At 47.6% G+C, this 576,716-nt stretch overlaps 3 protein-coding genes across 5 annotated transcripts; 1 reads left to right on the top strand and 2 right to left on the bottom strand.

Moving 5' to 3' along the window:
* Positions 1–8,864: 8,864 nt before the first annotated feature.
* On the bottom strand, positions 8,865–122,941 carry BEND7 (BEN domain containing 7). 3 transcript variants are annotated; one of them, XM_075552355.1, is made up of 9 exons: positions 122,545–122,941; positions 120,158–120,241; positions 77,044–77,346; positions 73,518–73,640; positions 68,957–69,231; positions 58,039–58,264; positions 25,593–25,712; positions 16,715–16,765; positions 8,865–11,077 (listed from the first exon to the last, which is right to left on the bottom strand). In XM_075552355.1, the coding sequence occupies exons 1-9, from the start codon at positions 122,603–122,605 to the stop codon at positions 11,001–11,003; spliced, it is 1,320 nt and encodes a 439-aa protein (XP_075408470.1). In that variant the 5' UTR covers positions 122,606–122,941; the 3' UTR covers positions 8,865–11,000. The 3 variants fall into 3 exon arrangements, with proteins under 3 accessions (XP_075408470.1, XP_075408469.1, XP_075408471.1); XM_075552354.1 differs by having other exon boundaries at positions 16,715–16,768; positions 122,545–122,939; XM_075552356.1 differs by lacking the exon at positions 122,545–122,941 and adding an exon at positions 114,868–114,937 and having other exon boundaries at positions 16,715–16,768; positions 120,158–120,246.
* Positions 122,942–187,265: 64,324 nt separating this feature from the next.
* On the top strand, positions 187,266–228,213 carry PRPF18 (pre-mRNA processing factor 18). Its single transcript, XM_075552353.1, has 10 exons — positions 187,266–187,427; positions 195,190–195,267; positions 200,244–200,348; positions 205,187–205,300; positions 208,239–208,385; positions 209,663–209,731; positions 211,965–212,105; positions 212,246–212,317; positions 217,114–217,269; positions 227,724–228,213. The coding sequence occupies exons 1-10, from the start codon at positions 187,362–187,364 to the stop codon at positions 227,802–227,804; spliced, it is 1,029 nt and encodes a 342-aa protein (XP_075408468.1). The 5' UTR covers positions 187,266–187,361; the 3' UTR covers positions 227,805–228,213.
* Positions 228,214–252,306: 24,093 nt separating this feature from the next.
* FRMD4A (FERM domain containing 4A) lies at positions 252,307–487,187 on the bottom strand. Its single transcript, XM_075552351.1, has 23 exons — positions 487,013–487,187; positions 455,955–456,020; positions 408,025–408,119; positions 389,286–389,378; positions 377,792–377,876; positions 354,812–354,868; positions 353,891–353,913; positions 340,334–340,417; positions 334,024–334,089; positions 333,694–333,751; positions 332,457–332,543; positions 310,505–310,581; positions 305,631–305,769; positions 299,477–299,618; positions 281,979–282,112; positions 277,599–277,721; positions 273,768–273,996; positions 271,902–271,958; positions 268,893–269,130; positions 267,915–268,082; positions 264,609–265,456; positions 261,479–261,575; positions 252,307–253,377 (listed from the first exon to the last, which is right to left on the bottom strand). Exons 2-23 carry the CDS (start codon positions 456,018–456,020, stop codon positions 253,275–253,277), a joined length of 3,069 nt encoding a protein of 1,022 aa, XP_075408466.1. The 5' UTR covers positions 487,013–487,187; the 3' UTR covers positions 252,307–253,274.
* Between the last annotated feature and the right edge of the window lie 89,529 nt (positions 487,188–576,716).

Here is a 576,716-nt window from a genome sequence, read left to right as displayed (position 1 = left end):
AAGTAGAGGTGGGGAAAAGTGAAGAGCCACATCCAGGGGTGGTGGGGGGTGGTTTACTGATAAGATGACTGCTCTGATGGGATGGGCCGTGGTAACCACATACAGAGTGTGTTCTTCTTTATATATTCTGCAAATCAAAGTGGAAAAATCATTAAATACATTTAAAATGAGAGACAGCAAAGGGTCACAGCCTTAAAAAACCTTTAATCCGAATATATATATATACCATAGTAAATGAAGGGGGAAGTGCAGTGTGGAGACCCGAGGCCCAAATGTCAACCACTGGAGATCCCCTCATAGAGGGGTTTAGGAGAGGAGATGGGTTAATTAGGGTGCGAGGTAGTACCGATGAAGAACACAGCTTTCCCCCAGATCCTGGATGCTTCCTCCCCCCAAATACCATGATCCGAATTCTACCTTGCAGGACTGGAGAGGGCAGAGGTTGTACACTGGTGCATATGGGAGCTGGAGGCACAGGGAATCCAGGGTGGACGATACCTTCAGGACCAGGGGTGTGAGGGGCAATGCTGGGAGAGTGGAGGGTGAGTGGGTTGGAAAGGGGGAACTGATTACAAGGATCCACATGTGACCTCCTCCCAGGGAGATGGAAGGCAGAGAAGGGGGGGAAGGGAGACTCCGGATAGGGCAAGATATGACAAAATAACAATCTGTGGATTATCAAGGTCTCATGAGGGAGGGAGGAGCAGAGAGGGAGGGGAAAAAAAAAAGAGGACCTGATGCAGAGGGCTTAAGTGGAGAGCAAATGCTTTGAGAGTGATTAGGGCAAAGAATGTACGGATGTGCTTTATACAATTGATGTATGTATATGTGTGGATTGTGATAAGAGTTGTATGAGCCCCTAATGAAATGTTTAAAACAAACAAACAAACAAAAACCCTTTAATCCTCAGCCATCAGGTCTAAATGGTGGGCTGAGTGGTTACAGGAGTAGGAAAAATAAAATGGAAACAGACTTCAGTTCTTTTGAGACACGTGCATTTCAAAGAAACCAACAAACCTCCTAGAACCCAGCAGCTAAGGAGAACGCCCCAGGAGGCATGGTTGGTGTTAGAATAGGGCACAGAAGGATGGCCCTTGGAGGCATGTCTGACCTCTGCTTTATAGCAATCAACCGTGGGCTGACGTGGAGTTGGAGAATCCAACTTTGTGTACATGGAAGAGGTCAGACATGTCCTCAGGTACATATCCATCCAGCTGGAGAACTCCTTTGTGGCTAGGGATAGCCACTGGATCTGCGTAGCCACTAAGATGTAAGCAAATGTCGTTTGCAAGTCTTGACCACGTTTCGTAAAATGTTGCTTCTCCTGGCTTCACTGATGTATGCTGATGTGCCAGTTTGCATCATGTGATCACGGGTACCTCGGAATGGAGAGCAGTAACCAACAGAATGATCATGAGGTTTCTGGATGACTTCGTGGAGCAGACCTGCTTACTCCCACCCTGGATCCAGACCCTCTGGACTGTTAGGGGTTAAGAACTAAACTTGAACCACTGTATCTTGGGATATGTTGTTGATGCTGTAGAAGTTGAACATGGTACACTAATAGTAATAAGGCCTTTAATCTCTGTTTAACCTCAAACTCACTGCCACTGAGTCGATGCTGACTCATTGTGACCCAACAGGACGGAGTAGAAATACTCATGTGGATTTCTGAAACAGTGACTCTTTAGGAGAGTAGAAAGCCTCATCTTTCTCTCAAGGAGCATCTGTTGATTGGCAGCCCCATGTGTAACCACACCACCACCAAGGCTCCTTCTGAATATACGTTATACATATATTTCCACAATGTAAACGCGATAGTCACTTGGATGAATGAAGTGCAGTTGGTCCGGTCGCCTCATGTGCAAATGAAAGGTGGATAATGAAAAAGAGGGCAGAAAAAGAATTAATGCATTCTAGTGGTGGTGTTGGTAAACAATGTTGAACATACCTTGGACTGACAGAAGCATGAACAAAGCAGTCTCAGACTGTTCACAGTATACCCATTAGCTCCTTTTCTCTTACGAAAGTCAGCTAGCTAGAGCCCAGAAACAGCCTGACATTTAAAACATGTCCCCTCTTCTATGTGGACTTTCTTGCTTCCCTGCTAGATGGCTGCTTATTTAACTTTAAGCCTTTAAGATCCCAGACGCTTTATCTTTTAATAGCCGGGCACCATCAGCTTTCTTTACCACATTTTCTTATGCACCCTTTTTGTCTTCAGGGATCGTGTTGGGAAGGTGAGTATCATACAGTGCCACATTATTTGAACAAACCATTTTGGCACTGAGTAAGATTTATGTAGAGCCCAAAGTCCATCTGCTTCCTTGTTGTATTTACATTTATAGAGTTATAGATATATAGACAAATACACCTATTTTAAAATATTTATATATTTACTTCATTAATCCTATAAAACGTATCTACGTGTAACCTCCTCTCTGGGGGATGGGCAATGGGAAGGTGGGTGAGGGGAGACGCCGGGCAGTGTAAGATAAGATAAAATAATAATTTATAAACTATTAAGAGTTCATGGGGGAGGGGGGAGCGGGGAGGGAGGGGGATGGGAAAAAAGGAAAATGAGCTGATTCCAGGAACCCAAGTGGAAGGCGAATTTTGAGAATGATGAGGGCAACGAATGTATAAGGGTGCTTTACTCAATTGATGTATGTATGGATTGTGATAAGAGTTGTATGAGCCCCAATAAAAGTATTTATTGAATAAAAACAAACAAAAACAAAAAAACTTATGTTCATTTTTATTATTAAGATCATTTGATGCATGAAATCCAAGATAGATAACCCTTCAGAAACAGTAATGGGTGTAATGATTCCCTGAGGATACAGGAAGAGAGGTGGGGGAGGGGAACTGATAGCAACAATGACTATATAATCCTACTCGAGGGAAAAGAGTAACAGGGTGGTAGGTTAACTGACACACTGCATAATATAAAATATGGCCAAAAAAGGAATAACAATAATAATATTTAATATAACAACAAGGGCTCCTGGGGGGTAGAGTGGTGGAGGACAGGGATAAAGGGGAGCTGATGTCAAAGAGTGCCAGAAGAAAGAAAATGTTTGGAAAATGATTGTGGCAGCAAATGTACAATCATGCTTGAGCTACTTGAACTATGTATTGTTATAATGTCTGTAAGAGTTCTCAATAAAATGGAAAAAATATCACTGAATAAGTGAATGAGTATATATACATATATATGTGTGTGTATACACACACACACACACACACACACACACACACACACACACATACTTCCCTCCACCATGACTGGCGGGCTAGTCCCACTGAGGCATGGTATAAGAGGAAAACATGCTGCTCTTGTTCCCCGGACAACCAACGTTTCTCTAGGGGAGGTGCTCAGACACACCTGGACGACAGTGCAGGACATAACCATGGCAACAGACACAGAAGCTGACTAAGAGTCTGTGATGCCCCTGCTCCTGACCCAAGTTACAGGGAGGCCCTGGGAAAGGCAGGACTGGTGGAAGGTGGTGCTGAAGTAGTTCTCAGCAAGATGAAAGGATGTGATAGCATTCAATTGGTTCCCATCTTTACAGTGGGATTAGGGTAGTGCTCGTAATTGAGTCACTTCTGTTTTTCCCTATTCAGTGATCATAAGCCCATCCCTTTTGGAGGGTACTTAATTCTGTAACCTACAGAGCACGTGGCCCCTATTACAATGCGTTCTCTCCCTCTGTTGCTAAAACAGAGCAGAAGGTAGCTTTTCTGACAGAATATGCAATTGGCCCAGCACTTCATCGAAACAATTTAGGATGCTCAATTTCCCTTGTAAAATTGATTTGCACTCCATATTCACATAGAGGATACTCGGCGCTTTGAATTTGTTGCGGCCTCGTGCTGGAGAGTATGAACAACTGGTTTCTGACCAGCGAGCTCTACCCCTCAATGCACTTGTGGCAGCTACATTTGGGGGACATATTTTAAGGGAATTACTGAAAGTACCTTAGTTTCCACTTTCAGACTTAAAAATGTCCCAATTTTCTCCGAACTAAACAGAGCAAATAAAAACAATAAAAAAGAAAAACAATTAAAAAGACCAATTTGGAAGTCAGTTTGTAATACCAAGATGTTGGGGTATTGGAAACCCAAGATGTTTGGAGCAAATTATTTTGGGTGTTGTCCTCCCTCCTGAACTCTCTTTCTAGATCATTTTTTGGCTCTTTCCCTTAGACTCCTTTAACATATCTTTAAAATTCCATTGGCAACAAAACAGAAATCTCAACGAGTCGGTACACATATCATTTTAAAAGGATCCACATATAATCTTAACCATGTTTTACATGATCAGCTTTGTAAATTTGAGGTGGCAAAATACACAAAGGAGTTGACCTGTGTAATCTCACAGCGATGCTCTGAGTCAGTTTAGTCTTCAGATTCAATTTTTAAAAAACAGTTTAAAAATTAAAACAAAACAAAACAAAAAAAACCCAGTTTTATCAGCACTTCATCCACGTCATACAATTCAATAATCCCATCTTATCGAGAAGAGCTGTACAGTTATCCTCACAGTAGGTTTAGAATATCATATTCTTCCGTGAACTCATTGTTATTCTCCTAATTTGTTTTTATTTCTAATTGTGGCCAAAACATAACACAAGAAAGCATCCTCCATTCCACAACTTCCTAAAGGCCAGTTCCGTGACAAGTGGCAGTTCCGTGCATCTCTGGGCTTGATCCACGGGCGCCTCCACTGCCACTGAGGGAGAGCAACGATAGGGGGCGAGGGGCAGCCCCGTGACCTGAGACTATGGTTAACAGAAGAAAGGCGAGTTCGTTCCTAACCCTCCTGATCTACCCCTCCAGGCAGTCACCCGCCATCTTGCTCGGCCCTGCCTGCCTTTTGGTATCAGCGCTGCCTCCACTGGCCTCACTTCTGTCCGTCTGCACTGATGGGAGGAGGTGGGGGCAGACATGGATTTGGGGAAGCTTGAGGGAGTAAAGCAGGAGAGGCTTAGGGACTGTATGGGAAGGAGGGCAGGGGTCCATTGTTTAGAAATCCCATCGGACCAGCTTCTTTGCTGATCCCTGGGCGATGCAGAAAATTGACAAGACGTGGAAAGTACACAGAAACCTAACATGAAGCTTTCACAGCCAGGATAGGGAAGCCAAACCACTCTGGGGAGCCAGGAGCTCACCGCCAGTTTAACTTACAAGAAGGGCTCTTCCATCTTGCCTCAAAGTCATTTAGGCATACTCTATCCAAAATTAGACCATCCAGGATCTACTCTCTGATCCCACTGCAAGCTGCCTATTAGATTGGGAGGAGAGCAGGAGGTGCTGGTGGGCCCCAGCAGCTTGTGACAGCGAAAGCCAGAATTTTTTAAAAAGCTGCATCCTGATTCTGCTGCTACCAGCAGAGTCACACAGGGTCGTGCTGAGCTACCACTTGCACAAATCACTTGGCTTTTCCGAATCCAAGTCTGCAGTGCGTGAACAGGCGAAGCCCAATTCAGAAGGGTTTGTGTGAGCTATAAGGTTAAGTCATCAGGCATACGCCACGGCCCGCTAGGGGCTCAGAAAAGCCATGGCAGCGGATGGACGTCCCAAACCGATTACCGTGATAGGAAGCGGTGCCACCTCATGACAGCATCAAACAAAAAGTCACGTGCACCATCAGGAGGCCGAGTTTGCAGTCTACTGAAAAGGGAGGAAGGCAAATAATACAACTAAGCATTTTTTAAACACGAGGTTCAAGATGGCTAAAATAACATTTTATCCTTAAATATGAAAATCCTCAGCAAATTAGAAAAACCGTGTTTCCTAGGCTCACCTTTCCTGGGACCTACAACCAAAGGAATTCTACGCACCCTCCTTGGTCTGCAGGCCGAACGATGCTTTGCTCCAACAGTGAGCCCCTCTGCCAAGGAGACCGCTCACCAAAAAGGGGGGAAGGAGCCCTCGTGGCACAATGGCGAAGCGCTTGGCTGCCAATCAAAGGGTGAGGATGCAGCTGGTCCGAATGCAGCCAGTGGCTCTTTTTGAGAAAGACCCGTCTCCATCAGGACTACAGCCTGGGCCAGTCTTCTGGCACGTGGGGTCTCTCTCAATGCATCAGAATGGACGAAGGCACCACCCCCACCCAAAAGGCCCACCGCTCCTTCCCCTTTACCTGGGAACAGCGAATTATTAAGGGAAGCACCTGCATTGCTGCCGCAGGCTGGGGAGCAGCCAGTGACCCATTCGTCAGTAACTATTTCCTGAGGGAGCCCTGGTGGCATAGTGGCTGTGCCATGGGCTGCAAGGCCAGCAGGTGGAAACCAGCAGCCGCTCCTCGGGAGAAAGACAGGGCTTTCTATTATGGTAAAGAGCTAGTGTCCATCTCGGAACACCCCAGGGGCAGGTCTACCCTGCCCTGTAGGGTGGCTATGAGTTGGCACACACTCAATGGTGGTAGGTTTGTTTCCTGAGAGCCTACTCTGTTAAACAGTAGAGAACCAGGCGTAAACAAAACACACTTGAGGCAGAAGGAAACCAGGAGTCGGCAGCACTGGGTCTGGTCCCAGCGTCTGCTTAATACAAACATTTAGCCTGAAAATGTTTTTTCCTCTCAAGTCTCCAGTCACACATACCTGCATGAAGGAACAAGAAGGTGGATTTGATAGCGTGGGAGACTACTGGGGAGCAGAGTCACGCACCCCTTTGGTGATGGAGTTCAGCTGAGTGAATGCGAAGTGGCGCTTCAAATCCCCATGGCCTGAGGTTGGTTCAGAAGGAAAGATTCAGGTCTACCCTCTCGAGCACGGCTGCTTGGGGACACAGCACGCCTCGTGAGCTGCCACTTCCCCCGCTCCCACCATCAGCCCCCTCGGCCTCACACAGGGAGTGTGCTCTGTGGGCAGGCCTGGTTCTGCTGTGTTACACGCTCCATCCTTAGAACAGGACCAGGCACATGGTGAGTGTTCAGTTTGGTGAGTGAGCGAGTGAATGGAAGGGACACAGACCTAAACTCAGCTGTCCTTCTCTTGCCCTGGGAGTCGACTCATGGGAGCGGAACTGTGCTCCATAGGGCCTTCCAGAAGTGGATTGCCAGGCCTTTCTTCCAAGGCACCAGGGTAGACTCGAACCTCCATCCTTTCAGTATCAGTGTGCATGCTCACCGCCTGTACCACCCAGGGGTGCCTCACTATCTAGGCGGCTATCAGTAACCCCCAGTGGTTCCTGAGGGCTCAGCTTTGACATCTTCTCCTTCCCCAGGTGAACTGCACTCCCCTCTTGCTTTCGATGAGTCACCAACAATTCCATTCACTGCCGTTGTGTCGATTCTCACTCATGGCGACCTTACGGGACAGAGTAGAACTGGCCTTGTGGGTTTCCCTCTACCTGAGTCAAGGTCCGTCTTGCTCCCATGGTAAACAGCCCAATGTGGAACTATGGCACCACCAGGTTATCCTCTTAGGCTTGGATATTTGGGGCTGTTGGTTCTTTATCTATCTATCTATCTATCTATCTATCTATCTATCTATCTATCTGTCTGTCTGTCTGTCTGTCTGTCTGTCTGTCTGTCTGTCTGTCTGTCCATGCATCCATCCATCCATCCCTCCCTAGCTATCAATGAGCTTTAGTCTGCCCCTCGACAGAGAACATTCCATTCTTCAGCTGGATGGTTCTTTATAAAACATACACCAGATCACGACCTCCTGATCCTGTTTCCCCATGCCTTCCTAACTTCTGGGGACGGTCACCAAGTCCCACGTGAATCGATGCCTGCCAGACTGTGCAGCCCAGCACTCTTCCCTGGCATCACACCAGCCCCCTGTAGTGCCGGCCTGTTGGTGGTTGAGTAACTGGATGAACTGAATTCCCACTGCAGCTGGAACGCGCCCCATGGCTCGGTAGGTAAGGCTGGCTCTATAGGAGGGGAGATGATGAGGCAGGCAGACCAGGTTCTGTTCCCTGAGACGGTGAAGAGCCCCTTCTTTTCCAGTAGAACCTCCTAGGGTGAAATGTGAAACCCCCCCCGCCCCCCACTACTGGGTTATAGAGTCGGTTAGGGCTATTCGGCCAGGCTTGACACAGAGCACTGCTCTGCCACGTGTACCCTTCAGGTTCATAGTACAGGGACCATAGGAAGCCTGGGCCCTGTGGCAGGAGGCGGAGGCTGGCGCAGGCTCCCAGCAGGTATGTGAATGACACTGGCTGTTCTGTTTTGGGGGGCAACTTGCTCTCTCACCATCTTCCTCCTAATCCAGAGGCTGTCTCCCGCAGCAGTGGCTTCCCACCTACCGTCTCTGAGCTGCTGCATGGCGCTGGACCCTCCAGACCAGCCAAACAGACCCTGACCCAAAGCTCCCAAAGAGCCAGGGTCCAGCCAGGGGGTGGCTGTCCATCCAATGGCAGAGGCCTGGGGATGCCTTTTGGAAGTGGGGGAGAGGAGACCGGCAGGAAGTAGCGCCCTCCTGTGTCCAAGGAGCAGAAGACAGCAATTATGTTTTAACAGCCACTTTGCCTTAGAGGAGATTGATTTGTCCTTCTGATGTGTTGTTTCCATAGAAGCAGAGCTTAACCTTTTAAGTGAAGATTATAGAGCTACCTAATTCATTTAAAATTAGGCTTCAAGCACATCAGTCCTCACTACTCAAGGGTTGCTGGGAGACTTGCTATAGCCATTGATCTCCCTGCTAGGCCTGGGCTGGCGGCTTTCTGGGGCTCAAAGACTCTCATTTGGCTAGCAATCGCGATGACTTACTTATATTTAAAGACGATCTCCCTAAGGAGCTCTGGATTAATGCCACCAGGGCATTCATAAATACCTGCTAATTAAGGAATCACACTGACTGCTCTTCAGGAGGACTAGCACACAAGCAAGACACGCGCTCAGTAAAAGTCATTTATTGTATTCTTCCGGCACGGGCATGAGAAGCACTTGGGGAGCGAGAGCACAACACACTGTTATACACCATTTCCACAACTAGCCTTCGGTTGGGATTTTCTTTTTTAAAAGAACACAGTCATTTTAAAAAATCTAAGTATTTACACATTAGTAAAACATATATACAGAAGATTGAGACCTCATCCATAGATATGGAATAACAGTTTTCTTTTTGCTAAGAAGCCTATAAAAAGGGTTTGTGAATAAAGTCTGAACAGTAGTCACAGTAAGTAAACACAAATACAATTTCAATTGACAAAATCTGATTTCCCTGTTGTGGTGCTACGACATGTAATTCCAATTGGTGGGTCCATTGCACGTATTTGAACAATCGCCCTGCTCCTCAAGTCCTGACCGGTCTGAGTGGTGCCAGGCTGGGAGAGCAGTGGCTGAGGGTTCACGGTCAGCTGGAGCGGAGCCCACAGTTCCAAGGTGAATGCTCCCACCTGCACCAGCAACCCAGTCAGCAGCTTGGAATAGGGTGAAAGGTCACGCGTGAATCTTTTCCAGTCTCTTGAGAAAGGGTCCCTCCGGGAGGCAGGCGACACATTTTACCCCAGATTCTGCTGAGGACGAAAGCCCTGGTTGGCAGTACGGAAAGAGACTACTTGATGGACCACAGGGACTCGTTGCTGGCCGGAAGCACACAAGGACTCACTAAAAGGTGTGCTGGCAACCCCTCTTCCAAAGCGGCCTGTCCCTTGAGAACAATGGACAGAGACGCGGAGATGAGATGCCCCTGGCTAGCAGTTAGAGTCACCCCAGGAGCCACATGCACGTGGCAGGGCGGCCTCTTACACCACAGTCGGTCGGCCCTCAGTGGATCACTAATTGATCCCAGACTCCCCACCCAACTCTGTTTGCATTTTCAGAGGCCATGGCTACCGAAAGGCTAACCGCTCTGGGCACCCACTTAGACTAGTTCCTCCACTGTGTCCTCTTCTGCGAGGTGAGGGGCTGAACTAAAGGGTGGCAACCAGAGTGCTCCACTCCCCCCGTCCACAAGATGACACAGGGAAGGTGGGAGCTGATATTCTAGCCACCTCCTGGGACTTGGTGGAACCTTCTAGTCCAAGCTGATTTCGTGGCCACTGGCAGCCTTTGCGTCAAGTGCCAGACATCCAAGGGAATCTCCTTTATCCAATCAGCAAGGTGTAAACGCAATTTTTCTAAATAAAATGGCCTTTTAAATTCACTTTCTAACTAGAGAGCCACGCGTGACGGCAAATCCTCCTGTCAGACCAAGGCCCACATGGCAATACAACTTTTAGCGTTCAGAATTTGAATGTACTGGTGTTCTATTAAGTGGAGAGCCCAGGTACTGTAAAGCAAGTGGAGTACAGAGTACCCACGAAGAGCTCGTGGGCTAGCCTGGGCCGAGGAAACACCCCGGCCAGCAGCTCCAGGAGACCATCTGCTGCCCTGTCGTTAGGCATCAGGCAGAGCGAGAACTGATTGCTTTGAGCTTCGCACATCTTAATTAGTTATTTTGTCACTGTGTCCACACAACCTGGGTTTAGAAATAAGTGAAAGCTTTCTCTTTCCTAAGAATTCCTCTATCCTGTGCACGTACTCGGCCACAAGTGATTACGTTTGGGGAACAGACGACACTTTTTCATCTATCAGATCAGAGCAAATCTGTCTCTCAAACCAAAATTTTTCATCTTTGAGATGGATGAAGGTCTAATTAATTTTGGCCTTCACAACGGCTCGCTCAGTATTGGGAAACACCACTCTCCTTAATACCGAACCTAAGCAATTTACAAGAAAATAAATATACTTCAAGAGTTTATATGTTCACATTGAGGTTATAAAGAAACACAGAGACATTATAATGGACAATGAGCTAATTGGATCATACACTGGACTTTTAAAAGGATAAGAAATCAACTCTAAAAATGATTTTAAAAATCTGATGCCACTTTGGAGGCTTGATGATCACATATTACTGAGAAAGTACAAGATATAAAACTCTTCAAACATGAGGAGTAAACTTCACAGAACACCCACACTTTGCAGTCACCTGAAATGCTTACGTGGATCTTTGAGGGAATTCAAACGGAAGAGTTACAGATGCTCATGACCAGTGTCACTCAGAGAAAAGTCTAGAAAGAGAATCTGCTTCTGTGTCTTCCATGTTTTCCATACTGGTGTCAAATATGTTACCTACAACAGAGACCAAACAATGAAGTGGGAGAAACGGTTTCTCTGGCATCTACTTTTCTAGAACGTGATTAGAGATAAGCATTCTAGATAAGAGTGAAAAACTTATCTAGTGAGTTATCTGTGCTTCCTATTTTTATTTTGATGTGCAGAGTAAAACACACTGCAGGGAAAGGAGAAACATAGCTACACCGTCCGATGCATCAAGCCAGTGACAGTCCTTCAGTGCACCCTGAGCTTTCTGAAGCCCCCTTACATGGTTCAGGGACAGGAACGTTCAATAGAATATGATTTACCTGTGAAAGAGATTATCGTGTAGCTATTAAAATAATGCTAAAGAGAATTTATAATTAAATGGGCTTCTAAGGTTAAAGCCACAATGAAAAAACAACCCCAGGCAACAATTTCAAACGTATTTTATCTGCATTATATAAATAAACCAAGTAATTATAGAATGAAGTAGAGGGGATGAAACATAAGGCAGTGGTTCTCAACCTTCCTAATACTGCGACCCTTTCATACAGTTCCTCATGTGGCGGTGACCCCCCAACCATAACATTATTTTCGTTGCTATTTCATCACCGTCATTTTGCTACTGTGATGAATTGGGTGACCCTTGTGAAAGGATCTTTTGACCCCCAAAGGGGTAATGACCCACAGGTTGAGAACAGCTGCAATATGGGTGGTCTCCGGGTAGGGAATTGACATTTCTTATCGCCCTTTTCTTTTGTAAAATAGAACAGGGAAACTTGGCAGTGAACATTTATATGACGCATTCGGTTCCCAAAGGACAGGCGGTCTTCGCTGTCAGTATCATTAGGCACTTTAATCCCTACGTGTCCACATTCTCTTTGAGTTGTTCCCTTTCCATTACTCTAGTTTCCCTGCCCACTATCTTTTCATCTTTGCTTTTGAGTAACTGGACTTTAGGTCTCCTGTCGCTGGTTTTTAGGAAGGGCAATGTCTGATGGGCGTTGTTAGGGGCGGTCGAGGCGGCTGACTCACAGTGACTTAGGATGAGCAGTTCCATCCAAACACTGCCCGGTCCTGCATCACCCTCACAATTGCTAGGTCTGAGCCCACTGTTGGAGCAGCTCCCCGAGGCCCTCTTGTTTTACACTGCTCCCTGCTTTACCAAGCATGATGTCCTTTTCCAGGGACTGGTCTCTCACTGTCCTGGCGCCTGCGGGCAGTCTGCTGTGCAGAGCCGTAGGCCTCAGGACTACCTGCACTGTGTGTGCCGCTGTGCAGGGACCTTTGTGCTCTCCTCCTCCGGTCCGTCTGGGGTGTGGGCTTAGGCTCCTTTGCTCTGTCTCGCAGACCCACACTGTTCCCAAGTTTCGCGTTGTTTTTCTACATTAGCAGGACACTGTCCCCCCGCGTCTCTCTCATTGCTTCTCCCGGCAGCACTAGTGCCAGGCCTTCGTCCACCACAACCTAGCCACAGAACTGACTCCTGCGAGTTGTTCAAGGAAGTCTTACCTACTCATGGGGGTGAGGAGAAATAAGTTTCTCAACTATGAAAACCTACATTGATCTTCTTAAAAAAATATCAGAAAAAGGGGAGAAAGGGGAAACCGATCACAACGATCGACACATGACATCTTCTCCCCCCACCCCCCGGGGGATGAACAACAGAAAACATGGGAGAAGAGAGATAGTGGTCAATATAAGATATGAAAATAATGACAATTAATCATTTATTAAGTGGTCACAAAGGTGGGGTAGGGGGGAAGAAGGGGAAAAAAGAGGAGCTGATACCAAGGGCTCAATAGAAAGTAAATATTTAGAAAATAATGATGGCAACATATGTACAAATATGCTTGATACAACTGATGTATGGATTGTTATAAGAGCTGTAAGAGCCCCCAATAAAGTGATCTTTTAATAATAAAATAAATAAATAAAAACATCGGAAAACTACAAACATCGGAACCATTAAATTGGCTCTGACATTATGCAGTGTTTCAGAGGCGTTGCCAATTGTTACAGGAGCAGGCAGCCTCATCTTTCTTCCTTGAAATGAAAAGAAACATCACTTGACTGACCATAACCTTGAACAGGTCAATGTTGGTTCATGGAAATAGTGAAGAATTCACTTCTGATGCATGGACCACACAAAAGACGTTCACATTTGTGTGTGTGTGTGTGTGTGTGTGTGTGTGTGTGTGTAGAGACAGACCATAAAAAGATAATAAAACTCAAAACCACTCAAAACCAAACTCAGGGCCATCAAGTCAATGCTGACTCCGTGACCCTATCGGACAGGGAACTGCCCCCTTGGGTTTCTGTGGCTCTAAACTTGTAGGGCAGTACAGCCTCGTCTTTCTCCCAGAGAGTAGCTGGTTGTTGGACGACTGACCTGTGGTTAACAATACAACATGTTTAACCCACTACACCGCTAGGGCTCCGAAGCACATCATGATAAACAGAGAAAATACTGAAGTCAAGGGTTTCGGCGTCCAGTCAATGCTCATGGGAGCAGCAGTGAAGAGATTAGGTGACACAGCGCACTGGGTAAACATGCTGCACAAGACCTGTCTAAAGTGGTGACGAGCAAGGATGCTACTTCGAGGACTCAGGTACAACTGACCTAAGCCAGGGCATTTTCAATTGCCTCATATACATGTGACCGCTGGACACTGAATAAGGAGGACTGAGAATAAGCTGGTGTATTTGGACTCTGGTGTTGGTGACGACTCCTGAAAGTACCATGGACTGCCAAAAGAACCAACAAATCCGTCTTGGAAGAAGTACACTCAGAATGTTCCTTAGAGGCGAGGATGGCAAGACTGCGTCTCGTGTACTTTGGACATGTCGTCAGGAGAGACCAGTCTCTGGAGAAGGACATCAAGCTTGGTAAAGCAGAGGGGCAGCGAAAGAGAGAAAGATCTTCGACAAGATGGACTGGCAAAGTCGCTACCGCGATGAGCTCAAACAGAAGAACCATTGTAAAAGTGGTGCAGGCCCGGGTGGCGTCTCACTCTTTTGTACACAGGGTGTACGCTGGAACCGACTCCACAGCACCAAACAACGACAACGACAAATCTTTAAAAGAGAAGTTAGGTTGACCAGGGCCCTTGACCACTCCCGTGGTTCTGACCAGTGAGCTTGTTTCAAGTTCAAAGATGAAGCTACATGTGCAAGAATGGGGGCTTGCACCCCTGGGGGCTCCACTAGGGCACTGCGAGGAGGGGAGGGTGTAAGCAGGCAGACCGTCTGAGGAGTGTAGAGAAGTAACCTAGAGAGATGCTGTGGATCAAGCGTCCTTAACCTAAGGCCCGTAGGCCACTGGTGGCCCACCAAGAACATTTATTCGGCCCGCCGGATATTTTTGCCCCAATTGTTTCTTTACTTCAAAATAAGATGATGTGCAGTGTGTATAGGAATTTGTTCATAGATTTTTAAAAACTATAGTCTGCCCTCCAACGGGTCTGAGGGACAGTGAACTGGCCCCCTGTTTAAAAAGTATGAGGACCCCTGCTGTAGATGATCGAGATCAAATAACGCCATTGTTGTAAAATTTGAGAATTTGGAACGTCTATCTCTTTTAACATGGAAGGAAAAAAGATCATGCTGCTTAGTACTTTGTATCAAATATCAATAAAGCTGTGTTCTACTCTTGTGTGTCCATTAATGACCTCAGAGCCTTGATCAAAAGTAAAGAAAGAACTCCGAGGAAATAAGTTTAAATTAGGCAGACTTATAACACACTTCCAACTGTGAGGCCTCTGATATGAATCCTCTCTTAGGGTCTTTCAGAAACATACAGATAAAAGCTGTCTTGATTTAGGTATCACCAAGCTATATAATTGTGTGTGTGTGTGTGCGTGTGAGTATTGCTCTACATTTTTCTCCCACTGTATCGAGGACTTTCTACTTGATCTCTGTCATAGACTGGTCGTCTGCAGTGGTGGCTGGGCACCATCTATTTCTTCTGATCTCAGGATCATGGAGACTGAGGTCTGTTTGGTCTTATTAATCCTTTGGACGAACGGCCTTTCATTTTCCTCACTCTTCTTTGCTTCAGAAAGGGAGAGATTAATAGCTGTACCTTACAAGTCTCTAAGACCCTTAGCACTACTCACAGCACTGTTGGGGACCATGTTACACCAACTAACCTTGGTGTTCCCCGTGTCGATGGTCTTATGTACCCAGGCCCAGTGGCTTATTTCCTCATAGTGTTTGTTTATGGCTAACAAGTTTTCCTAATTTCACCCATTTGCTCTACTGTATGCATGGATATATTTACAGCACACACACTAACTACTGTGTAGAAATATTGTTGCCAAACCTGTATCCGATGTAGGCACAATCTTGTTTGCCTACTTACACCTCTTGCAGATGTCTGTGTGCCTATGTGGTGCCGCCTATCAATCATGTTGGCTATCACTGATGATGCAGTTGTGAATGTAGCAGGATTTACATTTGTTGTCTGTAACTTCAGTGCTCCTCCCGTGCCCTCCCTTTCCTTAGTCATACTGGGTGCTCAGTCCCCTGTTGTCTGACTTTCCTTTCACCCTAATGAATACCTGTTTCCTATCTGGTTTGTGATTTCCCGTCATCCCTGATAACTATCTACTGATATTTCTCCTTGTGTGTTAACTTTTCCTCAACTTTTTGTAACAGTGGATTGATACAATATTTTTCCTTTTGTGACGGACTTATTTTACCCACTGGTCTGATGGGGACTGGCGGAACTCCTGAGACTCTGGCCTTAAGTGATCCTTCAAGCCTGGAACTGAGTTCACCTCTCCAGCTCAACTTTTAGACAGGCCTGTAAGGAGAACCGGGCTCTCAGCTGCCCAGCCTGCACCTGGGCACTCTGCTTTCCCTCCACCTCGGAGATGTACCCCTCCTGCCCACCGGACCTAACAGCGTCCCTTACGCATTCGTCTTTGCGGGAACGAGTTAAGAGCCCTATCTAGAGGAGAAAGCACTGAGTTAAATTTTCCACCCAGAAGCTGATTTGGGGGCGGGGCAGTGGTGCGTGTCCTGACAGCAGCCGGTTTGAGAGATGGCTCACCGTGCCCAGTGCCTGTTCCCCTGAATCTCGGGCTTGAGCAGATGCAGAGGCAGGCGGTCAGTAACCCCTGAATCAGTGCTCAGTGGATGCACTCCAGAGTACACAGTAAAGGCTCCAAGGGAATGCTGGGTTGGGGTCGGGAAGCGCCAACAATGCCAGGGGACCAGCCTTCGTCCATCTCTCAGTGAAAGCCATGAGTCTGGTGGGTTGGTTCGCCTGAGTGACCGTTACTCAAAAGGCTTTTGGGGTGGGAGGGAGGACAGGACGAGCATGAATTGGATCACACAAAATCTGTGGACCTGACTCTAACAAGTGCCGCCACTTTGTGTTAATACATGTTTTGAATGTGCGCAGGGCCTTGTAGGTCGTGATACTAAGTTCTTAAGACTTGCTCTTCTGGGGTTTTTTATGATGATGAAGCAGCATGAGGGCAATGTGGCTTTCCATGTTCCCTGTGAAAGGCATCTCTGCCCCTCGGACAAGGAGGGCCGGAGTCCACTGAGGAGGCCGTCTGCTCAAGCGTCTGCCCCTCCAGGGTTAACAACTTTTCCACTGCAAATATTTCTTTGCAGTGGTAATTTGCAGCCGGCGATGAAAATGTAAATGTGTTTTACCTGTTGGTGGTAGAGAAACGCCGTCCAGTCTCTCATCACAGTCAGCTACCTCTGCTGGTTACAAACATAAAACACAAATCTCTTTAGTTGCGGGAGGCACATTCATTTCACCGAGCACAGAAAGACCATTTTAAAGGCCCAGTACACACGAGAGTTCCCACTTTTCTTTTCCCTTTCCAACCTCCCTGGGCTCCCACTGCAGTCTAGTCTTGTTATTTAAACGGTCTTTGGATCAGTTCCTTGGGGTCTGCTGGTGTTCCCATAGCCAACCTCTTCTGTTAGCCCTGAGAGCGGCCAGACGAGCATCCACTCCGCCATTAAAGAAACCAACCGTCAGAATACACAGTTTTTCAAAGAGTCTTCCTTTCTGTTTTAGGATGCAAACTTTGGCCCATATGTTCCCATGTCCTTGAGAGTGTTCAACAAATCCTTTAGTCACAGAAAATCTGCTACGGGTTTTATTTTTTTTAAAAAAAAGGTTGTCCACCTGACTCCGGAGAACTGCTTGGCTCTCTGGGTGTCCAACTGAGTCGAACACCTCATTACAGCCCCCGGGATTGTTTTGGTCGTGCTCTGTCACAGGGCCAGTGGTCCCCATGGGACGTTTTCCTGCCCCACAGCCTTCTCTGCTGACTCAGCATGTGCAGAGGCCGCCTAGCTGGGGAGGCCAAGCCCTTTGCACCCGTGTGTAACGTTGAGTCGGTGGACCGCTTCTAAGAAAGGACTCTTCCGAGCTTGCTTTCCATTGCTGCGTCCAATAACCAGGGCTAGAAAAGCCGGAGAGTTCCGCCTGTAGTTCATCCGCTCCCATCTGGGGAGAGCTTGTTATCCCCCTGTCTGTTGACCTGCTAAATTCACTGTACCGAACACAAGGGGAAGAGGGAATATTCCAAGACCCACTGGGGCTGGGATAAACTACAGAGCCCTCTTCTGTGATGTTGTAGAAGACAAATATTTATGTCAAATGATATTATATGGTATGCTTATAATTTTTTTAAATTGTTCATCAAATAATCAGGAAGGACCTACGAAAATGTTTATAGTGTTTCTTGGTGGATGAAAGGTTTACCGGTATGTAAAATTGTATTCTTTGGGTTTAAAAAACACACACTATTTGATTTAAAGATGAGGAGCATATATCTGTTTTTATAAATGGAAAATTCTTCTTTCTTTTAACTGGTTTGAGACCATCTGAGGCGTCCTCCTGCAAAGAGTTTAGTCTTGGGACAACATAGTTCTACCCCGTGCTACAGGTGGGAGCAGGGCAGGGAGTGACTTTGAGGTGAGCTATTACAAGAACGTTCTCTTGCTGCCGGAGGTGGACCGAGTTCTTGACCACCCCTGACAGCTGGCACCACACGTGCTCCTGCTTATCGTCTGCGAAGTTCCCCATCAGCATGCTGTCCTTTAGCCCTCAGAAAGCCCCACAAAGTAGGCCTGTCGGCCCCATTTTCACAAACGAGTAAACAGAAGCAACGAAAGGACATCCAAGATTACAGCAGGAGGGGCGGTGCCAAGGATTTCAACCAAGCTGGCAATGCCTGAGCTCCCGCACTTCCTTTTGACCACCTAGCCAGGTTCCGTGCCACACAGGCATTAACTCACGCCGAGGAGCCCCCACCTCACCACCAGAGTGAACTCTGACTGCTGGCGACCCTACAGCGCAGAGAAAACTGCTCCACGTGGGTTCCTGAGACTGGAGTAGAAAGCCTCATCTTTTTCTCAGGAAGTGGCTGGTAGTTTTGAACCGTCCACCTTCAGGTTAGCAGTCAACCATGTAACCAACACACCACCAAGGCACTGACTCAGTTAACCTTTAAGAAAATCTTGATGGGAGAGTTCATGATCCCATTTCATAGGTGAGAATGGAGGCTCACGGGGATTATGGGACGTGATTAGAGGCAGTCCATTAATGAGCTGGGGTGGCAGAGCCAGATCTTCCGCACCCATGAAGCCTTGGTGTTGTCTTCAGTGACTACACCAGTAGGTCAGAGGCCCCACCCGGCCCGGGGTTGCTCTGATCTCAACAGTTCAAACGCTTGAATCATTCATTGAGTTCGTTTTGCAGTTTTGTAATGTTCTCTACTTGACATGCACACGCTTCCCCTCGTTTTGTTAAAAGCCAAATCACTTTTGAGTATAAGTTGATCTTTCCCTTTGTGATTCAGTTATATTCAGCTTTAAAAATCCAAACCAAACCAGGCTTGTGCGACTATGCACCAAAGCATGTACGACTGGAAATTTATATATATGTGTGAGTGTGTGTGTATGTAGATGAATGTATGCTAGTGGCATGAGCAGGGTCTGGGCCCCATGGAGGAAGATCACTGTGTTATTTAAATGTAATCGTAACATCTGTGTGGAACAATGAGCGCGCCATCCTTCTTCCCTGGTGACTGCCAAGTTGCGAACTTTGGAAAAGATTGAGCAAGCCCAATAAACATTTAATAGCAGCCACGGCTTGCTTTCCTCTTAGATTTAACACAAATCAAAAACCAGCTCTGTGGAAACAATCTAATGAAAATGATCGAAATCCAGCCTAGGAAAAGGACCCATCGCAGTTAAAGAGAGAGGGGATAATGATTGTGCGTGATGAGAGCCCTGAATGAATTTCTGTTTGGATTAGGAGAACCTTTCAGGGCTGGTGCGGGCTTCCTTCTACAGGCGGCGCAGTCGTCCCTGAGTGGTTAGCTCATTAGCTTGCCCAGTCAGAGTCTGTACAGAATCCCAGGAAGTGAGCCAAAGATGATAAATGAAGCCGGAGCCGTGGAATATCTACGGTGCGCTGTTTACATGATCATTTAGACAGAAAATAATCAAGACAAAATGCCAGCGAGAAAGCACTGTTATTGACCCAGGCCTCTCCATCCCGAGCAGCACTAAGAAGGAAAAGCAAGTGGCTCTCGTCTCGATGTGCTAGGGTCCCACATCTGTGCCACTTGAGGAGAATGGAGTGTGACAGTTTTTGACAACATTGGGAGACAAAAGCTACTTGGCCGGGCACTGCTGATGTGCTGTCATTTAGGCCTGGTGGGGTCTGTGTGACAGGGTTAGCTTTGTCTCACAGCCGCCTCCTGCTTCTGGGACGCAGACAGAGCCTGCTGTTGACACAGTGAACGGTGTCAGGGTGCCGATCACAACCATGTACGTAGATCATAGAAGCCCAGTGGTCATAAGGGAAAAGATTCCACATGAAATATTAGGATGATGGTGGAACGCGGCCAGACGGCCTTCTGAGCAGGGCAGAGGGTGTCACAGGGAGGGAAGGTGGGGGTGGGATGGGTGGGGGGTAGTGGAGGAGGGGAGAGCAGGCAGCCTGGGCCCATCCTGCACAAGCAGGCAGAGGAGCATGGACAGTGAGCGTCTGTTAGGCGAGGTGAGACCAATGGGAAGGTGGGTGAGAAATATGTCGCTGGCCAGTGTCACACTTGCGGGAAAGAAAAGCAGGGGCGTAGAGGGATGTCCCCTCTGAGGGAGAGAACAAGCTACGAAGTACGCAGTGTAGAGAAGCCACCAACACATACATGTGACTGCTTCAGTCACGTGACCATTTCTGAAACCAGCCTTCTCCACAGTCTCTAAACTTTGGAGGACTTCAAGAGCCTCCCCCACAACTCAAACTGTCAGGTCCTTTCAAACCCCAAACCAAACCAAACTCTGCCATCCAATCAGTTCTAACTCATGCTGACCTTGCAGGACAGAGGGGACGAGCCCCTGTGGGCTTCTGAGACTGTCCTCAGTACGGGAGTAGAAAGCCTCATCTTTCTCCACTCCCGAGTGGCTGGCGGTTTCAAACTGCTGACCTGGAGGTTAACAGCCCAACACGTAACTCATCACAGCACCAGGCTCTCCAGGTCCTTTAGACACTCTGAATAACTGCCCTCAGCTAAAGACGTGTGCTCCAGAACCATGCCGCCTCATTTTTTCTCTGCAGCACTTACAGGGGGATGAGCCGCGTCCCTATTCTGGATTTACGGAGCACTTTCCTCCTCAGCTCCCAAGGAGTCCCATGGTTGTTCACCATTCCCGGTTTATTCTCAGCATGGAGAAGGAAGAAACCAGGCACTCTTGTTATCCGTCTGCGGATTTTGAGTCGAGGGTCCAGGAACGCGGTGGAGCCAGGACTTTGGGACTGGTGGTTCGCTGGCCAGGTTGGTGGTTGGAATCACCCATCATTCCATGGTGGCAATCTGTTTCCAGAGAGATTCTAGTTGGGAAAACCCTCTGGAGCAGTTCCAGCCTGTGACATAGGGAGTCTCCGTGGGCTGGGGCCACCTCCGGTCACTCAGAAGCTGGAAAGAGTACATGGTTCTTATGGACTTCTTTGCTTTTCCTTTCAGCCGGGGGTTAGCTGCCGCAGAGTTGGTCCCCAGCTGACGGGGACTCCATGCGGCCATCAACAGAGCGTGGTTGCGTGGGACATTTGGATCCTGTGGCCTTTCATGAGCTGATTTTTGGGAAGTGGATCGACAGGCCTTTCCTGCTAGGCCTTGCTATTCTGGACACCCCAGGGATGCTTGCTCAACTTTATGGCAACATGCAAACCCCTGGTGAGAACTGCGTGGCGGCTGTGCTGAACGTGTATGGACAGGAAGCGGGCATCCTCTGCACGGCAGCAAGGAGCCTGCCACCGAGTCACCCCGCCCCTTCCTTTGGCATGACCGAGTATGGCAAGTGTAGATCTCCTCATTGTAACAAAGTTTAGGTCTCTCTCAATCCTGAATCATATATGGATTATCTTTGTGTTTTCCATTCAACAATGTCCCCTAAAAACCAACAGGTAAAGGGCAGTTTTTACAAACTCACGAGGAAAACCTTTGTTTCTGTTAGCATTTCTAACCAGGAGTCAAGTCGTTTAAGGTGGAACTTAGACCACAAGACTATCTTCCTATGACTGACTAGCTCAGCCAGTCCTCAGGCTTACTACGTGACATCTGCCTTGGGGCATAAAACTGAGGAGACACAGTGCCCCACGCGAGGCCAGCACTTAACCAGGGAATTCACTGTGTAAAGCTACTGGGCTCTTGTCTTTCATACCCTGCTATTCCACTGTGCACCATGTGTTTTCCTTTCACCCCAACCCCTTCCTGAAACCGGGGGGCTGCAGTGATAAAGGGGGGGCCTTTTGTAATGTAACTCAAGGATGAGGCATGAGACTCTTAGTTGTCGGAGACATGCCAGCAGGATCTTCATAGTCTCAAGATGTGGTGGTTTCCACACACTGCCCCCTCCCACTCCCGGGACACTGTCACTGGAGACGAGAAGAAACTAGACCGAGGACAGGGGCAGTGGGGAGGGGAGCATAGAAGGAAATGAGTGAAAGGATGTGAGCAGGAGGGTGATGGGGACATTCTGGGAAATGGAGTCAGCGGCCATAAGGTATAGCAAGGTCTCAAGGACCTTGCTTCTGAGGTCAGAGCTCACAGACAACGAACAGAAAAAACTCCAGATCAAATCCACCATCACCCAGGCAATTTCAACTGCTCCCTGGGGTTTCTGAGACCATGAATCTTTGTGGGAGCACAAGCTTCCTCTTGCTCCCTCAGAGTAACTAGTGGGTTCAAACTATTAGCCTTGTGGTTAGCAGCTGGACTAGAGCTTCAATGCTGAGCACCCCACCAGCAGAAGGCTATGGATGACAATGAAAACCCAACACCCATTTGCAGAGCCCCCATGGAGATAAAGCCACCACTGAATTCCTTCTGCTCATTAACCAAGAATCTACATAACCTTGTCCTCAGATAGGGTGCATGGGAAAGTGGATGATGTATCTCCATCCCTCTCCAGGCAGCCCAGGAAGGGGCAGTCTCTCTTAGGGGCTTGCCTGGACGTGTCCTTAACGGACAGTTGTAGGGGGTCTATAGTCATGAGTCATGCCCTATCCCTCATGCCCTGACTGCCTTGGTGAGAAGGCCCTGGACCAATCGGGTAAGCTCTTCTATCTGACATAATGTACGAGTCCCCATCATGGGCCTGTTCCTGCTTCTGTAGTCCCACCTGGAACTGTGATGAACTGATCTGCCCCCCCATCATGACTTTGAGATGGTTTCTTTTGCTGTGTGCCTTATTTAACTGTCATTCTGACTCTGAATCCTTTGACCCTAGGATGACCTCGTGCTAATGGCCTCCCTCATCGTGGTGATGTGTCTCTGCCATTGTGTTTTGTCTGTGTCCCTTTTAACTTAATACATGTTCTTCTTGAATTACATTTGTGATCGGGGTCTCTCTTGAACAGTCCAGTGTGTAACCAACTACATCACCAGGGTCCCTTTTGTTTAGTTACGTCATTCTCACATCTGTCACGGGGCTCTGGATGAAACAAGTACTTGCACCTCAATTAAGGAAGGGCTGGGAATGTTTTCTGGGGCTTTATGTGACGGCGATGAACTAAACGATACAAGATCCTTCTGTTTCGCGCCTTCCTTTCTTGAATTCTTGATTGATTTACTGACAAGTATCTCTTGAGTGTCTACTTGATGCCAGGGAGACGTCTGGGAGAGAAACAGGACGAAGTTGCAATCCTTGTTCCTGAGTTTCTCACAGTTCAGGCGAGGACACCACTGGGAAATTATTGTGGCAGAAGGCCCAGTGCAGGGCCCACCTTTGAAAGGTCCAGTGGAAAGTAGCTCTTGAGGAGCTTCCTGAAAGTGTCCCAAGGGTTTCCAGGCCAAGGGAGAAACACCAGCGTGTGAGAGAACAGCATTTTCAGGAACAGGGAGAGGTTGGTGCGAATGGAGGCAGAATGAGGAGACTGATAAGGAGGGTGGGACCAGACCAGGAAAGATGCTGCATGACTTGTGGGGGAAGAAGCAGTACATGAAAGAGCTTTGAATGTGGGGACAATAGGAAGCCAACAGAAGTATTTCATCTGTGAGATGGTATAAATCAGATTCAGAAGATGATCAGAGACACAGTGAATGGAGGTTAGAGCTCCAGCACAGACAAGCAGGTTGGGGCTACACACTGGTTGGCTTAGGATAAGAAGAGTGCTCAGAATGGGAATGAGGAAGACGCTGAGTCTGAGGGATGAACAAGGGAACGAGACGCTGAAGGAGATCAAAGGCATTACCAGGGAATCTGGAGGTTAAAAAAAATGAGAGCATATAGTCGCCAACACCAAGCGAAGAGAGATTTGGGGAGCCTGAGAGTCAGCAGTGTAGAACTCAAGGTAGAGGTCAAAGAGGATGCTTGAGAGAGCCGAGATCTGACATCAGGAGGCAGATGCCGCGAAGAGCTACATCGGAGAGCGACATCCGAGAGCAGGCAAAATGTGAGCTGCAGATGGGGAAGGCGGCGGCTCCGGGCACCCCACATGCTTTGGGAAGAAACCTGACCAACAATGTTAGGAGGCAGGAGATAGTAGTGATTTTAAGAAATAAGAGAATTTGGTCGGTTGTTTTTGGATCGCAAACAGAAGGGAGCTATGGTCATGAGGGTCTGTGGAGGAGTTTATGGACCAGAGCTGTCTTGGGGGCAATACTTATTAGGTGACACAATCACTCTCAAGACAACCCCACACGGTAGGGATTAGCCATCGAATAAAAATGTAGGAACTCACGCAACATGCATTTGGAGAGTGGATCATTGCAGGTGTAGTTTGTAAAAATGTATCATTGTAACCATTTGATCTCCCTTTTGATCCATTTTAAATTTGTTCTAGTTTTTAAAAAATATTTGTTGCTTTCTTTTCTATTGAGGTTTTATCTGTTTTATTTATGTTATTCCTGTTAGTTGTCTTTAAAAATTGGTTTTCTGCCCACGAAATCCAAGATAGGTCAATCTATATAGACACTTGGCCCTGGTGTAGGTGAAGGCACTGTCAGCATGTGGCAGGAGGGGCCCCTGAACACAGCTCCCAGGGGGCCTTAGTTTTACCCCTCCACAGGGTGGCCAGCAGAAGACGCGCTACACATGGAGAAAATTCATATACAAAGGATCTGCTTAGAGATACAGTCTGTGTCTTGCACCCCTGCTGCAATAAACCGTCACCATATCCGCAAATTGCTAACCTTTCAGCATCTAAAGGTACACCTCCCAAGGCTTATCACCCTCCAGCACAGACGGCGTTTGTCAGACTGTGTGCCTTGGGTTGGACACGAAGTTTTATTTAAAACAGTATCAAGGGGTCTGTGGCCTTCTGAAGAGGATTATTCCTACATGATGGGCGAAAACTGACGTCAAAAGGACTCTTTACTGTAAATTGCCCCCTCTCCCTCTGGGGGAACTGCAACTTGAGATCAGAAAATCAAACTGGTCACAATTCAACTGGTGATGGATTGCTTGATGTTCACTATTCCGGCAGAGGAATTCTAGAAAACCCCAAGCCCCAATTAAAAAAATATATATATATATTTGCAGTCCCTTTCCTTCTGTTTTCTTATGGCATTTCTAGTATGAGGATTGATGGGGGTTTTTTATGTAGTAACCTAGTTCTTTTACAAAGTCACGGGGATCCAAGCACAACACAAAGAAATAACAAAAACGAAATCATGTACAAGACCGATAAACCCCTATTTGAGACTAGCAATCATTTTTGTTTGTTTGTACAGTTCAACAGTAAATGGTCTGACATTTTGATTCTTTCTTAAGGAGAATTCCATCACTCATTTGAATAAGACTTAAAAAATATGAAACCATAGCATGTTACGCGGAGCTCTCCTTTTAAAAGACAACTCTCCCCCATCCCCCACAAGCCCCCCCCCCAAAACCAAAATACCCTGGACCACAGTATTGTAGGAGGGAGCTTCAAAAATGTGGTGGGAGAAGTCCACGAGCCCCCTATTCCATTTCCCTTTGAACTTTGTGAAGCCCCAGCCCCCTCCTTTCCAGAGTTGAAGTGCTCAGCATCTGCTCTGCACGGCCCTGCAGTTAATCATACCTGAGCCCCTTTTTAATCTTCTTCGGGCCAGTTTAATTTGATCCTGTAGAATCTGCACCCAGTCTCTTGGGCCAGGCAGTTTGTCCACGTGGTTAGCAGTACAGTACTTCTCTGTGAAGACTGAAAGAAAATGGGAAATGCTGTTAAGTGCTTGAGCAAACCCAATAGGCAGACCTCACATAGGCATGGCTCTCAAGATAGGGGGTGGGGCGGGGAAGAACATTTCTCCAAGACTTCACCTATGCAGAGTCTATCACATTCCTTTGGCAAAAATGGAGATCCGCAGGGCGTGGGCTACAATGTGACGTCCTTCAGAGTGAACCTGGCTCTACATAGAACCAACGGGCTAGAGTGGAAAAGTTCTGCTGCTCCACATGGTCATGTGTGGCTTGCTTACAGGCAGAGAGGAAAACATGCTCATGACCTCGGGGTTTCATGATCTCGTGAACTAACCAAGTGTCTGAAAATTTTCACCTTTTTGTTATTAATTCAACATTGCCCACAAGATGATGTTCCCGGAGCGATTCCTGCTCATTCAGTCAGCACTCATAGACGCCCCTCCTTTTCTTCTTCCCCAAAGAACTGTTGATGTCAGATTCCTGAAAGTTCCCATTCTACTTTGAGCCACCCCTGGCACCTTGACCGGTTCTGAGAAAAGAACTACAGCGCAGAGGCTAGACAACCATCTTAAAGCACTCAGTGTGTGACGGTGCAAACAGGAGCTGCTGTTGGCATGTTGCTGCGTGCTCCATCCCAGCACTTCTAACTGTGGTCTCTTCAACGGTCAAGAACAAGTAGACACTCCACCATCCTGCTGCCTTGGTATTTAAAATATCAATGATGTTCATGTTTTAAAAGGTTTCTTTCCCAAGGAAATACAAAGCAAAAGAGTGCCGAGAGCAACTGCAAGAAAACGAGAAGATTTCTAGTGGGTGGAAAGTAAACATCTTATTAAAATGAGAAAAGTCATTTGTACCAAGTTCAGCAGGAAGGGCTCAGTGCCGACCCCTCATAAAAAGCTCATTCAAAGCAAAGAGCGACTTTGAAAGCCTCCGTGGACAAATGGATAACACATATTTGGTTAAAAAAATTAATTGGGAAGCTACAAAACCTGCAAAATATTTTATACCCACTAAATTAGGAAAAAAATGTTGTAAAGCTAAGACTGAGATAGTATTGATAAAGCTGTGGGGACTTCTCACACTCAAACACAATTGGCAAAAACTGGCAAAATCCTTTTGGGAAAGAAGGTATTAAAAAAAAATTTAAAACCCAAACTCAATGCCGTCGGATAGATCCTGACTCAAAGCGACCCTCACAGCCCCTGTGCGTTTCCACGACTGTAAGTCTTGATGGGAGTAGCAAGCCTCATGCTTCTCCCTTAGAGTGGCTGGTGGTTTTGAACTGCTGACCTTGTAATGATTAGTAGCCCAATGTGTAACCACTACACCACCAGGGGTCCTTTAATAAGATAGAGTGAGAGCCGTAAAATTGCTATATTCTTAGACCTAGTGGTCTTTCTTTTAGAAATGTATCCTAAGGAAATTACTTGCAAGAAGAAAGCAATAAACATTATCTCTAAAACCGCACACACGTCAATAATCTCAATGTGCACGAGGGAATGGCAGCAGTGGAGGGAGAGATGGAGGTAAGGGGGTTTTTCTGGGAAGCCATCACAAGCTCCCGGGCACAGGGCTGGCAGTTTCATGGTGAGACATACCGAAGAAGGGGGCATTTCATGAGATGAAAGGTAGGCTGTATGAAGTGTGGTCAGGGCACTCGCTGACTTTGGCGTGGAGAGAGCTAACAGATGTTTCACTACGGGGGTCCGGAGACAAGGCAAGGGTCAGAGCTGATGGTGGTTTCATACAGGAGCTAAAACAATGAGGAAAAAGGCTGCCGAGGGAACACAGAGGGACAAAAGCAGGGACTCGTGGAACACTGGGGTTTACAAGGAGGCGACTGTGGTGGCGGCGTTCCTGGAGGATGCCGGGACTGACTGGAAGAGGGGCCTGGTCCTTGCAGAGTGCAGAGGGGGGCACCAGCCAGTGAGGGAAGATCTACCGATGACCCTCTCCAGGAGAGGGAAGACGGGAAGCGTTTCCCTTCCACCACGGGAGTGAGCAGCAGAGCTGGTCTGTGAAACACCAAATGGGGCAAAAACACACAGCAGGCTGGATAAATGTCCTGGGCGGGCCACATGTGGCCTGCGGGCCGGAGTTTGAGGACCCCTGGTTATGAGCATGGGGCGCAGCCAGAGCTCCGAGGTGATGGGCTCTGCCTGAAACAGGAGGCACACTCCAGCTTCTGAAGGCAGAGAGAAGGCAAGGGCAGGTGGATTTAGAAATGCAGTCGTCCCTGCTGAGACCTCCATGAACTTGGGAGATGAAGGCAAGTGATTGAAGTAAGGGGATTGGCGAAGGTGTACCCAGAAGCCTGGAATTCTGTCAGGGGAGAAGAAGGTAAGAAGCGGGCCAAAGACAAGCTCACATGTTTGTGAGGACACTATTTACATGGGTCCACTGGTCCTTCCCCAGTTCTTTGAAGCATCTATTTAGCTGAAGATGTTGGACAGCGGGAATTAGTCTGGGGTTCAGATTATTGTACCAGACATGTATGGTAGAAGGGCAGCAGTATCAATCACCCGAAGATACTGTGAAGATTAAACCAGGAAGGAAGTACCTCAATTTCCTGACTGGAAGCAACTCTGGGAATGGAACCAGAAGCAGGCTAAACATCTTGGGAGAAATCTGTAGCGACCGGAGAACGTAGATGTCGATGGGGCTGTAAGCAGGTGTGGTGGGAGTAAGGGCAAGAGAGCCAGAAGCACAATTCCACGCAGGTAATCAGGGTGATGGAGGATCAGCAGCCGAGCTGCTCTGTGAGAGAATGCTGAGCAGTGGTGAGTAACGTGTGGCTGAAATGGAGCGGAGGCGAGTCTCACTGCAGATGAGGCCCAGGAAGCATGTGGGTAGGGAGTCAGGCGACTCTTTCATGTGGACAATGTGGGCCTCCACGATATAACAGCCTCTGGGACTGGGAAGGTGGGGTGGCAGGGAGAACGTGGCAAAGTGATGACCAGAGCCTTGCTAGCCATGCCCCAGCCCATCCCCACCTGAGCAGAGAAGGAGTGATGAGTGGGAAGCAGAACTAAGGACCCGTAAGCGTCAGCCGAGCTCCGCGGGCCATGGGAACGCAAGCAGTGTCCACTTCAAAGAGATGCGGAGAAAACACTCCTCTGGGGAGAGGTGTGTTTGTCAGTCACCCGTACCAGCGTCTTCATGTACTTTATCTCCCCCAAGCACGCGCTACAGTGCCTGAAGAGCTCCATAAGCATCTGATGAATAAATATCTTCCAGTTGTGCTTCTAATGAACGCAAATATAATAGATCACAAATTGAGACTGATGGGGTAGGAGGTGGGAAGGCTTAGGTGAATTAGCAGGAAGCCCTAATTAATAGAGTATTTAAAGGAACCCGGTTTTATTACCGCTAACTGCCCACAACACTATTTACTAATCAGAGATTGGCAACAAAAAAAAAAAAAAAAGAAAGAAAGAAAGGTTCTTCAGGCCCTGTTTTAATGAACAGATAAAAATATTTGTACTTAGCACCTTTTTGGGACATGTGAAAATGTATACTCCAAAATGATTGAATCCACTTGTCTGATCAGGTAAACACCCCCTCCTGCAATATTGTTCACACAATTAATTTCCATAGCAACCACTCTTTTCTTAGATTGTCACTGTGTGCGTCCAAATTACCACACATGAGGAATTAGTGGCTCCAAATTAAAGAAGTAGATTTGGACAGAGGAGGCGTCAACACGATTCTCGGCAGCCCTCTGCGCGCTGGAAGGGGACGGCTGTGGGATGCTCCGCCCTTCTCTGAGGGCCGCAGAGCAGGTCTTTCTGATTGAATGGGACCTGGAGGCCCAACGCTTGGTCACTCACGAAAATGGTAACCAGTCCTGGTTATTGTGGTGGCAGTCCTTATTATTTTGCTCTTTTTGGAGACAATGTATTTTGGTTTCTGTAATAACAAGTCAGGAAAATCTGTTTCCCTGGTCGGTGTCCGAGACCTTTGAAGGCACAGCAGTGAGCTTCCTCAAGCATTCAGACACAAATGTTACCACCAGGCACATTACTGACATTCTGCTGCAGAGAGTTACAGGCAAACTCAAAAGAGACTTGTCAGTAGAATTTACCTACTAAAGATGAAATCCTATTCTCCCCATTGGACGCACAGAGAAGGCCTTACAGCAAGGCTGAAAGACTGTCATTATATTGATCTGCACACACTCAGTATGCGAGGTGAAGAGAGCTATCGAGTAAGCAGAATATATTTTTGCTATCTGAATCTATAGCTAAAGGTCAGGCTATTATCCTGGTAACAGTTCTATTAGGAGTAATGATGTGAAAAGAGGTATACTGCATTGATGCACTGGGTTCCCTCAATGGTAATAGTGGGTCATTAAGAATCACAGTACAACAATTTGCATGCATCCTTAGATGTCCAACCTAAAAATAAATTTCTCTCCTTCCCTATTTCAATGTATTAAGGAGACGTGAAGGCTCATTTTAAGTGAGTCTAAACAATCTGAACAGTGGAATAAGGCCAATGATTAAATGAAATAAAAATTAAAGCCTCTACTTTGCTTAATAGCACGTGAGATCCCAAGACACAAAGCAGGTGCCCTGAAGCACGAGGCTGCTAACGGAGAGGAGGCTGGTGGTTCTAACCCACTAGCGGCTCGGCGGGAGAAAGACGTGGCGGTCTGCGTCTGCCAAGATCACAGTCTGGGAAACCCTACAGGCAGTTAGGTCCCTCAGAGTCAGGAGCGACTTGATGGTGGTGGGCGAAGGCACGAAGAGTAGTTGACTCCCCAGGGCAATGGGCAATTTTCAATTTGATCTGTCCACAAGGGATGACTTTTCCCAGATGCTTGCGTGCGGAAATAACGAATACGCTCGTGGTGGCAGAGCTGACCCTTTGGAAGAAATGCAGCGTTGACTATTATCATGAAGGAACAGGTGGTGTGGAGAGTGCCGGCAGTTCGGAGCTGACGCAGAGAGAGCAGAGCAGACCGACTTGGGCCCCAAACAGCCACATGTTTACACAAACACGCCTGGAGGACTTTTCATTGGGGTTTACCTAGCTCCCTGTGCTGGCAAACGTTAAAGAGGAAGTGATAGTAGCACACAGGCACTTTGAGCAGCCAAAGAGAGCTTTCCCTGTATCTAGGTGAGAACTGTATCTAGGCGAGAACTCTGGCCAGCAGTAACACTAACTTTTGCTTGGATGGTTTCTGGTCCAACAGTGTAAGTGGGAATCAAGCTTCCTATCACACAGAACTGAAACCAGGTCCTCACTCTAGAGCTCGTGAAGGGCTTGGGACAAAGGTCATCGAGTGACTTCTGCAGGGGAGCTCGAGGTGATCAGCTGATGAACCCACATGGGCTCTGCAGAGAGAGAAGCCAGACTTGCTGGCTGCCTGCACCTTGTCATGTCCTACTTGGAAGAGGAGGAGACAAGCGTGTCCTGAAGACCGGCCTCTTTCTATTTCCTCTCATCTAATGGGGGTATAAAACAATCCGTCTTTCTTCCACTCCTCTGATTTTTTCCTTTATCCTCTTAAAGTTATTATGTGAAAATTTCCAGGTGCTAATAAGCAATGCGTCTACATCTCACTTGATCTTTGCAATAACCCAGTGAGGTACTGTGTATATACTCGTGTATAAGCCGAGCCTTTCAGCACATCTTAAATGCAGTTTGTGTGGTAAAATCAGGTGCCTCGGCTGATATTCGGGTTGGCTTATACTCGAGGATCTACGGTAAGTAGTGTAAGCCTCTACTAGGTGCTGTCAAGCCAATTCAGACTCACAGTGACCCTACGTATAACAGAACCCAACATTGCCTGGTCCTGAGCGATCCTCACAATAGTCCCTCCTGTCTGAAACCATCAAAGCAGCCACTGGGTCATCTTGTCCAGGATTCTCATCTTTTTCCTACCCTTCTACTTTACCAAGCATGATGTCCTTCTGGAGGCACTGATCTCTCTTGACAGTATGTCCAAATTACACGAGGCAAAGTCTCTTCATCCTGGCCTCTAAGGAGCATTCTGGCTGTATTTCTTCCAAGAGAGCTATACCTGTTCATTCAGCAGGCCATGGTCCTTTCAATATTCTGATGGCACCATGATTTGAATGCATCCATTCTTTGTCATTTTCCCTTATTCAATGTCCAACTTTACATGCAGATGGGGCATCTGAAAATATCATGGATTGGGCCAGGCACACCTCAGTCCTCAAAGTTCAATCCTTGCTTTCCAACATTTTAAAGATATCTTGTGCAGTAGATTTGTGAATTGCAATGTATCCTTTGATCGCTTGACTGCCGTTTCCTTGACAACTTCAGTCTTTTCTCCACTTATTATTTTACCTTTTGATTTCTTAACATGGAGTTGTAGTCCTTGAAGGCTGCAGTCCTTGATCTTCAACAGTAAGTCCTTCAAGTCCTCCTCACTTTCAGTAAACAAGGTTGTGTCATCTACATATCACAGGTGGTTAATAAGCCTTCCTCCAGGCCTGATGCCACATTCTTCTTCAAATAATCCAGCTTCTCTAATTACTTCCTCAGCACACAGATTGAATAAGTATGGTGAGAGGATACAACCCTGATACCTAAACACCTGTACCTGATTTTCAACTATGTAATATGCCTTGGTCCTGTTTCCACAGTTGCTTCTTGAGCCATGTGTAAGTTCTGCATGTTCTAAGATTCTTACTCTTCTCGAGGTTGTTTATAGTTTGTCATGATTCACAGTCAAATGCCTTGGCATAGTCAAGAAAACACAAGCAAACATCTTTCTGGTATTCTCTGCTGTTAGCCAAGATCCAACGGACATATCAGCAACGATATCTCTTGTTCCATGTCCTCTTCTGAGGACTGGTGTAACTGTGGTTGATCTTCAGAAAAACTGCATGTGATATGAATGTTATGGTTCTCTACTTTGAGCATTCTGTTGGGTCATCTTGCTTTAGAATGGGCACAAATATGGATCTCTTCCAGTCAGTTGGCCAAGTAGCTGTCTTCAAACTGTCCTGGTGCATAGACGAGTGAGTGCTTCCAGTGCTTCCTCAGCTTGTTGAGACATTTCAGTTGGTGTTCCATCCATTCCTGGAGCTTTGGTTTTGGTTAATGCTTTCAGCGCAGCTTGAGCGTCTTCCTTGACTATCTTGCTCATAGGCTACCTCTTGAACTGGGTGACTGTCAAATAGTTCTCTTTGGTGCAGTGACTGTGTATTCGTCCCATCTTCTTTGGATGCTTCCGCATCATTCAATATTTTGCCCACAGAATCTTTTAAATTCTTTTCTTGAAGCCTGAATTTGTCATCAGTTCTTTCAGTTTAAGACACGCTGAGCGTTTTCTTCCTTTTGGGTTTTCTCCCTCTAGGTTGTTGCACTTTGCATTATAATATTTTACTTTGTTTCTCTAGCTGTCCTTGGAAAGTTTCTGTTCAGCTCTTTGACTTCATTTCTCCTGTTTGCTTGGCTACTCCACGATTACGAGCATGTCTAAGAGTCCCTTCTGACATCCACTTTGATCTTTTCTTTCTGTCCTGTGATATTTTGGCTCCCATGGACTTGTTCTGATTTTCTTCAGCTTCAACTTGAACTTACATATGAGCAATTGATAGTCATTTCCATCCAATTCATTGTCTGTACTCATTTTAGTGGTTGCTATTGATCTTCTCCATCATCTCTACTGACAGATAAGAGTCAATTTAAATTTGTGTATTCCATCTGGAGAAGTGTCTTTTGTGTTGCTAAAAAAATGGTTTTTGTCATGAAGAAGTCATTGGTCTTGCAAAGTTCTGTCATGTGACCTCTGGCTTCATTTCTATCACATAGATCATATTTTCCAATTACTATTCCGTCTTTTGTTTCCAACTTTTGGATTCTAATCACCACTAATTTTTAATGCCTCCTCACCATGTTTGATCAATTTTAGACTGAAGATGTTGGTAGAATTCTTCAAGGTCTTCATCACTAGCTATAGTGGTTGGTGCATAAATTGGAGTAATAGTTGTATAGGTTGGATTTCCATGTATCCAACATGTATTACCCATCACAATGTACTTATAGATCTTGAAATGCTCTTTTCGATTAACACTATTCCGCTTGAATCTGTCATTCCTGGCATAGTAAACCATATGATTTTCTGATTAAAAATGGTCAATACCAGTCCATGTTCGCTCACTAACACCTACAGCAGTGGTTCTCAACCTTCCTAATGCCATGACCCTTTAATATAGTTCCTCATGTTGTGGTAATCCCTAACCATAAAATCATTTCCTTTGCTACTTCATAACTGTAATTTTGCTATTGTTATTAATTGTCCCCAAAAGGGGACCCAAAAAGGGGTCACGACCCACAAGTTGAGAAACACTGGCCTACAATGTCTATTTTTATGTGTTCCATTTCATTCTTTTACAACTTCCAATTTCCCAAGATTCATACTTTGTACATTGCAAGTTCCAACTATTAATTGATGCTTGTGGCTGTTTCTTGTCATTTTGAGTCTCCCACAGACTCTACTCCAGCCGCGTCATTCGGGTTGACCAACTCTGCTTTGACAAGGCGGCTCTTCCTCAGTCACAGTTTGACTGCCGCCCAGCCTCTGGGACTCATCTCTGACAATAGTATGCGTCCTTCCAAGAGCTTCTCAGTATGTGGCAATGCTTTGATTCTGCCCATAAGGTCTTCAATGGCTAATTCCTCAGTGGCGGACAGCCTTCTCTGTAGTCAATCCTTAAGTCTGGAAGCTCTGCTGAAACCTCTTCACTCTGGGTGACTGCTGGCATCTGAAATACCAGTGACTGAGTTTCCAGCATCACAGCAACACACGTGCCACTAGTGTGGCAAGAAGGACAGACAGGTGATGGTGAGCCTACACTAGAGGTGACAAAACTCACAAGCACAGCCAGGTGAAACAACTTGCCTAAGGTTACAGCTCAGAGGCATTGTTTGCAACCCGTGTTTGTAAAATTTCTGAGAGCTGCCAACGAACACACCGATTTTGTTCAAGAAAAATGATCCAAGGGCAAACAAAGCAAATCAATAGTTAAGCTTCCATGTTACGGTTGTGAATGCTGGTGTTACTGTCAACAACACAACACAGAGGCATGGAGAACAGCAGGGGAGAAAATGGAGAGGCCCCCAGATAAACGGAGACCAGGGATCTGCGAGACCACTTATCTTTCATCCACCTCAATACGTCCTGAGAACGCGAGGTTTAGTCACAGTGGGCATGACTTTGTACGTCAGAAGGCCGTGAGGCCCCTATGCAAAGTGGCATCGTGAGGGAGCAGAAAGGAAGACAAGGAGGGCAGCAGTAAGGAGAGGCAGTGACAGCGAAGCGCACGAGACAGGGAGTAGCCTCTGTTCCTGACCTATCCACACCATCCACACAGCCAATCTCTTTATTCCTCGGGGAATTGGAGAGTTTTTCCATCTGGAAACCCAGCGAGTCCCCTAGAAGAGCATTTTGAACGGCGGCTTGATTCTTAGTCCCCTAGAGATGACATCTGACTTCCATGCTGTAATGCCCCGTGGCTTCAGCTCACACCGAGGGGGAGCCTTTTCTCCTCCTGCCAACCCCGAGTACCCACCCGTCTTCGGAGCACACCGGAAGACACACAGCCAGATTATTGTTTTTAGAACGGTGATCCCTTCAGCACACAACGTATCTCACTTGCCTTTGTTGGAGCAATTACATGGCTCGTGTGTTTTCGGTTTGGTACACAAACCAGGGGTGCCCCCTACCTGAAACTTTCACCCAACATGCCTTCATCAAAAGGACAGCATCCATTAATTCAAGCTCTGTTTACTTAGCACCCATCATGGGCCAGGACTGTGTGAGATGCTAGGGCACAAATGGTCTCTCTTCCTCCCGAAGCTAGCCAGTAAGCAGACGTGGAAAGGCAAGTCCATAGACATGACACAAGAAGTACAAGAGGCCAAGGGCAGTGGCGCCTGGCATATTCTTGGTTTGGGGGCTAATAGTTAAAGAAAGGTTTTCGATAAAGAAATGGTTAAGCCAAACCTAGAGGCTGGATTAAAAAACAACAACAAAAACATAAAAAGGTAGAGATTATTGCAGACAAAGGGAACAAAATGTGCATACCAAAGACATACCCGGCTGAGGTGCTGAAGTGGGCTGAGTGTGTTGCAGTCTGGGCACCTTGGAAACTCTGGTGTTTCTAATGACAGGGGAGCAGGCAGCGAGACCTTGGGCCTCTGAGAGGGGAGCTGGAACTGAATCCTGTGCGTCTAGCCCAGTCTCTGGAAAGGTTGCACTCAGATGAATAGGGAGGCAACATGCATGCAGACATTCCAGTCTCCAGAGAGGAACCAGAACATTCCCACAGAAGTCTACATTCAGAGAACTCCTCAAGAAGAAGGACACAGTGAGAGGGCTTGCTTTACCTGACTTTAGCACATACTATACAGCCACAGTTGTCAAAACCGCATGGTATTGGTACAATGACAGATACTCAGACCAATGGAAAAGAACTGAAAACCCAGAAATAAAATCATCAGCATACAGACAACTGATCTTTGATAAGGGCCCCCAAAATATCCAATGGGAAGCAGATGCCCTCTTTAACAAGGGGTGCTGGGAAAAAATGGATATTTACCTGCAGAAAAATGAAACAAGGCCCTTATCTCACTCCACGCTCAAGAATAAACTCAAGGTAGATCACAGACCTTGAAGGTAAACCCCAAACTATTAGGGCCATCAATGAGGGAATTGGGACCAACTTGAAAACTTTGGCACAGGGAATACATAGGCTGTCAGAAATAGGGAAAGACACAAACACAGAGCAAGCACAAATTGATAAATGGGATATACTGAAGATAAAACACCTGTGTACTACAAAAGAATTCATCAAGAGACTAATCAGAGAATCCAGGGACTGGGAAAACATCTTTAGCAATGACACATCAGACAAATGTCTTGTTAATAAAATCTAAAATATGCTGCTAGCTTCCAGAAAGAAAAAAACTAGTTGCTCACTTGAGAGGTGGGCAAAGGACCTGAACTGAAGTTTCACAGGGGCAAAAATCTGAATGGCCAATAAACATATGAGAAAATGTTCCCGATCTTTAGCCATAAGAGAAATGCAAATTAAAACAACAATGAGATACCACCTAACACCCTCACAGGTAGCCCAATTAAAAAAATCAGAAAGCAACAAGTGTTGGAGGGGCTGTGGGGAGACAGGAACTCTCACCCACTGCTGCTGGACCTGTAAGTATGTAAAGCCACTATGAAAATCAATATGGCGATATCTAAAACAGATGGAAATCGAGTTACCATATGACCCAGCAATCCCCCAACTGGGCATATACCCAGAAGAACCAAGAAACAAACCAAGGCCAGACATCTGTGCTCCAATGTTCATTGCGGCACAGTTCACAATCGCAAGGAGTTGGAAGCAACCCAAATTTCCATCAATTGATGACTGGATTAAAAACTGTGGTCTATACATACAATGGAGTACTACTCATCGCTAAAAAGCAGTGATGAACGTATGAAGCACATCGCTGCATGGGAAGAACTAGAGGAAATCATGCTAAGCGAAGTAAGTCAGGCACAAAAGGACAAGTACAACATGAGTCCACTGAGGTAAGTATTAAAAAAATGCAAAAGGAGCATAGGGAAAAAATCTACTGTATACAAACATTCCTAGGGTGAAGACTGTGTAGTATGGCAGGGACCAGATCAAATACAGGGATACACATAGTAAACAACTAAAAAGGAGGTGTGGAAAGGGAAAAAAATAATAAAGAAATGGGTAGTGGAGGCACAGGGCACTAACCCACCCCCAAGGAGAGGGTATTGTTTATATCTCCACAGGGAAAGAGGGTCCACACTTCAACCCAGTGCTCCAAGATATGAATGCAACATGCCGACGTGGAGTAGGGAACCAGCGGAGAGGTCTGGGCGGCCAGCCCCAATCCCAACTACTAAGTGGACACTTGCCCCTCCTCCCAAAAGAATGTATTTCAAAAGACGGCATTGAATCTGCAGCTTCAGGACAAGGACATATCTGATTGGAGCCCAAGGGTGCTGATGAAGGGGGAGGAGAGAGTGGAGCACAACCTGGCCCACCAGGCCATGAGAACGATGACCCCAATTAGAGCAGCCAGTCCACAGAGAAGACCACATGGTCAACCCCACTATGAGACATGACACCCCTCACTGACTATAGCTCTACAGAGGACAACACCGGAGACACAGTGTGGGAATTGCACCCGATCTGATCCCGCCACACGGAAGCAAACATTAAGGAGGTAAACAGATCAGCAAGGGAATGGAGCGACAAGGTCCCCAGGGAATGCTGAAGGTGGATTTTGGGGCCAGGGCGTGGTGCCCCAACAGACTGGACTGGAAAACACTCCTAAAGGCCAACAAACAACCCTTGAACTAACTACAAGCTTTTCTTTTTTATGTTTTTTTTGGTCACTGGTTTGTTGTTGTTTTGTTATATATTGTTGCTTGGTTTTGTTCTGCCTTATTTTTGTGCATGTTATCTCCGCAGGTCTGTCTAAATAAGACAGGCTGGATGAACAACCTGGAAGAGAAAACAATGGGACCGACAGTTCTGGGGGGACATGGAATAGGGAGAGGTGGGGTTAAAGGAAGTGCTGTTAACAAACCCAGGGACAAGGGAACAACAAGTGATTCGAATTGGTGGTAAGGAGGGAGTGGGAGGCCTGGTAGGGCATGATCAAGGGTAATGTAACAAAGAGGAATTGCTGAAACCCTGGTGGGGACTGAGCCTGATAGTAGGACAGGAGGAAAGTCAAGGGAAATAGAGGAAAGAGCTGGGAGACAAATGGCATTTATAGAGGTCTAGATAAAGACATGTATATATGCAAATATATTTATATATGAGGATGGGGAAATAGATCTATGTGCATATATTTATATGTTTAGCATTAAGGTAGCAGAAGGACATTGGACCTCCACTCAAGTACTCCCTCAATGCAAGAATAATCCTTTCTTCAATTAAATTGGCATTCTATGATGTTCACCTTTCTAACACAACTGCTGAAGTCAAAGCGGGTGCATAAGCAAATGTAGTGAAGAAAGCTGATGGTGCCAGGCTATCAAAAGATATAGTGTCTGTGGTCTTAAGGCTTGAAGGTAAACAAATGGCCATCTAGCTCAGAAGCAACAAAACCCACATGGAAGAAGCACACCAGCCTGTTCGACCATGAGTTATTGAAGGGATCAGGTATCAGGCATCATCAGAACAAAGTATCTTACCATAGCGAATGAGGGGGGGAGTGTGGAGTGGAGACCGAACGCCCATTTGTAGGCCACTGGTGATCACCTTGCAGAGAGGTCTCAGGGAGGAGATGAGCCAGACAGGGTATGAGGCAGGAACAATGAAATACAACTTTCCTCTAGTTCCTAAATGCTTCCCCCCCCACTATCATGATCCCAATTCTACCTTACAAGTCTGGGTACAACAGAGGATGTACACTGGTACAGATAGGAACCAGAAACACAGGGAATCCAGGGCGGACGATCCCTTCAGGACCAGTGGTGTGAGTGGCAATACTGGGAGGGTAGGAGGGAGGGTTGGAAAGGGAGAACTGATTACAATTGACCTCCTCCCTGTGGGATGGAAAACAGAAAAGTGGGTAAAGGGAGACGTTGGATGTTATCAAGGGGGGAGCGGGGAGGGCGGGAAAAAATGAGGAGCAGAGACAGCTTTAATATTGGAGTCATGGCAGTGGAACCAGACTTGCAAGAGACAGCATAGTGGGAGACTGGGTTTCCGGCCCATGGAGCAAGGTGGCTTAAAGTGCCCATCACTTGCCGAGTAAGAGAGATGAGGGGCCTTCATGCAGAAGAGTTGCTGGTGGGATGGGATGCCTCTGGACACTTGTTGGTGGAGTTAAGAGCCATAATATTTTCCTGAGCAGGGGCTGGGGCCAGGCCGGAGAGGGTTTTAGGGAGAAACCGGTCCCTGGAGAAGGACATCCTAGTTGGTAGAGTGGAAGGGTAGTGAAAAGGAGGACGACCCTGAATGAGATGGACTGACACCGGCTGCAACAGCGGGTGCAAGCGTAACAACAACTGGGGCAGGATCGGACGGTGATTGGGTCTGTTCTGCAAAAAGGGTAGCTGTGATTCAGAACCAACTCAGTGGCACCATACCACCACCTACCGACAAGACTGCATGGCCGTGAGCGTGACATCAACAGAAAAAGGATTATAAACCAGCAAAATATGCCTCAAATGATGAAATGTATTAAGGATATAAATCTTTTCAGAGAATAAGGATAATTTCAAAAGGAACCAAATAGAAGTTATAAACATTAAAAATAGAGAAATTTATCCTAAAATTCAACAAACAGATCTTGAACTATTTATAGGTTTTTCTTTTTTGGGTCTTTGGCCTTTCTTTGTTGTTGTTTTCTTTTCTTTTGTTGCTTTTTTTTGCTCTGTTTTATTTTTTGTGCATATTATTATCTCTGCAGGGCTATCTAGATAAGATAGGCAGGATAAGCAATCTGGTGAGAAACAACAGGACCGATGGCTCTGGGGAGGGGGGCGGGGAACATGGGAGAAGGGGAGGTAGGGAAAAGGAAGTGGGTGTTAACAAACCCAGGGACAAGGGAACAATAAGTAATCTAAAATTGATGGCAAGAAGGGTGTAGGAGGCCTGATAAGACTTGATCAAGGGCAATGTATCTGAGAGGAATTACTGAAATCGAAAGAAGGATGAACATGACAGTGGGACAAGAGGAAAGTAAAAGGATACAGAAGAAGGAACTAGGAGGCAAAGGGCATTTATAGAGGTCTAAATACAGGTGTGTACATGTAAATATATTTATAGGTTTAGTATTAAGGTAGCAGATGAACATTGGGCCTCTACTCAAGTACTCCCTCAACGCAAGAACACTTTGTTCTATTAACCAGGCATTCCATGTTGCTCATCTTCCAGACACGATCACTGAAGACAAAATGGGTGCATAAACAAACGTGGTGAAGAAAGCTGATGATACCCAGCTATCAAACGATACAGCATCTGGTGTCTTAAAGGCTTGAAGATATACAAGCAGCCATCTAGCTCAGAAGCAACCAAGCCCATATGGAAGAAGCACATCAGCCTATGTGATAGGATCAATAGGTGTCGATAGGATCAGGTATCAGGCATCATCAGAACAAAAAATATTCTTGTGAATGAGGGGGAGTGTGGAGTAGAAACCCAAAGTCTCACCTGTAGGCAACTTGACACCCCTTACAGAAGGGTCTGGAGAAGGAGACAAGCCAGTCACAGTGCAGTATAGCACCTACGAAACATGCAACTTTCCTCTAGTTCTTCAATGCTTCCTTCCCCCCACCCCCACTATCATGACTCCAATTCTACCTTACAGATCTGGCTAGACCAGAACATGTCCATGGGTACATCTAAGAGCTGGGAACACGGAATCCAGGACAGATAAACCCCTCAGGACCAATATTGAGAGCAGCCACACCAGGAGAGTAAGGGAAGGTGAGGGAGAAGAGGAGAACCAATCACAATGATCTACATATAAGCCCCTCCCAGGTGACAGACAACAGAAAAGTGGGTGAATGGAGACATCGGTCAGTGTAAGACATGAAAAAATGATTACTTATGAATTATCAAAGGTTCATGAGGGAAGGAAGAGAAAATGAGGGGCTGATACCAAGGGCTCAAGTAGAAAGCAAATGTTTTGAAAATGATGATGGAAACAAATGTACAAATGTGCTTGACACAGAGGATTTATGTATGGATTGTGGTAAGAGTTGTATGAGCCCCCAATAAAATAATTCCTTAAAAAGTAATTTAAACTTTAAAGTCTGAGGGAAGGTTAATCAAGTAATATCAATGGATAGAATAGGAAGATAGATTCGAAGAATTACTTAGAATGTAGCACAGAGAGATGAAGATGTGATATATATAAAATATTAAGAGCTAGGAAGAATAAAATAAAAATGTTCAATAAGCATTATAGATGCTTCAGAGAGAGAATTCAGAGAATGAAAGGCAACATTTGAAGAGAGTGCAAGGAAAATGTCAGGAATTGCTGAAAGTCACGAACCTTCTGTTCCAAGCAGTGTGACGAAATAGACTAATGAAACCTATCTAGACCTATAGTACTGAGACTGGAGAACAGTACCGGCAAAGAGAGGGTCCTAAGAGCAGCTAGCGTGAAAAGACAGAGGGTTGATTTATAGAAGAAGAGCAGACTGACGGCCCTACAAGAACAACGTATGTAATAAGACAGCAGGACATTTACAAATTGTCTGAATAAATAATCCCTAGTCTAGAATCAATGATCCATTTAAACTTCACACCGTTGAATAGTGCGAGTGAAATAACAGTATCTTCAGAACAACAAACACTGAAAGAATATTCCACACAGGGCATTATTTAAAGAATTACAAAGGGGCGTAGTTAAGAAAGAAAGAAACAGAACGAAAGAATTTGAGCCGGAAAAGAAGGGAGGGCACAGAAGGATATGACCTGTATAGTGTTAAGAATTATCACATTAAAAATATGTGGTGCTGCATCAGTTAGGTAAAAGATTACATGTAAACATGTGTGAAGTGAGAATCGAGTGGAAGGCAGTTTTAAAAAAAGGTATTCAGGTGATTTTACAGAAAAACAATTAAATCCATCCCTTATATCTTAAGCAAATTTCAAATGGATTAAGTCTTGAATATAAAGAACTTTAAAACTTAAAAACAAATTTTTTTTTAACTTTCTTAGGGGGCGGAAGGGACAGAGTAGGAGAATACTGTTACACCAGAAGGATAGGAAAGATTTTAAAATGGTACCAAGAAGCCCAAGTAGAAAGGGATTGAAATATGGTTGTGGAGCATAGACTTTGATAGGGTAAAAAGGACAGTACACACAACTGTTAAATGTTGGTAAATAGATGCCCTTGCAACACATAATCCTAACAAATTAGTTCACTCAGTAGGAAAGTGGCAATGGGGAAAAATTAGGAAAAAAGGAAAAGGATAGAAATTCACATAGGAAAAAGCCCTGGAGGTCAATTAACATACAATGAGGTCCAACCTTATTGGTATTCAGAGAATCCATTGATATCATTTTGGGTCAGAGTGATAAAAATTGGTAGTCTACTAACACCAGATGGAAAAATGCGGTATGTGGAAGGGGAGATTTCCTATTCACTGCTGGTAGATGTACCAAAAAACAAGCCAAACGCATGATTATTAAGTCAATTCTGACTCACAGCAACTCTGCAGCCCCTGAGGGTTTCAGAGACTGTGACTCTTTCCGTGGATTGAAAATCCCATCTTTCTCCCAGCAGAGCCGCCGGTGATTCTGAACTGGGAACCATGCTGCCAGCAGTCCAGTAGGAAACCCGTTACCCCTACCAGATATACAAATTATATCCATTATCTTGAAGAGCCTCTGGCAAGGTTCAAAGGTGATGAGGACGCCAGGGCCAGGCTGTAACTCGTGGTGTGTGCCTACAAAGTACCCAGAGAGACATGCAAAGAAGACTGCTGTCCTGGGTGCTATGAGAGAGTGGAACTCTCCCTGAACTACCTGAAGGCCAGGGGAAGACTTTGCTTTATTCAAATATAGTAAGTCAATAAAGTAGATTTATAATGTGTTGATTTGGATACATTTCAAGGGGGAAAACAAGATTGTGAGAAAGAACCAAGTTAAAGAACAATATGATATTGCTTATGTATCAACATACAAAGCGGTAGTAAATAAGTCCAGCGGAAAACCGTGAATGAGGAGTACACACACCAGCTTCCAGTTATTTTGAGGTGGCGGGAGAAAGAAGGTAAGGGAAGTTTGATGCTTCTTTTCAAACTAAGGAATGATGGGTGGGAAGTAATCACAATAGCGTCTGCTCTAAATGTCAGTGGTAAGGTACAGATAAAACCAACATTGGGAAGATGTTGGTAACACGTTCAAGATGAAGAAGAACGCTATCACTATTTCCACTTCGCAGCTATAGAAGAATGCTCATCGAAACAAATATCTTTGTTCAGTGAATGACCAGCAAGTTTCTCCTAGGAATTATGCTATAAAAGTTCCAATACGGCATAATCCCCCAATACAATAGCACCTCGCCCTGCTGAACACTCATTGCATGATACCCACCTTCCCGACATGATCACTGAAGACAGACGTGTGTGTAAGCAAACGTGGTGAAGAAAGCTGATGGTGCCCAGCTATCAAAAAGATATAGCGTCTGGGGTCTTAAAGCCTTGAAGGCAAACAAGTGGCCATCTAGCTTGGAAGCAACAAAGCCCACAGAGAAGAAGCACATGGTCTAAGCGAATACAAGGTGTTGAATGGGCCATGTAGCAGACATCAAGGAACAAAAACAATCATGTGTGATCACCTTCCTCACATAATCGCTGAAGACGAAAGTGTGCATAAGCAAGTGTGGTGAAGAAGGCTGATGGTGCCCGGCTACTGAGAGATATAGCGTCTGGGGACTTAAAGGCTTGAAAGCAAACAAGCGGCCATCTAGCCCAGAAGCAACAAAGCCCACACGGAAGCAGAACACCAACATAGGTGATCGTGAAGGGCAGAGGAGACCAGGTCTCAAACAACAAAGGCGGGGTGGGGGTGGGGGTGGCAATCACATCACCGTGAATGAGGGAGAGTGCGTGATGGGGACCCAATGCCCATCTGTAGACAGCTGGACATCCCTTCCAGAGGGGTAGTGGGGAGGAGATAAGTCACTCAGGGTGCAGTGTAGCAACAATGAAACTCAAAACCTTCCTCTAGTTCCTGAATGCTTCCTCCCCTCCCAATTATCATGACCCCAATTCTACCTTGCGGACCTGTTTATACCAGAGGATGTACAGCAGTGCAGTAGGGATCTGGAAACACAGGGAATCTAGGACAGACGAACCCCTCAACACCCGCGGTAGGAGTGGCGACACCAGGATGGAAGGAGGTGTAGAAAGAGAGAACCGATCTTGGAGATCTATGTGTAACCTCCTCTCTGGGATATGGGCAATGGGGAGGTGGGTGAGGGGAGACGCCGGGGAGTGTAAGATAAGATATAATAATTATTTATAAACTATCAAGGGACCAGGGGAAAGGGGGGAGCAGGGAGGGAGGGGGAGAGGGAAAAAAAGGGAAACCGAGCTGATTCCAGGAACCCAAGTGGAAGGTGAATTATGAGAATGACGAGTGCAACGAATGTATAAGGGTGCTTTGCTCAATTGATGTATGTACGGATTGTGATAAGAGCTTTATGCGCCCCAATAAAAAGATTTATTAATTTAAAAAAGTTCCAATATGGATCAGATCTTACTTATGCTCCTGACATGACCAACTCTTGAAATAAGCACCAAGAGATAGTTTTTAGGGAGACACAAATAAAGGATCCATGAAAGGATAAATGTGAGAAACGTTTTTCTTTGGCCCATTACTCAACTTGAAAGAGCCATAGAAAGAATGAATCTTCACAGTAAAGAGGCATGGGTCTTAAAATACAGCAAACACTGAAATTCGCTTCAGACTTGATCCGGCAAGGTAACTTCAGCATAGCCTGTAAACTAATGTTTATAAAAATAAAGTTTTAAAAATCAAGTTAAGGATACAGAGCAATCTAAACAATAGTGATGAAGTTAGAATATGCCATGAAATGACTTCTCTGTGATTGCTTTGTAGCCCACTGGTGCACACCCAACAGCGGGAGGGGGGGGGGGCGGACCATCAGGACAATCTACTACTGCTGATCTCAGGGGCCCTGGGGCTCTGTGGGTTAGGTGTTGGACTAACTTCAAGGCCAGCAGTTCAAATGCACCAGATGCTCTATTGGAGAAAGAAGAGGCTGTCTGCTCCTGGACAGATTGACAGCCTCGAAAACCTCTACAGGATCCCTATGAATTGGAATCGACCCAATTGCAGTGGGTTTGGGTGTTAGTGCTGCTCTAAAGGTGCCTGGTGGCACCACAGGTAAACACTCAGAGGCGAACCGAAAGATCTACGGTTTGGATCCACCAGCCTGTGAGAGGAAGATGCGGCCGTCTGCTTCCGTCATGGTTACAACCTTGGAAAGCCCCACAGAGTCGTTCTATCCAAACCCCCACAGGGCAGTTCTACCCTGTCGGACAGGGCATCTGTGGTTGGCTGTTGTCCTGAAAAGGTCCCTTAGATACCCAGAAAACAGAATCCCAGCCATGTAGATTTAATCCTGAAGACTGACTTCTGAGAAAGTGGACTACCATTATTGAGCCGTGGGAGTTTTGACCTGGAAGGACTTTAAAAACCAGCCACACCACATGTCCTGAATCCAGAGAAAGAACGGACAGGCGTCAGGCAACCATCTCCGTCCCACAATGCTCCCTGCACTCTCCCTAGAGCAGTGGAGCAGTGAGCGCGGAACAACCCCGTGCTGCATCGTGCGACTTTCAGAGATGTGTGCCCACCGTACCCTGGGGAAAGGGACACATATTGCTTGTCTTCCTTTAGCCCATTCTGCCTTCCGTCAAAAAGAAAGTGTCCGTCCTCCCCACCCCCACAAAAGGCGCTTCCTGCGGTTTCTTAAATGAAGTTAATGTAAGACATCAATTAAGAAATCCCAGCTCAGACATCATTTCCAATACAGCTACTGGGAAATACGATGAACGTTTTCCTTCTCCTTGCTGCGCGACAGTAACTTTGCTGAACACATTTGGGATATTTCAAGGGAAAAATTTTTATTTGCTAATTAGGAAAATCATTAATGATTTCGGGGTTCACATTTTGAGGCAATAAAAAGTTCCGCAACTTTTATTTGAAATTAGCCTTTTTTTTCCAGGCACCACGTTGCTATGTGATGAGTACTGCAAAAATACATGGGAAGGGGTTAGGTATGCAGATGTATCAAGAATGTTTGAGATATGAAAAATAGCAAATGGTACATTTAGCCTGACAGGTTCTGTTATTGTATTTATTTAATAAAGACAAAGCCCTACAATAAAATGATTACACACTCGTGTCTGAAAGGGCGCTCTGGCGGTAAAGAGGTTCACCCCAGGGCAGCTCTGTGGGGGAGGATGGCAGTCTCGTTTCTGTGCACAATACAGTCTAGGAAGACCTCCAGGGCAGTTCTGCTCAGTCCCTCTCAAGTCAGACTTGACTCAATGGCAGCGTTAGCTTTTGAAGATGGTCGCTTCTTAATATGAATGAAAACACAGCAGGCTACACGCCGTGCTGCAAACAGACCATGGGGGCCCTTCATCACCCACACTTTCAGAAAGGCATGGGAAACAACTTTGGTATTCTATTGAAATCACCTTGAAGATGATATGGGGACGTCAGAAAGTTCATGGGAAAAGAGCATGAAAACATCATGGAATTGCCACAGACTTCTGAAGCCCACCTGTACGGATGGATAAGATTGATAGTAACCTTCATGGCTGCACACCATCTGATCTGCTTACTGCGGCTGTTGCTTCTAACCTTTAAACTTCTATTCTGCCTTCTTGAATCACAGCTGCCCTTTCCAACTTGCCGGAAAAGTTGCGTTGTTACCTGTTATTCATGCTCTACACCTATCCAATGTAGGAGAGCTGTGTTCTGATCTTAAAAACGGCTTCAGGGAACAGAAAATGACTCCTGGTGTTTTTCTTCCCGTACTTATTGATCATCACTTATAGGAGGGGCATTGTTCCACGCTCCAAGGAAAATACAGCGCAAATATAGAGCGTGCTCTCTCCTAAATCGGGTAGTTCTGTCCTGCCAACAAGACAACGCAAACATATAAACAGGATGACCATACATCCTTATTTGCTCGAGACAATTCAGGCTTAAAAGGCTTGTTTCCCTGGTGAAATTATTAACAGCATCACGTTCACTATCAGAAGTCCCTGTCTGGGCAATAAATTGTATGGTTATCCTCAACACAAATCATCATCAGCAATGCACAGGGTTCACATGCATTGCTAAAGGTAACCAACGCGCTAGGAACTCAGAGATGGATTTCTGGGAGAGGGTCTCAGGGCACTGTGAGGAATACCCTGGGTTTGTTCGAGAAGAAAGACGGGCACGGTGGCGCTGGGGGAAACGGCCTATCCCGGGTGCAAAGAGAGAGCGCCCATGATACAATCGGAACAGGGTCAGCGCAACTGCCTCACTTGTTAGGAAGCGCTGGAAAACATTGTTGCAAGGAGAGAGAAGCCACATTTTAAGGATTCTGGACATGATTGAATGGGCAAAGTAGAGCGGAGTAGGGAAATGATGGTCTATGAGATTTTGATTTAGGAAACGCTACCTGGCTGTTAGTATGAGTACACTGCATGGACTGGAAGGGGCAGTTAGGGGCGGAGGGGTTATTCAAAGAGTGCTTTTGCAAAATTTCAAGGTGGATTGGGATGGTTTTGGAGAAGCTGACAGGCAATGAACGATCGACAGAATAATCGACAAGGTTGGGTGCTTAAGTGGAATCAGTAGCAAAGGGGGGAAAGGCATTGGGCTTTCAAATGAGAAGAATGGGAGAATGAGATGTCTCTGTTAGACTCTTGTTTGGGACGGAGAGCCACTTCAAAGGTGAGCTGTTCCGTGGATAAGAAGGGCCACAGCTGACTCCGAAAAAAAGGCCAGGGGAGGCCTCAAACCCAGTAATGAAGTTGTCGTGCCCTATAGGCACGTCTCAGTCCCCCGTCTGCTGTTTCGTTTGCTCCTGGCTTCTGTCCGCATTTAAAACAGAACTTAGTACTTGGCTAAGCAGATCCAAAACGGTGTATGAGGTAATGAAGAGGGGTGGAGGGAAGCCCTTCAAAGACATCGCTACGGGGTTTGCTCTGTGCTCCAATGCGCAGGGGTGGTGAGGGGAGCGTAAGGTGGATGATACGAAGGCTTCTGAGAAAGACCAGGAGCTCAGCGTGAGGGAGGTATTCAGCTCGCTCCAAGAGCAGGATGCACGGAACAAGAACCTGACGACTTGGCCACAGGGAGCAGTCGGTGGGAAGACATGACTAGCTCCTCTCATGTGAGGATGAGTACTTGTCTTACGCAAAGATGGCTTAAGGGGAGCCAAAATCAATGCGGCTTTCAGTTCGATATTAAATTAAGGTCTATGGATTTTTGCAGGGTTTCCTTCATGAAAGCTGGCATACGTCCTTCGTTTTATCATCGGTAGGTTTGCTGTCAGTCCACATTGCTACAGTGACAACACAGAGTCCACGGCCATCTGCACATGTGTTGCAGGCAGAGGTTTTCCCGAGTCTCTCCGATTTTTGCTGAAGATAAGCTGCAATACCGGTTTACAGAATTGAACAGAAACATTTGCTAGATTAGCTGGCACCAATAAGGAATGGACTCAATTGTGCTTTCACACAAGGCTCAAGGAAACAGGAGGAATGGAGCTTTATCTACGATGCTGGTGCTTATCCTAGGTCAGCCAAAAAAGACTCAACAAGTTAAATAAAAAGGTGAACTATGCAGAACAAACACACCCTATTCTATTTTTACAAACACGACCAGCTCAGGTGGAGCTCTTGTGCAAATGGCCCCTTCCTCAAGTCACTCACAGCTGCCAGAAATCTGTCGGAACCAATCTATAAATCCACAAAGTCAATCATGGCAACAGGGACCCAGCACGCTGTACCATGCACAGTGAGCAATACCATGCAGCGCGGGTTTTCGCTAGAGACACTTCTCTCTCTCTTTTGACATGAGGCTCTTTTAGTCCTCTTGAGCACTGGTATTAAAATGCAGGTTCTGTAGGAATTCAGTAACTGGGCATTACTGTTGTTAAAGGATTACAAAAGATCAATGAAAACCTCATCGTTTTTCTGAACACATTTCCATTTGCTTCGTATGAAGCCAACAATAGATCTATCGCTGTGAGAACGACAAGATTCCCATTTGGAGCAGTATGGGCGACCAGGATAGTTAGAATCACGGTGGACTACAGCCTTAAAAATCGTTTGGAGCCATTTGGCTCTGCATACTTGGGCTTGCCTTGACTCAGAATCGACTCCATGGCAACTAACCTCATTATTCATGAAGGTAAACAATTTAAAGTAATGGGATTCAAGGCCCATTAATGAGAATAAGCTTTACATAGTTCTGAAGGCAAAGGACTTTCACTAGTATTTTATTTATTTTAAACCACATTAAACTTATCCGGGGTTAAACATGAGTATTCTCGTTGCCTTTAAGATACCTCTGAATCTTCAAGGTCTAGCTCAATGTCACCAGTTTCCTCTAGGGGAAACTTAGCACTGTGCTTTCTCCTCCAATTTGATAACTGGTGTTTGACAAGGATTTTATTCTATCTTCTGACACTGTTGCTTGAGTGTTGGACTGATAGTTGGACTGAAGGTTGGCATTTCAAACCCACTGTCTGCTCTGAAGGAAAAAGATGAGGCTGTATGCTCCTGTAAGGAGTTACAGCCTTGGAAACTAATGAACAAGGTCACTCTGAGTCAGAACTGACTTGATGGGAGGGGGCTAGAGTCAACACTGTGGTTTGTTGTGAATTTGTCTGTAGCCCTGGCAGACTGCACATTTCTTAGGGTGAGGGGCCGTGCCTCACCCATCTTTATATCACCAGTTCCTCGATCCAGGGAGCAGGCAATCCATGTGTTCTTACCAGCCATTTTGTGCCTTGGAATTACCATATTCAAATCGACAAAGATTTTCATGTTCTTGACTTTCCCAAAGATCATGTCCTCTGGGTCACATTGTTTGGCGAAGGCTACATTGATTTCAGGACAGTGATGTCAAGGCCATATGAAAAATATTGGCATTTGTTTAGTGAGCCTTATGTGTTGTGTTGAAGTCTGGAAATGCCTTTCTTCTGCCTTTGGCTCGGCCATTATTCATTCAAATTCTAGCAAGGCACTGGCACGACAGAGAAAAACAATTTTAAAACTCTGATTCTCAAAAGATTAAAAAAAATTTTCATAAAAAGAATGAAAGAGAACCAACCCACACAGAGGGGAAACATTGACATTGACATATCAGACAAGGGATTAATCTCTTAAAATGCACAAAAAGCTTCAACACCACAACAAGATAAATAAGCTGACTTAATGGGCAGAGACTATGAACGGACACTTCACTGAAGAAGACATTTAGGAAACCAACAAATATATGAAGAACCGTTCGTGGCTATTAGCCATTAGAGAGATGTAAATCAAAATAGCAATGAGGTATTTTTGAACAATAGCAAAGTTCAGAACAGAAAACAGGTGCTGGCGCGGATTCGGCAGACTCAAACGCTGGTGGCGGGTGCGATAAAACGGCACAGCAGCACTGTGGAAGGCAGAATCGTGCTTCCCCACCCAGTTGAGAAATAGATACCACGGGATGCTGCAATCCTCCGACTAAGCTTACATCCTAGAGAAATAAGGCCTGGGACACCAGTAGATATGTGCACCATCCATACTAGCCACAAAGATGGAAACAAACCTACATACCCAAAAATGGAAGAATGGATCAACAAACGATAATACATATAAACCATCGAAAACTATGCAAAACTTTAAAAGAATGATGCTGACTCCACGATGCTCACCTTCCCAACACGGTCACTGAAGACAAATGGGTGCATAAGCAAATGTGGTGAAAAAAGCTGATGGTGCCCGGCTATCAAAAGATAAAGCTTCTGGGATCTTAAAGGCTTGAAGGCAAACAAGCGGTCATCTAGCTCAGAAGCAACAAAGCCCACATGGTAGAAGCACACCAGCCTGTGTGATTATGAGGTGTCGAAGGGATCAGGTACCAGGCATCGAAGAATAAAAAATCATACCACTGTGAATGAGGGGGAGTGCAGATTGGGGACCCAAAGCCCATCTGTAGACAACTGGACAAACCTTTACAGAAGGGTCATGGGGAGGAGACAAGACTGTCAGGGTGCAATGTAGCAACGATGAAACATACAACTTTCCTCTAGCTCCTCAATGCTTCCTCCTCCTCCCCCCCCCCCCCCCCCGTCACTATCATGATCCTAATTCTACCTTACAAATCTGGCTAAACTAGAGGCAGAGGATGTACACTGGTGCAGATAGGAACAGGAAATACAGAGAATCCAGGACAGATGATCCCTTCAGGATCAGTGGTGAAAGTGGAGATACCGGGAGGATGGAGGGAAGGTGGGGTAGAAAGGGGGAGCCGATTACAATCATCTACATATAACCTCCCCCCTGGGGGATGGACAACAGAAAAGTGTGTGAAGGGAGACATCAGATAGTGTAAAACATGACAAAATATTAATTAATAAATTATCAAGGGTACATGAGGGAGATTAGAGTGGGGAAGAAGGGGAAAATGATGAGCTGATACAAAGGGCTCAAGGAGAAAGCAAGTGTTTTGAGGATGATGAGGGCAACAAATGTACAGATGTGCTTGACATACAATGGATGGATGGACTGTGGTGAGTTGTACGAGTCCCCAATAAAATGATTATTAAAAAATGATGCTGAATCTGTGAAATGCTTCATAACACACATGAACCTGAAGGACATGAATTGATTCCAACTGCCACACATTTAAGCTAGCATTTAATTTACACACAACTTTGAAAGATGACAGCGATGCAAGTTTTTCTTGTGGTTCTATGCCCTGCAAGATTCTCAGAAGTCTTTCCCTAGAGAAGGGACCCAATTTCTATTTCTTCTCCAAAGTGATGGGGCTGAATCTCACTAGCTTGAAAGGAAGATTGGCCCTGAAAACCAATAAATAAATTGAGATGTAGCTACTCTTTAACCAGAAATTAACTTTGAATATGTTTCCCTTAAATAATAGTTGCTGGTAATTTTAAGGGAGGCTCCGGTGGGGTAGTGGTTATGTGCTTGTCTGCGATCTGAAAGGTCAGCAGTTCGATACCATAGCCACTCCACAGGAGGAAGATGGGGCTTTTTACTCCCATAGTTTCAATCTTGGAAATTCACAGGGACAGTTCTACCCTGCCCTATCGTGTCCCTAGGAGTCAGGTGTCAACTCAATAGCACGGAGGTGGCTGGGGTCATTTTAGGAGCTGCTGGTGTAGTGGTTAAGTGTTGGGCTGTTAACTGCAAGGTCAGCAGTTCAAGTGCACCAGCTCCTCTGAGAGAGAAAGCGCTTTCTACTCCTATAAAGAGTTACAGTCTTGGAAACGCACAGGAGCAATTCTGCCCTGCCAGACAGGGTCACTATGAGTCAAAATTGACTTCACAGCCATGTGGCCCTGTCATCTTAGGTTGACTTGTAGTAGAACTTCAATGTAAAAGGCTCCGTTTTATGAAATACATTGAAATGTGGGACACCTTCTTTTCTTTTCAAATATACTTTGTTCATGAAAGGATTGTACTGGAAACGGTTGAGTAGTCAGAAAGCCAAATCAGTCACCGTCAAGGATAGTTCAACACATGGCAATCGCTATGTGTGGGGTAGAGCTGTGTTCCCAGGCGTTCTTAGTGGGCGATTTTCCTAAAGTAAATCCAAAGGCCTTTCTCCCCAGAGGCCTCTGGGGTAGACTCCAATTGCCAACCTTTAGGTTAGAAGCTGGGCTCGATAACCATTCGGACCACCAAGCCCCAGCGAGGCCTGTGGTTGTAACATGGCTCCACCCCCAACAGCTACTTAACTTGAAACAGTACAACTTACTTATGATCTCTCACTCTGAGAAAATACATAAGAAAGCCTTAGTTTCCTCACCTCTGTGTGGTTAGGGGGTGGGGGGAGGGGAGCATAACTATTGTAGGGGTATTCTAAGAATTGAATGAGGTAATACAGATGAAGTACCTGGTATATGAGAACATTTAATAAATATTAATTATTATTAAGAAAATTCAAATCCAAGCTAATGTTTCAGTCTTGTTCTTAGAGGGAATTCTGGGACCATAAAGATGTTACTGTCAAGATAAATCCACCATCAATTTCACCTCCAACCATATTAATCTAAGATGTACAATAAAAATGGAAAAATATCTATTATAAAATGATAAACACGGACCCGACTGGTCTAGTTTATCTGAACCAATCCGGTCATCACTTTACCCTGGAATCAAATGAGACAGCTGGATGCTTGACTATGAAAGAGTGATGTCAAACAGGCAGACTTTCTAATCTTGCAGGGTCCACAGCTAAGGGTTCAGAGCACCTTCATCCAACGGGCGCTCTTCTTCTCACCGGGAGAGCAGCAGTTTGTGCTGAGAGCCCAGGAGTAAATCATCAATTAGTCCTTTCTCTTCACCCACATGCGCTTTTCTTTGAATGCAGAATTCAAGCGTCCAATAGTCATAAAACATTTCCAGCTAGTCACCAGGAAGTTGAATTAAACATCATAAAGACTATTCAGAGATTCAAGAAACATATTATTATTTAGCTGGTCTACTGAGCATATCATAACAAGATCTAGATGCCAGTTACAGTCTACAGTACATACAACCCAAAGTACGGAGAACACACAAGGACTAACCCGGACCGCATGCTCTAGCTATGAAATCATCTCTGCATTAAGTCCAAGATACTAACTTTATCCTCAGCTCTCAACCCTAAGATTCCATTTAAGACAATCATAGCTTGCTTCTTCCCAGCGTAGAACGCCGAGTGCTCAGGTGAGTATTTCTAATTAAGGATTCTTTCATCATTAATACTGCAGGTCATATTATACCTGAATTTTTAATGAATTACCAAGTAAGTGTTATCCACCATAAAACAGATGAGACTATGTGAAAAATACAGTATCTATAAAAAAGTTTGTGTTTAATTTTCAAGATACTGTCAAGGGAAATATTAATCATCACCATCAAAAGCTTTGTCAATAATTACTAAACTTTTTTCATCACATTTCCTTCCTACTTATAAGTATTTCACATACTTTACCCATTGCTGTCTTAACCTAATCACGTTAAAACAAAATCTAGCCCTGTCCTTTGTATTTTTGAGATTCTATAAAATTGGCCAGTCTTATTTCCCTAGGTTGTAGGGTTTTCAAATGAATACGCTATTAGTGCACTATCCCTCCAAGGTCACAGTGCGAATGACTAGAGCAGTCCTTCAGAATCTGTGATGGCAGCCTGGGCACTACTGTGTAGAAATAATACTTCCAGAATACGCAGACTCAAAAGGCCTGGGTGACGTAAAATACATCTCTCTGCATTTCTCTGAGTCGCCAGAGTAAGTAGCTGCAGCTGGTCTACAGAGCCTGCAGTGCAGAGTTACTACCAAATAGCACCTTCAACTGTCATCCTTGGGTTAAGGCATGTGAGCCAGTAGAAGTATGGTCAAGGGGGAAATACATTAGGGAGCTGAAAGAGTTCCACTGAAATGGTATATCATTTAATTTCCGTGTTTTGCTTTCAGTGGCATGTTATTAACTGATAGATCTTTTCAATACTTCTTGAAGCTGATGGTTTCAAAATAGTCAAGAGAAGCCTTGAGACTGGGTATTTTGTCCGAGAAATCTGAAGTCAAAATAAACAATCATGCCTATTAAATCACATCATGAGACATGGCAAAGGAGCGAAGGACAGCACATGTGGGGTCCATGACATCTGGGAACTAAATTTCCCAGAACCCTTTATTACCACTAGTGGAAGTCCCCATGTGTCTAGAAGCGCCCAAGAATTTCATACGTGTATGAACTCTCAAGAACCCTGGGAATACATGCAGAAGATAAGAAATACCACGGCCGGCCATGGTGGCTGGGAAGGATTCCTTGTTTCTAGGAGTTTCTTTCTTTTGTAATGCCCTATCGCTTCCAAAAGTAAATTTTTGTCCTGATAAGACAAGAACTTGAATTCTGGTAAGACGTAACATATACTTAGTGAAACTCTACTGTGTATAAAGTTCTTGGTGAAGTACAATAAGTAATACTAAAAAAATATTGAAGGCAAAGCTTGTCCTCAAGAAATTATCTGAATAAACCAGATAAACATGTTAGTTGATAAGCATAACTAGAATATTCTTATAGTAAAATAACACTGATAGCATACTTTGAACACAGACTAAGAGGGTACACCAGAGTGCCAACAACGGCCATCTTTGAAGTGAAGGATGATCGAGAGGCCTTTTAGCTTTCCACACCTTTTAAAATTATTTGGATTTTTTTACAGCATATATATATATATTTTTTTTAATTAGGAAAATTGATCAATATAAAAGTCTATGCCCATGAATGAACATGAGAATGGAAAAAGTCACCCGTTGGCTCCTAGGGGCTTATGGGGGAGGTCGTCTCTTTTAAATTTACTTTGCTGTTGTTACAGAATTATAACAGATTTAATTCAACTATAAAAGAAAGTATGAAAATTCCAGTTTTCTGGTTGGAATGATCTGCTTTATTTTGTATTATGCATGGCATGCTTATTTCTAAGGAGTAGGGCAATGCAGGACATGAAGGCATGTTTTCTATTTTGTTTGTAATATATATTTTAAAACTCTTGTATGACTTACTACCTAGATTGGAAATGGTAGAATAAATTTCTATCTGTCTACATGTAGTGAATATATTTCACTATTAAGGTAACTTCTCCTGTCATGAAAATGGAATATAATCATTTATGGCTCTCTAGTCTCCAAATACTTCTAGAATGTTAATATACTGCCCTGCAAAAAAGAAAATTAAAACAACTCCTGGCTGCCTCTCCGTGTGTTTAAAAGCTCCAGCAATGAAGAAGCATCACCAGCCCTGACCTTTATGTTTGGAGAAGGCCTAGCCCGAGGAAAGACATGGAACCTGCCGTCCCTTCTGCGAGTACCAGTGACATCATCGGCCATGTGTCAAATCCTGGAACCCTGTTTTCAGTGTCACTCTAGATTGCATCATTCTTTTTGAAAATGGCAGACTGTGATATTTCTGCAGCTGTTCTTATTCAATACAACTCAACCATCACCTTAAGTGAAAACATGCTGATGGTGAATGAGAAATTTTCCGTAAATGAAATGTCCTGGCCAAAGGGGGCTTGGCATTTGCTAATCCCGCTTTTTCAATGTGGATTTTTTTCTAAAGTTAATTGTGGATTTCCAAGTATCTGAAAAAGATGATGAAATCCATTTACTTATTTTCCATTTAGTTTTCCTAGGGAGATGGTGGTTCAGCTTTCGGCCGCTAGTCCCACTCCACAAGCCAAGCTCTGTAGGAGCCAGAAAGGAACCTCCCCATCACTTGGTCTAGTGCTAAGGAAGGTCTGATTCCGCACGTCATTCTCAAGGTACTGTTCATATTCAACAATTCACTGGCATTCCTTAAAAAAATAACATTTAAATAAATCTACTTCCCCAAATCACATTCACCAGAGTCCTAAATCAAGACAACTTAAAGGATAGGATGCACAATTGCTTACCAATGAAGACATACAGATGGTGCACCAAGCGGCAGGGTTATCTCAGTGCAGTGGAATACAACCGCAAAGTCAAAGACATTAGGGACGAAGGGTCCATGGGTTTTTTTTTTGCATGGAACTGACATTATCTCAACATCACAAAACAAGAGGAAGCATACTAGACCAGGAATGTGTCAGAACAACAGGATTTGGCTTCCAAATGGGTTTACTTCTAGAGTCTTTTGAAGCTGTGACCTGGCAAAGCAACTTCTGAACTTTGGAGAGAATTGTTTGACTTTACAAAAAATGCACCAGACTCTTCCTCCTATTAAAAATTAAAAAAAAAATTAAAAATTCAAGAAAAAAATTTTTGTCCTAAAGTTCTTAGAGACTACCAAGAAGAAAACGATCATCGTTTAAGAGTCAGTTAAGGGGCAAAAAATAAAGCTTTTGGGTTCCACAGCAAATCCACCTGCCTCGAGGATGTACACTGGTGCAGATAGGAGCTGGAGGCACAGGGAATCCAGGGTGGATGATACCTTCAGGACCAGGGGTGTGAGGGGTGATACTGGGAGGGCAGAGTGTGAGTGGGTTGGAAAGAGGGAACCGATTACAAGGATCTACATGTGACCTCCTCCCTGGGGGACAGACAACAGAGAAGGGGGAGAAGGGAGACGCCAGATAGGGCATGATATGACAAAATAATAATTCATAAATTATCAAGGGCTCATGAGGGAGGGGGGAACAGGGAGGGAGGGGGAAAAAGAGGACTTGATGCAAAGGGCTTAAGTGGAGAGCAAATGCTTTGAAAATGATTAGGGCAAAGAATGTATAGATGTGCTTTATACAATTGATGTATGTATGGATTGTGATAAGAGTTGTATGAGTCCCTAATAAAATGTTTTTAGAAAATCCACCTGCCTCCTAAATTACTATTTGAACCACTCAATATTACCTTGAAATACCCAGCTTCTAGTGCCATTTGGCTCGTGAGGAATACAGCTCCCACCCACAGCCATACCAGACGTGCCAATGACAAATTAGCCTCCGGTTAGGCGACTAGGCGTTCAGCTGCATCTCTATGAAACGAAGACAAAGCTAACAATGCACCCATAAAATGAAAAGATTCAATCAGACCAACCTTTTATTGCACCCACAATATTTTGGTCTAGTCCTTTCCGGTTGTCATTGAGTCCTCTTTTTCTCTTCCCATTGGGTAAGGAGTTAGCCAAAGTGTTGTCATCAAAAAATGCACACACCAGCTTTCTAAACAGAAGACTTCCTGAGCGAGTGTAGTTTGACAATATAGAGTCCAGCTGAGATTTTGGCATAAACACATCAAAGCCTTCAGCAAGTTGCACTTCTGGCTAACAAAAGAACACAAACAGTTCATTAAAAGCAACATTTGAAGCATGTGACTTTGAGCATATGTGCCACACAAAACATCACTAGCTATGGAAACGCCCATCTCCTGCACATGAGAAGGGTCTCAGTTTTCTACATCAGTAGTAACAATTTATAAAATCAACTACTTATTATAATTACAGAACAAAAAAACACCCCAACAAGAAGCAGCTCTAATTCCCATAGTAAGTCTTATCAAAAACAATGGAAAAGAGTACAGTGAAAGACTCCAGGGCCAACAAGGTAGTCAGACATACAATGTTAGGGCTAACGGGCACTTGAGACTTCTGTGTGACACTCGCTTATTTTGTGATTGAAAGAACCAAAGCCCAAGGAGATTATAACACAAGTGGCTTTCAAATAATTACAATATACTTCCTGCATTAAGTTGCAGAGACCTTCTCTTATGTTAACTTAGTTTCACTCAGAGGTGCCACTCTCTTTCTACTATGCCAACGGCGTTCAGCTGTGGAACTCTTTTCTTTTCTTCAATGAAAACGTATGTCAATCTAGGGCATTGAATAGTTCTATCTCAGAGCATCACTGAAAAACCAATACACTAATCACACTGCTTCTTGTCAGGGATACCTGAAGGGCTAGCTACAAGACTGGGACATTGAATCAGGAGACTGGTAAGGGCCTTTCCACGTGGACGCTATCCTACGGTATAACGTCACCGGTACATTCTCCATCAGCTGGCCAGAGATGTTCACGATTCACCTTTTCATCATTCAATCCAGCTCCCGTCATTTCCTTTCCAAAGCCTTCCTATGGAGGCTGCTATTCATCTGACAATCAGACATAAGATTGCATTGATCATACCATATTATAGTTACTTATTAGACCGTGACCCTTCTTCGGGTTTGGGACTCTAAGTCTGGAAACCTATGGCCTGGCACATAGTAGGCACTCAATTAATTCTTCTAATTTTATTTAAAAGTTCATCAGTTATAATCTAAACTATTAAGTTAGTCACTGTTGAGTATAACATGATAGAGTTAAAATAACTTTCAGATGAAATAATATATTGTTTTAGGAAAAAAAATCAGAAGAAATTCTGACTTAAGTAAGATGTATTACAACAGCTTATTCTTAGATCTCATGTGTCTCACTTAACAAACCTGGGACTATTTTAGATGGCCTAAATCATATTAGAAATGTGAGCATTCAGGATAGGTTATCTCCTTTAAAATGTAATTATTTTGTTCTTCAGACTGCTTTTAAGAATGCCTAGAAACTATGGATAACGTAAAGATTTGGGAATGGCTTAAATTACTTAACTGTGTAGGAAGGAAGTGGGCCATGACCCTCGGAAACAGAATTTTTGACAGGCTAATCCAGAAAGTAATCTCATGTCTCTGCTTCACTCTGCCATACAATGTTGTGTCTATGAATGGCTGGTATATCTCTCATTAGGTAAACATTAGTGTCTGATTTTTTTCTTCTTCTGGTAGAAGGTCTACAGGGCTGAAGAGATAGAGGCTGTATACCTAACTCCTAAAACAGAACCTGACATATACTACACAGTCAACAAATATTCTGAATGAATCAATGTAGAAATAGCAAGACTGGGTGAATTTCACCATCATAGTCCAGGACCAAGTTTTTCATCCTAACCAGAATTCTGTTTGGCACAAATAGACTTGACGGCAATGAGTTTGATGGATGGCTTTACTCTAAATCATTGGTTCTCAAACTGTGGGTCACGACCCCCTTCACAGGGGTCACCCGATTCATAACAGTAACAAAATGACAGTTATGAAGTAGCAACAAAAATAATTTTGTGAAAAAAAATAATAATTTTGTGGTTCGGGGTGGTCACCACAACATGAAGAACTACGTGAAAGGGTCACGCCCTTAGGAAGGTGGAGAACCACTGCTCTAAATGAACTGGGCACAGATTTGCCTCGTGCTCTTCCATCCCTGCAGACCATTATAACAAAGCCCCGAATGGCGATGGCTATTTGAGGCATGGCTATTTGGCGATGGCTATTTGGGGCATGGCTATTTGAGGGACTAGGGTGACATGCTCCCCCAAAGCTGTTGTTGTATTGATTCTGACTCACAGTGACCCTAGAGAAATTCTTAAATTTGGAAGAGGAAAAAGAGGGGAGCATAGATAAGAATCTTTGGAGCACAGATAAGGATCAAGGGTTAAAGAACCAAACCCTCCCCCGTGTCCTTACCCCTCAGCCATCTGGCCTCTAAACAACCCGAGTCTCTTAGCTGACATGAGTGGGTGATAAAGCTGCGTTTGCAAGATGCCATAGAGCGACAGACCAGGTCCTTAGAAAGAAGGGGGAAAGGGGCTAAATTTATTGTCCGAGATATGAAGAAACAATATTGGGTTAACTAGCCTCAACGTTTTCATATGAAACCTTTCTATTTCCTCCATTTTATAAATATCATCACAGCAGATCAGGGCCAAGCAATGATACTCAACTATAAGTATAAATTTAAAAACAAGTTAAAGCTCTTTTTTATAATTTATTTTTCACTCTTCCCCCTTCAGTGTGTGGACTCCCATCTTTTGGTTCACGACTCTGATCTCAATGACATCTTTCTCCTTACCTATGATGAGACTAGCTACTATTGCAAATGAGCACCATTCAAAAAGCTGAATGCTGACAGCGCCACGATTTAATTCTCAGGCCAACACAGAGAGCTAACAGACTAATTTACAGATCCTATTGATCTTTAAATTATGACACTTGAAGTATGAAGTCAATTCTATTAAGAGTCATCATTTGAAAAATCTGAATTTCTACTATCAATTTGGATTTCATATATGTTTTGTCCATTTTTGGTTCCACAGGCACATAGCACAACGATATATCACATGTCTGATTTCCCTTATCCAGTGGAATCGCATTGTACCCTGATAACTTTCTGGAAGCATATAGTCATAAGGATGCTGAAAAATGTTCCTGGACCCAAGCCTGTGGACATTAGTTTTCTCTCTTTTTGCAGATTGGCTGCGACCTCCCTTTGCAATAGAAGTAGCTGGGATCAGATCTAGTTTGAGTGTGAGATCCCCTAACCAGGTACATGGAAGGATTTTTCTCCCTGAATCCCTAGGAGCTATCATGTATCCTTGTATAATCTCAAGGAAAAATGTGTAAGGCAATTTAAAAGAACTCATACAATTTAAAAGAGATAGCATGGTTGATTTGTTATTTTGTGCAAAGAACTAATAATACTCAATAACAGTATGATGTGTAAAATATGGTAAAAATTGAAAGAGTAAAACTGAAGGTTAAAAAAGTATACCCCCAAAATGAATATCCATATTGGACATAAGCCCCAGATTCTGATTTGCAAATTGAGAAAATGTCTGTAAGTCATGGAAGCTGTTTATTGTAAGAGAATCTGATTTACAGACACAGGGAGTAGGTTATTTGTATGTGATCATGACGTGATGGGGATCAGAGGGGTAGGGTTCTAGGCTGGCTGGCTAGTCAATCTCAAACTGATATCATTCTTGAAAGACACAGTGAGATTTACAGGAATATGTCAATCAGTGTGAACTTTTTATTTTTGTAATATTGCTGTATACAATGACTCTTGATTCTCATTTACCCTTTCTTTAGCAGCACATTAAATGCATTTTTAGGGAAATAAGTTGTAGAAATTTATTTTTTGCTACCAAAAGTTCTCATAACTGATTTTGCTCATAAATGTGATCTACTTTTACCCGAGAAAGGCAAGAGATTTTAAAATGAAAAGCAAACAGTAAATTGCCCCTGCAGGATCGCATCTGGAGAACAGCTTGCATTCTGCCAGCTTCGGAGACGGGAGGGAAAACAAGCCTTTCAGAGACCCATTCCAGTCCCCGTTTGCTCAGTAGCTGGTGATGGGATGACACTGTGACAGTGTTCAGGTCCTGGGGAGGGAGGCCTCCTTCCAGGACTCACTTGACCCAGGTCAAAAAGATATTAAAAAAAGAGAAAAGAGTAAATTGCACCCTTACAAAGCAAGTCTTCACCAGGTAGATTTAGCAAGAATTACTAAGTGCTATGCCCAGACATGGCCGACTAGACAGGCCAGAAAAATACATCAGATCGGAAAACAGACTTGCTCTTGTTGGTCCAACTCGTACGGCTGTTTCCATCAAGCAGCTCAAAGCAGGGAGGACCTGAAGCTGAGGATCCTGGGTGGCCCATGATGGGTAGAGGCCCCTTGGTGCAGGTGCCACATCAAGGCGCATACTGTAAGGCGGGTGGTGCTTGGAGAGTAAGACAAACTGGGCTGTGAATTTTTTTTCCCAACAGCCTAAGAGATCTATATTACAGCATACATTTAATGCTGACTGGAGGTGGGGAATGACAGCATAAAAGATAAATGTCCTTTATAGTTTTTTGATCGACAAAATTTTGGTAGAACTGAGAACTGAATTTTAGAAATGACAATACAATTTTGTCTGTTGAAAATTTCTTCATGTACTTGCATAATGAGGTATTACAAGTCTTTTAGCAATGTTTTTAGCTTCTCCTTTCTCGGGTAATAAATTAATGACCCTGAGATGAGAGTTTGATTTATGGCAAAGATATCCGAGCCAGAATGTTTAATACATAAAATTCTAACCACTATGCTCCAGCTTTTTCCAGTATAACTGCTGAAATTGCTTCTCTAAGAGATGTCCACCTCTGAGCAGCTGCCCTTGACCCTCTGCGCAGAGAACTCCACCGCTTCCCTGACCCTATGTTACATTCTGACCGCCTATATGAGAGCTTAATCTTATTACATGGTAATTATTATTAATGTGCTTTCCTTCCTTATGCTCCCTGAAGGGCAAGGACAATTTCATGTAATTCAACATGTCTATGGAAACAGTGATGATGGTCAACATTTCTGGGAGAGCATACCATTACCTGGATTCTCTAACTTAATTCTCACCCTATGATGGGGCTACTATTACCACCCCTAGATGAGAAAACTAGGGCTTAGAGGGATTAAGTAGCGTCTCTTGGATTATCCAGCAAAAAAGTGACAAAGGAAAGATTTGAACCCAACTAGTCTGCACCAGAGCTCATTCTCTCAAACATAGAGGGCTTCCATTTCAATATGGCAAAAAATAAATGTAAGAGCGTCTGCTTGCCTGTTTTATTTTGTTAGTATCCAATGTATCACTTTAGGGGTGCTGGTGGCCCTATCACATAAGCACTGGACTTGCTAACCTTGAGATCAGCAGTTCAAACCCACCAGGCACTCCTCAGAAGAAAGATGGGGCCGTGTGTTCTTGTACAGATTTATAGACAGACGCACACAGGTTCGCTACAAGTCAGAACTGACTAGGTAGCAGTGGGTTTGGGGTTAATGAAGGTGCTTTATCGGCCAAAGAAAGTGCTATAAGATATTAGAACTGAGGTCCTACTGCAGAAGCGATATCTGTTGAAAGCATCTATTCACTAGAGATAATTTATTTTAAAAAGATGGATACAAAATAAACACTGACATAATTATCTTTGGCTGATTTATTTTCTGGTAGCTTTAAAATTTGCGTAGTTTTGCATTGTTGGGGAATATACTATTGTTGGAAGAACTACAACAATGGGGAAAATATTTTCTACTTTAAACAATAAGATTTTTAAAAAACTGCCCGAATCTTTCATCAAAGCTAGATAACACACCAAACAAAAAACAGCCCTAGCGAAACAAACTTGGGCCATGTCTGCACACCCTGGAAGACATAACCCACCATCTCCCACTAAGGAGGAAAGGATGCTGCCAGGGAGAAATCACCCACGGTGTGGACTCAGGAAGAAAGAATTAAATGTTGTGTGTAAAGCCGAAGGGCGCGTTTGGCTCTCTGCTTTTGTTACTTGGGTTTGAGTATTTTATTTAATATGCGATCGTAAAATAAGTCCAGTATTCCTGACCACTCCCTTTAAAACAGAACAACCTCCCCCGAACCCCAAAACTACGTATATGTATTTGTTCATGCATATCTTACATATCTTCTATTAAAGAGAGAACCGACACTGGTCAAGTGCTGCAAATGGGCCAGGCACTGTTCTCTGCATATATGAATTCACTCAATTCTTACAACAGCCAGCACTGTTTTCAATCCTCATGTAACAGAGGCAGCTGAGTCAGGGGAAATGAAGTCCACACAGCTGAGATTCTGACCTCAGAATCTGCACGCATAACCATTCACTCACCCCAGGAAACTAGCAGGTAAACAGAATAAACAGCTATCGTCTAACCTTTCCATTGTCTTTTGCACAACAAACATCTCATGCACATTTACCAAGTGTTCACCCTGCACAAGCATTGTGCTAGTCTGGACACAACCATTTTTCAGTGAAGAAGCGCCTGTGACGGGCCTGGGTTTAAGACACAGCTTTCCCGTTTTGTGTGAACTGGGACAGGCTACCCGGGCCCTTTACGACCCATTTCCTCACCTATAAAACGAGGCTAAGACACGCCTCAAAGAGTTGTTGGGGTGGGTCAGTCATTCAGCAGAGGACTGCACGTAAGTGTCATTATACACTCGCTGCCCTGGAGAAATGGGCAGAAGTAGGGGAAATCATGTAAATCACGGCAAAACAATCGAGAGCGTTTTATAATGGGTGACTGCTGAAATGATATTAGATCCACGGGGGTGGTAGGAGTGGGGTGTGTGGAGAGAGGGGTAAGAAGCAAAAAGTAAATGGGAGTTTAAATAAAAAGCCAAGTTCTTGAACCAAAGTTTTGTTGGTTTTATTTTACCTATTGTGCTTAATGCCAATACAAATATTTTTAAATTAAAATAATATTTTTACCTAAATAGTTCACCTATGTAAATAAAATGTATTGAGCACTGTTTATAATAATAGGCACTAAAATGGGATTTTTCCTATATATCATATAATCCTTTAATTCTTACAATAGTGAGGTTGTGGTAACACTGCGGCTGATCTTGACTTTGTAGAGTTTAAGGTTCTGCACTTGAGCTGGGAAAATAATTATCACTGATCTGCTGCCCAGTGTGGGCCTTTATGTTAATAGTGTGTGCATGGATATACAAATCTGTATTTGTTTGACATTACAAGCCGCACCATAGGAAGAAAAACAATATAGTGAATTCTATAAAATTTAGAGTGAAATTTTTATACTTGAAAAAAAAATGAAGTGAAGTAAAAGTCTCAAAAAGGTGAAGTTTTTGGCATAGCTTCCTCTCGGGTCTATATACTTAGCAGGCAGCGTTTCCATGTGACTTCCCCGCAAAGATTCCTGTGCCCTTTGACTTACACTACACCGAAACGGCTATTTTGTCATCCTCAAGGGACTCAGATCACTTCTCTTTTAATTGTTGAGTCTGGAGAACAAAAAATACATGCGAAAGGGCAAGATCAGGGCTGACTGGTGAATGAGGCAAGGTTTCTCAACAGAATTCTCAGAGTACAGCCTTGGCAGGTATGTTGTTGTGCTGGGGAAAAAATTCCTTGGCTTTTTCCTCACCAATGCAGATTTCACTTTTCTTTAAAAGTTCCTCCTATGAGCCACTATAGAGGGTCCTGTGTCCTCTGAGAAGCTCTGCCAAGATAGCCCCACCGAGCTCTCTCTTTTTTCACTGCAAGCAATCGACTCCGATCCCAAATCTGTCAAGATTACCTCCTTGGTAATCCCAAACACAGTTGCCATAACCTTCTGAGCTGATCTCTCTGCTCTGAATCCCTCTCTCAGACCTTTCCCCCCTTCCTTCAATATCGGATCCACCTAAGAACTGTTGTTTTATGCAGGGCAGCATTCCCATGCACTTGCTACAAACCTGCAAGGTTTTGTCTACTTGAATTGTGTTAAAAATCTAAGTTTAGTCCTGACCTCAAAATCTGTTTTTTCTCATGGCACAAAAAGTATCCTCTTTTTTTTTAATACCCTAAGAAGACTAAGACAAAGATATTAACGAGGAAAGTTGTCTGCTGCCATGCACTGATTGCAAAAACATGTTTAAACATGTTCGCCTGGAATACGCCCGTAGGAGCATGAATTGGAATCCTACTAACAACACTTCTTGATGTATCCTCATGTTTTATGCTTCACGTTTCCATGTTTCTACTCTTTCTCCTGTCTTCCAAAAGCCAAGGAGCCCTTAAGGGTACTATACTTACTTTTATTTCCCATCCAGAACTGAAAGCCTACTTCTGCTCTTGCTTCCTCTATTTCGGTTAAAAAAAACAAACCCATTACCATCCAGTCACCCGCCTAGTTTTACTTTCTATACCAAATCCCCTGGGCAGGCGGGTGCCTCCTACGGGTCTCTCATTCCTCTTTCTCGGGCTTCCTGTCCTAGCACAGACCTGCCTGGTTGGCAGCAACTATATTCCTCCTGGGTTTGTCTCTAGCACCGCCTCTCTCTGTCCATCTATCATTGACACTGCTTCTCCAGCGACCAGTCTGAGACCCAGATATGATTATTCCTCTGCTTGAAACCGGCCATGGCTCCTGAGTGTCTACAAGACAGAGGCTCAGGGCTTCAGCATGATACATAGGAGGGCTTTCACGATCTGGCTCCATCCACTTTCATGTCATTATCTGCTACCAATCCCAATCAGACAGCTGCTTTAGCAACATAGGGTCAGGTTCTCAAGCTTACATCTTCAGACTTAACCTTTCCAGTGCTGGGTACGTTCCAGAACTCATCTCCAAAGACGCAATTTTTATTCACTTGTAGTTTCCCCCATTTGTTTTTAAACACTAACTTCTATAAGATTGCTAATTTTTTGCTTTCTTTGCTGGAGTTGCACTGAATTTTAAATGGTTGTTGGCTAAGAAATAAAAGAAGACTGAAAAAGCTACCAAATCTTGATGTTTTAATACTGGGGGTCCCCTCCCTTTAGGGAGTCAGTCTCCCACCCACCCTAAGAGCCTTTGAAGCCCAATCCCATGATGCCAGTGTGCAGAATCCATTGGGAATGTCTACCTCCAATGATGGCACTCAATGGATGCTTCCCCAGGGGGGAAGTTACAGTTTTTGTTGAGTAGATTAATTGGTTGGTATATCAGCTGGATAATATAAAGATGATACCAACATTTTTTTTCTTCTTTTCTTTAAAAACTTGTTACCCTTCGATGAAATACAATCAACTTTTGATTAAGTTTTCTTTGTTTTCAGGAACGTTTCTGAATGTGCTTTATCAAATGGATTAACTCTGACTAGGCAAAATAACCATGAATTAATAAAATGATCATACTCATACTGGTCAGGATAATAAAGTTCTATTTGGTTCCAAATATTTCACTAATACACAGAGGTCTTTTCAGATCTTCCTCTTCTATGTATATTTGCAGCTTAGACACAGTCATTACCATTAGATCTACCCATTTGCTAAATGATTTATGCAACTTGGATGCTTCTGATAAAGCAAAACCTATCAGGAAAAAAAAGTGCCTGGAGAATTCCAGGGAAATAAGATAGTATTATGCAAACTGCTGAGGACTGAATGGATGGCATTACAAAATAAGTTAACTCTCTTTCCAAGTATGCATCTACATGGGGTTTAAAACCAGGGCCTTAGCTGTAGTAATAATATAACCAAATGAGCTGACTGACACAATCATTAATGATTTTTGAAAAATCATTCTTTTTTTCAGTCTAGAAGACTTTAACGAGTCACATGTTCATAAATAAAAATAACCTGTTAGCACCAAGGATTGGTTAAAAGTTCACATGAATTTTCTTGTCTACCCAAATCACAAGAGGACTATTTTTGCTGCCTCCTTCTATTAAAGATCCAACGTGGATACATGCTAGCAAATTGTCTCTCTCAAGCCTAAAAAGGGAACACTTCTAAAAAACAATAGCAATTTATTTCTTTTTTAAAGTTAAAAAGGTAGGGCCAACCTCAATCCTATAGAGCTCTGTAGGAGTTCTCAGCAGGGTTCTTATCCTATGCAATCTGGTAATAATAGATCACTCTTCCCGGCTTATTTTAAGAGCTCCCCCAACAAGTTGGGGAGCTCAGCAGAAATGGATTTAGATGAAAAAATCTTGTAAATAGGATGTAATTGCCAACATAGCACACCATTAAAGAAATGAGTTTATGGGAACACGAAGATAAAATAACAAGTCAGAGGGCTATCGACACGTCCTCCGACATCGCTGACTGCAAAGGCACTCTAGCTATGATATTAAAATAGAAAATCCTTTGTGGAGCGTTAACCTATCATTACGCAGGGTGAGTGGCATGGCACTGCAACCTAATTAGCAGTGTAGCTTGCATCTATAAAATAGAATTAGCACGACTGCTCCTTTTTTATTATTAGTTTGTGTTTCTCGAAAGGTGTGACCTTATCTGTATGGTTCTGTTCACTCATGCCCATCTACAGAGAATTTAATTATGTTCTCTTAGCTCTCCACACTGAGGAAATTGAAAACTGCCACTTCAACATTTTAAATGTTACAGAAACCCACGAGAAGATGACTTACTGCTATTCTTCTTCCTTCGGCAATAAAGAACGAAAACACATTTAAACAAATAAGGCATAACAGTACAGGGAAAGAAAAGTTCCAGCAAGGGAATTAGTCACCTTCCTTGGCTCGCTCCCACATGTATTCTGCAAGTGTCTCCAGTGTTCTGGGTAGAACTGGTGACGGGCGAGATGGCTTAATACTCTGAAATTCCTCAAAGCTTCATCACACTAGCATCTGCAGCCATAAAATGTCAACTTACATCTGAGGAAGGTGATTCAAGAACAATGCCAAATCCTACAACGCGGCTCTCCTCAGGGGAGGGGCGCTCGGGCACCTGGAGGTCACACTGCTGCTCAGAGGCTGCGGGGGTCGTCGTCCTCCTTTCCACCTCCAACACACTGGGCTCCTGCTTCACCGGATGAGGCTCCACAGTCTTGGGGGGGACTTTTTTCTTTTTATTCCTCTTGCGGGAGGCAGCAGTTCGCTGGGAGCATATAAGGGAAATCGGAGGTTGTTGCCTGTTTTGAGTTCCAACTGTGAACAGGAAACATAAATATAGTACAAGCACTGTCTAACTTGGGAAACCGCACCACCCATTTACCTACAGGCTCCATACACAGAAACGAGGCTCACTCACAATACATCTCACTGGAGACCGAAAGGTTACCAAATGCTGGTTCAAGTCTTAAAAAGGCCACCCAAGAGAAAACTTAGCTTCAGACACTGGCAAATAATGCCAAGTCCAGGGATGGAAGGAGAGGGCAATGGAAGGAGAGGGCGATGGAAGGAGAGGGCGATGGAAGGAGAGGGCGATGGGAGGGGGATGGAAGGAGAGGGCGAGGGAAGGAGAGGGGGATGGAAGGAGAGGGCGATGGAAGGAGAGGGGGATGGAAGGAGAGGGGGATGGAAGGAGAGGGGGATGGAAGGAGAGGGCGATGGAAGGAGAGGGGGATGGAAGGAGAGGGCGATGGAAGGAGAGGGCGATGGAAGGAGAGGGGGATGGAAGGAGAGGGCGATGGAAGGAGAGGGCGATGGAAGGAGAGGGGGATGGAAGGAGAGGGGGATGGAAGGAGAGGGGGATGGAAGGAGAGAGCGATGGAAGGAGAGGGGGATGGAAGGAGAGGGCGATGGAAGGAGAGGGCGATGGAATGAAAGGGGGATGGAAGGAGAGGGCAATGGAAGGAGAGGGCGAGAGCTATGAGAAAACAGTTGGGCAAGATTTTAGAAATTCTATGGTAAGATCTTCAGGCTTCCATGATCGTTAGGCCAGATTCAGCAGTGTTTCAACTGTGTGTGATTTGGGTTGATCTACTCTTGAAACTGGCTTGCCAGAGCCTAGGTACAAGGGTCCAGGATTCCCTGTCACTGGTTCAGCCAACGACAGCGACCAGGTTGTTTTTGAGAAACTCTAAGTCTATTCTGCAACCATCAGACAGACAGAAACAGCTGAGTATGCCACCACCAAACTGCTTCAAAAATTCAGTGAAAATCAAGCAAGTTATATAGTCCACATCCTGTACCAAAAGTAGGTTTTGCATGATCACAGGAGGAAATTCTGCTTGCAGTGATACAGGGGTTGCTGGACCATCATTCCCAGAAGCATAATGCGCCATTGCCTATATAAGGGGGAGCTGCTTCATTCCTGCCTACCTATCTCAGTGGCCTTGCTTACCACCTGCCCGGGTTAGAATATCCTTGTTGATTAAGGAATTTTTAAAAGGAATTTTTACTGATAGGATGGGAATGGTTATAAGTTGGATTTCCAACCAACTAAATCTTAAATTATATTTATAGGGTTTTTTTTTTAATAAGAGCAGGATTTTTCACCCCCTTCATCATGCGAGGTAGCATGTGGACAAGTCTGTTATTCACTCCTCAGGCTCAGTAACGCCTTACCACCACCACCAAGTCTCCCACGCCTCAGCTGTATTGTGACAGCTCCATGCTTTACGCTCTCAGACCAGGCTACCTCGCTGTACCTCAGTCTGCATGGCTGAGATATAGGACACGGGTGGTTCCGGACTCATCAAGGCAAATTAGTGAAACTCAGAAACGGTTTTGAGTTCCAAAGATGAAAAGATGGGCCAGTACTGACAATATTCTTATAGAAGTCAAAGATGCTAATTATAGTTTTCACACATGCACTCTGAGAAGTAACATGTATTACCCATTTTCCACGTAATTGCATAGGCAATTTAACTGGAAGATACGGCATTTTAATTTACATATAAGGGGGCTTTAAAACATCCATGGGAAAATTCCATTATCTTCACTTTATGAAGCCATTCCATATTAATATGGATTAGGAAACATGACCATCATAAGATATACCTGCTGTCTCTAGAAGAACTACTATAAATGTTAGACAAATAAAAACTAAAGATCTTAAAATGTACATACATGAGACACTCTCTCTAACTTATATGTCCTAACAGTTAGAAAATAAGAGAATATTTACTTTGAAATTAAAATCTTCATCCCCAGACGAGAAAACAAATTTTAAATAAGTACTAGAAATATATTATTTGGACCACCAATGAGCACTGAATAGATTTTTCCCCGAGTCATATAGTAGTCTAGTCCGTGGTTCTCAAGCTCCGCTGTACAGTACTGTGGAACGTCAAGAGTTTCCCAAAGCCTCACCCCTACCCCAGACGGAGTGAAGAGGAATTCCGCAGGGTGGGGCCCAAGCGGAGAGCTGCTCTCCGTTCCAGCTGAATTTTTACCCCAGGTTAGGTCTACTTTCCATAGTCAAAAGGATACAGGAGCAATTACCAAGATGGCCCAGGAACCGAGTCCCTGTAGGCCTCACTGCTCTAAGGAAAGGCTTAAGGAACACAGGGCCTAGCTGAATTTTTGGTCTCCTTCAAGTCTAGACACAGTCCCTGTCTCTTGTATTCAGATCTTATCGCTTGAGCTTACGATTCCTGGTTTTCTCCCTAAAGTAAAGGTGAAACTTTTGTCAGATCATTTAAATCTAAATCTTATGGGCAATAGACCTTAAGTCAATCTGCCCACACAATACAAACTTTTTGGGGGGTAAGTTAAGAAAATTACAGACGAGTAATTTATGCAGTTTTATCCTTTATGCTCTTCTACAGCTTTGGAATCGTTTACTGCCCTAATCTGCTGAGGTTCAGAAAAGAAAACAGAGTGACAAAGTGGCATTTACTTAATAGATTCCAAAAAGGTTTCAGTCAAGGATTTAAATGGTTGCAATTTGTAGTTTGCCATTTCAGTAGTAAGGAGCTTAAACAACAAAATAAATCATTACAAGTTCATGTGCGTATTTTATTTTCTTAAGTGCTAACAAATTCTTCCTCTGAGAACAGAATCCGTGCATAATAAAGTAACCTTTTCCTTGGAGCTCCTTATTTAGGAAATGTTAACCTTTGTCAGGTTAATAAGAACACAGATTATTGTGGTGGAACAAGGTGAGTCATATGCTTACTGTCTTGAGCAAAATGCTTCTTTTATCTTGGGATAAAACCAAATTCAATCCTTAAAATGATGCTGCTTTTCAAGACCTTTCTGTTCACCTTACTTTAATATGACCTTGGGTGACTGACAGGTTTCAGCATTAAGCTTTTTATATCAAAGTCACACCCCTGAATATTAAAGATTTTAGTAGCATTCACTAAATGGCACCAAGAACCATTTCTGGATGATGACCCCCCTGAACACCATGGCGGCTGAACGGTGGGAATACCAACCATATGAGAGCTGTGCCCTGTTTTCGTGGGCTGGGCTCAGATCAAATAACATTTTTTCCTGACAAGGGGAACAGGTTGGTAAATTGATTTATTGGTTTTTCTCCTACTACCCCACCCCCAAAGCGGAAGAGACGATAAAATATAACCACTACGATCAAGGTCTAGACTTCTAGATCTCTCTGCGACGTTCTGTGGTCTTTACAACATCAGTAAAGAAACAGCTTTTGTTTACATCATGTTTTACAAAGTCTACATATATTTATCATCTCACTGTATTTTCAAAACAGCCCGGTGAGTCCAATATGAACATTTACAGATGGGAAAATCGAGGCTCAGATAAATCACGCAGCCCTAAGAGGGGGCGCCGAGAACTAAGCAGTCAGTTGATAAATTCATTGTTCTTCACCTTCTGTTTAACAGTAAAGCCAACAGTCATGGTAAATATAGAATACAAAAGGCGAGGTGTCTTTCAGCCATCAGCAATATAGCTTGTATATCCCGAATGTTAGCGAAACCACACACAGAATCTAAGGCAAAGTCAAACAGGTCTTGTCCACTTAGGTTCTTGAATATGTTCAATCGTGCTTCCTGAATGGCTCGCTCTCTCACATATATTAAAAACAGTAGTTTCCCTCTCATTGCTTCAAGCCCCCCAAATGACTCAGGCAGTAGTAGGGGCTGTATAAATGTTCACAGACCCCAACTTAAGCACGTCAGGATAGAAAAGGTGCTGTCTTCATCTTCTTCCCCGATGTGAAGCTAATAGTCGATTGGCAAACCTCAAGAACTTTACCTACTTTCTTCTATTATTTCTACCAAAATTTAATTAACTGACATTTGTAAAGTACTAAGAGATCGTGGGATGACACATATTGAGTGCACGTAGTATAATGAGGAATTAAAAAAAATTATTCCATTCCCTAAAGGAAAAGTGGGTTGTAAAGAAAGGTTGTAAGAAAAAGCTGAGAAGGTGGACACTTGAGAGTGCACAGCAAGACCGCAAGGTATGAAGAGCTAAGTAATAAAAGCCCAGTAAACATCCCAACTAAAAGAGAGCAGATGTGCTTTAAGAAATCAAAGACTCGTTCCAAGGCTTGATCTTTGTACCTGCTTGAATTTGCATGAATTTCCTCATGGTTTTGAGTTCTTGGAGAATGGCTTGCAAGGTTGACTGGCAGTTACAAGTGCAGCAGCTTGATCCACCTGACGAGCTCACCACTGGAAGTTCTCCTGTGCATGAAAGAAAGAATGACACACTCCAAAAAACAACAAGCTATCTTGACAGAATCTGGAAGCACATTATTATGAAACTGAGCAAAAGGAAAGTGTACCTAATAATGTTCAGATTCTAAATCTGGGGGTCTGCCTTCATCCAATTATCCAAGCTTCTACATTGTAAGCTGCATGCTGCTTCCCGGGGTGGGGGAGCCTGCAGGAGTGAATGGACACAATGCCCTCTCTCAGCAGGCCTGCCTATTGTCAGAGCAGTTCACCTCAAATAACAATACCATCAAAACTCACTATAAACATACGCATGTGACTTTGTATAAGGGGCAAAAAGGGGAGGGGATGCTGAAAACAACCTTATAAGAAACTGGTAGTTATGCCTAAGAGTTCATATTAAGAATTAAATGAGTCTAATGATTAAAAAAAAGTTTTATTATTAAGCATGTCATTTCAACAATTAAGAACTATAAACACAATGAAAACGTTTAGGATTTCTCTGGAGCGTAGCACGCTTGTGACGGGGGCGTGGGGGAAGTGAGAGCAGGGTCTGGCAGGGTAGTGTTTTTAACATGATAGGTGAGAGGGTGCTGGGGTGTTGGCATTTCTCCGACTTAATAAAGGCGATCCTACATCTTTTATTCACTCCTATTTCTTACCGTTTCCTCACCTTGAGTATCTTTTTCATTTTTTAAATTTTAATCTCTTTTCCTGAGTAAAATTCTCCTATTTTTCTCTTACATGCAAACAAATTCTTTCTATGGTTCTCGGAATAAAATAGAACATTTGGAAACCCCCAGTCCTTGAGCAGACTTCCCTGCAGTTCTAGTCCCTACTACCTTAAAATGTGTCTTTTTCAGAGACAGCTACCATTTCTAGCTCGTAGAGGAAAGAAACTCCTAGTGTTTTGCTCCAATTATATCTTGTAGTACACATTAAATATAATTTAAATCTCAAAAGATGCACTATTTGTTGACTGAAGAGATGTGCACAACAAGCAATGAAGTACTGAAAGTTAAATTAATGTCCGAGGTAGCACAATGATTTACATTTAAATTGCAGCACATTAAGAAGTTTTAACTTTACAACTGCAAGTGATGTCAAGGGACTACTGAAGTAATGCTGCTCACAGGTAATGTGCGTCTATGGAAATTCTGTAAACGTGTTGCTGGAGGCTCACTAGCATCATCCATCCACCAGGATCGCTTGCTGTTCCTAGCGTTCTCCCCAAGGCAATCGAGTTAAGAGGGCCTTATAGAACATCCTTAGTCATTGTTCTAAGCACTATTTTTATCACGTTGAGCGGCAAAGCCAAGCCTTTTCAACTTGTCATAAATCATTTTCTAATTTTAAAGAGAACTGACTTTTTTTTTATGAAGGAGACTTTAAAGAGCCATCTCCCTCTGACCTGGAAGCATGCCAGCGTGTGAACTTGATATTGGCTTATGTAATATTGAGGGAAAGACAAGACAGTCGGCCATCTCCTGGGGTCTCTTTCTTGCTGTCACATCAGCAGTGTTTCCGGATGGTTTCTCAGGCCTTCAAACTGGTTACTGCAAATTCTGTGTTCTGTTTTCTCCTGTCTTAAATAGGTCTTGTTTGTGTGGGTTTTTTTGTCTTAAAGAACACCCTCACATTTTAAGGAAACTGGAGTGTAAGCCTCCAGCTAGACAGTCTTATTTTGTCCGGTTCTCTCTGAGAAAACTATAGATCTGCACACACATACATAATTCATAGGGAAATAACATCCAGGGTCAGTAGGTGGGAAGTGAACACGGCTGGAAGAATTCTCAATTTCTTCCCTAAACGATGAAAAAAAAAAAAAGGTTGCCATTGGCATTTCCTTAACAATTAGGGATCTAAAAGAAGGAATTGTTTTCTTGAAAGGGGTAATTTTCTTTTCTTTTTTTAAACATTTTATTAGGGGCTCATACAACTCTAATCACAATCCATACATATACATACATCAATTGTATAAAGCACATCCATACATTCCCTGCCCCAATCATTCTCAAAGCATTTGCTCTCCACTTAAGCCCTTTGCATCAGGTCCTCTTTTTTCCCCCCTCCCTCCCCGCCCCCCCCTCCCTCATGAGCCCTTGATAATTTATACATTGTTATTTTGTCATATCTTGCCCTATCCGGAGTCTCCCTTCCCCCCCTTCTCCGCCGTCCATCTCCCAGGAAGGAGATCACTTGTGGATCCTTGTAATCAGTTCCCCCTTTCCAACCCACTCACCCTCTACCATCTCAGCATCGCCCCTCACACCCCTGGTCCTGAAGGTATCGTCCACCCTGGATTCCCTGTGCCTCCAGCACCCATATGTACCAGTGTACAACCTCTGCCCGATCCAGTCCTGCAAGGTAGAATTCGAATCATGGTAGTTTGGGGAGGACAAAGCGTACAGGATCTGGGGGAATGCTGTGTTCTTCATCGGTACTACATTACGCCGTGACTGACCCATCTCCTCTCCTAAACCCCTCTATGAGGGGATCTCCATTGGTCGACACTTGGGCCTCGGGTCTCCACTCTGCACTTCCCCCTTCATTCACTATGGTATATATATATATATATATATATATATATATATATATATATATATATATACATACATACACACACACATATATATATGCATACCGCAGTGAATATATATATATTCTTTTTTTTCTGCATGATGCCTTATACCTGGTCGAAAGGGGTAGTTTTCAACACTAATGAAGGAAGTTACAGAACATGTAACTTTTGATTCAGTAACTGAAGTTTGAGGGTAGAGCAAAGGGACCATGCAGGACCTGTTGGTCATCCCTTTCACCACTTTTTAAAATGAAGAAAAGCAAAGGATCAAGTGAGAAGGTCTATTAATGTCTCACACGACCAAAAAAGAAGTAATAATACATCGCCTGACCAAGACGCATCTGGTTAACAAAAGAGGGCTCTTTTTCTCCTGATGGCTCATCCTGTATGACAGTTTACCTGTGAACTGGTGAAAGACAACTTAACTTCGGAAAAGACTGAACTCTACTAAGAACTCTTCACCTCTGATACGATCCCAATTCTGAATCATTTTTCTTCTCTTACTCTTCACCTTTTTCCTTTGATGTTTTCTCTGTTCAAGGAGCTCGGCTAAGGTACCAGTAGGTGATTAGGGAAAGGTTAATACATTGTACTGACCTCAAAGATACTTAGAAAGAAAACACATTCAGGACAAACCCCCGTGAGTGCATTCTGCATGTCTGGGGACATCCCCCGTGAGTGCACAAACCCCCGTGAGTGCATTCTGCATGTCTGGGGACATCCCCCGTGAGTGCACAAACCCCCGTGAGTGCATTCTGCATGTCTGGGGACATGCCCCGTGAGTGCACAAACCCCCGTGAGTGCATTCTGCATGTCTGGGGACATCCCTACCGTTGGAGCTTCCTGAGGTGTGGGGCTGACTCTGGAAGGTTCTAGAGTGCGTTCCATGCTGTCCTGAGAACTGGCTGCTTTGGGATGGGAACTCATTCCAGGCACCACCTGAAGAAGGGCGGACACTGTGAGGGGTCTCAGCAGAGGAATTGAAACGTTGAGGCCAGATTAAATCCAATTCCTGGGGCTCTTCTTTTAATTTTTCTCCTTCTTTGCCAACACGCTGATATATCCTTCCAGTACTGTCGTTCAGTAATCTTCTCATTCCTGTAATCTGTTTTTTAATTTCCATGCTTTCATCCCCTAATAAAAACAAAGTCAAAGTTAGCATCACAAACTAGCAACAGAAAAAGCAAACAAGTACTACCCCCTGCATATAAAAATAAAATTTTAAAACGGGTTTAAGTACAAAAAAACATAAATAACTAAAGTGCTAAAAAAATAACCTTTGGAAATGGGAAAAATTTTGTCAACCACAGGACACTTACGGAAAAATCAGTTATCCTACATTAAAAAAGCCCTCCGAGGTCAAATTCACTGCTATTGAGTTGGTGCCGGCTCTTAACAACCCTATACAACAGCGTGGAACTTCCCTTGTGAGTTTCCAAGACTGTAACTTATGTGCCTAGAAAGCCTCCTCTGTCGCCCTAATGTTTGACCTTGGAGTCAGCAGCCCAACTTGTAACCCTCCCATACCAGGGAGAAAGTTGGCCCTGGAGGGAAGAAATTCAGCGTCCTGCTGCATCTGACTTTAACCCTTTGCTGGTTAAGTTATCTTATAATAAAAGAGTTTCTTGAACATGTTTTCAATTGGGACATTTTTCTTTTCTAGTTTACAACTCTTCTTCACTTATTCATTTATGTTGGAAAAGCAACAAGTACTTATCTAACTGGCAGAAAAATCAAGGAATTGAGATGAATCGATGAAAACTATGTTCTGTCATTCATAGGCCTTACGGTTGTGAGTAGGAAACATATTTGTAAGAAGTTAAAACATAAATTTACTGCAAGTTGTGAAAAGAGTTGTTCAGTAAGTAATAATTGCATAGCTGGGGATCGCAAGAATTTTTATAGAATTTTTTTAAGTGAGTTGAGTGAAGGTCTGTCTACAGAAAGATCATCAGTTTACATGGAGCAAATCATACACATTTTGTTTCAACTCATCCATTGCAGTATCCTCCATCATGTATCCTACTTCCTACTTGTGGTTGCTATTTCCATTTCGCCCTTTTACAATTTATTGTGAACTGAGTGGGAGGTTTACATTTCAGATCATCAATTCTGCATTCAACAGTTCAAACCACTCAACGTCCTCTCTCCCCATTTTCTACCCAATACAACCCCCGTCCCCAATCCCTTCTGGTTTCTCTTCTCCCTCTAGGGGTTCTCCATCCCCCCTCTCACCCAAGTCAATACCTGTCAGCCCTCTAGTCAATGGCTTCATCTTCCCTCCCTGGCCCTCCCCACCTTGGTCATCTCCAAAGACTATTATTATTTCTGGTATGCAAGTCTTTGTCTTGGTCTCACCCTTATAGGAGTGGCCCTATACGTTAACCTATGTTCTCCAGGTCCATCCATGGCCTGGGGCGCTTCGTGGTTTCATTGTTTTTTTTTAGCAATGCACAGTACTGCATCAAGGAGCCCTGGTGACACAGTAGCTACGTGTCAGCCTGCCACACCAAGGTCAGCAATGCAAAACCTTGCGTCGGGCTCTCTACTCCCATAAAGAGTGACAGTCCCAGAAATCCACAGGGGCAGTTCTACCCTGTACTGTGGGGTCACTACGAGTCGCCATGACTCGATGGCAGTGAGTAAGTATTCCATTGTATGTATGTACCCGTTCTTCACCTGGTGGGCATGTGGGCGCTTTCCAACTTTGTGCAGCTCTGAATAGGGGTGCGATGAACGTGGGTGTGTGGGGGTCTGTTAGGGTTGTATCTTGAGGGTGTATACTCAGCGGAGGCATTGCTAGATCGTAAGGAATTTCTATTTCCACTTGTGTGAGGTGGCACCGTATCACATTCCACGATGGTTTTATATCGCCTCCCTTTCAAACCCTCGGCACTTCGCCCTTGGGGAAACCCTTCCCTTTTGAAGCATTTGATTATGCTGATAGGAGGGTGAGCTCAGTTCCAGACCTGAAGAATGCTGAAGGGTCACAGTCCTGGGCGTCCCACCAGTTTCCATGCACCAATAAGCTTTTAGGGCTTTGGGTTTGGTTCCACATTTCTCTCCCTTTCTACCCAGCCTTTGCAGAACAGCTGACAGAGACAGCCAGAAACCACCCAGTTCTTTTGGTCTCCGGGTTATGGAAACAGATGTCTGCATGGTATCACTGGCCTCTGTGTGTTTCTGAGTCTGTACCTCTTTACGGGAATAGAAAGCCCCGTCTTTCTCCCATGGCGCAGCTAGTGCTTCTGAACAGCAGAACCTTGTGGTTAGCAGCCCAATGCGTAGCACTCTGCCGTTAAGAGCTCTTTTCAAAACCTCAGTTGCCACTTTAAGTAAGATGTAGAACATGATCTCTGTGAATTAAGGTATGCCAATTAACTTTGGTGTCAAAATTGGAACAGACTTTTTTAAAAATCATTTTACTGGGGGCTCTTACAGCTCTTATCACAATCCATCAATTGTATCAAGCACATTTGTACATACATTGCCATCATCCTTTTCAGAACATTTTCTTTGTACGTGAGCCCTTGGTATCAGCTCTTCATTTTTTCCTCCCACCCTCATGAACACTTGATAAATTATTTTCATATCTTATACCATCCACTGTCTCTCTTCACCTGTGTTTCTGTGGTTCGTCACCCTGCGTAGAGGGTTATACATAGATCATTGTGATCGGTTCCCCCTTTTCTCTCCCACCTAACCTCTACACTCACGGTATCACTGAGCCCATTACTGCTCCTGAGGGGTTGACCTGCCCTGGATTCCATGTATCCAGAGCTCTCATCTGTCCCAGTGTATAAGCTCTGGTCTGGCTGGATCTGTAAGGTAGAACTGGGGTCATGATGGTGAAGCATTAAAGAACTAGAGGAATGTCGTTCATCAGTGGTTCATCAATGGTTCATCAGTGCTCTACTGCACCCCGACTGGCTCATCTCCTCCTTGTGATCCTTCTGTGAGGCGATGTCCAATTGTCTGCAGACAGGCTTTGGGTCTCCACTCCACCCCCACTCGTTTGCATTGGTAGAATTGTCTTGGGTCTTCTAATGTCAGATAACTCATTCCATTGACACCCATGTGGGCTTTGTTGCTTCTCAGCTAGAAGGCTGCTTGTTTATCTTCAAGCCTTTAAGACTGCAGATGCTGTATCTTTTGATAGCTGGGCACCATCAGCTTTCTTCACCACTTTGGCTTATGCACCTATTTTGTCTTCAGCCAAGCTGGGAAGGTGAGTGTCACAGAATGCCAGGTTATTAGAACAAAGTGCTCTTGCGTTGAGGGAGTACTTGAGTAGAGGCCCAATGTCCATCTGCTACCTTCTTAATATATAAAGATAGGTACATAGGTCTATTTCCCTATTATATAGAAATATATTTACATATGTATATGCCTGTATTTATGCCTCTATAAATATCCTTTGTCACCTAGTTCTTTCTTCTCTTTGGAACAGACTTTTAGGTTCCCTCTGGAGAAGCGTTTTCTGAGTATGGGTTGCATAAGAACTTAACCTGAGACAGAAAGTGGGGGTGGTAGAGAGGTTGGGGGTGGTGGGTGCTAGGGCAGAAAGCCTCTGCTTTAGGTGGGAGGCTTGGATTGCACATGTGATGCCATGGAGGCAGGGTTTTACCTTTGAAGGACCTGATGCACAGAGAAGCTGACTGCTGTAACAGTACCCCAACTCAGTGGCAGCCAAGGGATCCCTGCCCCACGCCAGGTAAGGGCCTTAGTACACAAGTCCACCACCCTGGCCTGCCCAGACCAAAGTCCCCCAAACCCATCCACACCATCCACTTCATTATTAATAAGAGATTGTTTCTAAACTTTGCTGCATCCACATTCTTTAAACAAAGTTTTGCTTTGCCTTAGAAGATTGTTGTTTGCTTGCTTAGTTTAAAAAAAAAAACCTAAAATATCTTTGAGCTACCGTGGGAAACAGAACTGGGAAGAGCGTCTATGCCAGCGGTTCTCAGCCTGTGGGTCTTGACCCCCTTGGGGATTGAACGACCTCACCTTTTCATAGGGGTCGCCTAAGACCATTGGAAAACAGATAAATATCTCACAATACATAATTTCATATTGTTTTGTGATTAATCACTATGCTTTAATTATGTTTAGTCTTTAACAACAAAACTACATCCTACATATCATATATTTACATTATAATTCATAGCAGTAGCAAAATTACAGTCATGAAGTACCAACGAAAATAAATTTAGAGTTGGGGTCCCCACAACCTAAGGAATCATATTAAAGAGTCACAGCATTAGGAAGGTTGGGAACTATTGCTCTATTTGGACAAACTCTCAACATTTGGGAGTCTGGGAGGAAACCTTTCCATTCGTGGGTTGCAGATGTGTCCCACTCACATTCTCCTAAGCAAAAGTTACTCCCCACGATGTCCCCACCCCATAATAATGGCACATCTGAGGTGCTAGTTGCAAACACAGGGTCACTGACCAGACACTGGGAGGTCAACTGCTGGAAGGTGATCTGCCCGAAGGTTGTCAGCCATCTAAGGCAATCAGGCCCTGTTGTCTGTTTCACCCCAAGTAGGATGAGAACCCTTCTGATAAGGACAATGGCTTGTTCCCCAGAGGTAGCACCCAAAGACAACTAAGCTAAGGTCCAGCCAACTCAGACCACCAAGGTTAGGCTGCCACCTTGATTCTAGAGCCCACCCATCTTGTTACATGTGTGCCTTCCTGTCCCATGCATGCCTCTAGTGCCTCCCCTTCCTATTGCATATCTACCCCTAACTTCTCCCCGTACTGCGATGTGTATGGTAAATCCCCTTCCTGTTACGTGTTTACTGTGACTTTGTGTGCCCCAGATTATATAACTTGGTGAGATTACGTTACTTGCTCTCTTTGGGTGGACCTGGCTCCTGAAGTCATGACGGTGAAGGTGAGCGCTTGCATGCTTTATCTTGTTTGATGTCTCTTTAATTTACCCCTCAATTACACAACAGTCCCTTGTACCCATTCAGTTGTGGGGAGGCTGAGCCCCCACATGCTGCCCTGGGGATACTTGAGTATTACTTAGTAAGGTGACCAGATTTTAACATTGGTAAAGCAGGACACCATTGATAAAACTCACAGCCTGGTGAAATAGCCACACAGCAGCCAAAACCATATACCCTAGCTTGTCATGTATTCTTTCCAAAAATCGGGACTTTTTAAAAACGCTGCTGGACATGCGAAAAACTGTTAAGAATCGGGACTGTCCTGCCAAAAGTGGGATGTCTGGTCACCTTAAAAAGGCAACTATAAAATTATACAGATATAAACCATTTTCCATAAATAATATTAGAGGATGCTAACATCTATTAGTACATATTTTGAAACCTACTATCTCCTTCAGTTTTCAAGCAGTATCTTCACATAGATTAAAAGTACTGGGTTTTTTTTCCTCTAACCTTGATATTTTAAAAAAAAAGCCATACGCCAGGGTTTATGAAGATAAAAGAGTATTGGTACAAAACCTTTATTAAACAAAAATAAGCAAAACATGAAGTTACTATTATTAGGTAGCTAGCACAGGGTGTCCACTGCACATGCTCAGAGGTTCAAGCTTCCGGCCAGGAAGGGGTGGTACACCTAGGTGGTACACCTGGAATGGCCCATCTGGGCCAGGTTGATTCAATTCAGCCAATGGGGTGGATCAGGATTGCTGACCACACCTCCCAGTGGAGGACCTGAATAGTCAGAATCCAGAGCCCTGCTGCCCTTCTGCTTCTCAAACTGCACCTCCAGGCCTTGCAGGGATCTCTTCTGGCCTCAGGACTCCGCATGCGGATGTGAAGTGCCCTAAGTGCCCTGAGGTGCCTGTGAAAACCCAAAACTTATTCTATCCTTATAAAAGGCACTTGGATCCCAATCCAGGCTTCGGTGTGAATCCTTTCTCGCACCAGGCCAAGCACTGAGGGATTCAGAGAGATCTGATACTGCCACTTCTTGGCATATCCCCCGTCCAAGTCTACACAGCGGAGGGCAGCGCCTCCTCTCTAACCTCTCCCGGAAGAATCCTGCGCTCTTTTATTTTACATCCAAACGGCAGTTCACATACCTCCACGGACTCAAATCACATTCCTTGTGAATGTTCTCGGAGTTCAGGGAAACAACGAGAAGGTGGATGGGGTGGAGAGGGAACGTTTTCCCAATGAAAAGCTCATGGCTACCTTGAAGAATGAGTAGGGTGCACTCTGGTGATGGGGTAAAAATACCTTGGCACAACTTTCCTGGCCTTTTTCTCCCTAACGCAGATTCAATTTTTTTAAAAACATTTCTTCCAAATAAACCTCTGTGATCTTCAAGAAAATTTATCAAGATGACTCACTGAAATCCAAAAAAACCATTGCCATAACCTCCTGAGAAGGCTTCTCTGCCTTGAATTTAACTGGTTCAGCAAATCCTCTTGGAAGTTACTGTTGTGATTGGCCCTTGCTCGCTGGATTGTACTGATAAATCCAAAACTCAGCCCCAGTTATACTTTGTTCTGCAAAATCTCTTTGATTAGCTTCAGTCTTGCTTAAAGACCCACCGAAAAAATCATCTCTTTGAGTTAGTTGCCTTGATGCACACTCTGGCCCCATGCAGCTGAGAGCTGGCCGAGGCCCAGAGAGTCACATCAAATTGAGAACGCTAACCCTGTGAGAAGCACGGCACCCACAGGCATTCCACTGTCTCCTTCCACCCGTTTCTCCACTTCAGCCAGTGTTCTTCATGAACACTGATAATCTGCCCTCTCTTGGCTCAGCTTCCTGAAAACATGTGATTCATCTGAAAATGGTTGTTTCATGTGGGGCTGCATTCCTATAAACTTGTGTCAAACTTTCACTGATTTGGGAAGATTCTCATTTGGCTTTGTTAAAAAGTTGATATTAACCCTGATCTCCATATAGGTTTTTGGTTTTTTTTTCAAAACTCAAAAATTATCCCCCTTTTTTCCCACCTGTTTTACTGGCACATAATTTACACAGCATAGTACTAAATCATCCAGTTGTTCAATCACATAAAGGGGAATAGTACAATCAGCACTCTTACATCTATCTTAGAGCATACCCCCCTGCCCCCCCCCACATGGTTAAAGCACCTTTAAAATGATCTGTACAATCACAATCAGTTCTAGTGCCTCCCTCCCCGCTCCTGCCTTCAGTAGTTAATCCGGAAATCCCCTTTTCCCATCCCTGTATCCCTTTTCTTTTTTAAGGAAGGCTAAAACAAGTGTTACTGAGAGAATTTGTCTGCAGCCATCCATTGATCAGAGGTGTGTTTAAACACATTTCACGCACACACGCATGCCTGTATGAACTAGAGTCCCAGCAGCAATACTTTTTGACATACTTTCCTATATACACACTCACACAGAAATTCTAATGAATGCTCACAGTGTAAAAGAAAAAGCCAACAGAAAAAAATCAATAAGACAAACAGCTCCTGAAAAGAAATATAGCACATTTAATATAATAATATTTTAATGCACTTAACATCATTTAAGTTTAATTTCTCTGTGGATATGGTAATTGCACAATAAATGTAGGTATTGGGTGTAGTCAAGTTAGATACTTAACTCATTAACGTATTATTACATTTCTGAATACAGGGAAACTTTTATATACTATTTATTCTGCAATAAATATCTTCAATTTTTAAAATGGTAATAAAAATATTAATTCTGCCCCGAATATATAACATAGATAAACTCAAAATTATATAAACTTCCAATACTGCTGCTCCGCGTTGGCATAAGCTTGAGAGGGAAAACATGCTAATTTGTAATAAAACCGTTTTACTTCAAACACCTGTGAAAATGACAAACCATATGGGAAGAATACACCACATCCCAGCGTTTCTAAGAATGAATGAAAAAGCACGTCTTAAATAATGCGGAGTCAGCAAAATGCACCACTTCCTTGAGATGGCGATTGAGCGGGGTGTGCTGGGAAGAACGCCCAGAGGGAGGCTGCAAGAGAACTCTGCGGACAAGTGTGGCGTTGGTCTCAGCATCCCAGGGCCGGTGGGTGGTTGCGGTGTGCCAGGGAGAGATTCACCAAGTTCCCCACAGGGCTTCCTGAACTGTCATCTTCTTGGGGACAGACAGTCAGCTCTTTTCTCCCACAGGGAGGCTGCTGGTTCCAACTATTATCCTTTTGATTAGCGGGTGGGCACCGAACGATGGAGCTGCCAGGGCTTTCTACGGACACTTTGCAGGCTAATTAACAGCATGCTGTGGCTATAAAAAGCATCTTTCTGCCACGGTTTTTACCCTAAACCGTCTAGATGAGAGGCTAGGAGCACAGACATCAAAGGCTGCCCAGGCTGATGTCCGCCACGCCCTTCCTCCTGGCTCCCTGGAGCTGGACCAGGCAGAGGCAGGCATTCTCTCCCTGGCTCTGAGTCAGAGCCAGCTGACTCCTCCACACGAACCCTGACACATCTCAGGAAAGGGACACAGCTCTCTTCAAAGGATCCACCTCTGCCCTGTACAGAGTCTATCCCATCAAGTGGCTACCTTCAGGAAAGCAGGGAAGCGACAGAATTCTGGAACTTTCTAAGACCAAATCTGCTTCACCATGGCCTTAGTTTCATAGTCCTAGAATTTATACTTATGAAAATGACCAGACTGGAAATACAACTTCTGTTTTGCACGCTTTACATTTTCATGGTCATCGCCATGAAGCTACCGGTGACAAGCTAGGAGGCATAAGGGGAGTTTGTCCTTACAACGTTTAGAAAGACTTCTGCCAAAGGCAAGTCAGAGCAAAGCAAACAACAAGCAAAACAAACCACGAGCACAAAAAACTCTGACCCGTGAAGACCAAAGAGAGAGGGACAGGAGCTGCGAAGGACACAGCAGCAGGCCAGAGGCACACACACCTGGCTGACTTCACAAGTCTGCTCTGGCTGCACAGATATTTTAGGGGCAGAAAATAGATACCTGTGATCACTGCAGAAGTCTTTTCTAGAAGGAGAGTTGAGAGACTGTGGGGGCAGTTGAAGAAGGCTTCATGGGGGCAAGCTTCTGAAAAGGCGCAGCTTGGGTTTCCTGGAAGATAACTGAGCATTTATGAATCATCTCTAGGATTCAGTGAATCGCACTTCTTTTAACCAAAGAAGTCGGGAACGGCTATGGAGATCACACCTGGCAAGACTGCCTGAGTCACAGGTTCCTGGATCTCGGTTATATATGCAGAGAATGGCAGGCGTGGCAGACGGGGGACGGGCTTCCTTATCTACTTTGGAGCAGACGAGCAGAATTTCAGAGATGAGACCTGAAGGCTAAAAGCAGGCATGATGAGGATGTGGAGTCAGACTACCTGACTGGGATGAAGTGGGTGCCGACTGCAGACAAATAGGATGAGGCTCAGACAGCGGACTTCAGGAGTCTCACGGGAAGGACTGGGCCAGTACTTCCGCTTGCTTCTGAATGCACTACACTGCTACTTGATATACCTTTCTTTAACATCCTAACAAAAACAAGCAAGTGACCCAGATCTGTGCCCTGGGGGTACAGAAGTAACCTAGGAGAGCTATAGGGCTTTGACACTTACTAAGACCGTAACAGGGCATTTAGTCATGTGTCCTTTTCAAAAAAGGTAAGCTTATTCTACCACAGTGGAGCCCCCGTCCTTTGATTTCAAAATCGGTTAAAAAGTGTATAAGAGATTGAGAGTTGGTACCTTAGTTAGTAACTCTAATCTTTGGACAAAAATCTGAAGAAGACTATAAGCTGAATTCTACTGTTCACTCAAGTACAAGACTCGACTACATTATCTTTTTTTATTAAAAATACAAAATTCCATTGCCATCAATCAATTGGATGCCACCTCACAATGACCCTCATAGGACAGGGCAGCAGAGCCCTGTGAGTTCACAAGAGAGTATCTTTATGGGAGTTGAAAGCCCTTTCTCCAGTGAATCTGCTGGTGGTTCCGTACTGCTGATCTTGCAGATCACAGACCGACACATAACCACTACACCACCTGCACTCCTAGTGCACAATTTTAAAAGCATGAAGACAAAACAAGTCATCATCCATGGCCTCTCTTAATTTGGACTGGAGAGAAGAATACATTACATAGGATCTAATTATTCTATAGTTTGAAATGATAAGAGAAAAAACAACCGTAACATATAAGCACAGTGTTGCAGTGTAGTAGGTATTCCATAAGCCTCTCAAAGAATAAACTAAAATTAACTGCTCTCTAAACCTTCATCCAACTCACGCAAAATTTTCAAACAATAGAACAAAACTCCAGTAGAATTAAGCGTAATACTGAAGCTATAATAATAATAATAAATGAGTAAGATAGGTTAAGAAAAGCACCAGAAATTACTTGTCCAATAAATGTCTAGCCCACATTTTCTGGGCTCCACACAGATCCTAGAGTACAAACCGAAAGGTGTCCCTTCCCCAAAACTTTCATCCTTTTTTACCCAAACTCCTTGCGCTGATTTCCTCTTTGGGAAATGTTAGGACTCCCCCTAGTCTACAGGCGCCCCGGTGGTGCTATCAGGAGACCTTGCGGTTAGCAGTCCAAACGCACCAGCAGCTGCCCCACAGGAGAGCGCCAAGGCTGTCTATTCCCACTAACGATTTACAGCCGGAAACTCATAGGGTCACTTTGAGTTGGACTTGGTGGTGGGGTTTATTTTGGGTGGGGTGGGGTGAGGGGTGGGTTGGACTGACCCCTGTCTTTTAATTATGCACGCCCAAACTCCAATGGGCAAAACCCCTGACGATTTTCAGACGGGTTCTTTCTGATTCCTTGCCAGACCTGAACTTGACTCTTCCCCAAGGGCCTGCTTTCCTCGTCGCCTCCAGAATGCTGTTGTTCACTGTCCCATTCCCATGGGGATGGGGAAGGATGGGGCTCCCTAAGACAAGAAGACTCTGCCAGCCTCGGGGTAGAGTTCATTGCTGTCTGGGATGCACCATCTTTTGCCCGTCCTCCTGTAACAGGTTCCTTGTGCCAGGAGTTCTCTTAAGGAAAAATGGCAGGCAATGAAGTAGAAATGTACACTGAGACTGTTTGTTAAGTGCCTTATAAGCCAGGTGAAGGAATAATTTCACCCTAGAGACAGTGTACTATTACTCTCAGTAATTTAAAATTCATTACCTCACTTAATATGAGGATAGTAGATGAGCACATATATATTTTAGAAAACAATTCGGGCAAAACCATGGGGAAATTGCTATGGGGAAAGAAAACTAGTTAGAATGCCCTTGGCTAAAGGGTAGGAAAAAGACCGTGGCAGCCTTGACCGGGATTCTGGGGGTGGGACTGGAGAGAGAGAGGGATTGAAGGTGCCCAATTAAATGGCTTTGGCAATTAACTGAAGAAGGCTCAATGTAGAATATTCTATGATTTCTATCTTAAAGGACAGAATAGATCTGATACCATTCAGAGAATTCAATAAAGAAGGTTGCAGGGGGTGGGGATATGAGTCTCATTTTGATGAAGAACTTTGTTTTAAAAAGCAGGCAAGTGGAGGTTCAGCTGGAGTGTACATGTAGCTGAAGAAGTAGTCTAGTACTGTAGCTTAGGAGGCTAGCCCTTCTGGATTGAGTGAGCCCCTGGGGCTTATTGATGATTCAAATGGTAAAAGTATACCTTAGAGAGAGAGACACTAGATTTCCTACTAATCTAGCATTTTAAGAGCTTAAAATTTCCTGTAAGCATTAAGAGATATGATTTCATTTGTTTCACGCTGGTAGAGTGGGTCAAGACCTATTCTATCAACTAGGGCACCTGCCAGTCATCTCGGTCACAACCAGAGTCACGTACGACTCATGGCTCTCCCTCAGTCAACATCAACTCCATCACCTACGAGTGTCACCCGTGCTAACTGGGACTGAACTACTTAGAGAATGGAGGTACACTTCTTCCACTCCCTTTCAGTAAGGGTCAGACATCCACCATATCCACTTTGGCCTCGTATCTTCAAGAAGCTCCTGAGAAACTCAACAAAAAAGACTAAAGCAGCAAGTAGAGCGGAGATGTTGGGTTGTTGCACTAGGAAGTAAATGGCTAGTGAGTAACTTCATCACCTTTAATGGGAGACCTGGTGGCCTAGTGGATTACGTGATAGGCTAGCCACAAACTTAGCAGTTTGAAACCACCAGCTGCTCCTAAGGAGTCAGATGAGGCTTTCTACTCCCATTCAGAGTTCGTCTCAGAAACACAGAGGGACAATTCTACCCTGTCTTATAGGATCACCATGAGTTGGCATGAATTTAATAGTGGCGACTTTTGGTTATATTATGGGTTATTATGACTAGATCATTGTTCACATCAATCAAGAAAAACAGATGGGAAGTGCAGCTTCCAGGCTAGAGGTTAAGCAATATGTGGGCTATGTGTCAGCATTGACTCCATGGCAGTGAATCAGTGTGGGTTTGGGCTACAAGCACTGCCCTTTCCAGTTCAGAAGTACAAGAAACAGACAGAAGAGGCATACGGGATCAAGCGAGGACAATGGCGTCAAATAACAAGAAAAATGGAAATTACGGAGAGACACTAAAATGAGCAAGATTATGCTGTAGAAAAGACTGAATTCCGGCTGTACAAAGGACAGACATTGCAATGAGAGGACAGGGAAGCTTATGATGCCTTTTTCTTCATTGCAAATGAATGCGCTCACAAGAAAGGAATTCAAAAGAAACCCTGGTAGGAAGAAGACCTCCATTTAACATCCTCATTCTAAGCCTTGATGCTATCAAGAGCCCAACGAGCTGCCCTTAGGGACATAGGATATATTTATAGGGACTTGCTAGACTAGGTTCCTAACTGGGGGGGTGGGGGTGGGGAAGATCTGAAAAGCATTCATCTGTTGAACAGTCAAAGAGCAGTGGTTTTCCAACTGAACCTTTTGGTCAAAGGATATCTTAAGTGGAACTCCACGGAAGTAAAGGAGAGCAAGCTCTGCTGACCAGAGCTCCTCAGGGCACAGATTCCTGAAGAGTCCCAGAGTGCCGCAGGAGCTTCAGGCATTTAGTCTGAATGCCACCAAAAAGGAAAGCAGTCCAGAGTGGCCACAGAATCATTACGTTGTATGAATCAAACATTCCAATAAGGTCCATCTAGACTGCAAATGAAGCCCCCCCAAGGCTGAGGTCGCCATTACTAAACACAGTGAGGCACAGTTCTATCAGCCTAAAGTAAACAACCATTTGCATTTCAAGGAGAGCTAAATTCTTTCTGAACATATTTAGGAAGCATCAGATTCATTCGTCCATTCAACATATGTATTGTACTACCACTACATGGAGACACCGGGTAACTAAAAAAAGAAAAGAAAGAAATGTAAGACACAATCTCTTTCCTTCAGGAGTTTACAGCCTGGAATTGGAGACAAAAACGAATGCTCAGATAACTCCAAGAAGCTTAACCAGTAAGGGCCCAGTGCCACCAGGGTGGGAGGTCGCTGGATGTCTTTAACCACCATCAAAGGACGGGAAGCCAGGGCAGGTCTGAGAGAGAATGCCACAGGCCCAAGCTGAAAACAGGTCTTCAAAGCAAAAGGGGTAAAAGGCCTGGAAGAGGAACTATGAGTGATGGAAGTAAGGCATACTGGGAAATGAAACATGGAGGGCAGGGCCAAGATGGGCTACCACACTGCTTCACCCTCATTTCCCTCAAAGAACACATCAAGACAGAAGACGGCATGTATCTCTGAGGAAGTGAAGGGCAAAAGCCTTAACAGGGGAATAAGGAACAAACATGCTTTATCTTTAAAATTAATTCAAGTATGAAACTACACTCTTTGCTATACGTAACTTAAAAACAATACTGATGGTGCCCGGCTATCAAAAACTATAGCATCTGGGGTCTTAAAGGCTTGAAGGTAAACAAGTGGCCATCTAGCTCAGAAGCAACAAAGCCCACATGGAAGAAGCACACCAGCCTGTATGATCACAAGGTGTCAAGGGATTAGGTATCAGGCATCATCAGAACAAAAAATCTTACCATAGTGAATGAGCGGGGAGAGTGTGGAGTGGAGACCCAAAGTCTATTTGTCGGCCACTGGACATCCCCTTTCAGAAGGCTCTTGGGGAGGAGATGAGACGGTCAGGGTGCGATGTAGCAACGATGAAAAATACAACTTTCCTCTAGCTCCTAAATGCTTCCTCCCGCCTCTCCCACTGTCATGATCCGAATCCTACCTTGCAAGTCTGACTAGACCAGAGGATGCACACTGGTACAGATGGGAACTGACACAGGGAAGTCAGGGCGGATGATCCCCTCAGGACCAGGGGTGTGAGTGGTGATACTAGGAGGGTGGGTTGGAAAGGGGGAACCGATTTCAAGGATCTACATGTGACCTCCTCCCTGGAGGACATACAACAGAAAAGTGGGGGAAGGAAGACATGGGACAGAGTAAGATATGACAAAATAATAATTTATAAATTATCAAGGGTTCATGAGGAAGAGGGAGTGGGGAGGGAAGGAAAAAATGAGCTGATGTCAGGGGCTGGGGTGGAGAGCAAATGTTTTGAGAATGATGAGGGCAACGAATGTACAAACGTGCTTTACACAATTGATGTATGTATGGAGTGTAATAGGAGTTGTATGAGTCCCTAATAAAATGATTTTAAAAAACCAAAACAATACTGATCTACTAGTCTTGGGGTACAAGTGACACATCAGACGATGTGTAGCTTTCTGGGGTTCCTGGAACAAACCTGAGTACCGACCCATTGTAAATGTACCAGTGTAAGAATCACAGATGGGCTGGACCACGACAGATGAGAGTCATGCTTGTAAATCAAGACTTTTAAATGTCCCCAGCTACACCTTGCATGGGGATATTTGTCGTGATCATGACTGAACAGACAAAATATGATGTCTTAGAAGTTGTCTGACTTATAAGTGTTTGGAGAAGTGAAAAGAGGGAGAAGGCTTAAAACAGCCTCTGCAATGAATACGCTGTGAGCTGGGCCACGAACAGCAGCAAGGATTTTTCTGGCCTTTGCAGGAGAAAAGAAAACAAACAACACTGAGCAAAGCTTGAGGACCGGACAGAGCAAAGTGGGAAATGGCCAATAGGCTAATGTAATTGGTGCTAAAACACTGACGGGCGAAGACAGGCTCTCTCCTTCTGTCCAGAATGAAGAGTATGTCTTGGAAACCCACAGGGGCAGTTCTACCTAAAATGCTTCAGAGGTTTTGACTTTAAACGGAATGAAAGTTTTTCATAAGAAAGTAATGGGACTTAACTAGAACTCCCAACAGTTCAGAATGTTTCTCTATGTATCTCTTTCCAAAAGGGCTTAGAATAAATAATGTAGCTGCCCAACAGAATGTCCCTTTGAAATATTATTCTATCCACCATTAAGTGACTAGGCTTGAAAGGTCCACTTCCAGTCATAGCTCAAGAATAAACATGTCATAATATTGTGAAATGCCATTGCTACCCAGAGCAATCTACAAACATTATACAATTCCAATCAAGACCCCAACTTTGTTCTTTTTAAAAATGGAAAAAGTACTTACCAACTTCGCATGAAGAAAGAAGAAACCCAGGATAAGCAAAGAAATTTTCAGAAGGCAACTAAAGCTGGCCTATCACTTCCTGATCTCAAACCTACTAGAGAGCCTTCATGGTTAACAGCCTGGTACTGGTACAATAGACCACAGAGCAGTGGAAGAGAAGAGATATACACACAACAGATACACAGACCAACGGAGCAGAAAGAAACTCATCAGCCTACAGACAAATGATCTTCGGCAAAAGGCTAGAGAGCATTAAATGGGAAAGAAAAAGTCTCTTTTAAAAAATGATGTTGGCGGAACTGGATGTGCTCTGTAGAAAAATGAACCAGGACCCACACTTCACTCCATGTACAAAAGGAACTCAAGATAGATCCAACAACTAAATGTCAAAACGAGAGCTCTACAGATCATCAATGGAACCGAAGGGCTCTTCTACCAAGTGTAACAAAGGAAGCACACACAGTCCATGACTGGACCCACTAGAAGGGAGGCATTCATGTCCATTAAAGACTTCATCGAAAAAGGAAAGAGCCCACAGAGTGGGAAAGAATTTTTTAAAAGAACACAACAGACAAGGGAATACTCTCCAAAATCTCTCAAAAACGGAAACACCTCACCTCAATAAGAAAAAGACGAACAACCCAATTTTTAAAAGCGAGCAACGGACATGAACCAAGAGTTCATCAAACATGACAACCAATTGGCCAACAGATACATGAAAGAAATGTTCACGATCACTAGCCATCTGGGCGATGCAAAACCAGGATAAACTATCACCTTACACCAATATTGACAGCCAAGTTCAACGAAACAGAAAATAGCAATTGCTGGAGAGGGTGTGTGTGTGTGTGGGGGGGGGGGAATTAGAACCTTCAGACATTACTGGTAGGGCTGTGGAAAGCTCTTTCAGGCACCACCTCAAACAACCGCGAATAGAAATTCAACAAGACCTAGCAATCTCTCTGCTGGTCATAAATCCTAAAGAAGTAAGAGTCAAAACACATGCACACCCATGTACAGCACCAGTCACAATTTCAAGATCAAAACCACCTAAATGCCCGTATGTAGAAGAATGAATAAAGAAACCCTTGTACATACATATAATGGAAGACTATGCAGCCTTAAGAAACAACGATGACCCTATGAAGCATCTCATGACACGGATGGACCTGGAGACCATCATGCTGAGTGACATTACTCATTTACGAAAGGACAAATATCGTGCGACCACTATTATAAGGTGGTCATTAACTACCTTACATTGGTGGTATATTGGTTAATATAACAAGGGTATATTAACAACAACAAAAAACAAACAAACAAACAAGGGAAGACATCGAGACCAAAGCAAACAGATATGGGGAGATTGCTGAGGGGACCGAGGGTAGGTACAGGAGGGAACAGAAAGTAACGGACTAGACACTGGGGATGGGTGTCAGCTTTGGTGTGATGGATGACAGTAATCCACTAGAGGGGGGATATAATGAAGGAGTGGGTGAAGGTTAAAGTTTTAGGGAGCTGGTTAATAGTTTAAACTGATGAATACGAAGGTGATGACGGGAAATGTAACTGCTCACCTAATTTACAATTAAAAAGGGTGTGTGGGGGGCGGGGAAAGAATAATTAAGTCAAAGAGCGAAAATTCTGAAACCTTTGGGGAGGACAGTTTGTAAATCAATATAATAGAAATATCAACAAATTAGTAAGATACTGTTTAAAACGTGGGTAGAGGACCGAGGCGCAGTTATAATGACTTCATATGGCCCTTCTGAAAAGAGCCCTCGCTTTTGTGATGTATTGTCCTCGACACCTGCAGTCATAATCCAGTTTTGGAGACTTCTCTGACATGCTGTGACAGGATTAAGATGGGATATACTTTGAGTCTGCATCTTTACTAAAACGTGTGGCTCAAATCCCCACTTCCTCGGGGGGCACAGACTGCAGAAGGCAAAGTCCATCCTTCCATCAGAGCCATCTTTGTGAGCTCCCCTTCCCGACAGGGTACGTGCAGAAGAAGCAAGAGAGGCCTGCTTCTCGGGCAGACATTTCTCTTGCTTGTTCCAAATCCGAACCACCTGTTCTTGGGACTTGGTGAGAAACCCCTGACCTGACTGCCCCAGTTTCACAGCCTTGTGGCTGAGGGGACCCTTCCGAACCAGCATCCATCTGAACCAGCATCCCAAACCATGTCAGTCATTTCCTTAATGCTTTGGCGTTCTGTGAAACACTGCAGAACGTGGCACATGAGGACTAGTGTACGCGGAGCGGTGGCTGAGAGCAGGGAGGACGGAGCAGGACAGCACTTCAGGAAAGATGGACATCTGAGAAATCTCCCTCACTAGTCTGGTATTCAGTTTCTAAATTATTTTACAAGGACATGGACATGTAATTCATAAGAGAAATCTATGAATAATTAATATTTTAAACCAACCAATCCCACTAATTATGAATATGATACAATTTAAATCATAGTAATTTTAGTTTATTAATTTGGCAAAGACTACAGATTAAAAATGTCCATTTGGGGTGAAAGAATCATAGTGACGCTCAGATGCTGATGATGGGAGTGTCATTTTGGCAAGTGTTTGAAGGGAATTTGGTCTTTCCAGGTACAGAAATATTTAAACAAATGCTCATTGTCCCATTGTACACGTATACTGTTATTCACTGCAGCATAATTTCAGGAGCGAAAAATTGGAAACAACCAAAATATATATCAGTAGGGATTAGAGATGAAATATATATGTATATATCTCTATATATCAACATATCTGTTTAAACAAATCCTTCTGCAGTCATCTGTATGTGTAAGATAAACTATAAATTCCCTGAATGTAGATACTGTAATTATTTCATTCACTACTGCATAGCCAGAGAATGAATAAATGAAGATTCTGGTAAGTAAAAAAATAAGCCACAAACATAGCACGACTCTTTTCCTTTGTGTAATATATCTAATTACATATTTTGAAGAGAAAACCTGAGTGTGCAGTGGTTAGCGTCTTGCTGCTAATCCAAAGGCTGGCAGTTCGAACACACCAGCCACCACTCTTCAAGAGAAAGAGACAGCAGTCAGCTTCTGTGAAGAGTTGTCGCTCTAGAAACCCAAGGAGGCAGTTAGTACCCTATCCCACAGGGTCACTTTGTGTCAGGTCTGGAGTTAGAAACCAAACGTGAAGGATACAATCAACAATTGCACAGCCGGAAGCCATGAAGAAGAAATTCATGCCCTGAGCTGTCATACTGAGGGATTCTAAGGGCAACATATGGAAGGATGCAGGAAACACTAAAAGGGGGCAGTAGAGATACACAGTTGTCGTACCGGAAAGAATTGAATGATCTGCAACCAATTCAAGAGAGCGTATATGATCAAGAACTGAAGCTATGAAAGATGCCCAAGCTGCCCTAAAGGCGGAAAAACAGAAGCCATGGCTGTCTAGTGGACTTCAACCCACTGCAACTCATTAGATGGAACTAAACTGCTCCACGGGGCTTCTTAGGTTGTCACCCTTTACAGGAGCAGAAAGCCTCATTGTTCTCCTAAGGAGGGGCTGGTGGTTTGAACTGCCAATCTTGTATTAGCAACCCAAACCATAACACACCATACCACCAAGGACTCTCTGGAGAAAATCAAGGCTCTACAAAATGTTGAGATACCATATATGCTCAAGTATAAGCCGAGTTTTTTCAGTACATTTTTAATGCAGTTTTTGTAGTAAAATTAGGTGCCTCAGCTGATTTTCGGGTTGGCGTATACTCGAGTATATACAGTATCAAATTAGATGCTTCAAAAGACAGACAACACTGGAAGCATTCACTTCTTGCCAAGAAATTTGGAAGACAGCAACCTGGTCAAGCAAAAGGACCAACTCATTGCTAAAGAATGGATCAACTCATAACAACCCTCTATGTAGGACAGGGTAGAACTTCCCCCATATGGTTTCAAGACTATAATCTTACTGGAGCAGAAAGCCTAATTTTCTCACTATAGAAGCTGGTAGTCTCAAACTACTGACCTTGTGGTTAGGAGTCCACTACACGTATAACCCACTACACGTATAACCCACTATACCACCAGAGTTCTTCTAACAATAGCAAGAGATCCATAGTTGTGCACATTACAAAGAAAAGTGTCTCAACAGAATATGTAAATTATCAAACAATATCATAAATATCAAACACAAGTAAAATTCGTGCTGAAGATCCAGATGCACTAGTATAGTAACAATGGAAAGTCAGAAATACAAATTGGATTCAGAGGAGGGCATGGAGCAAGGTAGATCACTGCTGATATCAGATAGATCTTGGTTGAACATTGAGAATGCCAGCGTTCATGCATGCACAACTTATGTGTGTATACACATACATGTATTTACCGTCTCGGGAGAATCCTCCAAGTGTCTAGGGCTGTGAGTGCAGACAGAAGGAGGGGCAGATAGGGGGCTCTGCACCGTGCATGGGAGGTTGCTGGAGCAGGGACCTAACCATCATCCCCAGCTCCCCAGGGCTCCCAGGTACATGGAAGGATTCCAGGCCCACACATTCACCTTTGAATTACAGTGTTGGCAAAAACATTGAACACACCAGACACAAAACGAACAGATCTGTGTGGGAAGAAGTACAGCCAGAATGCTGGTTAGCAGCAAGGATGGCGAGACTTTGTCCTATGCCCTTTGCACATATTATGAGGAGAGACCAGTCCATGAAGAAGGACATCATACTTGGTGGCAGGTTAGTGAAAAAGAGGAGCCCCTGAATGAGATATATTGACACAGTGGCTGCAACAATGGGCCCAAGCACAGCAACAAATGTAAGGCTAGTGCAGGACCAGGCGATGTTTTGTTATGTTGAACATGGTTAAAACTGTGACTTGAAACTGACTTGATACTACCTAACACCGCCATTTTTCATATTTTATATTAATATATAATACACGTGTGTGTATATATATACACCTATATCTGGAACAGCCTCCAGGTCAGCAGTTCAACTCCACTAGGGGCTCTGCAGAAGAAAGATGAGGCTGTCTGCTCCTATAAATATTTAGTCAGGAAAGCCAAAAAAGGCAGCTCTTCTCGGCCCTGTATAACCTCTATGAATTGGAATCAACTCAATGGCAATGGGTTTTTTATACATGTGTATAAAATATATATACACACACACAGATGCATGTGTACATCTGCTATCACTAGTAATTATCTAGCTTTCTTTTTTTCCCCTTTATTTTCCAATTTTATTTTAAGCAATAAAATCTTTTGGGTTTATGAATTTATCTAGTGATTACATTTTTGGCTGCAAAGCATAAATCTGATGGATAGTTTTCTTTTTTAATTGCTTTTTTCCTTTCCTCCCCCACCCCCAAATTTCTTTTTTTTAAATCATTTTATAGGGGGCTCGTACAACTCTTATCACACATCCATCCATTGAGCCAAGCACGTTTGTACATTTACTGCCATCATCAGTCTCAAAACATTTGCTTTCTACTTGAGCCCTTTGTAACAACTCCTCAATTTTTTCCTCCTCCATTTTCTCCCTTTCCTCCCCCACCTTCCTCTTATGCTCCTGGTATCTGTACTCTCATTATTGGTCCTGAAAGTTTTATCTGTCCTGGATTACCTGAGTTTCCAGCTCTGATCTGTACCAGTGTGCATCCTTTGGTCTAGCTGGATTTATAAGGTAGGATCAGGGTCATGATATTGGGGGTGGGGGGGGTAAGGAGCATTAAATAACTAGAGGAAAGTTGTATGTTGCATCATTGCTATACTGTACCATGACTGGCTCGTCTCCTCCCCAAGACCCTTCTGTTCAGCTGCCTACAGATAGGTTTTGGGTCTCCACTCTGCACTCCCCCTCATTCACAATGATGGGATTTTTTGTTTTTTTATGGCTGATACCTGATCCTATCCACACCTCATGATCACACAGGCTGGTGTGCTCCTTCCATGTGGACTTTGTTGCTTCTCAGCTAGATGGCCACTTGTTTATCTTCAAGCCTTTAAGACCCGAGATGCTATGTCTTTTGATAGCCGGGCACCATCAGCTTTCTTCACCTCATTTGTTTGTGCACCCTCTTTGTCTTCAGTGATCATGTTGGGTAGGTAAGCATCATGGAATGCCAGTTTAACAGAACAAAGTGTTCTTGCATTGAGGGAGTACTTGAGTAGAGGCCCAATGTCCATCTGCTACCTTAATACTAAACCTATAAATATATGCACATAGATCTGTTTCCCCATGGTCATATAAAAATCTATTTACATATATACATGCCTGTATTTAGACCTCTATAAATGCCCTTTGCCTCCTAGTTTCTTCCTCTATTTCCTTTGACTTTCCTCTTGTCCCACTATCATGTTCAGCCTTCATTTGGGTTTTAGTAATTCCTCTCAGTTACATTGCCCTTGATCAAACCTTACCAGGCCTCGAATACCTCCCTTGACATCTACTGTCCCTGGGTTTGTTAACACCCATTTCCTTTCCCCTACATTCCCCTCTCCCATAGGCCCCCCCACCCCCCCCCAACCATTGGTCCATTGTTTTCTCCCCCAGATTGTTTATCCCATCTATCTTATCTAGATAGACCTGCAGAGATAATACTATGCACAAAAACAAGACAGAGCAAAACAAAGCAACAAGAAAACAAAATAAACAAAAGAAAAGCCTGTGAACAGTTTAAGGTGTGTTTGTTTACCTTTCGGGAGTGTTTTCCAAGTGGAGTCTGATGGAAGCCATGCCCTGGCCCCAAAGTCTATTTTTGGTACTCCCTGGGGACTTTGTTGCTCTGTTCTGCTTGCTGTTCTGTTGCACACACTTAAGTGCTTCACCTTGGTGTAATGGGGTCAGATTGGGTGCAATTCCCACACTGTGTCTCCAGTGTTATTCTGCGTAGCGTTATGGGTAAGTGAGGGATGTCCTGTCTGGTAGTGGGGCCGGCCCTATGGTCCTCTCTGTGCTTTGGCTGCTCTGAGCAGAAATAGCGTCCTCAGGGCTTGGTGGGCCAGCATGTGTTCCACTCTCTGTTCCTCTTCCTTCATTTGCTTCTGTGTGCTCTGATCAGACATGTCCCTCTCCCTCTCCCTGAGCTGCAGCTTCAGTGCTGCCCTCTGAAGTGAATTCTTATGCAGGGAGAGGGGACTATTCCACATAATTGGGATTGGGGGCCGGCCCCTAAGACCTCCCATGTACAATACTTTCATTTTTTTAAATGTCATCTTTTATTGTTGTTCTTCCTGTTGCTGGTATTCATGAGAATCTATTAAACTGATTTCATGAAAACACTAGCTTCACTTTATGACACTGACCCGGGCAATCTTCATTCCACGCTCTTTAGATCCACCAATCACCTCACTTTGTGCCAATAACTATCGACATTCCATTCTGAGAACCCAGACCTTGACTTGGGGGGTGGGGGGTGTCCCAGATGCACATAGCCAATTGCTTATTGGACATTACCACTTGGACCTTTCACAGCCTAAAAGTATGTCCATTTATGTACTGTACCCCAACTATAACCAAGTCATCATCAATGTACAACTCAGCTGACCAAACTAGAAACCTAGAAGTTATCCCTCTTCCTCTTCTTCTCAACGTCCAATTAACAGAGTCCTTTGGACTTTAACTTCTAAGTCCCTCTACTTTCCATTTCCTCTTCTTTACACTCTTATTACCACTTGATGGGGCTACTGCCAGAGACCTTCAGTATTGCTGCACCCCATCTGTATTCCACCCTGAAGCCAGAGTCGTCTTCCTAAATGCAAGTCTGATGGCATCGACTACTTCGTGGGATGCTGCCAGTGTCTTAGCTAGAGCCCTATCCCTCACCATGGCTTACTGGGGCCTCTTCCCTGATGTCCCTTGCTCTGCCTCCTGCCTCTGCTCTTGCTACATCCACCCCACACCACCCCTTATTCTGTATTCGTAGCTCTTGGCCTAGTTGCACAACAGAATCACCTGGACAACTTTTTTAACATTACCAGCGTCTAAGTCTCACTTCTACAAGGACTGTCCAAAGAACAAACAAATCTGTTAGGAAGATGTACAGCTAGAATGCTCTTCAAGAAGTAAGGATAGAGAAACCCTGGACACGTGACCAAGAGACCAGTCCTTGGAAAAGGCCACCATCCTTGGTAAAGTAGAAGGACAGCGAAAAAGCCAAAGACCTTCAACTAAATAGATTGACTAGATCTATGTGCACATATTTATAGGTTGGGTATTAAAGTAGCAGAAGGACATTGGGCCTCCACTCAAGCACTCCCTCAATGCATGAATACTTTCTTCGATTAAATTGGCATTCTATGATGCTCACCTTCCCGATACAACCGCTGAAGACAAAGCGGGTAAGTAAGCAAATGTGGTGAAGAAAGCTGATGGTACCCAGCTATCAAAAGATATAGCATATGGGGTCTTAAAGGCTTGAAGGTAAACAAGTGGCCATCTAGCTGAGATGCAACAAAGTCCACATGGAAGAAGCACACCAGCCAGTGTGATCACGATGTGCCGAAGGGATCACTTTTCAGGCATCAAAAAAACAAAAAATCATATCATTGTGTGCTTACCTCCATGATACGTGGGCTGAAGACAAATGGGTGCATAAGCAAATGTGGCGAAGAAAGCTGATGGTACCTGGCTATCAAAAGATATAGCGTCTGGGATCTTAAAGGCTTGAAGATAACTAGCGGCCATCTAGCTCAGAAGCAACAAAGCCCACATGGAAGAAGCACACCAGCCTGTGCGATCAGGAAGTGTTGAAGGGATCGGATATCAGGCATCATCAGAACAAAAAATCTTACCATAGTGAGTGAGGGGGGGAGGAGTGCAGAGTGGAGCCCTAAAGCCCATTTATAGGCTACTGGAGGTCCCCTTGCAGAGGGGTCTCCAGGAGGAGACGATCCAGACAGGGTGCGATGCAGCATCGATCAAAAATACAACTTTCCTCTAGTTCCTAAATGTTTCCTACACCCACCCCTACTCCCCACTGTCATGATCCCAATTCTACATTGCAAGTCTGGCTAGATCAAAGGATGGACACTGGTAAAGATAGGAACAAGAAACACAGAGAATCCAGGACGGATGATCCCTTCAGGACCAGTGGTGTGAGTGGCGATACTGGGAGGGTGGAAGGAAGGTGGGGTGGAAAGGGGGAACTGATTACAAGGATCTACATGTGACCTCCTCCCTGGGGGATGGACAACAGAAAAGTGGGTGAAGGGAGTCGTCAGACAGGGAAAGATATGACAAAATAATAATTTATAAATGAGGGAGGGGGGAGCAGAGAGGGAAGGAAAAAAATGAGGGGCTGATGCCAGGGCCTTAAGTGGAGAGCAAATGTTTTGAGAATGATGAGGGCAATGAATGTACAGGTGTACTTTACACAACTGATATATGTATGGATTGTGGTAAGAGTTGTATGAGCCCCTAATAAATTGATTTTAAAAAAGAGCTGTAAGAGCCCCCAATACAATGATTAAAAAAGAAAAGAAAAACTACATAAACGGACACAGGGAGTGCAACAAGGGGCTCACACTGAAGACCGGCTGTGCATGCGGGTGGGGCAGGACCCAGCAGTGTTCCATTCTGTTGTCTACACAGGGTTGTTAAGAGTCACAACTGACTGAATGGCCCCTAACAACACAACAGCTCTTGTTGCAGCACAATGAAACCAGAATCTAACTAACAACTCTAACATCCAGGGGGGCACTGCTCTCGGGAAGATGAAAGGGGTTGAGTTCTTCAGGTACTCTCACTGCCTGAACTTCATCTACGCCCCATCTGTACCCTCACCCCACCCCACACGCACCCTGCAGGTCCCATTTCTCAATCCTCCATAATCTGGTAAAGCCCTTTGTTCTACGTTGTCATGAAATCTTTCATTTCTCTTATCACAATCTAATGGGTTTTTGAATACGTTGGTCTGGGACTAAGCACTATCCAATATATATCTACAAAATGAATAAAAGAATAAATGTATTCTATGTTGAAGAAAGCTGAAGTGTGTGTTTGGGGGGGGGGGGAGAACACCACTAGAGCTGTTTAAGAAGTAAACCAACCTCTGGGGCATTTGTGAAAGACATTCTCCTTATTTCTCCCATCCAAGGACTAGCCAGGCCTCAGAGGACTAGCTTAGCTTCTGAGATCGGGCACGTTCAGGGTGGTATGCCGTAGACTAAATTCTCCTTATTTCTATGGCGCATCTAGGGAAGCCATCTGTGGCAATATGCAATCATGTCTTCTTAGGAAAGTTTTCTCAAAGGATCATGTGCCATTCTCATCTTCTGCCGACCTGATGGGAGACAGACTTGTCCCAAAGACTAGGTTGCTTGATCAAAACGGACAAAGTAAATCAGACGAAGACAGAACCGGTTTGGGCCACGTATCTCCTGGATGTTAAAAGGCACTGGTGGTCTCTACAGGGTCAAGTTACCCAACAAAACACTGAGCTTAGAGAGAAATGCTAGAGATAACGTGCCTGCAGCGAATCCTTCTCAACGTAGTTCACACAGTGCATAGGAAGGCACCATTAAAGTCTTGGAAGTAATCGAAAAAATGATGTAAGTGCAATGAAGATGAATTAATGCTAACAGAAGAACCTTAACTTCTGCATCTCCCGACTTTTCAGTTTTAAGTTGTACCTCCACCTTGTATTTGTGGTGGTGGGGGTTTATATGTAGGTGTAAAGTCATTTTTGAGATATAATTTCATTAAACATATAAGTAACTTCAGAATCTATTATGTCACATCAACTTTTTCTGTAAAAATAAATTGTTCGGAATATTATTCCTGGAACCGAATAAATTCTTGGAATTACTGAGTAACTTATGTACCGTACCACTGTTCCAAGAACACATTACTTACTTTATCATGACAAAGTAAAGTTATGAATCTTCCAGCTTCCATTTCAACAATGAGAAATACTGTGAGAAGCGCAGACTCCTGCGTTACATTTCAGTTCAACTTTATGTCATCCATAAACATCTCTGCTTTGGACACCTCGGGCAAACAAATGCTCACAGAAGACTATCTGTAACATTCCATTTTATGAAACTATCAAAGTGCCTTGCTGTTAATTACAGAGACAAATGTCTCATCACACATTTGGTTACCAGATAGCATAATTAGTTTTCTCCATTAACCTTTCAGATATAAAATTTGATTTCTGAGTAAAAAACGTTGTAAACCCCTTGGAATTCAAATAACATAGTATATTTCTACAAGTCAGGGGTAGGGGGGAAGCAATACTTAGAAAACAATTTTATGGATCCTTATTTATAAGGATACTGACTGTCTGGAATACTGAAAAATAAATCTGTCTAAATTTATTAATGATTTTTAAATATATTATGAAACATGCTTCTAGTAAGCTGCCATTTGCAGAGGACAGAGGCAAAGCACCTGGATAATCAATGGGATAGGCCCCTTGATCTCTCTCTCCTGGTTATGGCGAGGCAGCTAAATTGGGTCTGCAGAGCCTCTAATTTTTTCCCCTTTAGATGGGCATGTGTGAGCTAAATGATGAGGGAAGGATATTCAGGCTAAGCCAATGGAACAGCTAAGGCCACATCACCCACGAGAGATGGAGTCCATAGTCTGGGTCTGCTAAGGACCCGTGTCAACGTCACCCCCATAAGGAGCTTTACTGTGGGGAGAAGGATAATCATTTATTGCGGTTGCTCCTGAGCACGTACACAGCAGACCATATCCGTCAATTCAGCATTGTCTACATGCAAAAGGGGGCTTCTAAAGAGTGAAAGATGATCTACGCAGAAGGCAACTGGATTCACATTCACCTGGGTGCATGAGAGGGGAAGCTGGGGGGAAAATAGGGAGTCGAGAGCAATGGGTACAAGAAACCCTTGCAAAGCGATTGTGGTGGTGATGGCCCAACCCTTCCTCTTATGATCGAGCTACTGGCTCCTATGACATGTCCATTATGGCGCAATGAAACTATTTAAGTGAAAGAAATCCATGATCTTTTCATCCCACTTTACCACGAACTCTGTTAAGCCCCCGTGGGCAGTTCAGTGACATTTATTATACTCTTCAGGCTGTGCAGCCCTCCCCACCCTCCTAGTCCAACTCTTTCCTTCTCCAGGAACATAAACTCCCGCCCCCTGGGTTTCCTATCTAACCTTTCGTGTTGCTATTGTCGATTTGACCCACATACTCTCGAAACCAAACTCAGGGTCATGAATCGACTCTGGCTCATGGCCGCCCTGTAGGACAGGGTCAAACTGCCTCTGTTCCTTCCTGAGACTAACTCATTACAGGAGTAGAAAGCCTCGTCTTTCTCTCACCGAGCAGCTGGTGGTCTTGCACCTTGCGGTTAGCAGCCAGATGCGTAAACACTATGCCACCAGGAATCCATACGGACAGCTGTTCAAAGAAGACGGTGCTCAAACGTCCTCAATTGGTTAAGCTCGAACTACTGTTTGGTTTGAAGCACGCTTCAGAGGGTATTTTAGTTGAAGGTTTAAAATTTTTCTCAGAGTGATACGTTTGTGGGTTCATCCAGTTTCAGAGGTTCCAGAAGTCCGTAGTCCATGAAACTGTACTTTCCTTCATTCCCTGCCCACTTTTGACCAGGATTCCTCTACAGAATCTTTGCATCAAGTCTTTGATCGAGGAGTTCAGTCCTGGCCCACAGGCACCATTCAGTTCCTCTGGTTTCATGCAAAGGAGGTCGTTGTTCATGGCAGCTGTTAGTGTCACATTTCATTTGGGGGATGTCTCTGATTGTCACATGACTAGGTGAGATGCTACTGATATTTATGTACATTTAAACTACGAACAGTTAGTGAGTGGGAGAGACCCCGTATGGCACATGGGACAGTTTTGCTTGTGCACACACGCACATGTCTCACTAAGCAATTTGTCAAATTAGGCCTCTACTCAAGTACTCCCTCAAGGCAAGAACACGTTGTTCTAATAACCCAGCGTTCTGTGATGTTCGCCTTCCTGACACAATTGCTGAAGACAAAATTGACGCATAAGCAAATGTGGTGAGGAAAGCTGATGGTGCCCGTCTATTAGAAAATATAGTGTCTGGGATCTTAAAGGATTGAAGATCAACAAGTGATCATCTGCTGAGAAGCAACAAAGCCCACATGGAAGAAGCACACCAGCCTGTGTGCTCATAAGGTGTCCATGGGATCAGCTATCAGGCACCAAAGACCAAGAACAAAAAATCATATCAATGTGAATAAGGGGGGGTGTGGAGTGGAGACCCAAAGCCCATCTGTAGACAATTGGACATCCCCTTAGAGAAGGGTCACAAGGAAGAGATGAGCCAGTCAGCGTGCTGTATAGCTTGCACCAATGAAACAGACAACTTTCCTCTAGTTCTTCAATGCTTCCTCTCCCCTCTCCCCACGATCATGACTCCAATCCTACCTTACAAACCCAGACAGACCAGAGCATGTACACTGGTACAGATAAGAGCTAGAAACACAGGGAATCCAGAACAAATAAACCACTCAGGCCCAATAATGAGAGTAGCAATACCAGGAAGGTAAGGGGAGGGTGGGGGAAGAAAGGGGAAACTGTCACAAGGATCTACATATAACCCCCTCCCTGGGAGATGGACAACAGAAAAGTGGGTGAAGGGAGATAGCAGTTGATGTAAGACATGAAAAAAAGTTATAAATTATCAAGAATTTGTGTGGGAGGGGAGGGGGGAAATGAGCTGATATCAAGGGCTCAGGTAGAGAGAAAATGTTTTGGAAATGATGATGGCAATATATGTACCAATGTACTTGACACAATGGATGGATGAATTGTAATAAGAGCTGTTAGAGCCCCCAATAAAATGATTTTAAAAATATTTTTGTCTGACTTAGAGAAGCTGATAACTGGTAGAAACTTATATTTTAACATGTTTTAATATGGTACTTGTTCATTTATTCAAAAATAGTTACAGAGGGTCAATGTGCCAAGGGAATATAATAAACACTTAAAACTCAAAAGTCTTCTCCTGAAAGCAATCATGCTGAGCCTTGAAAGATGAATAAAGGATCACAGAGACCAGGGGGTAGAGGGCATTCTAGACAAAGAGCCCATCACAGGACTTGGGGGAGAGGGGGGCGGGCTGGAACACAAGGGCACAGAAGTGCATTCTATTTCAGAGCTCAACTGTAGAAGGAAGGGACTCTGCCATGAACCTAATGAAGAAGAAAAGGGAGAGGAAGAGCCACATCGTCCACTGAAAAGTAAGCCTTCGGTTGTTAGTGTTAACCACTAAGATGGATGTGTACGTTTTCGGCCCGCTGAGCTGGGGAGTGAGAGCTCAGAGGTAACAGAGCCGCACAAGAGACTTCCAAAATGGGTGATTTCTCCAATCTACATGGGGACGCCTCAGTTCCCTCACCCCGCATTTACAGGTGTTTGTGACGTGACTAGAGCAGAGCTCGGCAGTAAGGGGAGAGCTAACCTGGAGGGAGTTCACCGTCCAGGGGAAGACAGATGCAAGCAAACTGAGAAGCCTTTCACATTGGAGAGAGAGAGAAAAAGAGACAGACAGACAGACACAGGATGCTATGAAAGGGAAGGCAGGAGGGCGCATCTGAAAGCCGCCTGGAGGAAGTGACATCAACGGAGGACCTTAAAAGAACAGGAAGGAGTTGAGCCGATGAGACTGCTTGAAAGTGCGTGGTCTACATGATGAGGAAGTAAGACCCAGGCCAAGAACGAAAAGCAGAATAGTAAAGTAAGGAACAGAGAGGGTCAGTGTCAGGAATAAGCCCCAAAGAGCAGACAGGTGCCACTCCTGCAGGGTCTTACCTGTCAAGCTAAGGAGTTTGAGCGGGAACCTGAAAGCCACAGATGAAGACTTTGCGGCAGGGGAGCTGGCTGAGCTGCTCACAACCCTCTCAGGAACCTGACCGGGCGTTCGCTGGACCCGTCCCTACAGGTCTGAGATTCTGCTGCTTTCCCTGGCCACCCTTTCTTGCTGATGCATTCTTTCCCAGGTGGTTTCCTCTCCAATAATCTGTTACTTACGAGAAAACAGACTTCCTGTACCAACGCCCTGAATCTATTTTTAACTCCGAGAAGCAGAACACACTGTTCCAAAGATCACTTCATCTCATACATCGCCACATTGTCTTCTTCCAAAAGTAAAATCCATATTCCTATGGGAATCACAGAGGCAAATAATCAATACGTCTCCTTAGGTTCTGCACTTTGCAGAGGGTTTTTTTTTTTATTGTTTTAAATGATTGGTTGCGATTGGTTTACACAGTAAAAGATCACAGCACACATTTTCCAGGGCTGGCTGTTGCTGGGCCGTGCAGATTGTTTGTGAGTAGAGACTAAGAAATCACTTTCTCGGGACAGATGCTGCCCATGCCCAGGTCTTGGTGAGGCCAGGGGAGGCTGGGTTTCAGTTCCGCTGCCTCTTCACTGAGCAGCCCTAGAGGTACAACCCTGTCCCCTCGGAAACACAACAACAGCAAAGGGCTGTCCCGTTGGCTTAGGGTGTGCTGTGCATTGTTCCAACCACACCACTGTTGTTTCCGGTTCCTAAATGGCAGTAGACATTTTTCCTTCATGTGGAACCTGAGAACTAGACAGTGCTCACATTGGGTTGTAAACACATCAGTTCCATGGTGAGCACCTCTTGCCCAGTTGCGCCAGTGGTACAGCCGAACACGGCGCAAGCATGGGCTACCGTTTTAATTTTCTATTTAGCACACCACTAGCTCTCAGAGGGGCAGTCCTCTCCTTCTGGCCCTGTCTGGATTGAAAATAAATAGATTTCAGGTGAAGTCTTGCGATTCAACACCAGAAATTCCAGATTACTCTTTAGTATATTATAAAAGCTTCTTCAAGCCAGACGAATTATATTCCAGTTTAGCTCACCACGTGTGTCTTCATGTCTGACGATCGTCTGGTTTAAAGCAAACCTCCAGTGTCCTATACACTAGTACCTGAACTATTTCTGCATTTGGGTAATGATTATCTATGTGTGGATTATTGAAGTACTCGTTATGAATACAATGCTGGGTTAAATGTGTCAAAGGAGTAAGAAGAGAGAGAGAATCAGGTCATCCTTCCTCTCTAGTCCAATCAAATCTACTGCTGTGAGTCAATTTGGACTCACAGGAGCCCACAGGACAGAGTGCTACTGTCCCTAGAAGGTTTCCAAAGCTGTCTGTCTTTAGGGACGCACACTGCCAACACTTCTTTCTTCCATGGCGCAGGCGGTGCATTCAAACTGCAGACCTGTTGATTCGCTGGTGAGCACTTTAACTGCTGCACCACCAGGGCTCTCTAGGGTCTTACGGCTTCTATTAGGAGAGACGGTGCCCACATACAATGGCCACTCAGTGTGCTAAGGGTTGGCAGTGTCACTGGGAGCACAATAAAGCCACATACACACAAAAAAGCAGACACGAGGCAGCAGAAGTCAAGGCACTGAGGGAGGGCGGGATCGTGGGGGCAGGTGCTCTGAAGAGCGGAGTGAAGCGGAGGCGCAGCTTCTGGCTGCGAGCCAACCGGCAGGCAGATAGAATGAACTCACAGCGATACGACAACGGATCTGCTCCCATCAAAAATTTAAAGACCAAGCAAAACCCACTGCCATCAAGTGGATCCCGCCCCACAGCAACTCTCGAAGAGAGGATAGAAGTGTCCTATATACCGTATATACTCTAATAGAAACTGACCCGAGTATAAGCCGAGGTACCTAATTATTACCTGGGAAACCAGAAAAACTGATTGACTCGAGTATAAGCCTAGGGTGGAAAATGAAGAAGCTATTGGTGAGTTTCAATAATCAAAACAAATTAAGATAAAATTACTAAAAATTGAGACATCAGTGTGGTAATGTATTTAAATATTTATTTTAAATAAAAAACATAAATAAAAGGACAACAAGTCATTTAACATTAGTAACATCAGTAAACCAGCACAGTAAGGAAAATAGGTTCAACAAAAACAATAAGGTTTCAACAATGATACCTTAAGAGTACTATTCCCTGAGCTCAATCAGCAACCAAGCTAAAATGTAGAGTTAAAATCCTTCAAAACTGGATTCCTCATCATCATCCGTATCCCAGTGCAGAGCTTCAGCTGGTGTGAGGTCATCATAGACGCTGTCCTCACTGAGATCGCCATCATCCCCATCACTGCTGTCATTGTCATACAAAGCGCAGTCTTCACTGCCATCCAGAGCATTACTAATACTACCACTGACCCGTGTAAAAGCCGAACCCCAGTTTTTCAGCAGGAGTGTATCTGGTAGTTTCCTAGGCTGTAATCTTTTGAGGAGCAGACAGTGTTCGTCTCCTCCCTCGAAATCCCCTGGAACGTGCTCAGTGCAATTCTACTCTGTCACATGGGGTCACAAGCTATAGGTTAAATTGACTCAAAGGGACCTAACAACTATAAGATATTCAGAAGGAAGGAGAGGGGAAGCCTACTGCGGTTCCAAGTGTGAAAAATCAGGTTATCTGTAGGTTGGGGAAGAGCCTGGTGAAATGGTTATAGCCAACATTAGTATTTTATTATCGAAACAATGGAAATCACTCAAGTGTAGTCCAAGGTTTTACCAAGTTTAACCTGAGACTCAAAACAAAGTGTTCTGGCTTTCAAATCTAACTTTGCTCGGCTGTGCTTTACAAGCTGAAAAGGCCTACAGGAGTATTTGAATTGGGCTTTAAAAAGAGGGCCTGATGCAAAGGGCTTAAGTGGAGAGCAAATGCTTTGAAAATGATGAGGGCAAAGAATGTACAGATGTGCTTTACACAACTGATGTATGTATATGTATGGATTGTGATAAGAGTTGGATGAGTCCCTAATAAAATGTTAAAAAAAAAGAAGAGGAAGACGGGATTGAACAGATCAAGCCTGGAGACGGGGTAAGACCTGGCACGTGTCAAGTGACTGGGCAGTGGCATTGAGAAAAAGACATGGTGAGAGGGGCAGAGACCAAGGGCAAGAACGCTTCTGGAAGGAATGGTCAAGAGACCTTTGAAACAAGCAAAACGTTTTTAGGAAATAGAAGTAGCTCCGGCTAGACAGATGAGCTAGCAGGAGACCCCCGCCCTTTCAGCAGAAAAAGGAAGAGAAGGGGTCCTCCCTCCCCCAGATGCTGGATGGCACACTGCAAGCACTCAGCTCAGAGACCCGTGGTTTGAGCCCATAGCTGCTCCACTGGAGAATGCTGTGGGTCCCAGCTTCTGTACAAATCACAGCCTTGGAAATCCTAGTGGGCAGTCCTGCTCTGTCTTTACAGGATTGCTATTAAGTCAGAATGGGTTACAAGGCAATGTTTTCTTTTGTTTTGTTTTGTTTTTCAAAGGGCCTATTCTTGGCATCTAAATACAGGAATAATAATACCTTCACCAAACTGCTGAGGGAGAACCGTGATTGTGTTTGGGAAGTGCCTGCCATACAGCAGGTACGTAACAGCTCTTACCTCCCTCCTTTCTCCCCAAATTCACCTTGGGCTTTCCCAAATGGAAGCTGTGGCTCACCCCCAGCAGCTCCAGAGGAAAAAGAGGAAGCCATCTCCTCCTGTAAAGGCTTTGAGGCTTGGAAACCCAGCGGGGCGGTTCTACTCTGCCCTATAGGGTCACCGTATGAGTCAGTCAGCTCGATGACAGTACGTGTGTTTCCTTCCGTCTGAGAAGAGGGATCAGCAATGGCAAGAATTCCTACTTTGCTGGAGGGCATGTTGGTTTCATGAAGGTGAGGGGCAGGAAGACATTGGGTCAGGCTATAGATGCTGAACACTCGGGTAAGGGATATAAAGTTTAATCTAGAGTCCCTGAGAAGGCAACGGGGAATAGCTAGTTACATGTGGAGATCAGCAGGTGGAATGAGGGAAGGCGGGCAAAGGAGCAGAGGCAGCTATGACACAGTGGAAAGAACCCCAACATGATGTTGAAAGGCCAGACGTCAAGCTGCAGTCAGCTACAAATCCTGTGGGACTCTTAGCAAATCACCTTCCTATTTGTAAAACAGATATAGGGATGTCACAGTGGCGTTGTGAATAGTCACTAAACCATATATGAAAAGGGACTACACCCATAGCATTACCTCCCCAACTTCAGGCAGCAAGAAATGTCTACGAATGACTGGGTCTACAGCTCCAGGAACGCATTTCTATGTGTGCAACCAATTCAAAGCAACCATCGCTGCTGAAGTCCCCTCAAGAAGTTCTACATAATTTGACTTTGCTTGCCATTCTCTCTGAAGCTGGGTTTTGTTTTTTTTTACGATAATAGAATCAGATCTATTTGTAGTGCTTTTCGAAACCTGAGAAACTATCCAGACCAGTGATTGCTTTGTTAAAACAAATTGTTTTATTGGGGATTTTTTTGTTTTGTTTGGTTGGGTTTTTTTTTGGTTTCATAAACAATAATTTATTTCCTCACACTTTGTTGAAGTTGTTTTTTGTTTGTATGTTTGATTTTTTAATTAATTTATTTATTTTAATTAATACATCTTTTATTGGGGCTCATACAACTCTTATCACAATCCATACATACATCAATTGAGCAAAGCACCCTTATACATTCGTTGCACTCATTCGCAAAATTCACCTTCCACTTGGGTTCCTGGAATCAGCTCGGTTTCCCTTTTTTCCCCCCATCCCCCTCCCTCCCCGCTCCCCCCTTCCCCCTGGTCCCTTGATAGTTTATAAATAATTATTATATCTTATCTTACACTCCCCGGCGTCTCCCCTCACCTACCTCCCCATTGCCCATCTCCCAGAGAGGAGGTTACACATAGATCTCCAAGATCGGTTCTCCCTTTCTACGCCCCCTTCCCTCCCGGTGTCGCCACTCCTACCGTGGGTGTTGAGGGGTTCATCCGTCCTAGATTCCCTGTGTTTCCAGATCCCTACTGCACCGCTGTACATCCTCTGGTTTAACCAGGTCCGCAAGGTAGAATTGGGATCATGATAGTTGGGGGGAGGAAGCGTTCAGGAACTAGAGGAAGGTTTTGAGTTTCATTGTTGCTACACTGAACCCTGAGTGACTCATCTCCTCCACACAACCCCTCTGCAAGGGATATCCAGCTGTACAGCTCTTATAACAACCCATACATCAATTGTTTCAACCATATATGTATAGATGTTGCCATCATCATTTTCAAAACATTTTCTTTCTACTTGAGCCCTTGGTATCAGTTCCTTTGTTCTCCCCTCCCTCCACACACTTCCCACCCTTGTGAATTCTTGATAAATTATTATTGTTTTCATCTTACACTCTCCATTGTCTCCCTCCACCCACGTTTCTATTGTCCGTCCCCCTCATGTGAGGGGGAAGGAATTATACATGGGAGAGGGGGGGAGGGAGTTATTACGTGGATCCTTGTGATTGGTTCTCCCTTTCTTCCCCGACCTTCCCCCTACCCTCATTGTATCGCTACTCCCATTACTGTTCCTGGGGAGTTATCTGTCCTGGATTCCATGTGTTGAGAGCTCTTATCTGTACCAGTGTCCATGCTCTGGTCTAGTAGGGTTTGTAAGGTAGAGATGGGGTCATGATAGTAAGGGGAAGGAAGCATTAAAGAACTAGAGGAATGATGTGTGTTTCATTGGTGCTATATGCAAACTGACTGGCTCGTCTCTTCCTTGTGATCCTTTTGTAAGGGGATGACCAACTGTCTACAGATGGGTCTCCACTCATTCACATTGGTATTGTTTTGGGTCTTTTAATGCTTAATATCTGATCTGGTTGACACCTCGTGGTCACACAGGCTGATGTGCTTCTTCCATGTGGGCTTTGTTGCTTCTGCACTAGATGGCTGCTTGTTTATCTTCAAGCCTTTAAGACCCCAGATGCTATATCTTTTGATAGCCGGGAACCATCAGCTTTCTTCACCACATTTGCTTATGTACCCATTTGTCTTCAGTGATTGTTTCAGCAACGTGAGCATCACAGATTGCCAGGTTATTAGAACAAGGTGTTCTTGCATTGAGGGAGTACTTGAGTAGAGGCCCAATGTGTGCTTACTTAATACTTAACAGAGACCTATATCCCTTTGTTATGTTTTAATATATTTACATATGTACATACCTGTATTTAGACCTCTATAAATGTCTTTTGCCTCCTAGTTCTTTCCTCTATTTCCTTTGACTTTCCTCCTGTCCCGGTCCCACTACCACATTTGAGCTTCATTTGGCTCTCAGTACTTCCTCTCAGCTACAATGCCCTTGATCAAACCCCACCAGACATTCTATACCCTCCTCGCCATCGATTTTAGATCTCTTGTCATTCCAAAATCCCTGGGTTTGTTGACTCCACCAACACTTTCCCCCAACTCCCTCTCCCCACTGTCCACCCGGAACTGCCAGTCCCATTGTTTTCTCCTCAGGATTTTTTATCTTGCCTATTTTATATAGACAGACATGAAAGAAGAAGAAGGGGCCCTGTATGCAGTTGCAGGTCTCAGACCAGTGATTTTTAAACTCTGATTGTGGGAGTGCTGAAGATTCTACAGGCCAGTAGAGGTGGGAGAGGCATAAGAATCTCAGACACAGTGTAAGCAGCTTTCGGCCGCCTCCACCTGTTTCCAGTAGCCCTGCTCCCCCTTTATCGGCTGTGGTTCAAAACTACGGTATGCACATCAGAGTTCACCTGAACAAAGAATTTCATGTGGTTATGGACATGGCTTGGAGAAGACCGAGAAGCCAAACTCGTTGCTACAACATGATTCTGACGCGCAGCAGCAACCTTGCATATATAAAGCAGACCTGCCCCAAAGGGTTTCCAACACTTTACAAATGTATGGAAGCAAACTGACACAGCTGTCTCCCATGAAGCGGCTACTGGGCTCAAACCACCAACGTCGCGGCTAGTAGACAGGTACTTAACCACTGCGCCACCAGGGATTCAATGGACAGATAGGCCCTGATTTACCTCCCCCAGCTCTGTGGACGCCTCAAATTCCTCTTCTAAAGGAACAACCTGAGAATAAGGAGCCCTGGGGGGGGCACTGGTTAAGCTCCAGACTGCTAAGTGAAGAGGTTGGTGGTTCAAGCCTTCCCAGTGGCTCTGCAGGACAAAGGGCTGGCAGTCTGTTTCTGTGAAGATAACATTCTACGGGACAGCTCGGCGGTCACATGGGATCATTGGGAGCTGAAACCAGCGCAACAGCCCTCAATAACGACGACGACAACGCAGAAACCGTAGTACCTTCATCGGGACAAAACTCACTCGTATGGAGGCGATTCCAACTCACAGAGATCCCATAGGGTAGAGCAGAACTCCCCGGTGAGTTTTTCTCCTTGAAATAACACAGACAGGGTCATGAGATAACATATATGTTGGTGACCATGAGTTTGCAGTGGGTTTGGCTGGGGGTTACTATTGGCTACCTTCCTAACTACAAGAGACACTCAGAGCTTTCTGTTAACCTTCGCTCCACCTAAAAAAGAAGTGACGTGGAAAAGGACGGGGAGACAAGGACACAATGGAGCACGATGCTGAGGGTGGAGTTTCGGAGAGGGGGGCTCTTGTTCCCTTTGAGGGGTTCTTCTCTCCTTTTCTCTTGGCCCTCCTAGACTTTTGCCCTATGGAGGAGGAGGAGGAGGAGGAGGAGGAAGAGGAGCAGCACTGGTGGCACAGTCGTTAAGAGTTGGGCTGCTAACTCTAAGTCAGCAGTTGGAAACCCCCAGCGGCTCCATGAGTGAAAGACGGGGCTGTTTATTCCTGTAATGAGTGACAATCTCAGAAACCTACAGGATCACTTCTACCCTTCCCTGAACGGGGTCACTTTGGGTCGGCATCCACAGTGAATCTGATTTTGGGCGGGAGCTTCAGACACTTGTGAAACATCAGGGCCTCCTTCTATGGAAGGAGGTATCTCACTCCCTAGGTCTTTAAATACCAAACAAGAACCAGTCGGAGATCTGGGGATAGGGACAGAGAGCAGGTACCCAATTCTAGGGGAAGAGTTTTTCTGTGTTACAGGTGGACCAGCCCAATTCTCCAGAAAAGGAAACACATTGTGGTTGGAGACAAAACTGGAAAATATGCATGGGATTTCCACAGTGTGCCCTTTGGGGAGATTCTGTGGACTTTAGCAGGGACAACTCATGAAGAAACCCACTGCCAAGGGGGGTGGGGGGACGGAGAGATCTCAATTCTGCTCAATTGGCATGGTTACTATACCATGTGCTTCTGGCACTGAAAGTTTTATAGCTGAACTGAACATTTTAAAAAAACAACTGATAAGAGGACCTGGTACATAATTGGAGCTCCATAAACATGTACTGAATGAACAAATGAGAGGCTACTGAACAAACAGGTTTCAAATTCACATACTCTCTTAGTAAATCTGGAGGCCCTGGTGGCTCACTTGGCTGGTAACTGAAAGGTTTGTGGTGTGAATCCACCCAGATGTGGTTAGGAGAAAGGTCTGACTATCACGTCCAAAAAGACCCAGTGCAGCACAGTTCTACTAAGATCATGTCTAACCATCATCCAATGTTTAAAATGAAATTTATTTGAAGTTTGGATTAGTTATAAGCAAGATATTAAGCATTATGTTATTATATTCGGTTTTCTAAAAGCAGTCTGCTACCAGCTAAGGCCTCCTAGTGATCCACATGACAGAAGGGAAAGAACTTTGGATAAGAGACCTGAGTTCACTCCAGGTTCTGCTGTTTAAAGCAAGCCACTCACTCTAAGCTTGTTTCTTCAGTCACGTAATGGGACTAACAGCATCCACCATAACTCCCTCACAGGTATATTGCAAGAATCAAGTGAGACCACAGGTGAGAAACAAATCCAAATTTCAATGTCAATGAGTTAATACCAACTCAGAGTGACTCTACAGGACAGGGGAGAACTGCACCTCTGGGTTTCTGAGACTGTAACTCGTTATGGGTGTAAGAAAGGCTCATCTGTCTCCTTCGGAGAGGCTGGTGCTTTCGAAATCCTGACCTCCTGGTTAGCAGCCCAACGTGCAACCACTTTGCCACCAGGGCTCCTTGCAGATGTGAAAACACTCTAACTGATCAAATGTAACACTCAAAGCGTAATGATGTTACTTAAGGATCTACCTAGGTTTGCCCTCTGGCAACACCCCACAGTTGCTTCAAGCTCTGACACGCCTACACTAGAATCCCTGTTCTGTCCCTTCCTAAAAAAGAGTTAAGAAATCTCTGGCAGGTTACCTATGATTTCCAGAATATTGACTCACACACTTGTGTGAACACAACTGAGCTCGTTCATCTGAAGCACTCAGCTAAATCGCTTACACAACGTGAGTGCTCACACGACTGCAGTCGTTGTCATTACTAAATATTGTTCCTGAGCTGCTCCCAGAATTTGGCCTATCTCCCCAATGGATTATTATAACTCCTGGGAGCAAGGTCAATATCCTATCCATTTCTTCAGTTATCCACAAACACACTCATACACGCCAGAAGAGTGATAAATTCATACTATTTTCTTTAAAACACGGTGGGATGGATGCAAACGGATTACGTTGTTTCCTTGCAAACGCTACTCAAATCTTAAATCCCGTTCCCATCACAGCCAGCTTGAGAGCTCAAGGTCCACAAGATAAAGTCTGACTCCATTAACAAATGTAAAATGTGGGTGCAACTCCCAAATTAGGAACGACTATAAATACCTATTGATTGGCCCTACCACACCATGCAAACACCCAAACTTCTCCATCCACACTGCCACACTCCACCCGCAACCGCAGGCCCAGGATGTGAGCGTTCAGCTTACAGATGCACGTAGTATCAAAGGTACCCATATGCTGGAACATAGAAAATGCCGTATAGGATCCAGAGGGCCATGTTTTAGTACTGACCAAAGCAAACTAAACCCACTGAGTCCATCCTAACTCACAGGCCCTATAGGACAGAATACAACTCTTTACCGAAGCCAACTGTCAACCCCCCCCACACACACACCCGGCCCCCCCTTTTTTTTGGTATCAAAGCACATGTAATCCAGTGGTTTGGGTAGTTTGGTAGCAAATTCCCTTAGATGTCATAAACCTCATACAGAATTCTACATCACAATAAGTAAGGCTCTGGCAAACGACAAGATAGACTTAATTTCAATGTCTGGAGAAGAGTCATTCTAAACTAAAGAACTCTGGGAGCGCTGTGGGTTAGGCATTGGGCTGCTAACCACAAGGTCATTGGTTCAAAGCCATCAGCCTCTCCGTGGGAGAAAGATGAGGCTATCGGCGCCATAAAGATTTAATGTCTCAGAAATTATAAGGGCCGCTAAGAGTTAGGATTCACACGAAGGGCGGTCGGTTTGGTTCTTTTGTTTGAACTATAAAAGGAGTCGTGTTATAACATTACCAACAACACGATTCTTCCTTTCAGATGTCACCAGTAAGATATTGCTATTTGTCTAAAAAGTATGTCTTACTCTTCCACTACTTTTAAAAAATTGGGAGATCACAAAATTAACCAGTTCTTTGGGAACCTCAGGGACCTGGTGGTGTAGTGGTTATATGTTGCTCAGCAGTTTGAAGCTCCCAGGCACTCCATAGGAAAAAGACAGGGCTTTCTAATCCTATAAAGTGTTAAGCGTCTCAGACACCCACAGGGGCAGTTCTACCTGGTCCTTTAGACGCAATGAGTCAGAATCAACCCGATAGCAGTGAGGTTTTGGGGTGGGGTGGGGTTGGGGGGGGTGTCTGGGGAGCTTTATTACACTTTCACCACAGTAAGAGAAGGAGAAATAATCCACTACACACACACATCTGTGCTGCTCAACGTTTTGGCCTGTAGTAACTAGTGTCGGTAAGCACGGTCTCTCGTTACTTGCTCACATCTTCCTGGACAAAGCCAAGAAAGCAGTGAAAGGTGTGCATTTGTCTGAACTCTGGAGCACCAGCATCCCCCCCCCCCTCCAGTCTCATGTTCTCATACACAAGATCAAGTGACTATGGACCAACTGCTCTTAAGATGAAGCGTAAATTTTCCGAGGCAAATTCTTCATTTCAAATGGCAGGGTCAGAATTCCACCTGATCCAGTTTGGGGAACTGAAAAGAATATCATCCAAAAAATACTCTTTCTGGGACACAACATTTCGTTTTATTAACCTCTGGATTGAAAAACAAAACTCGTTTGGGTTTGCTGTCATCTTATCCACAGTAAACAGGTGTCGCGAGCGGGGCACTTGGGGAGTAGTTTCACTCTCCCTGCAAAGATGCACACCTTCCAGTGATCACGTGTGTAAGCAATACTGCAGCAGCCTGCCTCCTATTTGACTTGCGTCTCCGTTGGACTTCTCACTCCTTGGCACCCTTTTTCTCTTCCTTAAAGCATGGCTTGCCCGTTGCTTAATTGGAAGCACAATGCCCTGTGTTTACTGGGAAACTCTGCTTCCCACAGTCTTAACCATCCTCCCCTGTGATAGGACAATTCTGGTCCTGGCATTTCGTAACCCCAACTTTCTCCCCTCCTCTACTTCCTTACTGTGCCAAACCAGTGGTTCTAGCCTGCCAGCTACTCCAGAGGAGAAAGCCGAGGCTGTCTGCTCCCATGAAGACTTGACGGTCTCAGAACTGGGTCAGAATTGATGGTAGTGGGTTTGGGTTGCTCTAGTTGACAAATTCCTAAATCATGTTAAGTTTTGAATCGTGGTTTGCAAATCACAGACTGCACCTCCCAGGCGCTGCATGCACAGTGCATGCTGTATTAAAAACTACATACAGAAAGGGAGGCAACCTTCTTGGCTACCCACCCACCTCTTCTGTAGCAGCACTTGTCTAAAGGACTCAGAGAGGCTGCTTTTGCTCTGCTGGACCCTGAGAGGAGCCTGGCATGAGGATGGTGATGAACAGTGAGGCTGGGGCAGGTCTCTCAGACCAAAAATATTGGTGCGGAGCAAGCACAAAGCCCTGACAATCAGGAGCTGCCCGGTGACTAGTACTATCAAGAGGTGGTTAGACAGACACTCACACTTTTTTTTCCTTTCCGCTTTTTTGACTGTAGATTTAATTTAATTTTGTCATGGCAGGATTAGCAACCAGGCCACAGAGGTGAAGGGACATTATAATAAGACAGCACATTAATCCTCTATCCCACCCAAGGCAGAAGCAAAACCAAACAAATAGCAGCTTCCTGGAAATTGAATTTCTGTTATCCAGATGTCAAAGATGTAATACCCCAATTACACAAACTATTGCCAGTGAATCATGCCAGTGGATATGTAAATGGGTGCGCTCAGAGCCCCAAAACTGCACAGTCAGCATCTGGCTCTGTGAGTGAGTGATAATTAGCACTGTGTGTAGACACTAATAAACATTTATGTCTGAAATTACAACTTTTAGCAATGTTAATAAGGGATGTATTGGCAATCTGTAAAATAAAAGGTCTTGAAAAGAATGTCATACATTAAGCAGTGGAAGACATTTCCCGTTCTTGCACAATCTGGTTTTTTTTTCCCCTCCCTTTCTCTCTTTCTAATTGCAAAAGGCCACACTGTTTTGCTAAGAAATTAATTGACATAAGAACCTACCTAAAAAAATGGGCTGTGTCTCTTTGGCCTCCCCATTAACATCGTTGCTGAATTCTGAGATCGTGTATACTTCGTGGTGATAATCTGGGATAAGAAAAACAACCAAAAATTAGAATTCTAATGACTAGCAAGATATGAATAAGCAATAGACTACAGAATCCCAATTAAAGCTAGAAGCACAATCTATGCTTTAATTGATAAAACACAGTGTTGGTGAAGTCAGTTAGCTACAGCACTGTCGTTCATAGTAATCCCCCAGAACTTTGCTTTCTCTGAGTATAGTAGCTAGCATTGAAATATTACTTTGACTTTAGAAATGGGCTTTGTTTGATCATAGTTTTCCCAGTAATTTTGTCCACAGATGCCAGTTATTAAGTTGCTTTCCTTTCAGATAACGACGATGTTTATAAAGAAACACCTCATCCGCCACAGGCCAGGGGAGGTTTTCAAATTTATCTCTACCGCCTCTTTTCTTGGCCATATCAACAATATAGGTTTTGGAGCTAGCTCAGTGTACCCAGGAGGAAAACAACAACAACCCCGTTGTTAAGCAGTTTAAAGGTAGGCACACATGAAAAATACTAATTTGTTATTTTAAATATAGTGTCATTTGGCTAAGAAAGCAAGATTCTCATCTTTCACACAAGTGAACCTTTCCCAATCAGCCAATGTCCTTTAATATACGATTGGTTTCTTTTCTAAAAATTCACCTACACACAGAAGAATCACATCCATAACTTGCGTGTGGGGGGGGGGCGGGGCTTGCTAAGTCAATCAAACTTTAAAATACATGGCTTTACAAGCTCTCTTTCTCGAGACTTATGCTGTGGCAACCTCGTTTTTCTACAAAGTACAATCGCTAGGCACGCAGATATTCATTTCTCCCTAACAGCTCTTCCCTTTTGGGCCATGGACTCACAGGTCAAAGTCTATAAAACTACTCTTACTCTTAAGATAAACTAGTCAGTTCCCTGAGGTCATAAATACGAACACAACCTCCATTCAGTGAATCAGATAGCACCAACTGGCTAGTCACAAGTGCAGAGACTTTTAAGTACAAGTAATTGAATAATCCGCAGTGCTCATGGTGGGGAGGAAGGGGAATATATAGATCTCTATCGATATCCATGTATATATCAAGAGTTCATGGTGGGGAGGAAGGGGAATATATGTGTATGTGTGTGTATATATCAAGAGTTAACAAATAGTTTGAATATATAAAACTATTTTAGGCCTCTTTCATTAACGTGTCCAAGCTAAATTTGGGGGGAGGGGAGAGTTATGATTAGATCTTCAAAATGTCTATAATCAAACCATCTTCAGACTAAACAAATGGAGGTTTTACTGACTCCGCATCTGTTAGTTTAGCTTACTTTGAAAAATGCTATTACCTGCAATAGGCCTCTAAGTTTCATCAGTTTATATGTGACTTCTCTAGGTGGTTAAAACAATCGAGGTGTTTTTTAATTTGTTTGGTTTTTTTTTTAGCTCTCTGCCCTGCTGTCAATGCTAGATAAAACATCATTGGAAACGTGGATAAAACCGTGGTTTTGTTTGGACCTCAAGTGGATTCAAAACCCATCTTTAGAAAAGTGTTTCTAAGCTCAGTATTAGAACCTGTACCATTACAAGGAAACAGTCACCGACCTCTCATTGAAGGAGAGGTCATGCATTTCCAGAGGCACCTTTGCACGTCGGTTTGGAATCTTTAGCTCTCACCATTTTCCAAAAAAGTCAAATCAGGGAAATGAAGGTTCTGCCAAGTCACTCAACAGACTCAGACACGACGACTCAACTTTACCCTCCTCTAATCAAACAACCGAGCCCAAAGTCTGTCCTGTGCACCTGTTCCGTGAACAGGAACTAGAAGGCTTTAAAAAACGCTAAAAAGACTTGATCTGACTGGTAAATGATGTGTCCTAAAATACCTTTCCAAACCCAAATCCACCTATGTAAAAAAGATGCTGGAAGCCAGCAATTCTTATCTGGCCTTGTACACCTCAGGGGGGTTTGCCTCCACCTATTCGCTTTCTGTTGAGGGGTGCTCTCATGTGTCCCGATCCGGCCAAGGTGAGCCGCCCCCCATCGCAACCCCCCCAGTGGAATACCAGGGACGCCCCGTGCTCCCCAAGCGTCATTGTTTGCTAATTTCCTGATGTGCCCTCCGACTTGTTTACATTCAATAACATCCTGCTCCCCCCTCCACACACACCCCCAACACACACACACACCTCACAACTTTCCTGCGGCCCGGCTCCGGCGGCGCCTCCTCCGACACCCCGCGCGGGAGGGGGCCGTTTGGGGGTGCAGGCAGCCGGCCCCGGGCGTGGACGCCGCGGGAAGCGCTCCCGCCCGCCGCCCCGCGCGACCCCGGGCCCGCCGCCTACCTCGGTTCACCAGTTTGAAGCTCGGCGATTTCCTGCTCCTTTTGCGCGCGGAGAACTCCATGGTGCCGGGAAGGCGGCGGGAGGCAGGGAGGCGGCGGGGCGCGGCGGCGGCGGCGGGGCGGCCGGGGCGCAGGTCGGCGGCGGCGCGGCGGCGGGGGAGAAGCACCGCGGGGAGAAGCCGCCTCGGACGCGCGGACTCGGGTGCGCCAGCTTTCGGGTCTCGGTGGGAGGCGCTTTCCCGGGGAGAAGTTGCCCGCTTCTCGTCCCCGCCCCCCTCACCCCCTCGGAGGTCCCCTTGTCGCTTGCCAGGCGAGCCCCACGCGGAACTTTCCGACGGGGCCGGGCCGGGGGCGCGCGGGGGGCCGGCCTGGGCGCAGCCTCCGGACGCGGCGGCGGTCACGGCCCCGGGGACGCGGCGGGCGGGCGGGCCGAGCGAGGGCGGCGGCGGCGGGGTGCGGAGCCGGGTCGGGGCGCTCCCCGCCCCCGCGGGGGGAGGGGCCCGGGGGCGGGGGGAGGAGGCGGCGCCGCCGGGGCCCCGGGGCCACCTGCTGGCCGAGCCCGCCCTCGCCGCCCGCCGCCATCCCCGGGGGCCGAGGGCCGCCGCCGCCCGCCCGCCCGGCCGGCTGCGCTGCGCCCCGGAGCGCACGGGGAGGCCGCGGCGCGGCGCGCTCGGCCCGGGCCCGGCCGGCTGCCCCCTGGGGACCGGCCTCCGGGGGCCCCTGACTCGAGCGGCTCGGGGTCCGGGAGCCGGGCCCTGCCCCGGGCGCCCGGTCCGGAGGGAGGCAGCCTCCTCCCGGGCCTCGGTCTTGGTCAGGGCCGCGGCCGGGCCGCCCTTCGCCGCGCTCCCCGAGGCCGATGGCCTGGATGAATAGTCCGGGGCCAACCTGCTCCTTTCACCCGGAGCTGCCCCACGTCGAACGGCCAGACCCACTGATTTTAGGCAAGTTTTCAAAGGGAGGGGAACCCCAAAACTTAACAGCCTGCACGCTACACGAAAACGAAAAGATTTTCATTTTTAGCGCCGAGAGGTGTCAGGACAAGAGTCCGCTCCAGTTATTCCTCCAGTGCACGAAGGGTGGGATGAATCCCTGGAGTTATGTTCAGGCAGGGAACTTGGAACGTGGGGTTTGGAGAGGGTGCAAAGGGTGAAGGGGACTCTGTCAGTGGGTGCCTAATCCTCTAGGGAAGGCCAGGCCAGGAGACTGCCACTTGGTGTCATAAGAATGTCCAAATAATTGACACACAGATAAATCAGTTACTCGTTTTATATGCTCTGAAGAGAGGGAATAATAACTCATTTTACACACACACACCCCCTAAGGAAGGCCAATCCAGGAATGTGATCTAGCAAGCTTCCAGGTACCTTCTCCAAAGTTACTGTTTCTAGACCAAAACAGAAACTCTGTCGACTCCTGGTGGAGTCAAGCACCACGGCCAATTCACGTCACCAAAAGGTTAAAGCCAGGTAGGAAAGGGTGTGCTCATAAATGGAGCTGCACGTACCTGCCATGGGTCCCGTTTAAATAAGGAGAGGGGCGCAGGGTCTGTTCTTTCAGACAGACAGTGGAGAACTGCCCGGCAAGAGAGAAGTTGCAGGCAGCGGACATGAACACTCACAGAGAAAAACAATGTAACAAAGTAGTGGAGACGGAGCTGGGCACAGATCTTGAGTTCTTCGGTGGGAAAGCACAGTATATGGGAAGGCTCTTTACGCCTTTCCTGGAAATAAGAGAACTGTTCATTCCGGGTGCTAAAAAAAGCCCCTAGACAAGAGGTTCTTGACCTTTGTGGCCACTTTTGTCACTGTTCTAGGCCGTCTCCCCAAAAATGTATGTAGGACAGAGGGCAATTCTGCGTTGAAAAAAAATTGTTTTGGGATTCTTAGACCCCAAGAGTCCTAAAAGGTAGCAGAGGGGATTAAAAAGACGGCGAGGATTAAATTAACTACCCTATTTGATTCTCTCCCACCCCATCCCACCCCATCCTTTGAATTTTAGGGTGGGGGAGAAAATTTCTTTGAGAAAAAAAGCATATTGTACTGTTCTCACCCTGGGACCCGTCCCTTTTAAAATACGTCAAAGGACCCAAGACAGAGTTGTGCTGGTTGAGGAACCTTCCTGTATTTGAGCATAAAGTGAAATTTCATTATGTTGAAAGACATTGAAGGTGCTATAGCAAGAAGCAGATCCCTAGGGGAGATATTAACACTGGTATTTTCAGTTCAAGTAGGGCTATGAATTCCATTTAGTGAAGCGGATGTTTTCTACACAGTTGCGAATATATCTATTTTAACTAAGTAATTTTCCTTTGATCTATGTAGGCCTCCAATGATGGTCTATAAATTGGTCACAGCTCAGGCCGGATCAATTAGTCCGCAGAGAAATCAGCAAATCTTCATTCTACACAATGCAATGTATTTTATATGTATTTTATATACATATAGCTAACATGAAGTAGGTAAAAGTTAATTACATCCGTGTTAAGAGTGGGAGAAAGATGAGGCTTTGTACTCCTGTAACTGTTAGTCTCGGAAGCTCACAGAGGGCTCTCTGAGCCAGCGTGGACTCCATGTGATGAATTTGCTGTGGTGTGGTGGTAGGAGTGTCCGCGGGAGGTCCTCTAGGAAATCCACAAAGGTCATTTCTCTGCTTCAATAACTTAAAACTCCAAATGTTTTAGATGTACAGCTGTATATGCTACTAAAAAAATTCAGTGAATCTAGGACAGACTAACCCCTCAACACCAGCGGTGGGAGTGGCGACACCAGGAGGGAAGGGGGTGTAGAAAGGGAGAACCGATCTTGGAGATCTATGTGTAACCTCCTCTCTGGGAGATGGGTGATGGGAAGGTGGGTGAGGGGAGACGCCGGGGAGTGTAAGATAAGATATAATAATTATTTATAAACTATCAAGGGACCAGGGGGGAGCGGGGAGGGAGGGGAAGGGGGAAAAAAGGAAACCGAACTGATTCCAGGAACCCAAGTGGAAGGTGAATTTTGAGAATGACGAGTGCAACGAATGTATAAGGGTGCTTTGCTCAATTGATGTATGTATGGATTGTGATAAGAGTTGTATGAGCCCCAATAAAAAGATTTATTAATTTTAAAAAGTTCATTTACACTTCAAAAAAAATTCAGTGAACACTGCCCAGTGACTCCCAGGCTTCCTGTAGGCAGAATATCTGGTATGTGACCATTCTAAACTCATTGATTGTAGATCAAAGATTAAACATAGGCTTTAACCTTTGACTAAGACTAGCAGTTTGTTCAGAAAACACTAAGTAACCAACCCCCCCTCTTTTATTAGGACTCTTCTGGAAACTCCATACTGAGGGTAGTTTTATGAAAATTTTCATCTTTATCTAGAACTGTGATTCTCAACCTGTGGGTCAATACCCCTTTGGGGATGGAATGACCCTTTCTCAGGGGTCACCTGATTCATAACAGTAGCAGAATGACAGTGATGAAGTAGCAACAATAATAATTTTATTGTGGGGGGGGCACCACCACATGAGGAACTGTGTTAAAGGGCCACAGCATTAGGAAGGTTGAGAACCACTGGTCTAGAACTATCCAGGAGAAGGGAGAAAGATGGGGCTCTCTACTTCCATAAACAGTTACAGTCTTGGGAACCCACAGGGACAGGTCTGCCCTGTTCTACAGGGTCTATGTGCATCAGCATTGACTGGATGGCAGTGAGTGAGTGAGTGAGTGATCCAATAGAAATATAATGTATATATGTTAATTAACATTTTCTTTAGCCACATTTAAAAAAGTAAAACTGGCAAAAGTAATTTTAATGTAGCTTATCTAGCCTAATAAAGTAATAATTAAAACATGTAGTCAATATAAAATATTAAGGAACTATCTTGCTCTTTTAGGGGTACCGAGTTTCAAAATCCAGTATATATTTAACACTCAGAAGACAAATCAACTTGGAGTAGCCAAAGTTCAAGTGGTCAGTAGCCACATATGACTAATTGGCTACCCCACTGTATAACTCTGATATTAGAGGAAGATTGAATCAGGATATGACTACCACTTGCTTATTGTTTAATTGTTTTACTAATAACAAAAAAGAGATAAGCAGATTGGTATTGTGCTTAAATTTTGTAACTGATGGAAATCTTATGAATTGAAAATCCTGTCATTAATTTCGTACTTATTTATTAAATTTTGGGACTCCTTCAAGAAGATTAATAAATGTAAATACTAGGTTCCCTCTTATGACAATCCCCAATCAGATGTGCCCTGGAAAAAGTAGTCCTTCACCATGGACTAAATGATGTCCCCCCAGAGTATGAATGGGTTGTGTTTATTATGTTAATAGGACAGGATATATGGCTTGAGTCAATCGCTTGTGAGATATAAGAGATTAAGCAAATAAGTAAGCAGTGATGTGGGAAGAGAGAGGCCCCACCACATGAAGCTCACTCAGGAGCAGAAGCTCAGGACACACAAGGATTGTCTACCAGAGGTGACAGAGAGAATTTAAACTTGTAGCCTTCTAAACTATGAGAAAGCAAATTTCTGTTTGTTAAAGCCACCCACTTGTGTTGCGGGGCTGCAGCACTAGTAACCCACATAGATTTGGGGACCAGAAGAGTGGGGTGGTGCATAAGCCAAACCGACACCAAACTCCTTGCCATTCCGACTCAGAGGCGCTGCAGGCCAGGGTAGGACTTTCCCTGCGGGTTTCCAGGACAGTGGCTCTGCGGGAGTAGAACGCTTCCTCTTTCTCCTGTGGCGTGGCTGGTACTTTCAGACTTCTGACTTGGCGGCTTAGCAGCCCCTCTGGACACCACTGCCGTACTAACAACTACCTAACATGTGAAAGTGGTTTTAGAATTGAATAAAGGGTGAGGCCTGGAAAAGTTGTAAAGTCCCTATTGCTTTAGAGCAGGTGTCCTCAAACTACGGCCCGCGGGCCACCTGCGGCCCACCGAGGACATTTATGTGGCCCACCGGGTGTTTTTTGCCCCGTTTGTGTTTTACTTCAAAATAAGATATGTGCAGTGTGCATAGGAATAGTGAAGGAAGGCTAATACGTTTTATGCAGTGGCAAATAATTTGTCTGAATTGCATTTAAATGTTTGGTGGGAAGTAGAACTTGTACGTGATTTAATTTGATATTTACTCGGCTGAGGAGATTTCTAAACAAGATATTAGAGGGGGCGTGTGGTATCTGCTTGCCACCTACAGTAAAATGTGAAACTAAAAAAAATAAAAATAAAATAATAATAATAATAATTTAAAAAATTGAAACTAATGGTTCTAATGATGAACTGTGAAAAGAGGGCACAGATTTGGAAAATTCTGTTGTACAAACTAAGGACCCATATCCTAGAATTTTCACCAAGCATGTGGCTATATGGTCTCTTACTAAAGAGAATAAACCTATGACTAATGAATCTGACCAACTCTCACAGCAGAAAAGCTATCAGCTTAGGAGACAGAGGAAGAAAGCATGCTGTCTGCCTCCTGGAATGTTATACGCAGGAGACAAATCAAAGGAGCTGTATCAGTTGTCTTCCCAAAAAAGGACTATCCCTCAAGCATCTTGGGGGTTAGCAGGACTGTTGGAAGGAGACCAGGAAGCAGACCCTCCTTGATTCCAAAAAAATCCTATCTTCAACTTCTGGAGTGTGGGGTGCTGTACCAGAGGACAGGACCACTACCCAAAGCTGAGGAGGAAAGCTGACATACCCAAGGGCAAAGGGCCTGCCAAGGACGGAGAAGATGAGGTCACTACTCAGATGAACTAGGAGAAGGGGCCACCCAAAGCGAAAGGAGCTGAGTTGCTATCCCAGTCGGCCTGGAGGGACAGAGCTAAAACACAGGTCTGTGAAGTCTCCACCCCAATCCAGAAGGCATGGCCCACACCAAAAGTCTGGAGAGTAAGGCAGTTGCCCGGATAATCTCAGAGAACGCAGGATAATTTTGAAGCCCTTGAGTGCTAATAGAATTTATTCTGTTGTGTTTTGACCTTGGTTGGTGCTTGTTTATTCCCTTTTTCCCTCCAATGTATCCCATTTGTAATGGAAATATCTATCTTCTGCTTATTCTATTGTATTTTAGAGGCAGATAACTTGTCATCTAAATGTCAAAGGTTCACAGATGGGGCTGAATTTTGCCTCGGGATGGAACACACCTACTCTCATGCATATACGATCTAAGTGATTTTGGAGAGATTTGGGGCTTGGAGTTGATTTAAGACTTGTGGTGATGTGATGGGGTAAATGTATTTCATGTGGCAAGAACATGAACTTTGCAAGGCCAAAGAATGGCAGGCTAAGAAGTGAATTATGTCTCCCAAAATATGTGTTGTCAATCTTTACCTCCGTGACTGTGTGTATAAGCCCGTTTGGGAAGGAGCTGTGTTATGCTGAGATAATCGGGATAGAGAAGGAATTAAACTAGTAAGCAGAGGTAAGGGTAGAGACATTCCAAGCCCCATGAAGATGACCCAGGAAGAGAAGCTCAGAAGAGACAAGAACCTTCCTCCAGAGCTGACAGAAAGCTAGGTGTATGAATGCATGCACCTACCCTCCTAAACTGCAAGAAAATAAATGGGTTTGTTAAAGCTATCCAGGAAAGTGGAAGCGTGAGTTATGCCCACAAGAAACAGAAGGAGGGTGCCTAGTTATATATTCAGCTGTTAGTATAAGGAGCCCTCGTGGCGCAGCGGGTTAAGCATCTGATTGATAACTTAAAGGTTAGCATGTTTAATTACTACCGACTCCTTGGGAGGAAAATGAGGCAGTCTGTTCTCTAAAGATTTACAGCCTTGGAAACCTGTGGAGCAGGTCTCTTCTAGAGGGTCACTGAGTTGAATTGACTTGATGCAAGTGGGTGGGCTGGCTGGCTTTTGGTTATTATGGTAGATAGTCTTAGGCATTTTTATATATGGTTTTGTTGGATATAGCTAATTTTCCCTTGTGCATATGCCCACAACTGGAATTGCTGAATTATGGTGTGTGTGTGTTTATATGTATTTTTTAAGCAAAAGGGAAGAAATTTATTGGAGCCCATATGGGATACCCTAGGGAAGGCCCAGCACACCCTACTGTGTAGGCATGCCCAGCAAAGGGTCATATCATTCACTGTATCCCCATGTCCCAGAGGGACTCCCCTTGAGCCAAGCCCCAAAGCCCCAGGACTGGCTGGGGGTAGGGACGTGCACATATATTTTGAGCTCTGGTTGTTGCTATTAGGTGCCATTAAGGTGATGCCACCTCATAGTGACAGTACATATAACAGGATGAGACACTACCCTGTCTTGTGCCATCTTCATGGTCATTGATAGATTTGTGTTCGTTGTTGGCTGTTATTTAGTCCATCTCGTTGAAGATATCCCTTGTTTTTTGCTGAGCCGAGCCTCTCCATTCCCAGCCATGATGCCCTGCTGCAGCAGTTAGCTGGTCTTTTTGGATGATATGTCCACTGTGGTTGCACCAATGGACCCTCCCATCTGCAGTGGACGAGCATTCCAGTTATTCCAAATCTGTACCAGCTCTAGAAATTGTCAGCCCTTTTCATTTTAGCCATTGGAGGGGGAGGGTGTCAATTTAGTGGGATTTCATCGTGGCTTTAATTTGCATTCCCCACTTGACCAATGGTGCTAACCACATTCTGTTGTTGTTGTTGTTGTTAACCACATTTTGACCCTTTGGACATCCCGTTCAAAGGTGTTGAGTTGTTGGCTGGTCTCTTTCACTAATTTGACATTCTTTCTAGATGCTGGTCTAAATCCTTTGTATACTATTTGCATTTCAAGTATCTTTTCCTTATCTGCAGAGATAATCGTACAAAAGCTGTCTTCACCTGAAACCCTGAATGTGACAGTGATTGGAGAAATTGAAATGTAGAGTTGTGGGACTAGTCCATGCTACAGTGGAAAAGATCAAATTGAGTACCTTACACTTGGGCTATTATGCCACAGAATTAATTTTTTTGTCATTGAGTGAAACTCTTAGATATGTGAATAATTCCTGCAAAGTTGTTTAGACAATAGAAGTTAACTTGAATTTTTCTCACATAACCGAAACGGCGATGATGCAAAAGATCAGTGCGTTCATTCAGCTGCTGGCTGAAAAGTTGGTGGTGCCAGCACACTGAGGGAACGCCAGGGGAAGCCAGCCCCTAACGCATCATTACGGGTCCGGTAGGTGCAATTGTGCAGCAATAATAAGTAAAGATCATAGTAAAGTTAGAGAGAGCATGAGCGATAGAAGAGAAATATTGAAATAAATGGAGTCAGACACATTTCATGGTAGCATGCTCACCTCAGCCCCGCTTGGTGGTCCACGTGGAGGGAGCGAAATAATCTTTAATGCTGACCAGGGCTATTATATTCTCTGGGGACATGCAAGCACGTGGCCTCGAGTCAGAGTTGACTGGAGGGTAACTGTGTTTTGTTGTTGTTTTGAGCCTAGTAGTGTGGAGTGTTTCTCTGCTGTCAGACATCTTGGCTTTGGACCCCAGTTTTATTGCTTCCTAATGGCAGGATCCTGGGAAATCCAGGCACTAATAAAAGATAGTACCATAGTATAAAGTACCAACCACATCATGAACAGTTTGCCATAGGAACTGTTGACTGGTAGAAGAGGCTTAACTCCTATAGGGGTTAAGGTAAGGCTAACGTGCAGGAGGAGCAGGTACCCCCAAAAGCAACTACTTCAGGCTTTAGCACGAGCAGACAATAGAAGAACTAAGGGTCAGGAGACGGTCTCACCAAATCTGAGGTTGAGTCTTAAGGAAGATGTGACTCCAGGTAACACTCACCCTGTGATGGCCACAGGCTCGCCAGAAGGGGAGGGCCCTGCTGGCTTGTAGAAGCAGCTGCTTGTAAGAATGTGGCCTGAAGGCACAGCTGGACCGGCTCCAAGCTGGCCACTGGGCTCCACGCTGAATAGTAACAATGGAGGCCCAGACCCTGAAAGGGAAGGGTCTTCCTGGGCTTATGGCTTTGCAGTGTCCCTCTAGTGCCCTCTGTTGACAAAGCCTACCGTTCCGCCAGCTCCAGTGTCCCCAAACAGAGCAAAGCAGGGCGGTTTGGTTTGTGCCCTCGACAACTAAGATAGTGAATGTGTTCACTTATGCTAATTTGCTTTACCTGGAGACTGGATTGCCCTCCTCCCAGGTGAACGAATGCATGCAAATACTTGGACTCGTGGCTAAGACACACTCACACACTCACAGCCATGGAGTTGATTAGTGGATGAGCATCAGCCTTGTGCACTCACTACCCAAGGGCCTTGTGGTTGTTCCTGGGTGCCAGCTAGTGCCCCACGTGACAGGCCAGAACGCCCCCTAGGGTTTCCCTGCTTGTCATGTTGATGGAAGATCTCCAGGTGTTTTGTCTGTTTTGTGCTCATGCCACCACTGGTTTTGTTCTACCTGGCAACCTTTTCGGGTTCGCAGCCAGACTGTTGTAGCTTAGTTATTCCTATGGGCTCGTTCTGACTGTCTTGTGCCAGGCCCGGCGTGTAAGCCATTCAACCGAACAACCAAACTCACTGCTCTCTAGTGGAGGCCAAGTCATTCACAGCAGCCCCACAGGGACTGTAGCGCTTTATGGGGAGTAGAAAGCCTCGTCTCTCTCCCTCACAGCTGCTGGTGGTTTCGAACTGTTGACCTGGCAGTTAGCAGCCCAATTTCTAACCGCTCCACCACCATGGCTTCTTTATAAGCTGTTACAGAGAGATGAATAAAGACACATACTCTCGCCACATGTCCCATGCCATCCACAAGATCATACTGCTTTAATGATGAATACTATCGCAAATCTTTTAAGAATCTCAAAAATTTCCTCCCATAGTTTATCAACAGTATTATGTTTCATCCAACTCCTTTCAGTATACAGAGATGAAGGATATCTTTCCGTTTGATTCCTAAGTGGAGGAATCGGTGGCAAATTAATAACTTCATTCAACAATATGACTCCCTACGACAGTCCAGGTGGTGTTCTATCTAGTTCCTGGGGATGCAGAAAAGAAGAGGATAAAACGAAGTTCCTGTCAGGGAATAGGGAAATACGTTTAAAATATGATAGAAGTGGTACAAGTGCTATGAAGAAGAAAACTGGAGACAGAGGTAGACTTGATTCTTTTCCCCAAGTCTCATAGCTTAGAAGTGTGTGTGTGTGTGTGTGTGTGTGTGTGTGTGTGTGTGAATTTTATGTAGATGATCCGGTTTCTTATCAGTCATACAAACCAGAAACCCCAGCATCCCAGGAAAACCTGCTGGCAAAGTTTCCCCCTTGTACATAGATTTTGGTTAGGTTTGAGTTAAGTTTCATATATGTTTTTCCTTCGTAATATTCTAGAACAGGTTCACTACTTCAGTGAATTCCCATTCACTGTACCAAGGTGCACAGACACTCAATTTTCAAGTCTTCTCCCAGTCAGCAGAGATCTTTTTTCTCTCTTCTCTCTCAGAGGAGGGACAGTTCTATCTGGTGAGTTGCTCAACCCCATCTTTTCGCCTACAGGTCTGAATGCCAACATCTCCTTCAATCTGAGCAGGGTGTCTGCACCAGATCCTCATGCACAGATTCTTCCTGTGTTCACTAGTCATAGGCATGGCAGAGCTCCCACCCATGAAGTAAAGGGAGAAGTTTTAGGCTATGAAACCATTCTCTACCACTGAATCTACCGCCACCACCCCCATTCCAAAGATCTTAGAAACGTGTCTGAAAATTATAGGAACCACAGATTTAAAAAGTGCTAGTTTGATATGTTTGAAATTAGTGCTTTAATTTATTCACCACAGAATGTCTTCACACATCGCTGTTTTCTGTAATTTATACCATGCACTGTCTACTCAAGGTAATGTGTGGAGCATGGTTAAATTATGCCTAAAAAGGGATATGAAAACATCTGCAAGATGGTGACGGGAAAGGGTATAGCTAGGAGCCATAGGATAAAATTTAAATAAGATAAATTGAAATAGAAGTTTCAGAAAAGCTGTCGGATTTAAGAGGTACCTAAGTGGAATAAGCTTGTGGGGGCGGGGGTGGAAGAGATTTTAAAATATTTAGAGTAAAATGATTTTTAAAATTAGAGTAAGTCTATTGACAATTAGATAAAAGCTCAAGAAAATATATCTGTAAGGAAGGCATAACTGTGCACATGGCCTAAAGCAATGGACTAGATCATCTAATGGGTTTTCATGTGCCTCCTGTCTTCAGTTGCTAAGCTTTGGTTGATCGTGTCAAAGAAGCTTTGGGGTTAAGATCAAATGGACAAGTCTATAGAAATGAGAGAGCTGTTCCGTCGATAGTATTTCGGTTTGTTCTTTCCCCCAGTACGCATAACACGCTGACAGGACTTTCATTCATTCTGGCTGTCAATGCTGGTGCAGGGTGCCAACCTGAGCGCTCAGGAGTCTGACCTCTATTACACTTGCTTCTTTCCGGCTTTGTACTTCGGTCTCTCTCGAACTGTAAAGACAGAATGGTCTCTGAGTGATTCTGGCTTGTTTTATTTTTCAGATTAATAGCACATGAATTGGTGCTTTTAAATAGCAGCGGCTTGGGTACCGCCTCCCTTAATTCATGTGAGCGCCCATCTGTGTGCAAGGCCCTTTGCTACAGGTGCGAAGCCGCTTTGCCTTCAAGAAGCGCAGAGTTTAGAAAGCTGCCCCAACAACAAGAGTAGCTCTTTGTATGAGTGATCATTTCTTAAACACTAAAAGCAAAAAGGGAAATGGAACTCAATGACTGGCTGGGGTGGGGTCAGGGAATTTGCTGGAGGAAGTGACTAGGTAGGGTGAAAATAGGTTCCCTTTCTTGCTCGCCCTCTTTTCCACTATAATTTATTGTGATTTGGGTGAAAGTTTACATAGCAAATTCGTTTTCCAATCAGCAGCTCTTACATAAATTGATCGGTGACATTGGTTACAATCCCTGCAATGTCTCAGTCAGCATTCCGTTTTCTCCCCAGTTCCCATGTGTCTCCCACTCCAAGTGGTGCAGATGTTTGAGATGTTTGGCTCTTAGCTGAAAAAGTGCTGCTATAGGTCCACCCAGAAGCACTTCAGAAGAATGGACTGGCTATCTACTCCAGCCACACAAAAATCCACTAAAGACCCTATGGAGCAAGTTCAACAAGTCCGACATACTCTGGGTGGCCCTGAGTCAGAATGAACTCGAAGGCAACTGATACTTCTTGTTTATTTTACTCTGAAGTCATAGTTCGGTGGAATATTGTTCCTTTAAAGCAGGGAACTGAAGCGGCCTCAGGCACCTCTCACTGGCTGTATCCTGTGCCTCCCCCTTGGCAGCTTCCCCTGGCCCCACCTAAGCAGATACTCACCGCCTCTCCCTCCTGCACTGGAAAGCGCTGCTTCTACCCTGGCCGACTCTCATTGCTGGGTATAAACTCTCCCATACCCATACCCTTTGCCCCACACGTCTCCAGAGAATAGTATTCCTCACCCACCAGAGCTGCCTCACTCCATCTCACCCGGGTGACCAAGGGGCCCTGGTGGCCTAGTGGTTAAAGCAAACGCTGCTAACCCAAAGGTTAGTAGCTTGATCCCACCAGCGAGCTGCCCATGAGAGGACGATGTAGAAGTCTGCTTCCCTAAGGATCTATAACCTTGGACATCCAGAGAGTGCAGTTCTGCTCTGCGCTGCAGCCTTATGATAAGTCTGGACCGCAGTGAGGGGTGGACTGGCCACACCAACTCCCATTTCATCTGTAGGATCTTGGCTGGAGATGCTTTTGATGAGAGTTACATTTTACATGGCAATTTAAGTTTTTAAAATCATTTTATTAATGATTACATTGTAATCATACAACTTTCTAAAAAATCGTTCAGCTCTTATCGCAATCCATCCATCCATCCATTGTGCCAAGCGCAATTTTACATTTGTTGCCATCATCATTTTCAAAAGTTTCTTTCTACTTGAGCCCTTGGTATCGGCTCCCCAGTTTTCCCCTCTCCCCCCCACCTTCTTTTTACTCCCTCCCTCATGAACCCTTGATAATTTATAAATTATTATTTTTCATGTCTTACACTGGCTGATGTCTCCCTTCACCCACTTCTCTGTTGTCCATCCCCCTGGGAGGGGGTTATATGTAGATGCTTGTGATCAGATCCCCTTCTCTCCTCCCACCTTCCCCTCCCCCTCCTGGTATCACTATTCTCATTATTTGTCACTTTAGGTTTTTTTAACAGCAACAAGACCAATTGGATTATCTGCTACAAAACTTAGGTGATTCCGTGGCTCATCTGGTTTCACAGTTTGATGATTAGCAGTTAATTACATAAGTAGATATTTTTATACACTTCCAGTAAGTTTTACTCATTAGATTTCAATTGTTTACAATTACATGGCAAATAAAATATGGATGTACTCCATATTAGCTTCTATAGTAATAATGTTTTCATTTGAAATTGTACTACACGGTGTCAATAATCAAAGCATGGGGGTGATATTTCTTTCTTTTTCATAGAAATGATGAGTCTTGAAAATAACAAAGTGAGAATCAGCCAGCTTTGTCTATAGGTATCATTTGGCGTTTTCCCTTTTGTACTGAATCTGTGTTAGTGTTTTTCAAGAAAAAAAAGTCATAACTTTTTGGTCAACTTTGTTGATGTTTTACGTTTCCTGAGGCAGTGCAGTTACATTTTATTGTACTGTATTGATCTCTGGGTTTTCTGACTTTGGCAGTGCAGATTTCCTTTAGATTTCTAAGCATTCCTATAACGCTTTGCTTTCAAACTCCCCACTCCCTTTCCAGGAAATGAGAAGAAACTTTGAGCTCATCTCTACAAGGTGTGCTGACAAGGACATTTTCACATGGCTACCACATCCTATGCTCTTGAAACACCAGCCAACTTGGTCTCTGTCTGCAGTGAACCAATAAAACATTTCCAGCCGCTTAAGCATCTTAGTGTTCCAGACTGCCTCTGTCTGACCCTGCTGCTTTCAGGGTTGACGTTTTTTCCTTTTTAAAAATTCTGATGGTTTAAGGACCTTCCGGTGGACAATTGAAGACATGATATATACCTGAGAATTCCAGTTTTCAAGTTTAAGGTTATTTACTGATTGTCATTAATTAGGGCTGCCAGATTTAGGGCCTTACCAACACGGATACATCCAGTTAAATTTGAATTTTGGGAAAAGAGCAATTTTTTTTAGTGCATGTCCCAAATAGTGTATAATTACATTAATACTTCCATTAAGTTTTGAGTATTGCATTGTACATATATTTTCTCCTAAAAAAAGAGATAGTTCACTATTTACCTGAAATTCAGATTTAATGAGGCATCCCATATTTTTTTTGGCAATATGGGGTCACCATGAATTGGAATCAGTTGCACGGCAGCTGTTTGGGGTTTTATATCATAAATAAGAAGTTCTGTTCCAGCACCTTCCCCACCCATGAGCTCCCAGAACTTCACCCTGAGCTCAGAGTTCAGATTGAGGGGGAGGGAGCAGGGATAGAAGAGAAGATAGGAGACTCTCATTACCAGGACCTTGACAATTTCTTAGGTAGTACACTCCCAGGCTTAGAAACCTTACTCAAACATCATATAAAAAGGGAGGGCACCCCAGAAGTGAGGTAGCCCCAGGATTGTGATAGCTCCTTATGGAACTGTTTGTCCGTTAAATCGAAACCAGTTCAGCCAGACCCTAGCAGGATGACAACCCTATCTATGAATAAGTGATCTCTGAACTTACGTACAGTCTATCGCCAGATCAGACTGTACTTTATGATGTCCTGATAGCATACCGGGTTAAGGTGAGTACTACGCTTAGGGAAATAGAATTATGCCTGTAGGATATCGGATACATGGAAAGAAATACATGAGGGCTCACAACCTCCTTCCCCGACCTTGTAGGAGACTTCTGTCTTCCTCTGTACTGTGTCCTGAGCATGCATCTTGCAGAAGCCGTATCCTGGTGAGGGCAGAGAGAAAAGGAAGCCAAAGCCAGCTTGGCCCATTGGGAAATAGGAGTAAGAGACTTTTCTTTTTTTAAATCATTTTATTGAGGGCTCGTACAATTCTTATCACAGTCCATACATACATCCATTGCGTCAAGCACATATGTACATTTGTTGCCATCATCATGCTCAAAACATTTGCCTTCTACTTGAGCCCTTAACATCGGCTGCTCATTTTCGCCCTCCCTCTTTACTCCCCCATACCTCATGAACCCTTCCACATTCATAAATTATTATTATTTTGTCATATATTACACTGTCTGACGTCTCCCTCTACCCTTTTCTCTGCTGTCCCTCCCCCAGGGAGGAGGCTATACGTAGATTCCTGTAATCAGTTTCCCCTTTCTACCCCACATTCCCTCCACCCTCCAGGCATCCCCACTCTCACCACTGGTTCTGGAGCAAGAGACTTTTCTAGAGAAAAGCGAAGGTTCCAGTCAGAAAGACAGAGAAGAAAAAATAATAGCGTGGGTAATGCAGGGTGGGTGGGGAGTGAGTGTGTGTGGGGGGGGTGAGTAAGAGGGGTGTGAGGGAATGGGGCATTTGCAGTGTTTTCCAAATGAGTGATACCGCCCCCTGGGGGCTTGGGAATGATCCAAGGGGGCTGAAACAGCAGATGCATACTTACCACTCCATCCGGGAGTGTAGGGTACAGTGTAAAAGTTTTTCATTGCTAGGGAGTGCTGAGTAAAACTTTTTTTTTTTCTAGAGTGGGGTCAGTAAGCCAAATAAATTTGGAAACGTATGGGACAGAGGGAGGAGTTGGTGGGGAACATAAGGAGAGGTCTAGAGACAGTGGTTCTGCTAGGCTCTGTGTGATGGGAAACGGGCAGGAAGAGAGAAAAGATTTGCCCATTTTGCCCTGGGTCCGGTGTGATTCCAAAATATGTGTGACTGCTTCTGGTAAGTAACAACATTGGTTAGTCTCCATCCTCCTGCTCTCGTACTGAGGCATGTCCACCGTCCAGTGGCCGAGTCCGTGGATGTGGACACGATTCCCGAAATGCCTATCACGGTTAGGTGCCTAATGAAAAGGAGTACCAGTTATTCCTATCCCGTCATATCAGGGGTGGGTGCAAAAGATGAGGCACACTTGGTTAAACCAGAGGTGATGACTTCTGAAGGCAGTCCCATTAAAGCAGCACTGGCAACTTTGAAAATTGTTCTGCCAGTGTGATCCCCTGGGGGATTGGAAGCAAAGCCGCCTGCGGTCCTCCCAGAACACGGCTCGCTCGCGGCTTGTGTGCGCCAGGGGGCAGGACTTCGCTGTGGAGGAACCTGCAGGGTCCAATGACAAAGAGGAAGAAGTGAAACTCTTAAGTATATCAGGAACGTGACCTGACCGCAGGAAAAAGGAAAACTTGCTGCTGCTGAAGATGGTGACAAGGAAGACCAGGACGACGACGATGATGGTGGTGATGGTGTTGAAACCGAAGGGCAAGCTCCAATGATGAAATCGACATAAAATACTTTGGCCAAAGACGTACAAAAATCTAGCTAGAATGGAAAAGCACCAAGATCAACAGGTCAGTACCCCTTCTTAAAAAGCCTAACCTCCCAAAAGCACCTGGTTATGTAGAAGATAGTCAAGCAAAAATTCAAGTAAATATAGAAAAAATGCATTGAGCAGTCCTGGGCACTGCTGGTCAATTGAGCCCCAATATGAGCTGAGCATCCTCAGTTGGGGCACAGTGAGACTTTCTGTTGCGGTGAAGAGTTACAGTCTCTCAAACCCACGGGGCCGGTTCTGCCCTGCCAGGTAGGGTATCATCAATAATCCAGACTAAAGTCTTCTGTTTAATCTCAATCCCCTTGCTTACCCACACGCCCTTGTAGGCTAGAAGCAATCTCACTCTTGAGTTTCTGAAGCACTTTCTTGGGACTGCTATGACCTGTACTCTGTCTATATTTACCTTACCTTTTAAAAAATCGTGTTGATACCTTCAGGACCAGGGGTATGAGGGGTGATACTGGGAGGGTAGAGGGTGAGTGGGTTGGAAAGGGGGAACTGATTACAAGGATCCACATGTGACCTCCTCCCTGGGGGATGGACAACAGAAAAGGGGGTGAAGGGAGACGCCGGATGGGGCAAGATATGACAAAATAATAATTTATAAATTATCAAGGGCTCATGAGGGAGGAGGAGGAGTGGGGAGGGAGGGGAAAAAAGAGGACTTGATGCAAAGGGCTTAAGTGGAGAGCAAATGCTTTGAAAATGATTAGGGCAAAGAATGTACAGATGTGCGTTATAAATTGATGTATGTATATGTATGGATTGTGATAAGAGTTGTATGAGTCCCTAATAAAATGTTAAAAATAAATAAATAAAAGATATGGGAAAAAATCGTGTTGTATACCCTTTGTGTTTTCCTAGTTGTTCATTAAGTATTTAAATTTAAAATTTTTTTAATGATTTTCTGTGGGTTCTAAAAAATCATTTGTGAGAGACTGTGGTTCCTGTTTAAAGTGTTCATTGATGAGGTCGCAGGAGCAATGGCATTTGTCTTGAATGTAAATGATGTGGAGGTGCCCCTACATATAACCCAGCTGTGTGATGACATAAAGTGAGGGCAGAGAAAAGGACCCACGCTGATCAACCCGTGTTGGGCAGCTGTCATACTGTAAAATTAGCACCGTAATTATTCTAATTAAAGCATATCCGAGAAGAGCTGGAATGGTTATTCCCAACATAACCACTAAAAATACACATTACCCATGCTTTTATGACACTACAGATTTTATCTCCTCTTTCCCTGTGCAGTTAGCTAAATACTCATGGAGGTGTGCTACTATGTGTGACCCTTAGATAAACAAACATACTTTTTTTAATGAAAAGTAGACCACAAATGTTGAAAGACATACTGCAGCGATGTAGCCATTGCTCAAAAACATTGGGATCTCCTGTTTGGATTACCTTATAGCTTTTGTCAAATTATTTATATAGTCCTTTATAGCAGAATATCTTCATTCTTCAAGATACTTTTGGATGCTTGGAAATAGCCGAGGAATTTGGACTATAGTTGATGAAGGAAGTATGTAAAATAGATATATTTTGCATAAAAACAAATTGGAAAATAATAAAATGTTCTGCATACTACATGCACTGGAAATAGTTACTTTAAAAATGTATTCTAAGGGAACCAATCACAAGGCTCTACATATAACCCCCTCCCAGGAGGATGGACAACAGAAATGTGGGTGAAGGGAGACATCGGTCAGTGTAAGACATGGGGAAAAATTTATAAATTATCAAGGGTTCATGAGGAATAGTGGGGGAAGAGGGAAAATGAGCTTATACCAAGGGCTCAAGTAGAAAGAAAATGTTTTGAAAATGATGATGGCAACATATATACAAAGGTGGATGGATGGATGGATTGTGCTAAGAGCTGTATGAACCCCCAATTAGATGATTTTTAAACAAATGTATTCTAAGTTATTTTGAGCACTAGATTAAATTGAATAAGGTACAGGCAGTCCTCAGAGATACTGCAGGTTTAATTCTATACCACAGTCATGAAGTGAATATCACCATAAATCAAGTAGCATATATATTGTTTGGTTTGCCGGGACATATAAAAGCTATGTTTACAGTGTGGTGCAAAGTAGTTCTCGTAAATCGTTTATTGTGAATCATGTGAAGCTTTGCAGAGGAGACCTCCAGTTTACACTCAACAACTCAAGCACATTTTATTTCAACTCTTCCACGCTGGAATAGCTACATGAACAAGTTTGAAATACCATGAGAATTCCCAAAATGTGACCCAGAGACACGAGGTGAACGCCGGGTGGTTGTTAGGGAACTGGCACCAATAGATTGGCTGGACACAGGATTACCACAAACATCAATTTGTTTAAAAACAAAACAAAAAAAAAACCCCGCTGTATCTGCAAAGCACAAGAAGTGGACAAATAAAGTATGTGTCGTCTCTGAAAAAAAGCTATTTCAGAACAAAAAACTAAGTTGAACTTTATTCGTTTCTTTATCCACCCCACATCAATTCAGCACACAAGCCTAGAGGGCCCTTTAAATTTCATAGACTAGCCCTTACGGTGCCAGTGCCCTCCGGGAGCATCTTCATTCCACTGGAAAGAGCTATGTGCGGTGGCCTCAGCGGGGCAGAGTGCGCACGCGCGCCGAGGGTGGAGCCGCTGCGCCCAGAACCGGAAACTTGAAGAGCTATGTGCATGCACAATTACTGCACACAGGCCCACAGTCCCTCATCTGAAGTCTTTGATGAGTTGTGGAACTCAGAAAGCTTTCATTCCAGCAAGGGACTGTTACAGCATTCCAGTTACTATGGCTGCAAAAGTTATCCCTAAGCTTACTGACATTTTGTTCATCAATCTGTAATTTGGGGCTGTTGGTGGAGCTAGCTTGTCTTCTCTTGACTTGCCTGAAAGGCCCTAGTGGGAGGGATTATTCAAAAATTCACTCACAGGCTTTGCAGTTGATGATGGCAGTTGAGGCTGAGAATTTAGTTTGGGCTGCGGGCCAAAACATCTGGGCGTGACTTCACCATGTAGCTTGGGCTTCCTTACAATATGGTGGCTGGGTTCCAGAAGCAAGCATATTGAGAGTTGGGGGGCGGGTCTCAAGCAGAAACTATACTACTTTTTATCAAAGTAGAAGCCAAGCAGAATCACTTCTGCTAAGTTTATTCATCAGGACCATCACTCCCAGTTTCAAGGGGAAGAGGAAATAAGACCTCGTCCTTTTATAGGAAGTAAGAGCTCTGGAATAGCTTGTGGTATGAGAAATATTGCTATGGCTGTCTATGGAATGGGGCCACCAGTGCCTATGATGTTACATGACTCATCATACCATCTGGTGGCAGCGATTCCCCCCCCCCTATAATCAGAACCATGAAAATTGCTGCAACAACATTAATATTTACCCAAAGTAGACTATAAATTAAGATTGAAAATGCAAATGCATCGTTCCAATTTGCCACCAGTGAGTTACCAAAAAAAAATTGTTCCTTTCGATTTTCTCAATTTCAACATTTCCAATAAGTGACTTCCTACCTTAATAAAATTCGTGCTGAGAAACTCTTATCTGTAACCTGTCGAAGTATTGGAGTGGAAGGGAAACTTCGCAAAGGAACCACATTTGGAAAGGAAGGGAGGTCTGAGAAGGCATGAAGTGCCCGGAGAAAAGCAAGTGTCCTTATTAGGTACAGTATGCACATCCCTGAGTGTCAGGGGCTGGATCAGGGAAGGATTGGGGCACTACGTTAATGGATTTGGTCCTACAGAGACTATATGATTCCAATTAGGGAATGTAGGCAACCGAGAAATGTGGTTGTATTTGCCGTTAGAAAAGATTATTTTGGTGTCTGATAGATGTTAGATAAGAATGGGGGTGGGATGGGCAGGAGAGAGAGAACAAGGTTCATTTATAAAATTTCAGAGTTGTTTGTCTGAAATAAGAGAAAGGAAAAGCTATTGCATTATTTAGCTACCTGGGTGGTGTAACAGTTAAGTACGCACTTGCCAATGGAAAGGTTGGCAGTTTGAGCCGTCCCCTCAGTGGCTCAGGATAAAGGTTTGGGGCACTGCCGCTGAAAGGTTGTGTGTCAGATCCCAACCCCTGGACAACAGAAGCACCACCTGTTCAGTGCCACCTCTGTAATCAGTTATGAATCAACTGTTGTGTTTTTCATTGGTGCGACTATTGGATTTTTGTTGGTGTGACTGTTGGGGGTTTTGGTTGATGTCACTGTTGGGGTTTCATTGGCTGATTTTCAGGAGTAAATTATCAGGGCTTCCCAGGTGGAAACTCCACTGAACTCTACCAAAAAAAACCTCACAAAAAACAACAACCAAACTTAATGCCATCAAGTCGATTCTGACTCCTAGTGATCCTCTAGGACAGAGTATTCTGTGGGTTTCCAAGACTGAAACTCTTTATGGGAGTAGAAAGCCTCCTCTTTCTCCTGTGGAGGGGTTTGGTAGTTTCGAACTGCTGGCCTTAAGGTTAGCAGCCATACTCCTAACCCACTGGGCCACCAGGGCTCTTTGGCTGTGCTATTAAGGCATGCTAAAGAGAGTCTCCAAGTTCAAGGAGAATGACAACATAGAGTTGGGCCCACAGGAAAGAAGAAACATTATAGGAGAGGGTACATGTTTGGTAAATATAAAATATTTATACCGTGTTTACTCAAGCATAAGCCGTCCTGAATATCAGCCAAGGTACCTAATTTTTACCACAAAAATGGCATTAAAAATGTGTTGAAAATTTTGACTTATCCACGAGTACATATGATAATTATCATTGAAAAAAATTTGTATTATCTTATGATTGCATAATGAAGAATCATAAGTATAATGTGGAGTATATAACATTACAGAGGAAAAACAACAGAAAAAAATGATTGTCATCAAATAGGTGTAATAAATATGGCAAAAATGGTACAAAATTTTGAGTAATAGTAAGTAAAACTATAGTATTATAAAATTCCTATATTTCATGTAAAATACTTGTATAATATAAACTCTAAGTATATTGAAGCAAATTAAAAATGTACATTGAAGAACTTTTTTAAAAGCAAAGGCATATAGCTAAAACACCAACAGGGAAGTTAAAATATGATGTTAAAATTCAAAGAACTACTCCAAGAACCCCAAAGTAGACAAGATCAGAGGATAAGAGAAACAAAGAATAAATTGAACAAATAGCAAATGTAGAACTAAATCTAACCATATAGTAATCATATTGACTGGAAATGGGCTAAAAAAGAAACCCTAAAAGGCAGAAATTGTCAGTCTAGAGTTTCAAAACATGGTCCAATTATACACTCTCTACAAGCTACACGTTTTCATAAATGAAAGAAAACAACAGATTGGAAGTAAAAAGATGGTGAACGATATACTACAGCAACACAAGCATACAAAAATCTGGTGTGACAAGATTCACATCAAGTAAAATAGAATTCAAGACAAGGAGGTTTAACAGACGTGAAGAGAGAGATTTCATAATGCTCAAAGCACCAGTGCACCAGGAAGAGCCAACAGTTGACCATGTTATGAGTAATAGAGGAGCCTGGTGGTGTAGAGGTGACTCGTGGGGTCAGCCCGAGGGTAACCATGGTAACCACGAGACCAGGGCTTGGGAACCACCAGCTGCTCCACAGGAGAAAGATGAGGCTCCCCACACCCTAAGATTTATAGTCTCGGAAACCCACAGGGACAGCTCTACTCTGTCCTTTAGCGTCGCTATGAGTCAGAATTGGCTTAAAGGAAGCGTGTTTGAATACTTTCTAAAGAATAACAGTTAAAAAAAACACAAGGAGAACGAACTTAGGAAGAAAACCATAAGTCTACAGTCACAGTTAGCTATTTTAACATACCTCTCTCAGTTGAGCAATGAGACAAAACTGAACTCAGCTAAGGAACTGAAGCTTTATTAACCATTAACCATATTGACCTAAGAGATATTTTAAAGAAGTATGACAACTGGAAAATTCACGTTTTCTTACGTGCAAACAAGGGCACAGGTGGTGTAGTGGTTAGCTGCTGAGCTGTTGACTGTAGGGTCAGCAGTTTGAAACCACCAACCACTCCGCCAGAGAAAATCGGGGCTTTCTACTCCAACATAGTCTCTTGCAGAGACCCTCTGAGTTGAAATTGACTCATTAGCAGTAAGTTTGGTTTGGGGCCTATGTGTAAATAGAGTATTCCCTTAGATAGACTAGCTGCTGGGACATCACACAAGTCTAAATAAATTTGGGGTAAAAATTGTATTTTTAAAGTGTATATTTTCTAACCACAATGGAATTAAATTGTAAATCAGTAATTCACCTAGAAACTTCACAAGTGCTTGGAAATTAATCAACACACTTCAGATAACATGAGTCAAAAGGGAAATCACAGGGGAAATTAGGAAATATTGCAAAATTAATGAAATTATAGCACACAAAATTTGTGAGATGCAACTAAAGTAGTGCTTAGAGGGAAATTAACATCTTCAACTGCTTATATTAGGAAGAAAAGCTTAAAATAAATTATCGGAGGTTCCACTTTAAGAAGCTACACAAAGACAAGTACATTTAAACTCTGAAATGCAAGTCCCCAGTGGGCGTCCTAAGCAGGATGGCCAGTGGGTGCAAAACTCTGACTCCCTGCCATGCACTGGATTCTGGCTCAGAGCAGACCAATCGGATGGAGCAGAACTGCTGCTCTGGGTTTCTGAGACTCGAACTCTCGATGGGAGTAGGAAGCCTCATCTTGCGCGAGGAGAATGGACCATGCCTTCAAACTGGTCCGTCTTCTGGTGAGCCCAAGGTGTAAACACTGCGTTATAAGGGCTCCCCGTTACCTGCAAAGCAGAGGAAAATGAGAACATCACAGTGGTGAAGGGAGTTTGGTTTGGGGACACCATGATTGATCCAAAGAAGGAATCCTCTCCGTCTGGTTCAAAGTCTGCGTGGTGTTCCTGTGGTTATGGTGGCTCCCTTTCTGGAGAATTGAAGAGTAGCCGAGGAGCTGGTATTGGAGCAAGTGAAGCAAAAAAGCCGCAAAGCAAAATCTGCTAAAGCAAGGCAAGAAACTGGATCAGAAGAGGGCCCCAGTCAGCAGACAGAGCAGCCCTGGGGGCCTTGGGCTGGAATCTGAAAGGTCAGCGGTTCGAAGCTACCAGCTGTTCCCCCGGAGAAAGATGAGGCTTTCTACTCCCAAGAGATACAGTCTCGGAAACTCATTCAGGCCGTTCTGCTTGGTCCTACACAGGGTCGCCATGAGGCGGCAGTGAATGTTCTGTTTGTATTCTTCAAGAGAGATTATTCAATGAGGAGAAATGCTCCGAGGCAAAATTCCTGGCTAAGCAGCTGGAAGAGCATGGTTGGGTTCATAAAGAGCAGCTGGCCAGCCCAGAGAGGAGTTCAGGGTTCTATAACATCACCCTGGAGCAGGATCAGATTGCTGCCGAATCTGGGCCAGGGTGGATCAAATCAACTCGAGAGCCAGGGTTTTTTGGTTTGCCTAATGGTGAGTTATGCTGTAAAAAGTTACGAGTTTTCAATGGCCTACTTATATGTATAGGAGAAAAATCTATTTGAAATGAGATGGATTGAGCCCAGATGGCGCCGTGGTTGAGCACTAAACTGCCATCAAAAAGGTGACTAAGAACTCCTTGGGAAAAACCCATGGCCGTGTGCTTCTGCCAAGATCACCGCCTTGACCTATCATCTCTACAGAAGGCATATTGTTGCCAGGCCTTTCTCCCATGGCACCCTGGGAATGGTTTAAACTGCCAATCTCCCCATTGGTAGCTAAGTATAGCAACAATCAAAAGGAACGAGTGACTTATACACACAATGATATGAATGAATCTCACAGATACTGTGCTGGGTGCACGGTGATGAACATGAGTGAGTGCCTATTGCATCCTTCCATGTATTTAGGTAAAACGGATCTATGTTGGGAAAAAAATCAGAATGATTTTCTTGGGTGATGGTGAGATGAACTGTGAAGCGACTCTAGGAATATTTCTGGGGTGATGGACACATTCTGTACCTTGATTGGAAGTGGGCCACACAAGAGTGTCCATTGACCAAAGTGGTACATTGTTTCCATAGAAACCCATCACCATGGGGTTGTCTCTGACATAGCAGCCCTATAGGGCACAGTAGAATTGCTCCATGGGCTTCCTGAAACTGTAAATCTTTATGGGAGCAGACAGCTGCATCTTCCTCCCAAGAAGTGCCTGGTGGCTTTGAACTCCTGACCTTGTGGTTGGCAGCCCAACACTTAAACCACTGTGCCACCCAAAATCCTTGCTTCCATAGACAGTCCTAAGAAATCTATAGACAAACACAAGAACTTGACAACATTGCAAAAGAAAAAGTTAACGTGCACTATTAATACGTAAATATCCATCAACAATTTTAAATGCTGGCAATAAAATGTTTAAAGTCCATCAGCAAAAGCAGTATTTTGAAAAAAATATAGCAAAAGATACGCAAAGTCTCTATCCTGAAACCTCTAAAACACTGCTGAGAAAAACAAATGTAAAAGATCTAAGCAAATGGAGCGATCCACCATCGGAAGAGTTGGAAGTCTCGATACTGTTAAGATGTCATTTCTCCCCAATGTGATCTCACCATTCCACCAGGCTGCTTTCGTAGAAACTGAGTAGCTAATTCTAAAATGAGGTAGAAATGTAAAGGACAAGGTATTTGTAACAACCTTGAAAGAGAAGAGCAAAGTTTGAGGTGTTCATCAGTTGCCTGGTGACCATGGGCTGCCTGTCCTTTGATATTTAAAAGTAAACCCAAACCAAGTTCATTGCCATTCAGTTGATAACGGACTTCCAGCGACCCTATAGGCCAGAGTAGAACTGCCCCTGTTGAGTTTTCGGAGACTGTAACTTTTTTAAAAATAGATATCAAAGTTGATTACTAGTAACTAGGGTCAGGATAGAGAAAGTGGGGGGTGGAGGGTAGGGGTTGATGTAATGGATCATGAAATGGTACGCTTGCAAATAGATTCTTGTAATTGTTGTTAATAAGGCTAAAACCTGTAAATAATGAACAGGCAAAAGTTGTGTGATAGATATACGAGGGGGCTTCTAAACATTTGTGGGAAACTTCCTTTATTTTCAAATTTGTTTGCAGTCATCACTGGGGCGAATTCTTGCTGCTGGTTTCTTTGCTAGCCTGCTCTTGCACCTGCCTGACCAGAACCAGGGCCTTCATGAATGCTTGCAGGAATGAGAGGTCATTGGGAAGCTTGCCTAGGGTGGGTTCTTCTTTGTTCTCAGTTGTCTCCAGGTCGTAGTTCGGCTGATTGGTCATCTGAGAGAGCAGAAGTCAAGTTGGCCCTTGCGTGTCGTGCACCAGCTGCAGCCACTCTCTTCCTGAGACACGTTCATTTCATGTGAGAGAGTCAACAGACCCCGGGGCTCACCTTGGAGCTGAAGAGGAGCGAGGAGTCCCCACTGGGAGTTGGCACCTCTGGGCGTGCAGACAACCCACTACTTAGGCTGTGGGCTCTTCTCTCGAGACTGTAACTCTGGACGGGAGTAGAAAGCCCCATGTTTCTCCCAAGGAGCCTCTGGTGGTTTCAAACTGCTGACCTCAAGGTTAGCCGACCAACATGTAACCACTACCAACCCAGGCCTGCTTTATCTAAATCGCCATGGCTTGTTGTGTAGGGGGCTTCACATGGGGCTGATTGCCAGAAACAGAGTTGTTCTCCGGCAGTGCTCTAGATGCAAATGTCTCTACACCTTCTCTCTTGGGTGGTTGAGGTTCCCCGGAGAGTGCTGTCGCCGCTTCTCTGGGGGACTGGGTGCAGTGGAGGAGCGCGCTATAAACCTGGGAGCTGAATGTGGAAAGAGCACCTTGTTTGGACTGTTGCCATCCGTGATGCAGATTTTTATATCTCTTTCTCTGTTAGGACAAAGCTACATTTCTCAAAAAATAAGGTAAATAGAGCACACCTCTCATCCCCTCTGTGGGTTGGAATGGTGTGCTCAGCTTCCTGAAGTCAGGGAGAGGCTTTAGGCACAGATTTCCAACGAATCTCTTTATTTTTAGTACCATCCTCGTGTCCACCTTCTTTCCGTCTTATTTGCTACCTTCAGCCCCTTGGCCTTCCCAGGTTCTGTGAGGTGGACCAGCTTGCTTTTTGTTGGCTTAGTCTTGTATACAGGCTGTTGACTCCTCAGCTTTCTCCTGTCTGCTCAGTAAGTCACCACCCGTCAGTCAGTTTCCATTTTCCAAAATCTTACTGATAATCTTTACTTGGTACTCCCTTCTCTTTGTTTTTGTGGTTGTGTCGTTTTAATTTCTTTATTATTTCCTAAATTTGTATTTAATAAGGAGCAGGGGAGGGGGGAACAATCTGCTTAACTTACCGTATAAAACTGAGAAGTCCCTCTGGGCTTTCCTGAAAGGTTGTGTGATTCAGAGAGGTAGAGGGTGAAGGGCAGGGTGTCATAACCAGACAGAGAAGCAGCAGGTGGGACCAAACTAAACTCACTGCCATGGGGTCGATTCTGACACAAAGTGACCCTGTAGGATCAAGCAGAACTTCCCCTGTGGGGTTTTGAGGCTTAGTCTTTATGGGAGCAAAAAGCCTCATCTTTCTCTCATGGAGAGGCTGGTAGGTTTGACCATTGGACCTTGTTGTTAGCAGCCCAACATATAGCCCACTATACCACCAGAGCTCCTCACAGGTGGAAAGAGAGGGTAAAAATAAGGTGTTTGAGTATCTTAATTATCAAACAATCCTGTTACTTTATCTTCTTGACTGTGTAGTCCTCAATAACGTACCTGTGTAACCATTCTGCTAGACAAAGGGCTAGACAAAGAGGTTCTTGGCTGCAAAGCGAAAAGTTGGTGGTTCGAACTGACCAGCTGCTGCGCAGGCTCAAGATGTGGCAGTCTGATCTGGCTTTGGAAACCCTCTCCTACAGGGTCACGATGAAGCTGGGAGTACTCTCCGGGCCAATGGGCTTGGTTTGGGTTTGCTGTGCAAACTGGGAACAGAGTTTGGGATTACTGTAAAGTCACATGTGGCATCTTTGTGGTGGCTGCTGTGAGGGGCAGAGAGGGGCCGCTTGAAAGTCAATTTCATGGGGAAAGTTTTGAGGTAATAGAAATCCCTGTATATTGACTGGAATGGGGTTGTACGTGTGGATACATTCACCAAAACTAATTTAATTGTGCACTGAACAGCTATAGATTTCACTGTATGCATGATTTTTACCTCAACAATTAACTCCAATTCTCCTATACTTAAAAAAAAAAACTTAACTTGGCTATTCTGTGGCCCTCTAAGACATTTGGCTATTCTGTGGCCCTGTTAGATATAATATTTCTGAAAGCAGGCCGGTACTTCTTTTTCCTGTGCAAAGGCTACTAGGATTGGGCCATCCGCTTCTCAGTGAACAGTCAGGAGCCCAACTTCTGCCACCAGGGCTCCTGAATTTGGCTACAGCCAACTCAATATAGGACACAATGTTACAAATGAAAAGGAAGTAACACCGGTCTACAGATTAGGGCTTATCACTGTCAAGAGAAAGCCAGAGGCACTGGAATGTTCGTAGGAGTCATGGAGAAGTGGAGCACAGCCCTCTCAACTCTATTTATTCTCCTGCGGAGCTAGGCATCTTTCAGGTTCACTAACACTGGTATGCAAGCGATGGAAAAAATTCTGCCTCCAGGTTTTGTTTCTCTAACTGGCATTTGTTGATGTGATATTTTGATCTGTTCTTTCTGAGCTGGTCTGAAGTTAAATGCCATTTTAGGTCTGAGCTAACCCATGCAGGTAATGTAGGCCGGTTGTGAACTTGTACTTGAAGGAGCTGGAGGCCTGGACAAGGAGCAGGCACTGACGGCCTCGAGGTGGAGGAAGTAGTGCGGTGGGCTTGCCTTGGGGGTGTGAGTGAGCTGGGAGGAGGCCGGGCAGACCCGACCCATTGGGGTGGGAGGTGGGGGGAAAGGGAAGGGTTTGCATTCTGGAGCCGGGAGAAATGAGACCTTAAATAGAAGGAGGAACTCTTTAGGTTTGGTCAAATAATCTAGGAAGATTTGGGGGAAGATAAATTAGTGTCTAGCTCTGTCTCATACTCCACACTTAGTGTCTTTCTGTGAAAACATCAGCTTTCCGGTCATTCTCAATTGATGAAGAACTAGGCAATTTGTATCCAGGTGTTGTTTATAGTGTGTTCATGTTGAAGCCAGTACACACCATCGACAACCACAAATGCATTCCCAGTTCCAGTTCCAGCGCCTAACAATCCTCCAAGGGCAGGGTAGAACTGCCCGGCAGAGTTTCCTGGGCAGTAATCTCTAGGGAAGCAGACAGCTACGCCATTCTCCCACAGTGCAGCTGGCGGCTTCAAACCGCAGACTTTTGGTCAGCCGCCCAGAGCCACCAGGCTTCCTCTGTGCTGCTGATAGGCCTGCGTGAATTGTTTAGCAATGGGAGGGAGCCCTGGTATTGTGGTCACTTACGGAGCTGCCAACTGCAAGGTCAGCAGTTTGAAACCAGCAGGGGCTCCGTTGGAGAAAGAAATGGTTTTCTATTCCTGTAAAGAGTTACAGTCTCATAGGGTCACCGCGAGTCACCACTGACTTGATGGCAGTGAGCTTGGTGTGACTTCAATGCGTTCAAACCACACACACAAAAAAAGTGTTAAACATGGAACTTTCCCAAGTTATTGGGCTGCGCCCTATAGACAGGTCCTTTTGACGATACATACAGGTGCTACTGGAGGCTCCTTCTGGATGCCAGTCTCTGCCAGCTACGGCTAATGAGCACCTAGAACAAACAGCAGGCTTAGTCCCACCCAGGCTCTGCGTAATAAATGTTCTCAGTTCGTGGGTAATTAGTACCCTCTTTCCCCTTCTTTGAAGGTCTTGGTAGGAATAAACATGTAGACATCAGCAGGCATGGCCTCATGCTATGCTTTTTGTGTCCCCTTTATTTCTCTTCATCTCTCCCTGGAAGCAGTGTTCATGTAGTTGATAAGATGGCCGTGGTCTTTGAAAACAGATGGTCCTGAATTCAAATTCTAGGTCCCATCCTGTCCCTTACCCCGCCACCCCCAGCTGTGTGACTAGGGGCAAATGATTTTAGGGGCCGTGACTCCATTTGCTCAGGGGGTGAGATGGTTTACTGCGTAGGATCACTGGCTGGTTTTAACAAAGCCAAGGAAGAGCAAGCAGCCAACTTGCTGTTCGCACAACCTCACCAACTGGCTGTGAAGGTGGGAATGCGCTGCTCCGTGAGGACACCCTGCACTTTCTCTTCAGGAGTCAGCACCGGGCTGGCCTCAAGACCCTGCCGGTAATCTGATTTTTCTCCTGCTCCGAAATGCTGCCAGTCTGGACATGCTAAAGGTCACTCTCTGCCAGCATCGCGATCTCCCTGTGCAGCCACAGGATTCAGTGAGGTGAAGGCACTCAAGGCTCAATGAGGCCAGAGATGTGCACGTTGGTGATAGAAGAGGCAAGTGGGGAGTTCAGAAATAACACTGGAGTTAGACAGTATGCTCTCTACTAGCTATCCCTGAAGGTCACTATGGGGGCGTTTGCAGCTTGACCTCTTCCTGGTACCATTCAGAACCCAGTTCATGAGCCCTGGTACCGGTCCATCTACATAGCTCATTGTGCTCAGGAAAGGTTTACAGGACTCCCGCTGGCAACACAAGGGGTCGCATGAGTTCATAGTCCGTAAGTACCTAATAGTAATTCAGATGGAAGCCATCTGGGTTCACTCTTTTTCTACCCCATTCTCACAACTGTATCCTGCCAGAGGGGCCAAGGGTCCGAGAGTCTAAGTCCCTCCATCGTTATAAAGTTCCCAACTCTAGTTGCCTTCCACATTCAGTTCTTCCTGTCCATGCTACCTACCCCACATTTCCCTCCCTGTCCTGGATTACTCACTCATTACAGCTCATTGCAGCCAGCTTCAAGGGGCTCCAATAGAGGAAAGAGGGAAGCGGAGGTAGCCTTCAATCACCAGCCAAGGCCGATTCCCACTCTCGTCCATTTGCAGGTTACAGAGTACTGGTTGCTCTTACTACACTCACACAGACCTCTGAGAGCAGCACCTCCCACCAAGAAAACGCAAGTGGGAAATTCTAGTTATAGCTTGTCTGTTGGAAGACACCGCCTGGAGATTGTGACACTCTGCTCCCCACTGGCCCATGAATTCAATACTGATGGACATGGACTTCTGGGTTGCTGTTCAGGCAAGGCAAGAGACAAGGCATTCTTTGTATACAGCGATGATGGCAAAGATGATAGGTAAGTGGTTAGTGACAGCCACTGGATGTAGAGTACAACCTAGAAGCCACAGTTCTTGTTTCATGACCGCGCTCTCCTTGAACATGTACCTGAGTCCTTTGGCTCTTGATCTCTTGTTTATGGCCTTGTATTTGGCCCTCTGTTCTCGTGCTTCTGAGTCATTTGGCCATTGACTTCTAGTTTCTCTTTACAACCACACTTGCACTTGTCCCTTGGCTCACTTCTACGTCTACTTCTGAAGTCAACACCTTGCCTGCTTCAGCCAGGCCCCACAGCACCTAACATCACGTGTTTTCACCCTTCCCCTCTTGAGAGGACCCACGAAGGGAAACTAATATGTCAGTTCATCATCTACCACAAGGACTATCATTTTACAGCAGTTTTCACCTCTCTTAGCACAAAGGCCTGATTGATGGAGCAGTGTCTGTAAGCACTGAACTACGGCCGCCTTAAGACAGGGCGCGGTAAAAAAAAAGAGGTACAGAGGGCTGTCCAAACTAGGAAGCTATTAATAGAACATCCACCTGTCTTGACCATGGACTCTGCTCCCGGCACTTTGTTATCGATGTTCCCCTTCACTTGTCTCTGACTCTAATCTGCCTCCTGCTCCTTTTGGCTGGATCCATGGACTTGCTGGTGATCATTCTTGACTCTGGCGTGGTATTTGGCAGTGACCCAGAGTCTCTTCCTTTACCCACCCTATCCTGTCGGTCCAGTATCAGCTCAGGTCCTCCTTCCCCAACTGCTACTTTTTCCTATCCCAGTGGTCCACTCTCATTTGGCCACCTCACCAACACTGATCAGAGACAATCCTCTCCAGGGGAGCCAGGTACCTCTGAGTAGCATTGATACCCTTTATGGCATCTTTGCATAGTGCCAACAGTTTATACATTTAACTATGAACTGATAGGTTGGGGATTCATGTCCACCCAGAAGGATCTCAGAAGAAAGGCCTGGTGATCTACTGAGAAAAACCAGTCATTGAAAGCCCAAAGGATTGCAGTATTCTGATGGCTATGAATTAGAATATGTAACCAACTGGTTAATACCGCTGATAAGGCACTCAGAAGGAAGGTGGTTAAACTACAGGTGTTGGAATAAGGTAAAAGAGCTAATCGGTGCAAAAGGGAGAAATGTTAGGGAGGAACCTTGAAGGGAGAGGAATAATTGTAAAGTTATTCAAGTAATATTTGAGGGACAAAACACTTGAAAGAATGAAGACAATGGCAAACGGAGTTCAATTAAAATAAATAAAGTATGTGAAGGCAAGAGTTAGAAGTGGGAAAAGAAACTGTGGGTGTACAGGGAAGCTATCTGATGAAAGTGGGATGATGGGAAAGAGGGGACACTGGACCATTCCAAGGCAATGAAAACAATCAAGGAATTCCTGCCACTGGAGAGACCTGGAGTCGTTCTTCCTCTCAGGAAAGCCAGATTCTAATGAAAAGAAGACCTAATTCACTGTAAAATCAGTACACTGCTCGCTGCGGCAATGAAAGTCCTAGTGGAAGGTGGAGGATGCCATGACACGCAACACTTAGTGCTGTGCCTTGTGTGGTATCTATGCTCAACGAAGCCATATCCGAAAACAAGGTAGCACTGAAAACGTACTACACAGCACGCAGGATCTCCAAGTTGCACCACTGGTCTTTAAGGATCCTCAACCTGGGATGCTCTTTAGAATCGCCTCTTTTAAACCACTCATGGCCAGGCTCCTCCTTCAGAGGTGCTGACCTAGGTGGTCCGGGCTAAGTCTGTCGGCATCAACTCGATGTCAGTGAGTTTGGTTTTGGGGTTAAGTTTTTGCCTTTGTATTTTTTTTTAAAGCGCCCAGATGATTCTAGTGAGCACCTGGGGACAAGGCCTCTCCGCCATCTGCATGTTAACCTTTTGTGAGATTAAAACAGAGCAAAACTCAAACCAATCCAGTTGCTATTGAGTTGATTCAGGCTCATGGAACTCCCCGTTGTTCAGAATAGAACTGTGTTCCGTACATAGGGTTTTCGATCACTGTGACATTTCAATTGGAGATCAACCGGCCTTGCTCCTCAGGTGCCACTGGGTGGAGCTGAACTTCCAACTTTTTGGTTAGCAGGGCTTCTTGTAAGGCTAAGAAGAGTAGACTACAAAAAAGAAAACATGTAAACCTGGGAACAAGGAAACAACAGAGTCTAGATTTAGGACTAGTTTCCATTAATAACCTCAAAAACAAGCCCACTGGTATCTGATACACAGTGACCCTCCATAGGGTTGCCAAGCCTGTAAATCTTTATGGGAGCAGACAGCCTCATCCTTGTCCCATGGAGTGCCTGGTGGGATTTGAACTGCCTACTCTGCCTAACACCTAAGCCACGTCACTACCAGGCTACTTGGCCTTTAATAAATCTTGGATCATTTCCTTTCCTCATTGCAATAGAAATCAGCATATGCACTCAGGGGGATGTATTATTTTTGGTCTAGATCTGTCTTAAGAATTCTGGAACTTTTAGGAGAGGAGATGGGTCAGTCGGGGTGCGAGGTAGTACCGATGAAGAACACAGCTTTCCTCCAGATCCTGGATGCTTCCTCCCTCCAACTACCATGATCCGAATTCTACCTTGCAGGCCTGGATGGGACAGAGGCTGTACACTGGTGCATGTGAGGGCTGGAGGTACAGGGAATCCAGGGTGGATGATACCTTCAGGACCAAGGGTGTGAGGGACGATGCTGGGAGAGTGGAGGGTGAGTGGGTTGGAAGGGGGGAACTGATTACAAGGATCCACATGTGACCTCTTCCCTGGGAGAGGGACAGCAGAGAAGGGGGGAAGGGAGACTCCGGATAGGGCAAAATATGACAAAATAACGATGTATAAATTACCAAGGGCACATGAGGGAGGGGGGAAAGGGGAGGGAGGGGAAAAAAAAGAGGACCTGATGCAAGGGGCTTAAGTGGAGAGCAAATGCCTTGAGAATGATTGGGGCAGGGAATGTATGGATGTGCTTTATACAATTGATGTATGTATATGTATGGATGGTGATAAGAGTTGTATGAGTCCCTAATAAAATGTAAAAAAAAGAAAAGAGGAGAAAAAATGATTAGGGCAAAGACTATACAGATGTGCTTTATACAATTGATGTATGTATATGTATGAACTGTGATAAGAATTGTATGAGCCCCAATAAATTGTTAAAAAAAAAAAGAATTCTGGAACTTATTCAGGGGGTCCTTTAGTGGATGTTAAGGAGCTCTGGGGCTGCAGTGGGTTATGAATTGGGTTACTGACCACAAGGTCTGTGGTTCAAAATCACCAGTTTCTCTGCTGGAGAAAGATGAGGCTTTCAGCTCCCATAAAGATTTATTTTTTAATTAAAAATTTAAAAACAGCAACAACACCCAAACTCACTGCCATCAAGTCTACTCCAACTTGTGGCAACCCTCGGGGCCAGAGTAGAATTGCCCCTTTGGGTTTCTGTGGCTGTCCATCTTTATGGGAACATGATCTTCCTCCAAAGGAGCGCCTTGTGGGTCCGGCCTGCTGAGCCTGTGGTGAGCAGCCGGATGTGTAACCCATGACACCACGTGAGCCCCAGTGGCCATCGTGGGTTATGCACAGGGCTGCTAACCACAAGTTGGAGGTTCAAACACATCAGCTACTCCGAGGGGGAAAGATGAGGCTTTCTACTCCCATTACAAACTCTCAGGGGCAGTTCTGCTCCATCCTGTAAGCTCACTAGGAGTGAAGAGTAGACTGGATGCCTAATGAGTTTGGCTTTGAGTTTTGGTAGGAAGTTAAGGAGCCCTGGTGGTGCTGTGGGTTAGGCCCAGGGCTAGTAAACTGCAGGCTCAGTGGTTCAATCCCACTGCAGGGACAAAGATGAGGCTTCTGTAAAAATGTACAGCCCCAGAAACCCCACGAAGGAACAGTTCCACTCTGACCTATAAGGTCCCTATGAATCAGAATCGACTCAGTGACAGTGTGCTTGTCTCAGTTACTCTTAGTGACAGTATAAATATAGTTCATTACTAATAGAAAACCTATTATGATTTAGAAGGAGTTCTGCTGGTGCAGAGGTGAAGTGTTTGGCTGCTAGCCATGAAGTCGGAGGTTTGCTCCAAGGAGAAAATGTGGCCGGCGGTTTCCATCAAGGTTTGCAGTCCTCAGGACCCTCTGAGGCACGTCCACCCTGTTGTATAGATCACTATGAGTCAGAATCAACTCGCTAGCAATGTTCTGTTGTCGGCTTATTGTTTAATTATTATTATGACTCAGAGTCTCCCACTGCTGATCCATTTTGTAGCATTTGACATCCTTTATCTCATCTTCTTCTCTCACAATCTCTGCTCACTCGTTTCCCATTATTGTGCAAATGTTTATTATTATTGTACAATCCCACTAGCTTCCATCACAGCATCTTTCTATTACACGGCTGCACTCTCCTTTTCAGGCTGGTGTATGTTTTCCAGATCATAGTTGGTTTAAAAATCTACTCTGAAATAAATCGACAGTGTTGTCTTAAACTAATGGGCAACAACTCTGGCTCCAGGGTGACAGAAGCGGTGGTCTGGTCAAAGCCACCAGAGGCATCTCAGAAGAAAGGCCTGACTGCCTGCTTCTAAAAGATCACAGCTCCTACTGTGACTCGAACTGACGTCACCATGAGTTGGAACTGATGCAAAAGCAACTTATTTGGGATCTATTTCCAACCAGTTGCATAACTAGTAGGATGATGGGGTGTGAGTAATACATTTTTAAGGGAGTAAATAAAAACTAGGGAATTCTGATAACACGGTGGCAAAGCAATCGGCTGCTAACCCCAAAGTTGGTGGTTCAGACCCACCAGACGCTCTGCTGGAGAAAGGTGTGGCAATGTGCCTCTGTCTGCAAAGGCTTACGACCCTGAGAACCCAGCGGGCAGTTCTGACTATCCTCTCAACTAGAGTAGCTATGAGTTCGAATCCACTGAATGACTATGGGTTTGCTTTATTTTAGGTAGAAAAATGCCTCTCTGGCTATTTCTAAGGAAAGTAAAAAGATGTAAGACTAAAAACCAAGCCCACTCTCATCAAGTCTAGCCTGATGCACAGTGGTGACCCTATAGGACAGGGTAGGAATGCGCCCTAAGGTTTCTGAGACCATAAACGTTTTCCAGCACTAATAGCCTCAACCTTTCCCCATAAAAAGATATAAAGAATCGCCAGAGGACAAATATTGTGTGAGAGGGCTCGAAAAAACTCACCGGAAAAGGGGGTTGAAAAATAATGGAATTTTTTCATGAACTGTTTGAAGCCCCAGCCTCTCACTTACAAGACATGAACAGACAAATGTAGAGAGACCAAAGTTCATTAGGGGCTAACAGAGATGAGAAGGAGGAGGAAAGGGGGCCAGTTATTACTTATGTAGAATTGAATTTGGGTTTATGATAACGAAAAAAAAATGGTTAAGGATAAAGGTTGCATAGTCAATTAGTATAATTGAAGCCAATAAGTGATGCACCTTTTGTGTTAGTCTGGGCTGACTAGAGAAACAAATTCATAGACACTCATATGGGTATAATAAAGAGCTTTATATGGATGAATATATGGATTGTGATAAGTGATGTAAGAGCTCCCAATAAAAGTATTTAATAAAATATAAAGAGCTTTATATACACAAGAGCAATTGATTATTGAGAAAACATCCCATCCCAGTCCAGATCAAGTCCATAAGTCCAATATTAGACCTTATGTCTGATACCAATCTATAAATTCCTCTTCAGACTCACAAAATACATGCAATGATGCTGAGTGCAGGAAGATCACAGGTCAGTGGGTGGAAAGTCCTGTGGATCTGGTGGCAGTGGAAGCATCTCAGCACTGACATGGGTCTCCTGAGAGTGTGTCTGCCTGCCTCTAGCAAACAATTTATCTTTGTACTGCTTCCAATTGAGGTCATCAAGCAGCAACCTGATTGACAGGCTAAACTCCACCCCTTCACTCTTAATAGTCTCCAGTTGGCACCAGATTACATAACTACCACACCTTTAAAAGGTTGAATTGGAAAATGCTGTGCAAAAGATGTATTTATAACAATAAAAAGAGCAGCTGCCGAGGCTGATTGTGTATAACCAAACACCTCGTGAGATTTGGTTTGGAGGTTCAGTGGCATGGTTTCATGAGCCATAACAATTAATTCACTTAGTACTAAGTTTAATGTTTCTATCTCCCAGTTTAGTGCAGAGCACCTGGGGTCTTAAAAGCTTGCAAGCAGCCACCCAAGGCACCACAATTGGTCTCTATTTGGCTGGAGCAACAGAGGAAGGTGGAGAATCAGGAATGGGAGGGAGGAGGATATGGAGTGTGTGGCTAATCACCTCCATGAGCAACGGACTCTTTGGCCATGAAACCAGAAGAACTGGAAAGAGTCGATAGAAGAATTGTAATAAAAAGGGGGGAAATGTAGAACAGATTTTAAAATTCTCTTGGAACCCAGATTTTCTAGAGTGACTGAGGTTGGAGAAATCCTGGAGCCTGTTGCCCTGAGATAATCTTCAAAACCCAAACCAGAGCTTATCCCCTAAAGTTCTCTAAACTGAACAATAGGTGAGCTTATTTAGGAAGGAATGCTTGCATTGAACATAATACTGTTTTGAAGAACTATTTTTATGGGATCAATTGGACAACAGCAACTGCACAAGTCAGATAGGAAATCTGGGGAGGCAGCGAGTCTGTGTTCATGGTGGAGAAGTGATGTGTCAAGGACGGGCAGGATGGCTATGCAGCCTGAAGAATGTAATCAATATCACGGAAGTGAACGTGTAGGAATTGTTCAATTGGTGTATGTTCTGCTGTGCATCTTCCCAATGACAGCAATAAAAATTTTTAAATAAACATAAGGACATAAAAAGGACAATAATGAAATGCAATAAGCAATTCAGTTCTGAGCATCAGAGTTGCTAAATAAATATTGAAAGAATTAATACACAAATGAATTCTAACCATAAGGATACCTAAAATGATCGAGCATTTGCCATATGTCAGGCACTGTTTTCAGGCCTTTACTGTCTGATCTCTTTAAATCAACAAACTAATTGAATTCAAAGACTGGAATGTGGAAGTTGGAATTCAAGAGAAAGGATCTGTACTGGGAAAAGATATCCTTTATAATAGAAATGATGTCAGAGATTGCATGATAGAATTTTACAAAGTCAATGTCTTATTTGTTGCCCAGACCTTTTTCAACAACCTAAACAACGACTATGCAGGTGAACCTCACCAGATGGAACATGCAGGGATCAAGTTAACTACATCTAGGGAAAGAGATAATGGAGATCTTTTAGTGTCATCAGTCAGAACAAGGCGGGAGGCCAATTGTGTCAATACGTCATATGCAAGTTCAAGTTGAAGCTAAAGGGAAAAAAATATTTTGAATTAAGAGCCAAAATATGCCCTTGAGTATATCCCACCTGAATTTAGAGACCATATCTCAAGAATAGATTTCATGCATTGAACACCTAATACCAAAGACCAGAGGAGCTGTGGAATGACATCAAGAACATCAAACATAAAAAGATAGGCAAGAAAAAAATGACAAAAATGGATGTCAGATGCATTAGTCTGAACAGATGAGAGAAGCAAATCCAGAGACACTCACATGTGTGTAATAGAAAACATTTATCAATGAGTAATTGTAGATTAAGAAAATATCCCAGCCTAGTCCAGATCAAGTCCTTAAGTCTAATATTAGCCCATATGTCTGATACCAGATTATGATTTCCTCTTCAGACTCACACAACACATGCAATGACGCTGAATGAAGAATGATGCTGAATGCAGGAAGATCATAGTCCAGTGGGTGGAAAGTCCTGTGGATCCAGTGGCAGTGGAAGCATCTCAGCACTTGCATGGGTCTCCATGTGGCTACTCCAGCTCCAGGGCTATGGTTCCACTAGGGGTCTCCATGTGGCTGATCAGAGGAAGAAAAGCTGAGGGAATCTGCCATCCAGTGAGCTATTTATCTCCTCCTAGCCTCCAAAAGAGGTCATCAAGCTGTGACCTGATTGGCAGGCTAGACTCCACCCCTTTGCAAATTGACAGGAGATTATGTTACTACCACGTCAGAAGAGACGATAAAATGTCTCTAGAACTGGAGACTGGAAGAAACAATTAATTAAAAGCGAAACAGAAAATTTCAAAGGGCAACTTAAGAAGGCAAAGTAAAATGTTATAATGTAATGTGCAAACACCTCCACTTAGAACAACGAAATGGAAGAACACATTTGGAAATTCCCAAGCTGAAACAGCTGAAGAAAACAAAAACAAATCTCTAGCTACAATACTGATGGGTCCTATGGGAGTCAACCCACCACTAGTCTCTCAGTTTGTTGTCTTGTGGTGGCTTTTGTGTTGCTGTGATTTTGGAAACCATGCTACTGGTATGTCAAATATCATGAGGGTTAGCTATGGTGGATGGGTTTTAGCAGAGCTTCCAGACTAAGACAGACTGGGAAGAAAGAACAGAAGGATTACTTCTGAAAAATTAAGCCACTGTAAACCTAATGAGCAGTAGAGCAACATTATCTGATATACTGTCAGAAAATGAACTCACGTTGGAAGGCACTTACAACGTGGCTTAATGGTGACAAGAGGGTGACATATGTAGGACCTCTGTTTGACGATGTGGCATGACACAAAATGAAAAAAAAACTTCAAACATCCATTAATAATCAGAATGTGGAATGTACAGTAGAACCCTGGACCTCGATGCTAATCCATTCTAGAAGGAATGTGGAGAAGCGATGCAGTTGAGTTCTGAATCAATTGTTCCCATAAGAAATAACTGAAAATGGATTACCATATATACTCGTGTATAAGCCGAGTTTTCATCACAAAATGTGCTGAAAAACTGGGGTTTAGCTTATACACGGATCAGTGGTACCCCAGCGAGGTGTAACATCTCGCTCTCCCCTCTTCCCCCGCAGGTAACGGGATGGCACCCATTATCTCACAGGTGATTGCCATCTCTCCACTGTTCATTCAAAGCGCTGCTGACACTGCAGGGCTTTCAATGTTTGTTTACTCACATCTAACCAATCACAGCCGTCCTATGACGTGTGTCTTTGAATAAGCCTTTTAAAGACCATGTGCGAAGGATGTGGCATGAATGGATGTCATCTGGTCAAGCCTGACTAACAAAAGGAGGAAATCTCATGAAGCCTGACATAGAGTTACTAGCAAAGTGGGTTCGAGATGCATGGGAAGACATTCCAGAAGACATGGTGTGATGTGCCTTCCCGAAATGTAGTGTTGGTAATGCTATGGATGGCAGTGAAGACTGCGCTTTGTATGAAAATGACAGCAGTGATGGTGATGATGGCGATCTCAGTGAGGACAGCATCTGTGATGACCTCACACCAGCTGAAGCTCTGCATTGGGATAGGGATGATGATGAGGAATCCAGTTTTGAAGGATTTTAATTCTTTACATTTCAGCTTGGTTGCTGATTGAGCTCAGGGTTACCTTATTGTTTTGGGGAACCTATTTTCCATTTACTGTGCTGGTTTACTAATGTTAAATGACTTGTCCTTTTATTTATGTTTTTTAATTAAAATAAATATTTAAATACATTACCCCACTGATGTCTCAATTTTTAGTAATTTTATTTTCATTTGTTTTGATTATTGAAATTCACCAGTAGCTTCTGCATTTTCCACCCTTGGCTTATACTGGAGTCAATTCGTTTTTCTGGTTTCCCAGGTAATAATTAGGTGCCTCAGCTTATACTCGGGTCAGCTTATTTTTAAGTATATACGGTATATGTCTCATCGTTGCTGCCCTGCATCCTGACTGGCTCATCACCTCCCCACACCCTTCAGTAAGGGGCCGTCCAGTTGTCTACTGGTGGGCTTTGAGTCTCCACTCTGCACTCACCCACATTTACAATGATATGATTTTTTTTGTTCTGATGATGCCCAAAACCTGATCCCTTCAACAGCTCATGGTCACACAGGCTGGTGTTCTCCTTCCCTGTGTGCTTTGATGCTTCTCAGCTAGATGACCATTTGTTTATCTTCAAGCCTTTAAGACCCCAGACGCTATGTCTTTTGATAGCCGGGCACCATCAGCTTTCTTCACCACCTTTGCTTATGCACATGAGAACAGACTTTTTAAGGACATTTCATATCCATTTACATATGTAGGTTTTAGAATCTTAGCACTGTTTTGTAGATTCCAATATTTATGTATTCTTTTTTAGCTATCCTAAATATTTAATACATATTTTTGGCTTTTAAATCATTTTTTAAATCCAATTGTTTGTAACTAGTATATAGAAACATAATAGGTTATTATTATTTTACTTTGTATTGTGAATTGGGTGAAAGTTTACAGAGCAAATCAATTTTCCACGCAACAATCCATCCACATTTGGTTCCATCCTGTGATTGCAGTCCCCACAGTGTAACATCACTTACCACCATACTTCCGCCCTGTGTTTCCCGTTTCCACTCCTCCACTCCTAACTGCTCTGAACTCTGTCTTTGTGTAATTGTTGCCCTTTGGATCTCCACCTGAGGTCTTAAAGTTCGTGAGATAGCAGCTCAGGAGATTTTGATACCCCAGTCACTATTCACCAAAGTAGGATGTGGAACATTGTCTTTGTGAACGATATCATGCCAGTTGACCTTGGTGTCCCCTGAGACCATGGTTCTGGACCTCCAGGCCTTATGACTCATTCCCTCAAGGTAGTTCAACTTAATTCAACTCATGGCCATGAGTCAATGCCACCTCATAGTGACTCTATTGGACAGGACAGAAATCACCTTGTGAATTTCTGAGACTGTATCTGTTAATGGGAATAGAAAACCCTGTCTTTGTCCCTTGGAGTGGCTGGTGGTTTCGAACAGCTAACCTTGAGGTTCACAGCCCATTGCACTGGTTACACTATGCCATCAGGGCATAATTTTTTCCCCTCTTTGCTCCACCACTCCAGCTTTGCTGATGAAGCTGTAACATCCTGAAGAAGGACATCATGCTTGATAAAGTAGAGGGGCAGCGAAAAAGAGGAAGGCCCATGAGTTAGTTTATTGTGCCTTCCTGGTCAATAAACATGTGTGGGATTAATTGAAGGGTGGAGGGATAAATGGCTCAGTGAGCCTCACCTTTCTATTTCTCCAGTCTCTTGCTTTGTGATGGTCAGACCAGGGTGCAGCTGCCTTAGCAGTTCCCTGCTTCAGCTGGCAAGGCTGACTTCCTGCAAGACATCCCCAAGGAGAAGCCACATGGACCTACCCTGATGCAGCCCTGGGTGCTGGAGCAGCCACGTGGAGAACCCTGCTAGCACTGAGATGCTTATATATTCACTGATTCAACTTTCTTCCTGCAGTCGGCATTGTTGCCTCTGTTTTGTGAGATGGAGGAGGACTTTGTGGATTGGTGTTGGACATATGGGTTAATGTTGGACTTGTGGGCTTGGGCAGCACTGGGTTGGGATGTTTTCTTGATGTCCACTTAATCTTTACATAGAACTCTCTCTCATACATGCTTTGCTGTGGATTTGTTTCTCTAAAGTACCCAGACTAATACAGCCCATGATGAGGTTTGTCATGAGTTGACATTTCACCTTTTTTGAAATGAGAATACCACACATACACTTGAGTGTTTCCCATAGCTCTGTCCTTGTAAGCTGTGTTCCACATCACAACAGTTTCTGCAGCATTTTTCCTGAGCAAGAAACAAATTTGACAGCCACACACTGTTCTCTTAAATCAGACATCACCAAAAATGAGGTTCAAGCGAAACTGCTGTCACAAAAAATTCACTGTGACTAGAGAGAACCTTCCCAGCAGACACCACTGGGTGCACTAACTTGGGGCGAGTTGCTTGATGCTCACCTACTGGGAAAAAGGTGTGCTAAATATATTCTGGAGCTGTCCCACTCTCCCTTCTCCACCTGTTCAGCCTGCATGTCTATTCATGCATCTACTTATAGACCACCCTTTCTGCAGGGTCATGTATGGAACAGGATTTTCCTCTGTTGCCCTTAACTCTTGTGTGCCTCCTTCTGTCTTCTCCCACCTCCCTCATTTTTTGCCTACCTCCTTCTTACTATATATTGCCTTCCCTTTCATCCAAGTTAATGTCTGGCTGCCTTCTAGTTAGTAATTTGCCCTCCCTTCCCCTATGACGCCTAGTCACTCTCAAAGAATGTTGCTTTAGTGTGAAAACCTTTTCTCGACTTTTAATTATAGTGGCTCCATATATCGTTTGTCCTTCTGTAGTTCACTGATCTCACTGAGCATGCTGCCCTGCAGGTTTACGTGTGTTATGATGTTTTTCACAGATGTGATGTTTTAACATTGCTCACAGTCAACTGTAAATATTGTCATTGTGAGGTGTCATCAAGTCGGTTCCAATGCAATGTACAACAGAAGGTCACTCTCCTGGGTCCTGTGCCATCCTCCCAATTTTACTGATGCTTCAGCTCACTGTCACAACCTCTGTGTCAGCCCATTTTGTCCGCGCCTTCCTATTTTGTGCGGCTCCTCTGCTTTACCGAGCATGATGTCCTCCTCCAGGGACTGGTCTCCCCTGACAACATGACCAAAGTAAATGAGATGAGGTCTTGCCATCCTTGCCTCTAATTAGGAAACATTGTGTTGGGAGGCTTTTCCCAGGTTCCTTGTGATTCTCTCATGTGGCACAGCAGTTTACTGGAGGTGCCATCTAGCCCTTCCAAACTGCTCTCTCCTGAAACCAGGTCCAAAATGTGTGCTACAAAAGCACGCCTTCCTCACTTCCAGAGAGCATTCTGGTTGTACTTCTTCCAAGATAGATTTGTTTGTTTGTTTGGCAGTTCAAGGTACTTTCAATATCCTTTACTAGCACCAGAATTCGCACACATTGATTCTCTTCCGGTCTTCCTTATTCAATGGCCAGTTTTCACATGCAATTGAAAGTACCCTGGCTTGAGTCAAGAGCACCTTCATTCTCCAAATAACATCCTTGCTTTTCAGCATTTTCAAGAGGTTCTGTGCAGCATATTTACTCAAAGCAATGTGTCCTTTGGCCTCATGAACAGCTGCGTCCATGAGCATTGGTTGCAGATCCACTCACGCCGACATCCTTGACAACCTCCATCTTTTGTCTGCTTACCGTGTTCCCTCTTGGTCAGTCGTGAGGACTTTTGTTTACATTGCGTTGCAATCCATTCTGAAGGTGGTGATCTTTGGTTGATTATCTATTTATTAGTTTTTTATTCTCAATTGGGTGGAGATTTACAGAGCACATCAGTTTTCCACTCAACAATTCATATACACATCGTTTCATCTCATTGATTATAATCTCCACAATGTAACATCACTTATACCAATTCTTCCTCTGTTTCCCATGCCTCCTCCTTTCCTGATCTGTTTGACTTTGTCTTGGGTGAATGCTGCCCTTTTAGACTCAAATAGCTGATTATGACAAGAAGCATGTACTTCCCTTGTGTTATTATTGTCCTTAGAGACCTCTTGTTTGACTGAAGTTCAGTTTGGATATGATTTCAGCACTAAAGTTCATGGGCAAATAAAGGCCAGAGCTGCACAATCCCACTAGACTGTGTCAAACCAATGTGCACAGTCTTTTTTTTTTAGTGATTCTTGAGGGGTCCCCCCCAACAGTTATTGGCATATAATTCACATATCATAAAGTTCAAAAGTTCAAACATATCAAGAAGAGTTGTATAATCATCACCACAATCAGTTTTTTAAATATTTTCTTCATTCTTGTACTCATGGTTATTAGCTCCCTATGGCTCACCAACTCTCCTGCCATACCCCCAAGGGGCCATTAATCCAGTTACTGTCTCTGTAGAGTTACCTATCCCGAATTTCGCATACAGAAGAACATTTAAAAGCAAACTAAACTAACAAGCAAAACAGATTAAAAACCTAAATCAAAAAGAAAGCAGAAAACAGTAAAACTAGAATAAATTTAAATAGATCATAAGGAAGACCAAATGATAGGGTACTACATTTCAACCTAACCGCATCTGCAACAATCCACTTTCCAATGCACTGTGCATGATAGCAAGTCTATTCACATCCCTATCCATGATCAGAGGGAATTCTCCAGGGGCTTAATCCACTTGTATTTACCCTCCACTTTTTTTAAAAACTGAAACAGCTTTGAAATGGGTCACACTGGAGGTTAACTGATAAGCTATTACATTTTGACCTAACTACATCTGCTGTGATTGACTTTACAATGTCTAATGCCAGGGGCTAGTCACATCCCTTAATCCAGGCGTGGACTCTGCAAATGGAGTTTGGGCTTCTACTGTCAGCCATATCCACCTGAAAACTAGGCATTCAAAATTTAAGCTCTGCTGCCATCCCCTTCTTTAAATTTGGATTATTATATTATTTACAATCCCTGCGTCACACAGGCTGGTGTGCTTCTTCCATGTGGACTTAATTGCTGCCTCACTTAGCTGCTTGTCTGAAAACAGGAGTCGAAAGCCTTATTCTCCCCCTTCAGAGTTGGCTGGTGATTTTGAACTGCTGAGCTTGCGGTCAGTCGCCACATTGACAGTGTCCTTTGTTTAGACAATGGTATAGAATTTAAAACACCGATGAGAAAAGGAAATTACATAAGTGTTGGCCAGCTACGAACTGCATTACATGAATTGTTGACTTGCACAAACTAAACTCTAAGTGACCGGACGCTGTTTGCACAAACAGTGGGAGTTGATGTTAGGGCAACTCTTCCAATAATATTCATTCACAGTCACACAGCCACACCAGTCAGATTAATGCAGGTCATGATGAAGAAGGGAGGGCATTAAGATAGTGGGCAGTCCTGGACCATCTCTCATTGGGCACCCTCAAGGCAAGAGACTTTAAACAAAGGCCACCAGTTCTGTACCCGTGGGCCAGTAGTCATCTGCTTCTTCTTACGCTGGGGGATGGCAGGCTTAAGTCTAACGAGTTTGAGTGAAGCCCAGTTCACTTAGTGAGGGGTCCACATCAAGTTCTTCTGGCATGGCCTATGAAGGATGTGCGCCTCAAAATGATTTTGAATTTCATCCGACATTTCCCCTCTCTATTCATGGCATTCTGATCTGGTTCCTTTCAGAGTGGTTGGTCTTGGTAACCAGGCACTATCTAGTTTTTTCGGTCTCCGGGTGATGGAGGCTTATGTCTGTCTTTTCAGTTAGTCCATTGAATTAATTGCTTTCATGCCTCTTCAGTTTTCTTCATTATGTGGAGAACCAACATTTGCACCTTGACTGTCTGCTCAGAAACTTTGAAGACCCCAGTCATTTCCCACCAAAACGGGAAGTATTATCTTTGTGGACCATGTTACACCAATTGGCCTGAGTATCTCTCAAGACTGATTGTGAGATATAGGTGTTTGGTTATGTCTAAGACATTTTCATAACTTCATATAATTAGTTTTGTATACTGATCTTTTTTTAAAAAGAAATCATTTTATTAGAGGCTTGTACAACTCTTATCACAATCCATACATTGTGTACCGATCTTATATTCCATGGTCTTGCTAGACTTATGTACTAGTTCATGTTGGTTGTATTTATTTGTTTGTTGCAGAATATAGCACATATTGCATGTGGGAAAGCATGGGAAAGGCATGCATAACACAGTTGCATAGTTCAAATCAGATTTAGAAAGTAAATGCCCAGGTGACCCCCACTTACGTCAAGAAACAGGATTGACAGTATGCCAGGAAAAAGCCCATGTGTGGAACCTTTTCTTTTCCGAGTGCCCATCTTTCCCCCCTGTCCTTCCCTCTGCCTCCCCATAGCCTTAAAGTTTGTTCCTTTTGTTGTGAAAACCAATTTTTCTTGCCTTTTGAGATTTATAATAGTGGTCTCATTCAGGCCTTCCGACTCATTCATAACTTAATACAATTGGTTTTTTTTGCATACTGACCTTATAGGCTCTGGTTTTGCTAAACTTATTTATTAATTCCAGTGGTTATTTTGTTTTGAATTCTTTTGTGCTTTCTATACAAATGATTATGGCATCTATGAATAAAGACTGTTTGTTTCCAATTGTATTGTTTATTTCTTTTTCTGTCATTATTACACTCCAGATTAATGTCGAATGATATGTAAAAGTCAGTATCTTTGATATGTATAAAGGCATGTTTTCATATTTTTGTCTTGTTCACCATCTGAGAGGAAAACACAGTCTTTCGGCATTAAGTATGTTATTGGCTTTCGGTGTTTTGTGGATGCTCTTTATTAGATGAGGACTTTTCTGCATTCCTAGTTTTCATGATGACTGAGTGTTAAATCCTGGCAAATTACTTTTCTGCATCTATTGACTTTGTCTTCTGTTTCTTTGTCGTTATTCTGTTAGAATGGTGGATTGAATTAATTACTTTTAAATCTTGAACAAATGTTTTATTCCTGAAATAGTCTTTCCCTTGACATACTGTATTATTCTTTTTATGTACTGTTGTATTTAACTCTCTAAAATTGTAAGGATTTTTGCATATATGTATGTGAGCATGTGAGTTTCTTGTTTTATCTTTTACTTATTAAAAAGAGTTGAGAAATCCTCCTTTTTCTTCTATTTTCTAGATTATGAATGATTTCTTACTCAAATGCATCTGCATTTCCATGAATTTTAGAAACAATAATTCTAGTCATTTTGCTGGAATTTATAAGGCTTTATTAATAAAAAGCATTTGCTCCTGGAGTGGCTATTTTTCATCTTTGTGGCAATATTTTTAACTATAAACTCAAATTTCTCTGATAGATGCAGGGTGTCTATTTCTTCTGGAGGAAGCCTGAGAGGTTTTTGTTTTATAAAGGGCTTTCCTATTTTATCAAAGTTGCTTAATTACCATATGTACTCGTGTATAAGCCGAGTTTTTCAGCACAAAAAATGTGCTGAAAAATTGGGGTTCAGCTTATAATGAGTCAGTGGTACCCCAGTGAGGTGTAACATCTCACGGGTGATTGCCATTCCTCCACTGTTCATTCAAAGCCCCCCTCCACCACCCCCCCACCCCGCCCGCTGACACTGCAGGGCTTTGAATGTTTGCTTACTCTCATCTAACCAATCAGAGCCGTCCTATGACGTGTATCTTTGAATAAGCCTTTTAAAGACCGTGTGCGAAGGATGTGGCATGAATGGATGTCATCTGGTCAAGCCCAACTAACAAAAGGAGGAAATCTCATGAAGCCTGACATAGAGTTAATAGCAAAGTGGGTTCGAGATGCATGGGAAGACATTCCAGAAGACATGATGCGATGTGCCTTCCAGAAATGTAGTATTAGTAATGCTATGGATGGCAGTGAAGACTGCGCTTTGTATGAAAATGACAGCAGTGATGGTGATGATGGCGATCTCAGTGAGGACAGCATCTATGACGACCTCACACCAGCTGAAGCTCTGCATCAGGATACGCATGATGATGAAGAATCCTGTTTTGAAGATTTTAACTCTTTACAGTTTAGCTTGGTTGCTCATTGCACTCAGGAAATAGTACTCTTAAGGTATCATTGTTGATACCTTATTTTTTATATATGCAAATATATTCATATAGGATGGTGGGGAAATAGATCTACATGCATATATTCATAGGTTCAGCATTAAGGCAGCAGATGGATACTGAACCTCCACTCAAGCAACCACTCAATGCAAGAACATTTTGCTCTACCAAATTGGCACTCCAGGATGCACACCTTCCTGACACGATTGCCAAATACAAAGTGGGTGCACAAGCAAATGTGGTGAAGAAAGCTGGTGGTGCCTGGCCATCAAAAGATATAGCGTTTGGGATCTTAAAGGCTTAAAGATAAACAAGCGACCATCTAACAAAGAAGCCACAAAGCCCACATGGAAGAAGCACAGCAGCCTGTGTGACCACAAGGTGTCGAAGGGACCAGGCAGCAGGCATTTCTATGTTTGGTAGGGTTATTGTCACCTGTTCACCTTTGCCAACTTCAAGGTCTCCTTCACAAGAAGTGTCAATAGAAGCAGGTTTGAAGTCATACTGTCTGATGTCTCCCTTCACCCACTTTAATGTTGTCCGCCCCCTAGGGAGGAGGTTATATGTAGATCCTTGTAATCGGTTCCCCCACAAAGGGTATTTTTTATTCACTTAATTGGGATCTATTAGCGCACGGTGTGGAAGGCACAGCGCGGCTGCTTCTCGAAACTCTCGCTCAACTTGAGAACCCGCTCAAGACCGCCAAAGTGCGAGGATCCCACCGCTCCATTTATCCTTGAACTCTGCTTCCGACTGAGCATAGCCTCCCGCGTTCACTACTATCTGCCAACTCCGCCTCAAGCAGCTACGGCTGCAGCTGCCCTCGAAGCGATACCTTATTGTTTTTGTTGAACCTGTTTTCCACTTACTGTGCTGGTTTACGAATTCCTTTTATTTATGTTTCTTTATTTAAAATAAATATTTAAATACATTACCCCACTGATGTCTCAATTTTTAATAATTTTAGTTTCATTTGTTTTGATTATTGAAACTCACCAACAGCTTCTGCATTTTCCACCCTAGGCTTATACTCGAGTCAATCAGTTTTTCTGGTTTCCTAGGTGATAATTAGGTACTTCAGCTTATACTCGGGTCGGCTTATATTTGAGTATATACGGTAATTGGCATAGAAGTTGTTCATATTCCCTTCCCTTTTACATGCAGGGAATGCAATGATGAATCCTCTTTTCTCCTAATTGTGGAAAACAGAACGAGTTCTCCCAAGTTGTCTCCCCCAAATATGTGAGACTTAGGACACTGCTTGCAGGTAGTGATATGATTGTCAAGCTACCTCCCTGAAGGCAGTCAGTTGCCAGACTACAGGTAGGCCCCACTCCCTGCTGTTAAGGACAATGGGTTACTTCTCCCTAAAGGCTTGTGGCCAATAGTTTGGCTCCTGTAGGTGGGGTTCGCACCCTACTGATAATGGTTTCTATGGAGATCCAGAGAACAGGTGAAACCAGTTCAGTGACATCCAAAGTTAGGCTGCCATCCTGAATCTAGGATGACCCTATCATGCCACATGTATCTCCCCAATCCCTCCTCTTCCTATTGCTGTATACCCCTAGATCACGCCCCTCCCATTACTGTATTACCTGTAGCACAACTCTTTCCTGTGACGTCTGTCTTCACCTCTAATTAGGGGGCTTGCATGTCCCCAGAGAATATAAAAGCCTTGGTTAGCATTAAATCTCTCTTTCTCTACGTGGACCACCAAGAGGGGCTGAGATGACCAATGCTACCATGAAATGTAGCATTATTATTTCTCCATTATTTCTGTCTCTCTTCTATCTCTCATGCTCTTTATGACTTTACTATAATCTTTACTTATTATCCCTGTACAATTGCACCTACCAGACCCGTGATGATGTGCTAGGGGCTGGATTACCCTGACACCCGATATCTATCAGGAATTTGTGTCTTTGTGTTTCCTGAGCGATCTGTCATAAATCACCCATAGCTTCTCTCATTGCTGCTCTCAAAGCTTTCCGTGTCATTGTCATTTCTCTGTCGACTGTCCATTTACTACCTCAGCATCTGTATCATTTCTAGGTTTGTTTCTATTGGCTGGGTTTCTCCTGGTTATGGAATATAGAGAGTCCAAGGGACCCTTCCATAGAGCCTGGAGGGTTTGCAGTGCCTGATTTTGCATAAGGAGGCCACCAGGTTTTTCTTCTGAGGCGCCTCTGGGTAGACTCAAGCCTCCAACATTTTGGTTAGCCTTGCACATGTGAACGGTTGTTAGTGGTAGGAAGGTGATCCCTGAAGCGTTTAGTCTTTCACAGGAGGAACCCTGGTGCTGTGGTTACACATTGGGCTGCCAACTGCAAGGTCAGCAGTTCAAAACTACCAGCCCCTCTGTCGGAGAAAGATGGGGCTTTCTACTGCGGGAAAGAGTTACAGAATCAGAAACCCAGGGGTAGCTCTACCCCGTCCTTCAGAGTCACTATGAGTCAGAATGGACTCAGTGACATTGAGAGGTTTTTTTTGGTTTTTGTTTTGTTTTGTTTTATTTAAATGCCCCTTCCACAGGAAGTACATGTGGTTTACTTCCACTTCGTACTAAAGTGTGGTAGCCGGCTTCAGGAAAGGCAGGTTTTTTGTTTTGTTTGTTACATGGAAACTTGCTTTTACTTGAAAGAATAATTAATAGACCAGCAATAGTTATTTAGACTTGGGTATCTGGCAGACATTTTCTAGCACGTGAACTCTACCCTTTAGGAAACAATTGATTTTGTTGACAGCGATCAAATTTCAAGTGAAAGTTATCATCTTAGAAAATTGTCTAGGCCACCGAAAGAATGACATCATTCAAATGATTAAAATACTTTTCTTATGAGATGCAGAGAGTGTGTGAATGAATATGCCTTTTTTAAATATTGTGAGATGGAATGTGTGAACATTTGGAAGATCTGGATTTTCCAAACGACCAGCGCATGATGTTATCAAATCATGCATGAGGGGACATAGTTCAAGACTGACCAGTGGGTTTTAATGCTGCTGAGTTTGAGAAGTTTATTGACAAGGTTTTAGATTCCACACTGCACCTAACTTTTAAAAAAATCTAGAATCACGAGCTTTTCCAATGAGCTCACTGTGTGAGATGAGGCTTGCCTCATACTGAACCAAAATAATCGATTACAACAGATTGGATGCAGAAACAGACAAAAGAATCCACTTTTCTTCTTTCAAGCCACGGGTGTTTGCACTCATGTCAATCAATACCACCATGGAAGTTTACAATCATGTAAATCAATATCACTCTTCTCATGAAATTATTTTTTTTATTTAATAAAATATTTTTAAATTTATTTTTTAAAGCTCAATTCACTTAGAAAATAAACGCCCAGGTCACCATCACCCATATAAAAAACTAGAATACTGTCAGTATCCCACAAGCAGCACCCAACCCACTCTCCAGCATGCATGTGGCTCCATCTTTATCCCCCCTCCCTCTCTTCTTCCCTCCCTCAGCCCCCCTACAATCCCTCAGCTTCCTTGTAGCCTTCAAAGTCTGTTCTGCTTGGTATGAAAGGCATTTTTTTTTCTGTCACACTAGTGGTTTTATGCAGGATCTGTCTTTATGAGATCGACTAACTGTGCTGAGAAGAATGTTGTATGAAATGCTCGTGCCAGGGCTTGTTAGACAGTTGCCCCATTTTTGGTTTTTTTTTTTGTATAATACTCCATTGTCTGTGTGTATCAGAGTTTATTTATCCATTCCTCCACAGACAGGCATTTTGGTTGTGTCCATCATTTTACTGTTGTGGGTAACGCTTTGAGAAACACGGGTGTGCACTTACCTGTTCACGTTTTGTTCTTTATTTCTTCGGGGAATGTTCCGAGTAAAGAGATGGTAGGGTTATGTGGTATGTCTAGCACACGTGCTGAACAGCATACTGTTTTCCATAGAGCCATACGATTCTGCAATCCCACCACGTCTGCTCTACAATGTGTTCTTTTCTGTTTAAAAAATATTAGCACCACTGCCATGGAAAGAGGTACCTCATGGAAGTTTGTCTTCCTATGCTTGTTGGCTGCCTACATGCCATCTTTGTTGATTAACTATGGATTCCTGGCCACTTTTAAATTGAGTTATTTTAGGTTTTCTTTTTGAGGTGATACTGTTTTCTATAGTTCTTTTTGAAAGGACTTTAAAAAAATAAATTGTGATTTATGTTTCTTTGTGGTGTGTTTTCTATTGCTGTTTCTAAATTAGTTAACAATGAAATTTTTACCTCTTTTATTTTCTAGCATGATAAATACTGATAGCTATAGCCCACATAAACGAGGAGCCTTTGAGGCTCCTAGGATTTCTGAGACTCGAAAGGGCTCTGAGAAGACTGGAATAGCTGAGAACACTAGGATCAGGTAGCCTGCTATGATCTGCTCCTTAGAATGCGCTCCCTCAGTGGAAGCACCTGGATCTGATACCCTTTAAAGCAGTGGTTCTCAACCTTCCTGATGCTGTGACCCTTGAATACAGTTCCGCATATTGTGGTGACCCCAACCATAACATTATTTTTATGGCTACTTCATCACTGTCATTTTGCTACTGTGATGAATCGGGTGACCCCTGTGAGAGGGTCATTTGAAACCCAAAGGGGTCACGACACACAGGTTGAGAACTGCTGATTTAAAATAATGCATGATGAAAGTGTGCACAAGCAAGTGTGGTGAAGAAGGCTGATGGTGCCCGGCTACTGAGAGATATAGCGTCTGGGGACTTAAAGGCTTGAAAGCAAACAAGCAGCCATCTAGCCCAGAAGCAACAAAGCCCACACGGAAGCAGAACACCAACATAGGTGATCGTGAAGGGCAGAGGAGACCAGGTCTCCAACAACAAAGGCGGGGTGGGGGTGGGAATCACATCACCGTGAATGAGGGGGAGTGCATGATGGGGACCCAATGCCCATCTGTAGACATCTAGACATCCCTTCCAGAGGGGTAGTGGGGAGGAGATGAGTCACTCAGGGTTCAGTTTAGCAACAATGAAACTCAAAACCTTCCTCTAGTTCCTGAATGCTTCCTACCCTCCCAATTATCATGGCCCCAATTCTACCTTGCGGGCCTGGTTATACCAGAGGATGTACAGCGGTGCAGTAGGGATCTGGAAACACAGGGAATCTAGGACAGATGAACCCCTCACACCCGCGGTAGGAGTGGCGACACCAGGATGGAACGGGGTGTAGAAAGGGAGAACCGATCTTGGAGATTTTTGTGTGACCTCCTCTCTGGGAGATGGGCAATGGGGAGGTGGGTGAGGGGAGACGCCGGGGAGTGTAAGATAAGATATAATAATTATTTATAAACTATTAAGGGACCAGGGGGAAGGGGGGAGCAGGGAGGGAGGGAGAGGGGGGAAAAAAGGGAAACCGAGCTGATTCCAGGAACCCAAGTGGAAGGTTAATTTTGAGAATGACAAGTACAACGAATGTATAAGGGTGCTTTGCTCAATTGATGTATGTACAGATTGTGATAAGAGCCTTATGAGCCCCAATAAAAAGATTTATTAATTAAAAAAAGGAGGAAAAAAAGAAATACCTTTCTGTGTCAACTGAAAAAAAATAAAAGGAAAAAATAATGCATGAAAAATCACTATTTCTTGCTTTCTGTTGAAGTTGATTATTTAAAATTTCTACTTTCTTTGGTCAATTTTGGGAACTTACATTTTTGGGTAAGAAATCAGCCATTTCTTCTGTTTTCAAATTTAGTGCCATTGAATTCTTATACTTCCCCTAGTATTTACTGTATCCTTGGGTCATTTCTCCTGTCTTCTTTCTAACCTTAATTATCTTCCTTTTTAAAATAAATTCCTTCTTCTCCTGAAATCACTCTATTTCATGTATTTAAAACCTTGTACTAAAAAGTGGAATATTTTATATTCTACTGATAAACATAGAAGTTTTTTGGATGCATAGCCCTACAGGGACAGCACTGGAGACACAGTGTGGGAATTCTGCCTGATCTGATCCCATCACACTGAAGCAAAACACTAAGGGTGTGCAACAGAACAGCAAGGGGAACAGAGCAATGAAGTCCCCAGGGAATACCAAAAATAGACTTTGGGGCCAGGGCTTAGCGCCCCATCAGACTGGACCAGAAAACACTCCTAAAGGCAACAAACAGTCCTTGAACTAACTACAAGCTTTCTTTCTTGTTGTTGTGTTTTTTGTGTGTGTCATTTGTTTGTTGTTGTTTTGTTTTATTTTGTTGCTTGGTTTTGCTCTGTCTTGTTTTTGTGCATGTTATTATCTCCACAGGTCTGTCTAAATAAGACAGGCTGGATGAACAATCTGGAGGAGAAAACAAGGGACCGACAGCTCCAGGGGGACATGGGAGAGGGGTAGGTGGGGGGAAAGGTAGTGGTATAAACAAACCCAAGGACAAGGGAACAACAAGTGATCCAAATCGGTGGTGAGGAGGGTGTAGGAGGCCTGGTAGGCTGTGACCAAGGGTAATGTAACAAGAGGAATTACTGAAACCCAAATGAAGGCTGAGCATGATAGTGGGACAAGAGGAAAGTCAAAGGAAATAGAGGAAAGAACTAGGAGGTAAAGGTTATTTGTAGAGGTCTAAATACAGGCATGTACATATGTAAATATATTTATATGTGAGGATGTAGAAATAGATCTATGTGCATAGGTTTAGTACTAAGGTAGCAGATGGACATTGGGCCTCCACAAAAGTACTCCCTCAATGCAAGAGAACTTTGGTCTATTAAACTGGCATTTCATGATGCTCACCTTCCCGACATAATCGCTGAAGACAAAGCAGGTGCATAAGCAAATGTGGTGAAGAAAGCTGATGGTGCCCGGCTATCAAAAGATACAGCGTCTGGGGTCTTAAAGGCTTGGAGGTAAACAAGTGGCCATCTAGCTGAGAAGCAACAAAGTCCACATGGAAGAAGCACACCAGCCTGTGCGACCACGAGGTGTAGAAGGGAGGAGTATCAGGCATCATCAGAACAAAAAAAAATCATATCATTGTGAATGAGGGGAAGTGAGGAGTGGAGACTCAAAGCCCATTTGTAGGCAATTGGACATTCCCTTATGGAAGGGTCGCAGGGAAGAGACAAGCCAGTCAAGGTGCAGTGTAGCAATGATGAAACATACAACTCTCTTCTAGTTCCTAAACTCCCCCCACCCCCGACCCACTATCATGATCCCAATTCTACCTTACAAATTTGGATAGACCAGAGGATGTACACTGGTACAGACAGGAACTGGAAACACAGAGAATCCAGGGCAGATGATCCCTTCAGGACCAGTGGTGAGAGTGGCGATGCTGCGAGGGTGGAGCGACGGTGGGTTGGAAAGGGGGAACCGATTAGAAGGATCTACATGTGACCTCCTCCCCGGGGGAAGGACGAAAGAAAGGTGGGTGAGGGTAGATGTAGGACAGTGCAATATATGAAAAAATAATAACATAAAATATCAAGGGTTCATGAGGGAGAGAGGAGTGGAGAGGGAGGGCAAAAAATGAGGAGCTGATGCCATGAACTTAAGTGGAGAGCAAATGTTTTGAGAATGGTGAGGGCAATGAATGTACAAATGTGCTTTACACAATTGATGTATGTATGTGTTGTGATAAGAGTTGTATGAGTCCCTAATAAAATGATTTAAAATTTTTTTAAAATTTGCGACAAAGAGAATAGGAAGGAAAACAATAGACAAGAGATGTCAAAGAAGGAGGAAAGAAGGCCACTGTGGCACGTGGACTGACCCCTTGTTTGGTCATTGAATGTTCAGGGGATATAGATGTGATAGAAGATTGTCAGCTGGTCTCTTAGTCTGACCTTCATAGAGTCGATGCCTACTGTTGGGTTCACTAGGATCCAGAATCTGCTTCTCAAGTTTTAACATTCTCTGATTGAATTTTGTTTGTGTTACCAGATTTGGATCAGGGATGGGAATGAAAGCTTTGGTGGTACAGGGGCTAATTGCTTGACTCTAACCAAGCCCAGCAGTCACTCCAAAGTCTGCTTCTGGAAAGATTGTAGGAAACCCCTGGGTCAGATTATTCTGTCTATCAGCTTGCTATAGGATTATATGTATCATGTACATACATATGTATCTGTCCTATATATAAGAATGCCGTATCCGGACCAGGAAGGCATATTAACTACCTGTCATAAACAGATGACACAACTTGCTTGCTTAAAGTGAAGAGGACGTGAGGAATTTGCGGATGAAGATCAGGATTACAGCGCTCAGTATGTGTTCCAACTCAGTGTAAAGAAAGCCGACATCCTCTTAAGTGGAAACATCTTCAAAAACAAAGAAATGATTGAAGTTGTCAAGGATTTCATCTTGCTTGGATCCACAATCAGTCAAGAGATAAAACACTGCGCTGCATTGGGTATATCTGCTATGCAAGACCTCCTGAAAGTACTGAAAACCAAGGGTGTTACTTTGAGGACTCAGGTGTGTCTGACCCAAGCCACACAAGGCATTTTCAATGGCCTCATATGCATATGAAAGTTGGACATTGAGTATAGAAGAAGATTGACACATTCTAATTATCGTGCTGGCGAAGAATATTGAAAATACCATGGACTGCCAAAAGAACAAACAAGCAAATCTGTCTTGCAAGAATGACACTCAGAATGCTGCTTTAAGGGAAGGATTGTGCGACTTCCTCTCATGTACTTGGGACATGTTGTCAGGAGAGTCCAGTCCCTGGGAAAGGACATCATGCTCGGTAAAGTAGAGGGGCCGTGGGAAAGAGGAGGTCCCTCCGCAGGCTGGATTGACTCAGGAGCTGCAACAGTGAGCTCAAGCATGAGCAATTGTGAGGACGGCACGCTGTTTCGTTCTGTTATACGCTGGGTCCCTGGGACTTGGAACCCACTTGAGGGCACCCAACAATAGCAGCAGCATAGGCTCACTGAGTCAGCAGCTGCTTGACCTCAACTAATTTGGTTTTGTAGTTAAAAAAAAAACGGAATTAGCTTTTACTAACCACAGTCCCCCAAAATGATTGGTATCAAAACTAGAATGTCAAATGTAATCACTGCCTACCAGAGGAGCCAGGCCTACTCGTCCAAGCATCTCTTCCTTGCATGCCTTGTGGATTTTTAGGAGCCGGGACTGTAGGAAGTGAAGAAGGCAGGGCTTGGCAGAGGGAGAGGCTGGCTTACAAAGAGGGTCCAAAGGCGCGAGGCCTTTGAATCTCCACATTAGACAGTTGTTGGTTGCAGATGCCCTGTGGGAGAGGGTGGAACCTTGAGTGAGTCCTGTTCCTGCACCCAGTGAGGGCTGCAGCAGTGCCTAATCCCAGCAGGGGGCGGTGATGAGCTGGCCTGGGCCAAACCCACAGCCGGCTAGTTGATTTGGGGCTCATAGCAACCCTATACAGGATGTCCCAGGCAGTCAGTCTTTGCAGGAGCAGCTGGTGGGTTTGAACCACCCACCTCACATTCAGCAGTGCCCCCTCAGAGGACTGCATAAACACTACGCACACAATGGTTCTAAAAATGCGGAGATGTTAACATATGAACAAAAAATACGTTTAGAAAGTAGAAATATGGAGTAAAGATTTAGTCTCATTAAAAAAAATCAGATATGTAAACCAAATTGTAGGAAAAACTAGAATAGAGAATTAGAAATCCCAAGGGAATCAAGAATGCTTCTTAATTATCTGCTCTCTGTGTTTTTTCTCTGGCAGCTCTGTTGTCTCTTCTTTCTCAATACGCCAGTGCTCTTTGCTGGTCAGCTGGTCCTCGGGCCATGTGGGAGGTGGGTAATGGAGTGGTGTGCTGGTAGAGGTTGAACCCGGCATCTCTCGCCGTGGGTGTGGGGTTGGCGGCGTGTGTATCTATCCATGTGTATTTTTTACTAAAATAAAATATATGGGGCCACATCTGTAAATAACAAAGAAATACCCAGTGCTCTTTCTTGTAAAGTCTGTGTAACAAATTGATTCTTACAGAATATGTTCATTGATGTTTCTAGAACGCTTGTATGCCTGACGGTGTTAAGTTTTGAGCTGCTAACCAGAGAGTCAGTAGCTAGAAACCACCAGCAGCTCCAATGGGACTCTCTCGTCCAGTAAAGTGTCAGCCTCAAAACTCACAGGAGCAGATCTACCCTGTCCTGTATGGTTGCAATAGCTAGAATTGACTGGGTGCAGTGAGCTTGGTTTTGTATCTCTCACCAACTTGTGGTTGTAATCACTGAGGAGCGCTGAGTGATATTTTTGTTTCGATGCACAGTGAATTCAAAATGACTCATTTTGTTTCAATTCAAAATGAAATAACAGATCAAAAGGTGGGGCAAATGTGTAAAAGCACTTCAAATTCTTATTGAAAACCAGACTTCTAGATATCATGAGGTGTTGAGAGACCAGGTATCAGACATCATCAGAACAACAAATCATATCATTGTGAATGGGGGTGGGGAGTGCGGAGTGGAGACCCAAAGCCCATTTGCAGGCCACTGGACCTCCCCTTACAGAAGGGTCTCGGGGAGGAGACGAACCAGTCAGGGTACCATGTAGCAACGATGAAACATACAACATTCCTCTAGTTCCTAAATGCTTCCTCCCCCCCACCCCACCCCACTATCATGATCCCAATTCTACCTCACAAATCTGGCTAGACCAGAGGATGTACACTGGTACAGATAGGAACTGGAAACACAGAAACACAGGGAATCCAGGATGGATGATCCCTTCAGGACCAGGGGTGTGAGTGGTGATACCAGGAGGGTGGAGAGAGAGTGGGTTGGAAAGGGGGAACCGATTACAAGGATCTACATGTGACCTCCCTGGGGACGGACAGCAGAAAAGGGGGTGAAGGATGACGTCAGAGAGTGTAAGATAGGACAAAATAATAATAATTTATAAATTATCAAGGGTTCATGAGGGAGTGGGGAGCAGGGAGGGAAGGAAAAATGAGGAGCTGATACCAGGGGCTTAAGTGGAGAGTAAATGTTTTGAAAATGATGTGGGCAATGAATGTACAGATGTGGCTTACACAATTGATGTATGTATGGATTGTGATAAGAGTTGTATGAGCCCCTAATAAAATGATTTTTAAAAAAAAGGTTGGAGGAACCCCCAAATCTAGTGTCTGGAAACAACATTTAAGACGGGAAATCAAACTATGTACCTTTAAGATAACCCATCATTTCACTCAATTAGAAAATAATGCTTGCCTTGAGTGAACAAAGAAACACAAAACAAAACACCTAAGCCTACTGCCATTCAGTTGATTCCAACTCAGAGCAGCCCTGTATCAGGTTTCGGAGGCTGCACATCTTCATGGCAGACTAGAGCCTCCTCTCTCTTCCTCTGAGCTGCTAGTGGGTCTGCATTTCCAACCTGCAGGTTGAAGGCCAAAACCCACAGCTCCTCGACTGGACAAAAAGTAACTCTGAAACATCAATAAGGATAACGTGAAGGGCCAGAGCCCGACTTAACTGTGGTGAAAAAATATCAGCAGAAACAGGTAAACTATGACAAAGGTGACATATGGACCATTTACATATCCGTTGTACATGTAAAAAATGTTAAGAGCTATATATACTGCATTGTGTATCCTTTCACAAAAATGTTTTAAAGTGACACAACAAAGAGAGCTGTCAGAATTTTACTTGTTTGCGGATGATATGAACAGCTTCTTCAGTCCATCAGGTTTGTCTGTTTGCTTACTTATTGAATACTAGAGGAATCGTTTTTCACAAAAAAGTTGTGATTATCTTTATTGTTGTGTAACTGCTACAGACATGGCACTTTTCATCTTAATTGGCATCAGTGGTTCACAGGGGAATTTTGGCAATGTCTGAAAATATACTTGAGGAGCCCTGGGCTATGATTCACATGGGCGGCAGTTCAAAACCACCAGCAGCTCCACGGGAGAAAGACTGGGCTTCTACTCCACCCTAAACAGTTGCAGTCTCAAAAACTCATGGGGCATCGCTCTTGAGTCAGCATTGACTCAATGGCAGTGAGTTCTGGGTCTTTTTTGGGTTGGTATAGTGGTTCTGCATTGAGCTGCCATCTGAAAAGTTAGTAGTTCAAAGCCACCAGCTGCTCCTCTGGAGAAAGACAAAGCTTTCTACTCTCATAAAGAGTTACAGTCTCAGAAACCCACAGCGCAGTTCTACCCTGTCCTAGAGCCTCACTATGAGTTGGAATCGACTCGATGGCAGTGAGCTTGTTTTTGTTTTTCCCAGATATATCTGACTGAAACAACTAGGGAAGGAGAGCTACTGGTACCTACTGGGTGGAGGCCAGAGACACTGCCCTCAATGTCTGCAACTGTGCTCTGGCCCCGGGTTGAAAAGGCTCCATCTATTATTAGTGTTTTTCATGATTTTGTAAAGAAACTGTTTTATTGACACAAAATTCACACATTAAACAATCCAATATTTCAATCACATTTAAAAATTTTGGGCAATCATTGCTACAGGCAATTTGAGAACATTTTCTGCTTTCTTGTACTCATTGTTCTGAGTCCCCCACTTCTCCCCAGCCTCCCTGGCCACACCCCTAAGAAACCATGAATCCAGTTACCGCCCTGATAGATTTAACTACGCTAGATTTCTTATCCAGAAAAACATATGAAACAACAATTTGAAAAAGAAAACACACCCAACAACCATAAGAAACATAAAAAAGAGAAAAACCTCAATTAGAAAGCTGACCAATTAGAAAGCTGGAATATCGTTAAAATGGGTCAAAAGGGAGATCAAATGATAAGGTGTTCAATTTTAATTTAACTAATTGCAAGAATCCACTTTCCATTTCAGTCTATCTGAGAGCCAGGCTACTGACATCCCCGGTCTGTGGTCAGAGGGGATTCACCAGAGGCTTAATCGTGTGTGTGTGTGTGTGTGTGTGTGTCTGTGTGTGTGTGTGTGTGTGGACGCTGCAACTGGAAAAGTCTAGACAAACAATAAAATGACAAATAAAGGCAGACTTGTAGCGCTCGCCAATTTCTGAAGTGTTACTGCTTCCCCCATGGCTGATTTCGAGTTACCAATGTGACATTACCAAATGTGGAGCGGAAAGCGCAGTACTGTAGCACATCATCATTTAGAGAAGGATTGTGTTATGTAGCGCCAGTGGATGGATTTTTTAAAAGTAGATCAGCACAGTAGCAGGCTAGAGTGTTAACCGTTTGTTAACCCAGGGACTGCTCCATGAGAAGATCTTATTCATTTTTTACTTTAGGGGCACAGATAATAGTAAAATAAATAGCAAAAGATGGATTCCATGTATTTACTTCCTTTGTTTATGGTATTTGATCTTCAGGAAACGTATGGACGTTTTGATAATGGCAATGGTTAACAACTAAGGAGCTCTGGTTGTGATATGAGCTTGGTGGACCACTTCTCGGGAGCAAGATGAGGCTGCCTGCTCCCGGAAAGATTGACAGTCTTGGAAACCCTGTATTGGGCCGCTGTGAGTCAGAATTAATTCAGTGGCATTGAGTTTTGCTTGGTTTGTATGGTTAATAAACTCTTTCATAAAATTCTTGGGAATGCTAACAGTGGTTCCCATTTGGGTTCAGGATACCATGGGAAGCATCTCCCACCACTCTTAAATCCACACATTTCATCCATCTGGGAAAGATGGACTCAAGTCCCATTCCCATTTCTTTCTTCTTTTCTTTTTTTTTTTTAAAGGGAAGGGACTCTGTTTGGCCCAAATTGGACAGTTACCTACTTATGGTCTAGTCATACAAAGTATGATTAGATATGAGGTGAATCCAAAGACAGCCTGCTCCCTGTCCTTTGAGAAGTTCCCTGGAGGGCCAGCTCCGAGTGGGTGAGCCCCTTTGACTTTGTCCGTGATAAAGCGTAGACCCCCCCTGGACATCTGCTTCTCCCCTGCTTCTGTTTCTCAAGACTTCCTGCAGACGGCCCTGCTCGCTCCCTCCCAGTCCCCCTTGAGAGATTTTAGCACAACTGGGTCTCAAAGGCGTCTGTGGATCAGCAGCAGCTGCCTCACAAGGGACTTCGTTTAAACTGCAAATTCTTAAGTCTTACCTCAGGCGTACTGAAAGAGAAATCCTGGGGATGGGGACCAGTAGGCTGCGGTTTTCATGAGCCTCAACACATTCTAAGCATTGAAGATGACTGTATTTCATTACATAGTGTGTTGTTGTTAGGGCAGCAACAAAGCAATTCCTGGCCAAACTCCCACCTACTCCCCCACCATCACAGTCACCCTGAGGGCAAAGTATAACTGGCCCTTTGGGTTTTTGAAATCTCATCCGGATTGAATTCAGCATTTCCCTCCAGTCTCCAAAAGGGACAAATCATTTTTTTATGGTGAGTTGCTCTTTGGGAGGAATAATCTCATCAATTGTTTATTGATTTTTACTCTTTCTTCTCTTAGAGATGATTGATCTTCAATGCTTGAGGATACTTTATTATAGTTTCATATATACTACTAAGTCATTTCTCTTATATAATTCATCTTTTCAGGATGGCTCTCTGGAATACCCTACTAGCTGATAACTTCTCTAAGGGGGTGGTGGGACTCTGTATATTTGGGATAGGCCATCGAAACTAGAATCATACAGAGCTCATAGAGGTCATCTCGATACTGAATTGAATAATTACAAAGACTGTAAAAATATTTCCTAGTTTGTAGCCCTTGACTTCCTTTTAGGGGAATTATTTAAAATTTATTCATGTAATTTTCAAGGTTGAGATACAAAAACATGTAAAGAATTTAATTAATACTTAATAAAATGAGATAACTGGATTTTTCTCCCTGAATGATGCCTATCTGGATTCTCCTTTACCCCAAATTATGGATTGCTCCCAAATTGTAATTTGTTATTTCTACCAAGTAACTAAGTAACTACTGTTTTCTTTATGAGAGGTGATCACCGGACCTTTCTTCCACGCCACACAGGGTGGCTTCTGATCACTTCCCTGCAGGTTAATCAAGTGAAAACTGTTTGCTCCACCCAAGGGTCTCTGATTATAGTTTCGTATTTCACTTCTTTTCCCTAATAGATAGATATTCTATCATGAGCATCGCTGTATCTCTGAGTAATTTTTCTGAAACATGGCTCATGAATAATAAGTTATTTGATTAAATGTAGAAGCTCTAATTTATTTAACCATTCTCCTATTTAGGACATCTGGGAGATTTCCAACGTTCCATTCTTAGAGTAGCTTATTGAAAGAAAATTTAAAAGGCCTGTTTTTAAGATAAATACTTTCTCTTTTAGAGTCAGGATTGATTTGTTCTCTGGAGCATTTATAAATTCGCCTGGTCATCCTTATTCCTTTTTATATGGAAAAGGCTGCTCATCCATTTTCCTGCTTAATCACTCAGGCCTTATAGACTCTATAAAACCTTAATTAAATGCACATGTTTACATAAACAGCAGGATCTGTGAATGCCTAACATTTAAAAGGACGCTGTCTATAGACGCTAGTGGCCTTCTCAAAGACCCCTGGAGAATAATGGGCAAGGTTAACAGTTCAAAGCTGTGCTCAGGAGGCATGGTAAGGCTTTCTACTCCGGTGAAGAGGTCCAGCCTGGGAAACCCACAGAGGCGGTTCTTATCTCTCCCGTGGGGTCTTGATGTTGCGTGGGAATCGTCTCTATGGCAACAAGCGGGCGAGGGCGTGGCCTGTGGTTTCCTCTCCAGTCTGGACAGCGATTCTGGGTGTTCTGTGTAGACTTTCATTGCTTTACTATCGTCCATGCCAAGTCTCTACATTTTTTTGTTATAATCCCTAGCCTCTGAGTACATCTTTGCCAATCACGCCATTGCTAATTCTGATTGCTTAGCAATTTCATTTAACTTGAGGTAAGTGCCCAAGTTCGATTGCTCAGCAATTTCATTCACTTGAGGTACATGCCCAATGATGCTCAAGGTTTGCACGCCAGAGAAGGGGGAGACAAAGTACTTTCGACATGACTTAAAGGGGCAGGGTGGTTTCATTTTACAGGGAACCTGAGTAGGTTCCCAGCGAACCCTGTCCTTTGACTCTGCCTGTGAGCCAGCATTGGGATCCAGCTTTTCCTAATTCTTGACGACAATAATTTATTTCCGTAGGCACGAAACTTCAGGGACGTTGACAGATCCTTGATATCTTATTGGTCCTGTGAATTTCTGCCATAAGTAAGGATCCAGGAACCCTGGGGTGCTAACTGCAAGGTCAGCTCAAGCCCGCCAGCTGCTCGCGCAAGAAAGTTACTGCCGTTTGTTCCCGTCAAGATTTATAGCCTCAGAAACTGTATGATGTAGGCTCATTATAATTCGGAATAAACTTTGATGACAATGGATTTGGTTTTGCTGTAATTAACATTATACAAGAAGCGTAAAGGATACTTTTACCCTTGCGCCGAGTCAAGCAGGTCAATAGTTTAATCCTTAAAATATGTAGTAAATTAAACTCGATTCAAAAGTTGCGGATTTTCGGTCAACGTTGTCATACCTGAGCCGCGCTTCCGGAGGGCGCCGCCAGGGGGCGGTAGAACTCAACCCCTTCGTCAACATCGACGTCCTGGCAAACTCTCTTCCCCGCTCTCGTTTGCGGCAACTTCCGCCGGAAGCGGTTCCTGCCAGTTGTTTTTTTATGGTAATGAGCTCACGGCAGCACCCTCGGTGAGGCTTGCCAGTTGCCCAGCGTCAGCGGAGGGGAAACTAGGGCTGCGAGATGGACATTCTCAAGTCGGAAATCCTCCGGAAGCGGCAACTGGTGGAAGAGAGGAACCTGTTGGCGGTGAGAAGTCGCGGGGGCGAGGGCTGGACGCTGAGGAGGTGGCGGGAAGCGGGATGGGGGAACCGGGGTGGGGGGCGGTCGCACCCAAAGGACTCAGTGAGAGCCTGCCACTGCCGCAGAACAACCCTTTAGAGATGATTTGCGGACATCAAATTGGAAGCCTTAGGGATGAGAACGTGGGAATTCCTGGAAAACCCAAGGCTTTTGACAGTCTCCTTACCTAGCCCCCACCCCCACCTGCCTCTTGTTGCCCCCACCCTCCCGCCTCCCGGAGGACAGACAGCAGAAACTGGGGGAGGGATACAGCGGTCAGTGTAAGATAGGAAAATAATTTATAATTCATCAAGGGGTCACGAGGGAGGGAGAGAGGGAGACAACAAGCTGATACGAAGGGCTCGAATAGAAAGTTTGTTCATAAAATAACGATGGCAACATTGTACAAATATGCTTGATACAATTGATGAATAGATTGTTATAAGAGCTGTAAGAGCCCCCCCCCAATGGTCTTAAAATAAAATTTTAAAATATGGTACTTATTAATTTCGGTTACTAATCTGCGAGGCAGTGTGCAGAATGCTTTATGTATCTTATTTGTGTAGCAATACCATAAAGGTACTACAATGACCTTGAAAAATCTGCCTTTTTCCAAGTCTCACAACTTTTCTGCTTTGAAAGGTGCTTGCCATTTTTCTATCACTGTCTGTAAGTGAGGAGGAGCCTTGGTGGTGTAATGGTTCCTCCTTCAGCTGCGATTGGCAAGGTCAGGAGTTCAATACCACCAGTAAGACTTTCTCCTCCTGTATCGGCCTTTCAAGTCCTATAAAGAGTTACAGTCTGGGAAACTCACAGGAGCAGTTTATCCTCTCCTATAGGGTTGGCATTGACTCGGAGGCAGTGAATTTAGGATTTGTTATATGAGTGGGAAATATTTGAGATTTCCTTCTCTGACAGGTTTCCACCTTACATAGGTTCTAACCTTCTTAGGATTTACTATATTATTCCCATTCACAAATGAGGTAACTAAAGCTGAAATAGTTTCATGACTTTTATAGGGACACAACTAACGAGATAAAGCGTGGATTTGAACCCCTACCTGTCCCATTTCTAAGTCTCCTCAAAGCCTAATATTTTAAAAACGAATATCCACCGTTTTTTGTGGATTAAAGTATTTATAAATTAAATTATTATATACGATTTATGTTTTTGAAAGGGCTATCTAATGCTATATCATTTGATCTCCATACTGTAACTGGTTGTTGCGTAGGTCCAGAATAATGCTATTTTCATGGGTGGTGGAATTGAGACCTAGAGAGTGACATGATATTCACAGTCCTCTGGCCAGCCAGGGTAAATCTCAGTCTCTAAATTCCTAGCTGAGCATTCTTGTATAGTATCAGAGAATAATGTGTAAATGGACCCCATCTGTTAGTTTGTGGTACTGTGGTGACTAGATTGTTGCTGGAAGTTATGCCACTGGTATTTCAAATGCAAGCATGATAACCCATGACAAACAGCTTCAGTGGAGCTTCCAGACTGAACACAGACGAAAAAGAAGGAATAGGTGACTTGCTTCTGAGGGATTAACCGTGAAAACTTTAGGACTAGAGCAAGGATGTTGTCTAACACCAGGCGGACAAACCCCTCAGGTTGGAAGACACTCAGAATACAGCGAGACGAGCTACCTTCAAGTGGAGTCCATCTTAATGATGTGGTTGGAACAAAGGTTTGGGGCCTTCGTTTGCTGATTAAATATGAGCAGAAATCGCTGCAGACATATATTAATCAGAATACAGAATGAAGTATGAATCTGGGCAAATTTGAATTTGTAAAACATGAAATGGAATACATAATGATCAATATCTTGGGTATTGGTAAACTGAAAAGAACGGCTTCTGGCCAATTTCAATCAGATAATCATGTGGATTACTATGCTGGGAATGACAAAGAGGAATGGTGTTGCAGGCATCATTCAAGAGAAACATTTCAAGATCTCTCTTAAAGTAGTGTACTACCTGTGATAGGCTAATATCTATATGCCTATAAGGAAAATTCTGTGATAAGCTAATACTATATGACTGCAAGGAAAATCAGCTAATAAAACTGTTTAGATTTGTGCACAATTCACAAAAGCCAATGATGAAAAAATTTTGTCATTTTTAAGTCTGAAGTAGGTCAAATATACGGTGAAGATGCATTGATAATTATTAGTGATTAGAATGAAAAAGTCAGAAGCACAGAGGAAGGATCAGTAGTTAGAAAATATGACTGTTGTGATGGCTATGAGGTTGAAGATCATTTGGTAGAATTTTGTAGCACCAGCAACTTCTTCATTGTAAGTACCACTTTTCAACCATACGAACTGTGACTATATACTTGGCCCTCACTAGATGAAGTACACAGCATCAGTTCTGCTATATCTGGAATGTGATGATGGAGAAGATCAATATCACCAGCCAAAGCAAAGCTCCAGGGGCAAACTGGAACTGGTCAGCAATTGCTTATATGCAAGTTCAGATTGAAGCTGAAAATAAAATTAAAATAAGTTCACAAGAACCAAAATACAACCTTGAATATTTTATTAGTCTGGGTAAACTAGAGAAACAAATCCACAGAAACTCATATGTATATGAGAGAGAGTTGTATATAAAAGGTAAGTGTACATTAAGAGTGTATCCCAACCCAGCCCAAGTCCAAGCCCATGAGTCCAACAGTAGCCATATGCCCGACACCAATCTACAAAGTCCTCCTCAAACTCACAAAACACGCAATAATGCCGAATGCAGGAGGAAAGCCAAATCAGTGAGCATCTCAGCACTGGCGGGGGTCTCCACACGGCTGCTCCAGCACCCAGGGCTGCATCAGGGTAGGTCCATGTAGCTTCTCCTCAGGGATGTCTTCCAGGAAGTGAGCCTTGCCAGCTGAAGCAGGGAACTAGCTAAGGCAGCTGCACTCTGGTCCGACCTCACTGAGCCATTTACGTCCCCACCCTTCGATTAATCCCACATGTGTTTATCAGCCAGGTTGGCACAGTAAATCTTAACTATCACAAGTATATTCTACCAGAATTTAGAGACCATCTCAAGAAAAGATTTGACACATTGAACACTAATGAGCTAAGATGTGGGATGAAATCAAGAACATCATTTAAGAAGAAATCAAAAGGTCACTTAAAAGACCAAAGTGGATGCCATAAGAAACGGAAACTTGTACTTGAATATAGAATATCTAAAGCAAAAATGGAAGAAATTATAAAATTAAAGGGCTGAAGTGGTAAAATTTAAAGGAGGTAGAAAACCAAAAAAGGAGAAACATGCTCAGCATATCTCAAGTAAAAGAACTGAAGAACAAATTCAAGCCTCAAGTTGCGATATTGATGGATTCTGTAGGCTAAGTATTGAAACGTGCAGGAAACATCAAAAGAAGATGGAAGGAATCTATTGTTAAACTGTACCAAAAAGAATTGGTTGGCATTTTACCATTTCAAGAGGTAGCATATCATCAAGAACAAAGATGGTTGAAGGAAAAAGTCCAAGTTGCACTGAAAGCATTTGCAAAACTCAAGGCTCCAGGAATTGACAGAATCCCAACTTAAATATTTCATCAAGCTGATGAAGTATGAGAAGTACTTATCTATGCCGACGGAAGGCCGCTATCTGATCAAAAGACCGGAAGATATCCATATTTGGGTCCATTTTAAAGAATACTGACCCAACAGAATGTAGAAATTATCGAACATGATCACAATATAACATGCAAGTAAAATTTTACTGAAGGTAATTTTAAAATGGTTACAACCGTACTTGAACCGGGCGCGGCCAGATTTCAGTTGCATTCAGAAGACGTGGAATGATCGATACCCTTGCTGATATCAGATGAATGCATCTTGGCTGAAAACGGAATGCCAGGAAATGTTTAGCTTGATTCCTATTGATTATGCAGACAGTTATTGGGACCACAACAAACAAGAATGGGGTTCCAGATCATTTCGTTGTGCTCACGTGGTACCTGTCTATAGACCAAACGGGCATTATTTTAACAGGACCTAAGGGATGCTGCATGGCTTTAAAGTCAGGAAAAGTGTTACTCAATCCGTATACTGAGTGAGTAATCTGAAGTATATGAAGAAGAAGGTGGCATCAGAATATTGGAGGAAGGTTCATTAACAACTTTTGAAATGCAGATGACATAACCTTGCTTTCTGAAAGTGAAGAGAACTTAATGGATTTACTGATGAAGATCAAAGACTGTAGTCTTCAGTAGGGACTGTACCACAATAGAAAGAAAGCAAAGATCCCCACAACTGGATCAATAAACAACCTCTTGATAAATGGAGAAAATGTTGAAGTTGTCGGGAGTTTCATTTTACATAGCTCCACAATCAGTGCTCATGGAAGCAGCAGTCAAGACATAAATATATTGCACTGGGCAAATCTAGAAAGATGTCACTTTGAAGACTAAGGTCTGTGATACTTACATAATTTCATGTCAACTTGAAGATATATAAAAGTGTAGGGGTGGACGTTAGCCTGTCCATCAGGTCACAGCCTGACACTGACTCCTTGTGGGCATGGCCTTCTCATAAGGAGGGCTCTGGGAACCTCCCTCGAGCTCCTCTGGGACCTGCGAGAGCCCTGTGACACTTCCACCACCATTGGATCCCCAGGACTTTGCACCCACCGGCCTGTGATATTCCTGCATTCCGCATCATTGCATGTGGCTGAGGGAATCTGAAGAGGGATTTACGGACTAGTCTTGGACTTGAGTTGGACTGGGCTAGGGTAGTTTTAAAAAACTTAAAGAAAAAACATTTTATTAGGGGCTCATACAACTCTTACCACAATCCATACATATATATCAATTGTATAAAGCACATCTATACATTCTTTGCCCTAATCATTTTCAAAGCATTTGCTCTCTGCTTAAGCCCTTTGCATCAGGTCCTCTTTTTTTCCCCTCCCTCCCTGCTCCCCCCTCTGGCTAGGATATTTTCTTGATAAATATTTACTTCTTTATAGAAAGCTCTTTCTTATGAATATAGGAGTGTGATACACAGGATTTGTTTCTCTAATCTACCCAGCCTAACACAAGTCCAAGTTCTAGTATTTTCGCTTGTCTTATATGCACATGAAAGCTGGACAATGAATAAGGATGGTCACAGAAGGCTTGATACATTTAGATTATTGTGTGGGCGAAGAACATTAGGCCAAAAGAACAAATGAATCTGCCTTGGAGGAAATCTAACCAAAATATTCCTTAGAAACACGGGTGGGGAGACGTCATCTCATGTACTCTGGACATGTTATCAGAAGAAGCCAGTCCCTGGAAAAGGATATCATGTTTGGTAGAGGGTCAGGATAAAAAAGAGAAGCAAGAGCATCAACAAAGTAGATTCACAGGGGTCACCGGATTCATAACAGTAACAAAATTACAGTGATGAAGTAGCAACGAAAATTTTATGGTTGGGGGATCACCACCACATGAGGCACTGTATGATAGGGTCGGGGCATGAGGAAGGTTGAGAACCACCACTTTATGCTTTATCGAGTTCCTGGTGGTAGAGAGAGTTCAGTGGTTAGTGTCAACCTAGAAATAATGTGAAAGAAAAGCCTGGGGGTCCATTCTTGTAAACTCAGCCGTGGAGAACACTGGGCCCAGTTCTCTTCTGTCCCACATGGGACACGGTGCTGGAATGGACCGTGCTTTGTGGGGTATCCCTTATACTACCAGACATTTGCCAAATTATCTCTCTCGTTTTTCCTGTTTTATTTATTTAAAAACCATTTTATTAGGAGCTCTTGCAGATTTTATCACAATCCATTCATCCATCCATTGTATCAAGCACATTTGTACATTTGTTGCCATCATCGTTTTGCTTTCTTTTTTTAAAAAAAAGTTTTATTGGGAGCTCATACAGCTCTTATTACAATCCATATATGCATCCATTGTGTTGAATACATTTGTTGCCATCATCATTTTCAAAACATTTTCTTTCTACTTGAGCCCTTGGTATGGCTTCTCATTGTTTTCCCTCCCTCCTCACCCTCCCTGCCTCACAAACCCTTGATAATTTACAAATTGTTGTTATTTTTTCGTGTCTTACACTGACTGATGCCTCCCTTCACCCACTTTTCTGTTGTCCATCCCCCTGATAGGGAGTTTCCCCCTTCCTCCCCCCACTTTCCCCCTATCCTCCTGGTATCACTACTCTCATTGCTGGCCTGAGGGGTTTATCTGTCCTGGATTCCCTGTCTTATAAGCTCGTATCTGTACCAGTGTATATGTTCTGGTCTAGCCAGATTTATAAGGTAGAATTGGGGTCATGATAGTGGGTGTGTGTGTGTGTGTGTGAAAACATTAAAGAACTAGAGGAAAGTTGTATGTTTTCTTCGGTGTTATACTACACTGGCTCATCTCTTCCTTGTGACCCTTTTTTGAGGGGATGTCCGGTTGTCTACAGGTGGGCTTTGGGTCTCCACTCGGCCCTCCCTCTCATTTCACATGGATAGGATTTTGTTTGTTTGTTTTTAATCATTGTGTTGGGGGCTTGTACAACTCTTTTACAAATAATTTTATTAGAGACACATTCAACTCTTATCACAATAATCAATTGTGTAAAGCACATTTGTATATCCATTTCCCTCATCATTCTCAAAACATTTGCTCTCCACATAAGCCCCTGACATCAGCTCCTCATTTTTCCTCCTCCTTCCCTACTCCCCCTCCCTCATGAACCCTTGATATTTTAGAAATTATTATTTTGTCATATCCTACACTGTCCAATGTCTCCCTTCACCTACTTTTCTGTTGTCCGTCCCCCAGGGAGGAGGTTATATGTAGATCCTTGTAATTGGTTTCTTACAACTCTTACCACAATTGTGTCAAGCACTTTTGTACATTTGTTGCCATCATCATTCTCAAAACATTTGCTTTTTACGTGAGCCCCTGGTATCAGCTCCTCATTTTTTCCCCTCCCTCCCCATTCCCCTTCCCTCATGAACCCTTGATAATTTATAAATTATTATTGTTTTTGTCATAACTTACAATGTTCTGGGTCTTTGATGCTTGGTACCTGATCCCATTGACAACTCATGATCACCCAGGCTGGTGTATTTCTTCCATGTGGGCTTTGTTGCTTCTCAGCTAGATGGCTGCTTGTTTACCTTCAACCCCAGATGCTATGTCTTTTGATAGCCGGGCACCATCAGCTTTCTTCACCAATTTGCTTATGCACCCGCTTTGTCTTTAGGGATCGTGTTGGGAAAGTGAGCATCACAGAATGCCAGGTTATTAGAACAAAGTGTTCTTGCGTTGAAGGAATATTTGAGTAGAGAACCAATGTCCATCTGCTACCTTAATATTAAACATATAAATATATATACATAGATCTATTTCCCTATCATTATATGTAAATATATTTACATAGGTACATGCCTGTATTTAGACCTCTATAAATGTCCTTTGCCTCCTAGTTGTTTCCTCTGTTTCCTTTTACTTTCCTCTTGCCCCACCGTCATGTTTGGCCTTCACTTGGGTTTCAGTGATTCCTTTTGGCTACATTGCAACATTGCATTTGATTAAGCCCCACCAGGCATCCTACGCCCTCCTTGCCACCAATTTTAGATAACTTGTTTCCTTCTCCCTGGCTTTGTTCTTGCCAAGTTCTTGAAATGGTGAAGAGTATTTTCAGGGTTCTAAAGACCTAGTACCCTGTGGGACTGGAGACTACTCATGGATATTATTAACTTTATTTTTTCTTTAATAGGAAAACAAAAAATATTTCAAGCGTAGTGAACTTGCAAAAAAAGAAGAGGAAGCATACTTTGAAAGATGTGGCTACAAGGTATGAATGCCTACTTTTACATTGAATTATATATATCTGAATTTATATTTATTCAGCTGTTGTTAAAGTGACAAAATTATTGATCTTTGTTCAATTTATCAATATTATACATTAGCCTATAAATGAGAAGCCATCTGGAGAGGTATGAGTTTTTGGTTTGGTTTTCGCTTTTTCTTTTTCCAATTTTATTTTTTAGATCATACATTCAGGATAATTCTTGCATGATTTGGCTTGGAATGGTTTGGCTTTTTGTGGACAGCATGAAATGGCTTGAGATGAAAGCTTGAATTTATTTGCGTTTAAAATAAGTCCTGGGTCTGATACTGCCTCATTTTCATCTCCACCACTACCCCTCTTCCCACTTCTCCCAATCAAAGTCTTTTTTAAAAGGGTTCCAAGCATTTTATTCATTTAGCCACAACGGAATTAGCAGTGATATTTTCTCTGTGTTCTAAATACTTTAAAGTATTGATTTTGGGGGTAGGGTTCCATTGTTGGTAATCCCTTTTGGTTCTGTGTACTTCTCTTTGCTTGAAGTATGGTGCCATCTAACATATGTTCTTGTGTGATAAGGAATTACATTCCAAACACTGTTTAGTCTATGCGGTACGTTTATTGGGAAGGTGATGAGGTGGAGAAATTGTTTAAATTTTTTTTAAAGATTATATCTTGTTTAGTAATTTTTAAAACTAGTGTTAAGAGGTTCTATCAAAATTCTTTTGCCAAGGCATAAGCTTGAAATCAGCTTTCTGCTTGTGGTGCGTCAATATCTGATAATACATGATCTTGTGCATGTAATGGGGATGTTCTAGAATTTATTTTTGCTGGTGTAGTGTTTCTAGAAAGAAGCATGAGGAACGCAAGTGGTGTGGACTGCATTTGGCTCTGTCGTGTGGCGCTGTGAACGGGCACATGTTAAAGAAAAACGTTGCTGTATTTTGGATAGGTTCCCACAACCCGAACATGTATAGTTGTATTTTGATCTTTTTCATGAGTATATTGACTTTATTTGCTCCCTGAACTGGACATTTAAAATTAGTTCCAACTGTAGTTATTGGGCAGATTTTTCAGAAACGAGTATTGTGTTAACCTCTTGCCCTTGCCAGTATTGACTAGTTCAAATTGGGTCTGAAAAAAGAACCACTTTTGGGTTTAGCCTGCTGGCTTGCTGCTTGTCCAGATCCTTAGAATTGAAATCTTTTCGTTGTTGTGTCAGCTAGGAGAAGAATTGAAAATAGTTTTTGTTCAGTTGAGATGATCCTGGAAGCAGTGAGTCCTGTAAAGGTAGTGTGGGCACACTGAGGCCAGCCTTTTCTCTCTAGCTGTTAACTGCCATGGAATCCTTGGGGAAATGCCTCCTCTTTTCCTAAAGATGTTTGAAATATTTCCATTTTCATAGTAATAAAAATATAGTTATGTATGAGTGTGATTCTTTCATAGAAATTAGTCGTCATCTTTTAAGCTTGATGCTGTATCCACCTGTGAATATATGAAAGCTTAAGTTTTTAATCTGTAAACCATGAACTATGGAATCATAGATTATATCACTTTAATAATTAGCCTATCTTAATTGAGTGTGGGTTTTATCCGTAATGTTGATCTTCTAGTATGTTTTATTGATCTTACTCCAACGTTAGTATTTTAGGTTTGTCTTATGGTTAGTTGGGAAAACATGTTTCAATATCTTTTCATAGACCTTACAGTGGGGCTTATTTTTATATCTTGTTGAGCTCAGTTTTTTTTTAATCATTTTATTGGGGGCTCATACAATTCTTATCACAATCCATACATCCATCCATTGTGTCAAGAACATATGTACCTTTGTTGCCATCATCATTCTCAAAACATTTGCTTTGTGCTTGAGCCCTTAATATCTGCTGGTCATTATCCCCCACCCTCCCCACTCCCCCTACCTCATGAACCCTTCATCATTCATAAATTATTATTATTTTGTTATATATTACGCTGTTCGACATCTCCCCCTGCCCTCCACTCTGCTGTTCCTCCCCCAGGGAGGAGACTATACGTAGATTCTTGTAATCAGTTCCCCCTTTCCTACCCCACTTTCCACCCTCCAGGCATCGCCACTATCACCACTAGTCCTGAAGGAGTCATCTGTCCTGGATTCCCTGTGTTTCCAGTTGCTATCTGTGCCTATGTACATCCATCCTCTGGTCTAGCCAGATTTGTAAGGTAGAATTGGAATCATGGTAGTGTGTGTGTGGGGGGGGAAGTATTTAAGAACTAGAGGAAAGCTATCTGTTTCATCGTTGCTACCCAGATCCTGCCTAGTTCATCTCCTCCCCACAACCCTTCAGTAAGAGGTGTCCGGTTGGCTACCATTGGGCTTTGAGTCTCCACTCTGCACTCACCCACATTTTCAATGATATGATTTTTTGTTCCTTGATGCTTGATACCTAATCTCTTCAACAGCTTGTGGTCACTCAGGCTGGTATGTTTCTTCCATGTGGGCTTTGTTGCTTCTGAGCTAGATGGCCACTTGTTTGTCTTCGAGCTTTTAAGACCCCAGACACTATATCTTTTGATAGCCAGGCAACATCAACTTTCTTCACCACATTTGCTTATGCACATGTTTGTCTTCATGGATCGTATCAGGGAGGTGGGTGCCCATTGATATGATTTTTAGTTCTTTGATGTCTGATAACTAGTCCCTTCTGCACCTTGTGGTCAGACAAGCTGGTTTGCTTCTTCCATGTGGACTTTGATGCTTCTCAGCTAGATGATGGCTTGTTTATCTTCAAACCTTTAATACCCCAGACGCTATATCTTTTGATAGCTGGGCACCATTAGCTTTCTTCACCACATTTGCTTATGCACACGTTTGTCTTTCGTGGTTGTGTCAGGAAGGTGGGCACCCACTGATACGGTTTTTAGCTCTTTGATGTCTGATAACTGGTCCCTTCTACACCTCGTGGTTAGCCAAGCTGGTGTGCTTCTGCCACGTGGGCTTTGAGCTCAGTGTTTGATTAAACTGTGATTTAGACAGCACATTCAATAGACTATATGAAGAGAGTTTTTTCCTACAGGTTCATTTGAGCAAGAATGTCTACTCATTCCTGTGTAGTATGCATAGAGTGCTGCTGATTATTCTTTTTTCATTATTTTGAGGTTTGGAGCTCAATTTGTGGGCAAGTTCTATGCAGCACCGGGACGTATTCTAGATACCAGTAGGGCTTCTGTGCCTCTGGAAGGATACTTCTCATTCAGTGGGACAGGAAGTAACGAGCATGAGGCATCACCTGTTTCTGCTGGAAAACTGTTGGTTTCCTTTTTTAAGGAAAAAGTAAAACTTCTCTTCTTAACTAAATTTTTGCATGTCAGATTTTTTCCTTCAATTTTAGAACATGTTCTTCATTCTTGCCCATTATTATTAGCTCCCCACTGCCATCCAACCTCCCTTGTCATAATCCTAAGTAATCATTAATCTGGCTACTCTCCCTGTGGATTACCAATCCTGGATTTCATACATAGAAAATCCTACCCAAAAATCCCTGCAAGGACAACAAAATAAAACGCAGGAAAACCTTAATCCAAACAAAAGCAGAGTAGAAACTAGAATAAACCAAAGAGGGTCAAAAGGGAAAACAATAATAATAAATTGTAACCTAACTATGGCTGCAGTACCCACTTTCCAATGAACTCTGTGTCCGAGGGCAAGTCTGGTTACATCTTTAAGGGGCTCTGTAAGTAGATTTTAGGCTTTCACTGTCAGCCATCGCTGCCTGCACACTGGGTGCGCAGAGTTTAAGCTCAGATGTAATTCCTTCTTCCAGTCTTGGATTTTATTATTTACAATCTTGAATCACACAAGCTCCTTCCGTGAAGATTTAGCTGCACCTCACTTAGATGGCTGCTTGTCTTAAGAAGAAACTATGTGACCCTACTTCCTCTTCCTGACAGCCAGATGCCCTCTGGCTCCTCCGCCATACTTTGCCATTGTACTCTTGTCTACAGTGATAACTTCATGAGGAGGAGCCCTGGGTGACATAATGGTTTATACACGAGGCTACTAACTGCAAGATCAGCGGTTCAAAACCGCTGCCACTCTGTGGGAGAAAGAGGAGACTTTCTACTCCCGTAAAGAGTGACTCCCAGAGACCCCAGGGCAACCCTATCTCAGTTCTATAAGTCAGAGAGAACTTGGTGAGGGCAGATATCAAGCAGGACCACAGTGTAATAACGAATTGTTCTTTGATTAGAGTTTACACTGAAGTGTGAGTTCAGAATCCTTTTGTTTATCTAAACTTTATACATATATATCCTTGGTCTGCTCTAGGGGCAGCATGGGCAGCTTGTTGAGTAATAATTTAAGTAAGCTCAGCAGACATTTGCTGTACTAGTACTAGTATGATTAACCTAGCGCCTGGCATACGTTTTAAAGTACTATTGAGAAAAGAAGGCATCCATGACTAGGAACGCCTTCTAGAATAAAATGCATGGGATGTTGACTTGTATAGGTTAAGAACTTAAGTAACTGAAACAGGACTATCATATTCTTGCTTTTCATACTTTCTTTGCTTTTGGTGTGTGTGAGACGTGCCTTAGCCCTGCAGGCAGAGTTTTGCCTTAGTGAATGAGCATTGGTGGAATTTTTACTTTGTGAAAATGCTTAAATTCTTTAGATTCTAGGGATAAATCAGTCCAGTTTCAGCCCTCTTAACTTTTTATTTTTGAACCATACGATTCTACCAATCTTGGTAGTAATAGCGTTGCCTCTTCAGCGCATGTTTACTTGTGATGTCTTGAAATGGATGTTTTCTAAGCTCTGAACAACATACTCATTTATTATTTGCTCTTGCTTTAGACGAACATTTAGAAAACCTTCAATATTTAAAACATGTTTAATTTCCATGGCTAGCTAAGGTAATCGATAACATTACTCACAAATCCATATGCTATGAAATAGTGTATTACACCTGGCGTGCTGACTTCATTTCTCTCGGCTGTTACTACAGATCCAGCCCAAAGAGGAGGACCCGAAACCCTTAACTGCATCAAGTCCCGTGTTAGAGCTTGAACTGGCAGAGGAAAAATTACCCATGACGCTTTCTAGGCAAGAGGTAAGTGGATACAGAAGCCCTTAATGAGAGACGAGGAAGTCTCAGCAGTGTTTGCACTGAGCTCTCTTTATTTCCAGTTAGTTCTAGGCTCTTCGTGCTTATATCAGCTGGTTTATGGAACTGAAGAGACTTTGCAGCTGGACAGCTTTCTTCTTGAAGTCTCAACTCTGCCTCCTTTCTTGATGCTATGATCTGAGGGTTTATTTTTAAAATAGTATATCCCTCGAAACTTATAAGTAAACATTTCTATTCTAAATAAATAATTGCAAAATTATTTAAGAATAATAATGTACTCAGATTCTTATTTGTGTAAATTATTTGAAATAATATAAAATGAGTGGCAGTAAGTTTGGGGGAAATGGAATTAAAAGATAATAGAATTTTCCCGTAAGCTATTAGCATTTCCTGTGTGTTAATTTGTAACTTCTTTACTTAACCATATATTTCTCTAGCTGAAAACATAGAGCCCTGCATCGTTATATTTAGGTGTATAGTTTCCATTGCTTGCCTAAGCTATACTATTTTTCAAATAAACTCTTTGCTGATTGCTGTAACATTTCCCTATCCTAAGTAACACTGAAGGGAGCACCTTCGCATGCACACAGCAGTGTCTGGATGGCAGTGAGTTCTCATGTAAGTGTGCCTCTTAGTTGAGTTTATAAGTTGGAACGTTCACACTGTCTAGTGTCTAAAGTCAGTCAAGTGTTTGTCTTACTACATGGTATATAGAATATACCTTTCTGTGCATAAAAATAATTTAAAGAAATATTTTCAGATACACTAAAAAAGTACTAATATTTTGATGCATGGCATAAAATAATACCCATTCATTACCAACCATTGTGTGTACTTGGATTTTTCAGATCATGGGATTTACGGAGGCTGTTTGCAATTGTGGGCTGTTTGCAATAAGTAGGATTACGTGTAATCCAGGAACTGCCTGTGATAATTTGGGATGAATTCTTTTGGAAGAATTTCTAGAAGCATGATTTCTAAGGCAACAACTAAGTATATTTTCAGACTTTGCACACAGATTACCAACTAGCTTGTAAATGCCTTCCACTGGTATATGCTTCTAGCTGTAGTCTCTGCTCATACCCTAGTGAATATCAACTACGATTTTGTTTTAAGGCAAGATTTGAAGACATTTTTGTGATACCAAGAATTTACACTATTCAGAAAGATATAAAGGAACAATGTCACCCCTTCTTCCCAGCTGCGCTCCAAATCCTTTCTCTTCCCATCGGGAGTGCGTCCTGCTGTCCTGTGCATGTTTCTATTGGTCCTGTGACTCCTCCAGGCTGCGCTGTACAGGTCAGGGTGCACTCCTCTCTCCTCATGGACACAGATTAGGTCACGTACATGCTTTCTTACCTTGGACTTTTTTTGCTTTTTACTTTAAAATATATTGAGTTATCCTAGCGATAAACTCAGATGAGTGTAGCAAGTTGTATGCATATGGATGCGCACTTTCAAATTGTGACAGCAAAATATTGGAATAATATATAAATTCATATGTGACTGTGTTGGTGTTTGATAGTGAGTGCATTACTTTGGGCAAGGCTTCGTGTTCCTTGGTTTCCATCTTTATTAACGAGGATAGCAGTGATGATCGCAGGATAACTAATGATCGCGCTCGTAAGTTTTTCATGACTATATGAGGTGTAGGAAGTAAAACACACGCCGAACACAGTACTCAGAAGTACGTTTTCGATAAATTTGCCAGTTATTTCTAGCAGTAGTTTTCTTTTTTAACTAGCCTCTTACTTCTGGGTATTTAGTTTATGTTCTGGTTTGTGCGATACAAATAATTCTAAAGTACAATCCTTATACAAATACATATTTCTGCATTTATATGAGCTTATCAGTATGATAATTGTCTATAAAAGAATTTCTAGTTAAAGGGTGTGTCATTTAAAATTCTGGATGTTATTAAATTTTCCTACAAATGATTCTTTACCAATTTATATTTCTACTAATAGTTTATGAAGTACCATTTTTCTAGCAAGTCTGTCAGCTCTTATTTTTAAAAAGATTTAGTCTTTTTCCAATCTGACAACAGTTTCAGTTTTTCAAGTTTTTCCCAAGCTAATAGATGTAATTTTGTAATTATTAGTGAAATTGAACCTACCATATGTTCACTGGCTTTTAGTGTTTTCTGTGACTTGCAGTTTTTCTTTTGTGAGATTGATTTTTTTTACTGATTGGTTAATCTGTTTTAGAAATATTAACAATTTTCATGAGTGTATGAAGAGAAATTTGTGGAACAGTGTTACTGTATTTTAATTTTGTTTTTTTATGAACATTTGAAACCCTCATATATATGTCAGATATACATTTAGTGCATTTTTTATTCCTTTTGTCATTTGATTTTGGCACAAATTTTTCTATGATCATGTCAAGCAGTCTTTCCTTAGAGTTTGGTGTGGGTGTCATGCTCAGAAACGTTTCCCCCATTCCCGTGTAAGAATTAGCTGAAAGAATTTGGAATGTATAGGCAGGATTAGAATTTGTATAGGCATTTAAAAAAAATAGCTGGTTTGGGAAGCTTTTCTTTTTTGAAAAAAATGTAGAAATGGTATCATAGAGTAGAACTAGGATAAAATGAGTAGAGGTTTGAGGGGAAATAGATTTCAGTTTAATTTGAGAAGCAAGCAAAACATATCTGACCAGCCATGTGATTGCTGTCATTTGTCAGATGGTAACTGGATAAGGTGGCCTATGAGGTCGCTTCTTTGTTGATTGGAGATAGTACCAGATGATCCCTCCATTTCTGTTTTACATCAAGCGCTGCTAATCCAATGGAAACCGTGGTTTTGCAGTGTGGTACGATTTAAGCTCCTTGGTTTAATGGCATTTCGGTCAGTGAGTTACCAACTGACTTGGCTATACTCTTCCCCGCCTTCTCTCTGCAAACATTGTCTCTTCCTTTCATCCTCATGTTTTTCATGTATATTATTACACAGATCTCTCCTTTCCTGAAGCAGTCAGCCAAATGACCTAAATAAACTATTATGGATATTTAAGGTGTGATGATAACATAGTATATCTGTTCATGGAGAATGAAAGAAAAAAACCCAAATTCAACTTTTTGTATCTATTTAAAAATAAGTGATCAAAACATATAACAAGAATATAGAGGGCTTTTTTAAAACCTAAAATACATGATCATACTGTCTTTTTGTGTTTTTTTAAGAAGGACTAAGAACATATGTTAAAATGAAGGCAAAAATAGAGCCTTTTCCTGATACTCTGATGATGTTATAGCTTTGGGTTTTCTTAGAAAAGAAGGATGTTTTCAATTGTGGGCATGCTTAAATTTGAATTGTAAATTCATAGACCACTTTAGTAATAACTAAATAAAATGTATTTATATATGGCGATGGGAAAATAGATTTATGTACATATATGTATAGATCCAGTATTAAGGCAGCAGATGGATGTTGGCCCTCTACTCAAGTACTCCCTCAATGCAAGAACACTTTGTTCTATTAACCTGGCATTCCATGCTGCTCACCTTCCTGACAAGATTGCTGAAGACAAAGCAGGTGCATAAGTAAATGTGAAGAAAACTGATGGTGCCCGGCTTTCAAAAAATATAGTGTCAGCCCCTAATAAAATGTAAAAAAAGAAAAGGAAAAAAAAAGAAAATGATTAGGGCAAGGAATGTACAGATGTGCTTTATACAATTGATGTATGCATATGTATGGATTGTGGTAAGAGTTGTATGAGCCCCTAATAAAATGTTTTTTAAAAAAAGATATAGTGTCTGGGGCCTTAAAGGCTTGAGGACAAACAAGCGGCCATCTAGCTGAGAAGCAACAAAGCCCACATGGAGGAAGCAAGCCAGCCTGTGTGATCACAAGGTGTTGATAAGATCAGGTATCAGGCATCAAAGACCCAGAACAAAAACTTTTATCATAATGAATGAGGAGGAGTGCCAAGTGGAGACCTAAAGCTCATGTGTTGGCACCTGGACATCCCCTTACAGAAGGTTCGAGGGGAGGAGACGAGTCAATCAGGGTGCAGTATAGCACAGATGAAACATACTTTCCTCTAGTTCTTTAATGCTTCCTCCCCCCCCCCACTATCATGACTCCAATTCTACCTTACAAATCTGGCTAGACCAGAGCATGTACATGGGTACAGATAAGAGCTGGAAACAAAGGGAATCCAGGACAGATAAACCCCTCAGGACTAATATTGAGAGTAGCCATACCAGGAGAAGGGGAAGGGGATGGTGGGGGGAGATAGGGGAAACAGATCACAATGATACATCTATAACCCTTTCCCAGCGAATGGACAACAGAAAAGTGGGTGAAGGGAGATGTCGGCCAGTGTAAGACATGAGAAAATAATAATTTTATAAACTATCAAAAGTTCATGAGGGAGGGCGGGTAGGGGAGGGAAGACAAAATGAGCTCAAGGTCTCAAGTAGAAAGAAAATGTTTTGAAAATGATGGCAACAATGTACAAATGTGTTTGACACATGGATAGATGAGAGATGGATTGTAATGAGAGAGAGTTGTACGAGCCCCCAATAAAACGATTTTAAAAGAAAAAATAATTAAATAGCAATGTCATTTGAATCAAAATAGATTTTAACAGACTTGATTTCCTCTTTGACTCACAAACATTTTTGTTGAGCATAATTGAAATGATCAAAGTGTTTGGAAGATGTTATAGTTCATTCAGAAACATCTGTGTTTGGGTAATCAAATTAGTTATATTAAATTCAGATTTCATTTTGAGCTTATGTAAAATTTGTTTTGAGATGCTTGGTTTTTCCCAATCTCAAAAGTTAAATGGCTTACTGGGGATTTCTTTTCTCTTTCAAGGTTATCAGGAGATTGAGAGAAAGAGGAGAACCAATCAGATTATTTGGAGAAACAGATTATGATGCTTTTCAGCGTTTACGAAAGATAGAGATCCTCACACCAGAAGTGAACAAGGTAAGAAGTCAGATCACGCTAGAGGAAAAACACCAAACAAACCACAGTACCACGTCAACTGGGAGAAATACGGAACTGGATGCATTGCATTGTGATAGGCAGAAATGGGGTAAGACCAGGTGCCCGACTACTGCTGCTACATTTTTTTTTTTTTAAAAAGCTATTTTGGCTTTGTATCCTTATTAATTTGTTATCTACCTGTTCTGTCAAATGCTGTGAGATGGGTGTGGTTCTTTATGTCTGTGTTAACTTCCACAAAACAGTAGTTTAAAGCAATTTCTTATTATAAAACTTGCTTCCGCTTTTTTTTGACTGTATAATAAATCACCCTGAAACTGAATGGCTTCCAGTAACAAATTATTATCTCTCACTGCTAAGTTGGACACTTTTTGCTCGGGATATTCTTGTGATTGCATTTGGTCTCAGTTCTGCAGCTGACATTACCTGAGGCTTCCCTGGGCTGACCTGTTAAGATCGGGTCTTTATTCGTATGTCTGAGGCCCTCATTGGAGAGGCTGGAGCAGCTGGGGACTGGCCAGGCATCTCTTTCTCTCTCTGTGGCTTCCCTATTGATCAGCCCACTTTTCCTACCTGAATGGAAGTATCCAGGTAGTTGGACTGTGTACGTGGTGCCTGCCTTCCCCTGACTGAGTATTCCAAAAGACCAAAATAGGAACACAGGACTCTGAGCTGTCTTCAGAAGTTATGCATTGCCATTTCTGCCACATTTTAAAAGTTACACAGAACTAGCCTAATTCCATGTGGGAGACCTGTAGCTTCAATTGTTTGCCCAACTTCTGTGCATATCCTGTTCAGCATTTGTCTTAATCTTAGTATAGGTCTTAATCAGACTATCCTATTTTAATTCCTTTGACCCTCTTCGTTTATGATCATTATGCATTGAATTAAGAAAGATAGAAAACAGTTTGTTTCTTTGTCTTCTCTTTCCTCCCTCCTAGTTTGATATTACGTTGGTGCCATCTGTAATCTCTCTCATACCCTTCTTCTCATTTACATCCCTGCTGCCACTGCTTCGAAGTGGAATAGTCTGCTGTGCTTGTCTTTTCAGCGGCTTCCCAAACAAAGCCTAACCCATGCTGTCATGTCGGTGTGGCTCATAGGGATCCCGCCGGACAGAATCGAGGCTGTCGTCTGCAGAAGCCCGCTGCCAGATCCTTCTCCTGAGCAAGGGAGTGGGTGCAAGCTGCCCGCCTTTCTTAGGCCACCGCACCTCCAGGGCCCCTCTTTTAGATCCTGACCAGGTCACCTCCCTGCCCTGGTTGTCTTCTACGCTGCTGCCAGTTGAATTTTCTTAAAGCATATCATGATGATATCACGCCTCTGTTCAGAACTTCCAGCAGCTTCCCCTTTCTCCACACGGTATGGAACCTTCCATGATTTGCCAGCAGCTCCCCTGTCAGGCTGCACTTTTCAGCGTTGCTGTCCCAGCGCACAACGCAAACACTTGGCTGCACGCTTTTCGTCTGTCTTCCGTGAGAGGAAGCTTCTTTGTCGGCGCTGCTGGGACTCGGCTCTTGTTTGCCTGCCTTGGAACGGGCACTTACGCTTTTGGACATGACTCAGAGTATTACATCCATGCGAGCATTTCCTTGGTTCCAGTCACCGTTAAGTGCTTCCTTCTCCACCTTCCTCTGATAGATTTCTGCTCGTGCACTTGCTGTGCTCCACGAGGGTTGTTCTCTCTCCCTGTGGGCACGGACTGCTTTCCTTTTCTGTGCCTAGTGTCGCAGCAGTACAAGTCGAGGAAAGTGCCAAGGACATGGAAGGTCTAGATTGCATTCCGGGTCTCGTGAGTTATTAACTATGCAGACTTTGGCAGACCGTTGACTCTTGCTGCGCCTTGAATCCTCAGGTAGAAGCTGGAAGTGGCGCTGCTGGCTCCCTGGGATATTGTGAGTAGGAAGGAAAGAGCTGGGAGACCTGGCTGCAGGCCTGATGTACTCGCACGAGCAGGGGCTCCCAGGATGCGGTTCATTAAGTCTTTGTTTGAATGCTTCTCTCTCGTGTTTGTGGAAGGACAGTAGACTAGAATCTGATATCATTATTAATGTAATGACAACAAGAGCTACCATTTGCCAAATGTTTATCTTGTGGCTGAGACGGTTCAAGATGTGCTACTCCTGTGTTAACTCATTTAAGTGAATTAATGTTGTAAAGCTCACTTCGTTTTAGATGAAATTCGATATGGCATCCTCATGAAAAGCCTGCCGATTAGGACTAATATTTTTATTTCATGGGCCGGGGAATGTCAACATAATTGCTCAAGAACCAGTGGTGGCAGGGATGTCAGTCCCCGTAATCCCAACAGTACCACGCACGGCCCTGCTATAATCTCGGGGCTGTAGTTTCATGGCTGTAATGATCGACTGGCCAGTTCTCATTCATGGTTAGGAAACAGGCTTCCATTTTTTATCCACAGGTCACGAAATGGATTTGCATGGGATATGAATTTGTCAGCTTGTTGTAAACGTGGCTGAGAGTCTATGTATAGATGCAATACATTTTTATTTCGCTGCCGTTTCTGACTGTTTGGGGTCCTCATAATAGTTGATAATGCCATTAGACGTTTAAGAGAACTGAGGAAATGGGTTGGGGACTATAAAGGAGATTGGGCTTCATCAGAAAGTTGCAGGATTTATAAAGGTTCTTTCATGGATTTGTCACTACTGCCTGTTTTACTGACCATCAGACGAGCCTTTCCTGTTCATCTTTTTCAGTTTAAATATGTTCTTAACAATCACGTTCAGATGGGCTGTGGTTGTTAGCTGTATAATAAGTGGAAATCTTATCTGAGTCACCGGTTTTGCTAAGCTCTTAACTCCTTGTGGGGAAAAAGTGAATTGGCCTTAATGAGAAACCGAATGAAACTCATTGTTGAAGTTTCACACTGGGTCCTTAACTTTTTCATCATCTGTAGGGACTGAGAAATGATCTGAAAGCAGCTTTGGATAAGATTGATCAGCAGTACCTCAATGAAATTGTGGGTGGTCAAGAAGCTGGGGAAGAAGACACACAGAATGATTTGAAGGTTCATGAAGAAAACACCACTATTGAGGAGTTAGAGGTAACTCGTGCCCATCCGATTCCACCCATCCCTTTTGTTCTCGGGAACTGGCGGGTCATTTAATGAGTCCAGTAGAGTTCAGGGGACACTGCCACCATGGAAAACACCCTGCTCTGGTTTCATGCTCTTACTTGGTTTCTTTTTGCCACGCTCCACACTCCCTCTACTTCTGGCCCTCATGGTCCATCCTGCTGATGTGCTTGATCTGCGTTATTTCATTACTTTTTGGTTTTCTTACAAAACCTGTAGCATTTTGTATGCATGTGTTTTTGACTTACAAAAGTGTGGGGTTTTATTTTTTTAACTTTTTTCTTTTAGCTCTATGTTTTTAAGACCCATCCTGATGCTAGTCACCATGTAGTCCATTTGTGTTGACTGCCTCTTGGTGGTATTCTGTATACTGTGGGTTTTGTAGCCCATCACTAACAGTGATGAGCCTCCCAGTCCCTGCTCCCACAGACAACCTGGTAACAAACAATCTGTTCATAGCCGCCAGCCAAGACTGAAAAGTAGACTCGCTAAATTTATGTCTGCTTCATCTGGCTGAATACTGCCCGAGTCCTTTCCAATGGCTGCCCCAGCCCTGGCCAGGGTGGGAGGGGCTTGTATTTCTACAATCCCACCAACACTTGGCCGTAGTTTGCTTTATATATTTGTCAGTGTGACGATTGTGGAGCGTTGTAGGCAGTCTTTAAAATTACAGTGCAGTGTCTTTACCATGCAAGCACATAACGAGAAAGAAGTAAGGCTCAGTTTGAGGCTCTTAAGGCTTCATCAGCTGCATGCTGCGCTTTATCTGTTCCCTCGCTCCCTGGCTCTGACACAGCTGCACCCGCTCGGAGTGCAGCCACAGAGCAGGAGGGTGCCCGTGGAACCGCCCCTCCGTCAGGGACCCTCTGTTGGCCTGAAGCAAGTGGTGCTGTGGGGCTTTCCACGTTTACATAGCTTTACCGACGTGCACCTACACCGGACAGGCCGTTTGAGGTGGGTAACGCCATTGTTTTTGAGTGTTCACAGTGGCACCATCACCACAATCTAGTTCTTGAGTAGTTTGTCTCCGAAAGATCTGTCATATAGCATTCACTACTCGTCTTCCCTCTGTGATTCAGCGGCATTGGCAGGAAAAACACATGCATTTTTCTACTTACCTAGAAATCCCGTTACGTTTTTAAATAAAAACTAAACAGCACAATGCAACACAGAGCCATTTTACAAGTAGCGTTGATCGCATATCTGTGTAGTTGTCACTACTGAACAAACACATTCTTTCTCTCGAGGCCTTGGGAGAATCGTTAGGCAGAGGAGATGATCATAAAGACATGGACATCATTACCAAATTCCTCAAGGTATGTTTCCGTGGGCTAAGGAAGGCAGGGCATTTTGCTTAGTAAGGAACTGCTCTCCAAGTTTGAGATGATCGAGGGTAAACGAAAGCTTTAACTCTTTACCATGCTGATGTTATTGTGATACAGCTTGGCAGTTGAGCTGTCTTAGCGATTCTCTTTAAAGTTGTCTGATTAACGTAGGGCGGCAGGAGGAACCGAAAGTGTGAGGAGTGCCGCTTGATTTGGAGCCGCTCCAGGAAGGCGTGGGTGAGGGGGAGGCCCAGAGCTTTTAGAAGAGGATGATGTTGGGGGGTGGGGGGGGCACTGGCTGGAAGAAGAGAAGCAGCCCGCAGGTCTTAGGTCCTAGTCTTGCTGTGACTAGCCCTTCCTGTCGGCTTTGGAACTTCCCTCTGCAGTGGGCTAGACCGAGTGTGGACAAATTAATTCAGCACTAACCACCCGTTTTTATTACACTCTGCCTAAGAGATTCAAAGGCTAGCGGCAGAAGAAATTTCTTAACTGCTTAAAGTACTGTCAAATAGCAAATACTTAGTTTGATATTTGTTTTCACAACTCAGACATATCAGCCACCACGTTCTGAATTTAAAGAAAAAGTTCCGAATATATTGGAGCTATGGCCTGGGAGGTAGGTCGGGGATTGGGAGCTAACGTGAATGTCCCCTTTGCGTGACTCTCATTGCTATCCAGTTGGTTCCTACCCATGGCGCCCCTGTAGGGCCATAGGACTGCGTCTGTGAGTTTCTGAGACTATGACTCTTTATGGGGGGAGTTAGCCTCACCGTTCTCGCAAGGCATGGCTGGTGGTTTCAAACTGCTGACCTTGTGGTAAGCAGCCTACTACGTAACCCACTGCACCACCCTTCCCTTATAGTGGATGTTTCTGTCCTCTGGAGGAGGCTGTTTCTCTCAGCCGACACTGTTTATCCCTAGAAAAGGGGCACTTGATTCACGAGCCCTGGGCCACTGAGGGCAGTGTCCTTGGGGGTGAAGTACAGCAGAAGAGATGGGCTATCATTTCTTTCTGTTTCCTTTGCTCTTTTAGTGTGTACTATAATGATAATTTTTTGTTAAATTGTAGTTTCTGAAAGTCCAAATACTCACATTCCTGAGAGACCATCATTAAATGGTGCAGTTCACATGGTATTAGAGATAATCAATCTGGGCTGGTTGAATTTTGTATAATACAAATGGAAGCAAATGTGTATTTCCATAAATCAACTATGAAATTTGATAGCTGTGTTTAAAGGAAAATGAATTAGCGTATCCTGAGCTAGGAGTGTATGTGGAATAGGAAGGTTCCCAGTAAAAGTCATGGCTTGCTAAAGACAAAGCTTCTAAACATACAGGAGACAAGCAGAAATCATTCCTTCACTGTAAGTATCATTTGATCTTAGCACTCATTTTACTGATCAGTATTCCTAGGCTCCAAAGACCTGGTCATTGTGCGAGCATTGGCATGATGGCAGGGATTAGGGGGTGAAGCTGTGGCTGCAGTCATAACTGCTTGTGTGCCCTGTACCTCTTTGCTGTGGACTCAAGGTCCTCATGTCAGGGCTGGCACTTGAGTGACCTGGGACCCAGTAACTACACTAGAGGAACAATTGACAACTCTACAACTCAGGCAACCAACCTGTTGGTGGGATTTGCTTCCCCTGCCAGTGTCCACTCCGAACCCCTCATCCAGGGAGAACCCCACAGAAATGAGGAGTGCACTGCTGGCCTCGGAGGGCTCGGGAACCCCTGGCTGGAGCTAGCTTCCGCTCCGGCTCCCCACACCCTTCTCGCCGAGGGTGTTTGTCCCTCCAGTGCCCTTGAATAGAGTGAGCAGCACCAACTCTCTCTGCCCCCACCCACCCTTGGGGCCTCCCTCTCAGGGCGCCCTCAAAAGCCCCTGTAGCCAGCTGTTCGGCAGGAAGAGCTGCAGGGGGGTCTCGCAGTGGGCGTGGGAGCGGCCGGAAGCCTTCTGGAGGGCCAGCTGCTCCAGCTGCAAGCCTGACACACGAGTAGCTCTGCGCGCCGGAAACTCGGGTTTATGTGCAACATGAACGCAGAGTAGATTTTTTACTCTCGTCATAAGTGGGAAGTGTTGAATAACGAGTCGGTAAGTGAGGAATCAACTCAGTCTAGAAATCAGCCTTAAGGGTGATTGTAACCTGCTTTTTGTGTCTGAACTCTTAAACGCGTGGAGCCACTGGGTGGCGATGTAGCCTCAATTTACCCATTCTTCCCCCAGTTTCTCCTTGGCGTGTGGGCTAAAGAACTGAACGGCAGAGAAGACTCCGTGAAACGCAGCGTGCAGGGCAAATTGAACAGCGCGACTCAAAAGCAGACGGAGTCGTATCTGCGCCCGCTGTTCAGAAAGTTAAGGAAAAGGGTAAGGCTCCCTAGAGTGTGTCTACCTGCCCCTTTCGGTGTTGTTGTTAACAGGTGAGGTAGACTTAAAGGAAGCGGAGATTTGGCCTTCAGTACAGACAGCTTCCAAAATTACTTATGCTTTTCGTTGCTCTTTTCCAGAATCTTCCTGCTGATATTAAGGAATCGATAACAGACATTATTAAGTTCATGCTGCAGAGAGAATATGTGAAGGTACGTTCCTATGCAGGGCATTCAAATGGTGGGTAGACGCATGGCTAGGCCATGCATATCATTTGGGATGCGGGGATTTTATATAGCCAATTTAAAATCAAATGTGAACTGAACTGGGAGTGTATCGTCAGCTTTATTTAGGGACTCAATCACAGACTCGGACCACAGCTACATGGTTTGCCAGGTTTAAGGAAAATCTGAAGGCTCCTTTGAGCACGGACTCCTTAGGCAGTGTTCACTTTATGAATGGGGTTGAATTTCAGAAGTTTGTCAATGGTTCGTTACGGCTTGTAACCTTTTTCCCATAGAAACAATGTTAGATAGATTAGTAGTTCCCCAAACCAGTTATGAAGCCCATTTAATCCATAATATAGTTGAGCTATTGTACTGATGATACAATGGAATTTAACCACCCTTTATAATTATTTCAGCAGGAAAATGTTCCAAGTAAGGCTGCCAGAATCCATCTCTCCCATTTCCGTACTGAAACCTTAGCACACCTCTTAGAACGTAAGCCTCTCCCCTTCCTTCAGTGTCTGAACTCTTGAATCCGGAGGAGGCGGCCGAGAGAAAGCTCTGATTCCGTGGCTCCTGGGGACAGAGTGGAGAAAAGGGAGGTTGGGTTGCTGCCAGCTGATAGAGGGAACCCAAAGCCCCTCTGCCAGCAGTGGAGACTTCCCATGAAGCCTCCGTCAAGGGCTGGCAAGGGAACCGCGAAGCTGTGGTGCAGTGGGCTCCTTGTGGGCTACTAACCCACACCCACTCCTTAGGGGAAAGCAGGCGCCGTCTGCTCTTGGCAACAATTTACAGTCAGAAACCCAGCGGGGCAGCTCTGTCCTCAAGGGTCTCCTTGAGTCAGACTCGTGCACTAGAGAAAAACCCTGCCTACTCCCGTACTGCCCTCCCGTGCGGTGCCGTAATGGCGCCTAGTGTAGCTGCTGCGTGGGTGTGTTCATCGAGGGACTTCCGCCTTCAATGGCCCTCTGCTTCCCCAAGCCCGATATCCTATGCCAAGGACTTGCCCTCCTGATGACATGGCCAAAGTGTGTGAGATGCAGTCCTGCCCGTCCCCACCTCTAAGGGGAACTGTGGCTGTCCTTCTTCCAAGACGCATGTGTTTGCTGCTCTGGCAGACCACTGCCAGCAGCATGATGCAAATGCCCCACTTTCCTCTCCAGGCCTCATGACTCGCTGTCCAGCTGTCCACATGGAGCACGAGGCAGTTGACTAGACTGCGGCTTGGCTTAGATGAAGCTTGGTGCTCACAGGGACTGACACCTTGCCCTTCCCCACTTGACGGCGTCTGGCAGTAGATTGTCCAAGGCAGCGCGTTGTCTGATCCCGGCCGCTCCTTTCACGAGTGGTGACTGTGGATCCGAGTGAAATGAAATCCTTGGCAGTTCCGTCGTTTTCTTCTTCTTCATGCTCTTTGTTGGTTGAATTATGAGGAGTTCTGTGTTCTTTCTATCGAGCTGTTGACCACATTGAAGGCTGTACTCGTTGATGTTCATCAGTGAGTGACTCATGTCCTCTTTACTCGCAAGCAAGCCAGTTTGTGTCATCTGCGTGTGATAGGGTTTTTTTTTTTAAACTTAATTATTAACTTTTATTTTAAACTTAATTTACTCCCAAGCTCCAAGTCTTGGCTTCTTCGGATGTTTCTGAGAGATCCTTTTCTCCTGTGGAACCTCGTCTTGTGGTTAGGATCAGTGTCCTCCTCAGTCGGCATCATCTCAGTGTGGCAGGGGGAGCGCAGGGATGGGTTGAGCGACACTGAGCTCTAATAAATGGCGGCGCATCTAGGCCTTTGTTGACCGGATGTGCTCAGTGACCAGAGACTTCACATCGACACCCTTCAGTTCAGCATTCCTCTCTGTGATTTTAAGCACTGTTTTTGGGTCACCGACCCTGGGTCCAACCCCACTGTTTGACCAGGGGAACATCTACCAACTCCGTCATTGTAACCAACTCCACTGTTGTAACGCCGGACGGGCACACCCTGCTTCTGCAGAGTGACATCTCTCAGATACCCGGTGGCTTTCCGGATATGCAGACTCTTGATGGCCTGGGCGGTTTCGCTGGTGTTCTTAAAATGGACCCAGAGAGTCGACCCTCTGGATTTGCGTGAATTTGTGGGGTTAGCTGGGTCAAGTGAGTAGTGAACCATTTTGGCAGCTCACCTGCGGCCGCTACGGAAGAGGAGTGCATGCGGTAGGTTCTTAATGCACCTCCCTTTGATCCAGATGCCACATTCTTCTTCACGTCACCCAGATTCTCAAGTCACTTGTTCCACATGGAGACTGAGGCAGTGTGGTGAAAGTGTAGCCCCGACTTGGGTTTCCTCTCACTGGAAACCGCATGGCGCCCCCTTGTTCTGTTCAAACGGTTTATGCCCAGGTCCTTGTGTAGATACAGCTTCCACGTGAGCATGTTACGTGTGCTGGGATTCCCGTTCTCCATATTATCTGCCATTTGCTAGGCTCTGCACCATTAAATGCCTTTTCCTAATCCGCTAACCGCAGTGAACAGCTTCCTCTTGGCCAGACCCTTCCAACATTAGTCCTGATGCCCCTTGTTCGATACCCTCTTCTGGGTTTGACTCGCTGCAGACACACTACTGTCACTGTTTTTGAATCACCGTTAGCAAACTTATACTTTCAGGTGATATTAATGATATCATTTAATAACTTCTAGAGCCGATTGACTCGCTTTCTTTGGAATGGGCACAGATGTAGATCTCTTCCAGTCAGTTGGCCACGTAGCTGCCTTCCAAATGTCTTGGCATCGACTAGTGGGTGCTTTCACACTGCATCCGTTTGCTGAAATATCTCCATTTTCATTCCGTCCCCCCTGTTTGGGACCAGTGTCTTTGGTGCTATCTCGGCTTCTTTCAGTGGCTGGATGTTGTCCGGTTATTTTTGGTACACTGGTGCTGGGCGTCTCCCACTTTCTTTTGATGCTTCCTGCCTCACCCGGTATCTTGCCCCTAGGAGTCTTCATATTTCACCTTGAGCGATGGCTTTTTCCTTTAGTTCTTTCAGCTTGAGAAATGCCACACGTGCTCACATTTGGGGGCTTTCAGACTAGCTCTTTGTGTCGCAGCAATATGCAAGCCACCACCAGGTGACAGACCAATACTATATGGTGGCCCAAGAGAGTGGGAATTGAGGGTTTCAGGGCCACAGTTGAAATAACAATTCCAGAGTAGGAGTGGGGACCATGACACAACGGTGGGAGGCATGTTTACAGTCCTAGAACATGCTGCCCGGGTGGTGATCAAATGGTTTACTTGTGTAAGAGACTCACATTATTGAGGCTAAGCTAATGATTTTACTCCCTGTGAGAGCCAGTGAGGTGGTGTTTGTTTGTTTTTTTCCAGAGAAAGTATTTTTGTTTCATTTTTAGATAGTTTCTATCAACTGCATAATCATTTTAGATAGTTTCTATCAACTGCATAATCTTAAGGCAAGTTGCACTGGACAGGATGGAGAAGGTTGCTCTCACTGGGAAGAATCAGCTCACCCCCTTGCCTGAAATGGATGGATGCCCTGTGACTTTCCCTCCTCATTCTCATGGACGAGAAGGAGGTGAAAGTTTATTTTGTATAAACTACAGTAAGGCCCAGGAAACTGTCATAATCCATTTTATGGAAATTTGGGAAAACTAAATATTGGAATTTTTTTCAGTGAGTACCTAATGTTAAATTTTACATTTGAGAATCAATGATGAAACTATCCACAAGCACTTTTGAAATTAAACTTTTTTTTTTAATTAAACTTTAAAAAAAAAAGAAATTAAGCTTTATAAAACCTGTTGAACAGAGCAGGTTAAAAATCATCTTTCGGATAGGAAATTCTTCGAGTTAGCATGTGTATAGTATGTGTATTTTTACTTCAAATAACTATATTACATAGGTGTTTAAGTTTGGAATTTTAAAATTCTTTTGAGGCTTGACTATCTGAGTATAAATTTTAAAGACCAGGAATTCAGCCCTCAAGGTCTTCAAAAAACTTACCTGCTTTATGTTTGTTTTGTTCCCTGAGGTTTGTTTTCTTTATGTTTGTTTTGTTCCGTGTCCTTTGTTTTCCTGTCCTCTGCCTCACTGTTCGCCAAGCTTCGTTTTTAAAAGAGCCATTTGTCTTCCTTGGACTCCATCTTCATCCCTCTGTCTTTTATTTTAAGGATATTGGCAGGTGGGAAGGTTTTGGAGGGGCCAAAGGGAAGTGATCTCATTCTTTAGGTATTTGACTTGGGGGCCAGCATTTAATCTCTGTTTGCACATCTGTTATGGACCCTAGGTGATATTCCCAGCACACAGAGCCTCCACTGCCCTGAGAGTCTGCACTGCTGTGCAGGGAGTGGAGTCAGTTTCAGGTTGGATTATGAAAAACGAGTTAGCCTCTCTCTTGTATGTGGCCACCTGTGGAGAAGACTGGGTCCGGAGGAGAGCCAAATTAGAGTTCCTAGCAGTACATCAGATTACCTACCTGGTTATTCCATATCTGAAACATATTAATTTCTAATGCACAAAAGCCTCAAAGGAATGTTTGTGTTTTGACGCACAAACTGAAATGTGGTTTCTTTTTTCCATCTGTGGTCCGGGGAAAGGCAGTCAGCCATCCTATACTTTAGTTTCTTTTGTTTGAATGAAGAGAATGGTAATGTTGTCAGCCTGCCTGAGCGAGGGCTGACAGTTCAGTCACAGAGGGCTGTGCGTTAAAAAGTGAAGTTAGAAAGTATGTGAACTTCCAGTAATTCTTCGGCTTTTATGATCTCTTCTGAACCTGTCTTTGTAGGCTAATGATGCATATCTGCAGATGGCCATTGGAAACGCCCCTTGGCCTATTGGCGTCACTATGGTTGGTATTCATGCCAGAACTGGTAGGGAAAAGATCTTCTCCAAGCACGTTGCACATGTTTTAAACGATGAAACGCAACGGAAATATATTCAGGTAAGCAGTTTAAAGGGAAAAAATGTTGGGCCTGGGGGTTAATTTCCTGTGAAATTCTCAAAACTATAAGATTTGGGAGCAGAGAAATTGTAGTAAATGTGATAAGGTGGGATGAAAGTGTTTTTCACAGGTACAGCACATAGGTAGATACTTCAGTCGGACTACATTAACACGTCCTACGGTTGATAGGTGACGTAAGCCAGGAGGAAGCGTTGCGTTTTGATTCCCTTAGCATCGCAGTAAAACCGTCGCAGCTTTTTTGTGTTTGAAGATACACAGATTTACAAGTAAAACGAGTTCAGAGGGATTTTCAGACTCAAGTAAAGGAGGACATATTTAGAGTATTTTGCAATAAATCCTGTTCTTTATTTGCAAGGTAGATAGAACATGTACTAAACTAAAAAGAAGGCGCCCTGGTGGTGTCGTGGTGTGCGAGTTGCGTGGCTGACCACCAGGTCCGTGGTTTGGCACCGACAACCGCTCCAGTGGGTAAAGATGAAGCGCACTGCTGGTAAAGAGACACAGCCTAAGAAGCCCACCGAGGCCCTACCCCATTGCTATCAGTAGCAGTCTCTAGGGAATCTACATGGGGTGGTTATTATTTATTTTGTTTATAATGAATCTAATCGGTTTTAAGTAGCATCGATTGATATTCCTGGTAAATGAATGGGCCTTGGGTGTTTTTATTTTCTTAAAATTGTACATGCCCCACATAAACTTATTTGCATTCTTTGTTGGATTCGACTTTTCCTCTTAGTGGGAAAATAACCCAGTAAAATATGGGTTTTCCCCTGTGATCCTAAGTCCTGGATTGTGTTGGTCTGACGGCTTTTGCTGGATGTTAACTGTTAAACATGAGACTCTGGAAGCTCACTTAAAATTTAGAGTTCACTTAAAATGCACAACATGCTTCCAGACTTTTTGCCAGCGAACAATCATTACCATATTCATGAATTGCCTTTTGTTTGTATTTCAGCTTTGAGAGTTGAATATGAGTTGGTTTGTCAGACTATATGCTTTAATCACAGATATTAGCATTTTAAAATATGATTTCAACCTGACTCTTCCACCATATCAATTATAGGCGTTATAGAATTTAAATGTACTTGTGGCAGTGCACGGCATTTTCATTTGTTCATAAGCATCAATTATTATATCAAAGGCAAATAACTTTCAGTGGCGGGGTGGGGGGTGGCGTAGTTGCTTGGCTTAAAACAATAGAAAGCTCACAAGTTTCCAGTGACTAATTTTGCTAATTGTATTCAACTCTGCCATTTCAAGAAGTGTCATGTGTATAAGAATTAATATAATTAGATTAATGGCCTAAAGGTAGCTTTCCTCTTTGTAAGCAATGAATGGTATCTCTTTCACCACCTCCTTGAGTGATTCTCTTATAAAAATAAAGAAAACACCAGCCCCCCCCCCTTTCTGGTGTTGTGGGGAAGGTGTATAATAAGCTGTCCGCCCTCCATTGTTCCTTCATTTGGACCGTTTCTTCCCAGTTTTGAAATGTTTCTTCCGGGGGGAGGGTTTACCACTTGATGGGTGTTGTGAAGCATTTGGCTGACCCTGTGCCTTTTTAGGTTTCCCTAGCCCCTCGCTTTCTGTGACACGGCTGCCAGTTCCCTAGACGCCCATGCTTAAGCCCAGCCACTCCCACACTGGGTGACTTCAACAGCCAGTCAGGCTGACAGGGAGCTTGGACGGGCCGGCCCTCTGTCTTTTGCTTTCTTGCTTTTTCTGCAAGCACGGATTAGAGCACTGTTTCATTTTCTTCTCACTTCTGCCAAATACAGCTATTCCTTCAGCCAAGATTTTGGTAAGTGTGGTTACACAGAGTGTAGGGAGCGTCTGCATGGACTTGGAGGTTCACACCTGGAGATCGTTATGGCTGGGCTGCTCTCACTTTCCAGCATGCGAGCTACTTATGAAGTGATCGAGCCAACATGATCTGCCAACTACAAACATGCAAAGCATTTATTTATTTATTGCATTTGCTCATAAATGCACTGAGAATTCTCTATATGTACAATGTATGTTTATGTACCTTGCATAACCACATGAGTCCATATTGCACAACACAGTAACTATGTACATTTTCTGTCTTTACCTGAGTTGAGTCTGACGACTTTGCACTGAATGGACTCAAGCACACTTCCAATGATCATCAGTCATGGTGGGACGGTGCGTGGACTTAATGATCTTTATGTGGGAGAAGGCTGACTCACATGAATAAATAGAGCCGAGTAATGCAGTCAAGGCGGTAGCACATTTTCTCATATTTGGGTACTTTCCCTCTGCTAGTAGGTTCCAGAACTGCTCATGAGCTCTGGACTGCAGCTGAATGTCGGCTTGTAGTATCAAAATCTCCCATTCAGTATGAAAGTGATACGTTTTTGTCTTCTTACTGAGTCCAGCTCCCCACTCATTTTAATACCCTGTCTACGTTGAAGTGGGAAATAAAACAAGGTCTAAAACTGGTGCTAACTGAGCTGGTTGGTTTTGCTGCACTTAGCGCAGTTGCTTGCGCCTGCGTTTGACTGCTAAGCTTGCATCTGGTTGGCTGCGCTGCGTATCAGTTAGGTGACGGGACTGATGATAGGCATGTCTATTTGTTTCATGCCATGCGATCACCCACACTACATTTGTGATCGACTTGTAGATCACGATCGACATGTTGATCACCCCTGCTTTATGGGTCAGGAAGGAAGGGAAACCAGAGGAAGCTGAGACCCCCTCTGAAGACTGTTTGCCCGCCCGCTTCCCTCTGCTCATCCTCACCTGACTTTTCTGAAGAGCTTCCGCAGTTCCTGTCCACCGCCTCCCACGAGCTGCTCATAGGAGAGAGAGGAGGCTGTCTGCTTGCACAGACTGACAATCTCAGAAGCCTGCTGTAGGGTCGCTGTAGTCAGAAGTGACTCCGGCCGGCAGTGGGGTTAGGGTTCTCACACCCCTTTCACAAGGCCTCAGATTCCCGCAGAGCTCTCTATGCAGAGCCCTCGTTGAGTCTCAGTAGCCCCTCTGCCCTCTGGCCACGCCTTCCCAGGCTTGCAGGTAGGGTTACTGGACTCGCTCTCGATGGCCCTACACCTCGCCGACCCCCTTGCGCAGCTCTTGGGCCCACTACCATCCAGATCCCCAAAGTGAATTAGTGGCCTGTGCTGTCTGCTGATGTCCTGCCTGAGACAAGCATTCCATTATCTTTTCATTCCACTTTCCTTGGAGCTTTTTGAAGCCCCTCATATATGGATTAATTGTTCTGTATACTATACATTTGTTTGGGAAGTGGGTGAAAAGATCGAAGTATGATATTCATTCCAAATAATTTTCTTCAGCTTTCTCCATCATGAAAAGCAAACTCTCCTATAATATCCTTCTTTGGCAAGTTATTTTCAGGAACTTTAAATTTGTGCATACCCTCATAAACATCATTCGAGAATTTAGTCATTTATGGCAAACCATAGTTCAGATTTTGGCGTAAATATTCTACAAGTGCCTTAAAAGATCATCTGCCCATAGAATCGTTTGTATATTTGTGATATTGCCCAAACATTTTAAAGAAACACATCGCAGCGTTCATGACTGTCAACCAATGACAACACTGTGACTGGACACCCAGTGTTTGGGAGAGTCGATAAAGCTCCCTGTGCATCATTGCACTAAGTATGTGTCCTATGTGTGTGGGCCACGTGCTGTCGTGCCACACCTGCCACTCTTGGCCCACGACAGGCCATTTCTGAAAGGTGAGTTACTATATAATGACAGCTGTCTACCCAGTTACTGGTTATCCAGCACATTAAAGCAGATTTTTAGAAAAACTCTTCCTAGACTGCAGCGTACCTTCCACGTCTCACCTGTTCCTCAGTGGGATGCTCCCTCCGCTCCGCTCCACACAGCCTGTCAGTCGGCTGCTAGCACATAGGGGACAGGCCGGGTACGTTTTACTCTGGGGGTTACATCTTACTTTCACAATCGCATGCTAGGGAAAGAGTAGACTACCCTGCACTATGGAATCCCAGTAGCCAAGTCCATACATTTGTATGATGTATTTGAGTGATTAATTTCCTCTGAAAATTAATCACTTGACATAAATCATCATATAATTTAGCTAAGTGCTATTTTCTTTTATTTTAAAAAAATCATTGGGGGCTTGTACAGCTCTTACCACCATCCATCCACTGTATCAAGCACATTTATATATTTGTTGCCATCATCATTTTCAAAACATCTTTCTACTTGGACCCTTGGTATCGGCTCCTCATTTTCCCCCCTCCCTTCTCCACCCTCCCTCATGAACCCTTGATAATTTATAAATTATTATTTTTTTCATGTCTTAACTGAACGATGTTTCCTTTCACCCAATTTTCTGTTGTCCGACCCTCTGGGAGGGGCTTATATGTAAATCATTGTGATTCGTTCCCTCCTCCCCTCCCCCCTTTCCCTCTTCCTCCTGGTATCACTACTCTCCTTATTGGTCCTAAAGGGTTTATCTCTCCTGGATTCGCTGTGTTGAGCTCTTATCTGGTCTGGCCAGATTTGTAAGGTAGAACTGGGGTCCTGATAGTGGTGGGGAGGAAGCATTAAAGAACTAGAGGAAAGTTGTATGTTTTGTCGCTGTTATACTGCACCCTGGATGGCTTGTAAGTGTTATTTTCAAGATTGAATTCTTGTTCTTAATTGTAATCTGATGTTACGCTATGAAATAAAGAACCTTTTAACTAGAAATGGTGTTCTCTTGTAGAAACCAAATCCAGGCAAGTAGAAGCAAAGCAAGAACAAATCTGGTTTTTTACCATAAATTACATGAGTATATTGAGTTGATCACAAGCTACCAGCTATCATCAATTTAAGTCCTTCAGATACTGAAGTTTCATGTATTTAATATTTGTGAGGGAGCTTTTCATTGCCAGCCTGTGAAATTGCCTTTCTGTGTCATCCCCTCCAAGTAGCTACATCAGATCAGTCACTTAGAAAGCCTGTGATGGATTTTTCGATGCGTACCGTTGAATGGTGTCTTATGTGAGATGAGCTTCTGTAGACATTATTGAACGGTTGACCTCTTGTGCGTGACCACAAATGATAGTTGGAATTTAGAAGCCAACTTTGAAAAATCAAGTACACATGTTTTGAGCATAATGTTTCTGGTCAGATAGGCTGGCCTTAGACGAATTTTTAACATAAGCATATCGTGTAATGTTTTCCCCTTAGAGTGCTAGCGGTTCATCGACAGACTTCAAATTGCTTTGTGTGCCTTTATCTTTAAGACTTCATCTTATAGAATAAACTGGTGGCAGAAATAATAGATTCAGTGAGCTTCTTGATACTGCAATGAAAAGATTACTTTAAAGCAACAACTGTCTTCCTCCAGTGACGGCTCATAAAAGCAAAGGCAAGTGCAGCCCAAGGTTGTGCTTGGCACTTGGTTTGACTTTTAAGCAGGTTTTGCTTTCTACTGCAATGAAAATGTGGTTATGCCTGTGAGTGCAGGTTGGTGATTTGAATGGTTCATTGATTTGTCGGGACAGAAACAACTCATCCTTTAGGTCATGCTCTTGGGTATGTAGCGTAAGTCACGTATTTGGCAGCAAAACTACATACTTTTCATATCTCATCTAGAATATGCTCTAATTATTTCAATTAGACTTAAAAGTGAAAGTTTTCCTAGAAACATGCTAGTTTTCAAACTTATATAGGTAAATATTGTATGGGGAGGACGTCACAAAGGAGCCATTTGATTCCCACTGAAGAGTCTGGAATGGCTTCGGAATTGGAGCCATGAGGCATTTCTAGAAGAGGCTGAGATAAGTAGTTCAGAGACTCCTTCTGCTGGTTAGCCTGCCCAAGCAGGTCCCCTGTCTTCCCCACGACAGCTGAAGCAGGTGTAACGTCATCTGAGCAATTTGTGTCAGACTCACTGCCATGGAGTTGATTTCCTGCTCTGGACCTTACAGGACAGAGTAGAACCACCCACGTGGGTTTCCAAGACCTTAAACCTTATCAGGAGTAGATGACCTCATCTTTTCCCCCTGCAATGGCTGGTGAGCTCGAACCAATGACCTGGGAGTTAGCAGCCATTGAGAAACCCACCATGCCACTAAAGCTTCTTGTACCGCTCAGGAAAGAGTAGCTTGCTATGAACAGGAGAACTGACAGCTCTATTACATATTGAAAAAGGAGACTGGTTTCTCGTCTCTGCTGCGTCTGACGCTGCCGCCAAACAGACGTTTCTGCCTCTAGCAAGAAACTGGTTCAAGTTTCCATTGCCTTCGTTGGTGCTGTACTCGGATATATGAATGTGCATCTGGAGCAGCACTTCTCAGCCTGTGGGTCGCGACCCCTCTGGGGGGGGCTGTCAAACGACCCTTTCACAGGGGTTGCCCAATTCATAACAGTAGCAAAATTGCAGTTGTCAAGTAGCAACGCAAGTCATTTTACGGTTGGGGGGTCACCACCACATGAGGAACTGTATTAAAGGGTTGCGGCATTAGGATGGCTGGGAACCACTGATCTAAAGGAATACACACACACACACACACACACACACACACACACTACAGCTATAGTACAAGGAACAAGGCTTCAATAAAAACCGTAATCGCTGTCCCTAGCTAAGACTGTAACCAAGTCATAAGAGCAATGTGCTAAATGTACCTCACGCAATGGATGTGTGCGTGGATTGTGATAAGAATTGCACGAGCCCCCAATAGCATGATTTTTTAAAAAAAGCCAGAGACAAAATGAGTGTTTAGAAATTAAGTATTATCATAGAAATAAAAATTAAAGGATTGGACGATACAATTGATGTATGTATATGTATGGATTGTGATAAGAGTTGTATGAGTCCCTAATAAAATGTAAAAAAAGAAAAGAGGAGAAAAAAATGATTAGGGCAAAGACTGTACAGATGTGCTTTGTACAATTGATGTATGTATATGTATGAACTGTGATAAGAATTGTATGAGCCCCAATAAATTGTTAAAAAAAATCAACACAATTTATGAATTTTCTCGTTAAAATATTATGTATAATTTTAAGTTAAAGAACAATTATAGCCTATATTGAAATCATGAACATGATTTACGCAGAATTTGCAAATATCCATTCAGAAAATGTAATGTATTTGTATCATTAATGTAAAAAAATGAATAAATGAAATATGATCGCAAAAAAAAATTACCTTTCAATATAAAATGCTTTCTTATACATAAAAAAAAGGAAATAAAAGAGAGGATCAGTTTTTAACTTACTCAAATTCCAGAAAGAGAGAACATAGAAATTGAAAGTAAATAAAGAATTAATACATGAAAACTTCCCAGAGCTTAAGGACATGAATTTCTAGAGCAGTGGATTTCAACCTTCCTAAGGTAACGACCCTTTGATACAGTTCCTCATGTTGTGGTGACCCCCTCCAAACATAAAATTATTTTCGTTCCTACTTGATCGCTGTCATTTTGCTACTGTTATGAATCATCATGTAAATATCTGACACACAGGATGTATTTTCATTGTTACAAATTGAACATAATTAAAGCATAGTGATTAATTACAAAAATAATATGTCATTATATATTTTGAAATACTTGTTTCCAGTGACAAATATATGAAATTTTGCCTTGAAGCATGGTAGCATGGGTAACAGTGTTCATGCCAAGTACTCGTATGTGGGCATATACGCATGTGGGCGGACCCATCGGTTCCTAAGACCATCAGAAATATGTGTTTTCCGATGGTCTTGGGCGACCCCTGTGAAAGGGTTGTTCAAGCCTCAAGGGGGTTATGACCCATTGGTTGAGAACCGCTGCTCTAGAGTGAAGAGATGAGAGCTTTCTGAGTATGTAACAAAATCACTAGAGAAAGTCTTAACATCAAGGCACAATAGACTGTTGGAATGCCAAGGATAAAGGAAGACCTACATGCCTCCAGAAAGAATTTCCAACTCAAAATTTCACTTCCTTCTGAGCTATCAGTCCAGTGGGAATAAAGGTGAAAGACATTTGCAGATAGGTAGTCGCAAATAATGTATTTTTAGCTTATAGTCACACTTGATTAAGCCTTTGCTTGAGGGTTGTTGAGTTTCTATAAATATATAGTGGAATAATTTGAAATAGAATTGTGGGCAGGTTTGTATCACATGATGAACAACATGCCACTGAGTTATACATGTAAAATTGAATTGTTAGATGTTTAGATATATATATGTGTGTATATATATATTTAATCCAGTTTAAAAAAAACCAAATGCATGTACACACATAATCTCAGTGAGGGCAAGGATTTGTTCTACATGGTATTTTCACAGCCTCAACCCTGGTGAGTGCTGAATGAGATTTATTACATAAAAATACAACTTTTATTAAATGGAGCCATTTTAAATTTGTTCCCATAAACTAAGATAAGCATCTCACTGCCATACTGCTTTCTATGTCCACAGAAAATTAAACCTGAAATCCTGGGACAACTAATCAAAAAGATTTGTTTCTACTTGGAAAATAACCATATGCTGTCCTTAGAGTATACCCTTTTAGAAATCTGTACTGGACTCTCAGTCCAGTTTTTATTGCCAGAATTTATGCTCGTGTCCTGTGATGGCTATTATGACCCGAACTGTTGAGTTCCACAACCTTTTGGAAGCCGGATGTCAGTCGGGAACTGTATGTGTGTGTAAACATATGTGTATATATTCTTAACCGTAGGAAGAACAGTATGTGTGTATAGACATGTGTATATATTCTTAACCGCAGGAAGAACAGTATGTGTGTATAAGCATGTTCGCATGTGAATTTATTCTTAGCTGTGTGTTGTAAATTGGGTGAAGGTTTATAGAGCAGGTCATCAATATTCATTCAGCAGCTCCGACACATTTTGCTTCCTCTCTTTCACTGCAGTCCCTTTTTTCTCGTATCCCTTTTCCACGAGCCAGCATGACAGCTGTGTCCTGTGCAGAGCAGCCACCTATGGTTTCTCTTCTTCCAGCGTAGGGAAAGCTGCCTTGCCTTTGCCAGTGGGCCTTTGCTCGACCCGTCCTGGCGCTGCTCGCCATGCTCTGCTGCCAGTTAGATTCTTCAGGTGTGTCTCGCCCAGTCCGACAGACAGTGTGAGATGCCAGATGAGTGACCGCACCCCTATTTCCATGGTCACCAGAGGCAGTGCTGCGTGCACACGAGTAGAATTTCACATCAGGAGAAGCTGGACCCGGAGAAGAGAGCGATCTCAATCCTACAACAAATACCTGGTCAGCACAGGGGACAACAACAACAAAGTGCGGAGCCAAGTAATTCGCTAGATCGTTCTTTGTACTGCCTACAGTAGGGCAAACCTTTCTTCTTGGAAAACCCCTGCACACCTGTGGTTCTCATGTAGAATGAAAAAGACCATATTTGACTCCACAAAGGATTTTAGGTAGAATATTGAAACACTTGTTTCTCTGGTAACAAATGTGTTCAGTTGTAGCTGAAGTCATAGAAGTGGCTCATATTTGTGTGGTGTGCTTGACACTGGAACCAGGGGATTTTGTTTGTTTGGTTGGTTTTTGGTGATATCACTGAGCTTAAGAGTTGTTTGGATAGGTAGGCAGTTACAGAGTCAAGAGTCGGCAAGACGTGCTGGTCTGGTCAGTCCCTGTTCTATCCGCATGCAGCGCTTGTGCTTCTACGTTCGTAGATGCATTGCCATCCGTTCCGGATGCCAGTCTCGAACCAGGAAACTCGGTGACAGGCAGTGCCAGGAGTCACTGAGGCTTCTTTCCAGGCAGGGAGCGCCAGGGTGCAAACGCCCACGGGGCAACCCGTGTAAAGCCTGTTCCACAGAATAGTGCTCATAATGCGCAACATGTATCGACACGTTATTGTTACTGTATTGCCATGTTAAAGTGTGTGTAGCGTATCCGGAAGTGTTTCAGTGGTTTTTTATGCATAAAATGTATATTCTATGTTAAGAAGACTTGACTGACATCAGCTACAAACCATATCTAAGTGGCCTGTACAAATAATCCAGAGTCTTCCTGTATCTCGTGACCTTTGAATCACTGGCTCCGTGACAAACGCGGTCTTCAGACTCCTCACCAAGCTGAGCTGGTGTCACATGCTGGCGTGCTCTGATCTGACTGACGTCTCCCCCGCCCCCCATGTCCTGTCGTCTCCTGAGGCTAGACTGCAGGGGCGCTGGGGCTCACCACGAGTAACAAAGACACTCCTCAGTCAGGGAAGTCCAGCAGCGTGTAGGTGTGCTGTCCCGGAGCTTGGTTCGTGAAGTTTCCTTCAGTCCATGGGGGCATTGGGTTTCCAGGTGTGGGGTTGATGGTACCCGTGGTAGCGTGAGCAGTGCTGCTGGGGATAGTCTGCATGGCGAGCGTGTTCTAGCGCGTCCTTTGTAAGCGTGCACCAGTTGCATTTCATGGGAATGTTGACGACATGACGACTTCAACCCTACCAAGCCTTCTTGTCTCCATTGCCTAGGGATTGAAGCGCTTGATGACCATTTGCCAGAAGCACTTTTCTACAGACCCGTCCAAGTGTGTGGAGTACAATGCCCTGTGAGCCTGGGCAGGCTGCGGACTCCGGGAATTGCCGAAAGGAAGGGGGAAGCGGACAAGTGGACTTGCCGGGCTCTGCTTCCTACCTGATGCAGCCCCTGACCGGCGCCGGCTGTCTCTCACATCTGCCTGTGAACTGAGTTTCTGTGTCTCCCTTTTCGTCTTTACCAAAAAATTAATTTCTGAAGACTGTTGCCCATGCTTCAAAATTGTATTACACACAGAGGGAGGGGGGCTGTAATGACTTTTTTTCTGCTAGACCTGGAAATGTGGTTAAATGATTTTAAAAACACATTTTTATAAACAATTTTTTTATTATACTGTATTGTTTCTGTAAATATAAATTTCACATTGTACTTTATGTTGTGTTTATAGAAAATATTTTTATAGTTTCAATAAAGGGAATCATGTAGTGAAACTTGACAATTCGTAGGTGTCACTGAACTTTTGCTGTTTTGCTGTATAAACTTGAATGTATATGTTCTCTGTTAACTCAAGGGGTACTCTTGGTATAGGTCAAGGTTAAGGCGTCTAAATTTTGATATTTATCATCCCTCAAGAAAGTTGACAGTTACAGGAAGTGTGGCACACCACATCTGTCTTTCATGCCTCTACCAACACAAACTCAAAACAGGAGCCCCCACGCCAGGGATCAGGAGTGGAAGTGGATCGGGGAGCCCGCCAAGACTCAGAGGGGTTGATGCTGCTGCTTCCTCTTGGAACCGGCCTGCCCGCCCCGTGGACTCATCCTCCTGAGAGCCCTGGGCAGCTGCTGCTCCCAGCTGTGTGCTGCCAAGCGGGAGACAAGTGCCAGTCCTGACGTCACTGACGGGGACATGAGATCCTGGTTCCCATCTTCCACACCGCCAGGAACTGCTCTAAACCCTGCACCGTGTCAGACCCACATGATTGCCATGTCCTCCGGGCGTCCTTTCGGTTAATAAAGTAGTGTGGGTGAGTAGATGGTCACCCAAGCAGGGGGGTCGCAGGGGTGAATAGTAATGGGCTCTGACTCATAACAGCCGACAGGACAGGGCAGAACTGCCCCTGTGGGTTTCCGAGACTAACTGGGGAAAGGGGCGTACAAAGCCCCGTCTCCCTCCCTCCCTCGGAGCACCTGATGGTTTCAAACTGCTGATCTCGTGGGTCACGGCCCACAAGTGTGGGACTTTTTTTCTAAATCTGAGGGTTTTTTGTTGTTTTCTTTGTTTTTTCAATCTCATTTTGAATATTCCTAAAATTAATTTTCTTACTCCAGGTCAGGCCACAGCATGGTAATTAGCTGATTTCATATTATCTTCCCTTGATCCATGCAGAGAACCCATCGTATCTTGTGATGCCTGTACTTTAGAAGGCACCAATCAGCAGAGAGTTTAAAGAAAAACAACAGAAGTAGCGTTCTCCGGTGCTGTGAACGTTGGCCGTTGAGGGCTTGGGTAGAGGGAAGTAGGCTCAAAGATGCGGATCCCTTCAGGAAAAAAGATTGCTTGAAATTACGGATTTTCAGTTGATTTCAGCCGTCACAAGGAGATCTAGAAAAATAATCTCCCACATTCTCCAAATTATGCAAAGTTTAGCCCTGCAGTTGAGCATTTCTGTTTTTAGCTCTGAAACAAGCAAAAGTTAGTCTTACCATAAATCAATCACACATCCTGAAATAACTTTCTCCCCCTCTCAACTACCCAGGCGCCCATCCAAGAGTGTCTCTCTCTGGACTTACATGGAGTAAAATATTTTCTCCCTCCGAAGTAAATTCTGCATCTCATAGGGACGCTCTTGCCGCCTGCAGAGCCTGCCTGTGCAGTGTTTCTCCGCATTGCGGCCCAGAGCCGGAGGCAGTCTCTAAGTCATGGTTATGATTTCAGTCTCTGGAGAAATGAGAAAGTAAGAGCGAGGCACAGAAGGGGAGGGAAGGACAGGAGGGGGATGTCCTGCGAGACTCCAGCTCCCACTAGCCAGGCAGCTGTCACCGGCGGCCGTCCTGGGTGATGTGCTGTGGACTCAGAAATGCGTGAGAACTTGGAGGGCAGAGAATCTGGTTGACCGCAGTGTAGCTTCGCACGAAGCTCTTCCTCCTGTTGATTCCCTGATTGCTTCCAGCCCTTCACATTGCTCTGGGATTTGACCTCAGGAAATAATGTAGAAATGCAGCTGCCCTTTTATTTGAAAGAAAGTGATACTTTATGGTGCGAATTAATAACGTGGAGGAGACTGGAAAACACATTGTCATCTGAGAGATCTGAATTTGGGGATTCATGCCAAGCTCCTTCCGGCCACACAACATCCCCTTTCGTAGCGAATAAGGCTTCTTCACATAGAACGAAGCAGAGTAGCTGTACTCCTGAGATCCTGCTAGTTCTCGCTCGAAGAGCACACTCTAATGGGCCGTGTCGCCTCCCCACCCCCTCACCCCTGTGTACTCCCATGAAAGCCCTGAACGAACAGTTTGATCCGGTGCAAATGGATGGTATGATATCACATTGTGAGTCTTGAACAGAAAAGTGCTTTCTCACGCATCCTTACGTAACAGTTTCCGTCTGTCCCGAGTGTGAGAGCAGCCCCAGGCCCCAGACAACTGCGTCTCATCACAGACTTGAATTATAACCGCCCTGGTGCTTTAGTGGTTAATAGTAACCTTAAAATCTTTACGAATGTGAAAAAGAATTCTGGTGGTGTGGGGTCAAGTGGGCTTCTGCGTGTAGTGTAGCTGGCAGCGGTGGCTTGCCCCATTCAACATTTGGAATCATGTTTATCATATATGTTATATGTGTTAATATAAACATGTATATTAGATACGTGCAGTAAGAGAATTCATTGTTAAAAATGGATTGTCCTCATGTTAAACTAGGATGGTTTAGCACTTAGACTAATGCTCCTTTCAGGGGCCTAATTGCATAACTGGGCCACTTTGTGTGTGTTCATGTGTAAATTAAGGAGGGTTTTACATGTCAGTGGGAGAGAGGGGGTCTTTGTACACCTGTGAGAATTACAGTCTTGGAAACCCACAGGGACGGTTCTACCCTGCCCTGTAGGGTCGCACTATGAGTTCTCATTGAAGCGATGGCAGTGAGTTTGATTTTTGGTTTTACATTTCAGATCATCAATTTTGTATTCAACCGTTTCAACTACTTAAACCCAGCCCCCAATAGCTTACCCTCCCCCATGCCCCAAACTTAGATTTCCCTTCTCCTTGTAGATTGCTCTCTTCCCCTTCACCCAAGTTAATACCAGTGAAGGAGAACCTATTGCTTCATTTTTTCTTTTTTAACTTTCTTTTGTTTAGTCTCTCTTCCCTGCCCTTAAACACCAGTTTTGAAATAATTCCCAGCTTTCTCAACCTTTTTGCCCTCCCAGTATTCCAACGGAATGCAGGCTTTTCCCACGGAGCACAGCAGAGAGCGCCAGCCAGAGCGGCTCACTGTTGGTGAGATTCAGGCACTGAGCTTCCAACCATGACAGTCAAGTGCATTTGCAGTCTGGTCTTGCCTTCCTGAACTGCCAGTCTACCAACTTGCCCCAAACAAACCGTTCTGCACTCACACTGCTCTTTCTTGAAGCCTGGCCCCCAAAGCCTGGCTCCCCGAAGCAAAACAAAACCCAGCATCGTCTCTTCCAGTGGTTCTCAACCTGTGGGTCGCAACTGCTTTGGGGGGGTCGAGCGACCCTTTCACAGGGTTACCTGATTCATAACAGTAGCAAAACGACAGTTGTGAAATAGCAACGAAAATAATGTTATGATTGGAGGGTGACCACACCATGAGGAACTGTATTAAAGGATCGCGGCATGAGGAAGGTGGAGAACCCCTGATCTATTCGATTCTGACTCGCAGAGACCCTGTTGGGCAGCACAGGGCTTTCTCGCTCTTTAAAAATTCACTAAACAAACGCTAACTAGCTGTTGCTCTCTGTGCTGGTGTTACAACATCATAAAGGGTTCTTGGTGGTATTCAGTCAGCAGTTCAAAACCACCAGCCACTCCGTGAGAAGATGGGACTTTCTACTCCCGGTGGGGGGGGGGCGTTCTACCAATCCCTACAGGCTCACTATAACACTTAGGTCTCCAGGTTAGTGTGCCAATTATAAAGCCTTGGAGCCCTTCAGGTAATACTTGTGCAGCGATGATGCTTTTGTTGGACATGAAGAAACGTAGCCATGAGAGGGGGAGAAGAACCATGACACGCAGCATGTCGGCACCCTGGGCCGTGACTCTCCGTACATTGTAAAGATTCAACAAGATATCAAACAGATGCGCGATCAGTAGTGTGTGGTAGGGTGGGGGCAGACCCAAGGACTCCAGTGTCATACGCCTAGTGTCCATGGAAACCAAGCAGAGGCTGGTTCAGCCCTGCCCGGATTAAAACCCAGGCGGTATTTATTTAAATGTGCAGATTTAAATGACGCTCGCCACACCATGATCAATTGTTCATAGAGTAGCTAGCACCCAGATCAGAAAAGCTAGGTTGCTCACGTCCCAGAAGGCCCCCCATTCCCCCTTCCAAACCTGACTTCCTATACCATCAATGTTCCGCACCCCCCCCCCCCAGTTTTGATTGAGATGCAATTTATCTACCATAAAAACCACTCGTGAAGTGTACACTAGTTGTTAGTGTATTCAGAGAGTTGTGCATCCATCCCTACAGCCTCAGTTTAGTACGTTTTTTATTACCCCAGAGAGAAACTTCCAACCTACCTACCAAGTATTAGCTGTCATGCCTTGCATAGCTCGCTTTTTTTGCTTCTTTGGCTCAACGTGCAGTTTCTGATACTCATCATAATGTGTGGCTGTGGTCCAGTCTCCATTCTACTGTTGATAGTCTTTAAACATTTTATGTGTGAGTTCTGACTAGTATATGTTTTTCTAGGACATGGGCTATGCATAAAGTCAGCTAGTGGAATAATTTTACAAATCGCTTGTTCCAGTTTACATTTCCACTATCAGTGGTTGAGAGTTTCAATGACTCCACACCCAGCCAGGATGTCCATCTCCCTTGTTTTTACTTAAGATCTTCTGACAATTCTGTTGGATAAATGTTGGACAGCTAACCACCAGGTCACCAGACCCTCTTCTGGAGAAGGATGAGCCTATCTGCCTACCTGCTCCTTCAAGATTTGTAAGCAAATATGGTGAAGAAAGCTGATGGTGCCCGGCTATCAGAAGATACGTCTGGAGTCTTAAAGGCTTGAAGGTGAACAAGCGGCCATCTAGCTCAGAAGCAACAAAGCCCACATGGAAGAAGCACAGCAGCCTGTGCGATCACGGGGTGTGGATGGGATCAGGCATCAGGCATCAAAGACCCAGAACAAACAATCGTATTGATGTGAACAGGCGGTGGGGTGGGGGTGTGTGTCAGAATGGAGACCCATCAGTAGGCAAGTGGAAAGAAGGATCACAGGGAAGAGATGATTCAGCCAGGATGCAGCACAGCACCGACGAAAAACACCACATTCCTCTAGGCCTTCAATGCTTCCTTCCCCCACCCCCAGCTATCATGATGACAGTTCTACCGTACAAATCCGGCTAGAACAGAGGATGTACACTGGCACCGATAAGAGCTCTCGACACATGGAAGCCAGGACAGATAAACCCCTCAGGAACAATAATGGGACTCGCCATACCATAAGGGGAAGGGAAAGGTGGGGGGGAATGTGAACCGATTACAATGATCCACATATAACCCCCTCCCAGGAGGATGAGCAACAGAAAAGTGGGTCGGTCAAGGGAGACAGCAGCCAGTGTAAGACATGATTTTTTTTTATTATAAATGATCAAGGGTTCGTGAGGGAGGGGGGAGGGGGAAATGAGCTGCTACCAAGGGTTCAGGTAGAAAGAAAATCTTTTCAAAGTGATGATGGCAACATATGTACAAATGTGCTTGACACAATGGATATATGTATGGATTGTGATAAGAACTGTAAGAGCCCTCAATAAAATGATTTAAAATAATTGAAAAATAGATTTACAGCCTCAAAAGTCACTATAGGGTTGCTCTGAGTCGGAATCAGCTGAATAGCAGTGGGTTTTTGCGGTGTGGGTGGGTGTAAAACGGTGCTACACTGTGGTTTTCGCTTACATTGCTCCAATGACTACTACGATTGAGCATCTCCATGTTTAATGGCCAGTCGTGAATTTCGTGGAATTCCTACTCAGGTTATTCTGATTGTGGTGGTTTATTTTTCTGTTGAATTGTTTGCCGTTTTCTTAGTGACGTGTAGCTCTTTACATATTCAAAACATGAGTTGTGTGTGTGTGTGTGTGATATGAACATAAGTACAAATCAGAAAAAAGTGTTGCTGTAAGTTTCTAGTTCATACACGCACAAGTTTATTGCAAACAAAATGCATATAAACGTGCCCCTGCAGTCAGTGGATGGCTGCATGCAAGTCTCAGTAATCCACGGGCCTTAGACTGGTCAGGGTGCCTTCTAAATAAGGCCTACTCAAAACCGGGGAGTTAGACCCGGAGCCAGAAAGCCAAAAGCATTTTGTGAGCTAAAAAGAACTGGAAGGAAAATAAATAAAGAAAAAAGGAACTGGAGGTGGGGGGGTGGGGTGAATAACCTTCCATTGCAATACTGAAGCATTCTATGGGCAAAACTGTTGACTGACGAAGGACGTGTGAAGGAGGATGGGAGGGACACACAGAGCCGGTGTGCCATGGAGGGACAGAGGATGGTGTAGAAGCTCATGGTGGAGTTTTAAGCAAACAGACCACTGCACTGGTGAGGGCGCTGAGGGCTGCCACTGCTCTCTGTGACGACAGAGCTTCTGCTCGCTCTTTGAGGATGGCGCGGCTGGGCTGTGAGGATTTCACTAGGCATCCCAGGAGGCACTTCTCCACACGGTAGCCCTGATCAATTGCAAAGAACACTATTTGAATTCCCTGTGTTTGCCCAAACTGCCATTGCGACGTTGTTTAGATGGAAGATTTAAAATGGAACCACAGCTTTCAGAAATGTACAGCCCTAGATAAAAGAGATGTTGGGCAACAGTCACTTCACATGTTCATGTATTTGTTTGATAAAGTTGTCTGCACTTTTGTAGCATGCCTAGGTTGACTACGCATCGGCACGCCTTTTCCCTCTGTGGTGACAGGGAACTACTTCTAAGGCCTTGATAGCCAGTCGTCTTTGTTTCCACAGGAAGGTCATGGTGGGAGTATGCAAATGAGGTGCCAACCAAGGGGATTGGGCAGCTTGTTAGTAATGCAAATAAGGTGCATAGTGCCTTTGTGGGGGTAGGATCATCTAAATAACAGATATGGAACCCTAACGGGGATTGGTCTCCCCATGATGACTAAGAAAGAAGATGAAAAATAAGAAAGAAGATCCAGAAGTGGACCATATCCTTTGTCCCAGAGATCACTGGGTGAGAACTTCCTAGACAAGGAGACAGTAAATAGAACTGTAACACCAGAGACAAGAGCCTGTGAGACACAGTGACAGAGAAATGCAGAGGGAGCAGAGGCACACAAAAAAAAAATCAGGAGACAGTGTGATGAGCTTCTTAGGCCACAGAATCAGAAGCTGAGCGCCTCCGGGCTGACGGCTCACTGGAGGCATGGGTGCCTCCAGCCTCTTACTGATGGTACCGAAGACCTTTGTACCAACTGCCAGAGAGGGCAGAGGCCAGATTGACCCAAGAGATCCAAGGAGCTGAGGGATCAAGTTGCAGAGAGAGGCCTGGTTGTGGGCATGGCTGAGAAGACGCTGTCTTGAATGAAGAACTGTATCCAGAGTTGTTCCTTACTCTGAATTGTCCTTTGTCACTCTAAGAAACCTCCCAATGGTGGGTTTTACCTGTGAGTTGCTTGCGGCCGTTACAACCAATGATCGAGCCCAGCAGATTGTGTAGGAGGGGCATTTGGTGTCAGAAGTGGTTAAAGGGGTGGAGGGAGGATGGGGCATGTCTGACCTTTCCCTCATAGGATCTGCCTTGGACTGTTGTTGTAGGTTCCCTTTCCCTTGTGAAAGGAGAGAAGAGCAGACACTGCTGTGTTACGACTTTCACACACTCTTTAGGTGGCTTGCCTCGATGCTGGGCTACTTCTTTTAAAAGAGGGGAAATATTCTTCAGATTTTCTCAGATGTTGACATGGATCTTAGCTAGTAGATTGATTTAAAAAAATAAAATCATATGTCACTCTTGAAATACTGATTTTTTTCCTTTATTTTAATGATTCCATCCTCGTGGCCTCCAAAGGATACAAGACTTGATTGAAGAGAAAATCATGTGGCATTGAGGACTTTTTGTGAAACTCCAGTGTGTCAGTCTGGGTAGACTAGAGAAACAAAATTTATAGACACTCGTGTGTACAGGAAAGAGCTTTATATACAAGAGCAATTACATATTGAGAAAACATCCCAACCCGGTCCAAATCAAGTCCATAAGTCCAATATTAGCCCATATGCTGCTATCAATCTATACAGTCCTCTTCAGACTCTCGAAACACATGCAATGACGCCGAATACAGGCACATCACAGGTCAGTGTGTGGAAAGTCTTGTGGATCCAGTGGTGGTATGAGGTCTCCACATGGCTCGTGTGGCTCCAGGGCTCTAGTGTAGGTAGCTCCATGCATCTTGTCGACCGAAATGTCTCTCAGGGAGTGACTGTGTGTCTCACCTCAAGCACACCATCTATCTCCTTAACACCTCCACATAAGGTCATCCAGATGCCACCCGATTGACAGGCTACACTTCACCCTTTCACCCTTTCACTCCTAAGTCTCGAATTGACAACAGATCATGTAGCCACCACCCCCAGCTTACAAACAGTAGAATGCCCACAGCAAAAACCCCGGTGCTGCTGTCCTCTGCTCCACCTTTGCTGGGCTTGGCGGAGCTGTTGTTATTACCTACTCGATTACAGGGAGCCATCAAACATGTGGTTCATTTCGTCTGCATGTGCTGTGAGCAGGTGCCCTGGTTTTTATTGATGACAATGGTGCTGCCGTCGCTGATTTGGTCCAACTGTCCAGTGTGTCAGCTACAGTTTTGTGGCGATTAGTGTTTGCAAACCTGTACACACTGCTTTGAGGATGAAGTAGTCATGACAGGAAGTGGAGAAAATTGAAAACGGCTTCCGCTCAGCTACTAATAATGTTGTAGTGAACCATGTTGGATTTCAGTGGAGAAAGCGTTTGCCAAACAGTTTTGTTGTTAGTATTCATTAATCTAAGTATTATTACATTTCAGCAATACATAGCTATAGTTATCACATATTATTCTATGATTAGAATGGATAACAAACATTGTTAAAGGTTCCGTCTGGTCTGGTCCGGGAGGAGGTCCACTGGGGAGGCGAAGGTGACATCATGAGTTACCTCACTGGGCGACACCAACCCTCGTGGCACCGTGGGTGCTGCCACATTTCCATCACCATCAGCAGGAATTCAGTGCTGCCTGCACAAAGCTTGTCGACAGGAGACACAAGCTAATGGTGGGAGAGCACAAGGCAGAGAATGGCCCTCCGGTGGCATCATAGATTCAGTGTTCAGTCACCGAACTGCCTTCCTCTGGGCCTCAGGCTACATGAGAAAAAAATTCAAGTTCCGTGAGCTGAGTGTCATTAAATCCTGTTCAATTCACGCAAGTTTCTTGGCTCGCAAAAGCACTGGGACTCATAGCAAGTGGATTGCGATGCTCTGAGGCCCTGTCTGCCTCCAGTGGAGCAAACGCTGCCTTTGCACACCCTCCTGTGACAGAAACCGGGTGCCAGCATTGGCTTGGCTTGCATCTGTTGGTCTTGGTTGAAGGTGACGTTGACTGCAGAAAAGCTACTGATCAAACATCACCACAAAGGTAGTTTAAGGACATCTCGGTCTTAGCTGAGCAGATGCCAAAGGCTTTATTCTGGCCTTTTGTAGAGGTTCTCAGTCACCCAGTTCTTTGCAAAGGAGCACCTAGCTCTTTCTATTGTTCACTGTGCAGACGCAGTTCTACTAAGGAGCAATTCTACTCTGTCCTGTAAGGCCATCACAAATCGGAGCCCATGTGTCCATGGCACTGGGTGGGTGCAGGAGAAAACCAGTTTCCTTCACAGGAGTACCACGGCAGCCAGTTCTTGCTCTGCCATGAGTTAATGTACTCTTCCCTTTGCAAGAGGTCTGTGACTCCCTGTACAGGACGAGGGCAAAGGGGCCTCTAGCGCATGCTCTTGTTGCACGCCATTCCCAACTCTGTTAGTGTCTGCAAGAACTCCAAGAGGAAAACATTTTTTATGAATATCAGTGATGGAGGAAGAAATGCCTTAGTATGCCTCAGCTACTCATCACTACAGGCTGTTCTAAGGCAGGACTCATATTACACTAACTTGGACCAAAGAGTAGTCATGGCTTTGTCCTTTGTCAAAAACACTTTTTATGAGCGTCATGGTGCTTAGTCCATGGCATGGCTCCACAAAGGTTGGGTAGAAGTGTATTTGTAGTGTCTACCCAGGGTCATTGACCTCCTAGGTTCCCTACACTCATTGTTTAGCACCCTTCCACTATGGGGTTAGTTCTCCCCAATCACCCGTCACGCTCACCAACACAGCCATCAGCACCCGCCACAATGTAGATGGTCCCCGCTCCTGGTCTTCACTTGAATTTATGGAAATTTTTTCCTTCCATTCCTGTGGAGGCCCTGTGATTTGTCCCAGCCTTGCTTCAATGTTGTACAGCTTCACGTGGATGGTCACCTCCCGATTCCCCCTTCTTGAAGGAGTGACCCGGACAATGTGGGGTCTCCTCCACTATGTTGGCTCTTGTGAGGTGGGCAAAAGGGAGATGATGTTTGGTCCATGGTCGGTAGGTAGCCAGCCTTCTTTCTTTTGTTCAGGAATTGGTCCCTAATATTTGTTAAGTTGGTGTTTTTTCTTAGAGCAGTGCACTCCTTCCATACTAGTCCCTTTGTGATTGACTTACTTCGCACAGCATCGTGGTTCCCAGGTCCTTCCATGCCATGCGGCGTTTCATGCTCTCATCACTGTCTCTTAGGAATGCATACCTAGTGTTCCATTGTGTGACTGTCACATAGTTTCTTTATCCATTCTTCCACTGTTGGGCATTTGGGCTGCTTCCAGTTTCTCACTGTTGTGAACTGTGCTGTTATGAACATGGGAGAATACACCTCCACTCATGTTGTGTCCCTGATTTCTTTAGGGTGTGTGCCTAAGAGTGGTTTTGCTGGATCGTATGGGATTTCAATTCCCAGTTGCTTTATGTATCACCATATTGTTTTCCACAGTGGCTGTATGTATTTACAAGTCCACAGCAGTGTCTACGAGTTCCAATCTTTCCACAGCCTCTCCAGCATTTTTGCTTTCTGTTTTTTCTTTTAATTTGGACTAGCATTGTAGATGCAGAGTGGCATCTCACTGTGGTTTTAATTTGCATAACCCTGATGGCTAGTGATCATGAGCATTTTTTCTTACGCTTGTTAGCCATTTGCGCTTCATTTTGGGGGAACTGTCTGTTCATGCCTTTTCTCTGTTTCTTGATTGGTTCTCTTGTTATTTTCTTATTGAGTTGTAGAGTTTTGTATATTTTGGTAATTAGCCCTTGGTATAATGTGTCGTTGGTAAAAATTTCCCAAATCTGTGGGCTCTTATTTCACTCTCCCGATGCATTCTTTTGATGTGCATCAGTGATGTAATTTCAGCGTGTCCCGATCATCCATCTTGTCTTCTGCTGTGTGTACCTCCTCCATTATTCTGATAGTCTATGTATACCCTGTAATAGGGCCCTTAAATTAGTTCCAGCCTTCTCATTGATGATCCCGAGAGCATTTGGGTTTACATTTAAGTCTTTAATCCATCTTGAGTTCATTTTTGTGCGTGGGAAAAGATATGGGTTTTGTTTCAATCTTTTGAGTATGGAAATCCAGTTTGCCCAGCTCCATTTCTTGAAGAGGCTGTCTCTCTCCCATTGGTTGTTTCTAGGAGGTCCTTGGTCAAAGATTAGATGCCTTTGGGCTGATGCAGTTATGTCTGGGTTTTCTGTTCTGATCCATTGGTCTCTGTGTCTCTCATTGTACCAGAACCAGGCTGTTTGGACTACAGTGGCTGTGTATTAGGTTTTAGCTCAGACAGTGCTAGGCCTCCTACTTGGTTCTTTTTAAGAAGCTCTTCTATCATGATCCCAATTCTACCTTGCAAACCTGGTTAGACCAGAGGATGCATAGCGGTACAGATGGGAACTGTAAACACAGGGAATCCAGGACAGATGAATCCCTCAGGACCAGCGACCAGTGGTGAGAGTGGCGATACCTGGAGGGAAGGGGGGAAGAAAGGGGCAACCAATCACAAGAATCTACATATAACCTCCTCTCTGGGGGATGGACATCAGAAGAGTGGGTGAAGGGAGACACTGGGCAGTCTAAGATGAGATAAAATAACAATTATAAATTATTAAGGGTTCATGAAGGAGGGGGGAGGGGGGAGTAAGGGGGAGAAATAAAAGGAAAATGAGGAGCTGATTCCAGGAACCCAAGTGGAAAGCGAACTTTGAGAATGATGAGGACAACGAATGTAAAAGTATGCTTTACACAATTGATGTGTATGGATTGTGATAAGAGTTGTATGAGCCCCAATGAAATGATTAAAAAATAATAAGAAGAAGCTCTTTGCTTATCCTGGGTTTGGCCTACCCATATGAAATTGGTGAATAGTTTTTCCATTTCTTCAAAGAATTTGTTTGGGATTTGAATTGGTATTGCACTGTATCTATAGATTGTTTTAGATACTATTGTCATTTTCACGATTTTAAGTCTGCCTATCCACGAGCATGGGATACTCTTCCATTTATATCGATTAAGTCCTTTTTAGTTTCTTGTAGTAATGTTCTGTAGTTTTTCTCTGTATAGTTCATTTGTTTCTTTAGTTGAGTTTATTCTTTTGTGTGGTTATTGTACATGGAATTGATTTCATAATGTCTTTCTTGTAACTCTCTTTGCTAGCATACAGGAATCTGATTGATTTCTGGTTATTAACTTTGTGTTCTGCTACCTTGCCGAATTCCTTGATCATTTCCAGCAGGCTATTTATGAAAACCTTGGGGGTTTCTATATATAGGACCATATCATCTGAGAATAGCAAGAGTTTCACTTCTCTTTGGCCTATTTGTAGTCCCTTGATTTCTTTTTGTTGTCTGATGGTTCTAGCTAAAATTTCCAGCATGGGGTTGAATAAGGGTGGTGGTAGGAGACATCCTTGTCCGGTCCCTGTTTTCAGTGGGAATTTCTAGTTTTCCCCCATTGAGCGTGATGTTGGATCATCATACATGGATTTATTATGTTGAGGAATTTTCCTTCTATTACTTTTATTGAGTGTTTTGAACAGAAATGGGTATTGGATATTGTCGAATGCCTCTTCTGAATTTATTGATACGATCAATTGCTTGCCTTGTTTGTGTGGTAGATTACACTGATTGTTTTTCAAATATTGAACCATCCCTGCATACCTGAAATGAATCCTACTTGATCATGGTGAATTATTTTTTTAATATGCTGCTGTATTCTATTGGCCTTGACTTTGTTGAGGATTTCAGCATCTGTGTTCATAAGGGATATTGGTCTATATTTTTCAATCTTTGCGGGGTCTTTGTCTGGTTTGGGCATCAGTGTTATGCTGGCTTCATAGAATGAATTTTGGAGTTTGTTGTCTTTTTCTGTGTTCTGGAAGAGCTTGTGTAGTATTGGTGTCAGGTCTTCTTTGAATAGTTGGTAGAATTTCCCTGTGAAACCATCTGGTCCTGCACTTTTCTTGGTTGGTAGTGTCTTAATGTCTTTTGTTATTGGTCTGTTGAGTTTTTCAATATCTGTCTGCTTTAATTTGAGTGGGTGATGTGTTTCTAGGTATCCATTCATTTATTCTTGATTGTCAAATTTGTTTGAATACAGTTTTTCTTTTGTTGTTGTTTTTTAAATCATTTTATTGGGGGCTTGTACAACTCTTATCACATCCATTTACTGTATCAAGCACATTTGTACATTTGTTGCCATCATCATTCTCAAAACGTTTTCTTTCTACTTGAGCCCTTGGTATCAGCTTCTCATTCCCCTCCCGCCCCCCTTCATGAACCTTTGATAATTTATAAATTATTATTTTTTCATGTCTTACACTGACCAATGTCTCCCTTCACCCACTTTTCTGTTGTCCATCATCCTGGGAGGGGGTTATAGGTAGATCATTGTAATCGGTTTCCCTTTCTCTCCCCACCTTCCCCTTCCCCTCCTGGTATCACTACTCTGAATATTGGTCCTGAGGGGTGTTATCTGTCCTGGATTCCCTGTTTTTCCTGATCTTATCTGTACTAGTGTATATGCTGTGGTCTAGCCAGATTTGTAAGGTAGAATTGGGATCATGAGAGTGGGGGCACGGGAGCATTACAGAACTACAGTGAGATAGTTTATTGTGCCAACCTGGCTGATAAACACATACGGGATTAATTGAAGGGCGGAGAGAGAAATGGCTTGGTGAGACTCGCCTTTCTTGTCTCTTGCTCTTTGATCATCGGGCCACTGTGTGGCTGCCTTGCTTGTTCTGTGCTTCAATTTGCAAGCTACACTACCTGTGGGACACCTAACCCATGGACTGTGTCACTGTAATTTGAGGCTCCTTTAAGACCTGCCTCGCCAGAGAATTGTAATGTACATCTCTGGAGTTGGGGACTGACTGTTGGTGACCTGGCTGACAGTTGGTGACCTGCCTTGTTGTTTTCCTACCTGTGCTGGGATAGCCTAGCTCTCTCTCTCTACAGAGGACTACCTGGCGGCCCTCAAGACTTGAAGGACTGCCAGTTTCTCACAACTCTCTCACGGGAGTGAGTTACACTGAGCCATTTGTACGGCTTTATAATTTAACTTTTCATTTCTTATATATCTATCTATCTATCTGTATATAATTTAACAGTTCATTTCTTTATATATATATTTATTTATTTATCAGTAATCTGGTTTTATCTCTCTAGAGAACCCTGTTTAACCCATAGAGCAAAGTTGTACATTTCATTGGTGCTATACCACACCCTGACTGGCTCATCTCTTCCTTGTGACTCTTCTGTTGAGGATATTTAATTTTCTACAGATGGGTTTTGGGTCTCCACTTCACATCCCCCTCATTCACAATGATATGATTTTTTGTTCTTTGATGCATGATACCTGATCCTATCAATACCTCATGATCACACAAGCTGGTGTGCTTCTTCCATGTAGGCTTTGTTGCTTCTCAGCTAGATGGCCACTTGTTTATCTTCAAACTTTTAAGACCCCAGCCACTATCTTTTGATAGCCTGGTACCATCAGCTTTCTTCACCATATTTGCTTATGCACCCATTTTGTCTTCAGCGATCGTGTTGGGAAGATGAGCATCACAGAATGTCAGATTATTAGTGCAAAGTGTTCTTGTGTTGAGGGAGTACTTTGGTCGAGGTCCAATGTCCATCTGCGACCTTAATACTTAACATCTAAATATATGTATACAGATCTGTTTCCCTGTGGTTATATATAAATATATTTACGTATGCACATGCCTGCATGTAGACCTCTGTAAATGCCCTTGGCCTTCTAGTTCTTTCTTCCATTTCCTTCTACTTTCCTCTTGTCCCACTATCACGTTCGACCTTGAAAACAGGTTTTCACAGTAGTGTGTTCTTCTCCTTTTTCTGAGTGTTTACAGCTTTTCTCTCCCCCCCCCCCCTCCTTTGTTAAGTTTGCCAGTGGTCTGTCTAGTTTCTTAAGCCTTTCAAAGAACCAGCTTCTTGTCCTGTTCACTCTTTCCCATGCTTTTTGTTCTCCATTTCCTTTAGTTCTGCTTTGGTCCTCATGATTGCTGCCCTTCCTTTACTGAAGGGATTGTGTTGTCCTTATTTCAGTTCTTGGAGGTGTTGTGTTAGGGTGTTGAATTTACTTTTCTCCTCTTTTTTTGTGTGTGTTGATAGCTATAAATTGGCTTTTGATTACTGCTTTCACTATGTACCAAAGGCTCTGATATGCTGCGTTAACATTCTTGTTTGTCTAAAGGCATTTTTTAATTTCTCCGTTTATTTGGTTTATTACCCAGTCTTTTTTGAGTATGATGTTGTTCAATCTTCACGTGTTTGTCTTTATGTTTCTGCTCAATTTTTGGTTGATTTCTAATTATATTGCTTTGTTGTCTGAGAAGATTGATTATAGGATCTTAAATTTTTTTCTTAATTTTTTGAAGAATGATTTGTGACCTAGTATGTGGTCTATTGTTGAGAATGTTCCATGTGTGTTGGAGAAAAACGTGTACTGTGTTTTTGTTAAATGGAGCTTTCTGTATATGTCTTGAGGTCATTTTTTTGTTGTGTTATTAAGCTTTTTGTGTCTGTCGATTTTTTTCCTTGATGTTTTGTCTTGAGAGCGGTGTATTAAAGTCTCTTGTTATTGTTGTTGATGTGTCTATATCCTTTTTCAGTTCTGTGAGAATTTGATTGACATGTTTCTAGGGTATTTCATTGAGTCCATAGGTGTTTATTAGAGTTATGGCTTATTCCTGAGCTATTGTTGCGTTTATCACTATGTAGTGTCTGTTATCATCTCTTATTATGTTCTCTGCCTAGAAGTCTATCTTCTCAGAGATTAATGTTGCTGCCCCTGCTTCCTAGTGCTTGCTGTTTGTGTGGTATGCTTTTGTTCAGTCTCTAATTTTTAGTTTGTTCATGTCTTGGTTCGTTCGTGACCACAGTGAGCTCTGCTGCATTCTCTGGAGGTGCAAACCAGAGAGGGAGCTCTAAATTAATCCTGGAGTGTTGAGAGTCTAGGTTCTGCATCTAAATTCTCACCCATTGATCTCTGCACCATGCAAGGGGCGTTCTGGGCAGGGGACTGTACATTGTCATCATCTTCCTGGAAGTGTCTAATTCCTGAAGCAGGAGATTCTACTGTGTGGTTTTTCCACATTTGAAGAACCAGCTTCCTCTTGCTACGCACAAACCACACAGCACCAGCCAGCTGGTGTCTGGTCTTCAGAGGACTGAATCCCAGCTGTGGGGTCAGGTCTAGTCCCTGAAGTACGTAAGACCCCTCTGTCAAGCGTCCGAGCTTTTAACAAAAGCCAGTTCTTCCTGCCCTTGAGAGTGATAACATTTCTTCACGTGTTATCGTGTTATCGTGCTAGTGATAACATCTCTACGATCCCTCTGTGGTCCCTTTCTGTCTTTGCAGCTTCTGGTGCCTGGTTAATGATTCTTTACATGAACACCTCCCTGTTAAAGTAATGGGTAGAATCTTTGTGTCCTAACTTGACAGATAGCCAGATTTTCAGCTCCTGAATCACAGAGACTGAGACCTGGATCTTTTCGGAAATGCCCAAACAGGCTGATGTTCCTGATTTTGAGGAAAAGCTGTCCTCAAACACTTGTTGTAGGCTAACACTTCCACCTGCCCTGCCTCTTGTCGCCTTCTAATGTATAGTTGCCTTATTTATTTTTCCCTCCTGCCATCCCCACAAGGAGCTCAGCTGATGTTGTGGTTAAAGCATTCTGCTGCAAATCAAAAGGCCCATGGTTCGACCCCACCACCACTCTGCGGGAGAAAGCTGTGGCGTTTGCCTGTGTAAAGACTTGCAGCCTTGGAACCCCCTCCCCCCTCCCCAGGCAGCTATTTCAGTCCTAATGGGTCATTGCGAGTCGTATTTCACTCAGTAGCAGTGAGTCTACTTCATCCTCAGGACAATATGCATTTCCTAAAGCCAGGGAATTTCCCTTGCTGCAGATGTGAGATGTGGGAGAAAGAATGCCATCGTGGATGATGCCAAGGTGTTTAGACTGAGTATCAGAAGTTTGGACTTTCCAGCAACTGCACAGAAGACAGTTATTAGAGAAGGATTGGAGGGAATGGTGCCGAGTGGCAGTAGGACATGAGTTTGAGAGAGGCAGTCTAGGATGGAGAAATAAATATGTAGATGTCACAGCATGTAGCTCACCCACCATAGAGGTGTCAGGACCGAGAGACTAGGCAAGGTCTACCAAAAGAGTGATTGTGGACGCCACAGAGGACTGAACTCAAGACCTGAATCCTGGGGCATGGCCACGAAAAGACGTCAGGCAGGTGATGAAAAGCTGCCGAGGGAAAAGGAAGACTTTGTCATCGGAAAGCCAGGAGTGTGCAGCATCTTGGGATTCAAGCGAAGACAGTGTTTCAAGAGGGATGAGCTATGTAAATCCCATAAAAGGAGCAGAGAATTCGCCATTGAGTTTGGCATTGTGGGCTATCATCAGTGACCTTGACCAGGGTGTGGACGGGACGAAGGCTGACTGGAGGAGATTTGAGGGATTAGAGGAATACATGAAAATTGAAAATGAGGAGAAGAATGAGTTTCTAATGAAAATCCTGGTGAACCACGAAACACAAGGGCCAGATGCGTTCATGCTGCTTATACTCCTGAATTGCTATCTAGGCTCCTGGGCTCTGGCCTGCCAAGGGTGTTGGCAGGTCTGCTTTATGCAAAGCCCCAGGGCGATCACCCTTACCATTGGGAATCTTCCAAAATGTCTTCCTTCTACCTTTTTAATGCAAGTGACGGCATTTCCCCCTGCGTTATGGTTGTCTGTCTGTTTGTCTCTTCTACGAGCCTGTCAGCTTGAGAGAACCTGAACCCAACACAGAGCGTGTTTGGAGACGACTGAGCAGTCCACAGCTGGCTAGTGTGCCTTGTTCCTCGGCTCTTTGGGGAGGATTCATGTACGAGCTGTGCTTACGTTGGAAGTCTGGGGTCCAGGAACAGACTGAATATGTCAATTGCCTTTCACTGGGGTTGGGGTGTTTACTTTGTGCTCCCTAATAGCTAGAATAGTGACTTTTTGGAATTGGCTTGTTGGTGTGTGTGTGTGTGTGTGTGTGTGTGTGTGTGTGTGTGTGTGTGTAGTGAAGGGTGGGAAGGAGTAGGGAAGCCACAGAAACGGTCCTGCCTTCAGGTTTCCCCTTTTTATGGGACAGACGGGGTAGAGAGGTGGCTGGGCCATATCATCTTTCGAGTCTCGTTTGTGGAAGAGCCGCCGCACTGTTTTTCAAAGTGGTTTCCATAATCTACAGTCCCAGCAGCAGTGGAAGAGGGTTCCAGTCTCCCCACATCCTCTCCAGCACCCGTTGTTTCTGGTTTTCATTTGCACTTTGCTGTGTATCAGTGCTGGGGTGAGGCGGCACCTCCTCGTTGTGACTTGTCTTCCTGAATGGCTAGGGATGGTGAGCATTTCTCCATGTTTGCTGGGCCACCGGACATCATCTTCGGTGTCTTCTGTCCGTTTTTAAACTGAAGGGTGCTGTTCTGGTTGAGGTGTTGCAGTTTTCATTACCTTTTGGGGGCCAGCTCTTTATCCGATGTGTCGTTGCCCAACACAGGTGCCAGGCTGTAGGTTCTCCTTTTGTTTTTTCTTTCCTAAAATTCATTGTGCAAAATATATGATTCACCATTTTAATGACATTCAGGTGTAGGATTCCATGGTTTCTCTTGCTTTAGAGCAGTGGTTCTAAACCTGTGGGTCACGACCCCTTTGGGGGTTGAATGACCCTTTCCCAGGGCTTGCCCGATTCATAACAGTAGCAAAATTACATTCATGAAGTAGCAACAAAAATAGTTTTATGGTTGGGGGGGGGTCACCACAACATGAGGAACTGCGTGAAAGGGCCGCGGCATGAGGAAGGTTGAGAACCACCGCATTAGTTGAACTTTTCTGATGCACACAAATGTCTATCCAGGAGGATCTCGGTTCTTTGTGTTCTGTTGGGTGGGTGTTTTTCATGGTGTTTGATAGTGTGTTTATGAGACTGTAACGGTTGGTAGGTTTGAACTGATGATCTGTCAGTCTGATGCTCACTCACCCCACTGTATCACATGACTCAAAACCATGACCATCCGGTTGGTCAACTCCGACTCATGACCCTACACAAGGGTTCGAGGCGGTTCATCTTTACAGGAGCAGACAGCCTCGTCTTCCTCGCTCAGCCTGGCAGCCCTAGTCATAACCCACTACGCCACCAAAATTCCCATTCTCCAGCCTGCAGTTTCTGGCTAGTGAATGGATGTCTGCTGGGCTATCAGTCCGGGGATTTACTGGCGGGAAAGTCTCCACTGAAGTGAGGCACTCAACATTTCCCCCAGGAATATGGGCCCCTTGTGCCCGTAGGACCAGTAGGCCGCTGCTTTGGTGGTAGGCTGTAGAACGCAGGTGACAGAGGTTGGCCTGTAGTGGGGGTGCAGAGAGTGCAAAGTGACAGTAGTAAGGAGCCTGAGCATTGAGTGTCTCCCTGCGTGACCCTTTGAATCCCACAGAGACCTAGGAACAACATGGAGGTAGAAGCTAAGGATGATAAAAAAAAAAGCCCCAAAAACCTAGGATGCCCTCCAAGTTTGCCCCACCCACCAAGACTGGTGGGAACAGTACATGTACCGCACACACTGCACACCGCCGGCAGTGAACTGCTAAGAACAGTGGTACTGAAACTGAGGCAGTATTCCTGAGTGGCAAATCATCTTGTTGCAGGATGGCTGGATGTCATTTGGAATATATTATCTTTGTATAGCTAACAAAATGAGACTAGAATTCTAAAGAGGGAATTAGCCTCTGCTAAATGAACCAAGAACCCTGGTGATGTAGTGGGTAAGAAGTTGGCTTGCTCACTGCAAGATCAGTAGTTTGAAACCACCAGCCACCTCACAGGAGAAAGACGAGGCTTTCTGTTTGTAAAACGTAACAGTCTTGGAAACCCACAAGGGCAGTTCTAACCTGCACTACAGAATTGCGTGCTGTGGTGGTGAGGTAGTTTATTGTACCGACCTGGCCGATGAACACATGTGGGGTTAATTGAAGGGCAGAGGGATAAATGGCTCCGTGAGCCTCGCCTTTCTAGTTCTCGGGTCTCTTGCTTTCTAATGGTCGGACCAGGGTGCAGCTGCCTTAGCCAGTTCCCTGCTTTAGCTGGCAAGGCTCACTTCCTGCAAGACATCCCAAAGGAGAAGCCGCATGGACCTACCCCAGGGCTGGAGCAGCCGTGTGGAGACCCCTGCCAGCACTGAGATGCTTACACATTCACTCAGCTTTCCTCCTGCAGTTGGCATCATAGTGTGTGTTTTGTGATTTAGAGGGGGATTTTGTGGATTGGGTCAGCAATTGTACTTGTGGGCTTGGGCAGCACTGGGTTGGCATGTTTTCTTGATGCACATTTAACCTTTATGTAAAACTCTCTTATACATGAGTTTCTGTGGATTTGTTTCTCCAAAGTATCCAGACTGACACAGGTGGTGAGTTTGGTCTTCAGTTTTGGACGAGGGAGGCCTGGGTTGATTGCAGCTGCAGGATAGCGCCTGTCACTCAGTGTCGCTGTGATGATTAACAGGTTTCAGAGGAGCTTCCACACCAAGATGGGCTGGGAAGAAATTCCTGGGGATCCACTTACAAAAACCAGCCAATGAAAGTCCATTTATGTTCAGGTGATATTACTATACTACTTACTGCTCTCAGTGCCCTTACTCAAAATGCGATTTAAAAAAAATTGTAGCTTTCTCAGCCCTCAGCCAGTTAGGACCTAATGATGATTGCAGTTGGGGGTCAATCAACCCTAGTTAGCTTTCCTCGGTACTCCTTGATAGGCTCCGGACTCATTCGTCACAACAAGCTAGCTGTAAACAGTCTGAAGCCATGGTGCAGGTGGGCATTCTGTTCTCAGGGAATCTGGTTTCCTGGGTTCAGAGAGTTGGGATGACTCAAAGCCATCTCCTCTCAGGCGTCCTGTAGCATCTGAGAGGAGCTGGTGCCCGGAGTCCCTTTCAGGTCCAACAATAGCTTAGTAAGCAGTTCAGAGGCGACATTCGGCCTTGGCCATTGGAACCTTTTGGAAAACTGCAAGCAGCCTGTTGGAGAATCAGGAATTCCAGAGTCAGACTACAGGCTGTTTCAGGATATGCCATGCCTCTGCTGGCTGTCCATTGAGAAATTAATATAACACCCTCTGTAGTCCACTTTCACGGTTCCCTGTTCATGGCTGTAATCTACTCAAATATATTTGGTGACGCTAATGTTGGGTGTTTCTCTAAGCATTTAGGCTTCTGAACTTTGAACCCTAAGACCTAAGAGGCCCCAGGCCTCTCAGTTGCAGCCTTCTCGAGGGTTCCCCTGGTGTGAGCCCAGGAAACACGGACCACGCAGACGCCCACAAACAACGGCTAAGAGGCCCCTGGCATCTTTTCATTTTGAAAATGCTTTAATAAGTGTTGACAACACTGTTTTGCAAAATGTAAAGGTACTATACAAATTCTTAATACAAAAAGAATAAATTAAAAGCAGAGTTCTCTTTAATTCTGCGACTTTTTCTACAACATACATCTTTTCCCATTGATTACAGTTGAACAGAATCCAGTAAAATCATCTTACATGCGCTACAGTCCGTTCCAGGAGCCACCTAATCTGTGTTCCCCACCCCCATTATTAAACTAGAGTCCATTTTACACAACGCGGCATAAACTATTGACATTAATGTATATGTAAAACTTTACACCTAGTTAACCAAGCAGTAACTCGTCAGCTGATAGCACCTGGATGGGGTTTGCTCTCATTAGAACTAAATTAATACTGAGTGAAAACAAATTGGAGTTTTGCCAGCTTCAACACTCACCTGCATATCGTAAAACAAAACGTTTTGAAACTCAACTGTCACACAACGTAGCCTGAGGCACGTGTTGACACAGGTCTTCTGGTGGGGCAGGACATTTCTTACACGTAGCCAGAGACTCCACTGGGGTCTTTATATCAAACCAATCCACCCCCTCTACTCTCCAGTGGGTGCCGCCTACAGCGACCCTGTAGGACAGCAGAACTGCCCCCGAGGGTTTCCAAGGTGGTAAATCTTTGCGGAGGCAGAGGGCCACACTGTTCTCCAGGGGAGACCTTCATGGGGCTCGAATCACCAACCTTTTCGGTCAGCAGTCGGCCACCAGGGCTCCTACGTCAGACCAGGGCCTTCATAGTTCATCTTATTGTGTTCTAAAGAAATAGGGATCTATAGAGTTTGCAAGTGCTTGTTTACAATAGCTATATAATTTCCCACCACATTGATAATTGAGCGTGTCAGTCTCAAAGGACCCACATTTTATGTACATTTTGTATGAACTGAACGCAGCGAAACAGTAAAACCTGTTTTACTTAGTCTCTCTTTTCTACCAGACTATCCTGACATTTGTCTGAATGGTCATTCCCGCTCCCACTTCATTTCCCCTGCCCCCCGAAACCAGAACATGAACCAACTCACTACGAGAGAACACTCTCGCTCCTGCTAACTCAAGTGGGCGAGTGGCCGTGGAGAGGTTTACCCCAGACTTAATTTCAAACGATTCTCCATGGACGTCACCTCGTCCCCTCCTGTCTTTTCCGGTTGCACCCAGTTCAAAAGAACGGCCCGTGTAAGATGTCTCAGAATCGGAGAAGGAAGACAAACTGCAGGCGGTGGCACGGGGTCAATATTACAGCAAAACAAATCACAAAGACCGCCCCCTCCCCGGCCGCCCCATCACCCCCTCAAATCATTTAGTAACGTAACCAGTTCGTATTGACCCAGAGGGGCTTACCCCTAAAGTGTTGTCACAGGGGATCCTTCTAGCAAACGAGTATTACCCCCCCCCCCCCAGCCACTCAGAGGTGGGCAGACCAGGCCTAGGCTCCTTGAGAGACATTCACTGGCCAGGCCTTCTCAAGCTGTGATCCCGCCCGTGTGTCTGCCCCTTCTCACCCTCCGGGTGTGGCAGAGTCTACTGTTACTCTTGGATCACACATACGTTAAGAAAAAAAAAAATCTTATGACGCTAAAACTAATTTCAATTCCGCTTTTCCACAAAAATCGCCCCCGTCCCCGCTCCTGTCCCTGGCTGTTGAATGCCTTTTGATAGGAAGTGATTACAAGCGACAATTATGTCCCCTCCCGCTTGCACCGAGCACAGCATCCCTGGGAGGGGGAACCTGGTGTGCACCACCTTGAATGACCATCTGCGATTGTGCACTTGGCAGTTAGGATAAAAGTATTTCTGAGGCCTTTGAAGATGGCTTTCCAGTTGTGTGTTAAGCGCAGCTCAAAACACATGTAAACATGCAGCTCCCGCATTTTCATTTCCTTCTCTTTTGGTACGGCGCACAACCGTGACACATCACGGCCACGGTGGGTTTCCTATCCGGGCATTGTTTTCAACCCTGCACTGCCTGCCAGCGTCGACCCACAAGTACGATCTTACCACTGAAGAGCGTCGTGAGGTTCTTTGAATAAGGGACACATTAGTAACCGGGTCCCCAGAGAAGTCAGAGCCGAGCTCTTTGTCACACAGGTTCCTAACAAACATAAAACAAGTCACAGGAGTCAAGTACTCAAACGGACTGCAATGTGCTTTTTTCCAGAAAAAAAAAAAATTCGAACAAAACACCTTGTGACACACACACACACACACATACACACACGCACGCGCGCGCAAAAAAACACAAAGATACACTCTTCCTGGCTGCTGTCATAAGGGAACCACTTTTGGCAATCGTCTCCTTAAGTTTATTTCGAATCCAGGAGGAAAGCAGCTCTGGGGCAGGGCAGAGGCTGACGCACCAGTCTAGACCAGGGCTGCGAGCACACCCAACTGAGCCCACGGGCCGGCGTCCTGTCTGACTGGCGAGGCTGAGTGGGCAGTGCTGGCCCACACGCCGCCCCGTCTTTGCCTTCACAGCGGGTGAGCCGTGCAGGGTGCTGCACCGAGAGAGAAGGGAGCAGGCGGAGGGAAACGGTGGCACGGGGCAGGGTGAAGCAGTTTAGAAGGTAGGGGGAGAAATTTCATTGCAGAAAGAATGCCTTCCTCTTGGCGCCTTTACGTCCTTGTTGTGTTTTTAGTGATTGATCTGTTTTAATCTTTGGCAGTATAGAACTGATTGTGAACCTCTGGTGCATCTCTGATGTGCTCAGCTTGCTTTCAGTCTCTCCCGCCTTCTCCAGCACCCGTGCCTCCCAAGTGTTTCCGTAAGGAAGATCTCAGGCCTAAACCGAATAGCCACAGGCCTCCTCTTCTTGACGTGCGTGGTGGCTCGAGGTGGCAGGCTGGGCACAGCCTCATTGTCTTTCTGCGTCACCCTGTGCTTCATGCCCCTTCCAAGGTTCTCTACGCGTGCCACTCATCCACCGGATCTGCAGGCCAGCCAGCTTCCTCCAGGCCCCCTGGCCTGGGGGCTGTCATGGCAGGGGGAAGCCACCAAGGTGCCTTTGAGGATTGGTATCTGGCTCTCTGTGGGCATGAGAGCCAGGGGACACACAGTGGGACCGGAACCTTCCAGAAATGTCTCCTCAGTCAGGTTATTGTCGGGGGGAGGGGATGCGGAGATGGGCGAGAGAGGGAGCGAGAGAAAGTGCTGAGGGCGGAGCTGGTGCGGGCTGACAGTGCGTCTGGGTAAGGCAAATGAGAGGCAGTGAGGTGATCTCAGAATGGCGTTGCGGCGGTCCGACGGAGGCCGTCCTGGCTCACACGAGGGTCCCGGGCTTGGCTTTTTCCTGCCCGTACCACTGGATGTCGGCTAGTTCTGGATACAGGGAAGAATCCAGGAAACAGCTATCAGTGCAGCTCCTGCAGGGCATCCAAGAGGGAGAGGAGGCTTGTTAGTGGAGGGCGGCCTGCACCCAGAGGGCTGTTACCTATTTAGCTAGAACCCAAGGAGCTCTGGTGGCAGAGTGGGTTACATGTTGGGATGCTAACCACAAGGTTGGCAGTTCAAGCCCACCAGCTACTCCGAGGGAGGAAGATGAGGCTGTCTACACCCTGCTGGATTTACATTCTCAGAACCCCCCCTTCGCCCCCACCCCACTGGTTCCAAGGCCGATTGGAATAGACTTGACAATAGTGAGTTTATCCAGGGCCCTGAGCGACGATGCTCGGAACCTGACGAGGAACTGTGCTTTATTCCCGGGGATACTGCGGCATATGTGGGACCGACTGGTAATCTGCTTCTGAAAATCAGCCACTGGAGACCCTCTGGCTCAGAACAGCCCAGGCAGCAACTGGCCAAGGGGGCAGTACCAGACCGGGCAGGGGTCCATTATGCACGAGGTCGCCGTGCGTCAGGGCCCAAGTGGCAGCAACTGACAATGGTATCCACTCTAAAGGCTCACAGAAGGAGATGTCACGAAACCTGGGGCACCCGTGCAGAATTAAAACACAGGTGAAGGACTAATTACTGCCCGCGGTGCCTGCCTGCACACACGGCCCTCCCGCTGTCTGGGCCCAGCTGGAGATTCGGGTGTAACTGGTCTGGGGTGTGCTTGAGCTGGGAGCTTTCAAAGTTCCTGGCCAGCCCAGGGTGACTTCACGACAGAGCTCCTTCTGTGGCCCTCCAGGAGAATGCAGGGCAATCAGATCTTATCAGAGATTCTAGTTCGAATCCAACAGTGGCTCCTCAGGAGAAAGATGAGGATTTCTGCTCCCGTGCAGAGGTCCAGTTTTGGAAACTCCCTGGGGAAGTTCCCCCTGTCCCCTAAGGTGGATGAGTTGGCGTCAGCTCAGTGGCAGTTGAGTCGGTAAGGAAGGACCGCTCAACTGTTGAGGTTTCTCCAAAGTGGAGCTGAGGTGATAGCCTGAATGGGGGTTCATTTTAAACCCATGTTGGTAGGGTAGTGGGTTCCTAACCACAGGCCAGCATTTCAAACTCCCAGCCCCCTGAGTGTGAAAAATGAAACTGTTTGCTCCCGCCAAGATGTACAGCCTCAGAAACCCACAGGGAGGAGTGCTGGTCTACCCTGCAGGGTCCAGGTGAGTCGGAAGCAACTTGATGGCAGTGAGCTGATGGTGCACTTTTTTCTAAACAGCATTGTCTTGTGATAACAAGAAACGCAGCACAAATATTCATGTTAAGTATCGTGTATGAATGTCAAAACATTATTAAAATACACAGGGAAGCAAACAGGAGCAAATAAGCAACACTTAAACCTACGGAGTTTAGACAACCCACCGACACGGCACCCATTCTGGCTCAGCGTGACTCTCTGGGTTCCCAAGGCTGCAGCTCTCTCAGCAATAGGCAGTCCCATTTTCCTCCTCGGAGTGGCTGGTGGACTCGAACCATCCACCCCCCACTTAGCAGCCCAATGCCTAACCCTTGCTATTTCAGACATGTACCGCTCTTTGGGGGCGGGGACAGAAGTGATTCCTCACTCCCAATTGTCGGTGGTGGATGCTGTGGGATTGGTTCCGCCCAGTGACCGTGTGTGGCAGAGAAGTGCCCTACAGGGATTTCTGGGCTGCAATCTCTAAGGACACAGGTGGCCAGGTGGTTCTCCAAGTCACAATGGGTCTGAACCACGAACCTGGTTGGCAGCTGAATGCCAGCAATCACATGTATGTTGAAGCCAAAATCATTACAAGAAAAAAAAAAGCCTTGTATTCCTCCACAAAACTCTCTCTCCTAAACTAAGGAGGCCCGGTGGTCCAGTGGTTGGCAGTTCAAATACACCAGCCACCCCATGGGGAAGAGACAGTGGTCTGCTCCTATACAGCCTGGGGAACCGAATGGGGCTGTTATCTGCCCTATTCTACAGGGTTGCTCAGGAGCCCTGGTGGCAGAGTGGTTATACCTTGGGCTGCCATTCACATGGTCAGTAGTTTGAAACCACTCCTTGGGAAAAAAGACGGGGCTTTCTACTCCTGATGAGTTAATCTTTGAAACCCACAGGGGCAGATCGACCCTGTCCTCTAGGGTCATCATGGGCCGGCATCACACTGAGTTTAGTTTTGGAGTGTATAGTCTTGCTGGCACGGCCATAAAAGCACTGGATGGCTAACGAACACGGGCACACCTAAGCTGTTTTCCTTAAGACCTCGACGGAAAGGTTGCTTCTGATGTCCCTTTGGGACAGGTTCCCTTAGGGGTTTCCGAGGCTACAAAGAACCACCTCGGCCGTGTTGCTCAGTCATCCTGCAAGATGCACTGATGACGTCAGAAAAGGCTCCCCAGGCAGGTGAGTTGAAGGAGCCTGTCTTCTGGAGCACCCCGCTGAAGGCTCCGTGAACCCTGCCTTTCACCCAGAGCTTCCCAAACCCACAGTCTTCTCAGGAGCAGCGCCTCACACTGTCCCAGAGAACGTGTGTTGGAAGACACTACCTTAAGTACACCAAGACTATACAATGTGTTTGAGACTGCACGACTCATTTTATTTAAACCACTGAATTGTGTGACATGTGAATTACATGTCAATAAAACTGTCAAAAATATATGTTTGAACCGCTCGGAAAAGCGGTGCCTTGGATCCTAAGCCATTTCAGGATGGAACTGTTGCAGTTTCTAAAGGTGTGTAAACACACACAAGTACCGTTGCAACAACTTAGCCTGTTTCAGAGGCTATGTAAGACTTAGGGGAAGGCCACGGAATGGGAAGCAGTAGGCGGGGCAGCTGTGGGACCAGAGTCCTTGCGATTGTCCACCAGCTGTGGCGATGCAGCCTGGCTCTTGGATGGACCCCAGGATCCTCCTGTGGGTCCAGGGCGACGCTCTGAACCACAGTACCATGCATAAGGGAAGGCGATGAGATGATTACGCCTGGTGGCTTGCATGCCTTTTCAGTCAGGCGCCCTTTGGGTAAACACTGTGGTGGCTTAATCCCTAAAGCCCTGGGAGCCATTCCCGAAACCTGAGGCAGGACAGGGGCCAGATCTGGTGTGTTCCCTGAGCTGGTGCTGTGAGTGTCCCACGTGTGGGAGGAAGGCTCTTCCAGGTCTGCTCCTGGCCACTTCCTGGGAGGCTTTCCACTGGGAGCCTCTCTCCGGAGATCACACCGAGACCCTACTGGCAGCAGAGGCGCCCGGGGCCTTCAGTGCTGTGCACAGGAGCCACTGTCACCCGCCTCTCAGTGACGTCTGTGGCATGAGCCAGAACCGACGACTGGATAAGATCTTGGAGGAAGGAGTTCCCGCTTGTAACTCGTATAAAAAGAAGGGGCTCTGGTGGCACAGGGGTTACGTGTTTGCCTGTCAACCGAAAGGTCGACGGTTCAAACCCAGCAGATCCTCTGTAGGAGGGAGATGAGGCTGCCTGCTTCCGTAAAGGTCGACAGCCTCGCAGACCTCATGGGGCAGTTCTACTCTGTCCTATAGGGTTGCTGATGCGTCTGGATGAACTCGGGAGCAAAAGGGCTTTTGTAAATTGATTTTGTGAGTTTGGTACATGGGAGCAATGGTTTTATCCTCGAACCGCACAGATGTCCAGTTCACTGACAGCAACGACGACAACAGGTGTGTACGCTTGCCAGGCACTCAGCTGTGAACAGCCCTCCCCACCGCTATCTAATCACTTCAGGCCAACCCCACTGCATTCCCACAGCTGCCCCAGCCCCAGAGCGTCGAGTGCCCACTCCAGCCTCCAGCACCATGGCCTTCGGCAGATGACTGCACCCTCTTTACTGGGGTGTGTGTGTGTGTGTGGGGGGGATTCTTTCTACTCAAAACGCTGCTCTTACGACACCGGCATCGTTCTAGCTCAATTTTCTCTGCCTTCGCTCCTCCCTTTCATCTTTGTTCCTCGTGTCAGAGGATGAGGTGTCCACCTTCCACTTAAAGGCTGGACTCTTGCTTCTCAGACCCCACATGTGCCCGTTCCGGGGATGCAGGACACAGGATTCTCCAGCACGCTCCCAACTGGCTACGCTCTGGCCCCAGCCTACTTTCTGGGCAGATGTCTGGCTCCTTCTCTCCGAACCCCCAGCGCCGGTCCTGCCTCTGGGCTTTGGCCCTGGAGGGGCCTCTCAGTCTCCCCAGGAGAAACCACCCCTCCCCACCACTCTCTGGAGCGGGCCCTCTTGCCTCTGCACAGGCGGCACTTCCTGTCTACGTCTTAGGCTTTCCAGGGCTGGAAACCTTTAGGAAAGCGGGTGGCCCCATCTGTTCCCCGTAGAAGGGCCGACAGGCTGGGTCTGCTGGCCTCTGGGTGAACCGGGTAATGCTTTCACCACCGTGCCTCCAGGATCCTGGGCAGGTCCACTCTCTCCTAGAAAAAATGGACATCTGGTGGCGCTGTGGGGTCAGCATGGGGCTGCTGACCCAAAGATTGGCTGTTTGAACCCATGAGCTGCTCTGTGGGAGGAAGATGAGGCAGTCTGCTTCTGAACAGACGCCAGCCTCCGACTCCTCCAGGGAGCAGTTCCACCCGGTCCTGGCAGGTCACTTGAGTTGGGCTGACTCAGTGGCACAGCCCTCTGCTTTTCCGTGGTCTCCATAGCTCACGAGTGATCTCTGGACGTGCTAGTTAATTTCAGCGCCTTAAAAAAAATCAGATCCGTTGCTAGGTCTCAGAGGGCAGGAAGCCGGCCAGGGCTGCTGTGTTTTACCAAGACAGCTGGGCTTCCAGAAACATCCATGTCACGTGATTCCTAGGCCAGGGTGGTGCCCCAGCATGCACACAGCTGTCACTAAGAACACGGGTGAACCGCTGAGGGATCTTCAGGTGCTTCCAGATCCACTCAGCCCGCTCAGCTTTCACACTGCAGCTGCAGCGATGCGGTGCTTTCCCTGAACACTGAAGCCTAACCCTGGGGAAATGTCTATGGATATTTGGCTCTACGGCACGTCTGAGCATCTAAAAAGGCCCCAAACAGACTCTGGGGTCTATTCTGGGAAGGAGCCTTGGGACCATGTACTGGCAGACATAGAAACACATGTATTAACATACAGTTCCACATGTAGCTCGACACAGGACCTAAAAATAATGGCTTGCACAACATTCGCACGCTTCCTTCTGGAAACTCTGACATGCGTACAGGCAACACATCTGCAGGACATGTGGAAGCGCACGCTCTCACAGACAGGGCAGGAGAAGGGTTGTAGGCACAAAGCATTCCCTTACGATACCTCTATGCATCAGTACTTTGGTGAGTTGGAGACTCAGACCCATCCACGATGGGTGAGCTTTCCGTTGCTTCTCTGAACAAAGGAGAGCAGAGGAAGGAAGAAAGAGAGGGCATGTTAAAGAGAGAAACCCACATGGATACGACGGCCAGCTGACAAACCCACTGCAAGACCAGCGCCTTATACATCCATCCAAGTGTTAGTGACGAGTCCGATCTGCTATCAGGCTGCACCATCACCCCATAGCTGAGCCGAAAGACCTCTTAAGTTTTGTTAGCAAGGCAGGATTGGGCATTTTTTAAAAAGTCAACCTATCATTTATAGGTTTCTCACCCTTCTGGAACATTTTCTCATCATCCGACAGGACAGGTAGTGCCTGCCAATGATGACTTGAGTCATTGTGATAAAAAAGTTTGGCATCCGCGCTCAAAAGCCGATGCAAAGCTTTTGGTGTGAAATCTGCTTCCAGTCCTCACTGGCTGTCCTTGTGAAACCCAGGCAGGCCTCAAGAGTGGCTGAGAGTGTGGGCAGGTGAGGGGCGACAGTCCGACGACGTCATCATCTGTTTGGGTCGCATTAGTGTGGGCAGGGCCCAAAATACCTAGTGGCTCCCGAGGGAGGGCTGGCCTGCGACCTGCGCTTCCTCTTCTGGATGGGATGGGGGGGGGGCACTGGAAGCGCCACAGACACACCCTTTCATGTGGCCCCCATGTGGTGAGACTCGTGGACCCCAAGGCCTACAGCTGGGACCTACCAACGGCATTTCTAACAAGATCTTGGAGGCCTTGCCCAGGGGCGACCTCCAAGTCCCCATCGAGGCACCTCGGGAGAAAAGTCTAGGGCACTGCTGCTGGAAAGCCAGCATCAAGTAGCATCTGAGCACCAGCTCTACGGTGGAAGGCCTGGCTGGTGTCCTTGAAGGTTGCTGTCCTGACGAGAGCAGCTGATGTCTGTTAGAAGCAGCTACCCAGCCCTCAGGCGCCCAGACGGCAGTCAGTCAAGGTTAGCTCCTCTTCCCTCTCCATAGCGAGATGCAATGTGCATCCGGTCGCCGTGGATTGGAGCTGACTCAATGGCACTTAACAACCACCACCCTTTCCCTTCAGTAGAAAACTAAGGCCCCATTCGACCTGGTCCACAGACACTTGGGCAGGAAGACACAGTGAGGGCCAGGCCCGGGCGCTGGACACGCAGGCCGTGGAGTCTGTTCCGGGGCCCTGTGGTTTTCCAGTGCTGATGCTGCTGAACTCAAAGACATCCCATCAACTCCAGGCTGTGTCAAAAGAGCTGGGTAAAGAAAAGCGATCCCTTGCTCCTCTAGCCATCAGGGGTTGGCAGAATTTAACATCCACCTTAGAGAACCCACAGGAGCGGTGGTGATGGATTAGGTTATACCCTGGGCTTCTAACTGCAAGGTCATCAGTTGGGAACTACCAGTTGCTCCCCGGGAGGAAAGTGGGGCTTTCTATTCCTGTTAAGAGTTACAGTCTAGGAAAGCCACTGTGGCAGGTCCACCCTGTCCTGTAGGGTCACGATGAATCGGCGTCAGTGTGTGAGTCTGGTTGTTTCAGAAACCCAGCAGGGCAGATGTGTCCACCTAACTGGCACTCAATCTCAACTTTCTTCACGTTCTCTGGACGGTCCTGCGTGGAGTCGACATTGAGAGCTACAAAAGGAACCCGCTTTGGGTTCTAGGTTTGAGGAGCAGCTTCTGTTGAAAGGTCTTCATTCTTTTTAAAAAGATAAGTTTTATTGTGCTAAAACATATAGGCCACAGCTTCTGCTCTTTGCTCCATTTCTTTGTGTTTAATTTGGTGACATTCGTTAGTCACAGCATGGTGCACTTGTAAAAGAAACCCATGTCTGTGACGCCTTGTGTCTGTCGAAGGGGAGCAAGCGCCGAACCTCCCGCTTTCCCTCCAAGATACACCTTGGGACGGAGAGCCTGGTGAGCCTGAGAAGCCTGCACCTTATCGTAGCTCTCTTGCTCCCCACGCATGCTCCGGCCTGACAGTCTGAAGTCTATCGAGTGGGCACCGTCAGTGTCCAAATCAAATGCTGAGAGTCACTGTGTGATGCGGGAAACAGTGCCCAGAATTCTAATCAAAGAGGAACAGGTAGGGTGCAAGGTCCCTGCAGATAGGAACCAAGCCGGGAGTTCCTGTGTTCTATGAAAATATCACCTGTTGGAAACAGGAAATAGAAGCCCGCTGGTGGCGCAATGGGTGAGGTGTTGGGCCAGGTGCACTCTGGGACAAAGGAGAGGCAGTCTGCAGCATCCACCCAGATTTGTCCTCTGGGAAAGCCTGTGGGGCAGGAATCACCTTGGCAGCATTGGGTTGGGGCTTGTTTGTTTGGGTTGAAAGAGGTGATGGGGAGGGGGGTGGGAGATAAGTAATTCATGGTGCTTCTTCCAAAAAGAGGAAAGTTTTGTGTACTAGGCTTTCCCAAAGTGGGCAATGTGGTGGAGGGGCAATGCTAGGATAATCTGGGGGGCTGCAAAAGCAGCTATATACCCTTGATCCTGGATTACGGGGCACGGGAAAAAAGCTCTCTATACAAGCTTGTATGTACATTATAGTGCAAAAGTGCTTGGGGACACCCAGTCCGTTTTTATTCCTGAGGAGGGGCGGTAGGTCAAAGCCGTTTGGTAGCCTCTGATGTACACAGTCCTTGCTTTGTCACTCCTGACGACGAAGAACCGCCCTCGTTCTTTGGCTCATAAGCCCTGTGTTGAGAGACTCACAGACATGCCTGACCTCGTGCTAACTGCCCCGGAATCCTGATGACGGGTCTAGGATCTCGAAGAGGAGGATTAGAGTCTGGAGAGGACACTCACCCAGTCTGCCAGGTTAGAATGTGATGGGGACTGCTCGGGGGCGTCGCTCCAATTTCACTCGACGGTGTTGAGCTTCTCTGGCTTTGAGGTAAGGCAGCTGTGGACGGTGTGGGTATGGGGAGAGAGAAGAAGGGGTTCAGACAGAGTGAGGGAGCCGACACCTCGCGGGACCATCTGAACCTGCTGGCCAGGATCAGTATGTCTATAGCTATGACTCCGCGGCATGGTCACGGTGAGAAAGCGCCCCCGCCTTTCACCCCACCAATCACGCTTCCTCAGCACCTCCCCGTTCAAGCTGAGGCGAGCTCATCTGGAGACCTAGGTATGTCCCTGTTCTGTGGGGAAGTGGTCACAGCCTCATCCTGGCCTGGCCAGCAGTCATCTGTGGCCACCCGTTTTTGAGGGTGGCTTTGAAGGCTAATGCAGGAAGGGCCTCTATCTCTGGACTTGGTGTTTTTGGATGTGATACAGGTGTATTTAAATGATGTTCTTCGTTATGACTAGAGGGCCTTCAGAAAGTTTCTCGCGCTTGCTCTCCGCTGTTTCAGGCATGCAAGTGGCCTTTGTGGTAGACTTCAAGGTGTCCTGGTGACACGGTGGTTATGCATTGGGCTGCTATCCAGCCACTGTGTGGTAGAAAGATGGGGCTTTCTATTCCTGTAAAGAGTTACAGCCTCAGGGACCTACAGGGGCAGTTCTACCCTGCCCTACAGGGTCACTATGATTGGAATTGATCCTGTGGCAGTGAGTTTGGTTTGGTTTGGGGCAGTAGACTTCAAAGGGGGCAGGGCTTTAAATAATTCCCCCCAGCTCTAACTCTCCAACCCAAACTCATAGCTATTCAGTGCATTCCAACGCACAGGACAGGGGAGACCTCACCCCTGTCGGGTTCCTGAGGCTGTAAACCTCTCTCAAAAACTCCCTGCCATCAAGTCAATACTGAATCGCAGTGACCTTTTAGGACAGGGTGGAACTGCCCCTGTGGGTTTCTGAGGCTGTAAATCTTCATGGGAGCAGAAAGCCTCATCTTTCTATTGCAGAGTGGCTGGTGGCTTTGAACTGCGGACCTTGCAGCTCAGCATGTACTGCACCACACCTCCAGCTCTCACTAGCCGAAGCTTTTTAATGTGAGCAGCATAAGAGTTGAGTTGGAAATTTTCTGTAGCAATAAATCCTACTTAAATGTATCCTTGGCTTTCCTGGAGAGGGGGGTCATTTTCATCAATGAACCTCCGAGGAAGCTTTTCAGAACTTTTTAGGCTACAGTCTATTTTCCAAGATTTGCTTCAAGTAAAGCCAATCTGTAGGTACTATAATTTCTATGGAGCAAAGATGTTCTGGTTTCTCACATTTACAAAACCCCAGCTCCTCTACTAGGCCCCGGAGGTGGTGGTGGTGGTGGGGGGGGAGGAATTCTTTTTAATGAAGAATGCTGTATTCATCCACTCTTTGTTATCTTCCCGGGAAGCCGCTGGCAAGTCCCTGGGCATATTGTGCAGGTGAAGAAGGGATACAGAGAGGGTTCTAGGACGTGAAGTCCAGGTACTTCACGATTGACAGGACCATCGTTGTCCCTGGGGCTTGTTAGCTGGTCAGTGAACCCTAACACTCAAGTAGGTAGGGTTGTCAGACAGAAGACTATGAGGCCTGACACCCCAAGTCAGCTCCCCCATTCTCTTCCTCTAGGGTCACTCCCTTCTGCTCTGGACCCTCATTTAAACAGCCCTCTGCTCAGCATCCTTCCATCGTCTTGGCCTCATTGATGTTCACACTCCTATCCCATTGTGCCTCCACAGCCTCCGACACTCTCCTTTTCCAGGAATTCTGATGCAGAATTCCTTACTGCTTTCCAAGGTTCCCGCTCCGGTTAGTGGCGGAGTGTGGAAATGGTCAACGACCCTCAATCTCGGAGAGGAAAGGACATGCAACTTCGCCAGGAGAAAGCTTTCCCTCCACACATTGTTGTCGGCTTACTCAACGTTCTCGCGGCCAAGGCTGTACGTGGTCTAATCAAATGTTCTCAAGGCCAAGGCTGTACGTGGTCTAATCAAATGTTCTCGAGGCCAAGGCTGTACGTGGTCTAATCAAGTTTCAAGGGGGGTAATGGCAGGTGGGGAAGCACTTTAACAAAAAAGCTCTTCGGTGGCTCTGGTATACCATTCCTGAAAGGGGGCAGGCAAGGAGAAGTCCGGTTACCCGGGGGGCTGTTCAAGTTCAGTCTAGTTAAAGTTCAAGGCAGAGCTAGGGCACTCCGTTCCTCAGCCAGCTGTCCCAGGGGGGTGGGGTGGGGAAAGAGACACGGCACCATCTCAGGGCTTCAAGACTCAACCGGACCTCCAAACCAGCTTTCCTCTGTCAGGTTGCCCAACAGGGAATTTGAAAGAGTTCTGTAGATGCTGGGATTGGGGTGGAGGGTGCTGGGCCATCCACCTGACCACCTAGACCAGGGGTGGGAACGCCTGACCTGAGGGCCGTGCAAGGCCCGTGCACTCAGCGGCACCAGCAACTGTCACATGCCTAACCCCGGAAGCCGTTCTGGCCATCGTAGTAGGGTGAGTTGATGAAATGTGTAAGCTGATAATTTTGTGTGGCCTTCGAGTGATGTTATAAATATCCAAATGGCCCTACGCAGGAAAAAAGGCTGCTCTGTGAGAGAAAGAGGAGGCAGTTTGCAAACTTGACCATCCACAGGCCCGTGCTGTTCTCTCCCACACTGCAGGGTTGCTGAGCCAGCACTGATGTGACATGAGTGGGTTACAATTAAAGAGGGAAATCTCAGGATGTCTCACCGTGCATCCAGCCAGCGGCGCCCTTGTACCCAGCAGGTTCGAGGGCCAAGCTTGTCCCCCAGCGAAAGCTTTGGGGGTTGGCTTGGGTCTCCTCTCCTCCAGGGGTGCAAAAGCAGCCTGCGGGCTCTCTGGGGCCTGATGCACTGCCCTACCCCTCAGCTCTGCCAGCTTCACCCACATCCGGCTCTTCCTTCTGCAGAAGCAGCGCTAGGGTTGGGGTGGGGGTTTTAGGCTGTCTCTGACTCCAAGCCCCATGGTCGGTCTGAGAGGGAGGCTCCCAAAGTGAACGCGTTCACACCCCAGGCCCTCCCGAGCGCGCCCTCTCCCCGCACGCATCTCACCTGAGGTGGCCTTGCACATCTGGGGCATCCTGGTGACCCTGCTGTGCGCCACGAAGGTGCTCTGGGAGGAGGTGCTGTACTGGGAGCCGCTGTCTGAGGAGGTGGAGCTGGTGTGGGACAGACGGCTGTGCGAGGCCGTGGAGCGCTGGTACCACTGCCGCAGCTCGTCCGAGACGGCGGCGCGCCCCTGGTCGTGGGCGCCCTCGCGGCCCAGCGACGGAGTCCGCAGGATCTGCGAGCGCGAGGGCGTCAACCGCACGGCGTCGCCCTCGTCGCCGTGCCAGCTCTCCTTGAACATGCCGCCGGCCGTGTACGAGCTGGAGGTCTTGAACTGCGCCTTGACGCTGTAGTGGCCCTCCTGGTCGTTCTCCAGGCTGCGCACCACCACGGGCGTGGCGCTGCCCTCCACGTACAGCGGGTACTCCTTGATGCGGTACTGCGAGCTGGGCTGGCTCTGGCTGTGCAGGTACACGCCGTGCGCGCCCACGCCGGCGCGCGCCGCCAGGTTGGGCATGCTCCCCGAGTTCGAGGACACCAGGTTGCCGGCCGACTTGTGCCGCTGCCGCTGCCGCTCGCGGGCCTTGGACGGCGAGTCCTCGGCCAGCGTGCAGTAGTTGGGGTTCATCTGGGCAGGGTAGTAGTGCTCCGAGCTGGAGTGGCTGGTGCAGGAGGAGCAGTCGTCCATGGGGTCCGAGCCGTTACTGCTCCGAGTCCTTGGCGTGTAGAAGTCGGGGCTCCCCGTGTCGTTCTCGGAGCCCAGGAGCTTGCCCTGGGACTCCAGGCTGGAGCTCCGGTGCCTAAAGTGCAGTGCGAGGCTGTGCAGTCGCGTGGGGCTGATGTCCACCGACCTGTGGGGAGACGGCTTGGGTGGGCAGGTGGGCGGTGGGGGCGGGGAGCGCAGGAACCCTCTGCTAACCGGACTTAAGGGGGAAAAATAGAAATTCAACCCTCCAGGAAATGGGCGCCTAGGTCTTATGATTCCACGGCAGAGTTGCCTTAAGAATTCAGATACTTCATTGCTGTTCCCACGTGCAGACAGGTTGTAAGGAGCACCCCTTGGGGCGGGAAGCTGAGCTGAGAAACCCAGGGTCTTAACAGTGTGCTTGGGTGGGGTGAGCTGTTACATCAGGCCTTTCTTTCTTTCTAAGATGATACAGGATTCGTCTAGACCAGTGGTTCTCAACCTTTCTCATGCCGCGACCCTTTCATACAGTTCCTCATGTGGCGGTGACCCCCAATCATAAAAGTATTTTCGTTGCTACTTCACAACTGTCATTTTGCAACAGTTATGAATCGGGCGACCCCTGTGAAAGGGTTGTTAGACCCCCAAAGGGGTGGCGACCCACCGGTTGAGGACCGCTGGTCTAGACACAAAGAGAGCTAATAAATAGAAATATCACCCTTGTATTATGTTAAACCATATGAAATTCCCGGTCCCAGACCGGCACTTCACGGGGTTCATCCCCATATTATTCAAAACCTACCGTCAGTACATAGCCATCTCACAGAGGAGATGCGTAACACGGAGTGGAGCGCAGGCACAGGATGGTGCTAATACCCGAGCTCGCTTTTGGTTATACCCCAGTCCATTCACCTGCACCCAGAGCGCCACCTGGATCACAGGGCAAACGCTGTCGGCTGCTGAGCCACAGTGACATTCACAGGGTCCCAGCGGCTGAGGGGAATTCTACTGGGTCGTCCCTGTGTCCCGGTCCTCAAGGTCCTCTCTGGTCTCACCCCGAGTCTCTCTGCCTCCACCACTCTTCCAGCCACACTGGCCAGTAGCATCTTTATTCTTGCTCTTGGCCAATAGGGAAGGCTCTTCCCAGGCCACCACCCACCTCACAACCCCAACTCTGCTCAAATCCGACCTTCTGATGCTTCTAAGCTTCTCTCGCCCTTCACTCTCTAGCCTCTAAATTCTGGTCACTTCCCTATCCTTGGTCTTCCCTTGACATTGATTCCTTGCTGCTGTATGGTGTTCGCTGTTTGCTGCCAAGTTGATTCTGACTCAGGGTCACCCACGTGTGCAGAGCAGGGCTGCGAGCTCTCAGAGCAGGTTGCCACGCCTGTCTCCCCAGGTGCCTCGGCGTGGCTTCAAACCCGCAGCCTTCGGAGTCACTCCTGTGAACTCTGTGCCACACTCTCTCCTTATGGCCCTGAGAATCATCCAGACTAGTTAACATCACTCACCTCCCCAAAGAGAAGCAAGTACAGCCATCCTGCTAGGGGTGAAGAGTTCATGTTTGAACAAATACGGCTGGCTACCTGTGAAGTTGATCGTTTCGTATGGCCTGTGAACCATGTTGAAATATCCAAATGGACTTTGGCGGAAAAAAAGGTTTCCTACCCTGCTTTACAGAAATTTCCCTTGATTTCCGGATGAGAGCAAGGGGGTGGTTTGTTAGGTCAACTGCAGTGCCTCCAGCACCTAGGAGGGCACCGGAGCACAGACAATGCCAAACTCATTGCCGAGTCGATGCCAACTCCCAGCAGACCTACAGGACAGGGTAGAACTGCCTCTGTGAGTTTCTGAGACTACAAAGCTTTATGGGAGTAGAAAGCACCCAACTTTCTTTCATGGAGTGGCTGGCAGGTTCGAACTGTTGACTTTGTGGATCATAGCCCAACTCGTAAGCACTGTGCCACCAAGGCACTTGACAAATATGTACTGCATGAATTGATTTCCCCAGAGAGCTCAGTTACCCCACAGAAAATGGTCCAGGGCTTGAGGAAGCTCACATCAGCTGCCCTTTGAGAAACCTTCTCTCTCACTGCCATTCAGTTGATGCCAACTCAGTCCCCCTAGAGGGCAGGGTAAAACAACCTGTGGGTGTCCAAGACTGAACTCTGCAGGGGAGCAGAAAGCCTCTTTGAGGGATGGTTCCTATGAAACCAGTGTGATAAAACGCAGTGACGACTTTGACTTTCTTTTTCCTGAGACAATTAATGGTGTGATTCCCTGCAGCCTAGCCCTCTCTGCGTACTACGTTTCCATTCTGAAGCATTTAGTGGAGGCTAGTGTTAAGGGAGGCCTCAGTCAAGGCGGTTAGGGTCCAGCGCTGTTGCCTTGCTATCCTGACTAGCCCTCGAGGCCTCCAGTTTCGTCGGGAACATTTCTTTCATGTCCTGTGTCCCCAGGTACCTGTGGGTTCACTGACGGATTTCTTGACTACAGGGGGCTTACTGCCATCAGCCCGGCCGTGCATTTCTGTTGTTTTTCAAGGAAAACCCACCTCACTTATTCAGCCGTGAGTCCCTGTGGCCAGCAGTGTGTGGGAAAGGCCGGGAGGCTTGCAGACTCACCTCGTGGAATGGACGTAGTGGGGACTCCGGAGGCGGAGGTCTGGGGTGGACGGCATGCTGGACTGGGAGTTCCAGTGCGGGAGGCCTCGGATGGGGCTGTTCTGTAAGGAGCTGCTCCCCCCTCCTGCTTCGGCACAGCTTCCCGTGCTGGGGAAACGCTTGTGGCTACTGCAAACCAAAGCAAGCCAGACCGGTCACTTTCAGATGAAACGATACCTGTTCTCCACCAGGGGACGGGTCAGGACCGCCCCCCCCCCCGCCTTTCACCTCCTTATATTTGGGTCCTTCATCTTTCTCCTGCTCCCTTGCCCCCGTGCCCCCACCTCCCGGCAAGGTGGGATGGAGAATTTTATGATCCTTCTCTGTAGCAGGCATGTGTGACGGTCCAGGGAAGCCCCTGGCCTCACCACTGTTTCTGCTTTCTCAGGGACAAACACTGACCTGTCCGGGCATTCACTTGAAGCTCTGTGGGATATTTAACAAAAGGAAATGAGAAAAACAGAGCAAGGGCGCAAACGTGCCCACTGAGCACTTCATTCTGTCTTTGAAAACACCCTCCTGAAAGGCCCGCCCTATAAAGAGCCCATGATGCTGTTGGCTACACTGACAGCTGTCGGGTCCCTCAGGGCTGCTGGACGGTGGGCTTTGTGTGCCAAACCGCCATGGGAATCACACGCGTGGACCCTCCCTTTCTGTGCTGGGATGGCACGCCGAAGATTTCCTACTCATCGCTGAGAAATTTGTCAAGCGTAAAACCATCTGCCAACATGCAGACTGTGAGCCCAAACCTCAAGCGTAGGATGTGCCTGCACCTCAGCGGGGTCAGCAGCAGAGGGCGCTGTGAGCACAGTGCTGTTGGCAGGGGGACCCACAGGAAGGAGGAAACAGGCCGCTGTTTGGAATCTGTAGGCGTGACCTAGGACAGCCATCTGGTCTGTCCCCTGCGGCCGCTGTGACCTCACGTGGCCTTGTGCTCACCTGGAGTGACCGTGAGAGGAACGCTTCTTGACCTTCTCGTAAGGCTCGTCCAGAGAGGACTCGCTCCACATTTTGGGCTTTATGGGTGACTTGTCGTAGTCGTTGCGGTGGTAGTGCATCTGCCTGAGGCCGTCCAGGGACTGGGGCGGAGGGGGCCGGTTGTGCGATGGTGGCCGAGGAGGGAGTCCCTTGTGCGGAGACTGTGAGGGGGATATTGTGCTGGTAACCTGAGCGTCTTCTGCAAAAAGAGGACAGCGGGGAAATGAACAAGGTAGAAGGTCTACCTGCCCACCAGGCCTGCCACTGGCTCCACACCTGGAAGCCAGGCGAGCAAATGTCCTCTTTTGAGAAACTTTTGGACTCTTTCCCCAGTGGCAAGCCAGAGCAAGCCAAGCCAAAGCAGAAGGAACTTAATCCAACGGGAGAGATCTCTGCTGATCAGACATGAATGAAGTGGAGTCTGAATTTTGTTAAGCACCACACACAAAGGATGAGTTTATTCCAAAGGGCACATTGTGTGTGGGGGGTGGGGGTTGGGGTGGGAGAGGGACAGACAGGGTGTGGTTTACCCTAAACCTGCTACCTTCAAGCTGATGCTGACTCATAGGGACCCTGTAGGCCAGGGCACAACTGCTCCTGCAGGTTTCTGAGACCGTGATTCTTTATGGGAGCAGACAGCCTCCTGGTTCCCATGGCTGTTTCTGGGGGGTTTAAACCTTTGCCCTGTGGCTAGCAGGCTCAACTCACTGCAGCACCAGGCCTCTGCAGCAAACCTTGGTGCTATGACATTGTGTGTTTTCTTTCAATAGACACCAAGTGTCTAGTTTGGGGGCAACTTAAGCTCCCTGAAAGAGGCGCTTCTCTCTGTTTTGCTATATCCTCGGTGCTTAGCTAACACGCATCTGGTGGAGAATGAGCACTTGTTAGAGAATGAGTGAGAGCCTAGTGTCTGCTGGTGGTGCCTGTTATCCGTCCCTATTGTTTCCCAAAGGACCCATCTCTCTTGTCTTTTAAGGCATTCCTCTGTGATATCTGAAATTTGCAACGGCCCTAAATTCTTTGTGGACGGGGATGGGATGCAAATCTTCAAACAATGGAAGTTTTGCCTGCCTCCCTGGGGGGAGTGAGGTGCCAACAGAATTGTAGTGCTGTAGGACCTTTCTGTGAGTCTGGGGTGTGTGTGGGGGGTGGGGGGGCTGGGAGAGGCTGCTGGTCCTGGAAAGACTCTCAACATCCATCCCCCTAGCACTGAACAACTTTTGCGTCATAGTCCATAACCCAGGATAAAGTGTAGGTATATGCTTTTACAGCCGCACTCCCCCCCACCCCCCAAATTGATCCAGTGCAGTTGAGTCCACTCAGACTCAGTGATCCTATAGAACAGATCCTATAGATCTGCCCCTATGGGTTTCCAAGAATGGTAACTCTTTACAGGAGCAGAAAGCCTCATCTTTCTCCTGAGGAGAGGCTGGTGGTTTTGAACTGCTGATCTTGCAGTTAGCCGCCCAATGCATAACCCACTGCCCCACTGTGGGAACCACTGCTCTCCTCCTTTGCCCTCCCTTCAGTGAAGGTGAGTCTCCAGAAAGGAGTTTAGTGCACAATGTGAGGCAGCCATACCTCTCCTGAGGTCTCGGGGTCTGGGCCCTGAGGGAGACATTTTGCAGTCACAGAAGTTATAGCAGAATTCGCTACTGAGACTGTATTCTGTGTCCTACCTCTTCTACTATACAGGCACCTCACTAGATTTTGTTGTCCAGCCTGGCCGGATCACAGCTATTACATCGCCATCTGGCCCTCAAGCCTCCCTGCTCCCATGATGTAGTGAAGCTCCAAACCAAAACCTAAACTCACTGCATCGAGCCAATTCCAACTCTGAGCAACCGTGTAGCACAGGGTGGAGCTACCCCCGTGGGTTTCCCAGACTGTAACTCTTTATGGGGCAGACAGCCTCCTCTTTCTCCTGAGGTGGTTTCGAACTGCTGACCTTGAGGTTAACAGCCCAACCTGCAACCACTCTGTCACGAAGCAGACAGTAAAAATATTACCTTCCACTCGCAGAGCCCAGGCAACCAGGCAAAGAACCCAGGGGCTGTCCCCACACCAATGGCAATGATGACGATTGTCGCCATGATCATTGTTACTCCGACGGAATAGCCCCGTGTCCCCATCAGCCTGATGAACGGCCGCTCAATACACTGCCCTACAGCTAGAGCCCTGGCTGCCCTGGTTTCCGTTTCACATCCTCAGGAACATTCTTAGGTTCCGTGTTTCAAACTCTTTCTTCCCCCTTGTACGTGGCAAGTTCTGTTTTTCCAAGCATTTCCCAAGCAAATATGCCGGTCACTGCTGGGTTTCTAAAGTTCAGCGAGACACCGGCAGACAGCTTTCACGGCCTGCCGGGCAGGGCAGGGCCAGGGCCCGCTCGTGTTCACTCAGCCTCAGTGATGCTGAGAGTTAGTTTGTATTATTTCTGCCTTCCGTCCTCTGCCGTGGGGTTTCTGGCCACACCCAATGGGTGATCCAAATCAATGTCCACCTCTCGCCTCCAGAAATTACAACTCTTCAGGAGAAAACTGTGCCCGGGTGTGTAGACTCCGTGCTTAGTCACAGTGTGGCGCGGGCTACTATTCCTGGAAAACACCATTCACTGCCTCAGAATCCCCATAAACAGGTGGCTAGGCAGCACCCCCTCTTCTTCCGTCCCCACCAAGCTGGCCAATGGCTGGCCATTAGAGTGCTTGGGAGTGTCATTTTGACCAAGCTCTGGCCTTTCTTTATAAGCGACCATCCCCAGGCTATTGTTAGTTGTCAGTGAGTTGGCCCCGGCTCATGGTGACCCCGGGCACAGGGAACAAATGCTGGCTGGGAACCAGAGCCGGATCTCTCACATGGAGGATGAGCATGCATGTGCTCTTCCCCAACCACGACTGCAACCGGACCGCACGCAGACGAAGGTCAGTTTCAACACCTGCTCCAAGAGGTCAAACAGGGACACCGGTGACCTACCATCTTCAAGCACAAGGGCATCCGACAGGGAGCTGTCTTCGCTGGCAATATTTCCATCTGTGAACACAAAGGCAAAAGTTGTTCATTGGACACATCTCACAGGGGACCCTGATCTCGAAAACCGTTATTTTCTCATTAGAAAGAACCAGGACCGTACGATCGGGCATTTCTTCTGGCAGCCCTGCCGTGGGCTATGAGCCACCCCACCCCCTGCCTGCCGCCACTGCAGTGGGCCCCAGCATTCCCGACTCCGTGCCTGCATTCCCTCCTGGCAGGCAGTCGAGCCGAACATCCCACATAAAAGCTGCCCCATTCTGCTGAAAACACACGACTGTCCCAGCACAAACCCCGGGCATGTACCAGCCAAACCAGAGGAAGCACGGGGCCACCGAGTCTACAAGCACGAAACTAGGGTAGGGCCTTTTCTTTGCTCTGGAGGCAATAGGTGGCTTCTCACTGAACGCCTTAGGTCACTAGTAGAGTAAACAAGCAGGCTAAGTACAGCCTCTCTCTCTCTGAAACTTATTTTTATAGATGCCACTCAATTAACCATGAGAACATGCCCAAGAGGGGGGCAGTGAAACCATCCTCCCTTGTTAACTGCTGGGGAAACTGGGGTACACTGAGGGAAGGGGGGTTGGTTGGAGGCAAAGCCAGGATCCCACGTCTTCAGAGTCTAAGCTCAGCATTTATCTCCTGAAATGTTATTTATCTATGTATCTCCACAAACACAAACACACATGTACATGTATATTCCTCTATCTATCTATCTATCTATCTATCTATCTATCTATCATGCTAATGAGCCAAGGCAAACTCTAATGAGGTGTCCAAGTCAGTGAGTCCTTGCAACAAAAGCATTACTTCAGCGAAGCATTACATACTCTGGAGCTACTGAAAAGAAGCTTGGATAGGATGGGTCAGCCACTGGGGTGCATGCTGGCTGAGGACCAGACTGCTGGCAGCCCCAGCAGGAGAGTTACACCAGGCTTGTGGCAAACCAGGTCCATGTCCACCCTGTGCTGCCCGTCCCAGCTCTGCCCAGTGCTCCTGCTGCCCCTTCAGGACCAGGAGCCCTCAAGTACCTTTGAGAGGGCAGGGCCAAGTATGAAACCAGGCAGATGACAAAGAAAGGCAGGATGGACTACCGTCCCTCTGGTGTGTGTGTGTGCACACGCACGCACATGCACACGCACTACACTGCTGTGGCCAAGGACAACAGGGTGAGATACGGAAGGATGCTGCTCCTAATTTCCTTGCCAGAAAACATTGTGCATAGGAAGGCTTGCATAACTGATGGAAGAACGCGTGGTATATACATTTGGAAGACTTTTCTGACTTAGGACAAAGGGATTAATTACAGCAGGTTGGAGGGCGTTGTGCTCATTGATGGATGTGTGTGTGTGTGGGGGGGGATTTCCTTCTAGTGACCAAATAAAGTCACGACCCAAAGTCCAGCCCCTGAGTGACCCTATCCTCCCAAGGGTAGTGTCAGATGGAGGCACTTCCATGCAGAGAGGATGGGACAAGACCCAGGGGCAGAGAAGTGCTAACTGGGCAGGGCGCTGCTGCTGCTGCTGTGGGTCCCTCCCTAGTGAGAGAACTTGGCTGGATCTCCCGAGGCTGAGAAGCGCATGTTCTGCAGGGCGCAGTAAACAGGGATAACGATAGGCTAGCTATGCAAGCCCTTTCATCTATGGGTCTGTGTGCACTTTATTGTGCGGCACATCTGGCGTCAGGCCTACGGCTTAAAACCAAACTGTGGCACAGGGCGGTTCTGTGACTTGCTAGGTTCCAGGAGGGAGCTGGAGCTGGGCTGGGAAGGGAATTCCGCCTCCCGCAGGTGGGCAGCAGGGGCGCACTGACCGTCTATGATCAGCGAAGCCCTCTGGGTGGGTTTCTTCCCCGACTTGATGCGGTTCTCATTGATCGCCTTCTCAATCTCCTGCAGCTTCTTCAGTGCGTTCAGATAGGATGTCTTCCTCTGCTTCTTCAGCTTCTTGCTGACGTTGGGGTCGCTGGCGAGGCGGCGAGCAGCCTCCGTGATCTGGGACTGAATGGCGAACTCTCGCTCCAGACGTTCCAGCTCGACTTCCTGTGGGAAGGCCAGAGGGGAGGTGGGGGCTGAGGATGTCAGGCAGAAGACACCCCACTCCTGCCCCTCACGCCTCCGGACCGTGTCTGACCCCAGCCTTGCCTGGCCCTGCCATGGTGGCAGTGTGTGCCCCATTCCTAAACAGCTCGGGAAGCTGAGTGGCCTGGGTACACCCACCTTCTCTCTCTCTCTGTCTATGTTTTCTTTCTTCAGAAAATGATTGCGGTAGATAAACTTGAAGAAAAAAAAACCCCAAACCAAACTGTGCCATTGAGTCAATGCCCTCTCACAGTGACCCTGCAGGGCAGGGGGGAACTGCCCCTGTAAAGGAGTTCGCATTGCAACCATTTTTAAGTGCGCATTTCAGAGGCGTGCGCTGCATCCCCCGGTAGTGCAAACATCACCACTCTGTATTTCCCAAAGTGCTTCGGCATCGGCATTGTAAACAGAAACTCGGTACTCTTCGCACAATGACACCCCCCTCCCCCACTCAGCCCCCCGTAACCCCTAGTAACCGTCGTTCTACACGCTTTTGCTTGCTGGAGATGGCCAGTGCCGTGGGGTCATTGCTGCGCCTGCCTTTTGGGTCACACATCTTCCATTCAGCACAATGCTGTCCTGGCTCATCTGTGCTACAGCACATGTCACACTCATGTCTCCTTAGGAGTGAGTAACACAGGGACACCCACATTTGAGATTCCCAACCCCGGTGGCTTTCTGGGGGCAAGGGCTGGTCCACACACTAGCACAGCCATTAAGAAGCAGAGCGCCCCCCAGCGGTAGCCTTTGGAATCACCTGATTTCATGTCTACCGCCTCCAGCGGTATCCTACAAAGACACAGCTACCTGGGGGCTCTGGGCCCACTGGGCTGTCATTTCCGCCTCAGATCTACCGCCCGGTCCCGCTTCTGTAGGTCTGCTGAAAGGAGACTAATGTATGCGTGTCCCCCTGCCCTACTGCACACTGCCCTTCCCATGCATTTTGTGCCCCGCAAGTTGGGGCACCCCCACGGATCGTTTGGGAGCTCTTGGCAGCGTCAGCTGTCCTTGCCCCCCTGCTTGTTCTTAAAGATCAGCATGGGCACCCCAGGAGGGCAGTGCTGGAGTCACAGCCCTGGTTCTGACCAGAGCGATCTGAGAGACAGAGCAGGATGGCCCACAGGGTGTCCTAGGCTGTCACCTTAAAGGAACTGGATCACCAATGCTTCTCCTTTGGAGCTGGCACTGTGAGCATGGGCTGTGACTCTTGGGTGGCAGCTGGGTGCTTCGCCAGGGCACCGCCAGCGTTCCCTGCATGTACTCCAGGGCCCTGGCCTTCCCCCCCTTCTTATGCTGCTGCTTCCCATCTCTCTTTCACTTAGACTAAAAGGAATAAGATGGAGAATGTTCTCTCTGAGCCAAGAACATATTGTAGCTGCTGAAACCTGCCTGGCAGAGCCAGAGGAAGAGACACTGGCTGACCGTTGCTGACCAGCTGACTCCTCCCTTTGCAGGCGTGTGGACACTGCCAGCAGGGAGTAGGGGCAGCTGGGGGGAGAGGTAGCAGCATGTGGACATCCTGAGGATTGTGAATGGATGCAGAATGTTATAGAATTGCCAGGATGGCCACCGTTCCACTGCATCTCTTTCCCAGTAGAACGTGTAAGGCTAAGATTCTGAGCAGTCTTGCACCTCCAAGTTCAGAGATCAGTAGCAGGGCCATCACCAGGGAGCCTGCAGGACATACCCGATCCCAGACCTACTATATATCCTTATGATAAAGACGTCTCAGTGCTGAGGACAAGTAAGGCCAGGAGAGACCAAGCATCTTGCTCTAGGGGATTCTTAGTCATTGAAGTTTGATAAAAAGTGATCTAAGCCTGTAGAGTCAGGTCGCCAAATTTATTGGATAGACCGAACCCAAACCAAACTCACTACCACTGAGTCGATGCCAACGCATGGAGATCCTATAGGACAGGGTTGACCTGCCCCTGCGGGTTCCCAAGACTGTAACGCTTGCTGAGAATAGAAGCCCTCGTCTTTCTTCCTCAGAATGGCTGGTGGTTTCAAACTGAGAACCTTGTGGTCAGCAGCCCAGCTGGTAAGCACTACCCCACGAGAACGTCCCATGTCTAGTTGAATAAAGCATTCTTGCCTGTGGGCCCAGTTGGCCAGGCTGGATGTCTCCATCAAGGATGAAATTCCCACTTTGGCTTTATTTACCTTTGCCCACTTTAAGCTTGCAAGGACGGGGATCAGAGTGTGAGGAAAAGGGGGGAAATGCAAAGGGGAACTTTATGGGCGAAAACGAACCCCTTCCAATTCTCCCTCCAACATTTGTTCTCTCCGAGGAAGAAAATATCAAAATGGACTCGCGCCCAGGGTCTCGACACAAACAAGTGACCAAGCACAAAGGCTGCTCTGTGAGCTCTCTCTCCACCTCGCAGCTGTGCCTGGGCTGTTCCGACAGCCACGGTCCAAGACACTGACCCACGGTGCTGTGTGAGCCCAGGACAGACCCTCCCCACTTATGTTAACGAGCACCCAGGGCTGACTGCCATCTGTCCAGACGGCTGCCCGCTGCACAAAACAAGGCGGCAAAGGGCATTTCCAGGAGAACTGTGGAGCGGCAGGCTAGCCACGGAGGGGCATTTCCTTCTCTGGAGGGGCGCTGCCAATATGCTGGCTCACTGCACAGCACTTCTTTTTATTGGGGAAAAAGAATATGCAGGAGCGCCTACACAAGACAGGGATGCAAATGGAATCCCCAAGGAACTAAACTCACCGTTTCCTGAAACGTGTGAAAGAGTTAGCAGCGAGAAGGTCCCCTTGGGGGGCTTGACTTTGTGGCCTGGGGGTTGCTCGCTGGAAATGGGGTTGCTTTTTAAAAGTGTAGTGATAGGTATGTGCCCAGCACCAGGGGGACTGCCTTCCCTCAGCCAATTCTGATGATCAATCAGCTTTGGAAAGCCAGAAAACCAACCATAAAAACCATGTCCATCCAACATACCACCTTTCCCCACCTCTAGATAGATCCTGGACTCCCCCAACTCTCCACCTCCTCTCTACTTTAGTGAGTGGGGTGTGTGTTGGGCTGCTAACCACAAGGTCAGCAGTTTGAAACCACCTCCCGCCCCGTGGGAGAAAGATGAGGCTTTCTACTTCTGTAAAGACTTGCAGTCTCAGCAACCCACAGGGGCAGTTCTACCCTGTCCTATGGGGTCACCATGAGCGAGCTTGCTTTTTGGTTTGTCAAACCACTAACAATGATGGAGCACCGAGCAGGTGATGAGACTTACGCTTTATGTGTTCCATCTACTCGGTCATTCCTCTGACTGATGACCTCTAGAAATAGGGCCCATGAACTCCACCTCACAGGAGCCAACAGCTGCCCCTGTGGTTTTCACTGTGGATGGAGCTTTCTCGCGTGCCCGCCACTTTGACCACAATGAAAATGCTCACTTAGGCGCACAGACCAAGCCTACCGTGGATGAGCTGACTGGAGAACTGGTCCCGTGAGCTCCGTGGCCTTTGTCAGTGGGGAAGACGTGGCTACAGGACACGCGGGTGCACGGGGCAGGGAAGGGGAGTGTGAGAACTACAGCACAAAAGGAAGGACGCACCTCTCCTTTCGGCAGGATTTTTTGTTCATCCAGCTTGAAGGCAGTGCCTATTCTTCTCCGAACGATGGGCGGCTCCTCCCCGGGATCCAGGGGATATTCCACGGGCAGTTTGCCGGTGAGTTCCTGCAAGGAGTGCAGAGGGTCAGGGGGGAATGTCCACAGCCCACGCTGCCCCAGGCCACGCCCTCGCCCCCATCAGCGCTGCCATGCGCAGACTGGAAATGACAACGCGAAGCAGTCGTCCAAAGTAAAGTTTCCCTGCTGAAAACCGGCCGCGAGTGAAGGAATAGCCACAGGTGGACACGACTTCTCCAGAGGAAATAGCTACAAAGAAAATGACCGCTGGCCTTCTTGATCAAGCCTCCATCCCATCCCTGGCGTGGTTAGCAAGGGGCTCCTGTGCTCTGTGCCAGGGGGAGGTCAGACAGCCGTGGAGGACCATTGCCAGCATGAGATGGCGGGTCTCGCGAGCTTTCTCCTGCATCCTGCACTCCTTGTCCATACGTACGTTCATGATGACTTTTCACATGAGTTTTCTTACGAGGGGATGGGATCCTCCTGGAAAATCCCAGAGCGGTGCCTCGCCACTACTTTAGACACTCGATCCGAATATTAAGTTAGCCTCTGGCCGCTGCTAAAGAACAGGCTGAGCTGACAACACTCTAAATGGATCACCCAAGAAGACTTTTTAGTAGAAGCTGGAGACAGAATTCCTATTATTGATGAGGTCATTAAACAAGAAATCTGTTTTGCCCTGGAAATCTAATTGTTGTGAGTATCATGACAATGACCAGACCTCTCAAATGACAAAGATTCCGGGCAAAGGCTGAAGAGTGACTGACTTTGTATCAGTGGGGTGAGCTGAATACTCAGGTCAAACCAGGGACCGTAGCAAACGCTGGCTGGGGAGCCAAGGCGTGGCCTGGGAGGAGTAACTTCCAGAAACAAGATAAGGCAGGGGAGAGCCTTCTCCCACCTGCCAGGATAAAGTTGGCAATTCCAGGCAAAGCCTATCTGGGGGTCTCTAGACTGGTGGTTCTCCACCTGTGGGTTGTGTGACCCCTTTGCGGGTTGAGCGACCCTCTCACAGGGGTCACCCGATTCAGAACAGTAGCAAAATGACAGTAATGAAGTAGCAACGATAATAATGTTATGGTTGGGGGGGGGGTCACCACAACATGAGGAACTGTATGAAAGGGTGGTACCATGAGAGAGGTTGAGAACAACTGATCCAGGCCCACACTAACCCAGAGGCTGCCCAGGACTCAGGGGCGGCCCACAGGGAAGCTCAGCAGTTCTATTCTCGGGGAAAATCCATCATCACACAAAGGGCTTTTGTGCTGGCGGCCTGGTCCCGAGTGTACAAGAGGCGGGGGAAGTCCAGGTCATCAGATTCCAGGCACTCACTGACTGAATGCATCATAGGGGGTGGGGGTGGGGGGGTCCTGGCCCTTCTGTCCTCCCCTACTGCTGGATGCCTGGGAGGCTACTCTCCTGGGCCTCTTTCCTTCTATCTCCAGGTCACTAGGAAATGAACCCTTGGCTTGGGCTTCTCATTCCTCATTGCAAGCATTTCAGAGGAACCACCCCAGTATAAATACTCTGCAGTTCTTTTTCCTGTGGGGTTCCCCCATCTCTTCCCTTGAAAGAGACGTGATTCCAAGGTCCTTAAAGCAGTGACGTGTTTATTCTGTAATATTTTTGCCTGCTTTCTTAAGAAGACTGTCCATAAATAACACAGCACATTGAAGATTGCCTATTGTTGGGTGTTTCTCTCTCACCTCAAAACATATAAAGAGGAGGAAAGCGTTGTTAAAATTGCTATGGATTTATAACGCCACAGGGTCTGTGGTTTTCAAACTATGTATTTATATGTAGATGGGGGGTGACTTTTTTTATCCCTCCCCCCAACATTTGGTGGTATTTGCGGAAAGGTCCTCCTCCTGGAGGAGCAGCACCCAGCTAACACACTGGGCTGTGTGGCTCGGCTGCGCTCCTCTGGTGCACAGTGCCAAACGCTCCCACTTGGCCTGATTTTGGTAACAATGTTTCCCTGGGAACCCAAAGGGCTGCTGGATGCTGTGAGCTGAGGGAGAGGGGAGACACGGGTACAGACTGAACAGAGCCGACCTCGGAAAGAAGGCTCCCAGGTCCCTTCCCAGACCCCAGAGAGGATTGTGGGAACAGCACTAGGAGCAGCACAGGGGCAGCCAGCCAGCAGATGGGTTTCCTTCACGCATTTCTTCCTTTCAAGTTATGCTTTCTGGTGTCAACAAGATGCGCAGCCGGGAGCTTTTATAGTACTGTGTAACTATCCTTTTGATTTCATTAGGGTCTGTTGTAAAGACCCCTCTTTCATCCCTTATTCTTGCTATTGAGATTTGTTCCCTCCTTTCTTTGGTTAGGTTTGCCAATGGTCTATCGATCCTGTTTATCCTTTCAAAGAACCAACTTTTAGCGATATTAATTTTTTCCATAGTTTTTTAATTTTCCCTCTCCTGAATCTCAGCTTTTGTTGACTTATTTTGCTTCGTTTTTTTTTTTTCTTCCACAGTGGCAGAGAGACTTCTAGAACCCATGCTAACCTTGGTCTGTGAGGTTTCTGAATGTCCCTGCAGGGCTCAGTGCCTCTTCCTTTATGAAAAAGCAAACAAGGCCTTACCACTTATTAAAAGCAGGCACCAAAGTCCTTACGTTTCCCACCATCTCACCCCCAATCCCTTCAGCATATTCTTTATATACATATATATCTTACAAAGGTCACTAATATTAACAGTATCAGATGGCGCATTCCCCACTCGGGCCAGCTGCTTTCCCAAGATTTGCAATGGATGTGTGCTAATGTGGTTCTGCTTGGAGCGGGCTCCGGTTTAAATCAATCCAGATTGTAATGAGGCCAAGTTGAGATGTAATGTGAGCTCACTCCCTGGCTTGCTGGTTCATTCTTCCTGCTGCTGCAAAGCATTATTATTGGGTGGGGAGGGAAAGCCCGTCTCTTTCACGGAGTCCGGGGACTTCTGTCTGCTTCCCATTCGGAACTGTTTACCCATAGATCTCTGGGTGCTGGAGTACACGCTCGCTCAGGAGACTTCCCCATCGCCTGGTATCCGTGTGTAAGCACACGCGCACACGCATGTTTCCCTGCACACACGTGCAGAGCGACAGGCAGTACGTCAGAAAGTTTAAGTGTCCAAACACACTAGCACAGAGTGGTGCAATAAACAGAAGAAGGTGGAAGTGGACGTTCGAATAAATACAGACGGTGGCCTGCGCAGACTCTAAAATCCCTGGGAAACTTGAGACTGGTATGTACACAGGCCCGGGGTTACATGGCTTTGCATACAATTTTAAAATCTCACCGGGCTAAGGATTCATTTAAAAAAAGTCAAAGAAATATATTCATGAGGTCTCGAGGAGGTTAGATTTGCAAGTCAAATTCTGGTTTCTTTGTTGACTCACCCGCACCCCCAATGGTGCCAAAGATGACTTCTAAAGCCAAATGTGAGATGTTCTCAAGAGAAACAAAAGCTACAGCTTTTGACTCTGGGCACTCGGTTTTAGAGTCACTGAATTCAGGGGGGTCATGCAGTAAGACAAGCTAAGCTCACTGCCACCCACTTGACTCTGACACATAGAGGCCCTATAGGCAGGGTATGGCTGCCCTGTGGGCTCTGGGGCTATAACCCCTTACAGGAGTGGAAAGGCTCGTCTTTCCTCTGTGAAGTTGTTTCAAACTGCTAACCTTGAGGTTAGCAGCCCAACCTTTATCAGCTACGCTACCAAATCCTCGTAACGATACAAGGAGCTGCTTTAACTACTGTGCGGCACCAGGCATTCGCCCCTGCTGCTGGGAGCCCATTTCGACTCATCTGGACCCCCGGGGGTGTCAGAGAGAACTATGTGCTTCAGAGGCAGCTCACTGGCTGCTTTTCCTAGACCGCGGCCAGGCCTTTCTTCCGAGGTTCTCGCATCTTTCTTTAGTACTTTGTAATGCTTTGTTCTGTTTTGAGTAACAGTGAGCCTTGAACCTCCTATCTTGGGGCTAGCAGCTGAGTGTCCTGGCCATTTGCACCACCCAGGGGTCCATGCATCCTATGGACCTGTCACTGCTACTCTTCCTGTGGTCTCTAGAGGGCTCCTACCACGGATTCAGACTCTAGGGACTGGTGTCTTTCATGAATGTCCTCAGGCTTGGTGTTGCCAAGAGGCGCAGGAGAGGGCCGGGTGCTGGGAAACATTTGTGTTCCAAGAGAGGCCTCCGCCACTAGTGTGCTCTCCTGACGCCTCCCCCGCCCCGACCTTTGACTTTCACCAGGATGCCCACACAGGGGATGTCACACACAGCCCAGGTTCCCACATGACGGAACATGAACTGCTTACAGCTTCGCGCAGACAGAGTTTCTTCAGCTCCTCCAGCCGCTGGCGCAGCGTTTCCTCCAGAGCTTCCTGCCGGGACTTCAAGGCAGCCAGCATGTCCTTCTTGGCCGACTGAGAGCTATCGGATTCTTGAGAGCCTGTCAATAAACAGTGGGGTGACTGGGTCAGCCGGCAGGGACATACACATCTGGACCGCTAATGGCTTTCACTGGAGCCCCGCACTGTGCCTCTGGGGTTTACCCGGGGGAGCAAGGGAGCGTGAAATAAAACAGGTGCGGCGCCTGCAGGGGTAGAGGGGGGTGTGCAGCACTTAACAGAATCCATAGCCAGGCCCCGAGAGCTGGCGGAACAGTGCTTCCTGAAAGAGGACGCTATCTCTCTTGATGATCTGTAGGTTTCACCAGCACATCTGACCTTACACAATGAAGGGGAGCATGCAACTGTGAGCTAGCCATCTGGACCTGCACGGTCAGTGTGTCACCTCCCGGTTGAAAGCGCAGCATTTTCCTGCGTGCCATACCTGTGTATCACAGGGATTTGAGGATGTCGGCAAGTATAAAAACCGCCCACCGCCCAGTCATCCGGCAGTACCCCCCACGGAGGCTTGCAGGTGTTTTCTGTTTTCTCTGGACCTTTTTTCTAAGGACATATATTTTTTTAAACGTTGGGGTGTATTGTATCTTTTAATACTGTATCCTGAGCAGATGAAACTTTCATACACATTTTCACATGTTCTCCCAGATAGAGCTATATACATGTTGACTCAACATTAAAAGAGGAGATACAATTAAAATTTTTTAAAAACCAGCTTGGTCCAAAAGTTTTGTAGGAGGAAAAAGCCAAAAAGAAAAATGACCTAAAATACCAAAGGGAAAAACGTAGCTTCGAGTGCTCTCTGGGCTAGTGTTTGCCTCCTGCCCTTGAATCTCTGCTGCCGTGAGCTGGTGCACCTTCCCTCCCTGGATGCGCTAGGACAGTGCAGACGCCCCAGAGAGGGACAGCTGATTATGACCGTCCTTCTGGTGCCCACGGTGGGCCACGTGTGAGAGCACCGCCGGAGCCAGGCACAGACACAGGAGAGAGCATACTGAACGGCGTGACAGTACAGAGGAAACAAAAATGCACGGCGAAGAAAAAATCCCAACCCCACGCCTAAATAATTAAAGAGATGTGCCACGGGCGTAGACTGCATCCAGTCAGTGCTGGCTCCTAGTGACCTAACAGGACTTGATGTAACGGCCCCTGGGGACTCTGAGACTGGACAACTCTGTGGGAGCAGAAAGCCTTGTCTTTCTCCCGAAGAGTGGTTTTGAACTGCCGACTTTGTGGTCAACAGCCCAAGGACACCACCAGGACTGAAATATTCGCTCACTTACTCACTCACTCACTCACTCACTCACTCACTCACTCACTCACTCACTCACTCACTCACCCAAGTCGCTGTGACTCCAAGTGTTTCCTCCCCTCCCCCAGTCCCAGAATACCTGTCATTGCACGGATTCTTTAAGTTCCTAGTCACTGATAAAGAGTTATACACTTGGATGTTGTAATTAAATTGTATCTCAACTTGATAAACTCGCCTAGCACCTGGAAGCCTTTTCTTCACGGGGGGGGGGGGGGGGGGGGGGGGTGGGGGGTGGGGGGGTGGGGATGGGGGGTGGGGGTGGGGGGGTGGGGGGGGGGTGGGGGGGGTGGGGATGGGGGGTGGGGGGGGGGTGGGGGGGTGAGACCTACCCCCCCCACCCTTTGACTCCCTTTCAGCAGCTCCTTCCTTCCTGGGTCCGCTCATGCTTCAGTCGCAGGTTTCCGAATTCAAGAGCAAACGCCAATGGACGCCTGACCTCATGGCTTTCACGCACTAAACCACAGGGTGTCACGCTCACAGAGCACTGTGCAGCCCTCAGTGGACAGGGTCAGGGTTCTGTCTCTCCGTCCGTCACCCTGTACTTATTATCACTGATCCCGCCCTCCCTCCGATGCACCCCCATTGAGTGTAACCCCGCTAAGTCAGTCTGCGTCAGCACCTGGTGTGCTCCCTGGCTCTCACCAATCCTGCTTGGGGCTTGCTGTACCGCCTTTTAGAGCAGCGGTTCTCAATCTGTGGGTCGAGACCCCTTTGTGGGTCCAACGACCTTTTCACAGGGATCGCCTGATTCATAACAGTAGCAAAATTACATTATGAAGTAGCAACAAAATAATTTTATGGTTGGGGGGGGTGACCACAACATAAGGAACTGTATTAAAGAGTCATGAGGACGGTTGAGAACCATTGTTCTAGAGAATGAGTAAGAACATCAAATAATGTGGAAGGAAGTCAGGTTTTAGACTTAAAAAGCAGGCCTGGGGAAATCAGGGTCCAAGGAGATTAAAGGATTTCTAGCTCGAGAGAGAAATTCATTGTTTTCCCTTTCACCTCTGCCTAACCTCTCAATAGGAAATGAAGCCTAATCTGAAGACTTAGCTATGTTTCAAAAATGGCAAAATTCACCACAGCAGCCATCTCTGGGAGGTCAAGTGCATCGCTTTGGGCTGAGCTGGCCTGGCCTTCACTTCTAGGAGCTCGTTAAGAGGTGGTCATGAGTTACCGGGTTCACGAGTGCATTCCAAACGGCTCTTATTTACAATAATTAGCCAGAATACCAAACCCACAAAAGATGGGTAGGAGAGTCTGGGCAGGCTGAATGGCTTGAGAGAACCTCGATTTCTGCATCGTGAATGCTTCCTGGCTGTGCTGCACATGCCTTTTTATACTGGAAACTGCTTCTCGAGGAACGCGGTGCCTGGGCACAAAGTCTAGTCTTTGTCAAGGAACTGAGTCAGCTTGCCCCCGACCTGCAGATTTCCATTTTCATGGTAACTGGACCGCTGAGTAGAGGCCAAGCCAGATCTGGGTGTGATGAAGTCTAAACCACGGCCGGGGTGTGTTATGGCTCTCTCCTATTTGTTGTGGGGCCTGAAAGAGATAGTGCCTGTAAAGCTTACAGCACCGTGCCTGGAGGAGTTAAACCTTCCATCTGGACTGGATCTAACACACGTGCAGCCACACACCCACCCACCCCCCCTAACAAAATCAGGAAGAGAAAGGTCCTTGAAACTTTACTTCCCTTACCACCACGCTGTTGGTTGGTCAAGGTTGTATAATTTAGTGAGCCCAAATGTTAGGCACCGGACTGCAAGGTCGGTGGTTCGAGTCTACCAGTCGCTCCTTTGGAGACAGAGGAGGCGGTCTACTCTTGTAGAGATTTGCAGTCTTGGAAATCCTCTATAAGGTTGCTGTGAGTCGGGGGGGACTCGACAGCGGGGGTTTGGGGAAACAGCTGAGTGTAAATCGGTGGTAGTATTATGCAGGCTGCACTTTTGACCCGTGCCTCATGAGCCCTAATTCGCAGAGATGCCTGTGGGGTTGCTGTGGATGGGGGTGGGAGGGAGATCAGGAGAGCGTGTGGGCTCCAGGACCCTCTGCTGTGTCCCCTTCAAGTGTTGAGCGGCTCCACGGTAAGCTGGTTTATGTATTTGGGTTCTTGTCAATATTGCATTTGAAATGAGCTTCCCACTGCCTAGATTTCCTTAAAGAAAATCCACCTTTACGGTACAAAAACACTGCTTTATTTCTGAGCTTGCAGTGTGATCTTGCCTGTGGGGCAGGGATGTTTAGTGCTACCAGGCAGACACGCCCACCTGGAGGAGGAGAAGGGGCTGAGTGAGCCTGACAAGAGCAGCCCGGTGAGGATCCCGTAGAAAGAAGCTCCCAAGGACTTCAAGAGAAGTTCCGGCCTGCTGCTGAAGCTTCCCACTCCCCCCACAAATGCCCTGAATGCGAGAGTTGACCTCTAAAAGGGAGGATGGAAAGAAGCCAACGAGATGGCAGAACTCAGGAGGTCCTTGCCCTGTCCTTTCCCGAGAATGTAGCTCTTTATGCAAGCAGAAAATCTCATCTTTCTCCCACAGAGTGGCTGCTGGTTTTGAACTGCTGACCTGTGGTTCGCAGCCCGACTCGTAACAACTACATCACTAGGGCTCCTTGGCTGGGTCCTGAAGGCCCTCAAGTCCCAGAAGGGTTTCGAGAAAGTACTGAATTAGGGGGAAGCTACTGGCCAGCCTCAGATGTTCAGGGTGACAGGTGTCTGACCAAGTCAAGGTTCATGGTCATGATAAAAATCATGTGCGAACCAAACTCAAGCCATTACGTTGTTCCTGACTCTTGTAGGACTGAGAAGAACTGTCCCTGTGGGTTTCTGAGACTGTAGTAACTCTTTATGGGAGTAGAAAACCTCCTCTTTCTCTCCTTAAACATGACGAGAGACGCCTAAATCATCTCAAATTAGTGGCTAGACTTGGGGGATGGTATGAGAGATTCTCCATCACTACAATTCATCGTTTTCCAGTTAACTGAATACATGCATGCCTTTCCCCCAAAGTGCCAAGGTTATGAGTCTAAACCTCGAGAAATAAGATCGATCACGTCACTCCACCATCTTTGAGAGGGAGAAGGATGGGCTTTCTACTTCCGTAAAGAGTTCCAGTCTCAGAAAGCCCCCGAGGCAGCCAGCTCGACCCTGTCCTATAGGGTCGCTAGGAGTAGACACTGACTCTCCAGCAGTGCTTTTTGTTTATATTATTATTATTATTATTATTATTATTGAGTGAGACTCTCTCTGAGAGGGGCAGTGGCTGCCAGGAAAGAAACCTGTATTTTCATCACACAGCTGCATGGGCTGACATAAAACCTCAGGTTACTAACCTCTCAGAGCCATGAGTCCCTCATGTACACAATGGCCGGTTGATCAATGTCCAAGCTTCCTCTAAACTTGAAGAGTCTGTTACTTATAAACAATGGACTTTGGCCTCTCCCAGGTCCCTCCGCCTCTAGCAGTCACTTTTCCAACTTTGACCAAAGGAACCTTCCTCATGGTGCCATCTTCTCTCCTAATTTTCTCTGCCACCACCACTTCTAGCCAGGCCGGCATTCTGCTTCCTCTGGCCCGTAGCTCACTTACTGCTCGCGTTTACCTTGGACTGGAAGGGGATGTCTAATGAGCAAACAATGCTGAAGGATTTCTCTTCACTTTATCACCACTGCCAAACTAGTACCTGAATGCCACATGAAGTTGCCTCTGAGCTGTCTGTCTGGAGGATCGGTGATGTGAGAGGACCGACGGAACCTTCACCTAGAAGAGTAGGGCTGTAAATCTTCTAGAGACCATTTAGTTTCCAGCGGAGGTTCTCTGTGGATAATGACTTAGTGCCAGAGTCAAAGGGAAACTCAAGAGCTGATCTGAGTCCTTTTTGAAGGGTGTAAGGCAGGCATCCTCAACTGGCCCGCGGGCCACATGCGGCCCACCGAGGACATTTATCCAGCCCGCCAGGTGTTTTTGCCCCGTTTTGTTTTTTACTTCAAAATAAGATATGCGCAGTGTGCATAGGAATTTGTTCATGGTTGTTTTGGTTTTTTTTAACTTTAGTCCGGCCCTCCAACGGGTCTGAGTGACAGTGAACTGGTCCCCTGTTTAAATGTTTGAGGACCCCTGGCGTAAGGGATGCGCGGGGACATTTTTAAAGCGCTGCTGTTGGTGGGGGCCACCAGGTTGGATCCGACCCCCAGTCGCCCTCCGTACAATAGACCAAGACACTGCCTGGCCTGCTCCAGCCTGACGGGCCTTGCTAGGTGTGAGGCCTGTGTCAGCCGTCTTGTTGATGTTGAGAGTCTTCCTCTTTTTCAGCGACTCGCTACCAAGTCCTTCTCCAGGACCTGTTCCCTCCTGATAACACGGCCCAGTGTTATCATTCTCGGGCCTAGGGACGGCTGATAGGAATATTCGCAGGCAAACACAGCCTAGTGCTCACTAGTGCTCCCGTGCCCTGTCCCTGTAATAGTCTACAGTCTGGTGGTTCAGAGGTGAGAGGCCTGAGGCCTTGGGGGACAAGGCAAAACCCCTCCATGTCTCGGCTTTCTCCTTCACAAAATGGAAAGGAAAAGAGGCCGACTTAAAAAATGGGGAACATGAAGCGAGGTGATGCTGGAAGAACATTGTAGAACAGAGCTCCTACTACTGGTTGTTTATTCAAAGGGACCCCAGCCTGGATCAAATCGTAAATAAGAGCTGGTACCCCGATTCTAGAAAGCAGCAGAACAGCAACGAGGAAGACTAGCGAGTGGCTAACGGATACCGAGGAAGGCTGGTAGGCTGGCAGAACTAGTACTGAATCCTCCTAAAGTCCAGGGCACTGTGGCAGAGGAGGGAACGGAAGCAGGTCTATACAGAACTCCTCAGGAGCGTCCCTCGTGTGTGGTGCCCTTGAATCATCACAAGAACCACACCCTCGCTTTCCTAGAAGAGGTCACAGGGCCCGGGGAAGCCATGCTGGGATTCCAGGTCCTGTCTGCCTTTCCGGCCTGGAATGGAAACTCCATGCGGTAGGCACTTCCTGCCTGAGGTTGCCATCGGGAAAACACAGTAGAGAGTCTTTGTGCCTTTCCCACCTGGGCCCTTTCCCCGGTCTGCCATGCAGCAAAATGAGGGCAGGAGGAGGGAGGAGAAAGAGCCGTGGGGCTCTTCGGCTTTGCCAGGGAGGCACAAGCCTTCAAGACACTGCCCGTGGTTCCAGATGGGGAGACAGGGACCCAGCTGACAGCACCCCAGTGCCCTGGGGTCCGGGCTGTGAAAAGATGCCTGCAGCAGGTGGCAGAATGTACAAGAGGGCATTCAAATCTGTGGGGCCGTAACTGACATGGGGAGCGAACCTACACACTGAGAGCCCAGCAGGGGGCTGGTGCGCACACCAGGTGCACTTTTCATTGCTCTCTCTCTCTCTCTCTGAGGAGCTTATGGGGTTCCCATGCTTTGCTGCCAAGGACACAGAAAATAATCATATTTATTCTCTAGTAGACCTGGCTTGGTAAATATCTGGATGAACCCAAATAGAAAACACAAGTATCACCTCTCTCTTTGTGTGTGTGTGGGGGGGGGGAGGGTGTAATCTATCTTATTATGTTTCAAACACTCATTGGAATAAATGATTTTCATAGAATCACACGAAACATAAACCCCCAGTTGCCTTGGGTGGACTTCCTTTCCTGGCGGCCCGAGGGGTCAGAGCAGAAGAACCACATGCTTCAAAAGGTTTGGAATGGCAGACTTTTCTACAGTCAATCACCACCTTCCTTCCAAGGCATCTCTGCATGGACTCGAATCGCCAACCTTCTGGTTTGCAGCAGAGTCATTAACCGCTCACACCATCTGGAGTCTCATTTACAGCCCTCACCAAACAGAAACCTCCACCCCCTTCCCACCAAGTCAATTCCAACTCATAGTGGCCCTACAGGGCAGAGCAGAATGGTCCCCAGGGGTTCATGTCAGCAAACTGCCACATCTGCTCCGTGGAGTGGCTGGAGGCTTGAACCACAGAGACGGTTCAGTTCACAGCCAGGCTCTTAACCACTGGGCCACCAGGGCTCAAGGAGCCCTGATAATCCGGCAGGAAGGGAGGAGAAAAAGATCTGAGCCAGAAGATCCCAACACCCACTCCAATGCAGCCAGAGGCTGAATGGTCTGCTCAAGACGCAACATTTTGAAAGAATGATCCTGCACCACGGGCCCCTCGAGCCAGGCAGACTCTAACCTTGCAGTGGGGGAACTCCAGCCTTTCGCCCCCCTGGGTAGCCAGGCTCCCCAGGGCCGGGAGTGAAGGGGACACCAGGCACAAACTGCAACTCTCGGGGTGCATGCGCGCGCACATGTGTACACACACACACACACACACACACACACACGGAAGGATGTCCTCATTGGGCGGGGGTGGGGCCGGCGCCCATCTTCCACCCAACCCGGGGAGACTCCCTGGCGGAAATGAGTGCACATCCTGCTGGGACGTATTGTCAGGGATTGTGGCACATCTGCTTCTACCCAGATGTGAGGCTGAGTCCAGAAGGCAGAAGGGTGCATTCCTTCCCTGGAAGGCGGGGAAACCGGAAACAAATGGTCCTCCTCCGAAGAAAGGAATCCCACTGCCCCGACTGTCAGGGAAGGAAATGACCATCTGTTTGTTTAGAGACCCACAGGGAAAGTCACGAAGACTAGGAGGCCCTTCCCAGAAGAGCTCTAGGACACGTGAAAGGTTTTGGCAGCCACCCCACGGGTAACTCTGAAGCAAGATGTGAACTCTTATTTATTTTTAAAATAGATGATAAAATAATAAATGTTTTCCTTCCAAATCGTCTTATGGTGAGTTCCTTACGTATAAGAGACTCCAAGAGATCACATGATTTACTGACACATTGCAGGCTTCAGGATAAGCGTGCTGTCTCTGGAGACACTCAGGAGAACTGAAAGTGATTTTTTTAAAAGCATACATATGCATCCTTCAAGGCTTAGCATGTTTGAAAATAAAACAGTTCACTTAAACGTGTATTGAAGTTGAAGCTCTTTGGAAAGCCTTGCTGGGAGTCTCTTGACTGGCGATACCTCCTGGCTAGGTGTCACAATCCAGAGGTACCTGCCACCTAAAGGTGACAACAACAGAGCCATTAAAAAAATTCAGGAGTCACTTAAAAAATTAGCAGCATTTGGTAAAATGCCTAGTTGAAGTGGTTGTGTTTGAGAAGCTCATAAAGTTGCCATTGCTTATACTGTGAGATGAGGGGACCAGGGGCTGCTCTTTCAGGCTCTGGGAGCCTGAAGTTCTAGTGCAAAAGAGGCTTGGAGATTCACTGTGAACTTCAATTACCCTTGCTCTGAGCTCAAACAGAGCCTTGTTGGGAACAGGGGGGCTAAGAGAGGTGACAGTGAAACTTCTTTGGTGTTTACAATTCCATCATTCTGAAGCCATGGCCATCCTATCCTGGTCTCTGGGCAGAGAGCCGATAGTTCTGGACAGGTCGCCCAGAGAGAGTCACTCTTTGTGCTGGGCTGGACAAGTGGAAGGCTGGCCATTCACACCCACTCAGGGGCTCACCCGGCTGAGTTTTGCAGAGGGAACAGACCTGGTGATGTGCTTCCACAAAAGTTACACCCAGAAAACAAGTCGGAACGGACTCCACAGCACCTCACGACAACGGCAGGACCCGGGGCGCATCACGCAGCAGCACAAAGAGCCCCACTTAGTGTTGTCCTCCAACATGCGTGCACAGCAAGGACAGCCCCTCTGGCATCGTCTTAATTTTGGTTCAGGCCAAACAAGCCCAGGAACATCTGTTCCACAGAAGGCTGCCTCCCGGTCCTCCCTGGGTGCACAGACCAGCATGCAAGCACGCTGGCCTGCTGGCCTGTGCCCATCTGGAGTACTCCCAAGCCCTGGAAGCCTGCTCATCCTTCTGTCTACAAGGAGAGTTGGACCGGCAGCTGGTAATGGAGAACCGTATGAGGCTGGAGACAGATACAGGAAGGAGACAGAGTACACGCAGGAAAGAAAGGATGAAGGCGAAAACAAGCAGTGGGGTTTATACCAACATAAACCCAAGCCAACCAGGTAACTCACGGTGACCCCATGAATGGCAGAGAAGAAGGGGGCTCTATAGGGTGCTTCATGGCTGAGCTTTTCAGAAGCCGTTCACCAGGCCCTTGCCTCTAGATGGATGTGAACCGCCAACTTTTCAGTTAGCACCTGGGTGCGTTAACCCCGTATCCCGGGCTCGCATCTGGCAGTGGGTTTTGAGCTGAATATTATGATGCCCTCAAGCTGGTGGCCACCAATCCGATCACTCCTTGGTCTGGAGAGAAGTCAAGTAACTGGCATCCTCATTGTTGCATTCGTTATTAATAAACCTTCCAACAATGGGAGGAAGTGCGAGCATTCAGAGAATGAGAATGTGTGCATAGTTGGGCCATGAATATGGGTTGACCCCAGGCACAGCTCGGGTTTGTGCTGAGCACAACATGTTTTCCCCAGAACGGAAAGCCTCAGAGCTGCGATACAATAGCAGGTGGCATTGTGTGTGTGTGTGTTAAAAAAAACCCCAAGAATCCATCACCATATTCACAATCCCGCGCCACCTCATCAACCACACAGTCGAGTCCCATTTATCAACACAAGCATGCCATTTATTTTGGAGAACATGGTGGCTTGCGTCCCTGCCTTTCCATCCAAGAAGCCAACATCAGCCTCATTATTCCATTTCTTTACAAAAGGATGGGCAGCCCGATTTGTTTGTGGAAATGTGAGTCCCACCGTCCTGCTGAACACTGGGAATTCCTAAGCAGGCCCGGGCCATTTTCTTTTAATAATTGGGGAAAAAAAAAACCAAACAAAATAAAAACCCACTTCGCTTCCCTTGGCCCCTGCACTCCCACGGACATCAGAACTGTCCTGCTGCGGCAAAGCCCTGAACACAGACAACGGATCCCACACTATCATCCCCTTCCCTGCAGCCCCACGAGTGACCAACGTGTACTTGACTTCCAGGGCAAATGCAGAAAGTGGTGAGCACACCTTTTGTTCGTCATTCCATTTGGTCCTTCCCTGCTGATCTTTTCTGGAGCTTTATGTCTTGGGAGAAGGGGAGGGAGGGATAAGCCCTTCAAAGTGCCTACAAAAGTGATTCTGGATGTTTCTGAAATTCTGGAAACATCTTAACCAGATTGGTTTTGGGATTCAGTTGTCCTCCCAAACATTATCTGAACCTCTGATGTTTTGTATGTATGTATGTATGTATTTATTTATTTATTTATTTATTTATTCAAACCAGAAGCAAAAGTACTATACAGGGGCTTCACCAAAGTTGTGGAAAATTTCCATCGTCTTTCAATTCCATATTTTCTATGAACTTTCTGAAGCCCCCTTGTTATGCAAAGCCAGTTGCCACTGAGTGAAGTTCCACTTAAGGAGACCCCAGGCGTGCTGGAAAGATACTCTAGGATGACCTTCTTACGGTGGAACTGGGGAGAGGAGATCACCAGGACTTCCTTCACAGGGGCCTGTTGGTGGACAAGCCTGCCAAGCTTTCAGTCAGCGATGGCTACACTCATTGTTGGAACTACCCAGAACTCCAAAAGCAACACAGAGAGGCTTCTAACATTTCAGTGAGCCCCTATGCTCTCAGACTGATGTACAGCCTCCGAAACCCTAGAGGGAGGCACCCTGGTAGTACCATGGGCTATGCACTGAACTGCTAAGCTCAGGGTCAGTGGTTTGAACCCAACCATCAATCTGAGGGAGAAAGATGAGGCCGTCTAATCCTGTAAAGAATTAAGAGCCTTGGAAACCCAGAGGGGGCAGTTCTATCCTGGAATCTATTTGAGGCCAGTTCAGTTTTCTGGTTTGCCAAAATTTTGGAAGAAATATCTAGTTCTCCCACAAGAAAAAGTGTAACTCGCCTTGTGATGGTCAATGACCATACTCATTGAGCAGTCTGAAGGTGGGCCCAGTGCTGTGGCAAAGCCTGCCGGACATGAGGCTGGGCGTGCCCGGGGCAGGGAGTGAGGCCCTGCTGGCCTGGCGGGAGGAAGCTGCACCTGGAGGCTCACCATCACCTCTTCCAAAGGACCTGATGAGGCTCCCTGACTCACAGGATGTGTTCTGGGCAGGCAGGCCCACACATCTGTTCAAAGCCCGCACATCGGAGCCTCTTCACAAGTGGATCTAGGCCACGGGTTCCAAAAATGCCCCAGGATCTGAATCCCATGCTGTATCACGAGTCCTTTCATCCCAGCTCTGGTTGAGCTGCCTCACCACCTCCAAGGGTTTCTACTGGGACTTAGAGCTGCAAGTCTCTCATAGGAAGGCTCTAGAGACCACAACCCCAGGATTGTTAGCCCCCTTCCCCTTCAAAAACACATAAAACGTGTTAGCAGATTTCACACTGCCCTGGTCCAAGCCTCAACAAAATCATTTAAACTATGCCCATCTTTTCCCTTTGCAAAACTTGCCCAGGACTCAGGGCATGAGTGGGCTAATTGGTGAACTTTCTGCTTCTTTAGCATTGATCTATGTCCTTTCTTTCTTCGTTTGCAGCTGCAGAGACCAGGTGCCGGACTTCAGTCATTTTCAAGGTCATAATGTGCCCTTATTTCAATGGGCTATCACCTTCAAAGCAACTAAACAGCACGGGAGCACTCTAGTTTTACATCAATAAGCCCTTTGCAAGCTTTTTGGAGAGTTGTTGTAACAATCAATGTTGTATAAAACCTCATAGTTTGGGAACTAGAAAAAAAATGTTTGTACCATAGAAATATTACAGTGACATTATACTGGCTTAGGTACATCCAGATTTAAATCTAGACAGAGAGACGAAGGAATGGATCATATCAAGGATGAATGTTATTTGCCATAGGAGCCTGAATCTACAAATTTAACCTTGTCGAAGATCTAATAACAGTCCTACTAAAAAGATATAGTACATTTTGAGGGGGGGGAAATGCTAGTGGCAGGTCATTGGAAGGTTCTTAGCAAGGCCCAGGGGGCTGCTGTAAATGACTAACACCCTCCATTGTTAACCTAGTGATTGGAGGCTTGAGTTTATCCAGAGACATCAGATCTGGTAATCTGTTTCTGATAAAAATTAGCTTGAAAATACTATCGATAGTCCATAAAGACAATGGTTTATGGTCTCCTTTGGGGAGTGGCCAGCGGGGTCTCAAAAGTGAGCAGCCACTGGTCTCTTCCTGTCCAGCAGCACAGAGAAGAGGGAAGAAAAGCCAAGATGCATGGTAACAATTAGCCCAATGGGCTAATGGACAGCAAGAACCTCAGCTTCTACTAGCTTGAGACCAGAAGAACTAGATGGTGCCCAGCCACCACTAACAACTGCTTGAAAATGATCACATTAAAGGGTCTTGGATAGAGTGGCAGAAAAAGGTGGAACAAAATTCAAAACAGTAATCCTAATAGTGAAGGACATACTGGTCAGATAAAGCGGGACCCGGAAACAATAGCCTTTAGTCACAGTTCAGGCCAGAACCGTGACTTTCTCCCATGGTTTGACTTTCAGCCAAACAATAGACACATCTGCAGGGTGAACAGTACCACTTGGGAGATACCAACCTCTTTAGAACAATCAGCCATTTAAATTCAAAAGGGCAACACAGGCCCCAGGATGAGGTTCAGAAGGTAGAGAGGAGGAAGAGGAGGAATGGAAAGGGGGCCCAGGGAGGCAGTGGGATAAGTGATGCTACGCGGTGGGGACTGCCATCAGTGAGACGAAACAACACGTGTGTGGACTGTGGATGGAGAATGGATTTGCCCTGCGGTCTTCACCCCCTCACAAGAAACCGCTAAAGCAGGAAGCCCCACGAAGCAGTTCTATTCCGACACACCTGGGGGTGTCTGAGTCAGGATAAGACCTGACAGCAAGCGCTCTACAGAGGATTCTTAATGAAGCTCAAGGTTGGTTTCTATAGAGGGTTCTTAGAATGCACACCATATTGGAATCTTACTAGTGTTCTGCAAAATTCAATCTCAATACTTGTGCACTGAGGGCCCACAGGGTGCTGGCCTAAGGCTAGAAAAAAGGCTTTTCCAAAGGGTGATTTGTTTCTCCAAATACTTTTAAGGAGCATTTGCTGGGAGCCACTTGTATTTATTTGAGCAGGAGGCAGTAGGGAAAAGAGATAACAATTTACCAAATTGGATTTGAAGTTGTAAATATCGTATTTCCGGAATGAGAAGCTGGCACACAGGGTCTGACAAGCACAATGAGAGAATGGGTGGAAACGAGGCTGCTGGAAGCCCTCGGTGTAGGCTTCCACTGTCTGCGGGGGCCCAGGGCTCAAGGAGCCTCCACAAGCAAATAGGTCAAAGGCAATTATAGAGGATCAGCGAAGGGCAGAGGACCAGCCAGCTGCCTGGATGTGAAGCCAAGAGAGAGATTTCCCGGCTGTGGGTGATATGTGTGACATCGCCGTCTTCCAAGTGAAATTGCCAAGGACTTTCTCCATTTAAAGGCTTCCTTGTCCTGCTGCGTGTGCGTGTGCGTGTCTGTCTGTACAGGGATGGGGCAGCAATCAGCGGTGCCTGCGGGCGTGGTGCCAAGCCGTGGTCGACATTGGACATTCTCTTTGTTATCTGATGGAAAGTTTCCTGTTTGTGAGCTCTCCCTCCACTGCCCAGACTGTCTTTCCCGCGTCATGGCAGGCGCATCCCCAAGAAGCCTCTGCCTTTGCACCAGGGGACAGTTTTCAGGCACCAGCTTGCAGGGGCTAGGTATGACTCACACCGCTCGGCCTCTTTGCCCCTTGTTTAGTCTTGCTTCATTGCGCAGCTGAGTCGGGGCAAGAAAGGGCCAAGGGAGCCGGAGTTCACAAGTGGAGAAGGGCAGGGGGCCATGGGCACCCCCCAGCCAACACCTAAACAAACATCTCGGTCTGGGGCCTAGCCGTTCAATTCCTCAACATCTGCAAAAACACTTTACCCAAAAGCTAAACTCACTGCCCTCGAGTCGATACCCACCCATAGTGACCGTGTAGACAGAGCAGAGCTGCCCCTACCCCTGGGGTGGTGGTGGTGATTCTGAGACCAAATCTTTACAGGAGCCGAGCGGCTGCTGGGCTCTAACTGCTGACCCCCTGGTTATCAGCTCAATGAGTAACCTGCTGTGCCACCCGGTTCCTAGCCAGTCCCCTGGGACAGAGGCTTCCGCTAGGTGGAAGGGGTGGATTCAGTAAGAAAGTTTGAAGATCGAAGATACTGACAACCTGCCGGCAGTAAGAAAGAGGAACTGCTTTCCATCTTTAAAAATGCAGGAACCCCGATTCCGAGGGGGCCCCTATTTCAGTTCTCACCTCAGGAGGTTTGGGGTTCATGATCACAGCCTCGCAGCCACGAGTAGCAGTTGCCTTCAAGTCAATTGTGACTCCTACCGATCCCCCTGCGTGTCAGTGTCAGGCTGCCGGGGGCCTATTTCCCAGTAGGTCTCCAGGCCTTTCTTTGGAGGCACTTCTGAGTGGACTCGAAGCACCAACTTTGGTTACCAGCAGAGCATGCTGACCATTTGCACTACCCACGATTCCCATCTAACTGCCCTTCGTTTACTGCTTTGGCATCCCCGGAGGTGGCTGTCTATCAGGTCTCAGAGGACACAGGGTTCCAAGTGGGAAGACCCGGTTCTGTGATCCTGAGCATCACATCCACCTCAGGCTTTCTCTCTGGTTCCCCAAGACCCCAGGCCCCCTAGGTACAGTGGGCACCTGGTTAGCTATGCAGATTCTTGGGCTCATCCCAGACCTGGAAGATCAGAAACTGGGGTGGGGTGGGGAATCTGTTTTAACCAGCTTTCCATGTGATTTCTGTTTTGGAATCATTCATTCTGGGTATAAAGGGGCAAGTTGAGGAAACACCCAGGTTTCTAACAATACGGAATCACAGCAGGGACTCACCTACTCACTGGGTTCTAGATTCCCAGATAAGGAGACTGATAAACTCAGGCTCTAATCTGAGATGCTGATTTTCCAAGAGGCTTAGACAATCCATGGTATGCGTATTTTGCCTCTAAAAGACAAACGCAGGGTTGGGCTCTGGGCTCTGTCCTCTGGCATTCTGCAGGGGACTGAGAGTGGCTGTAATTCCAGGGCAGGGGTCACAGGCTTTGAGAGGAAATCCCCTTGGTAGGAGAGACAGCTTTATCTACATCTTCCTTTGCTGTTATTCAGTGGCAGTTTCAAATCACAGCGACCCCAAGAGGCAGAGAGCTGCTCCACGGAAATTTCCAGGCTGTCGTATTTATGGGAGTAGAGCTCCAGGTCTCCTGTGGAACTGCTGACTGGTTTCAACCACACCACCAACCTTTTGGTTCACAGCCGAGTGCTTAACTGCTGCACTACCAGAGCGCCCCCTCTTTACATAATACACCTATAATCCCTTAGGAGTAACTGCTACCTGGTCCATTATATAGCTGGAAAAGTCTCGAACTTGAGGCAAGAAAGGGCTTCTGGTCAACCAAAAACAGCTTTGGGCCTGGCAGAGGTAGAACTAGGTCTGGTAGGGCTTGAGGTTATAGAATGTTGGTGGTTCTGGGGGTAGTAGTTGTTCGGTGATGGAATCCTGCCTCCCATGCAGGAGACGTCGGTTCAAATCCCAGCCAATGCACCTTATGTAAGAGCAGCAGCATCTGTATGTCAGTGGGGCTTGCATGTTCCTATGATACTAGAAAGGTGTCAGTGGTGTTTCCAGACTAAGGCAGACTAGGGAGTAAGGCTTGGAAACTAACTTTGATAAAGGCATCCAGGAAAAACCCTGTGAGTCCCAACAGCCCAATTCAAGAGAGACCCAATGCTGTCCTGTTCTGATGTGCACAATGACATCGTAACTTGGGGGCCAGATCGACATTAGCTAACAGCCACGATTTAACAAAAAGGCTACACACGATTTCGAGTCCACAACTTTGGCAATGCATGACTACAGGGGCACTGCCAGGGCCCTCGCTGGGGCCTTTAAAGACCTGCACAAGCCAGGGACACGAGTTTAAGCTCCATTAGCTGCAGGGCAAACCAACTTCTAGTCCTGGAAAGGAATGACTTAGTCCTTTCGTTTCTCTTTTCCCCTGACTAGGACTGCCCTCTAGGAACCCAGATGGCATAGCGGTTACTCATTGGGCTGCTAACCAGGAGGTAAGAAGTTAGAAACCACCAGCCACGCCACAGGAGAAAGATGAGGCTTTCTACTCCAGAAATAAAGAGTGAGTCTTGCTTTGGTGTTCTATTTCCGAAACAGCAACCACTGAAAACCCCTTTGGGACACAGTTCTAAGATCTCTGACCCCCCCACGGGCTTGCCAGGGGTCGGAGATGACCCCCGTAGCTACTGTGCTTTGTTACGCTTTGTGCTCATAGCTCCGAGGCAAGGCTACGTGGCTTCCAAGGACAACCAGGCATTGCTTGCGTGGCCTGTGGAACAATAACCTTCATCAGTTAAACTTCTCTAACCTTTCAACCAATCGCAGCCCCCTCCTCAAAACTGGTCTTCTTCCTGCCCTTTCAGCAAAGGGCGGTAGGTCGGTATGCTCAGCGCCTTCGTGTCCAGCCCCGCATACCTCACTCTGATTGAGTAACAGAACGACCTGCCCGGGCTTGCAGAAGCAGATGTCATGCCCTGGGCTTTGCCTCTGGGTTTCAGAATGCCCTTAGTGGTGACAGCATGCTTGGTGGCTGCGAGTCCCTCATTTTCCGGAGGATCCATCAGGATCCTCCGCACCTTTGCAAGCTGGGGGATATTCTCCTGGGAGCCCAGTGCAGCAACCTGTCCCTGTCCCTGAGCCCTTCACTAGCAGGCTCCTCCTTCAGCGTCACACAGATGAGTCCCAGGGGCTTTCCGTGGTGGGCGCTGAGTCCCGGGACCAGCCAGCGGCACCCAGAGGGGCTCTAATGGGTGGCCTCTAGCCTTTCCACACGGCGGAGCTCCCCCCTCACCCAGTACTCTCAAAGTCACGTCTGGCTCCAGCCCTGGGCTGGGCAGCCGGGCCAGCTTCCGGCTGAGCCCCTGCAGCTGCCTGCTCAGCTGCTGCTGCCCTGCTGGCCGCCGGACAGCTCTGTGGGTGCCAGCCGCGTGGGAAGCACAGCCCAGGCAGGCCCTGCTTACCTGAGGACAGGAGGCTCCCGCTGCTGCCGCTGATGATCTTCCCCTTGCTCCCCATGTTGGCCAGCTTGGAGGTCTTCAGGGTGCCAGTCTCCGTCAGGTCGATGGCGATCTCACTCAGACTTCTCGCCGCATGGATCTTGGACTGGAATCCGAAAGGAAAGCAGGCTGACCGAGGGCCGGGGTGGGAGCCCAGGCAGCAGTGGCCTCCGGGAGATCACAGCGATTGCTCTCGCCCGCTCGGCCCGCTGGAACCGAGCGAGCGAGCTCATCGTCCCCCAGGGTCGCGGCTTTTTATGCTCCTGTCACTTGCTCCAGCCACCAATCGCCACAACGCTGGGGGTGGGTCCGCGAGCTGAGTCACGTGACGGAGTGGCTGAGCCTGCCGCCCTACAGGGGGCGCTGTGCGGCACTGAAGAGCTCAGGTCCCAGCCAATCAGACAGGGCCTCGCCCTGGACCGCCAACTCCGCAAATCATCATCCACTACGTAAAGGGTTGCTAGGGAAACTACAGAAGGCCCCGCCCACTCCGTTCCGATCTCGCAAAACCCGACCCATAGCCACCCTATAGCTAGAGGGCTGGGTGGAACCGCCCTTGTGAGTTCCCGAGGCTGGAACTCTTTACAGTAGAAAGCCTCGTCTTTCTCCCTCCGAGCAGCTGGGGGGTTCAAACTGCCCATTTTGGGGATCGCAGCCCAACTGGTAACCACGACCCCGCCATGGATCCTTCAAAGAGATGACTGTATGTGTGTTTACAGTTAAGTTCTTGAGAGTAAAGGTCTTTAATAGAACTATCTCTTTTTGCGATTGGCTCCAGGTAGGCCAGATGTGGGAAGGCCATGAAGGGCTTTCCCCAGGGATGGATCACACAATAATGGAGGTTAAGCACAGGCTTACTGTGCTTGCTTACTACTCTGTAAGAACAGTTCCACATGTGTTCTAGGAAGTGCGTGTCAAACCGTTCACCACAGAGGTACAAGTATATCTCTGCCTGCCGGATTCCCTGGGCACCTCATCCCTGCCAGGGCTTGGGAATCTGAAAAGACGTTTTGATTCTATGGGCAGGTGATGTGGTAAACTGATGCCAGCCATAATTTGCGACAACTTCTTTGATGTGGTGGGAAAAAAAATGCGAAAAAGTTTTACTCCAGGTTAGTAAGTAGGCCAAAGAAGCCCACGTTGACCTTGTCCACTGGGTAATCTAACACTGACTATACATTCCACTGCCCAACCCAAACCCAACCCACTGCCGTTGGGTCCTCTCCAGCTCCTGGCGCCTGCAATCACGGTTTCTTCCAAACTTGACCAGATCACACAGCCTCAGCTTGGTCCCAAGGAGCGACACTTAACCCACAGTGTCACCAGGGCTCCTTCCCACCGTCCTAGCTCTCCTCTACTGACAGTCTTCCCTGTGCCCAGGGGCCCTCGGCCGTCGTCTCAACCCCTGTGCCGCTGTCCTTCCCCTGGCACGGCCACGTGGTCCATTGGTGAGAGACTGCAGGGTACATCCCTCACCTCCCACGAGGCACACTGGAGGGGCTGAAGAAATGCTGTGTGTTTTTGCCTGTTCGCCTGACCCGGGGAAGGCGTGGCTTCCTTCTGGCTCTCTGGGCCATGGGCCCTCCTCTCTCTCTCTCTGCCTCCTTTCTGACCTCACCTCTCACCCTGACATTCAGAACGCGGCCCATTGCAAAAGACAGCTTCCTTGCTCATGAAATAATCTCAGCTTCCAGGCGTTCTCAGCATTCTGGCTCGCAGCAGAAAGCAGGAAGAGCATTGATTTCATTTGGAAATAGCAACAGCCTAGCAACAGAGCCCAGCTGGGTGGGCTTCACCTTCCCCAGCAAGCAGAGAGAACACAATCCACTGCTTCCTTACGTTTCCCAGGCCCATTGCCTTAATTAAAAGGAGCCTCCGGGGACCGTTATGGAGGACTAACTCACAGAGACATCAACCAAGGCAGCGGAGTGGTGAAGGGCCCAGGCTTTGAAGTCAAAAAGACCTAGCTTAGGATCTTGGCTCTTTCCGATTCATCCCTGTTTGACCTTTGGTGAAATCCTCTCTGATCCTCAGATTCCTGTTTGTGAAATGGGGATCTTAGAGCCCCCCTTCACAGAGTGGTGACAAGGATGGACTGGGACAACAGGTGCGAAGGCCACTGCGAATATGGCAGCGATAGGAAATAAACCAGGGTCTGGTTAGTAAGGCGCTAAATGAGGCTGGATTGAGGGCTGGCATTTGGAGATCTCATTAGACATATGGAAGACCTGCCCCAATCCCGGCCCTGTCCTCCTCCCTCACATCAATCTTAGATGTCAGACACCATACATGTCGAGAGGGGAGCAACAGATCTGCTTTCCAAGGGAGATGAGATTCTTACAAGCGTTTAACCCCCAAACAAACTCTCTGCCATCAAATCCACTATGGGTTTCAGACAGTTTAACTGTTTATGGGAGTAGAAAGCCCCATCTTTCTCCCTCGGGGCGACTGGTAGTTTCAAACTGCTGACCTTGTTGATCGCCCAACGAGCACCCACTACACCGTCAGGGAGTCTCCTTAGATGTTAGGGATTGCCTAATTCTCCCTGGATGACCTTGTTGGGCTTACTCAGAAGCCTTTGCAAGCCTTGCCATGAGGGCTGTGCCTTATCAGTGTTACTCAGTTTTCTTACTGCTATTCTGTGACCATTGTTCAATGACCCCCTTCTAGCTTTTCAGCTGATTTTGATTCTAATTGGAATGAAGAATATTCAACTGGATTGGGGACAGGAGGAGAAGGGGAGGAGGCCAGTGAAGAGAGAGAGATTAAGGACAAGGCAAGGGTTGTGAATTGGGAGTCATTCAAGAAGTCTCCCCCCTTGACTTTGGAGGGTAAGTGTCTAATGCTAACTCTAAACAACTTGAGCTTTCAAATATTTTCCGCCAAGTCCAAAAACCATTCCTTGGCTCCGGACAACAAAGGCTGCTGGGATCCAGCTGACATTTCTGATCCTTTAGGACAGCACGTTATTTGATAAATAACATGCACATGATTGTTTTGTTGATTTCTGCAAACTCTGCAACTCTCTCTCACGCTCACGTCCCACTGGCATTCTACGTGGGCGTGTTCTGGCTACATGCTCCGGGTACCTGGGATCGGTGGCGCTCGCACAGCCTCTCCTTCTGAATGGGGAGCAGGAAGCCAACCACACATCCCTTCCTTGGTGGCATGATAGCCCCCAATGGAAACAGAGAGGGGGAGAGACAGAGAGAGATGCTTCTCTGCAGTGATCTGCACACTGGCCATGCAAGAAGCAAACACCGGTAGTCAAGTACCAGCGGAGGCACATGAGACTTCTTGGCCACCGCCTTGGCTGACTCAAACCACCAGATCGCACTTGTCTCCCTGGGGTTGATTAACATCACTCAGGAGGCCTGGGCTTTGCTGAAGCACTTCAGAGAAAGGAATGGTTGGCACGGGCCACTACAGTAGAGTGTGAAGCAACGGCCCGTGTGCCAGCCAGCCCTGGCTGTTTAGAAATAGTTTGCGATTTTTCCTCCCAGGCCCGTCAGCGGCCACCGCTCACCCGGAGGCCATTCTGCCCACCGGACATGGCTCTCAACACAATTATATAAAGGTGCAACATCCTAAAAGCCAAAGGCGGTGTGCTACCATTCCTTGGGGGAAATTTTTATCAGCGGACTTAATTTGGGGGCTTCCCCCTTTAGAGAATGAAGGAGAATGATGAGACTTTCTACTCCCGCAAAGAGTTACAGTCTCAGAAGCCCCCAGGGGCAGTGCTACCCTGTCCTGTGCGGTCTGATGAGTCGGCATCAACTGGATGGCAGCGGGTTTTAGAGAATGTTACTCTATGCAAGAGCTGGCCAGGGACCAGCCTGTTAGACTCATAAGGACAGTGATAAAAGGTAGCCCTTATTTCTGAAAGCTATTGTCAAACACAGTGCCACGGAACCAGTCAATAATAACATGGGTCCAAAATGGCCTTGTCTGTTCTCTAACTGGGGGGAGCCAGGCAAGAGCAGAAGGCTCGCCCAGGCCCGGAGCTGGAGCCCAGCGGCTTCCGGCTTCTAAGTCGGGCATGTGTGCCTCCCATCACCGTGGGATGAGGAATTGGCTCCTCAGAGGAAGGCGAGGGCTGTGTGGGCATCCCAGATGTGCCTGGAGAACCTCCCCTCCTCAGGGAGTGTCCAGATTTCTGGCTGTCTCCCAGGGGATTACTGAGAGGGCTGCTGAGTTTTTTTGACGTCTCCCGGCCTTTAGTTGAACTACTTGAAAGACACAGCTTGCGAGTAAGTGGTCTTGGAGCGTTTGTGGAGTTAACTGGTTGCACCATTGGCTCGACCAAAAGAAGACCCCTTTGTGCAGAAAGCCAGCACGGAGGTTCCCCCACAGCTCATGTGTTACCCGGAGGGTCCCATACGTGTTTGTCGTCCACCCTTTCCACACTGCAGAGTCCAACGTGTGGGGGGTCTGCTCGCCAGAGGAAATTTGCCCTGGAGTGCAGGAAGAGTGCCAAGCTGTGTGCCCCTCACCACCCGTCACTAAACAAACTTCAAAAAAGACCCGCTGCTGTTGAACTCTGCCGCAGATCAACCCCCGTAAGGCCGCAGGACCCCCCGTAAGGTTTCCAAGGCTGCAGGTCTTTCCGGAAGCTCAGGGTCACGGAGCTGCTGATGGGCGCCCTCACTGAACAAGGCAGAGGATGACATCAACCTGCTAAGGGGTTGATCCATCCAACTCCTGCTTCCAGCAAGCAAACAGTTGACACCCACCCAATGTCTACAGCACCAGGCGTGAGTCAAAACATTGGGCCTCCTTCCCTGGGATCTCGGCGGGCTTCACATTTCTGTGCCTCACCTGGAGAGCTGCAGACAACTCCTCTCTAACCATTCAAACCTACTCAGTGCTCCCTTATCTAGAAAATGACCAACCCAGGGCGTGGGAAGACACTCAGGGGTGGGGTGGGGAAGAAACTGTTTCTCCCAGGTCAGAGGCCCAGTATAAACACTGCGCCCCTGTCTGTCCTAACCTGGATCGATGTTTCATTTCCCTGCCTTCTCTTTCCTAAGGCGCTTCTTATCTCTTTTGCTATAACCACCTCCCACCAGCTCCTGGAGGCCATGCCAGTTCCACCCACAAAGAAAATCCAGCCTAAGAGAAAAATCCCAAGAGCCCAGCTGATGACTCTGGGGTCTGGCATTGCCCCCAGAGAAATCACCCAACAGCAGAAATGTCTCACGGGAGGGGGGAGGGAAATGCCCACTAGCTCAGCTGCCAACTCATAGCCTCACTCTCTGTTTCCACCACCCCGAAATACAGCCAGCCAGCCTGAGAGGTGCGAGCCCATCTTGATAAGGCTTTTTACCTTGCGGGGATAATAAGTGGGCGTGGCTTGTGGGGAGAAAGAGAGAAGAGCCCCTCCCCATGCCCCTGAGGATGAGGGGGTTGAGTGTTGACATAAGCTCAGTGTGAACCAAGGAGACGTCATTCTCCCACCCACCAGAAATGCAGGCTTGGGGGTGGGGGTACAAGTCTCCCACAGAGGATGACTATTTACTGAGGCCCGAGGCACTAGGTCTACCTTGGGGAAACCAGGCTGGCAAATTTTTTTTTTTTCCACTTTCCCAGTTTTGCATGTCTAAAAAAAAAAAAAAAAACCAGAAAACGCAGAGTTGGCAGTTTAAAAGCCTGGAGGGTAGAAAGCAATTATCTTGAACAGTTAGGTGGTGTCTATTAGTTAGGAACTCCACCTCCCCCCGCCCTCCCCCAATACCTTTTCAAAATAAAAGAACCTGCTACTCTTTATACTCCACAAACTGTCTGATTGCTAGCTCCTAGAAGAATTTCTTAAAGTTCAAAATCGTGGTCGGAATCCCTTAACGGCTCACAGTCCCCGGCCTGGGCAGCTTGGGCTGAGGCTGGGCTTGCTTGCCCCGCCTGAGCAGGGTGCACGGGGCTGGCCTGAATCTCATTCCTCCCTCCCACCCACAACCCTGCGTGGCAAGTAGGCACCTGTATGTCTAGCAGGGGAAAGGACATGCAACCTCTTCTACCCTTCCAATTCTCCATCCCTCAGTCAGGAGCGTGCACGGTGGCTCCAGCCTGTGCCCAGGTGAGCTAACCGTGTGGCGAAAGGTCCGTGTGCAAGAGGCCTTACCTTGCTCTGCTTTCTGTCCAGATAGAACTGGTGTTGGCTAATGGCCATAGCCCAGATAGACTTGATCAGCGCAGGGCACGCATACCACGTGTGCACCGCAATGCCGCTGTGGCCAAATGTCCTCCTGGTCACCGAGGCCCTGGGAAGGTGAGAATCAGAAGGTTCCACCTGGTTGGTAAGAGCTTTGATGATGACGGATCCGCTGGGTCCTCAGAGCCCTGTGTGGAGCTAACACACCAGCTCACACACAAATCTAAGGGTACACACACACACACACACACACACACACACTGGAGATATTTACTACTGAGTGTTCAGGATTTGGCTGTCTCTGCCTTGTCTGGGATAAGATGGGTCATTCTGGGTCACACTACGGTCCTGACGGGTCTTCAGCATCTGGCACTGGGCCATCACAAACATCGGAGACAGGAAAATGGTTTGGACAAGGCCCTTCATTAACCAGGCAAGGATGTGCAAATTCCTTTCTCCTTGTCACAGGCCACCGCACCAGAGGAGACCCTGACTTCACCTATTCCGGGAACCCAGTGGTCCTTGAAGGATGCTGATCGATTTCACGTATCTTCGGAAGGTAGGGCACAAAGAGATGGGCCCAGCCACCAGTCTCCCCACCCACCATCCCAAGCTCTGTGCATGTATGCTTCAACATGGGATAAAGCATGAGGCAGCCAACTGTGACATGGAGATCACTGGTCCTAGCTGGATCCACCATGCTCAGGGAGTCAGGGGTGGGGGGGTGGGGGAGAAAAGCCAGTGGGGGAAATGATCATGTTCTCAGGGAAGTGTAGTTGAGAAGAAATAGATGCTGTAGAAAGTGAAATGTGAGCATGCGTGTGTGCACGTGTTTAGGACCCAGTGATGGGCAGTGAGGTTGGGTGTGGGGTCTGTGGAGTCGACCATCAGAACAATGCTCATGCTCTCCTGAGACCGAGGTATGACATTTGGAAGAAACCTGAAGTACCCAGGACGAGTGGACATGGACATTTTTCTTCAGGACACATTTCCTAGGGAGGAAAAAGCCATTCCTGGCTCTCCTACCTTTGGGGGTTATTAAGGATAAAACGACAGTTCTTTTTCATACCCACTTTTAAGGAGGGCTTAACCTTTGGTGGTGGTTCAGGACACCAGGCAGGTTTCCCCTGGCTTGGGTTAAAATCAAAGGTAAGGGGGGAAAAGTCAACCAACCAACCAACCAACCAACCAACCAACCAACCAACCAACCAACCCCAAGCTCCTGGAAGAGCACCAGGCTGGAAGAAAAGAACTGTCAGCTGTCCTGGAGGAGGCGCTTCCTCGCACATTTACAGTTAACCCGTCATCAGAAAGACCCCTCTGGCTTCGTAGCAATTGCTGCTCCCGGGAGCAGACTTCTGTCTCTAGAAAAGGCGACTTTCGAAGTAACTTGAAATGCATTTTCGTAAAGGGAGGGCGAGTCGTGAGGCACGAGTGCTAATATTTTTCAGACAAGGCGAGAAAGGGAGCGGCTCGCAGATCTGGGGAGTTGGACGGAAGCATTTACATCCGACAGTCCTTCTCCTGGGTCCATGATCAGTTTTTTCTCTTGCACCCCACTCTTCCCACCCCACCCACTTTTCTGTTTTGCTTTAAGTCTTAGGCATTGGCATACTGGCCAATGCTCCAGGGGAGCTTGGTGGCTCAGTGGTCGAACTCTCGCCCTCCATGTGAGAGACCCAGGTTGGATTTCCGGCCAATGCACCTTAAGGGCAGTCACCACCCATCAGTTGGTAGGTGAAGGCTAGTGGTGCGGAGATAAACTAGGAAGAAGGGGCTGGAGACCTACCTACTCCTGAAAAGCATGCAGCTCTATAGAGGACATGCCCCTGTCGTTTGTGGGGGTTGCCATGAGTTGGGGCCCCAATTGACAGCCGCTAACAGCCACAACCATGAACCCCAGAAATGAAGGTAGGCACTGACTGACTGGGGGCTCAGCTCGATATCTCTGCATCTTGGCCCACTGGAGGTCCTGCGAGGTCCTGCCTCACCTCTTGCAATCCTGGCCCCCCTTTGAGGTTCAGCTCAGGCCTCTCCTCTCTAGCGTCTCCAACAAGCCTGGTCTCTAGGGACCTTGTCTTTGAGCAGTGGGCACAGCCTGTGCCATTGGCACTGGGCACACACTGCCCTGTGTCTGGCACATGGGCGTAGCGCCCAGGCTGGGTTCAACTCCTACCTCTCCCACTTACTCACTATCTGTAATAGTGCAAGTTACCTGATCCCTCTGTTCTTCCCAGTGTAGACTAGAAGAGATAACTGTCCCAATCTGCTGGTGTTATGGCGAGGACCCCGGGAGGCCATGTTTGTGGAGGTTTTGGATCCCTGCCTGCATGTGGTGAGCAGTAAATGTGAATTCCTCCTTTTGCCTGTCTCCCCAACTATGCCTGGGGCCCTCCAAGGGCTGGAAGCCTCCTTTCAGACTTACTTCTGTTGCCCACTGCTCCCAACACAATGCCCTGACCATAGCAGCTACTGGACAAACATGAGATAGTTTATTTCACTTAAAAGCTGAAACAAATGGTCATTTAGTAATACTAGGTGAAGTTTTGAAGACCTCCGGTTATGCAAATGATGAGCACGCTTGACTGTTAGCCAAAAGCTTGCCAGTGTGAATATATCCAGAGGTGCCTTGGGAGGAAGGCCTGGCAACCTGCCTGGGCGATCCAGCCACTGGAAACCCCCGGTCGCACACAACTGGCTGTGGGAGGGTTGGCCCGTCCCCATGTCCCTGAGTCTGGAGAGAGGGAAGGGAGCCTAGTATGGCATGAGTGACAGGCTAAGAGACCCAGAGAACACACACTCATTTGCTCTCTCATACACACTTCCCCACATTTACTCACTCTTCTCTCATACACTCTCTCTCTCTCTACACACATGCACCCACATGCACCCACATCCACACTCTCCACCCAAACTCATTCATACACACTCTCCCCTACACACACACACACACACACACTTACAGGATTGGCCCAAGGGGCTTATGAGTCAGACCTCTCAGCAGAGCACGGACACGCGACTCTGTGTGTCTATTTCCCAAACCCACACTCACTGCCATCGAGCGAGCCCATGCCGACTCACAATGACCCTACAGAGTAGAACTGCCCCTGTGGGTTTCCAAGACTCTCACTATTTACAGCAGTAGAAAGCCTCATCTTTCTCCCGAGGAGGGGCTGGTGGCTTCGAACTGATGACCTTGTAGTTAGTCAGCAGTCCAATGTGTAACATGACACCATCAGGGCCCCTCCATATACATCCATTTACATGATCCCCCTTTTAGCCCCACCCCCACCCCCACCCCACCGGGCAGTCATCTCCTTGCTGCCTCTGACTCCTGTTCACGACATTCACTTTACTCTTTCTACTTGTGCGTGATTCCCTCCTTTCATACCTCTCCCTCAGCACCAGGCCCCCAGCTTTCACCTGGAAGAAGCACGCGAGCTCCTTCATGCTGGCCTGTTGTTTTCAGCATGTCTCTCTCCCTCACTGGCCCCAACAAACGGGTTCTTGCTCTCCGGAGGCAGAGTGTTTGGACCCGATGCCCTTCTCAGGACTCTCAGAATTGCTGAGCAAGTTACTCTCCTGTGAAACACAACTGCCTCTGCCTGGTGGCAGGGATCTGGGTTCGACAAGTGTTCTCTAGTCCCCCAGGCAGCTGGGAGGCTCAGGATAAGCGCTAGCCCTACAAAGGGATCGCCTGTTTCACTCTGATTACCGGTCAGCCTGCTGGGCTATCTGGGCCTCAGGGGCAGTGATGATGCTGTGTGGGCCTGAGCCAGCTGGATGGAGGGCAAGGTCTCACTAGCTCTTGGGTGGAGAACTTCCTGGGAGGCCTGGCAGCTAGTTCCAAGATGCTCAGAGGCCCTGCATGGGGTGGAGCTGGTGCCAGACTGCCTCCCAGGGCCAGGGGTGGGTGTCAAACGATGCCTAACATCCTTACACAGATGCCCTGTCTACCGCCTGCTGGGGGGTGGGGGGGTTACTTCCTGGTTGTAAACCTGTGTACCGTCCTACCCGAAGCCCAGGTCCAGGCCTGTCTGCAGGGCATCCTGCTGCCGCCTGTGTGTGCTGCATCCAGTCCTAGGACGGCTAGCAGACAAAGCGAGGGATCGCAGTGCGCTGAGTGGCCCCAGCCCTTTGCAGGCAGGGCTTGCTACATTCCACATAGGGACCCTATTGTTTGGCATCTGGCTTAGAGAGCCAGATTTTTTATACTCGTGCTTTCCGGGAGACAATGCTGGGGGTGGGGGAGTAGAGAAACATCACTGTGCTTCTTTCCCATCCACCCACAAACCCTAACACCCTAAAATTACAGCTGGTGGCGGGAAAAGCCGTTTGGCACAACTGCGTTCTTTGCAGATGCTCTTGGTGTGGCCGGCTCCACCTGAGACCTGCTCAGAAACTCTTAAGGCCTCCATCCTTCGGGCTCCTGGCCGGTGCAAACTTCCTACAAGGACCTCCACTGCTCCCCAGCTTAGTGGGTACCAGCTATGGAGTGAGACGCCTCCCTACATGTCCCATCCCGCCGGCAGGGGGAAGGGGGATGTAAGGACACACACACACACACACACACACACACACAGCTGCAAGCGGTGAGATGAGAAGGTTTTGCAGATGCCAATCTCTCATCCTCTGGAGCCCGCGGTACTGATCCAACAACAAACTGCCCCACTGGCGGTTTTGCACTCCCTTCTATGCCCCACTGCCCTCCATTCCCTGCCCCCCCCCCAAGAGACCCAAACCGCAACAGCGCAAACAATCTTAGTGTAAATGACACTGCAAGCTAGAGCCGGGTCTGCAAGCCGCATGCACTTAGACACGAATGGGAGACTTTGCTAGCTTACCTTCGCGGGTCATGCACCTCCACGGAAAACTTCTTTTCTCGGAAATAGAGGTTTTCCAGCTGTCTCCATTGGAATATCTGGACAGAAAACAATTCGGTTTAAGTCCAGGAGTAGGGTGGCTCCCGGCCGGGCCGTCCCTTGGCGGGCTAACTTCTGTGACCTGCCGTGCCTTATCAAAGCCGAGCGCGCCTGTGTTTGTGTCTTCTCTGCCTCCGGCTCGAAATGCACACACACACACTTCCAAACCGGGCAAAGGTGGGTGTGGGGTTTCCTGCTGGGCTCTTAACGGGAACAAAACAAGTTCAAGTTCTTCCCCTTTGGCTCGCCTTTGTCTAATGCTCCACGACAGTTCCCAGCGTGGCCGGCTTTTCCCTCCAAGGCGAGGGGCGCGCGGGGCGCGGGGCGCTCTCAGGAGGCGCCAGTAGCCATCTGCGTGGAGTGCTGAACTGAGCTTCCTCCTCCCAGTGCTGAAATGGGAAGGCGGTCAAATTCCCAGCCTCCCATCGGGACTCCACTTCCTGCCCACTAATGTGTCAGCGCGCGGACTCGCCCGCCCTGGCGCTCCCTCCGAGCCAGCAGCTCGCCCGGCGGGCGGGCGGGGGCTGCGGCGGCGGCCTTAGTTCGGGGGTGGACGACTCTGGACGGCAGTGCGAGCCGCTCAAGACGCCCCCCCCCCCCAGTTCATGCAGCACAAAAGAAATCCGCGGGATCGGCGCTGCTGCCAGGGACTGGGGCTCTGGGGAGGGGGCTGGGCAGCGCCACCGAAGTGGAAGGGGGACGTGAACAGAGCTCCCGAGGGGCCTCTGGGCACCCTCAGGCTCCAGCCGTCCGCCCGTCCATCCGCCCGTCCCCCCCCCCTCCCCCCCGCCCCAGCCCGCCCAGTGCGCTAGCTAACGAAGGCTGGCAGCCCTGTTTGGAAGTCATTCTGGCTGCATTAGTTGTTCCCGGAATGGCTTTTCTTCCAAGAGATGAAAGAAAAGTTACTCAGCCCTCTGGGAGATACCCACAGATATACATCCTCTATATTGGTCGGCTGGTGCATCCATCACCTTGGACATTACACTTAGTCTGCGTTTAGCTAGCTGAAAAGAGGGTAGACCAGAAATCTTGTCCCGCCCCCCCTCCTCCCCCCCCCTCCTCCCCCCCCCCCCTTGAACACAGGCTGGTTTCACCCTGGGGTTCCTCCCTTTGCTTTGCTCACTCAGCTAAGGCATACTCATTTTGGGATCTCACCTCAAATCCTAAGTCCTGGCATTCGGGGCTCCTGTTCTCTGACTTGCCCACGTTTTCTCCACCTAAAGACCCAGCCTGGCCATCCCAGACCCAGGGCTCCACTCAGCGCAAAGCTGGGCTGGAATAGAGCAGCTGCTTCCAGAACGGCAGCATTCTTGTACCTTCCGGCCCTGCTCGGCAGAATGTTATCACTGTTTGGTTTATGCAGGGGATGGGGCATCTATGATGTCTTTCCACACTCTGAAGTGCGAAGAACACGTGCTTTGCTTCCTCCATTCCCAGGGAGCAGTGAGCCATTCAGGAAAACCAAGCCACCCAACGCCTGACACTAGCTCACAGAGCCAGGTCAGGTGCCGGCTCATAGCCAGAACCATTCAATCACATGGCTCTGTGTCGGGCCTGCCTATGGGAGGCTCTGCTACACTGACTCCAGCCATGGGAACACCCCAAGTTCCTCTCTAATCCTTGCTTGTATGGTATGGGTAAACACCCTTCCCTCCGCCAGTTCTGCCACAGCCAAAAAACAGCTGAGTTAACCAGACCCCGTGACATTGGCACCAGGAGCCACAGATGACTAGCACATGCATTTGGGAGTCTGATTATGTTGGTTTGAACCCAGCCTTCCCTACTTCTAAGACGTTTGCCCTTAGGCAGTATTGCCTTTATGTTTCCACCTGCCAAATGGCAAGGCTGGGCCCACTCAGGTCGTCACATGCACATGGGAAATAAACTATCTTAGCAGCAGCAGGTCCTCCTGAGCACAGAGTGGGCACCGTGTAAGCCCGCAATGGGTGCAATTATTCTTAACTGTTTTCCCAAATAAAGAGAATAAACCCACAACTACCAGCCCTACACTTGCTGTGATTCCCACGGTGACCCCAGGCCCTCTGCTCCCCTTGCTGGGCGTCCGTGTCCCAGTGCATCACCTGAGACCTGGGATGCACGAGTGGCTGGTGTGCACTGTAAATACTTACAGCACACCTTGCTCACTGCTTCCCTTTTGTGGGCTGGCGACCTCAAGGAAAACATCAGCCTCTCCATGCAGAAAAATGGGGCTCTCTACTCCTGTTCAACATTACAGTCTCAGAAATACAGGCACAGGAGGAGCGCTACACTGTCTGCTGGGATTGCTGGCAGCCGGCATCCATTTCATGCAGTGAGTTTGCTTTGGCTGTTTGGTGGCCGGGACCCAAAAGGGCTAGTGCTCCCCAGTCCGCCAGAGCGGGTGAAGGTCGCAGAGCTGGACACCCTCCCCAGCAGGCATGCACCCAGTGGGTGCTGGGATACACCGGGGCTGTGGGGGTGCTCTCAGAGGGAGGAGGCCTCAAACGTAGGAGAGGAAACTGCATCTTGAGCAGGACTTCAGGGAGCCTGGTCTTCTTCCTGGCCCTGGGGCTGAGTCACCAAGCCCCTTAATGACCTCCCTGTGAGTAACTTCCTGCCTCATCTGGAGGGGCCATTAGTGTGGAATCGCCAAAGTCATCTGGCCCAGCTGCCCCCTGTCACAGACAAAGCAACCGCAGTCTAGAGAGGTTAGGGGCTCGCAGCAGAGGTTCCTGATGGATGATCAGCCCGTCTTGGGACTTTGGGCGCCTGCTCCACACACCCCGGAAACCTGTCCATGAGCGAGAGCAGAGCTGCCGCTGGCTACTGCTTATGTTCACGGTCACCCCCTGAAAGGGTTGCTAAACGGAAGTGCACACTTTCCAAACAACAACGGGGGACCCTCCTGGGTGCGGGGTACGAGGGCCTTCAGAAATTCATGGTGAAATTCCATCGTCTTGTAATTTTATGTTTCCATGAACTTTCTGAAGCTCCCTTCATTTAAGGCGGTAGTGGGGTTGACACCATACGCAGGGATTTAGGCTGTTGGCAGGCACTCGATGCCTTTTATTTTGTCTATCGAGAAAAGGCAAGGCCCTTGGTTTTTGGCTGTGTTGAATCTCGATTCCTCCTTTGTACTAACTGACCCTACCAAGCAGGGTTCTGGTGGGGGGCGGAGTGGATTATGCGGTGGATGGCTAATTGCACGGTCAGCAATTTCACACTGCCAGTTCCTGAGCGAGAACAGAGGCTTTCTACTCCTGTAAAGATTTGCCGTCTCCGGAAACCCAGAGGAGAAGTTCCGTCCTATAGGGCGGTGAGCAGTCAGAATTGATTTCACTACGGTGAATTATTTTTCTGTCATCCTAATAGGAAAGCGGGAGTCCTGGTGGCACAGTGGTTATGTCTTGGGCTGCGAATCGTGAGGGCAGCAGTTTGAAACCGCCAGCAGCTCTGGAGGAGAAAGAGGAGGCTTTCTACTCCCATGAAGATTCACAGTCATGAAAGCCCACAGAGGCTGTCTTAGGGTCGCTATGAGTGGGCAGTGACAATGACTTGATGGCAGTGAGGGTTTTTTAACAGGAAAGCCAGGACACGCGCAGATTTCTCAGGCGCTTACAACCCAGTTGAGGAGATAGGACACACACAACCAAGAGCCACTGTCCGCGCGAGTCAATTTGGACTCACAGTTGTGGAGGATTTCCAAAGTCAGCCACATCTTCTCCCGAGGAGCTGCTGGTGGGTTTGAACAGCCGACTTGGCAGTTAAGCAGTCCAAGGCTGACCCCGTGGTGCCTCCCGGGTTCCTATCTCCATCCGCTCCAGGATGCACTGACACCCGTGGTTTCTGTGCCAGGCCTTTAGAGCCTGAGCCACTGTATGGAGGGAGTCCTCCACAGTCACGGTCAGCCTCTTCTCCTGGTTGTTGGGGTCACCGCTTTCAAGGGCAGGCAGGCCGGCGTGGACGCCAGCACTCCTCAGTTACAGCTCTGCCTCGGCAAGTCCCTCTCCACCTAGCTTCCAGGCATTCCCACAGCCACCCCCAGGCTGGATCGGCAGGATCCAGCCAGTGCCACCCCGCTACTCCTAAAGAGCAGTCTGAGTTACACATGTCCCACGAATGGGAGACAGTGCCGAATAAAAAGGCTGGTTTTTAAAACCAGACCACAGGCCACTGACTGGCGGTATATTTGCAGCAAATGATTTGCGTCTGTCTTATTCATCTTTGCCACGCTACCACCACCTCCCCCAAAGGGGTGCGGCATCAATGACCTAGTGCCCAGAGAGTGCTTCAGTGATGCCACCACACAATCAGCGCTCAATCAACAAACACCAGTGTTTATGGAGTCAATCCAACGCCTTGTGCCAGCCAGGGCCCCACTCAGGGTAGACGTCACGATGTCATTCCCACCCATTTCCTTGCCGGTGCTACTCTTCCTGGTAAAAGAGAAGTTGGGCGACTTGGAGCACAGTATCAGGCCAGAGCTCAGGGTGTGTCACTTTCTTCGAAAGGCAGCTGATTCGCTGTCATGGGCGCTTGAAACGAGATTTTCTGGTCATGGGAATGGTCATTCAATGTTTTCACCATGCAAACAGAGGGGTAGTCTAGCATCCTCATGTGTGTGGCTGGAATTTTGGGGATTCCCTCTGGACTCCCTTGTTCCGAGTCTTATCTGGATAACTCCCGAGTCCACCGAAATGGTGACCAGAGACACTTTCAATCCTGAAATGTCCACCCAAGAAGAAAGCATCCTACTGTGACTGTGTTTCCACAGGATGCAGGATGGGCTAAGCCCAGCAGCAAACATCTACTAACGACACCCACAGAGCTCTAGCTCACAAAACGGCATGGGCCTGTGTGTGTCCGTGTTGCTGACAGTGCCGTCCAGTTGACTGTCCACTCAGTGACCCGATGTGACCAAGCAGCACAGCCCCAGGGGGCTTCTCCAGGCTGTAATCTTCTTGGGGGCCCATCACCGGATCTTTATTTTGGCGGCAGACCCACTGAGTGGGCTCGAACCACCCACCTTCCGAGCTAGCAGTTGATGCTTAAACACTGGGCTAGCAGGGCGCCTCCATCACCTGCTCTGAAGGGGGGCTCCCTGGCATCTCCTTTCTTTGCGATGCTTACACACTCAACTCAGCAAACAGTGGCTGGTCTTTCTCCACCGCCAAACCTACTAATGCAATCAAGATGTTCCTGCGGCCAGCTCCCGCCCCTGGCTGTTCAGACACCATACGCTCTAACTTGATTTGGTTAATTCAGTGACAGATGCCCCAAGCCCCGGGCCTTGACCCTTTAATGGAGGGCATCTTGCTTACTCATCCCAAACCTTTTAGCTTCCTTGGGTTTAAGTATCAATTGGTGGGGGTGGGGTGGGGTGGGGGTGGGGGTGGGGGAGGTCAACAAGTACTTCGCAGCGTGGAGAGAAACAGGCCGCTTTATTTCCTTCTCCCCACGGAGCTTCATTTCCTTTGCCCTATGGCCCCTCACAGGACAATATACATATTGTTTTCGTCTATCTACTTGGGCTTTTCTTGTCAAAAACCAAGTCACTATAAATAAAACTCTAGAAAATATAAAGAGTCAAAAGGAGAACTTTTTCTCTTTCTTATCCTCTGCTTCCTGGCATGTCTCCTCTCCCCAGCGTGTGGCCCCGGGAACACCATGCGGAGGACGACTGGTTGGCAGTGATGCTGGCCCAGGATTCGGGACAGCGGGGTCGGAGTTTGGGTCTTTTAGCAATGAGCTCTGGGACCCGGCGAGGCCCAGCGGAACCTCTATGGGCTCCGGCTGTCCTCTTCACATGTTCCAGGCTAAGGCGGAGCTCCCGAGAACTCAAGCCCATGATTTACCACAAGGAGCCCCGAGTGCACATCGGTGAAGCGCTCAGCTGCTTACAGAAAGGCCAGCGGTTCCGAAGAGCCAGCTGCTCCGTGGGAGTAAAGACCTGCTGGTCTGCTTCTGTGACGGAACTGGCATAGGGAACTACGGAGTAGCTCTGCTCTGTCGCATTCTGACTTCATGGTTTGCACGTGGGTGCGCGCACACGCACACACACACACACACACACACACACACACACACACACACAGCAGCATGGCTTATCTCCGTGGGGTGGCTCGAAGGGGGCCTCAGGAGAGCCTGAACAGGTACTTGTTATTCCCAGGGAAAGAGACGATGATGGGCCATTTCACCTGTGATGACCAACACCTGGCTCTTTAGGGGGCGCTCTCAAGTTTGGGGAGCGGGAAGAGGCACAGCAGTTGACCACTATTTTAGCGGGCAAATTTTGAGGAAATTCTGTATTTTATAGGGAGGTATGGCAGTTGTGAGTCTGCTGACCCCTGACAGCTCTGTCCGGAGGAACGGCATCATAGAAACTCCCTGCGCTCCCTCTCTGAGTCCACGGAAGGAGAAAGGCGCAGAATGGGAAAGAGCGGCTGGAGATGGGCTCTGCTTGGAAACACACTCACACCTAAAACCTTGCTTTATCACAAGATGCCACTCAGTCCCAGTTTTATCTGTGTGAGCCGAACCAAATCAAACTCGCTGCCCCCGAATGGATGCCAACCCAACAGTGCCCTACAGGACGGGGTCAAACTGCCCCCCCGCGAGTTTCCAAGACTATAACTCGTTACAGGAGCCTATCTTTCTCCTGAGGAGCGGCTCCTGGTTTCAAACTGCTGACCTTGCAGGTCGCAGCCCAATGTGTAACCGCTAAGCCTCCTCCTCCTAAAAAGGCAGAGGTGCAAAGGACTTCCAAGTCTGACCCCTCAGGAGAGAGGATGTGCTGGCGCTCTGAAGTATTCACCCCAACCTCAGATCCCAGAGGTTTTTGTTTTATAAAAGTTCAGCAAACTGCCAGGGCTCTTTGGTGCTAATTACTTAATAGTAATTGCTTCCAGCCACAGGTGGGGGTCTATGTGACTTCCTCAGGGACCCTGGTTTCCATGCCAGCAGGAGGGCAAGGGGCAGACAGCCTGCTGCTGCCAGCTTAGGTGCAAGCTCCAGGCTCTCGCAGTTGGCCAGCATCCCAGGGAGCGAGGCTGCGGTGTGGCATCTGTGGGCGCTGGGCCAAGGGGTCTGTGGCTGGCTTTTAAACTTACTTTGGGCAGAGTGCTGCTGGCTGCTCTGCAGGGATGACTGTGACTGGCAAAAGCAGAGCCCAGGCTCACCCTACTATCACCTGGGCTTCCTATGGGCAGGCCTGACCACCCAAGGTGACCTGAGGCTGTGGGAGCGGTGTCCAACTGTGCAGATGAGCTGCCCTGAGCCCTGGCTGACAAGGACTTCCCTCCAGGATCCTCATGCTGGATCAGTTCCCTGTCTGCCCAGAAAGAAGATGGGCGGGGGGGGGGGGTGGTGGGGTGTTTTTTAGGGGTAAGAACGTCAACCCTCAGGAGCCTTTCTTCCTAGGGCAGCCAGTCCGATTGGAAGCACACTGTTCGAAACCAGCAGCCACTCCGTGAGAAGAGGCTTTCTAATCCCAGAAAGATTGACGGTGTTAGAAAACTACAGGGTGGTTCTAGCCTGCACTTGTAGGGTCACTGGGACCCAAACTGGCTGGACGGCCGGGCCTACAGTTTGCTGAGCTGCATGGGACGTGGCAGGGAAGAGTCAGGGCAAACCCAAGGGGATAGAAGGGGCAGGCGGGTCGAGCGTGGCCAAGGACCAAGGATGTACAACCCTTCTCCCTCTGGCCAGCTGTCTGCAGTAAACGCCACTCCAGAGGGGCCGGGGCCGGGGAAGGCTACAGTCTCCCAGGAGCCGGAGGCTGCAAGTGGACTCCTACTCCCAGTCTGCAGCAACCCCTCAGGACGCAAGTGACCAAGACATTGCCCCTTCAGCGGGAAGCTCTTTGCCAAGGAGGACGTAGGGCGGGCCCTCACGGGACCCAAGAGTCCCCGCGTGATGCAGACGGTTACACACTTGACGCTAGCTGAAAGGCGGGCAGCTTGAACCCACCCAGAGACACCTCGGAAGAAAGGCCTGGCACTCCACTTCCAAATCCCAAGGCGTAGTTCGACTCTGCATGCATGCGGTCACATGACTGGAATGAGCTCAATGGCGGTGGGTTTCCAGTCAGTAGGGTCCCTGGCCACTGCCTGCAGGTGCTGATGTCAGCCGAGAAGGCTGAGACCCAGCAGGGGCCAGAGCGCTATGCATGCTGGGCTGGGGGTTGCTATGCCGTGAGCCGGCAGTTCGAGGAAGAAGGTTGGTTCAGCCTGGGTTTGCCCTTTGACTCACGCCCATTAAAAAAGCAAGCCTGGCGATGACCTTGAAGGACTGCAGGGCTCAGCAGAAACCAGCTGGCAAAATCTCTGAAGACAAGAGATGGTTACTGGGATCCAACAAGCAGGCCTTCCCAAAGGAGCGCTCCCTGCTTCTAAGAAAGAAGGAGAGTTCAGATGAGCCGGGGCTGCTGCACTGACTACAGCCCTCCAGCAATTTGCTCTCAGTGTCATGGTGACTGTGCTTTGGCTCCTTGTTGGCCCAGCAGACAAAAATAATCCGATAAAATTTAAACAATCCGTAAATCGGAAGCAGAGTCAAACTGAGAGCAATTTTCTATGCTTCTCAGTTTTCCATCTCCACAAACTCTAAGGAGTGACAGCGTCTGCCTCTCTCTCCCCCTCTCCCCTGCGGATGTCCTGCTCTTTAGCTCTCTAAGACTTCCTTCAACGGGCGAAACCATTAATACCTGCACTTACGAAGTCACTGGAGCTGGGTGGCAGAATGGTCAAGTGCTGGGCTGCTAACCGCAAGACTGGCAGTTCAAAACCACCAGCTGCTCCTCAGGAGAAGGACGAGGCTTTCTACTCCCATAAAGAGTACAGTCTCGGAAACCCCCAGGGGCAGTTCTCCCCTGCCCTACAGGGCCACTGTGAGTCGGACCAACTGGATGGTGGCGAGTCTGAGTTTTCCTGGAGCCACCGCTCCCACCCGAAGGAGGTGTGCTCCACATCAGCCTGGGTCACCCCAAGCTCTCAGGCAGTCTGCTCCGAGGCCCCCGACAGCTGCTTGTTGCGTGTCAACCGCGCACCAGGCACTGGGGGGTCCGGAAGTGTAGAAAACAGACAAGGCTCTGCCCTCAGAAAAAAACACACGTTTGCGAAAAGAGAGGTAGGCAATGTGATAAAGAGCAGAGCCTGGTAGGTCAGAGGATTCTAGTTCCCAAGGGCAAGCGGGAAGCAGGAGAGCCAGGTGGGGGGGGGGGCGCCAGTGTAAATAAGGTGGTTGTGGGGGGATCAGAGGGTGGGCAGAGGACTCACTGAACACACAGTGGAAGTGGTGAAAGGCACCGGGAGCCAAGTCACCCCTTCCAGGAGGGAATCTGGGAGGTCCCAAAGCAAGGCCCCGCTTGTGGCTTTGTGTGTGTGTGTATTCTAGGTTAATGCAGAAAATATTAGAGGGAGATGACATATTAGGGCAGCCATCAAATGGAATGACACTCTGACACATACCAGAACATGGATTAACTTGAAAATAGTATTTCAGGTGAAATGAGCCACACAAATGTGCATGCATGTACACACACACACACACACACACACACACACACACACACACACAGAGTCTGGCGGCATTGAGAGGCAATGCCCCTGAGAGACAGAATCACTGAGACAGGTTTGCCAGGGGAGGAGGGAAGGGAAAATGGGTAGTACAGGTGTCTTTTGGGGGCAACAGAAGTGTTCCGGAATTAGTGATGAGGTTTGCACAACACCGTGAATGCACCGAAAACCGCTAAAGTGTCTATCTTTTCAAAAGGACGAAACAGGGAGTTTTAGGTGATGTGAATTTTTATCTCAATTAAAAAAAACAACAACAATAAAACCAAAGGCCTGGGAAACGCATGCAAGGACCATATCTTCTCAAGGCCATCCTGCTCCCCTTTCATCCTGGGGGAGCTGGAGATTACTGGCCAGCTTCTCTGAGGTCCTCAGGGACAGGCAGGACCAGCCTTGAGGAAGGGAGGGAGAGGCCCCAGAGGAGCCCAAGGGGTCCCCCAGTGCAGTGCTTGGCACCCCAGAGGTTGAGGAAGGAGCTGGCATAGTCCTGCCCTGAGCAGCTCACCTGGCAGGGCCACCACATGATTGGAGTGCGTGCTGGCTCCTCTCAGTCAGGAGCATCTATGTCAGGGTGGGGAACGTTGGGCCCTTGGGCCATCCAAACTCCCCAGGTTCTCAATGCCAGCCAACATCACAAGTCTCACCACACAGGAGCAGCGCCGCCATCGCCTCAGGGGTGGGTCAGTGAGATTTTTGACGGGTATGGCCTGAGAATGGTGTTGAAAGTATTCAAAAAGGCCCTTGGCAGACAAAAGGTTCCCCAGCTCTGACTTATGCGGACATTTAAATCCCAATTGGGATTCTTCATGAGGCCCGGATGGGATGGTCTTTGGTTCAAATTCAGTAAAACAAATTCCTAAAAAGTTACTGGCCAATCCCCCAAATCAAATCAAACCCACTGCCAGCAAATAGATTCCAACTCACAGCAATGCTACATAGCACGAGCTCCTGAAAGGATTTGGCCTGCCGCCCCCTTTCAGGAAAAAGATTCTGCAGTGTCCCGCTGGCAAAGAATACATTTTTTTCCCTAGAGCCCACAGTCCAGGATAAAGTGTAGGGATCTGCTTTTGCAGCCCCTGGAGCCCTAGTAGTTGTGTCCGGTTGCAACCTGAATGGTCAGCAGTTTGAAACCACCAGTCACTCCTCTGCACAAAGACGGCTCTCTCCTCCTATAAAGAGTTACAGTCTCGGAAACTCACACAGGCAGTTTGACCTGGTCCTATAGGGTTGCTATGAGTTGGCATTGACTCGATGGCAGTGAGTTTTGGATTATTCCAGTGCCCCCAAAGGGGGGGGGGATATTTGGGGAATGCCATTTTCTAGGGTTTCTGAGGCTATACATCTTTCCTGGAGCACACAGCCTCATTTTTCTCCCTGGGAGCAGCTGGTGGGTTTGAACCATTGACCTTAGAGTAAGTAGTTAGCAGTCCAATGCTTACTCAATAGCACCATCAAGGGGACACTGGTGGGAGAGCTGGCTAACCTGGCTGGAGCTTCCTGGAGGAGGGCACACTGAAAATCAGAGGGCTTCTCTTCTGTGCAGGACTCTCCCAGCCAGGACAGCCAGCTCTCCTTTCTGCTGCGGCCGCTCCAGTGTGTGCTCCGCATACCTCCTCTATTGTCACTGCCCAGGCAGCCAGCCAGAGGCTCAGCGACCTCCTCCTCCCGTGTGTGACCACCCAATCTCTCACCGCCCTGGCGGGTGAGAAGTCTGGCCAGTGACCAGTCCTCCGTGGTTTCTCAAACCGCACAGCTACAAACACAAACTTCCTTAGGTGCTTCAAAACACGTGTGTGTGCACAAACGCACGCATGGGAATCCGGCCAGCTGTGACGGCTGGGGCTTATGAAAAGTTGGGCTGAGGTTGGTTTCTCGTCAAGGGCCAGTGCTCAGAGGTATGCTCCTGAGTCCCTGCGGGGCACTTCATTTCCTTCAGAAGGCTGGGACGGGAATCCCGCCACACAGCGGCTGAGCACTCCAGGGATGTGGGGGCCCCAGGGACGACACTAGATGGCCGGACATGCCTTCTAGGATGACTCTGAGAGCTGGTGGGTGAAAAGACTCCCCAAACTCCATGTAGCCGCCAGAGGTGCCCATTAGAAATACCAGAGGAAGAGAAGTGTGTGTTTGGATGGTCCCTCCTTAATGGAGTTTCCCAGGGTTGGCCCAACACAGGTTCGCATGGATTATGCTGTGTGTGGGTAATGGGTAGCATAGTGGCTTATGCATTGGGCTGCTAACGGAAAGGTCAGCAGTTTGAAGCCTCCCACAGGAAAGTTCCTCTGGAGAAAGACGGGGCTTTCTACTCCAGTAAAGAGTTACAGTCTTGGAAACTCACAGGGGCAGGTCAACCCTGCCCTACTGGGACACTATGAGTCAGAATTAACTCAACAGCAGTGAGCTTGGTCTTTTGGTGGGTTTTTTTTTGGACTCACTATGAGAAGCAGCCCTAGTGGTGCAGTGGTTGGGGGCTCAGCTGCTTACTGAAGTGTCTGTCGCAAGCTCAAACCTACCAGCTGCTCCGAGGGAAAAGTCTACGGTGGCTCCCACAAAGATTGCCTGTTGGTAAACCCTACGGGGTAGCGCTCCTCTGTCCTGTGAGTCAAAATCAACTTGGCGGCACACAACAAGGTGCCACGTCACTTCCTTCCCCACCTCGTGCACCTCTTCAGAGAAGGGATCCTCACCAGGGCAGGCCTACATGTGTTGCAGCTTCTGTCTAAGGAAAGAAGCAATGCCTTTATTTCTGCTCAGAGTCCTGCTGGTACTCATCAGGCTGTTAACCGCAAGGTCAGCAGTTCAAAACCACTACGTGCTCTGTGGGAGAAAGATGAGGCTTTCTACTCCAGTGAAGAGTTACAGTCCTGGGAATGCCCAGGGGCAGTTTTGCCCATCCCACTGGCCAGGAGTCAGGATGGCAGTGAGTTTCTTTTCCTGGTCACAGACAATTCATCCTCCTTGAAGGATTGTCTGACACCAGCCAAAGAACAGAAGTTGGTAACCTCAGAAGTTGGCTCACACAGGGCCAGGCTTGGAGATGGCCGCCTTTGGGGGCCAGGATTCCAAGATCCTGTATCCAATGACCAAAAAACAATCAAACTGCCCCTGGGAAACCCCATGTGTCATGTGGGGTCATGATGAGTCAGAACCAACCATGACAGTTTCTTCCTTTCTTGGGGAGCCGTGACAATAACAGGCTTTGGTAACTATGCACCCCCCGCCCCAGCAGCCTTGGTTTGGAAACAGGCCCCTCTTGATGACGCATAGCTGGGGCCAGTTGGATGGTCATTTGCCCACAGGCTTTGAATTGTGCCAAGTCCCCAAGTCCACTGCTGGAGCTCAGGACTGATAAGAAGTGGCTGGCAGATGCTTTGATCCCCCACCGTGAATGAGCCATGGCTGCAAAATGCTGAGAATGCTAGAGAGAGGCGCAGATCTTTCCTCTCTGGAGAGCACAGAGGTGTGGTTTCCAAGGAGAATGTGGATGCGGGAAGGAGGGGGTCACGCACTGAAACCAGCAAATGAGCCAAGGGCAGCCACGTGGCCATGGAGGTGCAGTCTGCCTGGCCCTTCACGGAGCGCAGTGGTTCTTGCTGAAGAATTAAGCAGGGTAAGTCCACCGGGAGTCGGTTCACAGTTAATGGAATATTTCCTGTAAAGATGTTTTTTATCTTCCTGTCTCATGCAGCCCAAAAGTCTTTACTAAACCTGAGGCGGTGCTGGCAATGCCTCCATTGCCCAAGCTAATTAATGCCCAGCTTCCAAAATCCACTCAGGATGCGCCGGCGGTCAGGCTGGCTGCTTGGGGAGGGAGCCAGGACATTGAAGCCCAGCTCCTGCTCCTACTGCCTCAGAGGGACCACACAGTGCTCCTAATTGTGCAGCTAAGTGTACATAACAGGCCCCCTAATTGCACATCCAATAAATAAGTAAGTGCCGTCTGCTGAATTCGTAACGAGGGCTGGCATCGCATCCCCTCCCAGCGGGGTGATTTCAGGAATACCAGCGACGATCTCAGAGACGCTGCACATGCGCCCAGGGAGGCGCTGCTGAGCCGCGCTTCCAGCTGCGCAACGCCAGCCTACGGGAGGGGTCCTGGCCCTGCCCTCTGCATCCCATCTTAATTTCTGACGGCTTATAACGCTTGGACGGCAGCTCTGTTTGCAGGTGCACGGAGTGCAAGAATGGCACCGGGGCTGAGATGACAGCTGAGCCTGGTCCTCAGGACACCTGGTCTCTGGATTGGTGCAAAGCAAGGGGCAGACTGGCCCAGAGATCAGAGTGCGTGCCCTTCCTAGGTCTTTGATCTGAGGCATGTAAGCAAGCCCTCCTCCCACCCCTCTAGCAGGGAGCGTCGTGTGAGACACACTTTGTCCAGATTTAATGACCTCTGCCCCACATGACCCAGGTCATGAGCCATTGAGCAATGCCTCTTCAATACAAGCCATTTAGTTTCCATCCAATTGTTCTCTGGGAAAAAAAGAGAACAAACTCTTGCTTATATTAGCACTGTAGTAGGTGAAGCATTGAGCTGCCAACCACAGGGTTGGAAGTTCAAACTCACCAGCCCCTCCGAGGGAGCATGAGGAGGCTGTCTACTCTCATAGGGATGTAAAGTCTCAGAGACCAGAAGGAGCAGTTCTATCTGCCCTGCAGGGCCACTGTGAGTTGGAATTGACTCAGTGGCAGTGAGTTTGGGTTTTCGGTTTGCTCCAAACTAGTGGAATTGCCAATCTGGGGCTTGATGGCTGAAGTCTCTTTAAGGAAGCCTGGTGGCAAAGTCCTTAAGCACTCAGGTGACTGCTGGGAGGATGGTGGCTTGCAGGTGTGGCAGTCTGCTTTCCTAAAGCTTTGCAGCGTTGAGACGCTTCTGGGGAGCGCTGGCCAGCCCTACAGGGCTGCTGGGCTTCTCAATCCCCTCGCTGGCAACTAGGTGTGGGGGCTGTGGTGGTGCAGTGGTGAAGTGCTTAGCTCAGTGGTTCTCCACCTTCCTAATGTCGCCACCCTTTCATACAGTTCCTCATGTGGCGGTGACCCCCCAACCATAACATAATTTTCGTTGCTACTTCATCACGGCCATTTTGCTAATGTTATGAATTAGGCGATCCCCGTGAAAGGGTCCTTCAACCCACAAAGGGGTCTCGACCTACAGGTTGAGAATTGTTGGCTAGACAGCTCACAGAAAGGGTGGTGGCTGGTGATGTAGGTCGATATGGAGGACAGCCAGGAAGACCCCATGGAGGCAACTCTGCTCTGTCCCACGGGGTCTCTGGGAGGCGAAGATTGACTTCACGTCCCGAACACACCACCAGCTGGTCTCTAACTGATTGCCACGGGGTCGACTACAAAATCTCAGTTCCGCCACCATGTGTGTCAGAGTCAAATTGTGTTCTAGAAAGTGTTAAATGGCTGAGTCTTCTTCTATAGACAACCAGGCCTTTCTTAGGATGCACCTCTGGATGGAAGGGAACCTCTAACTGTCCCTTCAGCAGTGTGCATGTTAACCCTTTTCGTTAGGGCTACTTTCTTGGCCGTGAAGGCACACTAAGGTGAAACGATGCTGACCAGGTTTTCCCCGAAGCCATCTGAACTGTAGTTTGTAAAATAAAACTCAAGAAAACTCCCTGCCATTGAGTCAATTCTGAGTCACCGTGACCCTACAGGGCGGAACCCCCCAGTGGGTTTCCAAGACTAGAACTCTTTACAGGAGGAGAAAGCCACATCTTTCTCCCGCCTCGGAGTGGCGGTGGGTTTGAACTGCTGACCTTGTGGTTAGCAGCCCAACACATAACTGCTATGACACCAGGACCCCTGTGAAGTAAAGCAGTCTCTCTGTCTCTCTCTCTCTCTCTCTCTCTCTCTTTCTCTCTCTCTCTCTCTCTCTCTCTCACACACACACACACACACACACACACACACACACACACACACACACACGCCACAGTGGAACGAGGTCACGCGGCTAAAATAGGGCACGCTCTTCTATGCCAATGCAAGATCTGATCCTCTCTCACCATGGCTGAACCATGCGACTCAAGACCCACGGATCCTGCCAGTGCCGCACCCTGGCACTGTTCAGCTGCTGCCGTGACACACCAGAAGGCAGAGCAGAGACCAGGCGGGCTTCCCTGGGTGTGAGATGGTATTTTACTATGAACAAGAGCCCACAAGTCGGGGGTGTGGTGGGGCAGAGTGTGCGAGGGAAACACCATTTAATAGCTTATAAAATCACGCTCTGCAACCTGTCGTTGGGCATTATTTGGGTTCTGCCTGGTTCTAAAAAATCAAAAGCACGGATCAGGATTCAGCGAGATGTACACATATTGTAGATTTACGCACACACGCACACACACACATTCGGGGGTGGAGGCGAGGTCTACTCTTTGGGTTCCAAGATACTACCAAAGTTGGCCTTGTGTTGTTGAACATGCACAGAAGCCGAAACACAGCTTGCTGATGTCCCCACATGTCTAACTGTTCTCGACATGCGTGCCCAGAGGGCAAACATGTTGTCTTTCTTACCAACTCAGCAGATTACCCTGCAGTCTGTGCACTGGTTTAGAAGGTTCAGGACACAGAGAATGGGGGCAGGGTTTTAAAAACCCACCTCGGTGGAGCGGCATCTGACGCCTAGTGACCGTGTAGGACAGAGCAGAATTGTCCCAGAGGATTTTGAGACTGTACATCTTTACAGAAGCAGTCTCATCTTTCTTTAAAAAATTTTTTTCATGAACTTAAAAAAAATCATTTTATTGGGGGCTCGTACAATTCTTATCACAATGAGCCTCATCTTTCTACTGCCAGCTCAGTGGGTGGATTTGAACCATCAACCTTTTAGGTAGCAGCCTAAAGTTTAACCCACCGTACCACAAAGACTCACTCCTTGGGGCATGATTAGGAGGGAGCTAAAACTATTCTTTCGTCTCTCCTCCACCTGAGATTCCCTATTGGGGTCGGAGGGAAGGTTTGGTGACCTGGGGCAGAGCCTGAAACCAGAAAGGCCTTTGAACCATGCCACAGTTCTGCTGGCTTCTGGACAGCCACCAGCTGTCCTGCCATGGTATTTATTTATTTTTTCCAGTTTGGTGGGCCATATGGAAACACTTCAGGGGATTCTCGTATAGGCGGCCAGTGAGCATTTTGGTCGGTGTGAATGGTCTGCTGCTGTTGTTCATACGGTGAAACCAGAGAACATGCCTCTGGGCCTTCAAAGGAGAGGGAGGAGGCTGGCCCACTGTGGCCTCTACCCCTAGCTGCCACTCATTTGTGGTACCATGACACAGCCACGGAATGGGGTCAGCACTGCCGGTGGGGGGGGGGTGGGTCTCAGCCTGTGGCTGGGAGCGCTGCTTGGGCAGCAGATGCAGCTGTCCTACAGATGAGCCTGCGGGGGGGGGGGGGGAGTTTGCGGAGAATGGGGTGCCACTCCCGGTTGGTTTCTTGAGCTTCGCTGGAGGCTCAGGGTGGACGGGTTCTGCCGGGCGACAGTGCCAAGAGGGAGGGGCCACCACCTAAGGAACTGCCCCTCCTAAGGTGTCCATGAGGGACTGCCCCCCCTCCTGTGTAGACCACACACACAGTTGTGGAGCCTGGATTCCCTGGCAGAGGTCAAGTTGTCCATCCGACTCCACAGTGAGCCTCACTATGTGTTCACATGGCCGGGTCCAGGGTTGGGATTAAGAGGACACGGGGGAGGCTGTGACATCTTTAAATTCCAAGTTTCCTGTCGTTCCGTGATACAGAGTGGATGAGAGGCTGGCCACGGGCACCGTGCGGTCCTTGCTGTGTGAACCTGCACTGCCATTTATTCTCAGGTATGGGCATCTCTCTAGATTGAGAGCTCTGTGACCCAAGACACCACAAGTGTGCTCACTAACATGTGGCTTCTTTGTGACGGTGAGGACACTGTGTGTGAGGAGAAGCGACAGGCACTGTGCCCAGACCCTCTTGGGGCCACCCTCTGTGACTCCTTAGCTCTGGCGTACAGAGGCTAAGCCTTTCCGGGCTTATACATGCTTCCGCATACAATGTATACTGTGTGACATGGATGAGATCTAGACTTTGCTACCTCTCACAGGCTTGCTCTTGATTTTACATCCAGATAGTATATTCATTGCTCACATAGCTTCAGGGCTGCACCGTAACCATGATGATAAAGTGAGACAAAGCAAAACAAACTCCTATCAGAACCGTGATAACCCCCCCCCCCGCCACCCCCCCCTTCCCCTTCAAGCCGACTCCTGACTCTCAGTGAGAGTGAGCCTGGATAGGGTTTCTGAGCGTGTCAATCTTGATGGGACCTCAGGTCGCCTCACCTTTCTTCCATGGTGTTGCTGGTGGGTTTGAACCACCGAGCTGAGTTTAGCTGCCTCAATGCCTAATTCACTAGGGCTCCTTATAAACAAAACAAACAAATAAATAAAGTCACTGCCATCAGGTCAATTCTGATTCATAGCGACTCTGTAAGCCTGATCAACCAAACAAAAACAAATTCACTGCCACCGATTTGATTCTGACTCATGGTAACCATGTAGAACAGCGTAGAGAAATTGCCCCTATGGGCGTCTGAGACTGTCACTCTTTACGGGGGTAGAAAGCTTTATTTCTCTCCCATGGAGGGGCTGGTGGCTTTCAACTGCTGATCCTTTGGTTAGCAGCCCAGTGTGTAACCAGGACAGTGTGGCCAGGGCTCCTATAAGCAAGCTAAGGAACGGACATTGTTTACCAACAACTAGCGCTGGGTTACCCTCGAGCTGTCTCGGACTCATGCGACTCCCCATGTGGTGAAGCAGAACTGTGCTACGTATGTTTTCAGTGTTGATTTTTCAGAAGTGGATCGCCGTGGTTTTCTTCTGGGGTCCCGTGGGTGGACTTGAACTGACAGCCTTTTGGTAAGCAGTCCCAGGTTTTATCCATTTGTACCACTGGGGCCTGCACCTACCGACTCAGCTCCTGCTGAGGTCCTTGCCAGGTGAGCTACTTGTCTCTTCTCCTCCTCCTCTTGGTTCCATGTCTATGGTTCAGTTTTACTCAGAGATTACTGACATTCTTGATCTCCACTGGATAGTCAACTGCCTACTGAAGGAGATGGGGAGGTTGAGAGGGCAGGGGAGAAGGAGGGAGGAGAAGAGGGGGATCCTGGGAATTCACATCAAATCCCAAACTTTGCAAGTCCCAAAGTGGGTTATGTGTTGGGCTGCTAGCCACAAGGTCAACAGTTCAAAACCATCAGCCACCCCTAGGGAGAAAAAGGAGGCTTTCTACTCCCATAAAGAGTTACAGATTCAGAAATCCATGGGGGCAGTCCTACCTTGTCCTTTAGAGTCTTCATGAGTCAGAATTGACTTGATGGCAGTGAGGTTTTTTTGTTTGTTTGAGGAACTGCATGCTGCTACTCCCAGAATGCCATTTATCTTATGGGCTATTTACTTCTGCTGAGATAGGTGTGAAGGCTGGCAAGGTCATGAGATGGCACTGCTATGCTCTCATTTTGGAATGTGAGCTATCACATGGCCTGGGAGTCATGCTGGAGTCCTGTCCCCCCCCCCCCCCCCCCCGCCAAATCCTCTTCCTTATTGCTATCTCTTCCTCTATGCAATTGATCAATAACAATGATCTCATTTCCATTCCTTCTTCCTTATCACTGCAGTCCAGCTTTGATGCCCTTGATAATCTCTGGCCTGTACCCCTGCCATCATGCCCTGGTTGGCAAGCCTTGTCCTGCATCCCTCGCACCCACCGTGCACGCAGCAGCCAGCATGGTGCTTCTGTAACAGTGACAATCTGATAAGTTGCTCTGCTCCTTCCGGAGCCCTGGAGTTCCCACTCCCCACAGGATGAAGTCCTAAGTTCTTCGAAAAGTTCCAAGGCCTCCACAACCTCTGGCTTGTCAGCTCCTCTCCAGCTGCTCCTCTCTCCCCGTGTTCCAGCCCTAGAACCTCTCGTGTGCTTCCCGAGCACACCACGCTGCGCCTGACCCTGTGCTTCTCTGTGGACTGCGCCCCCGCCATGTTGGCCATTGGGAAAACTCAGTCCACTCTCTAAGACCCAGCTCTCGTCTGTGGCCTGGGAGAAGACGTCTTTCTCCTCCAAAAGCCCAGCTGATGACTCCCTTTTCTAATGCATCACCAAGCCTCACACAGGCTGCTCGGTGGAGCACTTAGCAAAAGGACACAACCACTCTCCCTGACTGATTAGACAGGTATTGAGCATGCGAGTTGTGTCTTATTTACACACTTTGAATGAACGAATGAATGAATGAATGAATGAATGGGGACTTGGCTGACCAAGTTGTTGCTCTATCAGTAATAGGCTTGGGTGTTGCAACTACTTCCTCATAAGAAGCCCAAGCTATTTTAAATAACAAGTCTGTTTGTCAGGGCCAATGACCCGGAAGAACACATACATTGACGTTTTAACATTGCTAACTCCTGACCTGGATAAAGTCTACAAGTGAAAGTCAATTCTCTTTCAATGGCTGCTTTACTCCCACCTTTGGCTGTTTCAGAACTTTACACGGGTAGTTGCAATTTATGGGGACCTTTCTATGTGCCATACCCTGTCATTCATATATATATCCCCACACACATATAAAACATTCATATATATATATATACACACACATAGACACACACATACATATATATAAAACTCTATCTATTGATAGATCCATCATCTATGTATATCAAATGCTGTCTCATTACCTTATTAATCCTCACTAGTACCTCAACATTCGCAAAGGGCAAGCAGCCATAAAGAAAATGTAAACATATCAATACATTAAACTCAACAGGTATGAATACTTGTTAGCAAATCTTTCAACAAGCTTAGTCACAGTGAAGCACATTCAACCTCTGGATTTTAATGACTTCTGCCATAAGTTTCAAGGATGCACTTTGGCCTCGTTCTTTCACCTATGCAGGCAACAGAGAGCTGAGTATACGGAAACCAGCACTTTGCTGAAGGATCTAAGAGTATTTTTGGCTATTGCAAGTGGAACAAAAACGGCCAGTGGGGCTGAAAAGAGAAGGAAAGTTGGTGTAAAAAGAAGAAAAGGAGGTATCAAGAGAGAACCCGAGAAGGAAAAAGCTGGGAAATTAGAAAGGCCACAGGAGGAGCAGGTACAGCGTGAACAGGAAGAAAGCTACAGTGAGGCAGAAGTACAGACCCTACAGTCAAGAAAATCAAAACAGGAGAAGGATCAGAAAACTGTGTTTAACCCACCTTTTGCAGAACACACATGGAAGCTGACGCGGTTTTGGAAACAACCCGCAAACACAACATCCCCTCTAGTCTGATTCCTACTGATTGCTCCCAAGATCCTGAGCAACGGTCATCTGCTCAGAATCCTTTCTTAGAACTTAATTGACTCGCCGATCCAGAGAGTGAAAGTCTTCCCAACATAAAGCCTCCCTCCCTCTCAGTTTACTACTAAAGAAGTTGGCTCAAGCAGATGTTAACCAGACAGATTAGCATAAACTCAGAGATGCCGATGGGTTTCCATGCTCTTCACGTTCACGGATAAAGAAGTATGGAAAGCAATCGGATGACATAATGGACCAATACCCTCTTCTCTCTTTTAATGCAAATGTGGCTTTGATAGACTTTTCACATGGATTTCAGATCTTTGACTGCATGCTAGAGGCCCCCTAATTCTCCACCAGAGAATGTGAATGGCAGCATTTGCCTCCCCGGTATTTTCCCATGATAATCTTTCAATTTGTTCTGGTCTGCAAAATGTGTGTGAGTGACAACACAGAGAGAATGTGGATGCCGCTCTGTGCTCCTTCCGACATTTTGTCTTGTGTTTACAGACTCCTCTCCACTGCTCCGTCCTTTGACAAAGAGATTCATTTGTCCCCGTTTCGGATCACTTCTAATGCGCTGGATCTCCACAAGCCCTCTCAGTCTTTTTTTACTTTTCCCCTCTCTCGGTCCTTCCATCTCTCCTTTCACACCCTGCTGCCCACACACCCTTGCGGGGAACTGGCTGGCCCTGAGATTCAGGGGAGATGGGATTTCGTTTTCCCAGTGCCCAGGGCACACTGGGAAATGAATGAAGACCAGGGCCCTTTCATCTTTCTGAGTTGGGGGAACTGGGCCAGTCACCTTATCTTAAATAATTATTACAGCTTAGGTTGCCTTAGTGACAGGGGGAAACAATATTTACTCAGGGAGCTCAGGCTGGATGACTGTGGAGGGATTTGTATGTACATTAGCAGGGGCTGGTGAGCCCAGCAGCCTGCAGTAGCCTAGGCGAGCATTTCCATTCCTTCCCTTCATCAGGGGAGGGCACCTCACCCCACGGAGGGGATCGCACTTACCTTCCTGGGCTTCACTTTATCGTGGTAGTCATACTGGAAGATGCCTTTGTAGCTCAGTCCCAGCCACCACGGTATTCCCTGCTTGTCCTAGGGCAGAAAAAGGAGTCTTTGCCTTGTACCGTAAGAGCACAGCCCCATCCTGTCACGGTGGTCACTTTGTGAGCAGAGTGACATGGACGTGCCCTGTGCAGGGGCTGGGGGTGGGCAGCTCTGTTTCTGACCAGCAGCCTAGCCATGGGCCTGGCACCCTTTACACAAAAGTAACCGGTGCCCTGCTCTCATCTCTCCCTTGGAGACGGACGTCTTGTAATGCCAGGGCCCTTCACTCGCGGCCCAAGACCCTTGGAGGGATGCGGAGCAGCCAAATCCAATAATCTTCTGAGGGGGGGGGGCTGTCCCATCGGAATTGGAAGGGGCCATGGAGATTACGGGAGGGGATGCCTCTTGTTTTAAAGTTAAAGAGATCCTAGTAAAGCTCCCTTCATGCTACCCGGAGTGCCCCTCGCTGGCCGAGGCAGCCAGGAGTGGGACGGGGCTCATGGACTGAGGTCCTGCTCGCCCACCAAACAGCCCTGCCGAGGCAGACCACAGCGGTGCGGCAGGTGCCGTTCCAGCCATGGCCGTGAGGCAAGTATCGCGCTCACGCTAAAGCGGGTCACACAGGTAAGTCTGGTTTTCCAGTGTGGATCAAAGCTCTTTACATCACACCGTCGTCTGGGAAGTGTGCAATGTAGTGTTATCAAGAGCGTGACAAGTTGTACCAATCACCAAACCGGGACGCAGAGACACAACGTGAGCTTGTGCGGCTCGGAAAAGGGCACCGACAGGCTCGCTCCAAGTCCGGCTGCCGCAAACCTTCAATTGGTAGAAAACACCAACTAAAATCCCGCAGCGGCTGCCAAGTGCAACAGCACGAGGTCTGCCTGCAAATTTTCAGGGGGCCGAGAAGAGTTACCCCTTTACTTACGGTAGCCCTGGTCTCCCGGGATTTGTCCAAGAATGAAGGGAAGTAGGGGGTTGTTTTAAAAGGCATAATGAGTGCCCGCGTCAAGTCTTCCTGCACTGGTAATAAAAGTCAGCACCCCCATCTTCTCTAGCATGCCCTCTTCCTGCCAAGGCTCCCCCCGCCCCCCAGCACACAAACAAACTTCTGCGTGATGCCAAGGGGTGAACGGCGCAAGCTTTTGTTTGCTTGCTTGCTTCCGCCCCGGTGTTCCCTGAGGAGGGGCTCACTCACCTTCACGGCGTAATAATGGACCCCGTAGGTCGGGAGAGATTCCACGATGCTCATGTAGCTGGAGGATTGAGAAGATCACACGCACAACACACACAGACAATGCACACAGGGCGGTTAGTCGGCAGAACTGGCATGGTCCACACGCGTGCGTTTGGTGTGAACGCGTGACATCCTGAGTGTGATACAGGTATCTGAGTGGTCGTTGACTTGACATTTAAATGGAAGCACCGCCCCCAGAGATAACCCTTCCTGATCAGAATGTAACCATCTTGACACATGAGACATGCACAAACAATGCATCCTCCAGAGTAAAGGGGGACGTCCACTTACTTCACAATGGCCTGCCCTCGGGTCTGGCCATTCAGCTTCTTGTAGTGCTCAATGACTCTGTCTTCACTGGAACGACAAGAGAAGAGTGCCTTGGTGACAGTCCCCGGGCCGACGGCCAAGCACCTGCTGAGACACGGCTCCTGAACCGGACCAGGGCCTGCATCTGGGGCCAGCCCCTTGGCAAGGGTGATTGGAGGGGAGGGGAGGGAGAAGCAGGGAGCCCATGCCTGTAACCAGTGGGGAGGGTCACCGAGCAGAGTACTGTGACGGAGGACTGACTGGTCAGCGTGTGCATGGAACAGTGAGCAACAGGGGACACTGGGCTGTGCTCGCTCAGATTCTCCTCCGGACTCTCATTTCCCTTCGTCCTGTCTACACAGCATGCGTTTCGGGAGCGTAGGAGTTGACCACAGCAGAAGACCTCACAACCTAACCAGCCAGCTGTTGCCTTGTCCGCTCGGGGTCCTGGAGACATGCCTACCAGAATGGGCTCAGGGGCTGCATTTCCAGAGGACGGCATCTCCGGGGAAGGTTCCACCTTCAGGGAGTAGCTGAGTGAGTCACCAGTAGGGCTCCCCAGGGACTCCCGTTACACTCTCCCTGCTCGGGAGTTGGTCGCCTGGGATTGCATGATTCCAAAGGGCATGGCACGTTCTGGAATTTTGGTCTGGTTAACGTGAGCCACGAAGCAACACAAGCCTCAGAGGTGCAGTGGAGAAACAAAACAAGCCAACCACCAGCATTTAGATGGGAGCTCTTTAAGCTTTTGGAATCCTGCTGCTAAAACCCCAGAGTTAGCGGATTCCTTGGGAGATGACAGGAGTGGCCCCTTTCTTTGACAGCGCAGAGAGCAGAGGGTCTTCTCTGGGAAGTGACGACAGCACCCGATGAGGTGGCCATGATGTGGTGGCTGCTCTTGCTGCCGGCTTACTGCAGAGCCAACCCTGGCTAGGACAGGGCATGTGGCCACAGGCAGAGGTTCCCTTCTGGCGTCCGTCCAGGATGTGGCCATCCCACCTGGACACCCCATTTCTCACTCATCTGCTCCACACCTCCTCCCACAGGCAAAGGGCTGTCTGAGTGGCCTTGGTAAAAACTCTTGTGACAGGAGGGGACCCAAGGGGTGAGCTCATCTCAGGGGTGAACCCCTTATGACCTATCAATAATTTATCCTCCCAGAATCCCCCAAATGCCTTCTTTCATCTACATTTAAAACTAACAAGCAAAACTAGACTACCTAATTACTAGGTCCCAAGAGTACCTAGTTACTATGTTAGTTATAAAAACTAGGCTAGTTACCAAGTTTTTAGAAGTCATTACTTTTTAAAAATTGTTCAGACTTCAGTTGGTATCGTTTAAATTCAGGTATCTGGAATGTGACATATGACTGAAAGACAAACTCCAAAATCAAACCCACTGCCATCAAGTCGATGCCGACAGGACAGCGCAGAACTGCCTCTGTGAGCCACTGAGACTGTAACTCTTTACAGGAGTGGAAAGTCACATCTTTCTCCCAGGGAGTGGCTGGTGGGTTCGAACTGCTGGCCTTGTGGTTAGCAGTCCAACACATACCCACTAAAGCACCAGTGATCCCTCTCACAAGACAGGGTCTTTGTAAATAGCCAGAGTGGGCAGGAGAGCTGTCAGGAGCTTTATCTCTGGGAAACCCATTTCCGTGTGGTCAGATCACCTGTAGTCCAGAGAGAGATGCAGATACAGTCTTGACCCTCTCCTTCAAGCAACATGCACTTGGCTGGCTCCTGACGGAGCACTCCCGAGGCGCTTCCTTTTCAGGAACAACCCGGCCTGCCTGGGCCAGCAGCTTGGGCGGGAGGCCCCAGGTGAACTGCTAGCTCCCCTGTTTCCTACCAGGTGGGCTAGGATTTTGCAAGTCAGCACTCAATGCTAAGGCGAGCCCTTCTCCTTTCTAGGGCTTGCAGAGAGGCTCCCTGGGGCAAGGTGGGAGAGGACAGCCAACCTTGTGCTGTAGCTATGAACACAAACAAGGCTCAGCAAGCGCACCAGAGCACGTCACAACCCAGTCAGGCAGCTGAGCAGCTGCTCACCAGCTAAGTGGGCTGTCGAGAGGCGCCCAAAGTGCCCAGCAGCTGCAGAATCTTTGCCTTCTGCACCTGGCCCCGATCTCCTTCTGTCTGAGCCCACGAGTGAAGTTCCAACAGATATTTACATCTTCCCTTCCCTTTCTCATAGCTTGAGGCCTTGGCTGGTGCAGGTGGGCAATGTACCGAGCTGCTACCAACAGGTCAGGAGTTCAGGTCCACACAGAGGTACCTTAAAAGTTAGGCCTAGTTATCTACTTCTAAAACATCAGCCACTGAAGACCCCATGGGACACAGTTCTATGGACACACAGGAGGACATCTGGAGTAATTTAGCCCATGTAGACATGACCTGCCACCTGTTGATTCACAGAGTCTGCCCTCTGACCACTCCCATCCTCCTCTGGAATTTACAGAGCGGGAAGGTCTGCAGGCTACCAGATTCCTAAATGTCCCAGCCTTTTTTTTTTTTGTAGAGATATTTATGCAAATTCAAATCACTTTACAATCTATTCTGTAAATATTCTTATCTCCAAAAAACATTGTTACAGGAGAAAAAAAAACCCTTGATGATATTTAAATAACATACTAAATAAACTCATTCAAAAAGCTCCCTCGAGAAGAAATGATGAATTATTTGTAGTATGACAGGAAAATGTTGAAGTGAAAATAAAGTCATACGAATAAAAAATGCTTGTTTTCTCAAAGCCCCATCTTCTGCTTGCTAAGGAAATGGATTTCACAAGGGAGGGTCGAAGCCGTCAAAGCACACGACTGTCTATTAAGCTCTCTTGTTAGAAAACATCAGCACAGTCAGTTATACCAATCTCATTTCTGGACTCCATATTAAAAAAATAAACACAATGCCTCCCCCCCATTATAAGTAAATCTATATTCACAATCGAACTTTTAAGTAGTATCCAATCTATTCCTGGGGAGAACGGAGCTTGAATGACGAGCAGCCAGCACATTCCCTGGTACAAAAGCCCAGCTCACTGCAGCCAAACTGATCCTCTGGCTCACAGCAGCCCTGGCGCACAGAACAGAACAACTGCAGAAGGTTTCCAAGATGGTAAGGCTTTCTGGAAGCAGGTGGCTACATGGTCCTCTAGCACAGCAACTGGGAGCCTCGCGAAGGCTGAACCACCGCACCACCACTGTCCCAGACTTCTGAATGCGATGACGTGGGATCACCTATCCGAAACCCCCGGGTCATAAGAGACCGAATCAGAAGCCACCGTTTGGAGGACCTGGCAAAGCGGGACATGAAGGAGAAGGAGACACCGCCGCAGCCACGGGCTCAGCGTGCAGGTACGTGACACGGTCTCTCTACAGTCAGCTGTGTGGATCCTGACAAGCTCCGGATGATATGCAAAGACTGGGGATCCCGGAGCACCTCACTGTGCTCACACAGAGCCGACGTGAAGAGAAAGGGGCAGTCGTCACGCAAACAGCATCAGTGGAAACGCGTGTGTCAGGGTTGCGCCCTTTCAATATATTTACTTAATTTGTACGCCGACCTAGAAGCCCGGGAAGCTAGACTCTCAGCATCAAGTCTGGAGAAAGGCTCATTAACCACCTGCGCTGGGCAGAGGACACAGCCTTACTCGCTGAAAGGGAGGAAGGGCTGAAGCAATTCCTGATGGAGATCAGAGAATACAACCCTCGGCAAAATGCCAATTTAAAGTGAAGCAAAACAAATCCTTACCACTGGACTAGCACGCCACATCACGGGACGTGGAGAAAAGACCGAAGTTGTCAAGGGCTTCATTTTATTTCGCTCCACAACCAACACTTAAGGAAGCAGCAGCCCAGACACCACCCAGGGACTGACATCGGGCCAGCCTGCAGCCCACGATCGCACTGCAGTGTTAAAGAGCAAGCCAATCACTCTGACCAGGGGCTTAAGTGGAGAGCAAATGTTTTGACATTGATGAGGGCAACGGATGTACACATGTGTTTGACACAATGGATGGATGGGTGGGTTGTCCTAAGAATTATATGAGCCCCCAATAAAATGATTAAAAAAAGAAAAAAAAGATGTCACTGAGGACTAAGGAGTGCCTGACCCAACCCAAGCCATGGCAAATACCCTATCAAGAGTGAGTCTTGGAAACTCACGGGGGCAATTCTACCCTGGCCTATCGGGTGACTGTAAGTCAGCATCAGCGAACTGAGACACTGCTCCTCTCTCCATCTCCAGGCGGGTCCACCCCCATGCAGCTACGCCCACATATGGGGTCACCCCAACACGAGGAACTGTATTGAAGGACCACGGCATCAGGAAGGTGGAGAACCCCTGCTGTATAGGACTTGAAGGCTATAAATCCTTATGAGAACAGACAGTCTCAGCTTTCTCCCTCAGAGCAGCTGGTGGGTTTGAACTGCCTTCTTTTGGGTCAGCAGCCCAACATTTCACCCTCAGCACCATCAGGGCTAATAAATCGGCACAGAGATGAGATTAGGGGTGCCAGGCCACCAGAGAGAGCGCAGCCTCTGTTCGGGGAAGTCTGTTCAATTCTTCATCACCATACTCACTCAGGGAGAAAGGATTTATGAGCTGGAGTTGAAGCTGCTGATGAACTTTGCATCCAGACATGCCCTATCCTAACAGAAGAATAAACCTCTTAACGCCACCGAGTGGCAGAAAAAGGCGCTTGCTGACTCGGAAGAGCGTCTAGTCAAGATGAAATGTGAGCAATTCATGTGTTTCATAAAGAGTCACAACTTGCAATCTATCAGGATTGATTTGTTCCAAAAGTTTGCAGGTCAGACACACACAAGCACTATGACCTTTGCTAGGGTGCCTGGAAGGAGTCTTGGGACCAAGTAGTCAAGGGTTAGGAGCTGCTCAGGATTTCAACACACTCCCCAGGAATGCAGGCCCTGCTCTGTGGTGGGTGATGGAAGCCACATTCTGGGAGCCTGCCAGAGCCCCAACTCATCGGTCAGTATCGGTCATCTGCAGCCCCGCAGAGGGGTGGAAGCGGAGGATGGCATGGTGGCTCCACTAGGACATCTGAAATGCAGTGGGAGAGTGAAAGAAGCCATCTCTCTCCTCTTCAGACGGATGTGCGAACACATGCGCATGCGCGCGCACACACACACACACACACACACACACACACACACAGTGGTTCTCCCACACAAAACCTCACAGCCTGCCATCGAATGACAGGGATTCCAGAAGGAAACTCAAGCTCCCCATGAAAGGCCCACCGAGGAGGCCAGGCTTCCAAAGTGAAATTTTAGAAGATTTCATTTCATTTTTCTTTTTAAAGCAAGAAAACAGAAAAGGAAAGTCTCACACAATGGATGATTGAAATCCATGCGGAAAACATTTTTTTTTGGTTTATGTGTGTGTGGAGACAATCCCCGCCTCCCCATCACCCCGCCCCCCACTACCAGTCACTGGCTGAGTTCATTCTAACTCCCGGCAAGCTCCCACGCTCGGGTCAGAGCAGATCTAGTGTGTGCACCCCATAGCAAACCCAATATCATCTTGTTGACTGACTTAGAAGGCACCTTCTATCTGCCAAGGGCAGTTATTTATGGTATCATTCTCTGGCCGCACTGGTTCTGGTAGTGTAGGGGGTTGCATACTGGGCTGCTAACCACAAGGTCCAGCAGTTCAAGACCATCCATCCCTCCCCGGGGGAAAGATGAGGCTTTCTACTCTCACATTAACCTTCTAACCCACAGCCGTACCCTGTCCTATGGGGTTGCTACGAGTCAGAACCGACTTGCTGGCAATTTGTTTGGTTACTGTGGTGGCGAGAACTGATTCTCTTTGGTGAAGTTAGCTAGGACTGGGAATTTTGTGGAACTTCCACAGCCCCCAGACCAGATTTCCCCACTCCTGGTATATAGGGTTCCTGAGGCTTTACATTTTTATGGGTGGGGGAACCCCCAACTTTTTCCTCTGAGAAGCTGGTGTATTTGAACCACCAACCTTGTGGTTAGTGATCCAACATGCCACTAGGGCCCACGCTCAGGGTTTTCAGTGGCTGGCTTCTCAGAGGAAGCCCCAGGCCTTTCTTCAGGGGCTCTCATCAACCGCCATCCTCTAAGTCAGCAGCCGAGCGCTGCATTTCATGAATTCATGAGCTTCTCATCCCTGCTGGGGCAGCGCAGGGCAAGCAGGCCCCTGTCCAGCCTGACACAAGGGAGTCAGTGGAGGGAGCTCCAGGCACCACGTGAGGCTCCTTCTGAGAGGGACCCGGGAGGTTTGCAGAGAAGGGAAGCACATACCAGTAGGCCAGGGAAGGGTGTTCCTTCAGGGCGCGGGTAGGAAGGGCGGGTAGCTTCTTCAGGTCGCTCCTCACCACTTCGTTGCTGAAAGAGAAGGAGGTGGACAGAGAGACTGGGTCAGACTCTGGAACATAAGCACACTGTTTGATACGACCCGAGCCAGCTGTCTTGTCTGGGGAGACGCCACATCTGTTCCCTTTTAATGACAAGTGGTGGGGGGAAGCGGGCCTTTTATGTATTTATTTCATAGAGAGGAAAATGGCACACTTCACACGGAGCCGCTGGGCGCAGAAACCAGAGCAGAGTGCTTACAGATGGCGGTGGCGACCCTCTTTCTAAACCCTGCCCATGGAGAGCGGGCCCAGGAGGGGGAGGTTCAGGGCCCTGTGCAAGCAGGGCGGGAGCAGAGAGCGCCCGGTACCCCCAACACAAGGCTCTCTGGCCTTCAGTGGGCTGTGCGCTCCACCACACAGCACCACATCTCTGCTTGGACACATGCTCACTGCAAAGGGGTTTTTTTTTTGAGAAGGGGCCAAGATAGAAAAACAAAACTACCCCTCCAAAGCAAAACCAAATTAAACTCAATAAAACTAAAACAAACAAACAAGACCTTTTGATTTTGACCAGGCTCAGAAACTACTTAGAAAGTGTTAAGTGGGCTGATGGGCGTGCCCTCAGGAGGTTTTCTGCCCATGGCCCAGAGAACAAAGATTCCGTGTGCATGGAGGCACAGCTCTCAGGCCTGGAAGGCACTCCAGGGCCGGTCTATCAGCCTTTCCCAGATACCCCCAGGCCCCTCCACCACAACCAGCACCCTGTGTCCTCCCGGGGTCAGGCACTCTGTGGCGTTTCCACCGGCTGTAACCTCCAGCTGATCAAGTTTGGATGGTTCTGCAAGTGAGAGCGGGTTTCCCGGTACTGGCCCCTCAGGGAGCCCTGCCCATGGGAGCCACACTTGGAAGCCTAGGTGAGTTAGCACAGCAGCTTCTATGTCCTTCACACCAACCAGGTGACTGGGATCCTGGGGAGGGGCCTGGTAGCTCCTTGGAGACATGTTTACCTGCTAATAGAAAGGCTGGCAGTTCAGAGCCACCCAGAGAGCCTTGGGGCAAAGGTCTGGCAATCTGTTCTTACAGAGACTCTCATCATGACCCTGTAGGACAGGATGGAAGTGACACCATGCGTTTCTGAGACTGTAAGTCTATCTGGGTCTGGAAAGGCTCATCGTTCTCCTACCGAGCAGCTGGTGGACTGGAACTTGTGACCTGGCGGATAGCAACCCAAAGCGTAACCACTTTACCACCAGGGCTCCTTCCTATAAAGATTAGCGCCTAGAAGCCCTATTCTGGGCTAGTTCCTCTCTGTTAGATGGGGTCGTTGATGAGCTGGCATGGACTCAAGGTCAACTAGCAACAGCAACAACAGGAGCATAGGCAGCAGCATCTACAAAGGAGCAAGGCAGGAGCTCAACAAACACGTAGGACGCAGGAGGACGTCCTGCAGGAACAGATGGGCAGCTACTGAAGCATCTGGTGGCCCACATCCTGACACCCAATATCCTGAGAACCCCAGCTGCTGGGAGGAGGGCGTGTCACCCACGTGCATCCATAAGGGAAGATGGACTCAAGGTCGACCCCTGGGTACCAAGCGGCCCAGGCAAACCCAAACCAAGTTCACCAATGTGGTAACTCAGGGTCACCTGGACTTAAGGGAGAGGGCCTTTCTCACAGGGACTATATATAAACAGTGATGGTGAGGCCTGTGAGTCCCAAGTTTAAACAACTAGCCAGAATTATTATTTGAATCAATAAATCCATCAAAAGCAATCAATCAAGTAATCGAACTCTTATAAGTGGCAAGGCACTTAATAATCGATCGTCTAAAGGCATTTGTGGAACTCCTGATTTATGTACAGTTGGTGTACGGAGCCAATCCCAACTTATAGTGACCACACAGGGCAGGACGACCTGCCCCACAGGGTTTCTCAAGCTGTTGCCTGTCATGGGGCAGCTGGTGGGTTCAAACCACTGACCTTTGGATTAGTAGCCAAGACTGTAAATCTTTACAGGAACAGACAGCCTCATCTTTCTCCTGAGGTCTGAACTGTCAACTCTGACGTTAATGGGTTTGAACTGTCAACTCTGACGTTAGCAGCCCAAGGCCTACCCCACAGCCCCACCAGGGATCCTTAAGAGATTCCAATGATGACTCCTTTTTTGGACATCTTCCCTCTCCTAATTAACTGTAAGCTCCCCAACAGGAGGGAGGGCAGCATTAGTGCCAAGAATGGTACCTTAAATATCAGAAGGGTCTCTTTATAGAAAACTTGTGTCCCATGAAATTGTGAGAATGGCAATTAGCTCCTCTCTTGGTTTGGAACTTGAGTTCGGATTTACTCACACAACCACATCTAAAGGATATTTGGGGACAGAAGGAACTGAAGAAGGAAGGGTTCATGTTACCCACTAAACACTGGTTTGTTGGCAAACACATTTCCCTGGCGACAGTCACAGGTCAGATGTCTTTGCTAAAGTTTGAGCGAGTTCTCCATTCTCCTGGCTCTGTCTAACTCCTTCCCAAGGTTACACCGGAAAACACAATACGAAATCACCAAGGCGTGAAGCCTGTCCAAATCCATTACATTCTGGAAGGGATCCATGGCTCTTAAAGGACCAATATGTAGAAATGTTCTTATTGCCTTTCTGCTGTCTACAAACATCTGCAATCACTTGGGAATGTCCAGCCCTGTCAGATGACCTGACCACACCGCACTGAGGTTGAGAAGCAGAACACCACCCTCCTCAGAGACCTGGGCTCTCTGCTTCTGAAACGTGTGAAGGTGTAGTCAAACAAATGTCTTGGGATGCCCCAGCTTCTTCCCTGCGGGTCTGCCATGGGCACCTCTCCAGGTCCAGTAGAGATAATTTCTTCTGATGAACCATTGTACCCCAACGAGAAAAAAACACCTTATGACAGTGCATTGTAGCCAAGTTCCATTTGTTAGAAATAAAAAAATAGGGGCATCTCTTAGGAAACTGAGGATAAAATTCCCGTCTTCTTATTTTTAATATGAACCGGTTGACGTTGAATGGATCCCAACTCATAGTGACCCATGTGTACCAGAGCAGATCTGTGCTCCACAGGGGATCCAGTGATCAGTTTTTCCAGAGTAGATCACTAAGTCTTGCTCCTGAGGCACCTGGGGGTGGACTTGAACCCCCAGCCTTCTGGTTAGCAGGGAGTGTGCAATTTTTCACCCCACCAGGGGTCATTTTAATATCAAGTCAATATGATTCAAATCCTTTACATAACTTTATTAATAAGGCCAGCAAAAATGTGGTATCCCAAATGCGGAATTCATCTTTGACTTAGAGGCTATTTGAAATGATGCTCCTGTCTTTTATTGCCTAAAAAATTAAAGTGATCTCTCGGGAAAATGAGGATTTCTACCAATAGATCTAATAATTTATAACAGCAACAGCTTTTATCAAAGACCTTATACTGAAGGAAAACCAAAAAGCCCAAACTCACTGCCATCGAGTTGATAATGCCAACTCATAGTAACCCACTAGGGACAGGGCAAAACTGCCCCTGAGTTTCCAAGGCTGTACAGTTTACAGGAGTAGGATGTGTCACATTTCTCCTGCAGAGCCGCTGGTGGTTTTGAACTGCTGACCTTGCAGTTAGCAGCCCAACTGGTAATTACTATGCGACCGGGGCTACATATAATGAAGGAAACAACAGCTAAATCTGATAGAATCCTCCTCCCTCAACCAGACCAAGCCAAGCCCACAGCCACTGGCCCATAGCGACCCTGCAGAGGTTTTCCGAGGTGGTCACTCTTTACAGGAGCAGATTGCCTCCTTTTCCTCCCATGGAGCGGCTGGCAGGTTTGAACTGCCGACCTTGTGGTTAGCAGCCCATTGTGGTTAGCAGCCCAACGTGGAAATCCACAATGTGCTTGCTTTCCTTACAATGTTAGGAAGTATTTTTCTAAGACTCCCGCAGGGTAAAATAAGAGATACTGCCCATCTCTGTACAAGAAACTTGGGACCAACTGCATGTGCTTAATGGGGAAGCATTGCGATCAAAGGCAGTTGCTACCAGGGCTGCTTAAGGGGGTAAACCGAGGCACTGGTAATGAAAACAGTACAGCACGCTTTATGAAAGGGCTTTAAACAGTGTGTGGAAAGATGGAATCAAGAGGGAATGGAGTTTTCCCACGGACGTTTTGAAGCCCCCTTGGACCGATGAAATGGGAAGGAATGACCTGCAGCTCAGACTCAGTCATGTTAAGCCAGAGCTACACACGCTGCTCCATATTTTATGAAAGGACTGTGGAGGGAGAGGCTTTCTTAAGTCAACAAGAGTATTACAGGGACTCGATTTCCAACTCTGACAAGCTCTATGGAATGAGCCATGTTTTTTAAGACTTAAATGAGGCAAGGTTGACTTCGCTCCTCCTGCTTTGGGAGAACACCCATAAGTTTTGGTACAGGGGTGTCCGTGTTAAGTGTCTGATGCCAGACCCTGCCCGAGGGTGTTAGGATGACACGGACTATGCCCTGAACTGCCTGTATAAAACCTGAGAGTTCTGAACACCTGGACTTGGGGACTCTAGCGTCACAGACCTGCAGTGGGGCTCTGTGCAACCGTTCAGGAGTACAATGGATCTAGAAAGCTTGGGCGGATGAAGAAGGGAAAGAGATTGATTTTCTTCTCTGATGATGTTTCAGCCCCTCTTCCTCCTACCCTTCTGGTATGGCTATTCCCACTCCTGTTCCTGGATTCCGTGTGTCATGAGCTCCCATCTCTTATCCATACCTGTGTACATGCTCCGGTCTAGTCTGAATTGAGAAGCAGCACTAGGGTCATGGTAGTGGGGGTGAGGAAGCCTCAAGGAACCAGAGGAATAGAGTGTGTTTGATCGATGCTTTACCGCACCCTGGTTGACTCATCCTTTCCCCATGGCCACTCTGTGGGGTGATGTCCCATTGTCTACAGATGGGCTTTGGATCTCTGCTCCAACCCTCCTCATTCTCAACAATATGCTTTTCTTTGTTTGTTATGTGTCTGCTGATGCCTTTTACCTAGTCCCTATGACTCCTCATGATTGCACTGAGTCTTCCACGCGGGCTTGTTGCTTCTCTGCTGAATGGCGGCTTGTGTAATTTCAAGCCTCCAAGCCCCCAGATGCTCTATCTTTTAATAGCCAGGCACCATCCACCTTTCCTACCACATTTGCTTATGCACCCATTTTATCTTCAGCGATTGTATTGGGGACAAATACTGGACTCCAAACAAACTATTTTCTGCTAATTATGCATCTCAGCAAATCTAAAGATATTTCCCTAACTAGATATATGACCAGTCAGCTGTTTTAGTTCAAGTAGCCAATTAAAAAAAATTAGGAAAGTATTCCCTAAGTGATCAACCGGTCTAATCATGATTTAAAACTAGCTTTGCATTATCGCTGTAAAATGACTTATATAAGTGCTTTTTAGTGAACTGGGATGGTGACATACAGACTGTAGTTTGAGATGAACTAACCACCATGCTCTCTCTAAGCTGGGCAAGAAAATGACCGTCATCTTTGCAGAGATAGCAATCTTCACAAATGTTTATATTGTGAAAGACAAAAAACAAACAAACCCAAACAACGTATTTCAGAAGAAAACGAGCTCTTTGCTTCTCTTACTGTTGCTCTTCTAGAAAAGCTTCCTTTAACCTATGATCTGCCGGAAAGGCGCTACATATTGACATGGTCTTTCAAAAGGCAGGATAAATGTCAAGAGCCCCTGTCCCAACCCCTGCAACAAAGAACCCACAGGGGTTGGTTTGCTCACTGGACTCTCATCCTCTTTCCCCTTCTACCCTCGTCACTACCTGGTGCCAAGCTCCTAGAACAGGGGTCCTCAAACTTTCTAAACAGGGGGCCAGTTCACAGTCCCTAAGACCCGTTGGAGGGCCAGACTATAGTTAAAAACAAACAAACAAAAACTATGAACAAATTCCTATGCACACTGAACCTATCTTATTTTGAAATTAAAAAACAAACGGGGCAAAAACACCCAGTAGGCTGGATAAATGTCCTCGGCGGGCCGCATGTGGCCACAGTTTGAGGACATCTGTCCTACAAGGCAGCTCGAGAACAGGAAGTGTGTGGGGAATTAAAGGGGATTTTTCAGCACAAAGAAATATGGCAACCCCTCTTCTAAAATATAGGTAAATCAATTCCCCTTGTTAATAAAAGGCTGCAACTCATTTCTATCGATCGAACAAAGCATTGCTGTAGATCTTAAACCGATTTGTGTTTTAAAAAGAAATCGTGTTAGAAACTGGCCGATCGAAGGTCCAAGGACAAAGTTATATATCTTACCCACCACCGCATTCTGATAAACTGGTAAAGCCGACACTCTCTTCCTGGGACCAGCGTTGAATCCCACCCCCCATACTCCCCCCCAACCCCAGCATTTAAATTTGGTACAGATGTCATATAAACGGACCCCAAGGCCATCTTCCATTCAGCCTTGCTGTTTCTTTAGTCATTATGGTGAGCCTGCTGAGGCCAGGGCTCCCTTCCACGGTCGCCTAAACACAGGACATGTCCCGGGTTTGGCCTGTGGGTCTTAGCTCAGAATTTCCCTAAGGGTGGCCTTTTTCTGCCACACAGGAAAAAGATGAGGCTCTCTCATCCTGTAAAGAGTTAAGGTCTCGGAAACCCACGGGAGCAAGTCCAGGCTGTCCTTCTGGGTGGCTGTGAATTGGAATCAACGGAATGGTAGTAGGTTTGCTATTTGGTTCGGTCTGCTGACTGCACCGAGCACAGCTCATGCCTGTAGGATCCGGGTTTAGTGATCGGCACTACGCCTCCGCCCCTCTGTAACCCAGATCTTTCCACATCCCAACAGGCACCCAGACCCTTAGAGATCTGGTTGCAGTAAATCTTGTTCACCTCCCGACCCCAAATTCTATATAATAGATGGTATTATCTCTTGAAACTAGCCCCCATTGATAGATGATTTTCTATATAAGAGGTAGTATGATTTTAATATACATGATTGGTGCTAGTCAGGATAAAGTTATTGTAATCACTGCACTTCAAAAAATTGCGTAAAAGTTTTTTTTGGTTTTTTTTTGGAGGCAGGCTTTTTCAAAGATGAGAAGGATTGGCAGGAGGTGAAGAATGGGGTGACTCTAAAAACCCGGGGAATGAAAACGATCAATTGTTTTCTAGTGCAGGCCCCTTTAGAGAAACAAGCCAACACCCAAGTTCGGCTAAGTCCTACCTACTCAGTACCGCAGGCACGGTGTTTCTGATCAGAATGGAACGAGGCAGCCCAGCTGTCTTGTCAAGTTGAATAAATGAGGTGTGCTTGGCACTGACCCTTTGAAGGAAGGGGATATTAATTTTCTCCAATCACCCAACGTGATTGAGCAGGAAACTTCAGTGAGCTATATTCAAAGCGCCGAGACCGTCGGCATTAAAAAAGGTGGTGTAAATCCTCGCGAAGGAGCCCTGGCGGTGCCGCGTGACAGGCTGGTGGCTCAGACCCACGGAGCAAAGTCCCACAATCTTTTCTCCTAAAGATGACGTCACTTCTGTAGAGCCGATGAGAACGGCTCCGCTGGGTTCCCACCACTTAACGAGGGGAGCAGAAAGGCAAGTCGCCCTGCCGTGAAGTGGCTGGGTTTCACACGATTGACCTTCACGGTTAAACTGCTACACCTCCATGGGGCTGCTCTACCCGCTTCCGTGGTACTGCTGCGTGAGGAAAGTCTAAGGGACAGCGCCCCGCCCCACCAGCAAGGTCGCAGAGAATGTCTAATGGGGGGCTCAGGGAACCGTGATTATCAAATGAATACGTGCTCTTTGTGACCCTTGTGGGCCCTTGACTCCCTAACATCTGCCCACCCGGCAGCTTCGGTTAATGCCTCGCGGGCCAGTCAATGGTTTCTAAGTGGACATGCCAGCTCCGCTGACTTCCTGCTGATGGACATTTCATTTCTACCTACCTACACACCAGGCGAGGAAATCCAAGTGCTACAAACAGCCTTGCGGAAGAAAATAATAAACGCGAGCAAATGTTATTTTTAGATAGGCCTATCTTCTCCACTTTTAACCTCCCCGGCGGTCTAATTATGTCAGTAATTTTGTACCCAAATTCTTCAGTTTGTGAAGTGAAAAACATTTCATAATCTGGGAAAATGTGTACTCTGACATGACGGTGGCAAAAATGGAGTTGCAGGTAATTTATTGGTGGTCCAATACCATTTCCGCAGGGTTTCCCCCATCACTCCCTGAAGTATGATTAGGTCCAGAAATTTCCAAATGTCATCTTTGGTCACTGGTCCCCACTTTCTGCTTCTTGAAAATTTATGAAGCAGAGTAGCGGATTGTTGCTCTTTGTACCGTAACAATTTTTTCAACGAGCTCATCGGTCAGAAATAATTGTAGGTACGCCAAAGGGTTGTTGTGGTCAATGTCTACTCTCGTACCAGGTGCTCCAGTAAAAGGGAAGCTTGGGGGAGCGGCCTGATCCGTACCGCAGACTACAGAGCACCAAGTTCGCACATCGCTGAGCTCAGGTGCGGAATCCCCACTGTCATCACTTATCTGATCAGTGTCAGTGTCGGATGATGAATTTCCCCATGAACCGCTATCGCTCCATTCTGCAAGTAATTCTAAGTCACTGTTGCTGTCATTTACCTGGTCTAAAACTCCTTTTGTGCTAAAGTGACACTTTTTTGATGCCATGGACAAAAAATTTCCAGGCAAAAATTTTTTTCCAAATGACTATAAAAGGGCAGGCAGGGCACTGCAGACTGATCTAGGGACAAATCTGAGGTGATTTGCTTGGATACAATGTAATCCTCACAGGTTACACTGTATCACTGTTTGTGTGTGTGTGTGTGTGTGTGTGTGTGTGTGTGTGTGTCTCTTTTAGACTTGCAGTTTTGAATTTCCCGCCCAGTTCTGCCCGGTGCGGGCACACTGCACACAGAGAACACCGCTGGACCAGGGAGCAGTTAAGGGACTTCTCTGCAGTGTAACCCCGAGTGTGGCTCAGGATTACGGCGCCTGACAGTTAACATTTACCCCGAGCCAAACTCGGTATTACTGCCAGGGTGGTTAATGAGATCTTATGAGCTTACCCACCACATGGTAGAATATGGTCATGCATGACCCATGTATTCCTATCATGGGCAATGTATTTATCTCTGTACACCTCACTATCTCTCAGCCATGCTGAACTCAGCATTTCCTTGCAAAGTTGTGCTTTACACAATTGATGTATGTATGAGCCCTAATAAAATGATTTTTAAAAAGTACAATTAAAAAAAAGAGCTAGAAACACAAGGAATCCAAAACAGATAAACCCCTCAGGGCCAATAAGGGGAACAGTGATACTAGGAGGGTGGTAGGGGGCGGAGGCCATTAAGGGGGAACCGATCACAATGATCAATGTATGGTCACCATCCCAGGGGGATGGATAGCAGAAAAGTGGGTGAAATGAGACGGCAGTCGGTGTAAACATGAAAAAAAAAAGATAAATTATCAAAGGGGCATGGGGGAAAGAGGGAGGGGAAAAATGAGGAGCTGATGCCAGGGGCTCAAGTGGAAAGAAAATATTTTGAAAAAAATGATGACATATGTAAAGATGTATCTGACAAAATGGATATATGTATGAATTGTGATAAGAGCTGAAAGAGCCTCTAATAAAATAAAATTTAAATTAAAAGAAAAGATAGCCTTTTTTCCCCCTGTATACTTCCAGAAAATTATTCTCCAAATTTGTATATTTTTAATACAATTTCACATACAGTGTAATTCGTGTCTATCATCTATCTATCTATCTATCTATCTATCTATCTATCTATCTATCAATCATCTGGGATGATAGCCTTCCAAACTAAATGGTCCTCCTGTCAATGACTCAGTATCATCAGGTTGTAACAGAGGGACTTTGCTTTTCATGTGGGACCTGTCTTTTAGACGGTTACCTGATCCTCTGGATCCGGAATATCTCAGAGTCAAGCCTTGGACGCTGTGCCTTCCCCAGAATTCTGCAGGTTCTAGCTGACATCTTCTCATGTGAGGGGACTTTGAGAAGTTTGTACAAAAGGAAAAGAAGTGGGAATTCCCCCACGAACTTTTTGCATTCTCCCTCGACAAAGCCATTCCTTTAAATACAATTAAATTTGTACAGTCATGTACTTGCTATTCAGAAAGCAAGGGTGACTTTCTATCTCAGTGAATTATGAGGGAGGGACCTCGGAGAGTCTTCATGTTCAGTCGGCCATCCAACAGTATAGCGGGAACTTCAGAGACTGTGGGGACCTTGCCCAGACGTGGAAGGGAAGGGGCACAAACAAGGAATTTAGAACGGCTTCTCCTATTCCCAGTGCTAACACTGAGCCTGCTCCGGGAAATGTAATGGACCATCTGAGTTCCCATCAGGTGGATTTCAGGTTATGCGATAAACTGACCTTCTGGATAAGGTGTCTGACCTCTCCCTCTCCTGACAGCTATTTCTCTCTCGGGGCAGCTGGCATTACAAACAAACTGCAAGGCAGCACTATGACAAAGGTAGCCGAGTGGGGATTCTCTGCGGCTCTGAAGCCAACAGGCTGGCATTCCACAAGCTCATTAGGGGCCATGGGGTACTGGGAGGCCGGGCCTGGACTTCCTGCTCACCGTGTGGCCACACATTCCCACGGTCGGCAGGGCCATTGGCGTTCCTCACAGGGCACATTCCATCCTGTCCGGGTGCTCTCCCAAATAAATCACGTTTACAGTGGGGTGAAAAACGAGAGCGCAGAAAGCCTCGCCAGGGGGACACAGGAATCGCCTGGATCGGTAATTTTTAAACAGTTTTTCGTGGGACTCTGGGGCTGTTTTGGAAAGTGGATCTGCACCCATAGTTACCACCCCACCCCCCCAATTCTACTACCAAATTGAGAAGATAAGAAAGCAACAGAGAAATGCAAGATGGCAAACCTGGGCTCCTATACCTGGAAACGCTTCATTCAATGAATGGTGCTCATACACAGTGTTTGGGCATGCGCACTGTGCTGTGTCTCCAGCTAAGCCGGTTGACAACTATTCTCTATTTTCAATGGGCAGGTCTCTGCTTTAGAAGCCCTGCTGACGCCGTTGGCTAGGCACTGGGCTGCTAACCAGAAGGTTGGCGGTTCAATTTCCCCAGATGCCGGTAAAGATACACAACCTCAGAAACCTCGTAGAACAGCGGTTCTCAACCTGTGGGCTGCAACCCCTTTGGGGGGACGGGGTTCCAACAATCCTTTCACAGGGGCCGCCCGATTCATAACAGTAGCAAAATGACAGTGATGAAGTAGCAACGAAAAACACTTTCTGGTTGGGGGGTGACCACCACATGAGGAACTGTATGAAAGGGTCGCGGCATCGGGAAGGTGGCGGCTCTGGCGGGTCGCTATGGGTCAGAATTGACTTGCTGGCTGTGGCTATCTTGGCTTTATGGCAAGAACTGGGGAAACGTGAGTTATAAAGGGGCCTGGAGGCCTCTTTCGGCCACCTTGGTGACCGCTAACCTCAAGCTCAGTGGTTAGAAACTACCAGAAGACGAGACTTTCTGCTCCATGGAGAGTCCGGTGCGTGAACCCACAGGCACAGTTTGACTCTGTCCTGCAGAGTCACGGTGACTTGGAAGTGATTCGGTGGCGTGAGTTCATTTTTTGCATGCTTTGGAGGTCTCTTTAGACAAAGATGCAAGCAGAGTCAAAGGATTACATTTTAGCTCACTGGCCAGCACACATTGCAGCCCGTTGGCCAAACTGGGCCCTTGTAGTTTTGTACAGCCTGTGAACTAAGATTGCCTTTCATGTGAAAACAACGATTTTTTCCTGTTTCTTTTAAAATGTTTAGGTGAAAAGTTGCCAGAGCACATTAGTTTTCCATTCAACAATTTGCACACATTTTGCTTCCTAACATTGGTTCCAATTCCCTGCGCACATCGGCACTCTCCCCACTCCCTCCCTGGCTTCTCTGTTCCATTTGTACTTCTTTCCTGCCTCCTGAGTTTTCTTTCTGGGCAAACACTGACGCCTTTCACAGTTTTATATAGCTAGGGGTTAAAGAAAAAAAAATCAAAAGAGTATTTTATGATGCATGTAAATGACATAAAATCCAAATGCTAGTGCACATAAATAAAATATCACTGGAACACAGCCATGATTGTCTTTGGCTCCATTTACACAGACTAAGGCAGAGTTAGGAGCCAGGGCAGGGGTCATACGTCTTGCAAAACCTAACCCATTTCCTGTCTGGCCCTTTTCAGAAAAAAGGTGGCCAAGTCCGGTTTTAGACTCTAAAATAACCAGGCCTTGTTAGAAGGCGTTCGAAGCATGTAAAGAGAACACAGGAAAAGCAGTTGTGACCCGAGATGGCAGGAAAGTGCAAGAAGACCGCCGACAGAAGCAGTCTGTCTTGCACTTAAGAAGTAACTCTCTCAACACATGAAAAAGCGTACAAGCTTGATAGAAAGAAAGAAGAGAGTTAGCATACACTCGGTATCATGGAGTACAGCCGTAGGACTCGGGTCTCATTTTCATAACAAAGTGCTCATTTCCTATTCGTGGCCCAGAATCCTCAGCCTCCATCTTTGGTCACTGGTCTCTTGATTTTTTTCTTTCCCTTGATGTGAAAGAATGGGCTGTCTAAAGGAATTCGATCAGCAGAGCCCTAGGAATTCATGTTTGCTTTTCAGGAGACAGCCCCTGTGTGTGTGTGTGTGGGGGGGGGGAATGGCTAACCCCCACCCCCCCCTCTGTGAATCTATTGCTCATGGTGTGAGAGTCTGTTGGGTCCGCCTCATGGCGACTCTAAATAAGACAGTAGAACCGCCCCACAGTTCCAAGGCCGTGAATCTTTCCAGAAGCAGACTGCCTCATCTTCCTCCCAGGGAGCTGCTGGTGGCTTCAAACCACCAACCTTTGGGTTAGCAGTCAAACCCCTTACCGCCCCCCCCAGGTGTTCTTCTATTCCGCCATGACCGTGAGGGGCTCCACAGGCGGCATCCGCCGTGGTGGACAGTGGGCAGTGCTGGATAGAGAGCCGGTCAGGACGCTGTTGGCCATTGTGCAGGGTCGTTAGGCAGGTCCTGGTGTCCCAGCAGTTCATTCCAGTCTTGTTTTCACCAAAGGAATATACCAAGAAGGAAGGAAAACAGAAGAAGGCTCCTACGCTGTCATGCTTTCCTAAAAGAAATCTCCCCGTGGAAGCATAGCGACTTGTCCCTTGAGGATCTGAGACTCCCCTGGAGAGAAGATGGGGTGCCCACGGTCGCCCGCCATAATCTCTCATCATGGTCACACCACAGAAGGGACTCACAGTGTGGTATCTTACTCTTTTCTCTCAGCCAGCAAGCTGCGAGTTGGCTCTCTTTATTACTAAATGTGAATAAATCGTCTTTCGACCAAAGGATGGACAGAATAGTGGTCATCAGTGTTGTCGATAGAGAAACAACGGAAGGCTTCCTGACACAAAATGAAACAAAACAAATTTTGTGAACTCACCTAGAAAAGTCGCCCTTGGCCTCCTGTGAAAGAGAAAATGTAATGTCAGCGAAACACTCCATTCCTGGCTACAAACTCCAAACTCCACCTGCTCCTCTACTGAACAAACCCTGTGTTGCAAGGGCCACGGCCCTCAGGAACATGACGGAGGACAGAGGCCTGCACGCGCCTCTTGAATTACAAGAGGCTAAATTAAAGTTTAGAAAGTGCCACACCAAGCAAGTGATCGGTCATGACAAAATGCAAATATCCATTTTTTCTCGCTGGTTTATAGATGGAATCTACACGTGTGTGTGTGTGTGTGTGTGTGTGTGTGTCTGAGAAGGGCTGTCAATCACTTGGGCTACTTTTTGTCTTGTGCTCTGGATTAGTTCCCCATCAGACTCAAGACCTTTAAAGGCAGGGACCTGGGAACCTTTAGTGAATCTAGCGCAGTGCCTTGAACACACTAGCTGTTCAGTCGATACCTGTCAACGGAAGACACGAATGGCATCATTTCCACTCACTAGGCCATTGTTACAGGTAGCATGATTGTTTCCCCTGATAAACTAAAGGTCTTTTGTTAGTCTTTCCAGGGGTGTGAGGTGATTCTCTTGATGATTAATTCTGACTATTTACTTGGCTTTCTCCTCCACTGTCTCGAAGGTCAACAATTCCGAGGAGAACAGGGATCTCAGTTTCTCTCAGGTTCAAGTTCAATACAAACTTGCTGGCAGAGATAGGCTGTGGTGAACTTTTGGGGGCATTGGAAGCCCCTATTTTCTACCACAGCACGGTAACAGGGTCCAAATAACTCTTTCCAGCTTGGGGCTAGACACAGCTTTAGAAGACAAACAGTGAGGAGGTACACCCAGTAGGCATGCACGCTCTTACACCTTTGCTCTATGACCCTGGGGTACAAGGGGAGGGAGACCAACTCACCTGTAAAATATAGGAAGCTAATTCAAACACCACTTCACTGTCAACATCAATAAGCTCCTGCAAGAAAGAAAAACAAGCAAGTGGGCAAGGTCAGTTTAGTACTTTAATACCTACTTTTTAATGACCCCCCCACTCTCTCAGAAAGTAGGGTAGCAGTGGTATTTCTTTCTGAGGAGCTACCCAGAACCTCAAATACTCAAAAGGATGTCTTTGATCCCTGAGGAAATTGCTCCAAATTAGTTGCCCCGGGTGGGTGGTCGCTGGGAGCATTTTCACAGATCTGAAGCAGAATTGGCAGAGCTGTTGACTCCAGGCAAATGGAGTCATTTTGAGGAGGTAGGAGTGAAGGGGTCTTCTGCTTTTTACAAACCTGCTCATGTTATTTTTTTGAAATGCAACTTTATTTTTTCAGGGAAGGTGTACACAGCTCATTAGGTTTTCATTGAACATTTCTATACAACTGGTTTAGTGACATTGGCTACATTTTTTTTTCATTCTAAAAGAAGGCAGACAATAAAAACAACAAATTAAGAATGGGCTCCAAAGGAAAACAAATGATCAGTTGTTTTCATTTCAGTTTAACTAGACCTGCAATAATTCACCTTCTGGTCCACCAAACTCCTTCATGTTCCAAATCCCTGGAGTGTAGTCATTGGATAAAAGGTGGTGTTTCCTTTATAAACTCTACTTTGGAGCCCACTGCAAGTTTTATGGAAGAGACTGTGAGACTCTTCAAATAAAATAGAATAAATAGAAATAAATAACAATGCAGAATACAGCCCCTCAAATGCACCAGTCACATTTCGGATGCTCAATGTAGCTTGTGGCTCCCAGGACACCTGTGCAGATAAAGAACATTTCCATCCCTGCAGAGTCCTACTGGTGGCGCTACTACAGAGTCTAGGTTGAGAGACACGGTTTCTCCTATTAATTCTGCCCCAAATGTTTACTGGTATTACAAACACAGTCTCTCTGTGTGTGTATTATATCCCAAAGACCAAGGGACTCTGGTGTCCATTCATCAGCATGCGAGAGTAATAAACACATTCATTCATTTCATATTTTGCTGTCAAGCTTAAGTAACAGGCCCATCTTTCTCTCCCAGCTCCCGCTGATGTCAATGATCATTTGAATCAGTCATGACTGCCTGGGCCACAGAAAGCCAGAGCTCAGAGGCTTAGGGACCAGCCAGCCCAGACCCTTCTTTTCTTGAGCACTAAGTCCAAACATACTCAGAAATGCCTGAAGCCACAGGCCGTAGTGGCATGGATCACAGATGGGGTGGAAAACAAGCCTCCAATTTCTCGACCAGAAGACCAGTAAGGAGTCAGTCATAGCCAATCCACTCGTATTCTCAGAGCAGTATCTATTGTATATTTAGTTTTCACTTGAACTATTAACAAAGCTCAGAGTCATTGTGGTAGTTATATAATCGTTTGTCAATCTGAACGGGTTAAGAGTGAAGGGGGGAAGTCCAGTCTGTCAATCAGGTCATAGTCAATGAGGCCTCTGTGGTGGCATGGCCATCCCCTGAGGATTCTGGGAACTCCTGCATGCCTCCTTGGAGGCGGGAGACCCTCTCTCAGCTCACTTCCTGAGAGACATTGCAGTTGACAAGCCACATGGAGACAGGCTGATGGCAGCCAGAGCCTCAGAGCTGGAGAAGCCACCTGGAGCCCCTGTCAGTGCTGAGATGCTTCTGGTGCCACTGGATTGACAAGACTTTCCACCCACTGGCCTGTGATCATCCCGAATTTGCCATCATTGCATGTGTCTCGTGAGTCTGAAGAGGGATTTATAGACTGGTATCGGACATATGGGCCAATACCGGACTTACAGACTTGATCTGGACTAGGCTGGGATGTTTTCTCAATATTCAACTTCTTTTTTATATAAAGCTCTTTCTTATACACATATGAGTGTCTGTGAATTTGTTCCTCTAGTCTACCCAGACTAACACAGTCATGAATTTTCTAATTATTATGATTAGACTCCACCGGTGGCCCTTGTCATTTAAAGCAATGAATTCGAGGAAGGCTGGTATCCTGGGGAGGGATGGCGTCCAGGTGCCTTGCTGACTAGGAATTTCAAAATCCAAATCAAACCAAACTACTGCCATCCATTTCGACTCTTGGTGGCCAGAGAGGACAGAGGAGAAGGGCTCCGTAGTGTTTCAGAGACTGGAAATCTTTACTGTTACTAGTGAGCCTCGCCTGTCACAGCCTGCAGTGTGGCCGGTGAGTGTCACCAGCTGAATCACTGGTAGCAGCCAACACCCACCCCCCTGTACCACCAGGGAACCCTAGGAGCTTCAAAGACAGACAACAACTTGTTCTGATGAACCACCTTCAACGTGAGAGCGCAGAGCGGGAACAGGAGCATCTGGACGAATTGGGACAATAATTCTTCCTGCTTAACTAGCTGAAAGAACTTTATGACCACGGGGATTGATATCCACTGCCAGCGCTGCGGATGCGGAGGAATGCATGGAATTGCAGTGCTGCGCCCACCAGGTCCCTTCAGACAGTAAATCATTTAACAGTGTGCAAACGATGGAACAGAAACACAGTCCAGGGTTCCCACGATAGAGCGCGCGCCTCCTCTCACTGCGCCCCCTTCCCTCCCCACCGTGCGTCCGTCCGCATGTGTTTGCTAGTGGATTGGTGCGTGTGTGTGTCCTGCTGGGCTTTTCTCTGTCCTGAGAGGCCTGGTTAATGCGCCGCTCAAAGCCGACCACCGGAAAACAGGCCTTTTCAGGGTGAACGTCGCTTTTCGTCCATTATTTGATCTATTTGCTGAAAAATGAGACTGTCCATACCCGGGTCGGGGAGCAGGGGTGGGGAGGGAGGAAGCTTTTAGATTATACTTCAGACAGCCTCCCAGGAGGTAATGGATAGGAATCTGAGGCTGGACAGGGACGGCCTGAACTAGGATCCAGAAGGAGCCCTGGAGATGAGATGGTTCAACATTGGGCTGCTAACCACAAGGTCACCGGTTCAAACTCCCCAGGGGCTCCTCAGGAGAAAAGACCTGGCCATTTGCTCCTGTGACGATGTTAGCGTGGGACATCCTAAGAGGCGGTTCTATGCTATAAGATGATGTGCCACATACAGCAACTACGCTCTGTTCTAGACTAGCCTCTGGAAAGAGGAATGTGCATCGTGGGTCGTCTTTTAACTTAACTTGGCACCCTTCCCTTTTTTTAAAAAAAATCATTTTATTATGGCTCATACAACTCTTATCAAAATCCATACATACATCAATTGTGTGAAGCACATTTGTACATTCATTGCCCTCATTCTCAAAACATTTGTTCTCCACTTAAGCCCCTGGCATCAGCTCCTCATTTTCCCCCTCCCTCTCCACGCCCCCTCCATCAGGAAACCTTGATAATTTATAAATTATTATTTTGTCATATCTTACACTGTCTGACATCTCCCTTCACCCACTTTTCTGTTGTCCGTCCCCCAGGGAGGAGGTCACATGTAGATCCTTGTAATCGGTTCCCCCTTTCCAACCCACCTTCCCTCTACCCTCCCGGTATCGTCACTCACACCACTGGTCCCGAAGGGATCATCCGTCCTGGATTCCTTGTTTTCCATTTCCTATCTCTACCAGTGTACATCCAATGGTCTAGCCAGACTTGCAAGGTAGAATTGGGATCATGATGGTGGGGAGAGGGTGGGAGGAAGCATTTAGGAATTAGAGGAAAGTTGTATTTTTCATCGTTGCTAAATCACACCCTGACTGGCTCATTTCCTCCCCGAGACCTTTCTGTAAGGGGATCTCCAGTGGCCTACAAATGGGCTTTGGGTCACCACTCTGTACTCCCCCCATCATTCACTATGGTAAGATTTTTTTGTTCTGATGATGCCTGATACCTGATCCCTTGGAGACCTCGTGATCACACAGGCTGGTGTGCTTCTTCCATGTGGGCTTTGTTGCTTCTGAGCTAGATGGCCGCTTATTTACCTTCAAGCCTTTATGACCCCAGACGCTAGATCTTTTGATAGCCGGCCACCATCAGCTTTCTTCGTCACATTTGCACCCATTTGTCTTCAGCGATTGTATCATGGAGGTGAGCACACAATGGTATGATTTTTTGTTCTTTGATGCCTAATAAGTGATCCCTTCGGCACCTTGTGATCACACAGGCTGATGTGCTTCTTCCATGTGGGCTTTGTTGCTTCTGAGCTAGATGGCCGCTTGTTTATCTTCAAGCCTTTGAGACCCCAGATGCTATATCTTTTGATAGCTGGGCACCATCAACTTTCTTCACATTTACCTATTCATCCGCTTTGTCTTCAGCAGTTGTGTTGGGGAGGTGAGCATCATAGAATGTCAATTTAATAGAAGAAAGTATTGCATTGAGGGAGTGCTTGAGTGGAGGCTGAATATCCCTTTGCTACCTTAATACTAACTCTATACATATATGCACATAGATCTATTTCCCCATCCTCATGTATAAATGTATTTGCATATGTACATGTCTTTATCTAGACCTCTATATATGCCCTTTGCCTCCCAGCAATTTCCTCTATTTCCTTTGACTTTCCTCTTGTCCCACTATCATGCTCAGTCCCCACCAGGGTTTCAGAAATTCCTCTTGGTTACATTACACTTGATCATGCTCTATCAGGCCTCCCACACCCTCCTCACCACCGATTTGGATCGCTTGTTGTTCCCTTGTCCCTGGGTTTGTTAACACCACCATCTTTCCCCCACCTCCCCCTCTCCCATGCCTCCCCCTGGGACTGTTGGTCCCATTGTTTTCTCCTCCAGATTGTTCATCCAGCCTATCTTATCAAAACAGGCCTACGGAGATAATAACATGCACAAAAACAAGACAGAGCAAAACCAAGCAACAGTATACAACAAAATAACAACAAGAAACCAATGACAAAAACAACATGAAACACAAGAAGAAAGAAAAGTTTGTAGTTAGTTTAAGGATTGTTTGTTGGCCTTTAGGAGTGTTTTGCAGTCCAGTCTGTTGGGGCACCATGCCCTGGCCCCGAAGTCTACTTTCAGCATTCCCTGGGGACCTCGCCGCTCCATTCCCTTGCTGTTCTGTTGCACCCCTTAGTGTTTTGCCTTGGTGTGGTGGGATCCGATCGGGTGAAATTCCCACACTGTCTCTGGTGTTGTCCCCTGTAGATTTTTGGGTCAGTGAGGGACATCATGTATCATAGTGGGGCCGGCTCTGTGGTCCTCTCTGTGGACTGGCTGCTCTAATTGGGAACATCGTCCTCATGGCCTGGTGGGCCAGGATGTGTTCCACTCTCTCCTCTACCCCTTCATCTGCTACCATGTGCTCTGATCAGATATGTCCCTCTCCCGGAGCTCCAGATTCAATGCTGTCCTTTGAAATACATTCTTCTGGGGGAGGGGACACCGTTCACTTTCGAACTCAACTGCCCAGTCCTCTCCACCTGTGTGTCCTCTGGGTAAGTCAGAGCTTGCCACATGGAGCTGGGTGAATGCCATCCCTTCTCTGGCCTCGTCCACGCCCCAGTGAAGATGGTCAACCAGAGAGTCACACTGTGTCCACTCAGGGGGCAAGTAGTGCTGATGGGCCCGGGCATTCCACACACCTGCAACATCTGGTGGTCAAGAAAGATGCCCGGTGACTCCTGCCATTTCTATTTAACATTTGTGGGTCCCCGGATCCTTCTGCGGGGTTTCCTCGGAGAAGCCCATCTAGCATTCCAAACAATGTGTGTCGGAACTACACAAGGACTGGCAGGAAGAAAGGTCCCCAGGTGGGAAGAATATACTGTCATTCCCTTGCAGTCCCTGCCCAACTCCCTGATGTCTTTTGTTTATGTTACCTCTTGCCCCCTTTTACACTTGACTGCCCGGGCGATGTTATCTTTCAAATCCCAGAGCTGGAACAGAGCTCGAGACTGTCTGCCAGCTCCACAAATCATGCTGTAATTCTGCACCTGAATGCTGGGCTCCCGGCGGAGAGCGGGCAATGGCTGTTTCCAGACTCCTCCCTCGAGAAGCCGGTCACCATCTACCATTGAAAAGATGCCTACCGTTGGTCTCACCTGACTTCTCAGGTGATCCGGAGGGGATGTCCTTTAGGGGGTTCTGCTCAAGCGCAGAAAGCACACTGGACGTGAGCACACATGGAGTACTGGACTGGGGATCTGGTCTCCCCCTTCGCTGAAGGCAAGATGGGCAACAATGGGGAGCAGAAGTCTCTTTCTGGAAGATCTGTGGGTGTTGCCATCTGGCACCCCCCGAGGCTGCTGGCTCGATACACTCTGTGCATATCCAACCCCCCAGCTCTGTGTGAACGCCCCCACAACACTCGGACGCATCTGAAGAGGGCTTTGTTGAGGTTTCTTTCTGAGCTAGATTCTTGGCTGTGGTGGGACAGACACGCAACCCTTTCATCTTGCGATTTCCTGGCGAGAAGGAGATGTGGCAGGAGGCAAGGGGATAGCATGGCGTTACCTATGGGGGCTGGAGTGCACTTTGGGTAACTGTTTTATTTACTACTGAATAATGTGCACCACTTTCTTTGATCTCTTTGAAAAACACTAAGGGAAGCCCGAACGTGACTGTGTGTGGGTGTGCACACGTGTGTTCGGAGAATAGGTGGAAGGGATGGGGGGGGGGGCGATAGTCCCACTTCCTCCCAAGTGGCATGGTTGTATCCCAGATGACCATGGAGCTGCAGGAAGAGGCCCAGGGCCATTTCTCCACAGCGTGGTGGTTAACAATGTTCTTGGAAAGATTTTCATCTGAGGGTCTCACAGTGTTCTGGACAGAGAGGCCCCCAAGCACGGAGTGTCAGGTGTTACGGACGTTCTCCAAGAGTCCTGACGGGTGTGGTGGGTGGGGACTCGGTGGTGGTGTTTACACTCAGCTGAAAGTCTCACTGAAAAGTGTTCTCCCCTGGTCGGGAATTGCAGGTGTTCCACGACGAATGTGATCATGGGAATATAAGCAGGATGAGCGACCATCTGCAGGGACCATCTGCGGGGCCGAGAGGGCTTACATGAGGAGGGCCTTTGGAAGGTCCATTCAGAACCACTTGCAGAGGTGTCTCCAGGGCTTCCTAACAAATGAATCCTTTCTTCTTACCCATACAGCACCCAAAGATTAGAAGCTTGCTTTCTTCAGGTTTCTTCAAATGAAAAAAAAAATCCATTGATTTCATCTTTTTCTTGTGACAAGGAACAAAATCAACACAAGGGACGAGCTTCTGCGGTCCAGTCTAATGACACGTCTCTCATGTGTGGCAACCATTCTCCTGCTTCCTTTGTGGTCTCTTCCTCTCTCATTAACACCAACCTGCTGACTCCCTCAGCTTCCATTTGATCCCCAATGAAGAGATCTTTCCAAAAGATGACAGCGCTCAGGGCCACCATTCTTTATTAATTAAGCTAAAGTATGGTGTGTTTTTAAAAAAAGACTTCAGAATCCTTAAGATCATGTTACTCTCACCTGGATAGGCCTAAAAAAGTTCCAGGTGTTCGTCCCTAACCCACAACAGTCCTGGGACCGTGCAAAAGCCATGGGATCTCCACAAGCTTCATGGTTTCCCTGAGCCATCAATTGAGACAGCAACTTCTTTTTCTAATGATCCTACTGGGTTTGGTGAGATGTGAAAGTGAGAGGTGGTTTGGGAACTCTAACGACTACCTTATTGATGCCAGGGGTAACTAGGTGGTGCAGAGGGTTAAGTGCTTGGCCACCAGCTTAAAGACTGTTGGTTTGAATCCACCCAGTGGCTGCTTGGAAGGCGGGCCTACGGTGTGCAACCAAACAAAACCAATAAACTCACTGCCATCAAGTCTATGGTGACTCAGAGCCAGCCTACAGGGCAGGCTAGAACGGTTCCACTGGTTTTCTAAGACTGTAACTCTTTCCAGGAGTAGAAAGCCCCGTCTTTCTCCCTTGGAGTGGCTAGTGGTTTTGAACGGCTGACCTTGCGTTAGCAGCCCAACTTGTAACCTCTACACCTCATCTCCTATGGAGTGCAACAACCCAAACCTCAAAACCAAACTCATTGCCGTCGAGTGGATTCCAACTCATAGTAGTAACCTTCTAGGGCAGGGCAAAATGGTCTCTGTTCAGAGACTGCGACTCTTTATGAGAGCAGCGAGCCTCGTCCCTCTCCTTCTGAGTGGCTGGGCGTTTCAAACTGCTGACCCTGAGGGTAGTAGGCCCAAGCATAACACAAGTCATGCCTACTGTGAAACACTCAGAGTCACGAGGAGTCAGAATGGATTTGTGTGTGTGTGTGTGTGTGTGTTTAATGATTGATTTCAGCTAATTAGTATTTTTTAGATTACCTTAACACAGATTTGCTCCCTTTTGTGTGTGTCCATTTATCAGCATTTCCTGAGATATTTGGTAAGATTTTTTTTTAAAAAAAGAGGTGAGTAGCATTATATGTGTGTCTGCATGTATTTGGGGGTGTGGTGCTTTCCAAAACCTGTGGAAAGATGGAAGTAAAAGATAATGGACTTTTCCCACAAACATTTTAAAGCCCCCTGGTATGTGTATCAGTGACTGTGTACATCATCAAAGAGGGTCTTGCTGCTCAAACTGAAATCAACTTGCTCTCATCCTCCCCGTGGTTCCGTAATCGCCACACCCCCCTGCACAACTCTTCATGACGACATGAAGTAGCTCCGGGCAAACGGAGGGTGACGTGCAGGTCACGACTGATGTGATCTTCCTTCCTGATCTCAACATCAACTACATCACCACAGTAGTCAAAACAGCCTGCTAGCGGGGAGGAGACAAGCAGTCAGGGTACAGGGTAGCAACGATGAAACATACAACTTTCCTTTAGTTCCTAAATGCTTCCTCCTCCCCCAATATCATGATCCCAATTCTACCTTACAAATCCAGCTAGACCAGAGGATGTACACTGGTACAGATAGGAACTGGAAACACAGGGAATCCAGGACAGATGATCCCTTCAGGAGCAGTGGTGAGAGTGGCGATACCAGGAGGGTGGAAGGAAGGTAGGGTAGAAAGGGGGAACTGATTACAAGGATCTACATCTAACCCCCTTCTGGGGGGGGGGTGGACAACAGATAAGTGGGTGAAGGGAGATGTTGGACAGTGACAGTCGGACATGACAAAACAATAATTTATAAATTATCAAGGGTTCATGAGGGAGGGGGTGGGGAGGGAGGGGGAAAAGGAGGAACTGATACCAAGGGCTCAAGTAGAAAGCAAATGTTTTGAGAATGATGATGGCAACAAATGTACAAATGGGCTTGACACAATGGATGTATATAGGGATTGTGATAAGAGTTGTACGAGCCCCCAATAAAATGATTAAAAAACAAACAAACAACAAAACAGCCTGCTACTGGTACAACAGACATACTGGTACAACCAGCCAATGGAACAGAATTGAGAACCCAGATGTAAATCCATCTACACAGGGACAGTTGATATTTGATAACAGGTCCAAATCTATTAAATAGGAATAACAAAACCAAACTAATGGCCATCAAGTCTATTCTGATTCATGGAGACCTACAAGACAGGGCAGAACTGCCCCTGTGAGTTTCCTAGACTGTAACTGTTTACTGGAGTAGATGGCCTGGTCTTTCTCCTGCAGAGCAGGTGGTGGTTTTGAACTGTGGACCTTGAAAATTGCAGCCCAAGCGGTAGCCACTATGCCACCAGGGCTCCCATGAAATGGGAACGAGTCTTTAATACATGGTGCAGGCAAAACGACATCTCCTATATTTTCTATTTGTAGAAACTGGAAAAAGGATCCATACCTCACACCGTACACAAAAACAAATTCCGGATAGATCAAAGACCTAAATGAGATTCTAAAACTACTAAAGATCATCCATGAAAAAATAAGGAGTAGTATAAATACACGATCAAACCTAGTCAAACGTGCACAACTAACAGAAGACAAACCACATGACTAGCAATTCCTGGGAATCAAAACACCAAAAGATGTCTCCAGAGAGTAAAGGCTTACACACAGACTGGGAAAAAAAATCGCGATGACATAATCTGGCAAAGGACTCATATCTAAAATATACAGGAAACTTCAATAACTCAGTGACCAAAAGACAAATAATCCAACTGAAAATGGGCAGGGGGACATAAATAGATCCTTCAGCAAAGATGACATCCAGGTGGCTAACAAACACACGATCATTAACCATTAGAGAAACAAAGCAAATCAAAACCATAAGCAGTTACCCTCTCAGAATGTAACCCACCCCCAATGCACACACACACACTATTGACATGAGTCAGCAAGTCAAAACAAACTTCAGAAAATAACAAATGTCGATGAGGCCGTGGAGAAACAGAATCCTTGTGATACACTGCCGGGAGGATTGTAAACTGGTGTGGAAAATTGTGCGGTGCTTCCTTAAAAAGCTAGGACCAGAGATGCTATATGACCCAGTGATACCCCTAGCAAGCATGTATCTTAGAGAAGTAAGGGCCGTGACACGGGTAGCTCTATGCACAACCATGTTCACCTCAGCGCTGCTCACAAGAGCACAAAGGGCAGAAACAATCAAATGCCTATTGGTGGATGGACGGATTGTGCGATACTCTCTAGAGAACCCTGTGCAACACAGATGGATAAACACACTCAGGTATAAACACAGAATGGACTGCAATGCAATATAAAAGAGTAATACTGAATCCAAGAAACAGAACGTGGATTATCCTGGAGGACATGCCGAATGAACTAAGGCAGTGACAAAACAACAAACACTGTATGAAACCACTCTGATGAAAAGTCAAGAAAGAAGTGTTATTGGATGATTACGAGGAATGAGAGGAGCAGGGAGGAAAAGCCACAAACAGAGAGTAGGCATGTATTACTTTGTGCAAACAGACGGGTGCTCTACAGTAACGGGGAGGTCAGCACGACATGACGTGATGAAAGGAAAACATGGGGCGGGGGTATTCCGGAGCATGAGGAACAAGGGCAGATACGATTATGTACCTACTCCCGCGACAACAAGAACACAAACAATAATCTACAAGTGGATGCACGGCGCCATGTGCAAACTGAACAGGTGTGGGATGGCAAACGGGAGCACCCCCTTGAGCACAGATAGATTTGGCAGTGGATATTTTACACACACATTTGTATGTCTCACAAATATATATACACGTAGAAGTTTATGGAAAAACGAAATGGAGAAGTTATATGGAATTTTCCCACGAACTTTCTGAAGGCCTCCTGCGTGGACTGGGGCACAGAGGGAGTGAAATTAGGAAACTTTCTACATCATAACCCAACACCTTCAAGAACATGTTGAAGGGCTGAGGCATTGGGCTTGAGGTTTAAGGCCAGAGTCTTGGAGGATATCTAGGTCAAATGGCATCTATGTGCAATGTGCAGTCCATCGAGACAATGTCCTGTATCCTATTATTGTGAGTAGGGAGTGGGGTTTTAAAAGCTTGGGAGCAGCCCTCAAGGATTCAATCAACCCTGTCTGGAGCAACAATGAGTGAAGATAATCAAGCTCAAGGCAAGAATTCGTCCATCGGGCTAATGGACCACACGAACCCTAACCACCTCTAGCCTGAGCCCAGAAGCACTGGATGGTGCTGGGCTACCACTGCTGACCTCTCTGGTGCCCTCAATAGACAGAGTGGAGAGGGGGGGGAGGCGTGTAGAACAAAACTCAAAGTTATAAGAAAGACCAGACTCATCTGATACGAGACAACGGTCCCTCGACATCCACCAGACCTGAAACTGAAGGATTCAACTTCCAGCCAAACACAGGCAGGCCTAGAAAGTGAACGGTAACACCAGGAACATACACTCCCCAGAACATCAGCCATTTGAATGTCTGTCCAAAGACCAAGCTCAGAGGGAGGAAGGGGCCGGGAAGGACAAAGGGAAATGGGGAGCCCAAGGAGGAATTGGGAAGAGGGCGGTCACGTGGCGGGACTGCGATTCGTATCATGAAATGTGCATACATGGCGGAGTGGAAAGTGACTTTGCTCTGTAAACTTTCACCCAGACCACAATAAAATGCAAAATTGAAGGACAGCGCCATGCCTCTTCTTTGTCGTCCATTGCCAGCTTTTCAGCGGTCAGGTTCCTACACGTTCATCGAAGGCCGTTGGGTGCATGCCACGCATGCTGAGGCACCGGCTTCTCCGGTACAGCAGAGAGGTCCCTCTTGCTGGCCACTGCCCACTGCCCACACCGTGACTGTAAGGCCTCTCCCTTCTGGAGGACCAGAAGCCAACACAAGGGTGGGCAAGCAAAGGAGCCCATGGGATTTCATTGCTAGAGTCTCCGAAGAAAGCCCTCTTCTTTCCTCCCTCCTCCTCCGGGGCTTCTGAGAGCCACAGGAAACCTGCCTGAATGACAGGGGAAGATCAGAGCGAGGAGCCTGCAAGTCTGAGACAAAGATTTATAGAGGTTACCTTGCCCTGTCAGGCTTTGTCTCTCCCCACCTACAGATGAGATGCTATCAGCCGCTCATTAACAAAAGCTCTTTGAAGATCTTGGCTCATGCCCGCTTATTTCAATATCTGCAAGGACGTGGACCCAGGATGATGATTTCAACCTTGATTCCTTGTGGAGCCACTCCTCAGCGGAATGAGGGGCTTTCTACTCTCACAAAGAGTTACAGTCTCGGAAACACACAGGGGCCGTTCTCTGTGTCCTGCAGGGTCGCTATGAGCTGCCATTGGCTTGTTGGCAGTGAGCTTGGCAGTCTATGAAGTGTGCAACAGCATGGTGACACAAAGTCAGAACCAGCGCGAGGGTTGCCGACACATGATGGAGCGGCTCACAGCGAACACATGCTGTCAGAAAAATGGGCCAGTCGATACGAACTGCTCAACACAGGGCTGCCACAAACCTTCCATTACAAGGGGTGTCCATGTGTGTGATAAAGCGCAGTGAAGTAGGCCTGTGTGTAGCAGTGCTTCACTGTGCATCAGCTAGGTGCCTAGCGCAGCTGAAAGTGGTCCCAACGCCTCCATTCAAGTAAGAATACTTTGTTCTATTAAACTGGCATTCTATAGTGCTCACCTTCCCGACAATTGCTGAAGACAAAGCGGGTGCATAAGCAAATGTGGTGAAGAAAGCTGATGGTGCCTGGCTATTAAAAGATATAGCATCTGTGGTTTTAAAGGCTTCAAGGTAACCAAGCAGCTGTCTAGCTGAGAAGCAACAAAGCCCCCCACATGGAAGAAGCACACCAGCTTGTGTGATCATGAGGTGCTGAAGGGATCAGTTATCAGGCATCAAAGAACAAAAAATCATATCACTGTGTGCTCAACTCCCTGATACGATCACTGAAGACAAATGGGTGCAAACGCAAATGTGGTGAAGAAAGCTGATGGTGCCCGGCTATCAAAAGATATGGCACCTGGGGTCTTAAAGGCTTGAAGGTAAACAAACGGCCATGTAGCTCAGAAGCAACAAAGCCCACATGGAAGAAGCATACCAGCCTGTGCGATCACAGGGTATCGAAGGGATCAGGCATCATGCAGCATCAGAAAAAACAAAACAAACATGCCATTGTGAATGAGGGGGTGACAGAGCCCATCTGTAGGCAATTGGACATCCCCTTACAAAAGGTTCTCGGGGAGGAGACGAGCCAGACAGTGTGCAATGTAGCAACGATGAAATACAACTTTCCTCTAGTTCCTAAATGCTCCCCCCCCCCACTCCCTACTATCATGATCCCCATTCTACCTTACAAATCTGGCTAGATCAGAGGATGTACACTGGTACAGATAGGAACTGGAAACACAGGGAATCCGGGGTGGATGATCCCTTCAGGACCAGTGGTGAGAGTGGCGATACTGGGAGGGTGGAGGAAGGGTTGGATTGAAAGGGGAAACCGATTACAAGGATCTACATATAACCTCCTCCCTGGGGGATGGACAACAGAAAAGTGGGTGAAGGGAGATGTTGGACAGTGCAAGATATAACAAAATAATAAATTATCAAAGGTTCATGAGGGAGAGGGGTGCGGGGAGGGAGGAGAAAAAATGAGGAGCTGATGCCAGGGGCTTAAGTGGAGAGCAAATGTTTTGAGAATGATGAGGGCAATGTATGGATTGTGATACAAGTCGTAGGAGCCCCTAATAAAATGATAAAAAAAATAGTGGTCCCAAAATTCCACACAGACACACGCTCATGCAGAAGGCGGACAGCTTGAACCCGGCCAGTGGCCCCCGGGAAACACCATGCCTGGAGATTTGCTTCGGTGAAGATGCCAGCCAAGGAAACCCCACAGGACAGTTCTACTCGGTCACACGGGACTATGCCCCAAGCCAGAAACAAAATCAGTAACGAAATCTCAACTTGTCCCTCGCAGACACATGATGCCACCCATCCTAGGAGCATGACCCTGGATGCTGTTGACCTGGTGGACCAGGGCTGAACAAAGTCGGTCTTGAAGTGGGGCATCATTTAAACATGTTGAGCATACTTCAAAGGTGTGGCCAGTGCACAGTTAGATACCAGAGTATGCGAAGCCTAATTCACCGTTTGACCAGGTGGTGTAGTGGTTACGCACTGGGCTGCGATCCGTAAGGTGGGCAGTTTGAAACCTCCAGCCGCTCTGTGGGAGAAAGACGGGGTTTTCTACTCCCATAGACTTAGTCTGGGAAACCTGTAGGGAATGGGGTGAGGGTTGGGTCACTATGATTCGGCATGGACTTGAGAGCAGTGGGGTTGGCTCTGGTTCGGATGTATCGAATTACTCTCAGGGAAAAAAAACGAAATCAGAATGCAAGTCTTTTAGTGTGGGAACAAATCTCCCCCTCTCTGAAGGAGCCTCCGTGGTTATGTGTTGGGCTGTTCACTGCTAGGCCAGCAGTTAGAAATCACCAGCCACACCCAGAACGAGTCTCAGTCTCAGAGACCCTCTCTCCTACAGGGTCTCTGAGCCAGAATTGGCTCAATGGCAGCGAGTTTCTGAAGGTATAGATGGGAAGAGGATTAGGGGCTGAGTCTGAGATTGCTCTTGTCTAACTTTAAGATCTAAAATCTTAGGGCGCCTTCTATTAAAAATAAAATGAGACAGGAACTTGGCGTTTGGTGATCTCGCCTCTGTTGTTGGCAAGGCGTTTAAAGATGGTGGTGGTGATTGATCTCTAACCACGGCAGGCTGTCACCACAGATACCCGAGCAGACCAGCTTTTTCCCGCAGCCTGAAGGCAGGGGGAGCGCTGGGGCTGGAATCCGTGTCACCACATCACCCCTGTCTGATGCCTCCCCCAGGGGCTGCCTGACGGGTCCCTTCTGCTTGGTGTCGGCCGTCACATCCAAAGGAGGTGAAGACGGGGGACAGCATCTTGGCATAGGGGCTCTTTCTCCTCTGTGTCTTCCCTGGGTATCCACCCCTTCCCCCTCCTCCCGGGCAGAGTTCCCGTGGGAGTCGGGGCGACCAGACATCATTTCTAATTGAGCATCTCCTGCCCCCGAGAGATAGATTTCCTCTCTGCGGGCTCATGTCACCCGAATGGGCTGGGACATGCCAGAAATGGCAGGCGATGTGGCCTCATGGGTGTCAGTGAATCTCCTATCCTTCTCCCTCCTGCTCCACCTGAGGCACGCGATCCATCCTCGATTCACTCGTTCGAGGCTTGGGGCAGTCAACCGAGGCAGCGCTGACTCATGGTGACCTCATGCCCAGTGGAACCATATGCTGCTGGTTTCGCACGAGCCCCATCCCCTGATACCTGGTTCCCCAGGGAACCCCAGGGCGGGCCTGATCCCCATCCCCTGATATCTGGAGGCAGATCACCAGGCCTTTCTGTGTGGTGTGTCTTTGTCTGGACGTGTTGCTGGAATCTGTTCAGCATCACTGCAAGATTCAAGCTTCCAGGGACGGCTGAGTGGGGGCTGGGAATCAATTCTGTGCAGGAAGCGGAAAATATTCTAATTCTCTGCACCTTGGACAGATTATGGGATGGCGCTGCTTTCTGTCTCTTGGTGCGGGAAGGCAGGAAGACGGTGTTCATGGTCTGGGAGTAACAATAACAACAATCTAAGACAGAAAATCGCCCTTACTTCTGTGGGCGACACCAGGGGTGTGTCCTGTGGAGAAGGGGCACAGGGGTCTTGATGAGGTGGGCTAACAGCAAGAGATCGAAAGGAAGTCTGTACCCCCAATGGACCCCTATTCCAACTCCCAAATCCTAGCATTTGATGGTTATGCCCCGGCAAGAAGTTGGAAGATTCTCCTTAAGAAATGAACAGCCACAGAGAAAAGCTACCGGGACACTGATATTTCATGTCTTCCTGAAGAGCCAACGGAGCCCTGGTGGAGCTGTGGGCTAGGCACTGGGCGAACCTCAAGGTTGGGGGTTCAAACCCACCAGCCAGCACGACTTGCTGCCAAGATGGTTTAGCCTCAGAAGCCTGTCGTAAGCAAGGCCACGAGGAGTTGGAATGGATTTGATGTCAGTGTTTTGTTTGTTTTTCTGAAGAATCAGCTTGTCCCTGGACCAGCTTTTTGGGGTCCTCTGGGGTAAGGCCTCACTGTGCCCTGGGAGCATCCGGGTAGTGTTTAAACGCCTCACGCTCGAATACGAATGAATGGATGGAATTCACAGACACTTGGGGGGAAAGACATGGATTACACTAAATAAACAGGCAGAAAAATAGCTGGAAACAAATAGAAGATGCACAACAATGAATGTGATCAGCGATGAGAAAATACCTTCCATTCGTTAGACGATAATGGTGTTGGGTGCCATCGGGTCAGTTCTGGTCCCAAGTGGCCCCGTGAAGAACAGAAAGAAACGCCCTGCGTCTGTACCGTCCAGCCTCACCATGCCGGTCCTCCGTGAGCCCACTGCCGGAGCCGTGCGTCAATCCATCTCCTGGAGGGTCTTCCACGTTTTTGCTGATCCTCTGCTTTCCCAAGCATGGTGTCCTTTTCACAGCCTGGTCCCTCCTGACCACACACCCAAAGCACACGAGATGAAGCCTCTCCATCCTCTCCAGCATCTAAGGAGCTTTTTGGCCGCCCTTCCATGACACGCTTGCTTGTTCTTCGGGCAGGTAGTCCACGGTATTTCCCCAGCACCCGAATCCCAATGCATCAGCTCTTCTGCATTCTGTTTTATTCATCTTCCAGCGTCTACACACACAGGAGCCAACTGAAAATGCCAGGGTGGGGCGGGCGCCCCTCGTGCCCTTGGCTCTTTAACTCTGCAGGGAGGTCCTGTGTGGAAGAATTGCCCGGAGAGGATCACCTTTCCCTAGATCCATTCTTGGGACATTCTACGTTCCGATCATGAATGGTTGCTGCTTCTCATTTTGAGTTGTGCCCCACCACAGCAAATGAACGTACCCCGCCCCCACCAGTCTGGCAACATCCACACCTTTAAGGCGGACTCCAGGTGGAGGGGGCAGATCTCTCCCCGCCCTATTTACACTCCTAGCCCGAGGGCCTCGTCTCCTGGCACTCCCTCAGAGCTTCCAGGCTAACACAGACTACCAGCAGAGGCCTGAGATCAAATTCCACAGTTAGTCCAAGGAAATCCGACCACGGGATCTGCAACTCATCCTGAGGATGGCAAAAGGCCAGGCAGGGGTCCGTTCCACTGGGGGGGGGGGGGGCTGACCAGAGGCAGTTTAGAATAGCACCCATCTCCAGTCCACACTGCTGGAGCAGGAAATCAGGAAAGCTAAAAGGGAGACATTCGGGAATAACACCGTATACCAATTCTTTAGAAATAGAGATAGGATGAACTTATTTTTCAGAGCAAGACTTGTAGAACCAGTTGACTTTCAAACTGACTCATATATTGCATTCAAACGACAACAACAAAACGCGTTGATTCAGACTCATGGCGACCCTGTGGGACAGAGGCGACCTGCCCCTGTGGGTTTCCCAGACGGAATCCTGATAGGAGTAGACGTCTCATGTTTCTCCCATGGAGTGATGGAGTTCTCAAACTGCTAACGTCGGCGTCAGCAGCCCAATGCATCATATATGGATACAGATCAACATGGACACTTTGGAAAGGCCTGGTGACGGAGTGCTTACGCACTGAGCTGAGAACCAGGCGGGCCGCAGTTTGAAACCACCAGGCTCTCCGCAGGACAAAGACGAGGCTTTCGCTCCGCTCCCGTGGAGAGTCGCAGCCTCGGAAACTCGCAGGGGGCAGTTCTACCCTGCCCTACAGAGAGTCCATCAGTTGGAATAGACTCAATGGTGGGGAGGTTTTGAAGACGTAGCACACAGAAATGAATCTCCCAAGGAGGGGAAGAGCCGATGCACAAGCTGGGCCGGAGCCACAGCTCCAGGTATCGGTAGCACTTACCCTCATCCTCCGTCTGCCACCGTGCTGGGGGCTTGTCGGGCCCCAGGGACAGTGCGGGTGGTGCGGAGGCAGCCACAGCCAAGTGAACAATTGATGTTTTGGTCCAAGTGGGCTCTGGACCAGCAGGTCGTAAAGTGCCTACCCCAGGGCTCCGCCCTTGCATGCGCATCTCTGTTAACCTTCACCAGAGATGGTGGCTGGGGCCCCTTGGCACCCTTGTAAAACTAAAGAGGAAAATCAGGTGTGCAGACTCTAGGCAAATGGCTCACTGTTATCGCATTTACTAAATGGCAGTGCTGGCAATAAAATCTCAACTCCCAATCACCCCACCCGTAATCAAATATTTACAACCATGTCAAACCGGCTGCCCTGCCTGCTCAGCCACTTCCGGCTTCTTTAACGCTCTGAACTCCAGGTTCCACATCTGTAAAGCTGTGGGTTTTCGTTCACTCCGAGGCCTCGGGGCTCCATAAAGATACCTGCGGGATGTTTCAGGAGAGTAAACTCCAAGTGTGAATGTATGCAAGTGAAAACAGGGCTTTTGATCAGGGAGGGCGAGGGGTGGTCTCCAGGGGAAACGTTGGCAAAGCCTTCTCCAGGCTGGTGCAGAGCCTGGGTGGAGCAAGCAGGCATTCTGAGCCGGCCACGCTGCCAGTGCCTCTGGTGGGGACTCCGGTTTGAGGCATTCTGGTCAGGAGTGGCCCCAGGGCCCTCCCTGGGCATGGGGTTTGAAGCGCAGTAGCACTTGGCTCCAGCTCCGGCTCAGGACCACACTGAACTTTGAGAAGAAAGCCCTTCTTCTCCCCTTACCCAGGTGTGTGTGGAAGTGTGACTGGGGGGGAGCTCTTGGTATGGTGGGCAGTGGCCAAGGGCACGTTTGCTCTCCAGAAGGTGGCTGCTGGAACCCACTAGCCACTCTGCAGGAGAAAGATGGGGCTGTCTGCCCCCGGAAGATGGCAGACTTGGAACACCCCCCTGCCCCCCGGGCTAGTTAGGTCCACTGGCTAACAGGGTCGCGAAGAGTGGAGTCAACCCCACCGCAGTCCCACTTTCCTGTGGTTTGATTTCACCAGGTGCCTCCGGAGCTTTGTGACTTTCCAGCCACTCGCTGCCCAAGTCTGCCACCTGGTGGAGAATGTATTCAAGTCCTAATTTTAAAAAAGAGATTTTCTATTGGTTCGCAAGCCGGTCTGGGAGGAAGGTTGATAGTATTACTTCCGCTTCACGAAGAGAAAATGGGGGCTTAGAGTTGAAGAAATTGGCAAGTACTGGGAATTACATTTCACACCCTTCCCTTCCACCCAGCAGAACCCAGCAGATAAGGTGCTCTGAGCGCTCCTGGCTCACCCGCTGTCAGCACCGGAAGGTCGTTCACAGTATTGAACTTGACCGCTGCAACCCACGGCCTTTGAGTCCATTCTGACTCACATCGAGCCTACACAGGGTGTCCAACGCTGTCAATCTTTATAGGAGCAGAGAGCCTCCTCGATCTCTCCCTGAGAGGCTGGTGGGTTTGAACCACCAGCCTTGCCGTTAGTAGTCCAGCAGTCCAGTCCCGACAGCGTACCCAGGGCTCCTACATGGCCCTCTGCTGCCATGAGCACTTGCAGTACTCTGGGACGGCAGAGTGGCAGCTGGTTCATCATTTCAACTTGCATGTGTGTGGGTACAGGCTGCCAGCCCCACACTCTGATTTAGTGAAACATGGAAACACAGCACCTCCTCAGGCGCTACTGGATGCAAGCATGCACGGGAATTTCACAAGCAGGTATACTGGGCTTTCATGTTTCCAGGGGTTCTGCCGTTGGCATGCTCCACTCCAGGGAAAGTCTCTGTGCAGCTGTGTCCCAGGGCTCCGAGATGTGGAGTCGGCGTGCCTGCGCTGAAGCCTGCCCCTGCCAGTCATGAACCATGTGGAAAAGTGTTTACTTATAAATAGTTGAAAATTCAGTGAGACAAAAGGCACAGCCCCCTGGCAGTTAGCTTGTACATCCCGACAGCTTACTACTCTCTGCTCCTCTCTTAAAACTGCCACTGAATGGACCTGATGTGGCTTTGGGAAGGCCTGCACCTACACCGATGTGCCTGCTGCGAGAGCAGGGCACGTGCGGAATATGCACCGAGAGCATCTTCTCGAGGGGAGGGGTCGTGTGCAGACAGTTTTGGTTCTTTACTGAAAGGGGTACATCACGGGCATTTGGGGGAAATGGAGGTCAAGCATTGCTCAGGCCAAGGTTCCTCCATTCAATTAAGAATCATTCCAACCAACGTGTCAATCGCATCCCCTTTGACAGACACTTCTGGAGCATTTAAACATGACCACATACACGCACACTTGGTTAGAAGATGCTCACTCACATGTGTGAGAGCTAAGTGCACTTTGTCACACCTGGCTCTCGCTCCCCTTCATCTCGGTTGTCAGGTAAGAGAGACCCTTCACATCAGGTTAAAGGCGGTGTCAGCTAAGTCCATACACCAGAAGCACACCACCTATGTAATCCCAGGATCGAAAATAATAAAGCACAAGACCAGAGGAGGGTTGTACTGGAGCTTAAATTCGGAGTGCCTGGCTCACAGAATAACGGTGAAAGCCCAAAGACCCATCTGCAGAGTCCCGCTGCCATGAGGGGGTTATGAGAACAGTTTTGTCCTCAGACAGAGTGCACTGGTCCACGGATGACTGCAGATAGAGTTGGCCTCAAATTTAATGTCTGACTACTTGTTTCCCCTTTGGACTGATGCTTATCTGCGTTTCGTTTAGTTGTCGCCGACGGGTTTAGTTATGATTTTCTTTATATGAAATTCAAGATAAGTCATTCTATAGAGACAGTAACTATATTAATAGATCGTTTGGGCTAAGAATGACAGGGGAGGTTGAGAGGAAATAGGGAGCTAACAGCGATGGCTAAAATAGTGAAGCAAAGGATCGAAAATGGATTGTGGTGATGCCTGCCTCTTTTTATACACGTAACCGTTGAATTGTATGGTCTACAGAGTCTCTGTCAATAATATGGTTAAAAACACAGGTTTAGGAACTTTTCCGAGGAGTTGGCATTGAAGAACATCTCTATAGTCTTCAAAGTGGTTATTTATTTATTTTTCAATTGTTGACCAAATAGACTTTAATATAACAAGGCTATGCAATGCTGACTCAATAACATTAACGAGCTGAACTTGCTGACTTTTGAGACCTCTCCCAATTTTTTTTATTGTTTCCTTCTGTTAATGTAGCATATTTTCCTTTTTAAAAATCATCTTATTGGGGCTCGTACAACTCTTATCACAATCCATCCATCCATCCATCCATCCATTGTGTCAGGCACATTTGTACATTTGTTGCCCTCCTCATTCTCAAAACATTTGCTTTCTACTTGAGCTCTTGGTAGTTACTCAGTTACTCAGTTTTCCCCTCCCTCCCCGATCCTTCCTCCCTCATGAACCCCTGATAATTTATAAATTATTATTTTGTCATATCTTACACTGTCCGATGTCTCCCTTCACCCACTTTTCTGTTGTCCGTCCTCCAGGGAGGGGGTTATATGTAGACCCTTGTAATCAGTTCCCCTTCTCCAACCCACCCTACCTCCTCCCTCCCGGTACCGCCACTCTCACCACTGGTCCTGAAGGGATGATCCACCCTGTGTTTAATGCAGCATTTTCAATAACCACATGCTAAATGTCCAACGAAAATCTAAATTCCTATTCGAATACGATGACTCCCAGGAAGCAGAAAGCATAATTTTGCAATTATATCCTCTTTTTTTAACTCCATCATAATTAATATTTCCATAGCCATTCAGGTGATACCTGTCTCCTCTATGATCACTCCTAGCACAGGTGGACCTTGCCATAGCCTCAGTGCCCAGGAACATATAACTTATAGTAACATTTTCTATCTGAATCACCCACGGGATGATTTCGATTTTTCACATTGCATTAGAAAACTTGGCATTCATGGTTCAAACATTTTTTATATAATTAATATTTCTCTTTATCACTCCACTACTGAATTATTAAAAACTCCTGCATATGAACTTATAATTTCTCTATAATTTCACCCTTCAAGTTATCTCTACAACTTAAAATGTTAAGAGAAAATATACTTCTACATGGAAGTACATATAATTTATAATGAAGATGATAGTAATTTGTAGTATCTTTAATCATTACATTTGAGAGCTATGTTTTATATGTTCATATGCACTGTATTTTGGATGTGTAAAGTTTCTAAGGTATTGAAATACTGTGTTTATATTTTATTTATTGTACAAAGTATATAGAATTACTATTTTCCTCATTTTGTCAGTGTGTATCAGTCATTAGAAATTATTATGCAAAAATAGTCTAGTGTTTTCTTACTACTTTTCAATGAATGAATCTCACAATGTCCATCTTAGGATGAATTCTTTACAACTTCGGTATCAACATTTTATATGTAAGGCAAAAGTAGGCCAAAACCTGTCTGGAAAGTCCTGGGAACACTGACTGAAATGAACACTTTTAATAGACGGATCTGGACTGGGAAAAAAGCACGTGATGGGACCGGGAGCCACTCACAGACGAGGCATCTTCATTTATCTAGAGAAGAAGAAGCCAAGTGCACCGTCTGAGGGGCCAGTGAGCTGGCGTTCCCAGACTCCAGTGATGCTTTCGGATTTCAACAGGCCACCATGGAAAGGAGGAGCAAGCTCTTACCTTGTAGATGCAGGACTTGGCATTCAGAAAGAAGAGCTCAATGGTGGCATTGTCCTTCAGGTACGAAATGCTTTCTATATAAAACCTGGAAGAGAAATCCCCAAGTTAGTCACAGAAACGACGGCAGCAGCAGACCACCGGGTTCTCGAGCTGCATGGATTTGAGATGAGGACCGGAACTCCCCAAGGGACCTGAGAACCAGGATTGATCAATTTCTTCTGTACGAAAACAACATTTTTCCCCCTAGAACGTCTTTAATGATTGGTTTCAAACCATCGTGCCTGGCAGCCTTCACTGTGGCCCAAGAGCTAGCCTGTCGTCCACTGGAAGAGCAGACATACGTGGGCCGCCTCCTCCTCTTTTCTTCTTGCCTGCCTTCCAGTTTGCCGTCCTGTTGTCTGTTTTTAGAATGTTGCCTTTTTTTGTCCTAATCATTCTTGACTTGGATTGTTAAAATCAAAGCGCAGGGCTGTATTGGTCTTTGAATTGGCTGCTCCCTGGCTTCCCCAAGGGGGCGAGTTGTGATTTAATTTCTGCACGTCCAGGCAGTGGGGAATATGTGTTCTTAATGCTGTGCTGGTAAGATATATTGAGCCACGTGAGAATTGAATTTTTAATCCATTCACAGCACAGATTATGCTTATATATATTTCCCCCACGCCCCGAGATGAAACATGCTGAAATGAATTGAGTTTATATTAAATGAGCCTTTACACACTGACTTAGCGTCGATAGCATTTTCACATCAGGTAATGCCCTTGTACTTGACTCAGGACCGCCTTGCAGGAGGGCGCAAGGGTGCTGATGAGGGGAGAGGGGAGGAGGTGGCCAGGAGGCACAGGCTTGAAGGGTGGAAGGTGGCAGTGGGCAGGGCGGCCCCGGGCCTGGAGTGTGACAAAGGTGAGCTAGGGAGAAACCTGGACTGTGATCTTCCAGGGCAGTGTGACAACAGCGGGGGTACCCTCTCAGTCACATGATCTCACGGGGCTCCTGTTTGCCACACCGAAAGATGACGGGGCAAGGTCCATGGTTCTTCACCTAGGAAGCCTCCAGGTTTGTAACTGTCGGAAGCAAATTCAAATTCATGCAGCATCAGCAGCAAAAACAACCCAACACCGTATGAGGCAAATAAAATGTCTGTAGGTGTCAGACCATGCCCACGGCTCACCAGGTTACTGCTTCTGCCTACACAGACTGAAGCCGTTAACGTAGCCCATCATGTTCCAAGTGCATGCAGAGGCTTCTGTGATAAATACAATATAAACTCATTTAAATGTCTGAATGGAGCCAGAGTAGCTGCAGATTTTAGATTGATTTTTTCTTTCGTTCCCATCCGATACTAGCACAATCCCACGAGGCCAAGGTTTGCATGGTTGACAAGCCTGGGGCCGAGTGGGCTGGTGGAGCTCCACCCCCCCCTGCCAGCGCCCCCCTGGCGGCTGGTTTGCAGCAAGTGCCTCAGGTGCAGGTGCTCGCCCAGGTTCCATAAGGGCACCAGGCAACCTGCAACCCTCAGCTTTCCAGTCCTGCAAACTGGAATGCAGATACAAATTCTCTATTTAAAAATAAATTAGGTTATGTTTTAATTCATTGAAACATACAACTTTCCTTTAGTTCTTTAATGATGCCCCCCACCCAACCCCCCGCCACGATCATGATCCCAATTCTACTTACAAATTTGGCTAGACCAGAGGATATACACTGGTACAGATAGGAACTGGAAACACAGGGAATCCAGGACAGATGATCCCTTCAGGACCAGTGGTGAGAGTGGCGATGACAGGAGGGTGGAGGGAGGGTGGGGTGGAAAGAGGGAACCGATTACAGGGATCTTCATATCCCCCTCTCCCTGGGGGACGGACAACAGAAAAGTGGGTGAAGGGAGATATCAGACAGTGTAAGACATGACAAAATAATAATTTATAAATTATCAAGGGTCCATGAGGGAGAGGGGAGTGGGGAAAAATGAAGAACTGATGCCAAGGGCTCTAGTAGAAAACAAATGTTTTGAGAATGATGATGGCAACATATGTACAAATATGCTTGATACAATGGATGGATGGATTGTGATAAGAGTTGTATGAGCCCCTAGGAAAATGATAAAAAGACTATGATGAATTCTTAAGGGTAGCTGAGATCCTAGGACACAAATTCTCACTAGACTACTAATTTGTATGGAATAAAAGCGTTCTTTGCAAGCATTAAAGAAAGAGAGAGAGAGAGAAAGAAAAGCAAGCCTCATCTTGCTGAAAGGGCTTTTGCCAAGGGACAGCCGGACTAGACAGGGAGCCTCGTGATGTAGCAGTGGTTACGCATCAGGCTGCTAACTGCAAGACCAGCAGTTCAAACCCACCAACCGCTCTTCCAGAGACAGACGAGACTCTCTACTCCCATAAAGAGCTCTGGCCTTAGAAACTCACAGGGGAGAAGTGCTACTCTGCCCTCCAGGGTTGTTCTGAGGCTGAAATGACTCACTGGCAGTGTGATTGCTTTTGTCTGGGTGACCATAGAAAAGTAAGTAGAAGAAAGGAAGGGAGAAGAAAGGCAAGAAGGTGGAGGAGAGCGAGGAGGAGAGAAGAAAGGGAGATGGAAGACAGACAGAAAAGGGCAGTCAGGTGCAGGCTCGCAGCTCCGCCCTGGATAGCTCAGAATTCGCCTTGACCCCCTCCCTCCCTGCGACAGCAATAGTGAAAACTGACTGGAGGCAGAGAGTGTGGTTTTGATTTGGTTCAGTCGTCTCCCACCATGTCAGTCCATTCCCCACTAACTCCCACTCCCTCCACCCTCAGCTCAGGAACAATACCCAAGGGGCAGTTATTGCTGGCCCCAGTCGACCTCCTCTCCACCCCCAGCACCTCCTTGTGCTCTGTGACATGGTAACTCTTCCCAGGAGTAGAAAGCCTCATCTTTCTCCCGAGAAAGCACCTGGTGGTTTTGAACTGCCGACTTGGCAGTCCACTACGCCGCCAGTGTTCCTGTCTCCAACTAGTCAAAGCCCCGGCACTGGGCTCCTGTCTGGACCACAATCATAGCCTCGGACATGCTGTGGGCAGCTTGATGCTGTCACCCCGTGACAAGAGCACTGGATGACGCACTACATCCACCTCGCGTTCTAATACGTGATTGACAGTGTCTTCAGAACCGTACTGCGCATCTGGAGTTGAAACCTACTGGATCGAAAACAACATCATCACTTTCCAAAGCTGTGCCCTATGTACGCACCCCATCTTTTACAATTGCTGAGAGCAAAAGGGTGGCGACAGTCAGCCCTCCCTGGCACTGGACTCTGCCTTCCTCCACGGGCAGATGCGGAGAGCCTGCGGTTTCCTTCTCAGTCGCCTAGCAATGGGAGACCGGACTCAGGCGGTGAGTTCTGCGCCTTCGCCACAGTGAGCTCTTTCCAGGGAGGCCTCGCACCGTCTGGCTGTCAACGAGGCAGAGAAGGCCAGGAGAGAACAGGGCAATTCCAGGGGGTAGGACATCAGGCTCTGTAATTCCAATACTGAACTCACCCTGTGCTTCCATCTGCCTTATGGCGCACTCACGGCCGTCAAGTCAATGCTGACTCACAGTGACCCATGGTGGGTGTCAGAGACGGTGGATGTTTGCGGGTGTGGGAAGCCCAGTTTTGCTCCCGAGGAGGAGCTGCTGGCAAAGTCAAAGATGCCTAGAAACTGCCTTAGAACAGGGTGGGGCATGTGGGGCCCTTAGACCACCTAAGACCTGCAAAAGCATCGATGCCAGTTAACATCCCACACCTTCCATGAGAAGTCCTGCCAGACATCACCCAGCGGCGAGCCCGTCAACTGTCCGACCAGGAGGGTCTGAGAATGACGTTACAAATACCCAAATGGCCCTCTGCAGAAGTGGCCTTAGAGCTGCGGTTCTCAACCTGTGGGTTGCGACCCCTTTCGGGGTTGAACGACCCTTTCACAGGGGTCGCCTGATGCATAACAGTAGCAAAATTGCACTTGTGAAGTAGCAACGAAAATACTTTTATGGTTGGGGTGGGGAGGTCACCACCACATGAGGAATTGGATTAAAGGACCGCAGCCTCAGGAAGGTTGAGAACCACTGCCTTAGTACAAGCCACTCCCAAGCAAAGAGGGCCAGAGGAAGAGAATAATGGAAGTGGGGTGGGGGAGGCAGTGCCGGGACCTATGGGGATCCAAGCCAACATCATGAACTGTTTGTGTAGGAAGCGTGGGATGGAAAGCCAATCTGCTGCTACAAACTCTCACCAGGAGCACAGCAACAACAAACTACCGACAAGAAAAGCCAAGACGGAGACAAAAAGCTCCAGGAATCACTGTTCAGAGACCAACGTGGTGACGGAGGGCAGATAAAGGGGAGTTCTTGTTGAGGGGACTCAGAGTTTCTGGTTATCGTGGTGGGGATCTCTGGGGAAAGATGGTGGATGGATGTAGTCCATGTCACTCAACACATGTGAGCACGGTTGGACTGGTAAAGGCTTCGCGATCGATCTTTTCAACTCTAACTCTCTCTCTCTCTCTCAAATAAAACCGGAAGGCTCCCTGAAGGTGCGGTAGTTGGGGGCTTAGCTGCTAAGGGAAAGGCTGGGGCCCACGGGAGAATCTGAGAAGAGACAGGCAACTTGCCCCTGAGCCCGCTCTGCTCGCCCCGTGGGCTGGATGCAGGAAACTGCCTGGGGCACAGCGCAGGGCACTCAGGTCTCAAGCCTCTTTCTCAGTCCACGTACAGAGGCACAGTGTGGGGCGAATGTTAGTGGTTTGGGTTCCAAGTCGAGATTTTTCTTAATCATTTTTTTTGAAGTTTTGGGTTAAAAAACCAAAACCAAACCCAAAGCTCTTTATTGCCGGCCCTTCTTTGCAGCAGTAGGTGGCGATGCTGCTCTTCCTTCCCGGCCCGAGTGGGGACCGGCAGTGCTTTCAGGAAGGCCTGCTTCACAAAGAACCCCGCGTCTCTGGGTGCATGGCCATCACTGGGGTGCAGAGGCCTGCACGTGCAATTCTAGGCTGGGCCTTCTCAGGGTCCCTCTGGGTTACACTGCCCCGGCCTGCCAGAAAACCTAGCGCAGAGGTTTTGTTGAGTGCCGCTCACCCCAGAGCAGCGCCAAACCCACCCAAACCGGATGCACAGCTGCCGAGGCGATGCTGACGCAGAGCAACCCCACTGAGGCTTCCTCCTTCTCCTGCACAGTGACCGGGAGAGGGGGTGTTGGCCTGTCATGCTAGCCTTGCAATGAGCGGCCCAAACGCTGAACCCAGAGGGCTACTTACTAACAGAGCGTCGAACCACAACGAACTCACTGCATCGAGTCGATCCAGACTCGCCGTGGCCCTGCAGGGCAGGGTAGAACAGCCCCTGTGGGTTGTGGAGGCTGTAACGCTTTACGGAGTAGAACGCTTCATTGTTCTCTCTCTCTCAGAGTCACTGTGGTTTCGAACTGCTCACCTCACAGTTTGCTGCCTAACGGGCCGACACCAGGGCTCCCAAACAATTTCGCCGGAGACCATTTTATCAGCCAGTTTGGAGGCGGGCTGCACACGTGTCTGAGGACACGGAATCTTCAACGGGCATCCTGTTCTTCCCCTTCTGGCAGCCTCTGCCTGGCGCTGACGGGCTGTGGCCCAATCAGATGGTGAGAGCCAACCAGGTGGCCTCGGCCCCTTTGCTCCTCCTCTTTCTTCTCACCCCCCCGCCCCGCCCCCCCCCCCCCCCGGCATGTGGGAATCAGCAAGTATTTTCAGCAAATGTTAATTAAACGGACCAGTGATTTCATTTTGTAATGAACGCAAGTGTCACATTCGGAAGGCTGACTCTGGGTAGCACCAGACTGCATCACGATGAGGAAGAGAATTGACACTACCATGGCGTTTCCTGCTCCCTGGAACCTTCCCCGCCCTGCCCCGGCATCTTCACTGGGAGTACATGCCCGGGACTCGCGGGGAAGTGCACCAATCTCGGGTGAGCCCGCACCTCTGTTTAAATACAGGCCACCACGGTCACTGTGCGTGGCGGGAACTGGCCATCGCCGTCTCTGTCAGTCGAGACAGACATTACAATCAGCCCTGTGAACTTGGCGGGAGGACGCCCTCTCCCAGAGCTTCCCGGCTTTCTCCGGCTTTATTTATTACTCTTTTATTTTATTGCGTACTGTGGTTGGTTGTGAAATGCTAAGTCCGAGGAGACAAGAGTGAACCTCTTTGTTTTCTTACAAGCGTTTGTGCCGGACTCCCAGGAACAGGGTTTTCTGAGCCGGTCTGGTGTGGAACGAGGAGAGCGGAGGCAGGGAGTGGGGGGAGGCAGTGGGCCTGTGCGCAGAGACTTGAGTCCCCAGTTCTGGCAGCTGTGAGAGGCCGAGGAATCCATCTTACCTCAGGAGGTCGGAGGAGGGAAGACAATGGAGATGGAGACTTCCGGAACGACAACTCTCAGGGCTGTCTGACTAAGGGAGAGCCCAGAGTGGGGCCGGGCACAGGGAGACCCACGAGGAGGGGGCCCCGGGGAGCACAGCCCCCCATCGCTGAAGAGAGAGAGAGAACTTGGTGGCTGCGCTCACTGCCATCGAGCGGACTCCGACTCAGCGACACTGTAGGACAGGGTAGAACTGCCCCTGTGCGTTCCTAAGACTGCAGCTCTGCAGGAATAGAAAGCCTCCTCTTTCTCCCGAGGAGCGGCTGCTGGTTTAGAACCGCCAACCTGAGTAGTTAGCAGCGCAATGTGTGACCCAGTAGAGCACCAGGGCTCCTTCTTTAAGGCACAGTGTGTTCAATGGAACCCCGGGCCACAGAGGTGGGTAGAAAGGAGCCTGCAGAACCTGGTTCTAGAACCCGTCAGAGACTTCAGCGCGAGGAACGGTCCTGTGGAGGGAGACCTCGGAGGCGGTGTAGGGCTGGAGTTGTTAGCCTGGCGCCCACTTTGCTGAGACGAGATGTCCTTGTGCGTGGGTGTGGGCGCAGGCGTGTGTGTGGAGGGCGGGTCGTGAGCGGATGAGGACGTTCCGAAGAAAAGCACAGATACAATCAAGTGTCTAAGTATGGAATATAGGCAATGGATGAAGGCGCTATGTGCTCATTTTTGTCTCTCTGCGAAATCGTCAGAGAACGGGTGAACACGTGGTCCTCAGCTAGGAAAGCAGGGCTTTGTGGGGAGCGTAGGGGAGCCTGAGCAGAGACACCTGACAGAACTAGCCAGAACAGACTCCCGAGGGCACACAGAGAGTGGTCGCAATGAAGTCTGCACAGCCTGCTGCAGGTGCGTGGCTTTAAAATCAATTTCTAACCACAGTCCACAGCTCAAGGGCAGAAACAGACGATGTGTGCAGTTGGGTTGAGTCAATCTTGGAAGATGTGTGTGTGGGGGGGGGGGGGGAGGGTGAACGGAGAGAGAGCGAGCCCGAGCAGCGAAGCGGGGTGAAGCCCTGGGTCGGAGAACTGTTGGAATGGTGCTTGATTAGATGTGTACCAAATTGGCCAAGAAATGATGATAGGCAGGGGCCAAATGCCTTTGGAAGTCGGGCAAAATAGACATGCAGTTGCAGAAGGGTACGGACGCTGTCTTTTGATTCACTGCTCTATGCTTAGCTCCGGAATCGTTGTGCAGAACACACGTACATAAACCCAGCCTGCTGCCAGGGAGCTGATTCGAATTCTCAGTGACTCTGAGGACAGCGCAGGCCTGCCCACGGGTCCCAGGGCTGTTACCTTTGCAGGCGCCAATTGCCGCCTCTCATTGGTGGGCTCGGACCGTGCGCTCAGCCAGAGCACTGGGGCCATGGTGCCGCTGCAGGGGGAGATCTAGAGCCAGGGTGTCTGCCCGGTGGGGTGGGGGCTGCTCTCCTCAGCCCCCTCACCGTCCTCCCCGAGCACCTGCCCTGATGCCATCCTGGCAGAAGGATGCCTGGTCCGGCGTGCACAGCAGGGTTGGAAGCCAGGGGAAGCAGTGCCTGGGGATGCCGACCTTGACGTTGACCGTCTCCAGCCCAGCCTGCACAGCAGTCAGCACTCTGGATCCAATTAGGGTGTCACCTTTCACATGTGCTGGGGAGGCCGTGTGGTGTGAGGACAGGGCATGCGTCGGAGTGAGACCTCTCTGGGTCCTTGGATCCACAACTCACAGGCCAGGCATGCTGGGAGGGTAAGGTCCCTGGTCATCTTGGATCCCTATCTCCTTGGCTTTCATGAGGAATACAAACCCGTCTGCTTGACGGGTTGCTGCGGAGACGAGTGACCGTGCACGACAGTGGATGTTGGAGCTGGGTGCCCACGGGTTGGTTCTGACTCACAGTGACGCCAAGTAACAGAGTGCCATGCCTCGGAGGAAGAAATGACCATGTAAAGAAACCTTATTTTGGCTGACTTGGCAGAGCAGTGCTCTTGAGTTCAAGTTGCCCTAACTCAATAGTTTTGGGTCTGCGGCTCATCTCCAAAACTGTTGAATGGAGGTTAAGTCTGCCCTTGTGCTTCCAGATGTTTTGAATATGCATTACAATAAAGGGATATGTAAATGCACAATAAAGAGCATTCCAACCTGGGATGGGAGCCAGAACTTAGCTATCAGGGGACACACAGGGTTAGCATTTCCACTCTAGGAATTCCCAAATCTTGGCTCAAAGCAGGCGATCCTGGCCACAGTCCGCATGAAAACAAGGTGTTTTCCCTCCTGTCGCAGGCACGTGAGTGCCCATCTGTTCTGCAGACGCTCGCATGGAGGAGAAATGGCCGAGGACACGTGAGTGGGGAGCTGTGCCTGGGTAATGGATGGCTAAGCTGCGGCTGCGGAGGGCGGAGCGTGCCCTTGTCCAGAAAGGACTGTGCCCAGCTGGACAGAAGCTCTTTCACAGGTTCAAGCACATTCCAAGGTCTGGATCGTTTGGGAAGATAATCCATCATCCCACACCTTTGGAGACAAGAGGCTGGGGTTTAAAAAGTCACACTGTCAGATGTGAGTTATCCCAGGCTGAAAATCAGGGGTAAAGAACAACGTAGAATTCACTTATGGTGAGAAAATCCACCTCTTGTCTCTGAGAGAATAAACTGGGTGCTTTGGTCCTGTTCCACTCACTTCGCTGGATCCTGGGAGCCAGGGACAGGGTGGGGTGTGAGCCAGTGTTTTTATGGCCAGCAGGAAAGTTACACCGTCCACAGAGGCTGTTGCGAAGTTCCAGCAACAGCCTTCGTTCCCAGACTCCGGAGATGAAGAGGGGCAGACGGGGCCGAGAGCGCTTCGAGACGTAGCAGCAGAGAACTAACACCCTGAACAGTGAAGAAGCCGGTGGGTGGGTGGGGGCGAAAGGCAGAGTTTTCCTTTTCATTTGTTTGGTGGTGCCCCCGCATACACAAACATGCCATGGTGGCATAACGGGTTATGTGCCGGGCTGGTAACTGCCAGGTCAGCAGCCCCAACTCCCCAGCCGCTCCAAGGGAGAAAGGCGAGGCTTTCCGCTCCAGGAACGGCTCTGGCACATCATCGAGGGGAAGAGGACAGAACTGGCCCCGTGGTGGCAGAGACTGCTGTCTGACACCTGTGGGGTCCCTGGGAGTCAGCGGCCACTTGTTGGAGCCCGCTTGGCCGGGCCTCGGCAACTCTCCTCCAGGCCTCCGGCTTCACCGTGAAGTCAACGGGAGGGAGTTGCAAGTCCGTGGGTTGAAACACTTCAACTACTCCCGCTTGGTGCCCAAAGCTTTCCACGGAGGGCTCAGTTCTTCAAACCCACAAATAAGCCAGCGCACAGCAGACTCTTGGGAAAATACCGAATATGCAAGCTGCCCCGTGCTTTTCTCTTCTTGGCTCATGCTGGGACGTCACCAGGAGCCGGGGAGACCTCGCTATCTAGTAAATGCACTCCTCCACCTATGATTACAGGTTCATGAACTGCTGACACGACCTGCCCCTCCCAGCAGAGTCGCTACTCTGGGCTTTCTAAGGCCCCCTTTCCTTTAATGGGAGACAGCGCAGACCCATTAACGCGAACACGACACTGAAATTATTCCCATCAGTAATGGCGATGGCTGAGATTAGCTCGGATATGCTCGCAGCTGTTAAACAAATCAAAAAGGCATTAAACGCAAGTTTAAATCCACGCCGCCAGCTGAGGTAAAGTGACATACTCCAGCCTGCTCAATGGACCCCTTAATTCTTTTGTTGAAAGCTCTTCTGGTGCTTTCTGTGGTTACTCCGTCTAAAGCCGCACTCCCTTCGTGGCCTTTCATGAATGGCACACAGTCTGCATCCCGCTCCTGAATTTCCTATTGACGTCAATTTAAAAGAACAGGGAGTGTGTACTGGGTGGGAATGTCCAGCTACAGTTTATGACTGAGACGCAAACCCAAACCAAACCCAGGCACGGGGTCAATTCCAACCCAGAGAAGGGCTGCCTGCGGACGGCTTTACTGGCTGTGCCCTTCAGCAAGCAGATCGTCAGGCCTTTCTTCGGACTTACGGCCTCTGAGTGCATCCGAGCCTGCGACCAGACCAGCATGTTGAACACCGTTCAACTGCTCCAGGCTTCAGGCATTTGGTGCCTTTGCAGCTGGGCTGCGATGCAGCGTCTCGGCAGAAACACGTTGGAGGCTAGATGCAGTCCTTGGGGAGCGGCCAGATCTGGGGGGGTTCAGATTCTGATTTTGCTGCCGACTCACCTGCACGTTGTCTCGCAGGACACACTGACCTCCCGTTGGCTTCACACAAACCTCCATGCAACGGTTACAAGTTCTCAGTATTCTTGCAACCACGGAGTAAAACCTGTGACACGAGGCTGACAGGCAGGGAATGCCCATGTATTTCATCACACCATAGCCCCTTTCTAGAAAATGCGTACGGAGTAATCTGTGGCTGGGTTGGAACGATTCCTCTCTGGAGTCAAAGAATCCAACTTCAAGAGGCCAAAGTGGCTTTTGGGACACAGAGAAAAGAGCACGCAGATTTTGGCTTTGTTGCTTCTGTGACCAAAACAGAACTCAAATGAATGTGATCTTAGGGAGGCAGTGGACGGTGTAAGAGATGAAAATATTAATAACTTATCATTTATCAGGGGTCCACGAGGATGGGAGGGTGGGAGAGGGAGGGGGAAAAAGAGGAGCCGACACCAAGGGCTCAAGCAGAAAGAAAATGCTTTGAAAATGATGATGGCAACATATGTACAAACGTGTTTGATTCAATTGATGTATGGATTGTTTTAAGAGCCGTAAGAGCCCCCAATAAAACGATTTATTAATTAAAACGAGAGAGCGAGAGAGACTCATTTTAGTTCAATTATATGAAACGATCCCAAAGAAAAGCTGAACGGTTTTCCTCCCAGTGTGCACAAGCATCCCAGTGTAAGAGCGCAAACACGCACACACGCACGCGTGCACGGCCCGTGTGGACGCCTACTAGGGATCCAGGTCTACTCTCGGTCATTGACCCTGAACCAAGACAAACTTCCCGTCTTTTTCCTTTCCATCCGCCCAGCCCCGCAGACTTTGCTGAAGGAGAAAAGGCCAAGTGTGCACATGCCACGTGTACATACCTGACACAAAAGTACAAAACCACTGGTCCTGACTTTTTAGGGAAGTCATGTTCCAAGACTCTTCGGTCCAGCTGAAGCCAGTTTAAGTGTCCCCTGCGGAAAAGAGAGAGAAATGGGTGAGGACTATTGGCTTCGCAGCCATTTCTTGGGGGAGAAGGTGTATGAGGACAAGGATACGCTAGAGCAGATATAAATATGAATTTTTCCATATTTGAAGGACCGGACATGATCTGTGCACCGCTGCAGCAGCAGGAGATGGGGGAGGAGGGGAAAGAACAGCGATCAGACAGTCAAGGGCTTCACGCCTGCTGTCCGTTTCACAGGCTGCACGGAAATGAAAACATCTTGTCCGGGACTCCCTCACCCCGGCCTTGGTTCACGAAGGGCTCGAACACTTTAAAAACAGCTCACAAATCTTCACAGCTTCTCCCAGATGGGGTGCAAAGTGAGCCACGGTCTCTCATGCCCAGCTGCATTCGGTTCCGACTCACGGCAATCCTCTAGGTCAGGATAGACCTGTCCCTGTGAGTTTCCAAGACGGTCACTCTTTATGGGAGCAGAAAGTCTCATCTTTCTCCAGCAGAGTGGCTGGTGACTTTGAACTGTTGACCTTGGGGTCAGCAGCCGACCACACAACCCTCTACGCCACAAGGGTTGCTCTGAGTCAGAGGTGACTGGATGGCAGTGAGTGAGTAGGTCCTCACCGTGACTGTCCCAGAATGAAAGGAGGAGCGTCACAGGAATTGCTGGGTCACAGGTTGGGGGCGGGGGATAGCTGACCATGACCTAGCAATTCCACTGCCGGTTATTTGGCCAAGTGCAGTGAAAGCATAGGTCCACACCAAGAGTTGTCCACAGATGTTCAGAGATACTTTATTTGTAATATCCCACTTCTTGATACAACCCAAATGTTTACCAACAAGGGCCTGGGTCAACACATTGTGATATATTCGTCCCATGGAGTAGTCCACAGCAATGAAAACATTGAACCGCTGGTAACACAGCAACAGGAATGAATCTCATGCATGAGTCCAACATGGATGGCAACAATTAAGTCCTGTGAAAGAAGCCACACAAAATGGAGTAGACATTGCACACTTCCGTTTCCATACTGCCCTAGAGCATACCGGCTCATGCAGAGTGACAGAAAGCAGACCCACAGTTGCTAGGTGGCGAAGCTTCTGTGGATGATGGTCATGCTCACTCTCTTGCCCGTGTCAGTGGCTGCACAGGTACACCCATACATCACACCGATTGTGCTAGTCTGGGCAGACTAGAGAAACAAATCCAGAGACACTCCTATGTGTGTATGAGAGCATTTTATATCAAAGAGCAATTGTACATTAAGAAAGCATCCCAGCCCAGTTCACATAAAGTCCATAAGTCTGATATTACTCCATATGTCAATACTGGTCCATAAATTCCTCTTTAGACTCATGAAGTCAGGCAGTGATGCTGAATGAGGGAAGGTCACAGGCTAGTGGGTGGAAAGTCTTATGGAACCAGTGGTGGCAGAAGGTTTTGAGCACTGGCGTGGGTCTCCACGTGGCTCCTCCAGGGCTCTGGCTTCATCAGTGTGGCTCCATGTGGCTTGTCAGCAGGAAGATGAAGCAGAGAGAGTCTCCTACCTCCAGGGAGGAAGAGAGGAGTTCCCAGAATTCTCAGGAGAAGGCCACGCCCACATAAAGGCCTTATTGGCGATGATTGACAGGTTAGACTCCACCCCTTCGCAAGTGACAGATGATGTAATCACCACACCGATCAGATTGTAAATATTACAAAGTGTGGTTACTGTTACGTCAGTTAATCTGAAAGAGTGAACCTGAGAGATAACTGAGAAATGGACAGCAATGGGAGCATTCTGCATTCGTTCCGTCCCTCCCACCGCCTCACCTTTTTTTCCATAAAGGCTCACTGAAACCCCGCTCTGTGCGAGGGCCTGGGGGCTCTGGGAATGTCATCTGGATTGGCTGCAGAACAGGGTTCACCTGAGGAACTCTGGACACGTTCCTATCGTCTAAGAATCTCCTATACGGGGGGAAAGATCCAATAACTTTGTTTTTGCTTTCTGGCTTCTCTGCTCTGAATATAGCAAGGATAATAAAATGCAGGAAAAGAAATCTCGAGGTTACAATGACTAGACCACGTCGGGTAGTATGGCGGGATCAATCCTAGTCCAAGGCGAACTTGGGCTCTGCAATCAGAAGACCTAGGTGGCATTCCCCAGAATGCTGATATGCCCTGTGTGGGCTGGGGGGTTACATCATCTCCTGTCAACGTGGGAAGAGGTGGAGTCTAACCTGTCAATCAGGTCGCAGTTTGATGTCCTCATTTGGAGGTGTGAAGGAGATAAATAACTCACTGGAGGCCAGATAGGCTCTCTGCTTCGTCTTCCTGCTGACAAGCCACACGGAGCCAAGCTGATGGAGCCGGAGTCCTGGAGCTGGAGGATCCACGTGGAGACCCATGCCAGTGCTGAGATGCTCCCAGCACCACTGAATCCACAAGACTTTCCACCCACTGGCCTGTGATCTTCCTGCATTTGATGTCATTGCATGTGTTGTGTGAGTCTCAAGAGAAACTGATAGGCTGGTATGGGACATATAGGCTAATATTGGACTTATGAACTTGATCTGGACTGGGCCGGGGTGTTTTCTCAATATACAATTATTCTTTGATATAAAGCTCTTTCTCACAGACATATCTCTGGATTTGTTTCTCTAGTCTACCTGGACTAACATACGGGCCATGCTGTTTCACACCTCTGTACCTCAGCTCACACGATTCTATCGGCCGACGCCACTCTTCCCCTTCTTCACCCAGCGTAGTCCTTCAAGACTCTGCTCTGGGTGCTAAGTACTTAATTATCAGGGCAGAAAGTCTGCTGGCCCATTCCCCTACCTCTCCAGGTTGGGCTGGGCTCTGACTTTGGACTCTTCTCTTCAGTGGCCATCATGTCGACTGAATCACGGTGAGTTTATGGTCATGGAATGAAACGTTGCTCACTGTGAATCTTCACAAGTGGCCGCATGATACAGCTGGCTCGTGTGCCAGTCCACCCAAGTCTCCTTCACCCTCACTGGCCTCCTCCTTCAGCTGATGGCTTCCTCCGAGCACAGATTGCTCTGGAAGCCATGTCCAAAGCAAGCACCCATCCAAGGCATACCCCACATTCTGTAGAACTTACTCTGGGCACACTTTCTGCGCCCTACCTCAGTCGTAGACTTATGACATCTGAAAAATGGACAGCCATAAGGTACAAGTACATATGTGAGCGCAACTGGGAAGGATGTTAGAAACATCAGGCCGGACTAATTGGTGTGGGAGAGTAATAGGCTATGGCCACTCCTTTCCTGTCTTTGAAAATGGTCCCCAACCCCCAGAGCCTTGTCTTTGTGCTCAGCCTCCTGCAAACATGCCAGATGCATGCTCTAGTCATGACTTGGCTCATGCTGTTTCTCCTGATTGGAAGAGCCTATTACAGTGGGTCTCAACCTTCCTAATGCTGCGACCCTTTAATTCAGTTCCTCATGTTGTGGTGACCCCCCCCCCAACCATAAAATTATTTTCATTGCTACTTCATTACTGTCATTTTGCTACTGTTATGAATCGGGCGACCCCTGTGAGAGGGTCATTTGATACCCAAAGGGGTCGCAACCCACAGGTTGAGAATCACTGCTCTATCATCTCATCTCCATGCTAGCTACTTACTGCTCGAGGCTCAATTCACGTCGCCCGTTGTGTGCCGCCTTCCTGGGTTGCCCACATTCACAATGTTCCCCACCCACCAAACTTCTCCAGAACTTTTGGTTTGTGTTAGCTTACTCTTCTGTGACTGGGCCTTCAAAACTACGGCCTGTCTCTTCGACGGTGGCTGTGGTTTGGTGCCACGGAGCCAGCTCCAAGTTACGGTGGAGGAAGGACTGCCCACAGCCACCTGGGTGAGTGTGAGCCCACGGCTGCAGCTATGAAGTCAATTCAGCTCTTGCAGGGTTTCCCTCCTTGATGCCGACTGGCTGTTGACCAACCACGGCATCTTTCCCTAGTGACGCCTTGTTTGATGAGGGGTGCAAGGACAGCCAGACAAAGCCTCGCCCCCCCTCGAACTCGGGAGCATTCAGGCTGTGCTTCCCCATGACAGATGCGTGTTCTTTTAAGAGTCCACAGATGACACGCCACCCGTCACCAACACCATAACTCAACTGCACCGGTTCTGCTTCAGTCTTCTCTCCAACTGAGTTGTGAGTTTGCTTCGAATTTTTGTTTGGGTGGAAGTTAGCAGAGCAAATTGGTTTTCCATTCGGCACTTGATACGGATGTTGTTCCGTGACAGGGCTGCCACCTCCTCAGGGGACAGCCCTCTTCCCACTTCGTCGCTGGAGACTGCGTGTCCAGCTCAGGCTTCTTTCCGGCCCCTTCCTGCCGCAGAGCTTCGTTTCTCAGCACACGTTGCCTCTTTGGTCCTGATTCTACGAGGACTACATTTCCCCGGTGTTATTGCTCAGTCTGTGGGCCTGCCTCTTGTCTCTTGTTTGGGTGAAAGTTGATTTTTAGGTAAGGTGACCAGATGTCCCGCTTTTTAATAATTTTTTTCCGCGTCTGCGGCATTTTAAAAAAAGTTCCGATTTTTGGAAAGAATGCACGACAAGCTAGGGTGTACGGATTTCCCCTGCCACGTGGCTATTTCGCCAGGATGTGAGTTTTATCTATGGCGTCCCGCGTGACGAATGTTAAAAGCTGGTCACCTTATTTTTAGGGGTGAGTTTATTTCTGTGCCGAAGGACTCGACCCTTTAAAAAATATCCCCAGAACCTATCACATTACCCACGGCAAATATTGGGGACTGAAAAGTGTTAGATCACTGACGGGACCATTATTGATAAGACCAATTACGAGACCAATCTATCCGATGACCACCGAGATGGTAACAGTCATCCTTGGCCTTACAATCATTTTGATAAGGGAGCCTGATGGGAATAATCTTTTCCTGATCTCACCAAGAGAAATCTTTGCGTGACCCGGAAGAATAGACTGGTGCAGGAGGCTGGCGGCTTTTCTTTGGACTTAAGCTGCAGGAATCAGCAGAACCGGAGGGAACATTCTACACGGGCCCTTGAGATCAGTCAATGGAAGTGGCTTGAGATACCCTCACTGCAGTCCCAAATCACAATATCCCTGACCACCCAGATCCGTGCAGGTCACCTGGCGAAGACCCCCTAAGTAGGGACACGTGGCCCTTCAGTTACATGGAGCCAGAGGTGTTACCTGAATACTCCTCTCTCACTTGGCCCTTCTTCTCTGCTCAAAGACTCTATCATTTCCCACATTAAATATTTTAAAAGAATGACTTACCCGCAGTGAAATGATTTAATTGGGAGCCTTTTGTTCTTTGTCTAATTGTAGTGGAACGTGTAGGCAGCAATGAAATGTCTAGAAAGTACAGAACTGTCCGGTAGCTAGAGGTAGGGACACAGGGGCTGTCCCCCCGGGCCTGTGAAGGCTCCCATAAAGGAGGATGGGAAAGATTTGTTAGGCAGCTTAGCTTAGGGAATTGGGAAGTCCATTTACGCATGCCCAGGAGAGCCAGCAAAGGACAAAGCTGGATTTTCCCGCCAGTGGGTGGAGATGGGCGTTACACCTGGAGCAGCCCACCTGGGCCAGGTGACTGCAATTCAGCCAATGAGATCGACCTGGGGTCGTTCACCATGCCTGCACCGGGAACCCTTAAGAAGGCAGGAACCGAGAGGGAGAGGGTCTTGCTTGGGTGGTCTGGTCGTCTTCGTGGGAGGAGAGAGATCCTTGTGTGACCTGGGGCAGTCTCTGCCAGGCCGCATGGTTAAAGGAATCCTATGGGTGCTGCATAAAACCTGAAACTTCTTTTTAACTCTCATTAAATTCACTTGGGTCACGAGCCTGGCTTCCGCATGAAATCTTTCTCATGCGGAGCCAAGGACCGAGGCTAAAATCTAGTCCTGGAGAGAGAGACCTTACAGATTCAGGTGACCATTCAACACCTATAAGGACCCGTGAAGTGGGCATGCTCAAATTCAGGCCCCAAGGCAGGTGGGCAGTACACCTGGGCGGCCCAAACTAGGCACAGGCTCATGGCATCACCCAGGTGGGCTTAATTCAGCCAGTGGGATCAACCAATACCTTCAACCACGCCTCCCCACCCCAAGGTTTGAAGTCGCCCCCCTATTACCCTCTCCTGTGTCTGCTTCTGCATCCTGGCAGGGTGCTCTGGCCTCCGCTCCGCACGTTTGGGGTGCGCTGTTCGACGAGGCTGCCCGTGTCTAGTTGTGAACCTCCGTGCGGCTTCACCCTGTTTGGCACGCTCTCCTAACGTTTGAGACTGTAGAACCTGAAACCTCTCCCGTCCTCCGTAAAAACTCACCTGAATTACGAACGCGTGTTGGTGTTGAGCCAAGAACCGAGGTATTACCCACTCCAGACCCCACAGAACCAGTCCAGAAGCAAAAGAGCACAAAGGGCCAGATTCCACTCTAAGATGAAAACCTTGGAGAAGCAAGTGTTTTCCCTTCTGCCCTTCCTCTACTTGAACTCTTCATCCCCGACCCTGTGAGGGAGGGGAGCACACACGTGCTGGGTACCCACATCAGACAGGAAGGGGACCTTCCTATGCTTGGGCCCCCATGAGGAAGGAAGGAAGTGCATGGTCTCCACTTTTCTCCCTATGGTTGAAAGCCCCCCCCCCCCCGTCAACCCCCCATCACTGCTTAGAAGGGCCAGCCTGAAGGGTCACGTGACTCACCCAAGGCCCCTTACAGTCTCATTACCCACAACCCCAATATTTCGGCAAACGCTAGAAGGCAGATTAAGAAGTAGCCTGAAAACCAAACTTCGGAGGCAATCACTTCTGGCCACCGGAAAACTCACTGGAATTCTGGTTTGTGCTCATTGTTTGGGGTCCCGAAGACCCATTTACGAAACACAGCACTATCAGGGAGTCCACACCGGTCAGGACTTTATGTTGGTAGCATAGTGGTTATGCATACGCCTGCTAACTGTAAGGTTAACAGTTCAGAAACGACCAGCCACTCCACAGGAGAAAGACAAGACGTACAGTCTTGGAAACCCACAAGGTCAGTTCTAGTCTGTCCTGGAGGGTCGCTGTGAGTCAGAATTGACTTGATGGAAGTGAGTTTGTGATGTTAGCTGTTAACACCCCCCCTCCAATATATATTGTGGGGTGTGCGTTAACAGCTAACAGGGCCCCGATGGCATAGTGGGTTACATACACACTGAGCTGCTGATCCTGAAGTGAGCAGTTCAAATCCCTCAGTCGTACCTCAGGAGAAGGATGAGGCTGTCTGCTACCATAAAGACTGAACCGTCTCAGAGTCCAGCAGGGGCAGTTCCATTCCATTAACTCTGAGGACAATGGGCTTGGGTTTAGGTGACACCTCTCCCTCCTGACTTCCAACCCCTCCTCCACACCTTTCATTTGTCTTTGACTTCAGATAGCAGCAAATAGCACATGGCAATGTAGCATTTAGATGCCTGATGGCTTGACTTTCATTATTCTCATTGATTTTCCATTTGAGAACTCACCTCAGTGCCTTCACCAGTAACAAAGGAGAAAGAAGCCCAGCAGACCCGGAGAATACTTTTATTACTGAACTGATAACTATCTTTCAAATGGAGCAAGATAGTATTCATGTGGTTTACAGCAGCAGTAGGTCAAATGTAGGACCAGCAATAAATATGCAATTGCTTCCGGGCAACAGAAATAGGCTGCATTTCTTTAACGAATGGCTTTTAGGGTCTACTTATAATATAAATAGAGTTTGGGTTCAAGTGTTGGCTCTTTCAAAAGGCTGGCCTCCAGGAGAGCTGCATTGATGGAGAGTTATTGGAGGGTGGAGATGTGCGATAGGTCTATCTGAGCTGATGGCTATGGACTCGGGAGGAAGATGCTCTGCCTTTTGGGCGTTTCATTGTAGACAGGTTATTTCATACGGAATGTGTTTCTTTTCTAGAACATCAAAGCAAGAGTCTGGCCCTCCTAGAAATGTCACTGGGGTGGGGGTGGCACTTAAAGTGGAAGAGTGTTTAGCTCTTTAGTGTCCTTGACTCAGAAGTATGTGTGCTCATCAAGGACAGCTAAAGATCACTGCCTTAGCTGAAAACGGCACATCACATCGTGTGCGGGTAAGACACAGACGGAAACAAAGATTAAGGTAAGGTGTGCACCGCCTAAACAACAGGCTTCTTACCTCATCTCCCGGAATTTCTGATTATAAAGTTTTTAATTTATTGGGGCATTGTGTGCGCCATTGTGTTCACTGCAGGATGTTCACAATCCCCTTCAGCATAACAAAAGGAGTGTGGTGGGTTATGCAGTAGAGCTGCTAACCACAAGGTCAGTGGTTCCAATCCACCAGTTGCTCCACGGAAGCAAGATGAGGCGTTATGCTGCCATAAAGATACAAGAAGTCTCGGACTCCCAAAGGGGAGGTCCTCCTTGCCAGAGTTGACTCGTAGCAGTGAGTTTTGAGAGAGTGACACTGTAGCTTTATGACTGCCTTACCAAATTAAACATGGCGACACCAGGTGTCATCTGCTCGCCTTCTATGAAGGGGCTCTGATGACGCCGTCAGGGCTGCTAACTGTAAGGTTGGCAGTTCAAACCCACCAGGGGAGAGAGATGCAGCTGTCTGCTCCCATGAAGATGGACACCTTGGGAAACCCTCTGAGCGGGAGCTGACTTGATGGCCATGGGGATGAGGTCGACCCTGGTTGACTGCAGGCACGAGCACCAGGGCAGCCCGTGGAGGCCTGTGTGCTGGTACGATGCTGAACAGGTTTCAGTGGTGCTTCTGGACCAAAAGAGACTAGGAAGAAAGGCCTGGAAAACCACTTCCGAACTACTCGCCAGTGGGAACTCCATGGGTCACGGCAGTCTGGCTCCATGGTCAATAGGGGTGTCATGAGCCGGGGACTGAGTGGCTCGCTCGCTTGCTGACAGTACCAACAAAACTACAACTACAAGCTCCATCACACGCCAGAGACCAGTTGTTTCTGTAACTTCCCTGCTTGATGGTACCGACGATAAATGTAATTGCTAATGACTAGTTCAGCTTCACGATACGAACGCGCCCCTCTATCAGCATTCCTTTTTAAAACAGAATTCACTAATCATACAATTCAATAGTTGAAGCGTGTTAAGAGTGGTACAACCATCACCATAATCTCCATCTCAGAGCATTTTACGCCTCCTTGTCCTCATGGCTGTGAGCTCCCCATTTGCCCCCACTCCCCCTGCCGTGCCCCCAAGGAGATCAATAATCCAGTTACCGTCTATAAATTTACCTATCCATGCAAATTCTTGTAGGTACCATGGTCGCCACCCACATGCCGGCATCGCTCCTGCCGGAAATACAAAGGCCCCAGCAAGAATGCGCGCTGCTCTCTGGTCCAGGACCCCAGCTCCCCCTCATCCTTTGCACCGGGAAGGCAAAGTGAGGAGGGGGTCTGGGCCCCTGACCCCCCTCATCTCACACCATTCTTTTAGATTCATGTTAGCCACACACACACAAGAGGAGTTTTGCTAAGACACTCCTCCGCTCACCAACTGGAAGGCACGGCTCGCGGGGGCGGCAGGAAGGAGGTGGGTGGCCACTGACCAGAAGCAGCCATGACAGCTGGGCAACTGTGCTCACTGCCATCGATCTTCTCCCCTCGGTCCCACGACACAAGGCATTGAATGAGTGGGAATCCCAAACCTGTTTCGAAATACATTACTTTCCCAGAGCCCCGTCTCATGGCTGTCTCTTCCTCGACAGGAAAAGTGCTTTTGTGCTTTTAAATTGTAGGTGAACGTGTGACTGGGGATGCTCACCAGTCAGGCCCTTTCCAGACACCCTGGGTCATGGTTCTAGCCAAGCACACGCATGGACTCCAGGCACCAGCGGGCAGAGGCACAGTGGTTGCCAAGGCGTTCTCAGCGCACCAGGGCTGTGGGTGGGAGGTGGTAGTTATGACGCCAATGCCTGGCAAGTCCTTGTGTTATGGGGTCGCCACTGCAGAGGGGTTTCTTGAGTGCCTAGTGGTGCAACGGGTAAAGCAAATGGCTCTTAAACAAAAGGGTGGCCGTGGGAACCCACCCAGACATTCTATGGGAGAGAAAGACTCTGGGGCACTTCACCTCTGCCCCAGGGGGTCACCATGTGTGAAACTGACACCAGGGTGCCTCCCAGCAACAGCCTGACAGCAGCAGACCGCGAGGCCCTTTCTTCCGCAGCACCACGAGGCAGGGCCCAGCTGCCAACCTCCAGAACATTAGTTGCATGCAAATCATTTGTTCACACAGAGGCCTCCAGGGAAGTTTAGACATTACTTTTGAGGTAATTCAGACTCCCCAAACAGTAGCAGGCACACTCTTTGATGAATTAATTAAGTATTTTTAAAATAAAAATCATTGACTATGTTTTTCATCCTGGATTCTGGCTTCCAGGGGTCAATCTGCTAACATTTATACAAAAACACTTTTATGTATAAACTACTGTGAAGGAAAGAGTAACTTCTCCACAAATTTCAAGTAAGTAAGAGATTTAGAGTTACTTATTTTCTTAATTGTTATTGGGAAAAAGAAAGCATTTGAACTGTACCGGACTTTTGAAATGTACAGTAACAACTAGACCAAACTTCTTGTTGTTTTTGCTCAACTTTTCTATTTCTTAACTAATTTTTATTACACATGTCCTCACAGAACCCAGTGAGAAATTCTTTACATTCAGGGCAGGGGAGCCTAGAGATTTTTTTTTTAAAGATCATTTTATTGAGGGCTCTTACAACAATCCATACTCAATTATATCAAGCATATTTGGACATATGTTGCCATCATTATTTTCTAAACATTTATTTTCTATTTGAGCCCTTGGTATCAGCTCCTCTTTCCCCTCTCCCACCCTCCTGACCCCTTGATAAAGTATAAATTATTATTATTTTCATACCTTACACTGACCGCTGTCTCCCTTCCCTCAAGGTTTCTGATGTTTGTCCGTGTGTGTGTGTGTGTGTGTGTGTGTGTGTGTGTGTGTGTTTAGGTGTCCATAAGGAATGTTTTTGATAGGATGTGATCATCTTTTACAGTTAGGGCATGACCACCTCGACTACACATGACCAACTAGGGAGGGTCTGAAAGTGGGTTAGCCTGCCTTCCTCTAACCCCATCAACAATTAAAAACAATAAGTTGAGTAATGGTAGTCATAATTGGACATGCTGGTCAATGCTTCTATAGAAGAATCCTGATCAAAAGGGGGAAAATTCAGCACAGAATTCCAAATTGCCATAAAATTCATGGACGATGAATGATGCTTCCCACAAGATAATCTTTAAATCTTAAACCAAAAATCTTCCCTGAAGTCTTAAAACCAACCAAAGGCCAGCCCAACTAGTAACAGACACCTGGGTTGACATGCTGCTCTTTTAAGAGCTGCTAGCTACGGGGAGCCACAGGTACCTCAAGGTTGGTGCAGGGTTGCCCCAAGGGCTCCTGAGGCTATCAGTCCTACAGGAGCGGATGGCCTCCTCTTCCTCACTCAGAGTAGCTGGTGAGTTCAAACCACTGACCTTACAGTTATCAACCCAACACTTCGTCCACAAGGGTCACTAGGAGTTGAAATGGATTCAATGGCGGTGGCTTCTTGTTATTTCTAATATGAGATCAATTTAACACAAGGCAGGAACTTTGGGGAGCAATGCGTCTGTGTTAAGGGGGAGAAACAAGTCCGGAAAGGAGGGGCAGAATGACTGCACAACCCACCCCAAGAGGGCCGTCAGTGTCACCGGCTGTATTTGTGGATAACGGCTGACTTGCAGTCCCCTCTGCTGGATGTTCCCTCAACGCCAACCATACGTAAGTTATAGAAAAGGTCAGCTGACACTTGGTGTCAAACAGCAATGGAAGGATTTCAAATACAAAATGCCAAAACGCGCTCCCCTTAGGATGGATGCTAGAGTCTGATCGAGACCTGAATTACACTACTTGCATAGACAGGTACACCCACTCTGAATTTCTGAGTTGGCTCTTAAACGATGAGTTTTCCAGAATCCAGAATCCATCCAAAACAAAAGCTAGTGCGATGCTGAGGGACTCTTGAGTACGGCAAAGGTTCCCTGGACTCCACTGATAACGGGCAGGTTGGCAGTTTGAGTCCATCCAAAGGCGCCTCTTAACACAAGTCTGGTGACTCCTTCTGGAAAACCCTGTGGAGCCCAGTCCTGCTCCGACACACAGGAGGTTACCCTAAATCACAATCATTTTGACAACAATGGTTTTAGGTAAATCTTTGCAGAGGGCAGGAGCTGACACAAGCATGGGATTCTCACCTTCCATGGGGCACTTGATGATGGAGCTCAAAGACTGCGGGTGTCAGTATGGATTACAAATCAGTATGAAGAAAACTAAAATTCCTACAAGTGCGCCAATAGGCAAACACACGATAAACAGAGAAAAGGTTGAAATGGTCAAGGATTTCCTTTTGCTTGGACCCACAGTCAAGGCTCATGGAAGGAACACTCAAGAAATCCAACGCTACAGCACGGGGTAAACCTGCTGCACAAGACCCCTTCAGAGTGCTAACGAGCAGAGATGACACCCTGAGGACTAAGAGGCACTTGACCCAAAGTCAGGCTGCTTTCAACCACCTCATATGCATGTGAAAACCGGACAGCGAATAGGGAAGTCAGGAGAAGAATGAATGCATTTGAATTATGGTCTTGGCAGAGAACAGGGCAAGCACAGACTGCCAGAGAACAAACATATGTGTTTTGAAGGCTGTATAGTCAGCCTGCTAAAGCAAAGATGGTTGAGATTTTATCCCACATACTTTGGACCTGTTGCCAGGAGAGACCAGTCCCTGGAGACGGACATCAGGCTTGGTATAGTGGAGGGGCAGTGAAATGCAAAAAGACTGTCCACATGATGGACTGATAGAGTGGCTGCAACAGTGGGCTCAAACTGAGCACAATTGTGAGGATGTTGCAGGAGCAGTCGGAGTTTTGTTCCGCTCGCTACTGTGTTGCCAAGAGTCCAAGGAGACCGGACAACTCCTAACGATGACAACAACATGGGGAGATCTGGGTTCGATTCCTGCCAATGCACTTCTTGGGCAGTTACCAATGGTCTGTCATGGAGGCTTAGGTGTTCCATGATGCTGAACAGGTTTCAGCCGAGCACCTATTTTAAGATGGATGAGGACGAAAGGCCAGGAGATCCTCTCCTGGACAATCACGTGCATCTCGATGGTTCAATCCTGCAGATGGGGTAAGGCCAGGGAGCGTTGCTCTGTGCTGTGTATGGGGTGGCTATGACTCGGCCATGAAGGCATAACCTGGCTAAGAGATCCCTGCGATGTGTCACAATTGGCCCCAAACACCCACCTCTGAGTGGAATCCACTTCTCTTCCTGACTCTGGAGGAGACAGGAGAAATTCACTGCACCAGGGTTTTTCGAACTTGCCTGCACACTAGCGTCTCCTGAGTCCAATTAAAGCAGAATTTCTGGGGGTGGGGGGCGGAAGAGTCCCAGGCACCAGCATTTTATATAAAGTGCCCAGGTCATGGAAACTTGCACAGAAGGCTGAGCAGCTCTGCTCTAGTAAAGCATAAACGATTATTTTCAGATCAAACTCATACCAGTCTCTTCACTATGTTTGAAAGGCTGCAACATGTCACTGCCGCGGGCGCCATTCCACCATGGAGGGCGTCTATAAGTGGCCATCTCCATTGTTTTGCATTAGGGCAGAATGGTGCCTGAAAGTCAAGGGGACCCAAGACAACCCAGGTGCCCTGGTGACACAGCAGGTCACCCGCTGGGTTGCTAACCCCACGGTCAGTTCAAAACCACTCGCAGCTCCATGGGAGAAAGGTGAGGCTTTCTACTCCTGCAGTCGGGGGACCCCACAGGGGCAGGTCCACTGTGTCCCATGGGGCTGCTAAGAGTCAGAATCAACCCGATGATCGTGAGCTTGAGTTGGAAATAGCACACAGGAGCTTGGTGACACAGTGGCACAGGCGCTCACCAGCCAGTGGCAAGGCCTGTGGTGTGCACCGACCAGCTGCTCTGGGGAGAAACGGTGGCAGTCACTTTCCTATGCAGCAGATGACTCTGTCCTACAGGCTTGCCGTGAGTCATAGTTGACTCGATGGCTCACATTCACAACAACACGTACGGCACAGCAACTTGGACTGACCCTGAAACTGAAACAAAGACATTTGAGGGCAAAGATGGTGAAATGTGAACAGGGGCTGTAATTTACTTCAGAATATACGCCCAGCGTCAGTTTCCTGTTTGTGAGCAATAGAACCGTTTGCAAAGCTGGAGGAAGGGCATACAGCAGGGTTCTGTATTATCTCCGGAAGTCCATTCACTTCAAAATGACAAGTCAAAGAGTCAAGTGAAAGACGAGACGGCAGAGCTGGCAGGACTGCCACCACATCGCAGATTAGCGAACGCTATCAAATGTCCTGCCCGGTGGGCTCAGACCCTTCACTGGGGGAGAAGACCCACGGGGCGGGAACAGCCGGGAGAAACTTCCGATGGTCTGTGGGTATTCTGCTTTCTGTATCTTTGCTCCACAACGGGTCACGGACATCCTCAGAAGCAGTGAACACACAGAGCACCGTGGACCATCCACGGTCAAAGCGCCCATCCTGCAATCGGGCGTGAGACGGGCGCAGGTGTTAGTATCTTGCACTTTTATAGTATTTGACAGTTTGTAAGCCATTTCCAAATATTACTCTTATTTGACCAGCACCAGGAGAGGTGACTAGATGTGGTATACTATAGGCTGTAACACAGAATAAAACTCTACTATAGGGCAGTGCGGCTTAAGCATCAATGATCTCTCTCTCTCCATCAAGTTCCTCTGACTCAGAGCACAACTGCCCCATGGGATTCTCTTAACTGTCTGTCACCTGGACAGAAGTCAACTGCAAGGTCTTTCTCCCAAGTTAACCCCACCAACCTTTTGGTGAGCAGTGGAGGACACCAGACGCCTCCGTCTCTGTGCACATGCACTGTTTGGAAGCACCATTATTAGAAGAACTTGGGTTCATGTCCAGTGGTGCCCGGAGACACCGTGAGGGCTGGCAGGAGAGACAAGGGGGCTTCCACAATTCGTGGGAAAATCCCACCATCTTTTAACTTCATTTTTTTCCCCCATGAACTTTTTGAAGCCCCCTCAAATGACAAGGCAGGTGCTTACTGACACATGATCACCAACCTAGGCTAAGTCACACGCACAGGTAGTTTCTATGGTGCCAGCTTTTGTTTTCCCTTTTCCCACCAAGAAAAGGTGAAAAGTTCAGGCTGACACAGGGCCACTACCCACCATCTGCTGGGCCAGGTGTTGCCAGGCGCTGAGTGACTATGTCCTGAGTCTCAGCCACCCTCTGCCTCCCGCTTTGTGTCTGCTTCCTCACCTGTCCCCTTCGGGATCCCGCTCTCCGTTTCCTCTGGGCTCCTGGCCCTGCGCTGAGTCACACACATCTGCCAGTTCTTTGTAGTCGCTGTTGGCCAGCCCCAGCTCTGTGTCCGGCTCCCTCTCTGGCTGCTGGCCACTCCTATGCTTGCTAGAGAGACCTGCTCCCTAGAATCTGGGGAAGGAGATCAAGGCTGACGTGGTCACTGGGCGATGCCCATAGGATGGTGGTGCCCTTTCCACTGTTCTCCCAGAGTGCTTCTGCGCTGCGACACCGCACCAAGGGAGTGAGAGACTCCTCTCAAACCTGACCCCCCACTCACCCCTGGGACGGGGAGAGACACACTCTCTCTCTCTCTCTCTTTCTTTCTCTTCTGGTCTGCACAGGAGTCAGGCGAGCTAAGAACCAGAATCAGAGGCACGTGGAAGCCCCTACTTCGATTTCTAGCCCCTGTCTTCTACTGGCGGCCTGTGTGTGGCTGATGCTGACCAGGGTCTAGCAGAGCTGCTGGACTCAGATGCACAAGGAAGAAAGGCCTGGAGAGCTATTTCTGAAAACCAGCCAAGGAAACCAGCCGGTGATCTGAAACCAGCTCTGGGGACGGCACAGGGCAGGACAGCGTCTCCTTCTGCGGCGCATGGGCAGACCCCACTAGGAACGAGGGCACACAACCAGCAGAAGACTCGGTGCATAGAAGTCCCGCTTAATGGGAACCCCCAGCCTTGCTGGGTGTGCACACACCCTGCTTCCTGCGCCGTGGGGTTTCTGGGCTCCCGGCCCTCCCAGGAGAATGGCCTTCTACAGGCAGTGGCCTTTCTCTGGCCGGTGCTGCTGGGACACTGATTGGAAACATCCACCCAGCCTGCTGCTTCCTGTTTGGCCCAAGACAACATTCTCCTTCTCTGATTCGTGTTGATTCAGGAGAGAAGGCTAATTGGGACTCATCTCAAGTTCCTGGGATTTTTACTTGGGAAACGCGAACAATGGGGTTGTGATGAATTGAAAGCGCGTTTCCTTCTAATTAACCACACAGGGTGAGGGGCAGTGTTGAGGGCTTGCGCCACCGCTTGAGAGGAAGGCGGTGGCATTTGTGGGCACGAGGGTTCTGAATGAGCTGACAGCACCACTGCTGGCACCTTCCCCCCACCCCCACACCCCTGCTCTGGAAAAGGCACTCAACACCAAGCAATTGGTTCTGACTCACAGAGACCCCAGAGGACAGGGTAGAACTGCCCCTGTGGGTTTCTAAGACTATAACTCTTTCCGGGAGAAGAAAGTCTTGCCTTTTGCCTCTGGAGCGGCTGGTGGTTCTGAACCGCAGACCTTGAAGTTAGCAGCCCAGTGTATAATCCACTAGGCCACCTCCACCGGCTTTCACTGCCAGAGGGCAGCCATTCCTCCAGACCAGGACCACTGGGAGCTAGCTGCCTTTCCAGCTCTCAGCCCACTTGGCTCCCCGGAGCTCTCACGAGCAGGATGTGGCTTTGTCCGCCCTGCTCGCCCCCCAGGTGCCCCACTGCCTGCAATGCCACTGAAGGTGTGTCCCTGTGTGAGCTGCGTGCGCACAGGCTCCCAGCGACCCCCGAGGCAGGGCAGACCTGCTCCACAGGGAGCGGAGCCAGGTCTTTTCTCCCGGGGAGCTGCTGAGGGGTTGCAATGAGAGCCAAGGGCTGGATGCTTTCCTACCAGGGATCCTTACTTAAAATTAAGCACAGGGCGCTCACAATCTCCAGTTGGCCAGGACACTCCCACTTTGTGTGGCAGTGTACACTGGCCGCTCTATTCAGTCGCAGCTCCCAAGGCTGCGTGCACTCAATGTGCAGACCTGCCTGGTCACCTCAGATGGCTCTGAGGCTCCAGGAAGTCATCTGGTGCCTGGATCTAGGCTTCCCTGGCCCCTCTTGTTCAGCCCCTAACCTAACCCTGATCTATTCGCGTTTGAGGAAATCACTCTGTAATTGTACACAGGCAGAAAAAATAACTGGCTATCTATGAGTATAGATATACCCATATCCCAAGGAGCCCCGGTAGTGTAGTGGTCACACTGTTGGGTGGCCAACTGCAAGGTCAGCTGTTCAAAACCACCAGCTGCTCCACCGGAGCAAGACGAGGCTTTCTACTCCTGTAAAGAGTTACAGTCTCTCTGAAACATACAGGGCAGCTCTACTCTGTCCTATAGGGTTGCTCTGAGTTGCAATAGACTAGATGGCAGGGAGTTACACACACACACACACACACACACACACACACACACGAAAGTGAATTACGAAATGTTTGCTGAGAATAGCGTACTCTTAATCTAGGTAAGTAGTTACTGCACACTTGATAACCGGGCTAAACTCAAACCAAACCCACTGCCACTGAGTTGATGCCAACTCATGACAGCCCTATAGGGCAGGGTAGATTTCCGAGACTGTAACTCTTTACAGGAGTAGAAAACCTTGTCTCTCTCCCAAGGAGCAGCTGGTGGTTTTGAACTATTGACCTTTCTTATCCCAGCCCCACTCGTAACCACTATGCCACCAGACTTGCTCGATCGATAGCAAGGCAATAAGAAGAAAGGTGGAAGAAAACCCTGGCTTGTATTGCAAAGCACCATGTTATAGAGCCATGCCCCTTTCCTCACGAGTGATGGGGAGTTGGAGTCTGGTGTTCTCTGTTCCAGCATACAGTGGAACTACACAATGTTAGTCATTTTGGATGTATTACCCAATTCACTTCCTGTGAATGTTATATCAGCATTGGGAGGGAATGTTGAATTTCCAGAAGTTTTCATTTAACTTTAATAGAAAACAAACCCATACAAATCTAGAAAAACAAAAAAGAAAACATTTCGGTTCTGAGCATTCCTCGGCTGCACTGTAAGAACGACGTCACCTAGTACTTTCAGAACATGCCGATGATCCTGATTCTATCCACACAAAGCGCCCTGGTGGCACTACCCGGTAAGCATTGGGATGCTAACCGAAAGGCTGGTGGTTCAAACCCATCAGACGATCTCAGAGAAGAAGATGAGGCTTTCAGCTCAATAAGGGTTTACAGCCTCAGAAATCTTGCCTGGGGTCACTTTGACTTGAAATCAACTTAACGGTAGTGGAAATTACATCCTCTGGCTATTCCCGGCATGGTCACAAGGCTATTGAAATTCAGGTGACAGACTTGGCTGACCTGGGGTGGGGGGGGACCCAGGTGGCCTGCAGCTCAGCCCACGGCTGACAGCTGAGGAAACATGATGGCAGAGGGCCCCCCCGAAGCGTCCCTGTCTGAGGGACGCATCTGCACACTTACGTCTCATCCGTGAATGCGATGCCGAAGTACTCCTTTTCTTTCAGGTTGAAGTGCGAGGCCACGAGGTCTAGGAGCTCCTTTGCCAGAAGCTTGGGCTGCGGGGGATTGAAAGAGAGGAGGAGAGTAAGCGACCAGCGTCTGAGCCTCCGGAAACATGCCATCTGACATGGGCATAACTTTGTTACTGGAACGTCTCAACGACCTGGTATGCCAATCTCCCCAAAGTGTTAACACAACCCACAGGAGTAGGCAGAGAGGACGGGACAGAGGAACCAGCCAAGGGAGCGTTCTGGAGAGATGGCAAACCTTCTCCCTTCTTTCTGGGTGAACTGCTCGGCTACCAACAGAAAGGCGGTTGGTCTCATCTACGTAAAAGCCCCTTGGAAGAAAGGCCTGGTGTTGAGCTTCCGAAAACCCAGTCACTGAAGACCCTATGGCGCAGAGCTTTCCATTGGCAGTCCACCCACAGGTGCTCCGTGACTCAGGATCTGCTGGACCACTGATGGTGACTAGGTTTCCTAGAAGATTCTGCCCACAGACAGTACTCCCTCCGTGGTCCAGCTGTCGCTCCCTGGTTCTCCCCCACTACCGCGCTAAGAGAACATTTTACACAGAATTGACAGGAAGATGACCCCTCAAAGACCTAAGTGTACATTTAGCACTTACATCATATGTGCTACATGCCAGACCCTGTTCCTAGCTTTATGCATGCTGACATCTTTAAGCCACATGCCCACTCTGTGAGGCTAATCCTTTCATTAATCCCTTGCTATAGGAAGGGTCGCTCTGGCAGCATAGTGGTTACACTTTGGGTTGTGATCCGAAAGGTTCAGTAGTTCGAAACCACCAGCCACTCCATGGGTAGAAAGATGGAGTTTTCTACTGGAGTTATTTAGTCTCGGGAGCCCACAGGGACAATTCTCCTCTGCGCTATGAGTTGGAACTGACTTGATGGCTTTGAGGGTTTTTTGGTTGTTGAGTATGCCCAGGCCCCCTGGTGGCACAGTGGAGGAAGCACTGGGCTGCTAACCACACAGTCAGCAGTTCAAACCCACCAGTCACTTCTCTGGAGGAAACTGAGGCTATCTGCTCCTGTAAAGATTTAAAGTTTAAATCTTAGATAAGCTGGCTCAGAGCCAGAATTGACTCCTTGGCGGTGAGTTTCATGTATGCAGGGCACCAGCTCAGTGCTGCAGGAGAACTGAGCTGGACACAGCACTTGCCCAGAAGGCCCAGAGACTTGACAAGGAGCAGAGAGCCTGAGTTAGTGTTGTTGCTTTTTAAAAATCCAAAACAGACGTGTTCTCTCTGCTGCCTCCCTCCCGGGCTTATGGGTTTGAATTACCATCCACTGACAGGAGTGGGTTAAGTGGCAATGGCAGAGCCTCCTTTCCAGGAGACACAAGCAACAAGAGAATCCATCTTGATGAATCAACACCAGCCAATGCTGTCCACTTTTGCTCACACAAAAGTTTGGAAAGGGGAAAAGCACTCTGTGGAACCAACAGGGAACTCAAGACCTTCCATAACTCATCCCTAGGGGAAGGCAGTCCTGGGGTGACCAAGGAATGTCCCAGGGCCGCCTTGAGCATGAGGAGTAGAATGTGAGACAAGGGGGACTGTCACAGCTTCAGGGCAATGCTGGGCTGGCTTGGGCGGCTTCAGTCTCTGCCACTGGCACCACCTTGCTCTAGAAGGGGCCTACCTGGGCGGTGATAAAGCAAGCATTTGATATGCAGGGCGGGACTGGCTGGAAGCAAGTGTGGCTGGCTTTTAAATAACAAGGGACCATAATGTATCTGATCAAATGCCCACCATCCCTTCCAAGCAGCCACAGTGTATCCGGGGTGTTTGCTACTTCTTAAAATACCTTTGTTAGTACACAGAGGCAGCTTTAGAAGCAGATGCTTTAAAATGAGGAGCTGATACCAAGGGCTCAAGTAGAAAGCAAATGCTTTGAGGATGATGAGGGCAACAAATGTACAGATGTGCTTGACACAGAGGATGTATGTATGGATTGTGCTAAGAGTTGTATGAGCCCCCAATAAAATGATTTATTAAAAAAAAGAAGAAACACATGCTACATTCCATAAAACATTGTTAGTGGGGATGCTGCTGCTTCTTGTCCACAGAATGCTTGATTGCATATCAAGGACTTGAAGGTTTGATTTGTGTTTTAATTTTCTTTCAAGTGTCAAAGCCACTTGACCTTACATCTAGTGAGTGGGGAGTGGGCAATGGGTCACCAAGCTCTGGGCCACCTTGGCTTTATAAAATGAGGTGTGACTAAATCGTAATTACTGCCAATCCTCGGGGGGGGGGGGGGAGTGGGTGGGGGGGTAGGGCAAGGTTCCTGGCGGCAAGATGAGAAGTGTCAGAAATGAGATTCTTCGAGACCCTCCTGGTGCAGCCTTGAACTCCGGAAGTCCCGCCTGAATGGAGTCCCTCCCAGGTTTGAAGTCTGCAGCACGAAGAAACGTGTCAGGCATCTGACAGAAGTAGATGCATCCATCGATCTGACGGGGGAGTGACTGTGTGGTGGGGACCAGCTTAGGAAGGGAGGAGCTACGGAAGCAAATGCAATCCTAGAGCCGAGGCTTCGGGTACCTGAGTCTTCTAGGTGGCCGAGATGGGGGCATGGGGGTACTTGTTACTGTGGTTGTCAGGAGCTTTCAAGTTGATGTTGACTCACAGCGCCCCCAGGTGTTACAGAGGAGAACTGCCCCACAGGGTTTTTTACTCTGCAATCTCTGGCAGTGGTTCTCAACCTGTGGGTCATGACCCCTTTGGGGGGTGGAACAACCCTTTCACAGGGGCCACCAATTCATAATCATAGCGAAATGACAGTTATGAAGTAGCAACGAAAATCATTTTATGTCTGGGGGGGTCACCACAACACGAGGAACTGTATGAAAGGGTCACGGCATGAGGAAGGTTGAGAACCACTGCTGTATGGGAAGAGAAAGCTGCCAGGACTTTCTCCCCTGGTGTCGCTGGGCGGGATTGAACTGTCAACCTTTGGGTGAGTAGACAAGCCCTTAACTTTTATATCATGAGGTTACTTTAACTTGAGGTTTAGCTAACCTCATATAAAATACACCAATTGTCTACATAACCTCCTTGTTCTAATTGCATGTTTCCCAAGGAGCTAACTGGGTCATTATGAAGTCCTGAACATGGTGTGGAGAACCCTCACTTACGATCTCATTATTGTGCAAATTAGAGGTTACTCCTCTGCCCATGAAGACCGGGAGACTTGGAAATGAAGAGCAGGCTGCCTGTGTCACAGTGAGGCCGGAATTGGAGACGAGGTCTGGCTGGCCTCTGAGCCTGCAGGGGGAACCCCTCTGCTGACTCTACTTCCCCAGTGGAAGGTGTCAGGCTCATGGGCTTGGAGGGCCTGGGGAACTTATGGCCCTTGCTTGAAACTCGGTTTAGACATCAGTACTTTGAACCTGGTTAATGTGAGTCTTCCCAGGTCTTGGAGCCTGCAGAGCTGAAGGGCAGACTTGACACACAGGAATTTTCCTGCCCAATGGATGGATGCCATCCATCCAGGAAGGACGTGTGGGGTCAGACTTTTAACTTCACCAGGGCGACATACCGCTCTGATTGAGCCTGTCACCACAGCCCTTTGTCATAATGAAATTTCTACAGGAAGAAAATGAATGTATTGGAAACTCAAAATCTGAAAAGACTCTAGGTGACAGCAGCATCCCTATAGAATAAACTTGATCTCATCAAACAGATGTTTCTCAAGGATTGCATATGTTTTGTCCACATTGGGGGGGGGGGTCAGTCCTAGTATTGTATACAAAGGTTATTAGAGCTTCTACGTGTCTCTCTCAATGAAGAGAAATATACATGCATTGCCCCCCAATTTACCAACACAGACACTAAGGCACTGCAGAGGGATATAACAGATCCAGGGAGACACCAACTCCCGAACCCTGCTTTCTGCTACCCCAGGGATGGCGGTGCCCACGTGTCTGACGCGCTCTACGGGAGTGTGCGGGGTGCCCCCTGACCCCGATGGGCAGGGAGCGGGAGTGAGACCCAAGCCGGGGGTTTGGGAAATGTCATCATAGCAGAGCTTGTCCTGTTCTGAAGGATTTCCGGCATCAAAGTCCTTGAATTCTCTGTCAGGATGGCGTAGGGGAGTCCGTGGGTGAAATCAGTGATTAAGGGCTTGAGTACAAATGGGCAGGGTGGTGGTTGGAGGCCATGCAGGAGAATGGCACGACAGCCCACTACCACAGGGCCACACAGTCTGGAGATGCCTACGGGCCCCATTCCAGTCCACATACACAGGGTGGCCTCAAGTCACACACGACTCCCCGGTAAAGGGTCTACAGCTGATTTAGACTCACTTAAGCCATGGGTCCCAGGTCTTCCGGATCTTGCCGACTAAGACGCGATCTTACCTGGACACGATGGTGATTAACGAGCTACACGGTCCCTGAAGTTTCTTAAACGCAATTAGAGAAAGTTGCCGGGTAAGCAGAAAGCATTCTGCCATATTATGTGCTTTGCACGGATGTTTACAGAATCCTGCTGATTATAATTTGCCAATTACTGGTGCTGTAAACATTTGGGGAGCTTTGCAGGGATCGGGCTGGGAGCGAGGCCAGAAAGGCGGCCTGTGGCCCAATCAAGTGCCACAGGACACACTGGCAGGGGCCCAAATGCCGGCTCGGGGCGAGCGAGGCGAGCCCTGCGTGTCTCGGTTCGGAAGACTTGTCTTGGGGTCACTGGCGCCATCCCTGCCCAGTGAGGTAACTAATTTAAGACCGACTTCCTCTCAGCTCACAATTAACTCTGGTCACTAATAGCACCTCCTTCCCTTTTAGACATCTCCCCACCCCCCATTGTCTTTCCAATTTTGATTCAATCTAATTGCTGCCAAGTAAAATCCCCTCCACAGGCCCTCGTTGGTTGAACTCTTTGCTACGGCGTGGAGAGCGGTCAGCTGCTCCCCTGCTAACTGGGCACAGGAAGAAGCCCGGGCTCCCACCGCATGCTTCGAGCATGAGGGCAGAGCAGCTCCTGGTGGTTGCTGGTCTGCCTGCACCGGCAGATCCAGCTCCAGGGGCCTGGCCGAGGGGGCCCCGTGGAAACGGCACACAGGCCCGGCGAATGGCCGGGGACCACCGAGTGGATTCCAGGTGTGATGACTGCGCGTGTGTGCAGGGTTCTCGAAGGCTGGTGTCACAGGTACACGGCCAGCACTTTCGTCTGAGCAGCCGAAGGCAAGTCAAAAGTACTGCTCAAAAACCCGAGAAGCCTTTACTGGACAAAGCAATCCAAATCTGACGTCGCTGGTTCTTGCCATACCCTCCTGTAGGTCTTCAGTGTACACAACCCTGAAGCCCCTCCCACTCTCTAAGCTTTCTCGGAGGAACTGGGCACTCCTCTGTTTGTACCGCGCCAGCTGGGCAGCTCCGGCCCCCGGGCACTCAGTCTTCCTTGTCAAGGAGTCTGAAGGAGCAAGTTCAAGGCTGCCCGGCGGACCGGCTAAGGCTTCCCAAAGATGCTCTCCTAGGACAGTTTTTGCTTCCCTGGAAACAGATATCAGTGTCATGATTTAAAAAAAAAAATTCCCAGGTATAACTTTTGTGGCCTCTTCTCATCAGTGCAGTTTTCTGTTTTCTTAAAACATCTTCATGATAAGCTCCTGTGATTGTCCCCTGTCCCCGGAGAAAGTCTGTCGTTGCCCTCTCTGCCTTCAATTCATCTTTGAAGTCTTCCTACAGCCTACAAAATGCCCGAGTCTTGTAAACTCTCTGCTTTATGGGGGACCGTTCTCGTGAACTTGTTGCAAAGATTCAATGGTGTGGAATTGTGTCCGCTGGGATTTTTTTTTAAAGGGGGGTGTCATGCATTTTTCCATGACACAAAAAGTATCCTCATCTTTTGTGCGTTGTGCCTGGTAGTAGGCTAATGGGTGGCCCGCCGCACCCTAATCACAGAACCCATGAACAGGACAGATTGATTATTACCTTATGTGGCAAAAGATATCATTAGGGTAGGGCTATTTAGGATGCCCCATGGGCTGGCTTGTCCTCAGAAAGAAGAGGCTGAGGGAGACTGGCCACAGAGACAGTAAAGGCAGGGTAAAGCCATGTAAAGGCAGGGTCAGAGTTCGGAGTGACGCTAAAGCAAGCCAAGGGGGTGACAGGCTCTTGAAGCTGCAGGAAGCAAGAGACAGACTTGGCTCTGCAGGAGGGTGGTCCCACCAGCACCTCGGTTCTGATGGCCCTCCAGGACCAGCAGAGCATTCCAGCTCTCCAGTGGTTTCACGGCTCCCACTCTGTGGTCATCTGTCACCACAGCCACAGTGTACTGAGACTCACCCTTGCTAGTCAAGGATGCCCGGTGTCCCTTACATAGGCAGTTCTTAACTTCCAGCCGCCCTGCCCACATTTTGTGTGTGTGTGTGTTTTTTTAAATACAACTGATTGTTAGTAATATGGGGAGGGGGTCAAAACTTCAGGGTAAATAAGTATACCACACATAATTTGCGGATATCATCTCATCTCTATAAATCCATCCGTGACTTTGCCACCCCAATGACAAATCATGAAGTTCCCATGTCTGGAGATGCTGATGGTGAAAGGCAAGCATCATGAAAACGGAAAATAAACCACTCAACATATGACAGAAAGGAGGGATGATGGAGCCATGGGAACGGAGCCCCCGGGGAAGTCGGGGCTGCCCATGACCGTCGGACACTCGGTATTGGCTGGTTACTGACAGACTGACGCCTCTGGCAAAGCTCTACACTAAGATTTGTGTTCTCTCTTTGCAGTGCTGTGCCCACAAGCTTCTGGGCGAGGCTCAGGGGAGATGCCTACTCTGGCTAAGCCTAGTGCAAAACCCAAGCCCCAAACCAAACCTGCTGCTGCGGAGTCAGTCCCGACTTCCAGTGACCCAACAGGACAGACAGAAAGACCCCACGGGGTTTCCAAGACTGCAAGTCTTTATAGATGTCCGCTACCACGTCCTTCTCCGTGGAGCGGCCGATGGGTGTGAACCACTGAAGTTCTGGTTTGCAGTCAAGTGCTTAACCACTGCACCACCATGGTGCTCATTCAGTATGGCAAAGTGGGCATCAATGAGCAGTGGGCATCAATGCCCCCTCCAGCCCTCTGCTGTAAACCCCAAGCCCCTGGGGCATCTCGCGAATGTCAAACCGGGGGCACTGCGGCATCTGAATTAATCACGGAACGCGTCTTCCATCTGTGTCACACCTGCGCATCTGTCCGGCAGGCTCCTGGCCATGCCAGGACCCTGACCCCCTGCACATCTCCTTCATACTTACCCAGGCTTTCTTGGTAGCCCACCCCCTCATCGTGTGCACTTCCAGGTGCTCTGAGCCACCCTGCCTGGCCCATCCCTGGTGTCGCCCAGGGACCCAGCAACGCTGAGCCTGCCCCTGAGCAGGGTCCAGTGTCCTAGCTGCAGCTGTAGAGGCAGCAGAGCGAGCTGGGTCCTGGGAGAGGGCAGAAATGTGGCCAGGCTGCGGCTTCTTCCCCAGTGTGGGGGTGGGGGTGGGAGGGAGGTTTACTCTTCATCAAACCTGGAGGGAGGAGAGGGGTAGGCAGGGCAGCTATGAGTCTCTGACACCAGCTCCCTGTCTCTTTGAAGCCCTGCCTGCCATTGTGTTCCCTCTGAGCAGCTGGGAGCCGCTCTGCTGCCCTTACCTCCACCCTGGGGGCTGGGTAACAAGCCCAGCCAGTGCTCATTAATGCTGGGGGGCAAGGGGGAGGGTGGTGAGGAGAAAGCCATGAGGTCATCCTGCCCAGCCCCCACTGGACAGACTCAGCGACAGCGACTCCCCCTCCCACTCTGCTAGCACCCGAGCACACTGGCTGCTCAGACAGACGGCCAGGCCACTTTCCTTCCTGCCCTCCCTGGGTGCCCTCCGGATGCTGAGGCCTGGGTCAACGGGGGCCACTCTCCTGGTGGACATTTGCATGGAGGACAACAGGCCTGCACCTTCTGGGCTCCCAACGACCTAGAATGGGTAGGAGAGGCCTTCAAGCTGCGCTCAGAGGGACCCTTGCCTCTTACAGAAGCCCCCTGCCGGCCTGGACGGGACCATGGTGCTTAGGGGTGAGCGAATGCACCACACGCTCACAGCGGGCACTACCGTGCAGGGGGCGCGCGCCCGTCCCTGCACCACACATGGAACTTCATACCCACTCCCCTGTCTCTCCTGGCTGGAAAACCACGGGGGCTATGCTGTGACTAGTCTCCACTGGGAGCAGAGGAGCCATGGGGGAAGGGGTGCAACCAGGGAGATGCCTGGCTGCCAACTCAATCACTGGCTGTACCAACCTGCCCCAAAGTGCCTTGGTGACCAGGCCGGCGACCCACTCCAGAAAGATCACCATCGGCACGAACACCGTTGGAATGCAGTTCCACCCACGGGTTGCCGTGAGTTGGACTGACTTGATAGAAATGGGCTCAGTGCCTGGCTCGGCTTGACCGTGGTGGGAACTGAGGCACGGTGAGGTTCCGTCACTTGCCAGAGGAGCGGGCAAATGGACCTGTGGCGGACCTGCACTACTGCGCTCGGGCCGAAGAACAAGTGTGTGGGCGGAGCCGGACTGGGTGGTGTACTTGGGGGTCACTGAGTTGGCAGCAGGAGGTGTGGAGGGCCAGAGGACCAGCTACTCTGCCCTGGGGCATTAATTATGACGGTGGAACGTCAGGCTCCAGGGGTCCAGAAGCCTGTCCAAGGTCACAGGGAGGGAGTTCTCTGAGCCGCCAGTGCAGGTGGACAAGGACCCCTTCAGTTACATAAGGAGGGAATGGGGTTTTTTCTTTCTTTCTTTCTTTTTTTTTTTTTTTACAAAAAAGGCTGCAAAGCTCCGAAGCAGGAAGCAAAGACAAAGGCATCCAAATGGAAAGGGGAGTCGTGGCAGAAAACAAAGCAGTGCGGACACACACTGGCCACATACACTGACCACATAGACACACACTGACCACACACACTGGACACACACACACACACTCCCTGACCCTCCCGCACCACCACCTCGGGCCACATTCCCCCAGAGTCTTGGGGGTACAAATGGTGAACAGGCTCAGCACTAACCAGAAGGCTGGAGGCTACGGTCCAGGGTCCACCCTGAGGCACCTCGGGAGAACGGCCTGGTGAGCTACTGCACAGATCAGCCACTGCAAACTCCAGGAACACAAGGGGTTGGCACGGACTGACGTCGACTCAGTGCCAAGCGGTTCCGTGGCCGGGCCTTTGCTGCTGGTTCTACCTGCACCATCTCAGTAGCGCTTCCAAACAACCTGCCACATTGGACGGGCAAGCGCTCAGCGGCTTGTTGCTGTCAGGTGACACCGAGCCCACTCTGACCCAGTGTGACAGAGCTGACCGGCCCAAAAGGGTTCCCAGACTGTAATGTGTACAGGGAGGATAAACTCAAACACTGCCACGGAGTCGATTCCGACTCGCAGTAACCCGATAGGACGGGGGAGAACTGCCCTTGTGGCATTCTGAGCCTTTAACTCTGTGGGAGCAGAAAGCCCCATCTTTCTGCCACGGAGCACCTTGGTACCACGGACCTTTTGGATCTCGGCCCGGTGCATATCCACTACGCCACCGTGAGATAGCTGAGTCTTTTGTCCGGCAGTCACAGGGTGGTCTGGTACCGACACCTTTCCATTAGCACTCATGCCTTTTACCTACATCACCTGGGCCCCTGCACAGCCCCGTGGACCCTTGTACAGCACCCCCAAAGGGCATGGTGTGGTCTCCAAGGCCTTCACATTTAACATTGGGGTGTGGGAGCACCCCTGCAACCTAAACGGTCAAGGGGCGGGATTTGAAGCTGCTTTTATCTGAAAGCATTAGAACGTGGCCAGGAGAGAGCTTCCTCGAGGTGGGGGGCACGTCCCATTCGTGTCTGTAGTCTTCTGCCTTGTTGGTGGCCTGGGCTAGACTACAGGATGGAGTATTTTATTTTTAGCGTCCCGGTGCTGCAATAGTTACAAGGTTGCTGTTCACCCCAAGGTTGCCATTCAAAGCCACCTGAGGCTCTGCAGGAGAAGACCTGCAGGTTAACCCCCATGAGGAAGTTTGCTGTGTGCAACTGAAATCAAAAGCATCTCACATCAACCCCGTCGGATCCAGTCGGACTGCCACAGCCGCTCCTTCCCGGGAGCCGAGGGCCAGGCCTCTTCCTCCACGGACAGGCTGGGGGCTTCACACCACCAAGCTTCATTTAGTAGCTGAATGTTTAACTACTGTGTCTCCAGGGTATGGTGCAGTTCTACCACTATGAGTCCACTCCAGGGCCCGGAACAGCACCACCAACGTTTAAGTGTTGGACCAGCCAGTGGGGACGCAATCCACAGGATGAGAAGAAATGAGCGGCTCTCTCAGGAGGACTGGAAGCTAGCTTTGTGCTCCTGTACAAAGTCACGGGCGCTGAGGGCTGCAAGAAGGGACCAGGTGGTGTCCCCTCAGCGATGGGAGCACACACAGGGTCCAGCCTCCTCATTTAGCTCCGGGCACCCTGACACACACACACACACACACACACACACACACACACGGCCTTGCAGACGTAGGAAGGGATGTGCTGTGTCCACCTCCTTGACCTTGACATTAGAGCCTCTCTTCCTGCTTCCCCAACTCCTCTCCTTCACCAGCTACGGCCCTGTCAGCTCCCTTCAGGCCTCCCTCCAATAGAGGGGTGGGCCGTGGGGGAGTGGGGGACTTCCAGGGAAGGCTGACTGAGTCTTTAGCTGTCCGATTGCTTCTCTCTCTCTCTCTTTTTTTAAAAAACATTTTATTAGGGGTTCATACAACTCTTATCACAATCCATGCATATACATACATCAATTGTGTAAAGCACCTCTGTACATTCTTTGCCCTATTCATTTTCAAAGCTTTTGCTCTCCACTTAAGCCCTTTGCATCAGGTCCTCTTTTTTTCCCCCTCTCTCCCTTCTCCCCCCTCCCTCATAAGCCCTTGATAATTTATAGATTATTATTTTGTCATATCTTGCCCTATCCGGCGTCTCCCTTCACCCCCTTCTCTGTTCTCCGTCCCTCAGGGAGGAGGTCACATGTAGATCCTTGTAATCAGTTCCCCCTGTCCAGCCCACTCACCCTCTACCCTCCCAGTATCACCCCTCACACCCCTGGTCTGAAAGGGTTCATCCACCCTGGATTTTCTGGGTCTCCACTCTGCACTTCCCCCTTCATTCACTATGGTATATATATATTTTGGGGGATGATGCCGTATCCCTGATCCCTTTGGCACCTCGTGGTCACATAGGCTGATGTGCTTCTTCCACGTGGGCTTTGTTGCTTCTCTCTCTTTATATCTTCTCCCACACGGTTTCTTCCATATTTTGGGAAGATCCGGCCTGCTCTCCCCGTGGGGGAAGTTGGGCTGCCATGCGTCTAGGAAGCTGCGTCCTTGTCACCGTGCCCGTGAGCGATGCCCAGGGCTTTGACAGGCGTGTAGCATGATTGGCTCCTCTCCAAGTGCAAACTGCCTTTGCCAGTCGGCTGGGGAAGCGGCTGCACTTATTCAGGGGGCCCTGGGGAGGGGGCAGGTGTTCATGAGGGGTGTCTCCTGATTAGCCCGCACCCTCCCCCTCCAGGCTCTGGTCAGCCGCCCTGTCAGGAGGGCTTTTTTCCAGAGGGACTCCCAGCAGGGGGTCCTCGGGGTCCGTGGCACAGGAACTGGTTTCAGTGGCACAAAAATACAGAAAGGCACTCGGTGCCCCCAGCTTGTTTCGAGCGGACAGAGCAGTCGGTCTGCCGCCTGAAGTCTGAGGCATTTCTAGGCAAGACAAAGGGCATCGTTCTAAATCCTGTCATCCACTATCTTCAGCCACAACCACTTCCTCTTTCCTCCCCACCCTCCCCCTTTCATTTAAAAGAAGCTCTGGGCTTCATACAACAAAAATCTCACTGTCAGTGAGTCAATTCCAACTCCTAGAGACCCTATAGGACAGGTAGAACTGCCCCAGTGGGTTTCTGAGACGAACTCTTCAAGGGAGTGGAAAGCCTCATCTTTCTCCAGAGGAGCTGCTGGTGGTTTTGAACTGCTGATCTCTCCGCTAACAACCCAACTCTTAACCCACTATGCCACCAGGACCTCTCCGCTATCACCCTCGCTGTCCCTGCAGTAAAAACAGTAGGCGGTGAGTCGACTCCAACCCATGCGTGTCAAAGTAGAACTGAGCCCCGGGCTTTCCATGGCTGGTGTTTTGGAAGCAGATCGCCGGGGCTGCCATCCGAGGTACCTCTGGGTGGACTCAAACCCCGAGCCTTGTGGGGAAGCCGATGAGAGGGTTAGTTGGGTTCACCCCAGGACCCACAGCACGTAATAGACAACTATCTTGGGTATAAACTGCTCAGAAGAGGGGGCTTCACTGGAGCTCCTGGAAGCTGAAGGAAAATAGTGGGCAATGTCACGAACTTTCTGAAGCCCCCCTGGTACATTCACAGGGCGGTGCGGGAAGTGCTCCAAGCTCAAAAGCCACCCAGGCAACGGTACCTTCTCCAGCAGGCGCAGCCCCGCGCTACACTCAGGGAATTGCGTCAGGTGCCGAGGCTCGCTCGCTCGCTCCTGGGGAAGGGGGTAAGAGCACTGTGCAGGGGTGTCTGCGGAGGCTCCTGCTGCAGAGAGAGGCCGGGTCTATCGTCAGTTATGGCTAGAGGTCATGCTGAGGGCTGTTAGGGAGGAGGCCGAACCGCCAGGGCAGAGGGGAAGCATCAACCCTGTTCTGCGTCCAATGCAGCCTCCCCAGGGCAATGGTCAGACAGACAGGGTGGCTTCGCTGACCCCATCCCGGGCTGAGGGCCAGGCTGCTGCTCCCGAGAAGGCTAGTGGGTGTAGGAAGCTTCACAGGGGTAGAAAGCATCGGGGCGCGCTGGGATTCACCTGGAGATGTAAGTTCCCCAGGAAACGGGGCGGAACCTGGGCATCGGATTTGCACTCTGAAATCCTCTCTGCTATGTGAGGCTGATGGGCAGCGGCCTTCACTCCGAACCCTGGGACAACAATAATCCACGCCACAGGGTTGTGTGTGGGGAGAGGTAACCAGAGAATGTCAGTTACATAAGGGGTCTTCCTCTCCCTGTCCATCGGGTAACTAAGTCCCCGGGAAAATGACCGATCCCTCATCGTTTTGAATAAGGGGTAGCCTTTGATGGAAATCTAACCCCCCTGAATGGTCATTCTTTGTCTCCAGAGCCATGCATAAATAGCCCTACAGCAAGGAAAGATGCCTTCCTGGCAATGCGAGCTAGCACTGGGCCCCTAACCACAAGGGCGGCGGTTCAAACGCCAGTCTGCCTCCACGGTCAAGGGTTACGCTCGCCCAAACCCTGGCTATTTAGGATTGCTGAGTTGGAATGGCGACGGAATGTTCTGTTTTATTCCTAGGAGAACAGAAAGCAGACTAGTTCCCTTCCATTTAAATGTACCGGATGAGACTTGCCCCCAAATAGCACAGTGTCTGCTCCATTCACCAAAGAGCAGTTTCACGTCTGCCCAGGCTTCTTATTCAGGGCTGAAGTCAGCTAGGAGCCAGAAGTCAGAGAAGTCTTCCCCTTGCTCCGGAGATGCACCCAGAGGCTCAGCCCTGGCTTTCAGTGCTTGTCAGCGCTTTAATTTGGAAGTTCCCTCCCGGGGGTCAGCTCCCTGAAGCGTCCCTCCCCAAAGAGCCAGCACACTGCTGGCGGGAGAGTGCTGGAGCAATGTATTTCACTCTGTGGCTGTTGTCATTTTCACGATAATTAAAAAGCCCCTCTCACTGGGGGAGGCGAGGAATGAAAGAGTGTGCAGGCCCTGGTTTCCCAGGAGGGCAAGGAGGGAAGATCAACTTTTAGTGGAGAAAAAAAAAATATTCCTGAAGAGCAGCTTCATTAAAGTCAGACAAGAAACAAAGGCAACGCGGGCGGGGTGGCCCCTCCCTTCTGCGATGCGAATTAAGCGAATGCAAAATCAAACAAAAAGAACACTCTATCTGTGTCTTTATTCTTGAATTCAAGATGCTACTTACCTATTCCATGTGTACTTGAAAAAGGTTTATAGGGGGCTTGGGGGAGTTAAAATTTTAAATACAGAGAAAAAATATTTTTCCCCCAAACAAAATAGAGCCCATTTAAGACAGAGGTAGGGATGGGGGAGCCTGAGGGCAGAACCATTAGTCACTCCTGTCACCAAAGAGAAAGCGGTTCCGGCCTTCCCTGTCCCTGTCATCAAGTGGATGCCGCGACCCTATAAGATGGGGTGGAACTGGCCCTGTGGGTTACTGAGACCGTAACTGATTGTAGGAGTAGACAGCCCTGCCTGTCTCTTGAGCAGCTGGTGGATTTGAACGTCTGACCTTGTGGTTAGCAGCTCAATGCATAACTACTATGCCACCAGGCCTTCCTGCCACATTCGGGGTGACTTACTTAAACTTTTGACCAAATCGAGCAGGCTGACTTTGAACTTGGTGATTTTGCGTGGCTGGAGAATGATGGCTATACATTTCCAAACGGCAATAGGCAGCAAAAGGATCCCTCATCCCTGATGGAAGAGGCTCGCTAAAAATGCTGCCAGGCCGGGGGATACGTGGATCACAGGCACCTCCTATGTTTCCTAACAGGTAAAGGGGCCCAGCGAGGGAGAGCTTATGAGGCTGACCAGTCTTCGCTGAGGGGCAAAAGCAGCGGATGCAAGTCCCTCAGAGAGGAAAACAGTTCCTGCAGTCCCTCAAGAGCCCAACCAAACACTGCCATCTCGTCCTTCCCACTCACAGCCACCCTGTGGGACAGCGTAGAACTAACTGCCCCGGGGCTTTCCGAGACTGCAAATCTTTACGGAAGTAGAAGCCTTGTCTGCCTTCCATGGAGCAGGGGGCTCCCCTTTTAGCACTGCCTCCCACGATGTCCTGTTGTGATCCACGAGGTTTTCTCCCGGTCAGCGCTCTGAAGCGGGTCGCCAGGCCTTTCTTCCTAGTTTGTCTGGAAGCTTTGCTGAAGCCTGCCCCGCCGGAGGACCCTGCCAGCACTAGAAACACTAGTGGAATAGTTTCCAGCCACCTGCAAGCCACCCACCACAGTGGGACACAGGGACAGACACAGGTGCTGGGCTTACAGGTGAGCCCCCAGTAAGTCCCAACCAATGGTCCCATTCTGCACCATTCCGCCCCTTGGGGCGGATCTAAAAGCAGCCTTCTGTAAGCCCAGTGGGGCTATAAGCCTTCAGGGAGAGAGCATATGTTAGATATTTACATATGTGGGTTTGGCTAGAAATATTGGAGGGAATATTTTACGAGGTTTTCACACATGCTAATGTTGGCCATTAGGGAGCTTGGCAATGGCCTGGCCTCTTGATTCTAAAGCCAAACCACAAAAGAATCGTGAAGTCAGTCCCAAACTCAGGCAAAGGGAAACTGCCTCCCGCAGACTGATGCAGCGAGGGAAGGGCCGTCCTAAAGTCACATTCAGAAAGCGAGATCAGACAAGCTGAGTCAAGCGCCTGGGACCAGACTGAGGTGGCCTGGGGGTGCTTGTCCAGTCCCCAGGAAGCAGGGGTTAGCCTGGACCTGCCTTTCTGCTTTGTCCGGTCTGTAAGAACCCAGCACCCTCATTCCAGGCTGATGCAGGGCAGACTAGGGGGAACAGGAGTGGGGTAAGCGGAGTGTATAGGGGATATCCCGCTGCTCCCAACCATGTCTGAGAGGACACCACCATTGCATACTGGCTCATAAGTCAGATTCCTCTTTCTTTCTCTCTTCTGACCAAACAATGGTGCTGTAACCGAACGCCACACAGTGGGTGGCTAGTGAGAACACAGCTCTTCTGTTCTGGAGGGGAGGCGTCCCATTCCAAGCCCAGACTGTGCTCCTGCTGAAAGCTCTGGGGGTGGGGGCAGGGGGTATCCCTTCTTGTCATTTCCAGTTCCTGGTAATGGCTTGGCTTTCCCAGACTTGGCTTTCCCAGGCTTACAGAGATATCTGCATATGGCTGTCTTCCTTCTGTCTATCTGTCTCTCTGATTCCCTGACCCCGTGATAGGACCTTACTCACCTTGGATAACCAGGGGTTAAGGTCAACATCTCTCATGGGGAACAGGCCATCACATCATAGCATCCCTGTTCAATGGCCTGCTCCGCTAAGCCCTGTGCAGAGAGAGGTACTTTGACCACCCCTACTTTGGACCCGACGAGGCTGGCTGTCCCAGGACGTCTGGCGCTGGCCCTGACAGCCCCACAGACCAGCACCAGACCGATGGAGCAACCCCCAGTGCCTTCCACCATGATGCCTGCTCTCACGTTGGCCTCACTGTTGGCCAGAGAGGCTGGAAGAGTAGTGACTTGCCCGTCTTTGCTCCCACAGGGCCTGGCCTCGATAGGGGCTGCAAGGAAGGAAGGGTGAATGCCTGAACCCTGGGTGGAAGGAGGAACTGAGAAGAGGGGCCTTCATGTGGATAAAGTGCACCTGGTCCCCAGGAGCGCCTTCCCAGGAGCCTAGGGTGGGCTCATCTCCTCTCCTGGCTCTTCTGCCAACCCGAATGCAATGCCCCAAACCCAAACCTACTGCTACTGAGCTGGCTCCGGCTCACAGGACAGGGCTTCTGAGACTGCACACCTTCATGGGAGCAGACAGTCTCATCTTTCTCCCTCAGAGCGGCTGGTGGGTTTAAACTGCGGACCTCATAGCTAGTAGCCGACCGCTTAACCCACCTCTCCCAAAGCCAGCGAAGACTTCTTTCTCAGCAGGCACTAGAGGAGTTTCTTCATGGGTCGGAAACTAAAGGCTGGCTGCTTGAATGCACCCAGTGGTGCTGCAAAAGAAAGGTCCGGCGATCAGCCAAGATATCCCGATGGAGCAGTTCTACTCTAACACATGGGACGTGGCTCACTGGGAAGGGGTTAGATGCAGGGTCTCACTGAAGGCCCACACTCCTTTCTGAGTGGAAGCATTGTCCTGCTACCTTGTTGTTGAGCCTGTTGATTACGGCTCGTAGCGACCCCCAGTGACAGGGCAGAAAGGCTCTATGGGTTTGCTCAGCTGCCCTGGTGGCATAGTTGTTACATGCTGGGCTGCCAGCAACGAGGTCAGCAGTTCAAAATCACTAGCCACTCCACTGGGGAGAGACAAGGCTTTCTACCCCCATGAAGAGTTAGTCTTAGCAACCCACAGACGCAGTCCTGCCCTGTCCTACAGGGTCGCCATGAGCCAGAACTGGCTGTGGAGTTTGGTTGGGAGTCGATCTTTACAGGAGAAGATCGTCCGAGGGCTGTGGGCTGGGCAGGGTGACCTGTCACAGGAGTGAAGGAGAGCCGGGACTCAGGTGCACATCTAGGCTCTGTTTACGTCTTCTGCCTGTTCCTCCTTGTCTCGTCTCCGTGTGACCACTCGCCCGCAGTACAAGAGCCACCTGGGGATCTGCCTTTCTGCTCGCTCTCACTCAAGGTCTTTATGCAGTTCTGGGAATTCCCTTTGTGCAGGAGCATTAATATGCTGTGCATTGACAACAGCGTGTCAGTCTGCAGCGAGAGGTCTCATTTCAGATGTGACCCTGTGGCAGGAAGCGGCCATTTGCGGGGAGGCAGAATGTCTGTCCTCCTCACCCCTGAGGGTCAGCCGATGGCTCAGGTCACAGACACAATGAGGTCTTGTCTGTACGCCTGCCTCGCAGACAGCCCCTTTCAAAGAGGTCAAGGTCTAGGATGGCGATTAGGATGGCGGGGGGACACTGACTAAACTACAAGCAATCTTACTACTAGAGCATCTTCAAATCAAAATTCGAGTGGAGTTGAAAGAGGCCTGGGCCATCTCAGTGATCAGTCGAGGTTCCTGCCCTGATGCTGCTGGCTGCAGCGTTCTCTGCTCACAGAGTGAAGGAGTGTGTTACTGACCGTTAGGTAGTTTGAACCCAGCAACCACTCCCGGAGGAGAAAGACGAGGCTGCCTGTCGCAGTCAAGGTTTATAGCCTCGGAAACCGGAAGGAGCAGTGTCCTGCATCTTACAGGACCCCTCTGAGAGCGGTCTGCTGGATGGCAGTGGGATAGCAGGGAAGCTGGGCTCCACAGAAGACGTCAGCAGCTTCCTTTCTCTCCTCTCACCCCCCGCAGCCCAGACCAGTATGAGGTTCCGCCTGCCTACAGCCTCAGCACTGGCACCCAACACTGTGAGTACACCGCCAGAATCTATGGAGCAGCTACTGTTCACTCTGGTTACTGGAGTCCTTGGACAGACTAATAGAATCGAGGAGTGGGTATGATTGCTCACCAAAACGCCAGCACGTCAAGTCTTAGAATGCATCAGGTACACCAGCTCAGGGACTTGTATCTGCTAAGCCAAAGATAACTTCTTACGACACAACCCTTCAAGAATTTTACTTCCTTCCCCCAAACCAAAACCGCTGCCACGGTGTCAATGCTGACTCACAGTGACCTATAAGACAGGGTAGAAATGCCCCTGTGGGTTTCTGAGACTGTAACTCTTTAATGGACTAGAAACTTCATCATTCTCCTGTGGAGCAGCTGGTGGCTTCAAACTGCTGACCTTGCCATTAGAAGCCCAATTCATAACCCACTACTCATATGCCTATCCCATTCAAACAACCAGCCAACAGTGGGTTCTGACTCAGAGCTTCCAAGGCTCTAAGTCTTAGGGTTTCCAAGGCTATAAATCTTTCTGAGCAAACAGCCTCATCTTTCTCCCGAGGAGAGGCTGGTGGGCTTGAAATAATGACCTTGAGGTTACCCAACAGCGCTACCGAGGCTCCTTAAGCCATAAATAACTGGCCCCTCAAAACAACAATGAAAACACACCCACTGCCATCAGTCAATAATTTTGACTCATAGTGAACTTAGATCACATTTCCTATGCTTTGTAAATCTGTATAAGAGCAGAGAGCCTCATCTTCCTCCTGAAAAGTAGCTAGTCGGTTTAACCTTACTGGACAGAGCCTCTAGTGCTTCAAAATACAAAAACAAATAAACAAACAAACAAACAAACAAACAAATAAAAGCCCTCTCCAAGCTCACTGCCATCGAATCAGTTCTGACTCATAGTGATCCTGGTGTCTTAAAAAACTCCAAACCAAACTCACTGCCATTGAATCCATTCCAACCCAGAGGGATCCTCCAGCACAGCGGAGAACTGGCCCCGTGGGTTACAGGACCAGAGAGCTTCATCTTTCTCCCAAGGAGTGGCTGGTGTTTCCAAACCGCTGGTGTGGAGGCCAGCAGCCTCGTGCACAACCGCTGTGCCACCATCAAGTGCCCCATGAGTGTCAGGGGGTGCATTTGGTTGTTTTACTGTGAAGTCCTTGAGGTTTGGGATCATGACTTCTTAAGCATACCTGCCTGGGACGCCATGTACTGCCCAGTGTATAGTGGAGACTTTATGTGGACTGGATTAAATCCAGAGAGATTATAGACAAGAGGGACTGTAAAGTTTGTGGAAAATTCCATTATCTTTTAATAGTTTTATTGGCATATAATTCACCTATCATATACGTTAAGCGTTCCAACTGCATTAGGAAGAGTTGGCCAGTCATCACCACAATCGATTGCAGAGAATTTTCTTCTTGGACTCATTGTTAGCTCCCCTCCTCCCCTGCCAGGCCCCTAGGGAATTACCCAGCGACTCTCTCTGTAGGTTTACCTATCCTGGATTTCACACACAGAAAAGCACAAAAGACACCAACAAACAATCAACAATAATGACAAAACAGAGCAAAACCTCATCAAAAAGAAGGCGGAAAATATGAAACACTGAAACCATTTAAAATTGGGTCAAAAGGGAGATCAAATGGTAGGGTGTTACACGTTACATGTAACATAAGTTAACCTGTTTTATTTTAACCCAATTCTATCTGCCATAGTCAACTTTGCAATGATCTCTGCCTGGCAGCATGGCTCTTCCCATCCCTGGACTGTGGTCAGAGGGGATTCACCAGAGGCTTAATCCATGCGTGGACCCTGCAAATGGATTTTGGGTTTTCATTCTCACCCATAGCCATCTGCAAACCAAGTATTCCCAATTTAAGCTCTGATATCATTCCCTACTTCATATTTGAATTTCATTAATTTTTTCCAATTCTGGGATCACACAGGTACCTCACTTAGATGGGTGCATGTTTTAAGACAAGCCTTTTAGAGCCCAGATGCTAATCTTTCTGATAGCCAGGAACCACCTAGTTTCTTTACCACACCTTGCTATAGCACCCCATACTTTCAGTGATCTCTTCATGAGGGAGCATCAAGTAGGACTATGTCTTAAGAACTGATTATTCTTATATTAGTACTAGAATTAAGTGCAAGGCCCAGATCCATTCATATGCCAATGGTTTATATCTGTCTCTGGTTCACCTTAGAGGGATCATTTTCACTATATGATAGAAAACATTATAAATCATCCTCCAGCAGCCTAAGGTCATTTCTATTCATTGTGTCATTCACTCAGCCAATAGTATAGAATTTACAACACCGTTGAGAAAAGCAAAGTATATGTGTATAGGCCGGCTGTGACCATAATACATCAATTGTTGACTTGTGCAGCTTAAACTCTTAGTGACTGGACACTATTACACAACGGGGGGTGGGGATATGGCATTAACTTTCCATGACATTCACTGGTAGAACTTTGAATAACACATTCACAGAGACAGAACCATGACTATCAGACCGATATACATCATAAGAAAGCAAGGGAGCATTAAAATAGTAAATCTATGCTAGTCCCGGGCCACCATTTTTTGGACACCCTCAAAGTATGAGATGGGAGTGAAAGTCCAAGGACTAACAGTTCCATAAAAGGTCTGCTTCTTGTCACACGGGGACGTTTTGGCCTTAACAACAAGGGATGGGTATGTTGGTTCCTGAAATCTGCTTAAATCCTTAAATCTACTTAAATCCTGCTTTGACGTAAAGCCCAGTTTGCTTAGAAAAATTCCAGGTTTCTTTTGATGAGCGTTTTGAAGCCCCTCCTGTGAAGGCAGTCCGTACACTGCCAAGGGTCTCTTTTTGGAATGCCAGCTCAAAGCCTAGCTGCACACTTGAATCAACTAAGGAATTTCTTGACATACTGATTCCTGGGCCTGCCCAAGCCCAATTAAACCAGAAATCTCTCGAGTGGGATCCTGATATCTGACTGGTTGTTTGGTGTTAAACTTCCCAGGCAGTTTCCATGTACAGCCAAGGTTGGGAGCAACTGTGGTGAAAGAGTTCAGGTGCTCAACCGAGATCCAAAAGGTTGGAGCTTCGAATCCATCCAGAGGTACCTTGGAAGAAAGGCCTGGCAATCGACTTCTGAGTTTCCTTGGAAACCTTTAAGGAGCACAGTTCACACAGTGCACGTGGACTCGCCACGGCGCCACCATTAGTCAGAATGGATTCCACGGCCACTGGTTGGTTTTCACATGTTAAATACCAGCGCAGGGGAATTTCTGCACAGACCCCTCCTACACGCTCCGGAGCCCCAGCCTTTGACAACGCACAGGAGTCGTGCAGTAAGAAGTCTGCCTCTAGCCCAGTTTGCAGGATGCACTGAACTTTCCTCATTTTCTCACTGCTAGGGATTAAGGGCCCTGGTTACAAACGAGCCTGCTAACCACAAAGCCAGCAGTTCAAAGCCACCAGCCTCTCCACAGGAGAAAGACGAGGCTTTCTGCTTCTGTAAAGATGTACAGCCTTGGAAACCCACAGGGGCAGTTCTCCTCTGACCTACAGGGTCACTGAGTCAGAACTGCCTGGAAAACAGTGAGTTTGGTTTTTGTTTGCTTATTGATTCAAGCAAACAGGTAGAAAGGAAAGCTTAGGAAGTCGCTTTGAAGAAAAGCCTACAAGAAAAGCCATTTCTGGGTTCACCATCAGATAATCTGGGCAGCATAAATGGGCTTATTGTGAAGACTAACAGACCTGCCAGGTAAAGCCCTCCAAATGATGCCTGGCATCCAGTTAGAGCAGTGGTTCTCAACCTGTGGGTCGCAACCCCTTTGGGGGTCAAACGACCCGTTCACAGGGATCGCCTAAGGCCATCGGAAAACACATATTTCCAATGGTCTTGGGAACCAAGACAGCACTCTGTCCGTCTCCAGGCAAGGTCCATCCATGCAGCTACGCCCACCTATGAGTACCCAGCCGGAAGACTGTTACCCGTGCTACACCATGCTTCAAGACAAAATTCATTGATTCGTCATTAGAAATAAATACTTCACAATATATAATTACATATTGTTTTGTGATTAATCACTCTGCTTTAATTATGCTCAATTTGTAACAATGAAAATACATCTGGCAAATCAGCTATTTCCATGACGATTCATAATAGCAGCAAAATTACAGTGATGAAGTAGCAATGAAAATCATTTTATGGTTGGGGGGGGTCACCACAACACGAGGAACTGTACTAAAGGGTCAAGGCATGAGGAAGGCATGAGGAAGGTTGAGAACCACTGGGCTCGAGCCTTCTGGAACACGCTCTGTGGGCGTGTTCAGTGACATGCACATTACAGTCACATGTAAGCTCACTAACACTACGGGGCAGTCCTATTTTGCTAGGGTTTCCCCTGTAAAGGTCTCACAGTTGACGAGAGGATTCAGGCGATTCCTATCTAGACGATGTGCTCGTGGCCACAGCAACATAGCAACTCCCCCATCTGCCCAGGTGCGATCACGGGGGAAGATCGCATTTAAAGAGGAGATGATAAATTTAATAGGATGTGTCCAGGCCTCACTCACCACGGGGTGGCTAAGTGACAACACGCTGCAAAAGCACACGGGCCACCATGGGACGCACCATGGAAAGAAGATAACGGGTCTTTGAGCCACGTCACGAAGTTGGTATTTGAGTTTGTAGGTTTGGGATGGGAGACGCGATCAGATGTGACCAATTCAATTATGACAGAAATTTAATCATGACCATCTTCGACCTAGAAAGACTGAGGACTGGGGTTAAAGGGCAAAGAGCCAGCCAGGGGTAGCCCACCAAGGGCTCAGCCCCGTCTGCACCACAGGCTTTGGAGCTTCCTGTTAGTGGGGTGTGTTTACAACCTCTTCACTTCCATTATGAAGAGGCGCTGAGTCCTCACGGGGTGCTCTGTAGTACACTTCTCTGTCCTGGCATGCTGTAGGGCGACCCATCGCCTGGGGGGTATCCCATCGCCTACGCCTGGGCTTTCTGTCAGGAATGGAACCCACCAGAAGGCTGGTGGGAGCTGCCCTTCCAGGATCTGTCCTTTCTGGGTAGAGTGGGGGTGTGGGTGGGGGAAGCAGGGGAGGGAGCAGCTTCATAGTTATGCTGGCCACTCCACCCTGGACTCTCCACTGGCCCTGCCTATAGGGACTGGTGAACCCCCACCCAAGGGTCTCCAACCTTCTCACCCTTGAGAACCAAAGGGCTCAGAGTGTGAAGCTAGGTATTTGAGGTCTGTTTGTACTTTTGAAAGGTCATCTCCCAGGTGGCGTGAAGCCCCCTTTTCTGTCCCCCAAGGAGGCTATGCTCTGAACGTTTGTGACAGGACTGACATTATGTTTTGGCTGCCTAGATGCTTTTCAGGAAGGGTGCAACTATCAATTCCATTGAAAAAAATATGATTTTAGGGGTTTTTTTTGGGGGGGGGCTGTTGTTGCTTTTGAAGAATATTCGCAACAAAACAGGCACCAATGGGGCAGTTTCCACACAGACCAGGGGGTGGCTTCTCCTCCCCCCTCTCCCAGACGGACCTCCCTCATTACCATAAACTCACTGATCCTTGATCAATGCGATCTATACAGAATCTTACAAAAGCATAAAGCACAAGGCAGACATTTAAAAAAAATTAAAATAGTTAAATTAGAGTGTTGATTAGTATCAAGAAGTCCTCAGGTGCCATTTTTGATGCAAGATTTAAAGATTATCTCAGGGCAAGAGTTTTCAGTGCTTCAGCCAACTTTCATGCTCCAAGGTCTCTGGTGTCTAGGAGAATTTGAAATTCTGCTCTGCACTTTCTGCCTTTTGGTCTAGATTCTTCTACAGAATTTCATTGAACTCTGACTTTAAGAGTATCTTTTTCATACGTAGACCTTTGGGAACAAGGGATTCACACATTCTGTGCTGCGAAAATGGAATCTTCCAGGATGCATGCTCCTAGGTATGTACCCAAATGAACTGAAAACACATCCACAGAAAAATCCACACATCCACATCTGAAGCAGCTTCATTCAGAATTACCCAACACTGGAGGGCTCAAGATGCCTTTCAATAGGTGAATGGATAAACCTCCCACAGTATGTCTACACATGGATATTATTAATGATTTAGAAACGAGCCAGCAAGCTACGAAGAGACATGGATGCAACTTAAATGCACGTGACTAGAGAACGAAGCCACCGGGCAACGTCCTGGAGACAGCAGAGCAGAAGATAGGCCTGGCAGCCCTCCTTCCCAATAAGCAGTCACGGAACCCCTCAGGAGCACAGTTCTACTCCGGCACACACGAAGCGAGGCTGCCATGGATGGGAAGTGACTCCACAGCAAGCCCTGGTTGTTGGCTTTGTACCTGTACTCCAGCATGCGGGCAGGAGCCTCCTCAAAGGCTGACCAAAGGCCAACAGGAAGAGAGAAGGTGAAGCGATGAATGGGGCAAGCCCTGGGAGGCCCAGCAGGCCAATGGTCCGCAGTGACCTTCTAACCAGTAGCTACCTCTACTATCCATCCCATCTCCTCTGGCTCCGCTCTGCAGGCTGTTTTATTGTTTTTACCTTCAGGTTCAGTTCCTCTTGAACACCCTTCCCCCTCCCACCCATCCCCATTCCTTGGATTCTTCCTCGGACAACCGAAACCTTCCACTGGAGCTGAGGATGCCTGAGGGCCACTTCTCACCATCACCCAGTCTGCTGTCCTCTGAGCCCAGCTTACTGCAGCCACACTGTGCTCATGACCAGAACAGTCCCGCCTAGGGCCCGAGGGAGAAGTACAAAAAGCTTGCCTTTGTTCCTAAGATCTCCTGAGCCTTCCAAGTGTGGCTTCCTGAGCATCTATGAATGCCCTGTGACAAACTGCTTGTCTGTGGGCCACGCCGTGCGGTCTCTTCCCAACAGCTTCAACAGGGACCAAAACGGAGGGGCTGGAGTCGCTGATGGTCATGGGAGACTATTGGCTGTAGCTGTAGAATTAGCTAGAAACTTTTTCTTTTAAATTATTATTGTGAACTGAGTGGACGTTTACCAAGCAGATCAGTTTTCCAGTGAATGATTCATACATATTTTGCTTCGTGTCACTGAGACCAATCGATCACAATGTGCTATCACCTCTCCCACTTCCTCTTCCTCTCAACCTTTCAACTTCTTCTTCCTCCTTCTGAATTTTGTCCTTGGACAAATGCTGCCCCTTTGATCCCAGGTGATTAGTCTGCCTGTCTATTGTTTGGCTAACAACTGAGCCTTAGGATGCCTTCCTGCAGGGAACTAAGGGCTATTCTAGTCTTGCAGGGGGTGGGGAATGAGTTGACCATTCTCTATCTTTTTTATATTTTGAACTTTGTTCCACGGGTTTCTTCCACTTTATCTGGGACCTTTTAATGTGAGCTCTAACAGGGTGAATGACAGTGGTACCTGGGCACCATTTAGTTCTCTGGCCCCTGGGTGATGGAGACTATTGGTCACGTGGTCCCTTAAGCCCCTGGACTAATTTTCTCCATGTGTACTCTGTTTTCCTCAATCTTCTTTCCTCCCCAGTGGGGAGAGATTTGCTGGGGGCTTCACAACCCCCAGCTTAGGCTTATCAGGTACTCATGTGCCAAGCAGGACTGCCATTGGGGGTTCTAGGCTCTAATCCCAGGGGGATGTGCACTTGGCTGCTAACTGCAAGGTCGGTGGTTCAAACTCAGCAGGAGTACCACAGGAGAATGATGAGGCTGTCTGCACTTGTTGGGACAGATAGTCTTGGTGGACACCTTCTACAGCAGTGGTTCTCAACCTGTGGGTCACAGCCCCTTTGGGGGTTGAACGACCCTTTCACAGGAGTTGCCCAACTCTGAACAGTAGCAAAACGACAGTGATGAAGTAGCAACAAAAATAGTTTTCTGGCTGGGGGTCATCACGACATGAGGAACTGTATGAAAGGGCTGCGGCATGAGGAAGGTGGAGATCCACTGCTCTGTAGGGTTACCATGAGCTGGGCTCTACTGTGGCAGTGGCTTTTCTGGGTTTAATCTTTAGGGCAACATTTCTCCAGGCCTTTCCCTGGCTTTTGTCTGGGAAGCAAGTGAGCGAGCACTTAACCACTGCACCATCAAGGTCCCTTTCACAGAGGTCAACGCATTTCAAAACTATCAAATTACATGTTTCAAATATGTGCCGTGTGGCACATGTCATTTATGTCTAGGGAGAGTTGTTAAAAGATACATCTACATTTTTAAAATACCAAAACATGCCATTGAAATAGTTTTTTAAAAATGGCCTTCAGAGTAAAATGGAAGCTGTTCTCCCAGTTTTGATGTCCAGATCCAGGTTTTTAGGGACCTGGCAGGCAGACAAGAGAGCAGGGAGTTTGGCGAACAAATGGTTAACAACTTGGGGCGTCAATTCCACCCAGAGGTGGCTTGGAAGAAAAGACTGCCCACTTCCTTCCAAAAAGCCAGCCCACAAACACCCAACGGACCCCAGTTTTGCTCTAACATACATGACATACATGGGGATGCCAGGCTCCAGAGTGGGTGCGATGCCAACCATTTTTACAGGAACATAGTCAGGCCGGTTCTGGGCACTGACAAGTCACGCCCAATGCTCATGCGTTCATGCACCGATGCAAGCACACATGCGCACGCACGGGAGAGCTTCCCGAGGATTTGTCAGTTGATTTGAGAAATACCAAATATTTAGGCTGCAGTCAGTTCCCATAAGAAACCAGCCTGTGGACACAGGTTAGCTCAGGCTTCCCTGAAATATAACTCTGCCTGCAGACGTGAGCTCAGCCCTCTGGGCTATTTTCTAGGAGGAAGAAAAAAGGGGAGCAATCAAAGCCCCTCACCCTGGAGCTCCTTTGCGCTGCTCCGCGCATTCATTTCTGAAAAGTCAAAGGGTGCCAGACTCTGAAGGCCTGCCACAAGAAAGAGAACTTTTGAAGAGTCTGACTCCATCCCCAGGGGCCACGGAAGACTAAATGGATGTGCCTGGAACTTGTGTGCAGAGAGGAGCCTTGGGGATTACAGAAAACATCAGTAGGAAAAGAAGGGGGCCCGGTGGAAGTGGGGAGGGCCGTGAGACAGGGCGAGCTGAACATCTGACATCCTTCCAGAAAGGCTATTAAAAGGGGGTGATTTAGAGGAGTTGGAGAGAGGGGAAATGGCTTTTTAAGCTACAGGGTTAAGATTGCCCCACAGTGACTACACAGATTTCATTCTTATCTCTGCGTTATTCTCTCTGCAGCCTCCCCTAGTCCCAGTCTGGCAAACAGACTCCCAGACAACTGGATCATTCTCTGTCAAGGCCGCCCTGTGCGGCGGGGGGGGAACCTATCATTTCCTGTCTCAGACTTAAGAGCCAGGCTGCCTGAGGGGTGCTGGAGATGGAGGGCCGCAGGACAGAGAAGAAAGACCCTTGGTTTTATTTACACACTTTTCAAAATGCGGTCATATCAGACCGTCGGGGGCTGAGCCCAGTTCCTTCCTGGTGGCACTAGGTGACCTTCAGCGGTTTACTTACCTCTTTGTGCCTCAGCTTCGAGAATCACCATGTCTCCCAGAGCTGTTGGGAAGCAGTCAGTAGCATGCACTGGGTGGTTGCCTCAGCGATATCCAAAAAAGAACCCCATCAAACTCATGCCATCCAGTTCCCACTCAAAGCCACCCTATAAATGGGGGCAGGGTGGACCTGCCCCAGTGGGTTTCTGAGATTGTAACTTTATGGGAATAGAAAATGCCTCATCTTTCTCCTGAGGAGTGGCTGGTGGTTTTGAACTACTGACTTTGTGGTTAGCAGCCGGACTCAGAGGCCGCTACACCACCTGGGCGCCTTCTCACCTGTAAATGCTCACCCCTGTGATAGACCAGTCAAAAGCTTGCGGGAAAACTCCACTATCTTCCAACTCTATTTCCCACGAATCTTGGAAGGCCCTTGTTTGTAATATATGGTTTTTAAGTAGAGTGATGTATACATTTTGTACTTTGGGTATTTTTATTCATGAATTCAAGCCAAATCTACAGAGTGCTGATGGTGTGCCGAGGGCGGTGGGGCAGTGGTTACGCACTGGGCGGCTAACTCCAAGTCCAGCAGTTCGAAACCACCAGGTGCTTCTTGGACACTTTTCTACTCTCATCAAGAGTGACAGTCTCAGAAGCCCACAGGGGCAGTTCTATGCTGGCCTATAGGCTTTCCAGGAGTCAGAATCGACTTGATGGCAGTGATCTTTGTTTGTGGTTTATTAAATGCCTGGCCCTATGCAGCTCAGTGTAACATTCAGGCCTGTTTGTTTTGTTTTTCCGAATGGGAGGGAGTCCGTTTTCATGAAGGAACTCTGATGTCCCACCTTCTTAAAGGGCTCCGTGCAATGTTATACCATTTCCTTGATGGCGATCACTCTCCTGGGGAGGAAAAGGGGGGAACTAAAGTCCTCCTTTCTGGTGGGGGAAAGTGAGGCGCAGGGAGACTGAATGGCTTGCTCAGAGACCCCACATCAGCCAGGGGGAGGGGGGGGCTGAAGCAGAACAGGTGTCTTGGCTCCGAGGAAGCCTTTCACAGAGCCCTGGTTCCACCGGACCTTAAGTTTTCCATCCCTAAGGGGGCTTCTGGTCTGCGAGAGAGGCTTTGTTCCCAGCCAGAAAAGCCTGGACTCACGCTGAGAGGGAGCTCACTTTCCGAGAACCCATCAGCTGGTCTTCAGGGCTCTGCGGTGCTGTGAACGGACGAATGGGCCCACAGCTCGGACCGGGGCGCTGCATGAGCCCGCGGAGCAAAGCTGTCGCTGCTTTTAGAATATTCGTTGGGTGAACTGTGTCCTCAGGAGGATGTCGCGGAGAGGGGGGGCCCATGCAAAACCAGGAGTACAAGTCCGACTCGGCCAGACGGCCGCCTCTCCTTCTTCCTTAATAGGGTCACTGCGCTGGGAAGAAGAATCTTCTCACAAGCAGAGCGGGCAAGGGCCAAAGGCCCTGGCCCTGCAGGCTGGAGCCTGGGCTTCTCCCATGACAAGCACCGAGAGGCCAGAATTCCAGCAGGGATCCCTGACCTCCTTGAACGGCTCTGAAAGTCAGCAGTAAGGAAGGCGGACCCTTACAAGAGGTCGGAGGGCCATGCTCCCAGCCACCATGCTTCTTACAACCCCAGGGGAACCCCCAAATCCCACGGCGCTTGCCATGAAGCAGACTCCGCCTCCTGGTGACCCCGTGGGTGCAGAGCCAAAGTGTGACCCACAGGGCGTGCAAGACTGGGAGCTTTTGGAAAGTCAGGGGAGACCGCGCTTTATATTTTATCCCCCGGGGTGGAATTATCACTCAAAATCGATCTCATCGCTACACTGCTACCAATCTGCTCACCCGGGGCTCCTCGGGTGGCAGTCGGGAATGCTCCACTATGGTCCTTCCGCCCCTGCCGCTTTCTCCCATCAAACCCCAGCTCCACACCTCTTTGCACGGCTTCCCCTCAGCCAGATGCTTCCGGGTACACATAAGGCCTGGGCATCAGGCACCGTGAGGACGGCCATCTACTCAGGCACCACTTGTAAAGAGGGATGGAGGAAGACAGCAGGCCGCGCACCGGCACAGTCTGCGTGAAAGTCTGTCCCCACAAAGAGCCCCTCACGTCCATGCACCAGTCCTGCCTGCAGCTTTAGGTGGGCCCCTTCTCTGCGACAAGACAGACCGCCAGGTTCCTGCTCTGCTCGGTGCATTTACATCCACGCGGACTCACAACAACCCTAGAGGGCAGGGCAGAACTGCCCCGTGGGTTTCTGGGACCTGCTAATGGAAATAGAAAGCCCTGTCTGTCTTCCACAGAGGAGCGGGGGTTTAGATCGGCTGACTTTGCTGATCGAAGCCCAAGGCATAACCCCTAGGTCACCTCACGGCAGACAGGACATCACTTTGCTTCACTAGTCTTTTTGAAAAGCCTTGGACAGACGGCACGTGCTGGTCCAGACAAGGTGACTCCAAATCACCTCTCTGACCTTGGGCCTTTCCTCCCACTAAGCCCACATGTCTTGCTGCTGCTCTTGCCGGTCCACTGGTCTCTGCTCTCTGGGGAGCCCTGGTGGTGCCGTGTGTAAGAGCCTGGCTGACCCAGGACGAGGTAGTCTGCTTCTGCCCCGACTCACAGCCTGGGAGCCCCCAGGGGCATGTCTTCCTCCTCCTGCAGAGCGCTGGGAGTGGGACTCAACTTCCTGCGGATGGGTTTGCTGGCGCTTTCCTCTCTGAATTCTTGTCTACCTTCTGGTCCGTGTGGATGCTTTATGCTGCGGCATAAAGTGGCTCTCTACCTTCCTCGTGCCGTGACCCTTTCATACAGGTCCTCATGTTGTGGTGACCCCCCCAAAACATAAAAAGATTTTCGTTGCTACTTCATCACTGTCATTTTGCTACTGTTATGAATTGGGTGACCCCTGTGAAAGGGTCGTTTACCCCCAAAGGGGTCGCGACTCATAGGTTGCGAGCCCGCTGCTTTTGACTGTAAACTACTGAAAGACAAGGCCACGACTGGCTTTCCTTTGTCACGCAATTTGAAAAAACAAAACGGACCATAACTATGACAGGGCACAAAGGCCATGTGGTGATGATCAAGTTTAATGCACTGAGGGACACAACCTCAGGGCTGGGCTGAAGCGATCGCCGTTCCCGAAGACTTTGTGGGGCGGTCCCTGCTTATTGAGTCACCCATCTGAACAGAACACGAAAGACATGATAATTAGCAGGAATCTATCTATTTATTTATTTTTGCAGACACCCCCTCAATGATAAGGTAAGCCAATATGATTTTTTTGGGGGGTCACAAGAAGATCACCCAAAAAATTGCCAAGTCTCTAACAGATGGAACATTCTAAGGTCCTCATTAAGTCCCAGTTAATTTGGCGTTGGGCACAGTCAGGATTCTTGTCTCTCTAGTTTGTCTTTTACGCTATAGAGCACTGAGAGCTCATAGGCTACCCAAGCTTTTCCAGAGAGGCACAAGGCCATGGCAGAGACCAGTCCAATGCCGATCCAACGCCAGGCCCATGGCACAGCCCTGGTTCAGCAGAGAAGAGGCATCTCAGCAGGCAGGCACTGAATGCCAGAGCATGACTCAGGCCCGGGCCTGGCTTCCTATGGTGAAACAGCATCTGCTTTCCAAGCCAGAACACCCGGGAACAGCCCTCAGAAACCCACAGGTTCTAGGCCGGGAACAGATACTCAAACCAGTCCACGCCTATGAAAACCATGGTGTGAGGCCTGCCACCGCCTGAGGAGGTGCTGTGGTGGGCAGCTCCACACAGCCTGCTGGCTTGTTTCCCAAACGGGCCTCCACACTCGCGATCACGAGCCATCCTTTCTTGTTCCACTAGTACACCCACTCTCTCTCTACACCCTTCTTTCTCTGATGTTGCAGATACATGCTGTCGGGCTCAAAGAGGTCATCTGCTTACATTCACGAGGATGGAACGTGGCTGGGCTCAGGGCCAAACCCAGGCCTGTCTGACAAGCAGTGAGGCTTCCTATTTAGTGTTGGTCTTGTTTCAATGGTCAGAGGCCACGGCTTCCTTAAGACATGGGGTGCTGGCCTTCCTATTGTCACTTATCACCATCTTCCTTGAACCCCGAGTCTCACAGATGGGTCTAAGGGAGGAGATGAGTCAGTCAGGGTGCGATGTAGCACCGATGAAGAATACAGCTTTCCCCCAGTTCCTAAATGCTTCCTCCACCCCAACTACCATGATCCGAATTCTACCTTGCAAGTCTGGATAGAGCAGAGGGTGTACACTGGTGCAGATAGGAGCTGGAGGCACAGGGAATCCAGGGTGGATGATACCTTCAGGACCAGGGGTGTGAGGGGCGATACTGGGAGGGTAGAGTGTGAGTGGGTTGGAAAGAGGGAACCGATTACAAGGATCTACATGTGACCTCCTCCCTGGGGGACGGACAACAGAAAAGGGGGTGAAGGGAGGTGCCGGACAGGGCAAGATATGACAAAATAATAATTTATAAATTATCAAGGGCTCATGGGGGTTGGGGAAGGAGGGGAAAAAAGAGGACCTGATGCAAAGGGCTTAAGTGGAGAGCAAAAGCTTTGAAAATGGTTAGGGCAAAGAATGTACAGATGTGCTTTATACAATTGATGTATGTATATGTATGGATTGTGATAAGAGTTGTACGAGCCCCTAATAAAATGTTAAAAAAAAGATACGGGGTGCTGGCCTTTCTATTGTCACTTCTCACCATCTTCCTTGTCTGATTTTGGGGAAATTCAAATCATTATTCCAAAAACACTCTGCTGAGTGTATTTCTACCTAGTGACCATTCCGATCTTCCTCACGTTGGTTCTGAGCGTGCCCAAGCTCACCGCCGCCCACAGTGGTCCTCTCCGTGGTTTGAGACGGAAAATGGTTATGGGAGCAGACAGTCTCCTCTTTTCCCTGAGGAGTGGCCGGTGGTTTTGAAGTCCTGGCCGTTTGGCTAGCAGTCCTTTGTCTCATCCACAGCGCCCTCATGGAGTGGAGTGGAAAATAGGTTACTGCCCCTTATCCACAAATAAACGAGGGCAGAGGGAGTAAGCTGGAGAAATAAGAACCTTACACTCTGACAGTCTGTCCTCAGTCCTTCCACTTAATAACACCCAGGAAGCTCTTCGATGATATCAGTCCCGTTTACCGGACACTGCTACGTCCCATGTGCTGCGGGGAGCATTTGGCTCATCACCTCTAACTGCCACCCACTCCCTGCAAGTAAGTTAGTGCTGCTGTCAGGTGCCAACCAGTCGATTTTGACACACAGCAGCCCGTGGAGGGCAGAGCAGGCCTGTCCCATAGGGTTTTCTAGGCTTAATCGTCATAGGAGTAGGTGATTAAATCTTTTTCCCATGGGGCTGAGGACTGGGTTCGAACTACCAACCCTGTGGCTAGCAGCTGAGCCCTTACTTCCCCAGGGATCCTGACAGTGACTGCAGGCCTATCTTATCGACGTGGACACTGAGGCTCATAAAGGGAAACAGTTTCCCAAGCGCCATATACCACCCAGTTTCACAAGGGGAGATCCAGGCTTGAACTTGGATCTCCTATCCAATGTGCAAGCATGCCCCGTGTCAGTTCAGGTACATTTTCCAGGGGTCGGTAGTGAAACAAGGAAAAAAATGAGATGAATGGATGCTCTTTTTTTAAAAAACAAAGCTTTATCAAGTCCTTTTGTTCAACGTTGTGTGTGTATTTATTATATATATTAAGGTTAAACCAAACACCATCCTATCAAGCATACAAAGCCCAGGACTGATGAATCTATAGGACAGTGGTTCTCAACCTTCCTAATTCCATGGCCCTTTAATACCATTCCTCATGTGGTGGTGATCCCCCAACCATAAAATTATTTTTGTTGCTACTTCATCACTGTCATTTTGCTACTGTTATGAATCGGGCAACCCTAAAGGGGTCACGACCCGCAGGTTGAGAACCGCTGCTCTAGGGGCAGCAAGGAGAATAAAGGTTTCTGAGGGGTACGGCGGGGGTGAGGGTGGTCAAAGGGAGCTGATGTCAGAGTTCAGAAGGAAGAGAACATATTGAAAGTGATCGCGGTAGCAGTTGTACGATACTGCTTGACGTGGTTGAACTATGGCACGATAGGATATCTGTATTAGCTTCCAATAAGATGGGTTTTAAAAAAAAGAAAATTAAAATAGACAATTTCGCAAGGTCGGGTAGTAGTGATCGAGTCTCATTAAGGACACATCCTGGATGAGGTTGCATTGCATGATGGGATGCTGGGGCTGAACCCAGAGGACAGGTGGCCAACGAGGCCTGCTGGCACCCCAGCAATCTCGGGTGAGTGCCTGGAGAAGCCAGTGTCTAGGAAGCACCTAACTGCCCATTCAAAGTGGTTGAGAGCATTTTTCATGTACAAAAAAAAAATTTACAAAATCTCTCAAGGAGGCAATAGATCTGTAGAGTGAGCCTCACATTTCAAATTGCTGCTAGATCTTGAGAGAGATTACCACAATAAAGTGAGCCACAGGTGGAATCCTAAAGACATCTTGACTCTATAGTCATCTGTTTCTGTGGGGTCGTGGCTGCACGCTGAATTGCTAACCCCAAGGTCAGCAGTTTGAAACCACTAGCCACTCAGGAGGAAAGCGGGGGCTTTCTACTCTCCGAACAGTCCCAGTCTCGGAAACCGGCAGGGGCAGTTCTATCCTGCCCCATAGGGTGGCTCTGACTAGGAAACCATTCAATGGCAGGGACTTGTTTTTGTTCCCTTTTGTTTCCATCCAGAATAAAATAAAACCCTCCAAACTCAATGCGAGGAGTCAATTCTGACGCAAAGTAACCTTCTATGACAGAGTCAAACTGTCCCTTTGAGTTTGCGAATCTTTAGTCTTGAAATTATTACAGCAGTAGACAGCCTCATCTTTTCCCCTTGGATTGGCTGGCGGATTCAAACTTCTGACCTTGGGGTTAGATGCTCAATGAGTAACCCACATTGTTACCAGAGCTCTTCTCTCTAGAGCAGTGACTTCCTAATCCTTAGGTGTCTGTGTCGGCCCCTCTGTGCCACAAGGTTAGCGGTTAGGGGCAAGCCAGTGGGCTCACACACATGATTGAACCAAGGATTTTGCAACTCAAAGAAGTCTAAAAAGCATCGTTCCAAAATACAAGAAGGGCGTAGGCAAGTGTCCAGTTGAGGGGACCAGAGCTGCTGGGCCCCTGTCAGGCAGCCATCACGCGTCTGTCACACAGCAGAGCAAGAGATTTTGGTTAAAACGGCACTCCTTCTCGTGTCGTGGACATCTTGCCTGGTGCAGAGGACAGAATCAGACGGAGGGTCCTGAGAGTCAGAGAGAGGGATTCCAAGCGGGTGCGGCCCCTGGAAGCTCTGAGCAGAGAGCCACTCTGTGCTTGCTCAGGGAAGTGGCATTTCTTGTGCCATCAGGGGTGGGGGGTGGGAGGGAGTGAGGTACAAAGGACCGAGCAGGCAGCTGGAGGTGTGGGCTTGGGACTTTGAAAATCCTCCACAGTGTTTTCACAGCTCACCTGTCAGCTCTGCGCTGGGCAAGTACAAAGCAGAGAGGCAGAGAGATGCAAGGGCCGTGACTTTGGAGAAAGCTACGGCGGGTAGAGAGCCCAGCTGAGATGCCCTCAGAACTTCACCTTCCTCTGGGAGTCACCTCTGCGACACGCCCCCCTCCATGTTTCTATGGGCGTCTCAGAGTCTCTATGGGGGTGTTTCTATGGGGCACGGGGGTCGTCTCCAGTTTCTGTGTGTTGAGTGGGTAAGGGCCAGCAGACATTTCCAGAATGAATAAGCCTGTCTCTCCATGTCCTCTGGTATGCCTGCCTAATGCGAGAGAGTAGGGTCCAGGTGGCCGGCTTACAAGGGGAACCGGGCCGTCCCAATCTCGGTGAACCAGCCCGAGAACGTTCGGCCCCACTGAGGAACAGCAGAAGCCCCCACACCTGCATCTGTTGAGAGGTATGCCACCTAAACAATGCAGTATCCCCCCGAGACGTGACTCCTCCCACCAGTGACAGTGACATCTGCTTCGCCCGTGACTCCTCCCACCAGTGACAGTGACATCTGCTTCGCCCTGTGGCTGAGCAAGAGTTGATAAGTACCAAGTAGGCAAGCATTTGAATTGAGTGACGTGACAATCAACCATCTTGCGAGGATGGGTCTATAAAAAAAATCCTAGACGTGTTAACTCCCCATTTCCTGTTAATTCAACCTCGCCAGATGGCTTTTTCCCTTTTGCATACTCTTCTTAGGGACCCATGTATATGTATGTATTTTTTCACGTGTCTCTTTCCCTTCAAGTGCAACTAACCCCATGCTGCTGAGCTGCATGGTGTGTTAAGTTTGCTTTCCCGTTCTGTTCTCCCACTTTCTCATTCTTCCTCCGCAGGACGATAAAAATCCGGGGCATGGAGTTTAAAGGTCATCCTGTGCTGCTTTATCGGCAAGCGCTGGTTGACAGGGCTGCCCTAGAGAATATGTGGAGCAGGTTTTTTAGAAGAAGGGGAAAATAGGCAGTTAAACAAAAACACAGACAAGATCATAAACGTCAAGTCCCTGGTGCGCAGGCTCCCCTGGAAGCTAGGGGGCGGGAGGCAGGTGCTGTGCTTCCTCTGCCCCCCCCTCCATCCCCCCTCCCTGCCTCTGCATCCATTGCCAATCAATCATGGTGACCAACCACGAGGCAGGGCAGACCTGCCCCTAGGTGGAAGCAGATGGCTTCAACTTTCTCCCATGGAGCACCGGGGCCTCCCAACTGCTGGCCTTCAGATGAACAGCCGTGCGCTTTAACCACTGAGCCACCAGGGTTCTTTTCAGTAGGCCAGATATGGGCGATTTCAGATGTTTCAAATGAATGTGATTGAGAACAGGGAAAATGAGCATGATGGGAAAATGGAGTGTGTGTGTGGGGGGGGGGAAGGGGAGGGATGGGTCCTGTGTGGCCAGAGGGGTTGGCTGGTGGGGGAGGGAGCAGAGAAGGGGTGTTGCTAGGCAACCAACAGCCTGAGCCCTTCTAGCCCCCTGAGATGGCCTCCTGCACCCTGGGCCTGGCTGAGCTGTCTGGCCCTGGAGGCGCGCGTGTGTGTGCGGTGTGCATGTGTGTATGCATGTGCACGTGTGTGCTTTCAGGTCGTGTGGTGGGGTGTGTGGTGTCCCCAGATGGTTGCATCAATCTGCTGCATCCTGACACCTCTCCCTCTCAGTCCCACCGGGAAACTGGGACCCTCCTTTGTTCTCAGCCCCGGCCAGGCAGAAAGAGAGCACACCAAGTTTTCTAGCAATGTCCTTCCAGGAGAGAGGAGGTGGTGCGGGTCTCCTCTCTCCTCGTGATGCTGTATGTATCTATCACCCAAGGGTACACCAAGGGGCAAGTTCTTAGATGAAATTTTGCTCACATGTACCGTCACTGCTGTGTTTGCCGGCCAGAACACAAAGTGTTCTGTAGCTGGAGACGTATATGTCTTACCATGTGCCTTGAAAGCATGCAGTATCATCAGGCACCCCCAGGGTCTAGAAAGACATCTGTTTTGCTCATTTGGTGGTGTGCCAGCTTTGCAGAGAGGAGCCTAATGAATGATGATGGCAATCGTGGTGAAGTCTGAGGTCAGCCCAAAGCATGACACCTGACACCCTGGTGGCTCTTATTTTATGAGGTGGCCTGGTGGCCTGGGAGGCCCCGGACAGAAGGCAGATAACAGGAAGCCCTTTGACTGTTCCCAGCTTCTGTGCTCGGCTTCTCCCTCCTTGGCTGACTTTCAGTTCTGGTGAACGCAGACCAGCCAAGACACAGATGGCCCATCTGGATGCAGGCTGCCCCGCCCTTAGCACGCAGAGCCTGGCTGGGAAGATAAGCTGTTGGCAATGTGAGCTATGAAGAAGAGCCCTCTCGATGGCAGAAAACAATCTTTGTAGTTTTTCAGAAGGGTCTTACTGCCCTCGGGGGGAACTGAGGGTGGGATCCGAAGGTGCGTGTTGTGTGGGTGTGCACAGAACCAAGTCTGTGAATCTATGCTGCATAGCACTACTAGAAGGAGTCTAGTAGCTCAGTGGTGAAGGGCTTGGCTATTCAAGAAAGGCTGGCGATCTGAACCTACCAGTAGCTCCATGAATAGGCACCCTGGTGGCACAGTGGTTACATGCTGAGTTGCTAACGGAAAGGTCAGAAGTTTGAATCCACCAGCCTCTCCTTGGAAGAAAGATGAGGCTTCCTACTCCTGTAAGGAGCTCTGGGTTTGGAAATCCACAGGGACAGTTCTACCCTGCCCCACAGGGTCGTTTTGTGTCAGAATTCAGATGAAGCCAACTGAGTTTGGGGTTTGAGTCGCTCCAAGACAAGTCATGTGGCCATCTGATCTGGCAAAGATTTCAGCTTAGGAATCTCTACGGGGCAGCTCGACTTGGCCCCATCATGTCCCTCCGAGGCGGAAGCAACTGGACAGCACACACCACCACCACCAAGCACCATCAGCGTGCTGGACTCTTACAGAGCATAGACCTTTTCCCCTCACGGCCGGGATAATCATGCACTCTGCGCAGCCCAAGTTCACTCACTTCATCTCTGCGATGGAATGCCACCAGCCTTGCTATCAGAAAGGGAGAGTGATGGGAAGGCACCGTGACTTCATCTAGCCTCCTCCACACCAAGGCTCAGACACGACGGAAACCCTGTACCTTCTCGCCGCAGGCTTAGGTCTCCCAGAGATAGATTACAATCTGAGTCCAAAGATCCAGAACCAGCTGGGCAAACCTCTTCAGTGACTGTAGGTCTGAGTCAGTTGTATCCTGTTACGTTAGTCCACATAGACTAGAGAACCAAGCCCATAGACACTCATGTGTGTATAAGAAAGAGTTTCATAACAAGAGCAGTTGGATATTGAGACAACATCCCAGTCCAGATCAAGTCCATAAATCCGATATTAGCCCATATGTCAGACACCAATCTATAAAGTCCTCTTCAGACCCATGAAACACATGCAATGATGCCGAATGCAGGAAGATCACAGGCCAATGGGTGGGAAGTCTTGTGGATCCAGTGGCAGTGTAAGCAGCATCTCAGTACTGGCAGTGGTCTCCACGTGGCTTCTCCAGCTCCTGAAGGTCTGGCTCCATCAGCCTCTCTCCATGTGTCTTCTCCACAGTGATGTTTTCCGGGGAGGAGCAGGAGTCCTGCCTCTAGCGAGCTATTTCTTTCCTTAGCGCTTCCAAATGAGGCCATCAAGCTACTACCTGATTGACCGGCTACGTTGCACCCCTTCACTCGGAATCCTCAAATTGACACCAGATGATGTAACCACCACACCTGTCCTATAGGATCGCTAGGAGTCAGCACTGATTGCCTGACTGACTTATCTGAGAGAACACTGACTTCACAGTTACTGTGAGAATGAAATAAGAGACGCACCATCTAAGCTGTAAAGAATTGTTAAATGTTGTCATCCAGGGTTCAATTTGTGTACCTCTAAACCCTTTTACTAGGAACTCTGGTGGCATAGTGGGTACAGTGCTGGGCTGCTAACCAGAAAGGTCAGAGAGTCAAACCCAGCAGCCCCTATATGGGAGAAAGTTGAGACTGTCTGCTCCTATAAAGTTCTGCACTCTTAGAAAGCCTGGGTGCAGTTCTGTCCTACCCTGTCCTCTGGGGCTGCTATGAGCCCACACTGATTAGACAGCAGTGGATTTGGGTAAGTTTTTAAACTATCCCATTGAGATAGTTAAAGTTTACTGTGCCAACCTGGGGGATATACACATGTGGGGTTAATTGAAGGGCAGAGAGATAAATGGCTCTGTGAGCCTCGCCTTTCTAGTTCTTGGGTCTCTTGCTTTGTGATGGTCAGACCAGGGTGCGGCTGCCTTAGCCAGTTCCTTGCTTCAGCTGGCAAGGCTCACTTCCTTCATGACATCCCTGAGGAGAAGCCGCATGGACCTACCCCGATGCAGCCCTGGGTGCTGGAGCAGCCGTGTGGAGACCCCTGCCAGCACTGAGATGCTTACACGTTCACTGATTCGGCTTTCCTCCTGCAGTCGGCATCCTTGCCTGTGTTTTGTGAGATGGAGGAGGATTTTGTGGATTGGTGTCAGTCATATGGGTTAATGCTGGACTTGTGGGCTTGGGCAGCACGGAGCTGGGATGCTTTCTTGATGTGCACTTACCCTTTATATAAAACTCTGTCTTATACACGAGTTTCTGCGGCTTTGTTTCTCTAACGCAAACAGACTGACACACCTATAGCGGTGCCCTGGTAGCATAGTAGGCTATGCATTGAGCTGATAGCAACAAGGTTGGTGGTTTTAACCTATCAGCTGTTCCTTAGGAGAAAGATGAAGTTTTTTTTTTTTTTTAACGCCTGTAATGATTTAAAGTCTTGGAAAACCAGAAGGGCAGCTCTACCTTGTCTTACAGGATTGCTACGAGTTGGAATCAACTCAATGAGAGTGAATTTGGTTTGGGTTTGGTATTATCTATTTAGACTTCCTAATGTTTACATTTTCTCAACTCTTAAGAGACATCACCTGATACAATGGCAGTCACAACTGTGAGTCAAATGCCTCACTGCCGTGGAATCCATGCTGACTCATAAGAACCCGTGTGGGTTTCCCAAACTACAACTGTCTATGCGAACAGAAAGCCCAATCTTTGGCCTTCTGGACTGCTGGTGGTTTTGAACTGCCGACCATAGGGATCACAGGGCAAAGTGTAACCACTACACTGCCAGGGCTCCTCGAGCCAAATAGGAAGACATAAATTTTCTAGTAGCTACATTAAGAAGATAAAATGAGGGAGAAGTGAAATTAACTTCAATTACACATTTTCTTTAACCTAAGGCATCCAAAATATTATTTCAACCTGGAATAACCAACATAACAATCCTTAATAAGGTCATTTCTATTCTTCTATTTCATGCCATCTTTAAAATCTCTGTGTATTTTACATTTAAAGCTTTTTCCAACACAAACTTGACACACGTGAAGCGCTTGAATGCCGTGAGCGGCTAGTGACTACGGTGCTAGATAGATCAGATGTAAGCCTTTCCTGATGTTTCTGTCCCAAAGGCTTTCTCGGGCTTGGGGACATTGTATAGGACACTAAGGAGCTCTGTTGGTGCTAAGCTTTGGGATTGCTAACCTCAGGGTCTGAGGTTCAAACCCACCAGCTGCTCTGTGGGAGAACGATGAGACCATCTTCTCCCATAAAGATTTACAGCCCTGAGCATCCAAAAAAGGTGGTCATGGGTTGGCCTTGCCTTAGAGGTAGGGAGGTTTCGGTGTAAGATATTAACCTAGCTACTAGCTTTATTTGAAAAAACACTGACTTAAGTTTGTCCCCTGGCTCTGTGTTGTCAGGACTCATTGTTCCTCTATTTCAATAGACCGGTAGCAATGTCTTGCCAATGGCCACAAAGTGACTGGGTCAGTGAACAATATGGAAGTCACTTCATGGGGCCAGTTTCCCAACAAAGCCAGGAGTGGGGCTCCCTGTGGTGGTGCAGGGGCCTCCCAATGGAAAGGAGACACCAGCTGGTAAAGCTCTCTCAACAGAGCCTAACTCCATGGCTGGGCGATTGGATGAGGCATTCCTGGGAGCAGACAGCAAATGCCTGTGTGCCTGCAGGAAAGGACACTCAATCATGCCATAAGTGTCAAGAGGATATTCTAAGGAAGGGCCACACCTCGGCCACTCCCAGCTCGTGAAAATCTATTGTATTTTCAAGGAATCGGAGAGAAAGAGTCTAGAATCCATCCTTACTAACGGCTTCCGGCACTCCATCCATTGACCCCTGTGGTCAGAAAATTCCCCTAAAAGCATCACTTCAATGATTTTCATTACAATTAAAGCATATTTCCATTTCTTTGCTTTTAAAATACTCCCCCTCTCACTTCCCCCCACATAGACAATTAGATGAGAAAAACAAAGGCGAGAATAATTGTAAAGAAATAATGGGGGGGGGGGAATGGAATGAAGAAAAGACTTTGGAAGTTAAGTTCAATGTGAAACACACAGGACAGCCCTGTCTGGCGGTGGAAGCCTCAGAAAAGGCTGAGGGCCAGAGATAATGGCTTTCTCTCTACTTCTGATGGAGGCTTTGAGGCACAAGTTAGAATCCACCAGAACAATCCTGGGTGTGACTGTTCCACACCGGCCCCTGTCCAGGGCGGAAGCTAAAGAACTTCCCTTACTGGATACCCACACCATCTTTCCAGCTGTCCTGAAGTGGAACTGAAGGACTTCGGGAGCCACATGGTGAAGGACAGGGTGCCAAGGAGGGCCCGTAGGTCTAGGAGTGAGATTTTAAAATATTAAATCCTTAAAGAGTTGCAGTCTCAGAAACCCCCAGTTCTACTCTGCCCCATAAGGTCAGTATGCGTGGGCATCGATTCGGCGGCAGTGAGGTTTCTTGTTTATGTGCACTCTTGACCTGTGTCTCTTTCCAAGCATGGAGGATGCAGGCTTTACTCAGAGGGTTCACGGATTCACAAGTGCAGACACCCAGCAATCCGAGAGCCCTTTCTAACACCGAGTGGATGGCAGGGTGATGGGTAAACTCACACAGGTGAAGTTTTCAGTGTAGCTCTTACCAGCATCTGGCTGGTAAGAGACTGTTCTTGAGTGCCTGAGTCAGCTGTTGATGCCAAGCCAAGAGACCTTCTAACGTTTAGAGTGTTGACGTCTGCTGATTGGAGGCGACAGCCTTCCAAAGACTTCAACCCGAATAGCCCAAACTCCAAACCAAACTCACTGCCTTTGAGTCAACTCCCAACTCATAGTGAGCCAACAGGACAGGACCCACAGAACTGGCCCTGTGGGTTTCTGACAATGTGACTACAGGAGTAGAAAGCCGCATCCTTCGCTGGGGGATTCAAACTGCTGACCTTGTGGTTAGCAGTCCAATGCATAACCCACTAGGCCACTTGGGATGCCTGGGAATCTAGACTCTTACCTTTGTGCCCTTCTTAAGAATGCCCTTCAGGCAACCATCCTGGTGCACACTCTAGTTGCTTTTGCAGGGAAGCTGGACGTTTCTTCCAAACCCGTCTCTGTCTTATTCGCCTTTTTAGATATGCTGAGCAGCTGTTTCCACCCTTCCCCAACTCCGCAACTCCAGCAGATTGAGAAAGATATCACATAGCCTCGGGCTTCTTTAAAATATTCTGAACGTGCTCTTCACAAGGACACCCCCAAGAGAATGCCCAGCACATCAGATGTTCTGGTGGCTCAGGTGTAAATAAATCTTCAGGCTATCCCTCGATGAACTTCAAATAAAAGGGTAGTGATTAAAAACGTAGAAACGGGCCCACATATGCTAGACGAGAGGAATTCCTTTGAGAACAATCAGTCTTCTCTACAACACCAGGACTGTGTGCATAGAAACCCCATGATTAAACATTTAAACACAAACAAACAAAACACCAAACAACCCCAAAGCCAAACCCATTGCCCTCTAAGCGAGCCCAATTCAAAAAAAGTCTTAGAGAGTGGGACCTCCCTCCGGGTGCCCAAGGCTACTTTTACTGAAGCCCCCTGTGGGGAGGCAGGTGGAGTCAACCCACTGAGTTTGCCCCTTCGTGCTCCACCACTGTACCGCAGGTGGGCTGAGCTGCGGAGGACGAAAAGCCAGGGGTTTTAATGGACCCTTGTTAACCAGGCATAACCCAGTTCTCCCAACTGTTGCTGAAGCCTAATCTGCAATGGCGCAGAAGCAGCTTGGGGTCCTCTTCCTCTGTGCGGGTTATTGGCGCTCTGGTGGGGGATGGTTGAGACCTCGGCTGTTAGATCAGAGAGATCTCCGAACCAGAGGGATCAGGCGAGCCGCCCTAACTTACAGATGAGCGCTTAGGAAACCCTGCCGGAAGTCCTCCTGCCATCCAGGGTTGCTTGCGGAAGACTAGATGCCATAGCGCAAAAGAACTCTACAAGGAGGCTTCCAACATCTTCTGGGAAATTAAAAGATAATAAGATGATGCTGTTTCCCCATGAACTCTTTGAAGCACACTTGTGTGTGGTGTGTGTACGTGTATGCCTATGTACACCCTATACTATGCCTTCTTCCAGGCAGTTGGCACTATGGCGAAAAGTCCTTTGGGAAAAGCAATTGATACCAACGCGTCTCAGGAGTTGTCCATTTGTTTTTAACGAGTGACATTATGTCCCTGCCATTGGGGTCGGTATTGGCACACACAGGATTTAAGTCACAGGTCCAATCTTCAAACTGTTGGCGGCTCTGGGAAATGCAGTTGAGTAAACAGATCGTGGGGTGGCCTGGCAGAGCAAGGGGTTACCAGCTGGCCTGCTAACTGCACAGAGAGCAGGACAAACCCCGCTGCTGCTCCCCGGAGGAAGGGGAGGCTGTCTGGAAACAGCCTTGGAAACCCAGAGGGGAAGTTCCACTCTGTCGGGTAGGGTCGCTGAGTCACACTCAACTCAGTAGCGGTAAGTTTGGTTTCAGAGTTTTAAGCAATGACAGTGAGGCGTGACAAGTACCATACCAGGAAAAGTACAGTGGAGGGGCAGCCAAGACCCTGCCTGGGGCAGGGGAGGAACAAGAGGCAGAGAGCCTGGGAGACAGGTTTTCTGAGTTCTGAACTGAAGTTGACCAGAAGTCATCCAGGTCCAGAGGGTACATGGCAGGGACTGCAGGGAAGCCATGTGTTCTAAGGCTAGGGGATAATTAGTTCTAAGAAGGGATAAGAACATGAACTTCTCTTGTTTGGCCTACTTCAATGTTTTCTCGCTTTGCAAGGATGGCAGAGAACCCATCCCCAACCGCGAAAATCAGCAACTGCATATCTTTTCTGTGGCACGTGTGTTTCAGAGGCTCCAATGGCCAAGGCTCGTTGGCCAAAAGACAGGAGACTAACTGCACTGTGAGGGCTCATTTCCTGGTTCAGGGATCACCCCTCTGCTTCGATTTAAGAAAGGCAAATCAAACATACTAGCCCACTCACCTCGCCACTCCTCGCACGGATCCCTGAGATTCAAACGGTTGCCGGGCTTTTAAAGAAGGCTGCCGCTCACTGCAGCATGCTTGCTGCCTCCCTCCCCCAGGCTTAAGATGGTTTGACTTTCTACAACCGTCAACTGTGGGCCTGGGACACCAGTCCCATTAGGCTACATCCTCAAACCTGGGAGAACCCAAGACACACGGAGACACCCGCCACGGCCTCCTTCTCATAGCAGAAACGCCATTCACACACGTAAAGGCACCCAAGGAAGCGCAGGCTTAGGTAATAACAGTATACCCATCTCCGGGTTTATGCAGCCGTCAACAAAGAGGGCAACTGGAACCTGCCAGTGACAGGCAATGTTATGAGAGGTGGCCCACAGGCTGAACACACCCACTCCGCAGGAGAAAGACGGGGCTTTCTGGTGTCGTGGGTCAGCGTTGGGCTGCTAACCTCAAGGTTAGCAGTTCAAAAGCACCAGCCACCCCGAAGGAGAGAGGCTTTCTCCTCACGTACAGGAGCAGTTCTGCCCTGTCCTATAGGGTCGCTACGAGTCGGCAGTGAGTTTGAGTTTCTGTAAAATATATAGAATTACGCACACTCTGTGATCACAACCAGGCAAGAACCATAAATATTCAAAAATCCTGGAAGGAAGTGAACCAAAGGGAAGTTAGCAGTTGGATCGATGTCGTGTGACTGTGAACCTTCCCCGACTTCCCGATACTGCACTGATGTTACCATTGTTGGTTGCCATGACATTGATTGCAACTCCTGGTGAGCCCAAGGGGGGTGGAGCAGGACTGCTTGGTGGGATTTTAAAGCGGTGACCTTTTAGGTACGTCTTCTACTTCTTGGTAGATCTGATGGTCAACCTTTTGACTGGTAGTCAGGTAAGTACCTGACACCTTCCTTGCATTTGCTACGCCTTTGTGAATTAAATACTGTGAAAGCTTTAAGTCTAGAAGTTAGGCATTTGAACATCTTACACGCATATGTAACAGGGAAGAGATGAGCGCTATCACAATAATCTCACTGCGACGAAACTACAATACAGTATCCTGTACTACTCCTGCCTACTCGACTAGAATACTCATTCTGACCCACAGCTACCTGTGGGCCGGGGAGAACGGCCCCTGTGGTTTTCCAAGGCTGTAACTCGTTATGGGAGTAGAAAGCCTCATCTTGCTCCCTCGGGGTGCTCAGTGTTGTTTTTTATTATTATTAATCATTTTTATTGGGGGACTCTTACAAATCTTGTAACAATCTATCATGCAATAGTACTAAGCAAACTTATTCAAATGTTTCCATCACCATTTCCAAAACAATTCCTTTCTATCTGAGCCCTTGGTATCAGTTTCTCTTCGCTTCCCCTCCCTCCCCCTCCCCTCCCACCCTTGTGAATCCTTGATCAATTATATATTTTATCATTCCGTGTATGACACTGCTGTCTCTCTGTTATTCGTTTGCCTGGGGGGGCTATCTTTCCAACCTTGTGATGGGTTCCCCCTATCTTCTCCTCCCTCTTCACCCCCCTCTCTTCATGATATCGCTACTCCCACTACTGTTCCTGAGGGCTTTACCTGTCCTGAATTCCATGTGTCAAGAGCTCTTATTTGTACCAATGTGTGTACTCTGGTCTAGCTGGATTTGTAAGGTATAACTGAGTCATGGTATTGGAGGGTCAGTGGTAAGCATTGAGGAAGTGGAGAAATGATGTGTGTTTCGCTGATGCTATACTGCACCCTGGTTGAATCATCTCTTCCTTGTAACCCTTCTGTGGGGGGATGTCCAATCATCTACAGATGGGCTTTGGGTCTCCACTCCAACCTCTCTCTTTTACACTGATATGTTTGTTTGGGATCTGATACCTGATACCTGTTCTTGTAGACACCTCATGACCTCACAGGCTGGTGTGCTTCTTCCATGTGCCTATTTGCTTCCCTGCCTGTTAACTTCAAGCCTTTAAGATCCCAGACACTACATCTTTTGAGACCCAGGCACCATCTACTCTCTTCACCACATTTGTTTATGCACCCATTTTGTCTTCAGCGATCATGTTGGGAAGGTTAGCATCAAAGAGTGCCAGATTATCAGAGCAAAGTGTTCTCATGTTAAGGGAGGCCTTGAGCAGAGGCCCAAAGTCTGTCTGCTATTTTAATATGTAACATTTAAATATATGTACATTGGCCTCTATCCCTTTCCTTATAAATTAATATATTTACACATACATACCTATAGCTATACCTCTACACATAGCTTTTACCTCCTACTTCTTTCCTCTCTTTCCTTTCACCTTCCCCCTGTCCCCCAATTAAGCTCACTCTCCATTCAGCTCTCAGTAATTCCTCTTGGATACATTGCACTTGATCAAACCCCACCAGGCATTATCCCCACTCCTCGCCATCAATCTTAGATCTCTTATGAACTGCTGACTTTGAGGTTCTCAGCCCAGTGCCCGACCCACGACACCGGATCAAAGTATATAATCTTCCCCCGGACCTTAGCATTTCCCCCAGTGAGTGGACATGGGGGCCATCATTTCAACCCTCCCTTGAGTGGGGTCACTTGATGGTTCTCTGTGAGGGAGAATGAGGAGGAATCCTATAAGAACCCGGGGGAGATATTTGGAAATGTAAGCCAGAGACAGCGACAAGAAGTAGAGTTGAACAAGTGATTTGGCTTTGCGAATTCTTCAAAGCAGGTGTGGTAACCTCACCTTCCTTAGGGTTCTGGTTAAAACACTGATCTTTCCACGAAAGCAAGTAGACCAAGATCTGGGTATGTGCTTCCCCAGGGACTGACTGACTGATCACAGTCCTGTGGCTCCATGTCTCCCGGTGCCCAGCCCTGATGGTGGGGTTGACCCATGGGATGGGGTGAGGGGGTTACGTAGCCCAAAGAGGGGCGGCAGGGCCCAGAGATTGCGTCTCTTTCAAACCTAACTGAGAGCTAAACAATGGCTTTCTCTGCTGTGAGCACAGAGGACAATTCAATCAGCCTTAGGTGCCAGAAGAGTTCTGCCGGTTATATCAGCGTTAGCTCCTTCTAAGCGGGAAGAATAGTTAATGCTGGCCGGCCGGCCGTGGCATTGGCATTTCCTCCGCTCGAGGTCTGAAACAACAGGGCAGATACACATCATAGAAGGCTCCGGCGTGGTGCGCGCAAGGAGCAATAAGAGCACATGCTACAAACACATGGAAAATGACCCGGCGTGCCGCGTCACAATCCTTTTCTCGGCTCTGAGCAGGCACAGGTTTGAAAGAAGTTCACATCACTCCCCGGCCCTGACTGCACCAAGGCAGGGAAGACCCGTCTCAGCAAGGCGACCAGAGCCCCATACCTGCACTAGGAGTTCCAGCTTCCGGTCATCAAGGAGATGGACTTGACATCGGCGGCCCTCCGTCATCTAAGGAAAGAGAGAGAAGACGGTCACTAGGAGTCAGAACGGCGGGGAGAGGGTCGCCTGTGCTGGGCTCTCCTCTGGGGAAAGCTGGGGGTGCAAGCCGGCCCTCTCTGAGTATCATGGCGGCAGGAAGTGAGTGGCAGGATTGGCTCACTCTTCATCTATCCATGAAAACGTCTTTACTGAATACTCTCCGTTCGGTAGCCATGAGACGGAGCCGCCTCGATGGCCGGCCGTGGCCTGGGAGCCGCATGGAGGCCCAGTTCCTGGTTGTATTCCGACGATGACTCATCACAGAGAGGTCTTGGACTCAGGATGGCCCCGTGTGGGTCAGAGGAGAACTGTGCACACAGGTTGATTTTGGGGGAAGCCAAGTCTTCCAAAGCACCTCAGGTGACTTGACTGTCCACTGCTCCTGCCAGATGTCACTCACATTCAACCGTGTGAAGCACCCCAACCATAAGAAAAACATACAATAATCTAGCAAATATATATATATCGAACATTCGGGTCGTGGTAGGGGTTACTCGTTCATTAGTCGTGGCACAAGTCAACCACTCATTTGATTACCATACACCAGGGTCAGGGCTCGGCCACCTCTTCATTTCCCCTCCTTCTGAATGCAGGTCAGACCAACGCCTGCCTGCTAACAGAAGTTGATTCCTATCAAAAGAACCCAGGTGACAAGCATCCACAGCTCAACCTCACCCCTGACCGTTGGAGACCCAAGTCCAAATTGAGCCCTACTGGTTACTAGAGTGTACAAGTCACATCAGTGGGCATCCCTGGCCTCAGTTTCACAGGCTAGGGCCAGTGGGATGCTGGGAAATGTTTGAACAACTGCCATTCTGGAGGGGGGAGGGGTAGTCTTTGGTGGGAGCATTTGTTGATTTCCATACTGCCAACACCTTCACCGTGGCCCTGGGGGTGAGCGGTCCGACACGTGCTGCTAATGGAAAGCGTGGAGGCCGGAGCCCACCCGCTGCTCTGTGGGAGCATCACAGGGCAGCCTGCTTCAGTAAGATGACCATCTCGGAGACCCATGAGGCAGGACAGTTCTGTCCTGCACGGTTGCTGAGGATTGGCATGGACTCAACAGCAGTGGGTTTACAGCTGATTTCAAGCTACCAATGTGTCACGGGCGCAGTTGTTGCTAGGGGCTGTCCAGTCTATTCCGGCCCATAGCGACACGATCCACAACAGAACAAAGCACTGCCTGGTCGTGCACCATCCTCACAATTGTTTCTATGCCTGAGTTCCTGATTGCAGCCGCTTGTCCATCCATCTCGTTGAGGGTCTGTCTCTTTTTTCTGTTTACCAAGCATAACGTCCTTCTCCAGGGACCGCTCCTGAATACAGGTCGCCATTCTCCTCTCTAAGGAGTCTGCTACCCTGCCAGCATTCCCCATGCTCCCAAGCAAACGACACGAAAACTCGGGAAGCGCAGGTCACGTGATGACAAGGAAGCGATACCTTCAACATTTATGACCCTTCTTTTCAAGGTACTGCATTTCATTGCAAGCATCTGCAGCTCAGTTTCAACGTAATGACTGTGCTTTACAACGGACAGACAGCGGCTCCCAATTTAGCACTTAGCTTTCATGAAGTGGTATATGCCCTGATTCCAACCTACCACTGGCTGGGCCAGAGGGCCTAAGGAGGTGCTTCCAGCTCTAGTCTTGGGGGGCTCTACAGCCTCTAAGAAACCTCTTTTTCTTCAAGCCAGCCTCATCCAAACCGATGAAAAGAGAAGAAAGGTGGAGAGAGAAGACCCCAGCCACCGGAGTTCTGTCTCGTGAAAGCCCTCTTACAGAGAAACGGAAAAGACAGGCTCCTTCTCATGCAACAAGGACAACTCTGAGCATCCGTGTGTTCTAAGCTGTCCTGTGTCCCCGTGGGAATATGACTTCCATGTGCCTTTCATTAAGCCAGATTTCCCCAGTTGTCTAAACCAACTACACCAAACCAGCAAGCCTGGTTCAGTGGGGGCCAGTCTCAGAACTCACCGAATCCTAGCTAGACGGAATACTCACCCGGGCCCAGCTGTCAGGAAGACCACCAAGATTCACATAAAAAATTAAAAGCAATATACTTGTGTGTGGGTGTAGACATATATGCATATATATACATACGCACACATCAGACACCAATAAGTGAAACTGTATATACCTAGTTTATATACACATTTATATTGCACATATAGTACATAGTGTATAGATATCTACCTGTGTTAAAGATATAGACACATATACACAGGTATGAGTTTATATAAACTTTGTATGTATAAAATTTCACAAACTGGTTACAATTGAGAAAAAAAATTCAGCTTGACCTAATAAACATCATAAATTCAAGCCAAGCCCTTACTCATCCCTTGACCCTTGAACGTGAGTCAGTTAGTTGCCTGGGTAGCGAAACAGGCTCAGGTCCCAGTTCGAGTCCATCACCCCTGCACAGGCAGGCAGCCGAGCTGACGGACTCTAACAACCTCCCATCTACAATCAACAGAAGCCACTGCAAATTAGAATAGAGGCTGAAATGGGCAATGTCCTGCCAAGTGGTCCCTCCGCTTGCAGAGGCCCCAGCGACATTTAACGTCAAGTGTCAGTAGGGCAGTTAACCGCAGTTGAACATTGAATAATTTTTTAGATCCATCCAGTGCAATTCAGTTCTTATGAGAAAGAACCCAAAGCTGTTAGATTGAAAAGTCTAAGAAGTAAAATGACAACCACCCAGCACACTGTTTGGAAATTCTTCTGCAAACATTGCTTACCCGTTTGGGAAAGTTCTATGGCGTGTGGGATGCAGGACACATAGGAAAAGGAACTGTATTTGTCTTTTGCATCTTTATAACAAAGCTTTGAGCTTACTTAGTTTTCTTGTCAAAGCTTAAGCACCGAAATATCTTCTTGCCTTACTTGGTCAGTCTAATAAATTTTATGAAACAAACAAAAATTGGCAGCAAACAATATTTTAATGATAGTCATAAAGGAGTGGCAATACATCATTTTCTCCAAGTTTGCAAAAGCCCAGAGGCACATGTGCTGGAGCTCATCTTCCGACCCAACGTCCCCCCATTTGCCCTGGAAAAACGAATCTCTCATCACATGAAACAATGGTCTCACCGCATCTGCTCTGCAAGTTACGGGCGTCACGATGTCCTGAGATGCTGAGCACTACGCAAGGTTTCCCAAACTCGCCTCTCTCTCCACAGCTGTGCAGAGCTCCCCGTATGCTGAGGCCTCCCCCTTGCAGAAGGTAAAATGTCCCTGACAGAGGTCAGCCCAAGAAGTGAACCTGAACCACAAACTCAGCTTTGGATTATGTTGAAGGTCCACCTTTCTTTTGGCAGCACCGACCATTGCGGGGGGGGGGGGGGGTCTTGTTTTTGATAAAAGGGGGAGTTGTTTGTTGTTCTGTGCTGATGAAACAAAGATGGCAGCAGCTTGTGCTCCTCCTCAGCTCAGAAAAGGGTGACGTTTGGGGTGTGTGCAGACACAAGGCAGACATCTGTAGGCTTTGTCTGTCTTGCCAGGCATACTGCGCTTCTCTTTTGAATACCAACAATTGCAAAATACTTTCTTTTATTCTTTCTCTTGTTTCATAGTCAGCTGCTCAGGCACAATTGGGGCCCTGGCACCATCCTCAAAGAAAATCCTTTAGAGAACAAGCCTCCTCATAGACTCAGCCGGCTACCGTTATAAATCGTCTTGCTACAATACAATTCTTTGCCAAGTACTCTCTGATTCTAATGGATGTAAGATAAATGCTACTTTGAAGGGGAGGTGCCAACTCTATTCATCTAACTTTCCTGTTAGGATACACTGTGAATCATGAAGACTATTCACAAATAGAACAATGTATCTGCGGATGCTAGTTCTAGTCAGCAGAGCAGAACAGGAAAGGGCAGGTGACTAGAATGACAGCCAGTGACAGGGACTTGCCTGCGGACAAGTGTGGGGAGGCAAGCGTTCAGAGTTTATAGGGGTTCTAGGATGCTAGGCTTGCCGGTTCCCTCCCATCCCCCAGACAGCTGCATCCGTTGTTCCCTGTGGTGGTGGTTGTTTTCCAGTTAAAAAAGTGTGAAGTAAGAAACCCCATCAAAAATCTTCATCATGTAGGTAAACTTGTTCTAGGCTTTTAATATGTAAAATCCAATTAGTCCGTTTACAGTGACAGCGACAACTGCCACACCCTCGGATGAAATGTCCCAGACCTTGTCCCCTGCAGGCAGAGCTACACGGGAAGCCAGTTGCCACTGACTCCCTGTCAGTGAGTGGGTTCTCACAGAGGGTGACCCTCGAGGACAGAAGAGCACTGTGCCCGTTGTTTCTGAGACTCGAACTCTCTACGGGAGTAGAAAGCTTCATCTTTCTCCTGCACCCGGAGTGGCTGATGGTTCTCAGTGCTGACCTTCAAGCAGCCCAGCCCATACCCTCTATGTCTGCCACCAGGGCTCCCAACCGTGGACGCAAACTGCCGCATCATTCTCCTGTGGAGAGGCTGGTAGGTGGTTTGAACCATGGACCTTTCGGTTAGCAGTTGGGAACGTAAAGAGAATTTGTAAATATAGATACATGTGTATGTTTCAGAGCATCGGGGGCCCTGGTGGTGTAACGGGTTATGTGTTGGGTTGCCAACCACAGATCAGTTCGAGTCCACTGGGCACTCTGAAGGAGAAAGAAGAGGTTTTCTCGGAAGCCCAAAGGTGCAGTTCTGCCTTGTCCTATAGGGTCGCCAGGAGTCAGGACTGACTCAATGGCAGCGAGTTTTCTGGCTTAAGGGCATCTATCTACAAGAGCCTGATGTGTTCATTATGATGGCTGTGTGTGTGTGTGTGTAGCTGTTCATTTTGCAGGAGAGTCTGTCTTCTTTAAGACATTGCTAAAAAGCAAGCATCGATGTACTGACTAAGCAGTTAACTATATAACAAAGACCAAGCTCTCTAAGCAGTGAAGTACATGGGCAGCTTCAGGAGGCTGAGTTCAGCACACGTATCTCACTGTCTCTGGCTAAGATTCCGGATAGGCAGGCAAGGGCAACCTTAAAGCCAGTCTGCTGCCCATCCCGCATGGGGCAGGCAAGGCAATGGAATGCAAGGGCTGGCAAGTCTCTTCTTAGACACTGCCTAAGCTTTGGGTTGGAGAGAGCTCAAATATGTTTTAGTAAGAAGAATTTTGCTCTCCAAATTCAAATCCAAGGAAGCCCTATTTTCATATGCTTTTTATTATCACCTTTTCTCTGCGTATCACATTTCTCCCTCTCTTTCTTTTGGTCAGTTGGACAGAGGATTACCCCTCTTTTTAGATGTCCTCCCTCCCCACTTTCTTGTTTCTTGCCAAATAATTTATATACTAGGGTACATACATGCGGAGGCAGAGTTCTGAACTAAAAAATCCTAGTTCTGTTGCTTTTGCAGGGTTTTTATAGAACTGTGATGTAATAGTCCAAATCCCAGTCCAGATAACTGAACTCAATGAAACGTGTGATTTTAAGGGATAAAAATGAAAAAAATGAATGACCGATACACATGGTTATTATCTTTCCTCAGTTTCCTGAGGCAAACTGATGCGGGAACTGTTCTCCCTCTGCCCCCAAAGAGAGGGATTCTTGGGGGACAGGCAAAGAGGAGGGAGTGGGTTAGAGCTCCGGATCCCACAAAGTTGTTGTTGATGGTAACCCAGTTACCACATACCTATGGTTTTCTGGCGCACGGCACAAGAAGTTATCAAATTGTAACTCATCCTCAGTTTCAAGACAATGAATTCATGAAGCAACAAAATAAGACATTTTTTAAAACTAAGCCATCTTAAAGAAATCCCACTTGACTAAAATTATACAAGCGGGATGATGAACATTTCTGGAACACGCTTTATTTATGAACATGATGACTACCACCCTCTCAGGCATCTGACACCCCGTTCATGAAAGCTTTGTCCTGGGACCGAAAATGTCGGTTCCTAAAGGCCTGAGCCAGCCTCAGAGCCTTCCTACACTGCTACACTGCGGTTGATCCAGGGGGGTTGGGGGAGGAAGTGGGAGGGATGTCAGAGGTAGCGGGAAGCACCTCACCATCTGCCCTTCCACCCAACCCATCTTGGTGGCTCAGAAGGAAATTATAGAGGCATGACTAAAACTTCCCTGTTGGGGCTCTGGCTCCCTGGGTCAGCTCAAAAGCACGGCACTTCTCTCTCCCCTGAAGTCCCAGGGGTCAGTGAAGGAGGGTCCTAGTGATGTATTAGCACCCCACAAACCCACGCAGTCACTCACGCAGTGCCTCCGACTGGGAAAGGTCTGGAGAGCTGACAGCCCAGGAAACCCTGTGAGGGGGCTCTGTGCGCTGTCACCCCGCGCCAACAAGAACTGGAACGGACAGACAGGCATCTAACAACAAGGAGGACCAGTCTAGATACTAAAGATGTCAACAATCTCCCCAGTGATGAGCTGGGCGGCTTAGCCCTCCTTTCTGGGGGCTAGCACAAAGAACCATGCACTCTCTCTAGTGATACAGAGCAGGAGGGGGCGGGGGCAGCGTTCTGGGTAGCACTCACGCCAGGGCTCGGAGACAGTGGGAGGTTGCTGTGCCCGGGGATGAAGACGTTTCTGGCCTGACTCAGACCACTGCTGCGTGAGTTCGAGTTTCCAAACCAAACTCACTGCCCATAGGGCAGGGTAGAACTGCCCCGTGGGGTTCAGAGACTGTAACTCTTTACGGGAGTAGAAAGCCTCATCTTTCTCCCCCGGCATGGCTGGTGGTTTCGAACTGCTGACCTGGGGGTTAGCAGCTCACCCTGTAACCACTATGCCGCTAGAAGCTACCGGTCTCATATATAGTTGAATATTCACACTCCACGAGATGGACACCAACTCCAATCCTCTCCAGATGGTAACGCGGGGCAGCGGTCAGAATACAGGAATAAACTGTCTCTGACTTCAAGTTTAGAAGACAAGGCTTGGTGCCTGGCAGGGGAGGCATGGACAGTCAGGAACCTCTACCAGTGGCCTTTCAGGATCTCACTGATCACTGATCACTGGTCCCATGCTAAGCGGTGGCGATGGAGTAGCAAGATCAGGGGTATGGGGACTGAGAGGTTTTCAAACACTCTTCAAATCTAGGCCAATTCATGACCTGGAGTTAGACAGCTGTGTCCCAGACAAGGATCATTGGCTGCACTTCAGCCCCAGGGCCACAGTAGACAATGACTCTCCCAGCATGTGGGTTTGCGGTTGTGATACACCACAGCGAGCCCCACGAGACTTTCTGCACTGCGCTCAAACCAGCTGCAGTCGTTAGAACACCATACTTAGGTCTACACAGGGCTGCAAGCATATCTCCCAAGCACGGGGAGGTGAGGCTGGGGTCTCCTTGCCTCCATTTGAGCTGATTGTGAAGATTTCCGCCCATATTTCTAACCAGGAGACACATGCTTTTAAATGATCCTTCACCTCATTCACACCACCCAATCTACAGGCCCCCCCCCTCCCACTCCCACCCGCAGGTCGTAGAAGGCAGAGATCTTAAGTTCTGCAATGAGAATTTCTGTCTGTCCATACGGGAGACTTGGTTCCACAGAAGGTTGGATTGTATGCTACGACTGTGGGCGGGGAGCTGAGAAGGGAATGCGGCCTCATCCATGGAAATGCCTGGGAGTTGGGAATTTGCTCAGAAGTCCCAGCCTGGGAATGAAGCACCAGGGAGGGAGGCCAGTGTAGTCTCCTGGATGGCAGAGGGACATAAGGTGGGGCTTGCAGAGGCTAGAATCCTGGGCAGGTGTGGACAGAGGGCTGAGGGCCAGCTGGGCCTTCGGAGGAGATGTCTCGTCCGATGGGCCTGTACAACAGCCTCTTTGGCTCATTATACGCATTGTGATGGACACGTATGAAGGACAGCCCTCTGAAAGTCTACAACCCTGCGTCATCTGGTCTCATCTCAACAGAAACCAGCCGTGCGTCCCCAGGCTCAGGCCGCCAGACTTTGACAATCCCATCCCTCTCGCTGAGGGCCAATTCACCTGCCTTGGGAAGTTGCCCACGGGGTTTCCTCTGCCTGGAAGGGTCTTGTTTTCTCTATGCCAGGGCTGAGCCAAGACACTCAGGTACCTGCTGGGCCACAGTCTCTGTTTATGAAACCTAACCTGTTCTCCTTCTTCGAACCAGTGGTTCTCAACCTTCCCAATGCTGTGGCCCTTTCATACAGTTCCTCATGTGGTGGTGACCTCCCAACCATAAAATGATTTTCGTTGATACTTCATCACTGTCATTTTGCTACTGCTGTGAATCGGGGCGACCCCTGTGAAAGGGTCGTTTGACCCCCAAAGGGGTCACAACCTACAGGTTGAGAACTACTGCTCTAGACCCAGCGTGCCCACACTCGGACTTTCTCTTTCCACAGGGAAGTTCTGCTGTCCCGTCCAGCAGCGGCCCTGCTCGGACACCGAACCACCTTGGTGGTGGTTTGGCTTCTTACAAAACACCTGGGAAAGAAACGGCCTGCACCTCCTGGCATGAAATGCAGGCTGAGAAGAGACTGAAGCAAAGGCAAGCTTCTCAAGGACTCCGAACCAGCAGTGGCTTTGGGGGACCTGGAAATGCAAACGCAAGGCCCCCTCCCACAGTGGCTCCAGAGCTTCGACGAGGCTGACTTGGAGCAAGATTCCCTGGGAGTGTCCCTTCTCCGGCTTTCCCACTCGCTCGCTGCTTGTGACCTCCCACAAGGCCTCTGCCAGTGTATTCCTCATTTCCCAATCTGGAACGTGGAGATGATCGTATGATGGGGTCTCCACAAGTTTGGGGAGAAATTCCACCATCTTTCAATGCCATATTCTTGGGCAAATGTTTTGAAGCCCCTCCTAGAGCCAGACGATGTTTCGTGTCCCCCATACGTTCTGTGAAGCAACATGTGTTACATTTTATTTTGTTTCTAATGGTTTCATTACAGAAAATTTCAAAACACACACATGTGTAGGAACTGTAGGAGAACAACGTCTCAGGCTCTGAAGCCAAGCATCAAACATCTGCGATGTACAAATAGCACAGGAAGGCACTCAATCAGGTGTCACACCAGTCCCTCTGGTCCTGGGCATCTTCACGAGCTTGACTTTCAGTTGAGTTCTTGGCTGGAGGGTCAGCCTTACTTTGAGCATTGGCTTTGGATTTTGGCCAACAAAAGCCTCAGACCCTTGGCAGTGTAGGCCAGGGATGGGCAGTGTAGGCTTGGGATGGGCAGTGTAGGCCAGTCGAGTGAGCTTGCAGCTGACTCCCACTGAGGCCTTAGCCTTGAGCTCTGAGGGCTTCACAAGAGCCTGCACAGCCCAGTTACCAGCATCCATGGCCTTGGCATTGTTGGTCTGCAATTTCTTCCTGTCTTTCTCATTGTGCTTCTTGGCAAAGCGCTTGTTCCTCAGGAACGTGGGGTCCTTAAGAGATTCACGTCGGTGTGATAGGGTTTCTGGCTGCCATTTTGGTGTCCTCTTTGGGACTGGTTGTGGGTGGTGTGGTTCTTGGCCACAGGGACCCAAAGAGAGAGAGCCAGAGTGTTTTAAAGGAGACCCAGTACATCATGGAATTTTGCCCCCATAATTCTGAGCACATCTTGAACGGATATGAACTTGGTTCTTTATTTAACCACCTTGCCATTAGTGTAGCCAACAAACTTAACAACAACTCTTTAAACCGCCTAACATTCGCTCATACTCACACTTCCCCAAATGTATCAAGTACATCTTTTGACAGTTTGTTTATTCATATCAGGGCCCAACAAGGCACACCAAGTGGACAGTTTGCGAGGTTCCATGTCTCCTTCAGTGCACGGCGGCAGCGCCCGCATCCACTTCTGTACAGGCGCGAAGGGAGGGCTAATCCACAAGCAGTGACGCCTGGGACACGCAGCAAGGATTTGTGTGCCCATTGAACACGCTGCTCTGCTCCTTGAAGCAAGAAAGACAGACAGACACAACACGTGTCCGTTGCAGCATGGCGCTCCAGCTTCGGTATCTCACGGGCAGAGTTTTCTGGACAGAATTAAGAGGCCTTTTCCAAAGGAAAAGGTGAGTAAATAACTCGTTTCCTTTCTTTTGATGGCTGTATTATGAACTCTTAGAAAAGGGAGTCACTGAGGAGTTGCTAGAGAGGGACCCCAGACTCAAGCTTTTACAAGTCCATGAAAAATAAGATTAATCCGATATATCTACAAGAATATTGTTTGTATGAGGTGGATGACTTTAAAAGCACAAATATGAGAAGACAATACAAATTAAATTAAAAGAGCGAGAAGACCCAGACATCCAAAGAACACAATGCCTCCGCATAGAGAACTCCCAGAGGAGACTAGGCTTTAGGATAATATTTGCAGCGTATCAACGGCACACTGCATAATTAACGACGCATACTTTCAAAAAGCCACAGGGTTATGGGAACAATTGCGACTTGCAGAAAAAAGAACAATTCAAGGATAAGCAAAGAACTTTCAAGTATGCCTTCCAGCTGGTTCGAGCCAGTTCATTCAAGGCTAAGAAACGGAAACTGGAACATCCCGGTATCTTTAGCATTTGAGTGATCCCAAACGCTAGCGGGGATGGGAAAAACATGCTAGCAGTCCTGGAAGAGGAGACCGGGAAGAAGTGAGGCGAGCCCTTTCAGGAACCTGATGGATGACGTCACCAGACTCAGTGGCAGGCCTCAAAGCTGCACTGCTGGCTGCCATCTGAGCGGGTCACCCTGCTCGAGTCAGCCAGTCAAGAAGCGTCCTTGCTGAGCAGCACGCACGCTGTCCTGCCTGCTAAGGGGGACCGAGTTGCCAGCAGCGCTTCTCTCTGCAGTTTCCCATTCCCGCTAGTGTTCAGGCTCACCTGCCTTTTAAAGATCCACGTCCACATCAGTGTTGACTCATCAGCCGCCACCAAACTGTACAAGTCCTGCTTGGAACACATGCTCGAAGCAGCAAGAACAAGGGAAAGGAAGGGGCCCGTTGTTTGGAGCAAAAGGATTTTTGGGAGAACTGCTTAATGACATAATTCCTGTTGTGTGTCCATCTTCTCCACAAAACGGGGGATTATTGGGCAAATTACTTATATACATATATGTATATATAATGTGTAATACATACACATATTATATATATGAAAGGGCTTCTAAAAGTCCATGGGAAAATCCATTATCTTTTAATTACAGTTTTCCCTGTACTTTCTGAAGTCATCTCATATAGTATGATATGTCTCTATGTGTGCGCGCACACATGTATGTGCATGTCAGGATTGTATCCCCTCATCATATTTATTCAGTCTGTATGCTGAGCAAGTACCCTAGCATCTGGACAACACAAGAAAGAAGGGATCATCTGGGTTGAAGAAAGGCTCATTAACCACCTGCACTATGCAGATGACATAAATCGGCTTGCTGACAGGAAAGAGGACTTGAAGCATGGCCTGATGAAGATCAAAGATGGCAGTCTTCAGCATGGATGACACCTCAACCTAGAGAAACCAAAACTCCTCACAACTGGACCAAAAAGCACTGTCATGATAAACTGAGAAACACTGAAATGGCCGAGGATCCCACTGTACTTGGATCAACAATTGATGCCCATCTGTGCCCATGGAACCAACAGTCAAAACATCAGTCAGCACACTACGTTGGGTCAATCTGCTAAAAAAAAGACTTCTTAAAAGTGTGTGTATGTGTTTGTGTGTGTGTGTTTTAAAGCAAATGTGTCACTTTGAGAACTAAAGTACACCTGATTCAAACCATCATCTTTTCAACTGCTTTCTCCTACACATGTCAAGGCTGCATAGCGGAAGCAGACGAAGGCAGGAGAATTGAAGCACTTCAATTCTGGTGTTGGTGAAGGACACCAAAAGTACCATGGATGGTCAGAGGAACAAATACATCTTTCCTGGAAGAAATACAACCAGAGTGCTTTTTAGAAGGTAGGATGGGGAAAGCTCGACTTAAGCACTTTGAACACGTTATCAGGTGGGATGAGTCCCGGGAGAAGGGCAACATGTTGGGTAAAAGTAGAGGGTGAGCCAACAAGAAGCTCATCTTCAAGGAGATGGGCTGATACAGAGGCTGCAACACTGAGCTCAAAGGCAGCAAGGAAGATGCGCCTGGCACAGGGCTGGGCAGAGTGCGCTCCAGTGGTACTATGAGCTGGAATTAACTTGGTAGACCCTAATAACATGCTTCTGTGGTTAACTATTGTCAAGTCAGTTTGTATAGGGGACTGCAAAAAGTTCATGGAAAATCACCTCTTTTTCAATCCCATTTTCCTATGAATTTCTTAAGGTTCTTGTGTGTGTGTGTGTGTATCCGTGTGGGTGGACACCTGCAATAAAGACATTACCTCGTACACCAAATTAATTCCAGGTGTTTCATAAAGCTGTCAACTGGAAAATAAGATGGAGGTGATGCAGTGGTTAAAGCACTTGGTTGTCAACTGAAGGTCTTGGTTGGACCCCACCAGCTGCTCAGTGGGAGAAAGACCCGGCATTCTGCTCCTGGAAGGATTTGTCACCTGGAAATTCCATCGAGCAATTCCATAGGGTCACTGCAGATGGGAATCAGTTCGATGGTGCAGAGTTTGGCTTACTTTTGGTTTTCAGAGCATAAAGGGTCAAAAGGAAAAAAAATGATAGACTGGACTCCATTCAAAAATAATTCTAAAAAATAGTTGAACTTACTAAGAGCACCCAAGTTAAAATTTTAAAAAAGAAGATACATGTAAATTGGAGGATGATAATAAATTTAAGAGGAATTTAATACATTACAGATAAATTTATTTAACTATTAGCTCTTTATAAATTATTCATTTTGATTAGCTAATTTAAAATATTTATAAATTATTCATTTAGATCAGCTAGTAATTAGATTATTTACATATTAATTTGAAGACCATTAACACTCTAAAGGAAATAAACTGAAATACTACAAAGTTTGTTTAACCTTTTCAAAATAACCTTTGACTCAGTAATTTTTTCCATGGGAATATGTATTAATAAAATAAGATAAATGAGGTTAGAGTTTATATGTAATAATGTCCATAACAGTGCGTGTTCATTCAGCCGATATTTATGATACATTTATTATGTGTCAGGCTTCTTATTAGATATGCAATGATGAACAAGGCCCTGTCAGTTTGCTCAAAGGACTCAGGCGCAGGCCAAGTCTCCAGGCAATTACAGCACCATCAGAGCGCCAATCAATCCGTACAATCAAATGCTATGGGGGGTGGGGCGGGGCTGAGACCTGTGGGAGGGATCCATACCCACTGGAGGAAGTCATAACTGAAGAATGGGACTTCCAGCACCATGGTGGCAGCAGGCCGGGACGGGGAGCAAGCAGGGGTGTCCCGGGGACACGGCGGGCGGGAGGGGGCCGTGGGGAACATACTGGTGGCCCCAGCCATGCTACCAGAGAGCGAGCAGCCAGTGCCAGGGCTCTGAAGAAAGGTAAAGAGCTTACACATGGAGCGCAGGCCACACACATTTTCCCAGTATAAAAATGACTAAATTCAAATAGCGATGAAGTCGTGCTAAACTCTGGATTCACTGGAGTTGCCAGCCTCTGAGCAGCTATCATGACTTAGAATACATGGAAACGAATGGGAGCGAACAGTTGCTACAGAGAGCCCTCCTGGTGCCCTCAGTACGTCAGAGGAGACCAGTGCTCCGGAGAGTGTGCAATGGCTGGGTTTTCAGCAGCAGATCACCAGGCCTTTGTGCCAAGGTATAGGTTCTGGGTAGACTCAAACCACTAAACTTTCAGTTAGAGGCAAGCATGTTAATCTGTGCACCATGTGGGGGCTCCATGGATACATGTGCACATGCATGCAAACAAGTACATCAATAAAATATATTCACGTTAACAATTGGGTCAAACTGGTGGCTCGTATTAATTAACTGTTCAGACGTGTATTGTTACAATGTTACATATAGTTCTGTAGGCTAAACTAGGGCACTACAGATGGCTGTGCACATCTTCATTTCTTTGCTTCTTCATCCTACCAAGGTCCTGGCTGTCGATGTTAAAGGCGCCCTCGTAGGCTGGGTCCTCCGCTCTGCTGGCATAGTGGTCACGAGCCGGGCTGTTAGCCACAGGTGAGCAGTCTGAACCCACCTGCTGCTCCTGGGGAGAAAGACTTGGCTTTCTGCTCCCACAAAGTTAATAGTGTTGACAACTCACAGGGGCAATTCTACCCTGTCCTACTACGGGGTCACTAGGAGTCAGAACGGACTTGATGGTAGTGAGAAACATGGCCAAGGGGTGTCCCTCTCCATGCCTGAAGGACCCCCAACAGGAGGTTGGAAGAGAATCAGGCGAGCCTTTAGTAAAGACCACTGCACCAAATCAAGTCTGAGCCAGGTGGGCGGTACACCTGGATGGCCCAAACTAGGCCCAGGTGGGCTAATTCAGCCAATGGAGTCAACCAATACCTTTGACCACGCCTCCCAGCCAGAGGCCTCAAATACCTGGCCAAAAAGACCACCTGCCCTTCTTCTCCTTCAGCTCCTGTCCTGTGCCTGCTGGGCCGTGCTGCGGTCTCTCCGGCCTCAGGGCACCAGTGTGAGTGAGCAGTCCCACGAGGGTGCCCGTGTTCAGTGGTGAATCCCGGTGCAGTTTACACACGCGTGTGCGCACAGTTTGGCACACTTCCCTAAAATAGCACGTAGTCCTTTGAGACTGCAAAACCAGAAACTTCTTCAGTCTTTATCGCATCACAAGCCAGCCTTCAGCATGAATCCTTTCGCTTGTGAAGCCAAGGACGGAGGTATTTCCCACCTGTGAACTCTAACAGTACTAAGTTGGTTGGAACCAATAGGTTGGCAGTTCTAATTCACCCAGTGTCTCTGCTAAACAAAGACCTAGTGGCCTGCTCATATAAAGTTTACAGGGAAGACTCCCTATGGGGCAGTTCCACTCTGTCACAGGGGTCCCCGTGAGTCAAAGTCCACTAAATGGCAGCTAACGTCAACAATTAAATAGATGCTATTTAAAACGCCCCATTGCACAGAATGGTCACACACCCCCACTACTGGCTAGGGACAGTATTCATGGGTTTGATCACTAAACCCTGAATTTGTATTTCTTTGGGTAATACAAATGTACTTACTTTACTCAATAATCAAATGTCACCTTAAAAGTTTTGTGTGTGTGTGTATTAGAGTCAGGGGTGTGGAACAGTTTACAATGAGCAACTATGGGTTTGATTATACAGTAAACTACCACATTCCTATTATAAATGATAAGATGATGCACATGTTTGATTGAAATATCGGGATTGTCATACTAGGCACTCGATACATTTTGGGGGAAAAAACAAAAAACGTATGTCAATAAAATATTATCATGAGGGAAATGACGTAATGTACAACCCACTGCCGTGTAGTCTATTCTGACCCCCAGTGACTCCACAGGACAGAGCTGAACTCCACATGGTGTCCAACACTGTCAGTCTTTAGGGAGTCATACAGGCCCATCTTTCTCCCAAGGAGCAGCAGGTGGGCTTGAACGCACGACCTTGTGGTTAGCAGTCCAACGTTTACCCCACACCACCACTGTGGGAAACAAAGATTTCTCCCAAGTTGTCTCCCCCAAATATATCCCAAACTTAGCTGCTGGCTACACATGGCAGATGACTATACACTTGGAGGTCAACAGAAGTAGATCACGGGTTATTTCTCCCTAAGGGTTATCAGCCATCCAAAGCAAGCAGACACCCCTGTTTATTCCACAACAAGTAGGGCCCACTCCCTTCCATTAAGGATAGTAGTAAATTCTTTCCCTGAGGGAGAGCCCAGGGAGGTCAAACCCACTCCAGGGTGACCAAGGTTAGGCCGCCATATTGAGTCTAGGGTCCACCCCTCTTGTCACAGTGGACACCCCTAGCTCATCCCCTTCCTGTCACGCTTATGCCTATTGTACAACCCCTTCCTGTGACGTGTGTGGTGACATGTAATCACGCCCTCCCCCCTAAAGAGATAGATAAGTCATGGTTAGCAATAAACTCCGGCGCTCTGCCTGGCTGGCTGTCTCAGCCCCACCTCGCCTCACTCTCCTGCCCTCAGCCCACGCTGTGCGTGGACCTGGCTGCTAAGATCATGGCCATCCAGGAGGTGAGCATGCTACCATGAAATGTGTCTGACTTATTTATTTGACTCTGTCTTCTAGATCTCATGCTCTCTATAACTTCACTATAATATTTAGATTTCTCAACCGTACAACTGCACCTATCAAACCCACCATTAGTTTGTGTGGGGCTGGCTTACCCCCCCCCCACCACCACACACACACACCACCAAGGCCCCTTATGAAACGTAAGCACTATATAACTTAATTTGCATTCAGTTAGATGTGTTTTAATTTGTCTGCCATAGAAACATACCCCAAACTGCACTTTTATGGGAGGCTCGAGCCCAGGGGCATCTTTGCAGTTCCTGTATCTGTGTGACCACGCGGGGAGCAGAAGCGCCCTCAAACGATGCTCCACCGTGCAGGCAGCTGGAGACTTCAGACACTGGGAGCGGGTTTTCCTGCCCGTAAGCAATGCAATACTCTTTGTGTTGCTGTCTGCCTACCCTCCATTGTCTCTGAGACGCAGGAAATAGTCCTTTCTGTAGATCACCTGCAAGCTTCCCAAATGCCACTTGAGCTCTTCGGGGGCTCTTGGAGCAGAGTGAAAGAATGAACTCATGCAGGGAAGCGAGCCGTTGGGGTGGTGAGGTGCCAGCGAGTTGATTCTGACCCCTAGGGACCCCATGTACAAGAGAAAGCAACACTGCCTGGTCTCTGTGCTTGTGCAACGTAGAAGCATCGAGAAGTAGTGCAGTGCTTTCCCTTTCTATGTTGCAGCCTGTGTCCAGCCAGCTCATGAAGGGCCTCCTCTCTTTTGCTGCCCCTCTGCTTTACCAAGCACACTGCCCTCCTCTAGGATATGAGGTGGTGAAAATGGTTAGTGCTCAGCTGCTAAGGGACATGTTAGAGATTGGGGCCCACCTGGTACCTCGGGGGAAAAGGCCTGGTGGCATACTTCCCCCAAACCAGGCACCTAAACCTTGCCTTACAGTTTTACTCGGACACACCTGTGGTTGTCCTGAGGTGGAACTGACTCCAGGGCAGCTAGGAAGGAAGTGCTATGCCTGCCTGGCCACCTGCTGGAACAGAATCTGCCCCGGAGAGGAGCCAGCCGTGCCCGAGCGGGGACGCCAGTGCCGATGTCACACCATGAAGCCCTCCAACACCACAGCCAACACTGCGAGTGAGCCACTCCTGTTTCCGTCAGCCCACGCAGGCACACAGGTGCTCCACGCCTGCCGGGGTCATCTGCCTCTGGGAGGCAGCCAGCCAGCCTCCTCGTCCCCACAAAACGCTTGAGCGGAAAGCACTGGGCCTGTAGTGCTTACTGGGTGGAGAGCTTCGACGGCTACGTGGGACATCTGACCAGGGCAATCAGGCTAGGCTGCAGGCTGCTGCCTCCATGTTTCCATGACCGGATGGATGCCTGGGAGAGGAGTCTGCAGGCACGTCCCTGGCAGGGACTTTCGAGCCTCTGCTGGCAGAGGCCCCCTCCATTCACCTTGAGGGAGATCTCACCCTGGCGGGCCTCCCCAGGACCCATCCCAGGCACCCCGAGGGGATCTGCTGGGGCTCCTGGGAGCTCAGCTCTGCCTCGCAGCTCAAGGAGCAGACACGTGCCAGGGAGCTGGCCTGTTCCTTGGCCCAGAAGTTTTAATGATGGGGGGTGGGGAGGGTTGGTCTTTGAAAGGAAGTGGGGAAGTGAGGAGAGAAGAGAGGGTCTCTCCCAAACCAAAAGGGCCTTAGTCCCGCCTCTTCTCTCCACGATGGACAAGCTGTCACAGGAAACGACGCAGGCCCTTCACATGCCCAGACGTGGCAAATGGGGGTTCTAAAAATATCCAGGGTGCTCATCATTAGGGACCCATGACAGAAATAAAGATGTCCTGTTGTATCTCTCTGTCAGTCCAATCAGACATTCTAATTGGACACACACCAATTTCTCAAAGCTTTCCGTGAGAGGTGATTATTCTGTTGACTACACACAGGGACAAGAAAGAGAGCAAGGAAAGGTGCAACTGAGCCTATTGTTGGAGCTGTTTCCCTGAGAGAGGGAACTACGGGTGAGCTCGGGCTGGGCTGGGGCTGATGGAAAGGTGGCTCCCAGCGCTCCTCCTTGATTTAATCAGTGGCGCTGGTGGTGGCCGAGTCCACACACGTCCCACGGAGCCCTTTGGTATTTGAGCTTCCTAAGTGATCTGCGTAAGAGAGCTGCGGCTGACATTGGCACTACACAACGGCCTGACTTGAGCCAGAAGGTAAATTAGAACAAATTTGTGCATGTGCTCATGTTGTGTACCCTTTGTCATATCTAATGATTTTAGTTTCGATCCTTCAGAATACCCAGCCCTCAGCTTTAACCACTAAAGATCTTTAGTAAATGAGGTGGTTAGTTTATTGTATCAACCTGGCCAATAAACACATGTGGGGTTAATTGAAGGGTGGAGAGATAAATGACTCAGTGAGCCTCGCCTTTCCAGTTCTCGGGTCTCTTGCTTTCTGATGGTCCGACCAGGGTGCAGCTGCCTTAGCCAGTTCCCTGCTTCAGCTGGCAAGGCTCACTTCCTGCAAGACATCCCCAAGGAGAAGCCACATGACATGGACCTACCCCGATGCAGCCATGGGTCCTGGGAGTAGCCGTGTGGAGACCCCTGCCAGCACTGACATGCTTATACGCTCACTGACTCGGTTTTCCTCCTGCAGTTAGCATCATTGCATGTGTTTTGTGAGATGGAGGATGACTTTGGATTGGTTTGGACATATGGGTTAATGTTAGATTGTGGGCTTGGGCAGCACTGGGTTGGGATGTTTTCTTGATGCGCACTTAACCTTTATATAAAACTCTCTCTTATACACGAGTTACAGTGGATTTGTTTCTCTAAAGTACCCAGACTAACACAGTAAAGATGACTGATTAAAAACATGGACTTACAATTCTTGATGGTGACGATGATCTCAACTATCGAGTTGATTGTGACTCACAGCAACTTTATGTAGGGTTTCTTAGACTGTGAAGCTGTGGGGGAGCAGACAGCAGGTGGATTTGAAATACCAACCTTGCTGGTTAGCAGCCCAGTGCCTATTACACTGTGCCACCAGGGCTCCTTGACTTAGGACAGAGTATACTTTCAGCATGCACAGTTCATCGTATGCCAGTTCTATATCATACATATGTTTGAGATCGTCATTTTGTATATTAAAATGAGTAATTAAAAAGTCAGAATAATAATAAAGCTCCAATTTATGCAGTTTGTGCACCTCTCAACAGAGCTCTTCATTCTTTGAGGAATTACTTCATTCTTACATACTATACTCTTTTCATTTGAAGTTGACTGCTTACAATTTTACCCAAGAGTGAGCCACGGTATTAATTGGGGCATGTGCATTTCATATCAGCATGAAACAATTCTCACAACTGGATCCATAGACAACAGCATGACAAATGGGGCGGGGGGGAGGCGAGTTGTCAAGGATTTCATTCAGTTGGTTTACAATCAATGACCATGCTATTAGCAGTCAAGCTATCAGCCAGCATATTGCAGTGGGCAAATCTGCCGCCAAAGATCTCTTGGCGTTACAAAGCAAACAAGCCATTTTGAGGACTAAGGTGCACCTGACCCAAGTCACCGTATTTTCAATCGGCTCATAAGCATGGGAAAGCCGCACAATGAATAAGTAAGGCCAGAGGAGCGTTGGCGCCTTTGAATGATGGTGTTGGCAAAGAGTACTAAGTATGCCATGGGCTTCCAGGAGAACGACAGACATCTGTGTTGGAAGCAGTGCACCCAGGTGGTTCCTTGGAAGCAAGGATGGCAAGATCTCATCTCAGGTCCTTTGGACAGGCTATCAGGAGGGGCCGGTCCCTGGAGAAGGACGTCCTTTTTGGTAAAGTAGTGAGTCAGTGGAAAAAGAATAAGACGCTCAATGAGACGGACGGACACACTGCCTGCCACAACGGGCTCAGCTACAGCAAGGACCGTGACGATGGCCGAGGACCAGGCAGGGGTTCATTCTGTTGTATCCAAGGATGCTGCGAGTCACCGCTGACTTGATATCAGCTGATAACACCTGCAGCTGCGTGGCTGTGCCCCTCCTTGTCCGACCCTCTAACACAGAAACAAGCAGAGAAGAGGGAGCTGGCAGGAGAAGAGATGACCAATAAGAATAGGAGGCCTAGGAGGCAGTTTGTAAAAGTCTAGATATATGCAGACAAGAAAAGAAGGGAGAAACACAAGGCAATTAACCCAGTACCCACCGCACAGCAGGCAGTGTCAGGTGCCGGGACACTAACGAGGACACGACTGGAAAAAAACCATGACATGAAAAAAAAAGATGATGCAAGTCAAGTAAGAGCCTGGGTTAAAGGCAAGAGTTGAAAGCAACAGGGGGGAAAGCTTCAACATACACAACCCTGCAATAGCCAGTCTTCGAGGGGATGATGGACACTGGGTGAGGGAAGGAGGATGGATCCACACCCAGGGGACCACCCAAGGCATTTGGGTTATGACCGAGGTTATTTCTACAACAGTATTTCCGTTTACTCCAGTTCTAACAGAGGACAGCATTGGGGGGACAAAGTTGGGTGAACGTCTTAGCTCACAAAGACAATATTCTAAATCCCACTTGGCGAATGAGTGAGGAGGGTGGTAAAAGCTTATGGGCATCCATCTAAGGTCCTTCACAGGGTTTGGAGGCAGCTGGCACCTCATTCCAGAATAATATTTTTTGGAGGGGAGGCATATGAACGACGAGTCATAGAAATCAAATGTTAGCTAGATGCCGAAGAGTCTCCTACTGTAACGCAGGAAGAGGAAGGAGGAGCGAGCAGGAGTCAGTTATCACAGGGCAATTACCTTTAAGCCTCCAGGAGGAAGAAAAACAGGAGTAATCAAAAAGTCAAGGTGGAACTGATCATAACAAGGAGATATCCAGCGGAGCACTTGTTAACTCCTGATGCGATTAGAGCACCAGGGAGAGGCTCCCTTGGGAAGAACAGGTAGGGAATGCTGATGAGTAGATGAGCAGAGGGGCAGTCACTTCAAAGCTCTTCTGACAACCCGAGGCGGGGAGGCTTTGATGGGAAGGGGAGCAAATGCTGCATGCTGCCTTCGGCTTCAGGGGACCCTCCAGGAGGGGCACGCAGTGAAGGACTTCACTACTAGCCACAAGGTTGGCGGTTCAAACCCACCCACAAGACAGGCCTGCTTCCAAAGAGTCCAGCCTCAAAAACCCAGTGGAGCAGTTGACTCAGTGCACACGGGGTCACCACGGGTCAGAAGTGCCTAGGTGGCAACTAACATCATGTCCCCAGGGAGCGAGTCCAAGACCTCGAACTTTGTCCATTCCACCTTTCCTCGGGCAGAATCCCGGGCGCTCTCCCACGGACGTGTCTTCTCCTCCCATCCTGAAGCCCAAAGCCACAGCTTATTTTTTTTAACCCTATTTCTCAGTTTATTGTTAATTTTCAGCAGAATTGGGATTAGAATGTTACTGTTTGTAAAGCTGGTTCTTTTTGTTTCATGCATCATGTTGATCTTTAGCTCAACTCACTGCGAATGATTGAGTTGATTCAACTCACAGTGACTCTGCAGGACAAGGGAGCTGCCCCCGTGGGATTCTGAGACTGTCACTCTTGATGGGTGCAGAAAGCCTCATCTTTGTCCCACAGAGACGATGGTGGTTTTGAACTGCTGGTCTTGTAGTTAGCAGTCCATCAAGTAACCTACTAGGTCAGAGGTGGGGAACCTTTTTTCTGCCAAGGACAACTTTGGATATGTACAACATCATTCACAGGCCATATACAATTATCAACTTGAAAATTAGCCTGCTACATTTGGTCATACATTTAATTAATTCACTCCTAATGCAATGGCTGAAACAACTTCTCTTTGGCGAGGCGTGTGATGGTAGCCGGTGCTGAGGATTTGGGGCGGAATGTCCCTGCCCCTGGTCTAATTGAAGCATCATTTTGCTCCCTCCACCTCCTGTTTGGATCTTGTTATAGCTTTTACTCTTGCAAATAATGGCCGTAGAACATGCATGGGAAAAGTTCCATTATCTTTTCATTTTGTTTGTCCACAAACGGCTAGACGCCCCCCTCGTACTGTGGGGCAAACCCAACATGGGGTTTGTACCCCAGATTTGCGGGTGTGGTGTTGTGCGTTGAGCCGCCGATCACGAGGTCCTGGAGAGAAAGAAGTTTTCTACTCCCATAAAGAATCCCAGTCTCAGAAACAGAAAGGGGCAGTTCCACCCTGTCCTCTAGGGTCACCATGAGTCAGCTCTTCTGGCTGATCACATGCACAATGACCTCGCCCTCTCCTCCTTCTTCAACCCTCAATCTTGTTGGCGGCAAAGTTCCCCACATCACAGTTTCAACTCTCGAGTTTAAGGCACATGCCCAGCGGACTCTTTCAGCATTGCTCGCGGTGTGCGACCAGTTCTCCTGGCCAGAGAATGAACGGGAATCTAGCCCTAGAGGAAAACAAAGTGCCGTAGGCCCGGCGGTATGTGAATATCTTTCCAAATTGGAAATTATAGATCCTTGTATGTAAATAGCACAGACTCCCCCTGGACTAAGTTACAGCCTGCGGAGCAGCAGGGCAGGGAAACGAAATTGTTGTGGACTGCAGAGACCACGTTTTCCACAATAGAGAAGGAAGGAACCACAAGCACATACTAGCTTATAATTTCTCCCTAAAATGACAGACACGCTCCACCCTGTCTAGGCAAAGGATGCCCAGAGGTCTCCCTCAGGGTTTGCCTAAAATATATCTGGGTCCTGGATGTGGATACAATGTGCTATAAATACTCCCTCTGTCCGGACATGCATTCCACAATCTGCCTTTGAACGAACGACAGGCCTCTCTTCTGATTGATTGTACATCACACTTAGCAGGGAATCAAGTATTAGTCTAATTTCTGATAAGTAGTATGCAAATTGGCGCTCTGATTTCTCTCGCGGCGAGGAAAACATCTCTGTGTTTTCAGCATGGTTGGTGCCCTTCCTCCCACCAGCATCCGAAGTCCTGAACTTACTGCAGTACTTTCTTGGGGAAGATATAAATAAATAGGAATGGGAGATCTCCCTGGCTATTGCTACTAAATGGGACGTAACTAAAGAACACCATTCGGGGGCCAGGGTGTTGCCTTGTCAATCAGAGATGGGCAGCATGCCTATTGACTGGCACAACCTTGGCAATCTTCGCTTCTCTTCTTCTAGACTTGGTGGCACAGTGGTTCAAGCACTCAGCTGTTCACCAAAAGGTCACTGGTTGAACCCATCGGCCATCCTGCGGGAAAAAGAGGCAGCTGCTTCCGTGAAGGCGCCAGCCTGGGACACCCAGTGGGGGCAGTTCTACGGTCCTATAGGGTCACCCGGTCAGACTCGGTTGTTGGCAGGTTTGCTCTTCTCTGGGTTTTCATCTTTCGGGAGGTCCACTGCCACGTTGTCTTCTGGGAGCAGCTGATGGGCTCCAACTGCCATCCTGGAGGTTACCGGCCAGGCGCTTACACATTGAGCCACCAGCATGGCTTCTTATAAAGATGACAACCAAGGGGTTGGTTCTGCCCTGTCGCAGGGTCGCTGTGAGTCTGAACTCACCTGACGGCACCCACCAGCAGCGTGTCCTTTTAAGAGCGATGGCAATGCTGCAGGTGAGGACCCCTGCCTGCGCACCCAGTTCTTACACCTGCTCAGTGACATCTTTCCCGGGAGTTCACATTGTCCCGTCTTCCAGTCACATCAGAAGCCGAATTTAGGGTGAAGGGACAGAAACAAAAACCAAAGACAAAACTCTCCTGCAACAGTGTTCTTGCTCCAAGAGTAATCTCCACCTCCTCCTTATTTCCTGAGTGTCATTCAATGTCACCCATTTTTACCAATAAGAAAACTGGGATTCAGTACAGCCCCCACCGCCCGGGAACCCTGCATCTACAGGACACTGGTTCCAGAGGCCCCGGAAGAGAGTGATGTCCACTGATATGCATGTCTCTTGCATGATATAATACAGCATGTGAATGTAACCTCTGTACATCCTCCCACCAATAGAAGCCGGTACACTTTAACCCCCCTCTAGGCAACCTGTAATATCTAATACAATGCAAATGGCATGTAAATAGCACTTTCCGCTCCTACCTAGGCTTGGTAGGATTGCTTTGACCATTTTGAGAGATTGCTTTGACAGCCACCCGGATATTTTTCCATCCACAGTTGGCTAAATCTACAGTGGCAGACCCATGCTTACCCAGGGACGGCTGTAATTCACCCAAGGCCTCACAGCTGGTAAGTGGCAGGGTCTGAAGTCAAACTCCGGGCGACAGTGCCACTCTGTTTGCCACGCCATTTGGCTCCATGCGAATCCATCCCAAGAGTCACAGCCACGGCCTGGCTCTACTGCCAGGGCGCTGGCCTGAGTCACCAACATCTGCCAGCGATTCTACATCCCTAAAACAGACCCATAAAGCCTCTGTCACGCCGAAGAGTCCATCCACTAAGAGGGCTGGTCTTGATTGATAAGCCCCACGTCCCATAGGTTCAGAGATGGCACTGACGACCGAATGTGATGCTCACCATCCCCTGAGGCCTTCTACACTTGGCTCTTCCCTCCTGCCAAGACCTGCGGGCTACATCTGTGCTCCTGGCCGCCCGGCAGTTCCTCTGTTACGAAACACTCAACCGTCCAATAAAAGGGGATTGAGAAAGCCCAACACTACTCTCCATTGTGCTCCGCTCCAAGGCTGGTGCATGTCTTCGTCACCCGCCCCTCTTTCTTCTCTCTCTCTGGACAACAGAGAAATAAATATTGGCTGTTTGTCGGAGGAACCCACAGAAGCAGAGGAAAGGGACAGCCGGCGGCACGGCTCAGCATGGGTTGTGGAGCTCCCGCCTCCGTCCAGATGGCTCGACACTATTTGGTTTCCTGGTTTTGGGTTTGTTCACATCTCTGGACTTTTTCACGGGCATGTGGCGAGAGCATAATTGTGCATTTTATGGTTATGAATGGCATTGCCTGGCAACTCTCCCTTTATTATTTCCATTCGCTGTCATGCATTATCAATCTAATTCCCCATTACACGCCTTTTTTTTTCACGCATTCCCCATGCAGCAAGGACAAAGAAAGGCAAGGGCCCCGTGAAGAAGCCTGCGTCACCAGAACGCACTAATCCCGGCAGGACTTCTGGAGCTCTGTCTTTCTGCGGGGATCGGGATAGGTTTGGGGTAACTTCAAGCATTGCCAAAAGGCTCGGTATGTGGCACGAGCCCCACAGACTGGTAACGCTTAAGGCTACCAACGTGCTGACCGCTTACCAAGAAGAGGGCTGTCTCACAGGCCAGGCTCAGAGAAGGCTCTGCCAAGACAGAGCGAGCATGTTACACTTCAGGTGAACTGGGCTTTCGGGTTTCTAAAGAAATCCATACAAGTCCCTACTGGCACACGTGGCTAAACACTTGCCTTGCCCAAAAGTCGGTGCCTCAAACCCGCTCCCAGGCGGTTCAGGGGACAGGCGTGGTGGTGATCTGCTTCCCAGAGGCCACGGCTGAGAAAATCCTGGGGGCCTCCTTTGGTGTGCCTGTGGGTCACCGCGAGCTGGAACCAATGCAGCGGCAACTAACAACCATGACCAATACACCTACATGAATCGATGCTGGGGCGAGGTAGGATTAATTCACTTAGTGATTGACGTATTCACTAAGGATAGACTGAGAGCTCCGCAGTCACCACAGGGGCACGAGCAATGTGCACAGACAGTGTGTGGTCACCACCATGGGCACATCATCACGGTCAGAGGAAGGAGGAGCCTGTGAATACAGTCAGAAGGGTCTCTATGTGGAAACGACCCAGACTGCTCTGGGCAACCAACTTTTTGTATTGCCTCATAAAATAGCCAGAGCACCGATTAAAACGCACACACACACACACACACACACACACACACACACACACACACACACACACACATACACATGGCTTCACGGCCACCATCAAGTTAATGCTGACTCATAACATTGTATACGATTGCATGGAACTGTCCCTGTGAGTTTCGGAGACTGTGACTCTTTGTGGGAGTAGAAAGCCCTTTCTGCAGCGGAGTGGCTGGTGGTTTTGAACCGTGGCCCTTGCAGATCGAAGCGCAACGTGTAACCTCTTCGTCACCGTCCTACGAGCTACACCTGTGAATTCGTTATGCGGGTAAATCTTACTCCTTTGGTTCAGACTGAAGCCACCAGCTCAAGGCTTTGTTGGTGATTTGCTCACAGTAGAGCCACTGCACGGAACAGGTTCCCCCACGTTCCTCGAGTGCTCTCCAGAAGTCAGGTTTTCATTTCACGGCAGTGCTTTCCATCTTCAATGAGAAAAATATATTTGTCTTTTTGGGGAAAATACCGTTTCCACTCCTATGGTTAAGCATTGCGAACACACCCATAAACACACGCTCATCACTTAACCCGTATCCAAACCTTCTGCTGGTGAGTGCATTCGACTCACAGAAAGACCCCCTAGGGCAGAGCAGAACTGCCTCACAGGGACTCCAAAGCTGAACATCGTTATTGAAGGCCTCTCTTTCGCTCATGGAGTGGCTGGTGGATTCGAACTGCTGACCTTTGGGTTAGGATGCAAGGGCTTAAGCAGTTTGCTACCAGAATCAGCGTTAAAACAATTTCCTCAATAGCAGCAGGAGCTCAGCACATCTTCTTGCTAAGTAAGAGAAGCTTAATGCTACATAGTTGAGGTTATGGCGACTGGCACTGGGCCTGGCTCTCTCAAGCAGGAGGGTGTGTCTCTGTAAATCCCTGTTAGGAAAGATCCGCTGCGCCTATAGGAGAGAGGAAAGGGTGGGGCCTGATGAGTTTAGGGAACTAAACGGAAACTGCTGTGGAGGGTGTTTTTGATAAACTTGGATTTACGCTGATTCAGAACATGTCTTGCCGAAGAGAGTAGTGAAACCAGCAGTCCTTTGTGTCTAACTGGGAGGGTCTGTGGCCTGGAGTTCCAAGAGCTCTTGTACCAGCTCTTGAGATTAAATGTCTTGGGTGGGTGGGGGGCACACAACAAAACAAAGCACTGCAGTATCACCCTCCCCAAACAGGTCATCTTTCCGGGGACTTTGCAGACTCTTCGATGTTACTCATTGTAGGAAAGTGTCTAGTTAACTTTAGAAGTCCTGGGGGCATAAAGGTGACAAGCTGAGCTGCTGACCCAAAGGTTGGAAGTTCAAAGCCACCCAGAAGCTTCACAAGAGAAAGCTCTGACAATCTGTTTCCAAGGAAGCCCCATGGGCAGTTCTACCCTCTCATGCGCAGGGTCACCCTGAATCAGAATGGAGTGGATGGCGCCCCAAAACAGCGAGAGACCCTACCCGCCCAAGGCAAGCACCCCTAGTCCTACTTTTCCTCACACCACCTCTTAACATTCCGGACACACCCGATGCCTACTTTTATTCCTTTCAATGAACCTTCAGAGATCAGAGGAGAGGGAAGAATCAAGGCTGGGCAGTGCAGAGTGAGTGGACTGTCACCTTGCTCTGGGGATGGTACGGGGGTGGGGGGGGGATATGGGCTGGGTAACCTGCTGACTGCATTCATCCACAGTGGCGCCTCGTGAGCTCCTTCCTTAGCTCCAGAGGAGGATTGTTTTTAGAACTTAAGATGACGAATCATTGGAAGGACACCACTCTGTTAGCGCTCTTCCTGGGAGGGCCCTCAAATCACTTCTGGAAATTTTCACAATGAATAACCTCAACAGAGGCTTTCTGCTGCCCATGTTATTGATGAGGCAGGCAAAAACATGAAAGACACTGGTGAATCCAGACACATCTAACGCTGTAGAGAGCAGAGGCTCCTCGAGGGGGCGGGGGACGGACAGATATGGCACTTGAAGGGGTGGCAGCCCTGAGCAGCATGGAAGCTTCCAGCAACGCTGGCAGAGACCGGCCAACCAGTTTAAAGGCAGGCTTTCAGAGTGGAGAGCACGGCGTGGGCTCTTCCTGTTGTGCCAACAAGTGTTAGCTAAAAGATGAACGGAGTGGGCATGGTTTTTGAGCTGCCATGACGGCCTCGCTAACTACAAGACGGGCGTTGGGGATTCAGGCAGAGGGACGGTGTCCTGGCTTGCCATCGCCACTGGGCTTCCCACGGCTTCACCTCTGGGGGAGAGTCACATAAGTAAGTGCAGAAATGCCCGCACGGTGAGCATTTCCCCTTTTGACAAGTGGACGTTTCCAGAAGCTACATTGCTCCTGCTCTGTAATTTCCGACCGTTATGTGCACATGCAGGTGTGTTCCACAGCGCCGTGGGGCTGGAAGGGCCTTTTCCTGTCTGCAATCCCTCAGTGTGTCTGACTGAACGCAGTTCCCAACAGCGGAACTTGTGGCTTGCGGGGCGCGTGTGCCTGCTCTCCTCACACCAGGCCTAAGAACTGTGTACGCAAGTGGTACCCCTGGTCAGCGAAGGGGGTGATGATCTCCTGGGAGGGGAGGGGTCTCACGCCCCCCCCATACCACCCATACTGCCTGGACCTTGTCGCCTCACTACTCTCTTTCCCCCCACAAACCAGTCGCACTTTGCCTTCAATTCATCAGGGCTCCCTGAAGAGCCCCCCCCTCCTTCATAACTCTTGGGTAACCCTTCCTCGACAGCGCCCTTTCTTACATTCCAGAGTCCAAGAAAGGACTAAACGGGGGCCCTTTCCATGGTCCGCAGCTGTGAGTGTGCTTTCCCATCAAAGTGGCCACGGGCCGTCTACGGGATGCGGTTCTCACTGCTTATGATGTCACTGACTCCCTGAACCTCAAGGGGCTCCTCGGGGTCCCCAATGACAGGATCGTGCTAATGGCACAAGCAGCCACCTGCCAGGCTCTCCAGGGACTTGGCCACAGTGCCTACCAATTACAACAAGCCCCAATGACCGAAATAACAAGTCTTATTAATAAAATTAGTTCAAGACGAATGCCAAGAAGATCACGATAACCGGAGCAGCAACGGAGCACGCCTGGCCAGAAGATCACAGGTGGAGTGATGTGCTCCTCATTCCTATTAAAACTACTCCCCGTCATTGAGTGCAGGTAGGAGAGTTTTCGGTATTTTTATTTCCTAGCGCTTCCTCCTGCCCACCCAGCTTTGCCCACAAGGCGGGACTTCTCTCCCAGTGATCTGTAGGGAACAAGCTATTCAACGGCCAGACACTATTGTGTGGATTACAACATATGTCCAAATATTGTCTCCAATTAAATGATTGTGTCCATTCAACCTGCCAGGCAGACTGGCATGGATTCCTGTCTATTTGCCAAGCACCTTCAGCCCCGTTTTGCCTTAAATAAACCTGCACTCGACTCTCCGCTGAGTGAATGGCTTACTCCACCAGGGGAGAAAACCGTGGGTTTCCTGGCTTTCTAGGTTGCAAGAGATAAGCAACACTTTTGTAATGAAAACCACATTTCTGCTGAATTGGGTTTCCTGGCCAGATACAAATCGGACCATAAACCATGAATGAGCTTGAAGCAATTTTTCAAAGATTAGGAAACAAAACAGTGAAACCCATACACACACACACACACACACACACACACACAATAAAAAAACCCTACTCCGCCATACCATTTAAAGCTAGCACACACAGGTGAGTACCAGGGGCAAATGCTGGCACCAAGTCTGACAGTACTTTCCCCAGTCAGCGGTGGCTTCCCTGGATGAGGTCAGCAGTTTGCTCCTGGGCTCCCACACTGCTGGAAAAGGACGCTGGGGGGGAAGGGGGGAGGGATGGAGCAGGAGGAGGAGCAGCTATTCAAATCACAGCCAAGCAAATCCAGAGCACATCTGCCTAGCCAGAGGCCTAAGTCCTGTGGGCGCTATTCTACCACCGATAGGCTGGCGCTTCTGCACGGCTCTGAATCAGAAAGGTGTCCATCGAGATTCTCTGAGAATCCCTTTCATCAGAATCTGCAAGGAGTCCAACTAGAATCAGCCCCCAAGAGCAGTAGCAGCCTGGGGTGGGATGTTCCATTCATGGGGGGAGAAAACGCCTTCTCCATTCACCGGGGGGTCAGGGAGTCCTTTCCCGCGGCTGGCGCTCCGGTCTCAGCAAGCCGAGCTTCCAGGGGCTGGCCTGGCTGCGTCCTGCGGAAGGAGTGTGACTATCAAGAAGCCCAGCCGGAGCTATTATTAGTACAGTCCTCCCTCCGAAATTTCACAAAATATGCCTGCATCTCCTCCGCAGTTACGCTGCTACCAAGGTACTGGAGATTACACACAGGCAGCCCACACGGCTTTCAAAGTGCAAGATTATTGGACAGCTGCCTGGCGGCTCCAAGCAGGGCACTTGATCATTTTGAAACGACCCCGTACCAAGGGAGGGCTTCCTCCTGCTCACCTCCTCCCGCTTTGCAGCTCTCCCCTCTCCCTGGCATCAAACTTGCTGCCCCATGTGGAAGGCAGAGAGCAGTTTATTCCAGCGGACCCAAGCAGCAGGCCATCAGCTGCCCACCCCCTGCCACCCTTGTGGGAACCGCTATCGCGATCGCGGGCTCCTGGAAGACAAGGCTCCTATGTCATTTGCATAAAATGGCTAAAAAATAAAGAAAGCAAAGAACCCACGCAGCTGTGCCAACAGCAATGTCCTTGCCTTCCTCCCTTTGTAAATTCAGATCGTGTGTGATGGTGGGTGCCAGGATTGTGTGTGTGTGTGTGTTGGGGGTGCAGGGGGTGTCGCCGGAGTGGAGCAGAAGGGAATGTAGTGTGTGTGCCTCACGTGGGGATTGCATTCTCAAAATGTAACCCAAACGCGACATAAAATACCCCAAGCCCGCCGTAGGACCAAGGGCATGCCAGGTCCTTTCTACCAAACCCAGCCTTTTAAAATGGAAACGCAAGGACTGCCTCATCAACCGCCTTGCTGCCACCGCGCCTGGGAAACAAAGACACATTTACCTTTTATTTTGGGCGCTTCCCAGGGAGCCGAGGCACTTCACGCTCTAGGCGGCGGATCCACGGAAACGGGCATCCCGTGCGCCCGGAGGCGCAGGCCCGGGGCCTACCCGGGCAGCTCCGCGGCTCCGCGGCTCCGCGCCTCCTGCACCGCGGCGCCCGCAGCCGCCCCGCCGGGTCCTCGCGCGCGCTCCCGCCCCGCCGCCGCCGCCGCCGCGGTCCGCCCGGCTTAGCCGGTGGCCCGCTCGCGCCGCTCCCTCGGAGCCTGGCCGCGCGCCAGGGCGCCCAGCCGCCAGCCCGCCCCTCGGCCGCCCGGGGCTCGCAGCATGGTGCGGGGAGTGCCCCGCGCGCCCGGCCCCGCCCGCCCGCCGCGCCTCCCGGGCACTCGGCTCCCGCGGCGGCGGCGGCGGCGCGCTCGGCCGGCCCAGGGGCAGGGCTGGCCCGGCGGCCGCTAGGTCATGTGCAAGGCAGGGACCCGCGCGCCCGGCCGAGCGCGCCGCCGCCGCCGCCCGCGCCCCGCGGGGCCTCCGAGCGCCGGCCGGCCCCGGACAACAATGAACGCCCCCGCCGCCGCCGCCCGGCCTGCTGGCCTGCTGGCCCCTCGGAGCCGCGCCCGAGCCCACGGCCCAGCTCCCAACCTCCTCACCTCCTGGCCGCCGCACGCGCGCGCAGCCCGCACAAAGTTCCGTCCCGAAGGAGGCTGCTCACCTGGAGAGGCGGTGCGGGGTCCGAGAGAATCCCGGACGGCAAAGCAAGAGGGGGAGTCCGCGGGCGTGGGGCGATTGGTGGTGGACGGCAGACCCCAGCGATCCGACCACGGGAGACCCTCTCCCACCCTGCGCGCCCGCCCGGAGCGCGATCTCCGCGCGAGGCAGAGCGGTTAGCGCGGTGGCTGGCTCGTCATCTCCCCTCAACTCTTGGGAAATGGACGTTCCTAAGAGATAACCCAGTCATTGGGGCTATTGTCAAGGGTTTGCAACAATGACTGGGGAAGGGAGACTTCCATTTCCAAAGACCTAGGGGGCGGAAAATGGGATGACACGTGCCTTGCCCCCCGGAAAAAAAAAACCCAGAAACAAACTCTGTGAATCTCACACTCCCCAGAACGATCACTCAATCCACGTCGCACATCTCAATGTTTCTTGCCAGAGGAGCTCGATTTGCCTTAGACACATTTCCTCCTGAATTGTCAAAACACGGGGTTGAGCAAATAAAGGGAGACACACGCCCCGTCAGCACCGACCTGTCTCCGGGGTAAAAATCCCTGTCTAGCGCCCATTCATCAGCGGAGGGAGTTGCCCACACCCACCTGGCTGTTCTGGAAGGGAAAGAGTAGCTTTCCTAACACAAAGTGTGCAGTTCAAAACCTCCATCAGCTTCCCCGGAGGAAGATGAGGCTTTCTACTCCGTTAAACGGTTACAGTCTTAGAACCCACCAGGGACAGTTCTACCCTGTCCTACAGGGTACCGACCAGTTGGAATGGACTTGATGGTGGAGAGTTTGTTCCAGCCTAGGGGAAGGAGACGCTGGTAAATCTAGCACCATCATTCCCAGGGCCGACAGTGAGACTGTAAGTAACTGTGTGGCCGTAATGCTGGAGGCTGTGCTCCCAGTACTTCAAATGCCAACAGGACGGGCTGGTTGGCAGGTTTCAGTACTGCTTCCAGCCTAGGAAGACTATGAAAAAGGATCTAATGATCGACCTCTTAAAAAAATGATATGTGAAAACCTTACTAGTAGCCACAGAATATTTTCTGACACCAAGCTGGAAGATGAGTCCTGCAGGCCAGAACACACTCAGAATACAAGGGAGGAAGAACTGCCTCCTTAAAGTAGGGTCAAGTTCATGATGGGGATGGGACACATCTCTGGGGATCTTCATTTGCTGATGCAGCATGACTCAAACTGGGAAGAAACAGCTGCAAACATCCATTGATAATCAGAACATGGGATGTGAGATGGGTGAATCTAGAAAAATCGGAAGCTGTCAAAAGTGAAATGGAGTGAATAAAGATGCTATCTTAGGCATTAGTGAGCTGGTATTGGCCATTTCATATGGACCAATATTACAACGATTGTAAGAGGACTCCTGGTAGTGCAGTGTGCTACATGTTGGGCTGCTAACCACAAGGCCAGAAGTTCAAAACTACGAACCACTCAGTGGGGGAAAGACGAGGCTTTCTACTCCTGTAAAGAGTTACAGTCTTGGAAACCCAAGACCGGGGCAGTTCTACACTGCCCTATGGGTTGCTATGAGTCAGATAGACTCAATGGTAGTGAGTAAGAGTAAGTCATAATGACAGTGATGGCGAGTTTGGGAGAAATAGCGTCACAATCATTGTTATTTCAAGAGCTGCCAGGAAGTACAGTGCTCCCAGTGATAGTGTGATATCCACAGACCCAGAAGGAAGACCGCCTAATATGACTATTATTCAAGTTTCCTCGCCAACCACTCATGCCAAACATGAGTCAGATGAAGATTTTCACCGACTTCTGTGGTTGGAAATGGATCAAACATCCAATCAAGATGTACTGAAATTCCATGGGATTGGAATGCAAAAGTTGGAAACAACGAAGGACAAGCAGATAGAAAATATGGCCTAGGTGCTAGAAATGACACATGATAGAATTTTTCAAGGTCAGTGACTTACTCATTGCATACATTTTTTTCAATAAGATAAATAACTATATACATGGGCCTCACTAGATGGAATAAACAGAAATAAAGTCCTTCTATGGAAAGAATTGATGAGAAAGCTCCATCTCATCACTCAGAACAAGACCAGGGGCCGGTTGTGGATCAGATGGTCAATGGCTCATAGCGAAGTTCAAGTTGAGGCTGAAGAAAATTAAAATAAGATCAGGAGAGCCAAAACATGACCTTGACCATATCATACCTAAGTTCAGAGACCCTCAGAGTAGACTTGAAGCAATGAACGCTAATGACCGAAGACCAGGAGAGTTGTGGGAGAGCATCAAGGACATCCTTCCTGAAGAAGCCAGTAGGTCCACCAGGGCCAGGAAATGGGTGTCAGAATAGACTCTGACTCTTGCTCTTGAACCTAGAGAAGCTGGGTGACTGGAACAAATGATGAGGTCAAAGAATTGAACAGAAGATCTCAAAGGGTGGTTCAAGAAGATGAACGCAAGTATTACAATGAAAGATTCAAAGACCTGGGATTAGGAAACCAAAAGGGAATGATAGCATGCTGGGGATTTCTCAAGCTTTAAGAAATTAAGCATTGAGTTGTGATAGTGAAAACATCTATGGGCAAAATACCGAGTGATGTAGGAAATATCCAGAAGAGATGGAAGAAATAAGTCACTGGAGAGAGAAAGAGAGAGAGAGAGAGAGAGAGAGAAATTCAACCGCTTCATGGGGTAGCGCAGGATCAAGTACGAATAATATTGAATAAAGAGTGTAAGCTGCACTAAAGGCATTGATGAAAAAAACGAGTCTTTAGAAATGGACAGAATGCCAGTTGAGATCTTTCAACAAACAGTGCAGCCTGGAAGCTCCTACTCGCCTAGGTCAAGAAATTTGGAAGAACAGCTACCTGGCCAAGGAGCTGGAAGGATTTATCTAAGTCCAAAGAAAGGTGGTCTAATAGAGTGTAGACATTATGTAATCATACCATTAATATTGTATGAGTCAGAACCAATTTGATAGCACCTACGTACAGTAGCAACGACAACTTTAATTCTTACATGATGCAATTGAAGCCTACTTCATTGAGTTCTGAGTCCTTAAAGGGAATATTGTTTATTTGGAAGAACACTTAGGTTTCTGATTTGTTTTGAGAGCAACACTGAGTGAGGGTGGCAAGTGAAATATGGAGACTTAGAGCATCTCTTGCCAATATGCAGTTTCCATCCTTAGAAGAGTCCTTGGCTCCAGATGTACCTGCCGACGACCTCATGCACACCGGAATGAAATGCTACCTAGCCTGTGGCGGAATGCAGCTGGAACTATTTCGATCAATAGCCTTTTCATTGGTTCTCTTTTGAAATCGATCACCTGGCCTTTCTTCCTGCTGCTGTCTTAATCTGGAATGTGTTCTAAAAGGTGTTCAGCATCACAGCCACACACAAGCCCCCACTAACAGATGCGTGGTGACTGTACTTGAGGTGCATTGACTGGGGATGGAAGCGATACCTCCTGCCTGGAAGGTGAGAATGCTACCATTGAACTACCAAAACCCCACCAATGTAAATATATTGAGTGCTTTCTCTGCCATGGTCATTCAAGCTCTCAGTAGGTCCTTAACTGAACTCCTTACCAACCGGACTCACGGCAATCGAGTCGAGTCCCATGCACAGCAGCCCTATAGGACATGGTAGAGCTACCCCAGTGTGTTTCCAAGACGGTAACTCTTTACTAAACTAGAGGACCTCATCTTTCTCCCTTGAAGAAGCTACTGGTTTTGAACGGCTGACCTTGCAGTTATCAGTCCCACGCATAACGACTATGTCACCAGGCTCCAAACCTCAAGATTCTCTTTTTGGGACAGCCAGATCAGAGCTAGAGGGCTCTTTTCCTCCCTTCCTGTCTTACCGTCATTAAGCCTCTCCTAAATTATCTCTGCAAGCAGCCCCTTCTCTGACTCCTTCAAGTACTGCCTGGTGTCTATTGATCCTGGGGAATGAGTAACCACTGCTCCGGCCCAGGTCAGTGCCCATCCCCTTTCCTGGGATGCTCTAGCAAGGTGGTCTGTGGTCCAGTCTCATCTCTCCACAATGCGTTTTACACACAAGCTGGGGCAACTCGCTTCAAATTCAGATCTGGCCATATACCTTTTTGGTTCAAAACCTTCCATGGGTTCTCTAGCTCTTGGGATAAAGTCCACGCTCCTTTAGGGAGTGTATTCGTTACAGGGTTACTGTAACTGGTGTCCGATTACTCAAAAGGAAAGGTAAGCATGATTTTACGTGTGCTTATTTACTAATCTGTTCTGAATAATTTCACGTTCTTTCGCCACATCAAAGAGTGTGCTTCTTAGGATGGCTGGCATCTGTCTCCCTTCTAATCCCACAGCACCTCCCTCCAGAATCAAAGCTTCTTTTCAGATTTACAATCCCTGACAGGTACTAGAAAAACAATTTCACATGGTTTTTTTTTCAACATCAAAGATACGGCGAAACCCGTCTGAAATGATTCACCACAGATTAGTAAGTAATTGCTTACCTTGATTTTTAGGTGGCCTGGCCCTGAAATAAACTGGGTGGTTTAAAACAATTAAAAGGGAATCTCTCCGAGTTCTGGAGGCTCAAAGTTCCCCATCAGGGTGCCCACAGGGCCCTGTGCCCTCTGCTGGGTCTAGAGGAGGTGCTTTCTGGCCTGTGCTGGTGGCCTCCGCCACTGGCATTGGCGTGTACTGATCATTCCAGTCTCTGCCTCCATCTTTAATGGCCGTTCTCCCTGTGGGTGATTTTATGAGTGAATCTTCCTCTCCTTTCTGTTAAAAGCATTAGTCCCTGGGCTTGAGCCTCTCCCCACAATGCAGAAGTGTCCCAATTTGACCAGTCCACTTAAACAATCACACCTGAAAAGACCCCATTTCCACATAAGGTTGTGTTCAAAGGTTCCCTTAATTAACTCCCTGCCCTCAAGTGGATTCTAACTTAAAACAACCCTATAGGACAGGGTAGAATCGCCCTTGTGTTTTCCTACGCCTGTAAATCTTTAGAGGAGTAGAAAACCTCTTCTTTTCTCCCTTGAAGCTGGTAGTTTCAAACACACAACCTCATAATCACTGTATCACATCACCATTACTGGGACTCCTCTCAGAGGTTCCCAGGGGACATGAATTTGGGGAAAGCACACACCAAAAGAGCTCTAGTGGCACAGTGGTTAAGCACTGACTAGCTAACCAAAAATTCAGTAGTTTTAGCCCACCTGGTGTCCCAAGGGAGAAACATGTCGCAGTCTGCTGTCGCTTGGATCCCACCTCCTCACAGCCCTAAAGCACTGCCCCAGAGAGTTTCCAGGATTGCCACCTTTCCATTGCAGATCCCCCAGGACAGGTGGTCAGAAGGGCCCAAACACCGGACCTTGTATTGTGCTCCACTGAGGTTCATGACACAGACGTTCCTCCAGGTCCCTATGTATGCACGCTAGTCTCTCCCTCCCACCCCCACCCCCCCGGCCAACACTCAGCAGCCAGTTGGCTTTTAAAAACAGAACTCCGATCACTGCTACCCTTAAACACTGGCAGCATCTTCTTACTTTAGAAAGAGTCTTCCTTACTGTTATCACAGTCACCCCTCTTCCTCTCTGTGCTTCCTGCCCCTGCCTGGAATACCCATCCTCCCTCCCAGCCCCAGTCTTTGCCTAGCTGGCTCCCTGACATCCTTCAGGCTTCAGCTCAAGCACTGCCCCTTAGAGGACCTGCCGTGATCTGCACGCTCTGAGCGGCCTCCCCCAGCTTCTCCTGGCATCATTACCTTGCTTACTTCCATTTGAATGCTTAACGCCATTGGTATCTACATCCTGCGCTAGGGCACAGCCTGGCATCAGACTGCCTGGGCTTGAATCCTTCCTTAGCCACTTACCAGCTGTGCAAGTTTCATAACCACTTTTAAAAATCTACAACAAGGGGATTAAATGAGCAACTATAGGGAAAAAGAGCAGAGCCTGGGCCCCGGGGGGACCTTTGTGAGTCCTGCTCTCTCCGTAGCCACACATCCAGGACAATGGTTGGTAGACCTCCTTACCTCAAGCCCAACCCAAGCCTTCGGTGTTTGGAGCTCAGCCGGGTATGGGCATTATGGGTAATTAAGGGGAAGGAAATTAGATTTGGGGAGTCAGAAGTGCAGATAGAAATGTCAGGTGCCACCAAGTTGGTTCCAACTCAAAGGAACCTCATGCACAACAGAGAGAAGCACCCCCCGGAACCTGCTCTGTCCTCACAGTGATTACTTGATAGACCACAGTAATAGAGCATCCAGACCCAACTGATTTCCCAGCTACTAGAAATCTGGAAGGGGTCTATCTTCTAGCCACCAGTCGTTACCCTTGGAGTTGGTAGATGAAAAGCTTCGCCCGTCAGACTTTGCTCTTGTCTAATCCCTGAACAGCAGCCAATTCCACCACCGAGAAACCAGGCGGTTACTCGCCAAAGGACAGGATCAAAGGATCACATGAAAAATGTGTGTCCACTTCCCAGCCCGCCCTAACGCGTAGTTGTGATGAAAGACTAGAGAGGCTGTCCATCGTCAGCCCCGGTGTCTGGGGAAAAAAAAGGACCGTGGCAGATGTTGTTGGCCTCTGAGCTTTGCCTCCACTGCTGGAGAGGATCTGAAAGAAGGACAAGGGCATATTCCAGGCTCTTCCAGATAGCAGCAGGGATTGGAGGCCCGAACACGTCTGGCTCCCTGGCCTCTGGCATACAGGGTTAAGGAGCTTCATTGTGAAATGAGCTGAAGTGTCCACCGTGAGGGGAGATGCTCCTAGGCTGGCAGAGGGGGGTGGAGGGTAGAAAGGGGTGAGAGAGGGAGGTAGCAATCTCCAGAGAAGGAAGGGCCTGTCATGTGCAGTTAGAAACAATCCCTACCCTTACCTGCACAGAAGGGCAGGGGGGTGGGGACACACGCATTGACCAAATCTAGCAGGCTACTTTTTAAGTCAATAATTTTGTATGGCCTGTCTATGAAGTTATAAATATCTAACTGGCACGTCGCAGAAAAAAGGCTTCCCATCCCTGCTGTCAGAGGCGAGTCTCAGGTCACATCAGCAAAGGATGCTGGGGTTAGGCCAGGAGAGATGGGATCTCTGGGCCATGGGGTCTGGAGCAGTGGCAAGCTTGTCACACTGATGAGAGACCTTACTCCTGACCTAAGGTGCAAGGCAAGCTGAGGGGCAACAAACAGGGTGGGGGTTCCTGAGGCTTCAGTCAGATTGAACTCGGTTTCTTAAAATAAATCAATGTGATGATTTTTATGCTCCAAGTTGTAGAGCAAAAAAGACACTGACTAGCCTAATAATAGGTCCCAGGTAATTAGCTCTGGGATCTAGAATCACAGTTTTGCTAACAAGCTTGGGGTAGTAGGAGTGATGACAGGATATGAGTCTTCAGTTCTGGTTTTAGCTAGAGTACCACTGTCAATGGAACAATGGGATTCCCACTCATTCATTTGCATCCTAGAGTTTGATGGCAAGGCTGGCTTCTGGGCCGCACAAGCCCTTTCTTGAAACCAATAACACGCCGTAGCCCTGGATTCTTTTAACACCTAGTGTGACCTGGACAAGCATCTTATTCTTTCACTACCTGGTTCCTGACCTCTAAAGTGGGCCTGGTAATAACACCTATCTCAAAGTCTTGTGAGGATTCAACACATATTAAGTGTTGGAAAACATACAACGTTAGTCATTAATGTTGTGGTTGCTGTGTACTATTGAGTTGATTCTAACTCCCCGCAACCCTAAGTAACGGAAGAACACTGTCTCATAGATTTCTTAGCTGTAATCTTTATAGAAACTGACCACCCAGTCTAGTCTCCTAAGAGTGCCTGCGGAGTTTGACCTGCCCACATTTCTGCTCCCTCCTGAGGGTCAGCCCCTGCAGAACCAGGCTCCTAGAGTTCAGTCGCTAGCAACATCAACGGTATTTACTTCTGTTCCAGGCACAGTAGTAAAAATTTTGCAAGCAGTCATTCATTTAGTCATATCACGATTCCTATGAGGTGGAAACGATTTTTAACCTCTCTTCTACAGATGTGGAAGCAGAGGTTCAGAAAGATGGCTTGGCATGTCTAAGGTGATACTACTAATCAAATCCGAATCCAGAGTCATGCCATTGAGACCCTGAGCTTTTATCTTGCACTATCAGCCCCAAGCAAAAGTGAGCATGGCTATGAATTTACAAAACTGTGGGAGTATAAAGAGACTTTCCCCAGCTTTGTCTCCCCCAAAGATATGCCAAACATTAGGGGCTGCTTGCCAGCACATGGTGGGAGGTCAGATGCCTAGAGACATCCTCCCTGAAGGCTTTCAGTTGCCAGACTACTGTCTGGTCCCACCACAAGACGGGCCCACTCCCTGCTCTTAAGGACAATGGACTACTTCTCCCTAAAGGCTTGTGGCCATAGGTCTGGTCCCTGTAGGTGGTTTCTATGGAGATCCAGAGAACAGATCAAACCTGCTCAGTGAATTCCAAAGTTAGGCTGCCATCCTGAATCTAGGATCCACCCTTCTTGTCACATGTGTGCCCCCAATCTCTCCCCTTCCTATTGCATGTATATCCCTAGATTGCCCCCCCATTGCTGTATAACCTATAGTGCAACCCCTTCCAGTAACATATGTCTATAATTAGTGGACTTGCACCCCCCAAAAGCTATATAAGCCTTGTTAGTAATGAAGAGCGCTCCCCCAACTCTTCCCATCCGCTCTCCCCTGGTCCTCCTTCTCCTATTCCCTTTCCACTGTCCTCCTTCCCTTCCCCCTCTCTCCTGCCCTCTATCTCCAAGTGGACCACCAAGTGAGGCTGAGGTGAGCATGCTACCATGAAATGTGTCTGACTCCATTATTTTAATCTCTCTTCTATCTCTCATGCTCTCTGTGACTTTATTATAATCTTTATATATATCAGTCATACAATTGAGGGGGCTGGCCTTTCCCCCCACAAAACCAAACTCACTGCTCTCGAATTGATTCATAGAGATGCTATAGGACAGAGAAGAACTGTCCCTTTGGGTTTCCAAGACTATAACTCTTTATGGATACAGACAGCCTTATTTTTTCTTCCTAGAAATGGCTAGTGGAGTTGAACTCCTGACCTTGAGGTTAGTAGCCCAACACACAACTCACTATGCCACTCTTTGACTTACTTTACATATTCTATTAATTTGGGAATCGCAGTTGGAGTTGAGTGAAATGTGGGAGTTGACAGTATACTTTTTTAAAGCACTGATTCCTAACTTGCACTGTATAGATCTAGATTTATATTCCATTGTCTTTCTTTATGGAGAATAAATCACACTGACATTTATTCCCTCCACACATCAACCAGAGTTTTAAGGATGAACACTCCTCTGGGGTGGTTAATGTGTAGGGCTGATTTCAAGCGAACTTGATTATACTTTTATACCCAATCCTTTGTGCCCCTTACTCCCAGGTCATCTCACAATCAATTTCCAACCACTTCAATCAAAAAGAAAGAATTATCTCTCTTCTCATCATGAAAGCAAGTACTTAAAACCAGGGTCTCTGGGGTATGTGAAGAGATTTTCTAACTCTGTTTTACCCCCTTGTAATAGCTATGTTTTTATAATCTTATTATGCTTTTACTACATTAGATGGTTGTTTTTCCCTGGTTAAAAAAAAAATCAAGGTTTAGATGGTCTCAACGCAAGGGCACAAGAAACAATGGCACATCTTTTTGAGACTCAGATGAGAATTAATCAAAACATCACAAGGTGATTAACATGAGCAAAAGCTCCCGGGAGAAGCGGTATTACAGCAAGTACCTTTGTACACAATTGCTTGGGATCACAAGTACACTCAATTGGTTAGCTAGCTCAGTAAGCCTTCTAAGTCCGCTCACCGAGACCTATATAATACTAACAACCCTTTTCTCACACTTGCTTGGCACTTATCAAGTACGCAATTCAACTTGTCGTCTTTCAGTCTATTGTGACCCATGGCGGTGACCCTAGAGGACAGGGTAGAACTGCTCCTGTGGGTTTCTGAGGCTGGGACTCTTTGTGGGAGCAGAAAGCCATTTTTCTCACAAGTAGTAGCTGCTGGTTTCAAACTGACGACCTTTCGGGTTGTAGTCTAATGCATAAGCACTACACCAGCAGGGTTCCCTTTCAGTAAGTGCAGGATTTGGAGGTATTGTATCCTTCAGAGTGCCTAGCACAGTGTCTGTCAACTGTGCTCTCACCTTTCTTCAGGCCTCTGCTAAAGGTCAACTTCAGTGAGATTTTGCCCCCTGGTCATCTTCCTGAATCACAGCAACTCTCTCTAACCCTTCTTACAACGGCCTCACTCCTTATAGCTACTTTCTCTCTAGCCCTTTCCTGTTGTATTTCTCTCCATAGAACTTCTTACAGACTAGCTCATTTATGTCCTTATGTATATTGTTTTCGTTATCTGCCCCTTCCATGAGAGCAGGGGCTTATGCTTGCTGTGTCTCTTGCTAAAGCCCCAGTGCCTAGAACACTCTATAGGCTATTATGTATCTATAGGATGGATGGGTAGAATGAATAAATGGACATTTGTGAATGTAGAGCTGTGGCTTTAGCAATTGGTTTTATTTTAAATTCTAAACTTAATGCAACCTCCACAGACACAATGATATATGACCATCTTGCTTCGCTTCTGGAAAAAATCTACTCTTGTTGCTGTGGCCACGCCTAGGGTTCTTAGCATTGACATTGGGCTGCAAGGTCAGCAGCTCAAAACTGCCAGCCACTCCTAGGAAGAAAGATGAGGCTTTCTACTCTGGTAGAGCTACAGTCTCGGAAACCCACAGGGGCAGTTCTACGCTGTCCCGTAGGGTCGCTAGGAGTTGGCATTGACTTGAAGGCACTGAGTTTGGTTTGGATTGAAGCATTCACAGGGACTCAGGCATGGCAGTGTCCCTGGCTTGATAGCACACTAGGCAACTCCCTGACAGTTTAGGGGTTCAAGCCCACCCAGAGGCACCTCCGAAGAAAGGCCTGGTAGCTGATGTACGAAAAAAAAATCAGTCTCTGAAATCATATGGAGCTATGTTCTACTGGGACACATGTGGAGTTGCCACCATGTGTCAGAATGAGTGAAATTACCCATTGCTTGGCTCTGGACAGGGCCTGCTTATCTGTCCAGCCACGCTGCTCCTTGCTTCTGGGCTGGCATTTCCCCTCCCAGCAAAGCAGCACACCATGAGCTGCCTGCTGCTTCTTGCCTTCTTGCTTTGGCTCAACTGTCAGTCTGCACGGAGGTCCTCCCAGCCTCTGAATCCCTCAGCAGACCCTGCACAGCCATCTCCTTCTCCAGGAAGGCTTCCTCGGGGTTCCCCTCAACCACAGCCTGAGCACATCCCTGTGCGAACACCCCATTCCAACCACCCTCGCCTCAGCCTGTGCTCCTTGCTCTGTCGGGATCCCGGGAGGGTAGGGATTGCCACAAGGTGGGCCTTTTAAGAACCTTCGCTCTCTCAGAGTCCTCCGAATGCGTTCCTCTGCGCACGGCGCATCTAATTTAACTTTATCACTTTCCTTGGACCAAGCATTGCGATAATTGTCCAATATATTTTTATTATGAAATCCACCCTGCTCATAAAAACACAGCGGAAGAAGTCTGTGATGTTAGAAAACAGCCTTTTGATCAGCACTTATATGCAATTCCATATAATTGTGCTAATAAATTACCGCCAATCTGAAATGGAATGCGGGCGCTAGCTCAGAAATGAACCACGGGCCAGGCATGAGGCAGCTCAACGTCAAAGGCCAATGGGTTGGGGTCCCTGCAATCAAAATCATAACAACAACAACAACAAGCACTTTCCATGCTGGAAAGCATCATTTCTTCTTTTTTTTAATCGACACATGGCTGTCCTTCATCTTTCCTCTTAGTCTCTACTTGAGGCGCCCTGGTGGCATCTGGGTTGCTCGGGTGTCTGCTGTAGGGGGTCTGTGTGGTTGTGAGGTGCTGCAGAGCCGGTTTCCACAGCAGAAGGAAAGCTGGCTCGCCACCTCCTCACAACTGCTGTTCCGTGGGGGCCCACTGGTGTGGCTGCTGCGTCAAACCAGCTCATCTTTCCTGGCTGACCCTCTCCGTTACCAAGTACGGTGCCCTCCAGGGCAGCTTCCTCCTGCTATCATGTCTACAGGAGGTGAGATTGAAGTCTCAGCGTCCTCGCTCGTAAGGAGTGTTCTGGCTAGACATCATCCCAAAGGCAGATTTCTTTGCTGCTTATCTTCTTGTCATCCTTTCAGAAGCCCCCCAACAAAGCCAATGATCCCCGTGGCTGGGCCCCCGGCCTCAGCCAAGGCTGGTCTTCCTGGTGGTAACCTGGGTCTTGCAAGGGAAAACCCAGAGATGGAAAAAGGAAAGCACCTTTGGAAACTTCAGAGAATGCCTCTCCCAGCCCTAAAAAACCCCCCTTGGAAATAGTTATGACTTAACCTGGGATCAGCTAATGGTACTAAAAACAATAATAAAAGCTGTTATTTATCGCACTGTGCCAGGTACAGTACGTGCATTTCTATTAACCTGCAGCAGCACCCATGACCGACTATTCAATTCTCATTGTATGGGCCTGGAATGTGAGACTCAGAGGCAATGGCAGCTTGCCGTAAGTCACTCTTGAAAAGAGCTCGCTCTACAGCCGAACCGGTCCCATAGACACAGAGGGTCCCTACCACCGAGGCTTCATTGCGAGCAAAAGCAGAAGCCAACCAACCAAGGACCCTGGGGAAGCGTCTGGGCAGAGGCGGGGACCCATAGGGAGGGAACATAGTGGGAAATCCCAAAGAGGGTACTCACTGACCTACTGGTTTTGCTTCAGTTGTCCTGGTTCTCAACATCATCCCACCCAACAGGGCTCCCTCACTGCCATCCAGTCAGTGAGGACTCACAGTGACCCCATAGGGCAGAGTAAAACTGTTCCTTTGGGTTTCCCAAGCTGGACACCTGCATGGGAGCAGAAAGCCTGATCTTTCCCTCAAGGAGAGGCTGGGGGTGTTGAACTGCTGACCTTGCGGTTGGCAGCCCAGCATGTAACCTGCTTCACCACCAGGGGTCCTTCCACCAAGTAGAACTCTGCAGAAAACTGGAGACCCGCCATGCCAAAGGGACCGTGGCTGCGGATGGTCTAAATGACCATCACATCCGGCACCTAGTGTGCTAACCTAGTATTGTAAGCCTTCGTCTGTACTTCCACAATTACGTGGGGGTTCCCTCTACTTTGAACACAATCCTAGAGGTCAACACAAGTACATCTCTAGTTCTGCTCCTCACCTCTGTGAGGCTTTGAACAGATCAGTCTGATTACTGGGCAGGGTCTTATCTGCCCACAAAACAGGCTGGAGTTGGTGTGCTCAGCCACTCTCTTGGTGCAGAAGCAGACGGCACTGCGGCACAGCAGTCCAGAGCACTTGCTACGTGTGGCCCAGGCTGAGTGGGGCAACCTGAGGCTTACACGTTCTAAACTTCTCTAAGCCTCAGTCTCTACTCACAGTTGCTGTGAGGTTAAGCTTGTCTCATGCATATAGAATGTTTAGCACAGAGCGTATATTTAACAAGACATGTGCTACTGAGGCCCTTATTTGTACCATCGGTGCCAGCTAAGGGCATGGCACCCGGCTGCTTTGTCTAGGCACAGGACCATCTTGCCTGCTGCCGGAGATGTCTGCTCTTCCTGAAACCCTGTACATAAGTGCGCGTGGAAGATTAGCGAGATCCCCGGTGAGGGAAATTCTGCACAAAAATCATAGGGAGTTTTCTTGTTTTAACCGTGTCCTAAATTGTGTCCCTTGCCTCAGTGTGCGCCACTTGCCCGCTCTCTAGAGAGGGATCACCTTTTCCACCTGTGCTTAACGTGAGAGCACTCATGCCCACATTGGTAGCCCACACTGCCATCCACCAAGTAGTGGTACAAGGCTTTCTTAAATACCGTATATACTTGTGTATAAGCCAAGTTTTTCAGCACAAAAATGTGCAGAAAAACGGGTTCGGCTTATACACAGGTCAGTGGCATGGATGGATGTCATCTGGTCAAGTCCAACTAACAAAAGGAGGAAATCTCCTGAAGCCTGCCATAGAGTTAATAGCAAAGTGGGTTTGAGATGCATGGGAAGATATTCCAGAAGACACGGTGCGACGTGCCTTCCAGAAATGTAGTATTAGTAATGCTCTGGATGGCAGTGAAGACTGCGCTTTGTATGAAAATGACAGCAGTGATGGTGATGACGGCGATCTCAGTGAGGACAGCGTCTATGATGACCTTACATCAGCTGAAGCTCTGCATTGGGATAGGGATGATGATGAGGAATCCAGTTTTGAAGGATTTTAACTCTTTCCATTTTAGCTTGGTTGCTGATTGAGCTCAGGGAATAGTACTCTTAAGGTATCATTGTTGATACCTTATTGTTTTTCTTGAACCTATTTTCCACTTAAACTGTGCTGGTTTACTAATGTTAAATGACTTGTTGTCCTTTTATTTATGTTTTTTATTTAAAGTAAATATTTAAATACATTACTCCACTGATGTCTTACTTTTTAGTAATTTTATTTTCATTTGTCTTGATTATTGAAATTCATCATTAGCTTCTGCATTTTCCACCCTAGGCTTATACTCAAGTCAATCAGTTTTTCTGGTTTCCCAGGCAATAATTAGGTACCTCAGCTTATACTTGGGTTGGCTTATATTCGAGTATATACGGTAGGTGAGAATGGTGTTCAGTTAAAAAAGGTATTCTGAATGTCAGTGTTTGCCCTTGACGTGCCCCTATAGCTCGTCCTCAGGGGTCCCAGTCAGCACACCTGTAACCATACCTAAGCAAAACACTTTTGCCATTGACCAGGCTCCTGCAGCCCTGGGTCACTTGGCAAGTCCACGACAGCACCCGCGGAAGTGTTATGAAGGCTCTGAAGTTTCTATTCCTTGTATAGGAGTTTGAGTAAGAGTTTTATCTGATGTAAAACCATAGGAAGGAATAGAGTACGACCTTTGCAAGTTTGTTCCCAGGTAGGCTCCCGGTTAAACAAGCCAAAAGGCCCTGGCTGCACACCTTTATGCCACCTAGCCAGCGCCACGCTCTCTGTGTACACTCTCTGAAGATTGGTGTCTGTCGTCCTCCCCCACGTCTGCATGCAGCTGCACAGCAAGTCCTGTTGGTCCGTGTGTTTAAGCCTTTTCCAGGCACGCTATCCTATCACAGGAGAGCACGATATCTTTTTCCATTCAGCATCATGCTTCTGAGATTAAATTTATATGTTGGATTTAGACCTTCCATATACTTCTCTGGAGAGACTGAGTTATTTATTTGCCTGTCTATTAAGGGACAGGTGTGTCCACTGTTACCCGGTCAGGGCCTTTGGGCCTCTGCGCTTGCTGCTTCTTTGCCCTGGCATGCCTGCCTCCCACTTACTCATGCATCCACCAACATCCTCCTAACAGTGGAGACATGCTCCCTGTTCTGTGAGCCTTTTCCAGTCCATTATTACTGGGATCGGCAGCTACAATACAGGGTGTCCCGGTGCAGGTGAGTTTCAGATGAACAAGAGGAAAGCTTGCGTGGGAACCTCAAAACAAACCACTCCCACGGCGGCCATTCCGACTCATTGCGACCCGGTCTACAGAGGAGGGCTCGGAGGATGTAAATGTTTATGGGAAAAGACAGTATGTATAATTTTCTCCTGCAGTGAAAGTATGACCCCAATAGTGGTGGGACATACTTTTCCTAAACAAAAACAACAACAACAACAAACCCCAACCATCTAGTCATCTGTTATCTGACATTACATTTTAAGTAGCGTTCTGTATTTTATATGCCAAATCTGTCGACTGGAAGTGTCATGTTCTCAGCGAGGCCTTTCCTGTCCATCCAATTTAAATAGTAAGCCCCCATCCCCACCATGCTTCCTATCCTCTTCTTTTGTTTTGGTTTTCTTAAAAGCATCGGTCACCAATTTGCCCGAAACACCCATTCCTTATTTATCTTACTTCTTCTCTGTCTTCCTATTCCAGAAGACAGGATTTGAGTTTGCATTGTTCTTTGCTATGTGGGTTACATGTTGGGTCAATAGTTCAAAACACCAGCCACTCTGCTTTCTCCTCCTGTAAAGAGTTACAGACTTGGAAACCCACAAGGGCAGGTTGACCCTGTCCTGTAGGATCACAATGAGTCAGTGTCAGCCTGATGGCAGTGAACTTGTTGTTGTTTTAACCCTCAGTACCTGTGTTAGATATTAGTTTGTGATAAACAGTAATACACGCACACACATATATTGTTATATATATCACCGCCAGTGAGCAGATGCAATCACAACCCTACAGGACAGGGTAGAATTGCCTCTGTGAGGTTCCGAGACTGTAACTCTTTATAGGGGTAGAAGGCCCCATCTTTCTCCCCCAGTCTGGCTAGTGGTTTTGAATTGCTGACTTTGCAGTTAGCAGCCCAATGTGTAAACCACGATGCCACCAAGGCTCCTATGAGACACTGTGTGCTCAATAAGTACTTGCTGAATAAACAACCCGAAGAAGGCAAAGACCACCGTCTCCTTTGTACACGCATGAGAGCTTCTCCTTGGAAATGGACCTGCTTTGGTAGGTGACGAGGCTCATTACGCCCAACTAACCCACCTTCATCGAGTGAGTCCTACTCAAAGTGACCATCTATTAGGTTTCTGAGACTTTAAATCATTAAGGGAGCAAATAGCTGTACTTTTCTCCATGGGAGCTGTTGGTGGACTTGAAACAGCAACCTCGAGGTTAGCAGCCCAATGCTTACTCAGCGGGACCACCAGGCTCCTTCACAGGTCTTTCAGTTTGTGGTCCGATGAGATCGAACTAATGTCCATTCCCATCAGCAACGTGTAAAAGTCCACGCTGCCTCACATCCACACTATCTTTCTTTACCTTTGAAAAGACAAGAACTTAAAGTGTGTTTGTGAAGCAAAAGTTGAAGCGAACATCATCATAAACTAACTACTGGTAAATGACAGCTATTGAATCCAGATTAAAGAGTAGTTATTAGTGAGGAAGATGTTAGGTGTTCTTGGAGAATTGCTCAAGAGATGGGTTACTTATTATGGGTGTGCAAACAATTTTAAATGACGTTATCATTTGTGTGATAAGAAATAGTAATTACGCAAACCGATCAGTGTCTCAGTGACATCGAGGAATCTATCATACATGCGCTAAAGAAATCCACCGTTCTGTTTTTAGAACCGAAAAGCGGGAAGTCTTGACTAAGAGCAATACAGTGAGAATGCACAGAAAACCCTTTAATTTTCAGAAGCATCAGAAATGCGAAACTCAGAAAGAAATGTGAAAGTCATGTCAAAAGAGAAAATTTGATAAAGTTCTTTCTTAAAGATATCACCAGTCTATTTCAGGTCTAAGAGATAAGCCAGCCCAAACAGAGCAAATATACAACAGCACCAAAAATCCCCACACCGTGAAGAAACCATCTATTCTGTTCTAAATAGGTACAGTTTGAACAGTCATGAAACAGGGTATTACAGTATGGTGCAACAGTGACCATGGCCCCCATTCCTCCTTTGGGGGAGTATGCATACCTTTGGTGATGTGACTATGAAGGGATGTCACGGGGTGAGGTCTGTTTTCCTTCCCCTCCACCCATGGTGGGCCGGTGCACTGACATGCCAATGAGAGGTAGCAGGAGCGGTGAGCTGCTGTTCAGAACGTAGGTTCGAAAATGTGGGTGCTTTTACTTACTCTCTTAGAACACGGCCTGACTGGCATCTAAATCAGCCTGGATAGCCTGCGGCGTGTGTATGCATGCACAATCAATGTACACGCACGCACAGGTAATATAAAGAACGCATGTGTATTCATGTAAGCAAACACACACACACACACACACACACACACACACACACTCTTTCCATTGCCATCAAGCCAATTCCAACAGAGAGCAACAGAGCAGAATTGCCCGACAGTTTCCCAGGTTGCGATCTTTACAGAAGCACCATGCTACATCCTTCTACCATGGAGCAGCTGGTGTGTTCTAATTGCCACCTTTTCAGTTAGCAGCCACATGTTTAACCTCTAAGCCACCAGGCACTTTTTCACATCTATCTATCTATCTATCTATCTATCTATCTATCTATCTATCTATCTATCTCACCAAACTTGTGGCTTTCAAGGCAATTCCAACCCATGGTGGCCTCACATGTTGCGGCGTAGAGCTAACGACGCCATAAGATTGTCATGGCTGCACTTCTGTTACAGAAGCTGGACACCAGGCCTTTCCTCCAAGGCACCTCACACCGTCCACTGTGAGATTAGGATTCGAGTGCACTTGGGTCCAACTTGCGCATTTTGACACGTGCGCCTGCAGAAGCCGAGAAGGTGGCATGGTGCGTGGCTTCAGAGGGGACGTCTTCTGGGACTGTGCCGGCACGGCATGTGAAGCAGGGAGAAAACTGCTGCTCCCTGTACTCATAGGTTCACGGCCGTCTAGGTCCTTGAAGGAGACCCTAGGGTACAGCTACTATGTCCCGCTGGCAACTGGAATGTGGAGGGCTGGAGCCACCTGGAGGTGCCCTAAAAGGAGAGCCTTGTGATCTCTCTCCAAGAGTTCTACTCTGACACACCTGGGGTCACTATGGGTTGGGACGGACTGCATCTCCATGGCAACTGCCATCCCAGGTCCTCAAAATGCCCGGGAACCAAAACAAGGGAGATGCCTTCTCTGGCCATAAACCTGAGAGCTTTCTTTGGTCTTATTAAATCCACCTAAGTTTTCCAAAACGAACAGGCATGTCCAATAGCTTTTCATTTTTGTTCTCCATCGATGACGTTAAATTTAAACAAATCCCACAGATGACAGTGAAAGAGAATGCAAAACTCACACGGAAGACAAGATGAACAAGCCAATGAAAAGAAACGGCCTTCAACAGTAAGGGCTGGAGAAGATCCAGAGAAATTAGAACTCGCGTGTGAATTGCTGACGCTGCTGTAAAAATGGTGGGTGGGGGGCTTTGGAGAATAGCCTGGCCATTCCTCAAATGACTGAACATAGAATTTCCAGAGGACCCGGCAATTCCACTGCGGGGTAGATGCCAAGGGAAAAGAGCACAGTTGTCCCTGCAAACAATGTGTACGCAAATGCTCATAGCAGCATGGCTCGCCACAGCTCCCAAAGTGGGAACACTTCAAACGGCCATCAGTTGCTGGATAGATGAACATGCTCCTCCAGTGGAAGATTGCTCAGTCATAGCGAGGCACTAGTGACCGATCCGCGGTGCGCCATGGGCGAACGTTGAAAACACAACGTGAACTCAGTAACAAACGATACCACTCCCAGCTCAGCCCCCCGTCATGCTGTAAATTGCCCAGCTTGCCCAATGAGCCTCTCCTTCGTCGACAGAAGATGTTGCCCTAGGATGTTGACATATACGAACGCCTCCTAGATTGCCCATCATTAACCTGTATGTTCCTTCCTGACAACCTATATCTGGGATTCTCTGCTTAGAGCTAAGATCCCGTCCAGCTGATGTCAGCACGGATGTCCCTTGGTCCACGTCCACGTCTGAATCTGGCCCGAGCTGCTGACAGCTCCCTGTCAACGTCAAGGTACTGCTGCAGACAAGACGATGGACCACAGCACTTGGACTCCACCGAGTGAGGGGGATGGGTGGGGCGACTCGGGCTGCCTCACAGCTGGCCAGGCTCAGGGAGAGTGGTTGGAGTGGGCAGAGCAACCAAGAGAAAGTGAGATCTGGAAAGTCAAGGATGAAGAGTTTCAGGAACGAGGCGTGGCCAGCAGTGCCCCGTCAGAGAGGAGGACACAGGGGGCCCTGGGGCATGGCAAGCAGACGCCATCGGGAACCCTGGACAGAGCCATTACGATGTATTCATATGGGTGGACCTCAGTGTCCAGGAGCAACAAATGGCAAATGCGGAGCACAGACACGCATCTTCTAAGAAGCTTCAAAGGCTGAAGGGAAGGAGAGAGAGGAGATAATTCTGAGAAGGAGACAGAATTGCAGAAAGATTTCTTTTCTGTAAATGTCAAGGATTCAGGACCTTGGTGTGCTGAGAGGAAGCTTAGGAGGCGGGGAGGTTGAAGACAGGGGATAGAAAGAGAAAGAAAGAAAACAAGCAAACAGACTTATAAATCCAAGATTCCCAAGGGTGTGAGAGGGGGCAGAATCGAATGCAGGTGGAGGGATTCAATTAAAGGAAAAGGGAGAGAAAGAGAGGGCTGCTCTCCTTCCAACATGAGAGACAGAGGCTGCAGTGAGGCTGGGCCGCGCCTCCTTTCCAACTTACTGAGGTGAACAGCACAGAACAGAGTAGACTCTGGCCCCACAAAGTGTCTTATAACGGCTCCCCTAGTATACTTGAAGGCCAGATGAAAACGTCTATGGTGGGAAGGCTCTAGTTGGCAAATCTGACCCTACACAATGAATGCCAGTTAATCGAATAATGAGTAGCTAATCAGTGAATCTACTTCAAATGTTTGCAATGAACACTGACAGTAACAGCATTAGTAGTGTGATAAATAGATGTCATTAACTAATAATAACAATAATCAATGGCGGTCAATATTACTAACGATAATCACCATGGTAATTAAACCAAATCTTCATTCATCGCTAGCTGCGTCCCACAGATTCTCAAACATGGTGACATACTGACAGGTACTCTCAGTGATCACTGGGTCCCATTTATGAAGCATCTTTGCCAAATTTAAAATGAGAACAGAATTTAAAAAAAGGAGAATGAAAAATTATCTACTAAAAAAAAGAGAAAATTATCTACTGACCTGTCCCTACAAGAGGGAGTGATGAAGAAAGCAATACTGTGCAATGTAGGTTTAGCCAAGCCAACTGCTTCCATATAAGATGAACGAAAGGAAGACATCCTGATTGTATTGACAGCCAAGGCGACCTTAGCATACACCGCCAGTCTCACTCTCTTCCACAAGGGCGTTAAGAGGACCAATCTATTCAGAACACATATGGACTACTGTGTTCAATTTAGGGAGCCCTGACGGGGTAGTGGTTATGCATTGGGCTATTAACCACAAAGTCAGCAGTTTGAAGCCAACTGCTGCTCCAACGGAGAAAGAGGGAGCTTTCTACTCCAGGTCTACCCTGTCCTATAGGGTTGCTATGAGTCAGAATTGGCTCGATGGCAGTGAGTTTGGATTTGTGTGTGTGTGTGTGTGTGTGTGTGTGTGTGTGTGACATCATGGGTTAAGATGTGTGGCTTGAATCCCCTAGCTGCCCCATGGGAGGAAGAGGAGGTGGTCTTCTTCCGTAAAGAATTATAGCCTTGGAAAATCTGCGGGCATGGGCACTTCTACTTGATCCCATGGGGGCCCTGTGAGTCAGAAGAGACGTGACGGCATGGCTGGTTTTGGAGTGCTCAGCCTTTTAGCTGTGTCAAGAGGAGGGCAGTTCGGATGGCGAGCATCCCAGTCCAGTCCCAGGGGTTGACAGAAACTGTTTTCAGTCCCCCAGAGAGCAGCGCTAGTGGAGGAAAGACAGGCACCCATAACTGGAGGGATGTTCTCAGCAGGGCTTGACCCGGTTCTTCATGTTCCAGTCAGGCCCAAGAAGCGAAACTAGAGCAGATGCAACCACAAAGATATGGGGGAATGGAAGGAAAGCCAGCACAGGAAACATGGCAGGTCAACTGCCAGCTTGAAATACAGTCTTCCTCTAGGGCAGTGGTTCTCCACCTTCCTAATGCTGCGACCCTTTAATACAATTCCTCATGTGATGACCCCCAACCATCAAGTTATTTTCATTGCTACTTCATCACTGTCATTTTGCTACTGTAATGAATTGGGCCACCCCTGTGAAAGGGTCGTTCGACCCCCAAAGGAGTCGTGACCCACAGGTTGAGAACAGCTGCTGTAGGGAAACCAGGGAAGAGAAGCATAGCAACCCCATCTTTTGCCATCAGAGTGAGCAGACGGAGAAACAAGGGCCCCGGCTCCAGGATGACGGGGACTCCTCTTATCTGAGACGAGTCTCCCCACGGTCCTGCCAGCAGCCCCTCCTGAGAGGGCTCAGCATGCCTGTGTGGCAGAGACATCTCCATCCCAGGGCTTCCTGCATTCTAAATCTCAGTCGAGGTCACCCCAGTGGAAACAATTCAGGTCTGTTCCCATTGTGCCTCGTTGGCCTTGACTGAGCCACGTGGGGCACTGGTTCTCCGGGCGATCACATGAGTCAAGTGACTCACGGGTGCGGGCAACTGGACCATGCACAGAGAGTGAGCGAGGGAGGGACAGCGTGAGCCTTCCAGCAGCGGTCGAGGGCTCAGTGTGACTCAGCGCTGCTAAGCCATGGGTGAGACCTTGTGAAGGGGTGGGTGGACATCCTGCCCGGGAGGACTCCAGCTGAGGCCAGGAGCCACCTGTGGGCCCGTGGGAGGGAAGCCCTGCTCTGGGTGGGCGGTTGGACTCTTGACCTCCGAGGTCCCTTCTGGCTCTCAGAGTCAGCGAGCAAACACCACGAACAAAGAGCTGCAGTTGGGTGGCTGGCTCAGCCCAACACTAGTAATTTGTATCCGGAGAACAAATGCAACATTGTCCTCCTTGAGGCGTCACCGAAGCTCCAGGCTTTCGGGAGTAACCGTTATCTGGCCTGACAGCAGGTGACAATGGCACGGGCAAAGCTCCCTTTGCGTGTCTTGAGCTCTGGCCATGGTGTGGCTGCTTGGCCTGGCTGGCATCGTCCCCCCCCCCGCCCATGTCTTTACTGGCAGAGCCCAGTAGAAGGTGCCATACCTTCACCCCTTCCTGTGGAAGTGTTTCCTGTCAGTTCTGCCATCTGAACAACAGGGTTACCGAGAAATTCAAGTGAGGGAATGTGTTCAAGACATCAGTCCACAAATAAAATCCCATGTACAGCGACCCCATCGGACACGGGAGAACTGCCCTTCTGTGTGCCGGTGGACCCCGTGGGGCTCACTACTCCTGAACGAGATGGATGGGCACAGTGGCCGCAGCAATGGGCGCAAGCATATGGACCCGTGTGAAGGAGGTGCAGGACCAGGCGGGGTTTCCTATGCTTGCGCCTAAGGTTGCTACGGGTCAAAAGCAACTCAATGGCCCCAACAAAAACCAAATGGTAATGAGGTCTTATTGGAATAAGGTGGGTTCTAAACCTAATCCTGTTGAATAATGTGCTGCCAGAAGAGTAAAACAGACACATTCACAGGATCCCCCCACACTCACGGCCAGCAGATGGATTCTGACTCATAGCGACCCTATAGGTCAGGGTAAAGCTGCCCAGGGAGCACATACTAGATTCAATGCATACTAGAGTGAATGGATGTCAAATGGGATCTTGGGTATAAACAAGTCCTGTCCCATCTCCCAACCCTAATATCAGCAGTTTGGGGAGCAGGATTTGAGAAGTGGTTTGATTCCTCTTTTTTTAAAAAAATTATATTTTATTGGGGGCTCGTACAATTCTTATCACAATCCATACATCCATCCGTTGTGTCCAGCACATTTGTACGTTAGTTGTCATCATCATTCTCAAAACACTTTCTTTCTGCTTGAGCCCGTGGCATCAGCTCCTCATTTCCCCCTCCCTCCCTACTCTTCCCTCCCTGATGAACCCTTGATAATTTATAAATTATTATTTTGTCATATCTTACACTGTCCGACGTCTCCCTTTACCCACTTTTCTGTTGTCCATCCTCCAGGGAGGAGGTCATATGTAGATCCTTGTAATTGGTTCCCCCTTTCTACCCCACCTTCCCTCCACCCTCCAGGTATCGCCCCTCTCACCACTGGTCCTGAAGGGATCATCCATTCTGGAGTTCCTGTGTTTCCAGTTCCTATCTGTACCAGTGTACATCCTCTGGTCTAGCCAAATTTGTAAGGTAGAATTGGGATCATGATAGTGGGGGGAGGAAGCATGTAAGAACCACAGGAAAGTTGCATGTATCATCGTTGATACCCTGCACCCTGACTGGCTCATCTCCTCCCCACAACCCTTCTGTAAGAGGGTGTCCAGTTGTCTACAGATGGGTATTGGGTCTCCACTCTGCACTCACCCTCATTTATAATGATATGCTTTTTTGTTCTTTGATGCCTGATATCTGATCCCTTTGACACCTCGTGGTCACACAGGCTGGTGTGCTTCTTCCATGTGGGCTTTGTTGCTTCTGAGCTAGATGACCGCTTGTTTACCTTCAAGCCTTTAAGACCCCAGAAGGTATATCTTTTGATAGCCTGACACCATCAGCTTTCTTCGCCACATTTGCTTATGCACACATTTGTCTTCAGGGATCATGTCAGGAAGGTGTGCATCATGGAATGCCAATTTATAGGACAAAGTGTACTTTGAGTGGAGGTCCAATTTCCATCTGCTACCTTAATACTAAACCTATAAATATATGCATGTAGATCTATTTACCCACCATCCTATATAAATATATTTACATATTTATCTAAATACATGCCGATATTTAGACCTCTATAAATACCCTCCTTTTATCCATGCATGTCATACATATGTGTTGATGTTTGTGAAAGAAACACGCTGGCTCAGGCTGGGGAGGAACAATGCTAAAGAGGTACCAAGGAGGGACAAGTGGAGTAAAATGGGCTTTGTGACCCCAAATCCCTTAAACACATATTTGAATGACAGGTGTTTCGTAGTTCACAATGCTCATTCTATCTGGTGTCTTTTGAGCTCAATTTAGATATCTTCACTTCAGGTGGCTTCTTTCTCCATCTAAGGGACTTGTCACACTGGCTAATTCCCAAAGTGACATCTGGGTGAATGGTGGGGCATATAGCGATTCTCCTCCCCACCCCCAACCCCCTCTGCGCTTGCTTCTAAAATTGGTGCAATTACCATAGAAATGTAGGCTTAAAAGATGACATTAATGAATATGGCTGATGGGGGGATCCCTTAGCATAAAAGGTTAAAAAGGAAATCCTCTTTCTAACGTGATGAGTTTTAAATGAGCCAGTTGTCTGTGACTTTGTTTATATTGCAGTTGGGTGTCGTTTCAGGAAGGAGGCTGTTATTCATCATTGTACTAATGAGTTAATAAGGAACCAGACACCCATATTTTGCAATTATGTGCCCTACTTCATTTCTGGGTGGCAACAGCGTGAACAATTTGAAAGGAAGGAGTCAAGGGAGAGAAAAAAAGAAAACCAAACTTAGAGATCTCTCTGAATCTGCAAAGGGATAATATGTTGCCACTGTACCATTTCTCAATGCAAAATATTTTCATGGGACTTGGAGCATGGCAAATTCTTCCCCAGAAAACAAAAAATAAAACAATAAACAACCCAGGAAGGAGTGGAGCAATTAAGAGGGAGAACACCTGCTTCAGAATTTAAGATAATTAAAAAAAATGAACTGAAATTATAACTGCAGTGTGCACCTGAGCTGGCTTACTTAACATGATGACGCCGGAGAATTGATCCTGACCACAGTGGCCCCATTTGTACCAAGGTTGAAATCTTTTCTGTGGGATTTCAATGGTTGATTTTTGGGGAAGTAGAGCACCAGGCCATTCTTCAGAGGCACCTCTGGGTAGTCTCCAAACTCCACCTTGGTATGTCGGGTCATCTATAATTATCCCAAGTGTTTTTACACATAGCATCTTTCTTCAGGACTGGGAGCCCATTTTTATAGTTATTGGTTTGTGCTGTTCTTTTGAAACTCTCGACAGCTCTTAGGAAAGAGCTCCTGTGGTCCGGTGGACTAGGCATTGGGCTGCTAACTGCATGGTTGGTGGTTCAAACCCAGCAGCTATTCTGCAGGGGAAATATGAGACAATCTGCTTCCATGAAGATTTGCAGTCTTCGAAACCCCCTGGAGTTGCCATACTCTATCCTAGTCTTAGAGGGTGACAGTGAGGTGGAATTGACTGGACTTGAATAAAAAGACTCAAACCCACTGCCATTGAATTAGTTCAGACTCACAATGACCCTATAGGGCAGAGTAGAATTGTCCCTTTGGGTTTCCAACCCTGTACATCTTTTTAGGAGCAGAAAGCCTCCTCTTTCTCCTGCAGAGTAGCTAGTGGACTTGAGCTGTTGGCCTTGTGTTTGCCCGAAGCATATCCACTAAGCCACCAGCTCTCCTCATTGCCTGGACAGCGGTGGGATTTTGCTGTTGTTTTATTTACAGCTTTTAGAATGAGACTAATTCTACACAGGCATTTCCATAGCACAGCAACTGTGACCGTTTAATAAATTCTCACTCTATTAGGCCATTCAGCTTAATTCTCGGAATCTTTGTAATGTCCCCATTGTACAGCTTGCCAACAGAGTCTCAGAAACAGTGAGCGGGAGAGCCAGAAATCAAAGCCAGGCAGCTGGACTCCAATGCTTTTAGAGCATTCTAGTGGGGAGAATTCCATGGTCCGTGGAAAATACACATTACTCTTTAATCCTAATTGCCTGCCAACACCTTTGCCTCTTTAGATGCTGAGAATTTGGAAATAGTATGTGGTAATTAACACAATTGATCTCTCTATCCGCAGTTTTGGTGACATGCAATACAGAACAATACTTTTAAAAAGAGACTAGACACTAAGCAGAACTGGCCATGGACTTGCAACTTGACCAACATCAATCAAAACACTGATTGTGTCAGGATTAAGGGGATTTGAGAGCCAGAAATACGATCGCGCTCAGGCGATCCAGCACTGGATCTTCCACAGAAGAGAGGGCAGCCCTTCTCGTGACTTGCTCAAGGTCACAAGAAGTTGGTACTAGTGGCAGACAGGTGGCTGTTTATTTCTGTGGGACTAGAGAAGAGCGTTTGCTATCTATAAGTGGATTCTGCTTTACAAGGAAAAGAAAGCTCTCTCTCTCGCTCTCTTTCTGTTTCCACAAAGCTGGACTGAGAGTTGTTGTTGTCGTTAGATACCATCTGGTCGGTTCTGACCCACAGTGACCCTCTGCACGACAGGACGAAACACCACCCGGTCCTGTGCCGTCCTCACAATGGTTCCTGTGCCGAAGCCATTGCCACAACAGATAAAATTCCTGGTTCTGAGTCTAACGACAAGACCATGCTACCATCGTCTAGAAAAATGCCAAAATATGGGATAAAATTAGCATGATATGATGCTAATTAAGAATTATTTATAAACCCACAAAGTGTAGCACATTGTAATTCTCCTCTCTCTCTCTCTCTCTCTCTCTCTCTCGGGCATGGTGGGGGAAGAACTAAATCCTTATGAAGAGGTGTGCGGCAGAAATGTTTCTATGCTCTCTACTTATGACTTCAGGCTGCAGTGATTGAAGGCAATGAATGGGTAATATCAAACAGCGGGAATGATTTGCTGTTTAGGATGATCACCAACTGTGAGTTTTTCCTTCTCTGGTTACATTATGCTGGCGAGAAGTGAGACTATTTGAACGAGGGGGGCGGAGGGAAGCATTCGATCTGTAATGATAACCTGAGGGGATCGTGTATTTTCCTGAAAGAAATAACAGTGAACACATATCCTTGGACACACAAGAAATACAAAGACAGGAAACACTAGGTGGAGGTTCATGAAGTGCGGTTCCGGAGGCAGTCTGATCCAAGAGGCTCACCACGTGGCTTGGGTTTTAGGCAGATGAGGACTTGTGTCCAGGAGAGTGGCATTTAGCTGACTCTGGCCTCCCCAGTGGCCTCTACAGAAGGCAAAACCCACTGCCATCGAGCGGATCCCCCAACTCAGTGATGCTCTAGGACAGAGTCGAACTGCTCCTCAGGTTTTCTGAGACTGTAGATCTTTATGGGAACATATAACCTCCCCTTTCTCCCATGGGGTGGCTGGCAGGTTTGAACTACTGACCTTGTGATTAGCAGGACATCAAGTAACCCACTGCACCACCAGGGCTCTTTGGTCTTTCTAGCACATCCAAATACACTTTGTTGTTGCTGCTTCCAGCTGGTTACACACTGCTTTGCCTAGCCCAGGGAAGTAGCTGATGGGTTTGAACCCCCAACCTTGTCGTTTTAGCTACCCAATGCCTCTCCCATAGCCCTGTCGTTGTTTTTTCTACAGGAAGGTCTGTAAAACTAGGCCTTACCTAACTTAGCTTTAAGCAGCGGATTTTGAATTTATTTTATGTTACTGAGGCTAACTGGTCCAAGCAGATTATTAAAAGAAAAATGCAAAGAAATGTGATGAAATCCTTACAGGGTGTCTACCCCTCCAGTAAATGCCACCACCTGCTTTCAAGGATTGTACAGTGTTGGAGGGGAGACAGACAACAACCAGAGAGAGACCATGGAAGCCAGGAGACCATGGAAGCACGTGCCCCAGGCAGCTCCTCGTGGGAGGGATTGCCCAACAGCTGGGGGTGTAAGTAAGGTCCAGAGCAGGGAAGGCCTCTCAGGAGAGGCTGTTACTTAGCTGGGTTTAAACCGTGAAGCAGAAGAAATCACCTTGGCGGCACCTCAAAAAAGATCAACCTTAAATGACCACACCCAAACTCACTGCCATCGCGTGGATGCCGACCACCCTGAAGGACAGGGTAGAACTGTCCCATGAGTGTCTGAGACTGTAACTCTTTCAGGGAGCAGAAAGCCCCAGAAACTCCACTCCGGATCATGCTTCCAAAAGGCCTGGCAACAGGAACCCAAGCAGATGCTTTCCACCAATGTTGACTGCAGAGTGACACATGAGAACCACAGGCGGAAGCAGTCCACGTGTGGATCAACAAGTGATTGCCTAACCAGCATGCGGTACACCCATGCACCGGAGTATTATTCAGCCATAAAGCGCAGCGGCAGTCTGACCCATCTTCTGACATGAACGGACCTTGAAGACACTGCGCTGAGTGCATTGAGCCCGGCACAAAAGGACACACATTGCATGATTGCACTGACATGAACTACCTAGACTAGGCAAATGCACGGACGCAGGGATATATGAGTGGCTAACAGGGGCTGGGGTGGGGAAGCATGAATTAGAGGAAATTCATAAGGGAGACTAAGTTTCTGCTTGGGATGATGAAACCTCGGGAATGGATATTGGTGATGGTTGCCAGTGTATCTTCTGCCCACGTGTTTGGTGACTGCAATAAATGTTGATGAAATTTACACTTAAAAGGATTAAAATGGTATGTATATCATCCTGGTGGCGTAGAGGTTATGTGTTGGGTTGCAGGTTGAAACCCCCAGTCATCCTGCAGGAAAAGATGAGACTTTCTACTCCCATGAAACGTTAGTCTTGGAAACCCACAGGGCAGTTCTACCCTGTCCTACAGCGTCACTATGAGTCAGAATCAAACTTAGTGAGTTTCTTTCTTTATATATATATATATATATATATATATATATATATATATGTATATATATATATATATATATATATATATATATATGATTATATTTTATATAATATTAATTAATTGATAATAGGAATGCATTATATATGCTGTATACATTTTACTGTATACATTTGTTTGAAGTTAATGCCTTGCTAGACTTTGATATTGCTCTCCCCCCAGTCTTGCATTCTTTGCAAATCTATGGACATGCTTCCTGCATTGCGTCGTCTAGAGGACGATTGAAACAATGAGCTGAGCGGTCTAGCTTCTGATCCCATATTGTCCACAGCGCACTCAGAGTCATCACTTAAACATATCAGCCCAATCCCATTTTGCTTCAGCTCAGATTCCTCCGGTGACTTCCCATCTAATTAAGAGTGAAGTTCAACAGAGTGCACTCCAGAGGCTAGCACCACCAGCATGATTTGACTACCTCTTCCCTGCCCCGGGTCACCTTCTCTCATTTCCCAAGCCCCACTGCCTGGCCAGGACACTCTCTGTTCCCACTGCCCTGAACGCTCTTCCTCAGACCGACCCTCGGCTTATTGAGGGCCACGCTCACGTTGCTCACATCACACCACCCCTTTCTGTTTTCTTAGGCGGCTGCTTTCCGCCTCTGTGGCCATGCACGGGCTAGGCGCCGCGGAGTCCGTTCTAAATCACAGCGACTCCCTGAACACCAGAATAAAACGCTGCCTGGTCCCACACCATCCTCACAACTGTGATGTTTCAGTCCATTGTTCTCGCTACTGTGTCCACCCATCCTATAGCGGGTCTTCTTTGCGGACCCTCTGTTTTACCATCAGGCAATCAACAAAGCCAAGCCCACTGCTGTCGAGTCGATTCCAACTCATAGCGACCCTCCCTAGAGTCTCCAAGACTAAATCTTTCCAGGAACAGACAGCCTTATCATTCTCCCAAGGAGCGGCCGGTGGCTTTGAACTGCTGACCATGGGGCTAGCAGCCCAGTGCCTATCCTTAGTTCCTTACCGATGGATGTAGTACCTATAACCTTGCTTAATTTCCCTCTGCCTTAAATGCTCTCAAAACAGATGTTCTGTGGGAGCAGGGACTGGACTGATCTTCCTCCGCTTGGTCCTGGGCTGAAGAGGAGAGACTGTCACAGAGTGGGTGATCATTCGAGATTTGTCCAAACAGCGAGCTAATGAAGAACCCATGTGGAGCCTCTCTTTGTGTTATTCTACGTCACGTGACGCACCTCCCTGGCGAGAGAGCTGGTGGAGACTCGGTCTCGTGGACCAATGCTGGTGCTGCCACTGATGAGAGAGATGCTGGAACGCTTGGAGCCAAGCCCATCGATGGTGAGCCAGTATTTGAGCCAATCACCACCTCCGTGATGGGCTTGAATTTGGGCACAGGACCAAGAGAGAGAGAAATACAGACATGCTATGGAGAATTTCCTCTTGTCAGGCTTTACCTTCAACCTCAAAGCACTTCTATGCTTATTTTGGGGTCTAAAATCCAACCTCATTAATCTGATCCTTTCCCACTTCCCATTCTTGTTTATTCAGCCCGTTTTCTCAGGCAAGTTCATTTGTGCAGGAGGCAGAGTGGCAGGGCTTTTCAATTTTAGCTTCCCTCCCTCAGTAAAAAAACGAACAAAACCCAAAAATCCCCCGAAACATTTTCCAAGTAACACTTTCAGGTCCTCTGAAGGTTTCATGGAAACGAAAATTTCCCCCTTTTAAATATAAAATTCCCTTTAGTCACACGAGTTTCGTGTTGTTAATCAGCGCCTCTATTTGGCTCCTTGAGCGTGGTGCATGGTATATGTTTGCTGCTCCAGGAAACATGGTCTCTTTCTTTTAGCCTCTTGCTTGTCGAGGGGGGGTTCAGAAGAGAAGAGCGTAAAGGCCTTCCTGACTCTAGACATTGGAAACCCCGGGGAAGGGAGAGATCGAACCCAATTTGGACCTGTTTCTGCTCTTGTGTGTTGGGCCTTTAACTAGAAGCAATGTAGAAAAATAGAGCAGAGAAGAGCGTGAGGTGGACCATGGGGGAGCTTTTCCCAGCCTCTCCTGTAAGGCTGTAGAACATGTTCCCCAGGGAGTCAGAGGATGCCTGCACCCTGGGTCATTTACAGGCAGACTCCTCCAATCCTTGAGATTTTGCTGGAGGGAACAATCCTGTCTGGATGCCTTCAGGTGTGGGGGAAGGGAGGAGAGAAGATGGCCCAATAAGCATTTCCCTTTTTGTCATGGGCATTGATTAATGTCAGGACAATACTCCAAGCAATTCCAGCCAGTAGTAAAAAAGCCACACAAATGACAGTGCCAATAATCAGCCAGCAATTTCGCAGTCAAAGGTGGAGACCAGGAGCCTGGGTGTTTCTTTACAGTCCCTTTCTCCTCCCCCACTGCCCACCCAGCCCTGCCATCTCCTTCACACACTAGCCCAAAGCCTCATATTTTCCCGGAGGCCCCACAAATTGTCGTGGAAACAGGATTCTGGATCTAGCAGTCTAAAGGGATATGTGCATCCCTCCGCGCACATTGCCCATGCCCATCTGCCTGTGACCTCGTCTACGTCAGCATTTTTGTACATGGATAAGTAAGAAACACAGTGTGCTCTAGTGGAGCCTAGACAAAGACGCGCAGGATGGAAGGTACAAAGACACACAGTGCCATGCACCAAATCTTTTCAGAACCGAGAAACAATTCGCCGAGGTAGGTCACTCTTACAGAGTGCTCTGCCTTTCCATAGAAGACAGCGTGGTCAAGCAACTCCCAATCCAAAGAATTTGACAGGTGTCTCTAAGCTTTCTCTCTAGGAGGAAGCTCAGCTACTCTCTCTCTCCAAACATAGACAATTCAGAACGATCCCCACCACCATCAAGTCCATTCTGAGTCAGAGACAGAATAGTATGGTGTCTGTGGGTTCCCAGGTTGCAAATCCCTCTGAGAGCTGAAAGCCTCATATTTCTTTCTCTGAGTGGTGGGTGGGCTTGAACTGCTGATGGTTGTAACTCATGTATACTCACTGCTACCGAGTCAACTGTGCCTCATACAGATCCTGCAGGCCTGTGCGTTTCTGAAATGATAATTCTTTACAGAAGTACAAAGGTTCATAACCCACTGCACCACCTAAACAAAACAAACAAAACAAAACAAACTCACTGCCACTGAGTCGTTTCCAACTCATCGAGACCTTCTAGAACAGGGTAGTACTATTCCTTTGGGTTTCCAAGACTACAACTCTTCATGGGAGTGCAAAGTCTTATCTTTCTCCTATGGAGTGGCTGGTGGTTTTGAACTGCTGATCTTGTGGTTAGGAGCCCAATGCATAACCACTAATCCCCCAGGGTTCCTTATATTTAGAAAGATAGACTCCATTAAAATAGATATGTTTTCTAGACTGCAGACCTATTTTAAACCCACATCTGCTCATGGATTCTTGCTTGAGGGTTGAATTTTAGAGCTAACAGAATGATATACTAGTATTAGTTCTTCCCCCGGCCCCCTCTCTCACACCATTCAAGCATTTTGAATTTCCATCCTGGGTCTAGGTCTTTCCTTTCTATTCTGTGGACACAGCTCGATACAAAGTGGCAAGATACGTTAGAAACAACAAGAAATATCCTCTGCATAAAGGGGGAAAAAAACCTCCAGAAAAGGGTTGCATCATTCCCCTCTGTCTTCTTTTCAGAAATAAGGCAGAGGTCCTTCGGCTGCTCCAGTTATGCAGGCGGCAGCCCGGTGGGGAAGTCGCGCTTCAAGGGATCACCACGGGATCCCTGGGGTCCAAAGTCCTTTGCTGGGCCGGACGTTCATGAAGTTGAAATTCACGTAGCACAGAGGCATCAGAGATGATGAGAAATGAAACTGATGTTTCCTGGAATCATTTTGAGGGTCTATGTTCAGAATGCAGCTGAATGGTATTCAGCATTTCAAATTACAGTTTGACAGTCTTTTTTTTTTTTTCAGTAGACATTCACTCGGTAGAAAAAGGAGAAATTATACTTGACATATCTTCAGTTCATTTCACAACTGAACTTTCCCGTACTAAAAGGATGGGGGAGGGAAGGAAGAGCCAAACAACTATGGATTTTCACCCATGAAAAACTAAACTCTTTGTATAAATATTTAAATGGCCATTTCTATCTTGGGCTGAGAGGAACCCTGGTGGGATAGTGGTTAGACACTGGGCTGCTAACCCAAAGGTAAGCAGTTCAAAACCACCAGTGCCTACAAGGCAGGAGAAGAGGGCTTTCTATTCCTGTCCAGTAGAGGTTCTCAACCCTCCCAATGTCGCGACCCTTTAATGCAGTTCCTCATGTGGTGGTGACCCCCAACCATAAAATTATTTTCGTTGCTACTACTATAAATCGTCATGTAAATATCTGCTACGCAGGATGTATTTTTCATGGTTACAAATTGAACATAACGAAAGCTTAGTGATTCATCACAAAACAATATGCAATTCTATATTGTGAAATATTTATTTCTAATGACAAATAGGTGAAATTTTATCTTGAAGCCTGGTGTAGCATGAGTAACAGTCTTCACACTGGGTACTTGTATGTGGGCATATCTGCATGTGGGCAGACCCTCCTGGAGACGGATAGAGGAGTGGTGTCTTGGTTCCTAAGACCTTCGGAAATATGTGTTTTCCGATGGTCTTGGGCGATCCCTGTGAAAGGGTCACTCGACCTCCAAAGGGGTCGCGACCCACAGGTTGAGAACCACTGCTGTAAAGAGTTACCATCTTGAAAACTCACAGGAGAAGTCCTACCTTGTCCTATAGAGTCACTAAGAGTAGGTATCAACTAGCTAGCAGTAAGTGAGCTCTTGGGCCGAGGTGAATGAACTAAAGATATATTTCTTTTTTTTTAATCAATGGAGTGAAAAGGAGAGAAAGAAAGAAGGAAAGAAGACTAGCTCTTGTGGCTTCATTTCATCCCTTTTACGTTCAATGATGGATGGAGATGAGATCATCTCCCACACGCGCGATCATCAGCACTGAGTTCTGCTCCGTCACCGCTCCTTCATCAGCCCGGTGCTTCTGGTCCACCGGGCCTTCTGCCAGCATAGATGTCCCGCGGGTTGAAGTCATGCAGGACTTTCTCTCTGCACCTCCCCTCTCCCCCTTCCTTTTCGTAGGCTTGTGTTTGCATACTGCAAAGCAGGAGCCTCACTCAGAATACTGGGACATTGGAATTGTTACTTTCATGGCCACTCCCGTTGCTCCAGACATGATGAGCCTTTGGTGGCACATTGGGAATTGGTCTGAGAGTGACTTGGGGTCCTTGGGGTCCTTGCTCTTCCTATGGCAAGCTGTGCAGGAAACTTTCTCACATTCCCGCCCACCCCCCTTATCACCCGGAGAGGCGTCTGACCGCACAGCCAGCCACACATTATTTATGGGATGGCAGCTTGCAGCAATTGTTTATTTTTAAACGAAGTTACCGCTTGACATACAAGAAATGGAAACGCTTCCTAAGCATACCCTAACAGTGACAAGCCCCATGGGTCACAATCTGTCCTGCTGGTCCTCATCCCATGTGGGATACTCAGCAGGGAGTCTGGGGGACTTTCTTCTCCAGATGGAGGCAGGATCCCCGGGCCGGGCGCAGGTCACATCCTGGCTGACCGGCTCCCTGCAGGCCTAGCGTGAATGCAGGGGACTCTGCAGATACAGCCCCTTGTTTGGGGTCACCTGTCCACAGGAGTGGTGCACCGTGTCAGGTTGGTGACAGGCATGTCCAGACATTGGGGGGTCACTTCCAGAGGGAAACCCTGGTAACGAGACCTGTCCATCGCCCTGAGGGAGAGCCAAGACAACTGGTGCAGCAGCTGGGGTTCAGCCTTGTTCTGTCCCCTGGAAGTTTTAAATGGGAGGAAGAGGAAGGAACTTCCCGAAAGTTGGAGGCCTGATTTTTCAAATCCTGGTTTCCCACGCCATTCCCAAGGGGGGCCTCGGGCAACATTTTTAGAATGCTTTGCATGAAAATTTATAGCAGGTCAAATGGTCATGGGGTATAATCATAAAGAAACAGACTCTGGGGCCAGATTCCAGGGGTTTGGATCTTGGCTGTGCCACCAACTAGCTGTACGATGGGGCAAGCAGGTTCGACTCTCTGCCCCTCAGTTTGCTTATCTATGTAATGGGGATTGTGATATCAACCTCAAGCGCTCATTGTAAGGGCTAAACCAGGCCTTCTAGGAGAACCAGCCAGAACAGAGCCAGGTCCAACATGAACTTATCATAAATGCCCACTACACCAGTAGCACATACCCAGTGCAAATTGTAATACTTATTATTATTTAGTGCAAAGACACAGGTACAAGGGTTCCTTTAGGCCAAGAGAAGTACTTGGATTTTCTAGAAAGAACAGGCACCAGTTAATGAAGAGTCTATGTGACTCCCAGTGACCCCTTGTGTGAAGAACTGTGTTTCTTGGGTTTTCCATCCCTGATTTTTCCAAACTAGATTTCCAGGTCTTTCTTCCAAGGTGCCTCTGGGTAGAATAGAACTACCGGTCTTCTGGTCAGCGGCTGTATACCTTACCCATTTACACCACGCAAGGGCTCTGAAGGAAGAGGCATGTTGTGGCAAGGCACAGTTTCACACTCGGCAAGAAGACAGAGCTGACTTGGTCAAGATGTGGCTCTCTTCCTGCTGAGAAACTCCTAAGGAAGGTGTACCTAGAACAGGGCTCGACTGCCTTCTTGGCGCCTGGCTCCCTGCTTTAATCAAAGACAGCTCGCTGGATTTGGTAGCTTGCGTTTCTGGCTCAGAACGGTAGTAATCCAAGAGGTGATGAGTGACAAGAGGAGGTTCCTGCTACTCTCCAACCTCTCCATTAAGAAAATCTCGTCTCCGGTAGCTATGTCACAAGGTGAACTTTCCAGGGATTCAGAAAGAAAAAGGAAAAGCAAGCTGTCTGCAGACGCCGATGGGAGGTTTGGGGAAATGTCGTCCGTCAGCCTACCTCGGTGTGCTTGAACCTGCGCCCATGGGGCAGAAGATGCTTCTCCCTAACCTGCTCTGAAGCACAGGCACGTGCAGAGAAACACCACTGTTAACCCTTCTCAGAGAGGTGGGGGAATTAGGCGATAGAGGGATGCCTGCTCTCGGGGCGGGGGAAATGTTGGTCAAGGGAAAGAATCCCAGAATGATAACATAACAGTGCAGGAGGAAGAAATAATATGAGAAACGGGTTCTTTAATTTCCGTAAGGTTCCAGCATTGTGACGCTTTACCTAAATGTGTTCTGCACCCTAGAGAACTTCCTCCCTGTTTAACCTCCTACCCAAGGGGTAAGCAAGGGTGAGGGGAGAGAGGAAGAACCACACATGCACTTCAGTCCCTTGCGACCTTGCCAGGGGAGGCAGTGGATGCCAGATGGACTTGCTGAGTCGCCCAAGGTCCAGCAGTTGAATAGACTCCGTGCAGGGTTGGACTCCAGGCTGCACAGCGTCTTTGTCCATCCTCACCTACTCCCCATAGCCTGGGGGAGGGGGCCTTCAGTCATGAGAGTGTCGGTCTCCCCGCTGACCAACTCCATTGCACCCCCAGACTCTCACGCTTGTTGTTGTTGCTGCCGACAGCTGTCTCGGTATCCGGCCGCCCGCCACCTCCCCACACCCTGACAGTGATCGAGGGGCCACTAAGCAAGGCAAGCAGGGACTTCCTTGCGCTTCGTCACTACTAATCTGTGGTGACCAGATGCCCATTGTAGTCAACTCCACATGAGTAAAAGCCACGTGAAATTGTTCTCCGCCGACCAGTAAGTAAGCACAAGTACGCCTGTGCTTATCTTGCTTGTTGAGGATTCTGCCCCTGGTCTGATAGCCACACATTGCACGCCCGGCTGGGCTTGTTCGTGAGAGGAGCAAAGAAAACAGCCAGGAACATGTGAGAGACTGGCTTCAGCAAGGCTAAGGCCAACAGCCTCCTTGGTACCCATGGCAACATGGAGAATAGTTCCTAACCCAAATGACATTGCCCCCCACCCCCCGCCAAGACATTTCTTGTCCAAATCCCTGACTAACTCTGCTTAGTGGAAGTAGTAATCCCACTCGTCGCTCGAGCACCCAGCCCAGTAGGAGATGCTCAACAGGTATTTGTTTAGTGACCGTTAAAAGTTGGATGCCTCCCTGCCCTCCCCAGGGCTTTCCTTTCTCAATCTTTACGTCTACATTTCTTCTGTCCCCATAAGACAGTGGTTCTCAACCTGTGGGTGGCGACCCCTTTAGAAAGACCCTTTCACAGGGGTCACCTGATTCATAACAGTAGCAAAATTACAGTTATAAAGTAGCAACAAAAATAATTTTATGGTCGGGGGTCACCACAACACGAGGAACTGTATGAAAGGGTCACAGAATTAGGAAGCTTGAGAACCACTGCCATAAGACATGGTTTCCAGACTCATCATCACCTGGAGTTGCTTGCAGCAACCTCCAGCTTCGCGTTCTGCTAGGCTGGTAACTATGGACCCACACCATACCCCAGACAGACTTCGATTTGGTTGCTTGTTTTTGAACTTCTGATACCTCTTCCAGTCAAAATCTCATGATCACACAGGCTGGCATTCTTCTTCCATGTGGGCTTTGTTGCTCCCAAGTTAGATGGTCGCTTGTTTAACTCCAAGCCTTTAAGACCCCAGACGCTATAGCTTCTGATAGCCAGGCACCATCAGCTTTCTTCACCACATTTGCTTATGCACCCATCTTGTCTTCAGTGATCGTGTGGGGAAAGTGAGTATCATACAGTGCCACATTATTAGAATAAACAATTCTTGTACTGAGGTAAGATATAAGTAGAGGCCCAAAGTCTGTCTGCTTCCTTTTTGGCATTTACATATATAAACAAATAAACATATATTCATATATATATGTATATATGTGTGTTTTCCTAACTCACTAATATGTTTGCCTGTGATTCACTTCTCAGTAATTCCTCTCAGATACAATTCGAATGATCAAACACGACCAGAAAAGTTACACCCTCCTCACACTTACTATTCCCCGGTACCCGTCATTGTTGGCTCCCCACTCAGCGCCCCTCTCATGGCCCCCCAGGAAGCATCAGTCTCACTGCTGTCTCTGTAAGACTGCCTTTCCTTCATTTCTTGCATAGATAAACAGCAAAACACTAAAACTTAAAAATAAAAATAAAATGAATGATGAAAATCTAAAAATAAAAGCCAAAAAGCAACAACAAACATGTAGATAGTCACCAGTCTAACGGGTCATGACAGAGAGCCACATTTGTGTGTGCAAGGTCAGTTTCCCATAGGTCCACATTGCTATTCCCACAGTCCCGATGGAGTGATCTAGTTAGTCCCCCCCCCCTGCCATTTACACCTCAGACTTTCAGTGTGCCCCCCTGGAATCCCTAACCAGTTCAGGTGGGGTACCCAGCACTGTCCCCACCCTCAGTCAAAAGTCTACAATGGAGATTCCCCAGTGACTTCGTGGTCTTGCTCCCATCTGTGGTATGTTGCACCCCCCTCTTGGTTTGCCCCCAGCTGGGTGGGTCAGACTGGCTGCTCTCCCCAAACTGTATCTCCCCGGCTGTCCTCTGGAGCACTCTCTTCTCAGGAAAGGCCCTCGTGTCTTGCATGGCGGCTGGCCCTGCAGCCTTCACTGGGAACGAGCGGCTCCATGCAGGAACGTTGCCCTTGTGGACCGGTGTGCCAGAATGAGGTCCACTCCCACCCTCCCTTTCAGACTCGTTGTCCAACTTTAGCATGCCTATGAGACAATGGAAAGTACCATGGTTTGAGTCAGGCGTACCTTAGTCCATGCCTCAGACTAGGTGAACTTAAATTGCCGGCCTCTCTGTGAGCACTGAGCATGTTAGTGCTTGGGACTACCCAGAAATTTCTACTGAAACATACAGGTGTGTTAATAATCCAAAGAGTAATTGATCTGATTCACCGTAATGAAGAAGAGTATTTCTGACTACATTTAGAAGCACGAAGGATTTGAAAATTCGACACAGGATCAAAGACACATTCTAAAAGTAACGCTGAGGCCAATAAAAAGGAGCCATCGTGGTGTAATGGGAAGCACCTTGGCCTCAAGTTTGAACCCACCAACTCGTCTACAGGAGAAATCCTTGGAACCCAAAGAGCCAATTCTGCTGCCTATTTAGGTTACCGTGGTTTGAAATTGAATCGATGGCCATGAGTATTCTAATAGAAACCAAATCCAACCCACTACTGCCAAGTCAACTCTAACCTCCAGTGACCCGACATACAGGTTCTGAGGTTCTAAATCTTTATAGGAGCAGCCCGCACTATCTTCCTCCCGAGGAGTGACTAGTAGGTTTGAACTACCGACCCACCGCACCACCAGGGCAGCTGGAGTCATTAATATAGTATACGTCATTATAGATGTTAACAAGTCAGATTTGCCTGTATCTATGTTTTTCCCTGCCAGCTTTTCAACATAAGGAAAAGTTTTGCTGTTTTCGTTGTTAATTTGGTTAATCATGACCAAGTCAGGCTGCCTTCCCTGGTGTCTCTTGTCCTGCTAGCCCCTGGGCCATACAAAGACCAGCTCCCACCAAACCCTTGGGTAGAAGATACAGGTGGGCCGAGAAGCACATTTTTATGGACGATCCAGCAAGCTGAACTCCGGGAGTAAAGTTAGCAAGATATAGACACATCCGCAGCCTGGTTGTGTGAAGAAGAGCAGACTCTTGACAGCTCTGTAGCTACCATGCAGGACACAGCAACACCCAGAGCCATCCAAGGTTAGAAAGTCGCAGGAGAACCATTAGGAATGAAGACGTGCAAGACGCTATCAACACGCACTCCTCCAGGATTCGGCAAGCACCTGTACGTGGGGTTAATTAAATGTTCACACATTGGGGAAAACAGATGAGTTCTCTGGCTAATTAAAAAAAACAATCACCGACTGTGACAGCAAGCAGTGTTGTGGGGGGGGGGGGGATGTGGAAGAGACCTTGAGATGGGGCTAAGAAAGAGGTTAGTTTTTAGGACACATTTAACTCCGTTCTTAATATCTAAATCAAGTGGCTGCCAGAACAACCAGCAGACTCTATCCATCTACTCCATTCAGACTCATGTCACCTCATGTCTAATAGGATCAAGCACGGCCTCGCTCCCTTGCAGAGTGTTGTTGCTCGATGCCACTGAGTCTCACAGCGACCCTGTGTACCAGGGGAGGAAGCACTGCCTGGCCCTGGGCATTCCCTCAGAGGCATTCCCTTTGCTACATGGGTGGGGTTGTGCATGGCTGGGACAACAGGTCCTAAAGTGAAGTGAAGGAACTCTGGTGTCACAAACACTTAAGAACATGGCTGCTCACTGGACGATTGGAAGCTTGAGCCCACTCATGGCTCCGTAAGAAAAATGCCAGTCATCTGCTTTCATAAGGATTACAGCTACGGAAATCCTATGGGGCAGTTGTACTCTGTTACATGGGGCTGCTATGAATTGAAAATGAACTTGATGGCCCCTAACAACAATGAAGCAGCATTGTCAACAGCTGGCCCCAAAGAGAGGGGGATATACATTGCTGGGGAATCTCAATGAAGTCTATGCTGACAGAGACGAAGCTTTCTCAGAGAATAGATGTTTTTATTACACACTTGATGAAATAAATGGTCAGCCCCCCTTTCTGTCTGCCAGTCACCTACAGAGCCTCCTTATATACACAGCATCAGACAGAATTCCAACTAGCATTTCAGTCTCATGCCAGGTGAACTGGGAATGCAACACAAGATAATTGCCTTGTAAGTAGACTAAGAGATGGTTGTATGCACAGTACAAGGGAACACCATATGGTTTAAAATAAAGAAAGTTGTGTGTCAGGGTTGTATCCCTAGACAACATTTAGTCAATCTGTATATGAGCAAATACCCCACACACCTGGGCGGTGTGTGGAGGAATGAAGAACAAGTCAGCAGGACTGCAGAAATTCTAGTTGACAACCTGCAATGTGAAGGTGACGAGACCTGGCTTGCTGCAAGCAGAGAGGACACAAAGAAAGCACTTGCAGTGTGTTTCAGGCCTCAAGATAAAGAGAGAGAAAAAAGTCCTCCCCGCTGGTCCAATAACCAACATCAAAATAATGCAGAAAAGATTGCAGTTGGCAGCCAATGCACAGAGAGGACCATAGGGTCAGCCCCACTATGAGACACGATGTCCCTCACTGGCCCATAGTACTAAGAGGGACAACACTAGAGACACAGTGTGGGAATTGTGCCTGATCTGACTCCACCACACTGAGGTAAAATACTAAGGGCGTGCAACAGAACATCAAGGGGAGCAGAGCAATGAAGTCCCCAGAGAACACCAAAAATAGACTTTGGGGCCAGGACGTGGCACCCCATGTGACTTGACTGGTAAACACTCCTAAAGCTCAACAAACAAACCTTAAACTATTTATAGGCATTTTTTTTTTTTTTGGTCATTGGTTCTTTGTTGTTTTTTTTTTCTTTTGTTGCTTTGTTTTGCTCTGTCTTGTTTTTGTGCATATTATTATCTCTGCAGGTCTATCTAGGTAAGATAGGCAGGATAAACAATATGGAGGAGAAAACAATGGGACCGATGGTTCCAGGGGGCCATGCGAGAGGGGTAGGGAAAGGAAGTGGGTGTTAACAAATCCAGGGACAAGGGAACAACAAGTGATCTAAAATCAATGGTGAGTAGGGGTGTATAGGAGGCCTGGTAGGGCTTGATCAAGGGCAATGTAACCCAGAGGAATTACTGAAACCCAAATGAAGGCTGAACGTGATAGTGGGACAAGAGGAAAGTAAAAGGGAATAGAGGAAAGAGCTAGGAGGCAAAGGGCATTTATAGAGGTCTAAATACAGGCATGTACATATGTAAATATGTTTATATGTGATGATGGGGAAATAGATCTACATACATATATTTATAAGTTTAGTTATAAGGTAGAAGATGGACATTGGGCCTCTACTCAAGTATTCCCTCAGTGCAAGAACACTTTTTTAAAATTACACTGGCATTTCATGATGCTCATATTCCTGACATGATTGCTGAAGACAACATGGGTGCATAAGCAAATGTGGTAAAGAAAGCTGATGGTGCCCAGCTATCAAAAAAATAGCATCTGGGGTCTTAAAGGCTTGAATTAAACAAGCAGCCATCTAGCTGAGAAGCAACAAAACCCACATGGAAGAAGCCCACCAGACTGTGTGATCATGAGGTATCAAAAGGATCAGGTATCAGCCATCAGAGAACAAAAAAATCAAATCATTGTGAATTAGGGGAGTGCAGAGTGGAGACCCAAACCCCATCTGCAGGCAACTGGACATCCCTTATAGAAGGGTCTCACGGAGGAGAGGAGGCAGTTAGGATGCAGTATAGCACCGATGAAACATACAACTTTTCTCTAGTTCTTCAATGCTCCCCTCCCCCACTCACTATCATGACCCCAATTTTACCTTACAGATCTGGCTAGACCAGAGCATGTACAGAAAAGGGCTGAAAACACAGGCAATCCAGGACAGCTAAACCCTTTAGGCCCAATATTGAGAGTAGCTATACCAAGAGGGTAAGGGGAAGGTGGGGGAGGAAGGGGAACCAATCACAATGACAAGGAACAGATGCTCAGGAAGTCAGACACATTTCCCAAAGCTATGCGCTACAGATTAGATCCTGTACTCTCATCCTCTAGTACGACATCTCCTCTAGTACCTGTGCAGGGAACGGTTTGGAAATAGGGTCTTTGCAAAAGTTAAGATGAGGTCACACTGGGGTAGGGTGGAACTTAGTGCAGCATGACTGGTAATCCCCCCCCACACACACACACAAGAGATACAGACACAGAAAGAAAAACATCACGTGATGATGGAGGCAGAGATTGGAGTCATGCTGCCACCAGGCATGAGATGTCTTGAGTTTCCAGAAGCTGAATGAGATGAGGATGGGCCGGTTCCCAGCATCCTTTAGAGAGACGGTGACTCTGAGGACACCGGATACCTTGAATTCAAACTTGGGGCTTCAAGAACTGTGAGAGAATAGATTTCTGTTGTTTGACCACTGAGGTGTGGATAGTTTGTTACAGCAGCCTAGGAGACCCATGAAAGCTGAATCATTTAAGCTGAAAATTCAAGATTCTCCCCCTGCCTCTCTGGCTATAGCCCTTCTGCTTCCATGACACGTTGAGCCAGTTAAGGTTTATTGTGCCAACCTGGGTGATAAACACAGGTAGGATTGATTGAAGGGCAGAGGGATAAATGGCTCAGTGAGCCTCGCCTTTCTAGTTCTTGGGTCTCTTGCTCTCTGATGGTTGGACCTGGGTGCAGCTGCCTTAGCCAGTTCCCTGCTTCAGCTTGCAAGGCTCACTTCCTGCAAGACATCCCTAAGAAGAAGCCACCTGGACCTACCCCGATGAAGCCCTGCGTGCTGGAGCAGCCGCGTGGAGACCCCTGCCAGTGCTGAGATGCTTACACGCTCACTGATTCAGCTTCCCTCCTGCAGTCGGCATCATTGTGTCTGTTTTGTGAGATGGAGGAGGACTTTGTAGATCGGTGTTGGACATATGGGCTAATGTTGGACTTATGGACTTGGGCAGCACTGGGTAGGGATGCTTGCTTAATGTACACTTACCCTTTACATAAAACTTTCTCATATATACATATATGGGTTTCTGTGGATTTGTTTCTCTCATGGACCCAGCCTAACAGACACGTGGCTGTCCTGATAAGGGCCTGCCTCTCCTCTCTGCTCCTTGTCACTCCCGTGCAGATCTGTGGAAAGGGAAATGTACTTACACGAGGACTGCTTCTTCAGACACTCCTTTGCTAGACATTATAGTCAAGATATAAAGAGACGGGTACCATTTTGATCTGTAAGGTGCTGGTCCATAAATATCTCTAAGGCACCACCCAAAAAAGCCTCACAGAGAAGTCAGCATAAATGGCTAGTGAAAGGGGCTTCTTGTTTCATTCTGGAGGGGCATGATCTTGTGAAAACACCACAGCACGTGTGGAGTGGCCAGAGGAGCCCAGATGCAGGGTCTGTGCCAGAGCCCTAGTGGTGAAACATTTAAGTACCTGGCTGCTAACCAAGAGGCTGATGGTTCAAATCCTTCATCCATGCCCTGTTGATCTTCCACGAATACAGCCTGGGAAACCCTATGGGGCTGCTCGAGTCCTTCCTACGGGGTCTAAGGCACTCAAGGAGTTTTGTGACCCCGTCTCTTAGTCGCTTTGGGTGGGGCATGAAAGATGGCTTTCCAATGAGAGGCATGAGACTGGTATTCTTAGAAATTCAAAAGGAGTAGGCTCACGGACACAGAGGGAAAAACACCAAGTGATGACGGAGGCAGAGATTAGGGTTATGCTGCCACCAGGCAAGCGACGCCTTGTGTTTCCAGAAGCTGAAAGAGACCAGGATGGACTATTCCCTACAGCCTTTAGGGTGAGCCTTGGTGAACTAAGGGTGCTTGTTATTGTAACTTAAAAACAACGCCAAACACTGGAAGGACACAAAACAACAGAACAGTCACTCTCAACCCTGAATGGCGCACCAGGTGCTAAGCTGATTTCCTTCAATGAACTGCTTTGACACTTCTCTATGCTGAACCGGATCCACTTCATACCTCCCATTAATGGCTAGGAGGCACCACGAGTGCTTTTGGCTAAGTCAGTCATAGGCGGCCGAGGCTCCCAACACACTGCAGAGAATCCCGCCCAGAACTGCGAGGGCCACAGAGTTCTTTGGGGGTTACGTTTCCACAGCCCGTTTGCCCGCTAACCCCTTTGCACCCTCTGTTCCTGGAAAGCATCAAATACTTGCCATTCCCAGAAGCTCTGCGTCTTTGGGGACAGGAAAGACGAACAGGCATTGATCACACCAACTCTCAGGTGGGTTATAAAGGAGCTGGTTCTCCGATTACAGAGGTGCTTCCAGCCAGATCTGAAATAATTGGCTCCATGGAGAATGAACTTGGCGAGGCAGGAAGGGGTGAAGTAAAACAACAGTGAGTGCACTGAGAACCAAGGCGAATGGGTAGATGGTGAGACCCCTTCAAGCTACCCAAGCCGAGACCATCCCCGCTGCAGTGCCGAGCTGCTAATAGAGTTCCACTTCTGTTGAGGGTGTTGTCCTTGAAGCGTGGTCGTAGATGGGACGGAGGCTGGGTGGGGGGAGGCGGCGGTGGCGGTGGTGGTCCTGTCGGCTTAGGCCTGCCTCAAATTCAGTCGCAAATCCTCAGGTTTATGGCTCACTGTAGTGGTGACACGCAATATCGTTCGTGAGCTAGTGCCCGGAGGCCCTTTGAGCATTGGTGCCCATGAATGAATATTTATGATGAAGATTAATAAAACGGGCACTTAAAATTAAAACTTTAAAAGTGCTTCCCTCTGTAAATCTATATCCACGGAAAAAGTGGAAGAACCTTTCGGCATCGGGCACGTCCTGACACATTTATCAGAAGGCAGAACCCTTAATTGTAACCATTAGATCATGCTTTGAATGATCTGCTAATCTTTCAATTTCATTCTCGACTGTTTCTCATTTAAGCATATTCTTGGGTCCCCCCTCCCTTTCTTTCCCTTTCCCTAGTTCTTCAGTACACACACACACACACACACACACACACACTCACACACACACACACTCACACACACACATACACACACACTCACACACACACACTCACACACACTCACACACACACACTCTCACACACACACACACATTCACACACACACTCACACACACACTCACACACACACACACTCACACACACACACTCACACACACACTCACACACACACACACACTCACACACACACACACTCACACACACTCTCACACACACACTCACACACACACTCACACACACACACTCACACACTCACACACACACACTCACACACACACTCACACACACTCACACACACACACACTCTCACACACACACACATTCACACACACACTCTCACACACATTCACACACACACTCTCACACACACTCACACACACACTCACACACACACACTCACACACACACACTCACACACACTCACACACACACACTCACACACACACTCACACACACTCACACACACACACTCACACACACTCTCACACACACACACTCACACACACTCACACACACACACACTCACACACTCACACACACACACACTCACACACACACTCACACACACACACACTCACACACTTTTTCTTTATATTCTTCTATATTGCAGTTCAGGGTTACTTAAACCTTTTTCTTAAATGCAAAAGAAACCAAACAAAACCTATGAAAATAAGCTTTAAGGGAATTTTATTTTAATTATTTGTGTCCCCCCCCCAGCCCCACACACACTACAGATAGCCTACTCATCTAATTTTTTAAAGATCTTGCCCTACTTATTAGAGAAGGACAGCATTTTTTGGAAAGTAGAGAAGCCCAAAGAGGGAGCCCCTCTACACAGTGGACGGACTCAGAGGCTGCGGGCAGGAGCACGGATGTTGAGCAAGCCCGGGGTGGTGCCAGGCTGGGCGGTGGGTCTGGGGCTGCGAGGCGAGGTGGAGTGACTTGGCAGAGCTCAGCAGCAGGGACACCAGCTACCTCAGGAAGGTGTTTCTGTGTTCAAGAAACATGACTTGTTTTGCTCTGCTCTTTTGTTTTACATAGTTTTATTGACATATCACTCACGTATTGCCCAATTTAATCATTACATCCTATTAAGAATCGTTTGCTACGATCACCACATCAATTTCAGAACATTTTCTTCTTGTATTCATCGTTGCTACCCCCCACCTCCCCACCCGCTCCCAACCTCCCCTGCCATGCCCCTGGGTAATTATTAATCCAATCACCGTCTCTCTAGAGTTACCTATCCTGGATTGCATATGTAGAAATCATCCAAAACAAAAAGGAGCCAACAGCAATGGCAAAGCAAAACAGAGACAAATCTCGGTAGAAAAAAGAAAGCAGAAAATATTGAAAAACGGAAACAACTTGAAACCGGTCAAAAGGGAGATGAAAAGATAAGGTGTGACATTTTGCCTTAACCGCATCTGCCGTCATTGACTTTACAGTGCTCTCTGCCTGACAGCAGGGTATCCACCTCCCTCCACGCTCCTCAGAGGAGATTCAGCAGACCCTGCAAATGGATTTTGGGAATCTCCCAGGATCATCCAGCGCCTTTTGCAAACTGACTGCTCACATTTTAAACTGAGACCATACCCTCCTTCGGATTTAGATTTTTGGGTCACACAGGCTGGGGTGCTTCATCCGTGTGGATTTAGCTGATGCCCCACTGAGATGGCTGCTTTTTTGAAGACCAGCCTTTATGACCCCGACACTATTCTTTCTGATAGCCGGGCACCACCTGGTCTCTTTACCACACTGTGCTAAAGCTTCAGCGCTCTTTTCAGGAGGACAAGTATCAAGTAGAGCCAGCTCCTAGGAATGAGTTGTTTTTGGATTGGGGCTAGAATTAAGTGTGAGCTCCAGTCCATTCACATATCTAGGGTTTATAAGAGTTCATAATATAGATTTGCTCAGCCCACATCTCAGGGGAAACATTGGCAATGCTTTCCTACTGAGCATGGAGGGGTTGGGGGCAGTTCCGGACCAGGGTGTGGAGGAGTGGCTGGGGAGGAGGCACGATTTTGGCCTTGCACCAGGATATTCAGCTTCTCCTGAACGCTGGATTATTACAGCGTGGAGGAGGGTGTGTGTGCCGCTGGCATCTACTGGATAGTGGGCAGGGAGGCAGTTACACAGCCCACAAGGCCCAGGGCAGCCCTTCACAACAAAGTCTTATGTGGCCCCAAATGTCAATTCTATGGACGCTGAGGAACTCATGATGAGAAGGGAGGCGTGGCAGCTACACAAGAAGAGACAACTGAAATAGCTGAGGGGAATTTAGCCTCATTGGTGGTATAGTGGGTTTTGTTTTGGCCCAATCACGAGGTTAGTAGTTCAAACCCACCTGCCACTTCTTAAGGGAGCACGGTGAGGATTCCCACTCTGGTCAGGATTGGCAGTCTCAGAAACCCACAAAGCGCTGCTCTGCTTTGTCTTCCAGGGTCACCGTGAATCAGCAGGGACGCAATGACAGTGCATTTTGTTTACCTGCGGGTCATGTGCTTCAGATCGGTCATGTGCATCAAATCGGGGGAGATTCAGAGAGAAACCACCCTGAGGGTCGTTCGAGGGTTGGAAGGTGCTTAGCTAGCCACATGACGCCTGCTACAATTTGGATCTACCTTTTAACCTTATTGTGAGGTGCCCGGGGCAGCGGATTCCTGTTTTCACAAGGGACATGCTATGATGAGTGATTTAGGAATTCTCATTTCTCAGAAAATGTCTCAGCTTGGCATTGGACGCTTGATAGATTTCCCTGAGCTTGGGAGGAGTGGGATTTATTTATTTGTCAATGACACATTGGGTTGGTGAGGTCCTGGCTCCAGGGGAACGCAGCACATTCTGGGGTACGTACTTTCCCAGCGTTCATGTGAGAGTTTGAATGCTTTTTCTTGGCCCCTCCTGGGAAAGAAGAACAGTCTATATGTGAAAGGTCAGTGATATAAAAAGATTCCTAATTTAACAGCAGACGTGACTAAATATAGAATGGAACAAAACTCTGGAATTCCACGGTGCGAGCCAAGAACAACAGAAGTAATCAATGGAGCCGCACAGGGACTTTCTAGGCGATGGTGTCTAAACATGTCACATTTCTTTTCAACAGGATGGCCGCAAGGGAAGTTGGTGGACCGTCGTACCCTACGTTAAATCCATTTCCCATCCTGGCAGACGAAGCACGCCTTTCCCCACCTCATCACTGTCTTTGGGAAACAAGACTCGGTGTCCAGACTGAGCCCAAAGCCCACTGTCAACTACCAGGGAAGACAGGCTCATAGGCAAAGTATTGCATTCCAATTGTTTGGGAAAATGCACTGAAATACATGGGAGAAGATATCTTAATTCTTGGTGTCTTGTCTATCAAGAGCAGTTTGGTCTCCTGAGTTTAATATGTAAGGTGCATGACCGCAGCTTGACTGGTGGGGAGTGTGCTATGCTCTTCCTCTGTGGGGGCCTGGCCCTGTTTCACTCAGAGCAGCGTAGTGACTGAAGGCAAGGTTATGGGTTGACTCTACCAGGGGGCAGCCAGCTTTTTCAGGTCCTGTGACCCAAACCAGCTTTCCAGGTCTTCCCTAGCTAGCCGTTAAGTACACACGACCTTGATGAGGTTGAGAAGAGGTAAGAACGTAGCATCAGTTCTACTGGTCTACCTCTAAGAAGAGCACATTCTTTAAAAACCCCAACCAAATCCACTGCCATCGATTCTATTCCAGCTAACAGCGATGCTCGAGAACACAGTACACCTGCTCTCTTGGTTTTCTGAGACTGTAAATCTTTATAGGAGCAGATAAGTTTCCTTCTGAGTTGTTGGGATCGAACCATCAACCTGAGGTCCTTGTGTTAAAATTAGGTTTCTGCATAATGTCCAACTACCGGTCTGGGAACATTTCTCTTTTTCAACCTCCCTGCTAGCTGTCAGCCTGGGGCAGGAATGGGTCTACCCCTGCTTCTCCATACACATCACAGCCACTCTTACCCAGTCACTTCTGAAAGAAGGGAGAGATGGAAGGTGACCTCACTGCCTTGTAGAGCCCTAGCTCCATGAAGGAGCCCCTCTCCCAGCAGGACTCTGACCATTCAGAAGAGCCGACTTCTCATGTCTTGTCCAACACCCCAGCCAACAGAGTTCCAGGGCTGCTAATGATTACCTTTAGCCAGGAGCCAAATCGGGCTAGCCCTCCAGTCGCCAGCCCCACTGACTATAAAGCAAAGAAGCCTCATGGCCGGGTTCTAATGAATTCAGGGACAGAGGTGGAGACCAAGGATTTGGAATTCCATCAACCGAGACCCGGAGGACTGGAAAGAGTCGTTGACTTCAATACGAAATAGCTACAGAAAAGTAAATGTCTAGAGTGGGTTTCCTCAAAACCGTCATTCCAAGGGCACACGAAGAGTCAAAACCAAAACCAGAGGGCTAGGGAATCTCACAGGGAGTGGACACCTGAGGGGCAGACTAGGGGGGCTCCTGGGTCCCCTGCAGGCTCAGGTTGGTGGAGTTTGAGACAAGGCTTGCCCTTGCCCTTTGAGGGAAGGTGGGTAGGACTCCACAGTTGCCCGTGGGAGGAGTGAGGCTTCATCGTCCTACCATATGCGCAGGGTCAGTGTTACCCTGGCCTGGAACTGCCCTGTTCCCAGGAGGCTGGGACATGGAAGGGTAATAATAGAAGTCTTTCTGAGAGCTCCGCACATCCTCCCCTAGGGGCTGCGGGGGGGTGGGGTGGGGAGAGGGGAGGCTTCTCTGCAGAGACCACACCCTGCTCCAGGGCTCCCCAGTGTCTCCCCATCTTAGAGCCAAAGAGAGATCATGGGGAGAAGCAAGTCAAAGCATATGTGGTGCCTGGGTAGCCCTCTTCGCTCCTGGCTCAGGGGAGCTCTGAGATCCACAGGTCCCCCCGGGAAGCCCCAGCCAGCACTACAGCGGCTGCAGTGGGTGCTCGCAGCTGCCCAGTGTCGCCTGCAGGTGATGGCAGCGTCCGTCGTTCCTCATGTTGGATGACCACCCTGAGAACGGTTCTGTGTCAGGGTCAATGACTCAGCACGTTTCTGATCCAGCCACAAATAGAACCGGGGAAGGCTCATTAAAGGCACTAACGAGCTGCCTTGCATGCGGGGTTTGGCTTCTGTGCCAGTCTCTGCAGCGCGGGCCCTGCGCTATTCACGGGAGAGTGGAGGGGCTGCTTCCTGCCCGGCTGGACTCTGTGAACAAAGGGAGTCTTTTCAAGTCTGCAAGAAAAGTCATCTTGAAGCCATCTGAAAGAGACCCCTAAGCCAGAGCCTACAGAGGCTTAACTCATCGAAGGAAGGAGCGAGTATGTCTGAAGGCCTGCCTGGGTTTCTGTGTTTGGAACAAAGCATCAGGACAGATGGCTTGAGTTTTTCTGAACAGTGTGGGGAGAAAAAGTGTAAACGAATCGCTTTACGCCAATTTTACCAAGACGTCTGCATTGTGGGTTAAAAACCGAAAGCTGTTTTCCCAGACGGCCAAGAAGGGGTTACAACAGGCTGCCCTCCTCGGCTTTTATTTTATTTCCTTGCTTCATGCCATGACATTTCTGATCCTCCAGAGGGGAGGGGCTTCATGCATTGTGAAATATTGCTCGGTCACAATGGACACACGGTTCCTATTGCACATTTCTAGTACATCAGTGAAACACTGTGTGTGTGTGTTTCGCGTGGCAAAATGTGACTCAAGAACCAAATAAAAGCCTTAATCCAAAGAGCCAAGTTGATGTAAAAAATCATACCTATATTAAAGGTCATGTTTAAGTGTGACTGTAGAGTGAAAAATCGTCACTCGTTTGAGACAAAAGGCAAAGATGTGGTAGGTCTCTCAGAGCCCAGGCGGTGGACGCGGGATGGCATGGACAGCTTTGGTTGCTGCTGACACCCAACTCCAAGAGGGGGCTGCAGATGGGGTGGCTGCTAATGTTGGGGAGAAAGGGACCCACATCTTGATGGTGGAAGAGACAAGCTGATAAACAACCTGGGTTATCAGTAAGGCCACTCGGCAGGCTCTTGTATCCGGACACAACGGAAGGTGAAGAGCTGGACCAACCCTAAGGTATTATCTGTGCAGGAGCTTCCTGAAGGAGGTTGTCTATTGAATCAACAGCACTTCCGGTTTCGTTCGGAGATAGGAAAGGGACCACACGGCCTTCTTTACCTGGGCACGGCACTGGGCTGCCTACTGCTTGTGGTTGACTCCCTGTGTGCCAGCATGTCACATGGTGGCGTGGTGCTGTGATGCCAGGAGCTATCTCGTAGGCATTTCAAATATCAGCAGGGTCTTCCGGAGGACAGGATTCAGCAGAGCCTGCCGATGAAGGCCGACCGGCACGGACTTCTGGAAACCAGTCACCACAAACCATAGTAGACTCTTATTGTATACGGTGCTGGGAGGGGAGGCCCCGGGGTTGGAAGGCACTACACAAATGTGGTAGTCCGGGTGGACTGGAGAGACAAATTCATAGACACACATATGTGTATAAGGAGCAATTGAACACTGAGAAAACATCTCGACCCCGTCCAGTCCAAGGCCATAAGTCTGATACTAGCCCATATGTCTGATACCAATCTATAAAGTCCTCTTCAGACTCACAAAACACATGCAATGAAGCCAAATGCAGAACGATCACAAGCCAGTGGGTAGAAAGTCTTTGGGTCCAGTGGCGCTGTAAGTATCTCAGCACTGGCAGGGGTCTCTCTGCGGCTTCTCTGGTTTCGGAGGTCTGGTTGCGTTCATGTGGCTTGTCTTCTGCAATGTCTCCCAGGGAGTGGCAGAGAGAGAGAGAGGTGTCTTTTGCCTCTAAGAAGGAAATACGAGATTTCCCAGAGTTCTCAGAAGGCCATGCCTACACAGAAGTCTCATTGACTATCCCCAGATGGACAGCCTAGATGTCCCAACCCTTATACTCTCAATCCTTACATTGACACCAGGTTAGGTGATTACCACAGCAAGGCTGCAACGATCGACTCAAACCTACCCATGATGCTGCAGATGACACACGCCAGTCAGCATCGCCTCTGCTCCACTTGGCCGTCATTGTCGGAATCCTTGAGATGCAACTCGGCTGACAACCCTGACGTTCAAGGTGTTTCCCCCAGGCCTCGGACAGAAAGCTCCCTCATTTAGATGCCATGGGTACTTAGTCGTGGAGGTCTAGGCTGCCTCGGGTGCTGTCTAATTGTCCTGGAAGCTCTTTTTGCAAAACAAACAAACAAACAAGCTTCACTGCAATTGAGTCTGTGCCAACCCATAGGGCAGAACTGCCCCTGTGAGTTTATGGGAGTAGAAAACTCCATCTTTATCCTGTGGAGCAGCTGGCGGTTTTGAACAACTGACCTTGAGCATCGCAGCCCAACTCGTAACCACTCCCCCACCAGGGCGCCTTCCTTTTGTAAAACAGGGAAGGCTTAAAGAAATACATTCTGACAATGTGCCTCTCTGTCTGGGCACAGACAAGAAACACGGAGAGCGAGCCTGCTGCCTGCAGGGTTGACTATGGCGTCCCCAGGCGGGGAGAGCGCTATGGTGTGGTGTCTGTCCCGGGGAAGTCAGCATTGCCAGGCTGAGCCATGTTTATGGGATGTCACGTGGGCAGGGATTAGCACTAGCTTTGTGCGCTCACCTCTGCCGTTGCCAGTAACGGTGGATGGACAAGGACATAGGCTGGTGCATGGAGGGAGGGAGGCCGGCCGGGTGCCAAGTGCCCAGCCTCCTGCCAAGCCAGGTCACAAGGGGAAGACGTGGAGCCAATGGATGAAGGGAGAAGAGAAAGGCATTTCTCTGGTGGGTCCGATATAAACGGCCAAGCCCGCGTCGTAAATACTTTCTCTCCTGTAAAATTTTAATCTGTTACCTCGAGATGAGGTTTTGTGTGGTTATTCTCCTTCTGAACACGAGCCCAGCTGCACCATTCCGTCATAAGGATTTTTGTTTTGTTTTTTTAAGTAAGCGATAGTGAATTTTTAATAGATTCCTTTCTTCTCTCCCTCCTGCCACAGACCCGGGAAAGGCGCTTAAAACCAGAACACTATCAAATCCTTTATGAAACATTTGGGGCTAATTACCCTAGCTGAAAGTCTTGGGATTTTTTTCCCTTGCTTTTTTTTTTTAAATGGAACACAGTTCAAGTCTCATAAATGCTTAAATGTGTAGTAAAGTTTGAGCTGTCTCCTGGGCACAGCCGTCTGCAAAGCTGTCAGGCGAGGCCCGCAGAGGGTTCGCTGGGAGCTGCCTCTCCCTGGAGCACAGCATTGTATGTAAGCAGGGCTGGGACCGGACACACTCACTCGTGGGCCAAGCCAGTTAAGAGAGCCCGCTTGACTACGCAGCTGGGGTCACCCCAGGAAAGGTTGCCACCTCCTCGTTTAAACAGAGGGAGGGGACTCTGGATTTGGCTGTGTGGCCTTCGCCTCCCCCAGACATCCTCCGCAACGGAATCCTTCATTTCCTTGCCCATTACTGCAAGCTTCGAGGAAGAAACCAGTCCCAGCGAGGGGCTGAAGCTCAAGTTTCACCTTCATCTGGCTGCAAACAAAGGCACGAACAGAGCTGAGCATTATGCACACATCTACTTGGACCGCAGAAGCTGTCGGGCATCTCCAGCTGACTTGGACACGCAGGGACGCACCGAGCCGCGTCTTCTAGGTTTTCATCTTGATTGCCTGCCCCTCGTCCACAGAGGTCCCGGGTTAACCCACTGCCGTTAACTGGCTCTGACGCATAGCGACCCCAGAGGATGGCATTTCCAGGGTTTTCAAGAATGTAAATGTATACAGGAGCATACAGCCTCATCTTTCTCCTCTGGAGTAGTTGATGGGCTTGAACCAAAGACCTGGGGGTTAGCAACCCCATGCTTAACACACTACATCACCAGGGCATATCCACTGGCTTAAGCAGCAACAAGAAAACCCATTTCCATCGGGTCATCCTAAATCATAGCGACCCTACACACACCTGGTTTCCACGGGGAGTAGATAGCCCGGTCTGTCAACCGCGGAGCAGCTGGGAGTTTGAACTGACGACCTTGCAGTTAGCAGGCCAAGGCATACTGCACAGCACCTCTGGGCCTCCCCAGTGTCTCCAGTGCTCCCCACCCCCAGCTTCTACAACATCACTGCCATAGATTGATCCCAGTGTATAGCATCCCTATAGGACTGAACAGAACTTACCCTGTGGGCTTCTGAAACCAAATCTTTATGGAAGTCGAAAACCTCATCTTTCTCCCACGGAATGACTTAAAGAGGTGACACAAGTCCCCAACACACACACACACACACACACACACACACACACACACACACACACACACACACCTGCTTCTTTGTTATTTCCTTATTTACCAACTACCGTAATGGTTGCTTTTCTTTACTGAGCCACGGCTAACTTCCCCGTGGTCACCTTACAGACCCCACATTTTAGTGGCACTCTGCCAAGGGACTGTCATTCAGCTGTTTGTCTTTTCTGGTGTTTTCTTTCACACACCCTCAACTTCCAGTTGTTTGCTTTTACAACCCTTTCTGATGAGCAATTCGGTAAACAATAACTCGACACACTGCCTAGACAATCTATTACAACAAATCAACTGAGTAGCATCGGTTTCCAACGAGCTTAGTAGGCCAGTCAGTCACTGTGCATGTCTGTCTCATTCTCATGCCTTCTCTTTGTACATGGATCCTGCGTCTGACCACATGCCCTGGGCTGGAGATGCAGCAGCAAACAGCTGAGAAATGACCTGACCCCACGGGGCAGCGTTGGCTACAAGACAGACCAGAGGAGTTCTGTGATGGGGACTTTTAAGGGGCTTTGGGAATGCGCATTAGCTAGAGGGCTTCAGAGGAGGAGAGATTACTGTGAGCTGAGCAGGGTCATCATGGAAGCCCCAAGCAAGACATAGCGCAGCGTAAGAGTGGAACAGAATCCAACCATCTGCGAAGAGATGGCTTCCGCCCTTAGCACTGCAGTCTATGGAACGTTCAGGAAGAAAGGCAGAGGCAGGAGTGTGCTAGGTGGTTCAGGAAGCAATGACTGGAGGAGTGTGACTGCTTTGGAGCCTACAGAGGGGAGAGTTGGGAGAGAAGCTTGGAAAGAACAGCATTTTCTAAGTGCATGGCTCGAAGCACTTTCTTGGTCGTCACCACACCAGTTACCCTCAGTTACACAGAGGAGGAGGCTCAGGCACAGAGACTAAGGTCTCACAAGTTTCTGAGCTGGCTTTGAGCTCAGGGAGGTTGGTTTCACAGTCCAAGGACTTCAAACCACCACCTGTACTCTCCCCGTCCTTGTGGTTGGATGAGGTGGGGTTGGGAAGGCTTCAGAGAGCAAACCGAGGTCGACGGTGCCTGGGAGATTCCATAACGAATGGGTTTACTTTTCACTTAAAAACACAGCAAAATAAAACAAAGCAACAATATACCTTGTATTAAAATACAGTGGGTGGTGTGTTCATGCAGATATGGTCCTGACTCCAGAGGAGGCTACCAGCGCTTCACCTGCGTCCCTGGTCTGACTGGCTTGGTGCAGGCCTTGTCTTCATCACTGGGGCTGTCTGAAAGTTTCCTCAGCTGCCTCATTGGTCAGTTATTCTCTGTGTCAGCAAGAGTCAAAAGAGGAGCGCTGTGCTGGCCTTGTTGACAATCCAGTCCTGGGTGTGTCTGCTCACATCGTTACAGAAAACCCAAACTCTTAGCAGAATGTCCCAGGATTGTCTGGTTAGCGTGCGGCCCATTCTGAAACCCGTCATGCGTAAACATTATGCATTCATGCTGTTAAAACATGATTCCAAATCTATCTGGCGGGTTCTGCATATAATTTCATAGTTTAAAGGTTTCTCTGCTAAAATGTGTGGCCCACCCATTGGGAAGTCATGAAAGGTGTTGATATGGCACTTGACGGTGACCAGGGAGTGAGTGGTGTGGATGGAGAAGGCGCCGAAAGCACGGGGAAGCCAATGGCAAGAGAAGGTATTTTAAACGTGGAAACAACATGTTTGGTCGCTCAAGCATCATCAGGACATTTGCATCCGATGGCTACACGTACTGAATGTATGACATTGGGTGCAAAATCCTTTTCTTCCACGTGGGAGGCCCGGGTTCAATTTCTGTCCAATGCGCCACTGGGAGCTAGCATGCAGCTCTGATCCTGAACCGGTTTTAGCAGAGCTTCTAGAGTGAGATGGACTAGGAAGAAAGGCCTGGCAAGCTACTTCAGAAAAGGCATCCGTACCTCACAAGGGTTCCCAGTGGGTCACAAAGCACTCATCAGTAGGAGATCGTGGGGCTGACACAGGATTGGGCGAGGTGTCTGCTGGGCATGGGCTGCCATGAGCCTGGGCTCAGTCAACAACAGCTAACCACCACCACCACCACCACCACCAGCACCACCAGCACCACCACAACAACAACAACAACAAAAGAAGGCTATTTTCTGGGGTTTCAGAAATGGCTCCTGTTTCATTTTTTAAAATCACAAATCGAACCTTTTCTTAACTAAGTACAATTCAAAACGTCCAATGGATAGTCTTTCCTGAAAGCATCGTCACTTCCAAATCCAGGTTCCTTTCAAGACTGAGTAGCTATGGAGAGGCAGGTTAGAAGAAGATAGTGACTGTGGAATTCGGGAATTTGGAAGGGCCATCCATTGCATTGCTCTTGTAGGAAAAACATAAATGAGAGTACCCGAGAGAGTTTCTGCTGGCATTTTTTAAAACTTAATTTTCTAGGGGCAGCTCTACTTGGTCACAGAGCATCTTCTTTCATTTGGGAATGGGAGCGCGTCTTCGGATGGCTGTCTTTGTGTCCGCTCCTGGGAAGTAGCATGGGTCCTTGGAGCGCACGTCTAAAGCCACACTTCATTAAAAGGAACTCTGGGAGTTTATTGTTCTTGAAGTTCCCAGATGGATATTGCCATGGTCTTTCAAAACCCTCAAACATACTTCCTTTTTAAAAATAAGATCCCCTATGACTTATGAAACCGGTTCACAAACTTATGATCTTCCTGTCAGAGCAATTAGATGGATTGTATAAATCTCTATTGCGTAGGTCAGGATACGAACGTGGCTAAGGCTTTCTCCTCTGACTCCAAGCTGTACCCCAAATGACTGAGGTCTCCCAGTGTCTTCGTGCCGAAGCCATGGGATGGAGAGCCGGCAATCAGTCACATCTGCATTGTGTTTTTGTCTTTGGAATGCGTGAAAGAAGATGCTAGTCTTTCCCCATTTCATCAGGAGTCAACACTTCTGATGAAGGATCACGGCATCCCAGGGAAAATACTGCTTTAATTAACACGGTTACTGACTTCACAACATGTAGATGCTTTCTCCAGGAAAGAGTCTCCTAGGTTAATTCAGTCTGACCTTTCCCTGTCTTAGGAATTCTCATCCACCCACAGCCAGTCATGTGGAGATGAAAAACATCACACACCCTAAAATCCTGTCCCAGATGAGTGGCTTTGGGGGATGCTAAATTCCCAGGCAGGCGGAGACAGAAAAGGGGGAGAAAAAAAGCAAAGACCAGAAAGAAAGAGACACTTGCCTTCGCTGTTGTGACTAATTTTTACTAATGCTTCAGCCTGATGGTATTTCTGGCAGCCTCTTGATGAGTGACTCAAAGGATGATTTAAACGTGGGAAATTCAGAACCGTGCAGATTGCGTTTCTGTCTTCTCTTATCTCCCGAAACCGAGCTAATTCAATACTGGCCTGATGGACTGCTGCTGGGGAGAGAAAAACGAGGACCACATGCTCTTTCCACTTGAAGTGCCTACAGCAGAGGAGATCTAGGACCGATATGCAAATAACATTACACCCAGACAGAATGAGGCGTGTCTGAGGGTGCTTCAACACGTTGGCTGGGGCATGGAAGAAGCACACCAGCCAGTGTGGCATCAAAGAACAAAAAATCATATCATTGTGCGCTCACCTTCCCCATATGATTGCTGAAGGCAAATGGGTGCATAAGCAGATGTGGTGAAGAAAGTTGATGGTGCCTGGCTATCAAAAGATATAGCATCTGGGGTCTTAAAGGCTTGAAGGTAAACAAGCGGCCATCTAGTTCAGAAGCAACCAAGTCCACATGGAAGAAGCACACCAGCCTGCGTGATCATGAGGTGTCGAAGGGATCAGGAATCAGGCATCAAAGAACAAAAAATCAAATCATTGTGAATGAGGGGCAGTGCAGATTGGGGACCCAAAGCCCATCTGTAGGCAACTGGACATCCCTTTATAGAAGGGCCGCTGGGAGGAGACAAGCCCATCAGGGTGTAGTGTAGCAACAATGAAACATACAACTTTCCTCTAGCTCTTAAATGCTAACCCCCCCCCCCCATGACTATCCAATTCTACCTTACAAATCTGGCTAGACCAGAGGATGTACACTGGTACAGGTAGGAACTGGAAACACAGGAAATCCAGGACAGATGATCCCTTCAGGACCACAGATGAGAGTGGTGATATCAGGAGGGTGGGGCAGAAAGGGGAAACCGATTACAAGGATCTACATATAACCTCCTCCCTGGGAGATGGACAACAAAAAAGTGGGTGAAGGGAAATGTCAGACAGCATAAGATATGACAAAATAACAATGATTTATAAATTATCAAGGGTTCATGAGAGGGGTGGGAGCGGGGAGGAAGGGGAAAAATGAGAAGCTGATACCAAGGGCTCAAGTAGAGAGCAAATGTTTTGAGGATGACGATGGCAACACATGTACAAATGTGCTAGACACAATGGATGTACGTATGGATTGTGATAAGAGCTGTACGAGCTCCCCAATAAAATGATTTTTTAAAAAGTTGGTGGGGAAGAAAAAAGATTCCATTCTTCCATAAATCCTTTGAAACTCCCTCTCTGGTATAAGAGTCAAGGCACCAAGGATGGTAGGGATGGACAGTTCTGTGGAGGTCTCTGCCTTTCCAACTTCTTTTTCCTGCTCACGGGGCTTGGCTGCGTGGCCTCCTTCTCTTCCTGGAACAGGACACACTGGTTTCTACCTCAGGACCTTTGCACATGCTTCACCCAAGCATGGCCTCCCTCTTCCTCTAGTTTCTTGCAAGTTCTTTTTCACCTTTGGTCGATCCATCTGCCATGAGCTCATCCTGTTTATTATTATGATTTTATCTATCTTTTTTTTCTGTCCTGTGGAATGAAAGCTTCCTGTATATTTGGGAGTCTCGGATAAGTTGTGCACACACATACCAGGACTAAAGAAAACACTAAGATTTCAAGGAATGAGACACAGAGAAGAGAACACAACAGAGACGTGATCTTCAGGGTAGTCCACGTAGGTGGAAGAAAAAGCAAGAGAAACTGGAAGAAGCTAAGAAAGGTTGGAGAAGGAGAGGAGAAACCAGGTCCTACTGAGAGCTAGGCATCAAGGATGGTGTTGTTCTTGTCATGTGGGTTCCAGCCCATAACAACCCTACGCAAAATGGAAGGGACACTGCTTGGCCCTGCGCCGTCCTCACAATGGTTACTGTGCTGGAGTCTGTTGTAGTTGCTGTGTCGGCCCACCTCCTCGAGGACCATCCTCTTTCTCACTGCCCCTCGGCTTTAACAAGCGTGAAGTCCTTCTCCAGAGACTGGTCCTTCTGACCACATGTCTAAGGATGCTGAGCTTTCCCAAAACAAGACCATCAAAGTTACCAAAACACCAAGGAGAGGAGGAAAGACAGTGGAGACAGTGAAAGACAGTCACAATGGGGCAGATGCTGGGCTCTCTGAGGAGAACCAGGGCGGCGGGGGAGAGGTCAGGACGGCGAGGCTCTACAAGATGGCTGGTGAGGATGCCAGGCTGTGGGAGTGGTGTATCCCACTCCATGGTCAGCAAGGAAGGAGGGCCTGCAGCAGGATGGGGGGAACATTCTAGAAGGGGGGGGAGAAGCCAAGTGTGAGTGTAGACTGGGAGGAAAACCAGAGAGAAAGCCGAATAGATGGCCCAAGAGTTGGCTTTAGGAAGAAAGCTGCTGAACAAAGTGGGAGGAGAAGGGATCATCAAGAGCATGTGTGAAGGGATCCACTAGCCTGCTAGTGTGGGTTACATGTCAGGCTGCTAATCACAAGGTCAGCAGTTTGAAGCCACCATCGCTCCTTGGGAGAAAGATGAGGCTTTCTGCTCCCATAAAGATGTACAGCCTCTGAATCTCACAGGGGGGCAGCTGTACCTTGTCTTAGAGGATCATCACACATCAGAATCAACTTGATAGGTTTGGGAAGGGGTTGGAGCTTTAGCGAATCAATATGAAAAACGTTAAGGGTGGCCAGGTATCATGATCTGTACTTTCTCAGAGAAGTGGTAAATGAGATCATCTCCTATCCTACCCTTCCCAAATTTTGGAGTCCATTTCTTTTTCTTTTTAAATTTTAATAAATCATTTTATTGGGGTGGGGGGGGTCTTACACCGCTTATAACAATCCATAGTTCAATTGTATCAAGCACATTTGTCCATATGTTGCCATCATCCATTTCCAAAACATTTTGGAGTTCTTTTCTGATGACTAAACAAAGCAAAAAGTCATTTTTATGCTCAATCAGAAGTGGTTTGTGTTAGAGCCAATTAAGTCCAGTTTCATTTAACATCTCCAAGAGGAAGCAAAGGCGATTTTATCATAATGCGTAGGTCTCTTTTTATTTCTTCCTTCTGAATTTCCAATATTCTCATTGTGAAAAAATTTTTTTAGAGAGCACAGAAAAAGGAAAGGCAGATAAAAATCTACCTGTAACCCCCCTTTCCAGAAGTAACTGCTCTACCATAGTGTAGTGGCTCAGTGTTCAGATCCCAGACCATCTGCCACGCCTCAGCTCTGGCTCGGCCACTTATAACCGAGAGACTGGTGCAAGGGATGAAACTTTCAAGCTTCAGTGTCCGCAGGGTTGGTAAGATGGAGATGCCGGAACTAGCCACGCCCGCACAGCGCTCTCTCAAGGGTTAACTGCCCTGGCCAGCGTCTGGCTCTCAGAGACAAGGTCGGCTGTGTCGTAGACTGACACTTTGCCCCTGGGCTCTGCCAGGCTTTTCTCCTGGTGAACCTGGGATTGGTCTGCAGGCACCGTGTGCCTCCTGTTTTGGCTCCCGCATTCCACAGACGGTCTTTCCCTTTGTATTCCAAAGTGGGCGATTGCATTGTTCACCCAGGAAGCAAGAGACCTACGGATTATCATTGCCCTCGCAGAATCAAACATTTGTTCCCTTTTTTAAAGATCTGAGCTCGGTGTGTCCTGATTACACGGTTCATTCCCGTGGCAAAGAGGCATCGCAGGGCAGCGGCCTGTCTTTCCACCCTCTTTACAAAGGCTGAGTCGGAAAGCCACAGGGCATGGCTCAGCGCTGTGCCCGGGAATCAGGGCAGAAAGAGACCAGAGTGGGCGCGGGCTGCCCTGGCCACTGCTCTTTAGCTCCGGCAGTGCTTCTGTGGAAACACATCAGAGGGGAATCCTTCTTCTAATCAGACTCTCCTTTCATGTCCAGTGGCTCTGGCAGCTAACATCAGGGGACCAGACTGCTTCTGGTCAACATGCCTCCTTAGCCACACTAGGACAACCTAGACACACACGAGAAACACCCTCCGCAACAACCAGGAGAAAGTCCACACAATGCAAACCAGGCTCCTTGGCAACTGGGAAACCACCTTAAAAGCTAAGTGGATGCAGGTCTCCATGCATCTGAGACCATGAACGTGGGCAGAGTCAGGGAAGGAAGGCGTAAGGTCATGGGACCGATTGCCTTCCGGTCAAGTCCAGTCTCACTCTGGTAGTCCAGGTGTTTCAGAAAGAGCAGTGTCCCACTGGGGTTGCATGGCTAGAATCTTCTGGATGTAGAATGCCAGGCCCCTGCGTAGATCTGAAGAGCCCACCTCCAGTTAGGAGCCAAGCACCTGACCACGTGCTCCACCAAGGACTTTCCAAGACATGAGAAAGAGAAAGGGTCCAGGCACATGACAGTCTCCCTGGCCTCTTCTTTCACACACCCTGGTGGCCTTTACCTCCCTCCCCACGGTGGGCAACTGGGGACTTGTTGGGTCTCCTTGCACAATGCCTTAGGCCCACTGCAGATTTGCACCCCAAACTCAGTTCTAAATCCTTCCAGAGCTTCAGGGCGAAATGCAGTGTCTTCACACCAACCTTGCTCGTTCTAAAACTTGTAAGGATTTGTGAAACTCTGGATCCTAGGTAGGTTTGAGACAACCGACACCTCATCTTTAAAAGCAGTCCAAATTCTCATGTAATAAAGGACGTGGATTTCAATCCTTCTAGCCACAGACACAACGCTCTTTCGTTCTCAAATGTCACAGGATCCTAACAAAGCATATATCATATGCAGCCATGTGAGGTCGTCATCCAGCCTGTTTTTAATATGTCTGCCCTGAAAATGCCGTTTCCAGGGGTGGGGGTGGGGAGGCTCCCACATATTTCTAAACAAGCTACTGAAGGGAGAATTTGCAGAGGGGGCTTGGAGCTCAGGAGACCAATGACTTGGCGGGGGCGGGTGGGGGGGAGAGGGGCAGGGAGACCCCTTGGACTCCAGGCACCTCCTCCTGCTAGATGAGCTGTTAATATTAACCCACAGGCCTGGCTGTGCAGGCTCTTGAAGCTCGGGGTTGCATTCCCCCCCTTAATTAAAAGCACATTGCATGTCCCAGAAGTGGCGCCTGATGGTCCGCTTATTTGCCACTATGGGGCCGGTGCCCTGCCGGGTCTGCTTTGTTTGCAATCCACAGGGTATTAAAGGCCTGGCTCACAGAGAAAACCCTGTCCATATGTGGTGATGGCCCCGCCTTCCAGAAGTGCTCCACCTGGGAATCTCGGGCAGGAGAGGAGGGCATTGGTCATTCATTCTGGGAAGGGGAGAGAGCCATTCTACATGTGAAAGTAGTTCCACATTGCCTGAGCTTGCCCATTCTGTTCATACTCCTGACAAAGACCAAGGTGGTTTATCATGTCCAGGCTTTTCCCAATTTCCCTGAAGCTGCTGCCCAGGGACGTTCGGGGAGAGCTAGATTTCCAGGAGGGCTTAGGTGGTAAGCCATGGACTCATAATAAAACTGTGGCCATTTATTGAACACATCGCATGTGATATACAATGTACTTCGCTTCAAAACGACACTGCAAGACATTGATTCTTGCCCCATTGAACAGAAGAAGATACTGAGCCTCCAGACAGTGCAGTAGCTTGCCCACCTGCCCGCGTCAGATAGCTGGTGGAGCTGTGGTTTCAGCCTCTGTCATGCTGACACCAACGTCCATGATCCTCTTGGGTGCTCAGCTGAAATCACTAATCCAACCCAACCCAAGTCAACTCAACTCAACTCAACCCAACCCAACCCAACCCAACCCAACCCGTCGTCAGCGAGTTGAATCAGACCCATTGTGACCCTGTAGGACAGAGGACAATGGCTCCTTAGGGTTTCCAAGACCACAATATTTATGGAAGTGAACCCCAAGGCATTTTCTGCCACTGAGCACGTAACCACTGAGACAACAAGGTGCCTTCCCAAATAACTCACTACCATCGAGTCCATGCTGACCCCAGGGGCCCTATGGGACAGGGTAGAACTGCCCCTGTGGGTTTCTGAGACTGTAATTCTTTATGGGTAAAAAGCTTCATCTTTCTTCCTCAGAGCCGCTAGTGGATTAGAACCGCTGTCCTTGGGGTTAGCAGTGCAACCTGCAGCCACTATGCCACTCAGACTCCTTCCAAAATCACTAGTAGAAGAAAAAGAAAACAACGGTGGGTGTTTTTTTCCCTGCCTTCCCCAAAGGCATAGAAACGATGTTGTAGGCGACATGACTAGCGGTAGGTTTTAAGATCCAAAGGAATGGACGCGCACCTGAGCAGCACAGAGCATTTTGAGGATGACACAAAGTTGGTGAGCCACCGGAGCGGCTGGGCTCCTCCCGCATGTTGTTGCTAGCAACATTTCGGAGCACTACGATCGTCCCACATCTGGTTCCAACCCTCCCTCCAGCTCTCAGCCTGGCCACATCCTTCAGGGCGGAGAGCAGTCTGCTTGGTCCAGTCCAGAGAGTTTGTTAAAACAACTGGCTTAGGAAGTTGTGAAAAGAGTCAGCAGGCTCTGGATCAGCGCGCAACCCAAACAGTTTATTATTAACAAGATTAGCCCGCGTTCTCGTGATGGCTACGGCTCCACACAGATGCGTGTGGAAGCAAGGCTGGCTCTAGGCTGGAAGAATGAACACACGGGAAGACACAGAGGCTCCGCAGCCCTCTTGTTGAAGTGCACGAGCCTTGTTTTTCCCTGCTGACTCCTTTCTGGTTTGTACATTATCACAAGCAGACTCGGACGAAAAACAAGGAAAAACAGTGTCTCTTATTTAGAAGCTAGCTGGGGATTCTGAATCCTTGGTGCTATTTCTGGATGCAGAATTCATGGTGTGTATGGATTATTAGCCTTTTTTCTGTCTCCAGTGACCCAATCCATTCATTTGTATTGTGTCTTTTCTCTCTTTGGCCTGGAGTCGTGTGTGTGTGTGTGTGTGTGTGTAAATGTGTGTGCCAGTGAGTGTGTGTGTGAGTGTGTGTTCTGCCCCCGAGCACACGGTCAGAGCTAGCCCTGGTGACCTTCCACTGCCCATTCTGGATCACAGCCCCACACGGAGGTGGCAGCTACAATTTGCCAGCCAGGCCGGCATGTCAACAAGCACTCCCCCCCCCCCCCCCCCCGGCTCAGAAAACACCTGGGGGACCCTGTGCTCTGGACTTGGCCCAGAGAGCAAACCAACTCCAGGTTATGTGGCCCAGGCCCTTCAACAGTGTGGACGTCCCAGAAGAGAAGAAGGAATGGACAATGCTCCCTTAGGGAAGCAGGCACAAAGCCGTTTGGCAGGGAGAGGCAGGGACAGAAGGCCTTCCGATTTCTAGACCTGCTTGCTGGTTCTCCACCACAGGAAGCATCTACCCGCTCAGACTCAGCATGGCCTGCCGAGCATCTAGAGGGGCAGCCTGGTCACTCCTTGGCCCAGTGTGCTGTCAAAATACTTCCTACGACGCCCCCTGGAAACTGCAAAGAGGCCGATCAGACTTGACAGTAACAACGACAACCAGATGCTTCATTGGGAACGGAGTTTTGCGTCGCTTTCTAAGGAGTTAGGGGAGATTACTTTGCTTCGCGGCTCATCTTTCTCAGATGAGGAGAAGGATATAAAAGGAACAGGGGTCTTTAACTTTGTACTGATTTTTCAACAGATAAAGGAGCGCTCATTTACTGCACAGGCATGATTCATCAGCTGCGATCTACTTGCTTTACGTATTCAATTCTAAGGACAAATATACCACGATAGTGCTGTTATTTCTATTTTATAGTAGCCAGCGTTTGCGTTCCAAAGGGGTAAGGGAATTGTCCTTGGACTCACCTCCCAGGAGTTGTTTGCACCTCACCACTGACCCCCGGGCAAATGCCCTTGACCCTGGCTAAGTTGGCAGGTGCCCTGTGTCAAGCTGGCCACAAGCCTGTTTGCCCTGTTGCCTCTTCCCCCATGGAGGCAGCCCCACGGCACTTCCCAGCCTCCCTGTCCCAGTCTGGCCAATGGGTGTGAACAGAGGCAGGGCTTCTACATCTGGCCCGTAAAAGACATCTCCTATGCAGCTCCTCCAAGGCCCCTGGGTTAGCACACACAGCGTGTGCCTGACGACCAATGGAAAGAGTGAAGGATTGAACACACCCAGCACTGTAAAGATAACAGCCAACAAAACTGTACGCTAGTCCCGCTCTGTAACACACGAAGTTGACATGAGTTGGAATCAATGCAACGACTTGTTTTTATGACTGGGGTGGTGGGGTGTGGCTTTTCTGTTCTCTACCCTCTTCTGCCAGTTAATGGAAGGGGGCACCGAGACCATCAAGGAGGAGGAGGAGGAAGAGGAAATCATAAGATGACCCTGAACTCTGCCGATCAGAGCAGGCTGGACTTTAAAAAAAATTAATCATTTTATTGGGGGGCTCTTACAAATCTTGTAGCAGTTCGTTCTTCAACAGTATTAAGCACACTTGTTCATATGTTGCCATCAACACTTCCAAAACAACTTCTTTGTACTTGAGCCCTTAGTATCAGCTCCCCCACCACACCCAAGGCTGGATTTTATGAGAATTAGATATGCCTTCTGTCGGGCTAAAACTATCTGCTGTCAGAGCTAATGTCACTTTAGAGGCATGTCCAGTGTGATCCATGGCGATGCCCATGTCCTCTCAGGCGTGTGAAAGCTGGGCACGAAAAAGCCGGGCTGAAGAAGAACTGGCACATTCACAATCTGGTGTTGGGTGAGGATACTGAATATGCCACGGATGGGCAGAAGCATAACTACATCTTAGCAGCGAAAAAAGAATGGCGAGATTTGTCTCCGTTATTTCGGACATGTCACCAGGAGGAATCAAATGCTGGAGAAAGACATCAGGGGGAGAGACCCTTCATGAGATGGAACGACACGGCGGCTGCAATAATGGGCTTTAAAAAATAGGAATAACGAATGAAATTTAATTTCATTGCACTTGTACACAAGGTCATTGTGAGTGGGAAGCTCCCAATGGCAACTAATAATCCACAACAATGATAGAAAGGATTCAGCTATCATGCAGCGTTTCAAACAGTGCTGTTGGTGGACTTTATGCCTGAGTCACCATCTCGGGCCATCACTAGAAAATCCTCCTGTCACTTACAAAAATGATAAAGGATCCATCCCCTGTTTTTATTTCTTTCAAAGGAAGTTAGCACGATACCCAAATCATCAGATCTCACAGCCTTCATTTATCAGGAGCCCGTCTGCTCTGGTGGTGAGCTCAGACTCTAGAGAATGAGGAACATTCCCTCTGAGGTGAGTTGGTGAGGAGACTTCCAAAATAGGCCAGCTGGTTTCCAAAAGGCCAGCGGTGGGTCACGACCACGCAGAGTAGGAAGCATCCAGTGGGCAAGCCAGCAAGCGACTATCAGTATAAATGAAAGAAAACTCCCCTCACTTGTGAAATGAGCAGGGGGGTTGGTTATTGGGCCTCACACATGCAATATGCGTGCGTTCTCCTCTTTTGGAGTGAATTGGAATTGGTACCTAGACTATCGATGCCCATTTCTCTCCCACCCTCTTTGCCCAGGGAATCCCATTAAGCCTTCTGATCTGCTCAAGCACTGCCGGCTTAGAAAGTCTTCCCTGAAATCCAGGGTGGATGATCCCTTCAGGACCAGTGGTGCAAGTGGTGATCCCGGGAGGGTGGATTGGAAAGGGGGAACCAATTACAAGGATCTACATATAACCTCCTCCCTGGGGGATGGACAACAGAAAAGTGGGTGAAGGGAGACATCGGAGAGTGTAAGATATGACAAGATAATAGTTTCTAAATTACCAAGGCTTCATGAGGGAGGGGGGAGTGGGGAGGGAGGGAAAAATGGGGAGCTGGTGCCAGGGGCTTAAGTGGAGAGCAAAGGTCTTGAGAATGATGAGGGCAATGCATGTACAGATGTGCTTTACACAATTGATGTATGTATGGATGGTGATGGGAGTTGTATGAGTCCCTAATAAAATGATTAAAAAAAAAAGTCCTCCCTGAGATCTCAGAATGAGTCAGGCCTCTGGTTAGGCGCTCCTATGCCATCAGGTACCTTGTCTTCAGAGTACTGACCTCTAGCTTTAATGAGGCACTGAATATTCATAATTATGTTAATACTGTTCAGTGAGTGGATAGCTATCAAGTATCCTCCACTGGAGTGTAAGAGTATGGAGTCATGCTTATTGTTCGCCTTTCTCCCACCAGAACCATAAATATTTGCAAAGCATCAGAATATGCAAACACCATGTCGGTCGCCCTTTACATATTTGTCAGATAAAGGAACAAGCACATAGATGAATGAACGAGTCTTCACTTCATTAATGGAGCAGAGGAGCAGGGGAGACCCCTCAACGTGAGTGCCAGCGATAGAATTTAGGGTACTGGCTCAATGACCTCGCTGAAAGGGACTATCGCAAAGTTCACTAAACTGGTACATTCATGCTTCATGACTGCATGAGAAACTGGGAATGCCAACCCACCCCTGGAAGACAGCCGTTACGGTCACCAGCCCTGAACCCTCTGGGGAGCACATTTTGGCCCTTCACAGGCGGGGTCAGCGCGCACCAGCGGCGACTTCCCGGTCATTCCCAACAACCGTTGATGAGCTTTGGCCCAGAGCAGATATTTATAGAGCAAGGGCTGAGGTGCTTCTAGAAAGGTCTGTCTCAGCATGCTATAATGAAATAAAGGAGCTGGGTAGTCACAGCAGAAAGCAGTCACCAACTTCTCCGGACCTCAATGTGGTCACCAGTTGTGGCCAAGTTGACTCTCTCAAAGACCTCTGCTCAGCTAACGGCCAAGGATGTGACCGTGGCTCCCTCAGTGTGGCCCCTTATGGATGCAAAGAAGGTGGCCGGGCTTACCTCCCATGGCCGTCGGGAATCATAAACAAGAGAATTCATGTGAAAGGACTCTGTAAACCATACAAAACCATGCCTGGGTAATTTTCTCGGAGCTAAGAAGTCAGGAACTTCTAGGCTTGGAGAAGACGTCCTTTGTCAGGAAAAGATCCTCAAAAATTAAAGATTTAAAGTTTTCAAAAAAAGAAAAATTCCGAGGAGGTTTAGCACACAGACGCTTCATTTCGTTAAATAATCTTTTTTTTCTTTTTCAAAGCCGTGGCAGAGAAATTAGATTTTCCACAGTTTCCATCAGCCTCATCCCAAGAGACCCCCAAACAAACACAATTTAAGTCAAATATTAACGACTCTCCTTCTCGCTCACTTGCTGCCCTCACTCCCAAGTAAATGGATCCGTAGAAGCCCTCACTGGTCAAAGACAGCAGCCCCGGTGGCACAGTGGGTAAGCACTCGGGTGCTGATGGAAAGGCTGGTTCAAACCCACTGGCTGCTCTGGGGAGAGCCGTGGCAGTCCGCGTGTGCACAGATTACGGCCTTGCAAACTCTATGGGGCGGCTCATTCCACTCTCTCCTACGGGGTCTATGAGCTGGAACCCACTGCAGCAGGTCTCTATGAGCCTGTTCAAAGACATCTTGGTATCAGCCCAACTGGCCTATTAGCATAGGTTGGGAGGCGGTAGTAGCTAATTTCAAATCTCCACTCTTAGTATTATTTTTCTCACTGGGATAAAAGGAAGTGCTTTCAAGCAGGATGGAATCACCGCCTAAATAAGATTTAAAAATATTTTATAAAAACAGTAAAAGCTGAAATATGACACCCCACCCCATCCTATTGCCCAGGAAGAACAATGGGAACATTCAAGAAACAGAGCTTAACTTCTGGTCCTAATTGTGAAAAAATGAATCTGGGTCAATAGATGAAACTCAGTGAAACGCAGGCACCTCCTCCCTTACAGACAAACGCAGATAGCTCTGCTGAGTGGCAGAAACACAGGTTCACCCAAACAAACACCCTGAGTTGACAGATGCTAGAAGGAAATCAATGACTTTGTTCCCTGTCCTTTCTTGGTGCCAGGCCTCCCCCGCCCCCCTTTCACCATCGCACATGTTGTGGATCATCGGGAAACTACAGAGCCCCGCACCATATGCAGGCAATGAAGAAGACAAAGGGCACAGCCCTTTGAGAACATACATCGCCACAGCGGAATGATGAAAGGGAACAGCAGAAATAGCAAATTGAGAATCAAAGCTCAGCTTTCCACATGTGGAAACATTTCTTGGAGCCCTGGCGTGATTCATGGGCCCCACATTGGTTGTCTGAGTCTATGCAGAAGATAGAAGATCAATCATCGAGACCCCAGCCTCACTGCTGAGACCTGGCCCGTCAGTAAGGAGAGTTGACCATTGGTATCATCAAAATGAATCATGAGAAGGAAACAGTTGATCAAGCGGAGCTTCTACAATGATTTGCATTTGTGGAACTTCCCAGTCCAAGAGGTACGATGTCTACTGAGAAGAAAATGCATGGCTGTTCTCTGTGGCTATAAACCCCACTCCAGGCCAATGAAGGAAGCCCCTTCTAGGCACTCACTGAGGGTCTTCCTTGCCTTACAGTGCAGGTGGGACGAGGTCTGAGTAGGTTGGCACAGAGCTGGTTCTATGGTTCAGGAAGAGCCAGTGGCAGAGCAGGGTGACAGAGCTCTTGCAAAACAAACTGAATGCGATCAATTTGATTCCAATTCCTAGTAACTCTGTGAGTCCCAAAGTCTCCCTCACTTCCTAAAACCTGGTGGTCCACTACAGCCACTGGCACACACCCCTTTCTAGAAGTAGCAGTGAAGGGTGGGCACATGTAATGTCCACGTGTGTCCACATATGCTCCTTGCAGGACACTCGAACCATGCCCAGAGACAGCACCCACCACCCCAGGTCCAGTTCTCCCAGGCAGCTCTTGTCCTCATGCTTGAAAGGCAAGATGCTCAGGTGCTTCGGCCCTGTTTGTGCTTGGTTCATTAGCCTTCCGCAAACAAAAAGCACCCACGACACGGACAAGCTTCGTGAATGATGTGGTGTCTTAAAATAGGAAAGAAACATGGCCCAAATCAAGAGCAGTCCACTTGAAAATAATAATGATCTAAACCAGGCTCACATGTGCCATGCGTATAAGGTGCCAGAAACAATTTATAGCAGGGCTGTAATTCACATTTTTCTTCTTCATTTTATGTTGTCTCTAGTTTGTACCATGCAAGCAGGGGTGTGGGGATTGGGAAGTTAGTGGAGGATACAGGAGCGTACACTTCAGGGATCAGGGAGTCTTCATCTTTTGGGGACTCTTTAAAGTCCTGGGGTGATTCTTAGCAATCTGTTCACACAGTCATATTTGCAAGAGTGAGCTATTTTCACTTGTCATCCGTTACGTCTAATATCTGTTCTGACTCCCCCCGCTCCCCCCTTGTAAAGCCATTCCCTCTGACTAGACAGCACAGGCCCGGCCACAGCAGTTTAGGAATTTGTCTCTGGGAGAGTTGAATCGGGCTACAGTGAGTGGAGGTCCGTGTTTCCCAGTCCCTGTCAGGTCCAACCATCATCAAGTAAGTGTTGGTGATGTCATGGTAGGCTGGCATGCAGCAGGGTCCCCCACAACCAAGTGCTGACTTCCCCAGCGCCAGAACCAGGTGCACACACCTTGCACCCAGAATCAGGTGCACCCAACAATGGCACGGCTGGTTGGGTTCATTCTGGTCCTACCAAAAGCAGTTAGGATTCACTGGGTCGTCCGTCCGTCTGTGCCCCGCAGAACACTTGGCTTGCATTATCCAAGGCAGTCTGCACGACGGTCCCCTTGAAGTCTGTCTTCCCTGACAACCACCATTTGTTTAGTTGCCTTGTCATCTGCTTTGCCCTCTGTAGGATGAGCAGTCGCCTGAGAAACACAGACGCCAGGCTCTGTCCTCAGAAGGTCGCATCTACGAAGGCGACGGTGACTTCCGTGAAATGATCTCTGCCCAAAGATGGCTTCTCCAGGGCGTCTGAAGCTGCTCATGTGAGGTTTCACAGGCCAACTCAGTGGTTACATGCTCAGCTTCCAACTGAAAGGTTGACATTGGAAACCCCCTTCCATCCCTCCCCACCCCCAGCCATTCTGCCTGAGCAAAGACCTGCCCACCTGCTCCTGCGTCGCTTCCAATCACCCAGCCTCCCTGCCACCAAGGCGGTGCTGACTCATGGTGACCCTACAGGACAGGGTAGAACGATCCCTATGGGGTTTTGAGAACAACTCTGTGTAGGAGTAGAGAGCCCGCCTTTCTCCTGAGAGCAGCTGCTGGTTTTGAACAGCCTGGGCGGGGCAATCCTGCTCTGCACAGTACGGTCCCCAGGCGGAATGGCCTTGGTTACCCACAAGGAACAGCCCAGCATGAGCTTGCTTCCCTACAGGAGGGCGAGGGTCCTTGAGCTCCGGGGCTCCTCAGCAGGATTGCACATGAGAATCACCTGGAAAGGCTTTACCAACAGCTCAAACCCTGAGCCCCTGATGCGTGAGAGCAGAGCCAGGGCCTGGAGGGCTGTAAAAGGTCCCAGCTGGATCTAAAGCTCACCCAGATTGACAGCCATCATAGGAGTCCAGGGAGAGGCGGTAAACCATGACCTCCGAAACCCGCAGCAATGGCCATGAGTCATTCCATCACCAGTAAACGACGGTGCTCGCAGTGAATTGCGCCCAGGATAATCATGCCCACACGACATCAGAACACCGGATGCTAAGAAATGTAAGAGGCATTTGGCACGTGCATCTAATTTAGTATTTGCCGCCGCTTTCACATATGCCACTATCGAATCCCCACAAATCTCCGAAGCGCCGACTTTTCTTTGACATATTTCTTTTATGTAGGAAGCGATCCTCCCTTTCGTGCAGTAAGGGAGGAGATGGAGGCTAGGGGAGAGGAGATTTCTTGGTCACGTTTTCCCTGAGCCAAGTTAGTTGCTTCCTGCCCTTCTCGGCAAGCCCTTATTTGTTGAGATGCAAAGATCTATTTTCGCCGCACGAGGCTATGAGCCCTGGAGGGAGGAGCAATGCTTTATTTTAAACTGACTCTGCTCCCCAGTACAAGTGAGGGCTGGAGACAGGTAAAGACTACATGGGAGCTGGTCTGGAACTCATTCGGACCACCCTGGGTCAATGCAGCTGTACAGGACTTTGACTCTCCCACCCTCTTCCACCCTCCAAAGCTCAGCCTGCAGGTTGCTCCTGGGGCCCAGCTGTTCCCAGCCAGTAGCCTAGTTCACATTTTCCATGTTAGCAATGGCCTCTTGGCTGCAGACAAAGCTGTGCAGGATGGAGCTAGCCACCCACAGACGGGGCTGAGCCCCTCTGTTGAGTGGGCAAGCCTGAGGCAAGGGCAGCCATCAACTGGCACTCCCCTGCCACCGGGCCACACGGTTCGCTGGCTGCACAAGAGGTGTCTACAGAATTGAATGCAGATCGAGCAAGAATAAAAAAGAATCCTCCCAGGTCTGGTGGCTAATAATTCACCGCTCTCTTCAATATTCTTGCCATGTTAATGGAGACCTTGAGAAGGACCCTTGAGGTGAGGAGAGCCCACCCTGCTTCCTTGATTCAGAAGACTGTTTTTTTCCCAGAAGACTGATGTTTAACGTCACTTGATGAGACACAAGGGAAGACCAAGGGGAAGAGAAGAAGGGGGAAGGGGGAGGGAAGAAGCCAGGATTTTTAAACTCATTCCCAAGGACTGGGAAGATAAAGGGGTCTCTACTGAATAATCCCCCCAAGCAGCAAGCTGCAGGGGAGCATCTGACTCCAAACACCATGTCACAAAAGCCTCAAATGGAACGAGCAACTCGGTCACTGTGTGAATCTCCTGCCTGGGAGGTCGTTTGTAGAATTTTTTTTTTTCAGATTCACGCTTGCCATTAGAAATCCTGAGTCCATTATTTAGGATTGCTGTCCTATTTGGGAAGACTTCTCTCTTTCTGGGATAGATGATCTATTATTATAGAGATGGGTGGGGCAGGCCACAAGTGCACAGTTGCTCTCTGGAAGCTGGGGGGTCAAGTCTAGCAGAAGTTTCCTGGGGACCTTTTTCAGAGGTCCTGCAAAAGCAGTCACTGGAGACCGTGTGGGGCACACGTTTTCCCTGACAGCTGCCAGGTGTAGAGGTCAACCTGCCAGGAACTAGTAAGATGCATGCTACAGACAGTCTGGTTTATAGGCACACTGCAGGAGCCCTGGTGGCATAGTGGATTACACGCTAAGCTGCTAAGCCTGTGGTCAGCAGTTAGAGCCCATCAGTCATTCCTCAGGGGAAAGATGAGGCTGTCTATCTCTTAAAGAGTTACAGTCTTAGAAACCCACAGGGGCAGTTCTACCTGTCTTGCAGGGGTGCTATGAGCTGGCAAGCAAGGGCGTGACTTTGAGGACCAAGGTGCACCTGACCTAAGCCATGGTATTTTCCATTGCCACGTATGCATATGAAAGTTGGACACTGAATAAAGAAGACCAAAGAAGAATGGATGCATTTGGACTGCAGTGCTGGAGGAGGTTGGGCTGCTAAAAGGAGAAGCCAACCTGTGTTGGAAGAAGAATGGCCAGAGCGCTCCTTAGAGGCGAGGATGGCAAAACTTCTTCTTAGTTGTTTGGACAGGTTGTCAGGAGAACCCAGTGTCTGGAGAGGGCCATCCTGTTTGGTATAGCAGAGGGCCAGCAGGGGAGAAGAAGGCCCTCCAGGAGATGGATGGGCAGTGGCTGTCACAGTGGGCTCTGGCATAGGGACCACGGTGAGGCTGGCACAGGGCCGGGCAGTGTTTCCTTCGGTTGTGCACCAGCTCGCTGTAGGTGGGCACTGACTTCACGGTCCCTAACGGCAACAGCAACAGGAGTTGGAGTCAACTCTATGGCGGAGAGTTTGCATTTTTGGAGACAGGCATGCACCTTTCAGACACGAGAACTCTGGGAAATTCTCCTTTATCAGAAACCTCTAGAATGGTCCTGCCAAGGGGCCCAGTGGACCAGGAGGCGGTGCGAGGGCTGTGCCCATCCGTGGAACCCTGGGCAGGAGCAGCTCACAGAAGAGGCTCGTGGGGGAATCTTCCTGGAGGCTGTTCCTTCACTACCAGCCCATCATTCCCAGGAGGAGGGGGGAGGGGTAGTGGTGTGGTCCTGAGTGGTGTGGCCATTCCTCCTCATTATGGGATGGCACATCAGCCCAATTATACCTAAAAACACAAAAGTCAGCTCTTCCTGCAGGGTTTCCAACAGTGCGGGGAACCAGTGTGCAGAGAGAAGGTGGTGGGGGGTAGGGGGAACGGAAACAACTCACACTCGCTTAATGAAACAGACTGAATGAGGAATCCTGGCAGGAAACCTCCATTCAGTGGCGGATCGATCAATGGACAGACTCCCACTTGCTCTCCACTCTGCTCAGTGTCCCGTTTCCCCCCCCCCCCCGCCCCTGTGGGTCCTCTCAGACTTGGCTGGGGCTGTCAGACTGAGTACCAGGGCAAGCAGGGGCCTGGCTTACAGTCACCAGTTTGGTCCGATGCTCGGGGAAATTAGCTTCTCCTGTCTCCCCCTTCTCAGTGCTATGTCCCCGAGCCAGGTGGTCCTGGGCAGTGCACATGGTCAACATGCTCGGCTGCTGACCAAAAAGATTGACAGCTAAGCACACGCAGGGGGATCTCTGAAAAAGTCCTGGCAACCAGTCGGCATTTGAGAAAAAAAAAAAAAAAGCAGCCAGGAGAACTCTGTGGAGCACACTCTAGCTGACACACCCGGGGTTCCCATGAATCCATGTGATGGCCACTGGTGCCTCCTTCTGGTTGAGCCCCCCTTCACCCCAGCCAGCCTCGTGCGCAATTTCTCTTTTCCTCTTTCTCGCAGACCTGCGTGACTCCAGAGGTTGCTATAAGCCATAAAAGGGGGAGGGAGATGCGAAGGGTGTTCAGTGCCCCCCCCCCCATGCTTCATGCCCCTGACCGGCTCACCACATCACTCCGTGCCTCCTCACAATACACACCAGCTCTGAGAGGATCACAGACTCGCAGGAAGAACATGGTTGTTTCTAAAGTCAACAACACTGTGGTTCAAAACCCAGGGCTCTGCCATTGACTCCAGGGGCGACCTTAAACGGCACCCGCCCGCCTCTGCACTTCCACCACCTGCCCATGGCATGAGCCAGGCGCCCACGCTATGTGACTGTTTAGAGAGTGGAGTTAGGTTGGGCCCCCAGGCACACCCCACACAGTGCGGGCCGTGTGCACACAGCTATGGACTCTCGGTCTATTGCAACATTAGTCACCGTGTTCTACTCTCCCCATCACCCCTCCAGCCCCGCTGTCTCACGCGCCAAGGAAACAGGAGGAGCTGCAGGTCCCACCTGGTAGACTGCCCTGGAGATGCACCATCGCTTCAGCATCAGCTGCAGGACCCCGAGGTGTCCCCCTCTGCACGTCCTCAGCGCCCGGCAAGCCAGCTCCCACACCAGACCGTCCCAGCTACATACCAGCTCCTCAAAGCCTGGCAGCGGGGCAGCCATGGCAGCTTCAGGCCCCGCCTCAACCCCTCTTTGGTCCCAGGCCCTAGAAGGAGGGATGTGCTCCCTTAGCAATGCAAAGTTCAAATAGCACTAAGATTTAATCAGTCAGGGGAAAATGCAGTTAAAATAACTGTTTCCTCTTGCGCCACTCCCTCTCTCCCTACCTTCCCTCACCAGTGACCACCCCCACCGATCTTTGGGGACTGTTTTCCCTCAAGGATTGGCAAATGGCTTCTAAATCAAACTGCTTCCTTCTGGTCTCTGAGGACTTACCAGGGACAAGGTAAAAATAACCACCAGCAGGCCGATAACCCAATACCCCTCTCTCTGCACCATCACCGGCTGTGTGTGTGTGTGTGTGTATGTGTTGAACCAGAGTTCAGGGAAGAGTGTGAATCCAGACACATCCCGAGTTCCCAGGGTGCCGGGGCCCCATCCAGGGGTGAGAAAGTTAAGGGGAAAGAGCCACAGGCTCCCCCGCCAACATTCCCAAGACATTCCATCCACTCTCTTAACTCTTGAGCCTGGCAAAGCAGAAAGCCCAACTCCACATCAACACTGGGGAAATGGCTATTTCTGTGGGCAATTTGTAAAAAACCCACACATTTTCTTTGGAAACCTCCCAAGTGCAGCTTAGGATGAAAATGGCTGGAGGAAAACTTATCTGATAGATTTAATGTCAACATCCCAGACTTTGGAGGAAAGTAGATGGAGGTGGTAAAAGGAACGTACCCCATTCCCCACCCACCTCTCCCCACCTCCCCTTAAGTGACTGCCGGCCAAAGCATTTGCTATGTGATGACATATTGTCTGCAGAACCTAGTGGATTATGCAATTGGGCAGCTAACCACAAGGTTAGCAGTTCAAACCACCAGCTGCTCCTCAGGAGAAAGTTGGGGCTTTCTATTCCCATAACGAATTACAGTCTCAGAAAGTCACAGGGGCAGTTCTACTCTGTCCTATAGGTTCACCAAGAGCCAGAATCTCAAATGACAGTGAGTTTTAGAGGCCTGCCTATCTAGTTAGTTACTTATTGGTTGGTTTAATATCGGTTTCTTCAAGCATAATCTTTAATATTGTCAGAAGAGTTAAAGAAAAAGAAAGATAATGAAAAATTTTCATGAAAAAAGCAAATTCAGATACTCATCAATAAGTGACTGGATGAACTATGGTATGTACATACAATGGGAATTCATCAATAAAAATTACTAAAGAATCCTGCAATGGTAGGGATGATTCAAAAAAGAACCTGTCCTGAGTAAAAGAAGTCGGGTGGAAGTGGCTTTTATACAAATGAGTCCACTTAGACAAAATTCCAGGAAATATAAACTCATCTATCGGACATGGAGTATGAAAGTAGGAGTGTTTGTGGAGTCACACACACTTGGCTTTGAATCTGGTCTACCAGTTACTTTATGACCTTGGATAGACTAACTTCTATAACTTATATCTTATGTGTGAGATGGGAGTGACGTCTACCTCACAGCGGGACCATGGGAGAAAAGGCCTGGTGACCCGTTTCCACTAAGATTACAGCCAAGAAACGCTGACGGAGCAGCTCTGCTCTGTAACATGCTTGCTTGCCATGGACCAGGATCAACCCACAGCAATGGACAAATGGACAGCAAAGGCAAAAAATGCAAGTTAAGTGATAATATAGGGTATGGTTTGAAGCATAATATATATATATTAGCATTTATCTGACATTTCCTACTACAAATAATGACAGGTAAGGCAACATCTTGGGATTGTGTTTCTTTCTATCAGTTTTCCTGAAATCCTTTCCCCCCTCCATTCTCTATAAATCCGTACATTCTATTTGACTAGATATTTTTCATTAACATGTGAAGCCAATTGCCATTTGAATGGCCTCTTCTTTGGTGGGTTTTATGGTTTCCCCATGAATGGTGGTTGCAGCCTAAACCTCACTGCATGATTTTGTTTTTGTATACTTTTCCTTTACCCTGCAATACAGTAACACTCACCACCAGTTGGCTTTCATGGAGTAGACCTGCCTCTGTGGGTTTCTGAAGCTAGACATCTTCATGGGCGCAGACGGCCTCTTCTTCTGCCCGAGGAACAGAATTGCTGGTGGGTTGGATCTACTGACCTTGCAGAACTGCTATGCCACCGGGGCTCTGGGGACACCCTGTGATCGAGGGGCCAGAATAAAGGACTTCATCTTTCTAACAAGGCCTTCCTGGCAGAGACAGTTCTGCACAGGAAGGAAGGGAAAAAAGGGAGAGAGGAAAGGGGTCAGGAAGGAGGGAGGGAGGGAGATGGGGAAGAGATAGGAAGGGAAGAAAGAGTGAAGTTAAGGGAGTTCTGAAAAGGAAGTAGGGAGGGGGACAAAGGGAGGAATTTAAACTAAAAAAATGGTCTGTGGAGAATGATTGGTCCCTTACAATTAGCGAACTGCCTTGCTATTTTCAAGAACAACCCCAAAGGCATGGTATATTGTCATGAGCGGCTGCATTTTTGCCCTGGGCGAATGCTCTCCATCAGCCAAAAGAGTTGGCTGTGGCCCAAGCCCTTATCCAGAGCGTGTAATTATGGAATAGATAGGGACGTTCTAAAGGCACCGCTGTACACTATGATGAAATAATATGACTTAGAAAATTTAAATATATATATTTAGCTTATGCTCTGGGAATCCCTGAGGTCTAACAAAGTGCCACAATACGTTTTGTGATTTTTAAAAAGCGACGAAATGTAAACATAACAATTCCTGAGAATAGAGTGACCTTTTGTCCCAAGTCTTTCTGCCAGGGTGGGAGGGGGTGAGATGGGGGGAAGCCAGCAGACGTCCCCTCCAGGCACCTGTCTGCAGCCTGGACTCTGAGGTTGGCGACCTTCACCGAAGCCCGTCTTGGAGCCCGTAGCCATGTGCGGGGTGAGGGCAGGCTGTGGCCAGTGCTGCTAGAGGATGCGGCCCTTCCCATGGGATCAGGCTCTTCCGTTTCCTCCCTGATTCTGCTCTCGATTTCAACCACAGTTTTGTGCTAGTTTTTGCAGGGAGGCCTCCCAGAAAGCAGTTAGGAGGCTGTGTGTGCAAAGCCTTCTGTGGGAGAAAGACGAGGCTGTCTGCTCCCCTGAAAGCTACCGCGTCCACATGCTAAGGCGCAGTTCTGCTCTGCCCTCCAGGAATGCTGTAAGTCGGAGTGAGTCAACTCAATGGCAGCGAGTGTGATATGTGCAAAGCACCCCACCATTAATAAGATGTTCTGTGCTTTCAAAAGGCTTACGGTTCTCCTAGCACACGCTAGCACCCAGGAGCGCGCACACACACGTGCACGCGCGCACGCTCACACACCAAGGTATATACACACATATCCTTGAGTGATAATAGTTATTCACTTCACTCAACAGCTTGACAGTTCCTCGGCAGTTCCTTGGTGGTTTGCTTCTGAAAGGTCAGCGCTTTGGAGCCCCACGGAGCACATTGTTGCTCGGCCCGCAGGGGTCTCCATGTGTGGGTTCAATCTGTGACCACTAATAAAAAGCCACGAAACAAGCACTGTCATCAAACTGTTGTCATTCATAGCAGCCTAAACTAGGGTGTGCTGAGACTGCACATCTTTACAGGAGCGGACAGCCGCCTCGTTCGCCCAGGGTCACGGGGTCTTTTGAATAGGTGGCGCGTGCACACTCGCGTGCGCACACACACGTCTCCAGAGATTTTAAAAACAGTTTTATTGGTACTTCATCCACATATCATATAATTCAATAGTTCAAGCATATCGAGAAAAGCTGTACACTCATTATCACAATCAATTTTAGGACATTTTCTTCTTCCTTATACTCTGCTACTCATGTAACTACTTTTTTCAACTGTACACAAGGAAAGATTCTCCCATTCAACAAATACATGTATCATTCAGTGCCGTATATTTGTTTTAAGTGGTCCTGATGGCGTAGTTGGGTTACAAGTTGGGCTATGAACAGCAAGGCCAGCAGTTCTAACCAACAAGCTACCATGTAAGGGAAAGCTGAGGCTTTCTGCTCCCATGAAGATTCCAGTCTTGGAAACCCAAGACACACACAGTTTAATCCTGTACTACAGGGTCACTGTGGGTCAGAATTGATACAATGCCCGCAGGTATAGTTATTTTTGTTAGCTATCATAGTGTGAGAACACACACACACACACACACACACAGAGTTATGCCTTGTATCTCTAAATATACCTTTTAGGCCATTCTTCCCATGGACAAAATTTGCAGATGCTCAAAGTCCTTATATAAAAGAGTTCAGTTTTGCAAATAACCAATGCAAACCTCCCATACCTTTTAAATCATCTCTAGCTTGTGGTGTGTAGTGGTTTACGCTGGCCAGCTAACCACAAGGTCAACAGCTCCTCGTGAGAAAGACTTGGATTTCTACTTCCATAAAGAATTACAGTCCTGAGATGACCCCAATTAGTGCAGCCAGTTCACAGAGAGGACCACATGGCCAGCCCCACTCTGAGACATGACGTCCCTCTCTGACCCATGGCCTTGCGGGGGACAGCACCGGAGGCACAGTGGGGGAATTGCGCCTGACCTGATCCCACCACACTGAGGCAAAGCACTGGGGGAGTGCAGCGGAACAGCAAGGGAATGGAGTGGCAAGTTCCCCAGGGAATGCTGAAAGTGGACTTTGGGGCCAGGGCGTGGTGCCCCAACAGACTGGACTGGAAAACGCTCCTAAATGCCAACAAATGATCCTTGAACTAACTGCAAGCTTTTCTTTCTTGTTGTGTTTTGTTTTGTTCTTTGTCAGTGGTTTGTTGTTGTTTTGTCGTATATTGTTGCTTGGTTTTGCTCTGTCTTGGTTTTGTGCATGTTAGTATCTCTGCAGGTCTGTCTAAGTAAGACAGGCTGGATAAACAATCTGGTGGAAAAAGAACGGGACCAACAATTCTGGGGGGAAGTTGGAAGGGGGGAGGTGTGGGGTAAAGAAGTGGTGTTAACAAACTCAGGGACAAGGAAACAACAAGAGATCCAAATTGGTGGTGAGGTGGGCGTCGGAGGCCTGGTAGGGTATGATCAAGGGTAATGTAACCAAGAGGAATTGCTAAAACCCTGGTGGGGACTGAGCATGATAGTGGGACAGGAGGGAAGTCAAAGGAAATAGAGGAAAGAGCTGGGAGAAAAGGACATTTATAGAGGTCTAGACAAAGACATGTACATATGCAAATATATATATGAGGATGGAGAAATAGATCTATGTGCCTATATTTATAGGGTTAGTATTAAGGTGGCGGAAGGACATTGGCCTCATCTGGGGTCTTAAAGGCTTGAAGATAAACAAGTGGTCATCTAGCTCAGAAGCAACAAAGCCCACATGGAAGAACATACCAGCCTGTGTGATCACACGGTTCTGAAGGGATCAGTTATCAGGCATCAAAGAACAAAAAATCATATCATTGGGTGTAGACCTCCATAATATGATCGCTGAGGAAAACGGGTGCATAAGCAAAAGGGCGAAGAAAGCTGATGGTGTCTGGCTATCAAAAGGTATAGCGTCTGGGGTCTTAAAGGCTTGAAGGTAATCAAGCGGCCATCTGGCTCAGAAGCAACAAAGCCCACATGGAAGAAGCACACCAGCCGGTGTGATCACGAGGTGTCAAAGGGATCAGTATAAGGCATCATCAGAACAAAAAAAAAAAATCTTACCATAGTGAATGAAGGGGGAAGTACAGAGTGGAGACCCAAAGCCCACTTTTCGGCCACTGGAGATCCCCTTGCAGAGGGGTCTAGGGGAGGAGATGAGTCAATCAGGGTGCGATGTAGCACCGATGAAGAAGACAGCTTTTCTCTAGTTCCTAAATGCTTCCTTCTCCCCCCGCCCCCCATTATCATGATCCGAATTCTACCTTACAAGTCTGGCTAGACCAGAGGATGCACACTGGTGTAGATGGGAGCTGGAGGCACAGGGGATCCAGGGTGGATGATACCTTCAGGACCAGGGGTGTGAGTGGCGATACTGGGAGGGTAGAGGGAGAGTGGGTTGGAAAGAGGGAACTGATTACAGGGATCTGCATGTGACCTCCTCCCTGGGGGATGGACAACAGAAAAGGGGGTGAAGGGAGACATTGGACAGGTCAGGATGTGACAAAATAATAATTTATAAATTATCAAGGGCTCATGAGGGAGGGGGGAGCAGGGAGGGAGGGGAAAAAAAGAGGACCTGATGCCAAATGTTTCAATGGAGACCAAATGCTTTGACAATGGTGAGGACAATGAATGTACAGATGTGCTTTACACAACTGACGTATGTATGGATTGTGATAAGAGTTGTATGAGCCCCTAATAAAACGTTAAAAAAATTAAAAAAAAATACAGGCCTGGAAACCCACGGGGGTGTAGAGTTGCTATGTGTTGGCATCAGCTCGATGGCAGGGAGCTTGGTTTTTGATTTTTAATACAGTGTCAATAATAGCACCTTATATTTTCAGGCTTTGACCACGCAATGTCTTTTTGTTCACCAAATATTTGTGATCTGTGGTGTGCTAAATCTTCAGATGCAGAATCATATCTCTCTCTATATATATATGATCATATAGATACACAATTCTATATATTAAATCATACACACAGAGACAGACAGAGGTGTTTGCATGACTGTGTCCCTTGACTGCATTACCCAGAGGGGGAATTCCAGGGTAAAGACCAGTGGGGCCTGCCCTTACCACCTAAATGATTTGGTGGAACTAGGACAGGATGCCAGGCCTCGCCAGAAAAGTCCATGACCTGGAGTTGCTGTACCACCTCTCCACTCCTTTCAATCACGTTCTCCATCGTTTCCTTGGAGTCAGAGGCCATAGACCCCTAGACAGTCTACCACGTGGAAACTTGACCCAGAACGACGATGAATCCCTGACAGCATGAGCTCTAGGGTGTCCAAAGGGCGAGGAGCACTATGCTCTACACTAGAAAGACCTGTCTATGAATCCTGGCTGTGTCACCTGCCTTTCCAGAACCTTCCTTGCTCATGTTTTGGAGTAAAGAGCCTCACAGTGCCGAGGTGGAGGGCAGGGGTTAGATTGGTTGCTGAATGTTTGCCTGCAAGTATTATGCACTTTGAGGAACCTTGGTGGGATAGTGGTTAATCACTTGTCTGCTAACTACAAGTTCAGCAGTTCGAAACCACCAGCTGCCCCACTGGAGAAAGACAGGGCTTTCAACTCCAGTAAACAGTTACAGTCTCGGAAACTCACAGGGGCCGTTCTACCTTGTCCTATATGGTTGCTATGAGTTAGAGTGGGTTCGATGGCAGTGAGTTTTGTGATTCCTTTTTTCTTTGATGATGCACTTCAGATTTGATTCCTCAGTTGGGTAAGGAAATAAGACTGGTGAATGCCTACCAGCAGCTGATCTGGGGAAGGAGGCAGGCAGGGCTGAAGCCCAGGGTTTCCTACTCCAGAGCGAGGCTGAAGAGGCTGCCTCAAACCAGGTTTGTGCAGAGGGCGGCCCGGACGCTCTTCCAGCTGCTTCTACCCAGGGCCCAGCTTGTTTCTCACCCTCCCCACACTGTATTTCTGCGTTCTCTGCCCCTGCCCCCAGGCCCGGCGGTCATTAGGTGTTGCAAAATAGATTCCGACAGAGACTAGAATGACCTCATAGACTTTTCCTTACTGTAATCTTTCTGGAAGTCACCAGGTCTTTCTCCTGCGGTACTCCTGGGTGCGTTCCAAGCACCACCCTTCGGCACTGCAATGTTGCATCCAGTCCACTGCAATGGTAAAGATGGACGCAGCAAGAAATGCCTCCGCCTGACTGTGTAGATGCTTCCAGACGTGATTCCTGCCTTGAGAAGGACTTGCACAAACTCTAAGTTGAAAGCCACGTCACAGCGCAATCATGAACAGAACGTAGAAATACAGAAACACACGGGAAGTGGCGTGCAGGCTGAGGGAGTGTATTTATAGACACGGAGGAAAGATATTCAGAAAGGCAATCGAATGTAACCCATCTTAATTATTCAGTGATAATTTTGCCAACTATTTGAGAACATGTCAGCTTTAATCTTGATGGGAGAAAGCCACTAAGCCATGTGGAGCTGAAGTTGGCTGCTGGGATGTATAAAGAGCATTTTTAAAAGGAGCCGGTCCTACCTATCTATCTATCTATCTATCTATCTATCTATCTATTATAGATTTAACTGCTGGAGTCTGAAGCTAAAGGGCAGTCACATCTATATCCTGCCCAGGTGAGGCTCTGTGTCCAGAAACTTCAGCCAGGAAACACGTGCTTAGCACAGACACGGTCTGTGTAAGAAGGGAAGAGGACCCGGAGGTGACTCATTCCAACGGGCAGCTGAGAAAGTGACAAGAAGGAAGCAAAATCCGTAGGGGGTGAGGGGGTGGGACGACTGGAGGGGTGTGCTCAGAAAGGAGCCGCCAACCACAGGCCCCGGGTTTGGAGAAATACACACGGCTCCTTTGGGGGTTTTATGCGGCAGCAGACACCTCGTTTGTGTATCCCTCATGGACCTGTCCAGCGCTAAGCCTCTAATCCCACTTGAATTCTGCATTCTCGAGCTTTGCAACCCAGGCCTCAAGCAGAGGCTGCAATTTGTTGCCCATTGAGCTCTTTCTGCCCTTGAAAGTCTTTGGAATCCCCGCCACGCTGCCAGTCACGGGCGGAGTTGGAAGCTTTGTCCTTTAAATGAAAGTTGTTCACAACTCTTCTTCCGTTCGTGTTCTTTCACAGAAACAGAGGCGAACTTTGATTCAGATATGGTTCACACAACTCAACTCACTGCCATCGAGGCAGGGATGACCCTCTGGGACAGGGCAGAACCGCCGCGGGGCGTTTCCGAGACTGTTGCTGTTTAGCGGAGTAGAAAGCCTTGTCTTTCTCCTGAGGAGCGGCTGGTGGATTCAAACTGGTGTACCCTGGGTAGGCTCACAGCCCAAGGCATAACCACTAGCCAATACAGCTCATGCTGTACGTACATACTACACTATATATACTTTACCTGCTGAATAGATTCAATCCAATGTTGGTTCTTTTAAAAAGGTGATTTGCAAGGTTGTCCAATCATCACCGTGATAGTATCATTTTCATTCCCCTAAAGAAGCCTTACATATAACATTATAGGAAGCCCTGTGGCTCAGCTGCTAATCATGAGTGCTTTAACCTCAGCCATTGGCCCAGTGGGAGAAGACCTGCCAACCTGTCCCCATAAACATGACCCAAACCCAGAGCACTGAGTCTGTGCTGACTCATGGTGACCCTAAGTCATGCGTGTACGATGGTTAATCTTTCTGGGAGCAGTCAGCCTTAGTTTTCTCCCTTAGGGAGACTGGTGGGTTTGAACTGCCACCTTGCAGTAAGCAGTGCTATGCCCAACTGACAGTGTCCTCATAGCCCAGAGAACCAGATGGAGTGGTTCTATTCTTTCACATGGGGCTGGTATGCGTCAGAATTGGCTTGATGGCCCCTTAAAGCCACACACGAGAGGACTTTGCAAGGCTCATGAGAAAGTGGAGTGAAAGAACACTGGAAGTTCCCCATGAGCCTCTGAAGCCACCTTGTATTTAAATATGTATATGTATTATGTATGTATATATATATATGTATGTATATGTATGACATACACAACTTTTTTTGGGGGGGGGACAAGACGTATATCTTGCAACCTTTCTCTGCAGCTACCGACAAACACAAGCCTACTTTCTCTCTCAGTAGATAGACCCATTGTGGACTTTTTACATGCATGTGGTCTTCTGGGGCTGTATCTCCCCTAACCCAAGGTTTTAGAGGGTAATCAAGGTTGTATCATGGATCAGTCCTTTCATTTACTGCGAGATCGCCAAATAAGTTTCCACTGGGTTGTCAGGAGAGACCGGTCCCCGGAGAAGGATATCAGGCTCGGCAAAGTCAAGCAGCAGCAAAGAAGAGGAAGGCCCTTGAGGAGATGGACTGGCTCAGTGGCTGCAGCAATGGGCTCCGGCAGAGGAACAATGGTGAGGCCGGCGCAGGACCGGGCAGCGTTCCATTCTGCGGTGCCCAGGGCCGCTGTTGTCAGAGCGGCCTCAATGGGCCCTTTCAACAACAGCCGATGGGCATTTGGGTGGCTTTTCTGGCTCTTGTGAACAATACCACTGAGAACAGTGACAGTGTCTGGAGGGTAGCTTTACTTCTCTCGGGGGTATGCCAAGGAGGAGAACTGCTGAGTCACAATGATGAAGAGCTTTTGAAGGAGCTGCCCCATAGTTTTCCAGGGCAGCTGTGCTGTTTTTCAATCCCACCAGCATCAGTTGAGGGTTCAAGGGTCTCCAAATCCTCACCAACCCTTGTTATGCATCTTTTTCAGTTCAGGTCATCGATGGTTCAGTGGTCCTTCATTTGGGAGCTCAGTTACCAGCAACTTTTTACTCAGTTACCAGCCCTGGTGGCACAGCGGGTTATGAGTTGGTCTGCTAATCACAAGGTCAGCAGTTCAAAACCACCAGTTGCTCCACAGGGCAGGAGAAAAATGAGATTTTCTACTCCTGTAAAGAGTTACAATCAACCACCTAGCTCAGAAGCAACAATGCCCACATGAAGAAGCACACCAGCCTGTATGATCACGAGGTGTCGAAGGGATCAGGTATCAGGCATCAAAGAACAAAAAATCATATTATTGTGAATGATTGGGGGAGTGCAGAGTGGAGACCCAAAGCCCATTTGTAGGTCACTGGACATTCCCTCACAGAAGGGTCTAGGGGAGGAGACAAGCCAGTCAGGGTGCGATGTAGCAACGATGAAACATACAACTTTCCTCTAGTTCCTAAATGTTTCCTCCACCCCTTCCCCACCCCTATCATGATACCATTCTACCTTGCAAGTCTGGCTAGACCAGAAGATGTACACTGGTCCAGACAGGAACTGGAAACACGGGTAATCCAGGGTGGATGATCCCTTCAGGACCAGCGGTGAGAGTGGCGATACTGGGAGGGTGGAGGAGGGTAGATTGAAAAGGGGGAACTGATTGCAAGGATCTACATGTGACCACCTCCCTGGGGGACAGACAACAGAAAAGTGGGTGAAGGAAGGGAGACGTCAGACAGTACAAGATAGGACAAAATAATAATTTATAAAATACCAAGGGTTCATGAGGGAGGGGTGAGCAGGGAGGGAGGGGTAAAAATGAGGAGCTGATGCCAGGGGCTTAGGTGGACAGCAAATGTTTTGAGAATGATGAGGGCAATGAATGTACAAATGTGCTCTACACAATTGATGTATGTATGGATTGTGATAAGAGTTGTATGAGCCCCTAATAGCCTCATTTAAAAATAATTTTTTAAACGGGGGAAAATACAAACCCCAAAAGAGCTGGTACCTTGGGCTCCATAGAGATTAAATGTCTAGAAGAGAATGAGGGCAACATATGTTCAAACATGCTGGATTCAATTGATGGATGGAATGTGATAAGAACTATACAAGCCCCCAATAAAATGATTAAAAAAGAGTTACAGTCTCAGAAAGCCACGGGGGCAGTTCGACCCTGTCCCATAGGCTCACAATGAGTCGGAATTGACTCAATGACAGGTAGTTTGTAGTTTCAGGATGTTATCTGTGCAGCTTTGGCAAGGGGGCTGTGTTGGCTGCTGGGAGACTGACACGGTTTCATCAGCTCTTCTAGACTAAGCAAGACTAGGAAGAAAGGCTTATTTCTGAAACTCGGCCAATGAAAACCCACTGGCGCGTGATGCTCCTGTCTGTTACCAGCCATGTGGCTGGCAGGGGCAGGGATTTGAGGCTGTTGCACACAGGGAATGCCACCCTAGGGTCAGCTCCTAAGTGGACTAACCCTGATTACATCAGAGACCGAGGTGTCCAGGTCCCAGCACCTCCTCCCACCCCTCAGCTGGTCTCCTCCACCCGCAGTCTTCTTCTGGCACTCATGGTCCACTATCTCAGTCTCCCCGGCTCCCTGCAAACAATCCTGAACTCACTGCCATTGAGTCAATCCTGACTCTTACAGAGCCAGCCACCCGACAGCACACAGTCCAACGGCCTGTAGGAAAAAGCCTCATTTTTCTCCCACAGAGAAGCTGGTAGGTTCGAACTGCTCATCTGGCAGTTAGCTGCCCCATGCATAATCCATTATGCCACCAGGTTTCCTGTATTTGGGACCTAAGTATTAGAAGTCACCGTCTGTCACTTCATGATCCCAGTTCCAGCGAACGCAGTATAGCAATAATGCTTGCACGGTTCCTGGTTCCATGAGTGGGCAAGGTGCAGAACC

The sequence above is a fragment of the Tenrec ecaudatus genome, chromosome 6, assembly GCF_050624435.1.
Source record: "Tenrec ecaudatus isolate mTenEca1 chromosome 6, mTenEca1.hap1, whole genome shotgun sequence".
Lineage (NCBI taxonomy): Eukaryota > Metazoa > Chordata > Mammalia > Afrosoricida > Tenrecidae > Tenrec > Tenrec ecaudatus.
The sequence above is the reverse complement of the archived record's forward strand: the minus strand, read 5'-3'. Positions and strand labels throughout refer to the sequence as shown.

What these genes read in the sequence shown, in the direction of transcription:
- BEND7 (XM_075552354.1), bottom strand. Translation starts at nt 122,605, where the DNA reads ATGGAGTTCTCCGCGCGCAAAAGGAGCAGGAAATCGCCGAGCTTCAAA. An exon ending in ATTCATGCAAATTCAAGCAG is followed by an intron (nt 69,232 to 73,517) that starts GTACAAAGATCA and finishes TCCTGTTCACAG; the next exon opens with TTGGAACTCAAAACAGGCAA. An exon ending in TATTGTGGGTGCAATAAAAG is followed by an intron (nt 25,713 to 58,038) that starts GTTGGTCTGATT and finishes ATTTTCTTTCAG; the next exon opens with TCTTCACAGAGAAGTACTGT.
- PRPF18 (XM_075552353.1), top strand. Translation starts at nt 187,362, where the DNA reads ATGGACATTCTCAAGTCGGAAATCCTCCGGAAGCGGCAACTGGTGGAA. An exon ending in TCACACCAGAAGTGAACAAG is followed by an intron (nt 205,301 to 208,238) that starts GTAAGAAGTCAG and finishes CATCATCTGTAG; the next exon opens with GGACTGAGAAATGATCTGAA. An exon ending in TCAGAAAGTTAAGGAAAAGG is followed by an intron (nt 212,106 to 212,245) that starts GTAAGGCTCCCT and finishes GCTCTTTTCCAG; the next exon opens with AATCTTCCTGCTGATATTAA.
- FRMD4A (XM_075552351.1), bottom strand. Translation starts at nt 456,020, where the DNA reads ATGACGGAGGGCCGCCGATGTCAAGTCCATCTCCTTGATGACCGGAAG. An exon ending in CCAAGTCCTGCATCTACAAG is followed by an intron (nt 354,869 to 377,791) that starts GTAAGAGCTTGC and finishes TCTTTCTTGCAG; the next exon opens with GAGCTTATTGATGTTGACAG. An exon ending in GCCAAGGGCGACTTTTCTAG is followed by an intron (nt 340,418 to 353,890) that starts GTGAGTTCACAA and finishes CTTCTCTTTCAG; the next exon opens with CAACGAAGTGGTGAGGAGCG.